The sequence below is a fragment of the Urocampus carinirostris genome, chromosome 16 (genome assembly GCF_059441175.1).
Source record: "Urocampus carinirostris isolate Australia breed hairy pipefish chromosome 16, RoL_Ucar_1.0, whole genome shotgun sequence".
NCBI lineage: Eukaryota > Metazoa > Chordata > Actinopteri > Syngnathiformes > Syngnathidae > Urocampus > Urocampus carinirostris.
Genome location: NC_142364.1, coordinates 6,636,504 through 7,124,836, shown reverse-complemented (window position 1 = coordinate 7,124,836; position 488,333 = coordinate 6,636,504). Strand labels below are relative to the sequence as shown.

General features: G+C 40.8%; 15 protein-coding genes, 1 long non-coding RNA gene, 2 other non-coding genes and 1 pseudogene across 26 annotated transcripts; 12 read left to right on the top strand and 7 right to left on the bottom strand.

Moving 5' to 3' along the window:
• Positions 1-1,003: 1,003 nt before the first annotated feature.
• Positions 1,004-48,471, bottom strand: zdhhc8a (zDHHC palmitoyltransferase 8a). The gene is made up of 10 exons (XM_088319874.1): positions 48,294-48,471; positions 40,534-40,685; positions 18,584-18,705; positions 17,268-17,425; positions 14,079-14,251; positions 13,898-14,000; positions 12,255-12,346; positions 9,319-9,509; positions 8,349-8,461; positions 1,004-3,936 (listed from the first exon to the last, which is right to left on the bottom strand). The coding sequence occupies exons 1-10, from the start codon at positions 48,315-48,317 to the stop codon at positions 2,989-2,991; spliced, it is 2,076 nt and encodes a 691-aa protein (XP_088176000.1). The 5' UTR covers positions 48,318-48,471; the 3' UTR covers positions 1,004-2,988.
• ora5 (olfactory receptor class A related 5) lies at positions 43,474-48,648 on the top strand. The gene is given in 3 exon segments (XM_088319873.1): positions 43,474-44,055; positions 46,022-46,172; positions 48,200-48,648. Coding segments are annotated over 3 exon segments (1,101 nt in total). The 5' UTR covers positions 43,474-43,554.
• Positions 48,649-53,640: 4,992 nt separating this feature from the next.
• nup155 (nucleoporin 155) lies at positions 53,641-78,661 on the bottom strand. 2 transcript variants are annotated; one of them, XM_088319651.1, is made up of 34 exons: positions 78,534-78,661; positions 78,102-78,271; positions 74,892-75,029; positions 74,679-74,775; positions 74,525-74,595; positions 72,979-73,071; positions 72,607-72,870; positions 72,465-72,538; positions 70,644-70,735; positions 70,461-70,558; positions 70,225-70,392; positions 70,058-70,158; positions 69,154-69,324; positions 68,967-69,077; positions 68,805-68,896; positions 68,650-68,735; positions 68,420-68,561; positions 68,264-68,330; positions 67,835-67,950; positions 67,635-67,738; positions 67,432-67,565; positions 67,161-67,352; positions 64,069-64,207; positions 63,863-63,998; positions 63,396-63,549; positions 63,225-63,329; positions 62,805-62,959; positions 62,608-62,731; positions 61,190-61,303; positions 59,370-59,490; positions 59,179-59,289; positions 56,126-56,262; positions 55,948-56,054; positions 53,641-54,426 (listed from the first exon to the last, which is right to left on the bottom strand). In XM_088319651.1, the coding sequence occupies exons 1-34, from the start codon at positions 78,536-78,538 to the stop codon at positions 54,288-54,290; spliced, it is 4,128 nt and encodes a 1,375-aa protein (XP_088175777.1). In that variant the 5' UTR covers positions 78,539-78,661; the 3' UTR covers positions 53,641-54,287. The 2 variants fall into 2 exon arrangements, with proteins under 2 accessions (XP_088175777.1, XP_088175778.1); XM_088319652.1 differs by having other exon boundaries at positions 78,462-78,648.
• Positions 78,662-79,855: 1,194 nt separating this feature from the next.
• On the bottom strand, positions 79,856-137,625 carry LOC148350100 (nipped-B-like protein B). Of its 3 annotated transcripts, none has more exons than XM_088355604.1 (47): positions 137,501-137,625; positions 133,422-133,554; positions 130,036-130,201; positions 127,053-127,153; positions 124,847-124,955; positions 124,607-124,764; positions 124,406-124,530; positions 121,214-121,304; positions 120,601-121,119; positions 117,734-119,599; positions 112,525-112,644; positions 112,289-112,411; positions 112,145-112,207; positions 111,406-111,495; positions 111,182-111,291; positions 111,006-111,092; positions 108,840-109,071; positions 108,608-108,759; positions 108,434-108,514; positions 107,292-107,392; positions 107,091-107,217; positions 106,921-107,003; positions 105,937-106,069; positions 105,711-105,854; positions 103,973-104,059; positions 103,690-103,889; positions 103,511-103,613; positions 100,643-100,741; positions 100,415-100,561; positions 98,687-98,821; positions 98,511-98,609; positions 98,385-98,438; positions 98,190-98,298; positions 96,276-96,412; positions 96,054-96,194; positions 95,888-95,981; positions 94,814-94,968; positions 93,648-93,738; positions 93,391-93,564; positions 93,130-93,320; positions 92,037-92,144; positions 91,584-91,784; positions 90,447-90,593; positions 88,704-89,056; positions 85,839-86,013; positions 85,557-85,745; positions 79,856-81,641 (listed from the first exon to the last, which is right to left on the bottom strand). In XM_088355604.1, the coding sequence occupies exons 2-47, from the start codon at positions 133,483-133,485 to the stop codon at positions 81,285-81,287; spliced, it is 8,391 nt and encodes a 2,796-aa protein (XP_088211730.1). In that variant the 5' UTR covers positions 133,486-133,554; positions 137,501-137,625; the 3' UTR covers positions 79,856-81,284. The 3 variants fall into 3 exon arrangements, with proteins under 3 accessions (XP_088211730.1, XP_088211728.1, XP_088211729.1); XM_088355602.1 differs by having other exon boundaries at positions 79,857-81,644; positions 137,501-137,624; XM_088355603.1 differs by lacking the exon at positions 137,501-137,625 and adding an exon at positions 136,891-137,475 and having other exon boundaries at positions 79,857-81,644.
• Positions 137,626-143,973: 6,348 nt separating this feature from the next.
• LOC148350099 (signal recognition particle RNA) lies at positions 143,974-144,272 on the top strand. Its single transcript, XR_015847155.1, has one exon.
• Positions 144,273-148,593: 4,321 nt separating this feature from the next.
• On the top strand, positions 148,594-154,708 carry mlana (melan-A). Its single transcript, XM_088320131.1, has 5 exons — positions 148,594-148,729; positions 151,605-151,697; positions 153,744-153,840; positions 154,064-154,171; positions 154,245-154,708. The coding sequence occupies exons 2-5, from the start codon at positions 151,609-151,611 to the stop codon at positions 154,311-154,313; spliced, it is 363 nt and encodes a 120-aa protein (XP_088176257.1). The 5' UTR covers positions 148,594-148,729; positions 151,605-151,608; the 3' UTR covers positions 154,314-154,708.
• brd10 (bromodomain containing 10) lies at positions 154,453-171,170 on the bottom strand. Of its 3 annotated transcripts, none has more exons than XM_088320127.1 (10): positions 171,099-171,170; positions 165,471-166,081; positions 164,627-164,827; positions 161,446-162,884; positions 160,725-160,786; positions 160,537-160,626; positions 160,342-160,457; positions 160,077-160,264; positions 157,259-158,893; positions 154,453-156,257 (listed from the first exon to the last, which is right to left on the bottom strand). In XM_088320127.1, exons 2-10 carry the CDS (start codon positions 166,007-166,009, stop codon positions 154,858-154,860), a joined length of 5,670 nt encoding a protein of 1,889 aa, XP_088176253.1. In that variant the 5' UTR covers positions 166,010-166,081; positions 171,099-171,170; the 3' UTR covers positions 154,453-154,857. The 3 variants fall into 3 exon arrangements, with proteins under 3 accessions (XP_088176253.1, XP_088176252.1, XP_088176255.1); XM_088320126.1 differs by lacking the exon at positions 171,099-171,170 and adding an exon at positions 168,414-168,699; XM_088320129.1 differs by lacking the exon at positions 171,099-171,170 and adding an exon at positions 168,414-168,699 and having other exon boundaries at positions 154,453-156,254.
• On the top strand, positions 170,357-225,196 carry uhrf2 (ubiquitin like with PHD and ring finger domains 2). The gene is made up of 16 exons (XM_088320130.1): positions 170,357-170,754; positions 189,272-189,655; positions 191,076-191,368; positions 196,351-196,569; positions 196,646-196,755; positions 197,739-197,925; positions 198,364-198,487; positions 203,475-203,582; positions 203,647-203,751; positions 207,556-207,662; positions 208,922-209,084; positions 210,177-210,314; positions 213,401-213,668; positions 216,847-216,995; positions 217,070-217,168; positions 219,413-225,196. The coding sequence occupies exons 1-16, from the start codon at positions 170,602-170,604 to the stop codon at positions 219,557-219,559; spliced, it is 2,754 nt and encodes a 917-aa protein (XP_088176256.1). The 5' UTR covers positions 170,357-170,601; the 3' UTR covers positions 219,560-225,196.
• A 5,199-nt stretch (positions 225,197-230,395) lies between these two features.
• On the bottom strand, positions 230,396-237,292 carry oaz1b (ornithine decarboxylase antizyme 1b). Its single transcript, XM_088355890.1, is given in 7 exon segments — positions 230,396-231,056; positions 233,261-233,346; positions 233,420-233,592; positions 235,531-235,617; positions 235,619-235,673; positions 236,823-237,054; positions 237,150-237,292. Coding segments are annotated over 6 exon segments (657 nt in total). The 5' UTR covers positions 236,948-237,054; positions 237,150-237,292; the 3' UTR covers positions 230,396-230,925.
• Positions 237,293-240,806: 3,514 nt separating this feature from the next.
• Positions 240,807-286,881, top strand: ermp1 (endoplasmic reticulum metallopeptidase 1). Its single transcript, XM_088355561.1, has 15 exons — positions 240,807-241,393; positions 245,454-245,761; positions 256,482-256,609; positions 256,669-256,774; positions 257,525-257,671; positions 260,686-260,778; positions 265,260-265,472; positions 268,283-268,503; positions 271,387-271,561; positions 272,780-272,970; positions 273,167-273,319; positions 274,305-274,507; positions 274,574-274,689; positions 278,208-278,371; positions 280,788-286,881. Exons 1-15 carry the CDS (start codon positions 240,873-240,875, stop codon positions 280,959-280,961), a joined length of 2,913 nt encoding a protein of 970 aa, XP_088211687.1. The 5' UTR covers positions 240,807-240,872; the 3' UTR covers positions 280,962-286,881.
• Positions 286,882-289,508: 2,627 nt separating this feature from the next.
• On the top strand, positions 289,509-330,683 carry ric1 (RIC1 homolog, RAB6A GEF complex partner 1). Of its 2 annotated transcripts, none has more exons than XM_088319657.1 (27): positions 289,509-289,994; positions 293,119-293,226; positions 302,232-302,311; positions 302,457-302,564; positions 304,255-304,400; positions 304,472-304,608; positions 305,363-305,451; positions 306,855-306,943; positions 308,513-308,657; positions 308,737-308,785; positions 308,852-309,016; positions 309,084-309,326; positions 310,713-310,751; positions 310,847-310,957; positions 311,130-311,219; positions 311,301-311,461; positions 313,267-313,405; positions 313,480-313,596; positions 314,457-314,864; positions 315,936-316,247; positions 317,711-317,869; positions 317,944-318,080; positions 319,829-320,109; positions 321,741-321,953; positions 323,657-323,834; positions 324,418-324,606; positions 327,340-330,683. In XM_088319657.1, the coding sequence occupies exons 1-27, from the start codon at positions 289,854-289,856 to the stop codon at positions 327,629-327,631; spliced, it is 4,326 nt and encodes a 1,441-aa protein (XP_088175783.1). In that variant the 5' UTR covers positions 289,509-289,853; the 3' UTR covers positions 327,632-330,683. The 2 variants fall into 2 exon arrangements, with proteins under 2 accessions (XP_088175783.1, XP_088175782.1); XM_088319656.1 differs by having other exon boundaries at positions 305,360-305,451.
• Positions 330,684-331,895: 1,212 nt separating this feature from the next.
• Positions 331,896-339,513, top strand: exosc2 (exosome component 2). Its single transcript, XM_088355989.1, has 9 exons — positions 331,896-332,225; positions 334,372-334,473; positions 335,898-335,943; positions 336,024-336,113; positions 337,406-337,471; positions 338,281-338,349; positions 338,410-338,586; positions 339,142-339,270; positions 339,381-339,513. The coding sequence occupies exons 1-9, from the start codon at positions 332,026-332,028 to the stop codon at positions 339,459-339,461; spliced, it is 960 nt and encodes a 319-aa protein (XP_088212115.1). The 5' UTR covers positions 331,896-332,025; the 3' UTR covers positions 339,462-339,513.
• Positions 339,514-341,570: 2,057 nt separating this feature from the next.
• abl1 (ABL proto-oncogene 1, non-receptor tyrosine kinase) lies at positions 341,571-398,383 on the top strand. 2 transcript variants are annotated; one of them, XM_088355575.1, is made up of 12 exons: positions 341,571-342,093; positions 347,566-347,920; positions 375,536-375,700; positions 377,925-378,220; positions 383,667-383,939; positions 385,144-385,228; positions 385,342-385,519; positions 388,245-388,429; positions 389,469-389,621; positions 389,720-389,809; positions 389,878-390,006; positions 391,575-398,383. In XM_088355575.1, the coding sequence occupies exons 2-12, from the start codon at positions 347,794-347,796 to the stop codon at positions 393,128-393,130; spliced, it is 3,237 nt and encodes a 1,078-aa protein (XP_088211701.1). In that variant the 5' UTR covers positions 341,571-342,093; positions 347,566-347,793; the 3' UTR covers positions 393,131-398,383. The 2 variants fall into 2 exon arrangements, with proteins under 2 accessions (XP_088211701.1, XP_088211702.1); XM_088355576.1 differs by lacking the exons at positions 341,571-342,093; positions 347,566-347,920 and adding an exon at positions 367,268-367,346.
• A 3,405-nt stretch (positions 398,384-401,788) lies between these two features.
• On the bottom strand, positions 401,789-416,675 carry rab14l (RAB14, member RAS oncogene family, like). Of its 2 annotated transcripts, none has more exons than XM_088355410.1 (8): positions 416,514-416,675; positions 410,963-411,021; positions 408,470-408,523; positions 407,263-407,440; positions 404,846-404,912; positions 404,672-404,759; positions 402,197-402,227; positions 401,789-402,126 (listed from the first exon to the last, which is right to left on the bottom strand). In XM_088355410.1, exons 2-8 carry the CDS (start codon positions 411,012-411,014, stop codon positions 401,949-401,951), a joined length of 648 nt encoding a protein of 215 aa, XP_088211536.1. In that variant the 5' UTR covers positions 411,015-411,021; positions 416,514-416,675; the 3' UTR covers positions 401,789-401,948. The 2 variants fall into 2 exon arrangements, with proteins under 2 accessions (XP_088211536.1, XP_088211537.1); XM_088355411.1 differs by lacking the exon at positions 416,514-416,675 and adding an exon at positions 415,932-416,078.
• A 3,921-nt stretch (positions 416,676-420,596) lies between these two features.
• On the bottom strand, positions 420,597-443,949 carry LOC148350089 (uncharacterized). The gene is made up of 3 exons (XM_088355413.1): positions 443,689-443,949; positions 429,736-429,876; positions 420,597-421,291 (listed from the first exon to the last, which is right to left on the bottom strand). Exons 1-3 carry the CDS (start codon positions 443,750-443,752, stop codon positions 421,104-421,106), a joined length of 393 nt encoding a protein of 130 aa, XP_088211539.1. The 5' UTR covers positions 443,753-443,949; the 3' UTR covers positions 420,597-421,103.
• A 9,162-nt stretch (positions 443,950-453,111) lies between these two features.
• LOC148350088 (uncharacterized) lies at positions 453,112-453,929 on the top strand. The gene is made up of 4 exons (XR_015852998.1): positions 453,112-453,240; positions 453,323-453,408; positions 453,501-453,619; positions 453,691-453,929. It is a non-coding gene; the product is annotated as an uncharacterized LOC148350088 (long non-coding RNA).
• A 7,915-nt stretch (positions 453,930-461,844) lies between these two features.
• ddx54 (DEAD (Asp-Glu-Ala-Asp) box polypeptide 54) lies at positions 461,845-475,173 on the top strand. The gene is made up of 20 exons (XM_088319901.1): positions 461,845-462,115; positions 463,547-463,673; positions 464,242-464,312; positions 464,391-464,579; positions 464,645-464,694; positions 464,772-464,813; positions 465,592-465,687; positions 465,767-465,888; positions 466,070-466,131; positions 466,201-466,332; positions 466,846-467,056; positions 467,836-467,967; positions 468,029-468,250; positions 469,471-469,544; positions 469,618-469,806; positions 470,429-470,580; positions 470,645-470,758; positions 472,698-472,808; positions 473,568-473,662; positions 474,854-475,173. Exons 1-20 carry the CDS (start codon positions 461,999-462,001, stop codon positions 475,084-475,086), a joined length of 2,541 nt encoding a protein of 846 aa, XP_088176027.1. The 5' UTR covers positions 461,845-461,998; the 3' UTR covers positions 475,087-475,173.
• Positions 462,206-462,277, top strand: trnac-gca (transfer RNA cysteine (anticodon GCA)). Its single transcript has one exon. It is a non-coding gene; the product is annotated as a tRNA-Cys (tRNA).
• A 12,984-nt stretch (positions 475,174-488,157) lies between the features above and the next one.
• LOC148350085 (U2 spliceosomal RNA) lies at positions 488,158-488,313 on the top strand (annotated as a pseudogene).
• The last annotated feature ends 20 nt before the right edge of the window (positions 488,314-488,333 follow it).

Sequence of the window (488,333 nt, the reverse complement as noted above, 5' to 3'; positions counted from 1 at the left end):
CTCTCTCTCTCTCTCTCTTTCCACCCCTTTTCTCCCACTCTCTGTCTCTATCACTCTGTGTCTCTTTTTTTTTCTTCCTTTGTTGCTCTTTGTCTCTTTCACTCTCTGTGTCTTTTTGCCTTCTTTTGCTCTAAGTTCCTTTTTTCCTTTTCTCTCTTTTCTCTTTCTCTCTTCCTACCCTCCGTGCTTTCTTTTCTCTTTTCTCTCCTTCTGTCTTTCTATTTCTCTTTGGATATCTTTCTTCCTCTCCCTTTTCCCCCTCTCTCACGACTTTTTATCTTTTGTTTCTCACGCTCTCTCCCTCTATCTATCGTTTATTTATTCCTCTCTCTCTCTCTCTCTCTCTTTCCACCCCTTTTCTCCCACTCTCTGTCTCTATCACTCTGTGTCTCTTTTTTTTCTTCCTTTGTTGCTCTTTGTCTCTTTCTCTCTCTGTGTCTTTTTAACTTCTTTTGCTCTAAGTTCCTTTTTTCCTTTTCTCTCTTTTCTCTTTCTCTCTTCCTACCCTCCGCGCTTTCTTTTCTCTTTTCTCTCCTTCTGTCTTTCGATTTCTCTTTGGATTTCTTTCTTCCTCTACCTTTCTTTTTCCCCTCTCTCACGACTTTTTACCTCTTTTGTTTCTCACGCTCTCTCCCTCTCTCTCTTTCTCTTTCTTTGTCCTGCCCTCTCTCCTTTTCCCTCCCTCTTTCTTTTATTTCTTTATCCCTCTCTTTCATTCTCTTTAATCTACTCGTCCGGCCCCCGACAGAATGTTTGTTCTATCGTGTGGCCCCCAGAGTTCAAATGAGTTTGACACCCCTGCACTAAATATTTTAGAGATTGAGCAAAAAGACTTTCTCATGTTCGTCCGCTAGAGGGTGCTATATACCAAATTCGAAAACTGCACTGAATATCATTATATTGTACTTTCGCCATCAGTCATTCCCAAAATCCTTATAAATATTATATAATATATCAATACGTTAAATCATAACTTGTTTTCGACAAAGATAACACAAAAACATGAGAGTGAAAGAATATTTTTATTCTTCATATAAACAACTATCAAATTCAAAAAGAAACAAAACGATATTAAAACACAAAAAGAAAGAGTTTTGAAGTCAAACTGACATCAAATATTTCTTGTCACACAAGGGAGAGTCCAAAAGATGATGAAAAAAAGGTGCCATTGTTAAGTTTTTGAAGGTGATGGACCCATGCGGGGGAAGCAGAGGTACAAAGTAACAAACAGGGGTTCACCAAAACAACAAAAAGTCCAAACTAAACCAAACCTGACAAAGTCCAAACCAGAAAGAAAGAGCAAAACCGAAAACGGACAATGCAAGGTATAAAGTAAAAAACTAACAAGTGGCACTAAACCACTAAGAAAATGTCCCAAACAAGAAACAAAAAACAGACCTGGATGGGAGTAGAATGAAAGACAGCCCAAAAGAAAAATTCCAGGGGGTGCAGCAACGGGACAAATGAAGCTCTTTGTCCCCGGAGCGGCCGAGGGGCTTACCTCAGGGTCTGGTGTGCCTCCTACCCCCAGGGGGCGCTGATTCCGTTTAGAACTGAGTAGAGTGTCCAATATGCAAACACCTGTCCCTAATTGTCCTCACCTCTTTATAAGGACATTTCGAACAGTACACGTGATCAGGTCATTTTCATTCCAATGCCACACCAGGTCTGTATTTTTTTTGTTTCTGGTTTCTTCCTTGGATTTTTTTTGTAGTTTTGTACCTACATGTTAGTTTGTTACTTTATTCCTGTGAATTTTCTACCCTGGTCGTCCTGGATGGGGGATTGCCACTTGTGAGGCCCCTTCTCAAGGCTTCTTTTTTCCTCACGCTGGGGTTTTGGGTTTTTCCTTGCCCGCATGTTGGTTTAAGATCAGGTAATGGTGTAATTGTAATCCTGTGCAGTATTTTGAGACATTTTTGTGATTAAGGGCTATATAAATAAATTTGACTTGACTTGACTTTTCCATTTCCGGTTTTGGCCTTTTGTTGTTTTGTTTGGACATTTCGTTCATTTGTGAACCCTTGTTCGTTTGTCACTTTGTACCTCATTTTGTTATTAAATACCGTCTTAATCATAATATACTATTAAAAAAACGAAAGATATGGCAACAGGGGCGTGGCTTTGCAATGGATTCAAATTTATTTGACGGGGAGGAAGTAATATGTAAAAATGGGAGAGTTGTCATCTGAATACTTGGACATATGTTGTGGAGTACCACAGGGTTCTATCCTGGGTCCCAAGTTATTTCATTTATATATTAACGATATTTTTAATGTTTCAAAACTATTAAAAATAGTAATATTTGCAGACGACACTCACATTTTCTAGTCAAATGATAACTATATTGATTTGGTAACCTGCATTAATCGTGAATTGATTAACCTAAAAGTATGGATGGATATAAATAAATTATCTTTAAATTTAAATAAAAGTAATATTCTTTGGTAATCGTAAGACAAATCAAGATTTAGAAGTAAAAATAGATGGTGCTGCAATAAGTTTTTAGGGGTCATAATAGAAAATAAATTGAGCTGGAAAACACACATCAGACACATACAAACTAAAGTATCCTCTTTTTGAACGTATTATGTAACACGATTTTGTTGTTGAGTTCTTGTTTTTGTTCTGTTTTTATTTTGATGTTCGAAGAAAGTTTTTCATTCATTCATCTTTTTGAGCACCCTTGCCTCTAGTTCCTGCTTCCCCCACATGGGTCCATCACCCCCAAAACCTAAAGACAATGTTTTTAAAAGCTTTTTTTTTTATGTCACATTTTAAGCCGAATGGAGTTGTTAGCATGAAGTTTTCTACGGTTAACCAAGACGAGACGACGGGATATTCTGTTTTTTGCTGTGAGTGATTAAAAAAAGGAACAAATTCCTCATTTTTTTACTTCATACGCGATTTTTGCACTCTAAAACCGTTTAAATGGGATGTATTTTTCAGTTTCCAACTGTTTTTAGAGGGACTACAAAAACAGGGACCTCAAGAGTCCTTCCCCTCTGCGGTAATCGAGGGCCGTTTGGCAGTCCCGTACAGTGCGTAAGAAGGAATGGTGGACGGGGGCAAACGGGGGAGGGTGCAGGTTGTGCCCGGCACTCTCTCAGGGGGGCGGTATCCCGGGGAGGAAGATCTGGTTTTAGGTCCTCGAGCCAGGGTGGATGTGGACGAACTGGACAAGGGTGACGTCCTGGGGCCGTAACCCAGGAGCCCCGTGCTCATCAGGAATTCCCGAGACCCGTAAGCCGGCGGGGTGGCCCCCCGGGCGCCCTGCGACCGGCCGGGGTCGAGGGGCAAGCTCCTCCTGCAGGGGATATCGTAGACCCCTGCGTCGGGTCCGAACAGGGCTTGGGATCGGCCTTGCAGGCGGAACATCCGTCCCCCGTCCTCCGTCTCGCGTCGGTCCTGAATTGCCGTGATGAGGCCGTCCAAGCGGGACGTCTGAGGACTCACGTCCCGGAGACTGTCTCGAAGGGTTTTGGCAGTAAGATCCCTGGACAGGAGGCCGGGCTCCCGTTGGAGGAACCCCACGAAGGAGGGGGAGGGGTCTCTGGACGAGAGCCCCTGCAGAGAAGGCGAGAGGTCTCTGGGCTGAGGGGAATGCCGGGCCACGCCTACAAAGACGGGGCTGTAAGCGCGGGGGGCCACTTCCGGCCCCCCGGTAATAAAATAACCCGCTATGGGGGGGCCCCCACAAGTGGTGATGAGACTACTGTAGGAGCTGCTGCCATTGCGGTCAGACATGGCGCTCACTTGGCGGACCCCTGGTTTGAAGCCCAGTGAACGGGAACTAAGGGTCATGGAGCCGGAGAGGGCGCCGGTCTGCAGGGGGGGCATGGGTGGGGGCAACAACCCCCTGGAGGGGCTTCCGTTGGTCTCCGGGCGGTGGTTTGGACTCTTGCTGTCTGCTGGTGGATCGCTGGTCTTCAGTAACTGAGAATCGAGGACAGAATAAGACGTTTAGATAGGACTCCGTTCAGGACTACAACGTCAGGTTGGGCTTCTCTCTCGCTGACTTATATACAGTGGAACCTCGCTAGTTCGCGGTTCTACTTTTGCGGGTTTAGAGCTTTGCGGGTCTAAAAAATATACCTTACCTTCTCAATAAAAGCATGTATTGACGCCATTGAGCGCGAGCTTATGTCAACTGAGGACACGGTGTGGACACTCTTATTGTGAAGGGGAGGGGGAGGCCCTGACACAATGCTTAGTCATGGTGAGTTACCGCTTCGCTCACCCCCCCCTCCTTCAACTCCTCCCACCTCACCCCCTTCTTATGTGGCGCTCAGTTTATCGAGGAGGAAATCAGCGACGCGACGTAAGTACCGTATTTTCCGCACTATAGGGCGCACCGGGTAATAGGGCGCACCCCCAAAAAATAGTTTTGGGTCCTATATCTTCCATAGATAAGGCGCACCGGATTATAAGGCGCTACAATGGGAACGTGGACAAAACAGTCAGATGATTCAGTCCAACTGATTACCCCCTTAACATTCCCAAAGCTTGCAAAGAAGCAAATACGTGTCTCAGACATATACGGAAACAGTGTCTGTACGATGTCAATTAAATGCGTCATTTCAAATATCTTTCGGAAGGTTAAAGTCTTGGAATTCAAGAAATGCCAACCATTCCTTAGTTTCTATTTTCTTTTTCGCTCGCAACTTTACTGTGCATATGACAATAAACACTTGGAATTGAGTTGAATTCACTCCACTCATCACAGCAACATCGAGATCGTTCTAAAACAAGATACCGGGAAAATATAAAGCCGCATAGCTCACCTAAGTTCTCACGTTTAATAATGATACGCAATCGTGGTCTTCTTACAACCGTGAGTGAAGTAAATCCAGGAGAGTCAAATATTTGCAAATACAGACTAATAAAACATGTTTCTTTATGGTGTACTTTAGCAAGCTTGCTAAGCTTGCTACGCCATTGCTAAACTCGGCCAATTGCAGGGTTTGTTTTGGCCATCTAGCCAATCCGAGGCTCCGAATAACTTCAGCCAATAGCGATCGATTTAACGGATGATTGACACATCTTTTTCGGCCAATTGCAGGGTTTGTTTTGGCCCTCTAGCCAATCCAAGGCTCCGAATAACTTCAGCCAATAGCGATCGATTCAACGGATGATTGACACATTGGTTAGCCAATGAAACGCCGGTATATAAATCCCAGCATACACCGCGGACTACTCCACGTTCGGGGGAAAATCGAGGCGGCTGTTGTGTAAGTTGCGAGAGATTTGGTGTAAAAGCCGTTCGATGCCGCTAGCTAAAGTATGTTGTTATTGTCAGAAGGTAGTCCTATTCCGTGTAAATTGATGATGTAAGACATGGCTACACTTGCGGGTCATGTTTTGGTCCATTCAGTTCAGTGTAAGGAGTTCTGGATGAGTCACTCAATAACTCCTTGCCATCATGCCAGCGATCACTTCGGTTTAATGGCGGAGGGGTATACTGTATACCTGTATACGTTTTTTTTAAGCATTTTTGAAGGGGCGCCGCTACTTCGCGGATTTTCAGGTTTTGCGGGTGGTCTCGGTCCCCATTAACCGCGATAACCGAGGGATTACTGTATATATATATATCCATCCATCCATCCCTTATCTGCACTGCTTATCCTCAGTAGGGTCGTGGGGGTGCTGGAGCCCATCCCAGCTATCTTCAGGCAGTGGGCAGGGGACACCCTGAACTGCTTGCAGGCCAGTCCCAGGGCACATATTGACAGACAATTTGCTCACTCATTCGCACCTAGGGACAATTTGAACCGGCCAATTAACATGACATGCATGTTTTTGGAATGTGGGAGGACACCCAGGCAAGCACGGGGAGAACATGCAAACTCCACACAGGAAGTTCGATCTCATGACCTCAAAACTGTGCCGCACACGCGCTAACCACTGTGCCGCTGTGCTCCCATTTATATGTTATTAACCAAATAATTATTATTGACTACTGCGCAGACAAATGTCTTGATCGCGGCTCAATGTGTGCTTTTCTGTAGTCGACGTTTCCCCGCTGATTTTGCCAAAATTGCGATCTCACTCCATAGGGACAGTGCATGTCACTAATTAGATGACGAAGCATTTGGCTTCCGAAGGGAGTCATAGTACCCTTGCTTCATTTAACTTTTTCACTTTGACATTCAGAGCACTTGGCAGAATTTGCGATGATTTGTTGTAATTAAACAGTTGGATTCTCCTGGTCTGCACCAGTTCTTAGGTACCCTGAACTGCTTGCCAGCCAGTCGCAGGGCACACAGGGACAGACAACTCGCTCGCTCATTCACACCTAGGTAGATTTCGGTTAGGCCAATCAACCTGACATGCATGTTTTTGGAATGTGGGAGGAAACCAGAGTGCCCGGAGGAATCCCACGCAAGCACGGGGAGAACATGCAAACTCCACACAGGGGGTTCGATCTCATGACCTCAGAACTGTGCCGCACACTCGCTAACCACTGCGCCGCCGTGCTGCCCTACATATATATATATATATATATATATATATATACATAAAATTCGAAAAATCTATTCTGAAATAGTGTGCAGATACTAAAAAACACAATTTCTATGAGGCATGACGAGCAATTATTGTTTTTCTTTGTCTCTCTGCCTCTCCCTCTCTCTCTTAAAGTACTGCGCTGGATTCTTAAAGATATACTGCTGCTGTGGTTTATGGCCACATTTTTAACCCGGTGAAATGACGGACAGCCTGGTTGTGAGTAAAATGTCAATCATTACGTTCGGGTCAGGTTGGGCTTCTCTCTCGCTGACATTTAGGTTAGAATCTCCTTTGCGAGCCGGTGATACAATACTGTATTTCAGTAGGACTTTTTAATGTCCGACAATATTCTGGCGGTACGGCCCGATAATAACATCAACAATTTGGTACTGTGACTAAAAATAGTGTGATGATGAACTAATGCCTTCTAGAGCAAATAAGCCTGGCACAAACATGACTTTCCAATACCTTTTTTTCCCCCATGTTAACAAAACAATTACAGTTGCCCAGTTCCAATAACTCAGAACTTTGGAATGAATGTAACGACGGCGTCCCCTTTTGGACAGTTCCCGAACGTACCGATTCACCATGTATCATAATGAAATCTGAAAGTTTTGAATGTAATTAATACATTAAAGGCTATGTATTGATAAAATAAGGATTTTACCGTACGTAATTATAATGATTGGCAGGACATTCTCAAGTACAGAACATTACGCAAATTTCTCACTTTTTGGCTTTCTAAACAAGTTTAGCCATTTCAAACACCGTCATCTGATACTGGTGGGATCAGATATCTAAGACCACGCTCAAAGCGTTGTGGTCTGGTCGAGCGTCCCTGGGTCCATATAAAAAGAGTAGCTGATCGATAGCCTCGCTCTTTTTTGGCAGTGCGGCCTTAAGATCAACACGTGGGCAATACGTTGCGACCATCCGGAGCAAGAGACCAAATCTCTCCGGATTAAACTCCATGTTTGCTGGTTCTTGGGAATTATCAGGTTTTTTCTGGACAAGGGAATCTCCCCAAATCGACTAGCATCATAGCTGGAAACTTTCTTTTTGTGCTCGTAACTTGCAGTCTTTCAGCGTTTGAAAACTCCAAAATTCACCCCCCCTCTTTTTTCTATCATTGATTCTCTGTGTTAATAAATTGTGTGTCCAATTTCAATCAGCCTGGTTAATGATTGATTCTATTTTTGGGGGATTATTAATTAATATCAGAAATCAAAGAACTCAAAGTAATAACGTTTTTTTTTTTTTTATCAGTGTAGGGATTTCTAGCATCTTTCAGAAAAATAAAAGGTTTTTGGTGGAGTACAAGCAACACCTAGAGGAAAATTTGTTAATTTATTGCAGTATGGAATAATTTGTTTCAATCCTAACGATTTTCAAAATTAAAGCTAGAAACATCCCTACAGCCTTTTCATGCGTCATCTTTATCCCTAGTGGTCCAGTGGATAGTATCCACGCTGTAATTTGGGTTCGATAATCCAATGTTATGAAATTGTATGCATTTTCCTTTTTTTGTAAAACCCTAGCCATTACAGTAGTTTTAATTTAATGCACCTTATTGTCTGGTGCCCCCTATAGGTGACAAAAAAGAATCATTAATTATTATTTTCTTGGGGTGTGCCCCACAGTACAGAAAATGTGGTTAATGTCTGTTTACTGTCTTGTTTAGCTTAGATTTTGTAACCAAAAACAGGATTTAAATCACCTCTCCTCCTCCCGAGTCCTCAAAGATAAAATGTGGTTTTCTTCGGGCTGGGTCCTGCAAACGATCTTACTTCTGCTCCCAAACATCCTCGGGTGAAAAGAATAAGAAAGGGATAGAAAAGCACCTGCTCCGGAGGGATGGGCGACGATCCTCGGGATATGGCCTCCAGGACGGGTCGCAGCTGGGGCACGGTGGGTATGGAGACGGGGATAATGGATTTTGTGTGATGGCCCATTTCTAGGAAAGTAAAGAAATACATCATTACAGTTGGCTTACCTATTATCTAAAAACTTGTCACAGTATTTTGCAAAACAATTTCGCCCGACAGATTTATTTGGCATGTCATTCACTTTTGACCACTAGGATGAACTTCAATATGAAAGAAAGAAAGAAAGAAAGAAAGAAAGAGAGAAAGAAAGAAAGAGAGAAAGAGAGAAAGAAAGAAAGAGAGAAAGAAAGAAAGAAAGAAAGAAAGAAAGAAAGACAGAAAGAAAGTAGGAAAGACAGAATGACATAAAAAAGAAAGAAAGAAAGAAAGACAAAAAGACAGAAAGAAAGACAGAAAAACGGAAAGACAGAAAGAAAGAAAGAGAGAAAGAAAGAAAGAGAAAAACGGGACAACAAGAAATATAGAACAAGGGAGAGTGAGAAATAGAGAGCGTGAGAACAAGAGATAGAACAAGAGAAAACAAAAGAGAAAAAGCAAGAGCAGGATAAACAAAAAGCGATAAAAAAACAGAGTGAAAATGAGAGAGTGAAAAAGAGTGAGTGAAAAAAGAGAGAGAAAAGGATGGAGAAAAACAAAGACACTGAGAGAAAGGGAGAAAGTAAGAGAGAAAAAAGAGACTGAGTGAGAAAGAGAGAGAAAAAACCGAGAGAGAGAGAGAAAGAGAAATAGAAACAGATAGATAGAAAAAAGAGGGAGAAAAAGAGAGAGAAATAAAGAGAGAAAACAAAATAAGAGATTGAGGAAGAGAGAAGAGAAAGAGAGACCGAGATTTAGAGAGAGAAAAGAGATAGAAAGTAATACAGCCCCAGTGGCTTTGCGCAAACCCCAGTTGTTTTTTATCTTGTGCTTCTCTGGGTCTCCTTACGTTCTACGGCCGCCAGGTGACTCTTGAGCAGCCCGTGTTCCGGTTTGGGAGGCAGCGGAGGGGGAGCGTCGCGCCTTTCGGGTGCTTTGCCGTTGCCGTCCATTTCGGCCGAGCGGCGCCCGCCCGGTTCCGGTCTCAGGAAGGGAGTCTGGATGTGGATCACAGACTTCTTGGGGGGCCTGGACGAATATCTGGGGAGGGGGGCATTGTAATAATGATTAGAGAATTCTTGGGGGTGGGCTCTGGCACTTTTAGCATGTAGCCATTAGTTTGACTTGTGTGCATGAAGTCATTAGCATGTATCCGTTAGCATGACTCGTTAGCATCAACTCATTGGCAAAAGTCCTTTAACATGACATGTTAGCATGCTTCAGTCATTAGCACGTAGTCTTTAGCATTTAGCCGCTAGCATCTACTCGTTAGAATGTAGCTGTTAGCAAAAAACTTTAGTATATAGCCAAATTACATAATTCGTCAGCATCTAATCATTAGCATGCAGCTGTTAGCATGACTCCTAATCATGTAGCCTCTAGCATGACTCGTCAGCATTCAACTTGTTGGCATTTAGCCGTTAGCATGTAGTCGTTAGCATGTAGTCATCAGCATGTAGCCTTTAGCATCCCATTGTTAGTATGCAGTCGTTAGCATTACTCATTAACATGTAGCCTCCAGCATGACCCGTTGTAGTTCAACTTGTTAGCATGTAGCCATTTGAATGAGCCGTGAGCGATTAGTCGTTAGCATGTAGTTATTAGCATGAAGCCTTTAGCATCCACTCGTTATTATCGACACATAAGCAAGCAGCTGTTAGCATGTAGCCCTTAGTGTGATTCGTTAGCATCTACTCATTAGCAAAAGTTCATTCGTATTACTTGATAGCATGCAGGTATTTGAATGACTCATTAACATGTAGCCTCTAGCATGACTCGTTAGCATTAAACTTGTTAGCATTTAGCTCGCTAGCATGTGGTCGACACATTAGCATGCAGCCGTGATCATGTAGCCATTGGCGTGATTCGTTAGCATCAACTCATTGGAAAAAGTCCATGAGCATGACATGTTAGCATGCAGCTATTTGCATGACTCGTTAACATGTAACCTTTGACATGACTCGCTAGCATGTAGTTGTTAGCAAGCAGCCGTTAGCATTCACTTGTTAGCATACAGCTGTGATCATGTAGCCATTGGCGTGACTCGTTAGCAAAAGTCCATGAGCATGACATGATAGGATGCAGCTATTTGCACGAGTCATTAACATGTAGCCTCTAGCATGACTCGCTAGCATGTAGTTGTTAGCATGCAGTCATTAGCATTCACTCGTTAGCATACAGCCATGATCATGTAGCCATTGGCGTGACTCGTTAGCAAAAGCCCATGAGCATGACATGTAGCTATATGTCTGACTCATTGACATGTAGCCTCTAGCAAGACTCGATATGTGGTTGTTAGCATCGACATGTTAGCATGCAGCTATTTGCATGACTCCTTAATATGTAACCTATCGCATGACTCGCTAGCATGTAGTTGTTAGCGTGCAGTCATTAGCATTCACTTGTTAGCATACAGCCGTGATCATGTAGCCATTGACGTGACTCGTTAGACTCATTGGCAAAATACCATTAGCATGACTTGTTAGCATGCAGCTGTTTGCATGACTCGTTAACATGTAACCTTTAGCATGACTCACTATCACGTAGTTGTTAGCACGCAGCTGTTAGCATTCACTCGTTAGCATACAGTCATGTTCATGTAGCCAGCATGTGGTTGTTAGCATCGACACATTAGTACGCAGCCGTGAGGATGTAGCCATTGGCGGGATTTGTTAGCATCCACTCATTAGCAAAATACCATTAGCATGACTTGTTAGCATGACGCTATTTGCATGACTCCTTAACGTGTAGCCTCTTGCATGACTCATTAGCATTTAGCCATCAACATGTAGTCTTTAGCATGTAGCAAAGGGCCTTTAGCACAGGGGTGGCCAACCCGGTCCTCAAGAACCGCATGTCCTGCTTGAGTTTTAGCATCCACTCGTTAGCATCAACACCTTAGCATGCAGCTGTGAGCATGAAGCCTTTAGTGCGATTCGTTACCATCTACTCATTAGCATAAGTTCATTAGTATGACTTGATAGCATGCATGTATTTAAATGACTCATTAACATGTAGTCACTAGCATGACTCGTTAGCATGTTGCCATTATCATGACCTGTGAACATTCAGTCATTAGCATGTAGTCTTTAGCATTTAGCCGCTAGCATCTACTCTTTAGAATGTAGCTGTTGGCAAAAGCCTTTAGTATATAGCCAATAACATGACTCGTCAGCATCTATTCATTAGCATGCAGCTGTTAGCATAACTCCTAAACATGTAGCCTTTAGCATGACTCGTGAGCATGTAGTAATTAGCATGTAGCCGTTAGCATCCACTAGTTAGCATCCAGTCGTCACCATGCCTTTTATATACGTTATAGTTCACTCGTAACACCCATGGAAACATCCTTAGATGATACTGATACATAGATGCTGCCTGGGGGGAGTGGTGCAACTGCGCACACCTGCGTTAAAATAATAAGCCCGTAACAGTTATGTGTTGTTGCATTTATAGGTAAATAAAAAATATGATTTCTTGTGTTTTGATATTATAATCCAATGATTTATCCGTAATAATGGCACCAAAATGATAATATTCCGACAAAAAAAGAAGAAGAAGAAACCCTCTTATCATTAGAGTGCCGCTGCCCCCTAGTGTACTGGAGGTGCAATTGCTGTTAAAAAAAAACATACAGAGCCTGGCCCCAGGACGTTTTAAAGGATCCGTCAACTACTAGTATCATAAAAAAATAATAATAATACAAAAGACATGCAAATAGTCCTAAAAATATCATTCAAATTCAAAGGTATCATAAAAAAAGGATAATGGATAAAAGCGTATCACCTGGGAGCGATGGGACTGCATACCAGGGACTCCAGATTGTTGCAACAACCTCGTGAGAATGGATTAACGCCTCCCTGAAATTTTCCGGTCACCTGCAGGAATATCCAAAAAATATCAAAGAGAATTCCAAAATATCAAAGCCATGATCTAAGTCAGGGGTGTCAAACTCAAATATGGTTACGTCACACTTGATTACAAACACGGAACGGATTCTAAAGGTGTTGGGTATTACTAATTACAAACTAATTTGGTGCATAAAGTTTTATTATTATTGATAATCTATATTATTGAAAAATAAATAAAAAATGTGAGGAGCCGTTTGAGGGGCGGGCCAAAAAGAGCCGTTTTTTCTAAATAGAGCTGTCCTCTTGGGTGCGACCAGTAGGGGGGCAGTGACGCTTCACATGACTCATATAGTGAATTTCCCGACAGGGATGAATAACGAATCTCTCTCTCTCTCTACCTACCTACCTACCTACCTACCTACCTACCTACCTACCTACCTACCTACCTAGAGACAGTTTTCTAAATAGAGCTGTCCTCTTGGGTGCGACCAGTAGGGGGCAGTGACGCTTCACATGACTCCCATAGTGAATTTCCCGACAGGGATGAATAATGTATCTCTCTCGCTCTCGCTCTCTCTCTCTCTACCTACCTACCTACCAATCTAGAGACGGTTTTCTAAATAGAGCTGTCCTCTTGGGTGCGACCAGTAGGGGGCGGTGACGCTTCACATGACTCCCATAGTGAATTTCCCTACAGGGATGAATAAGGTATCTCTCTCTCTCCCTCTCTCTCAATCTCTCTCTCTCTCTCTTTCTCTCTCTACCTATCTATCTAGAGCCGGTTTTCTAAATAGAGCTGTCCTCTTGGGTGCGACCAGTAGGGGGCGGTGAAGCTTTTCACATGACTCCCATAGTGAATTTCCCTACAGGGATGAATAAGGTATCTCTCTCTCTCCCTCTCTCTCAATCTCTCTCAATCTCTCTCTCTCTCTTTCTCTCTCTACCTATCTATCTAGAGCCGGTTTTCTAAATAGAGCTGTCCTCTTGGGTGCGACCAGTAGGGGGCGGTGAAGCTTCACATGACTCCCATAGTGAATTTCCCTACAGGGATGAATAAGGTATCTCTCTCTCTCCCCCTCTCTCTCAATCTCTCTCTCTCTCTCTCTTTCTCTCTCTACCTATCTATCTAGAGCCGGTTTTCTAAATAGAGCTGTCCTCTTGGGTGCGACCAGTAGGGGGCGGTGACGTTTCACATGACTCCCAAAGTGAATTTCCCTATGGGGATGAATAAAGTACCTATCTATCTATCTATCTATCTATCTATCTATCTATCTATCTATCTATCTATCTATCTATCTATCTCTCATATTGACAAGCTGGAGTGTTGGCGTCATTTTCACACAATTTAAAAAAAAACATCTTAATTTATTGTGTAGTTGATCGAGTCAGACTGCCGAGAAACATGGCAATAGCAACAATTCCAAGCCTTTTCGAGCATTTTCCTGACCTTGAAGACACAATATTAAAATTCAAACATTTTTTAAGGATTTCAAGCACCCGAACAAACCCTGTAGTCTGGCTCCCGAAAGAATGTTTATGTTTTTGGCCTCTAGTTCTCACTGACTTAAAAAAACTCACTTGTTCATTGGTAGTGCGTCCCCTGGACACCAGGAACAAATGGAAGCCCGTCAATCCCAGCACAGGAAGAAGAAACAAACCCGATATGCCGATCACCACTAAACTGTTTGCAAAGACCTTAAGGAAAACGCGGCCCCTCCCGTGGAAGGAGCGCTCCATTCGAGACCCCCGACAAGGATACGTGACGGTGCAGTGCAGCTTCCAAAGCTGGTCGGCGTGGTGCAGCACGAAGATCAGGCCCAGGCTGAAAACGCAAACCATGTGACCGGTCAGGGACAGGAGGAAGAGGAAGAAGTAGCGGTAGTTGCGTCTCCCGATGCAGTTGTTCACCCACGGGCAATGGTGGTCGAAATCCTGCGTGGGGACAAAGAAGGATAGTCAAAGGGAAACAGATTTTAAAACTTCTCCTTGTGAGGATTCTCATATCCTTACTCGAATTTCCTTCTTATCTGGTACTCTTTTAAACTGGTTTGGTTCCTATCTCACAGACTGGATGCATGTTCCTCCAGAACCCATGAAACGACATGTGGGGTTCCCCAAGGTTCAATTTTAAGCCAGGTACTTTTTATTCCCGGAACAGCCCGAAAAATATGCCCCGAAATATTTAAATCAAGATGCAGAGAAGTCTTGGCGTGAGAGGGAGAGCTTGTTTGATTATCTTCATCAGCGTACAAAATAGAGGTCTCCTTCGTCTTCAGAGACAATTGGCTTTTTATATCCTAAGATGAAATGAAATGATCTGCATTTATATAGCGCTTTTCAAGTCAATGACTTCCCAAAGCGCTTTACAATGTGCTCCACATTTCCTAATAGTGGCCTTGCAGCCATGTAAGGCGCTAACCTGCTTATTGGGGGTATTAGGGGTTCAGTGTCTTACCCAAGGACACTTCGACATGAAACACGGACGAGTCGGGATTCGAACTGGGATCCCTTGATCCCAAGACGATCGCTCTACCTACTGAGCTACTGCTACATCTCGTATTACTTTCGCCCGTCCCCCTTGTGATGACGCACGTGTTTATCTCAAAATTTACGCTACCAGACAGAATGTTTTGTCCTCCAATTTTCCCAATTTCCAAGAACTGTTGGGGTCGGCTTGACCACATGTTCCCCACCAAGAAGAACTTGGCAAAGAAGAATGTTATTCCTTGGCAGCCCAAGGCGATTATCAATAACATTCGCTGACATTTACACTCGGGAGAAACAAGCCGGGAATTTCCCGTTTTAAACTAATGCGTTCTCCTTATGTCAAGCTCGACTCCAATAATCCACAACATTATCAGAGTCAACTTCCATAGTTACGCTGATGACACCAAGCTCGACATTTCCCTGTCCCCTGATGACACAAGTCCTGTAAATCCCCTTTTCAGATATCAAGTCATGGTTCAGGGTGTCCCCTGCCAACTGCCTGAGGATAGCTGGGATGGGCTCTAGCAACTCCGCGACCCTACGGAGGATAAGCAGTGCAGATAATGGATGGATATCAAGTCGTTGGTGGCAGAGAACTTCCTACAGCTCAACCAGAGGTTTTACTCATTGGTCCTGGGCTTTATTGTAAGAGAAATTATGGTCGAAATGTGCCTTTTATATTATATACCCAATATATATACTTTTATACTCTTATATCTTTATACGTTTTATTTCTATAGTGCTCAATAAGTGTGTGGTTTTACGATTTCGCAAACGCCTCCAAGGATAGGAGATTAAGTTCACAGGCAGCAAGGGATGTTCCTCTGATTAAAAAGATAGGACTTGAAAGCCACTATGAGGCCTGCTAGCTGGCTAATCAAGATGACCTTGACCCTCCCTGCTTTTCTTCTCACAGAGATGCATTGTGTTTACAAAGTTTCACTATCCCTATTGCTCATTTATCATACTCGCACGCCATCTAGCGACCAATATTATACACCACATTTAAAAATGTTATTCCTGTCTGAACCAGAATACTCTTACGTGCACGTGGTTTATTCTATCCTCCAATCAGAATCCATCCATCCATCCATCCATCCATTGTCTTCAGCTTATCCAAGGTCGGGTCGCGGGGGCAGCAGCGTTAAAAGGGAAGCCCAGACGTCCCTATCCCCAGCCACCTCCTCCAGCTCATCCAACGGGACCCAGAGGCAATCCCAAGCCAGCCGAGAGACATAGTCTCTCCAACGTGTCCTGGGTCGCCCCCGGGGCCTCCTGCCGGTGGGACATGCCCGGAACACCTCCTGAGGGAGGCGTCCAGGAGGCATCCTTATTAGATGCCCGAGCCACCTCAACTGGCTCCTCTCAACGCGGAGGAGCAGTGGCTCTACACCGAGTCCCTCCCGGATGACTGAGCTTCTCACCTTATCTCTAAGGGAGAACCCAACCACCCTGCGGAGGAAACTCATTTCGGCCACTTGTATCCAGGATCGTGTTCTTTCGGTTATGACCCAAAGTTCATGACCATAGGTGAGGGTAGGAACGTAGATCGACCGGTAGATCGAGAGCAGGTTTTAGATCGGGGGATGGTGTCATAATAGTGTCATCTGTACAGCTTCTTATGATTAAGGGCTTTACAAATAAGCAGGACTTTACTTCTCCCTTTAGCATCACTACAGGTTTTGTATCACCGACTCTGAACTGAACAAAGAGAATTGCTTTATGAGAGGTAATATGCAACCTTTTTTTGCTTTTCTTTTTTTAATAATACTCTCGGAGAAATTGAATTTCCAGTGAGTTCCAAAGAACGTGGAGAAAGGATTAACCTGATTTATGACATCTCTCTTTCTGTCTCTCGCTCTCCCTTCCTCTCACTCGTTATTCGCATGTCATTCACAGTAGGATGTTTTTTATTGCAGTATTAATTGCTCCTCGTGTGCAACAGATTTATCCTACACTTGAAGTGCACCAATAATAATAAGTAAAAAATATCATAAAATAACAAACAGCAGCAAACAATATAAAGTGAGGGGAAGAAATTAACTGAGAACAACTGGTCAAGTAGACATAGCCCACTGTGCTTCAAGTAATTTTTTCATAACAAAAGGAAACATTTCAATAATATAACGTGCATTTAACAGTGCAGTGTAAAATAATTAAATCAAACTCTCACAACCTGAGGCAACTGGTCAAGTAGAAATATGCAACTGCACTTCAAATATTTTGTTCACAACAAAAGTCAACAGTAAAACAATCCCTCTCTGAAGACTGTGACAACAGTCTGTCGCTGAAGCTGCTCTTCTGTTTGGAGATGACTTGTAAAGAAAATTTAAGACCTTTGCAAGGCCTTCGTTTGCGGTTATCTAATTTGAGACTTATTGAAGGGTTTAAGACGGCGCAGGAACGCTGAAAATGCCGAATAAAAGCCCTAAAATAAACGAAGAAGAGGGACTGGACCCACCTCCACACAACGATCGCACACACTGCAGTGGGAGCATCTCGGCGGCCGGTAGAAGTGACAAGAGGCGCACCACTTCATCCTGACTTGGACGCCCCTAACGTCCACGTTCTTGTACAGGGGCGCTCGCAATTCCTCGTCCTTGTCCTCGTCCTCGTCGGCTGCCGGATCACAAAATACAGGGTGGCCAAATTCAAGCACTTTCAAGGACAATTTTCTCCATGTTTCCATAAAGTCGCTATCTTGCTGCTATTTTGAGCTGTTCCTATCCATATACTATGACCTCTTTGTGTCAATGGACTGCTATAAACTGACATGAATTCTGCCATTCTGCTTCGATAATGCAGCTTGGCTCAGCTCACTTGTTTACAAACATGAAAAGGGCTCTATCGGGTAATAATGGAGTACTGTATGCATTAAAAAGATATATGAGAATTTTTCTTGCGGAAAATACGATTTGGCCCCATAATAGTCTGTAGTCTAAACAGCCCTGAGACTTCCTGTGATTAAGGGTGAAGGATTTTATACATCTGACTATAAAGGATTTCGTACGATCGAATACAAATTACATTTAATGCAAAAGATATTCACTGGCTGGGCTGTGGTGCGAGGTCAGGGCACCCTAGTAAAAAATGTTGTTTACAGGAACGGCGGGAACGGGACGAAGAACTGATAAGATAATCAGCACATCCAGACGCAGAGGGGCCCTGATCATGTAGGAATGCTCTGTGTTGTTTTGAGTATTCCAGACATCGCGACGCTCTTCTACGAGATGGTGAAGCCCAGGAGGGGCTTCCTTGGCATGCCCATGGGAGGAGTCGGCACGCCATTATGCGGGGAGAAGATGGCCAATAGGAGAAAGCTAAAGGACTTGAGAAAAAGGCTTCCTCCGTCACTAATTCGGCCGTTTTCGATGGAGTACTCTTAATTAAATTGTTAAAGAAATTAAATATGCCCCCGTGTGGAAATGTCGGCTTTGCTGTTCATCTTTTCCATCAAGAAACGAGCGCGCATAAATTGTTGGGTGAATGTAGGTTGTGTTTGGTTAATGGAGTCAGATAACTAATTCGAACAATTTGGTGAACGGTGATAATTAATTCCCAACCAGGGTGACACAAATAAACTAGCTTTGACAGCCCCCAAGTAAAGGAGAATAATGAATTCAATGCCTATCACATCAATCTGTAGGAACCCTGTTGAAAACACACCATTAAAATCAATCATTTTTAAGGATTTCAAGCACCCGTACGAACCCCGAAACTGAAACCTTCAAAGTGGGGTTCACGATGTGACAATCGTGATGTAGGTTGTTGACTTACCCAAAGGAAGAACGCCGGCGTCCATGAACGTGGCCATGGTGAAGTTGGCCAAGACGAAAAGGAAAAGGACGGCGCAGCATGGTGGCAGGGCGGGGCAGATGGTCGCTGCAAGCCACGGGCACCTAAAAAATTCCAAGAGGAAGCCGTCAGATCGTTATGCGAACTGTTGCCACCAGCTCAGTAAGCCTTTACGTCCGACTTTGTTCCCCCTGCTTTTCTCCGCCTGATCTTCGTTGCCAACCTCTTTCCGGACCTGACTTTGCCCCGTTCTACCTGCCTGTTACCTGATCTGTTTCGCCCCGTTACCTGCCAGCCTCCTGTTGCCGACCTTGTTTCCGAACTTGACACCGCCTTTGCGCTCCAGTCCCGGCCAGCAACTTGTCATTCCCGCCTATCTACGATCCGAAAACTGAGAAAACGAGCGCTATTGAGTCCTGTGTCCGTTTCTGGTCTGTGACAGGTAATCTAACTCGGTACGTTTCCCGCTGTTGCAACACCGTCCCCGTTACTGATGGTCGAATGCGGCGCGTTACTTTGAGTAAAGCGGGTTTCTGCTCTCCTCCGAGTTGTTTACATCACCTCTTTTGGGATTATGTCACTATTCCAAATAGACTACCATCTAGTTAGATAGCGATTACTGTCATGATATGATTCACCTGTGCCCGCTCATTTGGCGCCAACCGCCGTGGGTTCTGATTGGCTCCCTGTCACCATTTGAACCCAGTCCTGTCAGTCCCCTGTTGTCAGTCCGTCTGCGAACCTCAGTGTATACTAGGCACGCCTTTTTTGACCCTGACTCCCTCCTGTCATGTTTTTGCTCCCGTCTGTCTCCAGCTACGACCCGTTTTGATCAAGACCACGTCTGCTCTCCCGTCCCGGCTTACGACCTCTTTTTGTCCCCGACTACGTCTACTCTCCGGTTCTGGCTTCCGACTCGTTTCTGACACCTGACCCCGACCACGCCTTGCTCTCCCAGTCCCCCTATGCTGTCTCAGTCCGATGCAGAAATTGTATTTCATGCGCTTGTTACCTCCCGTCTCGATTACTGTAATGTACTACTCTCCGGCCCCCCAAAGTCCAAAATTAAAAGCCTGCAGCTGGTACAAAATGCTGCAGCGAGGCTTTTAACTAAGGCAAGCAAGTTTAATCACATGACCCTGATTTAAGCTAACTTGCATTGGCTCCCTGTTAGCTTAAGATGTGATTTGAAGGTTAAGGCACCAACTTGCTCCCTCATATTTTTCAGATTTTAATTCCCCACTATGTTCCGGTCCGGAGCCTTTGCTCTGAAAATGCTGGTTTACAAGACATGGGTTCTGACTCGGTCCTGTTTTCCTGTTGGGATTTCCAGTCCAGTATTGTTCCCGTTTATTTTTGTCCTGTTTAATTTCGGGTTCCAGTTTTGTTTCTGTTTGTTTTTGTCCTGTTTGTTATTTTCTCCTGTTTTTGTTCCAGTCTTGTTTCTCCTGTTTATTTTCGATATCCTGATTCGCTATATATCTCGTCTGTCCCGTCCTGTATCGATACCATCCGTCCGGTATCAACTTGGGCAATTCGAATCGATCTCGTCAGCCTCTGACTTCCTGTCTTTCCACGCCAGACCGGCTACCTAACGTGCATGACTCCCCATTTCCCGTAAAACAAAGGCTTGTGTGAGAACGTCACACGATTGGGTCCTGATCCTGTTCTGGTTCTTGACAGTTAACAATATCTGAGTATTATTTGTTTTTGCAACATCCATTGCAACCTGGTCATCCTGAAAGGAGGATGACCTCATGTGTAGTCCCTTCTCAAGATTTCCTCATTTTCCTCATGTTGAAGATTTTGAGTTTTTCCTTGCCCTCATGTAGGTTTTAGATCAGGGGATGGTGTCATAATAGTCTGTGGGCTGTGCAGCCTTTTGAGACTCCCTGTGGTTAAGGGCCAAACAAAAAAACATGACCTGACTTGACTTAATGCGCCGAAAGAAAAGGCGAATGAGGGCTGATTTGCGAAAAATTTGAGCACCCCGACTTATGTTGATCTTGAACAAAACATCTCTTTTAGCCCACTCTTGAAAGTGGTAGCCGGCTACCGACCAATCAAGAGTCGGTTCCTGTCGAGACACTATTTTTCTCTTGTCATTGCTCAAAATGGATTTTTTACAGGGATTCTGTTCAGTTGACTTTAAATTTGTTAAGTATAAAAAAAATGTTTGAATGTAATTTTTTTCTTTGTAAATTTATAACAATTTAATTTTGTCACGGTTGCCATGGCGCCCAATTGGCCCCGCCCGTGTGGCGCCAGCTGCATCTCGTTGACAGATTGGCATCCCTTCTGTTTAAGCGCAGTGCTCTCACTCTTCCTTTGTCAGTCTGTCAACAAACCTCTGCAAGACGTGGGTTCCGACTCGGTTCTGTTTCCTGTCTGGTATTGTTCCCGTTCATTTTGTCCTGTTTAATATCAGTTTCCAGTTTTGTTCCTGCCTATTTTTGTCCTGCTTATGCTCTCCAGTTTTGGATTTCATCTAGTTTGTCCTGTTTGATTTCGATATCCTGTTTCAATATCAATCCTGTCTGTCCCGTCCTGTCCGGTATCGACCCCATCTGTCCGATATCTGCTTCGGCAATTGGTGTCAATCTCAGTGGTCTCTGGCTTCCTGTCTTTCATGCATTTGGGTCCTGATCCTGTTTCGGTTCATGACAAATGTGTGTTTTTTGTGTTTAATTCTGCTTCATTTTCCCCTTTTTTAAATGATTCGTAATAATACATAATAAATGGTAATATATGGATTAAACAATAAAAACAACCTAAAGAGCCATTTGGGAGCTGAAAGAGCCGTCTATTTTTAGTGAGGCGAGCCAAAAATGCCGGTTCTCTGAAAATAGTCGGAAATCTCAACTTAACAACAGACTATTCAAGTTAGATAGAATTCATTATTCTCACTTTATACTGTTTACAGCAGATTGTTATTTTATGATATTGTTTATTTTTGTTTACTTCAATTGTAGGATAAATCTGTTGCCAGTGAGGTGCAATAAATATTACTAAGTTCTATAACACAACTATCTGTTGTCATGATTACCGATGTGAATCACCTGTGCCCGCTCATTTGGCGCCGACCGCTGCGGGCTCTGATTGGCTACCTGTCCCTATTTAAACCCAGTCCTGTCAGTCCCCTGTTGTCAGTCCGTCTGCGAACCTCTGTGTATACAAGGCAAGTTTTTTTCGACCCTGACTCCCATATGTCCTGTTTTTGCTCCCATTTGTCTCCGGCTACGACCTGTTTTGTCCCCGACCACGTCTGCTCTCCCGTCCTGGCTTACGACTTGTTTCCGTCCCCGACCTCACCTTGCCTTCTCAGTCCCGGATACAAACCAGTTTTTCCGTCCCTGACACTGCCATGGCTCGCTACGGAAGATCCACTTCCGTGTTTGGATCACAGTCCAAGTCCGAGAGCAACTTGCCCCCCGTGTCCAGCGAACACCGGATCGTGGGCGCAGCCCTTCCTCTTTCTTTCAATAAAAACTTGGGGTCAACGTTACGCAATTGGATCCTGTTTCCGTTCTGGTTTCTGACCCCTGTCTGTTCTTCTCCATTCAACTGACTCGAATGCTGCTTAGGAAATTTCCAATTCTTTGACGTACGTTTTTAAAGTAATGGAAATAGTTACTTTCCCTGGTAACCACTTACTTTTATTACAGAATGAATCCTGTTTTGTAACCATAAGTTTAAAACCCTTATTTGAAGCTCCTAATCCTAACCCAACAACCCAACCTAAAAACATAGCAAGAATATCAAACATACCCTAGCTCCTGACCCTAGCCCTAACCAGGGTTGGGTAGGGTTACTTTAACTGGATTACTTTCAATTACTTTTGGATGACTTCAATACCAAAGATGCTAATAAAAGACAAAAGAAACTAAATCTGAATAAAATGATGACTCACAACACGTGGTAAGCTTTCTCTCCTGGCTTGGATCTCTTTGATCTCCGGCAAAACTAACATAAAATGCGACAGAAACAAAATGAAAATAAATCCAAACAGCTTGCCGACAACATTTTTGCCGTTCCATGTATTCCGTTACTCCCCAAGCCTGCACAAAATTTAGTCATTTTATTCATATTTAGTTTCTTTCGTCTTTTATTAGCATATTTGGTATTGGAGTAATCCAAAAGTAATTGAAAGTAATCAAATTAAAGTAACCTTACCCAACCCTGTTTGTAACCATAAGTTTAAAACCCTTATTTGAAGCTAGCCCAACAACCCAACCTAAAAACATAGCAAGAATATCAAACATACCCTAGCTCTTAACCCTAGCCCTAACACTTAACATGAGAAATGGGAACAACTTCATGCATTTACTTCCACTTCCCCTAAAATTCATTAAAATTCAAGCATTTCGAAGATTTCCAGGTCCCGTACCAACCCAGAGTGTCCCTCCTGAATAGTCCTCCTTACTCAGGTTAACACAAATCAGGTCCACAACAAAGACTTTAAGGGCGGGGGGGAATAATCTTCATCTGGTTTATTCCCACGGCGGATCCCAAAAGTAATTGTTTACAGTGAAAGATGACCGAGTATTACGGCGTGTTCATCACTGTTCCCACATCAGGGGGATTAGAGCCCGATGGACGGGGGTCCCTCAGGGCAGCGTTAGCGACACCATTTTTTTTTTCACTGGTGATTAATCTGCCGATTATACGCTAATTGCTTAGCGAGCCACGTGTGGTTACGCGTTGGATTAAGAAACTAAAGAAATCGATGCAATGTTAAAAAGATGATATTGGTTGCGGTTTCATCTTGAAAGTGCATGGTGGTTTGGTGATGTCAGTATTTGAGATTAGATGAGGGGGCCGAGTAATCTGGTTGCACAGTAGGAGTACGGAAAACTACCGGAATATTGGGATAATAGAAATACTGTGTTGTTGAGTGAGTGGTTTTCGGTCAAGCGTATTGGTGGGGGAGAGGGTAATGGTGGGTGAGGCGGTGGGGGAGGGGTCCCCATTGCTGGTGCCATGCCAGATGCAAACCCTCTAATCCAAGCCCTCCCCACCGGATTACCAACCATGGATTAAGGGCCCTTTCTGGCTGGCCATTGTGGAATCCTCACAGTGGATAGTCGGTAACGCCTGTGTTGTACGCTACAATACAGTGTAGGGTATATCGTTGCTCATTTAGATAGATATACAGGACGATAGACAGATAGGTAGATAGATAAATAGAACGATAGAACAAAAGATGGAACGATAGATGGAACGATAAAACGATAGGCTGATAGATAGAAGATAGGAAAAACGATAGAACCCGAGGTAGAAAGATAGATAGATAGATAGATAGATAGATAGATAGATAGATAGATAGATAGATAGATAGATAGATAGATAGATAGATAGATAGATAGATAGATAGATAGATAGATAGATAGATAGATAGATAGATAGATAGATAGATAGATAGATAGATAGATAGATAGATAGATAGATAGATAGATAGATACAAAGATTCAAAGATAAATAGATACCATAGTTAGATACCATAGATATAGATAGATAGATCTTTAGTTAGTTAGTTAGATCTAGAATGATAGATACAAAGATAGATACAAAGATAGATAGAGAGAGAGAGCGAGAGAGAGGGATAGATAGATAGATAGATAGATAGATAGATAGATAGATAGATAGATAGATAGATACAAAGATAGATAGAGAGAGAGAGCGAGAGAGAGGGAAAGATAGATAGATACAAAGATAGATAGAGAGAGAGAGTGAGAGAGAGGGAAAGATAGATAGATACAAAGATAGATAGAGAGAGAGAGTGAGAGAGAGAGGGAAAGATAGATAGATAGATAGATAGATAGATAGATAGATAGATAGATAGATAAATACAACAATAGGACGACAGAACTATAATTAGATAGAATGATAGGACAAAAGATAGCACAATAGATGGAACGATAGATAGATAGAACGATAAATAGGACGATTGATAAAACGATAGAATGATAAAATGATAAATAGGACGATAGATAAAATGATAAAATGATGGATAGGACAATAGAACGATAGATAGATAGATAGATAGATAGATAGATAGGGCGATAGAACAATAGATAGCTAGGACGATAGGACAAAAGATAGATGGAACGATAAAACGATAGATAGACAATAGAAAAAAATGATGGGAAAAAACTAACGAACACAAGATAGAATGCTAGATCGATAGAACGCTAGATAGAACAACAGTTAGAACGATAAATAGGACAAAAGATAGAACAACATATAGATAGAACAGTAGAACGAAAGGTAGATATAACGATAGAACAAAAGATAGAACGATAAAACAATAGATAGGCCGATAGATAGGCGTTAGAAAAAAAACGATAGAAAAAAAATATAGAACCTGAGATAGAATGCTAGATCGATAGAATGCTAGATAGAACGCTACAACGCTAGATAGATAGATAGATAGATAGATAGATAGATAGATAGATAGATAGATAGATAGATAGATAGATAGATAGATAGATAGATAGATAGATAGATAGATAGATAGATAGATAGATAGATAGATAGATAGATAGATAGATAGATAGATAGATAGATAGAACGAGCACTAGGACGATAGATAAAATGATAGAACGATAGATAGAACAATAGATAAAACAATAGAACGAAAGATAGAACGATAGATAGATCTGGGACTAGACAGAGTATTCGGACTTTGAAAAAAATGAGCTGGAGAGAAGCAATGCAGTTGAGGACATTTATTCCAAAGTTTCAAAATAAAGTTAAAATCAGAGTACACGCTATTCCAATCAATGGGAAGCATCTCTCCCACCAAGAAAAGCATTGAAATTTGTTTTGGAGAAAAGCGAGGATTATGCAAGCGTTCTACTCAAATGTAAAGCTAGCTAGAAAGATCATTTTGCTAGCTAGCTCTCTGATTGGCAAAACTGTAGCCGGGTACTACTGTAGCTAACTAGATGGATATAGCTCTCAAAGGTTAAATCTTCTTTAACTCTCAGTTAAAGGTAAAGCTTTGAACTCAAACATTAAAGCTAGCAAGACAGCTACTGTAGCTAAATAGCCAGACAGATACTATCACTTGCAAACAAAATAAGCACGCATAGCTATAATAACTTTTTGAATTCGCACTAAAAGCTTGCTTAAGGTTTAAAAGCTAGGTTGACACTAGCTAAATAGATAGTTACTGTTGCTAACTAACTGTCTAGACATGCTGTAACTAGCTGACTAGAAGGTTTCAGCTTCTGTTCGTAACCAGCTAGATACTCAAATCAGAATAGTTTTGTGACTAGTTACTGTACTTAGCAGCCAGATTACATTTTTTTCTTATTCTCACTTAGGCTACGTTAAAACTTTTAACTCAAACGTTAAAGCCGGCTGGAGACCAAAGCTAGCCAGGAAGATACCATAACTTGGAAACTAAACAGAGAGCGTCTGCCGCTAGCTAACGAAGCAGCTATAGCTACTGTAACTAGATACTGCAAGTAAGAACGATACTGTGATTAGCTACTGTTGCTATCCAACTAATTAATGGCAAAATTTAGCTTGGATACGATACTCCTGAAGGATTTTATACAGTTGACTATAAAGGATTTTATACGATTGAATACAAGTTACATTTATTGAGTGTAATGAAGATTTTCACCGAGTGGGCTTTAGTTCAATGACAGGTCACGCCGTTCCGAATGCAGAATATTTTGTCTAGTTCTGTTGATAACAGTACTCTAACGGAGGACGGCAGGCATTGTTTGGAGAAACACTCTTTGTTGTTTTGGTTGGTCCAGACATCGCGGCGCTCTTGCTGGTTTATCAGGTAATTGTGCAATTGTGTCATTGTAATCCTGTGCAGTCCTTTAAAACATTTTTGTGATAAAAGGCTATATAAATAAATGTGACTTGACTTGACTTCTCCGAGATGGTGGAGCCCAGGGGGCTTCGTTGGCGCGCCCATGGGAGGAGCCGGGACACCATCTTGCGGAAAGACGTGGGCCGAGAGGAGAAGCGAGATGACTTGAAGAGAGGATTCCTCAGAGTCTTCAACGACACTACTTCGACTAATTCGGCCGTATTCGATGGAGTGAAAATGTCGGCTTTTCTTGTTCATCTTTTCCATCAGGAAATGAGCGCGCATTGTTGGGTGAACTAGGTTGAGTTTGGTTAATGGAGTCAGATAACTAATTCGATCTATTTGGTGAACGATACATTTTAATATTTAATTCCCAACGCTCCGTAGATATAAAATAATTGTGAGTTGCTGGATAATAACAACAGAAAACAAATAATTTGTATTCCAGCGAGCTTAATCACCATCAAATAGAACAGGGGTGGACAAACATTCTCTCGGGGGACGGACTAGTAGATTAAAGAGAAATGAAAAAGCGAGATAAAGAAATAAGAGAAAGAGGGAGGGAAACGGAGAGAGGGGGGGACAAAGAAAGAGAGAGAGAGGGAGAGAGTGTGAGAAACAAAAAAGATAAAAAGTCGTGAGAGAGGGGTAAAAAGAAAGGGAGCGGAAGGAAGAAATCCAAAGAGAAATAGAAAGACAGAAGGAGAGGAAAGAGAAAAGAAAGCGCGAAGGGTAGGAAAAGAGAAAGAGAAAAGAGAGAAAAGGAAAAAAAAAGAAGTTGGAGCAAAAGAAGTTAAAAAGACACAGAGAGAGAAAGAAACAAAGAGCAACAAAGGAAGAGAAAAAGAGAGACACAGAGAGTGAGAGACAGAGACAGAGTGGAAGAAAAGGGGTGGAAAAGAAAGAGAGAGAAAGAGAAATAAATACAAGTACAGTGTCTTTGTTCGAGGCACCTGGCTTTGGCAACATCAAGTTTAGATATTTCAACCTGCAGCTTGTTTTTCTCTTGCGCTTCTCTGAGTTTTGTCTCGCGGGCCGGATTCAATCCCTTAGCGGGCCTGATCTGGCCCGCGGGCCGCCTGTTTGACACCATCAAATAGGATCTTGTTGCGACAGTGACAAATCATTGCACTCATTTCTTAAGAAACAGATTAAAAAGAGACAGAGATGGACCCTGTCGGGCCCACCCGAAGACCATCTGGACCCCGGGGAAGGACACTTCATTACGCCGTCCTAATAAAAAAGCCGGACGGCAGAGCTGTATTAAATCAAAGGGTAAGCTGCTCATCCTCGGAGTGGGTCAGTAGCACAGCAGACAGTCCCTTGCTCGGATTGTTTGATTCGCGTACTGGCGACATGACTATTGAGTTTTACCAACACGTAAAAGCTCTTTCGTTAATATTAATGAGTATTACCGCGAGATTTAAACTGCAACTTCTTAGCTTGTGCACAAATTAAATTAGCGTAGACATATCCTCATCATGCAAATAGCAAAAAGAATGGCACATGGCGCAACTTTCAAGCTAAACGCAGTCCAGCAGTCCGATATAGGACTTACCGTATTTTCCGCACTATAAGGCGCACCTAAAAGCCTTTATTTTTTTCAAAAGCTGACCATGCGCCTTATAATACAGTGCGTCTTATATATGGATCAATATTAAGTCGCAAAGTCTCGCAACTAAGGCAAGCAGCCGCCGACTCGATTTTCCCCCGAACGCCAAGCTGTACGCGGTGTATGCTGGGATTTATTTACCGGCGTTTCATTGGCTAACCAATGTGTCAATCATCATTTGAATGGATCACTATTGGCTAAAGTTATTCGGAGGTCAAGGGGCGGATCCTTTTTATCATTTACAGGCTGGCATTGGCTAAAGGGGCGAAACAAAGCCTGCAATTGGCCGAAAAAGATGAATGTGTATAGCACGTTGCTGACGGCATACAGAAAGCATTTTTTACCATACTGGTTTTGTAAATATTTTACTCTCCTGGATTTACTACACTCATGGATATAAGAGGACCACGGCTGCACATTATTATGAACACAACGACTTCGGTGAGCTACTCCGGCTATATATCTTGTTTCAGACTGAACTCGATGTTTCTGTGATAAGCAGTGCAGATAATGGATGGAATGGAGTGTCTATTTTGAAATTCAACTCAATTCCAAGTGTTTATTGTCATATGCACAGTAAAGTTGCGAGCGAAAAAGAAAATAGAAACTAAGGAATGGTTGGCATTTCTTGAATCCCAAGACTTTAACCTTCCGAATAATATTTGGAACGATGCATTTGAGTGACATCGTACGGACACCGCATCCGCACGTGTCTACGACACGTATTTGCTTCTTTGCAAGCTTTGGGAATGTTAAGGGGGTAATCAGTTGGACTGAACCATCTGACTGTTTTGTTGACGTTCCCATTGTAGCGCCTTATAATCCGGTGCGTCTTATGTATGTCAAAAATAGGACAAAAAACTATTTTTTCAGGGTGCGGCCCATAACCCGGTGCGCCTTGTAGTGCGGAAAATACGGTACTTTGCGACCACGTCGGTATGACAAAGTCTCTTTCCCATATTGAAGGAAGACGTCTTTGATGTCGTCAGGTATAAGGAGGAAGATGAGGACGATTTACCGTGCTTACTACAAGTACGGTATGTTTTTTTAACAGACCTGTTTACTGTGTTGCGAGCGTGTTGCTAGTAGCGTGTTGCTACCTGTCACAGTCACGGTTTGGGATGAAAGTTATAATATTATTATTAAAGCTTTGAAAACTCTCTCAGTGTACTATCTTTCTTTGTAAATATGTGTAACCATGTATAATATGTATTTGCAACTGTATATTTTGTCATGTATTTATTTTAGAAACTTATTCTGATATGTTTTGCACGAGCAAATGAGAAAGAAGGGGCGGGGCAAACGCGGGCTGACGGGAAGTGGAGTAAAGGTGAGACGTGTTTGTGGACACGGCCGACAATAGTGGATATATATTTTACCCACCCTTACTTTTGGAAATATAGCCTTTTTTTCCTTGGATTACTTTCAACGAGACCCGGACTCTGCAGGTCTGCATCAAACCTTAAGTACCGGTATCATTTGCCAGCTGTGGTTTTTGGACTGTGGACTTTATATTCAGTGACAATCGCGGGACTTAAAGTCGGGTTTGGGTTACTTTTGTGATTGTGTTGCATGTTTTAATGTGGGCGCATGCGGCTTATATACAGGTGCGGCTTGTGTAAGTACAAAAACGGTTATCCTCTTAAAATGTTGTGGGTGCGGCTTTTAATCAGGTGCGCTCTATAGTCCGGAATTTACGGTATCCAAACACCCAAACAAGTTAGGCACCTCGGCACCCAAGTCGGTCATGCATTCGTCCCTCCAGATGTCCATGGGCGGGGCCAATTGGGCGCCGTGGCAACCGTGACAAAGTCTTTGGTATCGTATCAAAAGATCCATGGTGTCTGATATTTTCAAAGGGCCAGATCAGGCCTGCTAAGGGATTGAATCCGGCCCGCAAGACAACACTCAGAGAAGCGCAAGAGAAAAACAAGCTGCAGGTTGAAATATGTCAACTTGATGTTGCCAAAGCCAGGTGCCTCAAACAAAGACACTGTACTTGTATTTATTTCTCTCTCTCTCTCTTTCTTTTCCACCCCTTTATCTCCCACTCTCTGTCTTTGTCTCTTTCACTCTCTGTGTCTCTCTTTTTCTCTTCCTTTGTTGCTCTTTGTCTCCTTCTCTCTCTGTGTCTTTTAACTTATTTTGCCCCAACTTCCATTTTTCCTTTTCTCTCTTTTCTCTTTCTCTCTTCCTACCCTTTGCGCTTTCTTTTCTCTTTCCTCTCCTTCTGTCTTTCAATTTCTCTTTGGATTTCTTTCTTCCTCTCCCTTTCTTTTCCCCTCTCTCCCGACTTTTTATCTCTTTTGTTTCTCCCGCTCTCTCCCTCTCTCTCTTTCTTTCTCCCGCCCTCTCTCCTTTTCTCTCCCTCTTTCTCTTATTTCTTTATCTCTCTTTTTCTTTCGCTTTAATCTACTAGTCCAGCCCCCGACAGAATGTTTGTTCTATCGTGTGGCCCCCGAGTTAAAATGAGTTTGACACCCCTGCCTTAACCAGTAAGGTGGTCGGGGCACCATTTTCTGTGGTGTGTCTTGAGCAAGTACAGCCTGGTGGTGCCCATCCCTCTCTAGGCAAACATATGTTTCAATCTTTATTATCTAATTTATTAAATAGCAATTTGGGACAAAATCGAACGTCCAAAAGACAGGACGTGCTGGGGGAGGGACACCGGACCCAGTGTCTGGGGGCAAGGGCAGGATCACACAGCTATGACCAGATCCTACTGTAATCCTCCTGTATTCTATGTAAAAAAAAAAAAAAAGCATGGATATACATTATACGTGTAAGAGAAAGTGGGGCAGTTCAGAGGTCACCTCAGAGTAAGCCAATAGCGCACCACTAACAGGGTGTCTGTTAATCTCCAGCTTTAAAGACAAACGTAGCAAGAACGATTTGAAATTGATCATAAGCGGATGCCCGAAGGTACAGTCAATGCTTTGAAGGGACAGTGTGTATTATTTGACCGTTGGATCTAGCTGTTTTGCGTCGATCAATAGAGTAGGATGGAGGGAGATAGGTAGAACGGTCGCTAGAACAGTCGGTAAAACCAAAGGTAGAAGGGTTTGGTACAACGATAGGTAGAACGATAGGTAGAAGAGTCGGTAAAACGGTCAGTAGAAGGGTTGGTAGAACGATAGCTACAACGGTCAGTAGGACAATAGGTAGAACGGTCAATAGAAAGGTCGTAGAACGATAGGTACAAGGGCCGATAGAACGATAGGTAGAACAATCGGTAGAACGGTCAGTAGAAGGGTTGGTAGAACGATAGGTACAACGGTCAGTAGAACAATAGGTAGAACGGTCAATAGAAAGGTCGTAGAACGATAGGTAGAACAATCAGTAGAACGATAGGCACAAGGGTCGGTACAACGGTAGGTAGAATGGTCGGAAGACCAATAGGTAGAAGGGTCGGTACAATGATAGGTAGAACGATAGGTAAAAGGGTCGGTAGAACGATAGGTAGAAGGGTCGGTGGAAGGGTCGAACAATAGGTAGAAGGGTTGGTAGAACGATATGTGCAACGGTCGGTACAACTGTCGGTACAACGGTAGGTAGAATGGTCGGAAGAACAATAGGTAGAAGGGTCGGTACAATGATAGGTAAAAGGGTCGGTAGAACGATAGGTAGAAGGGTCGGTAGAAGGGTCGGGAGAAGGGTCGGTAGAAGGGTCGAACAATAGGTAGAAAGGTTGGTAGAACGATATGTGCAACGGTCGGTACAACTGTCGGTACAACTGTCGGTACAACTGTCGGTACAACGGTCGGTACAACGGTCGGTACAACGGTCAGTAAAACGGTCAGTAAAACGATCGGTAAAGTGGTAGGTGGAAAGGTCGGAAGAACGATAGGTAGAAGAGTCAGAAGGTCAGTAGAACGATAGGTAGAAGGGTCGGTAGAACGATAGGTAGAAGGGTCGGTAGAAGGGTCGAACAATAGGTAGAAGGGTTGGTAGAACGATATGTGCAACGGTCGGTACAACTGTCGGTACAACGGTCGGTACAACGGTCGGTAAAACAGTCAGTAAAACAGTCAGTAAAACGATCGGTAAAGTGGACGGTGGAAAGGTCGGAAGAACGATAGGTAGAAGAGTCAGAACGTCAGTAGAACGATAGGTAGAAGGGTCGGTGGAAGGGTCGAACAATAGGTAGAAGGGTTGGTAGAACGATATGTGCAACGGTCGGTACAACTGTCGGTACAACGGTAGGTAGAATGGTCGGAAGAACAATAGGTAGAAGGGTCGGTACAATGATAGGTAAAAGGGTCGGTAGAACGATAGGTAGAAGGGTCGGTAGAAGGGTCGGGAGAAGGGTCGGTAGAAGGGTCGAACAATAGGTAGAAAGGTTGGTAGAACGATATGTGCAACGGTCGGTACAACTGTCGGTACAACTGTCGGTACAACTGTCGGTACAACGGTCGGTACAACGGTCGGTACAACGGTCAGTAAAACGGTCAGTAAAACGATCGGTAAAGTGGTAGGTGGAAAGGTCGGAAGAACGATAGGTAGAAGAGTCAGAAGGTCAGTAGAACGATAGGTAGAAGGGTCGGTAGAACGATAGGTAGAAGGGTCGGTAGAAGGGTCGAACAATAGGTAGAAGGGTTGGTAGAACGATATGTGCAACGGTCGGTACAACTGTCGGTACAACGGTCGGTACAACGGTCGGTAAAACAGTCAGTAAAACAGTCAGTAAAACGATCGGTAAAGTGGACGGTGGAAAGGTCGGAAGAACGATAGGTAGAAGAGTCAGAACGTCAGTAGAACGATAGGTAGAAGGGTCGGTAGAACGACAGGTAGAAGGGTCAGTAGAACGATAGGCACAAGGGTTGGTACAACGGTAGGTAGAATGGTCGGAAGAACAATAGGTAGAAGGGTCGGTACAATGATAGGTAGAACGATAGGTAAAAGGGTCGGTAGAACGATAGGTAGAAGGGTCGGTAGAAGGGTCGAACAATAGGTAGAAGGGTTGGTAGACGATATGTGCAACGGTCGGTACAACTGTCGGTACAATTGTCGGTACAACGGTCGGTAAAACAGTCAGTAAAACGGTCAGTAAAACGATCTGTAAAGTGGTCGGTGGAAAGGTCGGAAGAACGATAGGTAGAAGAGTCAGAACGTCGGTAGAATGGTCGGTAGGACGACAGGTAGAAGGGTCAGTAGAACGATAGGCACAAGGGTTGGTACAACGGTAGGTAGAATGGTCAGAAGAAACAACAGGTAGAAGGGTGGGTACAATGATAGGTAGAACGATAGGTAAAAGAGTCGGTAGAACGATAGGTAGAAGCGTTGGTACAATGATAGGTAAAACGATAGGTAGAACGGTCGGTAGAAGGGTCGAATGATAGGTAGAAGGGTTGGTAGAACGATACGTACAACGGTCGGTACAACAGTCGGTACAACAGTCGGTACAACTGTCGGTACAACTGTCGGTACAACGTTCGGTACAACGGTCAGTAAAACGGTCAGTAAAACGGTCGGTAAAACGGTCGGTAGAACGATCGGAAGAACGATAGGTAGCAGAGTTTTACCAACCCTTGTTCCTATCGTTCTACTGACACTTCTACCTATCATTCAACTGACCCTTCTACCTATAATTCTACCGACCCTTCTACCTATCGTTCTACTGACTTTCTGACTCTTCTACCTATCGTTCTTCCGACCTTTCCACTTACTGACTTTCTGACTCTGCTACCTATCAGAGTCAGAAAGTCAGTAGAACGATAGGTAGAAGGGGTCGGTAGAATTATAGGTAGAAGGGTCAGTTGAATGATAGGTAGAAGTGTCAGTAGAACGATAGGAACAAGGGTTGGTAAAACGGTCTGTAGAATGGTCGGAAGAACGATGGGTAGAAGGGTCAGTACAACAGTCAGTAGAACAATAGGTAGAAGGGTCGGAAAACCATAGGTAGAAGAGTCAGTACAACAGTCAGTAGAGCGGTCGGTTAAAGGGTCGATAGAACGGTTGGTCGGTCGATCTTTTATTGTAGCTAGCTAGCTGTCCGGTTGGCTACACTGCAGTTGGTTAGCTAAGCAGACAACTACCGTAGCTAATGAAATGGATGTAGCTGTCAAGACTTAAAGCTAATTTAACTCTCACTTATAGTTGAAGCTTTCAACTCAAACAACAAAACTAGTTAGGTAGCTACTGCAGCTAAATAATAGCTGGATAGCCAGACAGATACCACAACTTGCTAGCTGAATAGACACCTATAACAGTCAAAAGTTAATTTATTTTAAGCCTCACTTGTTATGTACTTGAAAGCTGTAGCTAGTTAGACAGCAACTATTGCTAACTAACTTGCTAGAAAGGCTGTAACTAGCTGATTAGGAGGTTTCAACTTCTGTACCTAACCAGCTAGATACTGTACTCAGCAGTGTAACCAGATTAAGTTTATTCAATTCTTACTTGACGCTTCATCAAAGTTTTTAAATAAAAGGTTAAAACTAGCTGGATACCATAGTTATCTAGACAGCTAATGTACTGTATAAACAACTATCTACCCAGACAGATAGGTCAGAATAGTCTTGTAACTAGTTACTGTACTTCCCAGTGTAGCCAGATTAGGCTTTTATCATTCTTACCTTAAACCTTGTTGAAGCTTTTAACTGAAACATTTAAGCTAGCTGGAGACTATAGCTAGTGTTGTGGATTAACTGCAAGTCGGTTTGATGGAAAACATCTGGCTGTTATGAAGCAATGTTGATACAGGAAATACCAAGGTGTTGACTGAGCCAAGTCAGGGCGGGAAAAAACACTGTCGATTCCGAGATAGAATACGGTCGGTTAACGAAAAACATTACGTCTCCCAGACGGACTTTGAACGTGGCTTGTATGTTGATGAATGTGTTGAATAAATAACGTTCCCTTTTTGTCATATTTCGGCTCTGTTTATGTTTTGGGGCGACGCCCAATGACGTCCTCTCCAAAATTAGCTAGAGAGCTACGGTAGCTAACTAGTTTACTATAAAAACGGCTAGCTAGCCAGGCACCTAAACTCGCTAGACAGACAATAATGCATCAAAATTATTTCAGGGGCTGTAGAAATCCTTTTCGGGGGCCGGATGCGGGCCGCGGTCCTCGACTTTGACATTGACGATCTGCTCTTTTAAATAATTAGGGGCCGGACTAGTAGATTAAAGAGAAAGAAAAGGGGAAAGAGGGAGGGAAAAGGAGAGAGGGCGGGACAAAGAAAGAAAAAGAGAGAGAGGGAGAGAGCGTGAGAAACAAAAGAGATAAAAAGTCGTGAGAGAGGGGAAAAAGAAAGGGAGAGGAAGAAAGAAATCCAAAGCGAAACAGAAAGACCGAAGGAGAGAAAAGAGAAAAGAAAGCGCAAAGGGTAGGAAGAGAGAAAGAGAAAAGAGAGAAAAGGAAAACAGGAAGTTAGAGCAAAAGAAGTTAAAAAGACACAGAGAGAGAAAGAGACAAAGAGCAACAAAGGAAGAAAAAAAGAGAGACACAGAGAGTGAAAGAGACAGAGACAGAGAGTGGGAGTAAAAAAGGGGTGGAAAAGAAAGAGAGAGAGAGAGAAAGAAATACAAGTACAGTGTCTTTGTTCGAGGCACCTGCCTTTGCCAACATCAAGTTGACATATTTCAACCTGCAGCTTGTTTTTCTCTTGCGCTTCTCTGAGTGTCGTCTCGCGGGCCGGATTCAATCCCTTAGCGGGCCTGATCTGGCCCGCGGGCCGCCTGTTTGACACCTGTGGTTTAGGCACACATTTGATTCGTATCTGGGGTATTTATGGTCATTTACATACACATTGTCTTTACATTTTGGGTATCTAGGATAGGAATATATGATAATAAATCCGGAAAAAATGTCTCATATAGGTCAAATCACAGCCCTGAGAAACGATCATCACCATGGTCACACTTCAAAAAAATATGCATTTTTTTACATTTTAAATGTTTAAAAACGTGACGGGGTGACGGGAAGGTGTCTCATCAGTAAAAGTGTCCTACATAAGCAGTCCTCAGGCGGGGACGCGGCGGGGGGACTCGATGATAGCCAAGCAGGTCAAGATGCACAGGCAGCATATGGTCACATTGGGATTATGCCTAGCGAAAGCATCGAGTCTCAGTCAGTCAGAGGTATGTGAAAGGAGACACTGGAGAACAGGCAGGTCGCAGATGAAGTTGTGGAAAATGTCATGGTTGCCGTGGCGCCCTATCGGTCCCCGCCGTGTGGCGCCAGATTCTGTCATGGTTGCCACGACGCCCGCTTGGCCCCGCCCATGGACACCAGCTGAAACTGATTGCTCCCTGACTACTTACCCAACATTTACACATCTCCCGGAGCACCGTGCGAGAAATACGATCACAAAATAGAGCGAGCATACAGCCACTGCAACCCTACCAAGAAAAAAACTAATCAGAGAAGCAACCAAGAGGAACATTAACACACTAAATGACCTGTAGGTATGCACATCTAAGGTGGGATAAACTGTAGATAAGACAACTGGTAACCTACCTAGTAAACTAGTAATCACAAGAGTGCAGTAGAGCCTGGAAAGTTATGTTACTACTTAACTCCTTGAAATTTGTGGGGTCCAAATTGTGGGTACATTTTCGTTCCGCTCCAGCGGGGGAGAATCGGGGAGAAACACAGCGGATGTGTTCTCGGCTCCACAATCGTCCTCCTCCTCTCCGCAGCCGGTTTTATTTAGTACAAGTATGGGTGGACTATAGACTGACACATCATTGGGTAGACATTAGACTGACACATCATTGGGTAGACATTAGACTGACACATCATTGGGTAGTCATGAGACTAAAATAGCAAAAGATATTAGGGGAATGTTCAGAGAAATACACAAAATATATATATATATATAGACTTCACAAAATTCCAAGAAGCAAAGACGTGTCTTCAAGATGTCACCCGTCACTCAAATATGTCATGCTACATATCAATGGAAATCTTAAACTCTTGGGATCCAAGATATGATTTTAAAACTCATAACATCACGATCAGTCTGAAACGAGATACCCGAAAACTATAAAACCAGTGGAACTCACCGAAAAGTGATATCATATTCTACTTATGAAACGATTCTTCGCGTACATGGTCTGGTCAAGAGAGTCCAAATAATCCAACTGAGTAAGATATTGACTCCAAAACACAAGATAATACTGAAAGATTAAAAAAAAAAAAATCTGCCTAAAAGCATTCCTGCCTCATTTGACAATCCTTCTTGTATTCAGGTTGTTTCGATCCACAATTCCCTTTTAAAACTCGTCGGATGATTTCCAATTTGTCCGTTAGCCTCTGACACCACTTATGACCAATTAACTTTTTTTTTGACAATCTACAGCTCGCAGTAGCTTAAAAGGGCCTGTATTGAAAAATGCAACACACAAAACTTTGGCTTAGCCAATAGTAACTAATTCAAATGATGCCCGACACAATGCCGAGCCAATAATAATAATAATAATAATAATAATTTCCTTTGTATTGTCATTCTTTGTAACAATGTACACAGAACGAAATGTCGATACACCTGACCCGTTGTAGCGAGCCGATGCAGCCGCAGCCAACAGAGGGCGCCGCCATTTTACCAATCAGTAAGAATAAGAATAAGAATAAGAATAAGAAGAAGAAGAAGAAAAAAAAGAAAAAGAAAAAGAAAAAGGAAAAAAAGAAGAAAAAGAAGAAAAAGAAGAAAAAGAAGAAAAAGAAGAAAAAGAAGAAAAAGAAGAAAAAGAAGAAAAAGAAGAAAAAGAAGAAAAAGAAAAAGAAAAAGAAGAAAAAGAAAAAGAAAAAGAAGAAAAAGAAGAAAAGAAGAAAAGAAGAAAAGAAGAAAAAGAAGAAAAAGAAGAAAAAGAAGAAAAAGAAGAAAAAGAAGAAAAAGAAGAAAAAGAAAAAGAAGAAAAAGAAGAAAAAGAAAAAGAAAAAGAAAAAGAAAAAGAAGAAGAAAAAGAAGAAGAAGATGATAAAATCCCCAACATAAATCAATGCACATTTGTGATGTGTATTCCAATCTGAACCGAAAATATTCGCGTGTAAATGCAACTTGGGATTCATTTTTACGCTTGATTATCACACACAAGTAGGGCGGAACGGTGGATGGGTGGTTAGTGCGCAGCCCCACGGTGCAGAGGTTCAGGGTTCAAGTCCAGCTACCGCAGCCTCCCCGTGTGGACTTTGCATGTTCTCCCCTGTGTGGGTTTTCTCCAGGCTCTTCGGTTTCCTCCAACATTCCCAAAAAAACCTGCACGTTAGATTAATTGGCCGGTGCAAATTGTCCCTAGGTGTGAATGAGCGAGTGAATTGTCTGTCCCTGTGTGCCCTGCGATTGGCTGGCAACCAGTTCCCGAAGATGGCTGGGATGGGCTCCAGCACCCCGCGACCCTACTGAGGATAATCGGTGCAGATAACGGATGGATGAATCACGCGCAAGTGTGCACAACTAGTGATTGACTTCTGGAAGAGAAGTCAAACATTTACAACTCTTTCACAATGTCTAAAAAGTAGAACCCGCGGTTGCAGAGGTTTTAGAGCTGTGAACTGGTCGTTTCCAAATGGCCACTTTAGGAATTGACATATTTTTAGAAAAATGTGTAAAACACAATGTTCGGGTTTTTAGATTGTGATCAAATTTGTCAAGGTACCAGTTAAGGCTTCAAGCTATTGTCTCAGCTGTTTTCCAGCCCATGCTAGGAAGGAAGGAAGGAAGGAAGGAAGGAAGGAAGGAAGGAAGGTAGATTCTTTATTCATCTCCGTAACTGAGTGAAGCACAAGAGCAAAATGAGCTACACTTTTGAGTATGTCCACTTGGTGTCGCTAAAAACAGGCACCACTTTTAAAGAGAGTGCAGCTGTATTTCTTTTCATCTTTCTCCCCCTTTTTCTTTTTTTTTCACTTTGTCACGGTGTCTTTTTACTCTATTTATCGTGGTGATTCTTTTGTTTGTATCTCCGTCTTCATCTTTCTTTCTCTCCCCCATCTCTTTCTCTCTCCTTCTTTCTTTCTCTTTTAGTGGTGTCTATCCCATTTATATATCATTCTTTTTTTTCTTTATTTCTATCACCCTTTCTTACTCTGTCTTTTTCTTCTCTGTATTTCTTTTGGTGTTTCTTTCTCTCTATGTCTCAGTCTTCCTTTCTCGCTCTCTTTTTATTTGTATCGTTTTTCTTTGATCCCCCATCTCTCTCTCTGTCCCCCTCTCCCTTTTTCTTCTTAGTGGTGTCTATTTTTCTCATTTATATTTCACTCTTTTTTCCTGTCTTTCTATATTTTCTATTCCTCACAGTGTCTTTCAATGTCTCACTCTTCCTTTCCCTCTCTTACTTGTATCTTTTTTCTTTTACCACCATCTTGCCCCCTCTCTTTCTCCCTCTCTCTCCCTCTTTCTTTTTCTTTCCAGTGGTGTCTATTTTTCTCATTTATATTTCACTCTGTTTTCCTTTCTTTCTTTCACCCTCCTACTCTGTCTTTCCTTCTATTTTCTCTATTTCTCTCAATGTCTCACTCTTCCGTTCTCTCTCTTATTTGTATCTCTTTTCTTTAACACCCCCCATCTTTTTTCTCCCACTTTCTCTCTCTTCCTTTTTCTTTCTCTTTCTAGGGTTGTCCATTTTTCTCATTTATATTGTACTCTTTTCCCTTTATATCAACCTTTCTTACTGTTTTTCTATTTCTTTTCTCCATTTCTCACAGTCTCTCAATGTCTCACTCTTCCTTTCTCACTCTCATTTGTATCTCTTTTCTTTCTCCCCCCCTTTTTCTCTCTCCCTCTTTTTTTCTCTGTCTAAAGTTGTCTATTTTTCTCATTCATATTTTACTCTTTTCCCTTTATATCACCCTTTCTTACTGTATTTCTTTCTCTTTTCTCCATTTCTCACAGTCTCTCAATGTCTCTCTTCCTTTCTCGCTCTCTTTCAGCCCCATTCTCTTTCTCCCCCCTTTTTCTCCCCCCCTCTTTCTTTCTCTGTCTAAAGTTGTCTATTTTTCTCATTCATATTTTACTCTTTTCCCTTTATATCACCCTTTCTTACTGTTTTTCTATTTCTTTTCTCCATTTCTCAGTCTCTCAATGTCTCACTCTTCCTTTCTCGCTCTCTTTCAGCCCCATTCTCTTTCTCCCCCCTTTTTCTCTCTCCCTCTTTCTTTCTCTGTCTAAGGTTGTCTATTTTTCTCATTTATATTTTTTAATGTTTCCCCTTATATCACCCTTTCTTATTCGTTCTTTCTCTTTTCTCTATTTCTCCTGGTGTCTTTTTCTCTTTATGTCTCACTCTCCTTTTCTCTCTCTATCTTCTTTCTTTCTCCCTCTCACTCTTTATTTTTGCTCTTTCTCTCTCTTTAAAGTTAAATGTTTTCTACCATGTGGCCCCTGAACTAAAATGAGTTTGAAATCCCCAAATTCGTATCTATCTCGGTGTTCGGTACATTTAAGAAAATATCCAGATAAGAATACTTACACTTTTATGTTCTGCACCGTTGAATAATGTTACATTTTCGATATTTTCGGTGAAAATGAAAAGTACTCACGTAAAGACGAAAAAGAGCGAGGTGGAGCCCACCAGGAGGCAGGCGGCGGTACACACCGGGATGAAGGCGGATGCTCGCGGGGAGTCCCCCCCGCCGCCGCCACCCATGGCGTCCGGGTCTCCCTCAAGTCTCAGACCGGCGAGGAAAAAGTCCTTCGGAGGAAGAGAAGGACATGTCGCGAAATTCTCGCGAAAATTTCACAAGAAGGAGACGATGACGCGCCCGCTCCCGCCGGAGTCATGCCGCCCTGTGAGCGCCTCCAGCCGGGTACGCCGCCTCCGGCTAATGCCCGGAGGTGGAGCTTCCTTCGCGGGTGACGTGAAAGTGGAAACCGTCGAACTTTTACTATTTGGTGCCTTAAAAATGTTTTCTTGAAATAAGTAAGTTCATTAAACGACATTAATAAACTCGTTTCTTAAAATAAAGACGATATTATTAAACTTACACCTAAAAATGGTCGAGGGAAGGAACGTAAAGGGACGCAAGATTTTTGTTAACAAATTAATGAGAAAAAAAATATGAGTAATATAATTTTAAAAGTAAATAAAAAATATAAAGTGTACTTGAAATAATAAACATTTTAAAATTCAAGGTATATTTTTGAAGTTATTTAAGTCCCCAAAGCATTCGATTCTAGAATGGTTTGACCCAGATATGTCGCTGCCAATCATTTATTGATAAAATAACATTCGTGTAATGTCATTTTAAAAGAAAAAATATATAAAGTTAACTCAAAATAATTAAAAAAAAATAAATTCAACATATATTTTTGAAGTTATTCAAGTTCCTCACGCAAAAAAACCCTAAATCACCCCATTCTAGAATGGTTTGACCCAGATATGTCACTGCCAATCATTTATTGAAAAAAAAAATAGCATTCGTGTAATGTCATTTTAAAAGTAAATAAACAATTATGAAGGTAATTCAAAATAATAAAAAATTCCAAATTCAACGTATATTTTTGAAGTTATTCAAGTTCCTCACGCTAAAAAACTCTAAATCACCCCATTCTAGAATGGTTTGACCCAGACATGTCTATCATCTATTGAAAAAAAAAAGCATTCGTGTAATGTCATTTTTAAAGTAAATACAAATTATAAAGTGAACTCAAAATAATAAACATTTTAATATCCAACGTATATTTTTGAAGTTATTCAAGTTCCTTACGCTAAACCCCCCAAATCATTCCATTCAAGAATGGTTTGACCCAGACTTGTCAATCATTTATTGAAAAATAGTATTCGTGTAATGTAATTTTAAAAGTAAATCAAAATTATAAAGTTAAATCAAAATAATAAACATTTTAAAATTCAACGTAAATTTTTGAAGTCATTCAAGTTCCTCAGGCTAAACCCCCCAAATCTCCCCATTCTAGAATGGTTTGACCCAGACATGTCAATCATCTATTGAAAAAAATAGCATTCGTGTAATGTCATTTTTAAAGTAAATAAAAATTATAAAGTGAACTCAAAATAACAAACATTTTAAAATTCAACGTATATTTTTGAAGTTATTCAAGTTCTTCAGGCTAAACCCCCCCATATCACCTCATTCTAGAATGGTTTGACCCAGATATGTCGCTGCCAATCATTTATTGAAAAAAAATAACATTTGTGTAATGTCATTTTTAAAGTAAATAAAAATGATAAAGTGAACTCAAAATAATAAACATTTTAAATTTATTTGGCTCCATCGATCTTCCCATCAATTTTAACCATCTTCCCTGTGCCTTCTGAAGAAAAGCAGGCCCAAACCATGATGCTGCCACCACCATGTTTGACTGTGGGGATGGTGTTGAGGGTGATGAGCTGTGCTGCTTTTACGCCAAACATAACGTCTTGCATTGTTGCCAAAAAGTTCGATTTTGGTCTCATCTGACCAGAGCACCTTCTTCCACATGTTTGGTGTGTCTCCCAGGTGGCTTGTGGCAAACTTTAAACGACACTTTTTATGAAATGGCTTCATTCTTGCCACTCTTCCATAAAGGCCAGATTTGTGCAGTATACAACTGATTGTTGTCCTATGGACAGATTCTCCCACCTCAGCTGTAGACCTCTGCAGTTCATCCAGAGTGATCATGGGCCTCTTGGTTGCATCTCTGATCAGTTTTCTCCTTGTATGAGCTGAAAGTTTAGGGGGACGGTCGGCTCTTGGTTAATTTGCAGTGTTCTGATACTCCTTCCATTTCAATCTTCTCCACAACAGTATCTCGGACCTGCCTGGTGTGTTCCTCGTTCTTCCTGGTGCTCTCTGCGCTTTAAACAGACCTCTGAGACGATCACAGTGGAGGTGCATTCATACAGAGACTTGATTACACGCAGGTGGATTCCATTTATCATCGTTAGCCATTTAGATCAACATTGAATCATTCAGAGATCCTTGCTGGACAGAGTTTGCTGCACTGAAAGTAAAGGGGCTGAATCATTTTGCACACCCACTTTTTCGTTTTTTTATTTGTTAAAAAAGTTTTAAATATCCAATAAAGTCTGTTCCACTTATTGTTGATGCTTCACTAGAAATTACAGTTTTATATCTTTATGTTTGAAGTCTGAAGTGTGGCAGAGATCACAAAGTTTAAGGGGGCCAAATAGTTTTAAAGCCACTGTCAAATGTTTTTCAACAGAAAACATTAGATTTTAAAAACGTTTATTAGGTAAGGTACATTAGTTACACAAGAGTTTATATGAGTCACTTTATGTGGAGATCCCAAGACTTGGTCGTGTTTATTCCTCTCAAATCATGAATATTTGATTTCAACCACGCTCATAAGCCATTATTTTATCTCTCTGTGTTTAAAAGTGAATGTCATTTCGAAAAAGAGGCCCAAATTGGTAAATTTGAACGTAGGTTGAAAATGGGTTGATTGTCCTTGCCTTGAGACTGCACTTGACAAGGCCCAGAAGACTTCATCAGAAGTTGGTCTCGAAGGATGTCCTCACCAGAAGCCAATCAGCTCGTAGGAGTCTCCCTTGCCGAGAGTCCTCTCCATCACCGTTCCGTCCTTTTCTCAGCCTGTCAAGCATGGACACGGAGGAGCTGTTGGAATCCATCATCCGAGCGCTCATGTTCCTCGCCGGCATCATCGGCAACAACTGGCTGGCCTTCAGCGCCGTCCCCTCCAAGAGATCGGCCATCGGCACCAACGACGTTCTCTTCCTCAACCTCGCCGCCTCCAATCTCATCACCAACTATCTGGTAGACCTCCCCGACACCATGGCCGACTTCGAGGGCCGCTGGTTCCTGGGCGAGGCCTTCTGCGGCGTCTTCCGCTTCTGCGCCGACCTGTCCGAGACCAGCAGCATCTTCACCACGTTTTTCATCAGCGCCTTCTGGCACCAGAAGTTGGTGGGATCCCTCAAGCGGGGCGGTGCTCCTGTTAAGATGGACAACGTGGGCTTGGTTCTGGGTCTTCTCGCAGGGAGCTGGGTGACGGCGGTGACCTTCAGTGTGCCTCATTTCTTCTTCGTTAGCGTTCAGGCCAGTAACGAGAGCGAGGAAGACTGCGTGGATGTCTTTCCAGATGCCATATCCAGGTTAGGGCTGCAACTGATGACTGTTTTATTGATAGCAAGTCACAGACTATTGAAATTAGTCAAAAAATAATTCATTTCTTCTTAAATTTAGCATTGGGTCGATTTGAATGAGTCGCACCAGCTAAAACAAATGCATACCGTAAATTCCGGACTGTAGAGCGCACCTGATTATAAGCCGCACCTACCACATTTTAAGAGGAAAACCGATTTTGCACTTACACAAGCCGCACCCGTATATAAGCCGCACGCGCCCACATTGAAAAATGTAACACAAACACAAAATTAACCCAAAACCGACTAAGTCCCACGATTGAAACTGAATGTCCCTCATTAAAGTACACAGTCCAAAAAACAGCCGGCTTAATGAACGGAAAATGATACCGGTACTTAAGGTTTGATGCAGACCTGCAGAGTCCGGGTCCCTTTGAAAGTAATCCAAGGAATAAAAGTGTATATTTCCAAAGGTAAGGGTGGAAAAAATATATATCCACTATTGTCCGGCGTGTCCACAAACACTCACCTTTACCGGTCCCCACTTCCCGTCACCCCGCGTTTCTTACGACCCTTCTTTTTTATTCGCCCGTGCAAAACATATCAGAATAAGTGTCCAAAATAAATACATTACAAAAATATACAGTAGCAAATACATATTATACATGGTTACACATATTTACAAAGAAAGACGGTCCACCGAGAGTTTTCAAAGCTTTAATAATAATAATATACCTTTCATCCCAAACGGTGCCTGTAACAGGGCAGTTAATGGTAGCAACACGCTAGCAAAACGCTCGCAACACAGTAAACGGGTCTGGTAAAAAAAAAAACATACCGTACTTGTAAAAATCACGGTAAACCGTCCTCATCTTCCTCCTTAGAACTGAAGTCATCAAAGTCGTCTTCCTCAGTGTCGGAAAGAAACTTTGTCATATAGATGTCGTCCTACACTCCCGCAGCCTCACTCGCGCTGTCACTGTAAGTCTCATCCACTCCTGATTCTGTGCCCTCCTCTCCGTCACGCAGCAGACCGGCTTTTCGGAACCCGTTGGTGATGGTGGATTTTTTTGATGTGCCTTTCTTTTTGCATTTTGCATGATGAGGGTATGTTTAGGCTAATTTAATTTATGCACAAGCCAAGAAGTTGCAGTCTTCCTCGGCGCATATATTCCAGCGGTCTAAATCTTACCTTTTGTACTCGAGCGCCGCTGGCGGCCATTAGAAAAGTGACATAAATTGGCCGCATCACTGAATAAGCCGCAGGGTTGAACGTTTGGGAAAAAAGTAGCGGCATATAGTCCGGAATTTACGGTAATCAAGGAAAAAACATGTCTAAGTCCCATTTTAGGGGAAATTTATTTGATTAAATCCAACAACAAAAATATAAATGTCATCTCCAAAGGCAATTTAAAAGAAACAAAATAGAAAACGCAGTATACTTGACTCCAAATCACTAAACCCAATGAAATATTCCCCCCCTGTGTCACTTTTACCGGTAAACAACTCCCCCCACTGGGGAGGTCGACGAAAATCTGCTTTCACGTTAAAGTCAAGGTTAAAATGATCAACACAGTCCTAGAGCGCCCTCTTTTGGTTTGGTGTGAAAATAACATGCGAAGTGATATACAGAATAAAAATGTAGAACTCAACGATAAAATAATAATTTCACATCACCTCTGGACACTCCATGAAAAACTGATTTATAGTTCAGAAAATACGGTAAATAAAAATGTACTAAAATCAATAAGGCGCAGTGCAAATCAAAGCTTTTTAAAGCAAATCTAAGTTAAATGGGAGAGAGACACTATTGCACGTGAGCGACTAGCAGAAGAGGTTATATTCATGTAGAGATGCCTCACTCTGTTAAAAAAACATATCTGGCAATGATAATAGACAATGGAAATCACTGTCGACCATTTAAATAATTGATTTTTGTCGGCAATGTCGATTAATTGTTGCAGCCCTAATCCAGGTACACCTACGAAGTCTTCTACCTGACGCTGGCCAACGCCCTCCCCTTGGCCGGGATGCTTTTCGCCAGTGGGCAGATTGTGGTGACGCTGCTCAAGAATCAGAAGAGGGTCCGGTGTCGAAACGCCGGTGAAGTTAAAGGTGATTCCGAATTCTTAAATATGCAAAATTGGAGGAAATGGTAAATGGTTTTGCGTGAAATCTAGAAATATTTCACCGGTAAATTGAAATGATTTCCCGAGATCATGCATTTAAGACAGGATGTCCTGTATTTTCCATCCTGAGAAGTGACATCATCGAATAAACACCAGCACTTTAGCGATATTGAAATGGAAGAAGTATCAGACCACTGCAAATCTACCAAAATCGACCGTCCCCCTAAACTTTCAGCTCATCCAAGGAGAAAACTAATCAGAGATGCAACCAGAGGTCTACAGCTGAGGTGGGAGAATCTGTCCATAGGACAACAATCGGTTGTATACTGCACAAATCTGGCCTTTATGGAAGAGTGGCAAGAAGGAAGCCATTTCTTAAAGATATCCATAAAAAGTGTCGTTTAAAGTTTGCCACAAGCCACCTGGGAGACACACCAAACATGTGGAAGAAGGTGCTCTGGTCAGATGAGACCAAAATCGAACTTTTTAGCCACAATCCGTTATGTTTGGCATAAAAGCAGCACAGCTCATCACCACCGTCAAACATGGTGGTGGCAGCATCATTTTCCTCAGCAGTGACAGGGAAAATGGTTAAAATTGATGAGAAGATGGATGGAGCCAAATACAGGACCATTCTGGAAGAAAACCTGATGGAGTCCGCAAAAGATCTGAGACTGGGACGGAGATCCAAAACATAAAGCAAAAACGAGTATGGAATGGTTTACCAAAAAACAGTCAAGTCAAAGTCCAGACCTCAATCCAATTGAGAATCCTTGGAAAGAACTGAAAACTGCTGTTCACAAACCCTTTCCATTTAACCTCACTGAGCTTGTGCTGTTTTGCAAGGAGGAATGGGCAAAAATATCCGTTTTTCAATGTGCAAAACTGATTCTCTATGATACCCCAAGCGACCTAAAACCATCATCGCAGCAGAAGGTGGCGCTACAAAGTATTAACTCAATGGGGCTGAATCATTTTGCACACCCACTTTTTCGTTTGTTAAAAAAGTTGAAAATATCCAATAGTGTGTTCCATTTCATGATTGTGTCCAAAATATTGTTGATGCTTCACAAGAAATTGCAGTTTTATACAGTGGAACCTCGGTTTTCGAACGCCTCTCAGTTCGAACAAATCGGAGTCTGACCAAAAATTTCGAGAAATTCTTGCTTCGCTGTTCGGTCAAAAAATTTCGAATGCCGGTAATGCGTGAGTGCGTACGCTAGGGTGCGATGCTGAGCGGCGTACGGGTGTAGATGGCTCTTTTCATGACCAACTGTTATCGCGTGCGGACGTGCTTCCTTTTGGTTTCGCTTTTAATATAGGTGTACCAAGTGTTTTAGCCCCTAATTATGCCTCCCAAGAAAGTCAGTGCAAGCAGCAAAGTTGCTACGGGTGAAAAAAGAAAAGTAGTGCGTACAACTATTGCATTTAAGAAAGAAATAATAGCCAAATATGAAGGAGATGTGCGAGCGCCTTCTGCTGACCACCACAAAGGTAAGAAATCCAATGCATAATTCTTTTCTTTATCCTTTTTTTTTTATTTTTACACGTTCACGTTAGCGTAATCTTTCGTACGGAAGATTACGATAACGCGAACGTACGATTAGCCTGGGTTAGCTTTATGATTCGAGGTAAACATTCAGGGTATTGGAACGGAGCCCCCTTTCCAATGAACCGCTCACCACTTGTTGTGGAAACCCGGGTGCTAAATGACTTGTAAACCACCTGATTTTTTTATTTTCACACGTTCATGTTAGCGTCATCTTTCGTATAGAAGATGACGCTAACGCGAACGTACGATTAGCCTGGGTTAGCTTCATGTTTACGTTCATAGTAAACATTCAGGGTGTTGGAACGGATTAAAACGATTTACATTATTTTTAATGGGAAAAATGATTTCGGTGATCGAACAAATCGGTTTTCGAACAGGGTTCTGGAACCGATTATGGTCGAGAACCCAGGTTCCACTGTATCTTGATGTTTGAAATGTAGCAAACGGTCAAAAACTTTAAGGGGGCCAAAGAGTCTCGCAAGACACTGTATGCATAGTTGAGAAGAGGAATACTATACACTGTGTTTAATCGAAACAAATTCTGTTTGGGAATACCTTTTCAGCGGTCGCCCGGGTCATCCCAGGCCCGAGTTCCGACCAGGTCTACGCCGGCGAACATCCCCCGGCTCCCTTGCCGGTCCCGGGTTCTGGCGCCGTGGCTCCGACCAACGTACGTCCGGCGAAGCCCAACGCCAACTCTCAAGTGCGCGCAGCCAAAAGCGTGGTGGCGGTAGCCAGCGTCTTCCTGGTTTGCTGGCTGACTCATCTTCTCCTTCGCATCACCAACAACTTCCGCACCTCCTCGCTGATGGTGGAGGTGGCCAGCTACATCGCCGCCTCCTACACGTGCATCATACCCTACATATTCCTGCACGGGGTCAAAAAGCTTACGTGCGCGTGCAAAAGATAAGAGGGAAATAAAAAGTTGGTTTCAGCACATCTAGAACTGTCGTTTATTTTGTACGGGAAACGAGCGTAATCGGTTGGGGATTGTGAACAATTCTTTAGAGTTAGTTCCCCTTTTTCATGGTGAAGTTATATACCGTAAATTCCGGACTATAGAGAGCACCTGATTATAAGCCGCACCCACCACTTTTTAAGAGGAAAACCGATTTTGTACATACACAAGCCGCACCTTTATATAAGCCGCACGCGCCCACATTTAATCATGTAACACAAACACAAAATGAACCCAAACCCGACTTCAAGTCCCGCGATTGAAATTAAATGTCCTTCAATAAAGTCCACAGTCCAAAAATCACAGCCGGCAAAATCAACGGAAAATGATACCGGTACTTAGGGTTTAATGCAGACCTGCAGAGTCCGGGTCCCGTTGAAAGTAATCCAAGGAAAAAAGTGTATATTTCCAAAGGTAAGGGTGGGAAAAATATATCAGATGAACAGATTTACTCACGCAACTCCTTTTTCTTTAACCAACTTTGTACCCCCTCTTCTTTCCTTGTCTGTCCCTCACCTTTAGCGGTCCCCAGTTAAACTCGGGACCCCGCGTTTGTTCCGCCCCTCATTTTTCGTTCACTCGTGCAAAACATATCAGAATAAGTGTCTAAAATACAAATAAATACACTACAAAAATATACAGTTGCAAATACATATTATACACGGGTTACACATATTTACAAAGAAAGACGGTACAACGAGAGTTTTCAAAGCTTTAATAATAATAATATAGCTTTGACAGGGCACTTAATGGTAGCAACACTCGAGCGCCGCTAGCGGCCATTAGAAAAATGACATAAATTGGCAGCATCACTGAATAAGCCGCAGGGTTGAAAGTTAGGGAAAAAAGTAGCGGCTTATAGTCCGGAATTTACGGTACTATTTATACGTTGTTTTATTCCACTTATACTCAAACAGTGTTCCTTTTACCTGTGAAAAGTGATGGGTCCCGGGGACTCGCATGCTCAAAAATCTATGGGTCCCAACAGAGATCTATGGGTCCCCAAAATTTTGTGTTATCGAGGTTAAAATTGTAAATCGGCGACAAATATATAATATAAATCTATATATTCGTTCAGTTTTAATCATCACAGTTTATTGGTAATACAAAGCAGTTATCAATTATTTTTCAGTTCATATATTCTTTGTGGTTTGCTGTCCCGTCATAGTTGTAATGCCTTCTTCTCAAGGTCCAATCCATTATCATTCTCCTCATAGCGTCACCAGGAATATAATTGAGTCCATTTTGGCAGAAAAGTCCTTTTCTTGCTAGTATTCTTTTGTTTATTTTCTTTCGTCGAATCGTCCGCCTCACCACACGTGTTTTCCTTGCCTTCGCGGTCTTCTGAAGAATTTCTCCGCCGTTTTTTCGTGCCGGAATTATTGCCGTTGTTACCACTTTCTGTGTTATGTTTTGACTTATTACCGACACTGAAGAAATGACCAATTTTTTGTTGATTTGCACCTCATACCAACTGTTTTTTCGGAGGGATTACTTCTCTTTCACTCGACAACCGCCACAACAATGACGTCATCTCGAAGCAACGAGATCTCGTTTGCCGAAATCGGCGCGAGACCAAAACAACAATGTACGAAAAGTTTGGAGTGCGGTAAATCTTTGTTTAAAAAAAAAAAAAAAAAGTGACCGGGTAATAATGACAATTTGGTGTCAAAAACATTGATTTGACCCAATGCGTTCCCAGCAAAAATGATGCGTCTAGGACACGGGCAAACGAAAACACTGCTCAAAATACTTATCCTCAGTTTGATCCTAAGCCTTGAGTGGAACTTTTTAAACGCCTGTGCTTTGGAATGTTTTCTGTGTTTTCAGTCTGTGCAAATAACAATGACTTAATCACCTATGACCTATCACCTTCTCCCAATGCTTCGAGGGACAATTGGGATGATTGCATCAACACGGCGCGGACCAATCAGCCAGAGGCTTGGTCATGGGGCTGGACATTTAATCGCCATGTGTCATAAAAGAGGAGCCCCCGGAACCCCCCGCCTCTCGCTCTCTTTCTACACACACACGATTGTAATTAGCGAGGAAGAAGGATTTGTTCAACTCTTGGATTCTAATAAATCAATATGTGGACTATACTCGGTTCAATAACTTCTCTGACTTCTGAATATGCTTCAACTGTAAGGAATTAGGAGTCAGATTTCAGTTCAGGAAATGTTAAAACCTTACAATGGCCAAATGCATGCCCTTTTCAAGAACATTCAAGGCAGTTTTATTTTTCCAGTACCTTCAAAGAATGAAATCCAGCACCTATTAAATTAACGTTTTGTTGTTGTTGACTTTGATGACCATTAAGTCGCTACCTTGAGCTGTTTCTATCGACGCTCTACCATCTTTTAGTGTCAATGGGCTGCTATAAACTGACATGAATTCTGCCATTCGACTTCAACAATGCAAACACGCAAAAGCTATAAATGTATTTATAGTTAAAGTAACAAGTTTTAATTCCATGTGCCTTATAGTCCAGTGCACCACATATATGAAAAATATATCCCAAATTAATACTTGAAGCGGGTGCGCCTTATAAACCAGCTTGCCTATAGTGTGGAGAATAAAGTAATCCACAAACCAACGTACAGTACTTCGTTATTCCCAGGCTGGAAAAATAAACGACTGTGGTACCACTGCAGCAATTACTGCTAATTGGAAAAACACAATAATTACAGCGTTTCCTATGTGATGGCTTTACAGGAAACCCAGATAAAAAAGTAATTACATGTACATGAAGAACCTCAGCGGCAACACGCCCAACCGAGTTTCTACTTCATTTTCTTCATGTTTTTGAGTTTTTCCTTGCTCTCATGTAGGTTTTAGATCAGGGGATGGTGTCCTATTAGTCTGTGCAACCCTTAGAGATTCCTTGTGAGTAAGGGCATCACAAATAAACATGACTTCAGGTTTTTGAGTTTTCCCTTGCCCTCATGTAGGTTTTAGATCAGGGGATGGTGTGATAATAGTCTGTGGTTTGCAATCGTCTGTGGTCTTTGCAGCCCTTTGACACTCCTTGCGATTAAGGGAGTCACAACTAAAAATGGCTTGATTTGAAGTTTTTGAGTTTTTCCTTGCTCTCATGTGGGATTTAGATCAGGGGATGGTGTCATAATAGTCTGTGGTTTGCAATAATCTGTGGTCTTTGCAGCCCTCTGAGACTTCTTGTGATTAAGGGAGTCACAAATAGAAATGGCTTGACTTGAGGTTTTTGAGTTTTTCCTTGCCCTCATGTGGGATTTAGATCAAGGGATGGTGTCATAATAGTCTGTGGTTTACAATTGTCTGTGGTCTTTGCAGCCCTTTGACACTCCTTGTGATTAAGGGAGTCACAACTAAAAATGGCTTGACTTGAGGTTTTTGAGTTTTTCCTTGCCCTCATGTGGGATTTAGATCAGGGGATGGTGTCATAATAATCTGTGGTCTTTGCAGCCCTTTGAGACTCCTTGTGATTAAGGGTGTCACAAATAAACATGACTTGACTTGAGGTTTTTGAGTTTTCCCTTGCCCTCATGTAGGTTTTAGATCAGGGGATGGTGTCATAATAGTCTGTGGTTTGCAATTGTCTGTGGTCTTTGCAGTCCTTTGAGAGATCCCTTTGAGTAACAAAGAAACATGACTTGACCCAACCATTTTAAGGCGAACATTTGCGGGTGACTATGCTGAAAGTTGGAAAAACTCCTCCATCTGCACATCAACTCAATTGTGTCGTGCTTTTCAAGTCACTGAAGACATCGCAAAGCGCTTTACAATGTCTTCCACACTTACCCATTCACACACACTGATAGGGACTCAGCCTGCTTATCGGGGGAATTCGGGGTTCAGTGTCTTGCCCAAGAGTTAACTCTGAGGAGGCGGGAATTGCACCTCGGTCCCAAGACGATCATTGTACCACCTGAGCCAGTGCTGCCCTTAAACGATGTCATACAGAAATTAATGTTCATGCATCATCAAAAAGAACTATAGAGGCAATGTTTGAGTAATAAGAGCAGGGGTCACCAATCTGAGAGCTATGTTTTAGCTAACGATTAGTGCCAAAGGCTACCAAATTGATATGCAACTACAAGATAAAATTATGATTGTGTCGTTACTATTAAGTTTGTTATTTCCTAAGCGTGATTATTTAAAGCACGTTATTATAATGACAGTGTCTGAAACCAGTGACAAAAAGGTAGCGGAGACCAGGGCAGACAACTCTGAAAAGTTGCCTGCCCAGCCATAAAGTTGCATACCCCATTATTCACAACTTGAAACGCAATAAGACACATCGCAGTAGTATTAAGGATTGGTAATCAGAATATATAACAGAACAACACTTTAAAATGAAGTTAAATCTACTTATAACATTCATTGCATGTATATGACATTGCTGTTTTCCATCTGCCATCAGTATGTACCTGTATTTACTCATCTTAATTCATGCTATGTTTGCTACAAGCCACGTGAACTCCTCTTTCCACAATGCTTTTAATGTAGGTTTACGTTTTGTAGCCTCATCAATTTTGTTAGCTTCTTTTGAATCTTCTGGGGCTGAGGTTTTGGCTTGATTCCTATCCACTTATAATTTTTTCTTGTGTTCTCTGGGCGTCTACTTTGGAAAATGATATACAAATGCGGGGCCTTATAGGGCTCAGGAAAGTCCAGATGCACAAAGTTATTCGATGCAGGCTTCTGATTGGCTGCTGAGTATGCAAATTGTCAAACAAACCGAAATTCCCAAATTCCCAAACCGAACAAAGATTTCGAAATAATACAAACGTTTGTATTATTAAATCTTTCGTTTTTCCCCCCCGCCTTTTTTTTTCTTCTCTTTTTCTTGAAAAAGTTGTCTGCCACCCGGGCGGAGACGTTTTGTAAGTTGTACGCCCGACGTAAAAGATGCACGCCCCAGGCAGACGTTATTTCAGAGACTGATAATGATAACCAAAAAAATCAGGTTTAAAAAAAAGTCTTTATTCCAAGCCGTAATAAAATAAAGCTGCGTCAACCATCCAGTGCACGGAGGCGAATTGGGAAGAGCGCCACAACAATGTCGACGTTCGTTTTGTGATGACATTCCAGGAAACCATTGAGTGCAGTTTTTAATAAGGAAAAACCACGTACATGAAGAACGCGCTGCCATTTTAAGGCAAAGGTTGGCGCTAACGATGCCGAAATTTGAAAAAGAGAAAAAGAAAAGTTCCATCAACACATAAAAATATAAAGCCTACTAAAATTGTTTTTATACACATTATCAAAAAGAGCTTGATGTGATTCCTGAAAGTCTCCTCCTGTGAACACATAGGAGCGTCCGTACTGTATTTACACATTTCTTTAAAAAGTGTTTCGGCCTTTAAATAAGTTTGCGGTCTCTATCCGATCATACTTGTTGAGCTGTGGTTAAAAAAGTGTGAATTTTACACCCAAGAATGCACCTCATACTCACTTTTAAGTAAAATAATCTTTGTTTTTTTGTAGATGAACCTTTCAACTCAAAGTGTGAGAAATTTGACCTTGATCACAAGTCGATCTCTCATTTTCTGCTTGCCCCACGATGTCACCTCTTAGATTTCCATGAGCAGCGGGAGAGGTGGGGAACATCACTGGAGCTTCTCGAGTTGGGCCTGCAGAGATTTGAAGTTGCGGATTGTGTACTGGAGGGCCGCGTTCGGGCTGAGGGACTGCAGCTCCACCAGGTAGCCGCAGATGTTGTCCAGGCACATGTTGGTGAAGCGGCGCCTGAAGACAAAGGGGAGGAAATAGTCGTGCTGTCAATAGTGAAAGCATCTTGATGATACTCATTAAAGAGACAGTATGTATTTAGTGCACGGTCATGGTAAAACATTCTTTGTTGTTAAAAAAGATCAAGTTATGTTTATTTGTGACACCCTTAATCACAAAGAGTCCCAAAGGGCTGCACAGACCACAGACTATTATGACGCCATCCCCTGATCTAAAACCTACATGAAGGCAAGGACAAACTCAAAAACCTCAAGTCATGGTTATTTGTATGGCCCTTAACCACAAGGATTCTCAAAGGCCTGCACAGACCACAGACTATTATAACGCCATCCAATGATCTAAAACCTACATGAAGGCAAGGAAAAACTCAAAAACCTCAAGTCATGTTTGTTTGTTTGGGCCTTGATCCCAAGGAGTCTCAAAGCGCAGCACAGACCAGAGTATTGCAAACCACAGACTATTATGATACCATCCCCTGATCTAAGACCTACATGGGGGCAAGGAAAACCTAAAAAACCTCAAGACAAGTCATGTTTATATGTGACGCCCTTAATCCCAAGTAGTCTCAACGGGCAGCACAGACTACAGACTATTGCAAACCACAGACTATTATGACACCATCCCCTGATCTAAAACCTACATGAGGGCAAGGAAAAACTCGAAAAACCTCAACATTAAGAAAATAAAGAAACCTTGAGAAGGGGCCGCTAATGAGGGAATCCCCCTTTCAGGATGACCAGGATGCAATGGATGTCGCAATAACAAATAATACAGATATTATCAGTATAAATTATAGGTTGTTCATATGCTATAGAATAGAAGTGTGTTTTAAGCCTAGATTGAAACAGTTCCACTGAGGTTAGCAATATTGATTTAAATAAAACACAAAAACATGAACTAATCAATAAACATGATTTTTTTTAATAAAAATACTTGTAGGTCGAGAAATGTGAATTAATTTTAGACTTCAGATTTAAGCAAAAAAAGAAAAATGGTGCCGATTGGTCACTTTGAGTCCCCGTAGATAACAACCTTCCTTTTTTGGTTGCACTACACAATTCAGCGAGGTCTAGTGGTCGAATAATACACACTGTTCCTTTTAGAAATCGGACCACAGATATCAATTTGCCTCAATCTCGAGAGGTTCAAAACCAATTTGACGATGATTTTTTTTTCAAATTAAACGTAACAAGTCCGCCAACATGTTTATTGAGTGAAATCGAGTAGATATTTTCAGCAGGATGACGCTTTACATGACAACGCTTGAAGGCTTCCGCGTCGTTTTTAAGCCGACTATATCGTTTTATTTTTCGTATGAGTAGTCTGTTGCGTCAGACTGCTAAGGAACATGGCAAGATCTTCAAGCACTTCAACCAAAATTCAAGCATATTCCTGACCTTGAAAATTCGAGATAAAAATGCAAGCATTTCCCCGGATTACAAGCACCCAGACAAACCCTACGGTTGCAATTTTACAACCCAAAAACCTTCACAGGGTAGAAGTGAAATTGTCACTAACCTGTCATATGTGGGTACTTTGCTGGGGTTGTTCACGTAACTTGTTAGAAGCACGTGGATACACTCCACCAAATGCAAAGGCTTCTTCATCCGCTGCCAGTAAGGATCCTAGAAGGAAAAAACATGTCTGGAAATTCACCTCAATTGATTTGTAAATGCCATTTGAGAGCGCTGTATACCCTGTTTTTGAAAAGTTGATCATAGACCTCCAGGAGGCGCGGGAGCTGCACCCCAATTTCCTGCATGGTGACCGAGACAAAGTCTACATCCCAGTTCAGGCGGCAAACTTCCTGCTCCAGATACTTCACCAAGAACTCTGCCAACACACGATACACACACTAGGTAAGTCCGATATTACTTAAAATCACCGGAGTAAGTGTTTTTTTTTAAAATAGAACACATTAAAAAAGTTGTACCCCACTTTGTAACACAAATTTGGGAAGCCAGCTCGCATAGGAATATACAGGGACCCCTTGCTACTTGGCGCTTTGTTTATCGCCGTCTCACTTGAATTGGTTCAATTGTCATTGATATCATTGTACCGTAAATTCCGGACTATGAGCCGGTACTTTTTTCCCAAACGTTCAACCCTGCGGCTTATTCAGTGATGCGGCCAATTTATGTCATTTTTCTAACGGCCGCCAGCGGCGCTCGAGTACAAAAGATTTAGACCGGTGGAATATATGCGCCGAGGAAGACTGCAACTTCTTAGCTTGTGCACAAGTTAAATTAGCGTAAACTTACCCTCATCATGCAAATTGCAAAAAGAAAGGCACATGACGCAGCTTTCAAGCTAAAAGCAATCGAGCAATCCGATAAAGAAGGAAACAGGGCTATTGCACATAAACTTTACTTTGCGAGCCTTTTTGTAGCGTGTTTTGGAATATGTTTTGGAATAAGGGAGAGTGGGACGACGTCTATATGACGAAGTTTCTTTCAGACACTGAGGAAGACGAGTTTGATGGCGTCAGTTTTAAGGAAGAAGATTAGGATGGTTTACCGTGATTTTTAAAAGTACGGTATATTTTTTTAACAGACCCGTTTATTGTTTTGCGAGCGTGTTGGTAGTAGCGTGTTGCTACCTGTCACAGTCACGGTTTGGGATGAAAGTTATATTATTATTAAAGCTTTGAAAACTCTCTCCGTGTACCGTCTTTCTTTGTAAATATGTGTAACCATGTATAATATGTATTTGCAACTGTATATTTTTGTAATGTATTTATTTTAGAGACTTCTTCTGATATGTTTTCCACGGGCGAATCAAAAAGAAGGGGCGGAAACAACGGGGGCTGATGGGAAGTGGAGTAAAGGTGAGACGTGTTTGAGGAGGCAGCGAACAATAGTGGACATATATTTTTCCCACCCTTACCTTTGGAAATATAGACTTTTTTTCCTTGGATTACTTTCAACGGGACCCGGACTCTGCAGGTCTGCATCAAACCTTAAGTACCGGTATCATTTTCCGTTCATTAAGCCGGCTGTTTTTTAGACGGTGTACTTTATATCCAGTTACAATCGCGGGACATAAAGTCGGGTTTCGGTTACTTTTGTGATTGTGTTACATGTTATAATGTGGGCGCATGCGGCTTATATACAGGTGCGGCTTGTGTAAGTATAAAAGCAGTTTTCCTCTTAAAATGTGGTGGGTGCGGCTTATAATCAGGTGCGCTCTATAGTCCGGAATTTACGGTATAAATCTTTGTGCTCAAAGAGCAAAGAATTTTTGGTGCACAGGGGAGATTGTGTGTGCGTGTATTGGGTGGGCGTGACTGTTTGCATGCGCGACTGTGATTGGCTAGTGTATGTTGTCCGTCAAACAGCCGTGTGGGCATGCATACTCCACATTTCACAAACTCGGCGCACAGCTACAGCAAGCTTTTAGTGGCTTGTAACATTGAAAATAAATGAATCAATTAAATCGGAGTCATAAGAGCGCAAAGAAACGGCTGATCACCACTGGGTGCGCCATGGATTGTTATCAAGTCCGGGAAGTGACTGAGGCGACGTCAAGAGAGAAAGCAATGGCGAGGCCGCCGGTCCGGTCTACTGTACAACTCAGCAGCGGCAGATCAATTAACCTGGAGCTATAACTCGTGGGAAACAGCTACATTTGGGACTCTTATTTTGACCATTGCAGAGATTTGGCTCAAATCTCAAACACTATGCTAGCACACAGCTAACCGACTGCTCTCTAAATTGCCTTCTTACCCTGAAATGAGAACCCCTCGAAATGTATTTTACTTTTGTATAATGACAATAAAACCAGCCATTCAACTGCAATTATGTGTCAAGTTTTATTATCTGTAGATCTATTATTGTTATTTTGTTAGTCGTACATATATATAATGATGTCATCTCGAGGTAAGTTTAACTCTTTGGGGGCTTTTATGAAGGTAAAACTTCGCTGATTTTCACTTTTTGTATGTTGGTTCTGGTCCCCATCAACCGTGAGAATTGACGGATCTCTAACTCTAAACACAGTAACTAGTTACAGACTTGGTAGCAGATGGCGCCATTGTAATGGATTTATAGCCTGTCCTTTGAAGAAAAGCAAAAATTTTAAAAAAAATTGAATGTGCAAGATAAAATTTACTTAAAAAGCCTAGTTGAATTTAGCAGTCTTTTTATTGTCATTGATATGAACGTTGTGTAACCAATCCTGATGGTAAATCGGATTTTACTTGCTTTTAAAAAGCAGGTGGATTCATACTCTAGTATTATTTTCACAGTAAATTGAATTTGTCTAAGGGTAATTGACCATCACTTTAAATGTCAGGTTCCTGAATATTAAACAGTCACTAGAAGGCAGAAAATATCACAAGCACAAATTGTTCTCCCAGGCAGCTTTGCTCAGAGTAAGATAAAAGCAGATAGGTGCAGTGAAAAAAGAAGATAATGAGGGCTTCTTGAACTCATTTGGACATTGTTAACAAATACTTAATGGAGGAAATATTTAACTTTTTAAGGTCACCTCAAACCACGCACCACACCTTTTTTTTAAAAAAAAGGCTGTCTCATCAATCCCTATTAAAATATTCCATGTGTACGCTTAAAGTACACACATGAGAATTCCAATCTAGAACATGCTTGAACAAGCTGTTTGTAAAGACAGGAACTCATAAGAGAGGAGAAATTATTATAATCACATGTCTATCAACTGGATAAGTACAACATGGCAAACACGTGCCATCCATTACATGAGACTTCACTAAAATCCGGTTTGAAAGCTTACCCAATGGAAAATACCGCGGTGTTCCGACATAGATATGGCCAAGCGCCACCAGCTTCAGATTGAGGCATCGCACCCTGTCCGCAGGACTCATGGCCACCGAGTCTGCCAGTTCTTCTCCGAAGAAATTGATGGTGACACGTCAACATATAATAAAAGCGAAGCGCGACTCTGGTTTGTGTGTGGACAACAACCTCTCTCTATGATTTCCTGCCAGAGCGCTTGCACCAGGGTTGGGTCCGAGTGTCCGGCGCAGTGAATGATTGCCAGCTTGCATTCTGAAAGCTTGAAGTGGTCGGCATATTCGCCGTAGAGCTGTGTGTAGAGAGGAGGACATGTTCTCAAATACTCATGGTAAGTAGAAGAAAAAATGTGCACAATGCAGATTTTAAAAATTGATGGACACACATCTGTCCAAATTGTAGTAAAATCGAACTGCTGCAAAAAAGGTATGTACTACATCAAGAGTCGCAAAACTTTTTGAAGCCGAGATACTTTTTTGTTTAAGATTAGTGCGCAAGGCAACCAGTTTGAAACACATTTCTGAAATAAGTAATGAAGTTATGATCACTGTATTTCTGCACTATAAGGCACGCCCCCAAAGTATGGTCCTTTGTCATATAATTTCCATACATGAGGCGCACTGGACTATAAGGCGCTACAGCGGGAAAGTCAACAAAACAGTCAAATAGGTCAATCAAGTTTTATTAACCCCTTAACCTTCTGACTGCCCGCCGATGGGCCATCAGACTGTAGAGAAGCCGATACGTGTCTCAGAAACGAACACCATGTCACCAGTCCATTAGAAAGCATATACTCTCTGGATTCAAAATACGATGCCTAATACACTCATCACAGAAGCATCACAATCAGTCCAAGATAAGATATCCGAAAAATATAAAGCTGGGGTAGATCAACAAATACATCTTCTTGCAGCCACCACATTAGATGATAAATTGCAACCATGGTCCCGTTACATCTATAAATGGAGTGAATCCAACCGTGTAAAATACTTACATACTCCAAAACAGGCGATAATGTCAATTTTATATATATGTCATTAAAAAAAAAAATCAGCCAAAAAGCATTTCTGCATCAATGGACATTGCTTGTTGCCAGCTTTCTGTTAGGCCACAAAAATGTTTCCCTTTAAACTGTAGACAAACATAACTTGTGATTCACATCTTTTTCGGCCAATTAAACGCTTTGTTTTACCCCGCTTTACCTATACGAGCCTCCAAACGCTAAAAAACACCCGCCTCCTTGACCTCCAATTAACTTTAGCCAGTAGTGACCGAATCAAATGATGATTGACACATTGGTTAGGAAATAAAGCGCTGGCATATATATCCCAGCATGCACATCACACTACTTCTACTGGGGAAAATCAAGTCGTCGTCGGTGGCTGCTTCCCGTAGTTTCGAGACCTGTTGCGACTCAATATCGATCCATATACAAGGCGCACAGTCAGCTTTTGAAAAAAATAAAGGCTTTTAAGTGCGCCTTATTGTGAGAAAAATACGGTAGGTTGTTGCCATTGTAAATCATAAGCAAGTTTTAAAACAAATTTTGGAAGAATTGATCATGTATTGAAAGAAAATAATGTCAATGAGTTCTCATGCCTGTTAGAAATTAAATTTCCTGAAAGTCACAATGAAGAATCACAGGTGAGCTATTCACCAACGCGGATACCTGGTGCTTGTGGGCACCGTATTGGTGAACCCCCTTGTACTGCCGGAAAATTGTATTAATTTTGTTCAAGTATAAGTCAATTTAGACTATTATGTCCCCGCAACCCGAGTGAGAATAAGCGGTGAAGAAAATGGATAGACTATTATGTCAGGGAAACAAATGTGTGATGTATTGTCTGGAATATACCATACAGCACCAATATAAATCCAATTATTTTTGGATAGGTTATATGACAATAATTTGCTACAGCATATTGCCCTGTGTGAATATTTTGAAATTGTGAACCATTCACTTAACAGTGAAACACAGGCTTGGGAGTTACCTTCGTGATATCCATGAGATCAGAATCCAGCTGCGAAATGGCGTTTTTCACAGAGGGATGCTTTGACTCTTGTCGGATTAGTGTCTCCTGAATCTGGACTTGGATGCGCACAAGCTAAAAAAAAAAAAGCAGATTCATGGCCAAATTCAAGCACTTTCAAGGTCATTTTTTTCTTTTTTTCTAGTAGCTTGAAAGGAAGAAATCCAGTGCCTATCAAAAGTACATATTTTATTGCCTTTGAAGAATAAAATAAGGTCACTATCTTGCTAATAGCACATACTTTGTGCTATTTTGAGCAGTTTGTATGATTTAGTATCTTTTTGTGTCAATGGGCTGCTATAAACTGACATGAATTGTGCCATTCTGTTTCAAGAATGCACACACTGCGTGGCTACATCACACTTCTTTGTGAACACGGAAAGGGCTCTATGGGTGTTGGCTAATTATTGGGTTCAATACGAAAGACAAAAAAAGAAAGCACTGTATTTTATAAGAAGCAGAAAAATGAGCTAAATTTTGCATTTTAGAAATATTGATTGCTCCGAAGCGGAGTGCATTTAATCTTTGCTGATGCTTTGCTTTTTGTTTTACTTAATTTCTAATTATTTGCATGTTTTTCAGGGGATCTTGGTCTAAATTGGTTAAAGTAGAATTGTAAATAGTTTTTTGGGGCATTTTATTATTTATTTTTGCACTGAAGAGTTAATATTTTTCATTTATATTTGATTGTTTTGCATTTTCAGGGAGTTAGTGTCGTTCTTTGACTTAAAATCTGTATGTGAGTAAAAAGTGAAAATTGCTTTGTATCTTACGAATTCTTTTTGTAAAACTGAATATTTTATTTTTATATAACATGTGTTTTGCAGGGATTCCCTGGAAAATATATAAAATTAATAATATCTAAATAATTTAGTGCGAGTTTAAAAAGAAAAATCAGAGGAGCCGTTTTGGAACCTAAAGAGCCGAGTCTTCTCAAAGAACCGAACTGAAAAAAAAAAAAAACGGATTTCCCACGACTAGTCAAATAAACCTATCCTCTTGGATGCGACAGTAGAGGGCAGTAACGCTTCACATGACAACTCGATAATAAGGATTGGCGCCAACATAGGCACACCTTTTAAAAATTTTCTTCATTTAAGAGTGGTCTATCGAGGCAAACTGCAACGAAACACAGCAATCAAAATAAGTTCATGCCTTTTCAATCACTTCACCCAGAATTTAAGCATTTCCCTGACCCCAAAACACATTGAAATTCAAGCATTTTCAAGGATTTCAGGTACAAACCCTGCAGATAGGTGTTGCCGTTTTTGCGTGTGCAGATGAATTTTGTCTATACATGTATTCATTTTTACACTTCGGCCAGCTCGACTCGTCATCCTTAAAAAGCGCTAACAGCGTATCCTGCTGCAAAATTGTACCTCCATTTTCTCCTCCAGTTCATGAAGAAACTCGCCATCCGCCGCAGAGCTGCAGGAGGAGCTTTTAGCCGCCAGGATGGCCCGGGCCAAGTACTCCATTCGCTGGTTGAGGGAGATCATGGTGCTGCATTTGTGCAAGGAGGAGAAGCAGATTTTGGTTGAAATGAGATCGTCATCGCCCACGTCAGAGAACTTACCTGTGCATGTCAGCAAGCCGGGCTAGCACGCGAGCAGCCTTGCCGTAGTGGCAGTTCTTTACGTAGTAGCGCCACAGCAAATCCATGTTTTTGACCTCTCTTTGATCCTGGTTGATCATGTGCATGAGGTGCTCTTCGAGGTAGGGCGAATTCACCTAGAAAAAAATATCGGATCGGAAAATGAGGTATTTATACTGGTCTGCGCAATTCTCTTGCAGAGATAGCCTGAAAATGACTATTTTGCTTCCAAGTACCATATAGTTACAAAAAATCTAAGTAAAAAAATGAAAGAATCCGTATTCCTTCTAAAAATAAAAAAAAATTATATGAGCGTGATATAATTCAACAGTATTCTTTAGTTCACCCCATGTATGAACAAATTTCTCCCCAATGGTACTCGCACCTAAATAAAGATAATACCTCAAGCAGCTTGTCCTTTAGATCAGCCTGAATGAGCCAGTTGTAGAGGGCGATGTGAAACAGCTCATCTTGAGATCTCTGGGCCATACTAAACATCTGCTCGAACTACAGCAGAGAGAGTTTCTCGTTAAAAAGAAATTGAGCCAAATCAAACACCCGTTTTTGGCTCACGTGGGCTGTGGCTTCTTCGTTGCTCAGCATGTTTGGATCTGCGGTGAGGACAGGAGGCCCAGGCTGCTTCGGCACGCTTGGGGATTGAGGAGCGGCTTGACTTTGATTGACCAGTTCCTGCATGGTGTCCGTGATGCATTTATAACATGATAACCTGGAGGCATAGGATGGGAAATGTCAGCAGCAGAAGCCAACAACGTGTCCTTATCTGCAAGATTTAGTTAGGCTTTCAGTTGGTCTTTTTTTGTTATTATATTGTAACTACACAAGCACTTATGGATTCCCTAAAAATCCGTTAGAGAGTGGGGCCACATTATAGATGTTAATAATAAAAATATTAATTCAATATCATAAAAATTCTGCTTGTTCAGTCATACATTAAAGTATTTTCTTTAATTAGAAATACCCTCCTCAACTCATTTTAGGACACAATAATAGGATTTTCTTTTTTAAATGATCAATCTCACCTTTGTTGGAAGGCAAGCTGGCCCACCTGGTCTGCCTCAGGCTCTCCATTTTTGTAAAAATGAGCCCCCAGTCTCTGAGGGTCCTTTTTGTCAGCCGCTGTTAGACACAGCTCAAGGACGCCCTCGTAGAAACGGACTGAGAAATGGCACGTTAGCATCCATTAAATAGGACGACGGGGAAGTGATAAAAGCGATTGTCGGGTTACCTTGTCTGTACTGGGAGCAAACAAGTGGGAGGTCTGTGTGATGGCTGATTTGCTGGTAGAGAATCAGCGACTCTCTCAGGGTTCTCTCTTTCTCGGCTTTGTTCTGGATCTGCTTGGAGTTTTGCAGCAACTCGTTGGCCTTTGGAGAAAATAAACTTTTGTTTTAAAAAAGGAAAGTGCATGCTAAAACTTTGTCTAAATGCCAAGTTGAATTGAATCGTCTTTAATGTCATTGATATCAACGTTGAGAAGCATTGTATGCAACAAGATTGGACATGGCACTCCAATGTAAACATGTAATCAGGACTTTAAAGGACAAAGACATATTTACAACTCAGGCCTTAAAAACTAGACTGGCCTAAGTTAAAATAATATTGAATGGTTCATGAATGAAAAAGATGCACCGTAGCAATATTGAAATGAAAAAAATGGCAATCACATTTAGCGGCAACAATAAAACACCTAATAAGTCACAAAGTATATATTTTCACAGTTTCATGCAATAACATTTAGCAGCAAAAAAGAAATAGTTGCAAGATATATTTTCACAGGTTTGTGTGCTCATTTAGGGTGGTGATGGCCCTTGGTAAGAAGCTGTCTTTAAGCCCGTTTGGGAGTATAGTGTAACTACATTAAATTATTGAATTATTAATTTGGGCCAAAATATAAGACAACTTTGAACCGTACCGTGGACCCAGATGAAATCCAAAAGCACAAAGGACAGGCCAAAAGAAGTAAAACATTACAGCAATTGAACATGATTTGGGAAAGACTTTTTCTGCATTTAACTTTTGACAATAAAGGATAATTTAATTCACGTCACTCGCCGAAATCTAATAAGTGACATGCTTCAAACGTGGACTCCCTTTGGTGTGTCCCGCCTGTTTAAAAGGTTTGCTTTAGATGACATTCTAGAAGAGTAGACTAACACTACAAATATATGATTTAAACGGTTGCATCCACGATATATGGACAGTAGCATTTTTGTCTTGGGGACGGAAAATAAAACGTAGGTCTCCAGGATAAAATTCAAACAATCCGTGCAAGGCTACCTTTTGTAAACAGGAGTTTGTGTGTATCATTGGCCTCTATACAACAAGACAAAATGAGGGAAACTGAGCTTGCAGAGTAACTTCACTTTAAGACAGGTGATTATGGAAATAATTGACCACGAATATTGAAGAAATACTGCGTTACGAAAAAATTGTTACTTTAGCATGTGTCTCAAACTGCGCATGGGGGAAGCACATTTTAGGTACCGTAAAATTCAAAAGATATGCTGGGACTTTTTTTTCCCCAATCTTTCAACCTCGCAGCATATGCAATGATCTGGATAATCATGCATTTTTCCTAATGGTCGGCAGTGGCGCCAGAGCAGTAAAGGTGGAACATATGTGTCCGAGGAAGACACACGTTTAATGTAACTTTGCGCTTTGTGCATGAATAAAACTAGTATGAAAAGGACCCTCATCATGGAAAAGGTGTCGATTGAAAGAGGGCTAACTACCATATTGGGAAACATTTAGCGAGTCTTTTTATTTGTCAACAGAACGAACATATTACAAGAAGCAACGTCCAACGAAGCAGAAATGTTTAAGGTGGATTTTTATTTATGTGTCGGCATTATCGTGTGTTTAGGAATAAATATTTCAGACGGTTGGATTCTGTGGATTGTCCTTGATGTAACGAAGCCATTTTCGCAGATATGTAAAGTATCTTCTTTCATACTGATCGTAAAGTTTCTCTGTTGAGTATATTTTGAAATCATATCTTGAATCCCCAGGATTTAAGCTTCCCAAAGATATGTGGCATCGGGTATTTCAGTGACCTCGAACAGACACGCATTTAATCATCTAAAGTCCGGTGGCCCACTGGCAGGCCATCGGTATGTTAAGGTACTGTATATCATTATAACTCTTTGTGTGTACAGTCTTTCTTCGTAAATATCTCCTGTTTCAATGTGGGCACATGCGTCCTATAGTCAGTTACAGCTTATCTATGTACCGTATTTTCCGCACTATTAGGCGCACCTAAAAGCCTTTATTTTTTTTCAAAAGCTGACCATGCGCCTTAAAAATACAGTGCGCCTTATTTATGGATCTACATTAAGTTTTCCAACTAACTTGCAGCCGCCGACTAGATTTTCCCCCGAATGCCAAGTAGTACGCGGTGTATGCTGGGATTTATTTACCGGCGTTTCATTGGCTAACCAATGTGTCAATCATCAGTTGAATCGATCACTATTGGCTAAAGTTATTCGGAGGTCAAGAGGCGGATCCTTTTTATCATTTACAGGCTGGCATTGGCTTGAACGCCAAAACAAAGCCTGCAATTGGCCGAAAAAGATGAATGGGTATAGCACGTGGCGAACGGCACACAGAAAGCATTTTTTTCTATTCTGTATTTTTAATTATTTTATTCTCCTGGATTTACTGCACTCACGGATATAAGAGGACATTGGCTGCACATTATTATGAACACAACGACTTCGGTGAGCTACTCCGGGTTTTATATTGTCCCTGTATCTTGTTTCAGACTGAACTCGATGTTTCTGTGATAAGCGGTGCAGATAATGGATGGAATGGAGTGTCTGTTTTTAAATTCAACTCAATTCCAAGTGTTTATTGTCATATGCACAGTAAAGTTGCGAGCGAAAAAGAAAATAGATACTAAGAAATGGTTGGCATTTCTTGAATCCCAAGACTTTAACCTTCCGAATGATGGAACGATGCATTTGAGTGAGATCGTACGGACACCGCATCCGCACGTGTTCTCGACACGTATTTGCGTCTTTGCAAGCTTTGGGAATGTTAAGGGGGTAAGAAGTTGGACTGAACCATCTGACTGTTTTGTCCACGTTCCCATTGTAGCGCCTTATAATCCGGTGCGTCTTATGTATGTCAAAAATAGGACCAAAAACGATTTTTTAAGGGTGCGCCCTATAACCCGGTGCGCCTTATAGTGCGGAAAATACGGTACATAGTGTTTTTTCTTTTAAAAATGTGCTGTGTGCGGCTTATAACCAGGTGCGCTCTACAGTCCGAATTCTAAGGTATTTAAAAAACTTCAGATACCATGGCTCTGCCACATACCTTGGAGCAGACGCTGTCATCAGTGCTGTAGAGTAGTGGGCAGATGGCCCGCAGGTGATTGCTGATGGTATCTACACAGGCGCTGTCTTTGATATAGACATTAATGAGAGCTGTGATTAAGGCTCCTGGAAGCTCCTTCTCCCTGATCACCACATCCTTGAAACTCGTTGCCTTCATCTTCTCCTGGAAATCCTAAAAAGAGTGGTTGGATGAGACAGGAAAAGAATAGCATAGTCGATGCATAGGTGGGGTGTTTGTGTGTAAACTTCACCTTGGGCAGTTCGTACATAATCTGACTGAACTGATGATCACAAAGAAGCTTCCAGAGGGCGAGGGTCTGATAGGAGCGATGCACTAAGGCCTGAAGGTTCTGAAGGGACACTTTCTCATAGACTTGAGCATTGGCTGGAAACAATAGTAATAATGAATAAGATTATGGGAGATTCCAAAACTGTGGAGATTCGCCAAACTCACAGTGATACTTCCTCTGGAGTTCTTGCTGGACCTGCTGAGAGCTGGCGCTGTCCGGCCGCATAAATCCCAGCAATCGTTGTTGCAGGTTGCTAGGGGGACTAAAGCTGATAAAGGATCCCAATTAGAATTGTGTGTGTGTGTAGGTGATATAGATATATTTGTATTTTAAGCCTGTAGTCACTGCAGCTTTTATGTCTTACTTTGCACTGCCAAAAGAGGAAGGACTTAAATCAGAGGTTTTGTCCAGAAACATCTTCAAACCTTGAAGCTCTAGAAGAACTGATTCCAGATGAGAAGAAGCAACGCTGCTTTCCAACTGTCACAATATTTTTTTTTTTGAGAGAAGTTAGACATTGTGAACAGTTTCATAGTAAATAATATGTAAATAAACATTTTAGTATGCCCAAACTAAAATATGTTCACTGAAAAATTGTACAAAATATTGTATTACCATCTAGAAAAATAAAATGGTGTTTTATTGAAATATTTTGTACCATTGGCTGATCATTTTCCTCATATAAAATATTACTTAAAATATTGTAGATTTTTAAATAAAATAAGTTCTGCAATTCTTAAATCATAACATCTCCTTCAAACAGACTTAAAGGCAGTTTGTAAACCAAACTTACAATACTGACAGCCTGACTTCCTTTGAGCATGAATTTCTCCACAACTAGGCTCCCATCCCAAATATTTCTGTATGGAGAAATGAATAAAACGTGAGCCCGCCACACCGGTTCAACACGAGGACACTACTACATTAATCATCAACCTGACATACTGACCCGAGGACACGAGCAAAGTAGATACAGATGCCTTTGTGTTTCCCAGAGAAAATAACCTCTGGGCCAACAGACATTGGAGTAAGGGGGGCAGACCCCATTTGCATTGGAGCAACTGGTGTGGCCAGGGGAGGCGGCACAATTCCTGGCAGATGGGAAAAAAAAAAAAATCATAGAGCAGCTAAAGTAAAGCACTAAGAATTTTATGCATGTACCCAAATTAATCCACTAACCAGGTGCTGGAGAGCTCATCATGGGTCCAAAGTTACTAGGTGCGGCCACAGCTGCCGGGAATGTCATCTGTGCTTCTCCTCCATATCTGGTGGAACAACAAATACATTTAAAAATCATGAAAAGCCTGCTGATTATGAGTCTTTGTGTTATCCACCTTAAGAGGGCTCTTGTAGCCCATGGTGACACCACACTGTCACAAGCGGCATTTGAGCAAGCCAGGATCAAGGCTGTGGCACAGGCTTGCTCCTGATTAACACACATTCTAAATTAAAACCTTGTTCAAAAAAAATTAAGTCTCTCCTGTCAACAGTCTCACCCGGTGCAGGTTGAAGAAGCGCTCTACCTCCTCGCCCTCACCTCCCTTGCAGCTCACCAGCAGGTGGCGCAGCTGATCCACAGGACGCAGCTTTTGGAAAATGTGACTCCCCTGCCAAAGAGCGAAAATGTTACCGCTTCAAACTCAGACTAGACACCGTGTCTGGTGTCAGGGCGAGGCTTCCAACCTTTGCTGAAAGGAGGACGAATTTCTGTGGGGGGCTGTTGTGCTGGAGGACCATCGTAGGCGAGTCGCTGACGGGGATCTGGTCTTTGTTGAGGGGAGTACAAATTTTGGATGGCCTTTCGTCATTGACGGCGCTTATGGCCCATGTGTGTCCATCGATTTTGGATGTCATCTGTGTGGGGGAAAATAATTTATGTTTTCTTAACATAAAACAGGGTTCATATACCTTTGCCATAGCCAAATTCACACACTTTAAAAGGACTTTCAAAGCATTTTTTGGAATTTCTACAGTACAATTAAAAGACGAAATCTGGTGTAAATCATATATTTTTTAAGTCCACAAATATATCTGCATATGCGATTTTTCATCTTGTCTATAATTTAAACATAATCCATGCACTATTACGCATTTTGTAGTGCTCTGTTTAGGTGTAGGATACACCTGTCCCGCTTAATATGACAATGCCATACAAACAAATTCCAGCTGCCGTTAATCACAACGATAGAAGGAATGCACTGGCAAAGCAAAGCCACCTGAGAGCAGTGTCTCATTTTTAGGTAGACTTTAAGAGACAGGGCAACAATTTTAAGCAATTAGATGCCCCTCACCTTAAATTCAGGCACTTTTCAATCATTGAAAACACAATATTAAAATTGGAGGGTTTTAATCACTGTAAAGTACCCTAATGAAACAGGCACAGAGAATTTCACACCGGAGCCAGTTGATGTGATGTTACACCACTGGTTAGTCGAAACCAAAAAAATGCACTGGTTTTTGGACGTTGTTTGCAAATTCAGGTGAGCTTGACATGGATGTTAATTTATATTCTTAAAAATGTCATCTGTGCATTTTCAAATTATGCAGATTTTAGTCTATACTGAATGAAATGCTTATGAGATCCCACCTGAGTTTCCATCAAAGGCTTCTTGAAAGGGAAGGAGTCATGGTTGATGCACCACAAGACATCGCGGTCCTCGGTCTCAGAGGCGGCCATCAGCATAATGCCTGGTTGGATTCTCCAAGATTAGCAAGATCCGCGATAACGATACAACCAATGTGTTTAGGCACTACCTTTACTGTGTAGCGCCCTGTGGACAGTGGAGGGTTTCTGTAGCGTGGAAAACGCAGAGAAACCTGGCGGCAGGCGGACGTGAATCAAAGAGAGCAGCGATGGTCGGGCTGGCGTGTGTCTTTGTTGTGGCGGCGAAAAAGGTGTAGTGCAAAAGTAGAGACGCACACCTGTGGTAGAAAAATACATAAACAAAAAGTAAACCAGGAAGCGTAATTGTGTCTTTTTTTGTTCTTACCAGCATGTGTCACAGCAACCAGGTGGCAATTGTACGACTCGGACCTGCTTATCACAGATATATGGACGATGGGCTTGAAGACAGACCGATCGATAGTCCTGAATTGGAGCATTTTGAAAGACGAACGTCAGTTCAATTGTGTTTGAAACAAAAAGACGAAGGAAAAACTCTGCAGCAACGTACCTGGCTATGTTTCCGGCAGCGGCGACAATGTTGTTTTGAGACATGGTGGCCACGCGACTCATAGACTGTCCCTCAGATCCAAGGTCATAGAGCTGATGGACGTAAAAAAAAAATATTTTATATATATATATATATATATATATATATATATATATATATATATATATATATATATTCAGCAATTATGGTATATAATCAGAGAAAAATCTAAATTTGATGGGAAAATTGCTGAAAATGTCACATTTTATAAACTGTCATAATGAAAGTTGTTTACCCCAATAAAAAACAAGCTTTTATCCAAATGAAAAAATTCCGCACAAGCTAGGTAATGCCATAATAACCTGAATGCAGCCAAAAACTAAGCCACTCGGGTTTCCGAATTGGAGTCTATCGAATTAGAAGAGGGTAGCGTCTCACTTTTTTTTAGGTCGCTAGCATGGTGGCTAGTAGCTAGCGCTGATAATTGCTGGCGTGACTGCAACTAATAATAACTGATAACTGCACTGCAGCGGCTAACAGTATCTATGCAAAAAATGTGAACATCAATACTGTATTGGGTTAATTAAAAAAATAACCTAGAGAACCCAAAAACCCTTTTCTTCTTTAAATTCTTATGACACGTGGGTTGTTCAGGGTTAAATTTTATGTATGTGCTATTTTTATAAACAAACATTACTATCATATTTATTCGGTTATAATGGACTTTTTTTTAACCGAAAAAGAATTTGGGATGCGCGAGGTTTTACGGTGGGAACGCAAAGCATTGGATGCAACGGATATCAACTCTACTTGATAGTTTAGAGTTGTAGATTAAATTGCTTTAAAGTATATTTATTTAATTCAGAATTTAATTCGGTGGTTACCGATTCGGCCAGCAGGTTTCCTACCCAAATTAATATGACATAGCCTCATAATTTCTCTAGCATTTATCATAAAGGAAGCAATACTCTAAACATTTTTTAATTTTTACTTTATATTATCAATATTTAATTTCATTAATCAGTCCAAAAAGAAAACAGTAGAGATACACAAATAAATAATACACCTGTTTGATACTAACAAACTACATTTATTTACATGACAAAGAAGAATTGAATCACACAAAAAGAATAAGAGGACATAGTTGACACAAGCCCTTGCAGTCTTGGAGAACGGGAAGAGGTCAAGAAGTTCGGTAGCAATAATAAAATCATTGATATATAAACAGTGTTCTCTAGAAATTATTCTTGTAGCATGTCTAGAATGAAATATTAGTTGCCCCTGAAACAAAACAGTTCATTGTGAAATATTTTCTTGATTTGAGTAGTGTGTGTGAATGGGTGAGTGTGAAGCACATTGTAAAGCGCTTCGGGAGGTCTTCATTGACTTGAAAAGCGCTATCTATATGCAGACCATTTACCATTTATACCGAACCTGGTTAGCGACGATGAGAACACTGAATCCTAACGAGTAGACCACCGGTGATATCGGTGACATACAAAAAAACCATTGGATTTCATCACATTATTGCACTATTTTCATGGTACCAAAGACAAATGTTAGATAAGAGAGAAAACAAAGATTTAAATAAACGCAAAATAGCACAACGAGGGATTAATCGGGCTCTAAAGGATATTAATACATTGTCAATTTTATGTTGGTATTGTGTTCATAGTTCACCATGGCCGCCGCATGTCCTCAAAATTTGTCACTTGCAATTCTTTTTTTGAATGAGAAATAGTGAAAAATAAAAATTGTATACCCTTTTAATAAAAAATTAGGGGTACGTGTTATACACAAATATACGTTATACACAACGAATTTGGTTTTATTAAATCATACCTGTAAGACTCCTTTCTCTGAGCGGGTAAAGAGCATGTTGCGGGAATTATCGACAGCAATCTGCACAATCGGGTCTGGAATACAGGAAAAAAACCATGACGAACGGAGTTATTTACTTGCCACGCGGATCTCTCGCGCTTACCATCCTCGGAGAATGTGAACTGGAGTACGGAGGGGACGAGGAAGGACAGAGCGCTCTTGGAGTGGTTGATCTTGCTGCAGCGTTGACTCAGCCAACCCGGCTCCGCCTGATAGGTGACCTCGTACAGGCAGCCGTCCTTTCCCGCCATGAAAATGCGTCCCAGGTCGGTGGAGGTCACAGAGAGGATGTGGGTGTTGTCCGTGGGGATAGCGAAGAGCGGCTCGGGCAGGAGCTGCATGCCGCCTGACATGCTGTCATTCAGCCCTGAAACATAAAACATCCTGGAATGGTTAACTTTCTACAGCAATAACATTACAATCATGATTATTTTCCAGGGACAAAAAGATCTTACGGACTCCATTCCTAACTCACCGCCATAATTTTTATGGAAGCTTAATCCCAAGATGACCACTTCCACAGGCGTAGCTAGCACCAGGAGGTAATGGATGTGAGGCTGCAGAATTCCTGGGAAAATAGTAAGGGAGAGCGATGCGGACGTAAATTTCTAATCATTTATAAACAATAAACCTGGCCAGAAACCAATATAAAGTTTACTTTTAAACACGCTGTCCAAAATACTTAGACTAGAATTACTGACTGTAAATATTTTTTTTTATTAAATAGCTACTTATAACCTTTGAATGCCAGTTAAAGGAGGTTTGAGGTTTCCTAAAAAGTTCGAATATTTTCTCCATTATCCCATTTACATGACCATTAGGCGCACACAAAAGTCTCGGATTTTCTTCAAATTCTACGGCGCCCCCATCGTGTGTTGCACCCTGGGTGTGATGTAAAGCGGTAGACGAAGACCATCTTGGTGGCCTTAGGGTTGGGCGTCCTACCAGAGACTTTGAGGTCGCAGGTTCGAGCCTTTAATCAAGACTTACAACATTTTTGGGTGAAATCCGGTGTCTTTGTGAGATCATTCACATTTCCAATTAAATGCGACTCGTATGCAATATTCTGACTTCTATGCGTCTTATGCGCAAACAGCAACATGTCCTACTTTTGCAGAAGTGGACACATGACGCTACACGCAATGTGTCCATTGTTTGTGGAAGTACTCCTGGATGCTAATGCTGTAGCATATCCAGCAATTTGAAAGGTAGTGTGCTACCGGAGGCAGAACAGAGTTGTCCACCTAAACATGAATTCAATGCAAAACCCCACTTTCCCCCATTGAAGTCTGTACGTGTTTTCATCCGCCACGGATTGTTGATTTCTATGCTATGCGGAAGAACATTAAAACCGAGCATCTGTGAGAGAATTGAAGGTTAATGAATCGATATTTCACAAGTGGAGTAGGCTGAAAATCGAAAAGTTTTTATCCATGTGTTTTACTTTGTAATACTTGAATGAACCACAACCAAAATACTCCCGCTATATTTTTAAATACGCATACTTGTATACTTGTCTCTATTTTTGTAAAGATTGGAGAGTGACTTTGTGCTCGTCACTGTTATTTTTGTCTGTGTAGCATGAAAATGGTTAAAGAAAAGTCCTGTTTCAACAACCGCCCAAACACCTAACCAAACCCACAAAAAGAGGTCATTGAGTAAAAAAAAGTTCAAAATTCCATACGGCACATTTAATTAATGTTTGATAATCAGCACTGGCTTTAAATAATTTCAAACTGGACTGAAATTCTTACTCCTTCATTTCACCATTCAAACATTTTTCAAATGCCAATTTTGAAAAATATGACCTAATCTGGATAGAAAGATCGTACAATTAAATCATATGTGAAGTCAAGATTGTTTTTGATCAGATTACATTTCAAACAGCTGAAAGATGTTGAGAGCAAGGAAAATCTTGGAAATGTTACAAAACAAGGAAATTCATTCATGAAGAGTACTTATTTTAATTAATTTTCCAGCCCACGAATACGGTACTTTCATTGAGTTTCATTGCGACATACCTTGTTTGGGTTTTGCCAACCCGACAGCCAGAATAGTTTCAACCAGGCCGTCGAAATAGGCGACGTCACTCCTGTAAGACATTTTACGCAAATTAAATCCCAATTGACAGACGGCGCCCTTCATTGGCTCAATCTGATTCCCCGTATTACTCACCCATCCTCATAATTCCACATGAAGATGTCATTGTCGATTGTGAGCCAAGCACGGGAAATCTCAGGAAAAACTCCCATCATGCAGTTGAACTGCATGTCTGAATATCAAATTAAGGGGAACACTGGAAATCTACAATTCTGCACTCGAGAAAAAAAAAAAAAAAAAAGGAAATAATTGTGTTAAACCAAAGGTCTGATTCAATTCGAAGGATACGGCTGAATTGCTCCACCAGCTCTGGCGGCAGAGGGACTCTACGCATCTCACTGAGCTCAAGTAAGTTGGGCATGCTGGTTAAATCGGAGCCTTGGAGAGGATAGTCCATTTCGGACACTCCAGAAAGGGACGGTATATCTATAAAAATAACACGGATGTCAATGAGTGGCATCAGTTCCAGGGTGTCCCATGCCTGGTGTCAATCGGGTCCCATTTAACCCATGTGAGGAAAAGCATGTGGAATGAATGAACAGAAGCTTAAAGGAGAAGGGGCTAGCAGAAAACATAAGCAGGACAATAAACATACAGCGGTACCTCTTTACACAAACTCCACTAAACAAACATTTTGATGTACAAGTTTTTGAACAATAACCTTGCTCTACGAAGGAAACGTCCAAGAGGCTACTACTAGAGATCACTTGTGACTTCTTACCGCCTGCATCAGCTAAATCTAGTTTCCATTGGGCACCTGATTCCACATTATACCTTTTTGAACCAAGGTACACTTTTATTTATAAAAAAGTTCCGAGGCACACTGCGCGTCGAACATGTTTGAAAATGAAGTTATGTCAAATATTTCACTCTACTACCTCATAAGCAGATAATTAGTATACATCTATCTATCTACCTTAGTCATATCCCTCAAGAGGGGTGACCGACAGCAAGAAAAACACATATACACAAAACAAAGAAAAGAAAACAGGAAAAAGTAGTGCAAGAATAGTCCAAGTATGGTCCAGTTTAAAGTGTTTTCTATTATTTATTTCTACATTACATTTGTCATCTCACTCCCTTTTTCCCGAGACACCTTACCATTTTCCTTCCCAAAATTTAAGGGTAAATAAAAAAGAAACGGAGATGCTGTAATACGCAATCAAAACAAATTTGCTCTGGAGTACAGGTACTATAAAGCAGTGTTTTTCAACCAGTGTGCCGTGAGACCTTGTCTAGTGTGCCGCTGGAATTTGCTCAATTTTATCTTTCAAAAAAAATCAGGCCATTATTCAGTATTTTTGCCATCTCCAGACGAGGGACTGTAATAGTCATCCATATCAGTAGGTGGCAGTAGATTTTTAGATACTTTCTATATACTAATTATCATGAGGTAGCACAGTACATTTAATCACTTAATTTGTTTAACAAATCGATTTAAGATTGCACTGTAAAGAATAAAAAAATAAATAAAGCACATCACTCTTTTTTATTTTAAGTATTATTTTCATCTTTTTATATACTAATGAATAATTACGAGTGACATGGCCGCTTTCTTGTGTCCCGTTTCATCTGGAGGGACACATCACCAACTAAGGTGCCGAGGTGCCTAACTTGTTTGGGTGTTTGGGCATTTGGGTAGGCCATGGTCCAAAAATTTTGTGTGTGTTTTATGCTATTTTATCCCTTTTTTATCTTCTTTGTTATGTGTTTGTTTTGCTGCCGGTCACCCCTCTTGAGGGATATGACCAAGGGAGATAGATGGAATAGAATTTTTCGGTGTTTTCTTCATTCAAAGTTACAGTAAGTTGACTTTTAATTGCACAGTAAGTCCTTACATTTACTTAAATCATGTGCTGTCTCTCATCTAGCACCTCAGTGGCTCAGGAGGTAGAGCGCTCGTCTTGGGATCAAGAGATCGCAGTTCGAATCCCGGTGTTATGCCGAGAAATGCATCCCCTCGGTACGGTAATGCACACCGTATACAAATCACTTTTTAGCAGGTAACATGTTTATTTTGCCTTTTTCTACTCAAATCGCTCGTATTAAAACTGTTATGCACTCTACCATAAAGCTTATTTCAGCATAATAAGCTATATGGTAGAGTTCATAACAGTTCTCAAAAGTGATTTATATACGGTGTGCATTACCGTTCGATTACATTCACAACAAATGCAAATGGTTTAAGTTGTATTTCATTCCCAACAATTGCAAGACGAAGTGGTTTTGGTTATATGTTCGCCATTACATTCCCGAAAAGTGAGATAAAACGAGGTAAAAGTGGTTATAGTAGCTAGGGGACGCAAATCTCGGCAGGGATGCATTTCTCGCCATAACACCGGCTCCTCCGTGTTACATGTCGAAGTGTCCTTGGGTAAGACACTGAACCCCTAATACCCCCAATGAGCAGGTTAGCGCCTTACATGGCTGCACGGCCGCTATTGGGAAATGTGAAACACAATGTAAAGCGCTTTGGGAAGTCTTGACTTGAAAAACGCTATATAAATGCAGATCATTTCATTTCTCCCCAGTCCAGCACAAACCTTTGTTACGCGGACTTCCTCTGTGGCAAGTGATCATAATATCTTGTTTATTCCATAGTTGTATTTCTTGGTTTAATTACTCTTCAATTGTGTTTTTAGTGGTCAGGAGCATGTGTATTAGAGCTAGTAAGTCCTTACACATACTTAAATCAAGTGCTGTCTCTCATCCAGCACCTCAGTGGCTCAGGAGATAGAGCGCTTGTCTTGGGATCAAGAGATCGCAGTAACACTACCTCACACGAATGTAAAATGGTACTCACGTCTATGTTCTTGCACATGTTGACTGCACTATGTTTGTTTACTGCTCAAAACAGACACCGCACAAAAAAAACCTGAAAAACTTGCAAAGACACTACCTTACACGAATGTAAAATGGTACTCATGTCTATGTTCTTGCACATGTTGACTGCACTATGTTTACTGCTCACCTTGCACAACGTGGACCATTTTTTCTGCACTATGATGACTATGTTTGTACCAATGCATATGTTGACTATTTTTTTTTGCACTAGGATGACTTTTGCACCAAATGCAAAATTGCACAACCCTTACGATACCAACTGTATGTAGATGTGTATGTATGTGTAAATATCATGTAAATTATAACTATAGCCTTATCCTCCTTGTTTTATCACCTTATCTTCTCTGTTCCTTTATCTTCTTGGCTTTTTACCTCACTGTGAATGTGTGATACTGGAGTGTTATGCCCAATTTCGTTGTCACAATAGGTTAACCCATTTTGTAACAATGACAATAAAGGTATATTCTATTCTATTTAGGGTTCACTTTGATGCTTTGGGATCGACAGGAACGGGTCAATTCGTTTTTAATTATTTCCAATAGGGAAAATTCGCTCGCTGCACGAGCAATTCGAACAAGGATACTGAAACGAATTGACCTCGTATGAAGAGGTACCACTGTATATATTTATAGCTCTTTCTTGACTCTTACTTACTGTGAGAGGGCACACTGAGGAGGTCTGACAAATCCGGGAAGCAGCGGTCCTCCTGCAGGTGTTGGTCGACCAGCTGACCGGAGCCATTGAGCTGCTCGGCGACAACATTGGAGAAGCTGCCTGGTCCCGCATTCAACAGCATGTTTCCAGGCGGGCACTGAGCCACAAAACTAGACGGAATTCAAAAAAAGGCGTTCGGTCAATATAAACATGATACAAGCTACGTTTTATAGCGTTTAACTTTGACTTTTGACGTGAGTGACGTTGGCGCTCGTGAGAGAGTTAGCGTTTATGCTAATGCCATGCTAACATTGCTAAATTGTAAATAGGCGCCATTCAATTCAATTCAGCTCATCTTACCAAAATGATTCTGCCTTTTTGTGATTATTCCTTTATTGGAACGAAATAACTCTTTACCGGGAGCACGCCCACCTCATGCTCCGAAGTCAGACCAAAAAATCCGGTCAGTTTTCAGTGGTTTGGGCGGACTTCTTTGAAATTTGGGTACCGAATCTACTCGTGCACCCGCGGCTCCTATAGTCCGCGCATGTTGATGACGTCAAACATATGCGACTTGGTTTGTTAGTGACGTCGAAGATGGTCATTGGTTCAGGCGATTGCAAATGCGGGAATTTTTTGTGTCGGTTTTTTTGAAGGAAGAATAAAAATATTGAGGTTTAAAAATATATACATTTAGATAAATATAACTACACTGATTGTTGGACAACTGTAGTCAAAAATCTGTAATTTAAAAGAAAATATCTATCTATCTATCCGTCTAAATCTATCCATCTATCTATCTCTTTCTTTATATATGATGACCTACCTATGTATAGTTATCTATATCTATCGATCTATATCTATCTATCTATGATGACCTACCGAAATCTATCTATCTCTCTCTCTCTCTATATATATATATATATATATATATATATGATGACCTACCTATATTTATCTATTTCTATCGATCTATATCTATCTATCTATGATGACCTACCTCTATCTATCTATATATATATATATATCGATCAATATCTATCTATCTAAAATGACCTACCTATCTCTCTCTGTCTATATATATATATATATATATATATATATATATATATGACCTCTACCTATATCTATCTATCCATCCATCTATATCTATCTATATATCTAGGATGTCAGAGACAATAATAAACAAAATCAATCATATATTTTATCCACCATAGTGAAAAAAAAAGGGAACAGATAGGAAGTGTACACTATTTAAAACTAATTACTAGAATAGTATACAGTGGTACCTCTACTTACAAATGTCTGTACATACAAAAGTTTCAGGTTACAAAGTACCTGGACGAAAAAATACAGAATTAGCTGCCATTCACCAAACCCAGAGTTCTACCTGGCAACCGGTGCGTATGCGTGAATCCCAGCATGCTCTTCGTGTCCCCTTCCCGCTCTGTAAACAGTCTACTGTATGGTACTGCTACAAAGAGGTATCATTCATAATGGCCCCCACAAAAAGACATGCAAAAAGTGGACAAAGAATAGCAGAGAAAGGGTATTTTTTTGGGCCATCAAAACAAAGCAAAAGATAATCGAAAGTATGACAACACACACCGCCGTGCAGGAGGAGTTCAGAGTTGACAAGGAGCAGGGTGCAGCCATCATTCCATCAGCCCAAATTAAAGGCATGTTGGCAAAATTCCATGAAATCTCGGAATTTGTTGAAAACAATCACCCAAAAAAAGTGTTGACAAGTCAGGCTATCGCTCATTATGATGACATCTGCCTCCCGCATTTCCGACGGATTGTCAAAAGCAAACGTCATTGGATCAGTTTTTCAAGAAACGCCAGGCTAAAAACACCTCTGAGGACAAGTAAGGAGAGGCCAGTTAAAAGTAAATGAATATCCTTTGTTCTTTTAAATGATTTTCCTCTCCATTTAAGTGTCATGATTACCGATATGACTCAGCTGTGCCCGCTCCGTTGGCGGCAACTGCCACGGGTTCTGATTGGCTCCCGATCAGTATTTGAACCCAGTCCTGTCTGTCCCCTTTTGTCAGTCCGTCTGCCAATGTCCGTGTATACAAGGCAAGCCTTTTTCGACCCTGACTCACGCCTGTCCCGTTTTTTGCTCCTGTTTGTCTCCCGCTGCGACCTGTTTTGATCCCGACCACTTCTGCTCTCCCGTCCCGGCTTACGATCTGTTTTTGATCCCGACCACGTCTGTTCTCCCGTCCCGACCTACGATCTGTTTTTGATCCCGACCAAGTCTGCTCTCCCGTCCCGGCTTACGATCTGTTTTTGATCCCGACCACGTCTGTTCTCCCGTCCCAGCTTACGACTCGTTTCCGACCCTGACCACATCTTGCTCTCCCAGTCCCGGCTACTGACCAGTGTCCCGCCCCTGACAACGCCATTGCTCTCTATGGAAGATCCACTTCCGTGTTCGGATCACAATCCGAGTACGAGAGTGACTTGCTTCCGCAGCGAACACCGGATTGTGGGCGCAGCCCTTCCTCTCTCTTTCAATAAAACTTGTGGTAAACAAGTTGTGAATTTCCCTGCGGGGATGAATAAAGTATCTATCTATCAAAACGTCACGCAAGTGGGTCCTGTTACTGTTCGGGTCCTAAGTGGAATGTGCGGTAATCTAATTTGAATATGTAGTTGTTTCATGTTCTGATGCTCTTTTACCATTTATTGAAAAACTAATTCGCGGGGCTTGGAACAGATTAGGCCATTTACATTCGAAATGCGTCCCTACTTACAAATGTTTCAGGTTACAAAGCTACTCCCAGAAGGAATAAAATACATAGGTAGAGGTACAACCGTATTGTATAAATAGCCTTGCGAATAAATCCCATCGACTCTTCTTTTTTAAAGTCCAAAAAAACACTTTATTAAGAACGTCAATACACTAATTTCCAACATTCACTTTCTTTTTTTTCTTTTTTTTTTACAGAATTCTTTTCAGATATAAACATTATTTTTTTTAGTTCAACTATAATACAGTCAGCGGGAGTACAAATGAACCGGGTTGCTGCACAACAGCGAAGGAGCTCCCACCCAATGTTTTTTGGAAACATTTGATTCTGGTTTGTTAAACTTCAACTTGGTCTATTAGGTCCTTAAATAGAAAGAGTTTTGAATTGTCTCTCTGTAACATAATGAACCCACGTGTCGCTGTGTTTAATGACTAGTCCCGTCCTTGGCGGCGTAGAGCGCCCTTAACGTCTGTACCACCTTGTTCGTCAGCTTTTGTGCGCTCGTCAAGGAGATTTTCTTATAAATAATGTCCGACTCCTTGATGTTGTCCAGCCAAGGCACCTTTTTGCGACCGTCCCTTTTCTTAGCCACAGCCCAGGGCCCGGAATAGGAGCCGGACATCCAGTGTACGCTGTAGCCGCCTTTCGTCTTCTGCACCACCCTGGCGATCTGCGGCCTGTCTTTGTATTTGGGGCAGCAGATGGCCACCACGTCCGTCACCTCCACGCTCTCGTTCCTCCGGCCGGGTTCCTCCGTCGAGTCGTCGCCTCGTCGCAACTTCTGCTGTGAGGTTAAAAAAAAAAAGAAGATGTGGGGTCAATGTTCCCTGTAATTTTCCAGGGGTCTGAGCGTTCACACAAAGTCGGTGAGCAACGCTTGAAACAACAGTAAGCGACGGCAATCCCAAGTGTGGAAACTAAGTCATTATCAAACATGTCCAAAACTTGACATCAAGTTACATTTTGCTGAGTTTCCGCCAATGCAAAAAAAATTTCACGTTTGAATGAATTGACTAATGTATTATTGCAAAAGTTTTACTGCCTACAACAATTCGTTCACATGATTTGCATTTTTTTTTTCCTGGTATCTTTTGACGCATAATACTAACATTTTTGGGGGCTTATTTAGTCGGTTGCACGATACAGAACTGTAATTAATCACATTTTTTTTTGTGGAAGTACAATGTTGGCAACAAGATTGACTTGGTATAATTGGAAATTATTTAAATTGCAACACAAACTTTTTCTTCTTTTTCCCTGTTTTTTTTCCATTTTTTTAATTCCTTTAAAAAAATCTCATTGTGTTTATTTTTTCCGAGCTGTTACTTTTTTCTTTTTGTTCTCTATTTCCTTTTTTTCCTTTGTTTTTTCCTTTGTTTTTGTCTTTTCCTTTTTTTTCCTGAAAATGTCCTTCTTTTTTCTCTTCCTTTTGTTTCTTTTTTTCTCAGCTTTTCACTACTTTTTCATTTTGGTATTTTTTTTTCTTTTTTGTTCTATTCCCCCCCTTCCTTGAAGTCATTTTGTGCACAATTTTACATCATATTTGGTCGTGTAGGGATAAAAGAAGAGCCGGACCCAAAAGAGCCGGTTCTTTTTAGTGAGCCGAGCCGAAGAAGCCGGTTCTCGAAAAACTCTACTGACTTTACTCAACTTCGTTCTACTTCGACATTGACTTCTAAATACCGCATTTAGAACACAGCGTCAGGGGAACCCATGTATTTTGACCTTCATGCACTGTAACTTTGACTTAATTCGCTTCTTAATTAGCAATTTCGAGCCCTGATTTTTGTGCGCTGGCTAGATTTTCTTGTGTGCTGAGAATATGCAGGCAATGCGCGATTGCGCACGCGCGCAGCTTAGAGGGAACATTTTGTGGGGTGCTGTTTATATTCATTACTTCGGTAAACCCCACGTGATGCTGAATGTCAATGCTGAGGTCATCTCTGAAGATGAACGCTTTACACCAGGGGTCGGTTACTATTTTGACCCAAATAGCCATAAAAGTAAACATATTTGGATTTTTTTTTTTTAGAGAGAGAGTGAAGGATTTTATATTTTATACGATTAAATACATGTTACATTTATCGAGTGCAATGAAGATTTTCACTGAGTGAGCTTCAGGTCACGCCGTTCCATATGCGAATGTTTTGTTTAGTTCTCTTGATAACAGGACTCTGACGCAGAAGGCCAGACGCACAAGGACAGACATCACGGCGCTCTTCTCCGAGAAGGTGGAGTCCACGTGGGGAGTCTCTGACGCGCCCATGGGAGGAACCGGGGCGCCGGCTTGTGGAAATAGGCCTGGGCCGAGAGAACTTAAGAAGATCGTAGAAGATCGAGGGAAAACGAGCACCAAAGTCTTCTGCTTGAAATGCAACAGTTTTCTAAGAAATAAATATTATCAAGAAACTGAGCAATGTACAACTTATGTTTACCTAAGATGGTAAATGCTTGTCGCGGTTGCCATGGTGCCCAATTGGCCCCGCCCGTTTGGATTTCAGTCTATTTGAGCTCAGTGCTCTCACTCTTCCTTTGTCAGTCCGTCAACCGACCTCTGCCCCGCAAGACGTGGGTTTTGACTCATTCCTGTTCCCTCTCCCGTTTATTTTTGTCCTGTTTAATATTCTCTCCAATTTTCGTTCCCGTCTAGTTTGTCCTGTTTGATTTCTATATCCTGTTTCAATATCAATCCTGTCTGTCCCGTCCTGTCCAGTACTGACCCTATCTGTCCGATATCTGCTTGGCAATTGGGGTCGATCTTATCGGTCTCTGGCTTCCTTTCTTTCCACGCCAGACCACTGCCTAACGAGTCCCCATTTCCCGCAAAATAAAAGCTTGTGTGAGAAACGTCACACGTTTGGGTCCTGATACTGTTCTGGTTCATGACAAAACTTCGAAGCATATTTTCTTTCTAATGACGGATGAGGGTCCAAGCTCTCTTACAATGTTTCCTATGCTACAGAGCTAATTTTCTGAAGGCCTTCAAAAATGAGTCAAAATGGCAACCGGTGCTTCCCATTTTGAGACAGACTTCTGGCACAGAGTGAGTTAATTGACACTAATTTGTTATTTCGGTGTTTTTATCTTTGGTCCGAAACGCATTAGCTAACCTTAGGTTTCCAACCCCTGCTATATGACCAATTCTCTGCAACCTTAGAACAGATTAATGTTAAATCCGGGGGGTCAACTAGATACCTGGCTATATTTGTCTGTATATATATGGCGGTATATATATCTGTCAGTCTTGTTCCACGGACAGACTGCGGAGATCATTTCTTCCTCATGCCATGAGGCTCTTTAACTCCATCCGGGAGAGTAAAAGCCCACATTAAACCCCACCCCCACATTTGCATATTACCCTATTCTTATTACAGTGTGTATTTTCCATAGCACTATTTAGTATTTATTTATTTACTCTATATCAACACGTTATATTGGGTATTTTTGTATTCTATATGTTTTATTTTGTTATATTATTATTCAACACAAGGATACTGCTGGAAGTGTGAATTTCCCAACGGGAATGAATAAAGTATCTATCTATCTTGGTATCTATCTATCTTGGTATCCATCTTGGTATCTATCTGTCTTGGTATCTATCTATCTAGGTATCAATCTTGGTATCTATCTATCTAGGTATCAATCTTGGTATCTATCTATCTATCTATCTTGGTATCTATCTGTCTTGGTATCTATCTTGGTATCTATCTTGGTATCTATCTTTATATCTATCTATCTTGGTATCCATCTTGGTATCTATCTGTCTTGGTATCTATCTATCTTGGTATCTATCTGTCTTGGTATCTATCTTATCTATCTTGGTATCTATCTATCTTGGTATCCATCTTGGTATCTATCTGTCGTGGTATCCATCTTGGTATCTATCTATCTTGGTATCTATCCATCTTGGTATCTATCTATCTATCTATCTATCTTGGTATCTATCCATCTTGGTATCTATCTATCTGGGTATCTATCTTGGTATCTATCTGTCTTGGTATCCATCTTGGTATCTATCTGTCGTGGTATCCATCTTGGTATCTATCTATCTTGGTATCTATCCATCTTGGTATCTATCTATCTATCTTATCTATCTTGGTATCTATCTATCTTGGTATCCATCTTGGTATCTATCTGTTGTGGTATCCATCTTGGTATCTATCTATCTTGGTATCTATCCATCTTGGTATCTATCTATCTATCTATCTATCTATCTATCTTGGTATCTATCTATCTGGGTATCTATCTTGGTATATATCTGTCCTGGTATCTATCTTGGTATCTATCTGTCTTGGTATCCATCTTGGTATCTATTGATCTATCTTGGTATCTATCCATCTTGGTATCCATCTGTCTTGGTATCTATCTATCTTGGTATCTATCCATCTTGGTATCCATCTTGGTATCTATCTGTCTTGGTATCTATCTATCTTGGTATCTATATTGGTATCCATCTTGGTATCTATCCATCTTGGTATCCATCTTGGTCTATCTGTCTTGGTATCTATCTTGGTATCTATCTATGTATCTATCTTGGTATCTATCTTGGTATCTATCTTGGTATCAATTTATCTATCTATCTATCTATCTTGGTATCTTGGTATCTATCTATCTATTTTGTTCATATGTGGGGAAAGCAAACCTCTCAAAAAACCTTGAGATCTTGGCTAATAGAGAATTGAAGAGGATTCCTTACCGGCGGGGGGTCTTCCTCGTCACTTTCCTCATTGTCAGACTCAGGCGGTGCCGTGTGATTGCTGTGGTTGTGGTTTTGGGGCTTGGGGACCCGCAGCAAAGAGGTAATTGCTTTGTTTTTGGCGTTGGCGCTTGCCTCGCCCTCTTCTTCATCTTCCTCTTTGTCAAGGTGCTCCATCAGGACTTTGAACTAGAACAAAAACACACAAGACAGTCCAATGATTTCAAAACCAGTCCCTGACATAATATGAAGATTTAATAATGGAGAAAGGGATATTCTTACATGTAGGTACTGTTCTACGATAGCCCTCCTGGTCTCACGGCTGAGTTCCGTGCTGGACATGCCGACCTTCAGAAAACTCAGAGTTTGGCGGGGGTTGAAGTGCACCTTGGGTTTTCTGTTCACTGTCTTGTCGTACACCTTGGCCGATTCTGTTGGAGAGTATTTTTGGATTTTGCTGCCGGAAAAACAAAGGTTTTCGGTTAGCACAGCGTTACCACAGCAGTTGGGAATGATTGTGTTTTTTTTTAAGTAAGGTTTGCAGCTTTTATTCTTCTATATTTGATTTTTTCCTTGAGAAAATCAGGCATGAAAACCGGTCAGAGCCTATAAAGGTGAGAAGGTTGAGGAGGAAATACAGAATTTATACAGATCAATAGGTTGCAGGTTCGATTCCTGGCTCCTCCGTGTTATATGTCGAAGTGTCCTTGGGTAACACACTGAATCCTTAATGCCCCCAATGAGCAGGTAGGCGCCTTGCATGGCTGAATCCCTATTCGTGTGTGAGTGTGTGTGCGAATGGGTAAGTGTGAAGCACATTGTAAAGCGCTTTGGGAGATCTTCATTGACTTGAAAAGCGCTATAGAAATGCAGACCATTTACCATTTACATATTTTCCTCAGCTCAAATGAAGCATTGAAAGAGAAAAATGTTGAATACGTGCAACCACAATTTCTATCATTTATTGACAACTATTAACACAATACCAACATAACATTTTCAATGTATTTATTCAATGCCCTTCAAAGTCTGATTCATGATCAGATCTACCAAAGAGTTGTTTCCTTCGTCATGCTTTTATGCGCTTATATCTCTCAGGACGACTTTCGGTTTTCTCTATTCTCTAACATCTTGGATAGATACCAAGATAGATCCAAGCTCCGATTTAAATATATTTCTTTAGGTTAAATTTAAAACATCTTTTATAGCAAACACAATATAACACAGAGGAGCTGGGAATCGAACCTGCAACTTCTTGATCCCAAGACGATGTCATGATTACCGATATGCTTCACCTGTGCCCACTCCTTTGGCGCCAACTGCCTCAGACTCTGATTGGCTCTCTATCCCTATTTAAAACCACTCCTGTCTGTCGCCTTTTGTCAGTCCGTCTGCGAACCTCAGTCAACACTAGGCAAGCCTTTTTCAACCCTGACTCCCACCTGTTTTTGCTCCCGTCTGTCCCCCGGCTTCGACCCGTTTTTGATCCTGAGCACGTCTACTCTCCTCTCCTGGCTTTCGACCTCTTTTTGTCCCAGACCACATCTACTCTCCTTTCCTGGCTTACGACTCTCTTCCAACTCCGACCACGTTTTGGCTCTCCTGTCCCGGCCACTGAACCGTCTTTCCGTTCTCGACACCGCCGTCGCTCGTCACAAAAGCTCCACTTCCGCGTTCAGAGCGGCCTGCTTCCCGCGTCCAGCAACCACCGGATCGTGGGCGCAACCCTTTCTCTTTCTTCTAATGAAACTTGTGAGAAACGCAACGCAAGTGGATCCTGTCTCCGTTCTGGTCCTGACAGACGAGCACTCTAACTCCTAAACTAATGCCGCCCTGGTACTCAAAATAAAAATAAAACTGGCACAGAACATTCATTTTAAACCATAATGCATTGTATTTATTATATTGTTCTCTAGTTCTGCCATACTTAACATATTGTGAAGAAGTCTGGGGCAATAATTACAAAAGTTCACTACAGCCCTTTTTATCCTCCAAAAATGTGGAATTAGGACCATACAAAGGGTAGGATATCGGTATCATACTAATATTTTATTCCTGCAGTCCAAATTGTTAAAATTGGATGATTTAGTAAAATCTTTCACTTCACAAGGTCAACAAATCATAGTGCCAGAAAACACCCATAAATTATTCATTTGGAAAGAGGAAAATTATAACTTAATGGGCTGTAGTGAATTCATAATCCCAAAGGTGAGAACCACCAGGAAAAGTATGTGTGTGTCTGTGTGTGGAGTCAAACTTTGGAACAATTTACAAGACGAGATCAAACAATGTCCAACTATTCACTTGTTCAAATTTAAATACAAAAAAACATTACTGGCGGAATACAGAGATGAAGAAAATGGGGTAGCGTGATACGAGAGATTGGGAATAGTGCGTCTAGAACCATGGTTAACTTTGTTGTTATTGTTATATCATAACTGTTATTATTATCTTCTTTGTTTTCTTTATCCTCACTGTAAAACGTGGACCTGGAGTGCCACGTCCAATTTCGTTGTCACAATATATTCAACCCATGTTGTAACATTGACAATAAAGCTATATTGTTCTATTCTTCTTCTAATATAATTACTATTGTTGTTATATCATTGGTGTATTTAATAGGGAAGATGAAGGGGTAGGGAATATAAGCATCTGCTTCTTACTACCCCGTTTCGAACATATTATGTAACATTATTTTGTTGTTGAGTTATTGTTTTTGTTCTGTTTTTATTTTACTGTTCGAAATAAAGTTTTCATTCATTCATTCATTCATTCAACATGCACTTTTCTCTTATAAATCGCATCGAAATTGCAATACTGGTCTAAAGAAATCACTATTGTTTTTTCCCCCAAAATCGCAACCCTCATTGAGGGAAGCGATTTGGAAAATGAATGAATTTGATTTTAGTGTGATGTTCCAAGGACTCTAAATATTCCACAGGACTACATAGTAAATGTATGCTCTTCATTGTTATTAATGGTGTTAGTTATAAACAGTATAATTGATATAATTGTTCTAGAAAACGTACGAACATGGTTAATGCTACCCTTGGACAGGGCGGTGAAAATACTGTCGGACAATGAACCTGTCTGTGGTATAGAAAAGGTAGCCGACCACTGTTAGAGAATATTTCAGTTCTGACATACCTGTCTGAGAAACCGTATAAATTTTTGAGATGTTGTTTGAGCACTAGCAGCAGTAAGATTCCGTGCGAGGCCTGGGAAAAGTCCAGCAGGGGTTTGGGGTCCTCAGGCAGGCGGGCCATCACCACCTCCTCATCATCCATGTCCGAATCAGAATGAACTTGGAGTTCATCTGCCTCCTCCTCACTGCTGCTGCTGCTACTGCTGCTGCTACTGCTGCTGCTGCTTGACTGGCTGCTCTCCTTCTCGCTGTCATCAGAGCTGTCTCGCAGCTTCCGAGGCTTGGTCTTCTTCTTCTTTTTCTTTTTTTTCTTCTTTGTTTTCCTCGGCCGCGGGATTGGTCCTTTTTTCAAAGACTGCGCATGGAAAAATGTAGGAACTTTTACCCAGAGTAATAATAAATTGATAATGATGAATACAATTTGCAATGTGTATTGTACTGTTCAAAAGTTTGGAGGTCACACTTTTATTTAGCAAATGAGTTGTCCAATGTCTGTGTTCTTTTGCCCATATTCATCTCTATTTGTTAGTCAGTCTCATATACGGCATTCTCTTTGCCACTCTGCCTTGACGGCCGGCATCTCCGAGTCACCTCTTCACAGTAGATGTTTGTACTATTTAACCAAGTTGCTAGTTGAGGATCTGGAAGGTATCTATTTCTCAAACTGGAGACTCTAATGTACTTGTCATCTTGCTTGGTTGTGCAGCAGGGCCTCCCACTTCTCTCTAACCCTGGTTAGAGCCTGTTTGTACTGTGTTCTGATGGGATTTGGGAACACCGTTGTGGGATGTCTTTAGTTTCATGGACATTTCTCGCACAAAATTGTCTATTAGAACAAGAATTGACTGTCGAGTTTCTCTGGAAGGTTTGCTTTTTCTGGCTTCCTGAAAGTTTAATCACACCAACAAATGATGCTGCAGATACTCAATTAGCTCAAAGGAAGATCATTTTTATAGCTTTCCTAACCATCCAAACATTTCAGTTATGCTAACATCATTGCACAAGGGTATTTTAATCATTCATTAGCCTTCTGACACAATTAGCAAACGCAATCTACTATTAGAACACTGTAGTGCTGATTGTTGGTAATGGGCCTCTATATACTTTTGTGTCATGATTACTGATTCGGGGCACTTGCGGCTGCACCGTTGGCGCCAACAGCCACGGGACCTGATTGGCTGTTGGACTCTTTTTAAACTCCCTTTTCCTGAAAAGAACCCGTCAGACCGTCTGCGAACCTATGCTCCAAGCTAGGCAAGCTTTTGTACTCTCCGACACGATCCTGCCCTGTTTCCCGCCTGATACCTGTTGTCGACCTCTTTTCTGGACCTGTTTCTGTTTTTTCTCCTCGGTCCCGGCCATCGCCCTGTTTTTCTTGCTGCCAACGACCACCCTCGCTCAACACCGAAGTGCCACTTCCGCGTTCCTGCAATCTGCTACCCGTGATCGACGATCATCGGATCGTGGATGCAAGCACTGTTCTCTTTCTTAATAAAAACTGAGTAAAATGAACGATATTGGGTCCCGTCTCCGTTCCTGGTCTGCTACTTTTGTAGATATTGCATTAAAAAAACATTTGCAAGTTAAAAATATGGGAATTTATTTCTGATTAGTTTCATGTTACCTTCAAAAATAAAAACATTTATAAGTGACTCCAAACTTTTGAACAGTAGTGTAGGTTTTTCTCTACTTAAGGGTCAAATTGAACTAAAAAAAAGACTACAGGACATTGAGCTGGACCTCACTTCTTTAAAAGACTGCAGGAGGTTGCTTCCAGACACGGAAAGTGTGATGTCCACGTGGTGCATGATGAAAAGCGGCTCTTCCTGAGTCTGGTAAGGGAAGCAGGCCAAGTTGTCCGCCACAAACAGCAGCAAGTTCACCTCAGATTTCTGAAGGGGGCAAAAAAAATCATTCAATTATCTAAAAAACACAGGAGGCAGCTGTAGGTCTGAGAAATGAGTTGGTATGGTGGTAGAATAGAGCATTAGAGATGATAAAATGTATCAAAATAACTAATTTTGAGTATTTGTTAGCCATGTTTTCTGCAGATCTTTCAGAATTTCAAGGCCAGTGTCATTTGCTTCTGTATTGAAGGAGAATGAATTCCATTCATATAAAACATAATATCATACCTGTCAACCTCCACGGCTCCATGCCCTTACAAAATACAAAATAATCTTACACCATATTTTTGTTTTCAAACATGTTAATTTATGTAGTTTAACATGTTACATTGTACATGTGTTTCGTTATATCATATATATTGTTATTTAACATTTTGTTGTGAGATACTGAGTTGCTTGAATGAGGTTTATTTTAAAAAAGTTCAAAAATGAAGTAGCTTGGATGTTCATTGTAGAAGGAAAAAATACAGGAAAATATGATTAAGTAGAATAATACATTTTCTTATTTAAATTATTGGTTCATTTTCTGCATTAAATTATTGTTGGTAATATACTGATTCAAGGGATAACCACAAACCTGTCTTTTTTCATTTTCTCCTTTTTTTTTCTTAACTTCTTTATACAACATAATAATTCGTAATATAATGCATCAAAGTAAGTGAGCCGTTTGAGAGCCAGCACTCTAACGAGTTGAGCCGAAAAAGCCGGTTCGCTAAAAAGAGACGGACTTCCTTTCACTACACAAATTGAACTCGTTTGACTTGATTGATTTGCCGTTTGGTGATAGTCGGTGTATACCGGATGGTACCCATCATTGGCAAATTTGCGTTTTTCCGCATAGATATTCTTGTACGTCGTACATGTCTTAAAATGCATAATAAACGTACTTTTGTACGGAAAAAACGTACAAATTGACAGGTATGTAATATATTTGAGAAAACTATCCGAAGTTTAATTTTTCTGTTGACTACTTACAGAACTGTCATCAAACATGTTGAGCAGAGAAATGAGGAAGGCTCGTCGATGTTGGCGGTTCCCCCGAACCAAAGTGTACAGATGAGAGCAGAGGGCCGTGTCTGTGTCTTGTTGGCGGAAGCCTCGCAGAATGGCCTCGGTGGAACCTGAAATGGCTCGCTGGATCTGGTAGGACAATTTCAGCCCCGCCACCGCTTTCATCTGCAGGGTCACAAACCCACCTTGAAATACTCGGAGGCGACGTAGAGTAATTTCTAAGGCAGATAAGCCTTCTCTAGTCCTGATCTAACATTGTACTTGTTCCAGTATAATAGTTTTACAATTGTAAAAAAATAAAATGGAAGAATCAAGAAACATATGAATATGGAACTAATTGATCGTGTCTTATTGTGCCATATGAACAGAGTAGTCCCTTATCATTGCTATCATAGAGCAAGAACACTGTCTACTTACATGGATGAAGCCTGAATATTTCTTGTCAATCTCCACCACCTGCTGATCAGCCTTGTTCTTCATGGTTGGCTCAGGGTCGGTCCCCATAGCAATCAAGTAGGGAACACACTACAAAAAACAAGGACAGACTGAGGAGATCCTTTCTTTCTCATGCCATGAGGCTCTTTAACTCCACCCGGGGGAGTAAAAGACCACGTTAAACCCCATCCCCACATTTGCATATTACCCTATTTTTAATACAGTGTGTATTTTCTGTAGCACTATTTAAATACTCTATAGCAAAACGTTATATTGGGTATTTTTGTATTCTATATCTTTTATTTTATTTTTCTATTTTTCAACACAAGGATACTGCTGGAAGTGTGAATTTCCCTACGGGGATGAATAAAGTATCTATCTATCTATCTATCTATCTATCTATCTATCTATCTATCTATCTATCTATCTATCTATCTATCTATCTATCTATCTATCTATCTATCTATCTATCTATCTATCTATCTATCTATCCATCCATCCATCTACCCATCTATCTATCTACCCATCTATCTATCTACCCATCTATCTAACCATCCATTCATCTATCCACCCATCTATCTAACCATCCATTCATCTATCCATCTATCTATCTACCTATCTATCTACCCATCCATCTACATATCTATCTACCCATCCATCCATCTACCCATCCATCCATCTACCCATCCACCCATCTACCCATCCATCCATCTACCCATCCATCCATCTACCCATCTATCTATCTACCCATCTACCTATCTACCCATCTATCTATCTAACCATCCATCCATCTATCTACCCATCCACCATCCATCCATCTACCCATCCATCCACCTATCTACCCATCCATCAACCTATCTACCCTTCCATCCATCTACCCATCCACCCATCCATCTATCTATCTAACAAAGGTGTCTGACAGCGACCCCAAATCAGCCCAGTTTGATGTCAATAGGGCCAAACTTCACTCTAAACATGTCCAAATAATATTTCTTGGCTTTCAAATTCTGGGATCAATAGGGAACCTTGAGATTTGAAACTGCTGGTTTATTGTGTGATGGAAAAGAGTGATTACCTGCACAGGGTGGATGAGGCCCTGGCTGAGCGTCAGCGTGATGACACTCAGAGCAAAATGGCGCACCGTAGACTGCGTGTGCAGGAAGGAGTCCAGCACCTGCTTCAAATAGATCTGAATGATGGAGCTGCTCATGCCTGATGAGATGTCGCCCATTTCTTTCAGATCCTCCTGTTTGGCATTGTCCTTCCCTGAGTTGACCAAAATACATCGATGCGATCAGGCAAAATTCAACGTACGGTAATCGCCGATTGAACTCACATTCGCGGTCGGCTTCCTGCATTCGAGAGTCTTCCTCCTGTAGATATGTCTGCATATTTTTAAGCACCTGGATCTTCAGATTGACCTGGCTTTGCTCCTCTGACAGTATGCGGTTGTAGAGGATCTTCACGTCCTGCACGAACATCAGCTCGGGGTGCATGATGAAATGGAAGCCTTGAATTGATATAAATTTGGTAAATACTGAGGCACGACCTTATAAGGCAAAAATTAACAGAATATCCAAAATGCATACGAACCTAAACCAATCAAGGCCTTGACCTGGACCATTTCATCTCTGTGAGTTGTAAAATACAGAAGAAGCTCCAGGACCTTGTCCTTGATGATGAGCTGTAAGACAAATTATTGTAATAAAAGTCATTTTATCTGTATCGCATATTTGAGTTGTCACGATTGCCCATTGCCCTCACTTGGGCCCGCTCGTTTGGCGCCCCTCCTATTTAAACTCAGTGCTCTCATTCACTCCTGGTCAGCCCGTCAACGAACCTCTGCACTTGCAAGACGTGGATTTTGACTCTGTCCGGTATCCTGCTTGTGTAACCAGTATCCGGTATCGACACCGTCTGTCCCGTCCTGTCCGGTATCTTGCTCGTGTATCAGGTATCGATCCCGTCTGTTCCGTCCTATCCGGTATCTTGCTCGTGTAACCAGTATCAGCTATCGATCTCATCATTCCTGTACGGTATCTTGCTGCTGTATCCAGTATCGATCCCGTCCGTCCCGTCCTGTATCTTGCTCCAGTATCCAGTATCTATCCCGTCCTGTATCTTGCTCCAGTATCCGGTATCGATCCCGTCCTGTCCGGTATCGGCTCGCGTATCCTGTATCTGGTATCGATCCCGTCAGTCCTGTCCGGTTTCGATCGGGTCTGCCTCTGGCTTCCTGTTTTCCCGCGCCTGACTTCTCTGTCTCACTTCTTCCGCTCAGCAATAGCCGAATCACTGGCGTCTGTGTTCATGCGCATTTCCATAAAATAAAACTTGTGTGAAAACGTTACGCGTCTGGGTCCACCGTCTGTTCGGGTTCTGACATGAGTCAATTGAAATTTCGCCATTTGACCCAAAAAGAAGTTCAACTTTTCAACTTAACCATATATTTGTGGTGTATTTCATTTAATGCCAATTCAGCTGCACATTTTGGGGGGTAAATCTACACAAAGTAGACAATGGAAAGGTAACACCAAAATTAAAACAATGTGATACAGTATCAAGAGGGTTGAAAAAATGGCTAATCTCAATATGGTGAATCTTAGCCTTTACAGTCTTCTTTATGTAACAGAGTTTGGTCTTTATGCCCTGTTCATTTCGACATTAGGTGTTTTATTCTTCAATGTAGTACCACAGCGCTCCAACAAAGATAAATTACCTCTTCTTTAAAATATGGCCCGGTGAAGTTGGGATCCTACCTTGGTGGCACCTTTGAGCTCCTCTTGATCAAAGTCAAAGTGTCGACACAAAGCGCCGACGGTGAAGAGCGAGCGCAGAAGCGTGGGCTTGTTAGACACTAAGGTTGGGCTGTCGGGGTCCTCCTGGTGCTGGGTCTTGAGTTTGAGCAGAGCTCCTACAGATGCAAGACAGAATGTGATCGAGATTCTAAAATATAGGAACCTTGCAGCATTCATGAGCACTGTGGATATACAGATATGCATCCATCCATTATCTTCACGGCTTATCGCAGGGTCGCATGGGTGCTGGAGCCCATCCCAGGTATCTTCAGACAGTGGGCAGGGGACACCCTGAACTGGTTGCCAGCCATTTGCAGGGCACACAGAGACAGACAACTCACCCGCTCATTCACACTGAGGGACAATTTGGAACGGCCTATTAACCTGAAATGCATGTTTTTGGAATGTGGGAGGAAACCGGAGTGCCCGGAGGAAACCCACACAAGCACGGGGAGAAGATGCAAACTCCACACAGGAGGCCCCATCTCATGACCTCAGAACTGTGCCGCACACGCGCTATCCAGAACAAGGACAACATTTTTCAACCCAAATTTTGATCGAAATTAAAGTAGCATAACTTTTAAAGTAAAATTGTATACATTATGTCATTTTAAACACAATCATATGACATTTTAGACGTATCAAGGTACTTTTTCTGAATCCTTTTTATTTTATGTATTTATTGTTTTAATGTAATGCATTTTTTTTTTTAATTTTATTGTTTGTTAATACAGCAATCTTTGCAGTCTGGTCATCCTGCAAGGGATATTATCTCATGTGCGGTCCCTTCTCAAGGTTTCTTCATTTTCCCTCATGTTGAGATTTTTGAGTTTTTCCTTGTCCTCATGTAGGTTTTAGATCAGGGAATGGTGTGCTAATAGTCTGTAGTTTGGTCTGTGCAGCCCTTTGAGACTCCTTGTGATAAAGGGCTGTACAAATAAACATGACTTGACTGAAGAAATTACGCCCAAAAATAAATAAAACAATAGAATTGTACAAATATTTGATATTTAAATATTGTTGAAATACACTTACCATAGAAACGATTGAAACAAGCCCATACAAACTTGTAGTTGTGTGTGACTTTGTTTACCACAGCCCCAAGACAGCTCACACAATGCTGCACCACCTATGAAGCAGACCACATATTTTTAATGGCACCAGTTTTTCACACCCCAAGAATGTTGCAAACTAAACACACCATCATTCCATGTTTGATGATGAGCTTCATGAGGTCTTCTTCAATGGTCGTGAGAAAATTTTCACTGGGACTATCCATCAGCGGCACAACCAGTTCCAAGATCTTGGCGACGTTGCAAATGATCATCAAGTCATTTGGATTCTGCAACAGCGTGGAGTAGGTGGTTATTGCGGCCACTCGAGGGCGCTATTCTACAATAAATCGACAGCAGTTCATCCTTACGTTGTACTTGGTGGTTAAGTGGGGCTGCATGCTCATGGCATGTTTAACCATCAGCTGTGGTCGGATCTTGCTGAACAGGTATAGTGTTGTGACGCATGCCACGAGGCGACTGGAGTTTTCGCCTTTTTCCTCACAATCTTAAGTGAAAACACAACACATTTTTTCCAAATACATTACACAAAAAGTTGTATCCATTTGATAAATGTACAGAGAACCCTCACTACGCTTCAGTTATTTCTGACTCACTGCTTGCGGATTTTAAATTGTCTTATTGTCATTGATATCAACGTCTAGTGCATTGTGTTCAGACAGCACACAGCAGATGCTATCACAGGCGCAGGTTAGGGAGGGCTTTGTGTATTAGATGGGCCTGACTGTGTGCGACTGGGATAGGCTGGTGTATGCCGTCAGTCAAATAGCAGGGCGGGTGCACAAATCAAAATTAATGTGTATTCTCCTGACAACAAACTGCGGAACATAGCTACAGCTGAGCAAATATTTTAGCAGCTTGTTACATTGAAAAGAAATTCATCAATTAAATAAGACTCTGAGGAAAGAGTGCAAAGAAATGCTGACCGCCAGCAAGTGCTCCTTGGAATTTTTTTGGGTCCGGGAAGTGACTGAGGCAGCATCGGGAGAGCATAGCGAGGCTGTAGATCCGGGCCTGTATCTCACCAATTCCAGACCCATTACCCATAAAACAGATGACCAGGACCTACAACCTGTGGGAAACTGCTACATTCGGGACGGTTGTATTCTAATCATCGCAGAGACTTGGCTCTACCGGGCTTACCCGATGCTAGTGTGCAGCTAGCCAGCCGCTCTCTAAATCGCTTTCTTACTGTAAATGGAGAAGCTTTCTAATATCGTTGTACTTTTGTGTAATGATAATGAAGACCATTCATTTAACTGCAATTCTGTGTTTTTATTTGTAGAACTCATTCATTCATTCATTATCTGCACCGCTTATCCTCAGTAAGGTCGCAGGGGTGCTAGAGCCCATCTCAGCTGTCTTCGGGCAGTGGGCAGGGGACACCCTGAACTGGTTGCCAGCCAATCGCAGGGCATTTGTAGAACTATACTTGTTATTTTGTTACAGTTGTATACTCTCAGTCGGTAAGGACGAGATCTTAAGGTAAGTTTGACCCTTGGGGGATTCACGGATTTTTCATTTTCGCTGGGAGTTCTGGTCCCCATTAACCGTGATAACTGAGGGATTATGTATCACAGCTGTATCTCTGTGTGGTGTGGAGGCTGCAGCGCTACCGACTGGGGTAGTGTGAGGAGGGTAACGAGGACAGCAGAGAAAATAATCGGGACTACACTTCCCTCCATTCAGGACATTGGCCAGAAGCACTGCCTATCCCATGCTAAAAACATTACCGGGGACCCCTCTCACCCCCATCATGGACTGTTCACTCTGCTAGCCTCTGGGAAGAGGTACTGCAGTGTGCGGTGCAGGACCACCAGGCTCCGCAATAGTCTAGTCCCCCTGGCCATTAGACTGTTAAATGGTCAATCTAACATATAGTTAACTTAAATCTAAACGGCTGCTAATCTGACTTTTGCACTACTGGCAGTTTTTTTTTATAGCTTGCCACTCCTTGCACATTGCTCTCTGCACTATTGTAATTACAGCGTTATTGTTACAGTGTTAATGTTACTGTGTACCTGACTTGTTAACCTGACTGCCCATTTTGCACATCTGGTTAGCTACTCTTCTTGCACTATCGGCACTATGGTAAAATACTATACGTAGCCAAAATACAATACAACATTATTTATATCTGTACATTCAAGAAAACTGTGGGGGTCAGATGCATCGACATTTCGTTCTGTATACACGTGTACTAGAATGACAATAAAGTAGATCTGAATCTGAATCTGAATCTGATTACTGTATACTGTATTTACCTGCAATGGACTCATCATATTTCTCTACATGCTCCACCAGATTGTCCACCAGTTGACTGCAGGCCTTCTTAGCAGGTTTGTATGAAGCCGTTTCTTCTGATTTAAGTAGCTGAAAAAGGTTTTAAGTCACACATTTTAAAAAAGATTCACCATAAAAGGCAGAAGTGAATAATGACACCCCATTTAAAACCTTACATTTTGGAGGAGTTGCTCAAACCAATCATAACCAGAATCCTTACATGCAAGCACCTGAAATGAAGAATGAGAAGAAATCATACACGTGTAGCAAAAAACGCGTCGACTACTAAATCAAACACACACCACGTCAGTGATGTTCAAGATTTTTCTGATCATGGCGTCTTTGTCGTGGCTGGGTGTTGGCGTGAACCAGATTTTCTGGAAGGTTTCATTCACCAGTTTCTGCAGAGTCAAATATGCATATGTAAAAAAAAAGTTTCATCAATTTGTACATATGGGAGGATTTAAAGTGAACCAACTTTGATCCCCTCCTCGTCGTTAACCCGTCGGATCATTTTGACGCACATCTCGGTGATTTTGTGAAAGTCCGGCAGTTCCAGGCAAATATCCCTCAGGATTTTGATGACTCTTTTCCTCACGCTGATACCCGTGTCCTGTTGAGAGTGAAACAAAAAAGGTCAGTTAAACTGGATACAACCTAGATTTCTTGTAAATATGTGATTAGTGGAACAAATGTAATCAACATCACTTCCTCTGGTTTGAATGTTAGCCACACGATTTATCTTGTGACACTATCATTCAGATTTTTTAGGTGTGTAAAACAGCGTACCCACTGGCTACCTGATTAGTTCCCCGTCCTGTTTAAGCTCAGTCCTTTCACTCGCCTGTTGTCAGTCCGTCAGCGAACCTCTGTTTCTACAAGGCAAGCCATTTGACCCTGACTCCCATCGGTCCCGCTTTTTGCATCCGTTTTCCACCCGTCGGTTCCCGCTTTCCCCGTTTGTCTCCGGCTACGACCTGTTTTTGACCCCGACCACGTTTTGCTCTCCCGTCCCGGTATGACTCGTTTTTTGATCCCGATCACGTTTTGCTCTCCTGTCCGGGCTATCGACCTATTTTTCCCGTCTTCAACACCACGATCTCCCGCTCCGGAAGATTCACTTCCACATTTGGAATATGGTCCGATTCTGTGAGCGGCTTGCTTCTCGCGTCCACCGAGCACCGGATCGCTGGCGTTGCCTTTCCTCTATATCTCAATAAACTTGTGAGAAACGTTACGCGATTGGGTCTACCCTTAAGTAATTCAAATTTTCTCAAACATGCCAGTCTGAAATGTGTCACATCATATAAAATGCTGGTCTACTATTGGTTTACAGATATGCTGTTGTGTCACGGTTGCCATGGCTCCAACTCTGGCTCGTTGACAGATTGGCTTCCCTTCTATTTAGGTTCAGTGCTCTCACTCACCCTTTGTCAGTCCGTCAACGAACCTCTGCTCCCGCAAGACGTGGGTTTAGACTCTGTCCGGTTTCCTGTCCGGTATTGTTCCCATCTAGTTTGTCCTGTTTAATTTCGATATCCAGTTTTGATATCAATCCTGTCTGTCCCTTCCTGTCCGGTATCGACCCCATCTTCCGCCCAACGATTGCCGAATCACTGGCATTTGGGTTTACGTGCATGACTGCCCATTTTCCCGTAATATAAAAGCTTGTGTGAGAAACGTCACGCATTTGGGTTCACCTCCTGTTCCGGTTCTTGACATGTTGGCTGAACTACCTCCTATAATCCTTTTCTATATCTTCATTAACCTCAAATAACCCACTTTGCGCATTGGCAATACAATCAAAAAACGGTACTGTTTTGATTCGCTATGCATCCCAAGACTCTCAGTGATGCTAAAGTGAGAAGCAACAGCATGATGACCATGGAAACGAAGCATCATGTTATCAAGAAATACAAAGAAGGCACAAGAAAAACTACTCTTGCTATGTAGCTTGACCCTGACCAATCGACCGTCTGTACTTATATTTAAAAAAAAGTCGATTCAAGCAAGGAAACCTAAAGAGCATGACAATCCATGCAAGTGACAAACAAGGGTTCAGTGTATTTAAGACTTTTCCTTGTGGGATATTTGAAATGGCGAGAGCAAGGCTTATCTATTGAGCGATAAACAAAGTAAAATGATACGCTTAACCACGATTTGTATACATGCAGGTCATAATTGATGAGAAACTGAATCGAATTACCAATATCCTCTCGATAAGCATGTCATAGTACTGCTCGATGAGTTCGGGTCGACTCAGGACGAAGCGTCCCACCAGTTCCACGGCGGCCTCGCGTACGCTGGTGGAGTTGTCCATGAGGCGGCCGTGAACGCCACGCTGCATGTCAGGCTGGGAAAACGAAAAAGATTTGTCAAGTCACAAGTCGGGCTACACAATATTCCAAATCATAATAATCTGAGGGCTTCTCACCCGTGCTAAAATACTCGGGTCCACAGCCACGACTTCAGACAGACATTTCATGGCTTTCGTCCGAACTGCGATGGCGCTCTCACCGAGCACCCTCAGGATCTACCGAAGACAGAAAATGTAACACGTGTACACGTAAAGTAATAATAGGAGAAAATTTGAGCATTTGACAAATTCCTGAAAACATGGTTTTGCCCTAAATGATAAAACTGTGGTGAAATCATTCAAAAAGCATTTCAATAATTAATAAAGCCAAATTCATTTTAAACTATAATGCATTGTATTTATCATATTGTTCTCTAGTTCTGCCATACTTAACATATTGTGCAGAAGTCTGGGGCAATAATTACAAAAGTTCACTCCAGCCCCCTTTTTTTCCCTCCAAAAACGTGCAATTAGAACCATACACAGGGTAGGATATCAAAATCATACTCATATATTATTCCTGCAGTCCAAATTATTAGAATTAGATGATTTAGTAAAAATTTTCACTGCTCAAATGCTATTTAAGGTCAACAAAAACAGTGCCAGAAAACATCAATAAATTATTCATTCGGAAAGAGGGAAATTATAACTTAAGGGGCTGTAGTGAATTCATAATCCCAAAGGTGAGAACCACCAGGAAAAGGATGTGTGTGTCTGTGTGTGGAGTCAAGCTTTGGAACGGTTTGCAAGACGAGATCAAACGGTGTCCAACTATTCACTTGTTCAGGTTTAGATACAAAGGAACATTCCTGGCGGAATACAGAGATGAGGAGGTTGGGGTATGAGTGGTGCGGGAGATTGGGAATAGTGCGTCTAGTTAACTTTGTGTTATTGTTGCTATTCTTACATCATAACTGTTATTATTAATATTATTACTATTGTTGTTAATATCATTGGTGTATTTAATAGGGAAGATTAAAGGGGTAGGGAATATAAGCATTTGCTTTTTACTACCCCTTTTCGAACATATTATGTAACGTTATTTTGTTGTTGAGTTATTGTTTTTGTTCTGTTTTTATTGATGTTCGAATAAAGTTTTCATTCAATCATTCAAAGTCAGATGTTTCACTCATATGGCGTGTTTCTCTCTGCAGGCCAATTTTTGCCATATTGACTCATTTTTGAAATCCTACAGAAAATGGAGGTTTGTGGCCTGAAAGGGGATGGGCGCCACCATCACAGGAAATGGGGCCTCTAAGACCCTAGTGGTTAAGGGATCAACCCACCAACCCCAGCCATATAGGCATAGGATGGATCAAAGGAAAGCTTGTACCTTCATCTTTCATTTTTTTAAAAAAAGGATGTCTTTAGCTTTTACTATTGTTTAGTAAATAACAGTTGAACGTTGCTAAGTTTCTTGAAAGTACTCGTTTCCAAGAAAAACGCTTTCTCAAGGTTTCTTCATTTTCCTTATGTTGAGGTTTTTGAGTTTTTCCTTGCCTTCATATAGGTTTTAGATCAGGGGATGGTCTCATAATAGTCCGTGGTTTGCAATAGTCTGTGTGGTCTGTGCAGCCCTTTGAGACTCCTTATGATTAAGGGCCATACAAATAAACATGACTCGAATTGAGGTGTTTGAGGTTTTCCTTGCCTTCATGTATGTTTTATATCAGGGGATGGTGTCATAATAGTCTGTGGTTTGCATCAATCTGTGATCTTTGCAGCCCTTTGAGACTCCTTGTAATTAAGTGCTATAGAAAAAAAACACGACTTGACTTTTATTAACACAACGGCACTTTCCTTGCAAAATAACATTTTTTTGCAAGAACACTGAACTAATACATTAACAATGCACGAATTTTGCAAAAACTTCTAGCGCTCATTGTTTCCGGTGACATGGTCACACCATTTCGGTTACCATGACGATCGCGTTCCAGCGGACGTGCACAAAACATCATCCCTCTCTGCCCCTACAATGATGGAGGGATTTCATCTTTGTTAGACAAAAATATGCTCTGTTAAATTGTTTACTGCCTGTACTTATCCATATCTTAGCTACTCTCTGCTTCACTACACCTACTTGCCACGTTGGGCCGCCTCCACACTCTAAATAGCTGGATACAGGAAGCAACACTAGGTGGGGGCTGCCTCAATGTGTGGACAAAGATCTGATCAAAGCCAATTCTTGCCATGGCGCCCAATTGGACCCGCCCGTAAGTGTCACGGTTGCCATGGTGCCCAATTGGCCCCACCCGTGTGGTGCCAGCTGCGGCTCGTTGAGAGATTGACTTTCTGTTTATATAAAGCTCAGCGCTCTCTTGCTTCAGGGTCAGCCCGTCGAACGAACTTCTGCCCCACAAGACGTGGGTTCTGACTCGGTCCTGATTTCCTTTTGATATCTTCAGTCCGGTTTTGTTCCCGTTTATGTTTATCCTTTTTTATTCCGGGTTCCAGTTTTGTTTCCGTCTATTTTGGTCCTGTTTATTATTTTCTCCAGTTTTTGTTCCCGTCTAGTTGCTCTTGTTAGTTATTGATATCCTGATTTGTTTTCAATCCTGTCTGTCCCTTCCTGCCCGGTATCGACTCCATCTGTCCGATATCAACTCGGGCTATTGGAATCGGTCTCGTCGGTTTCTAGCTTACTGTTCTTCCACAGGGCTTGTGTGAGAACGTCACGCGATTGGGTCCTGTTTCTGTTCTGGTTCTGACACCTGGAGACTAAATAATTAACGATGAGCTGTGCCAAACTCTTGTTGTTTTTTCAATTAAACAATAAAAACGTGTTTATACGTTTTATCACTCAGGGTCAATGTTTCTGAAAACATATTTACAAGTTATGGCATTGAATGTGGTACATAAGGAGGGAGGGCTGAAAAAACTAAGGCTACATTCAAACGTTACTATCAGATAAGCAATGGCAAGAAATAATGAGAAATAACGACTCACCTGTGATAAATAAATGTCAAAACTCTGTGAGAAGGGCCTCATAGAGGCTAAATATCGGACAATCAAACAGGAGTCTTTGTAGTCTATTGCATCAGCGCTAATCCTGAAAGACAAATGACAGCAATTGAGGAACGATGTGAAGGCTGGCTGATCAAAAAGGCATTTTAATTTTTTTTTACCTCGTGTGAGAGTTTCTGATAACCTTGCGCAAAAACTTTTTCCGCGATTCGGCCCTCTGCATAATCTCCTCGGAGGAGTCGACGTTGTCGGTGGCATATGAAGCTTTCGGGTCATCGTCGTCATCCTGCGACTTCATCGCCTTCTCCACCTCACTCGTGATGTCCCTGTACCATTGGGCGATGTAGAAATTCCTGGCGAACTGGATGAGGCAGAATACGAGTTGTTGTATCCACAAATATGAGCTGAGGGAAATGATTCATGAGAGTAATTACACATGCTCACCACGAGAGAGGGGTCAATTTCACCGCTCTCCTCAATGTAGCACAGCAGGGCCCTCTGGAGTTGCTGCGTCTCATCGTTACCGGGGGACTGCAAATATGATGATTAATCAGGCATTAGGTTGAAACTGTCATGATTACTGATTTGGGGCACCTGTGGCAGCCCCGTTGGCGCCAACAGCCATGGACCCTGATTGGCTGTTGGACTCATCTTCGTGAAAGAACCCGTCAGATCGTCTGCGAACCTACGCTCCAAGCCAGGCAAGCTTTTGTGACTCTCCGACTCTATCCTGCCCTGTTTTCTGTCTGATACCTGTTGCCGACCTCTTTTCTGGACCCATTTATGTTTTTGCTCCTCTGCCCTGGCCATCGACCTGTTTACTCGCTGTCAACGACTACCTTTGCTCGACACGGAATCATCAGATCGTGGATGCAAGTCCTCATTTCTCTTCTAAATGAAACTGAGTAAACAAACGCAATTGGGTCCCGTCTCCGTTCCTGGTCCCTGACAAACAGTTGCCAAATAAAACATGATTGAATTTCGAGGGTGTAGCGTTACAAATTATTGTTTTGTTTCAAAACACCACACCCACTCAAAGAGGCAGCGTAGACTCTTAGGTTACAAATTTTAACTTTGCATTGTGGAATAAGATGTTTTTGGTGCCTCTTCACAGCATTTGGACTATACGTCAGGACCAGAACAAAGACAGGACCCACTTGCGTGCGTTTCTTTTTTTATTAGGAAGAAGGGAAAGGGTAGTATACACGATTCGTAGATCGTTGATCGTGGGGAGCATAGATAGATAGATATACTTTATTCATCCCCGTCGGGAAATTAACGCTTCCAGCATTATCCTTGTGTTGATTATTAACAGATTAATAGGATGGCCTCGGGGTGCTGTGTTGTAGTTTAGCAACAGCGGAGTGGATGACGTCACACGCTAGGCCAAAAGTTCGACGTCCCTGCAGCAGATGGAAATCTTTGTGCCCAGGGTTACACCACCTTGATTCACGTAGAATGCGAGTCCACCTCCTCTCCGCTTCCCGCAGGCTTTTGTGTCTCTGTCTGCCCTAACAGCGCTCCACGTTAGCGTCCGGGATGCTAGACGTGAGCCACGTTTCCGTAAAATACAGCAAACTGCACTCCCTGTACGCTTTGATGTTTTTCACCAGCACAGCTAGTTCGGCGGTCTTATTTGGTAGAGAGTTCACATTTCCCATGATTACGGACGGTACCGAAGGTACAGCAGCTTAGCCTTCACCTTAGCTCCGACTCTGCAGCCACGATAGGGCTCCCTTATCACTCCGGCACAAGAATTCTTCAGGGCAAGGAGTTGATTCCTCGAATAAACGCATTTTTGTGCGTTAAAACCCATAACGACAGGATAGAAAGTAAGTGTAGTTGTCAAACGGGACAAAAAACACAGAAGATAGAAGCGTGTGCACTCTAGCTTTTGGTTTGTTTCATATTAATAAAATGTGTGCCGTGGCTAGCTACGGAGCACACCCAACGCAGACGGATTACAGGAATGAAAGGAGAAAGAAAGCAGACAATAAAAATAAAATAAATCAATAAAATAAAAATAAATTATTTTATTTTTTTTAAAAATCAAACAATAAATCACAAAAAGAGCGAAATAACACGAAGCTGCTGGAAAGCCTGTCGCTCGCGCCTATCATCTTATGCGCTAAATTAATGTTGCAACCTGGGGGTCGATTGCCGTGTTCATTTTTTTTAGTACCTCTTTAAGTATGCGGTCGATGGCCTTTTGGTCCATCTTGCTGTTAACCGCATCTTTACGCAGACGGGAAGCCACAGTGCCCAGGTAATCCAGCGATGCCACCCGGAGTGCCATCTCTGTCTGCTTGTTACTAAACTGGTGCACCTTAAAAACAGGAACACACAAACCAAGTATAAGGTGAAATAACAGACTATTTTGTGGGAAACCGGGAAATGAAATTCCGTACCAGGAGGCGACCAAGCAAACTAAGCAGAAGTTCGGCAGCTGGCCATTCAGGTTTGTTGACAGTGGAGAGAAGGTCATGCACAAAGTTTTCAAATAGAGGCCTGAAGTCGTCTTCTCCTTGCTTACTGCCACACCTGACAAAACCACACAGGTAGACGGATATATATTTCATTTCAATTCACTGCAATTGAATTTATAAAGTAACAATTACATTATCAGTGTCTGAAACTCATAACAAAAAAGTTAGTGAACACCAGGGCAGTCATAAAGTTGCCTGCCCCATTATTCACATCTTGAATCGCAATAGGACGACTCATCGCAAAAAAAAACCATTGTTGCAAAGTATAAAGGATAGATAATCAGAATATATAACAGAACACCACTTTAAAATTAAGTTTATTATAAATCTACTTATAACATTCACTGCATGTATATGACATCACTGTTTTCCATTTGCCATCAGTATGTACCTGTATTTACTCATCCTCATTCATGCAATGTTTGCGTTGCGTCATCTGCTACAAGCCATGTGAACTCCTCTTTCCACGTGCTTTTAATGTGCGTTTACGTTTTGTAGTGTCATCAATTTTGTTAGCTTATTTTGAATCTTTCTTCTAGGGCTGAGATTTTGGCTTTATTCCTAACCACTTCTCCATTTTTCTTGTGTTTTCTGTGCGTCTATATGCAAATGCACGTCCTTATAAGGCTCGGGAAAGTCCGGAAGCACGAAGTTATTCGATGCAGGCTTCTGATTGGCTGCCGCGTATGCAAATTGCCTAACGAACCGAAATTCCAAAATTTCCAAACCGAACGAAGATTTCGAAATCGGAATAAAGCAGACGTTTTATTGAAAAAAAAAAGGGGAAGAAAAAAATAAAAAGGAAAAGTTGCAGACGTTATTTCAGACACTGCATTATGGAAGCTTTTGGAATTAAGACAAGGACTATGGGCTTTTTTTTTTACAATTGTCATTCTTTTTACGTACTTTTTAAGAAAGACCGTCAGGAAGTTCTGAGCAGTCCTCATGGCAGTCTCATAAGAATTGGTGATGAAGACATCTTTGTCCACCTGCAAGAATATAACAGCAAGTGAAATACGGGACTATCAATCCATTTGCGTTAAATATAAATAAAATTTAAGATTTTTGATGCCCACTTTTTTATTATGCTCATCTTCTCCGTCCTTTGTTGAGGGCAGTTGTACCACGCACTGGATGAGTTGAAGAACCAAGGCGGTGACCATCTGGATATGCTTATTGCCACCGTGCTCGCCACTGTTTAATCTGGTACAGAATAGAATGATTATTATTATTATTTGTATTAGTAGAATGGGAATCCATTTACTTGAGTGGTTTACCGGAAATTTCTCAGGTTGCGTTTACTGGACGGTAGCCTGGCCATTGAGTTGAAAATCTCTTCGAGAATGAGTTGCCTGTGCTTCCTGTAGCGAGAGAACACCTGCAGAAGAAAAAAATATATACTAAGGGACGATTATAGATAGATAGACAGATAGACAGATAGATGGATGGGTTGATAGATAGATACAAAGATACATAGATACATAGATAGATAGATAGATGTCTAGATAGAAAGACAGCTGTCTAGATAGATAAATGTCTAGATAGATACATAGATGTCTAGATAGATAAATAGATGTCTAGATAGATAGATGTCTAGATAGTTATATATCTGTCTAGATAGTTACATATATGTCTAGAGATAGTTAGATGCCTAGATAGATAGCTGCCTAGATAGATAGCTGCCTAGATAGATACACATATGTCTAGATAGATAGATAGATGTCTAGATAGATAAATAGATGTCTAGATAGATAGATGTCTAGAGAGATTGATAGATGTCTAGATAGATAGATAGATGTCTAGATAGATAGATGTCTAGATAGATAGATGTATACAAGGATAGATGTCTAGATAGATGTCTAGATAGATGGTTAGATGTCTAGATAGATAGATAGATGTCTAGATAGATGGTTAGATGTCTAGATAGATAGATAGATGTCTAGATAGATAGATGTCTAGATGTCTAAATAAATAGATCTCTAGATGTCTAAATAGATAGATGTCTAAATAGATAGATAGATAGATAGATAGATAGATAGATAGATAGATAGATAGATAGATAGATAGATAGATAGATAAATGTCTAGATAAATAGATAGATAGATAGATGTCTATATAGATAGATGTCTAGATGTCTAAATAAATAGATCTCTAGATGTCTAAATAGATAGATGTCTAAATAGATAGACAGATATATGTCTAGATAGATAGATGTCTAGATGTCTGGAAAGATAGATGGCATGAGGAAGAAATGATCTCCTCAGTCTGTCCGTGGAACAAGACTGTGACAGCAGTCTGTCGCTGAAGCTGCTCTTCTGTTTGGAGATGATTATCAACATGTAGTCTGTTTTTGAAGCGGTTTCTAACACGATGCAGAAGAAAAGATCTAACACGAGCAGACTAGAAAAGTCCCACGTACCGCAGTCACCACTGTAATAGCGCACAACTGCAGCTCACTGACATTTTCCACAAAGAACGGTGTGATACCAAGCGTGGACACCTAGATGAAGAAGAGGCAAACAAAGCACACAAATGAGATAACACTGACAATTTAATACTTTTAGTCATGGAATAAACATAAATAGTGTCTCACTTGGAGAATGGTGTTATCGGTGAGCAGCTGGATCTCCACCAGCTCCGAAAGGTTGCCGATGATGTCGCACACTTTGCCGTATAGCTGAAGCACCGTCTTCTGTTTATGGCTTGAAGTTTTGGCTTTCTTGCTTTTGGAATTATGTCCACCACCTCGAGTAAAGAAGTAAAAAAAGCGTCTTTATAAATACAGACGATTGGCTGAAGAAGAAACCCATGATGGATATGCAGACCTTTGTGGGAATCCACCCTGTAGGTGGCGTCGTACTGGGGGTAGACTGTGTTCAGCATGTGGAACTTGGTGTACTGCAGGACCCGCTCGATGACGTCTTCGATGAAAACCACCTTGGGCACGCGCGGTGAAGTCATGATGTTGAGCGCTGTCAGACAGGCGTCTGCCGATTTGGTCACCCGCTCTAAGATCAGGTCTCGCCACAGACGCTCCTCGTCCATGGAGTCGTTACCCTTTAATACAATACTGCTTGTTAAAAATATATGGTCAAGAGAATCTTCTAACCTTTCTGTCATGCATTTTACCTTATTTTTACTTAAAACGTATGCAGCCTCGCTAATAGCCTCTCCCTAAACCGCGCCACAATCGTTTCATGAACCTGTTAATAATCCACGGAGCACCCGCTGGTGATCACAGCATTTATTTACGCTCTTCTGACTTTCCTCAGAGTCCGATTTCATTGATGGACAAACCGCTAAAATACCACCAGTTTGTTTTTTTGTGGGGGTTTGTGTGCGAACACATTGACTTGAGCGCCTGCCAGACAGCATACGTCAGCCTATCACAGTCGCGCACTGAAATTCACACTCACCAAACCTATACATATACAACGTGCTCCTCATGCCAGAGTTTTGCAAACACAATGCACGATACGTTGATATCAATGACAATAAAGACAATTCGATTAAAAATCCGCGAAGCAGTAAACCAGCAAATAACCGAAGCGCGAAGAAGATAGGGGTCTCTATACAATGTAGAAAAGCACTCCTACGCATGACACCCACTAAAGTTTTAGTTTTCTAGTTGCTTTAAATGCCAACATTTCTTTTCTTCATTTCGTTTCAGTGTTTCCTCACGCGATGCACATCCACACTTTTTCTCAATAATTGTAATAATAATTTGTGTATGTGTTGTCAGGATCTAGCACACCATTTACAAACTAGGGGGAGTGGCTGGTGAGTACCCGCCTGCACCTAATCAGTCCACGCTTGTGTTTCAATATTTCAGCTCCATAGATTAACTGTACCCAACAGTAGAAGTAGTCAGGTCAGCCGTCTTTGTCATTTCAAACCAAGTTTGGTTTGTTTCTTGTTTGTACAATTTTGGTGGTTCTTTTGGGACTACTTGTTTTTTTTTTTGTGTGTGACTTTGTACCTGGGCTTTGTCATTAAACACCATCGTTTTTTGGAGCACACCTGCTTCAGTTCTTGCATGTTGGATCCACTCTTTGTGATTATTACCGATATGCTTCACCTGTGCCTGCTCCTTTGGTGCCAACTGCCGCGGGTTCTGATTGACTCCCTGTCAGTATTTGAACCCAGTCCTGTCTGTCCCCTTTTGTCAGTCCGTCTGCGAACCTCAGTGAACACTAGGCAAGCCTTTTTTGACCCTGACTCCCGCCTGTCCCGTTTTTGCTCCCGTCTGTCTCCAGCTACGACCAGTTTTGATCTTGACCACGTCTGCTCTTACGACCTGTTTTTGATCCCGACCACGTCTGCTCTCCCGTCCCGGCTTAGGACCAGCTTCTGACCCCGACCTCCCATTTTTTCCGTCCCTGACACCATCATCGCTCGCGACGGAAGATCCACTTCCATGTTCGCATCACAATCTGAGTGCGAAAGCAACTTGCTTCCCGCGTCGAGCGAACACCGGATCGTGGGCGCAGCCCTGCCTCTTTCCTTTAATAAAACTTGTGAGAAACGCAATTGGCTCCTGTTTCTGTTCTGGTCCTGACACTCTTGAACATATTTTCCTGTGTAATTGATGTTCTGGTTTGTAAGGTAAGGAAAATAGGGGTAATGATTTCCTATTGTACATTGAATGTTTGATACCTCACTTTAATTGTATTAAATTATTTGGTACTTTGCGCTTCGTAGTTTGCGGTCTCAGTGCATGGCAGGTTAAATCCATTATCCCCAATCGCATATTTCAGCAAGCGGGGGCCAGCAGAGCCTATTTTTTGCCGTTATTTCTGCCTAAAATAAAGGTCACTCGAACAGCCGCATATTGCTGCGAGCTGACTCGGGAGGATTGTTTTTCTGGCCCACCTAAAATGAAATCACAGTTGTGGCTGCGATCCACTCTCCCCAGTTGACTATTGATCCGAGTGGGGACCAAAAGAGCAAATCTGCACATTGCGTGGCAAAAATAAAATCTGGCCACTTACATGGTTCATTAACGTGGACAACTTGACACTGTCCTGAATATTCTTTTCCAGTATGTTCATAAATTTCACCAATTTCTTTGAAGAAATCTGTGGACAATGAGCAAACACAGATTCACTGAAAACACATTTAAAGTCGAAAGGATTGTGACTGGGATACTGGAACGCCCTCCACCTACCTTATAAAAGATGCCCATATCTTTAATCTTTGCCGAATCGCTGCCTAGCTCATTCAGCTGATGCTTACCGAGCAGCAGCTCCTGCGGTATTTCATCATCACCGTCCTCATCTGAAAGAAGGTTGAGTAGAAAAATTGCATGACTAAACTATAATACACAGCCTTATTCCAAAGGCATTTTGAGATGATAATTTTGGCATGATTTATGTTATTAGCTTCATTTACCTGCAGCAGTGAGGTCCACATCCTCCAGACTTTCCAGTATGTTGTCTAAACTGGCAGAAAATCTCTTGAACGTAGGCGTGTCCATCAAATCTAAAATATAAATATTTGGCAATAAATAATTTTGGAATTGATTAGTTACTTTTACTGTATTTTCCCCCCAAAATTGCCTTCTCAAATCCAAATTCAGTTTAAAGCCTTGGTCCTCTTGATTTTCCTATTTTGCTATACAAGTTCATACAATTTTATCTCGATTGCTCATCCATGAGGGCAGCACGGTGAAGCAGTGGTTATCGCGTGTGCGGCACAGTTCTGATGTCATGAGATCGAACCTCCTGGGTGGAGTTTGCATGTTCTCCCCGTGCTTGCATGGGTTTCCTCCCACATTCTAAAAACATGTCAGGTTTAGTAAGCCGGTCCAAATTGTCCCCAGGTTTGAATAAGCGAGCGAATTATCTGTCTCTGTGTGCCCTGGGACTGGCTGGCAACCAGTTCAAGGTGTCCCCTGCCCGAGGATGGCTGGGATGGGCTCCAGCAGCCCCGCGACCCTACTGAGGATAAGCGGTGCAGATAATGGATGAATAGATGGATGCTCATCCATGAATCTAAGGATTTTTTTTCTTTTCACAATTAATGTGCTGAATGCAATTTAGTTTTGGATCCCAAATACATTCTCACTAGGAAACACACAATTCTAGAAAAAAATGTATCTAGTTGAAAATAGGTTTTATAAAATACATACCTTCTGGTTGCATCTTTTCATACGCCTTTTTCTCTTTGTGTTTTTTCTTCATTTTTTTGGCCACTGAATGAGATCAAGAAGAACACAAAAATTAAAAAAAAAAACAAGCAAAACAAATATTCTTTATAATGAAAAGTTACTCACCCTCACTTAAGTTTGGCAGTGGACCGCTGTCACTTTCTTCTGAGCTCAGATCTTGTTGCCGATTCCTTTTTTGCTCACGTTTCCACGATTTGTCCTGATGTTTCTTTCGCTTTTTCCTCGTTACTGAGACCGAGAAAATGAAATATATACCATGATGAATTGGATTAAATGCAAAGAATTTTGGCAAAAATTCGAGATGACTGAGTAAAGGATCCGTCATCAAAATTCTGAATTACCCTCAGTGTCCGAGTCGTCGGTTGTTTCATCTTTTTCTGTTTTCTCCTCTTCATCGGAGTCAGTATACTTCGGAGTTTTACTTATCATACTGTGCCGTCGCTTGGCATTAAATGAAGTCTCTGTAAGGGCAAAACGGGACTGAATGTTAGGTGTGCATCGAACTCTGTAAACTGTTTATGAGACAAGAATAACAATTGTAAGGTGGTTGAAATTAAAAGCAAATCAATCCATCGAATTTCTACAGGGCTTGTCCTTTTAAGTTGTTAGCTGGAGCCTTTTTTCTTTTATAATTGTTCCCGATTTTTTTTCCATTAGTCATTAAGTGACCAAACACCCCTTTCGAACGCCTAATGCCGAGTGCAAAGCAGGGAGTCAATAGGTACCAATGGTGTAAGTGTCAGGACCAGAACGGAGACAGGACCCACTTGCGTAACGTTTCTCTCAGTTTTATTGGAAGAAAGTAAATGGTAAATGGTTTCCATTTATATAGCGCTTTTCAAGTCAATGAAGACCTCCCAAAGCGCTTTACAATGTGCTTCACATTTTTACCCATTCACATATACACTCACACACCAATAGGGAGTTAGCCATGCAAGGTGCCTGCCTGCTTATTGGGGAAGAAAAACAATTATTTGGTCTATATGATGATAAATTTGACTTAGGAGGACATTAAATTAATTCATTGTATATGTTGTGTTGGTATTGTGCTCATAGTTTACAATTTCAATACATGATTTTAATACTGGGGGCACATATTCAACGTTTGTTGCCTAGATGGCTAGATGGAGCCAAGAAAAACCGAAACTAAATTTTACACCAATTTTTAGAATAAGGGTTGCTCCAACGATCCGGTGATCGCTGGTCACGGGAAGCAGGTTGCTCTATACGCAGAAGTGGGACTTCCATGGCGAGCGATGGCGGTGATGGGAACGGAAAAAACGGCTCAATAGAAGGGACAGAAGAGCAAAAAACGTGGTCGGGATCAGAAACGAGTCAAAAGCCAGGAGAGGAGAGTAGACAAGGTCAGGATCAAAGAACGGGTCGAGGCCGGGGAACAGACGGGAGCAAAAACAGGTGTGAGTCAGGGTTGAAAACGAGTAAACTGGGGTTCGCAGACGGACTGACAACAGTTGACAGAAAGGAGTGGGTTTAAATAGTGACAGGGAGCCAATCAGAGCCTGAGGCAGTTGGCGCCAAAGGAGCAGGCGCAGGTAAGGCACATCGGTAATCAAGACAGTAAGTCTTAAGTAAGACTCGACCATGGTTTGAACCTGTGATCTCCCGGTCTCGGGGCAGGCGCCCAACCCTAAGGCCACCAAGCTAAGTTTTCTTAGCTGAGGCTTAAGCCAGCTGAGTTGTAGCAAGAGGCAGGGTGTCCAAACTTTTCGGAAAGCCGCAGAGATTCGGTAAGCTGAAAATGTGTGAGGGCCGCCTATTCAGCCAGGCGTTCTTTGAACAGTCTTTAGTAAATTCACCTTTGGTGAATGGTTTGCAGTGCATGGCGATCAGCGTCACAACCTCTGAGCTCGCCTTTGTAGCATTTTCATTTGACTCGCAGGGTCTCGTGAAAAGCGCCACTGTGCCATTAAAACAGCTTCCAGTTGCTCCACCTTTTTACAGTGTTCGTTTCCAGTTAGCTTTTTTTCGCCATCATGTTTCGTCTGGCAGTGCCTCTTGATATTTTTTTCTTCCAAAACAGCCAGTCTTTTGGAAGTTGTTTCGGATTTTGGTGGAAAAAATACTCCTATTTCCACTTGTCCTGGTAGCCTTCACAGTCAACTTTCCTTTTTATATTTACCATGTTGGAAATTGACTAGGATAATATTATCACAGAAAGTCATGGCAAGGTGGCCAAAGGGCTACTACCATCATCTGCTGAAATGGAAACATTTGTTTTCTACAAATGTATTTAATACTGCGGTCGATAATACTAGCGGGCCACGTATTAATAATTTTATGAGAGGTTGCGGGCTGGTAAAAATTTGATCACGGGCCGTAACTAGCCCACAGGCCATACTTGGGACACGCTTGAGATAACTTGCGTTCCGCGGGCAATTCCCAAGACTATAGTTTGAGGCCCCCACCAAAATATGAAATCTTAATGTTTGTGTGTCCCAAGCGAGTTTGATATGGATGCTGCCTCAGTGCTTATTAGTTAGGCAGGCCTAAAAATTCACACGCTAATGTTTGAGATTGATGAACGTCCGCCCTGCAATATGATTTGCCAGCTACTTCCTGGTTTTACCCATGGCAGTGCATACACATCACAGGAAAAAATCAGCTGATTCGCTAAATCAACGAATTATTTTTTTTGCAATGTAATCACAAAATATTTAACTTAAATTGAGGGGTTGTGGGGGATGAGGGGATTTTCATCGCTGTTGAACTGAGGTTCAAAGTTCAGTGGATGCATTTTGCACGGAACCTTCGGTGACTTCCTACCTTCGAGCCAACTTTGTTTAACATGTCTTATCAGGTTGATTGTGATTATAAAATACAAGATTGTCAGGACCAGAACGGAAACAGGACCCACTCGTGTAAGGTTTCTCCCAAGTCTTATTGGGAAGAAGGGAAAGGATTGCACAAACGATCCGGTGATCGCTGGTCGCAGGGAGCAGGTCGCTCTGAACGGGGAAGTGGCACTTCCGTGGCAAGCGATGGCGGTGTTGGGAGCGGAAAAACGGGTCAGTAGAAGAGCAAAAACGTGGTCTGCATCGGAAACAACTCAAAAGCCAGGAGAGGAAAGTAGACGTGGTCGAGATAAAAACGGATCGTTATTCGGGACGGGAGAACAGACATGGTCGAGATCAAAAGAGGTCGTAATTCGGGACGGGAAAGCAGACGTGGTCGAGATCAAAACAGATCGAAGCGGGAGACAAACAGGAGCAAAAAACGGGTGAAAAAAGGCTTGCCGTGTAAACACAGAGATTCGCAGACGGACCGACAAAAGGGGAATGACACGACCGAGTTTAATTACTGACAGGGAGCCAATCTGTCAACAAGCTGCAGCTGGCGCCACACGGGCGGGGCAAATGGGGCGCCATGGCAACTGTGACAAAGATGGCTGGATTTGCTTCTGTCATGTTGTCATATGTCACAGGAGTGTGACTTGAGTGGTGCAAATAACATAATACATTTGATGTTACAGATCATTATTTTGCGAGAAGCCCCGTGCAGAACCAGTCATGTAAAAAAATTCCATGTGAATGGAAAATGAGTTTCAAAAGTTAACGAATTGTATGATAACATATTAAGTTAATTGAGTATTTATAATTTGCTCTATTATTATCATTTTACTTATTTGTTTCTGTCATGATTGCTGATTCGGGGCACCTGCGACTGCCCCGTTGGCGCCAACAGCCCTGAGCGCTGATTGGTTCCCTGACCCTTTTTAAACCCCCAGCTTCCACGAGGAAGCTGTCAGACCGTCCTGCGAACCTACGCTTTCAGCTAGGCAAGCTCTGTACCTTCCGACAATCTCCTCCCCTGTTTTCTCCTGCCTGATACCTGTTGCCGACCTGTTTCTGGACCCGTTTCTGCCTTGCTCTTCCGTCCCGGCCATCCACCTGTTTTGCCACGTTGCCTGCCTGATACCTTTTGCCGACCTCTTTTCTGGACTTGTTACTACCCTTGATCTCCCGTCCCGGCTATCGCTTACGACTATCCTCGCCCAACACGGAAGTGCCACTTCCGTGTTCCTGCCATCTGCTACCAGTGTCCGACGATCATCGGATCGTGGAAGCAAGCACTGCTCTCTTTCTCAACAAAACTGAGTAAAAACGAACGCTATTGGGTCCTGTCTCCGTTTCTGGCTTGTGACAGTTACAAATGGATTTGATTACTTTTTCATGAACTCTTAAAACTGTTTGGTTAGTTTTAGATCCTATTTTGTGTAGAATATACATCTATTTATTTAAGTATAGGGCATTTATCTGAGCTTTTCTTGTGGAAACCCCAATTTAGCTGCAGCAGCAGTAAATTGAGTCTGTGACCAATGTTCCCTGTAATTTTCCACGGATCTGAGCGTTCACACAAAGTCGGTAAGCAACGCTTGAAACAACAGTGAGCAACCATAATCCCAAGTGTGGCAAGATAATAATTATCAAACAAAACTTGACATCAAGTTACATTTTGTTGTGTTTCCGGCAATGCAAAATGATTTTTCTCTTTTGAATGAATTGACTCATGTACTATTGCAAAGGTTGTACGGACTACAAACGTCGTTTGTTCTTACAATTCTTTCACAAGATATCCATTTTTTTTCCCCCCTGATATATTTTGTCGCATAATATTAACATTTTTGGGGGCTTATTTAGTCGGTTGTAAGATACAGAACTGTATTTGATTACATTTTTTAGTGGAAGTACAATGTTGGCAACAAGATTCACTTGATACAATTGGAAATTATCTGAATGCAACACAAACCTTTTCTTATTTTTTCCGTGTTTTCTTTTTTTTTTAAATTCTTTTAAAATAAATCTCATTGTGTTTATTTTTTCCGAGCTGTTACTTTTTTCTTTTTGTTCTCTATTTACTTTTTTCCTACAATTCTTTCTTTTCTTTTTTTCTGACTTTTTAAAAATTTTTTCCTTCTCTTTTCTCTTCCTTTTGTTTTTGTTTTCTCAGCTTTTCACTACTTTTTCATTTTGGTATTTTTTCTTTTTTGTTCTATTGCCCCCTTCCTTTAAGTCATTTTGTGCATAATTTTACATAATATTTGGTCATGTTGGGATTAAAGAAGCAAAAACAACCCGAAGAGCCGTTTAGGACACGAAAGAGCCAAGAGCCGAGTGAGCCGAGCCGAAGAAGCCGGTTCCCCGACAAACTCTACTAACTTTACTCAACTTCGTTCTCCTTCGACTCGACTTCAAAATTCATTCAATTCGCATTTAGGACACAACGTCAGGGGAACCCGTGTATTTTTACCTTCATGCACTGTAACTTTGACTTAAGTCGCTTCTTAATTAGTAATTTTGAGCCCTGATTTTGTGCGCTGGCTAGATTTCCTTGTGCGCTGAGAATGTGCGAGCAGTGCGCAATTGCGCACGCGCGCAGCTTAGAGGGAACACTGTCTGTGACCCCTTCACAACATGAAGAACATACAGGCTACAAACAAGAAGGCAAAAGTTGAGACTCTGCAAAACTGCAAAGCAGTGTTAACCGGATACCCAACATGCTCCCCCCCCAAAAATTTTTATGAATGCATACCTCTGGATTTGTGACTAGAAGACAACTTGGTGGACTTGTACGGTTCCTTGAGATCTTTCCTGATGCTCCTTATGTCGTCAACCTTCAGCCGCTTCAATTTCACAACGGCTTTCGGTCCTCTGCTGAGGGTTTCGACCAGCGACTTCCTCTCTAGCAGAACGCGAGGCTCTTTCCAGGCATCAACCGGGACCGTTGGAATTTTATTGTCCGTGTCTCGTTTGACTTTGGGTATGACAAAGTTCTTCAGCGCTCCCGATTTCCCCCCCAGCAAGTACGAGGGAAATTCACTTGATTTTTTCTCAAGGGGAAGGTCTTTGTTTTCATCAGCGCCTTTTCGTTCTTTTTTGTTTTGCGGAGATGGAAAACTGGATTTGTCTGTCCTTTCACGACCACTGTGGTCACTGGAGTGTCTGCTACTGTCCTGCTTGATCTTGTGATCCTTAGGCTGTTTGGGGGTCCCATCTGGAGACTGGTCACGTTTGTTGCTGTTAAGGATCAACGTTTTAGGTTTTTTGGCTTTGTCTTCCCTGGCTCTTTCTTTACCTTCACCCATCTCTCGTTCCCGGGCTTTCTCCTTATTTCGCTCCTTCTCCATAGCTTTGTGTTTTTCTTTATCCCGGTCTTTCTCTTTTAATCTGTCTTTTTCCCTATTTGAGTCTTTTTTTCGCTCTTTCTCCTTCAATCTGGATTTCTCCTTCTCCTGCTCGCTCTCTTTTGGTCGATCCTTTTTATCCGAATCCTTATTTCTCTCTTTATCCTTTAATCGATCTTTATCCTTTTCTCTGTTGCTCTCTTTTAATCGATCTTTCTTATCGGGATCCTTATTTCTCTCTTTCTCCTTTAATCGATCTTTGTCCTTATACTGATCCTTCTCCTTTAATCGATCTTTTTCCCGATCTTGCTCCTTTTCGCGTTCTTCCTCTTTGATTCGATCTTCATCACAATTTATTTCCTTATCTTTTGCTTTGTCCTTGGAGCGAACTTTTTCCTTCATTCTATCTTTTTCCTTTAACCGATCTTTACTGTGATCCTGATCCCTGCCTCGATCTTTTTCACAATCTCTAACTCTGTCCTCCCTATCTTTGTTTTTGTCTTGTTCTCTCGCTTTAGCTCTGTCCCTTTCCATATCCTTTTCTCTATCTTTATCCCTAATCTTGTCTGTATTCTTTTGCTTATTTTTGATGTGTTCTTTAACCTTATCCCTGTTTTTGTCCTTTTCCTTATCCGTGTCTTGGTCTTTGTACCGATCTTTTTCTTTACTTCTATCTTTTTCCTTTTCGTGATCTTTAGTCCTCTTTTTCTCTGAGCTTTTGTCTTCGTTATGGGTAGTGGTGTCCCGTTCTGCCTTGCTGGGGGTTAATAAGGTCTCGGATTGACAATGACTATTGTCGTTCTTCTCCTCGGCGTGAAACGTCTCTGGATTCCAATTCTGCTTGAGCCTCGGTGAGTTGCTCCGCCTTCCATCTGACTTGCCGCTGTGTTTAGATTCCCGTAAAATGTCCACCTTTTCCGTCGAACAGTTCGCCAAACCGGACTTCCCAAAGCCATCGAACTCCTCCTTGGTATTGCTCGGAAGGCCATCGTCGACTTTTTTCGATTCCGTCTTGGACTTGACTCGCCGGATTTGCTCGTCGCATATCTGTTTGGCCTCCAGCACCACAACGGGTTGCCGTAATCCCCGGCCGGCTTGCTGCAGGTCAATGCTGACCATTAGCGCGGGACGACTGGAGCCGTTGCTAGCTGCATTTTTCTTCTTGGGTGTCATTTGGTTTCCAGCGTTGCCGCCTGGTACAGTCAAACCGTCACTTATGTCGACTCCCGATTCCTGTGGATAGGAGTCTTGTTTGCGTTTTTTCAGCGGTTTGTCTGAAAAAGGAGGAATATGGATTAAAACAAAAAAATGAAGACACTACCCCGTTGGTCTATAGCAGGAAAATGGCACACTACGTTCTTAATCCAATGAGACATCAGACACATACAAACTAAAGTATCTAAAAGCATTTCAATATTTAATAAAGCCAAATTCATTTTAAATTATAATGCATTGTATTTATTATATTGTTCTCTAGTGCTGCCATACTTAACATATTGTACAGAAGTTTGGGGCAATAATTACAAAAGTTCACTACAGCCCCTTTTAATTCTCCAAAAACGTGCAATTAGAACCATACACAGGGTAGGATATCAAAATTATACTAATATTTTATTCCTGCTGTCCAAATTATTAAAATGAGCTGATTTGGTAAAATTTTTCACTGCACAACTGCTATTTAAGGTCAACAAAACCATAGTGCCAGAAAACATCCATAAATTATTGATTCGGAAAGAGGGAAATTATAACTTAAGGGGCCGTAGTGAATTCATAATCCCAAAGGTGAGAACCACCAGGAAAAGGATGTGTGTGTCTGTGTGTGGAGTCAAGCTTTGGAACTGTTTGCAAGACGAGATCAAACGGTGTCCAACTATTCACTTGTTCAGGTTTAGATAAAAAGAAACATTACTGGCGGAATACAGAGATGAGGAGGGTGGGGTATGAGTGGTGCGGGAGATTGGGAATAGTGCGTCTAGTTAACTGTTGTTGTTGCTATTCTTACATCATAACTGTTATTATTAATATTATTACTATAATCATTGGTGTATTTAATAGGGAAGATGAAAGGGGTAGGGAATATAAGCATTTGCTTCTTGCTGCCCCTTTTCGAACATATTGTGTAGCATTGTTTTGTTGTTGAGTTATTGTTTTTGTTCTATTTTTATTTTGATCTTCGAATAAAGTTTTCATTCATTTATTCATCTGGGCCTTCTTTAAATCTAGTGTTACACAAATGGCCCAGCACAAGAACAAGTTTCAAACACAGCTCTGATACCTTTATCTTGAACTTCTTTGGACCATCGTTCTCTCTCGCTGACCGACTCCCGTTCTGTCCTCTCGATTTCAGCCATAGCGTCGATATCGGCCTCGCCGTCGTCCGGCAACACCGCCGGGGAGACAGCCAGAACCTCATTAGGCTGGACCGGGGCCGGGTGACAGTTTGCCGGCTCCTCTGCAGCAAAGTTGCAGGGCGAGGCTTGATCGGAGTTTGGTATGTTTTTTTTACTGTTCGTCAGGCACGTTTGCTGTTCGGCCTCGATCCCCGGAGAATTGACTTCGTAGTGTTCTTTATCCAAATTTTTCACTCTGGACAGCTTTAACGTCAGCCTGGCGGAATCTTTTATCGGAGAGCTCACGATGTCGTACAAAGCGTTTTTTTCCACGTGGTCTCCGCTTGCCTTGCTCCTTTGCTTCTGCTTCTTTTTCCGGTCGGACGAGGTGAGCAGCATATTGGAAGCAGCGTTGGCTGGGATGTCAGAAGAAGGTGACTGCAAGATCAGCAAAGGTCTAGACCCTGTTTAAAAACAAGAGATATTGGCAAGGTTGGAAACATACAATGAAATGCTATTTTGTCTATTCGCTAGTGGTTTATTTATCCGGCGACGTACACTTTGACGGTTCTTCGCCCTCATCCGGGGAACACACCGATTGCGGTGACTTGACTGGAAATAAGGTAGCAATCATGGAGTGCTCATTTTCCTGTCAAAATCAAGAGGAGGAGTTAGGATTTTTTTCGGTTTGTGTCAGTGTCAATAAGAGTTTAAGGGACACTCTGAAGATTACATTACAACATTTAACTGTTCCTGTTTTTAAAGACTTTACATGTATATTTTAAAATTATCAGCAGAAAGTTTAGCATTTTGGGCATTTTGGTGAAACAATTTCGAGATTCAAATGTTTATCATTATCTTGAAAATATGAAAGAACGTTTCTTGTTATTCTTTATTTAAATCAATACTGTTTTTGTCACCGTTGCCACGGCGCCCAAATGGCCCCCGCCGTGTGGCACCAGCTCCTGTCACGTTTGCCAGGGCGTCTAATTGGCCCCGCCCATGGACACCAGCTGAAACTCGTTGACAGATTGCTCCCTGTGACAACTTAAACGCTGTCCTATGAGTCGCCCTTTGTCGAAGCGTCTGTGAAACTGTTTTGACACGTCAAGCCCTGAGAATCTCTGTTTTTCCTGTGTTTTTGATCTTGTTTTGCCAAGCCCGGTGAATCTCTGTTTTTTCCCGTGTTTTTGCTCCTGTTTTGCTTTCGCCACGATCTGTTTGATTTTGACCACTTCCGCGTTCCGAGCAATCTACTCCCCGCGACCTACGATCTCCGGATTGAGTGTGCGCTCCTTTCTCTTCTCCCCAATAGACTGTGAGTAACGTTACGGGAGTGGGTTCTGCTTCCTGTTTCCTGTCCTGTCCCTGACAGTTTTATTGCAAAAAACACAAGTTAAAAATCTATAAATTCAAAAATGCATGTTGAAAATGTGATATTTTTAAAATCTAACTAAATATTACTCTTTGGGACAAAAAATGTATCGTTTTACCCTTTGACAATCCTGTAAAATTCGTCTGAAATTCCAATCAAAGACGTACCCAAAGTAAATTGAATGCTGTTCTGGAACTGTTTTAAAAGGTCACACTCTGAAGTTTGGTCCCAAATCACTTAAATTGCTGCTAACATTGAGTAATCTAAGTTGGAACACACAGAAATAGAAGGTTTTGATTCCTGTCTGAATTTTATTTTTCAATTAGATGCCTGCTGAAGCGTGTAGTATGTGCATCTTAGCTGAACAACAGCTGGGACAATAGCATGAAACTTTACCTGGTCCAGAGTCAAATTTGATCACAATCTGAAAAACTAAACAATGTATTTTACACGTTTTTCTAAAGGTATGTCACAGTATTTCCAAAACTGGACATTTGGAGACCATCAGTTTACAGCTCAAAAACCTCTGCAACCTTGTGTGTTACTTCGGCCAATTGTTAGACATTGTGAAAGAGTTGTAAATGTTTGACTTCTCTTTCCAGAAGTCATTCACTGATTGCGCACACCTGTGCATGATAATTGCGAGTAAAAATGGATCCCGGGTTGTATTTATGCACGTTTATTTTCGGCTCTGAATTGAATATGTAAAATAGCATAGGTTTATGTTGGGAATATCATTGGCTAACCAATGTGTCAGTCATCATTAGTATCGGTCACTACCGGCTGATGATAGAGTCAAAGTTATGTGTGCCTTTTTTTTTCAATACGGTCCCCTATTCGGCTAATGCGAGCTGCGGACCATGATAACAAGTCTTCAATGGGTCTCAAGTGGTGAAATGAAATGATCTGCATTTATATAGCGCTTTTCAAGTCAAGACTTCCCATAGCGCTTTACACTGCGCTACACATTTCCCAATAGCGGCCGTGCAGCCATGTAAGGCAATGCTTATTGGGGGCATTAGGGATTCAATGTCTTGCCCAAGGACACTTCGACATGTAACACGGAGGAGCCGGGATTCGAACTGCGATCACTTGATCCCAAAACGAGCGCTCTACCTCCTGAGCCACTGCCGCCCCGTGGTATCAATCGAAAGGTCAGAGGCTAACGGCCATATTGGAAATTTATTGCAATTCTGAGTAAATATTTTACATGGTTGAATTCACCACTCTTGTAAATGTAACAAGAGCATATTTTTGAAGAATTGTTTAATGAGTGGAATACCATAGCACTTTTTGGATGAGTTGTATCGGTTTTTGGATGACTTATATCGGTTTTCTAGACTGATCGTGATGTTTCTGTAATAAGTCAGTGTTAAAGTGATATCTTGAAAGTTTTTTGTGGCACGACGTATTTCAGTGACCGGTGACATCGTGAAGACACATATTTGTTTCTTTTCAGGCGGGCCGTCGAAACATTAAGGGGTTAAACTGAAAAATGTATCATACTTCTCAAAAAATGTAGGTTTATTTTTAAAAAAGTATATTCCATTTAGATTTTACAAACACACGCAAATGTTTTCTTTAAAAACTATTTTTATAAACTAAAAAATCTATCTTCAAAACATGTGATATTTCTTTTGAGTGAATACTGCACTTTTTGGGGAAAATAAATAAATACATTATTCATAATAAAATATACAAAATTGTTCCAAAAATACACACTTTTCTCTAATATATTGTAATCAAATTTCTTTTTCATGAAATGAATCAATTAACCTAATTTCAACATCATAGACCTGTCTTTATTATTGATGTGACTCCTTTGGCGCAAACTGCCGCGGGTCCTGATTGGCTCCCGATCAGTATTTATATCCAATCCTGTCTCTCCCTTTTTGTCAGTCCGTCTACGGACCTCAGTTAAGACTAGGCAAGCCTTTTCGACCCTGACTCCCACCTGTCTCGTTTTTTTGCTCCTGTGTGCCCCCCCCCCGGCTTCGACCCGTTTTTGATCCTGACCACGTCTACTCTCCCGTCCCGGCTTTCGACCTCTTTTTGTCCCCGACCACGTCTTCTCTCCTTTTCTGGCTTACGACTCGCTTACGAACGCGTTTTTGCTCTCTGTCCCGGCTACTGACCCGTTTTTACGTCCCCGACAACGCCCTCGCTCGCCACAGAAGACCCACTTCTGCGTTCGGAGCACAATCCGAGTATCCGATTGACCCGCTTCCTGCGTCCAGCAATCACCGGATCGCGGGCGCAACCCTTTCGCTTTCTTCCAATGAAACTTGTGAGAAACACAACGCAATTGGGTCCTGTCTCCGTTCTGGTCTTGACAAGACCCTTATTTTCTCTTAACATCAACAGTTTTTATATACCTCATTTCCCAGCCTGTGCGCAATGTTGACATAGTCATCCTCCGAGCCCGGTTTGGCGTGATGATTCGCCGCGTTACTCGATAGCTGTTCCGATACCTTGTGGAGGTTCCGAATGTTACCGGGAACTGGAAAATGGATAACACATGGACGGTGTGTTATACCACCAGTAACAATATGAAGCCAGGACAGTGCTTGAGCCACCTTGCTGCGTCTGCTGGTGTTGAGAGTAACTGGGTGGACTGTATTGCATGTAATCAGCAGGACTCTGAGGAGTATAGGGACTGGGGATGGGGCTGTTTGAATGCTGCTGCTGTGATATGAACCGGGTTCTGGACCCGGACTGTGGCGAGCTGAAGCATCTGGGAAGTGGCGGGAAAGTAATGTGATTACAAAAAGAGAAAAGAAATAGATTACAGAGGATTCACTTCCTTGCTAGCTTACCTAGACGTCCTTTGAGTGACTGGCGACTGCTGATAATTTGGTGCTGGACTCCTGTGCACCTGACTTGGGGAGATCTTATACTGTTGTACCGCTGGTTGCTGGATCACGCCTGAAAAAAATAGTATCTATGATATCTGCAAGATTCAATTCGAAGGAAAATCACAAAACACAGCAGGGAATGATATACCTTTGTACAAATGATCTTTTACACTTACATTTATAATATAATATAACAGTCTTCGATCAGTCTTATTCAAGGTTCACCAACTTTATCAACGATCAGAAATATGGAGGTTTTTTGAGTTTTTCCTTGACCTCATGTTGGTTCCAGATCAGGGGATGATGTAATAATAGTCTGAAAAATAGTCTGTGTAATAACCTGTGCAGCCCTTTGAGACTCTTTGTGATTAAGGGCTATACAAATAAAAATGACTTGACTTGATATTTTACTGATTAGCATGAAGAGCTTGATAAGCAGTTATAAAATACAGACTTATGTTATTACTATCTTGTTTCAATGTTATTACCAGGTTGTAATTATTAGGGTTAGAATAAGCTAATTCAACAACAAATCATCTGGATTTAATAACGACACTGAGTGATTTTTATCATGATTATCGATATGCTTCAACTGTGCCCACTCCTTTGGAGCCAACTGCCACGGACTCCGATTGGCTCCCGGTCATTATTTAAACCCTCGTCTATCTGTCACCTGTTGTCAGTCCGTCTGCGAACCTCAGTTTACTCTAGGCAAGCTTTTCGACCCTGACTCACTCTGTTTCCCGGCTTTGACCCGTTTTTTGATCTTGATCACATCTACTCTCCTCTCCTGGATTTCGACCATGATCCCGACCGTGTTTTTTTGCTCTCCTGTCCCGGCTACTGACCCGTTTTTTTCCGTTCCGGACACCGCCATCACTCGCCATGGAACTCCCACTACTGCGTTCAAAGCGACCTGCTTCCCGCAACCAGCGATCACCGGATCGTGGGTGCAACCCTTTCCTTTCTTCCAATAAAGGTGAGAGAAACGTTACGCAGGTGGGTCCTGTCTTTGTTCTGGTCCTGACACTTACATCATTAGCACCAATTGTCTCCCTGCTTGGCACTCGGCATTAGGCGTTCGAAACGGGTGTTTGGTCACTTAATGACTAATCTCCTCTCCTGGCTTTCGACTCGTTTCTGATCCCAACCACGTTTTTGCTCTCCTGTCCCGGCTACTGACCCGTTTTTTTTCTGTTCCCGACACTGCCATCGCTTGCTACGGAAGTCCCACTTCCGCGTTCAGAGCAACCTGCTCACCGGATCGTGGGTGCAACCCTTTCCTTTCTTCCAATAAAACTGAGAGAAACATTACGCAAGTGGGTCCTGTCTCCGTTCTGGTCCTGACACTTACACCATCGGTACCTATTGACTTCCTGCTTGGCACTCAGCATTAGGCGTTCGAAACGGGTGTTAGGTCACTTAATGACTAATCTCCTCTCCTGGCTTTCGACTCGTTTCTGATCCCGACCACGTTTTTTTGCTCTCCTGTCCCGGCTACTGACCCGTTTTTTTTTTTTTCCGGAAGTGCCACTTCCGCGTTCAGAGCAACCTGCTCCCCGCGACCAGCGATCACCAGATCGAGTGTGCAATCCTTTCCTTTCTTCCCAATGAAACTGAGAGAAACGTAACGCAAGGGGGTCCTGTCTCCTTTCTGGTCCTGATAGATTTACACATATAAACTATAAGCTAATTGATCTGTTTTTAAAGGGACAGTGTGTAATATTTAGTACCTCCTACATTCCAAATAACAAAACACTGATTTGAATACGAGGCAGAAATACATGAACTCTCATACCAATGTTCATTTTCATTAAAAAAATCAGAGGCAGAGAAATTTGAATTTCTTTTACATAGTGGAATTTCGACCTAGAAGTCGCCACACATGTTTGTCTGGTATCTTGCTGCTGTGCTCTGTAGCACTGATTTTGTTCGTATTCAAAAAATACAGTGCGATCCAGTCGTCAAATATTACATACTGGGGCTTTAATGATTTCTCATGCCAGTTAGAAATGAAATTCCCGCTGATCTTTTTTTACAATCTGTCTGCGAGTCACTCAAAAGTATTCAGGAGGGCATCATGTTGTTGACCCTGCATTATTAGACGAATCTATCTTTGGAAAAGCATCCCGTTTCCATGCTAGATTTTAAAACTTCATGGTCTTACTTTTGTCCCGGAAGATTTTGGGGTTCCTGGACACCAGAGCTTGTAGGAGAGCGGGCATGTCACCTTCGGGCTCATCGTTCCCCAAGTTGTCCTTTAGCTCTCTGCGGAGAACACAAAAACATTCAATTTTCTTCTTAAATCTGCGTTCAGGCTCCAGGTCTCTGCACCATACAACCCAGTCGGCACAATCACACTCTCATACAGTCCCCTCTTAACATCCATACTCATACTCTTGTTGTTCATCACTCTCCTCAGAGCACCCAAAACCTTGCTTCCTTGATTCACTCTGTGCAATACCTCGCACTCCATTCCACCAACTGCAGCCACATCACAACCCAAGTACCTAAAGGTTTCCACTTCTTCCAGCACCTGCCCATGCAACCTGATTTCTGACGTCATGCCTGCTCCATCACGTGAACACTTGATCACCTTACCCTTCCCAACATTGACACATAACTTACGCCTATCACATACTCTTTGTCATGGTCGCCGTGGCGACCGGCTGGCCCCGCCCCCTGGGCACCAGCTGAAGCAGATCGCCTAATTTGCGCGTTTGCTTCTTAAGGGTGGGTTGTGGGTATTACGGGTGCTGGTTCATTACATTTTCTGTTCTGTTTTGCTCTGTCCTGTTTTGTTTGAGTAGGAGGAAACCTGTGTTTGCACGTTTTGAGTAAAAGCTTGTTTTGTTAGTATTCCTAGTCTAAGTTCCTGTTTGCCTGTAAGCCTGTTTTGGTTTTGTTTTGTCCTTGAGAGTTGGACGACTTTTATTTTGCTAAATAAAAGTTCTGATCGTCAAAGCAAATGAGTTCTCCCTTCCTGCCTCCTGCCTCCGTTCTGGTCCGGTCTCCTGACACTCTGCCAAACTCCGTTACCAACCTTCTCAATGTTTCCTCAGAATCAGCCACAAGCGCTGTGTCATCTGCAAACAACAACTGACTTACCAGCCACACTGTTCCACTGTTGTCCATCATCTCTACACCTCTGCCAAATACTCTTGCATTTACCTCTCTCACCACACCATCCATGTACACATTAAACAGCCATGGTGACATCACACACCCCTGTCTCACACCAGCCAACACAGGGAACCACTCACTTGTCTCACTCCCTACTCTTACACATGCTCTGCTGTTCATATGAAAACTCTTCAATACTTCCAACAACTTTCCACCCACTCCATACATCACCATCACTTGCCACAACGCCTCTCTATCAACTCTGTCATACGCCTTTTCCAAGTCCATGAAAGCCAAATAATCATCCTTACCTTTTGCAAAATATTTCTCAGACACCTGTCGTACTGCAAACACCTGATCCACACATCCTCTTCCTTTCCTGAAACCACTCTGGAAGGACCATTACCACCTCATTCGTTCTTTCTCTCACTCTCTTAATCAAGACTCTTCCATACAGCTTACCCGGCACAGACCACAAACTGATACCTCTCGAATTGCTACATTCATACTTATCACCTTTACCCTTATACAATGGCACCACACATGCAATATTTTGTATAATGTACAATATTGTGAACTGAAAAATCTGAAGCGATAACTGCTTTGTATTACCAATAAACTGTGATGATTAAAACTGAATGAAAATATAGATTGATATAATTATTTCAGCAATATTATTTTGTATAATGTACAATATTGTTGTGGACTGAAAAATCTTGAAGTGATAACTGATTTGTATTACCAATGAACTGTGATGATTAAAACTGAATGAATATCTAGATTTATGTTACCGTATTTTCCGCACTATAGGGCACACCGGGTTATAGGGCGCACCCCCAAAAAATTGTTTCTGGGCCTATATCTTCCATACATAAGGCGCACCGGATTATAAGGCGCTACAATGGGAACGTCGACAAAACAGTCAGATAGTTCAGGCAAACTTATTACCTCCTTAACATTCCGAAAGCTTGCAAAGAAGCAAATACGTGTTCCAAATATCATTCGGAAGGTTAAAGTCTTGGGATTCAAGAAATGCCAACCATTCCTTAGTTTCTATTTTCTTTTTCGCTCGCAACTTTATTGTGCATTTGACAATAAACACTTGGAATTGAGTTTAATTTAAAAAAGACCCATCACCGAAACATCTAGATCACTCTGAAACAAGATACTGGGAAAATATATAGCCGGAGTAGCTCACCGAAGTCGTTGCGTTCAATAATAATGTGCAACCATGGTCCTCTTATATCCGTAACTGTAGTAAATCCAAGAGAGTAAAATATTTACAAATACAGAATGGTAAAACATGTTTTCTCCGTAGACAACCAAACTTGCTATTCACATTCATCTTTTTCGGCCAATTGCAGGCTTTGTTTTGCCCCTTTAGCCTATGCGAGCCTGTAAATGTTAAAAAGGATCCGCCCCTTTACCTCCGAATAACTTTAGCCAATAGTGATCGATTCAAATGATGATTGACACATTGGCTGGGAAATGAAACGCCGGCATATGTATCCCAGCATACACCGCGGACCACATCGCCTACGAGGAAAAATCTAGTCGGCGGCTGCTTGCCTTTGTTGCGAGACCTTGCGACTTAATATTGATCATATATAAGGCGCACTGTATTATAAGGCGCATGGTGAGTTTTTGAAAAAAATAAAGGCTTTTAGGTGCGCCTTATAGTGCGGAAAATACGGTATATATTTGCCGCCAATTTACAATTTTAACCTCGATAACACTACATTTTGGGGACCCATAGCTCTCTGTTGGGACCCATAGATTTTTGAGCATGCGAGTCCCCGGGACCCATCACTTTTCACAGGTCAAATGAACACTGGATAAGTCTCACCATAGGTAGTAACTCCGGTCAAACTATAATAAAAACTGCGATTTATAGGCTGGAAAATACGGCAATTCCAATCTCACTTCGGAACGAGGAACGGATTATTTATCCCGATTGTATTTGACATTCGATACTCCGCCGCAAACCAGTCATACCGGTCCACTTCTAAACAAAGGGAGATACTCACATGTGTTCTGTGGAAACCTGGTTGAGGCCGTGCGCCAGCTGAGTTACCAGGCTATCGTCGCGGCACACCAGTAGGCTGCTGACCTCTTCAGAGATTCGCCCATTATAGAGCAGACTCTTGGCAGTGGTTGCAGGGAGAGGTGAGGGCAGCGGAAGTTGGTTCAACACTACGAAGGTGACAGAAGATTGAACCAGGGTTTAATTAGGCGGTTGCTTTAAATCTATAGTTTTACAGTAAATGTATTGTATTTTTTAGATGGATTTGGATGGGGGGCAATGTTCCCTGTTATTTTCCTTACGGGTCTGAGCGTTCACACAAAGTCGGTGAGCAACGCTTGAAACAACAGTGAGCAACGGCAATCCCGAGTGTGGCAACTGAGTCATTATCAAACATGTCCAAAACTTGACATCAAGTTACATTTTGCTGAGTTTCCGGCAATGCAAAAAAAAAAACATTTCACTTTTGAATGAATTGACTCATGTATTATTGCAAAGGTTATACGGCCTACAAACGTCATTTGTTTTTCACAACAATTCTTTCACAAGATTTACATTTCTTTCTTTCTTTTGTCGCATACTACTAACATTTTTGGGGGCTTATTTAGTCGGTTGCACGATACAAAACTGTATTTAATCACATTTTTTTAGTGGAAGTACAATGTTGGCAACAAGATTGACTTAGTATAATTGGAAATTATTTGAATGCAACACAAACTTTTTCTTCTTTTTCCCTGTTTTTTTTTTCCATTTTTTTAATCCTTTTTAAAAAAATCTCATTGTTTTTATTTTTTCCGAGCTGTTACTTTTTTCTTTTTGTTCTCTACTTAATTTTTTCCTTTTTTTTCTGGCTTTTTTCTGATTTTTTCCTTCTTTTTTTCTTCCTTTTTTTTCTCAGCTTTACACTCCTTTTTCATTTTGGTATTTTTTTCTTTTTTGTCCTATTCCCCCTTCTTTTAAGTCATTTTGTGCACAATTTTACATAATGTTTGGTCATATAGGGATGAAAGAAGCAAAAACAACCTGAAGAGCCGTTTAGGACCCGAAAAGAGCCGGTTCCTTTTAGTGAGCTGAGCCGAAGAAGCCGGTTCTCGAAAAACACGCACCTTAGAGGGAACATTGCGCTGGATAGATTTTCTTGTGCGCTGAGAATGTGCAGGCAGTGCACGATTACGCACGTGCGCAGCTTAGAGGGAACACTGATGGGTGGTATGATAAGATAAGGGCTGAGAAATTGGAAGACCATTGTGGGGAAAGTACTGATATGAAAGGATACATTCAAACATCATTGGAATACATTTATATAGGGCACACACCGCAAAAATACCACTTTGTCGTGCTTTTTTTCATATGTAGGGCGCACCGGGCTATAAGGCGCATAGAGTTAAAAGAGCTACCGCATTTATTTGTGTATAACCGTTGAGCGTTCTTTTCACTTAAGATATACAGACGCTGCCCTACTTACGAAGGAGATAATTCGTAAGTCTAATTTGTTCGTAAGTTGCTTCAGTGCTATATTTTGTATGGAACGTATGTTCAAGGCTTGTATAAGTAACCTGTATTGTTTTGTACATAAACATTTCATAAAATAATATGCTCTATAAAGTGAAGTTAAACTTACTTTTGGAAGATGAGCTTCAAGAGTTAAGCAACTTCCTCCTCCGTGGTAAAATGTGGCCCAAAAAAAAAGCGATCCAACCATATTCTTAACCGCATCAAACTTTCTTATTCCACTTTCATTTCAAATGAAACGGCTCGTCTCTTCTTTACGCAAACCATATTGAATGGATGCACGAGATATTAAACAATAAAAATGTCAAAGTTCTTAGCGCGCTGGAGATACAGTATAGAATGTTTACACACTAACTAGGAAGAGGAAACCGGAGTGAATGCTGGGTGACCTCTCACAGCGCCACACGCCAATAGCAGCGGAAAGAAGCACTACAGTAATGTCCTGTATTCGGAAAAAGGTGCTCACAATACAAATTATAACTAAGAGCAATGTCCGGATATTTTTCGACATCCCGAAAAAAATGTTCGGATCTATCATTTTTCGTAACTCGAATGTTCGTAAGTAGGGGAGCGTCTGTACATGAGTGCATCGGTTGTTGCTTACCTAAATCGCAAAACATTGAATCCAATGGGAATTGTACCTAGGTAGCTGCGGTGAGAGCGCTGAAACCTAATCACTAGACCACTAGTGGTACAGATGACAAAAGAAAAGGCATTCGTTTTATCTCATTATCCAGCTATTTTTTCCTCACTGTGCCAGAAATTGAGTAAACAGAAAATCATCCCGAAGGATATATTCAAACGCAAAAAATCAAAAAGAGGGAACCAACTCTTTGGTGTATCTAATGATGAATCAAACTGCGTTTATTCATTTTTCAGGACAACTTTGTTTCCTCTGTTATTGCACCAAGTAAAACAGTCTGATAATGATATAAAAGTGAATGCCTTTTCGTGTGTCATCTGTATCCCTAGTGGTCAGGTTTAAACAGTCTTACCACCACGAACCAGGTTTGATTCCATTTGCATTCAATGCTTTGGGATTTTGATCAGCAATGTTTTTAAAATGACCAATCAGAAATCTGGTAGTATACCATGAAACCTATTGTACTATCACACAGGAATAAATATTATATGCAATTCCAATTTTATGGGTAAATTTGGAGCTTTAGGTGAGGCTTATATTCCAGAAAACACTCTACTTCAATTTTTATTTTATTTTACTGTATTGCACATTATTGTTCAAACTGTGATTTAAAGTATTTTAAGATAACAAGTTTGGGGTGTATTTAGATAAATAAAATAGATTTATATTGGTGCTAAAGCATCTATTACTTAACTGGATTTCCTCCACCTGTCATGATTACCGATATGCATCATCTGTGCCCGCTCCTTTGGCGCCAACTGCTCTCTGTCACTGTTTAAACCCACTCCAATCTGTCCCCTTTTGTCAGTCCGTCTGCGAACCTCAGTTAACACTAGGCAAGCCTTTTTCACACCTGACTCCCACCTGTTTTTTGCTCCCGTCTGTCCCCCAGTTTCGACCCGTTTTTGATCCTGACCACGTCTACTCTCCCGTCCCGGCTTTTGACCTCTTTTCGTCCCCGACCACGTCTACTCTCCTTTCCTGGCTACTGACACGTTTTTCCGTCTTTGACACCGACATAGCTCGCTACAAAAGATCCACTTCCGTGTTTGGGATCATAATACGAGAGCGACTTGCTTCCCGCGCTGAGCGAACACCGGATCGTGAGCGCAGCCCTTCCTCTTTCCTTTAATAAAACTTGTGAGAAACGTAACGCAATTGGGTCCTGTTTCTGTTCTGGTCCAGACATGCCCCTAAAGGCCACGTTTAAAAAAAAAAAAAAAAAAGGCACTTACGATCCGTGAGGCTGGCGATTCCGGCGAGAGTAGTGATGGGAACATGAGGCATATCACCATTCATACTGAAGATGAGGTCAAAGTGCAGATTGATATCACCAAGAGACTTCTCGTTCCTCACATCTCCACAATCCTGAGGAGGGGAACACAGTTATTTTGACATTAAATATCACAAGTTCCAAAAAAATATGTCGCTTTCATTTGAGATTTTCAGAAATCTGTGAAAGTTAAGGGCTTTACGGCCGCGCAGTGGTTAGCGCGTGTGCGGCACAGTTCTGAGGTCATGAGATCCAACCTCCTTTGTGGAGTTTGCCTGGTCTCCCCTGTTTCCTCCCTCATTCCAAAAACATGCATGTCAGGTGAATTGGCCGGTCGAAATTGTACCTAGGTCTGAATGAGCGAGTGAATTGTCCCCTGCCCACTGCCCGAAGATAGGTGAGATGGGCTCCAGCACCCCCGCGACCCTACTGAGGATAAGCGGTGCAGATAATGGATGGATGAATGTAAAAGTTAAGTAAAACAGGTTTGTTTTTCCCCTGTGGATTCTGCAAAAGTCATGGCATTGGAAAAGGCATTGTTTCTTCTATTCGATCCATGTAGCATACAAAATGAGAACCATTCATCCATTATCCAATTCTCCTCACTAGGGTGGAAGGGTGTGGTGGAGCCTCTCTGAGCTGTCTTTGACCATAAGGCGGGGTACACCCTTCACTTGGTTGCTAGCCAATTGTTTATAGGCCAGTGATTCCCAACCGAGTTGAAAACTTGTTTGAAAATGTTTCATATTCTATTCCTCTAACTACCTGAAGGTGCAATCAACATATGGACTCACTTGTTAAATCAGCATATTCGAAACGACATAGATGTAACAATGTATCAATATGCACATTCAGTAATAGGAATTAGCATTGCAATGACAGCGACATGTTAACGTTTTATAAGGTTGTTTGCTAAAATGTTACTGAGTGTATTGGGCTATAATACTGTTAATAGCTTGCATGATATATGGGCACAGTAGAGGGCGTACTGGCGTACAGCGTCACAGAATTGTATGCTGGGAGCAAATAGGAGAACTTAACAGAGTGTCATCAACACCGCCGAGAAAATCAGCTGATGCTGTTAACCCAGTTAGCAGGACATTGTCGACAACAATATTAAGGACTCCTATAACCCTGGTCACCTTTAACATGCAGCCACCTGACAGACACTGCAGGCCTTTACGACAGGTCTTCAACACAGCCTAGAAAACCATTGGATGCTCTCTGCCCAGTCAAGGACATGTCCAACTTTATTAAAGACTCCTCTCACAACCGGCACTAATTTTTGACCTACTCTGTGGCAGGTCAATTGAGAACTAAGACTAATAAGCTGGGCAGCACGGCAGTGCAGCGCTTAGCGCGTGTACGGCACAGTTCTGAGGTCAAGAGATCGAACCTCCTGTGTGGAGTTTGCATGTTCTCCCCGTGCTTGCGTGGGTTTCCTCCAGGCACTCCGGTTTCCTCCCACATTCCAAAAACATGCATGTCGGGTTAATCCGCCGGTCCAAATTGTCCCTAGGTGTGAATGAGCGAGCCAATTGTCTGTCACTGTGTGCCCTGTGACTGGCTGGGAACCAGTTCAGGGTGTCCCCTGCCCACTGCCTGAAGACAGCTGGAATGGGCTCCAGCGCCCCCGCGATCCTACTGAGGATAAGCGGTGCAGATAATGAAAGGATGGACTAACAAGCTAATAGACCCATCATCATCAATCCAAGCACACAAGACAGTGAAAACAATATTATGCTTATGTATAATATAATGTATATTTATATTTTGTAATACTTTACTCTTATTTTTGCACAATGTTGCAGCTAGAAGTCACGCCCCTATTTTTATTGCACTATTTTCTGATGAATTGAATTGTCCTTAGGGTCATTAATAACAACGTAGTCGAAATTGAGATTAGACTTGGGGAGGCATTAGCTCAGGAGGTAGAGCGCTCGTCTTGGGATCAAAAGGGCGCAGGTTCGATTCCTGGCTCCTCTGTGTTATATGTCGAAGTGTCCTTGGGCAAGACACTGAATACCTAATGCCACCAATAAGCAGGTGACTCCCTATTGGTGTGTGAGTGTGTGTGAATGGGTAACATTGCACATAGTAAAGTGCTATATAAATGCAGACCATTTACATGGTACACTTATAACTAAGACCATCTAAAAGCACTACTTTGTTATCATATCCTATGCTAATATTCTTTAATTTACTTCTTTGTAAGTACAGTGGAACCTCGGTTTTCGAACGCCTGTCAGTTCGAACAAATCGGAGTCCGACCATAAATTTCGAGAAATTTTGGGGTGGATGTTTCACATCACATTTTTTTACTCCTTTTAATTTTCTCAGGTGCAATTGCACCTCCAATACACTAGGGGACATCCGAGATGAAACAAGTGTGTAGCAAATAGGCCGAGTTACAGAATTTCACCACACCGATGAAGCTGCAGCCACCAGAGTCATCATGACTTTAATGACACTGTCATGAACCACTTCGGAAAAGTGCTAAAAAGAAGGTAGAAGCAAATGTCATTGGATAGATATTTTAAGAGAAAAGAACATCCTGTAGCCGAGTCATCCGTAGCAAAGAGATTTGAACGTGTGAGCACCCCTCAGACAGAAGAGCTCCCCGAAGTTTTTATGGAAGGGGACTCTCCTTCCAAACAATCATTTTCCTTCCTCCTCCATCCCTTTCCACCGTCCACCTGCGCCTTCTGCTGACCACCACAAAGGTCAAAAATCCTATTCATAATTCTTTTCTTTATCCCTTTTTTTTATTTTTACACGTTCATGTTCGCGTAATCTTCCGTACGAAAGATTACGCTAACGCGAACGTACGATTAGCCTGGGTTACATTTATGTTATTTGTGTCTTAAAGGTAAACAAAGGTAAACATTCAGGGTGTTGGAACGGATTAAAACGATTTACATTACTTTTAATAGGAAAAACGATTTCGATGATTGAACAAATCAGGGTTCTCGAACGGCTTATGGTCGAGAACTGAGGTTCCACTGTAATTTATAACGTTTATCCTAGAGTGACATGTTTAATTGGCTGACTCCCTATTGGTGTGTGTGAATGGGTAAGTGTGAAGTACATTGTAAAGCGCTTTGGGAGGTCTTCATTGACTTGAAAAGCGCTATAGAAAAGCAGACCATTTACCATTGTAAACAGTGTGAGCAAAGACAATACAGACAATTGTGTTTATATGTACATTTGTAAATAGGAATTAGCAACGCAATGTCAGGAAGATTATAAAGAAGTTTGTAAAAAAGTGGTACTGTTAAATATTTGATTTAATAATCTATTATTAAGCAAGTATGCATGCACAGTATTACACTTTGTAATAATAGGTTAGTAAACATGTGCGAAAATTAGCTTGTCAAGGAAAAAGTGCATTACAAGGGTGTTATTCCATATTACTGTTATTAACCTTATACCTTCGGTTTCACAGTGTGGAGGCCTTCCAAGCTAGCATGTTAACTTTCACGTCTGGCCCAAGAAGGTGCTGCCATCACAGGCGTTTTCATCCTTCTTATTCGCTCTTCTCGGTCCCGCTTCCATAAAACACCAACTTAAAGCCACGTCGTAAAAGCAATGGTTGTGTTAGTAAGACGAAAATAGGAAGGAACGGTGCTTCGGCGTTAGCTTAGCATGCCCGTGCTAACAACAAAACAAGAAAGGATGGCCAATCCAGCAAACCATGTCTCAAATCCTGTCTTTTGTTACGCCGTCACATTGAGGCTTCCCACCCCCGGAGGGGACGTTTGAAACCCGCCACAGCGCCATGACTTCACCCCGACGCCGCTTGTCAATACGTAACGACGTCGTTATAGCGACTCGAATGGCGTAGGAAACGTATAATACGAGCGGCGCCCGTAAAAGTAAGTCCGGGGTTAGCCGGCTAGCACCAGAGATGTAGCTCTCTTGCTAGCTTGCTAGCCGTAACTTGCGTCTTCCCCCCCGGTGGGAAGCGGCTAGCCCCGCTTTCGCCGCGCGTTTTCTCGGTCGGGGTACGGCGGAGGTGTCGGTGTGGCGACGGGGGTTCACCTCGCTCGCTCGCCGGTGGGCCTTCCTTCAACGTCGCATCTCTCGCGCCCACCTCCTTCGCTAAACCCCGCTGTCTCTTCGCCAGAGGAGGAAGCGTAACCCCGAAGCGACCGCTAGGGAGGTGGAAGAAGAGGAGAGGAGAAGGGTAAGGGGTGGTGGGGGGGACCGACGCAGGGAAATCACTGCCCCCCTGCGACCACCGTGAAGGATGGAGGCCGGATTGGGGAAGGTTTACCTGGAGGAGGTGATGAGAAAGAAGTGGCTCCGCTGGTGGAGGAGAAGGAGGGGAAGGGATGGCAGCTGGAGAGAGGGGGGACTCTCGCTCCCTTTCTGTCCCGCCGTCTAAACAGCTCATCCGGGGGGGTGGGCCGGTGGTGGGCTAGGGAGAAACAGATGGGGCTATCTAACCTCCCACCCCTCAATGTTTTGACACAAGTACTCATTCACTGAGGATTGTTGACATTCTATATCAAAAAGTAGGTGCATTTCATTCATCTCATTAGCTGCACCGCTTATCCTCAGTAGGGTCGCGGGGGTGCTGGAGCCCATCCCAGCAATCATCAGGCAGTGGGCAGGGGACACCCTGAACTGGTTGCTAGCCAATCGCAGGGCACACAGGGACAGACAACTCGCTCGCTCATTCACACCTAGAGACAATTTGAACCGGCCAATCCACTTGAGATGCATGTCTTTGGAATGTGGGAGGAGGACACCCACGCAAGCACGGGGAAAACATACAAACTCCGCACAGGAAGTCCGGTAGCTGGATTTGAACCCACACAGGAGGTTCCCAAGTCCTCAGAACTGTGCCGCACACGCGCTAACCACTGGTCCGCCGTGCTGCTCTCGTTATATCATATATATTGTTAATTAACATTTTGTTGTGAGGTACTGAGTTGCTCGACATGAATGAGGTTTATTATAAAAAAAAGTTCAAAAATGAAGTCGCTTGGACGTTCACTGTAGAAGGAAAAAATACATGCAAAATAATTAAGTAGAAGAATACATTTTCTTATTTAAATTATTCATTCATTTTCTGCATTTAATAATTGTTGGTAATATACTGAGTAAAGGGATATGTCACGGGGACCGGACCAGAACGGAGGCAGGAGGCAGGAAGGGAGAACTAATTTGCGTTAACGGTCAGTACTTTTATTTAGCAAAATAAAAGTCGTCCAACACTTACGGACAAAACAAAACAAAAACAGGCTTACACTCAGAACGGGCAAGTACAGGTTTCCTCCGACTCAAACAAAACAGGACAGAGTAAAACAGAACGGAAAATGCAATGAACCAACAACCCGCAAAACCCACAACCCACCCTTAAAAGCACACACGCAGATTAGATGATCTACTACAGCCGGTGCCCAGGGGCGCAGGACCAGCCGGTCGCCACGGCGACCATGCTGGCCATGACAGGATAACCACAAACCTGTCTTTTTTCATTTTCTCCTTTTATACTTCTTTTTTTCCTTAACTTCTTTATACAACGTAATAATTCGTAATATAATGCATCAAAACAAGTGAGCCGTTTGAGAGCCGGCTCTCTTTAATGAGTTGAGCCGAAAAAGACGGTTCTCTAAAAAGAGACGCACTTCCTTTCACTACATCAAACCGCTCGCTTCGTTTGCAACGAAAACAAACCATACAGAGATAGAGGATACTGCGGCGAACTCTTTTGACTTGATCGATTTACCGTTTCGTCATAGTCGGTGTATACCGGATGGTACCCATTATTGACAAATTTACGTTTTTCCGCACAGATTTTCTCGTACGTCGTACACGTCTTAAAAATGCATAATAAACGTACTTTGTACAGCAAAAATGTACAGGTTGACAGGTATGTTTTAATATGCAATATCCAAAGTTCGGCCCGGGGGCCAGTTACGGCCCGTGATCGAATTTTTACATAAGATGAATACGATGTGGGCCGCCCGTCATGTTGCCCACCATATAAAATGAAGTCATACCGAAAAAGAAATCACCATTTCACCAGATGATGGTAGTAGCCCTTTGGCCACCTTGCCCTTGGCTTTCCGTAAGATTTTTAGCCCAGTCCATTTGGTTGCCATTCCAATTTGTCTCTAAAACAAAGACAAAAACAACGAAATTCTAAAATATCAACGAATGAACCCCCACCTCCACCTCGTATACAGGGGATGTAAATTATTGACAGTAAATAACTTCATTTGGCAATACTTAACAAATATTTCCTGGAAAACAAAACCAAAATGGAATTTGTTATAAATGTGACGACACTGTGATAAATAGATTGACAACTATGTGTTTAAAATGACGCAGAAACCCCTAAGTGAAAGAAATACCTTTTAAATTTATGAATAATATTTACCGTATTTTCCGCACTATAAAGCGCACTTAAAATCAGTTTATTTTTTTTATTTTTTTTAAAAAGCTGACTATGCGCCTTATAATCCGGTGCGCCTTGTATATGGATCAATATTGAGCCGCGACAGGTCTCGCAACTTACGGTAAGCAGCCACCGACTCCATTTTTCGCGTAGAAGAAGAAGTGCGCTGTGCATACTGGGAAATATTAAACAACGATTCTCTTTTATTTGTGCGTTTGTATAAAGACCCTGAAATGGCTCCTATTAAGAGACACGCTTACAACGCAGAGTTTAAACTCAAGGCGATCGGTCACGCAGTAGAACACGGAAATAGAGCAGCAGCGAGAGAGTTTAACATTAATGAATCGATGGTGCGGAAGTGGAGGAAGCATGAGGATGAGCTGTTTACGTTTTACATTTTACAGTTATTATGTTGTTGCTTTGTTATTGTTTTGCACTTGTTATTGTTTTTGCACATTACGAGTGTCACTATATTGCGATTGCACTAACGTTTAATTTACCATAACAGTATCAGAGGTTTTTTTGCGTGTTGACTAAATGGAGGAAAAGTAAAATGTTATGCCTTGCTGTTGTTCAAAGATGTTAAAGATGTGTCACGAAAATGCTTTACCTCAGAGAAAATAATAAAACAGCTGTTTATTCATTTTGGGAGTGATCGGAGTTGTGGAAAGCTTGTTTGTTATCTATTAATAAAGTTTGACTGATCTATCTGACTGTTTTGTTGACATTTCCTTTAGCGCGGCACCATCTAATGGTTGCATAACGTAACTACAGCCTCTACTGTGGCGCCTTATAATGCGGTGCGCCTTATGTATGGAAAAAGTTTTAAAATATATCATTCTTTGAAGGTGCGCCTTATAACACGGTGCGCCTTATAGTGCGGAAAATACGGTATTCATTATTTCTTTTTTATAAAAATTATGTTTTAAAACGGAAAATAACACTAGCTCATTCTACAAGAGTTCTGCAAAGATATTAAGCTCTGGCTGACTCCATTTTTCCCACCACATTGTCTAGAGACGTTCAGACTTATTATACAGAACAAGAACGACAAAAATGCAATACATTTTATTCTATGTACAGCAAAGAATTGTATCCACGAAAAAATATCGAAAATGTAAACCGGTTTTTGGGATTTTGTCTGCAAATTTCTGTTTTTTTTTTGTTTTCATAAAAACTTCAAATCTACAATCTCCAGAAGATACTTAAGTAATATACTGATCCCAAGAGCCAAGAAGAAATCAGACGGTTCCAGAGGGTTCTCCATTCAGGCCCCGGTGAATGACCTATATTTCCTGCTGACGATATCTGAGTATTATTTGTTATTGCAACATCTGTATCAGCCTGGTCATCCTCATGTGCGGTCCCTTCTTAAGGTGTCTTCATTTTCCTCATCTTAAGGTTTTTGAGCTTTTCCTTGCCCTCATGTCGGTTTTAGATCAGGGGAGGGTGTCATAATAGTCTGTGGTTTGCAATAATCTGTGGTCTGTGCAGCCCTTTGAGACCCTTTGTGATTAAGGGCGTCACAATTAAACATGATCTTGACGTGACATGTCTTCCGTAATCCAGCGTTGTAAAGTTTCCCAAAATGTTTCCCATCCGTGGCCACATTTTCTAAAAACACTTGATTGAACAAACACAGAAACATTTTTATACAAACATCTTACCACAGCGTACGATTTGAATGCATCGATTACGCAAAAACCAATTGAAATATTAAGAGTCTAGTCAAGTTACGTTTTTTTGAATAGCCCTAAATCACAAGAAGTGTCAAAGGTCTTAACAGACCACAGCACTGATGTGAATCACCTGTGCCCGCTCCTTTGGCGCTATCTGCCTCGGACTCTGATTGGCTCCCTGTCCCTATTGAAACCCACTCCTATCCGTCTCCTTTGGTCAGTCCGTCTGCAAATCTCTGTTTTTACACAGCAAGGCTTTTTTCGACCCGTTTTTTTTTGCTCCTGTTTGTCTCCCGCTATGACTGTTTTTGATTCCGACCCCGTCTGCTCTCCCGTCCCGGCTTACGACTCGTTCCCGACCACGACTTGCTCTCCCAGTCTTGGCTACCGACCCGTTTTCCGCCCCTGACACTGCCATCGCTCGTTACGGAAGATCCACTTCCGTGTTTGGATCACAAGTCGAGCATGAGAGCAAACACCGGATCGTGGGCGCACCCCTTCCTCGTTCCTTCAATAAAACTTGTGGTAAACGTTACGCGAGTGGGTCCTGTTCCCGTTCTGGTCCTGATATCAAGCCCTCTGAGTGCAGTCATCACTAGGGCGGTCGCCCTTATTTTTTTTTTGACCATTCAATTGCTTTTCTTGACTAAAATTTGCGATATTTGTAATATTAAGCTCATATTCTTATTGTAGCATACAATGCAGAGGGAGAAAATTGACAATATATTTATCAATCGGGATTATTTGTGTGACAATTAATCATATCTAGAAATTCCTAATCGTGCCATCAATAAAGAAAAAAAAATATATATATTTTTAAAAACAGTAAAATAAAAACATGCCAGGGGGGGCCTTATGATTCTGGGAAAGCTTGATGGATAACATGTAATGTTTCACTTTACATTGGAAGGCAAAGAAGGATTTTTATCTACTACTTAATATGCATTTGTGAATAGAATTGTCATAAAATTGTCTTGTCACAGTCTTGTTCCACGGACAGACCCAGGAGATCATTTCTTCCTCATGCAATGAGGCTCTTTAACTCCACCCGGGGGGGTAAAAGCCCACATTAAACCCCATCCCCACATTTGCATTACCCTATTTTTTATTACAGTGTGTATTTTACATAGCACTATTTAAATACTCTATATCAACACGTTATATTGGGTATTTTTGTATTCTATATCTTTTATTTTATTTTTCAACAAAAGGATACTGCTGGAAGTGTGAATTTCCCTAAAGGGATGAATCTATCTATCTATCTATCTATCTATCTATCTATCCATCTATTTATCTATCAATCTATCTATCCAAAAGCTTTCCTTTGTCTTTAACTTGCATGTTTCTGAGTCATATATGCTAAGTACGATGTATTTACAAAGTAATTGGAATCCTTTGTCAATCTTATTAGCAATAAAATGACACATTTCAGACCAGAATTTTTTCACCTAAATGTACATTTAACCTCAATATCATTTTAGCGGGGTAAAACCTGGGAATTATTTTTCTCTCACTTTGTTTCTTAGTAAATAGTAGTTGGATGCCCGTCAACCTGTACGTTTTTGCCGTACAAAGTACGTTTATTCTGCATTTTAAGACGTGTACGACATACAAGAAAATCTGTAAATGATGGGTACCATTCGGTATACACCGACTATGGCGAAACGGCAAATCAATCAAGTCAAACGATTTCGCCGCGGTAGCCTCTATCTCGGTATCGTTGTTTTCGTTGCAAACGAAACGAGCGGTTTAATGCTACTGTGCGCATGCATCTGCCGCCTCGAATTTCATGTGGTAGTCATGTAGTGAAAGGAAGTCCGTCTCTTTTTAGAGAGCAGGCTTTTTCGGCTCAACTCATTAAAGAGAGCTGGCTCTCAAACGGCTCATTGAATAACGAATTATTATGTTGTAAAAAGAAGTTAAGAAAAAGAGGAAGTATAAAAGGGGAAAATGAAAAAAGACAGGTTTGTGGTTATCCCTTGAATCAGTATATTACCAACAATAATTTAATGCAGAAAATGAATTCATAATTTGAATAAGAAAATGAATTCTATTTGCATGTATTTTTTCTTCTACAGTGAGCGTCCAAGCGACTTCATTTTTGAACTTTTTATATAATAAACCTCATTCATGTCTAGCAACTCAGGATCTTACAAGAAAATGTTAATTCACAATATATATGATACAAGGAAACACATGTACAATATAACATGTTAAACGACATGAATAAACAAGTTTGGTGTGATATTATTTTGTACTTTGTAAGGGAAAATATGACAGTTTGTCCTGAAGCGCGACAGGTATGTATTATATTTTTACACATAAGTTGCCACGCGATGGAGCTAGAAAGCGCTTCCGGTTGATGACGTCACACCCTACGTCATCGTAATGGAGGACAAAACTCCAATGCGGTGTGAAGAAGCTATGCCGGGTGCGGTGGCGCGCGCCTGTAATCCAAGCTACCGGGAGGCTGAGGCTGGCGGATCGTTTGAGCTCAGGAGCTCTGAGCTTCAGCGGATTATGTCGATCGGGTGTCCGCACTAAGCTCGGTATCGATATGGTGCTCCTGGGGGATCCCGGGACCACCAGGTCGCCTAAGGAGGGGTGCATCGGCCCAGGTCGGAAACGGAGCAGGTCAAAACCCCCGTGCCGCTCAGTAGTGGGATCGCGCCTGTGAATAGACGCTGTAGTGCAGCCTGAGCAATATAGCGAGACCCAGTCTTTTTTATTCAATCGAATAAAATACTTTTTTTTTTACAATAATTTAAGATCTTTATTTTAGGCGAATTCCAAAACAATACGGTACTATTTGCAGAAATACTCGGCGCGGCAGACCCTCTACCGGAGAAAAGTAGAACTACGTGCTGAATCCTCAACAAAGGGCAAAGAAAAATCATTTGTTTGATTTGAATGAAATGCAAAAAAATCCACAAACTATCCTTTACAAATAAATATGTATATGGGATTACTTACAGTAATGCTCGGCGCGCCAGTACCCTCTACCGGAGAAAAGTAGAACTACATGCTGAATCCTCAACAAAAGGCAAAGAAAAATCATTCGTTTGATTTTTATTAAATGCATAAAAAAACACAAACTATCGTTTACAAATTAATATGAATATGGAATTACTTACAGAGGTAACCGGCGCGGCAGTACCCTCTACCGGAGGAAAGTAAAACTACATTAAGCATGCTGAATCTTCATCAACTACATAGAAATAAGATTAAAGGGTAAAAAAAATCATTCATTTCAAGGATTACAAATTAATATGAATATGGAATTACTTACAGAAGTATTTGGTGCAGCAGTACTCTCTACTGGATAAAAGTAGAACTACATCAGGCACGCTAAATCTCTAAACAAATACCTGGAATAGTCAAGTCATGTTTATTTGTGACGCCCTTAATCACAAAGAGTCTCAAAGGGCTGCACAGACCACAGACTATTATGACACCATCCCCTGATCTAAAACCTACATAAGGGCAAGGGAAAACTCAAAAACCTCAAGTCAAGTCATATTTATTTGTGATACCCTTAATCACAAGGAGTCTCAAAGGGCTGCACAAACCACAAAGCGCCGGATCATAAAGGACAGGGGTTGGGGACCTTTAAGACTCAAAGAGCCATGAAAGCAAAATATTTAGATTTTATTTTGTGAGCCACACAGAAAAAAGACAAATTTCAACGTAACCAACAAACCCAATCTCCAAGTCAAGTCAAGTCATTTTTATTTGTCACGCCCTTAATCACAAAGAGTCTTAAAGGGCTGCACACGTTATTCCACAGACTATTATTTCGGACTATTATGACACCATCCCCTGATCTAAAACCTACATGAGGGCAAGGAAAAACTTAAAAACCTCAACATGAGGAAAATGAAAAAAAAACCTTGAGAAGAGACCGCACGTGAATACAATAAAATTAACTGGACAATATTATTTAGCGTCTCTTAGTGCCTCCCAAAAATAATACATTTAAAAGATAACAATATTAATTCCAATCCAAAGCGAAAAAAATCCATAAACTGTCGTTTCCAAAATAAAATTAAAATGGACTTACTAACTGAAATACTCGGTGCAGCAGTACTCTCTACCGGACAAAGGTAGAACTAAATTCAGAACTTCTCAACAAAGACTGAAAACATGTTCATAAAATTCACAGGAAAGTGTGTATTATTCAGCGTCTCCTAGTGGCCCAAAACAATAATTAATTTAAGAGATAACAATATAGATTCAAATCAAAAGCAAACAAATCCATAAACTATCATTTCCAAATTAATATCAATAAGGAATTACTTACAGAAATAGTAGGTGCCGCGTCACCCTCTACCGGACAAAAGTAGAACTACACAAAGAACGCTGAATCTCAAGCAACTTCATACGACAGAAAACTAGATACAATTAAAGGGACATTGTGTATTATCTAGCGTCTCCTAGTGGCCCACTACCTCATTTTATGGAGCCAACAAAACAATACTGAGAGGAGCACAAGAGAAAATGAGCAAACAATGACCTGCAGTTTTAAATATGTCCACTGGATGTCACCAAAGGCAACACTCGCAAGTAGTCAAACGAATATTGTGATATATTCACAATCTATATTTCAATTTTCGACTCTTTAGTCGATGAATTGATCAAAAGTGTAGAATACATGTGTGAAACGCATGGCCAACAGGCCAAATGTGGTCCACCACATCATTTTCTGTGGCCATTGAGACAGTCTTGAGAAGCACAAAAGAAAAGGAGAAGGATCCCAGGCCTCTAGTTCCTGCTTCAGTGGCAAAAAGGCGCATTAGCCGCAACCTGGTTTGTTGTAATGGCAGCAAGGAGAAAGCCCCTCGGCCGCGCCTGCTTCCTACCTCAGCGGCCAGGAGAAGGATCCCAGGCCTCTAGTTCCCGCCTCGGTGGCAAAAAGGCACATTGGCGGCACCCTGGTTTTTTGTTTTTGCAGCAAGGAGAAAACCCCTCGGCTGCGCCTGGTTCCTACCTCAGCGGCCAGGAGTGGGATCCCAAGCCTCTAGTTCCTGCCTCGGTGGCAAAAAGGGGCATTGGCGGCACCCTGGTTTCTTGTTTTAGCAGCGAGGGGCAATAACCCTTACCTGTTTAGATGCTGCTGCCTCCAACAATTGTTTTCTCCTCATCGGGGCTGTCCGGTATCAAGCCGTTGAGGGGAAGGTTATGTTAGGGTCTAGTAAGCTTGTTTTCACCAGAGGGCCCAAACTGGCTTTTGGAACCGTGTCAAATCTCCACACACCTGTGCCTAACCATCCTAGATAGATAGATACTTTATTCATCTCCGTAGGGAAATTCACACTTTCAGCAGTAACATTTTGTTGTTTATTAACAGATTAACAGGATGGCCTCGGGGTGCTGTGTTGTAGTTTAGCAACAGCGGGGTGGATGACGTCGCATGCTAGGCCTAAAGTTCGATGTCCCTGCAGCGGATGAAAATCTTTGTGCCCGGGGTTACACCACCTCGTGTTCACGTAGATAGCGAGTCTGCCTCCTCTCTGCTTCCTGCAGGCTTTCGTATCTCTGTCTGCCCTAACAGCGCTGAAGCCGGGTAGCTCCGGGTAGCTCCTCTTAGCGTCTGGGATAATATAAAACACAGCAAACTGCACTCCCTGTACGCTTTGATGTTTTTTCACCAGCACAGCCAGTTCACCGGTCTTATTCATTTACCATGATTATGAACGGTACCGAAGACTTATAACGCCGCTAGCCGCTTAGCTTTCACCTTAGCTCCGGCTCTGCGGCCACAATAGGGCCCCCTAATCACGCCGGCACGAGAATTCTTCAGGGCAAGGAGTTGATTCCTCGAATAAACGCATTTTTGTGCGTTAAAACGAATAAAGATAGAATAGAAAGTAATCCGAAGTGTAGTTGTCGAACGGGACGAAAAACACCAAAGATAGAACCAGACAATTAAAACAATAAATCACAAAAAGAGCGAAATAACACAGAGCTATGATGCAGGGTTGGGTAGGGTTACTTTAACTTGATTACTTTCAATGACTTCTGGATGACTCCAATACCAAATATGCTAATAAAAGACAAAAGAAACTAAATATGAATACAATGATGACTCACAACACCTGGTGAGATTTCTCTCCTGGCTTTGAACTCTTTGATCTCTGGCAAAACTAACATAAAATGCCACAGAAACAAAATGAAAATAAATCCAAACAGCTTGCCAACATCATTTTTGCCGTTCCATGTGTTCCGTTACCCCCCAAGCCTGCACAAAATTGATTTTATTCATATTTAGTTTATTTTGTCTTTTATTAGCATATTTGGTATTGGAGTCATCCAGAAGTCATTGAAAGTAATCCAGTTAAAGTAACCCTACCCAACCCTGCTATGATGTTATCCTAGCCCTTTATATACTGTTTGGACACCATACCTTGTGGGTCATTGCCACTTTCATCCTGCCATTTTTTTTCTTTTTTTTATGGTTTCTTTATTTTACTCCTTTCTTTTTACCTGTTCTGGGTTCTTGTTTAGGCATTTTAGTTTGTTGCTGTGTGCCCACTTGTTTGTTTGATGCTTTGAAATGAAATGATCTGCATTTATGTAGCGCTTTTCAAGTCAATGACTTCCCAAAGCGCTTTACAATGTGCTCTACATTTTCCAATAGCGGCCTTGCAGCCATGTAAGGCGCTAACCTGCTTATCAAGGGTGTTAGGGGTTCAGTGTCTTACCCAAGGACACTTCGACATGTAACACGGGCAAGCCGGGATTCGAACTAGGATCCCTTGATCCCAAGACGAGCGCTCTACCTCCTGAGCTACTGCCACCGCTTCCCCCGCATGGGTCCATCAAATGGTAACTGTACTTCTACTTGAGTAGGATTTTTGACCATTCAACCCACCTCCGGCCTAAAACACAAAAGAATGTCAGCACCTCACTGCGGCTCAGTCTCACGAGTGGATAATCATGTTGCCTTCAGGTCCGCGGGGGTTTCATGGTGATTACGCCGCTTCAATGGATTTATCCACGAGTCTCTAACCCGTGACCGTCAGGAGGATTTCACAGTCCTTAGCCTCCCCCCCTTTTGTTTTCCCCCTGAAGGTAAAAAGAATTCGGGCGGGCGGAACAAGAAATAAGTCAGGGGGAGACCGCAGCAGCTTTCTCTGCAGAAAAGAACAGGACCGTTCGGCTTCAATTGAATTATCCAATTTGGTAAGAATGACTTCTATTTGTGTGTTTTTTTTTAATAGCCACTGGGTAAGCGAGAAGAATTGGTTTTCTAGTATTAATTCAACATCTCTGTTTGGCTACACCAGATATTTGATTATGTCATTATAATATTAGTCTAACGTATACAGAGTATGTATGTACAGGGTTGGGTCGGGTTACTTTAACTGGATTACTTTCAATGACTTTTGGATTACTCCAATACCAAATATGCTAAATATGAATAAAATGACAAAATTTTGTGCAGACTTGGGGAGTAACGGAATCCATGGAACGGCAAAAATGATGTCGGCAAGCTGTTTGGATTTATTTTCATTTTGTTTCTGTGGCATTTTATGTTAGTTTTGCCCGAGATCAAAGCCAGGAGAGAAAGCTTACCACGTGTTGTGAGTCATCATTGTATTCATATTTAGTTTCTTTTGTCTTTTATTAGCATATTTGGTATTGGAGTAATCCAAAAGTAATTGAAAGTAATCAAGTTAAAGTAACTCTACCCAACCCTGTTTCTGTCGCATTTGATGTTAGTTTTGCCGGAGATCAAAGAGATCAAAGCCAGGAGAGAAAGCTTACCACGTGTTGTGAGTCATCATTGTATTCATATTTAGTTTCTTTTGTCTTTTATTAGCATATTTGGTATTGGAGTCATCCAAAAGTAATTGAAAGTAATCAAGTTAAAGTAACTCTACCCAACCCTGTTTCTGTCGCATTTTATGTTAGTTTTGCCGGAGAGAAAAGAGATCAAAGCCAGGAGAGAAATCTTACCACGTGTTGTGAGTCATAATTGTATTCATATTTAGTTTATTTTGTCTTTTATTAGCATATTTGGTATTGGAGTAATCAAAAGTAATTGAAAGTAATCAAGTTAAAGTACAGGGGAGGATTAGTTCACTCAATTTTCTTTTCTTGCTAGTAAATTGGAAAAAAAAATCATATGTGCCCCCTAAAATCTAGTTTTACTGCCAAATAATTTTGGCATTTTTTAGGGATTGGGGGCAAATTATACTATTTTTTTAAACTTGTTTTGCAGTTTAAAAAAGGGAAATGTGACTTAGCAAAATAATAAATAATTCATAACATTGCTCAGTTTTAATATGTCATCTGAATACATAATTTTGATGTACATAAATGAGGTCACCTAAAATGTTTCTTGTTTAAGGAAAATCTCAGCTCATCTCATTAGCCGTACCGCTTATCCTCATTAGGGTCGCGGGGGGGCTGGAGCCCATCCCAGCCATCTCCGGGCAGGGGACACCCTGAACTGGTTGCCAGCCAATCGCAGGGCACACAGGGACAGACACACACGCTCATTCACTCCTAGGGACAATTTGGACCGGCCAATTCACCTGAAATGCATGTCTTTGGAATGTGGGAGGAAACCGGAGTGCCCGGAGGAAACCCACGCAAGCACGGGGAGAACATACAAACTCCGCACAGGAAGTCTGGAGCTGGATTTGAACCCACGACAGGTTCCCATGACATGAACTGTGCCGCACAAGCGCTAACCACTGCGCCGCCGTGCTGCCCTAAAGAAAATCATATTGCAAAATATTAGATTTTGTTTTACTAGCAGATCATTTGTTTTATTTGTCTTGTGATTTTTTTTAATTTTACTGCATTTTGAAATGTTTTTTCAAATTTGAAAAAAAAAATACTAAAAATGAGTTTTAGTGTGTGTGTGCGCGTGGGTGGGTGGTTGGTTGGTTGGGGTGGGGTTTCTTTTAACCACTAGTGTCGTACTAGCACCATTTCTTGTGGTGTGTCTTGGGCAGGTACAGCCTGGTGGCTTGAGACCATCCCTCTCCAGGCCAACAATATTTAAATATATTATAGTTTGTGTCACACAAATATATCGTTAAAAAATTCATGCATTGTGATTAATGACTGGATTTTTATTTTTATTTTATCTCTCTCACAGTGGTTATGAAAATTTCAGACCCCTTCATGATTTCTAAGTGGGAGAAATAGCCCCGCGACCCTACTGAGGATAGGCGGTGCAGATAAGGGATAGATGGATGGATATATAGATATAATATATATAAAATCATTTTGCAAAAAATCTTTCTACTAGCAGATCATTTTGCTTATTTTAAGTATCATTTATATTCCCTTCTTACTAAATTCTCAACTTATCATTTTTTTTTTGTATAAAAAAAGACTGGCTGATCATTTTGCTCAGTTTTAGTGTTTCATTTTAATAAATTATTTTAATGAACATAAATGGGGTCTCTCATGAGGTTAAAATTCTTGTTCTACTGGCGGATAAGTTTGCTTATTATATTATGTTTTTCATATTTTACTAAAACACAAACAAGGCCACCTTTGAATGGCTCCAAAATAATGAAGGTTCTGAAGTGGCCAAGTCAAAGTCTGGTTTAAAATCCAATTGTGATGCTTTGGTTTTACCTTAAACGGAAAGTTCAGGCTAGAAAACCCCCAAATATGGGAGAGTTGAAACCATTTTGCAAAGAAGAGTGGGCCAAAATTCCTGAGAAAGACGGATCACCTATTATGGTAAACATTTGATATTTATTATCGCTGAAAGGTGGCACAACTCGCTATTAGGTTCAGGAGGCAAGTCTTTTTCACTCAAGGCCAGATAGGATTTGATTTTCTCTGCCTTAATAAACGGAATCAACATTTCTTAACTGCATTTTGTATTTCCTTGGGTTGTCTCTGTTTGATAGTAAAATTAGTTTGAAGATGTGAAACCCTTGTGATTGATAAATATGCAAAAAACACACAAATCAGGACGGGAAAAAAACTTTTTCACGGCACTGTGTAAGTAGAGTAGAAAATTTTAGGTGTTTTGTTTTTTGGCATCCGATGATATGATTTGTCCCCCTTTTGTCTGTCGCCACAGCTTAATGCGTTGCAACAATACTGGAGGGATGCCTCGAGGAGACTTCAACATCTATTTTGCCAGCAGCCGGCGTGGATTTATCAGAGCTGAAGAGTACGTACCTCTTAAAGGGAGTGTGTGTTATATTGAGTGCCTCCTAGTGGTACAAAAACTTCCATTCAGTAAAAACAACAACATTAATTTGAATGGGTGGTGAAGGATTTTATACAGTGGACTATAAAAGATTTTATACGATTGAATACAAGTTACATTTATTGAGTGCAATGAAGATTTTCACCCAGTAGGCTGAAGTTCAATGACAGGTCACGCTGATCCGAATGCAGAATGTTTTGTCTAGTTCTGTTGATAACCGGACTCTGACGCAGGACAGCAGGCATTGTTTGGAGAAGTTGTTTTGTTTGGTCCAGACAGCGGGACGCTCTTCTCCGACATGGTGGGGCCCACGTGGGGGCTTCCCTGGCACGCCCATGGGAGGAGCCGGCACATTAGCTTGCGGAAAAGACGTGGGCCGAGAGAAGAAAGGCGGAAGATAGAGGAGGCTTGACAGACTCGCACGATACTAATTCGGCCATATTCGATGCAGTTCACCTAGTTAAATTGTTAAATCTGCCCCCGTGTGGAAATGCCGGTCTCTTGTTCATTTTTCCATCAAGAAACGAGCACGCATTGCTAGGTGAATGTAGGTTGTGTTTGGTTAATGGAGTCAGATAACTAATTCGAACAATTTGGTAAACAGTACATTTTAATATTAATTTCCTCACAGTGGGTAGGTAGGTAAGATCCCTCAACCACTAGGGGTTGCACCATTTCCTGTGGTGTGTCTTGGATACTGGACCAAAGCGCATGACCTATCACACCAATGTTAATTTTTATAAAAATCTATAGGTCAAGAAATTGGTATTTTGTTTATATAGTGGAATCCCTACCTAGAAGTCGCCACCATGTTTGTCTGGCATCTTGCCGCTATGCTGTGCTCTTGGCACTGGTTTTCTTCCGCATTAGACAAAACAGTGCCATCTACTGGTTAAATATTACAAAATGGGGCTTTAAGTTCATCATCAGATCATCAACCTTATGTGACACTTATATTTTTGGGATTCGCTGTGAGATTTTGCCCTCAAAAGGTTTGGAATCGCTGTTAATAGTAAGGGTGGGCAGATCAATCCTGTTATCGATACTGAGGCAGTAAAAGTACTTAAATCGAATCAATACTCTTGTTTTAGGATAGATACTGTGTTCCAATTTCAACTATTACTATAATGTTGCTAGTGGGTCTTAAGATTATGCATACTTTGTAACTTTCAAATCCTGTCCAATTGTCATTTCACTTGATTTGCACTACTGACTAGGTACCGTAATTTCCAGACTGTAAGGCGCACCTTTGAAATAGCCCTGAGTGAAGTTTATTTTCCCATTTATAAGGTGCTTGAATTTAAAACAGAAGGGAAAAAACATTGAATAGAACATAAATATCAGGGAATCTAACTACACAACTGAAATGAATTGATTCATTCCTAGATGGTTACTTTCGGTAGAAGAATTATAATTATGGATTTCCAGATTTATCAACTGTATTTCTGACTCTATGAAGGCGCACTGGATTACAAAGCACACCTCCAAATCCCTGGATGTTTGTGAGTACCTTTATAATACAAAATGACAGGGTTTTACTTACGCATGCTCGTGGTTTTCTTTGAATCTGGAATGACTATTGTGAAAGATAAGAAAAGGACTATTTTAAATATAGACCAAAAGTCATCCCAGACTCCAGAAATCATGAAAAAAGATGAGTTTATTCGAGTGGGTACACAAGAGTCACGTATTTGCACACGCGACACAAGCAGCTTGGGAGAGGCTGCAATGATGATTTTAGCCAGAAGATGGCTTTAGCGAGTAGAATATTTTAATAATAATAAACTTAATCACAGGGGGAAAGGTTCAATTATTCAATGATCACCAGGCAAAAAGTATCTGTATCGGATCGGGATGGAGCGATACCACCCTGTATTTACTAGGATACCAAAAATCCCAGTGTCGCCCAAACCTAGTTAATAAATTCATGTACATTTTATCTTCAGTGGGTTAATTGCTCACCGTAAAAAGTCCTATCGATGTTACAAAATGTTGGTAAACTTTCAGGGCAGTGGGTGTCGTGTTGCTGATCATCATCCTGGCCGCGCTGGTTCTATTGGGCTGCTGGTACTTTAAGAGGCGGGGCGGCTACAAAAAAATCAGGGTAAGTATTTATTATGATAGAGGAAAAACCTTTTAGTGGTCTTAATGTAGCGGAGGGCAGACTACAGCCCGCGGTCCGCTAAATGAAAACGGTCAAAATATAATGACAATTTATAGGAGATACTAAGTACTTGTAACAAAAAAGAATGAAAATATATTTTTAAACATCTGAAGGCAAGTGTACCTAATCGAACGCCTGATGAGCATCTTCCATCTTCACACAGAGCCCGAGGTCCGGGTCGCCGACTTACACGGGAGGCCAGTACTCTGAGGCCGGACCTTCTGCGGAAAACAAGATGGCGCTCACAGACTTCAGTAGTCTGCGATCCATGGTGAGGAGATTGAACAGTGAACTGGTACCATGAATCTGAGAAGTTTCATATAGTTTACTTATTGCTTCTCCAGATGCCGAACGCTCCCCCTGCCTATGAAAAGATCTCCTCTGGACCACTGCCTCCACCCTATTCGCCGTAAAAACGGAACGTGCGGCGCAAAAAAATGAAGAAAACCACAGAGGCGTCAATCTCATTGTTAATACGATTGTGTGTCGAACAAATATATCAACGTTAAAACCATGAGTCTTTTGTAGAACAACCAAACCTGAAAACCAGTGTGCACAGATGCATTGTTTATTCCCACGCTTTGACCTCCACATTTGTTCTAGGAACCGTCAAATCGATATGGTAGAAAATAAATACAAAGTGACTGCAAAACACTTACTGAACAAGATCCATTTCCTACAATGTTTAACAAAGTTTTCCAAACTTAAAAACAGGAAAGTGTTACATACGTGACACAATTATCATAACAACTTGTATCAACCACTTGGCTTTTAAAGCACAAAGAACAATAAAGAAAATTCATTTGAACTCCTTTTTCCTAAATACTGGCCATAAAGTCCAAAAAACAGACCATTCATTAACCTCAGTAGTTAGCAACTGACAACAAAAACATTTTTTTGACAGTTCAACAAGAGAGTCTGACTCTACGGAACAATTAAATTTACAAGCTCGTGGTCTCATTTGTTTGGTTGACGCCAGGCGCCGCCGGGACTATTAGCGTTGAAAATCAGTGCTGCCTGTTTGGGGTACGCGCTGGTCTCGACTGTTTTGGTCTGGAACTGGACCGGGCTTAAAACGGCATCTTGGCTACCTACATGCAGCTTGTTTGCTACACTAGCTAAGGGAGATTTCTGCAAAGGCGGTTTAGCCGGCGCCTGATTGATCATACCGATGGACTGGTGGATTTGGTTTGTGGTTAGCAATGACATGGGTTGAAATATGGTGGGTGGTGCCGATAAGGTCATCACACAAGTAGTTTCCAAAGCATCCGTGGTGCTTTCCAATGTTGCGACGGATGAGGTAGTTCGGTTCTGGATCGTCGACATCGATGGGCCTTGGAATACTTTATGAATGACTGATGGTGCCTGTTTGCAGATAGAGGTAACACCAAGACCAAGATGGGTTCTTGATAGCGCCGGCTGTATGCAGGAGTCCCTGGTTGTGTTTGGGAGTGAGTTTGAAGAAGTGACAGGGCTTGGCAAAGAAACGGGAAACCGAGGCAAGGCTGTGAGAGAGGAAATAGTACGGGTTGAATTATCAACTCGAAAGCTGCCTGTTATGACTGACGACACATGGGTTTCCTGTTGGGCTAAAGGTAGAGGAACCTCCAAAGCCGGCACGGATGCTGGACTCGCATTTGATGGCAACAGCGCAGGTCCCTGCACCTTTGTCTGCCCGAAAGACGAATTCAAGACTGAAACAACTGGTAGCGTAGATTTGGCTAAAATCGGTCCTTGACTCGTGCCTTGCAAAAGTAATCCTGATCCACCACTGCTGACAGTGGCATGAGGCACTTTCTGTGGAGAGGGACTGGAGATAATGATCACATGACTACCAGGACCTAAACCCTGGGGAGGAACAACAAAACAGGTATTATTCAGGAGAATCTGTGTGCCGGCACAAAGGGGCTTAGACGTGTTGATGACTATCCTCTGTTGGGTGTTGTTGGTCGCCATTACAGGGCTCATGGATTGAGGATTGGTAGTCATTGCTAAGGAAATAGGGGATTGAGTTTTACTGAGAGCGTTTTGAGGAGGCGTTAGCCTTGGAGTACTTTCATTAGCTGGCCTGTGTGAGGGATGATGAGCATGAGTCGTCATAGAGGTTGTGGGAAGACTCGCTCCAGGATAGGTGGAAGTAGTTGAAATCAAAGGGCCTACTGGGAAAGACTGAGTAGAATTGGTGACAAGCTGGTTGAGACAGCTCGTGACAGTATTAGACTTTGAGGAAGGGGGCAATTGAGTGGCTGTCGTTGCTGGGAGAGATACTGGTGAGCTTTTAGAAGTGCAACGTGAAAGAGCACCGATGGTCTGTCCGATGGTTGTTTTCATTCCTGAGAACTGGATCTGAAGACCTGCTGACATACAACAATTTGAAGCTTAATACTTGGGAATTGTGCAGAACTACTCAGGTATCTACCCACCAATAATATTCAATGACAGAAAAACATTTTCTCTATTAAGTATGTGCAAACAATGCCCAACTGAGTTCAAAGAGCCTTTATATAATTATTTTCACCGCGTCTATCCACTTAAATATTACTTTTATAATCAGTGTTCCGGCCACTGAACACATTAGGCTTGAGGAAAGGAGGCGGTGGTTGTGGCGATCAAATTCTCGTGCATGTTGGAGGTTTTCTTTAATTGTAGGATGAAAATGGTGAAAGTAAGAAAAGGAGCGTTTCAAAAACAGTCCAAATGCCAACCCAAACCCCAAAATAGATGAAAAAAAAGAATGTTTTTTTTCAAGAGCGTCTAAGAGAGACACGTACGAGGACAGAAGCAGCTTGACAGAGGCTGCAATAATTATTTGAGCCAGAAGATGGCATCAGAAAAGTAGAACATTTTAAACTTCCAGACACCACCTCTAAGACTTAAACGAGTGATTATTTCATGACACGCAAGCTTGGTCCCCATTGGTGGCATTTAAAAAGCTCAAAAATAAGTAGTGCTTAGTTTTTGAGGAAAGAACCCACACGTCCAAGACAGCAATGGCCACTTTTGTCCCCGGTGTCCTAATAGTATTTACATTTTAAACATTTTATTTATCACGAAGAAAACAAAACTGTGTTTTGCTGCAAAAATCAAACGTCATAAAAAATACTTCTGATCTTGCCCTATTGCTTATCGAGTTTTTTAATTCATTTGATTACATTTAGTGCTTTAAAAGGACATATATTAGACTATTTTGGCAGATAATTATAATCAAATTAATAAATCAATACATTTTTTCCCTTCTCCTGTCTTGCCTACCCTAACAAATTTTAGAACCCAATGCAGCCTGCGAGTAAAAACATCGGCCCACCCTAGATTATATTTTACAATGGGCACACAAGGGAGAGCAGAAAATCAAACAAACCTGTCGGTAGTGTGGTGTTTTTTTCCTCGGAGGTTGGGTTAACACCCGGGCTCAATCCCATTTTTACAGATTGACTTGACTGTTGTCTGTTAATCCCAGCTGTCACTGCATTCTCTGGAACACTTGCCGCTAAAGCACATGACGTCACCGTAGAGGGATTGTTCATGACTCTTGAAACAAGCGGGTTTGTAGAGAAGGCTTTCGGAACAGCTACGGTAGAGGCACAGGAGGAGGAAGGATTCATTAGGATAAATTTCATACTTTTGGGTTGCTCCTCTGTGGTAGGCCGCTTCAAACTTGTCTGACTAACAAATGACACTGGAGAATGTGCTGCTAAAGTCTGCGAAGGCTGAAAAACATTACTTGGGACAGTAGAAACATTTGATTTGTCGGATTCTGGTGCAGAGAAAACCGAAGTCAAACTTCTGGGGCCTGTAGAATTGTTGCCAACTAATTGTGAAGGAACTTGTTTATGAGTTGGTGTCGCTGTTGGGCTCGGAGAAGGATTCTTTTGTAGAGCGACAGAAGAGGCCTCTGCACTTTTGGACACAAGGAAGGCTTTAAACTGAGGTGAAATTGTAATAACAGGACTGGTGGAAAAAACATTCTGGGATGACGATGTCTGTACTTTGACAATGCCCGTGTTTCCTCCTCTTGTTGTCACGAGGATGGACTGTGAATCACGAATGCATCTCGTCTTGAGTTCCTGTTTATTTTCTTGATCAGAGTTCAGAGTAGAAGTGATGGTAGATACATTGGATGAGGGATTTTGAAGTGGCGGAGTGCTTGATTGAGAAGTTTGTGTAACCTGGAAACCAGGTGTGTTCTGACAAGAAAGGGATTTGAGGTGAGTCACTTGCTCAACAGGTTCAGGAATGGTGAAGCCTGACACATTGGTGGACAAGAACATGGGAGCTGTTGACTGTTGCTCAACGGATTTACCAAAGGAAGACATATTGACCACCTGCTCCATGACCTTGTCATTTTGGGTGTAGTCCAGACCAGATTGCACACATAACTCAGCTGAATCGTTTGCCTCTTTCCTCACACGCTGATCGTGACCTTCTGGAAGATTAAATACCGTTTGGAGAGAATTTTGAAATACATCCTGGTTTCCTTTAGTCCAATCTTTTATTGAAGGAGCTCTTCCTACTTTGACCCATCCTGTTTGTCTATTCGCATAATCTCTTTGTGTTTGCGGTGAGCTCTGTGGCACACTGGTTATAACATCTTGTACTATTGCATTCCCTGCCGTAGAAACAAGCGGGAAACTTGAGGAGCTTTCGTTTTGCGTAATTGTGTCGTTAACCACTGAGTAGTCAAACGGCCGTTTCATTAAGGTCACTTTGTTGCCCACACTCTTAGCGAGCAAGGTGGGGATGGGTGTATAGCCTTTAGGCAATCCAGGGTTGGATTTTGATCGTGTTAAAGCTTGGGCTGGCATTCCGGCTGCAGGGTTGGTGCTGGACTGAACAATTTGCCATTTGGACTTTACGCTTCTTTCTGAGCCAAATGTGATGATACTGCTGCTAGCTGGAACTGTTGGCGGTGGTTTAGCAATTTCTGGATGTGTAGTGTTTACACTGGCTGGTGAACTCCCTTGAAAAGATTCTGCCTCCAAGTCCGAGGTCATGGCTATAAAAAAAGGCAAAGTTTGAAATTAGGGGAAGTTATGCACAAATTATTTAAATGCATTGTTCTTTTATTAAAAATTAAAGTTACAAGGGGCCTAAAACGAAAATGGATACCCTAAAAAAAAAACTTATTTTCACTGACTTCCTTAAAAAGCCTAACATAAAATGAGAAATTACTGACTGGCACATTACTAGCTATCAATTTTAAATAATTGTATTCCTGTCAACAATGAGGTCCGGCTTATATCTGAAAATCAACAGTGACTAGAGGTGGAAGGTGCTCGGTGTCCCAAGTCAGATCAGGAGGCTTCTTCTGCTTCTGGTAACCATTGCAACCGGTGTTTCATGTCAGGGAGCAAACCCCTACCTAAAAACTGTCCAGGAGAGGAATGGGCGTTGCCAGGCCGTACATGCTCAAGACACACCACAGGAAATGGTGAACCATGTGATAAATACTCATAATACAAAAAAAGGCATTTTAGCGCTTTAATAAATACCTGTTACAGAGGAGGTACAACTACTGAAAAGTCTAAAATGCAAATAAGACAGACAAAAACTTTCTACTCTAATCCTTCGAATGAAGAGGCTGGTTAAGCTGAAAAATAAATAGCTTGTAACTGAAGCACTGAACAGCCTATTTCTCCCTTTTTTATTGCTAAATATTTTGCGCCATTTAAGCTTTTTTAAACAGAAAAGTGAAAAAAAGACAAGAAAACAAGACGGAAGTGATGATGGTGGTGCGGTAGTCGGTGCAGTTCAATGCAACAAAAGAGTCACACACATTTTCAATAGTTAAAAAATATTCATGTTAAATCAAATTCTCCTCACACATGCATTAGCCAGTCAGTTGACTTCAGTAACGGATGGATTCAATGTCACACACAGAGTACGTGTTTGCGAATTAAAACGCCTGGACTGTAAATAATTAGCACTTTAACATTTAGCATGTTAACATTTAGTAAAAATCCAGCTAAAAAAAACATAGAAGTAAAGGAAAACGCAAACAGAAAATGTCTTGTTGGTAAAAGCTAGACAGAGCTCCAGTTTTTGACCTCCATCTCCTTTCTTCGTGTGAAAAATAAGCAATGAATACAAGCACAAGCACTTTTGGTCGTTATCGGCGGAAGAATTTTGGTTGCCCAAAATTCGGTGCATCAGACTACATCCAAAGTTAAAGATGTTACCTCCAGTCCAAAGACGTCTGGGAACTCCAGGCTCCACTTTATCTTCTGATGCTCGACAAGCCAATGAAGAAACATCTTCACCCTCATTGTCTGATGATGAAGACGATGAGGTCCAACATTCCTCTCGCACAAAGTTATTGTACTCTGGATGCTTTTTAAAATCGTCAAACTCTTTCTTCAATCGTAGCCTGGAGAGGGGTCAAGGATGGTGGGAAATGAATGAGATGTTTGCTGCTGATGAGGTTTGAGCGATTATATTTCATACCTGTTTCTTTGGTAAGCCTTCACAAGTTTTGGTTCCCAGGGTGATAGCTCATTCAGTAGTCTTATTAAAGTGCTGTGGAGGTCTTTCACGGATTCTATTTTAAAGCTCCGTCGATCCTGCAAAAATGAACACAAGCCCAGATCCATACAATTATTTATTTTCACCTGAAGCATAAAATAAGACTTAGTCCTTTACCAATTTATTTTTTGTGCTCTCAAGGTCATCAAGCTCATCCTCTATTTTGTTGATAAGCAACCGCAATTCTTGCAGACTGGTGCACACCAACTGTGAAAAAAATAAAGAATTGTTTAGTAAAAAGAGGGGTGAATACCCTTCAATAGAAGAATATTTATTTTAAAAAGCCACATATCATCTGTAATGACCTTAAATGACGGTTCAACAGAAGGCTCATCTTGGAGTTTCTTCGCGGATTCAACCTTTTTTCCTGAGGATTAAAAATGGATGTTTAAGAACCTTACACACTTTTCTTTTCTCATTCTGTTCTACCATAGCAATTATATCTTTGTGGTCAAATACTTTTAATGTTTGTCGCTTTTATGTTTGAAAAAAAAAAGTTGTGTAATGTTCATAATTAGCGACGAACCGAGGTCTTACGTTGCAACAGTTGTTTGTGTTAGTTTGTGTTAGTAATTTCCAACATGGCTTAGGTTGTACAGCATTATCTCTAAGCATTGGTCACTAAAAAAAACTCGCCAAACTTTTTGTAGGTGAGAGCTACTTTTTGCTACTGATAAGCACAAAGGGCTACCAGTTTGATATGAATTGATTAAATAACTTATCATGCTATTACTCTGTTGTTATTATGTTATTACAAGGTTGTAATTCCTGGAAGTAAGGTTATAATAGGGTCATTCAACCACTTAAACATTTGCCTTCTATGAGGTCACAGAGTGATGTACATATGTAATATATAAACTAATTTCAAAAATAATTTGGGAAGAATAAATCATGTATTCAGACACTGATAATGTTTCCGTGCCAGTAAGAAATCGGATTTCCTAGAAAATCACACTGGCAGTTCTTTGGGGGCTACCTCTTGCCCTCGAGCACGTTTTTCAGCCCTGGTCCGGATCCACTTCTTACCTTTTTTATGCTTGATCCTTTTGTCTTTCGTCAAGATGTTTTTGGTTATTCCCTGCGTTTCCGATTCAACAGCCGCAACAATCTCCATGTCTTCTGAATGCTCTCTTCTTAGCCTTTTCCTACATTTCTTCTTTTCAGACCGCATTGCGTTGAGGCCCTCATCTTCATTGCTGGTGTTCATGGAAGGTTGCAAAGGCAAGCACAAGCAGCCTTGCCGCACTGATTTAACAGTTCTTTGACATTCCAAACTAGGGAATATTGTTTTGTGTTCTGTGCTAGTGTTCACTTCATCCATGTTGGTTACAATGGGAATTTTGGGTGGGTGCATGTGGTCCACAGAGCAAGCTGGTGACCTACCAGTGTATGTGTGAACACCTACGTTAAAAAAAGGATTTTCAGTTTTGTCTTTATTTGAGCGTCCACAGCCTTCTTGCACAGTTGCGGGAGAACAGTCTGATTTTAAAGTTTTCGGTTGTATGCTTCTTCTTGAAACTAAGTATGTAGTGAGACAATTTTGCCGTAATTCATCAATACAATCTTCATCTGATGACCCTGACGTGCTCCTTTCCTCCTCCTTCACGGGCAAAAACTCAAACGTTTCGATGCGTTTCAGTTCTTTGTCGTTTCCCCTTACGAATGCATTTTTCAAATCATGAGTGTGCTTTGTGTTCATATAAAGTCTGTCCTCATCTTTCAGCTCAGAGTCTTTAGCAGGGGCATCAACCTGTCTCACCAATGCTGAAGGGAAAGGAAAAGCTGGTGGTGAGGTGGGACTCTGGCAGTAGATCCTCAAGTCTGCCCCGCAGAAATGAGGGAAATGTATGTAGGCATTATCCTTGCTGTCGTAGCCCAGGATCGATTCCCTGCATTCATGAATGGGCTGAGCCAATACGGCGTCCTGAACGTCCTTCTGCGTCTCATACACGTGGTCACACAAGCCCTTGAGAAGCCACACTCGGTGGCGGAAAGGCAGCAAGTGGAACGCCTTGTCTTCCAAGGGACTTGATTCTCCCAGGTGGCGGAAAAACTGGTGACAAAGTCCGAGTTGCTCAGCCCGTGCCGACTGATTCCTAGCGCCCCCGATGCGCCGATACCAGCCCTTGACACGTAGCCTAAGTTCCGCCTCCCAGCGGCGGTACGGTAGAACTGGACGGCGATGCAAAGAGGCCCGCCTCTGCCAGGGGGCCAGGAGGGATGACATTATTTTGGAGAGCAGGCTGCTGCAACGAGGCATCAGAAGACAACGTTCAAGCTCGTAGAAGACAATCTCTGGAAGGTTGAGAACAGTCTGGGCCAGGCACAGAAAGTGGCCTACAGCAGGTAGTTCCCACAGGGTGTCGATAGTACAGGGCGATGCCTGTGAAAGCAGAGTTTCTTCCCACTCTTCCACCGCCTTGGCTGACGTTTCTCCTGCTTCCCTTCTCTCCAGCTCACGTTGTCTGGAAAAATAGCAGTGGATTGTTAACATACATTAAAACAGTGAACTGATTGAACAGTGATTCCAAAACAATGTGCTAAGGAACAGTGTTCTCGTTTGCCCGCGTCCCTGCGTCCTAGACGCATCATTTTTGCTGGGGACGCATCGTCTCAAATCAACGTGCGTCCCCGGGACGCAACTTTTTCGACACAAAATTGTCATTATTACCCGATTACATTTTTTTTAAACAAAGATTTACCGCACTCCAAACTTTTCGTCAGGCAGATCCGGCAGATGTTGTTTTGGTCTCGCGGTTCGAGTTTTCGTCTGCACGTTGATCTCGAGTTGTGCGGTGAAAAGTTCGTCTCTTTTTAGAGAACCGGCTTTTTTGGCTCAACTCATTCAAGAGAGCCGGCTCTCAAACGACTCACTTGCTTTGATGCATTATTATACGAATTATTATGTTGTATAGGGAAGTTCAGAAAAAAGGAAGTATAAAAGGAGAAAATGAAAAAAGACAGGTTTGTGGTGATCCCTTTAATCGGTATATTACCAACAGTAATTTGATGCAGAAAATGAATTAATAATTTGATGATTAACACTGAATGAAGCTATAGATTTTTTTTATATATTTGTCACCGATTTACATTTTCAACCTCGATAACACTACATTTTGGGGACCCATAGATCTCTGTTGGGACCCATAGGTTTTTGAGCATGCGAGTCCCCGGGAATCATCACTTTTCAGAGGTAAAATGAACACTGAAGGAATCAGAGGTGGGATCTTAAACCCAAAGCTGAGTCTGACCAGAATTCTGGGACAGGTCGGGCATAAAATGTAAATCATTACGTTTGGGTCGGGCTGGGCTCCTCTTACTTTTTTTTTTTAATAGAAAAAATATTCACCCATCATTGTTCTTATCCATCTCTCTCCTCTCTCTGAGAATGCTGTGCTAGATTATTAAGGACACACTGCTACTGTGGTTTATGGCTCAGTTTTCAACCCTTCCAAATGACGAAATCTTCCCGTTAATTCATAAAAACTTCAGCCTATTCCCTTTGGATATCAGGGTATAGTGTAATTGTAACCTGTGCAGTCCTTTGAGACATTTTGTGATTAAGGGCTATACAATTAAATGTAACTTGACTTTCCTAGACTTGGGGACATGTTTATGTTTTGTATAATTGTATTGTACAGTTGCTTTTTGTGTAGTGCGTTTCATTTTGTTAAGTATCATACTGATTGATGGCTTTTTTTGTAAAATAAAAGCCACAAACAAAAATAAAAAAATCAGGCAATCATGAAAAATTGTCGGTTAATGTAACCTCTGCAGCCACAGAAATATAAAAGATGTAAATGTTTATACAAGTCTTGTTTAACTTAAATTTCATTATAAGAGATCTGCTTTGATTCGTTATTTGTAATAACCTCTCTTCCTCCCAAATCCTCCAAAATTAAAGTTAATTGGCCAGGCTCTGGCTGGGTTGGGTTTTACTACTCTTAAGCCAGGGTCAGGCTGGATTCTTTTAGGGCAGATCTCCCTTCTGTAAGGAATATTATCCCAAAAAACATTTCAAATCTACTAGTAAAACCTCTGTCACATTTAACTTAACTCAAAAGGTTGATCTTACACAGATGTTTGGAAGAAAACAGTCATACAGTTCAGGTACATCAAATGCTTAGAAGCATCAGAATAACATAAAAACTAAAATGAGCTCCTTTAAAAAATTATTTTTGGGGGAATACAGCTAAAGGCTGCTTACCTCTTTTCTTCCTTGACCCTCAGTTGCTCTTCTAATCTGAGGGCCTGCACCATGACCGACTCGTGCCCACCGACGGTGATAGTCGCCAAATTTCGAGAAGATGATCGCCTCCTGGTAGAACTTCCTCCAGGAGCTCTCTCCTCCTCTGTTCCAAAGCGGCCTTTGGAGGTCACAGTCAATGTGGTCTTCTCACGAAGAGTCCTCATTGGACAAATGGAATTAGGAAGATCACATGTTAACAACTTGTCAAAAACAAAAGAAAATTTCCTACCATAGCAGACCTCTGGGAAATGGCAACCCCGCCTTACGACAGTTTTACTTTATGTCATGGAGAAAGATGTTTTTTCTGCCCCTCTATACGGAATTTTCCCCACTAAATAAGTGACAATAAATTATTTAGTGTGCCCAAAAACTTCAGGATCAAACAAAGTTCCCACTTTGCAGTGTTTGTGGGTATGGAGTTACATCTATAAGATCCCTGTCTGCTATTGGTCGACGTGAAATTAAATGCTGGTCAGCTATGTTGTGGCATAATGGAGGTGCTGATATGCTGTTGGCTGAACGTCCTCCCACAATGCCTTTCACTCTTTGTTCATTTCAGGGTCTTATGTGCTTTGTCAAGACTTTGCGGGTTAGTATGATACAATACTGTATTTTTGTACTATATTATCTACGGGTCCCAAAACTATCAGTGACGCTAAAAGGAGAATCAGATCATGATCACCATGGAAACAAAGAAATACGAAGAAAGCCCACTAATAGCTACCCTGGCTAATTTGCATGGTTGTAGCCAATCGACACTAGAAACAACTATTATAAATAATGAAAAAAAATATTTATATACCTGGACAACAGTGTGAGCTTTTGCTCAAGCATAATCTCCAACTTTTGTGCCTGTTTCGAGAGCCAGTGGTCCACGCCGTGATAGCGGTAACAATTCTCCAGCATAAGCCTGAAGTCAGCCACGAATTCTGTGATGTTTTGATACTCCCGACCAACAAACTTCTCCTCCATCTTCTGCAAACACATGGAACGCTTGAGCCGCGCCTGACCTGGAGCGCAGACGCCGCCGAGTCCATATTGGGCCTCCTGATGCCCAACGGCATGAAGGAACAAGCCGGCGGTCGTTTTGTGTTTGTCCTGGAGAAAACTGGAGAAGATCTTGTAGGCCTGCTGAACCTCGTGGCTCAGGGTCTCCTCAAAGTTGGTAGAGACGCAGATTTCGGGGACCGAGATGTCACTGTTGGAGAAATCAGACATGCCATCGTTGCTGGTCGCCGAGTGGTCCCCTTGAACAATAGGGGTGTTATTTCCGAGACCATCTGTGGATACGTTGAAGTCCATGTCTGAGCCAGGTTTATTCCATGCGAGACCCGAAGACATGATGCCGGGCTTGGCCCAAACTTGAGAGACAGGAGCTTGTACGGTGTTCCCAGCTGACAATTACATTGCTGCCTACAATGAGTCAAAATGACAACATTAGTTAGAAAATAGTTGTTAGGTTTTTCAAGGGATGGACATTTTGCACGGAAAATTTAACCGGGTAATATTTAAAATAAGCTAAAACACAAAGATGTTGATTGTTTTGTGAAACCATTTTCAAAGATATTTCCTTTTAAAAGGTTTTATTATTGTATGCTACATAACATAATTTTGCCAATTCAAGTAACTGTTCTTGACTAAGAAAACAAGATCTTTTTTTTTTTTATTAAATAAGGAAAATGAACTACATCTAAATAATTATCCACCTGAAATATTCAAAGTAATGTAGTGCAGTACTTAGCGCATTCACCACCAAGCTGTACTTGCCCAAAACACACCACAGGAAATTGCCTCCCTATCAACCTAGGGGGGCATCTCATGCATCATTTTGAGTTTCCGGAGAGCAGCGGTTAGCGTGTTTGCCTAACATACGAAAGGTTCCCAGTTCAAGACCGGGTGAAAACACAACATTGCCTGGAAAAGGATGGGCGCCAACAGACTGTAATTGCCTAAGTCACACCACAGGAAAATGGTGCCCCCGTGACCTGTGTGGTTCGGGGAACTACCCACCATAAAAACCTAAAATGAAATAGAGAAAGTTTCTTCCCCAAACCTATCACCACCCTTAACACACACTGCACAAAAAAAACTGAAACACTACCTCATACTGATGTAAAATTGTATTCATGCCTATGCTTACCTGGCACAATGTTGCCTATTTTCACTACCGCATATTGCACTAATACGACCCAAAACTGTATGTTAACACCCAATGTAAATATCTTCTGCCTCTACATGCCCACAATTTCTTGTGTAAATATTGCGTAAATTATCTTTTTTTTTTATTATTCTCTCAGTAAAATTTGATACTGGAGTGCCACGTCCAATTTCGTTGTCACAATATGTTCAACCCATTTTGCAACAATGATAATAAAGGTATATTCTATTCTAATATAAATATTCACCACTTGCTGTAGCACATTGCAAGTTTTTGTGGATTATTCTTTTACTTTAGTCACAAAATACAAACTAAAGGAGTTTAAAAGAAAGTGCCTAAAATGTAAACAATAAACAATCAGTGGAATGGGAATTAGGTTATATTTCATTTTTCATTGTATGATTTCGTCACCACTCCCTAAGTCCAAAATCAAGAGCCTTCAGCTGGTACAAAACGCTGCAGTGAGGCTTTTAACTAAGACAAGAAAGTTTGATCGCATGACCCTGATTTTATCGAACCTGCATTGGCTCCCAGTTAGCTTAAGATGTGATTTTTAGGTTCTGTTGGTAGTATACAAAATCATGCAAGGACTTGCTCCCTCATATCTTTCAGTTTTTATTTTCCCCCTATGTTCCGGTCCGGAGCCTTCGCTCTGAAAATGCTGGTCTACTCGTGATCCCAAGAGCCAAGAAAAGATCCGCAGGTTCGAGAGCGTTCTCCATTCGGGCCCCGGTGCTGTGGAATGCTCATCCCCCTGAGATTCGATCTGCAACCTCAGTGGAAATGTTTAAATCTAAGCTTAAAACACACTTCTACTCTATCGCATATGAATGACCTATATTTTATGTTGACAATATCTGTGTATTACTTGCCCTCATGTATGTTTTAGATCAGGGGGATGGTGTCATAATAGTCTGTGGTCTGTGCAGCCCTTTGAGACTCTTTATGATTAAGGGCTATACAGATAAAAATGACTTGATTTGACCAAACCTACACACTTGCCTCAGAGAATCACAACCTTAGCATGCAACCAAGACTGTGAAATGATATAGAATTCATATTAATGCTATTTTAGCAAAATGGCGCTGCTAATGCCATTCCACTATTGTACAATGCACTTAAAATTCAGGCCAGTCTACAAACACTACCTTGTAAATATTGCCTTTTTAATATTATTCTTTTAATCTTTTAAAGTTTATCAGGGGGCTTTCTAAGCAAGCTCGTAGTAATCAATAGTCACCACGCTGTTATCGATTAACAACAAAATACAATTCTAATTCTATTTCACCTGACATCATGTTGATGTCCTGCCACTAGTTCTTTTTACATTTACCAACAAATATGATGATTCTGGCGTCGAAGCCAAGTAAAAAATGGATTTAAAACTTAATGGAAATTCTTCAATTTCAGTTTGCTGTCGTTCAAATATCACGTGACGGTTAACAGCTGATATTTTTTACCTCTAAACTTTTTGTTGTTTTGCTTCTTTTCGATTTGAAGTTAGCTAACCGGTTCACTTGGAAAGTAAACTAAACTTTAGTGTCCCAACCTGGAGATGTGTTAAATTAACACCACAAAAAAACTTACTGTGACGTTTTAAACGCTGTTCCGAAATTCCATACCGAGTCTACTTTTTCCCTCTCCTATAGAGAATAGCGGTCGGTTTGCTATCGCTAGCTACTTGCTGTCGTCCACTGGAGTCGGCCTTTAGTAGCGTTCGGACTCCATTGTGACATTTAAACGGGACAAAACGTCTTTTGGGCAAGAATAAAATGAAATTACGAAGACGGCAGCTCATTCCGTAGTGTTGTCAATGGCGACGAGGCTGGGGGGCTAATGCTAAAGCTAACGCTGCCGGGTGGAGAGTCGGGACAAAAAAGACGGCGTTGCATTCGGGGGGGAGAGACTCGAAGGGCGGGGGGCGATTTTGGTCAAGGACAGCGGCGGAATGGTGGAAAGTAAAACTTTTGGAGAAGAATAAGTTTTCCCGTCCGAGGATATTCTGTTTACTTTATTTTTGTGACGTCAAACACAACGGGACGAATTGGTTCATTCGCATTTTCACCACCTTCGCGGCCACCGTACTTTTGGAAATGAACGACCTGCTTAGTTTGTGATTGAGTGCCAAACAACTCTAAAGTTGATCGGATTGCAAAGATAAAGAGATTGTAAACGATATTGAATGTCAAAGTCGAGCCACATTGTTTCCCGTCGCTAGATGTCGCAAGGAGACTACGCACGAAACAAAGGAAATATTGAGTAAATATAGAGCAGGGGTGTCAAACTCGTTTTAGTTCGGGGGGCGCACGGTAGAAATAAAAAACTCACGGGGCCAGACTAGTAAAGAAAGTAAGAGAGAGAGAGGGGGGCGAAAGGGAGTAAGAGATCAATACCTGCTGCTAAAAAAAGAGGGAAAAAGAAAGAGAAAGGAGAGAAAAATAAAAGCAAAATACAAGGACAGAAATAGAGGAATGAAAGAAAAACAGAAAGAAAGAGAGAGGTAGTCAAGTCATGTTTATTTGTATAGGCCTTACAGAAAGAGAAATCAAGAAAAAGAATGAGAAGGAGAAACCGAGAAGACAACAAGAGAGAGAGAAAGAAAGACACAAAGAGAGAGAAAAGAAATAAGGTAAATAGAAGAGAGACAGAGAGCAAGGAAGGGAGAGAAGAAAGAGAGAGAGAGTCACAGGTAGAAAAGAGGGACGAAGAGAAAATGATAGGGAGAAAGTAGAGTACAAGAGAAACAGAGAATCTGTCTTTCTTTCTTTCTTTCTCCCTCCTTCTTACTTTCTGTCTGTCTGTCGGTTTTTCTTTTCTCCATTCGTTTCATTTCTCCCCTTTGTCTTTACTTTTTATTGTTTCTTTTTTCTTTTTTTTTCTTTCTTCCTCTCTTTCTCCATTCTTCTAATCTTTCTTTCTTACTCTTTCTTTCTCTCCCTCTCTTTCTTACCCTTCCTTTCTTTCTCTTCCTGCCTCTGATTTTTTTCTTTCTCTCTCTCTCTCTCTCTCTCTCTCTCTCTCTCTCTCTCTCTCTCTCTCTCTCTCTCTCTCTCTCTCTCTCTCTCTCTCCCTCTTTCTTACTTTTGTCTGTCTGCCTTTTTTTTTCTCAATTCGTTTCGTTTCCCCTCTTGTCTTTACTTTTTATTTTTTTATTTATTCTTTCTTTCTCCATCTCTTCCTTAATCCCTTTTACCCTTCATTTATTTCTCTTTCTTTCTCCCCCTTCCTTCCTATCTTTCTCTTTCTTACTCTCTCTCTCTCTCTCTCTCTCTCTCTCTCTCCGTCCCTCCCACTCTTTCTTACTCTCTTGTCCTCTCTTCCTCTCCCTTCCTTCTACCCTTTCTTTCTTTGCCTCTCTCTCTCTTTCTCGCTCTCTCTCTCTCTCTCTCTCTCTCTCTCTCTCTCTCTCTCTCTCTCTCTCTCTCTCTCTCTCGGCAAAAAACTCAAAGCTCAAATGACTTCGACACCTTTAAAGAAAGGTAGAGAGACACTGCTCGCTTGTACTCTCGTTGTTCTGAGCGGCGCCTTTAACGGGCAAGCGGCAGTTCTCGCGGGCGATTTCTCGCGAGACGTGCTTGGCGCCGCGACCTCGTGAAACACCATCCGCACTAGCCTCAGCACACTAGTCCCCCGACTGACGTTTTTTTGCCTCTGCGGCGGAAAAAGCGCGATGGAGATTCAAATGGCTTCTCTCTGAACTACCGCTCCCCACTTTCTCTTCAGAAAACCACATTATTCCCTCCGATATTTCGAATCGAATTGATACGGCGCGACGATGTGGATCCAGGTCCGCACCATAGACGGGAAGGAGACCCGGACTGTGGACGACCTGTCCAGGCTGACTAAAATCGAGAGCCTCCGCGTGAAAATACAAAATATCTTTCACGTGAGTCCGCAACAGCAGCGCCTCTTCTACAGGGGCAAGCAGGTAAGAAGACCCCTTTCCCTCACTTGTTTTTAAAAATTGTTGCTAAAAAGTGTGACAGTGACTCCACGGCTTCCTGTTTTGATGGGAATTCGCCAATAGCTGTTGCGCAAGAAGCCCCCCTCTCGTCCCCTTTTCAAGTTGTTGTTTTTCTGCCCACGCAGTATAAACATCGAGGATACTTGTTTACATTCACGCACATGGTAGTACCCACTCGTGTTTTTATCGCCAAAGTATTCAGGGGTCAACAACGTGTTGCCTGCGAGCACCATGTAGCCCCCAAAACACCTGATTTGGTTCTGCAAATGGCTAACTTGAAAAAGTAATCCTACACTGTTAGTTGTTACCTGTTGCAAAATGTAATCAGTAAAGTAATCCGAAGAACTTGATACAGAGATCCCTCGGTTTACGCAGTGAATGGGCACCATAACCAACCGCGAGAAGGGAAAATCCGCGAATTAGTGTCGCACCTTTATGACGTCATTACTGACTGAGAGCATACGGTTGTAACAAAGTCACAATTCTAGATCTGCAAATAATAACACAGAACGCAAAATTTGCAGTTGAATAAAGGGTTTTATTGTTATTATGCAAAAGTAAAACGAATTAGGAGGCCTCCTCCTTTCACTCTAAGAAGGCAATCGAGAGAGCTATGCGCCAGCATTGGGTATCCTCGGATTGAGCCAGGTCTCCGTGATGATTTGAATAAAACCTTCGAAGAGTTGTAGCTCCAGGTCATCTGTTTCATGGGTAAGAGACCTGGCGTTGGTTGGTAAGATACAGGGTCCGCAGCGAGATTTGTTGGCCTGGCCATAGGCCGGACCACGAACACCTCTGTTACCTTCTCACCACCACCAGAGTCACTTCTGGAACCTGATAGTAATCCACGGATCTGCTGATGATCACCATTGCATTGCGCTCTTCTGACTTCCCTCAGAGTCTGATTTAATTGATGAATTTATCTTTAATGTAGCCGCTAAAAGCTAGCAGTCACTACGCTTTCCGGTCTGTTTACGGAGTCAGCGCCTGATGCTGTTCGACTGGAATTATACACCTGCCTATCACAGTTGCGCACGCAGACGGTCACACCCACCCAACAAGGAACACCGTCTCTAATCTGTCCCCACTGTCAGAACACAATGCACAATACAATGAGCTCAATGACAATAAAGACTAAATCAATTCTATTCGAAATCTGCAAAGAAGTGAACCAGCGATAACCAAAGCACAATTTAGCAAGGGGCCTCTGTATTACAGTAATGTAACTTGATTACTTTGGATTATTTTTGGTTTACACCCAAACCAAATGTGCTGAAAAATACTAAATTAGCATAATATAACAGTGTTTCTCATAGATTTTGGTGATCCCCTGGTGGGTGGACAGTCTAGTAGGGTTCGGGGGCATGCTCTCCCGTGAGAAAATGTTATAGATTTCAAATTAAAATGCATCAATTGCGTGCATTTTTCAGAGTAAAATCAAGAAGCTAGATCTATTGATCTGAAGACTATAGGAGGGTAAATAAAGCAGGGTGAGGAGATTCCTTGATAATCTCCTTAGCAATGTCCTGCAGACTGGGTAAACAGCAGCCAATGATTTTCTGGGCTGTGTTGATGGCTTTTAGTAAGGTTCTCCTGCCTGCTGCTGTGCTCCCAGGATCCCAGTACATCCGACTCTATTTCCTGCACTCACATTTGTGTAGCTAGTTGAGAATGAAGCTGCCCCACATACTACTTCCTGTTGTGGAATTCAGCTACAATGAAGGAAGTGCTGATTATGGCCAGAGGCTATTTTTCCATTCAGTGCCAAAAAAAGCTTATCAAGTTTGAAAATTCAATGGTAAATGGTCTGTATTTCTATAGCGCTTTTCAAGTCAATGAAGACCTCCCACAGCGCTTTACAATGTGCTTCACACTTCCCCATTCACACACACTCTCACACGCCAATAGGGGAGTCAGCCATGCAAGGCGCCTACCTGCTTATTGGGGGCATTAGGGATTCAGTGTCTTGCCCAAGGATACTTCGACATATAACACGGTGGAGCCGGGAATCGAACCTGCGACCTCTTGATCCCGAGCGCTCTACCTCCTGAGCTATTGGCGCCCTAAAATAAATATGAAAAGGTCTAAAACACCTGTGTCAAACAGGCGGCCCGCGGGCCAAATCAGGCCCGCTAAGGGATTGAATTCGGCCCGTGAGACGACCGTCAGAGAAGCGCAAGAGAAAAACAAGCTACAGGTTGAAATATGTCAACTGGATGTTGCCAAAGAAAGGTGCCTCGAACAAAGACAATGTACTTGTATTTCTCTCTCGCTGTCTCTCTCTGTCTCTGTCTGTCTGTCTCTCTCTGTCTCTCTCTCTCTCACACTCTGTCTCTCTCACTCTGTCTCTTTCACTCTCTGTGTCTCTCTTTTTCTCTTCCATTGTTGCTCTTTCTCTCTGTGACTTTTAACTTCTTTTGCCCTAACTTCCTTTTCTCTCTTTTCTCTTTTTCTCTTCCTACCCTTTGCGCTTTCTTTTCTCTCCTTCTGTCTTTCTATTTCTCTTTGGATTTCTTTCTTCCTCTCCCTTTCTTTTCCCCTGCTCTCACGCCTTTTTATCTTTTGTTTCTCACGCTCTCTCCCTCTCTCTTTTTTTCTTTCTTTGTCCCGCCCTCTCTCCTTTTCCCTCCCTCTTTCTCTTATTTCTTGATCTCTCTTTTTCTTTCTCTTTAATCTACCCGTCCGGCCCCTGACAGAATGTTCGTTCTATCGTGTGGCCCCCGAGTTGAAATGAGTTTGACACCCCTGGTCTAAAACAACACTAATTTCAGCCAATTTGTCAATTGTCTTGGGTGACCTCATCTAATACGCAATATTCCAATAATTTAGCTAAAACGTTCGTTTAAACATGTTTAAAAAGTCTGAATCTGCAGTAACTACTAAGCGTTGTCGAATAATTGTGGGAAAAAACCTAAATCCTACAAATTCTATCGCAATAGATGTATTTTGAGAGTATCTTATGTATTTCATACAAACCTTCACTGTCTGTGTTAATTAAATTACTAAAATATAAGAAACCCTGGCTGGCAACCCTTGCCCACTGCCCAGACAACAGGAATGGGCTCCAGCACCCCCGCGACCCTACTGAGGATAAGAGGTCCAGATAATGAATGGATGTTTATAAGAATCTATTTTTTTACATTTTAGGCTTTTGCAAAAAAATAAATCCAAACAAATCAATTACAATTTCAAAGCACATTTCCCGCGGAGAAATTCGGGAACTGACATTACACAGTCGGTTTATTTGAAAACCCCAGCATGGATTAACAATCTAAAGTTTGTATTCAAATGCACACACTCTCACTGGGTCTCTTCATGCCCTCGAGGCTCGCTTGTTTGTTTGAATCACATCCGATCCAATTTCTTAAATTTACATGCGAAAATGCCTATTTGTGTCCGGTTTTATGGGCTGTATTGTTGGGAGAGGGTGAAAAGGATGAGAAAACACAAAAAAGAATCTCATGAAATTTGAAAGTTCATCATTATTTAAACCGTGGTATCATTTCTAAATTGACTAGAAAATGATATAAGGCGGCACAGGGGTTAGCGCGTGTGCGGCACAGTTCTGAGGTGATGAGATTGAACCTCCTGTGTGGAGTTTGCATGTTCTCCCCGTGCTTGCGTGGGTTTCCTCCGGGCACTCCGGTTTCCTCCCACATTCTAAGAACATGTATGTTAGGTTAATCGGTCGGTCCAAATTGTCCCTAGGTGTCGCTAATGAATCCTTTATATACAGTAGAAACTCAATAAACAATGTATGTTCACTGTTGAGACACTGAATTATGAAAACCCACAGAAGAAACTGTAAACAGCCAACCACACAGAGCAATTTGATTGGGTGAGCGGTAGGGGTGGGTGGGCTCTGCGTGCACAGCGTGCTCCCCATGCTCTCACAAGTGCCCACTGCGCTGAATACATCCGTAAACTTTTCATTTGCCGCTTTTTCTGACGTTTTTACAAAAGAACTCTGCTTGCACCTTGTTTTGAAACCATTTTTATGTAAAAAATGAAGGTCAAAATGAGCTTTGACCATTATATGTGATTTTGAGAGGGGGACAAGGTTAAAGTGGTATATTTTTCTATATAGGACACAGGCTCTGGCATTATTATTATTTCATAAATTATATCAACTCATCCAGTGAAAAAAAATATGTGGAAAAAATAGCTTTTGTCTGCAGATTGGGTTTGTTGGTTACATTGAAATTTTTCTTTTGTCTGTGTGTCTCACAAAATAAAATCTAAATATTTTGCTTTCATGGCTCTTTGAGTCTAAAAGGTTCCCCAACCCCTGTCCTTTATGATCCGGCACTTTCCCCGCTGCAATCTGGGTTCGAATCCCGTTGCAATCAATGTTTCAATTGGGATCAGTGAAACAATGCATAAATATGACATTTTTTTCTGCAAGCCTAACCTTTACTATAGTATTCATTTAATGCGCCTTATAGTCCGGTGCGCCCTTGTGTATGAGAAAGAAAACACAAAAGACCATTTATTTTTTTTCAGGGTGCGCCTTATAATCGGTGCGCCTCATCGGAAAATACAGATTTTACGAGGGACTGTACCGCATAAACTTTATTCCAGACTCCAAAAACCACGTTAATTAGATGTTGTTAAAAGACACATGTTGTACCCGCGGTTCAATTATTACCTCGGTTATGTCACAAAGCCAGGGTTGGCTAGGGTTACTTTAACTGGATTACTTTCAATGACTTTTGGATTACTCCAATACCAAATATGCTAATAAAAGACAAAAGAAACTAAATAGGAATAAAATGACATTTTGTGCAGGCTTGGGGAGTAACGGAATACATGGAACGGCAAAAATGATGTTGGCAAGCTGTTTGGATTTCTTTTCATTTTATTTCTGTGGCATTTTATGTTAATTTTGCCGGAGATCAAAGAGATCAAAGCCAGGAGAGAAAGCTTACCACGTGTTGTGAGTCATCATTTTATTCATATTTAGTTTCTTTTGTCTTTTGTTAGCATATTGGTATTGGAGTAATCCAAAAGTAATTGAAAGTAATCCAGTTAAAGTAACCCTACCCAACCTTGGGTATTATTTTTGTGGTATTTCCACAGTAGAATTTCTGTAATATATCTGTAGTATTTTTCTCGTGATATTTCTGTCGTAATACATTTGTATTATAGTATGACTGTAGTGGTATATTTGTAGTATTTCTGCAGAAGTATTAAGCATTTCCATAAACACATTTTTGTAGTATTTATGTAGTATTTTTGTAGTATTACTGTTGTTTTATTTTTGTATTACTTCTGCAGAAGTATTTTTGTAGTAATTGTATAATAGTATTTGTGTAATATTACTGTAGTTCTATTGAGCAGTAGTTTTGGACCGGGTTGGGTAGGGTTACTTTCAATTACGTTTAGATTACTCCAGTACCAAATATGCTAGGGTTAGCAAGCTGTTTGGATTTATTTTCATTTTGTTTCTGTCGCATTTTATGTTCGTTTTGCCGGAGATCAAAGAGATCAAAGCCAGGAGAGGAAGCTTATCACGTGTTGTGAGTCATCATTTTATTCATATTTAGTTTCTTTTGTCTTTTATTAGCATATTTGGTATTGGAGTAATCCAAAAGTAATTGAAAGGTGAAGTTAATGTAACCCTACCCAACCCTGCACAAAGCAGACGTTAGCATTACGGGGTGGGCAACGGTAAAAATCCCGCACTTCCTCCTCCGTCTAGCTGGAAAACGAGATGGGGAGGCCCGAGTCGGGGATTTCCAAGCGCTAAGTAATGCGTGGAATGAGCTAGCCACTCTCGAGGAGACGCTGCGTTCTAATTCCTTTTCAAAATGGCGTCGTGTTTATTTCCCCTACACGCACACTCGCTACAGGCGAGGATGGATCCCCGACGCCATTTCTCTTTCCTTCGCAGTTTGTTTAATTTGCCGCCGTGGTATTTGTGTTTCACTTTGGCGCCTCGTGTCGAATACGCACACACCTTCTGTGGTCCATGCGACCTTGCTAACTCACGCCCACGCTCGTTCCTGCTAGGACTTTCAGTTCGGATAATAAAAGGTCTTGTTTATTAAATGGTTTACGTTTTACTAGTTCGGACCACGGGCCATTTTAGGTTCAGGGCTTTGGGGGTGCCGAGCACCCAGATTGTCGAGTCGACGATGTTGGGAATTTAATATCAAAATGTATCGTTTACCAAATGGTTCGAATTAGTTATCTGACTCCATTAACCAAACACAACCTACATTCGTTTCTTGATGGAAAAGATGAACAAGAATAGCTGATATTTTCACACGGGGCCAGATTTAGTTTCTTTAGCAGTTTAACTTGGTGTACCCCATCGAAAATGGCAGAATTAGTGTCGCTCGAGTCTCTGTGTAGCCTTCTCTGAAGTCCTCTAGCTTTCTCCTCTCGGCCCACGTCTCGCCGCAAGATGGCGTCTCGACTCCTCCCATGGGCGTGCCAAGGAAGCCCCCCCCCCTCGCAATGTCTGGAAAACTCAAAACAACACCGAGAATTTCTACGTCATCAGGGCCTTGTTCTCAAAACATCGCCTGCCGTCCTCCGTCAGAGTCAACAGAACTAGACAAAATATTTTGCGTTTGGAACAGCCTGACCTGTTATTGGACTTAAGCCTACTCGGTGAAAATCTTCATTGCACTCAATAAATGTAACTTGTATTCAATCGTATAAAATCCTTCATAGTCAAATGTATAAAATCCTTCAACGATAACAAAGACATGGTATTGGTTGGTAAAATATTGCAACATAACCACTGAATAACAAGTCAAGTAACATTTAGTGCACAGGTTACAATTACACAATCCCCTGATCTGAAACAAACATGCAGGCTAGGAAAAACTCAAAACCTCAACTTGAGTAAATTAAAAACTTGAGAAGAGGCCCCATAAGTGGTAATCCCCCTTCCAGGATCTTCAGGCTGCAATAGAGTTTGCATTGGGTAACAATACACAACAAATTGCTAGGCAGTCAGAAAAAGACAGGAAAAGAAAAGTATGAGATGGGTATCAACCACAAGTTATTGAATAGAACTGGGTCTTAAGTCTAGATCTAAAAATTTCCACTGAGTTTGCAGGTCTTATCTCCAGAGGCAGAGCATTTCATAGCACCAGGGCCTGGATGGAGAACACTCTCGGTCCTTCAGATTTCTTCTTGGCTCTTGGAGTCCCAATTAGACCAGCATTTTGTGACCGGAGCTGTACCTTAGGAGGAAATCAAATCTGAGGGATAAAAGAGGGCAAGTCCATGCAAACATTTTTATGTCAGTAAGAGAACGTTAAAATCACTAGCCGAGCGGAATAGGAGTGGGGAGGGGGCAAAAGCGGTGCTAGGAATCAAATGGACTGAACCATTTCAAGGCAGTAGGGTATTTCTGGTGCTGTATTGTTTACACTTTTTGTTTTATTTTCCTTTTTTTAATCATATTTAAGCCTCTCTTTAAGCTTTGTTATGGAAAAGAGAGTTTTAATATGCTAACATTTTAGAGGGGCTTGGGTTGACTTTGGGGTGACTCGAGCACCCCCTAAAACGGGTTGGTTACGCCCACGGGGTCCACGATTAACCAAAATCTATTCAATATTGTGATGTGACATAATGCAATTGTGTAATCGCAAGACACTGCGTTTTTGTCAAGGATTTAAGTTTGTGTGTTTTTTTCCCCTTTGGTATTTGAGTGATGGAGTGTGTGGCCAATCAGAATTGACACAGTTCGGCCTATTAAAGGGAAGTGTCAGTGACATTGGCTAATAAGCCCTACTGTATTCCACCGTGAGCTTTTGGTATGAAAAATCTTAAAACACAAACGCTTGACGCGCATAGACAGAAACACACTGTTGCTGTGACCTAGTTGAAACTGCAGTTTTGATTATTCTACGGTCGTGTCGATGGCTCCACTTTGGGCAGTCATATGCAGCCATGCGTGTTTGAACTCAAACGCTTCACGGACGCTTGTCATAGACGAGCCCGAAATCTGGTGTTTTTGTACGGGCGCTTGAAATCCGTGAAGGTACTTGAATTTTAACCTTGTACGATCATGGTTTGAAAGATGCTTGTACTGTGGATGGAGTGATTGAAAATACATGAAATTGTTGGCATGTTTCTTGGCAGACCACACATTATATAAAGAAATGTTAAACAAGTCTGCTTGAAAATGACGCCAACATACCTTAGTTCACAAATAAGTTAAACTTTAGAGTCGGCATGTCCAGAGTCTGGCCCGAGGGCCAGTTACAGCCCTTGATCCAATTTTTACTGGCCTGCCATAAAATGAGGAATATATGTCCTGCCAGTAATTTTTACCGCAATAGAAAATAAATTTGTCTCAATTTTTACCAGTAAATGAAACGTAAAATAGTGCATTTGGGTCACTTTGATTCGTCATACTGCCTGAAGATGACTGGGATGGGCTCCAGCACCCCCGCGACCCTACCGAGGATAAGCAGTGCAGATGATGGATGGATGGATGGATGATTCTTCGTAGTTTGTATTCTCCTTTGTGCTTTGTAGCACTACAGCCATACAGCAACATACACTTGTCAAATAAGACGAACTGTCCCGTTAAAGATTTTTAAATGTCCTCTTTTTCACGTTTTTTGCTAGATTTTAGTTCAGAGGTGGGTTAGAATTTGAATCGTGAGCCACATTTAGTCGGTAAAATGTTTGACACACCCTGCGCCATTGTTTTTGGAAATGTGACCTGTTTTGCTCTGCTCATCGCCAAGACGGGCTTTGGGCGAACGCGAAAATCGTTCGGGGAGAGGGCTCCGGTTTCGCACCGTGAAATCTTTTCCGAGAATAACAGTTGAGTCACTTTTCTCTCCCGCTTCAAGGTTTATTGATCGCGTCCTGGATGGGTTTTATAGAGACATGTTATTGTATTTGTATTTATATTTATTTATTTATTTGTTTACATTTTGAACAATTTTCCCGACCCGGTGTATATTAAACAGAGACCCTTAGTGGCATACAACTAATTATTTAATCTACCGTATTTTCCGCACTATAAGGCGCACCGGGTTATAGGGCGCACCCCCAAAAAATAGTTTTTGGTCCTATATTTTCCATACAGAAGGCGCACCGGATTATAAGGCGCTACAATGGGAACGTCGGCAAACAGTCTGATAGTTCAGTCAAACTTATTACCCCCTTAACATTCCGAAAGCTTGCAAAGAAGCAAATACGTGTCGTAGACACGTGCGGATGCGGTGTCCGTACCATGTCACCGAACAAACATTTCTTAGTTTCCATTTTATTTTTTGCTGGCAACTGTGTGGACAGCAAAGTAAGAATTTTATTGTGCAGGGAAACGGGGTTCTTTACTGTGCATATGACAATAAACACTTTGAATTGAATTTAGTTTCAAAATAGACTCATCACAGAAACGTCAAGATCGTTCTAAAACAAGATACCGGGAAAATATAAAGCCGCATAGCTCACCTAAGTTCTCTTGCAGCCATCATGTTCAATAATGATACGTAACCATGGTCTTCTTACAACCCTGAGTGTAGTAAATCCAGGAGAGTCAAATATTTACAAATACAGAGTAGTAAAAAATGTTTTCTCTCTGCCGTAGTGCAACCCAACGTGTGATTCACAGTCATCTTTTTCGGCCAATTGCAGGCTTAGTTTCGCCCCTTTAGTCTATGCGACCTGTAAATGATAAAAAGGATCCGCCCCCTTTACCTTCGAATAACTTTAGCCAATAGTGACTGATTCAAATGATGATTGACACATTGGTTAGGAAATGAAACGCCGGTATATAAATCCCAGCATACACCGCGGACGACTTCGCCTTCGGGGGGAAATCGAGTCGGCGGCTGCTTGCTTTAGTTGCGAGACTTTGCGACTTAATATTGATCCATATATAAGGCACACTGTATTATAAGGCGCATGGTCAGCTTTTGAAAAAAATAAAGGCTTTTAGGTGCGCTTTATAGTGCGGCAAGTACGGTAAATAGAATAGTAGAGGACACATTTATTGACAGATATGGCTTTATTCCGATTTCGAAATCTTCGTTCGGTTTGTAAATTTCAGAATTTCGGTTCGTTAGCCAATTTGCATACTCGGCAGCCGATCAGAAGCCTGCATCGAATAACTTCGTGCTTCCGGACTTTCCTGAGCATTATAAGGTCTTGTATTTTCATATCATTTTCAAAGTAGACGCACAGAGAATACAAGAAAATTTGATAAGTGGTTCGGAAATGAGCCCAAACCTCAGCCCCAGAAGAAAGATTCAAAAGAAGCTAAGAAAAATTACGACGTTACAAAACGTAAACATACATGAAAAGCATCATGGAAAGAGGAGTTCACGCGGCTTATAGCTGACAACGCAACGCAAACACGAATGAAGATGAGTCAATACAAGTTCATACGGATGGCAGATGGAAAACAGCCATGTCATATATATGCAGTTGTCTGCCCTGGTGTGATGAGTTTCAGACACTGCGTATACACCTAGAATTTTAAAGTAACAGAATTTCGAAAGTAACACATAATATAAAAGTTGTGCAATTGCCAATATCCTAAACGTATATCGAAATTTACCCAACACAAGACCTATTCTTTTCTTTTTTTTTTCCATGTTTTTGCGTATTTTTTTCTTTTGTCTTTCTTTTTATCTTTCCTTCCTTTGTCTTTTTCCCCCTTTTTCCTTTTCTCCATCTTTTTCCCTATTTTTTTCCTTTTTTCTTTGCAAAAGGCTGGGTAAAATAAAGACAAATCTTGGGGTTCTGTCACTTCGATTCTCTGTAGTTTGTCTTTGTTTTTAGCACTCGTTTTGGGTTGCACGGCACAATAAAACACGATCTAGTGGTCAAATAATACACACTGTCCCTTTGATGTAAGTGCAGGCCCTGCAAATTATGGATTCATTAATTACTGATTGATTTATTTCACATTGATTCTTGATATTTTCCTTTTTTGTGTAAATTTTTTTAAAAAAAAAGGATATTTGAGAACTGGATTTTGTGAAAGTTTTCTTGTGGAAAACACAATTCGGCCCAACCTCACCCAGACCCTAGCTCCGGCGGCCCTCAAGTCAATTGGTTTTGGGACTCCTGTGATAGATGGGCAAACACTCATTGCTATTTTTTCTCCCTCCAAGCATTTAAAAAGTCAATTTTCCGCAGTGTGTCCCCCTTTTGTGCTGCAGTCAGTTAAACACGCAGTAACGTGACCGAATCGGTTTTTCTTCCTGCCTTTTTACGGACGGGATCAGATAAAGGAAATTCTGTCCAGTTCAAATCCGACAGGATTTGCCCCCGCCTTTTGTCCAACGCAGCGGGAATCTCTTCCTTTTTCGTCTTTTTCGGGTCGTTTTTTTGACGTAAGCCACAAGTCTTTCTCGTGTCTCTGTTTGAGCTTCTGTCTGATATTACTCTTTGATACTTGCTGCAACGAGGATCCTGTTTGAAAGGCGGAATAAATAAAGAAAAATAAGCCCTGAATAGACGAGGCTTTGAGTGGGCAACTATTTGGAGTAGCGGGCCGTATTGGGTTCCAAAATCTGTCCAAAGGGCCTATTCCATTTTTCTCATTTATGATAAAATACATTTTATATTTATTTATTTTTGTTTTTAAATTGAATAGTTTTATCAAATTGGTTTTACAGTTGAAGTAAAATGATATATTAGTTCCGTATTTTCCGCACTATAAGGCGCACCTAAAAGCCTTTATTTTTTTCAAAAGCTGACCATGCGCCTTATAATACAGTGCGCCTTATTTATGGATCAATATTAAGTCGCAAAGTCTTGCAACTAACTTGCAGCCGCCGACTCGATTTTCCCCCGAACGGCAAGTAGTCCACGGTGTATGCTGGGATTTATTTACCGGCGTTTCATTGGCTAACCAATGTGTGAATCATCATTTGAATCGATCACTATTGGCTAAAGTTATTTGGAGGTCAAGGGGCGGATCCTTTTTATCATTTACAGGCTGGCATAGGCTTAAGCGGCAAAACAAAGCCTGCAATTGGCCGAAAAAGAAGTGTCAATCATCAGTTGAATCGATCACTATTGGCTAAAATTATTCGGAGGTCAATGGGCGGATCCTTTTTATCATTTACAGGCTGGCATAAGCTTAAGCGGCAAAACAAAGCCTGCAATTGGCCGAAAAAGATGAATGTGAATAGCACGTGGTTGACGGCATAGAGAAAGCATTTTTTACTATTCTGTATTTGTAAATATTTTATTCTCCTGGATTTACTACACTCACGGATATAAGAGGACCATGGCTGCACATTATTATTGAACACAACAACTTCGGTGAGCTACTCCGGCTGTATATTTTCCCTGTATCTTGTTTCGGACTGAACTCGATGTTTCTGTGATAAGCGGTGCAGATAATGGATGGAATGGAGTGTCTATTTTTAAATTAAACTCAATTCCAAGTGTTTATTGTCATATGCACAGTAAAGTTGCGAGCGAAAAAGAAAATAGAAACTAAGGAATGGTTGGCATTTCTTAAATCCCAAGACTTTAACCTTCCGAATGATGGAACGATGCATTTGAGTGACATCGTACGGACACCGCATCCGCACGTGTTCTCGACACGTATTTGCGTCTTTGCAAGCTTTGGGAATGTTAAGGGGGTAATAAGTTTGACTGAACTATCTGACTCTTTTGTCGACGTTCCCATTGTAACGCCTTATAATCCGGTGCGTCTTATGTATGTCAAATATTGGACCAAAAGCTATTTTTTCGGGGTGCGCCCTATACCCCGGTGCGCCTTATAGTGCGGAAAATACGGTATTAGTTCCCTGTTTCAAGCAGCTTATTTGAAATTTAATTTAGTTTTTCCTTGCCCTCATGTAGGTTTTAGATCAGGGGATGATGTCATAATAATCTGTGGTCTGTGCAGCCCTTTGAGACTCTTTGTGATTAAGGGCTTTACAGATAAACTTGACTTGTTTTATTCTTCCCACATACACTATCTCTCACTTTCCCTGCCTAGGAAGTCAGGGTTCGAATGTGTGCTTGAAATCCTTAAATGCTTGAGTTTTAATGTTATGTTTTCAGGGGCTTTTAAATGCTTGAAATGGTTGCCATGTTTTTTGGCAGTCTTACTTGAAAGCCCAAACATTAAATGAAAAAAAAAAATAGAGTCTGCTTGAAAATGCACTGACATGCCTGCTCTGGTGGCTTGGCTTTGACATTGTATGTCTTTTTCCATTGTGATTAACGGTAGCTGGCATTAATTTGTATGGCGTACAACTACTGTAGTTGAATTCCATGCGTCTAGTGCACCTACTTAAAATATTTCACTTTCAATGCACTTTTGTATTAAAATCGAAAATCGCATCAAAATTGCAATACAGACGCTCCCCTACTTACGAACATTCGAGTTACGAAAAACGGTAGATACGAACATTTTTTTCGGGATGTTAAGTCAAGTCAAGTCATTTTTATTTGTTGAAAAATGTTCAAAAATAGATTTTGTATTGTGTGCACATTTTTCTGAGTACAGGACAGTACTGTAGTGCTTCTTTCCGCCGCTACTGGCGTGTGGTGGCGCTGTGAGAGGTCACCCAGTATCCACCCCAAAAGAAGAAATCCGCTTCCTCTTCCTAGTTTGTGTGTAAACATTCTATACTGTATCTCCAGCGCGCTTTGAATTTTTTATTGTTTAATATCTCGTGCATCCATTCTATATTTGTTGGTGTAAAATGTAAAGAGGAGGCGAGCCGTTTCATTTGAAATGAAAGTGGAATAAGAAAGCTTGATGCGGTTGAGAAAATGGTTAGATTGCTTTTTTTCGGCCACTCTCTACCACGGAGGAGGAACTCTTGAAGCTCATCTTCAGAAAGTAAATTAAACTCAACTTTATTTATCTTTATAGAGCAGGGGTGTCAAACTCATTTTAACTCAGGGGCCACACGATAGAACAAACATTCTGTCGGGGGCCGGACTAGTAGATCAAAGAGAAAGGAAAAGAGAGATAAAGAAGTAAGAGAAAGAGGGAGGGAAAAGGAGAGGGGGCGGGACAAAGAAAGAAAAAGAGAGAGAGGGAGAGAGTGCGAGAAGTGAAAGATAAAAAGTTGTGAGAGAGGTGGAAAAGAAAGGGGGAGGAAGAAAGAAATCCAAAGAGAAATTGAAAGACAGAAGGAGAAAAGAAAAGCACAAAGGGTATGAAGACAGAAAGAGAAAAGGAAAAAAGGGGGTTAGAGCAAAAGAGGTTAAAAGACACAGAGAGAGAAAGAGACAGAATGGGAGAGAAGGGGTGGAAAAGAAAGAGAGAGAAAGACAGAGAGGAATAAATACAAGTACAGTGTCTTTGTGAGAGGCACCTGGCTTTGGCAACATCGAGTTGACATATTTCAACCTGCAGCTTGTTTTTCTCTTGCGCTTCTCTGAGTGTTGTCTCGCGGGCCGGATTCAATCCCTTAGCGGGCCTGATCTGGCCCGCGGGCCACCTGTTTGACACCTGTGATCTAGAGGGCTGACAAAATGTCCGCTTTTCCCTCCGCTTGGTTTTCTGTGTTGTTGAGCTGTTTGTGATTAGAAACGGTGCCGTCACAGCGAGGGTGCCGATTGTACCGCCGGTAATGAAGTCACCGGGGAAAAGAGCAGAAGCATCTCCGAAGCGATTCGGCGTTTAATGCGGCACATGTGTTTGTATCTTCTGAAAACCTTGCTCACGTTTCTAATGAGTCCAAACAGGGACTGGAATATGCACCGCTGCTATGTCCACCTTCAAATAGTCTCTTCTCGGAGAGGCGGCGGCCATGCTGGCCACTCGATGAACCCGGAGACGAATGGCTATGTCGCAGTTGCGAGTAAATAGTCGAAATAACGAACGGTTCTTTGCAAAGTATGCAAAATAAACGAGATGTTCCATAGATGGTAGTTTGGATTTAGGTTAACGTGCATGGTTGGCTAGCCAGGGTAGAAAATCCTTCTTGCTCTCGGTCGGTAGTCATAGCAACCCAACCATTTTTTTTCCTAGGTACATTTTCGGGAAACAAAAAGCGGCAAAGAAACGTAGATTTTTGTTAATAATATTGCTAAAACTGATTCAGAAACGCTCTCACACGCCGCTAATGTGCTGACTGGTGCAGTTTAACGTCCTCTGTGAGCTCTGGAGAGCGGCGGTCGAATCAAGCCATGTACCTTCTTTGTCCTTGAAATTCTGCTTGCGGGTTTGGTGTGACTGCTGTGGATTATTGTCGGTAAATTATTTATTTTTTTCACATTTCTTCTCACGCCGTCTCAGGAAAATCCTGCGATTCACCATGGGTATTAAATATCTTGCTTCCATAAGACTACAGTGGAACCTCGGTTCTCGACCATAATCCGTTCCAGAACCCTGTTCGAAAAGCGATTTGTTCGATCACCGAAATCATTTTTCCCATTAAAAATAATGTAAATCGTTTTAATCCGTTCCAACACCCTGAATGTTTACCTTGAACGTTTAACGTAAACATGAAGCTAACCCGGGCTAATCGTACATTAAACATGAACGTGTAAAAATAAAAAAATAGGTCGTTTACAAGTCATTTAGCACCGGGGTCTCCACAACAAGTGGTGAGCGGTTCATTGGAAAGGGGGCTCCGTTCCAACCCCCTTCAATTTTGGGCTCCGTTCCAACACCCTGAATGTTTACCTCGAATCATAAAGCTAACCCAGGCTAATTGTACGTTCGCGTTATCTTATGAATAGGATTTCTTACCTTTGTGGTGGTCAGCAGAAGGCGCTCGCACACCTCCTTCATATTTGGCTATTATTTCTTTCTTAAATGCAATAGTTGTACGTACTACTTTTCTTTTTTCACCTGTAGCAACTTTGCTGCTTGCACTGACTTTCTTCGGAGGCATAATAAGGGGCTAAAACACCCTTACGCCGCTCAGCATGGCACCCTAGCGTACGCACTCACGCATTACCGACGTTCGAACTCCGATTTTTTGACCGAACAGCGAAGCAAGAATTTCTCTAAATTTTTGGTCGGACTCCGATTTGTTCGAACTGAGAGGCGTTCGAAAACCGAGGTTCCACTGTATTATATATACCGGAATCTAATCGATACTGCCATGTGACGTAGTGCGATTGTGCAATCTCAAGACACTGCAGTTTTTTTCAAGGATTTACAGACCATAACAGAGCTCCACAGATGAGGGTGCTGTTTGATTCAGTTTAACCTTTTTAGGCAGGCATGTCCAAAGTCCAGCCCGGGGGCCAGTTACGGCCTGTGTTTAAATTTTTACTGGCCTGCAGCCTCTTTTATAAAATTAATGAGATGTGGGCCGCAGGTAATGTTGACCACAGTATTAAAATATTTTTGCAAATTCACCATTTCAGATGATAGCAGGAGCACGTAGTCTTTTGGCCACCTTACCCTTGGTTTTCTGTGAGTATTTGAGCCCCCCCCCCCATCTCAGACATGGCGACTGGGAAAAAAAAAAGGAAAATTGACTGTGAGGGCTGCCGTCTCCAGGAAAAAGTGGAGATTGGAGTATTTTTTTTTTTTTAAACGAAATTCAAAACAACTGCGTCTGCCTAATTTGCAGAAGAGACTGTGGCTGTTTTCAATATATATAATATCAGGAAGCACTGCTAGATGACACACCCTGACTACAAAAAGTTAACTGGATACGAACGCTGTGAAAAGGTGAAGCAGCTTGAAGTGCTTTCTCACTAGATCCTGGGAGTCAAATAAAAATGCTACAAAGGTCGCGACGCTGATCGCCATGCACCGCAGACCTTTCATGGGGGATGAATTTAATAAAGACCGTTCAAAGAATGCCAGGCTGAATAGTCTTCCCTCACATATTTTCAGCTAACCAGATCTGGCCCGCTTTTTACAAAGTTTGGACACCCCTCCCTGAAGGTTTTCTCATGCTGAGGTTTTTCCGTGCCCTCATGAAGGTTTTAGATCAGGGCATGGTGTAATAGTAGTCTTTAGTCAGTAATAGTCTGTGCGGCCATTTGAGACTCCTTGTGATTAAGGGCTTTACAAATAAACGTGACTAGACTAACTTGACCTAAACAATCTTGTAAAATTCACCTAAAATCCCAATCTAAGGGTACGTTTTAGAAGTAAATGCTGTTATTGAACATTATTGGAAAATATTGGACGGATTTGGTCTATTGTAGAAGGTAACACTCTGAAGTTTTGTCCCTAACCGAAATAATCACTGCAAGTGCTACTAACATGTTTTCCTTATTTTCTGCACTATTTTTGTTGCTGCTAATTGAAACTGTGAAAACATCTATACAGACACTCCCCTACTTCAAACGAGATAGGTTCCGTATGATTGTTCGCTATATTTTGTATGTTTAAGGTTTATATAAATATGTTCAAGGCTTGTATAAGTAACCTGTTTTGTACTGAAAAACAAACATTTCATAAAATAATATGCTCTATAAAAATGAATTAAGTTACGCTTAACTCACTTTTGGAAGATGCGCTTCAAGAGGTCCTCCTCCGACGTAAAACTTGGCCGAAAAAAGGCGATCCAACCATTTTCTCAACCGCATCTAGCTTTCTTATTCCACTTTCATTTCAAAAGAAACGGCTCGCCTCTTCTTTACACTTTACACCAACCATATTAAATGGATGCACGAGATATTAAACAATAAATAATAAAAAAATTTAATGAACGAGGAGCAATCCATTACCCACACAAAAAGACACACTACATTGGTGACAGCGGTGGTATTACGAGCAGGTGAAGGAGAGATGCTTAAACACGAATTAGGAAGAGCGCGCTGGAGATAAGGTATAGAATGTTTACAGACGAACTAGGAAGAGGAAGCTGATTTTTTTTTTTTTTACTTCCGGGTGAATGCTGGGTGACCGCTCACAGCGCCACACGCCGGTAGTGGCGGAAAGAAGCACTACAGTACTGTCCTGTACTCGGAAAAAGGTGCACACGATACAAAATCTAACTTACAGCAATGTCCGGATATTTTCTCACATCCCTAAAAAAATGTTCGTATCTACTTTTTTTCGTAAGTCGAATGGTTGTAGGTAGGGGAACGTCCGTACTCACAAAAAAACAAACAAGCACAGAAAATGCACTTTTCTTTGTAAAATGCTAATCTAGTTTTTTCCACAAAATTGTGCAGCTCTAGAGGCCACATATTAAAACAATGTACAAAAGTCACATTTTGAAGTTTCTGTTTCACTGTTGTTTACCAGGCACTCAAATGTTTAAACCCCCCCCCCCAACCTCTTATACACATTTGTCCTGTCTACGGCCATACCACCCTAAGAACGCCCAATCCCGGGAATCTAAGAAGGGTCTGGCCTGTTTAGTTTTCAGATAGAACAGCTCCTGGGCATACAAGGTGCTGTAAAAAGGTCATTTGCCGCACGCTCTGCTGCGACAGCACTGACTGGGGAAAATGCCGTAAAAAATGTTCTGAATTTTTTTTTATTCCACACTGTAAAATGAGAACATTGTAAGGCAGGGTCACTATGTTTTAGGGGTGTTCTGCATTGCATTGGAAATATTAGATTTTTCAGCCATCTTTTTACGTTTCTCACCAGATGGAAGATGGCCAAACCCTGTTTGATTACAACGTGGGCCTGAATGACATCGTCCAGCTGCTTATCCGTTCGCAAACGGACGCTCCAGAAAGCCCGGTGATCAATGACACCCCCGATTTGGCCTGCACCTCGGCCCCCACCCCGGCTGTCCCCCGGGCCAAAAGCCCTGACCGTCCCGCACCTGTCTCCCCCATGGACATAGTAACCAAGAAAGACAGTAACGATAACGTCTGCAGTGACGTGGGTGATGCTACCAATGATACCAAGCCGGAAACCATCCCCCCCACCAAAAATGGTTTGAAGCCTTCCAGTCTGATGTGTGACGCACTACCGACAACCTCTAGCAAAAACACGCTGGTGGACCCGGGAATTGGGAAGTATAAAGTAAGTCGAGATTTGAACTGTGTTGCAAGAACCGGGCACTGTGAATACCTGTATTTTTCAGATCATAATCGCAGTTTTTCCATGAATTGGCTGGGGGACAGACTTTTGTGTGATATCAGTAACTCATTAGTTTATTATTTCTAGAGCTGCAAAAGTCACTATTATTTTTATTATCGATAATTTTTTTCGAATGGTCATATGCAAACTTAAGACGAGCCTTGATATATGCTGGTTTAAGCAGGGGAATCTTTCCTGCCATGCATGTTTTCAAATCATGACTTCTTAGTGTATGACCCACAGTAACCTTGGAAACGGTGGTCCCAGCTCTCTTCAGGTCATTAACCAACTCCTGTCGTGTAGTTCCGGGCTGATTCCTTACCTTTCTTAGAATCATTGAAACCCCAAGAGTTGATATCTTGCATGGGGCTCCACTTTGATTGAGATTGACGGTGATGTTTAGCTTCTTCCATTTTCTAGTGTTTGCTCCAACAGTGGACCTTTTTTCACCAAGCTGCTTGGGAATTGCTCCGTAGTCCTTTTCAGCCTTGTGGAGGTTCACAATTTTGTCTCTGGTGTCTTTGGCCAGCTTTTTGGTCTTCGTCATCTTACAAGTTAAAGTCTTACTGATTGTATGGGGTGGACAGGTGTCTTTATGCAGCTAAGGACCTCAAACAGGTACATCTGACTCAGGATAATACATGGAGTGCAGGTGGACTTCTAATGGGCGGAGTAACAGGTCTTTCAGGCTTCGAATTCTAGATGATACAAGAAAAACTTGGACGTTAGCTTAGACTCCGACTTTTAAACGCTTATTGCTTTTTTTTGTTACTTTGGACAATAATTGTCCAGCAGTATGAAACCTATTGTGATTACTTGAAGTTATTGTGCTTGAATAAACCGCTCCAGTGATCGCATTAGATTTCCGTTTTGTTGACGTATGTCACTTCTAAAGTACTTGTTGAGGTTGTTTTTGTTTTTTTTTCAAATTTTCTGTAGATAGATTGTGTTTAGCATGTAGTGCGCGATAACATCTACCGCTTTTTAATGTCAAAAAGATGGTCTCCATGGGAAACCCGAGCCCGAAACCCTAGGAATGCTTTAAAACTAGGTTCAGGCCCAAACCCTGGACTGAAACGGTAGCCAGAAACCCTAGGGACACTTTTTTTTTGGTCAGAAAAATATAAAAATAATTGGGTTCTGAATCAAGTATGCAAAGTATCTAAATAGAGCAATTTTTGCATTCATTTGACCGAAGGCAGAGGTGTGGGAGAGGGTATGACTGGTAGAGAGTTTAGATTCCTGACAGCCTGATGGAAGAAGCTGTCCTTTAGCCTGCTGCTTCTGGCTCAATTGGGTCCTAAAATGATTTGTGTAAATCATTGTACTACCGTGCTAAATGGATTATTCATCCCCTCTCAAGATAAACGAGCTGGTAGACTGCAGGGACGTCACCGTGGGCGCCTGGTTCGAGGCCTGCGTGGAAAACGTGACCCGAGCCCCCAAAGGACAACCGAAGGGCAAGGTGGGACGGCCCTCCAAAAGGACTAACGGAAAGCTGGAAGGAGAGCAGGGACAGCCGCCCCTCAGCCCGGGACAAAGCACGGACCTCGTCAGGAATAACTTGAACTCATTGAACTCTGAGAGCAATGGAGCGTCCACGTCGCAGACGGATTCTACAGAAGAGGACGTCATCTATCATATTAAATATGAGGAGTAAGTATATACATTATAAATACATGTATACATACGATTCTTTTTTTTTTGCATTTCTTAGAATAGGGGTGTCCAAACTTTTGAGAAAGCAGGCCAGATTTGGTAAGCTAAAAATGTGTGAGGGCCGCCTATTCAACCTGGCATTTTTTGAACAGTCTTTCATAAATTCACCCTTCATGAAAGGTTCGCAGTGTTTGGCGATAAGCAACCTCATAGCTCGCCTTTGTAGCATTTTCATTTGACTCGCAGGGTCTCCTGAAAAAGCTCTGATTTGCCGTTAAAACAGCTTCCAGTTGCTTCACCCTTTCACAGTGTTGGATTTTGGTTACCTGTTTGTAGTTTGCATGTTTAGTCTGGCAGTGCCTCTTGATATTGCATTCTTTGAAAACAGCCCCAGTCTCTTCCTGCCAGTTGTTTTAGATTTTGGTGAAAAAAACCTCCAATTTCCACTTCCCCTCACAGTCAACTTTCCTTTTTTTTATTGACAGTCGCCTTGCCGAAAATGGGGTGGGTTAAAGTTATCCTAGAAAGCCAAGGGCAAGGTGGCCAAAGGGCTACTGCCATCTTCTTGTGAAATGGGTATTTTTTTCTAATGTACACATTTATTTTATACTGCGGCAAACAGGACTGGCTCCTCGGCCCTGACTTTGGACATGCCCGTCTTAGATGGTTCTGCTGCTTTGAGAAAATACACCCATTTTTCTAGTAGGAAAATCGAGTCTGCCGCCCGCCAGAATGCAAAAGAATCGGAGGTTAAAAAAAACAAAACGCGCTGGCCACAAATTGGACTCCTATCTGGCGCACACCTCTGTCCTTTTTTCGCTGTCAAATTAATTCTGGGAAGCAGCCGTTTCCATGGTTACCGGCATGTTCTCAGGAGCATTCGTTTTTTTTTCTTCTCCGGCTTTTTTTTTGTCTGTAATTGCTGCAAACACATGGCTGCCTGGGCGCAGGTGACAATTAGGTTATCTTTCAATTTGTGTTTTTCGAATTTGCGCTCTCAGTTGTTGATCTTTCAATCTGGAGGGTTCGTGCGGGTGCTTGAACTCCTCGAAAGTGCTCTGATTTCAATGTTGTGTTTTCAAGGTTTGAAAAGTGCTTGAACTTTGGGTGACGTGCTTGTAATTGCTTGAAGTTGTTGCCATGTTTCTCAACAAGTCTGCTTGAAAATGGTAAATGGCCTGCATTTATATAGCGCTTTTCAAGTCAATGAACTCCCAAAGTGCTTTACAATGTGCTTCATACTTACCCATTCGCACACACACTCACACACCAATAGGGAGTCAGCCATGCTAGGCGCCTACCTGCTTATTGGGTGGATTAGGGATTCAGTGTCTTGCCCAAGGATACTTTGACATCTAACACGGAGGAGCCGGGAATCGAACCTGAAAACTCTTGATCCCAAGATCTACCTCCTGAGCTAATGCCGCCGACACTGCTTTGGTGGCTTTGTTTTGCCATTGCATACTTTCTTCTCCTCGGGATAAACGGCAGCTGGCATTAGTTAGTATGGCATTGTCCAACGAAGCGTTTTTGGCCCCCTACAGGTCGTGTCCAAGAAGACAGGTGAACGCTACACAGGGCACTATGAAATTTGTATTACTGCATGGATTATGTGTCTGTTATTATGTGCCAAGCAAAAAATTAAGTAACGTTTTCCAGTGCTAAATTGTAATAGGATGAACTTCCTGCAATTATAAACGTATGCTACATATTACTGTAATTTTACCCAACACCTATATAGTGTGAGATTTGTCTCAAAAATATGAACAAGGGTTATTTCAAATCCACAAATATATTTGAGATTTACTCGAGATCTTAAAATCATAAATGCACACGCAAGATTAAAAGTGGCAGATGTAAATTGCAAAAAAAAATGCATCACACCAAATTTCCTCTTCTGGTGGTACTGTAAATATGGAAAATTGCCTTTGAAAGTCCCTAAAAAGTGTTAAATCATTGCGTGATGTACAGGGTGAGTGTCTTTGTAGGGATTTTAAGTCAACACAAAAAAAAATATATATATGGCCAGCCAGTCCTTTTCACTACAGTATAAAATAAATGTGTACATTCAAATCTCAATTTCACAAGATGACTGTAGTAACCTTTTGGCCACCTTGCTTCTTGACTATCTGTGAGAAGCCCACCTCATTCCCAGCATGGTGACTGTAAATAAAAGGAAAGTTGACAGTGAAGGTGCTACTTCCAGGACAAGTGATAACAAATGGGAGTATTTTCTTCACCAAAATCCAGAACAACTGCCAACTGTTTCCAGAGAATGTAATATCAATAGGCACTGCCAGATGAAACATGCCGACTACAAAAAAGCTAACCGGAAACCAACGCTGTGAAAAAGTGAAGCAACTGGAAGCTGTTTCAAAGGCACGGCCGTGCTTTTTCACGAGACCCTGCGAGTCAAATGATAATGCTACAAAGGCGAGCTATGAAATTACTTAGATAGATAGATAGATAGATAGATACTTTATTCATCCCCGGAGGGAAATTCACATTTCCAGCAGCATCCCTGAGCTGAGAACAATACAATAATAAAGCAAAAAGAATACAATATACAAATACCCAGTGTGACGTGCAAATGCCCACTGTAGGGTGTTATATAGAATATCTAAATAGTGCTACACAGAATACATATTGCAATAAAATTTGGTAATATGCAATGTAGGTGGTGTGGTTTAATGTGGGCTTTTACTCTGCCGGGTAGAGTTAAAGAGCCTCATGGCATGAGGAAGAAAAGATCTCTTCAGATCTTATCTTATCGCCAAGCACTGGGGTTACAGCATTTCGATCAAAGAAAAAAGGTTTTCTAATATTATTGTAAGAAAGTGCTTTTGAAATTGAATTTTTATATTCATGTATTTATCTTTTTGAAACTGAACATATATATATGTATTTCATTGTTTATTCATATTTTTTGTTTAAATGATAGCTACAATTTTCAACGTATCTGCATGAACCAATTAAAATTGTTTAGATAATAAATAATAACAAATAAATACATTTTATTGAGTGATAATTAAATGAAAACAATAGATAGATAGATATATACTTTTCATTGTTTATTTAAATGACAAAAAATATTTCATTTTACGAGATATGAATATTGTATTTTTCTAAACGATAAAGAATTGTATAAACTAAAAAAAATTGTTCATAGAATAAATCTTGTTTATCAATAAATCGAATACTGGTATTAAAGTCAATCTTTTGCTTCTTTATGTTTTGAAGAAAATAAAATGAATCAACGGTCTTAGCTTTACCCCCTAATTCAATAAGAAAACCATTTCAAAACTTAGGCAAAGGTTTAAAAGAAAATCAATTTGTAGTGTATATAACACGAGGCTCAGTAACAAGCGGCTCTGGAGCCACATGCGACTCTTTGGTGTTATCTAGTGGTCCTCTGGCGCCTTTTCGAAAAGCTTTGATAATGGAAAATGATGTGGATTCTGAAGGACAGGGGTGTCCAAATTTTTCATAAAGCAGGCCATATTTAGTAAACTAAAAAGTTGTGTGAGCCTGGCATTCTTTAGACATTCTTTAATAAATTCACCTTTGTAGTCTCTTCACCTTGTAGCTCGCCTTTGTAGCATTTTCATTTGACTCGTGAAAAAGCGCTGCAGTGGCGTTAAAAAAAGCTGTGCCAGGTAATGGGTACATGGCACCATGTATTGTGTGCTAGAAATATTTGTGTTTTTTTTGTTTTTGTTTTTTTTAACGACTTGATCCTAAATTTGATTTTAAAAGACTTAAAGTCCGAAAAAGTCTTGAATACAAACTACCTTAAGCTGTAGGAACCCTGTGTATCAATATTCCCTGTAATTTTCTTTGCGGGTCTGAGCGTTCACACAAAGTCTGTGAGCAACGCTTGAAACAACAGTGAGCAACAGCAACCCCAAGTGTGGCAACTAAGTCATTATCAAACATGTCCAAAACTTGACATCAAGTTACATTTTGCTGAGTTTCCATCAATACAAAATTATGATTCACTTTTGAATGAATTGACAAATGTACTATTGCAAAGGTTGTACGGCCTAGAAACGTCATTTGTTTTTACAATTCTTTCACAAGATTTCAATTTCTTTTTTTTTTTCCTGGTATCTTTTGTCGCATAATACTAACATTTTGGGGGCTTATTTAGTCGGTTGCACGATACACAACTGTATTTAATCACATTTTTTTAGGGGAAGTACAATGTTGGCAACAAGATTGACTTGGTATTATTGGAAATTATTTGAATGCAACGCAAACTTTTTCTTCTTTGTCCCTGTTTTTTTTTAATTCATCTTTTTTTCCTTTTTTTCTTTCTGATTTTTTTCTCCTTTTTTCTCTTCCTTTTGTTTCTTTTTTTCTCAGCTTTTAACTACTTTTTCATTTTGGTATTTTTTTTTCTTTTTTGTTCTACTTCCCCCCTTCCTTTAAATCATTTTGTGCACAATTTTACATAATATTTGGTCGTGTAGGGTTAAAGGAAGCAAAAACAACCTGAAGAGCCGTTTGGGACCCAAAAGAGCCGGTTCTTTTTAGTGAGCCGAGCCGAAGAAGCCGGTTCTCGAATAACTCTACTGACTTTAATTAACTTTGTTCTACTTCGACCTTGACTTCAGAATACCGCATTTAGAACACAACGTCAGGGGAACCCTTTTATTTTTACCTTCATGCACGGTAACTTTGACTTAATTCGCTTCTTAATTAGCAATTTCGAGCCCTGATTTTTGTGAGCTGGCTAGATTTTCTTGGGCGCGGAAAAGCTCTGGGTAGTGTGCAATTGCGCACAGCTTAGAGGGAACATTGGTGTGTATCAAACATTTTTTGAGGCTCCACATATTTTTTTATGTCTGGTCCAATATGGCTCTTTGCACATCATGGGTTGCCAACCCATCATCACAGGAAAAGGACAAGTTTAAAATCCTTGAAGTTAGCCCCTTTTTTTAAAGGTAGGACTGACCAGGGCTCTTGTTTCCTAACAGCTATCCCGAGAATGGCCTGGTGGAGATGCGACCGGTGAATGTCCGTCCCCGTGCCCGGACCCTCCTGCGCTGGGACCAGCTCATGGTGGGCATGCATGTCTTTGTCAACTACAACATGGAGACCCCAGAGGAGAGGGGCTTCTGGTTTGACGCCGAAATCCAGACCATCAATCAGGCCTCCCGTACCAACAAGGAGCTCCGGGTCAAGATTTTCATAGGGTGGGACGCCCCGTTTTTAACACCCTTGCCTTGTTTCGATATTCATCATTGTTTTTCGTGCCCCTCCCTCGTCCAGTGGTCCTGCTGACGTGATCGGCGATTGCAAAGTTCACTTCTTGGATGAAATCTACCAGGTGGAGAAACCAGGAGCTCGCCCGCTGTCAGCTGCGGATGGGCCGTTTAAAAGTATGCAGAATAAAGACACTGACAACTAATATTGAAACTGGCATGTAGCTGTATTATTACGTGTCATGTTATTAGATTCAGAATATTTATTTTCACTGTCAAAAGAGCAACGAGACTTTAGAGATACAGACGCTCCCCTACCTACGACCATTCGACTTACAAAAAACTGTAGATAGGAACATTTTTTTTGGGCTGTCGAAAAATATCCGGACATTGCTGTAAGAGATTTTGTATGGTCTGCACCTTTTTCAGAGTATAGGACGTTACTGTAGTACTTCTTTCCGCCACTACCGACGTGTGGCGCTGTGAGAGCCCACCCAGCATCCACCCCTAAGAAGAAATCTGCTTCCTCTTCTTAGTTCGTGTGTAAACAAACTGTACTGTATCTCCAGTGCCCTAAGAACTTTGACATTTTTATTGTTTAATATCTCGTGCATCCATTCAATATGGTCTGTGTAAATTGTAAAGAAGAGGCGAGTCATTTCTTCTGAAATGAAAGTGGAATAAGAAAGCTTAATGTGGTTGAGAAAATCGTTGGATTCCTTTTTTTCTCTGACACTTTTTACCAATATTTATTTTTTTAGTACAAAACAATACAGGTTACTTATACAAACCTTAAACATACAAAATATAGCACTGAAGCATCTTACGAACAAATTTAACTGGACGATCGTTCGTAAGTAGGGCAGCGTCTGTACCCGTAAGTAACCCAATACAAACATACAAAATGTAGATATGGTACCTTTAAAGACTCAATAGGAGCATAAATAAAAGTGATAAATGAACACGCAAGATTAAAAATTGCATAAGTAAATCGGAGATAGATTTGTCGGTCTGCAAAATCCGTGTTTCACACTCGATTTCTCCTTTTAATGGTACTGAAAAAAATTGACCTTTGAAAGTCCTTTAAAAGCGCTTGAATTTGGCCATGGAAAACATGTAAGAACCCTGTAAATTGACTCTTGTTTTGCTTTGGCCTTCAGGGAAGAGCGGGCCGGAATGCAAACACTGCAAAGCCGACCCGGATGCCGAGTGTCGCTTCTGTTCGTGCTGCGTTTGTGGCGGCAAGCAGGACGCGCACATGCAACTGCTCTGCGACGAGTGCAACATGGCCTTCCACATCTACTGCCTCAACCCACCACTCGCAACCATCCCGGACGATGAGGACTGGTAAGACGCTGTGCACGTCTTTTGAATGTACAGTGGAACCTGGGTTCTCGACCATAATCTGGTCCAGAACCCTGTTCGAAAACCGATTTGTTCGATCACCGAAATCATTTTTCTCATTAAAAATAATGTAAATCGTTTTTATCCGTTCCAACACCCTGAATGTTTACCTTGAATGTTTAACGTGAACATAAAGCTAACCCAGGCTAATTGTACGTTCGCGTTATCGTAATCTTCCATACGAAAGATTACGCTAACATGAACGTGTAAAAATAAAAAAATCATGTCGTTTACTAGTCATTTAGCACCCGGGTCTCCACAACATGTGGTGAGCGGTTCGTTGGAAAGGGGGCTGCGTTACAACACCCTGAATGTTTACCTTGAATGTTTAACGTAAACATAACCATTTTCGCATACCCTCGTCCCTTGTATTTCCACCAGGTACTGCCCCACCTGTAAAAATGACACCAGCGAAGTGGTTAAGGCAGGGGAGAAGCTCAAGGCCAGTAAGAAGAGGGCCAAAATGCCATCGGCTAACACAGAGAGTCAACGGGACTGGGGCAAGGTGAGAGAATCGGAAGACAAATTGGAACATTTCGTATGCCCATGGTTCTCTAATTCTGGTAAACCACTACCGGGATGTTTCAAATGATCATCCAAATTTGACACTGTCTGTGTCAGGGGTCTCAAGCTTAATTTACTTGGGGGCTGCCAGAGCTAGCTAGATTCTGGGTGAGGGTGTAACATATCAGGTTCCACAAAATGCTAAAATAATTAAAACATTCCACTGTTTTCAAAGAATTATTAAAGAAAAGAAATCTCTGTCTATGTAGCTCCATTTCATGGTTTCTACGGAAGCAACTAGCCAAGCACACTGGCTTTCAAATACCGTGATTTAAAAACACTCCAGCTAGAACTTTGCATCTGGGAGTGAATTGTTCCCAAAATTCGAGTCCTTCCTAACCAATTATCAAAGTTGTGTAAGCTGCAACAACATTAAGCAAAATATCGTCTCGCGGGCCACAAGTTTTAAACCCCTGTTGTAGTATCACTATCCAAGGCTGGCAAAGCATTGGTCTCTTATTATTTGACTTTTTTCCCCAATAGAAAACAAAACTATATAGCCTGTCCAAGACACTATCTTGGACGTTTCTTCGGAAAAATTGACCCTAAAATTGAGACTATAGAGCGCACCTGACTATAAGCCGCACTCAGTACATTTCTAAGATAAAAAATAATAATTTTGTACATACATAAGCCGCACCTGACGATAAGCCGCATGTGCCCACATTAAACATGAGATATTTACCACGAGTTTTAATGATGTACAGTACCTTAACCCCTTAACGTTCTTGTGATAAACAAATAGTCTGTACAATGTTAACAGTCACTGAATTATGTCATGCCACATATCATTGGAAAGCTTAAACTCTTGGGATTAAAGGTATAATGACCATTACCAAATATACTGTTAGGGAAAAACTATATTACAAATGTAGCGTTTACCAAATTGTTCGAATTAGTTATCTCACTCAAATAACCAAACACAAACTTCATTCTTCTAACAATGCATGCTCTTTTCTTTTTTAGGGAAAATATTGACAAGAGACAGGCATTTCCACACGGGGGCAGATTTGTTTTCTCAAAGTATTTAACTAAGTGAATTCCATTGAATTTAGCCGAATTATTGTCGAATTAGTCGAATTAGTCTTCGTCGAGCCTCCCTCTCACGATCTCCGATCTGCTCTCCCATCTCTGCTCTCGTCTCTCCTTCCGTCTTTCCACACGTCGGGGCGTCGGCCACCCCCCATGGGCGTGCTGACTCCTCCCATGGCGTGCTGACTCCTCCCCTGGGGCGGGTCAGGTGCCAGCGTCACCACCTCCTCGCCGAAAGGCACCGCCATGTCTAAAGGACTCACACCAACAAAGCTTATTAGCCTTTTCCCACGTCACCCCTTGTCCCCGTTCCTGTTGTTTTTCTGTAAACATCATTCTTGTCTAGGCTACAATGACCTCGCCCCACAGCTCAGCCGGTGAATATCTTTTGTATTTAAATGTAATTTGTATTTGATTGTAAAAAATCCCTTAGTCAATTAAATGAGATAAAAAAATCCTTCAATACTCATCAGGTAAACGTCACTATCAGTCTGAAACAAGATGCTTGAAAACTATAAAGCTGGTGTTACTCACCAATATGTCCACTGGCCTTCTTCAACTTCTTTGATTGACTGCGAAAATGGCTTTGTTACATCAAGGATAATGGAATCCAACCGTGTAAGATATTTATTCCAAAACACACGGTAATGCCGACAGATGAATAGAAATCCGCCTTAAACATTTCTGCTTTGTTGGATGGTTTTATTTTGTAATCCTTAACGCCACAATATTTCCGTTTACAAATTAACAGACTCGTAAAATGATTCCCAAAATGGTAGTTATCCCTCCCCTTTCGATTGACACCTTTTCCATGATGAGGGTTTGTTAATGCTAGTTTATTTCATGCACAAAGCGCAAAGTTACATTAAACTTGCGTCTTCCTCCACACATTTAGTCCACCTATCTCACTCTTGCTGCTCAGGCTCCCCTGGCGGCCATTAGAAAAGATGCATGAATTAGCCGCATCATTGCATAAGCCGCAGGGTTGAAAGCTGGGGGAAAAGCTGTGGCTTATATTCCGAATTTAAAGTATATGCATGTATATAGATAGATAGATACTTTATTCATCCCTTTGGGAAATTCACACTTCCAGTAGTATCCTTGTGTTGATTATTAACAGATTAACAGGATGGCCTCGGGGTGCTGTGTTGTAGTTTAGCAACAGCGGAGTGGATGACGTCACACGCTAGGCCAAATGTTCGACGTCCCTGCTGCAGATGGAAATCTTTGTGCCCAGGGTTACACCACCTCGTGTTCACGTAGATAGCAAGTCCTCCTCCTCTCCGCTTCCCGCAGGCTTTTGTGTCTGTCTGCCCTAACAGTGCTGAAGCCGGGTAGCTCCACGTTAGCGTCCGCGATGCTATACGTGCGCCATGTTTTTGAAAACACAGCAAACTGCACTCCCTGTACGCTTTAATGTTTTTCCCTAGCACAGCCAGTTCGTCGGTCTTATTTGATAGAGAATTTACATTTCCCCTGATTACGGACGGTACCGAAGGCTTATATCGCTGCTAGCCGCTTAGCCAGCATATGATTTTTTTTTATGTCATGGTCGCAATACTTGGTCACCTCTATCACTTTGTCATGTGCGCCAGGGATGAGAGAGCTTAAGATCAGTACAGTACTTTGACTTTGTTGTGGGTTAATGTCTTTGTCTGATATGTATATATGTTAATGCAAATTTCATTGATATTGACTGATTAAAACCCTTTCTAGCGTTTTCCAAGCTAATATATTTTTATCAAGGGGGGTTTGTGCTCACAAATATCGTCTCGCTGAGTTTTAGTATCAATATTCAAGACTGGCAAACCATTAGACGCTTACTTTCTGATGTTTTCTTTCAAGAGAACGATGCCATGAAGCCCGATCAAGAGATTTTCCTGGACGTTTCATCGGAAAAAATACTTCTTTCCTTCTTTTGTGGAACATTCCCTGTCCTTGTACTAATTTAAAACAGAAGGCCCATTAAACAGACGTTAGTTTATACTGCAAATTGTCTTAAATTCTACATTTGTCATGACTTTAAGGTGTTTGTTTTTTGAAAGAGGCCCTTTCTTTCCCCAATCTAAAATAACTGTAGCTTATTATTACAAGCTAGAGAGGATACACGACCAAGTTGTGCTACTACTTCTATAAAAATCAAAATATATTCTTATGAGGAACAAAAAGATGCTTAGAATCTTACTAACACATAGTGTTGGCTGATTATGGTCAAGCTCTCCAGTGCCTCGCGCTCATTATTAAAAGCTAGAGAGGAGACACGAACTTAGTTGTGGTACTACTTCTGTAGAAAATCTAATCATATTCTTATGAAGAACAAAAAATGCTTAGAATCTTACTAACAAGTAGTGCTGGCTGATTATGGTCAAGCTCTCCAGTGCTTTGCGCTTATTATAAAAAACTAGAGGGGAGACACGACCAAGTTGTGCTACTACTTCTGTAGAAAATCAAAATATATTCTAACGAGGAACAAAAAAAAGCTTAGAATCTTCCTAACGAGTAGTGTTGGCTGATTATAGTCGAGCCCTCCAGTGCCTCTCGCTTATTGTGAAAAGCTAGGGAGGAGACACGACCAAGTTGTGCTACTACTTCTTTAGAAAATCAAAATATATTCTAACGAGGAACAAAAAAAAGCTTAGAATCTTCCTAACGAGTAGTGTTGGCTGATTATAGTCGAGCCCTCCAGTGCCTCTCGCTTATTCTGAAAAGCTAGAGAGGAGACACGACCAAGTTGTGCTACTACTTCTTTAGAAAATCAAAATATATTCTAACGAGGAACACAAAAAGCTTGGAATCTTACTAACAAGTAGTGTTTGCTGATTATGGTCAAGTTCTCCAGTGCCTCACGCTGATTATAAGAAACCAGAGAGGATACACGACCAAGTTGTGCTACTACTTCTATAGTAAATCAAAATATATTCTTATAAGGAACAAAAAATGCTTGGAATCTTACTAATAAGTAGTGTTGGCTGATTTTGGTCAAGCTCTCCGGTGCCTCGCGCTCATTATGAAAAGCTAGAGAGGAGACACGACCAAATTGTGCTGCTACTACTACTACTACTACTGTAGTAAATCAAAATATGTTCTTATGAGGAACAGAAAAGGCTTAGAATTTTACTAACTAGTAGTGTTGGCTGATTTTGGTCAAGCTCTCCGGTGCCTCACGCTTATTATGGAAAGCTAGGGAGGAGACACGACCAAGTTGTGCTACTACTTATGTGGAAAATCAAAATATTTTTTTACAATGAACAAAAAATGCTTAGAATCTTACTAACAAGTAGTGTTTGCTGATTATGATCAAGCCCTCCAGTGCCTTGTGCTTATAATGAAAAGCTGGAGAGTAGACAAGACCAAGTTGTGCTACTACTTCTGTAGAAAATCAAAATATATTCGTATGAGGAACAAAAATGCTTGGAATCTTACTAATAAGTAGTGTTGGCTGATTTTGGTCAAGCTCTCCGGTGTCTCGCGCTTATTATGGGAAGCTAGGGAGGAGACACGACCAAGTTGTGCTACTACTATAAAAATCAAAATATATTCTTATGAGGAACAAAAAATGCTTGGAATCTTACTAACAAGTATTGCTGGCTGATTATGGTCAAGACCTTCTGTGCCTCGCGCTCATTATTAAAAGCTAGAGAGGAGACACGACCAAGCTGTGCTACTACTTCTGTAGAAATTCATTTATATTCTAGTAAAGAACATGCATACTTTTGAATATTTCTAACAAGAAGTGCCAGCTGATTGAATATTATAGGAGACTCATATTATAAGTGATTCATTACCAGGTCGGTTTTTTTGACTGTGGCTCTGTCATTTTTTAACTATCGTGCATGCCGAATCTATATTATTATTCTATTCTATGTCAAAGATCTTGATCTCTGATCTTTTTCCAGGGCATGGCCTGTGTGGGTCGCACCAAGGAGTGCACCATTGTTCCCTCCAACCACTACGGGCCGATTCCCGGCGTTCCGGTCGGAACATCCTGGAAATTCCGAGTTCAGGTCAGCCGGTATCCCGCGATTTATGTGCGGCGCGTTCGATTTTAATGGAGTTTTCTGGTTTTAGGTGAGCGAGGCGGGCGTTCACAGACCACACGTCGGGGGCATCCACGGTCGCAGTAATGACGGATCGTACTCGCTGGTGCTGGCGGGGGGCTTTGAGGATGAAGTGGTGGGTTTCGTATCACGTTATGTGTTTTTTTTTCATAATGACGTTTGGATTTAGGAATTTTAGCCATGCAATTTACCGTATTTTACGCACTTTAAGCTGCACCAGATTGTAAGCAGAGTTGGGTAGTAATGAGTTACATTTACTCTGTTACATTTACTTGAGTAAGTTTTGGGACGTTTTGTTCTTTGAGGAGGATTTTTGAATCACTATACTTTTTATTTTACTTGAGTAAATTTGTGAAGAAGAAACTGTACTCTTACTCCGCTACATTAGGCTACATCGAAGCCGTTACTTCAATCCCCTCTACGTAAGAATGTGTGCTTCTTTCTCTGCTACGATGCATTTATTTTGTCAGCGACTTTGTTTCTTTTAATTAGATTTGACCTTCATAATATTTAATTATTTTCATTTTTATTGCAATAGTCTGTACAGCCCTTTGAAGACCTCTTGAGATTCAGGGCTATACAAAAAACATGACTTGAATTGACTCAACAGTGACCCAACCAACCACCAGGTGGCACATGTGAGCAGAAATAGGAACAATTTTATTTTTACTGTACGCTATGCGCAGTGTACATCGCTGTAGACTCTCATATATATTTTATTTATTAATCCACATACAAACTGAGTAAACAGACTTGCTATTACACAGACCTTGTAATTTATTGTTGATTGGATGTACTTTAATGATCTGATCGAATTGGTGTTTTTAATAATCTATATATAAGACGTTGCTACGGTTACTTACACTACTTGAGTAGTTTTTTTCACCAAGTTCCTCTTTACTTTTACTTGAGTAACTATTAAGATGACTACTTTTTACTTCTACTTGAGTCATATTATTCTGAAGTAACAGTACTTTTACTTGAGTAAAATATTTGTTTACTCGCCTCGGAGTGTAAGGCATACCCCTCAAAAATAATGTTTTGTGACATTTTTTATATATAAGATGCACTGGACTATAAGGCGCATGGAATTAAAACTATAGTAAGGGTTAGGATTGCACAATAAATTTAAAAAAGTACCGTGTATGCGAGTAATCAGTCGGGATATATCACTGATCACAAATGCCTGACATTGGATTCAACAGGAATCAAACCCGGATCACGGCAGGGAGAACAAGCGGATCCTTTCCACCAGGTCACTAGGGTTACAGACAACAACTGAAAAGGCATTAGGTTTTATCTCATCATCACACTATTTTTAGTCACTTTTAGTTACACTTTTTGATGGTATTTGTTGATCGAGGCCGTGATAATATTGTCAGTCCGTGGTACAGAAAAGGTTGCGGACCTGAAAAGTCTTTAAAAAGCGCACTTGAGTCTAAACTGAATGAAGAGAAAGGCATTGTAGGAAGTAATTTGGTCTTTCGTAGCTAAATTAAGAAAAAGGCATCGTTGGATGTGATTTCGTCGTTCTGAAAGACATGAATACATCCATGGCCGCATGTATTTAAAATGCTTAGTTTGAGCTAAAACAAAATTTGTTACCGACGTTTTACTTCTGTTTTCTCATTTCTCTACCATATTTGGTAATGTAACTGAAAATAGTGTGATATTAAGATGAGAAGCAATACCTTTTCATGTGTTGTCTGTATCCCTAGAGGTAGAGTGGATAGGATCAGGCACCCCCCTGGCCGTGATCCGGGTTCAATACCTGTTGTATCCAATGTTATGCAACTGTAAATAATAATCCATTTCTTTAGCAGCCTGGTGTTTTGGATCGGGTGCTTTTACCATAACTATCCGGTTCAATCGCCGTTGCCACCATTGTTTTGCAATTTTAGTCAGCGATACATTTTATGGATTGATAAAAGGTTAACGAATATGGTAACACATTTCCAATTTTGTACACATATAAGGAGCACAAGATGGACTGAGCAGTTAGGGAAAAAACACTGGACCGTGTGTACAGTAAGATCAAACATCTAGTTGGATCCACCCATCTCTGTCTGTCCCTCACCCCCTCATACACCCCCCCTCCGGAGGAAAACAAAGCCTATACAACAAAGACAGTTAAAACATCTTTGTTCCTTTATCTCTGTTTTCCTTATCCTCACTGTAAAATGTGGAACTGGAGTGCCACGTCCAATTTCGTTGTCACAATATATCCCATGTTGTAACAATAACAATAAAGGTATATTCTATTCTATTATAAGGAGTATGTTCAAATTTCTGGCCATTTTTGGGGTTTTGAGTGCGCCTCATAGTTTAGTAAAAGTTTTCACTGCACAACTGCTATTTAAGGTCAACAAAAACATAGCGCCAGAAAACATCCATAAATTATTCATTCGGAAAGAGGGAAATTATAACTTAAGGGGCTGTCGTAAATTCAAAATCCCAAAGGGGAGAACCACCAGGAAAAATACGTGTGTGTCTGTGTGCGGAGTCAAACTTTGGAAATATTTACAAGACGAGATCAAACAATGTCCAACTATTCACTTGTTCAAATTTAAATACAAAAAACATTCCTGGCGGAATACAGAGATGAAGAAAATGGGGTATGAGTGATATGAGAGATTGGTAATAGTGCGTCTAGAACTATGGTTAACTTTGTTGTTATTGTTATATCATAACTGTTATTATTAATATTATTACCGTATTTTCCGCACAATAGGGCGCACCGGGTTATAGGGCGCACCCCCAAAAAATAGTTTTTGGTCCTATATTTTCCATACATAAGGCGCACCGGATTATAAGGTGCTACAATGGGAACGTGGACAAAACAGTCAGATAGTTCAAACTTATTACCCCCTTAACATTCCGAAAGCTTTCAAAGAAGCAAATACGTGTCGCAGACATGTGCGGATGCGGTGTCCGTACGATGTCACCAAACAAACATTTCTTAGTTTCCATTTTATTTTTTGCTGGCAACTGTGTGGACAGCAAAGTAAGAATTTTATTGTGCAGGGAAACGGGGTTCTTTACTGAGCATATGACAATAAACACTTTGAATTGAATTTAGTCTAAAAATAGACTCATCACAGAAACATCAAGATCGTTCTAAAACAAGATACCGGGAAAATATAAAGCCGCATAGCTCACCTAAGTTCTCTTGCAGCCATCACCTTCAATAATGATATGTAACGATGGTCTTCTTACAACTGTGAGTGTAGTAAATCCAGGAGAGTAAAATATTTACAAATACCGAATAGTAAAAAATGTTTTCTCTATGCCGTAGTGCAACCCAGCCAACGTGTGATTTACATTCATCTTTTTCGGCCAATTGCAGGCTTTGGTTTGCCGCTTTAGCCTATGCGAGCCTGTAAATGATGAAAAGGATGCGCCCACTTTACCTCCGAATAACTTTAGCCAATAGTGGCTGATTGAAATGATGATTGACACATTGGTTAGGAAATGAAACGCCGGTATATAAATCCCAGCATACACCGTGGACGACTTCGCCTTCGGGGGAAAATCTAGTCGGCGGCTGGTTGCCTTGGTTGCAAGACTTTGCGACTTAATATTGATCCATATATAAGGCGCACCGTATTATAAGGCGCATGGTCAGCTTTTGAAAAAATAAAGGCTTTTAGGTGCGCCTTATAGTGCGGAAAATACGGTACTATTGTTGTTATTATCATTGGTGTATTTAATAGGGAAGATGAAGGGGTAGGGAAAGCAAGCATCTGCTTCCCTTTTCGAACCTATTATGTAAGATTATTTTGTTGTTGAGTTATTGTTTTTGTTCCGTTTTTATTTTATAAAGTTTTCATTCATTCAAAATACGTTGGATTCTATGTCTATGGTTCTATATCTTTGGTGGATTTTTTATGTAGAATAATATTTATCTGACCCGCTTTAGGACCGTGGGGATGAGTTCACCTACACTGGAAGCGGAGGCCGCGATCTTTCGGGAAACAAACGTATTGGAGAGCACTCCTTTGACCAGACGTTGACCCACATGAACAGGTAATGTTTGATGAGATGAGAGATTATTGGATAAGTTTTCTTTTTTCATAATTGAGGGGTCCAGAAAGTATGTCTAAAACGTAATTAAGCTATCTGATATCCATTATCTTACGCTGGGGTCGGGTCGCAGGGGCAGCAGCTTTAACAGGGAATCCCAGACCTCCCTATCCCCAGCCACTTCTTCCAGCTCGTCCAACGGGATCCCGAGGTGTTCCCAGTCCAGCCTAGAGACATAGTCTCTTCAGCGTTTCCTGTGTCGACCCCGGGGCCTCCTGCCAGTGGGACATGCCCGGAACACCTCCCCGAGGGAGGCGTCCAGGAGGCATCCTTATCAGATGCCCAAGCCAACTCAACTGGGTCCTCTCATTGCGGAGGACCAGTGGCTCTACATAGAGTGCCTCCTGACTGAGCTTCTCACCTTATTTCTAAGGGAGAGCCCATCTGGGTTCGGGTTTCGGGGGCAGCAGTCTTAACAGGGAATCCCAGACCTCCCTAGGCCCAGCCACTTCTTCCAGCTCATCCGACGGGATCCTGAGGTGTTCCCAGTCCAGCCTAGATACATAGTCTCTCCAGGGTGTCCTGGGTCGCCCCCAGCCGGTGGGACATGCCCAGAACACCTCCCGAGGGAGGGATCCGGCAGGCATCCTTATCCGATGCCTGAGCCAACTCAACTGGCTCCTCTCAATGCAGAGGACCAGTAGCTCTACATAGTCCCTCCTGACTGAGCTTCTAACCTTATCTTTGGTTTTGAGGTTTAGAGCTAGGTTTATGGTTTGGCACAGGGTTACAGCTAGGGTTGGGCATAGGGTTAGGGTTTGGGCTGCAAGTTTGGGTTTTAAACTGATTTTTGGGTTCTGAAATAAGGTTGGGGCTAGAGTTTGGGTTTGGAACTACGGTTTAGGCTCCCGTTCTTTTGATCGACGCTGGATTCCTTTTTAGCGGTACTGTAAAAACTGGAAAATTGGCTTTGAAAGTCCTTAAAAAGTGCTTGAGTTTGGCCAAGAAACGGGTGTACCTGTCTATCAATTTGTCATATGTTCAACTGCAGCCCTGTGTTCTGTGTTTTAATTTGAAGAGCTATAGTTGTTATTTTGTCACAGTCATATACTCTCAGTCGGTCATGACGTCCTCTTGACGTAAGTTCAACCTTTTGGGGGCTTTTACGAAGGTGTGACGCTATCGCGTATTTTCAGTATTAGCGGGTTGTTCTGGTTTTCACCCCGATAACCGAGGGGTCTCTGTGCTTCATCTACTCGCAGAGCTTTGGCGCTGAACTGCGACGCCCCGCTAAATGACAAGGACGGAGCCGAGTCCAGGAACTGGAGGGCCGGGAAGCCCGTGCGAGTGGTGCGCAGCTCTAAAGGGCGGCGCATCAGCAAGTACGCCCCTGAGGAGGGAAACCGCTATGACGGCATTTACAAGGTAGAAAAAAACAAAGGGTTCTTTAATTGTTTTATTATTAATTCACGCCATTGGTTTCACTTGTTTTTTAAAAGTTTTAATTTAGATTTAATATTTTCTTAAATGACACAAAACTTTCTTTGGTCACCGTGGTTCAGGTTATTCATTTTGGCTCATAATTTTGCTGAAATGGTTTTTCCTACAATATTTTTACCCTCTTAACTGTATTTTTATGTTGTTTTTCTAGAATTATGACACAAATAATACTTAAAGGGACAGTGTGTAACATTTAGTGTCTCTTAGTGGTAATGGAAAACCTTCTTTCAGTAAAACTTGATTTAAATACTAGGCAAAAATACATGAACTATTGTATAAATGTGTATTTCTTTTACATCGTGGAATTCATACCAAGTAGTCGCTGCCATGTTTTTCTGGCATCTTGCTGCTACGCTGTGCTTATTTGGCACTGGTTTTCCTTCGCATTAGAAAATACAGTGCTTTTTAGTGGTCAAATGACACAATGTACCTTTGAAATAAGAAAACGTGATCTGCCAGTGGAACAAAAAGACTGCTTTTACGTTGCTAATCTTTTCTTCCTTGTTTTTTTAAGCAAAATATAAAAATAATAATAAAAAAATATCAAAATTTGGTCAATGATTCAATTGATTATTTTTCTGGTTCAATCTGTAAAAGCTGTAACAAAATAAGTTATTATATACACTGTAGTACCTCATGATCAGATAAAAAATAGTAATCTGCTGCCACCTACTGATATGAATGTAACAGTTTCTAACCTGATCACTGTAAAATGGCACATAAACTAAACAATAGCATGCTTTTTTTTGCAAAGGTAAAATCTGAAAATTTGCTTTTCCCAGACACATAAATAATAATTAAGCTCCGCTGCCATCTTGTGGCGTCTTTGTGCATTAAAGGCTAAAAATGAAAATATTTAAGACAATTATGAATCGTTAAACACACACCATATGTAGTGGATTACTGTTCATGTGTCATTTTGTTTTGTCAGATAATTTGTATTTTTTAATAAGAAGGTAATCAAATAAACACTTTTGTGCAAGAGTATGTGTAATAACCGGTTGGGTTTTGTTTCAGGTCGTGAAATATTGGCCAGAGGTCGGCAAGTGCGGCTATTTGGTGTGGCGGTACCTGCTGAGACGGGATGATCAGGAACCAGCACCCTGGACCCCCGAAGGACTGGACAGGATCAAGAATTTGGGATTATCTGTCCAGGTGAAAACGCATCAAATGTCCACACGTACCGTATTTTCCGCACTATAAGGCGCACCGGGTTATAGAGCGCACCCCCAAAAAATTGTTTTTGGTCCTATATTTTCCATACATAAGGCGCACCGGATTATAAGGCGCTACAATGGGAACGTCGGCAAAACAGTCAGTTCAGTCCAACTTATTACCCCCTTAACATTCCCAAAGCTTGCAAAGAAGCAAATACGTGTCGTAGACACGTGCGGATGCGGTGTCCGTACCATGTCACCAAACAAACATTTCTTAGTTTCCATTCTATTTTTGCTGGTAACTGTGTGGACAGCAAAGTAAGAATTTTATTGTGCAGGGAAACGGGGTTCTTTACTGCGCATATGACAATAAACACTTTGAATTGAATTTAGTTTAAAAATAGACTCATCACAGAAACATCAAGATCGTTCTAAAACAAGATACCGGGAAAATAGAAATCCGCATAGCTCACCTAAGCTCTCTTGCAGCCATCACGTTCAATAATGATACGTAACCATGGTCTTCTTACAACCGTGAGTGTAGTAAATCCAGGAGAGTAAAATATTTACAAATACCGAATAGTAAAAAATGTTTTCTCTATGCCGTAGTGCAACCCAACCTGTGATTCGCATTCATCTTTTTCGGCCAATTGCTGGCTTTGTTTCGCCCCTTTAACCTATGCGAGCCTGTAAATCATAAAAAGGATCCGCCCTCTTTACCTCCGAATAACTTAAGCCAATAGTGACTGGTTCAAATGATGATTGACACATTGGTTAGGAAATGAAACGCCGGTATATAAATCCCAGCATACACCGCGGACGACTTCGCCTTCGGGGGAAAATCTAGTCGGCGGCTGCTTGCTTTAGTTGCAAGACTTTGCGACTTAATATTGATCCATATATAAGGCGCACTGTATTATAAGGCGCATGGTCAGCTTTTGAAAAAAATAAAGGCTTTTAGGTGCGCCTTGTAGTGCGGAAATTAGGGTAATTTGAATTCAGACAAACCTTCAGAGGTGTACCAGCTCTGGGTTCCGGTCTCCTGGGAGGGGCGGACCCCCTGTGGTGGAGTTGTCACGGCAACCTTTGATGCGCAATCCCTCCCCAACTTCACATTCCACCAGTATCAGTCAGCTAACTTATCCATGTGATTGACTTAAAACACAATGTTTTGACATTGTTTGATCATTTTCTGACAACTCTGACCAAACGTTGAATACTCTTGAACCAAGTGTACAAACATGAATTTACCAAGTGATTTAGTCAAACGGTATCTTCGCCAACATAAACATAGAAAAACTACTATTTATTTTTTCTCCAGGCTAACAAACGTAGCATATTATTAGGGTAAACTCGTCGATGTACTTCGAATCCACATCGCCAAATATTTAATCTACCAAAATGAACTTTCAGCCATTGCTTTCTGAAGGCTTCAAACGAGGGTTTTAGATACTGACGCAGCACACGTGAAAATATTCTACTGAGACAAAATTACTTCCTGGTTTGTCTTCTTCTTGTGGATAAATGTGTAGGTCTAAACCAGGGGCTGGGAACCTTTTTGACTCAAAGAGCCATACAAGTAAAATATTTTAATTTTGAGGCAGGGCGGAAGAGCCACACCATATCCAGTTAGTCACATTTCAACATAACCGCCAAACCTGCTCTCCAGACAAGAGCTTATTCTACAGCACATTTGATTCATTGTACGAAATTTGATGATTTGATAAAATTCATGAAATGAGAATAATTCCAAAGCCTGCTTCCCAAATATTAACAAAAATACCGCTTCGAAATTGTCTCCCTCCCGCCATTACTTAAAAGTGTTTAGGCTCATTTTGACCTTCATATTTTTCCTCATAAAAATGGTTTCAAAACAAGGTGCAAGCAGAGTTCTTATGTAAAAATGTCACAAAATTCTGCAAACGAAGATTTACCGTTGGCGCAGACAGCGCAGGGTGAGAGACAGGAGGGAGTGTCTGCGCTCTATGCAAAACTCCACCCATCCCTACTGCTCACCCAATCAAATTGCTCTGGGTGCTTTCCTGGTGTTTTGGGATGGTTTCTGTTTGTTCTATGGATTTAAGGTGTCTCAAAAGTGAGCACGGATTATTTAATGAGCTTCCTAGCAATGTAGCGCCAAAAAGAGTTTATCGAGTGGGGCACCTTGACTGTAAACTATAGGTAAAACTGTGCCCTATACATACAGGACAGTATAATGAACGTTTTGGGAATTAATATCAAAAAGTACCGTTTAAAAAAATTGTTCGAATTAGTTATCTGACTCCATTAACCAAACACAACCTACATTCACTCAACAATTTCTGCGCGCTCATTTCTTGAGGGAAAAGATGAACGAAAAAGCCGACATTTTCACACGAGGGCAGATTTAATTTTTTTAACAATTTAACTAAGTGTACTCCATCGAAAACGGCGGAATTAGTGTCGTAGGAGTCTCTGGGAAGCCCTCTTCTGAAGTCCTTTAGCTCTCTTCTATTCACTATCTTCTCCCCGCATAATGGCGTGCCGACTCCTCCTATGGGCGTGCCAAGGAATCCCCCCCCTGGGCGTCTGGAATACTCAAAACAACACCGAGCGTTTCTACGTCATCAGGGCATTTATTTTATCAGCCTTACGTCCCGTTCCTGCCGTTCCTGTAAACATTTTCCACCAGGGTGACCTGATATCGCACCACAGCCCAGCCAGTGAATATCTTTCGCATTAAATGTAATTTGTAGTCAATCGTATAAAATCCTTTATAGTCAAACGTATGAAATCCTTCAATCGACATGACGAGAATTTGCGTGGAATCAATTATGTCTCCGAGCCATGCGTACTTACGAAAAGAGCCTTATATTGCTCTCGAGGACATGCTTCCACCTAGCGGTCAAAATGTAAATTACATCTACAGAACAGAAATTACAAGGGCAGAGCAGGTACTATCCAGTGATAAAACATTTCAGAATTCACATTTTGTACCATATTTAAGGCACTTTAAGTACCACTGAAAATAATTTGGAAGCTTTTTTTCGATATTATAGCAATATAGTACATTTAATATCATATTGTACAACCCCGTGTGTGTAGTATCCACCAGGCTACCAGGCAGTCATGGCCAACAAGACCAAGAAGGAGCCCGTGGCCCGGCCCGGTCGCGGCGGGCGGGGCAGGCACCACTCCGGTAGGGGTAGGGGCCGAGGACGGGGCCGGGGCCGGGGCCGTCCCCGGAAGGTGGAAAAGGACCAGGAAGAGGATTACGAAGACTTCGAACATCTCATGCCGGCCGTGGAGGAGGACGACGATGAGGAGGAGGACCTGCAGAGTAACGGAGATCAGAAAACCAGCAAGGACTTAGGTAAGGATTTTGCTGCTTTAGGGTAGGGATCCACGATTGTGTCATCGCAAGACACTGCGTTTTTTTTCAAGGGTTTTCGGTTCTGTGTTTTTTCCCCTTTTTGTTATTTGAGTCGTGGAGTGTTTGGCCAATCGGAATTGTCACTGTTCGGTTTTTAACGGTGCCGGCTGATGGGAAGTAATGATCAAAATGTACCGTTTACCAAATTGTTCCGATTAGTGATCTGACTCCATTAACCAAACACAACCTACATTCACACACCAATTTATGCACGCTCGTTTCTTGAGGGAAAAGATGAACAGGAAGCCGACATTTCCACACGGGGGCAGATTTATTTTCCCTAAAAATTTAACTAAGTGAACTCCATCGAAAACGGCCAAATTTGTGACGTTGGAGTCTGTGTGAAGCCTTCTTATGAAGTCCTTTAGCTCTCTCCTATTGGCCATCTTCTCCCTGCATAATGGTGTGCCGGCTCCTCCCATGGGCGTGCCAAGGAAGCCCCCCCCCCCTGGGCGTTGCGATATCTGGAAAACTCAAAACAACACTGAGTGTTTCTACGTCATCAGGGCCTTTCTGCGTCTGGATGTGCTGTTTATCTTATCAGCCTTACGTCCCGTTCCTGCCGTTCCTGTAAACAACATTTTCCACCAGGGTGCCCTGACCTCGCACCACACCCAGCCAGTGAATATCTTTTGCATTAAATCTAATTTGTATTCAAACTTATAAAATCCTTTAGAGTCAAATGTATAAAATCCTTCACGGCCTATCAGAGTTCAGTTTTAACGGCACTAGCTAATAAAGGCGAAGCAAAGTTCGCAAGCATAAGCTACTATCTTCGGAAGCTTGTTACATTGAAAAGAAATCCATTCATTAAATCAGACTCTGACGAAAGTCAGAACAGTGCAAAGAAATGGTGATCACTCGTGGGTGCTCCGTGGATTATTATCGTGTTCAGGAAGTGACTGAGGGAGAAAAGTCAAATGACAAGGCTGCAGGTCCGGTGTACTGCTACGGCTAGGCTAACAACGGTCACAAGACACCCATGCCGGGTGTGGCTAGTCACCCACGCCAGATCCATTACCCATGAAACGGATGACCTGGAGCTACAACTCACAAGAAAACCCTTTTAATCATCACAGAGGCCTTGCTGAAGTCACGTCTACCTGATGCTGGCCAGCTGCTTTCTAAATCGCCATATTTTTCTGAAAGTAAGATGAAAAATCACACATGTAGATCGCAGAAAATTTACATTGTTTGAACCAAAACATTTAGTAAAAAAGTCATTTTTCATGCATCATGATATAAGTGCTTTATGAATGTAGCAGAAACGTACTCTGGGATTAGTAGTTGTAGGCCAGTTTCGACTTATTTTGAGGTTTTGAGTTTTTCCTTGCCCTCATGTGCGATTTAGATCAGGGGATGGTCTCATAATAGTCTGTAGTTTGTAATAGTCTGTGGTCTGTGCAGCCCTTTGAGACTCTTTGGGATTAAGGGCCAAACAAATAAACGAGACTTGACTGTAAGTTTTTGAGTTTTTCCTTGCCCTCATGTGGGATTTAGATCAAGGGATGGTGTCATAATAGTCTGTATTTTGTGCAGCCCTTTGAGACTCCTTGTGATTAAGGACGTCACAAATAAACATGACTTGACTTAAGGTTTTGAGTTTTTCCTTGCCCTCATGTAGGTTTTAGATCAGGGGATGGTGTCATAATAGTCTGTGGTCTGTGCAGCCCTTTGAGACTCTTTGTGATTAAGGGCTATACAAATAAACATGATTTGACTTGAGGTTTTTGAGTTTTTCCTTGCCCTCATGTAGGGTTCTGATCTTTGGATCAGGGGATGGTGTCATAATAGTCTGTGGTCTGTGCAGCCCTTTGAGACTCTTTGTGATCAAGGGCTATATAAATAAACATGACTTGACTTAAGGTTTTGAGTTTTTCCTTGCCCCCATGTAGGTTTTAGATCAGGGGATGGTGTCATAATAGTCTGTGCCCCCCTTTGAGACTCTTTGTGATTAAGGGAGTCACAAATAAACATGACTTGAGGTTTTTGAGTTTTTCCTTGCCTTCATGTGGGATTTAGATCAAGGGATGGTGTCATAATAGTCTGTAGTCTGCTATAGTCTGTGGACTGTGTAGCGCTTTGAGACTCCTTGTGATTAAGGGAGTCACAAATAAACATGACTTGACTTGAGGTTTTTGAGTTTTTCCTTGCCCTCATGTAGGTTTTAGATCAGGGGATGGTGTCATAATAGTCTGTAGTCTGTTACAGTCTGTGGACTGTGCAGCCCTTTGAGACTCCTTGTGATTAAGGGCTATACAAATAAACATGACTTGACTTAAGGTTTTGAGTTTTTCCTTGCCCCCATGTAGGTTTTAGATCAGGGGATGGTGTCATAATAGTCTGTGCCCCCCTTTGAGACTCTTTGTGATTAAGGGAGTCACAAATAAACATGACTTGAGGTTTTTGAGTTTTTCCTTGCCTTCATGTGGGATTTAGATCAAGGGATGGTGTCATAATAGTCTGTAGTCTGCTATAGTCTGTGGACTGTGTAGCGCTTTGAGACTCCTTGTGATTAAGGGAGTCACAAATAAACATGACTTGACTTGAGGTTTTTGAGTTTTTCCTTGCCCTCATGTAGGTTTTAGATCAGGGGATGGTGTCATAATAGTCTGTAGTCTGTTACAGTCTGTGGACTGTGCAGCCCTTTGAGACTCCTTGTGATTAAGGGCTATACAAATAAACATGATTTGACTTAAGGTTTTTGAGTTTTTCCTTGCCCTCATGTAGGTTTTAGATCAGGGGATGGTGTCATAATAGTTTGCAATTGTCTGTGCCGCCCTTTGAGACTCCTTGTGATTAAGGGCTATATAAATAAACATGACTTGAGTTTTTCCTTGCCCTCATGTAATTTTTAGATCAGGGGATGGTGTCATAATAGTCTGTGGTCTGTGCAGCCCTTTGAAACTCTTTGTGATTAAGGGCGTCACAAATAAACATGATTTGACTTGAAGTTTTTGAGTTTTTCCTTGCCCTCATGTAGGTTTTAGATCAGGGGATCCTGTCATAATAGTCTGTCATAGTTTGTGGTCTGTGCAGCCCTTTGAGACTCCTTGAGATAAACACGACTTGACTTAGCTGTCGGAACCCCGAAATACCATAATTTTTATCTTCTCAGACGGGACGTCCGAATCCCAACCTCCTTCCAAACGCCTGAAGGTGGAGGAGACCTTTGTCCTATCGGAGCAGCAGCGGCAGTTGATCGGAGAAGACACGGCCAATAAGAAGCTTTGGGACGAGGCCCTGGGACATCTCGCAGAGGGACCGGTACGTCCCGTTTTGTTTTTTCTCGAACGTATCGATACATTTTGTTAAAAAATCTCAGTTTCTCCGTTTTCTAGAACTTCTTACGTAAGATGGAACAGATCTTCATGTGCGTTTGCTGCCAGGAAGTGGCTTTCCAGCCCGTCACCACCGTTTGCTCCCACAATGTTTGCAAGGTAAATGTAGAACTTTGTAACCAATAGCATTCAAGCTGATGCGAGATCTTCTCCATGTCTCGTTTTTGGAACGGGGGTGTTTAGGGCCGCAACAACGAATCGGTAAAATTGATTATTGAAAAGCGCCGGCAGCTGATTTTATCTTTTCTCTTTTTTGCTCAGATTTTCTTCTCCTGTTTCTTATCTCTTTATCTTTCTTTCTCTTTTTTCACTTTCTCTCTCTTTCTTCTCTCCTTCACGCTTTTCTTTTTCTGTCTTTTGCTCTCTCTCTCTCTCTCCCTCTCTCTTTCTTTTTGGCTCTCACTTTCTCTTTGTATCTCTCTTTCTCTATATCTTTATTTTTTTTTGCTTGCTCTTTTCTCTTTTTTTTCTCAGATTTTCTTTGTTTCTTGTCTCTTTGTCTTTCTTTCTCTTTTTGCACTTTCTCGCTCTCTCTTCTCTCCTTCACTCTTTTCTTTTTCTGTCTTTTGCTCTCTCTCTCTTTCTTTCTGGCTCCCACTCTCTCTTTGTATCTCTCTTTCTCTTTGTCTTTATCTTTTTTTGCTTGCTCTTTTCTCTTTTTTCTCCGATTTTCTCTTTCTGTTTCTTCTCTGTCTTTCTTTCTCTTTTTTCACTTTCTCTCTCTTTCTTTTCTCCTTCACGCTTTTCTTTTTCTGTCTTTTGCTCTCTCTCTCTCTCTCTCTCTCTCTTTCTTTTTGGCTCTCACTTTCTTTTTGTATCTCTTTCTCTATATCTTTATTTTTTTTGCTTGCTCTTTTCTCTTTTTTTTCTCAGATTTTCTCTTTCTGTTTCTTATCTCTTTGTCTTTCTTTATCTTTTTTCACTTTCTCTCTCTTCTCTCCTTCACTCTTTTCTCTTTCTGTCTTTTGCTCCCTCTATTTCTCTTTCTGGCTCTTTCTTTATATCTATCTTTTTTTGCTTGCCCTTTTGTCTTTTTTTTCTCAGATTTTCTCTTTCTCTCTGTTTCTTATCTCTTTATGTCTTTCTTTTTTCTTAACTCTTTTTTTTCTTTTCTCTTTCTCTCTCTGTCTGTTTTGTCACTCTCATTTTCCTCTATTTGTGTTGCTCTCTCTTGCTGACTCTCACTTTCTCTTATCTCTCTGTCTATTTCTCTGTCTTTTTTTGCTCTCAGTTTCTCTCTTTTCTTTTATTTCCTCAGATTTTCTCTTTCTCATTGTTTCTTATCACTTTCTGTCTTTCTCTTTTTTAACTTACTCTCTCCTCTCTTTTCTTAACTCTTTTTTTCTCTTTCTTTCTTTTCTCTCTCTCTCATTCTGTCTGTTTTGTCACTCTCATTTTCCTCTATGTTGCTCTCTCTTGCTGACTCTCACTTTCTCTTATCTCTCTGTCTATTTTGCTCGCTCTTTCTCTCTTCTTTTATTTCCTCAGATTTTCTCTTTCTCTGTGTTTCTTATCTCTTTGTCTTTCTCTTTTTTCACTTTCTCTCTCTTTCTTCTCTCCTTCACTCTTTTCTTTTTCTGTCTTTTGCTCTCTCTCTCTCTCTTTCTGGCTCTCACTTTCTCTTTGTATCTCTCTGTCTTAGATATCTGTCTTTTTTTGCTCACTCTCTCTTTTTTTCTCATATTTTCTCTTTCCTGTTTCTTATCTCTTTCTGACTTTCTCTTTTTTTCACTTTTCTCCTCTTTCTTCACTCTTTTTTCTCTTTATTTTCTCTCTCTCTCTCTTTCTCACTCTCTTTTTCCTCTATTTGTGTTGATCTCTCTCTTGCTGACTCTCTCTCTTATCTCTGTCTATTTCTGTCCTTTTGTGCTCTCTCTCTCTTTTCTTTTATTTCCTCAGATTTTCTCTTTCTCTGTGTTTCTTATCTCTGTCTTTTTTTTTTCACTTTCTCTCTCTCCTTTCCTTCTCTCTTTTTTCAATTTCTGTCTTTTGCTCTCTCTTTCTCTCTCTCTTTCTGACTCTCCCTCTCTTTTGCTCTCTGTCCTTCTTTGTCCCTTTTTATTTATGTTTCCCTTCTTTTTCTTCTTCTTTACTTTCCATCAACTGTAACAACCTTCCCATCCATACCCCGATAACCCCATCCAAACTATAATTAGTAGTCGCCGTTCTGTTTGTCTGGCATCTTGCTGCTTTTTATTTTTGTTGGCATTAGAAAACACAGTACCACACAGTGGTCAAATGTTACAAATCGTACCTTCAAGTTTTGTAGGTTTATCCCGGTCGTTTCCTTATCCTGCCCAGAATATTCAGCATTAAAAAAAATGTCTCTCCCCACCTGGTTAGACGTGCCTCCAGCGCTCGTTCCGAGCCGAAGTGTACACCTGCCCCGCCTGCCGCCACGACCTGGGCAAGGACTACTCCATGACTCAAAACAAGACTCTGCAGGTCCTGCTGGACCAGTTTTTTCCCGGCTACACCAAAGGCCGGTGAGGTCATCGCCTACGTAGAATTCCACCTCAAAGACACGTTGCACTTCCTCCTGCCGGCACACTCACAATCAACGACACGCAGCCATTTCACGTCTACGATCGTCAAACACACAAAGCACCTCAGTAGGTTCCGACCTCGTCCCCGTTGGCCATAAACCTCACCAGCCTGAGATTGTTTTTCGCACCAAGGACTCGAACCCGGTCACCCGCCGCGCACGCCACGGCAAATACCGCTTTCCCAAAATACTCGACTGCAGAAAGTACTTCGTGCAAACTCCGGTTTTTATGAAATTCGGTGTTATTTCGCTGCCAATCTGCATTTTTGTGCACCATCCAAGAACCCGTGTCTTTGAGGATTTGCGCCTTTGATGCCGGGGGGCCCCCGTTTGACTCGAAGAACACCGCAACATTCCGTTCCCGTGTAGTACGTTCAGGTTCGATGTGTCTTTGGAATCGGTTTATGATACTGCGAAATTTCTGACGTGTCTTTGATGGGACCCTCATGTGACAGGTTTTTAGGGGGCTGGTATCTTTCATCTAATGTAGCTTTGAAACACCCAATTGATGATGTATTTAATATTTTAAGGATTTCCTATTGGGTATCATGCACTTCATTGGTGTCTTTGATGTTTCAAGGGTGCATATCTAGTCCTCCACTGAATGTTTATTTGTATATGTTAAATTGAAGTTGCACCCAATTTCATGTATCTTAGATGTTAAGTCCAATTGTCGTCTTTCTTTTGGAACTTTTATCTCGCGCGTCTTTGACAATATCCACCTCACAGATGATGCCATCTAAGATGATACTCAATTTGTATGTCTCAAACAACAATCCAATGTGATGTGTCGTTGATGATCAAGCCCTTTTGCCCAAAAATCGTATTTACCTTCTTTTTTCTTTTTTTTTGCGGTATACCCTTTTCATTCATTCATGTGTCTTTGATGTAAAGTTTGATTGACACTTGTTTTGGAGAGGGCTTTGTAACACTTCTACTTGTGTGTCTTTGACAATACGCTCCCTCAACAAATCTGAGATGATACTGTTTGATATTTTGGGGGAAATTATATTCAATTTGTTCGAGTTAGATAACATACTAAAATGATGTGTCTTTGATAACCGAGACCATTTGCCCCAAAACAGTATTTGCTCTATTTTGGTAGAATGCGGCTTCTACCAAGCATTCTCGTCCATTCATCTTTGATGTTAAGTCCCATTGGCATGATTTTGGAGAAGGCATTGTGACACTTCTACCTGTGTGTCTTTGAGAATATCCTCAGATGATGCTGCGTGATCATTTTCAAGACATGATACTCAGTTGGTGTGTGTTAAATGACATATCAATAAGATGTGTCTTTGATGACCAAGCCCATTTGCCCAAAAGCAGTTTTTACCATTTTGGGGGGAAGCATTTGGCTTGGTAAGTCCGCCCTGTCCAATGTGTCTTTGATGCCTGTGACAGCTCGTTCTGATAAGCCATGTTTAACGGCTTTGATATGTATCTCTTTGATGATACACTTAATATTTCAGGATCATGTTACTGTTGTACCACTTTATAGAATTTTCGCTCTTTTATTTTAGAATCCGAACAGAACTTTATTTTGACAGCCCTCGCAACTTTTCTCAAAAACACAGTAGTCGAGTACTACAGTACTATTATTTTCCAGTTGTAATTGTTATCGTTCATGAAAATGATGTACTGTATTTGTTTTGCTTTTTCGTTGTCTCCGAAAGGAGTAATACCTACATATTTGCTCACAAAATGCTCAAAGCTCTAGTCTCAAAGACACAGTATCTGAGCATTGCAGTAGTACTTTTTTCCAGTTGTAATTTTTACGTAAACAATGTTTTTACTTGTCCATTCTCGGTTCTAATTAACACTTACATATTTGCTCAAAATATGGCCAAAGTTCTATTCTCAAAGACACGTTATCTGAGTACTTTTTTCCAGTTGTAATTGTTATGTCAAAAATAATGCTTTGACTTTTCACTGTCTCAGAAATGATTAATACTTACATATTTTCTCACAATATGCTCTAAGCTCTATTCTCAAAGACACGTTATCTGAGTTACCATAGTACTTTTTTTCCTGTTGTAATTATTATGTCAAAAAATAATGCTTTGACTTTTCACTGTATCAGAAATGAGTAATACTCACATACTTTTTCACAATATGCTCAAAGCTCTAATCCTCAAAGACGCGTTATCAGAGTATTGCAGTAGTACTTTTGTTCCAGTTGTAATTTTTACGTAAACGATGTTTTTACTTTTTCATTCTCAGAACTAAATAACACTTACATATTTACTCAAAATATGGCCAAAGGTCTATTCTCAAAGACACGTTATCTGAGTTACCATAGTACTTTTTTCCAGTTGTGATTTTTATGTAAAAAAAAAAATGCTTTGACTTTTCACTGTTTCAGAAATGAGTAATACTTACATATTTTCTCACAATATGCCCTAAGCTCTATTCTCAAAGACACGTGATTTGATTATTGCAGTAGTACTTTTTTCCTTTTGTAATTTTTATGTAAAAATGTTTTTACTTTTTCATTCTCGGTTCTAAATAACACTTACATATTTGCTCAAAATTTGGCCAAAGGTCTATTCTCAAAGACACGTTATCTGAGTTACCATAGTACTTTTTTCCAGTTGTGATTTTTATGTAAAATAAAAATGCTTTGACTTTTCACTGTCTCAGAAATGAGTAATACTTACATATTTTCGCACAATATGCCCTAAGCTCTATTCTCAAAGACACATGCTCTGATTATTGCAGTAGTACTTTTTTCCTTTTGTAATTTTTTATGTAAAAATGTTTTTACTTTTTCATTCTCACAGAACTCGGTAATACCTACATATTTACTCAGATTATGGTCGAAGCTCTATTCTCAAAGACACGTTATCTGTTTTTGTTTTTTTTTTACTCAGTTGTCATAGTAATGTAAAAATGTTTAGACTTTTTCATTGTGGTAAAAGTTATAATACATATTTGCTCACAATCTTTGCAACTCAATTCTCAAAGACACGTTATCCAAATGTTATACCTATCTACCTCGTCGTGCCCGATGGGAGTGCGATCGTGGTGTGCCCGCCCCCCGCACCGCCGTCGACCCATGACCCGGTTACCACACCGGTTGCGCAGGTGGGCCGAGCCAACGTGGTCGCCGTCGATGAGGCCAGTCGTGCACCCACTGGCACCCCACCCCCTCGGGTGTATCCCACCGATTTTTCCCCGTCTGCCAAAGTTGTCAGCCGCTAATTGGTAACGGCCTGCTCCAACGCTCAGGTGTCGTGGTATCAGCCGATCACACTTTGGCAGACGGGGAAAAATCGGTGGGATACACCCGAGGGGGTGGGGTGCCAGTGGGTGCACGACTGGCCTCATCGACGGCGACCACGCGGGACCCGAACACGCAGGCCGGCCTGCCGTCACGCTCGGGATAGCCCTTACGCTAGGCGGCCGTCACTCCGCCCACTGGAAAAAGTGAAGAGGGGCCCACCCTGAGCCTTTCTGCGCAGGCTGTACCGCTTTCCCGCTCAGGCTTAGAGCCCTACGTTAGGCGGCCATTACCTCGCTTACTAAGCCCAAGTAAAGCGCACGCCACCGCCCCGGTCACAAATTCACCAAGCGCATTTCAGCAAGAGTATCCTGCGGCCGTCGCAGTGTTAGTATATGGATGCTTTCACTAGGGACCTTAAGGGCTCTAGTTATGTGTCTGCAATGTGCCAACTTTTCGACCCGTGCGTGGACTGACAAAAACCCCTGATGGCTGGACGGTGGGGTGGGAAGGGTCGGCGCCGGGCGGACACACACTGGAAGGTCACATGGACCAAAGCAGGTGGACAACCGGGAAGCATCCCGACGGCAGACGGGTTGGAATCGAGACCCAGGAATGAAGGGCCGATAAAGATGCGTTGGAGAGATATTGCAATCCAAGAATGGACCAAACTAACGGTCCAAGGGCGTGGGGCCCAGGTATTCATGAATGATAAAATCAGTAACTCATGGATTGACCAACCGGAGAGGGCCGGTTTTAAACCAAAGAACTGGATAGTAAGCTTGGCAATGAGAGCAAACGTGACCAAAACCAGAGAATTCGCAAAACGGGGACAACCCAAGAAAGATGCGTTTTGCCGAAGATGTGCAGCGCGGCTGGAATCACTGTCTCATATATTGGGGCAATGTCCATATATAAAGGAAATGCGTATATCTAGGCACAACAAACTCTGTGACCTACTCAAAGATGTGGCCATGAACAAAGGATGGAAAACAATAAGAGACTTCAGGGTAAACCTACCCGGGGGAATCCTACGAATACCGGACTTGGTATGCCAAAAGGGCCAAAAGGTTCTTGTCATTGATGTGACAGTACGATTTGAAACTGATATGGACACTCTGGAAAAGGCACGATGTGAAAAAGTGAAATACTATGACCCAACAAGGGAGAGCGTTGGCAAACTCCTGGGAGCTCAGCACGTTGAGGTTATGGGCTTCCCAATGGGAGCAAGAGGGAAATGGCCCTCAAGTAATTTCGACGCCCTAAAAGCCATAGGGGTCAAAGGAAAGGAACTGGAAAAAGTGGCAATGAACATGAGCAGAAAAACCCTGCTTTTCTCAACCGAGATGGTGAAGTGTTTTTTGAAAGGGAAAACACGATAAAACAAGAATGGAGCATACGAATAATCACCACTCCAAAGAGTCCCAAATTGGTGCGTCAAGATAAAGAGTATAGGATGACATAAACAAACGATGCAACATACGGAATGGAAAGTAAGCCCTATAGTACCACTTGTTTTCCAGGTTTACTTGTTATTAAGATTTCTGAGACATTTTCATTGTCTCAGAAATGAGAAACACATATTTGCTCACAAAATGCTCAACGTTCTATTCTCAAAGACACGTTATCTGAGTGTTACACGAGTACTCTTTCCAGTTATAATTGTTGCGTCAAAATGTTTTGACTTTTTCATTGTCTCAGAAATGAGTAATACTTTCATGTTTGGTCACAACATGTTTGCAAGCCTACTCTCAAAGACACGTCACCCAAATATTAAAGTACTGTCGGTTTTCCAGGTGTAGTTGTTACCGTTAATCTAGAAATACTTTCCTCTGTTTTTGTATATTTCCCTTCTTGGTATGGTGCATTCAAATGTTAATAGTCGGCGGGGTTCAAAATTTGCGCCTTTGACACATCTCCCAGTAATGCAGTTTTTTTTTCCCGTGGCGGGCTTGATTTGTACGAGACATGTCCCGGTTTCTCTTTGACGATTCAGGTTTTATTCTTTTCTGTCGTTTTGTTCATAAAGTCGAACTGTGATGTGCATTCTCATGTTTTAGTTTGTGGCTAGCTTTATAGCGCTCTTTCCCGCATTGACTTTTCTCCTGCGCGTGAATTTCAAGTCGGAAAAAAAAACTTTTTAGGCGTCTCGCTTGGCTTTAGTACTTTGTCGTTTCTCTACTTTTAAAAGAAAAAAACGATTGCACTCTAAGAATTTCAAGTCACGTTTAATTCCGCCGAAAGGTTTCTGAGGTTTGTTGTTTTTCCTGTAGGTTTTTTTAGTTCTTGTGTCGAGCGCCAGTCTGGGTTCTGTTGCTTCATGTCTTAATACTCCGTAACAATAAATATTTGGATTCAAGACGTGTATTTTTCTGTTTTCTATCGATGCGGAGTACTTTTTTGTACTGGGTTTTTTTTAAGTATAGAAAAAGGCATTCTATACTTGGTGGGCAAACTACGGCCCGCGAGCCACATGCAACATTTTTCTTTACATTGTTAGGAAATTAAATAAATTAAAATGTAGCGTTTACCAAATTGTTCGAATTAGTTATCTGATTCCGTAACCAAACACGACTTACATTCGCCTAACAATGCGTGCTCCTTTCTTGATGGAAAAATGAACAAGAGACCGGCATTTCCGCACGGGGGCAGATTTATTTTCCCTAAAATTTAACTTAGTGTACTTGTTAGGTTTAAGTCCCCAACATTTTTAATAAAACGCTCTGAAATAAAAGAAGACGTAGAGAATCGGTCATTGAGAATTGGTTATTTTATTAATCATTATAATGAGAGCGGCGGAGACCAGGCTGTTACAAATCTCCTCCTCACTCTGAAGACGTCTCTGAACCCTCCCTTCTAATATTAAGGTTCTTGGAGGAAAAACAACTTGAGTTATGGCATGCACAGGTCAGGGTGCACCCACTGGAATGTGAAAGAGACAGACACAAAAAACAACTCATGGCCTTGAAGAACAGCTTACGGCTGAAAACTATACAAAAAGGGCTGAGAACACTTATAACATATTAATGTCAACTGTAGGATAAATATATGTATATAATTCCAACAGTACTCCATCGAAAAAGACTGAATTAGGGACGCTAAAAAGTCCTTTAGCTTTCTCCTATTGGCCATTTTCTCCCTGCATAATGGTGTGCAGGCTCCTCCCATGGGCGTGCCAAGGAAGCCCCCCCCCCCTGGGCTTCACCATCTCGTCGAAGAGCGTCGCGATGTCTGGAATACTCAAAACAACACCGAGTGTTTCTACGTCATCAGGGCCCTTTCTGCGTCTGGATGTGCCGTTCCGGCCGTTCCTGTAAACAACATTTTCCACCAGGGTGCCCTGACCCCGCACCACAGCCCAGCCAGTGAATATCTTTTGCATCAAATGTCATTTGTATTCGATCGTATAAAATCCTTTATAGTCAAATGTTTAAAATCCTTCACTTGAACAGTTCTGCTATGTGAACTCCATCGAATATTAGCCGAATTAGTGTCACTCATGTCTCCGTCAAGCCTCCTCTCTCGATCTTCTGCTTCCTCCTCGGCCCACGTTTTTCCCCAAGCTGGTGTGCCGGCTCCTCCCATGGGCGTGCCAATGAAAGCCCCCACGTGGGGTCCACCCCCTCGCCTCGATGTCTGGAGAAACTCAGAACAACACAGAGCGTTTATCAAAACAATGCCTGACGTCCATCGTCAGAGTCCTGTTATCAAAATTCCCCAGCCAAAACATTCCGGATTTGGAACAGCGTGACCTGAAGCCCACTCAGTGAAAATCTTCATTGCACTCGATAAATGTCACTTATATTTTATCGTATAAAATCCTTTATAGTAAAATGTGTAAAATCCTTCAATATGAATACAAAAAAATATAGCAAGTATTTGTTTTATTCATCAAGATATTTGTTTTATGCAAAATACTTATTTTCAACCGTATTACACTTTTTTATTGCACATTATCAGATTTAGTGATCAAAAGGGATGTACTATGTGGCTTCGAATTAAATTAAAAATTATATAATACATTAATATACAATAAATATTTATTTTCATCGTACAATTGTCGCAATACACTATTTTTCATTCACACACATTGGACAAGTTGTAACAGTAGTGCAAAGTCCAGCCCAGGGGCCAAATATGGCCCTTGACCACATAAGAAATCTGCTTCCTCTTCCTAGTTCGTGTGTAAACATTCCATACTGTATCTCCAGCGCGCTAAGAACTTTGACGTTTTTATTGTTTAATATCTCGTGCATCCATTCTATATTGTTGGTGGAATAAGAAAGCTTGATGCGGTTGAGAAAAGGGTCAGAACGCTGGTTTTCAGCCACTTTGACCACTAAGGAGGACCTCTCGGAGCACATTTTCCAAAAGTAGCCCTTTGGCCACGTTGCCCTTGGCTTTCTGTGAGAATTTTAGTCCACCCCATTTCTGGCATGGTGACTGTCAATTAAAAAAGGAAAGTTGACTGCGAGGGCTGTTGCTTCCAGGACAAGTGGAAATTGGAGTTTTCTTCTCTATATCAAGAGAGGAAACATGCTGACTACAAAAAGCTAAATGGAAATGAAAGCTGTGAATAGGTAAAGCAACTGGAGGCTGTTTTTAACGGTACTGCAGCGCTTTTTCAGGAGACCCTGCGAGTCAAATGAAAATGCTACAAAGGCGAGCTATGAGGTTCAAAGAATGTGAGGCTTAATAGGAGACTCTCACACCTTACCAAATCTGGGCCGCTTTCTGAAAATTTTCAACACCCCTGCTCTAAGCACTGGTTGACCAGTTGGAGCCTTTAACCACTATGCTGGAAGGGGCACCCTTTCCTGTGGTGCGCCTTGGGCGAGTACAGCCTGGCCAACATGTTTCAATTTGAACTGGGGACCTTTCGCGTGTCAGGCAAATGTGCTAACCACTGCACTCAAAAACGATGCTCTAGGCCACAGGTGTCAAACAGGCGGCCCGCGGGCCAGATCAGGCCCGCTAAGGGATTGAATCCGGCCCGCAAGACACACTCAGAGAAGCGCAAGAGAAAAACGAGCTGCAGGTTGAAATATGTCCACTTGATGTTGCCAAAGAAAGGTGCCTCGAACAAAGACACTGTACTTTTATTTGTTTATCTCTCTCTTTCTCTTCCACCCCTTTTCTCCCACTCTGTCTCTTTCACTCTGTGTCTCTCTTTTTCTCTTCCTTTGTTGCTCTTTGTTTCTTTCTCTCTCTGTGTCTTTGTAACTTCTTTTGTTCTAACTTCCTTTTTTCTCTTTCTCTCTTCCTACCCTTTGCGCTTTCTTTTCTCTTCTCTCTCCCTCTGTCTTTCTGTTTCTCTTTGGATTTCTTTCTTCCTCTCCCTTTATTTTCCCCCTCTCACGACTTTTTACCTTTTGTTTCTCACGCTCTCTACCTCTCTCTTTTATTTATTTTCTTTGTCCTGCCCTCTCTCTCTCTCTTTTCCACCCCTTTTCTCCCACTCTGTCTCTTTCACTCTCTGTGTCTCTCTTTTTCTCTTCCTTTGTTGCTCTTTGTCCCTTTCTTTCTCTGTGTCTTTTAACCACTTTTGCTCTAACTTCCCTTTTTCCTTTTCTCTTTCTCTCTTCCTACCCTCCACACTTTCTTTTCTCTCTTTCTTTCTATTTCTTTCTCTCCCTTTATTTTTCCCGCTCTCTCCCTCTCTCTTTTTTGTTCTTTTCTTTGTCCCACCCTCTCTCATTTTCCCTCCCTCTTTCTCTTATTTCTTTATCTCTTTTTCTTTCACTTTAATCTACTAGTCCGGCCCCCGACAGTAGTTTTGCTCTATCTTGTGGCCCCCGAGTTCAAATGAGTTTGACACCCCTGGTCTAGGCACTGCGTTCTAAAATATATTTTCTGTATGTGAAATAATGTGTTATTGACGTATAGTGGAGAAAATGCTGTTAAGAGGGGCCATAGACATAAGGTGGGGTTGCTGTATCCTGGGGGTTTACTAGATGTACATTCATGTTTAGCTATACTTTCATGGAAAAATTACCATTTTGCTTACGTTTATGGTGAAAGTGTAGCAGAAGAAGACATTTTTATGGAATATTTGTTTTATCGGTACTCGTACTCCTCATTTTGGATAACTAAGCATTGTGATACACGTTGAACATAAAAATCAGGTAAACTATGAACACAAAACCAACATAAAATGTATATTTAATGTCCTTTAAAGTCCGAATCATCATGAGATACGACAGAGGAACTACTTTAAGCGTTGATATCTTTTCAGACCACTTGTTTTCTCCATTCTCTAACATTTATCTCTGGTACCATGAATAAAAATGTGATTGACCAAGGTAATCTATGAACACAAAACCAACATAAAATGTACGGTATATTTAATGTCCTTTAAAGTCTGATTCATCATGAGATACGACAGAGGAACTACTTTTAGCATTGATACCTTTTTAGACCACTTGTTTTCTCCATTCTCTAACATTTGTCTCTGGTACCATGAATAAAAATGTGATTGACAAAGATAAACTATGAACACAAAACCAACATAAAATGTACGGTATATTTAATGTCCTTTAAAGTCTGATTCATTATGAGATACGACAGAGGAACTACTTTTAGCGTTTATCTTTTCAGACCACGTGTTTTCTCCATTCTCTAATATTTGTCTCTGGTACCATGAATAAAAATGTGATTGACCAAGGTAATCTATGAACACAAAAACCAACATAAAATGTATATTTGATGTCCTTTAGAGTCAGATTCATCATGAGATACGACAGAGGAACTACTTTTAGCATTGATATCTTTTTAGACCACTTGTTTTCTCCATTCTCTAACATTTGTCTCTGGTACCATGAATAAAAATGTGATTGACAAAGGTAAACTATGAACACAAAACCAACATAAAATGTATATTTAATGTCCTTTAAAGTCCGATTTATGAGATACGACAGAGGAACTACTTTTTGGTGCAACTTTTTGCGTTGATATCTTTTCAGACCATTTGTCTCTGGTACCATGAATAAAAATGTGATTGACCAAGGTAAACTATGAACACAAAATCTACATAAAATGTATATTTAATGTCCTTTAAAGTCTGACTGACTCGTGAGATACGACAGAGGAACTACTTTTTGCGTTGATAGATTTTCAGACCACTTGTTTTCTCCATTCTCTAACATTTGTCTCTGGTACCTTGAATAAAAAAGTATGATTGGATATTTGTCTAATGCAATTTGAAATATCATCACTGGTGTTCTCATCGGTAGGATTCAGCGCTCTCACTGCCGTGACTCTGTTGGATTCCTGTTGCATCAGGTTTTGTGATTGAGGTCATTGATATTTTACCATCGATCAATCATTGCAGAATATACGTGGTTATATGTGGAAAAACTAATGTATAACCCGCACCCACACTGTTTAAGTTAGGAAATGTGCATTATACACAAATTCGGTTTTCGTTTAGAAAGAGGAATATAAAACGGTAAGTTTGATAACCCCCAATTTTCTTTACTAAATATTAAAAGACAAAAAAAAACAGGTTCCAACGATCCTTATATTTTGTGGAGAAGCTTTATCCAAAGAATGCACAAAATCTTTTTTCTGTCTTTTTATTATAAGAAGCACAAGAGGTAAAGTATCACTAAATGCCGAGTGTATGTCAGGAAACAAAGAAGAATGCAAACGCCAATCCAATTAGAACATATTTCCCAAAGTTCGTTATACCTTGATAATAAATGAGATTTATGTCGGAACAAAACAAAAACTTTCCCGTCCACCAAATCTTAAGTACCGATCGAAAGACTTTGTAACTCAATATTGGTGCTACACGAGTGGTCCAAGTGAAAACAAGATTCAACAGCCGTTTTGTCGCCGCGGTACCCGAGTGTAAAAAGAAAAACCCCGTGACCTTTTTTTGTGTCGTACATCCCGACCAAACTACTCAACGAGTAAACAAAGCGGATCTAAGCTAAGCACGAACACCGAACAAGCTAAAATTCTAACCCTCTTCCCGTTGAACACAACCTTCCAGCACAAAAAGAGGGAAAACTCAAGATGGATGAACACGAAACTAAAAGAGGCGGAGAGGAAGGGGCGGAGTTACAGGGGAAGGGGCGGGGTCGTCTATTCTTCGTCGGAAGAGTCCCTGTCGAAGTCGTAAGCCATGAAGAGGACGTCGGGTCGAGGAGGGACGAGGGCGTGGCCCGGTTTCACGATCTCGAAGCCCAGGAAACTGAATGTCCGCACCAGCTTGGCTAGTAAAATAGAACAAAAACCGTTTTACCTTCAAATATGACTTTTTCCCGGTGTTCATTTGTGCAAGTTGAATCTTTTCCCACGACAGTAATCTCCCGCTGTATCGGGGTTTCTTTTTAGCGATTTCGCTACTTTTCAGATTTATCGTGCGTTCTGATTGGCTAAACGGCTGCCCCGCCCCTTTTCTGAAAGTGTCAACTTTTACGCTTTCCCCATATTATATGAGCTTTTTTGACCCATTTTAAATTGTGTATGCCGCATTGAATTTTTATGTCCGAAAAAAAAAAAAAATTGAAACTTCTTTTTGTTCTACTTAGTCTGGCTTGCTTCGAGTAAATAGGTGCCGTGTTGTATTTGTAAGTTTTAACATTTTAATAAGGGAATTGAAGTCATTATTAAGGGGGCCAAATGACTAAGCTCTCAAACGTGATGAGCCAATCACAGTGCACATAGCAAACTCTGTTGGCTTCTCCATTTAAATGCATTGCAGTTTGTTAGTTTTTGTTCCTTTTATAGGTTTTATCTTGCATTTTAAACCTTAAAATGGTCAAACTGTCTGAATGGGGTACATGCAAATCTGATACGAGGTATCCAAAGAGGCTCGGCGACGGGGTGTATTTATTTTTACCCTTTTCCAAGCTAACGTTAGCTCTTGGCTGTGTTGTACATTACATCACCGTCTACTGGGAGTTCAGTGGCCCGTTATGTGCTAGTTTTTGTACTTAAGGAATCTGAGTTTTAGATGAAGTGCTTGTAAACTATTGCAATTGTTTCCATGTTTATTAGGTTAGTTGTTCTAAGGGTTTTAAACATATTTTATGGTTCCCAAAAAGGATTGCGGACAGAAATAGGAACTCTGGTTTAGGCTTCTTATTTAGGGTATTAAACTGAATTTAGAGTTCTGAGATAGGATTGGGGCTAGGGTTACAGCTAGAGATAGGTGCATGTTTAGGGTTAGGAACTCGATATTGCGCTCCACATTAGGGTTCTAAACTGAATGTCAGGTTCTAAAGTAGATTTAGAGCACAGGTGTCAAACAGGCGGACCGCTAAGGGATTGAATCCAGCCCGCGAAACAACACTCAGAGAAGCGCAAGAGAAAAACAAGCTGCAGGTTGAAACATGTCAACTTGATGTTGCCAAAGCCGGGTGCCTCGAACAAAGACACTGTTCTTGTATTTATTTCTCTCTCTTTTCCAACCCTTTTCTCCCACTCTGTCCCTGTCTCTTTCCCTCTCTGTGTCTCTTTTTCTCTTCCTTTGTTGCTCTTTGTCTCTCTCTCTCTCTCTCTCTCTGTCTTTTAACCTCTTTTGCTCTAACTTCCTTTTTTCCTTTTCTCTTTCTCTCTTCATACCCCTTGTGCTCTCTTTTCTCTCCTGTCTTTCTATTTCTCTGTGGATTTCTTTCTTCCTCTCCCTTTCTTTCCCCCCTCTCTCACGACTTTTTATCTTTTGTTTCTCACGCTCTACCTCCCTGTATTTTTCTTTCTTTGTCTCTCCCTCTCTCCTTTTACCTCACTCTTTCTCTCTTTTTTTTCCCTCTTTAATCTACTAGTCCGGCCCCCGACAGAATGTTTGTTCTATCGCGTGGCCCCAGAGTTAAAATGAGTTTGACACCCCTGATTTAGAGCAAGGGTTATGGTATGAAACAAGGTTAGGAGTTAGGGTTTTAAACAGATTTTATAAATTTGAAATTAGGTTGGATATATACTTAGGGTTTGAAACTAAGGATCACGTTCTTTCAATCATCACTGGATTTATTTTAATGGTGCTGGAAAATTGACTTTGAGAGTCCTTTAAGTGCTTGAATTTGCCCGTTAAAGAGGTGTAGGAACCCTGCTCCTACGGACACATACTTGGCCATAGCGCTTTTTACAGAATGTTGAATATTTGTCAGAGAAAAGTGGGCGGGGCTTAGCTGCAAGTCAATTGGCGGAGGTTGAGAGGTATGCAATAACCTCCCATAATTGCTCCCCGACCACCCTAGTCTCCACCCACAAGGCTCCCACAAAATTCTATTGTCAAGCTGTCTTTCTTACGTGTCCAACTTGGACCGCAACGATATTGGACGCACAGGTAGAAAAAGGAGCGGGGGGACATCTTAACCAATCAGAATGCAAAACAAAATTAGCAATGAAAATCCGCTAAGTATCCAAACTGCGATACAGCGACAGATGTTTTTTCAGGTGCGACGCGTCCACCTACCACGGTCCTCCCTGTTCTTGTAGAAGCAGACGAACACGCCGACGACCTTCAGATGTTCTTCGGCGTATTCCAACAGAGACGCCAAACTGAACGAGACAAAACGGTTACTTTCGGAGCGAAAAAGCCGACGACCGGTCCGGGATGCGACAAAAAGCTCACCTCTCCTTGCTGCCTTCGGGCAGCGGGTCACGGGGGATCTCCACAAAGAGAGCGCTGCTGCTCAAGACAGCTTCCCATTCAACTTTCTTGTTGACGGTAAGATGACTTTGAAAACGCAGAATCCCGGGGCGACCGCCGCCCGCCGGCTCCTCACTAACGGTCAACTTCAGGTCCTGGCAGAACGGCAAGAAAAAGCCCAGAAGTTGAAATACCCGTCGCTTTTGGAAGTCGTTGCTAAATATGATATGCAAATTCAGACGATCGCAAGCCCCTTGAATAATACTTTGTTTTAATCACAGCATCGCAATTTCTGCCAAGTGCTCTGAATGTCAAAGTAGAGAAATTTAATGAACGGCAGCCAAACGGCAGGGGTAACTAGGACTCCTTTTGGTAGCCAAATGCCTCGTCATCTAATTAGTGAATCACATAAATAGATAAATGAGATTCTCACTGGGACTGTGGAGTAACATTGCGATCTTGGTAAAACATGGTGCCACAATTGGGAAACTTGTTCATGTACCACTCTGTCCACAGCTGTCAATCTCAATCACCTTATCAATTATAATTCAATTGAAATGCACATATAAGGAGGAGTGTGATAAATACCATCTCAAAACAATGTACTGTACTGACTGAAATTCAGAAGCCCGTAGAACAGAGCTGTCTAATTTTCATTGAAGGCCACACAAGCATAATGACTATCCTAAAAGTACCCGGTGTCACTTGGAAATGGAACTACCGGTACATGTCATCGAATGGGATGTAAATCCACCCCTTATCAATTATGGAATCACTGCCATGTAGTGACACTGGGCTGTGACTTCACAGGTATCGTATTCAAAATGTAGTTTTGGGGTCAAAGCATTCTTTTAAACCATTAATTAGATGCTCTGATATTTTAAGCTCTTGCGAGCCATATAAAATGATGAAGCGGGCCACATTTGGCCACTGGGCCATGAGTTTGACACATGTGCCGTTGAGGCTCCTTGTTATTATGGGCAAGACAAATAAACATGACTTGAATTAAACCAGCCTGTACTCTTGATGTACCATGCGACTGATCTTAAGCTCTCCCATCCCTTGCAATAGTGATGAGACCAACTACTGCAACTATTACATCAAAAACATATATAAATACTGGCACTAGTAACTCAGGAGGGGTACACTAAAATCATTGGACTTTCACTAATTGGACTGATCAAAGCCTAATATGACTTCACAGTTTTTGGCCTGATAGGACAAATATACCAGAGTCACCTGCTGCCGCACCAAAATATTCAATTATACTACACTAGTTGTTAGATTCCAAGGATTTATGTATGATTTTTGTCACACTCTTGCATATGCAGACGCTCCCCTGCTAACGAACATTCGACTTGCGTAAAACGGTAGATAGGAACATTTTTACGAGATGTCAAAAAATATCCGGACATTGCTGTAAGTTAGATTTTGTATTGTGTGCACCTTTTTCCGGGTAGAGTACAGAACTGTAGTGCTTCTTTCCGCCACTACCGACGTGTGGCGCTGTGAGCGGTCACCCAGCATCCACGCCGAAGAAGAAATCCACTTCCTCTTCCTAGTTCGTGTGTAAACATACTATCCCGAATCCCCAGCGCGATAAGAACTTTGACATTTCTATTGTTTAATATCTCGTGCAACCATTCAATATGGTTGGTGTAAAGTGTAATGAAAAGGTGATCTGTTTCCTTTTAAATGAAAGTGGAATAAGAAAGCTTGATGCGGTTGAGAAAATGGTTAGATCGCTTGGTTCGTAAGTCGGAAAGCGTCTGTTAATGCACATTCAATTAATACAGACTGCTGTGCTAGTAGATTGAGAGTGACAGCTGCAGAAACAGTCCGCAGGCAAGTGTCTCAATCACGCCACAATGTGTTACTTCTCCTTCAAAGACATTTCCCCACTGATTTTTGTCTTTTTATATCAGAAATGTACGTGATATTAATATTTAGGACTGTTTAAGCCTATGGGTTAAAATCCAAGACGGCCTGTACAGAAACAAAGTTGAGTTTCTTCCTAACATTTGCGCACAAGGCTACGGTGCTAATGCTAACATCGTGCACATGGCCGCAAACGCATGAAGCTTGAGACTTACGGAGTGGAGCAACCGAGCTGCAGGAGCATGATCCCGTGTGCCATTCCCTCGCCCACCTGGGATCTTCAGGGGTGGGTGAGGGGCATCAGGAACACCACAGAGCCCCCGGGTGGCGGGTACTACTACTACAGTGCATGGACAGACTGGAAGGAAAAGCGTGGAGAAGCTAAAGTTAGCAAAGAAATGTGCGACAATAGAATTGCCTTTATTGTCATAACGATGTAAACAATAAACTTGTTACAAGATTACACATGGCACTCTAGGATAAAGGAAAAAACGATTTTTTTTTTAAATGTAGTAGGATAGAAGCAATATTACCATCTAGTGCTTGTTGACTGGCCTAGTTTTTTAAGTGAATCCAGAAAAAATGAGAAAAAAATAATGCAATGAACAGAGCATTATTAATGTGCAAAAATAATGATAACCTATAAATATGCATAAGCAAAATGTTTTCAGTCTTGTGCCAGTAATGCTAAATGTATCTGTGTCTATTTTATGGACTGGTATAACAGAGTTGAAATTGGATTATTTTGAATTAACTCAAAATCTGTGTTTTTTGTTGCATTACTGTAAAAATTCTGGTACCACATTCATTTGTTAAGCCATGGGCGTGTGCGCCCGTCTTTTTCGTTTGGCACTTTATGGGCTTCTGCGCTTGCCGTACCTTCAGCTCGATAACCTCGTGCTGAAGGTAATAAACCGAGTGACTGTGAACCCTTGTGTCGCGTATGATTGAGGGTCGTTACACTAGAGACCCCATTTTGCCTTACAATAATTGACATGTATGTATTTAACATTTCAAAACCTGAATCGGTGTTTATTCAACTCTTTTACCAGAAAACTGCCATGTTGTACGCTTGGACACGCGTTACCAGTGACGTCATTACGCACCGTGCAATGTACCGTCATGACGTAAAGGGATGTTACCTCATAGCGCTCTTTCGTAACGTACACAGGCCAAAAAACAATATATACACTGTCGAAATATAAATTAAAATTAAATAGTTATTATTGAGTTATAAAACATCAGGCAAATGCAGGGTTTTATTTCCTTTTTAAAACAAGGTGATTATTGCTGACAAGCTACGGCCAGCTAAACAAAAAGCACATGTAATAACCGCCATTTTGCTTACTGTGTGACACTACTGTGTTAATTTTCACACAAAACTATTTCAGAATTAACGTTTTAACGGACTGTAAACAACAATTTAATACTACTCGAGTACATTCTCATCACCCCTCCCCCACACGGGAGATTAGCATCGTTAGCTCTTTTCGCTTCCTTGACTTACTTCGCAATCATGTCACAAATACCGCTACTCAAATCCGCCATGGTTCGGGGAGATTGTTGTTTTCCTTCCTTCTCGCGAGCAAAGCAATGACTATTTAGGATCCGCTGGAGGTTGGATTTTACCATCCGGCCTCGGGTGGAGACTCGACGGGCCGACTGATGGCTTCTCCTCGCTCTGCTAGACTGACGGGTGACGGAGCAAATGTGAAGCCGGAGTGAAAGCGGACGGGGAGCTTGGTTGCAATTTCAAAATAAAGTAAATTTCCTTGTTCATATCAGAAAAAATACTTTATAATTCAGAAATATCAGATTAAAATACTCAAATTACATATTTTAGGCCAGGAAATTGTTGTGATGAGTTGTCACTGACAATATTGGTAAGCCGTTTTACAAATAAACGACATTTATTTTTGAAAACAAGCGGACGTAATTGACGTAATCTTGTGTTGCACCGGGCCGGTAATGACGGAAATGTCAAATGCTAACGATGCTAATACGTACGTGGGCAACATCAACTCCCTCAATTGTGATAATAAAGAATGACTTTTCACCAAACAAAAATGACACGAAACATATTTCATCCACCGTCATGTATTAATTTGGTTTATGACAAAGTCATCTCGCGTGCTGTTTTGCTTTGTTAAAAGAGGCCAGTGACGCCCAGTTTAAAGGCTTGCTTGTTTGCCTTTAGTGGAAAAGTACTGAGTAAAGAAAACAAAAAGCACACAAATTGTCCAATTTGTAATGGTTGCAATATGTAATTACCTGTTTTTTTTCCAACTATAAATCATTACATAGTTGCATACCTGTGCACCTGAGCCAATTGTTCTCTTTATAATTGCAATTCCCATTGTGAGGTGGTAATAAACCATACAAACACAACGCGGCACCTATTTAACCACAGCAATAAATAAGAAGCAGTCATGGTTTTTCGAAGCATTTTTTTTCTTTGGGTTCATTTTGACGACACAAACTCCATAACTCCATCCATTGTCTACGGCTTATCAGGGTTCGGGTCACGGGGGCAGCAGCCTCAGCAGGGATGCCCAGACCTCACTATTCCCAGCCTCTACATCCAACTCATCTGACATCCTAAGGCGTTCCCAGGCCAGCCTAGAGACATATGCGGACATGCTCGGAACACCCCCCGATGGAGGCATCCCTATCAGACCCCAAAGCCACGTAAAGTGGTTCCTCTCAATGCGGAGGAGCAGCGGAGTTCCTCCCGGATGACCGAGCTTCTCACCCATTTCTAAGGGAGAGCCCAGCCACCCAGAAGTTGAAACTTATTTCAAGTGCTTGTATCTACAGTCTTGTTCTTCTGGTTATGGCCCACAGTTCATGACCATAGGTGAGGGTAGGGACATACCTTTCGGCGCAGCTCCAGGACGGACCAGTACAGGGTCCGCATGACGGTCAACCCTGCACCGATCTGTCTGTCGATCTGCCTTTACAACCTACTCTCAAACAAGACCAGATACTTGAACTTCTCCACTTGGGGCAGGATCTCATATCCAACCTGGAATGAGCATGTCATCCTTTTCCAGCTGACAAACATGTTCTCAGACTTGGAGGTGCTGATTTTCATCCCTGGAGCTTCAAACTCGGCTGCAAACAGCTCCAGTGAGAGCTGAGGATCACGGCTCGAGGAAGCCAGCAGCACTACATCATCTGCAAAAAGGAGAGATGAATTGCTGTGGCTTCCAACCTGGACCTCTTTCCTGCAAAGGCTCCGCCTTGAAATGACGTCCATGGAAGTTATGAAAATAATGTGTCACAAAGGGCAGCCTTGGTGGAGTTCAATTCCCACTGGAAACAAAAAATACTTAATTCAGACCCTCGTACTGGTCATTTAGGGGCCGCAGAGTCTATACCTCTGAAGCACTTCCCACAGAACTCCCCGAGGAACACGTTCGAATGCCTTTTCTAAGTCCACCAAACAAAAGTAGACCAAATGGGCAAACTCTCGTGCACCTTCGAGGACCTAGTGAAGTGTGTAGAACAAAAACCACACTGCCCCTCCTGAATCCGAGATTCGACTTTGTGACTTACCCTCCTCTCTATAGCCCCTGAATAGACCTTACCAGGGAGGCTGAGAAATGTGATTTCCTCTCAATAACTACGCAATTAAATCTTTTTTCAAAAGTAGAGTATCAAATGGTTATTCATCATATGTGCGTCTGTGTATTTGGCGTTCCGGGTTGTTAGGTGGGGAAACGGGAGGATTGTATTTTCTGTCATGATTACTGATGTGAATCACATGAGCCCGCTCCTTTGGCGCCAACTGCCTCGGACTCTGATTGGCTCTCTGTCCCTATTTAAACAAATTCCTTTCTGTCACCTGTTGTCAGCCCGTCTGCGAACCTCAGTTTACTCCAGGCAAGCTTTTTTCGACCCTGACTCACACCTGTTTTTGCTCCCGTCTGTTCCCCGGCTTCAACCCTTTTTTTGATCCTGACCACGTCACCTCTCCTCTCCTGGCTTTCGACTTGTTTCCGATCCCGACCGCGTTTTTTTGTTCTCCTGTCCCAGCTATTGACCCGTTTTTTCTGTTCCCGACACCGCCATCGCTCGCCACGGAAATCCCACTTCTGCGTTCAGAGCGACCAGCTTCCCGCGACCAGCGATCACCGGATCGTGGGTGCAATCCTTTCCTTTCTTCCCAATAAAACTGAGAGAAACGTAACGCAAGTGGGTCCTGTCTCCGTTCTGGTCCTGACATTTTCTTATTGTTCATTGAATTTAAAATTAAAATTGTACTTTACAGAAGGAGAAAAGAAATCTAACATAAAATATCAATCAGGTTTAAATGTACCATATTTTCTAGACTATAAGGCGCACCCTTAAAATATTCCTCCGTGAGCTTATTGTTTCATACACAAGGCGCATAGGACTATCAGGTACATGAATTAAAAACTATAGTAAGAGAGAGGGTTGCATCGACAAAAACATCATAACATTTTAAAAGAGACTTTTGAAATGAAATATAAGTATGAAAAAAAATCAGGTTTCACAACTAAATTAACTGCATAAATGGTGATCGTATGTAGGACTATCATCGGAATTTCCAGTTTTAATTACCGGATTTCCAGTCTATGACGCGCATCGGGTTATAAATCGCACTTTTGAATTCCTGGCAATTTAAAAAAAATGATTTGGTGTGCCTTAAAGTCCGAAAAATACGGTAGTTATTAACTAACTTTGAGTGAGGAGTTGCAAGTTATTCAGATTTGCATAGATTTTTTTAAAGAGTTGTTTTAATTGACAAAACTTATTAATTCTGTACTGCCTGCCTTATCTGAGATGCTGGCCTACCTCAAAGTATAGAAAAAGAAATGAATAATTCCGTTTTAATTGCATTTAAAGCCCCAGTGTGTATTGTAAAGTATGGCGATCTCTAGTGGTGTAAAAACGCTTCCTTCGTTTAAAAAACAACCATTGATTCAAATAGTAAGTAAAAACACATGGATGATCGTATTAACATGATTTGGGGTTTGGAAATTTGTAACAATGCTCCCTTCTCAAGGTTTCTTCATTTTCCTCATGTTGAGGTTTTTGAGTTTTTCCTTGCCCTCATCTAGGTTTTAGATCAGGGGGTGGTGTCATAATAGTCTGCAGTTTGCAATAATCAGTGGTCATTGCAGCCTCTTTGAGACTCCTTGTGATAAAGGGTGTCACAAACAAACATGACTTGAGGTTTTGAATTTTCCCTTGCCCTCATGTCGGTTTTAGATCAGGGGATGGTGTCATACTAGTCTGTGGTTTGCAATAATCAGTGGTCATTGTAGCCTCTTTGAGACTCCTTGTGATAAAGGACATCACAAACAAACGTGACTTGACTTGAAAAATTACGTTTTCATAGCAATACGAAGGAGTCTGATTTCATTTCGACGTCATAAAGATGCCATTACTGCAGTTGCCTTTTAAGTCAGTCAAGTCATGTTTATACTTTCTCACTTTTTTAGAATAACATTGTTTCCTTGCTTTGAGTAGTTTAAAACTTATAATAACATATTTTATTATCGTGAACGAGTGCTTCTTTTTAAACCAAATGACGTCACAAATAACAACAAAATTGCATCAAAAACACGCTTGCTTTGATTCGCTTTGTCGTGACGTCACACAAAGGACCGCCCACTCCATCTTATTTTGTCCCCGCTCACTTTCCGTCCGCTATCCCGGAAGTCAGCAGAGGGAGAGAGAGAAATTAAAAAGCAAAGAAAAGCAGCGACGCCTGGGAGCGACGCTCGCAGCTGATGTACCGTTCGCTCTTAAAATGGAGAGCGACACCGCCGTCCGCAGAATAAAGCCTCCTTTCTTTACGCACGACCATGTCGGTAGCTCCGAGGACTGCTACGCCGAGGAGAGCAACGGTTGGAGCGGAGGCGGCGGCTGCAGCGGCGGTGCGGAGCCGAAGAGGAAGCCCGACGTGAGCTTGTACCTGCTCGGCGAAGGGTTGGCGACCTCCCTGGTGTGCGTTTTTCTTCTGCTTCTTTGGGGACTCGTTCATTTATCTCTCCAGCAGCTCGTTATCGGGAAACCCAGTGGGGAATTCAACGCGGAGAGAGCCAGGTAAAAAAACTACATAGGAAATATCTAACATATATTCTGCTTTTAACATGGGACGGTGGCTAACGGTTTGTCTGACCTTTCACCCACATCAAAACTTTGAAGAAACTATACAAACTTATTCATCAAAATCAAGGATGGATGAATACCGATACTGGTATCAATTCCAGTGCTGATACCAGACTTTTAAGGGTGTTGATACTCGTGGCTATATCATCACTCGTTGCCATGGTTGAGTAGGGTTACTTTAACTTGATTCCTTTCAATTACTTTTGGATTACCCAGATACCAAATATGCTAATAAAAGACAAAATAAACCAAATATGAACATAATGACTAAATTTTGTGCAGGCTTGGGGAGTGACGGAATACATGGAACGGCAAAAATGATGTCGGAAAGCTGTTTGGATTTCTTTTCATTTGGTTTCTGTCGCATTTTATGTTAGTTTTGCCGGAGATCAAAGAGATCAAAGCCAGGAGAGAAAGCTTACCACGTGTTGTGAGTCATAATGTTATTCATATTTAGTTTCTTTTGTCTTTTATTAGCATATTTGGTATTGGAGTAATCCAAAAGTAATTGAAAGTAATCAAGTTAAAGTAACCCTACCCAACCCTGCTCGCTGCCTTCTGAAACCCTAAATGAAAGATTAAACGTAATGCCCGTAACTTCAAAATATTCTACTCGCTGAAGCCATCTTCTAGCTGAAATCTGCATTGCACCTCTTATTGTTGCGCGTGCAAGTATGTGAAATTCTTAGAAGCACTCAAAGAAGAGATCTGCAGGTTCGAGAGCGTTATCCATCCAGGCCCCGGTGCTGTGGAATGCTCTTCCCCCCTGAGATTCGATCTGCAACCTCAGTGGAAATGTTTATATCTAAGCTTAAAACACACTTCTATTCTATAGCATATGAATAACCTATATTTGACGGTGACAATATCTGTGTATTATTTGCCCTCATGTAGGTTTTAGATCAGTGGAGGGTGACACAATAGTCTGTAATAATAGTTTGCAATAGTCTTTGATCTGTGCAGCCCTTTGATTCTCTTTGTGATTAAGGGCATCACAAATAAACTTGACTTGACCCTTCCTTTTTCTTTTCTGGGGTTTGGGTTTGGACTATATTTGTAACAGTCCTTACTTTCACCATTTTCATCCTGGAATAGAATAAAACCACGATCATGCGCGTGATATTCCTCTCTCTGTGGCCATAACACTGATGATAAAAGTAAGATAAGAGCAGATAGCCATCGTAGAAAAAAATACTTACGGTTCTTTGTTAACACATACTTAATAGAGAACATGTACAAGTCACCCCACTTTCAAAGAAAGTAGTATTGGGGTTTTGAAGGTATTTGTTTAAAAATGGCAGTCGATTTCTGCAAATGTATGTCCATGGTGTCAGTATCAACAACTAGAATTGAAATGTCCTTGTCAGACCCAAGATTTGAGTATGAACGAATGAAAACTTTATTTCGAACATTAAAATAAAAACAATAAAAACAATAACTGAACAACAAAATAATGTTACATAATATGTTCGAAAAGGGGTAGTAAGAAGCAGATGCTTATATTCCCTACCCCTTCATCTTTCTTATTAAATACACCAATGATATACCAACAATAGTAATAATATTAATAATAACACTTATGATATAACAATAGCATCAATAACAACAAAGGTAACCATAGTTCCAGACGCACTATTCCCAATCTCTCGTATCTCTCATACCCCATTTTCTTCATCTCTGTATTCCGCCAGGAATGTTCCTTTGTATCTAAACCTGAACAAGTGAATAGTTGGACATTGTTTGATCTCGTCTTGTAAATTGTTCCAAAGTTTGACTCCACACACAGACACACAGATACTTTTCCTGGTTGTTCTCACCTTTGGGATTATGAATTTACTACAGCCCCTTAAATCATGATTTCCCTCTTTCCGAATGAATAACTTATGGATGTTGTCCATGGATGGATGGAGTATCTGTATTATATTATTTTAAAATAAATGTAATATTACAAGCCCCTACATAAAATCAGGGATGGGCGATTATTGATACCATGGATCGGTTTTGATGCTAATACCAGCCATTTAAATGTAATAAGCTAAAAATATCAGTTAATTTCTGCAGATGGAAGTTAATTTTAGTGTTGATGACTTACCAAAATTTGGGTATCTGTGTCATTCTAAAAAAATTTGGGCTTTTCATCAAGCCTTGTTGAGGAGTGATACAGGTATTGATACCACAAATCGCTTTGGTGCCAGTGCCTCTTAAAGGTAAAATATGTCAAGTTAAAGTAATATTTTTAAAGATTGACATTGTCTGAGAACTGATATGGGTTTTGATGTCGGTGCCGGTTCGAGTCTTTGAGAATATTAAAGCAAATTAAGGAGTCAAGTCCCATTTATCCCATTAATCACAAAATGTCTCAAAGGACTGCACAGACCACAGACTATCTGATCTTAAACCAAGGAAACATACCTTCCGTGTCAAATACGTTACGGAATGTTACCGGTCTTCCAAGGAGGAACAAAAAGATTGTTTAATTGATTTGGCGTCTTTATGTTGTGAGCGGTGTTGACAGATAACATATTTGTTCCAAAAATTTGTTTTCTGCAGTCGGAAGGCAAATTAATCCACAGTGTGTCGGTATCGACTCAAACAGGAAGTTGTTTTCAATGTGGTACCCAAGATTTCGGTATCATTCTACAAGAAAAAATGTCTTATTACTTAAAACCAGAGCTAGGCATGTAACGATACTACAAATAGCTTTTGTTGCCAATACCAAGATTTTCAAGGTTAGAAGGGTAAAAATATCAGTCATTTTCCGCTGACGGAGGGTGATTTTATTTGTTGTGTCTGTATCGTTGACCTACCAAGATTTGGGTATCTAAATGTGGGCCTTTCATGAAAATCAAGGCTTTTTGAGGTAATACAGGTATTGATTTAGGTACCGATACCAAATTTGTTTTGGTGATAATGGTTGTCTATGTAAAAGGTTAATATTTCAGTACATTTCTGCAAACGGAAGGTAATGATTGGTATCTATGACCAGCTAAGACTTGGTTATCTGTATCAGTCTCAAAGAAACTTTGTATAAAAAACCCGTACCAAAAACATGGATGGTCGAATACCGATACCAGGTATGCATTTTCCTGCAGATACAGGCTATTTAAAGTTATTAACTGTCTATGATCATCACAGTCCTTGATCAACTTTGTCTTTATGATTAAACATGATGCGATAAAGCCATCTGTTTTGAAATACACTTTGAAACAACAGAGAACTAAAGTCAGCCATTTTAATCTCTTTTAAAGACTCATTTGAAGCAATAAACATGACACTTTAAAGCAACAGTGTACTAAAGTGTAGTCAATTAAAGAAAATACATAATTGATTATAGGCCCATTCCTTAGGTCGGTGCTGAAAAAAAAATTGCGAAAACTAATAGAACAGACACTTGTTTCTGTTTTATTCTATCTCGAACAGGGGTGTGCAAACCATTTTATAAATTATGTATCTTTTATCAATGTTTATTTTCAAAAATATATTCAATATATTATTTTGCTCCAATTAGGTCTGTTTCGAAACCAATTTGATTACATTAATTTACCTATAGACAAATATTAAATTTCCCCCTAGCTCAGCCCCTCTACCAATTTTATAGCCCACCCATGAACTACAGCCGTGCGGATTTCTTCTTGGCTCTTGGGATCACCTCTGAACATTAAAAGAAGTATTTATTTTCAGGTTTTTTTAAGCAGCAGCAAAAAAAAAGAATAACAAAATGCTGTGCTTGTTTATGGTGGTGATGGCCCTGGGGAAGAAAGCTGGCTTTGACCCTGTTTGTCCTTGTTTTGAGGGAGCTGTAGCACCTACCAGGGTGCAATGGGTCAAAAAGGTGGTGGCTGGGGTTGGTGGTGTCTTTTATAATGTTGATGGCTCTGCTATGGTATTGCAAGCCAGCGATGTCCTCTAGACTGGGCAGAAGGCTACCAATGATCTTTTGGGCAGTGTTTTCACATAACATCCAAATATGAAAGTATCATCCCTCCGCATTTAGGGGGCACCTAGAGCGCATCACCAGCGTGGGCCCGAGGCCGGTAGGCAGCCACGAGAACGAGGTTTTGACGGTGGACTACCTGCTGAAGCAGATCGAGAAGGTGCGCTTGGTGACGGAGAAGGGCCCGCACCTCCAGCTCAGCGTGGACGTGCAGCGGCCAACCGGTTCCTTCTCCATCGACTTCTTGGGCGGCTTCACCAGCTTCTACGACCGCGTCACCAACGTCGCCGTGCGCCTGGAGCCAAAAGGCGGCTCGAAGCATCTCATGCTGGCCAACTGCCACTTTGACACTGTGGCCAACAGTCCAGGTATGGACCATGAGGCGCACCTAAAAACCCCAATTTGGCAAGAAGCTTGAAAGTGTGCCTTATATATCACAACCAGTGATCCCTCTAAGCTGCGCGCGCGCGCAATTGCGCACTGCTCGCACATAATCGGGGCACAAGAAAATCTAGCCAGCGCACAAAAATCAGGGCTCAAAATGACTAATTAAGAAGCGACTTATGTCAAAGTTACAGTGCATGAAGGTCAAAATACACGGGTTCCCCTGACGTTGTGTCCTAAATGCGGTATTTTGAAGTCGAGTCGAAGTAGAACGAAGTTGAGTAAAGTTAGTAGAGTTTGTCGAGAACCGGCTTCTTCGTCTCGGCTCACTTAAAGGAACCGGCTCTTTCGGGTCCTAAACGGCTCTTCAGGTTGTTTTTGCTTCTTTCATCACAACATGACCAAATATTATGTAAAACTATGCACAAAATGACTTAAAAGAAGGGGGGAATAGAACAAAAAAGAAAAAAATACCAAATTGAAAAAGTAGTGAAAAGCTGAGGAAAAAAAGAAACAAAAGGAAGAGAAAAAAAGGAGGAAAAATTTAGAAAAAAGCCAGAAAAAAGAAAAGAAAGAAACGTAGGAAAAGAGTAAATAGAGAACAAAAAGAAAAAAGTAACAGCTGGGGAAAAAATAAACACAATGAGATTTTTTTTAAAAGGAATAAAAAAAAAAGTAGAAAATAAACACGGAAAAAAGAAGAAAAAGTTTGTGTTGCATTCAAATAATTTCCAATTATATCAAGTGAATGTTGTTGCCAACATTGTACTTCCACTAAAAAATGTGATTAAGTACAGTTCTGTATCTTGCAACCGACTAAATAAGCCCCCAAAAATGTGATTATTATGCGACAAAATATATCAGAAAAAAAAAGAAATGGATGTCTTGTGAAAGAATTGTACGAACAAACAACGTTTGTAGGCCGTACAACCTTTACAATCGTACATGAGTCAATTCATTCAAAAGAGAAAAATCATTTTGCTTTGCAAAATGTAACTTGATGTCAAGTTTTGGACATGTTTGATAATGATTTAGTTGCCACACTTGGGATTATGGTTGCTCACTGTTGTTTCAAGCGTTGCTCACCGACTTTGTGTGAACGCTCAGACCCGTAAGGAAAATTACAGGGAACTTTGATCACAACATACAATGTGTAAGATTGGAAATCCATACAATATTTATACATACATAGCTCTGTAGATGATTGATAAACTGAAATGCATTGCTGAACAAAATCGAAAAACAGGAATCAAACCTGTGTCGTGGCGGCGAAAGCAGCGACACTTATCCACTAGACCTGGGGTCGGGAACTTATGGCTCACGAGCCAGGTTTGGCTCTTTGAGAATATCTGGCTTGTGGATGAAAAGGGCCATAGTAATCTTTCTCTTTAAATTTTCAATTTTAATGTATGCAAAGCCGAAGCAACAGTCAAGTTGTTTCTTTGGTCCAAATTACATATGGCAACGTTTCGAAGGAATCCTTTATATGGAAGCTCATTAAACTGTTGAGAAGTTTTATGATGAAAACCCCCAGAACAAACTGTAAACACCCAAAACGCCAGCCAAGCAACCAGAGCAATTTGATTGTGTGAGCGGTATTAAAAAAAACACACTCATTTATTATTATAATGTATTTTACAAACCATTTCATATCTATTCTCACTAATAATTATATGACTATTATTTATAATTACATTATATTTGATTACCTACCCATTACTTTATTATTATATGTTTAGTTGATTTTATTACGGTGATTAGAGTTAATAACATTATTTTTGTCTAATTAATAATATACTCGTGAAAAGTAAGTTACATTATTGAACAAAGTATTTCAACCCAAAGGTACATTTTTGTGTACTTTTTCACTATATTAAAATAAATATATATTTTCAAAAACAATTCCTATTTCTATACAATAACATATTATATTTTTTACATTTTCATTTTATTTAAATAAAAAACATGAATTCATTATATTTTTAACTATTGTATTACTATAAATATATTTAATTACAAATTATTATTACCCATAATTTAAATATATTTATCAAAAGTAACTTTATTTATTTGTTAAATTCAGAGTTACAATTGTAGTTACATTGGTAAATATTATATGAATTAAATTGTTTCATTCTAGAAATATTTTCTCTCTGCATTAGGCGGCAATACTGTACATATTTTGGGCTTTATTGGGTTTGTTTTAAAAAAAAAAAACACTTTACTGCCAAATATGTGACAACCCAATTTGCATCCTAACCCAAACCTATAATTAAAGCACGGCAATGAAAGTTTTACTCCCCTCGGTCAAACGTCCTTTCCCCAGAAACCTCCAGAACCTAAAATTGAGCTTTCATTTATTCCCACTACCTCGAAATACTTCTGATGTGATCTTTTGGTGGGTTTTCCCCTCCCAGGCAGTCAAATAAGCCGTAAATCTTATCATAACAGCGTGTCGGCTTCATATTTCCATTTCAGGTCCAACAGTTTTTAGTGAAAACAATATCCATGTCGTTGGAGTGCTCCAAAATGCTTTCTGTACTGGCTAGAAAAAATAATGTTTGGGATCAAATATAAAAAGGACATGCCATTTGAAAAGTTACCCCCTTGAAACACTTGAGTCGGTTGGTTCTGATAAAAGCTCATCAGTGGGTCTCTGTGGTTTTTGAAGAAAATGTATTTCTACTATTAATGGTGGTTGAGCCTTTTTGAACCCCTATTTGACCCCCCTTCCAATATTTACAACCCGGTACTGACATAGTAATAACATGGCAACAACATGGAAATACAATTTTTTTAAAAATATATTGCTCACCAGTAACAGGTAATTGTGATTGTCTAGGAAATTTGATCTCTCATAGTCATTGTGTTCTAGTGATTGAGGCCTGTTATAACCCACTTTCAATAATTACAACCCGTTAATAACATGGTGAAAACATGGAACTAACACAATAAGCTTTTTTTTTTTAAATATATTACTCACCAGTGATGGGTAATTGTGATTTTCTAGGAAATTTGAGTCCTCATAGTCATTGTGTTCTCATGAGCCTATTTTAACCCACTTTCAATAATTACAACCCGTTAATAACATGGTGAAAACATGGAACTAACACAATAAGCTTTTTTTTTTTAAATATATTACTCACCAGTGATGGGTAATTGTGATTTTCTAGGAAATTTGAGTCCTCATAGTCATTGTGTTCTCATGAGCCTATTTTAACCCACTTTCAATAATTACAACCTGTTAATAACATGGTGAAAACATGGAACTAACACAATAAGCTCATTTTTTAAAATATATTGCTCACCAGTAATAGGTAATTGTGATTTTCTAGGAAATTTGAGTCCTCATAGTATTTAACTCACTTTCAATAATTAATGTTAATGTTTTGTTGTTGTTAATAACAAGGCGACAACATAGCAACAACATGGAAATAACACATTAAGCTTATTTTTTTTATATATTACTCACCAGTAAAGGGTAATTGGGATTTTCAAGGTAATTTGATTTCTCATTGTATTGTGTTGAAGTGGTTGAGCCTATTTTAACCCACTTTCAACAATTTCAACCTGTTAACAACATGGCGACAACATGGAAATAACACAATAAGCTTTTTTTTTTTCATATATTACTCTCCAGTAACGGGTAATTGGGATTTTCAAGGAAATTTGATTTCTCATTATATTGTGTTGAAGTGGTTGAACGTATTTTAACCCACTTTCAATAATTACATCCTAGTAATAACATGGTGACAATACAGTTATAACACAGTATTTTTTCTAAACATAGCTACCAGTACCAGGTCATTGTGATTTTCTAGGAAATGTAATCTTTAACTGTCATAAAAAAAATGATTGACATGATTAGTGTCTTAAATTGTGTGTGTATTATTAAGTTCCTTCTCGATGTTACAGAAATACACAAACTATCAAATAAGGGGGATTATTTTTCAAATACTCAGCCAAGACATTTGCATTTATTTATGATAACCTGAGGGGCGACAGAGCAGCTGAGTTGTTAGCACGTCCGCAGCACAGCTCTGAGGTCATGGGTTCAAATCCAGCTGCCAGCCTTCCTAAGTGGAGTTTGCATGTGCTCCCCCTGCTTGTGTGGGTTTCTTCCAAACGCTCCGTTTTTTCCCCACATTTTAAAAACATGCATGTCAGGTTAATTTCCCGGTCTAAATTGTCCCTAGGTGTAAATAAGAGAGTGAGGTGTCTTTTTCTTAGTGCCCTGCGACTGGCTGGCAACCAGTTCAGGGTGTCCCCTGCCCACTCCCCAAAGATAGCTGGTATGGGCTCCAGTATCCCCGCGACCCTACTGAGGATAAGCGGTGCAGATAATGGGCAGATGGATAACATAACCTGAGCCTCAATTAGAGGGAGCTGATATAATTGTCCGCCCTTTTGCTACTACCGTTCCCGAAAAAACAAAACATGGCTTGGCCACTTTGGGTCTCTAGGTTGTGTTGTCCCTTGTGCTTTTGAGCACGTTTGGTTGGTTGCACCACACAGTACCCCAATCCAGTCATCAAATAATAACACTTAAAGTCCCTTTAAATCAGAGGTTGGCATTTCAAAATATTGAAAGAGCCATATTGCACAAAAAATATATATGTATACTGTGTATATCTAAATTCATTGGAAAACATTAAGAATGTTCGTGTCATGTTTGTCCCCCTACAGAAGTTTTCCATTATCAAACATTTTTGAAAAAGTGCCTGGCACCCACTAAAGAGCGCCCCATGTTTCCTGCCCCCACTTTAAATACTTCATCAATTCTCCTAAGAATATTTTTCACCTGTGTTGGGTCATTGTGATTTTCTTGTAAAAGGATTATTTTAGTGGTTGACTGAGTCTATTTAAGGCTACTTCCAATAATAAACCTGGTCATAACAAGGTAACAACATAGTAGTAACATGGTAAGTGGTTATTTCTGAAATATATAATAGTATATCAAACTTTGTCATTTTTGCTAATTAATAACAAAAATATAGCTCCAGCTTGATAACCGTTGGAGAGCCATGTTCTAGTGCACAGGTGTCAAACAGGCGGCCCACGGGCCAGATAAGGCCCGCTAAGGGATTGAATCCGGCCCGCGAGACAACACTCAGAGAAGCGCAAGAGAAAAACAAGCTGCAGGTTGAAATATGTCAACTTGATGTTGCCAAAGAGAGGTGCCTCGAACAAAGACACTGTACTTGTATTTATTTTTCTTTCTCTCTCTTACTCTTTTCCACCCCTTTTCTCTCACTCTCTGTCTCTTTCACTCTCTGTGTCTCTCTCTTTCTCTTCCTTTGTTGCTCTTTGTCTCTTTCTCTGTTTCTTTTTAACTTCTTTTGCTCTAACTTCCTTTTTTCCTTTTCTCTCTTTTCTCTTTCTCTCTTCCTACCCTTCGCGCTTTCTTTTCTCTCCTTCTGTCTTTCTATTTCTCTTTGGATTTCTTCCGCTCCCTTTCTTTCCCCCTCTCTCACGACTTCTCTTTTTAGTTTCTCACGCTCTCTTTCTTTGTCCTGCCCTCTCTCCTTTTCCCACCCTCTTTCTCTTATGTCTTTATCTCTCTTTTTCTTTCTCTTTCATCTACTAGTCCGGCCCTCAACAGAATGTTTGTTCTATCGTGTGGCCCCCCGAGTTGAAATGAGTTTGACACCCCTGTTCTAGTGGTTGGCTGAACCTATTATATTCCCCACTAACATTACAACCTGGTAATAACATAACAACTACAAAGTATTAATATGATAAGTTGATATTTTCATCAATGCAATCAAACTGGTTCCCTTCGCTCTTATCAGTAACCAAAAGTTGGTTGGTGACCCTTGTTTCGTAGCTTGGAAATTTGCATTGTTATCTGATCCAAATGAGTTTTCCCACAAAACCGGTTTTAGGTAAGAATGACTCGAGTCTGTTTGGTCTTTGTACCTTTTTTGAAAAAAATCATTTTGAGAATTTTTTTTGTTCCTTGGCATTTGTAAAGGAATTGGTTGCACGCTTCTTGACAGTCATAAGGGAAATGGCAAAGGTGTGGAGCAGGAAGTGACACCGTTGGGATTTCCTGACAGAAAAAAATAGTTTTCTTCGAGACGATCCTTGAATTTTTTACATTGTTTTAAATATATGGCCAGGGGTCACCAACGTGGAGCCTGCGGGCACCAGGTAGCCCCTAAACACATCTCAGTAGCCCATGGACTGGTTCTGAAAACCACTCACCAGGGATGGTTCATTGTGATCTACTAGTACATTTATTTCTAACTTGCCTGTTGTTTAGTGGTTGACTGATTTTATTATAATCCCACGTTTTGTAATTACAACATGTTAATGACATAATAACATAGTAACAACATAGCTATATATAACACAATAGTTTTTTTTCCTCAAGTGCCTTTTGTGTAATCTCTTAGCAAACTAGGTTTTTTTATCAATGACAAAAAGTCAAGTCATGTTTATTTTTATAGCCCTTAATCACCAAGAGTCTCAAAGGGCTGCACAGACCACAGATTATAGCAAACAACAGACTATTATGACACCATCCCCTGATCTAAAACCTAGATTAGGGAAAGGATAAACCCAAAAACCTCAACATGAGGAGAATGAAGAAACCATAAGAAGGGACTGGACCGCACATGAGGTTACCAGGCTCCAATGGATGTTGCAATAACAAATAATAAGCAGATATTGTCAACATAAAATATAGGTTATTCATATGCTATAGAAAAGAAGTGTGTTTTAAGATTAGATTTAAACATTTCATTTTTAAGCCAAGATTTGAACACTACCACTGAGGTTGCAGATGGAATCTCAGGGGCAAGAGCATTCCACAGTACCGGGGCCCGAATGGAGAACGCTCTGGAACCAGCTGATTTCTTCTTGGATCTTGGGATCACTAGTAGACCAGCATTTTCAGAGTGAAGGCTCCAGACCGGAACATAGACTATTCTATTTAAGAAATGCATGAAAACATGGTAGCCCTTCTCGCTATTTAGTAACAAACTAGCTTTTAGCTTCAAAAAGGTTGGTGACCCTCATGCTAGACCAGAGGTGTCAAACTCATTCTAGCTCAGGGGCCCACATGGTCGAAAAAACATTCGCACTAGGGCGGGACTTGTAAATTTTTTTCATTGAAAGTCTGTCTTATTTGCAGGGCTGGGGGTATTTTCAGAGGCTCACAATGACGTTTTGATTCATGGGTGTAAGATTTGATGATCAAAAGATTATTAAGGTTTTTTCCTTAATTTTGTTTACTTCACTAATATTTAATCTATTGTTGTGTTAATCAACTGCATTTGTAAAAATAAAAATCGCGGATAAATTATTTTCCACTCAAGTTTATTCAACTCGGGGAAACTCAAGGAGACTGGAAAATGACAAATCTAAATGATTGATTTCATGGTTTAAGTCTTTCGTGTTTTTTTTATTTTTTTTTGGGAGCTAAAACTTATTTAAACGTCTGAGAAGACACCCAGGTGCCATTAAAAACAATATCTATATGTATAGAAATATATAATAGAAAGAGAGAGAGAGAGAGAGAGAGATTGCCTTAAACACCTCATCTGTGACTTGTGTTTTAGGTAAAATAACATTGGGATGTGTTTCCTTAGTGTTCTCTGGTTGATTAATGGTAGTCAGCAAATACAGCTATAGTAAATAATTTGTGAGCGGCTCCTGCCTTTGGTGACATCCAGTGGACATATTTAAAACTGCAAGTCAGAATGAGGTGAATTAGCTCTTTTCTTAACATTGTCTCGAATGACGCATAAAATGATGTGGCAGGCCACAAGTTTGACACATGTGTGCTAGACAGGAGCCTAGTTTTGGTTTTCTCACTTTTTGGTCTGAGGTCTGGAGTTTTTTCGGGGGGTGCTAAGGATTAACGGCACTCACGCGGGTGTCGGTGGCACCAGCCCAGACAGACAGAAAACCTTTCAATCCGCAAATCCCAAGCGCATGACCCTCTAAAAAAGAGAGAAAATCGAAATAAGAAGTCTTGCTTTCTGCATCACATGCCTTTTTTTCATTCCTCATGGCATACATATAAGCCCCCTCCTTTTTCTTCTTTCCTGCCACCATCAACACAATGCAACCGGAGCCGAAGCTCCAGCAGGTCGACGCATTCCTGGCAATGTTTTCACTCACGGCCTCCTCCCTTACATTCCCACGTTTGTTTGTACTCATTTTGTGAAGTCACTGTAAACTGCCCTTGAGCATCGGAGGGCCCGGCGCCGCTTATCCGTCTCGGGGATGGCAAACTGTAAAGGAGATCCTCTGTTTTGGCGTTAAAGTATTTTTTGTGTGCAAAAAATAAGTAAACCACTTAATTTTTCATGCAGGGTCATCATAGTTTCTGACAAGGTTTTGTACGGGTGCTTTAAATGCTTCGAAACTCTTGAATTTGAATGCTGTCTTTTCGAAAAGTTCTCGAAATTTGTAAATGCCGGAAATTGTTGCCATGTTTCTCTGCAGTTTGACTTGGTAGACCACGCATTTAATGAACACAAGTCTGCTTAAAAATGGGGCAGCACGGCGGATGGGTCGCGCAGACCCACGGTGCAGAGGTTTAGGGTTCAAGTCCAGCTACCGCAGCCTTCTTGTGCGGAGTTTGCATATTCTCCCCGTGCTTCCAAAAAACATGCATGTCAGGTTAATTGGCTGGTCCAAATTGTTTCTTGGTGTAAATGAGCGAGTGAGTTGCCTGTCTTTGTGTGCCCTGGGACTGGCTGGCAACCAGTTCAGGGCGTCCCCCTGCCCACTGCCTGAAGATAGCTGGAATAGGCTCCAGCACCCCCGCGACCCTACTGAGGATAAGCGGTGCAGATAATGGATGCTTAGAAATAAGGTTGCCTCTGCTCTTTCATGGCCCCGCTCTGCTATTTCATTTTTTCTTGCCTCATGGCTGGCATTAGTTTATATGGCATTGTCCTAAGAGCAGTCATCGCCCCCTTCAGGTTGTACCCAATAGTAAAGGTAATTGCTACTCCTAAACAAGGCACTATGAAATGTGCATTAGTGCAAGGATTACGTATCAGTTATGGACATTTATTATAGCCTATGTAAAAAATTAAGATGGCGTTTCCCAGTGGTAAATTATAATGGGAAGAACTTCCTGCAACTGAAAATGTCAGCTACATATAAGTCATTTTTACCCAACTCCTATATGGGGAGAGATTTGTCTCAAAACTATTTACACTCTTATTGTTCAGATCCACAAATATATTTGGGATTTACTTATGATCTAACAATGAAATATTTTGATAAATGCACATGCAAGATAAAAAGAATGCATATGTAAATCTCGGATACAAATATATGAAACACCCGATATCTTCTTGAAATGGTACTGGAGACATTTGGGCATGAAAAAAAGTGTTCTGAAAAATTTAGCTTTTTTTTGTGCCAAGATAAAGCAACCACTGCGACTTTTAGATGCAAGGACGTCATCGTTTCTGAGGAATTAAGCTTTTTTCTGTTGCAAAAATAAGTGAACTACTGTGCTGTTAATTTCGTCATGCATTTTCTGATGTTCCATTTATATATGCAAGGCAATGGTGGTTTCTGGGAAACCCTGCTATAGGCAATTCTTTTGTTGATGAATTTAGTTTTAAAGAATACATCGCCCTTTCAGTCATATTTAAAAAACATTAAACCCAAGTTTGGATTTGTACCTTCTGTATTTAAGAGGAAAAATAGCCATAAAACTGTACTGTAGGAGTCAGTATAAACATAATACTGTATGTACATATTTAATGATAGAACCGAAGAACTGAAAAGTGATTTTCTTAGTACAGTATAAAATTATATGCAGTGTCTGAAACAACATCTGCCTGAACGCCCGGGGCGTGCATTTTTTACGTCGGGCGTACAACTTACAAAACGCCTCCACCCGGGTGGCCGACAACTTTTTCAAGAAAAAGAAAAAAATATTTTTTGTTTTTTCTTTCCTTTTTTTTTCAAATCAAACATTTGCTCTATTTCTATTTCAAAATCTTTGTTTGGTTTGGAAATTTCGGTTGGTTTGGCAATTTACATAGTCCGCAGCCAATCAGAAGCCCGCATCGAATAACTTCGTGCATCCGGAATTTCCCGAGCGTTATAAGGTTTTGCATTTTCATATCATTTTCCGAAGTAGACGCACAGAGAACACAAGAAAAATGGATAAGTGGTTAGGAATCGAGCCAAAACCTCAGCCCCAGAAGAAAGATTCAAAATAAGCTAACAAAATGTATGACGCTACAAAGCGTAAACGTACATTAAAAGCATCGTGGAAAGAGGAGTTCACGTGGCTTGTAGCAGACGACGCAACGCAAACATTGCATGAATGAAGATGAGTCAATACAAGTACACACTGATGGCAGATGGACAACAGCGATGTCATATACATGCAATGAAATATGATAAGTAGATTTTTTAATCAACTTAATTTTGAAGTGTTGTTCTTTTATATATTCTGATTATCAATCCATAATACTTTGCAACAATGTTTTTTTTTTGCGATGAGTCGTCTTATTGTGTTTCAAGTTGTGCTATGTTTTGCACATTTGGCACTGGTTTTCGTTCGCATTAGACAATACAGTGCCATCTAGTGGTCAAATATTAGACACCGGTGCTTCAAGCTAGCAGCATTGTTGGTCTGATTGGCTAGTAACAATGCAGCATAAAAAGGAAATTTGCAGTACTAAGACTTGTATTTTCTTGATATTTGCTTTTTTGTAGGAGCTAGCGACGACGCCGTTAGCTGCGCCGTCATGCTGGAAGTCCTCCACTCGCTCGCCAACATGTCCACTCCTCTCCGCCACGGCGTCATCTTCCTTTTTAACGGCGCGGAAGAAAATGTCCTGCAGGTACCATAAGGGTCGTTGTTTTGTTTTGGGCCTTTTTTCAATTTTTTTTTCCTGCACAGGCCAGTCATGGGTTCATCACTCAGCACCCTTGGGCCAAGCAGGTGAGAGCCTTCATTAACTTGGAGGCCGCTGGCGTTGGAGGCAAGGAGGTGGTTTTCCAGACAGGTAAGCGTCTCTAAAACTTGAGTTTAAGATTAAGTGTAAAGTTTAATAAATACAAAAAAAAAGGATTACTGTATTTTCCGGACTACTACTGCAAGGCGCAACTAAAAACTCCAAATTGGCCAGAAATTTGAAGGTGCGCCTCATAACTCGACGCGCTAATAAACTGCAGATAAGGGTTGATAAGATGCGTTACTATCTATAATCATGGCCACATATAACAGTAGCTCAGGAGGTAGAGCGCTCGTCTTGGGATCAAGGGATTCCAGTTCGAATCCCGGCTCGTCCGTGTTACATGTCGAAGTGTCCTTGGGTAAGACACTGAACCCCTAATACCCCCAATAAGCAAGTTAGCGCCTTACATGGCTGCAATACAAGGCCGCTATTGGGAAACGTGGAGCACATTGTAAGGCGCTTTGGGAAGTCATTGACTTGAAAAGCGCTATATAAATGCAAATCATTTCATTTCATTTCATAAATGTGAAACTGGAGTGCCACGTCAAATTTTGTTGTCACAATATGTTCAACACATTTTGTAACAATGACAAAAAAGGTATATTCTATTCTATTCTAGACCAGAGAAAACAAAACATAAGAAAACTGCTCCGTGCATGTCAACAGAGTTTTATGATGCTTTACAAATTGTAAATACCTAAAACGCCCAATTTGATAGATGTCACACCGAGTAGCGAAACAAACATGACAGCTATGTATGAAATTCTCCTATGTCTCTGTTGCGTCTGGTTCCGTCAGGACCGGAGAACCCGTGGCTGGTCCAAGCGTACGTGGAAGCTGCAAAGCACCCCTTCGCGTCCGTGGTGGGCCAGGAAGTGTTTCAGAGCGGCATTATCCCCTCTGACACGGATTTCCGGATCTACAGGGATTTTGGTAACATCCCAGGTAATAATGGATCAATGTCCTGCAAAACAATATTTTCTTAATGGGTCTTGGCGTGTACAGTAGGGGTGGGAAAACTACAGCCGGCTGGCCACATGTAGCCCCACAGGCTTTTGAATCCAGCCTTCAGAATGAAAGCAAAATAATATATTATGTCCCTGGTTTTAAGCACTAAATCTGATATTTAGTTCTGTAGTAATTTTTGTGTAGTTTTCTAGTATTTTTGTAGTAGTATTTTGGTTTTAGACACACAAAGCAACGATGGGAACAAAGTTAGCACCAACATTCAACGTAGGGTCAGAATTCTGTCTAGGCGTTTCCTCACATTTGTAGAACAAAGGAAGATTCCAGGTTGCCTTGACAACTAGTTCTCAGGGTGCCGACTAGAGCAGTGGGAGTCCATCTCATGGTGCTAGGTATTGGTTGGTGTAACTTTAAGAGGCAATTCTATCAAATTACAATCCCGCCCAGTTGCCTTAAATTCTATCTAGAGCGAAAATTAAGCCAACATGGTTTTTCTATCTAAGTGATGCCAGTCAAGATCCCAGCTTTTATTTTTCTTTATTTTACTTATTCTCATTTTGATTTGTGTTCTATTCCAGCTTCTTCTGTCGATGTAAAATAAAACACCGTAGGTCCGGGAGGTTTCGTTTTGTGTCTTGAATAAAGTTTATTGAAATATCAAAAACGGTAAAAATAATTCCTTTAAAGATTTGTGTAGTCAATGCTTTAGAATAACTAAAAAAAAGTTTTTCATTCCTCATCCTGATATGATGGTCTTGAAACGTATGTGGTGCTCCAAAAAGGCGAAACGAGTTTAGAAAAAGGAAAAACTAGCCTATATATAAATGTATATATATGAAGCATATCAAGGTTCTAGCATGGCCTAGCTAGTCTCCATACCTGAACCCAATCGAAAATCTTTGGAGGGAGCTCAAATTCGGTGTTTCTCAGCGACAGCCCAGAAACCTGACTGATTTAGAGAAGATCTGTGTGGAGGAGTGGACCAAGATCCCTCCTGTAGTGTGTGCAAACCTGGTGAAAGAGTACAGGAGACGTTTGATCTCTGTAATAACAAACAAACGCCACTGTACCAAACATTAACATTAATTTTCGCAGGTCTTCAAATACTTAGTTGCAGCTATATCACACAAATAAATCGTTAAAAAAATCACGCATTGTGATTTCTGGATTTTTCTTTTTAGTTTATCTCTCTCACATTGGACATGGACCTATGATGAAAATTTCAGACCCCTCCATGATTTTTAAGTCGGAGAACAGAGTGTTCAAATACTTATTTGGTCTGTACTGTACTGTATATCGCAAGAGAGTACTGGAAGACCACTCTTTGTTTTCATCAAAGGCAAAACAGTTACCGTGTGCAGTATCATTTGATTGCAACTATGCATGAATTATATCCATTGTATTTTCTGGTATGTAAAGGCACACCGGAGTATAAGGCAGACTTTCACATTTTGGGCTTATTTGGGGTTTTTAGGTGCGCCTCATACTCCGGAAAATATGCTCCTTTATCCTGTGTTAATTTTTCTACTGTATTTTCTAGACTAAAAGTATGCTCCGGATTATAAGCCACACCAGCCAAAAGATTGCATAACTAGAGTGCCCTCTTGTAGTTAGGTGTGAAAATAACATGTGAAATGATATAATAATGTGTTAATATTATTTTCCGACTAATCCTTATGTGAAAAATTATGTGAAATGATTAAGGCTGCAACAACTACCGTAAATTCCGGACTATAAGCCGCTACTTTTCCCCCAAACTTTCAACCCTGCGGCTTATTCAGTGATGCGGCCAATTTATGTAATTTTTCTAACGGCCGCCAGCGTCGCTCGAGTACAAAAGGTAAGATTTAGACCGGTGGAATATATGCGCCGAGGAAGACTGCAACTTCTTGGCTTGACTAGCGGCGAGAAATCTTTCACTAAAACTGGCCGCATGCGAAAGGCAACTTTTTCGCAAGTCTGCCAGTGGATCCTGACAGCGTGGGGCAGCATCAAAAAATCCACCATCACCGACGGGTTCCGAAAAGCCGGCTACACTGCACCCATCTGTGACAGCGCGAGTGAGGCTGCGGGAGCGTGGGACGACGTCTATATGACACTGTTTCTTTCCGACACTGAGGAAGACGACTTTGATGGCTTCAGTTCTAAGGAGGAAGATAAGGACGGTTTTCCGTGATTTTTACAAGTACGGTATGTTTTTTTATCAGACCCGTTTACTGTGTTGCGAGCGTGTTGCTAGTGTGTTGCTACCATTAACTGCCCGGATGAAAGTTATATTATCATTATTAAAGCTTTGAAAACTCTCTCGGTGTACTGTCTTTCTTTGTAAATATGTGTAACCATGTATAATATGTATTTGTAACTGTATATTTTTGTAATGTATTTATTTGTATTTATTTTGGACACTTATTCTGATATGTTTTGGACGGGCGAATTAAAAAGAAGGGGCGTAACAAACGTGGGCTGACAGGAAGTGGGGACTGGTAAAGGTGAGTGTTTGTGGACACGGCGGAGAATAGTGTATACATATTTTTCCCCACCCTTAACCTTTGGAAATATACACTTTTTTCCCTGGATTACTTTCAACGGGACCCGGACTCTGCAGGTCTGCATCAAACCTCAAGTATCGGTATCATTTTCCGTTCATTTTGCCGGCTGTGATTTTTGGAGTGTGTACTTTAATGAAGGATATTTAGTTACAATCGCGGGACTTAAATTCGGGTCTGGGTTAATTTTGTGTTTGTGTTCATTTTTTTAGTGTGGGCGCATGCGACTTATATACAGGTGCGGCTTGTGTAAGTACAAAATCGGTTTTCCTCTTAAAATGTGGTGGCTGCGGCTTATAATCAGGTGCGCTCTATAGTCCGGAATTTACGGTAATTGATAAAATAAAATAGATGAGCATTTTCGTTTGGCGTGTTATTCCCCACCCTCGCTCCAAAAGCTTGAACAGCTGCGATTCGATTTAAACAAATGATATAATTTTTTTTCAGGTATTGACTTGGCCTTCATCGAGAACGGTTTCATCTACCACACCGAGTTCGACACAGCCGACAGAATCCTCACCGGGTCCATCCAGAGAGCAGGTATGCAGCTAATCTTTTTATGGAGAAGGCGTGTCGATGCACTCGTAGTGAACGTAGTAGCCTCAGATGCACTCCATTACCTGCAGCTTGAATGATTTTACACCATGCAGACAATCCGGTCTGTCAGCACACGGGACTAACAAAAGCACACGCCAAGCCAATACGTGTACTTTATTTGCCCTTGCGTGAATTATAGGGGGAGGAGGGAGAACGTAAACTACAGTATTTTCCAGGTTAAAAGGTCCAACTCCAAATCTCAATTTGCCTGGAAATTTGAAATTGAGTGAGCCTATATAATTCAGAATACGGTGGATAAGAATGGTATTGCACACAGTAATTATAGGTATGCGTCAGGGTTGGGTAGGGTTACTTTAACTTGATTACTTTCAATTACTCCAATACCAAATTTGCTAATAAAAGACAAAAGAAACTAAATATGAATAAAATTATGACTCACAACACATGGTAAGCTTTCTCTCCTGGCTTTGATCTTTGATCTCCGGCAAAACTAACATAAAATGCGACAGAAACAAAATGCAAATAAATCCAAACAGCTTGCCAACATCATTTTTGCCGTGTATTCCGTTACTCCCCAAGCCTGCACAAAATTTAGTCATTTCATTCATATTTGTATTTAGTTTCTTTTGTCTTTTACTAGCATTTTTGGTATTGGAGTAATCCAAAAGTAATTGAAAGTAATCAAGTAAAAGTAACCCTACCCAACCCTGGTATGCGTTACCATACCATACAAGGTTTTTTTCTCGCTTCGGTTATCACTGGTTCACTGCTCTGCAGATTTTGAATTCAATTTTCTTCATTGTCATTGTTTTCTGAGCAGACAGCACACAGCAAATGCTATCACCAGGGGCAGTTTGTATGTGTGAGTGTTGGGTGGGCATGTCAGTCATTGTGCGCACAAGTTGATGTATCTACCAAAACAAACTGAGAAGCATGGCGACAGCTAGCTTTAGCGGCTTGCTACATTGGAAAGAATTGAACCAATTATATCATACACCGGAGAAAAGTCAGAAGAGTGCAAAAAATGGTGAGCACCAGCGCCTGCTCCATGGATTCTTATCGGGTTCAGGAATCAAATGAGGCGGCATTGAAAGAGCTTTAAGTCCTACTGCCACGGCTACTATTAACAACTCTCAAGCCACCCCTGCCGAGCCTGTATCTCACCAACGCCAGATCCATTACCCATGAAACAGATGACCGGGAGCTTCAACCAGTGGGAACAATTGTATTTTAACCATCGTGAAGACCTGGCTCAAGTCGATGTTACCAAATGCTAGTGTGCAGCTAGCCAGACGCTCTCTAAATTGCGCTCTTAATCTGAAAGGGGAAATCCTTTAATATTGTTCTACTTTTGTGTACTGCAATTCTGGTCTACTTTGTTACAGTCTTATACTCTCAGTGGAAGTTTGACACTTGGGATCTTATTAAGGTGTGGCGCTCCTTGTGGATTTTCTCTTCTCCGCGGGGGATTTCTGTGGCTTTTGTTTTTTTCTTGAAAAACAAACTTGATGACGCTACTTTGTTTTTGTGACATATGAAAGCCTCAAAAGCTCTTTGTCTGGTAAAGGATATATTCTTGTTTCTATATTCTAATTGTGTATTTAAACAAATGATTTACTATTTACATAATAAACTGCAACCATATTGATGCACGGGTGAAGAAGTGGAAAAACATCAGAATGAATTATGCTAATAAATGTTTCTGGCACCATGAGTAAACATTTTTTGCTAATGAGATGAGCTCTAATGCTTTTTTTGTATATCATCTTTACCACTGGTGGTCTACTAGTAAAGGGTTCGATTCCTGTTGCTTAAATGTTTTGCGATCATGGTCAGAGGCAATTATTGACTGCTAAATCTTCGCATTTACTCAAATACACACGTCAGCTCCTACTGTGGTCTTAATTTCTATGCGCCTTATAGTCAGGTGCGCCTTATGTATTAAAACTACATGAAAAAATATGAATGAATGAATGAAATATTGATTTCGAACATTATAAAATAAAAACAGGACAAAAACCATGACTTAACAACAAAAATAATGTTAAATAACATGTTCGAAAAGGGGTAGTAAGAAACAGACGCTTATTTTCCTACCCCCTTCATCTTCCCTATTAAGTACATTTTACAGATAGCTCCCCTTGTGTCTAATATAACAGTCTCACGGATAAACATATTACATAGGTCAGATATCAACAATTATAATAATAACAATAGTCAGCTGTTTTATACACTAATCATCGTAGTACCCATCTATTAACGTTATAATCCTACTAGTCATTAAATATCATTGTGACACCAATGATAATAACAACAATAGCAATAATAACAGTTATAATAATAGTAACAATAACAACAAGCTCAACTATAGTTGTGAACGCAGTATTTCCAATCTTGAGAATCACTCATATGCCATTTTCTTCATCTCTGTGTTCTGCCAGTAATGGTTTTTTGCATTTATATTTGAACAGGTGAATAGTTGGACATTGTTTGATCTCGTCTTGTAAATTGTTCCAAAGTGCGACTCCACACACAGACACACACATACTTTTCCTGGTAGTTCTCACCTTTGGGATTTTGAATTTACTACAATTTTACAAAATCATCCAATTTTAATCATTTGGACTGCAGGAATAAAATATTAGTATGATCCCGATATCCTACCCTGTGTATGGTTCTTACTGCACGTTTTTGGAGGATAAAAAGGGGCTGGAGTCAAATATTGTAGTTATTGCCCCAGACCTCTGCACAATATGTTAAGTATGGCAGAACTAGAGAACAATATAATAAATACAATGCATTATAGATAAAAGGAAAATACTGTTTTGGGGTTACGCTTTATAATCCGGTGCGTCTCATAGATAAAAAAATTACGGTAATACAGTCGTGGTCACCCTTTTGTCAGCCTTGCAAGTGGAGTAGGACCACACATGCTCAAAATGCAAAACTTTCCAGCATTGCAAATGGCCGCCATGAGAACAATAAGGGCATTGTGTGTTTGTTAGGGCTTTAAGCATGGGAGCATGCGGGTGGTGTGACTTAATATTTGGCTGTTAAAACAACAGAGACTTCTAAATATTTATTTGATCCAGCCCCCCCCCCTCAGAAAATACTCGTTGAATTCCTTTTTCAAAGAAAATCATTCAATGATTTAACTACAACAATGAAAACAAGTTCAAAGTGGGTGATTTTCGAAACTTGTTTCATGTACGTGCATTCATTTAATGCGGCCCACAATCCATTGGGGCGTGGCAGTAATGAGTGCAAAGGTCTTTATTTGAGGAAATAAAGTTTTTTTTTGGTCTGGTCAGCAGATAATTTGCAAAACGGCATTTAATCTAGATTCATTCAACAGAATTTCTCAATTTTCAATTTTGTGCACTTTGTAGTTCTTTTTCTTTACTATTCTTTGTTTTTGTGTAATTACTTTATTGTACAATCTATGAAAATGCATTTTTTAAATATGTAATAACATTATTTTTTCCTTTTCATACATCTTTGAAAATGAATTGGTTCATTAGTTTATATTCAAATAGATTTTTTCATTGATAGTTGTTTTTCATACATGTTTTAAAATAGTTATTCATTGTTTTAGTATATTTATTTGTTTTCTATTCAAATTACCTATAGTATTTCTTTTTTTGAATATATGCAGCTTTCAAAATACATTTTTTTTACATTTTTTATACACGCTTAAAAACCATTCAATAATTCACTCATTGTTTTCCTATTTTATCAAATATTTATACTTTTCCATTCAAATATTTTCTTCTTTTAAGATTGTTTGAAAATACTAAGAGAAAATGAGGAATTATCTGTATTTTTTTTCTATTAAAATACTACTTTATATACATGTGTGCAAACAAAGAAATGCATTGATTTTTTTTACTATAAACACATTCTCATTGTAAAGATTATTTCTCTATTTCAGTGTTGTTTATTAAGATTTTAGCAATGCATTACAAGTAATTTTCTTGATTGTGGAAGTGTGAAATTGTTCTTGGAATTCCACAAGAAAATCGTTTTAAGGATTGTTTTCTATTTTACTCAGAAAAACAACATTATAAATAAGAAATTATGCAGAAACAGATTTTGTCCGGTTGCTAGAAATTGGTATAAAGATAAGTACAACATTTCTTGATGGGATATTTACATGTTCAGGAAATATTCCTGTGTCGAAATTGAGCTAACTTACGGGGGAACAATCCTTCCGTGTGTGGATATAGGTGCCTATCAATGTGTCCCATATAGTTAAACCCATAGGTGAATCACGCGTTTCTTAGGTATATGACATAAATGTAATTGATTCATTTGTTTATACACGTTTTTGTTCATTTGGTATTATTTTGTATTAGTATTTTTGGGGGGTCAATTGTATTTAGCTAAAAGAAATGTAAACCACCAGGTTTATGAGGGTTGCCTTTTTATTCTAATGAAACCAATCTGCTATTCTGATTGCCTAGGTGACAACATCTTGGCCGTCCTCAAGAACCTGCTCATGTCAGAGAAGCTGGCCGACTCCAGCGAGTATCGCCACGGCAACATGGTGTTTTTTGATGTGCTGGGCCTGGCCGTGGTGGCGTACCCGGCCCGCGTGGGTACCATCCTCAACTACATGGTGGCCATTGCGACCTTCATCTACCTGGCCAAGAAAGCCTCTCGGCCGGCCAATCGCGGTGGGTTTGTTCATAATTCAGTGATTTAAACTAAATACAGAGAATAGCACAAGTATTTTTCCCCCCTAACCCACCTCAAGAACTTTTTATCATTTGGCCGCATTTCTGGCTTCAAATTTAAAGCTAAAAAATGACAATATTTTCTAAGAATCAACAACATGTGAGACACAACCGTGAAGTGGAACCAAATGAATTCAACATTTTATATTTATAACGAAAAAAAGGAAAAGTATGTGTTGTCCCCCTGTTTACTCAGTTCAGCCGAAGTTTCCTAGAAGACTTCAGAATGACTCAGTGTTGATCTAAATGACTAACAATGACGAGAGTGTCATTGAGTCTCAGTTTAAATGCACCTGCTCTGTGATGGGCTCGGAAGGCTGTGATAGCAGACACTGGTCCTTCTAAACTATTGGCCCAAACAAGGAGAAAACTAATCAGAGAAGCAATCAAGAAGCCCATTATTAAATTGGATGACCTGGTGGGGCAATCTGCGGATAAAAACTCACAAAAACTGTATTTTCTCGACCATAAGGCGCACACAAGTCTCAGATTTCTTCAAATTGTGCGGTGGGCCCTATTGTGTGGTGCGCCCTTTGTGGCGGACATAAACCAGCTTAGTGGCCTTAGTGGTTTTGGGCGCCCGCCCCCGAGACTGGGAGGTCACAGGTTGAGCCCTTTTGGGTAAAATCCGATGTTTTTCTGAGATTGTTCGCTTTTCCAACTAAATGTGAATTGGGTGTGATCTCCTGTGACCTCTATGCATCTCTTAATGCCACCACGTCCCACTTGCGCTAAACAGGACAAGGTGACGTCACACGCAATGCATTGTTTCCGGAAGCACTCGTGGATGCTAATGCTGTAGGTTCTCTAAAAATTTGATTTATTATACTACCGGAGGCTGGACAGAGTTGTCCCCCCAAATATAAATCAAATCCAAAACCTCAATTTCCCTCCATTGAATGCCATGCATGTTTTCGTCCATGGTGTGTTGATTTCTACACTACGGGGAAGAACATGGACCAGCCTCCCGAGAGATAATTGAAGATTAATGAATCGATGTTTCGCAAGTGGAGGAAGCTAAAATGCGAACCTAGACAAGTTATTATCAGTGTGTTTTACTTTCTAATCAATACTTAAATAAACTACAACCAAACTCAGTTTTGCTACCACCGCAAGTGTGCATACCTGTCAACCTGTACGGTTTTGCCGTACAAAGTAGGTTTTTTATGCATTTTAAGACAAGTACGACGTACAAGGAAATCTCAGTGTTAAAAAAGTGATGGGTCCCAGGGACTCGCATGTTCAAAAATCTATGGGTCCCAACAGATATCTATGGGTCCCCAAAATTTAGTGTTATATTGAAATTGTAAATCGGCGACAAATATATAATATAAATCTATATATTCATTCTGTTTTAATCATCATCGTTTATTGATAATACAATCAAGGAGCGCCACACCTTAATATGATCCCAAGCGTCAGTTATCACTTCAAGAGTTTTCAGTTCACAACAATATTGTACATTATACAAAATAATATTGCTGAAATATTAGTCTATATATTCATGCAGTTTTAATCATCACAGTTAATTGGTAATACTAGGCAGTTATCACTTCAGGTTTTCAGTTCATATATTCTTCGTGGTTTGCTGTCCCGCCACAGTTGTAATGCCTTCTCAAGGTCCAATTGCAGCAACGGAATTTCCATAGCTAATTTGTGGTTTTCATTGTTGTGGTTCCGATCCAATGTGCTTTTCTGAAAGTTTGCATTGCGAAATGATTTATGCAATCCAGTTTTTTTGTCACGCTGGGTACACGCATCACAGAACATGTAGCCTCCATTATCATCCTCCTAATAGCGTCACCAGGATTATAATTGAGTCCATTTTGGCAGAAAAGGCCTTTTCTTGCTAGGAGTATTCTTTTTGTTTATTTTCTTTCGTCAAATCGTTCGCTTCAACACACGTGCTTTCCTTGCCGGAATTATTGCCGTTGTTATCACTCTCTGCATTATGTTTCGTCTTATTACTGACACTGATAAATGACCAATATTGTGTTGATTTTTACCTAATACTGTTTTTTCGGAGGCATACTTAACCTTCACTCGACGACAAGCACCACAACAATGACGTAATCTCGAAGCAACGAAATCTCGTTTGCCGAGATCGGCGTGCAGACGAAATCTCGAATCGCGAGACCAAAACAACAATGGCGGATCTGCCTGACGAAAAGTTTGGAGTGCGATAAATCTTTGTTAAAAAAAAAAAGTAATCGGGTAATAATGTCAATTTTGTGTCAAAAAGGTTGCGTCCCGGGGACGTTGATTCGAGACTATGCGTCCCCAGCAAAAATGATGCGTCTAGGACGCAGGGACACGGGCAAACGAGAACACTGAAATCTGTACGGAAAAACGCAAATTTGTCAGTCGCATACGTCTGCCGCCTGGGGATTTCCCATCATGCATCATTCCGAAAATAAAAAAATATGTTGTACGATTATTTTGTATTTTGTACGGGAAAATACGACAGTTTGTACGGGCATGGAGCCCTGGAGTTTGACAGGTATGCACTTGTATGCTGAACTGTGTTGTGACACGGTGTTTGGCCGAATAATGATAATATGTGTAGTTTTTGTTGTTGTGTTTTCTTTTTTAACTTGGTTTTAATTTTGATTTCAAAAGGCATTTGAAAGTCTTAAAAAGTCTTACATTTAACTTCTTAAGCCGTAGAAACCCTGGGTCACTGTACAGTTCCACCAGTTTGCCGACACTCCCTGAAACTAATTTTCACCGACTCCGTCCGTGCTCCACAGGGGGGCGCTACGTTCGAGATCTGGCGTGTGCCACGGGCGTGGCGCTGCTCGGTTGGTTCGCTGCCTTCCTGTCGGTTCTGATCGTGGCCGTGCTGGTGACGCTACTGGGCCGGTCCATGTTCTGGTACACTCACTTCTACGCCGCCGTGTGCCTCTACGGATCCGTCGCCACCGGCAAGTTGGTGCTGGTGCACACGCTGGCTAAGAACCTCTACTACAGGGTGAGACATTTTAGCAAGGTTCGTACGGGTGCTTGAAATCTTTGATAATGCTTGATTCTAATGTTGTGTTTTCAAGGTTTAGAAAGTTGTAGTTAATGCTTGGAATTGTTTCCTAGCAGTCTGACTGGATAGACATAGACCACACAATAAAGAAAGAAAATTTAACAAGTCTGCTTAACTAATTCACTCCTAAAGACAGATCTATACGTCAAAGATCCAGTTTAACTGTGTTGTTCTACACAGCTGTAGATGTTAAGAGATTGATTTTAGCTAGGCTTCCATTGACGAGTAGAGACGTCAAATACCCACTCTAACTAGGCTGCCAAAGATGGCTATAGACGTCATAAGACCGATTTTAGCTAGGCGGCCATTGATTGCTTCTCTTAACATTGTCTCTCCGGCTGCATAAAATGAACAGAGGTGGTCAAATTACGGCCCGCGGGCTCGATGTGGCTTGGTAGACTGTTGAATCAGGAGCCATCCAAACAAAACTGGTCAAAATATGACAATTGTAAATAAACCCCGCAAGGACGGGGAGAACATGCAAACTCTGCACAGGAAGGCCTGTAGCTGAATTTGAACCGATGACCTCAGAACTGTTCCGCCCAAGTTCTAACCACTCAGCCACCATGCCGCCCACTTAAGTAATACTATAATTATATAGAAATATTACCTTAGAAAATCTACAAAAATACAACTACAGTAATGTTAAAAAAATACTAAATAAATACGACAAAAATATATGACTACTTTGGAAATACTACAAAACTTCTAAAGAAATACTATTAATACTGCTTTGGAAATAGTATATGCTTTTACAGAAATACTACAAAAATACCACTACAGCAATACAATACTACAAAATGCTACTAGGGAAATAAAACTACAGAAATACGACAAAAATACTACTATAGAAGTTTCAATAACAGAAATTCTGCAAAAAATACAACAGTAATTCTAAAATTCTACCATGGAAATACTACAAATGTACCACAAAAATAAAACTTGAGTAATGCTACTTAAATATCAGCAAAAATACTAATATGGAAATACTACCTAAATACTACTGCAGAAATAACAAAAATACTACCGAAATACAACAAAAATTTGACAGCAGAAATACAAAACAAAATACAACTACGGTAATACTACAAAACTAAATATCAAATGAAGATTTTAAACCAATTTGATGAAACTTTTATTAAAAATGAATAAATAAATAATTAAAAAGATGTATATATATTTATTAATAAATCAGGACCCAATGTGGTCCCCGACTCAAAATTAGTTGCCCACCCCTGCTCTAGAATGTGGAAATTGGGTGCAAAGGGATAGAACTGCACAAAACACATTTGCGTTTGTAGAAAAAATTTGTGTGGGATCTAAGTGACTTTTTTTTTTAAAATGTTAGTCTTGAGGTTCAGGACTTCCTAGCAGGAAGTCGGGGGCCACCAGCTTCCTTCGGAAAACTCTCTGCAGTTGAACTGTAAATTATCATTTGTTTGGCTTGCTCCCTCTGGAGAAAGCTTCGTTTCAGAGAAGCAGTTGGGATTATGTAACTAAGCAACGAAATCCATCATTTATATGATGTCAAAATAGCGAAGAAGTAAAAATATAAAAAGATAAGTAAGCTTAACTCATTTCTGGGGTAGCCGCTGGTAACAACTCAGCCCAATAGCTAGAAAAGTTGATCCAGAGTTCGTACGGATGCTTGAAATCCTTGAATTTTAGGTTGTGTTTCTAAAGTCAGGAAAATGCTTGAATTTTGGGTGAAGTGCTTGAGAAATGCTTAGAATTGTTGCAAATTCCATGTTTTTAAAGTGACTCTATAGATCACACAATAAGTCAAGACTTTTTTTATTCTTAAAAAAGTGCGTGAAAATGATGCCAACATGCCTGCTCTCAGTGGCGTTGTCATGTGAATCGCAATCGCCCCGTACTGGGTGCACCCAAGAGGACAGCTCTATTTAGTATACCGGCTCTTTTGGCTCGCTCCCAAACAGCTCCTCAGATATTTATTTTTAATCATATATTAAAAATAATAAAATATTATGCACCAAATTATTTAATAATGTGTAATTTCATACATTTTCCAGGGGATCCCCAACACAGAATCCCTAAAAATGCAATATATATATATATATATATATATATATATATATATATTAATTCCTCAGTCCTATAAATAAATCATAAAATGCAAAATAATGTTCTTTGTTTTAATTAAGTAAAAAGAATGTTGTCAAATGGGGGGAGGAGTTTGAGCTATTGCCAATATTTCCCATTTTAAAGGTAGGGTGGGTAGGCAAAGTTGAAAGTAGAATGTTTGCTCCATTAAGTATTTTCTAACTATGCCCAACTAAGTTCAAAGAGCCTTCTATTTTTTACCGTACCTATCTGGATTTATCCTTTTATAAAGCTGTTTAGGGGCAGACCATATTAGGTCATAGCGTGGTGGGGGGGTGGCACTGTATAGTCAATTCATGCTCATCTCTGCTGTTTTCTTTTATTTCTATTTGTCAGTGTAGCATGAAAATAGTGAAAGTAAGAAAAAGACTGTCTTAAAGACTGTACAGTCCAAATGCCAACTCAAATCCCCCAAAAGATGAAAAAAGAAGTTTATCCAAGCGTGCCTAAGAAATGCCCGCACTTGCACGCGCATCATGAATGAGCTGACTACCGCTGCAATGATGACATAAGCCAGGAGATGGCGGGAAGGAGTAAAACATTCCAAATTCCATACAGCTCCTTTAGGTATTATTAGAGGGGAAGTACGACAATCTCTCCCCGTCTAATGGTGTCCGGCTGAAAAATATTTTACCGGGGTAAAATACAGAATGGTGTGTATTTTGTGCAGGAAATTTGATAATGTTTTGTGTTCAGGGAGTGCGCTTGGTGGAACTGGGCGAGCTGTACTTGGACGTGAGCTTGCTGCTGTGGTGCTGCAGCCTGGTGTGGATGACCCAGCGTGGCCTATGCTCAGCCTACGTGCCCATGCTCATGGTGGCCTTCCCGCTACTCGCCAAGCTTCTGCTCGCCAACGAATTCAAAGATAGAGGTCTGTTCCCGTACACAGTGCCCAACCAGATAACATCCGGTCAGATGAGACAAAATTGAACTTTTTGGCCTTATTTTACATTTAACATAAGAGTGACACTGAACATTGTCCTGAAATCATCATCCACACTGTCAAACATGGTGATGGCAGCATCATGCTCTGGGGTTGCTTACCTTCAACAGGGACTGGGAAGATTGATGGCACCCTATATCGGCTGATTCTGGTAGAATATCTGTTGGAGTCTGCAAGGGACCTGAGAATTGGGCCACAGGTTGACCTTCCAACATGCCAACAACTTCTGGTCACTCTAGTTTTTATAATATCTTTGACTTCTTAGTTTTGTCCTCAAGTCCACTTTCATCTCCTTTTCATATTTATAATGCAGCTGCTTTATTGAACTTTGCGTGCTTGGCCCTACATACAGTAGTTTCCCTGCATAACTGAGCTAAAACTTGGGAGGTTGCTTGTCGTTTTTTATTAATATTGTATTGGATTTACTGGTGATGAACCCTTGCATGATGCTTTTTGAAAAAATCAGTAAGAGCAAGTGGAGGGTTCGGAATCCTTCCTGACCCATAATGGTCACGAAAAAGACAAATTTATAAAAATATATTTTACTTTTAGAGCCACTTTGTATATTTTGAGACAAAATTCAACAAAAGAGACAAACCCTTTTTCCAGACAACAGTCTATCCTTCACAGCATTTGATTTCACTCTGTGAGATTTGATCTGATAATATCTATGAGGATACATTTAACGTAAGAGTGACACTGAACATTGTCCTGAAATCATCATCCACACTGTCAAACATGGTGGTGGCAGCATCATGCTCTGGGGTTGCTTACCTTCAACAGGGACTGGGACGATTGATAGGGCCCTATACGGGGTGATTCTGGCAGAATATCTGTTGGAGTCTGCAAGGGACCTGAGAATTGGGCTCAGGTTGACCTTCCCACAGGACCACAACCCTAAACATAAAGCCAAATCTACAATGGAATAGTGTCACACTAACAATATAAAGGTGTTGGAATGACTAAGCCAAAATCCAGACCTCAATCCTAAAGAGCATTTGTGGAAAGATCACCATCAAACCTTGAGGAACTTGAGCTGTTTTTAAAGACAGACCGAGCAAATACTTCTGTTTCAAGATGTGTAAAACCTCTTGAGACAAACCCAAAATCCATTCCAAAACTGGCTTTGTGTGTAATCTATTTCAGGGGCGTCTCTCAAGTACAGCGTCTTCTACCTAGCCGGCCTGGCTTTGCCCTACCTGCACATCACTTTCCTCATCTGGGTGGTCTTCGAGATCTTCACTCCCATCATGGGCCGCAGTGGAACCGAGATCCCACCCGAGGTGGTCCTGGCCGCCCTCGTTACCATTGCCACAGTTTTCCTCTCCTCCTTTTTTGTGAGTGTTTTTATTTTTTTGCCGACATATTTCATTTGTTAAAGCCCCAGTGTGCTCAATGCCATACAAACATGGCGGCAACTAAATTGACATTTATATGATAGTTCATGTATTTGTGTCTTGTATTCAAATCAACCACTAGGTGGCACTAAATATTACACACTGTCCCTTTAATGAACACATTTTTATTTCGCAGCTCCACTTTATCTACTTGGTGAGGAGCACCAAGTGGATCCTGGCGGGGCTAAGCTCGACTTTTGCGCTCGTCTTCCTGCTGGTGTCCAGCGGCCTCCTTTTCCCGTATTCGGGGAACCCAGATAGCCCCCGCCCCAAGAGGGTCTTCCTACAGGTCGGTTAAGGTTGCACACACATTCTCACAAGGTCGGGATTTTTATATCGTGTTAGAGCAGTTGTCCCCAAACTTTTTGAAGCTTGGAGGTTCCAAGCCTGGAACTGTTTAAATCTAGGCTTAAAACACTTATACTAGTCTGTAGTCTGCAATAATCTGTGGTCTGTGCAGTTCTTTGAGACTCCTAGTGATTAAGGGCCAAACAAATAAACGTGACTTGAGATTTTTAAATTTTTCCTTCCCCTCATGTAGGATTTAGATCAGGGAATGGTGTTTATTAATAGTCTGTTGTTTGCAATAATCTGTGGCTTCTGCAGCTGTTTGAAACTCCTTGTGATTAAGGGCCAAACAAATAAACAAGATTTGACCTGAGTTTTTGAGTTTTTCCTTGCCCTCATGTAGGTTTTACATCAGGGAATGGTGTATAATAATAGTCTGTTGTTTGCAATAATCTGTGGTCTCTGCAGCTCTTTGAGACTCCTTGTGATTAAGGGCCAAACAAATAAACATGACTTGACTTGAGCTTTTTTTGAGTTTTTCCTTGCCCCCATGTAGGTTTTAGATCAGGGGATGGTGTAATAATAGTCTGTAGTTTGCAATAATCTGTGGTCTCTGCAGCTCTTTGAGACTCCTTGTGATTAAGGGCCAAACAAGTAAACATGAGGTTTTTGAGTTTTTCCCTGCCCTCGTGTAGGTTTTAGATCAGGGGATGGTGTCATATAATGCAATAATCTGTGGTCTCTGCACATGACTTGACTTCCATATTTTAAATGGTTATTTTCAAATTTCTCAGTAGGATTTTTCGAGGTGAGAGTTTGTAATATTATTTCCGGAAGGTTGAGTCAGGATTTCACATTAAGGTTTAACACGTTTGAAAGAATTCCAGGGAAGGTGGAAAAAGAGGCTTATGATTTAGACAAGGTTTCCAACCTGTCACAGGATTTGTAAAAGTCTGATTTTGAGTCTGGGTTTTTTTGGTCCTCAGCACACAACGCGCACCTTCTACGACACGGAGGGCCGCGTGGAATCCCGTGACTCGGGCGTGTGGATCAACAGCTTCGACTACACGGGCATGCAATACGTCACGCCGCATTTGCCCCAGATCCACGACGGCTTGCGCACCCGTTGCCACGAGCATCACCCCATTTGCGGCTTCCCCTGGTTCCTGCCCGTCCAGTTCCTGGGAAAGTGCGTGGCCTTCGCCTCACCCGTTCAAAACCGTAGCTCAGTTTGAAAGCTGTGACTTTTTGGCAGGAAGAACTGGTACCTCCCCGCTCCCCAAGTTACTCCGAGCTCTCCGGTAGACTTCCGGCTGGTGTCCAAGGAAGAGACTGAATGGGGGACCGTCAAGATGACGTTCAATGTTAAAGGTATTTCCAAGTTCCTAAACGTGCATGTTTTTGACATGAAATGGATATATTGTATTCAGGGTTGGGTAGGGTTACTTTAACTGGATTACTTTCAATGACTTTTGGATTACTCCAATACCAAATATGCTAATAAAAGACAAAAGAAAGTAAATATGAATCAAATGATGACTCACAACACGTGGTAAGCTTTCTCTCCTGGATTTGATCTCTTTGATCTCCGGCAAAACTAACATCAAATGCGACAGAAACAAAATAAATAATAATAATAATAATAATAAATTCTGTTACTCCCCAAGCCTGCACAAAATTTAGTAATTGTGTTCATATTTAGTTTCTTTTGTCTTTTATTAGCATATTTGGTATTGGAGTAATCCAAAAGTCATTGAAAGTAATCAAGTTAAAGTAACCCTACCCAACCCTGATTGTATTTTCATGACCATAGGGCGCACCGTGTTTAAAGGCGCAGTCTCTTTAGCTGGTTGCTCTTCTGTATTTGAAACCTACGCAGGGCGCACGACAAGAGACAGGCATACAAGTGTGTGTATTTAAAAATACAGAGGTAGCAAAACTTAATTTGACTATGGTTTATTTAAGTATTGATTTCTATCTATCTACCCTGGTTATATCCCTCAAGAAGGGTGACCGACAGCAAGACACGTACACAAAAACAAAGAAACTAAAAAAGGGAAAAAGTACCAAAAAAACACAAAAATTGACCATGGCCAAGCCAAATGCCCTAACACCCAAACAAGTTAAGCACCTCGGCACCCAAGTCGGTCATGCTTTTATCCCTCCGGATAAGTCGGGACACTAGAAAGCGGCCATGTCACTCAGGTCAGAGTGACACAACACACTCTCAACAGCAGGGCCCAACAGCTTTCACTGGTTTACCCTCTCCGCATCATACAGGTGCCCTGCCCCTCCCTTAGAACGCGTCCAAACATCCCACTATCCTTTTACAACACCTCCACTCATTCCTATCACCAACAAGAGCTTTAGCTTCCACTAGATTGAAGTCAATACTAGAAGTATTGATTACACACGAATAAAAAATTATCGGAGTTCATTTTTCACTTTCCACTACTTGCGAATCTGCACGGTTTCCTTGGTCTTCAGTGTGGCATAGAGATCAACATGCCATACCGCACTGAAGGGAAGTTTTGGATTGAATTGATATTCAGGGGGACAACTCTGTTTAGCCTAGCACAATAACTTTTAAATGGCTGGTTACGCTATGGCATTAGCATCCATGAGTACTTCCGTGAACAATGGACGAATTGCATGTGACATCACGTGTTAAAAGCGGGACACTTGTCGCGTTTGCACAGGAGATGTATAGAAGTCACGGAAGATTCGCACACAAGTCGCATTTAGTTTGAAAGGTAAACAATCTCACAAAAACAGATTTCACACAAAAAGGCTCGAACCTTTGACTTCCCAGTCCCAGGGCAGGCGCCCAAGCCTAAGACCACCGAGCTGGTCTACGTCCGCCGCTTAACATCACACACAAATGAAAGAAAATCTGAGACTGTTATGTGCACTTTATGGTCGTGAAAATACAATATATATTTTGAAAACCGCATGTCATGTTAGCCTGAACTGTGACATCATCGGAGGAACACCAACAACCTAGCAAGCCAGTCGCCATACTGTTTTACGTGTTTATTACAGGGTTTGTACGGGTGCTTGAAATCCTTGAAAATGCTTAAATTTTAATGTAACGTTTTCAAGGCTTGACATATCCTTGAATTTCGGGTAAAGTGCTTGTAAATGCTTAAAATTATTGCCATTTTTCTCAAGTGTCCTTAAAAATGTTGCTGACACTGCTCTCTGGTGGCTTCATTTTGCCATTGCATTTCTTCTTTGTGATTAACGGCAGCAGTTATTAATTTGTATGGCATTGGCCTATGAAGCGACATCTACTGGACTAAGCAAGGCACTAATAAATGTGAAGTAGTGCAAGGATTATTTATCAATCATGGGAAGTTATTAGGGGTCATAAAAAGAATTATGGTAGCATTTCCATGTTGTAAATTGCAGCGGGAAGAACTTTCTTCAACTGAAAATGTAGGAAACATATTACTGTCATTTTTACCCATCACATCTATGGGAAGAGATTTGTCAAAGAAACAAATATATTCACAATTTACTCACAATCTGAAAATCATATGTCCTGATAAATGCGCACATCTATCTATATTTCGACGCCATATATCCCAGCGGGAGGTGGCTAAAGTCAAGAACACATTCACATTCACCAAACATTCATTACCCTTAGCTTTTCCTAACCTCACACCGAACATATGGCCAACAGCACAAAAAGGGGTGAGTTGCTGTGCCATGCAACCCTTCAGGAGCATAGAGGCCCGACAGCATACTCTGGTTTACCCCCTCTGCATCATTTGCTTCAACGTCACTCATTCTCAACTCCTATAAATGCACATGCAAGATTAAAAATGCATATATAAATCGCAGGTACATTTGTGGCTCTGCAAAAACAATTATTCCGACCGGATATTTTCTTTTAATGCTACTGAAGAAATTGGAAAATTAACTTTGAGAATCCTTAAAACTTGCTTGAATTTGGCCATGAAAAACACGTATGAACTCTGTAATTAGTCGAAGAGTTTGAATGTTTCAACCCAAGTTTCAGAAGTTTTTGTGAAGAATGCCTAGGCATTGTAGGTAGATTCAGTTACAGTACAACAAAGGGCGTTCAGCCAAATAGAGGCTACCTGGCAAAAAAACATGGAAAACTGCCAACGGGTGGCTAACCTGGACTTATCAACGAAAGGCAGCCGCGGCCTAAGGAAGAACAAGGCTGGCCGACCAAAAAACATGCTAATCGTGAACCAACAACAAAAAGGGGCAACAGCAATGGCAACAAAGTGGCCGGGGTTAAACAAACCAAGGGACATGGCAAAACTGGTGCTAACACCAGGCTAGCTGATCAAAAACCACATGGGTGAGCAGCCAGGCTAACTGGGAGCCAACAACAAAAAGCCGCTGCGGTGATAAACGCGAAGCCGGACAAAGGAACATTGCAAGACCCGTGCTATTGCCAGGCTAGCCGGCCAACTGACACATGTTGGGTAGCCAATGAGGGCCAGCCGGGAGCAAAACAAGCAGAAAAGCTGTCGGCAACCCCGACGCTGATGGGAACTAGCTGGACAAACTGATACCGACATACGCGGCAAAAAATAAGATAAGAAAGCCACAATGCCTTACCTCCAAGCAGAATCACGCAGTATGCACTCGCTGTTCACTACAATGGCTGTTTGTTTCAGAGCTGGCCTCACATGTTGTGTTAACAGGTGTCGCCATTTTGAAAGTGTTGTCTTCCTTCAGTTATGTCACAGCTCTAGAGGAAACAAGCCAGATGGGTCAACTTTGAGAGAAAATCGCTCTAGTACCCCCCCGACACGTGGAATATTTTCCAACATATTTGCATAATGAGGAAGAACACTCCAAGTTCTATGTCCCTCAACCGGCCATCGCCATTTTTGAATGTGTTTCAGGGCCGAGCCACATGTCGCTCTACTTGAAGCCTCACCGAGGGGGGAGTCTGTCCTCGTGGTCCTTCGGGGACGGCAAACCGCAATTTGACTTGAGCGGGGAGTACTTTATCTTCTACTCGCATGGCCTGGACGCACCCACATGGACGTTCTGGTTTGAAATACAGGTACCAACAGTATTCAGTTTTGCAGTACAACCAGCTCAGTAGCCTAGATGGTAGTGTGCCCGCTTTGAGACTGGGAGGTCGCTGGTTCGCGCCTCGGCCGAGACATACCTAATTGGTATAATGGCGGCGCCCTCTGGCTGCGGCTGCATCGACTCGCTACAACGGGTCAGGTGTATCGACATTTCGTTCTGTGTACATTGTTACAAAGAATGACAATACAAAGGAAATTATTATTATTATTATTATAAGTCATCTTTAACCCCTTAACGTTAGACTGTTGATCAACAAAGTGTTCGGAATTGCATATTAAAATGTACCGTTTACCAAATTGTTCGAATTAGTTATCTGACTCCATTAACCAAACGCAACCTACATTCACCTAACAATGCGCGCTTGTTTCTTGATGGAAAAGATGGACAAGAGACCGGCAGTTCCACACGGGGGCAGATTTAATTTCATTAGCAATTTAACTTACTGAACTCCATCGAATATGGCCGAATTAGTGTCGCTCGTGTCTCTGTCAAGCCTCCTCTCTCTCGTTCTCTCGTTTTCTTCTCTCAGCCCACGTTTTTCCGCAAGATGGATTGCCGGCTCCTCCCATGGGCGTGCCAATGAAGCCTCCACGGCTCCACCAACTCGCATGTCCACAAAAACTCAAAACAACACCGAGCGTTTCTACGTCATCAGGGCCTTGTTCTCAAAACATCGCTTGCCGTCCTCCGTCAGAGTCCTGTTATCAAAATTCCCTAGTCAAAATATTCTGCATTTGGAACGGAGTGACCTGTCATTGAACTATATCCTACTCGGTGAAAATCTTCATTGCACTCAATAAATGTAACTTGTATTCTATCGTATAAAATCTTTTATAGTCAAATGTATAAAATCGTTCAAAAGTCGTGTCCTCACGATGTCACCAGTCACTGAAATACATGCAATACATAACATTGGAAAGTTTAAACTGTCACTGTCATGACCATTTCAAAATGTACTCATCACAGAAACATCATGATCGGTCTGCAACAAGATATCCAAAAACTAAAGAGCTGGTATAACTCCCCAAAAAGTGCTGTGAAATTACACTGGAACGATTATACAGAAACATAGTCTGTTTACATTAACTAGAGTCCAAAAATTTACTCAAAGCACAAGATAATGCCTACAGATTAAAAAAAATCTGCCTAAAAGCATTCCGGAATCATTTGACAATCCTTATTGTACTGTTTTTTATGTTCCATAATTCCCCTATAAAACTAAACAGACTCATCAGATGATTTCCAATATGACCGTTAGCCTCAGACCTTTTCATTTACACCACTCTCGGGCAAACTGCCCAAAAGTGCTGTGAAATTACTCTAGAACGATTATACAGAAACGTGGTCTTTTTACATTAACTAGTGTCCAATATTTACTCAAAACACAAGATAATGCCGACAGATGAAAAAAAAAAATCCGCCTAAAAGCATTCCAAAATTGTTTGGCGATCCTTTTTGTACTTCGTTTGTTTTGCTCCATAATTCCCCTATAAAACTAAACAGACTCGTCAGATGATTTCCAATACGACCGGTAGCCTCGAACCCTTTCATTCATACCACTCTCGGCCAATTCCAAGGTTTTGTTCACAGTCCTTTGACAAACCAATAAGGGCCTGTATTGAAAAAAAACTCGACAATACCTACTTCGGCTTCAAAAATCTTTCGCCAATAGTAACCGATTTGAATGATGATGGACACATTGGTTAGCCAATCAAATTCCCGATGTAATCGTATTCAATTTTACAGGCTGTATTCAAATCAGAGCAAAAAAATAAACGTTAGTAAATGCAACTTGGATCCATTTTCACCCCTGATCATCACCTGCGAGTGTGCACAATCAGGGATTGACTTCTGGAGAAAAAAGTCAAATCTTTACAACTCTTTTACAATATCTAATAATTAATGAAAGCAAAATACGCGGTTGGAAAGGTTCATGGCTGTAAACTGGTCGTCTCCTTGGATAGGGATTTTTGGCGAATTTTACAGTAACAATTAGGGGTTAAAGAAAAGATGCGCTTAAATGCTACTTGGATCCATTTTGACCCTGATCATCACGTGCAAGTGTGCAAATCAAGGTTTGACTTCTGAAGAGAAAAGTCAAACCTTCACAACTCTTTTACAATGTCTAACAATTGATGAAAGTAAAATACACGGTTGCAAAGGTTCATGGCTGTAAACTGATCGTCTCCTTGATTGGGGTGCTAATTTTATAGTAACATTTAGGGGTTAAAGAAAAGATGCGCTACAATGTTGCGATTGTTTCTTTTAGAAACAAAAAAGTACATTCACAAGAATCCTAAAAATGATGTACTATATGTATTTGTGTATAACGCGCACAATACCAATATGAAATTGACAATGTATTTATCTCATGCCCTTCAAAGCCCAGCGAAACGTCCCCATCGGGCCCCGACGGGATGATCTCGGTGGCCATCTGCACCCACTACTTCTTCGGGAAGGACCAGAAGACGCCTGAACTGGTAGAGCTCCTGCACCAGTTCCCCTCGTGGGCCTTCCCTTCCTATTGGGTCAGCACCTACGATTTGTACCGATACTGAGGCGCCGATGCCGGGTCTCCGATGCCTTTAACACAAAAACACACGTGCACAACCCGAGACCCCCGACATCACTGTGTCAGTAGGAGCAAAACCAGTCTATTTAGTTGATCTCTAATCTGTGGTGCCTTTTCCTCCCCTTTCTTCCCTCACATGCTAACGAGCTAACATGCTACCTCTCCTCTTCATCAGCATACTGTACACTGTCAGCACGGAACTCGTTCCTTTCAGATTTTCTTTAGAATCGGCTCGGAGGGGTTCCAAATCGGGGTTTTCGGGCACAGTTAGGGTTCGGAATACCCGAACTCGCTGATGATGATGCTACCTCTCCTCCACTGTCAATTGAAGATCATTTCTGAAACTGGAATATTTCGGAGGGGGACCTCCCACTGGATAACGTTAGCATCCGAGCTAACCCATGCGGAAACGTGTGCCTGGAAGTTCCGGAAAATATCAAGCTGTGAAAACCCCGTTCTGTGTTTGTTGTTGTCGTTTGTGGGACATCCAGGCGAGAAGACGCTGTCAAAATCATACCAAATTAACTGGTTTCATCAGATTAGGGTTTTAAAACATTGCACAAAGGTAGTGGTTCTGCACCCAAAAACTAACAGTTCAGGAGATTTAGATTGCAGTTACAGATAATTCTGGTTCTAAATAAGCAGGGTTGGGTAGGGTTACTTTAACTGGATTACTTTCAATGACTTTTGGATGACTCTAATACCAAATACGCTAATAAAAGACAAAAGAAACTAAATATGAATAAAATGATGACTCACAACACGTGGTAAGCTTTCTCTCCTGGCTTTGATCTCCGGCAAAACTAACATCAAATGCGACAGAAACAAAATGAAAAGAAATCCAAACAGCTTGCCAACATCATTTTTGCCATTCCATGTATTCCGTTACTCCCCAAGCCTGCACAAAATTTAGTCATTTTATTTATATTTAGTTTCTTTTGTCTGTTATTAGCATATTTGGTATTGGAGTAATCGAAAAGTAATTGAAAGTAATCCAGTTAAAGTAACCCTACCCAACCCTGTAAATAAGGATAACCAATTGGTTTATGAATTGCACAAAGGTATCAGGTTAGGTTTTTAAATAAGATTCCAAATTAGGGTTTAAAATCTGATTTATTCTGGTCCAGAATTTGGATTTGAAAACTAGTGTGTGAATTCAACAATGGTTTCACTTGTGGGTTGGAAGTAGGGTTTGAAATTAGGGTTGAAAACAGATTCAAATTTAAGGGGTCTGAAATTAAGGTTTCAAATCAGCATTTTTAGGGTTGAAAATATGGGATTAAAATGTAAAGTTAATTCGACATGATTGGTATTAACCGTGGTTTGAAATCAAGAGTCGAAATGAGTTTTAGCTAGCAGTTGGGCTTCCAAAGAATTTAGGGTTTAAAATTCTGGATTTTGGATTAGGCTTTCACGTTATGTTTTCAAATCTGTATTTTCAAGATATGGATTGAGGTTTCAAATTAAGGTTTGTAATTCGGATTTAAATTTGGGGTTTAAAATAATGAATAGTGTTTTAGAGAAGACTTAAAACAAGGGTTTATTATCAGGATTTTTGATTAGGATCTCAGGCTACGGTTTCAAATTGAGGTTTTCAAAATGTTGTGTTTAGGTTTCAAATCAGGCTTTGGGATTTCAATATATGGTTTCAAAATGCGGTTTTCAAAATATAGATTAAGAAATCCAAATAAGGTTGAATTACAAGACATGATAAGATTATATTATAATTTTAAATTTATCACATCCATAAAGAATTTTAGGATATTTTCAAATCCCATCAAATGTTTACTTAATATTTCATTTAATGGCAGCTTTATGGTTTTGAAAAAAAATATGAATTCAAATTAGATTATCTTAAAAATAGGGTTTTGAATCAATTAAGGGTTTAAAATCTGTTTTTTTTAATTAAAATTTCAAAACGGTTTAAAATCTTCAAAATACAGATTAAGGTTTGAAAATAAGGTTTGAAATCAGCCTTTATAATTAGGATTTCAAGATGTGGTTTCAAAATGTGGATTTCAAGTATGGATTACGGTTTCAAATTGGGGTTTGAAAGCACGTTTTAAAATGTTGGTCTGAAGAGTTTCACCTTAGATGTCAAAAGCAGGCTTAGCAACTTGACACATTCATGATGTTTCATAAATTTCAATGCAATTTAGTATCAAGTTAGGATTACAAATTAAATTGAGTCAATAATGGGGTTTCAAATTCATTTAGGGTGTTGAACCAGGTTTTTAGATAGGTTTTAAAAAAATTGGATATGGGTTAAGGTTTGAAACTAAGGATTTGAATCAGGCTTTAAGATTGGGATTTCAAGTTACAGGTTCGAAACAACTTTCATAATTGGATTGAGGTTTCAAATTCAGGTTTAAAATCAGGCTTTCATATTGAGTTTTGGAATCAGGTTTTAAATAAAGAATAGAGTTTTGATTTAATCCTAAATCAGAAATAAAATCCTGGCACAATCATGAATACATTTAAAAACTGCTTTCGGGTTTTTGAATCTGTTTGAATTGAAGATTAAGGTTTGAAATGGAGATTACAAAAGTAAGGTTTCAGCCCAGTGTTTGATCATGAATGAAGCGCACACATAAGCAGCCCCTCGTTATGCATTTTGGCAGTAGTTCACCACCATCACCGTCACTTTCAACAACCAGCCTGCTGCTGTTGTGCAGATGATGTCAACTGACAACAAAAACACACCTTTGCAAATCACACATTTGCATGAGAGGCCGTTTGAAAAGTAAATCATACTTGCTCTCACATATGCACAAGTATTCTCTTACAGACACAGTCATACCTATGCACAAACTATACTATACTTTCCAACAAATGCAATGATACTCTCATACACTATTATACTCTCTCCCACATACTACTGTACTCTCATACATACACTAATATAGACACACAAGCACACATTATACTGATACTACTATACTCTCATACACACACTACTAAGACTTTCACACACATTATACCACTAATCCTTTTCACATAGCATTAAAATTCTTACTTATGGTAACCAAGGTGATGCACACTGATCCTAGGATAGTAGTATTTGTGAGAGTATAGTACTGTGTGTGTGACAGCATAGTAATGTATGTGTGAGAGTAGTGTGTTTATGAGATTATAGTAATGATTGAAAGAGTATAGTAGTGTGTGTCTGGGGGTTGTAGTAATAGTAGTGTGTATGAGATTATAGTAATGAGTAATTGAGTAGGTAGTGTGTGAATGAGAGTATAGTAATGAGTGAGAGTATTGTGCGTGCGCATGAGAGTTTAGTAATACAAAAGAAAGTATAGTAGCGTGTGTATTAGATTATAGTAATAAATAAGTGAGACATTAGTGTGTGTGTATATGAGAGTATAGTAACAGGTGAGAGAGTATTGTGCGTGTGTGTGAGAGTATAGTAGTGTGTGTATGAGATAGTAATGGGTGAGTTCGTAGTGTGTGTGTGTATGAGAGAGTATAGTAGAGAGTATAGTAGTGTGTGTATGTGATAGTAATGAGTGAGAGAGTATAGTAAGAGTATAGTAGTGTGCCTATGAGATAGTAATGAGTGAGAGTATAGTAGTGTGTGTATGAGATGGTAATGTATGAGAGAAAGTAGTGTAGTGGTGTGTATGGGAATAGTGTGTGTATGCAAATATAGTAGTGTCTATGAGAGTACAATTGCATGCTTGCGCAAATATAGTAGTGTTCGTGCATGGGTATGACTATGAATGAGCGTATGTTTGTGCATGTTAAATGAGAGCAAGTCCGATTTACTTCTCCAATGGTCTCTCTTCCTCCCCTCCTTCCTTCCTTTTTATATATAATATATACAATGAAGAAAAGAAACATTTGAACACCCTGCTATTTCTCCGACTTGGAAATCATGGAGGGGTCTGAAATTTTCATCGTAGGTGCATGTCCACTGTGAGAGAGATAAACTAAAAAGAAAAATCCAGAAATATAGCTTCAAATAAGTATTTGAACACCTGAGAAAATAAATGTTAATGTTTGGTACAGTGGCCTTTGTTTTCTATTACAGAAGTCAAACGTTTTTCACCAGCTTTGCACACACTGCAGGAGGGATCTTGGCCCACTCTTCCACACAGATCTTCTCAGTCAGGTTTCAGGGCTGTCGCTGAGAAACACGCAGTTTGAGCTCCCTCCAAAGATTTTTGATTGGGTTCAGGTCTGGAGACTGGCTGGGCCATGCTAGAACCTTGATAGGCTTCTTATGGAGCCACTCCTTGGTTTTTCTGGCTGTGTGCTTTGGGTCGTTGTCGTGTTGGAAGACCCACCCACGACCCATCTTCAATGCTCTGACTGAGGGAAGGAGATTGTTCCCCAAAATCTCAAAAAACAAGGCTCCAGTCATCCTCTCTTTAATGCAGGGCACTCCACTCGTCCTGTCCCATGTGCAGAAAAACACCCCCTAAGCATGATGCTACCACCCCCACACTTTACAGTAGGGATGGTGTTCTTCAGATTGTACTCTTAATTCTTCTTTCTCCAAACACAGTGGAATTATGACCAAAAAGTTCTATTTTGTGCTCATCTGACCACAAAACTTTCACCCATGACTCCTCTGTATCATCCAAATGGTCCTATGCAAACTCAAGACGAGCCTTAAAATGTGCTGGTTTAAGCAGGGGAACCTTTTTTGCCTTGCAGGATTTCAAATCATGACGTCTTCGTGTATGACCTACAGTAACCTTGGAAACGGTGGTCCCAGCTCTTTTCAGGTCATTGACCAACTCCTGTCGTGTAGTTCCGGGCTGATTCCTCACCTTTCTTAGAATCATTGAGACCTTAGAGGTGATATCTTGCATAGGGCTCCACTCCGATTGAGATTGACTTGAGCTTCTTCCATTTTCTAATGTTGGCTCCAACAGTGGACCTTATTTCACCAAGCTGCTTGGCAATTGCTCCATAGCCCTTTCCAGCCCTGTGGACTTGTACAATTTTGTCTGGTGCTCTTTGGTCTTCGTCATGTTACAAGTTAATGTCTTACTTTTTGTATGGGGTGGACAGATGTCCTTATGCAGCTAAAGACCTCAAACAGGTACATCTGATTCAGGATGATACATGGAGTGCAAGTAGACTTCTAATGGACTGACTAACAGGTCTTTCAGGATCCAAATTCTAGAGGATACGCAGGTTTTGAAATACTTATTTGCAGCTGTATCACACAAATAAATTGTTTAAAAATCATGCATTGTGATTTCTGGATTTTTCTTTTTAGTTTATCTCTCTCACAGTGGACATGCACATATGATGAAAATTTCAGACCCCTCCATGATTATTAAGTGGGACAAATAGCAGGGTGTTCAAATACTTATTTTCTTCACTGTAAAGATATAATATCACATCTTTTTCTCACACTGCAAACAAGCACAACCCAGATGTGCTTTGCACTCAAACTCACCCACCGAACAGTTAGACATGACAAAACGGCCGACACACCCAAAGACAAAAGTATCGGGACATCCTGATTTTTTTGCAAGCGTTGCACAAGTCCGCCTACAAAGGATCCGATCCTACTTATGGTGTTTTATTTGTCGGGAAAACAAAAACATACCACGTGGGAGCCATGTCAGAATGTCTTAAAACGTATTTCTCCCTTCCAAGTTGAATGTCCTGAGTTCATTTTGCCTTTGTTATATCCTTTCATCTGCAAAACGTTTTTTTTCTTTTGTTTTTTTGTTTTTTTACATTTTAATAAGCGAGACGGATTCGACACTTTACCTCCAACTGCTGTTTGGTTTTTGCTTTCTTGTCGTTACAAAAAAATGCAGTTCGAGCAGCGATGGACTGTTTGGGATCGTTGCTTCGGGGTTTGTTTATTACTTGGATTTACATGATAAAGCTTGAATAAAATGAGCACTTGGAATTAATAAAAAAGAAATAAAGAATGTTCTTGCAAGTTTATTATCTTACGTCACCTTTGTGAAATCTGTTGGGCGGCACGGTGGGCGTCTAGCCCCACGGTGCAGAGATTCAGGGTTCAAGTCCAGCTACCACAGTGTGCATGTTCTCCCCGTGCGTGTCGGGGTTTCCTCTGGGCACTCCGGTTTCCTCCCATATTCCCAAAAACATGCATGTCAGGTTATTGACCGGTCCAAATTGTCTCTACGCGTGAATGAGCGAGTGAATGGTTGTCTGTCCCAGTGTGCCCTGCGACTGGCTGGCCGAGGTCAGCTGGGATGGGCTCCAGCTCCCAGCGACCCTACTGAGGATAAGCGGTGCAGATAATGGATGGATGGATAGATTTGACTTCATCATTGATATCAACCTTGTACATCACTGTACAACGAGATTAGACATGGCACTCCAGGGTAAATGTGATTTAAAAACTTTGAAGAGAAAAAAAAAGATAGACTATAATGACAAACAGGCAATAATTATTACAATGTAGTGCTTAGTAATTAATAATAGTAATAATAATAATGCAATGAAGAAGAATAGTGCATTGTAACAATGGTGCAATGAAGTGCAATAACGTTCGGCAACAGCAGTTAAAATATATATAATTCACAAGGTATGTATATATAATACTACAAAAAATACTACGCAGTGGTCAGCGCATGTGCGGCACAGTTCATGTCTTGGGAACCTCCTGCGTGGGTTCAAATCCAGCTCCAGACTTCCTGTGCGGAGTTTGTATGTTCTCCCCGTGCTTGCGTGGGTTTCCTCCGGGCACTTTGGTTTCCTCCCACAATCCAAAAACATGCATTTCAGGTGAATTGGCCGGTCCAAATTGTCCCTAGGTGTGAATGAGCGAGTGAGTTGTCTGTCCCCGTGTGCCCTGCGATTGGCTGGCAACCAGTTAAGGGTGTCCCCTGCCCACTGCCCGGAGATGGGCTCTAGCAACCCCGCGACCCTACTGAGGACAAGCGGTGTAGCTAATGAGATAAGATGATATATACATATATATATATATATATACATACATATATATATATATATATATATAAACAACGAAAAGTAAAATAAATCCATGATTTTCGCAGATATGTTTTCACAGTTTTGTGCGTTCAGGGTTGTGATGGCCCTGTTGAAGAAGCAGTCTCTGGACCTCTTTTTCCTTGATTTGAAGTATTATTACTGTCGTTGTATTTTGATATTCTTGCAATATTTCTGTAGTATTATTTTTGTGGTGTTTCTGTTGTTTTATTTATGCAGTAGTATTTTTGTTTTATAAAATCACAACAGTGTTTTTAATAGTATTTCTGTTGTATTTTTGAAATACAGGGTGTCTCAAAAAAATGTACTCACTCATAGAATGACGAGAAAACCTTTCTTTATGAACATAGAGTGAAGTGAAATAGCATCGAATACATGAGACAAATGTAATTGAAGAATCATGTTCACAAATGTTCAAAGTGGTGACCATTATTGTCCAGACAACGCTGATGACGCGCAAACGTCGCGAAACACATAAAAAGAGTGAGTACATTTTTTTGAGACACCCGGTATTTCCAAAGTAGTGTTTTGGTAGTAGTCCTATAGTATTCCATACTAATATTTTTTTGTATTATTTTGTTAGTGTTTGGTGGTATTTCTTTTGTATTTTATTAATTTCCAACTACAGTTTAGTTGGATTTTTTGTTGAATTTCTGGTGTACTACATGTGTAGTTGGATTTTTTATTTTATTACTGCTGTGAAATGTTTGTGCTCTTTCTATTGAAGTATTTCTGAAATATTTCCAAAGTTGTATTTCTGTAATATTTTTGTAGTATTTACATTTTAAGTTACTTTTGTAGAATGTCTTATGGATTTTTGTCGTATTTCTATAATATTTTGTAGCATTTACATCGTAAGTTACTTTTGTAGAATGTTTTCATTATTTTTGTAGTATTTCTCAAGTATTTTTGTGATATTACTACAGTTGTAGTTTTTGTGGAGTAATATGTCTATAGTAGTGTTTTTTGTATTGTATGACACTAATTGTAATAGTATTTTTTTGTAGTGCTTCTGTAATATTTCTGTTGTATCTACATTGTAAGTTACTTTTGTAGAAGGACTTCAATATTTTTGTAGTATTAAGTATTTTTGTGATATTACTGTAGTTTTTGTGAAGTAATATTTCTGTAGTATTTTTGTATTGTAATACTGTAATAGTACTTTTGTAGTATTTCTATTGTGTATTTTAATTTCAGAATGAAAGCAAAACAATGTACAGTATTAGATGCCGTTTTTAAAAGCACTAAATTTCATATTTAGTTTATTCGTCATTTTGCATAATTTTATCGTAGTATTTTTGTTATAGACACACAAAGGGACAACGTTGAAGTCCCCCATTTTTTTTTAATTAATACTACTTTATTTACATATAATAAATAGTCATTTTATTTCCACCATTTTGGTTTCCAGCTTGATGGAAAAGTTCAATATCAATTTTGCGCTAATAAAAACAACCACCAGATGTCAGTATCAACAAACCATTTCGCCTCGGCGCCTGGGAGTGACGTCACATGTCAACACCAGCAACTTCTTGGTTGTGGCCAATCCGCATCGAGCAAAAAAAAGATGGCGTCGGTGAGGAGGCACCGAGCAGCGAGAACCGAGCGTCGAACGTTCGGTAAACATCACCGTAACCGAGTCCACGTTCACTGAGACAACCTTTATTCCCCCACGCGCGCCGCAAAGACACCTTCTCCGTGTGGGAGTGTCGCTGTTACTTCCCGTGGGTTCGTGTTTTCGGCCCCCGGGGGGAGCTCGTGAGCGTCAAGTTTGGAAAGCTTTGCTAGCTTAGCCGTGTAGCTTTTTCGGCTGAGGTATTTTCTATTTCAACTTTTTTTCCTCACTTCATGACCCAAAATGCCCAAAGTGGCTTAAAAAGGACACTCGTGGTGGGGCTACAAAGGGGTCCGCTTGGCTGTGATGTATTTCCTCACTGGCTGGCCACGGAGGCTCCGGTCCCCACTGAGGAGCACCGAGGAGCCCTTCCACATCCAGCCGAGCTCCCAGCGCTTCTACTTCGCCTTGCTTTCCGAGACGCAGATCAGCATTTGGTTCAGTCGGGTAAGGGAGCTTGAATGGTTTCAAATGTCAAATGTGTCATGTTTGTGGAATAGTGCAGTGGGTAGTAATTATACCAGGCCACAAAGAAAAACAGTTTTTATTTCCTGCTTCATCTATAATGTCATTTACAAGTCAAGTCATTTTTATTTGTATAGCTCTTAATCACAAAGAGTCTCACAGGGCTGCACAGGTTATTACACAGACTATTTTTCCAGACTATTATTACATCATCCCCTGATCTGGAACCAACATGAGGGCAAGGAAAAACTCAAAAACCTCAACATGAGGAAAATGAAGAAACCTTGAGAAGGGACCGCACATGTGGCATCCCCTTTTCAGGATTACCAGACAGCAAAGGATGTTGCAATCACATATAATACAGAGATATTGTCCACGAAAAGTATAGGTTATTCATATGCTATAGAGTAGAAGTTTGTTTTAAGCTTAGATTTGAACATTTCCACTGAGGTTGCAGATCGGATCTCAGGGGGGAGAGCATTCCACAGCACCGGTGCTCGGATGGAGAACGCTCTCGAACCAGCGGAACACTTCTTGGCTCTTGGGATCACCGAAGAACGGCGCTCTCAGAACGAAGGCTTCGGACCGGAACATAGGGGGGAATCAGATCTGAAAGATATGAGGGAGCAGGTCCATGTATGATTTTGTATAATACTAAGAGAACCTTGAAATCACATCTTAGGCTAACAGGGAGCCAATGCAGGTTAGCCAAAATCGGCGTGATGTGATCAGACTTTTTTGTCCTAGTTAAAAGCTTCGCTGCAGCATTTTGTACCAGCTGAAGACTCTTGATTCTGGACTCCTGGAGACCGGAGAGTAGTGCATTACAGTAATCGAGACGGGAGGTAACAAACGCGTGAATTATAATCTCTGCATCCGACAGACAGTATAGGACGAATTTTAGCAATGTTGCGAAGATGGAAGAAAGCGGTTCTAGTAATTTTCTTCACATGTGTTTGGAAGGACAGGTCGGGGTCAAATATGACACCTAAATTTTCTGTATGTGTGATGTGACATTTGTCAATGTCCACAGCAGTTTTTGAGAATTAAGTCAAGGCATTTAGATAATGCACTTTTTTAATCCAAAAAGAACTCAACCTTTGGGGATAATGCACTTTTTAATCCAAAAAGAACTCAACCTTTGGGGATAATGCACTTTTTAATCCAAAAAGAACTCAACCTTTGGGGTTATCGCAGTGTCAAGTCACATTTATTTATATATCCCTTAATCACTAAAATGTTTCAAAGGACTGCACAGGATTACAATTACACCATTACCTGATCTTAAACCAACATGCAGGCAAGGAAAAACTCAAAACCTTACAGTGAGGAAAAAAGAAACCTTGCGAAGGGGCCTCACAAGTGGTAATCCCCCTTCCAGGATGACCAGGGTGGAATAGATCTAGCATTGAGTTACAGTACACAAACATAGTAAACATCAATCAAAGAGAACACTAGGTAATATGTTGAAATTTGCCCGGAAAGAGCATGACAGTAACAACGTCCCCAGCCTGTAATTTAGTCCAGAAAGTCCATACCTGCAACGACGACAAGTCGGAAGTGCTTCTCTGTTATTTCAAAAGAAGAAATCCTCTCGCCAAAAGCACCCAAGCCACCACCCCGCATAAACAAATATTAAGGGGTAATAATCTAATGTATCCGGGCAATGATAGTGATCAGACAAAAATATTGCTGACCACATTTGCACAAAATCGGATGCATTGGGAAATGAGCCTCGACTGCGGCAGTGAGCGCGCCAAATTCTAACCACTATAATCTTTATTGTCATACAAAACTACAATGAAATCAAAGGGCTACGCCCACCTTGCAAGAAAACAATTTAGAGAGAGGCTGTCAAGCTACTAGATCACCAGGAATGTTGATGATATAGGAGAGGCTTTAGACCAGGTATGTCAAACGTACAGATTTAATCAAACCTGCCGTAAATTTCTGAGCAAGTAAATCTCTAGGGCATCTCCATCAAGAGTGATGAATTTAAACAATAAAAGCGAGCAATGAGTCTCTCTAGCTGCTTGAGGGCATTGTTGAGTTTGTATAGTGTGCTGAGTTGGTTCAGGTGTAAACTGTATCCACACAACTAATAAAATAAACCAGTTAACACATTCAATGCCATGAAAATTGTTTTCCCCATAGTTTGTGAATACATGTGTTGTGTTTAGCAAATATTCCTTGTCTTCCATGTAGAGTAAGTGAGTACAAATATAGGCTGAATGATAAAGCAAAATATTGAAAAACAAAGCTAAAAATTGGACTTTCTTGTTCTGGACATTCTTTTACTGATCCAGCCCGCCTCAAAACAGAGTTTATCCTTTTCTAGATTTTATCTCATATTTACACCCAAGTTTGTCCAATGGGGCCATGAATTCAGTTATTACAATGTAAACTATGATCACAATACCTAGAATTAAATGTTCAATGTACCTAATGTCCGGTTCATCATCAGATACACGAAAATGTTTTTTCCCCCGTTTTGTTTTTTGCATCTATCTTTCAAGACCGTAGTGTGATTAAAATGATGTCTCATAATGAGATTTATTTAACACAGATTTACTTAACATATCCATCCCAATATGCAATGAGATCATTATTAGTAGGCATGTAATTTGTTTGTGTGTTCAGATAATGCTGACATTAAGTTTTATTTCGGCTACAACACTATGGCGGAATCAAGTCGGACAATTCTTTCAGTTTAATGTTACTTGATCTTTTTTTTAACCCTTGGAATTTTCCGTAACCAAATCGTATTGGTATTTTACTGCTGAATAACCACAAAAATGCAATTGAGATTAAACTGATATGAAATGTACATATTATTTATGAGACTCATTTTGTTGCTGCTAATTTACCAAGTTCGGTTCTCACCAACCAGTCTTGACTCCATTTCAAAAGCGCTATCTGCTGCTGAGACGTTATGTAGTTACTGAGTTGAATGGTAGATTGCTGTGCCGGCTGGCTGCCGTAATTCTCGTAGGTGTTGCCAGGCTAAGAATTTCATCTGCTGGCCGTTATAGGATTTTACCTATAGTTATGTGTCCACATATGGTTGTGCAATGTTTAATGGACATTTTTCCCCTTCCACTCGCAGCCCAGTGTTTTGATAGCGAGCTACATCGAGTCAGCCAAGGCAGCAGCACAGTTTGGATCTTACCAGCAGGCCGAATGGAAACCAGACGACTCGATGATAGCGGTTGTGGTGAGTGAATTCTAGAGCCAATTTTGATGTTGTAGTTTGGGGGTTTGACATTGACGGGATATTCCGGACTACAAGGCGCACTTGATAACCCCAAATGGGCCAGGAATTTGAATGCGCACTTCATGATCTGGTGCGTCTTATGTACGGAATAAATTGGAAATTGATTGCTACTACAGTATTAACCATATTTGTGTCATTAATGATCAGTCGATAAGATACTTTACGCTGACCATAATTGCATAACAATGGTGGCAACAGGAATCAAACCTGGATAGCGACACTAGGGAGGCCAAATCCTTACAACCAGGCCAGTAAGGACATAGACGATGTTGGAAAAAGGCAGTATGTCTTCTCTCATGATCAAAATATTTTTAGTTATAGTACTAGATAAGAGGAGCTATCTGCAAAATGTAATTAATAGGAAAGATGAAGGGGTAGGGAAAATAAGCATCTGCTTCTTACTACCCCTTTTCGAACATGCTCTGTTAACATTATTTTTGTTGTTGAGTCATTGTTTTTGTCCTGTTTTTATTTTCTAATGTTCAAAATATTTTTTTCATTCATTCATTCATTCAGAGAAATGTTAGAGGAATGACAAATGGCAAAAAGTATAACAATCGGTAGGATTTTTTTTTTTCTTTTACTTTTTCTTCGCTAGTATCGAGCATTGTAAGTTGTTGAATATGTGCGGCCATGTGTTTATTCATTACTTCCCACAATGCCTTTTTCTTTATTCACGTCAAAACAACCGCATTACTTCCCTCAATGCTTTTCTCCTTTTCAGTTCAGAATCTGGAGCGCTTTGTAAAAACTTTGTGAGTCTGCGATAGAATTATCTATTTCAGTGGTTCCCAACCTTAATGTCTGGCAATATTCTTGCGGCCCGGCCAAATGATAACATCAACAATTTGTTACTGTGACTAAAAAAAACAGTGTGATGAAGAAGGCTTATGCCTTTTCAGCTGTCGTTTGTATTTCTAGTGGTGTAGTAGGTAGGGTCTGGCGATCTCCCTGCCTTGTTCGATTCCAGGTGCATCCAATGTTATGCAGTAGTGATCAGTGATACATTCTGGTATTAATGTAGTATTGAAACGAGATTCATTTTTAATAAATGAGAAATTGTAAGTGTTAAATTTATATATATTTTGTAGGATTTCTTTAACCCGTGTTTGAGACTTGGTTCTCACAATTTGTCACAGGCTTTCGCAGAAGCTATAAAATCCGTCTGTGCCTTTGTCTGAACCTTAGGGCCTTTCATCGTTCCTCATTTGCCTGATCTTAAGGGCCGTCTGACATTATTGGGGGTTATTAGAGCTGCTATTTGACCAGAGAACTTTAGAGTGCAACCAACCTGCTAAAAGAGCCTAACGGCAGTAAATAATAGACTGTTCTTGAATGTCCTAATGAGTTGTGGTCCTTATCTACTACAACACTGTTGTGGTATCGATCCCACTAAGTTAATCAAAAGGGGGCGGTTGACAGACTGCAATGTTTGTTTACACGGCAGTTGTTTGAAAACAATCTATTCAAAACTATGGCATGATTTTTCTAGATTTCGCTGAAAAGTAATCTTCGAATAAATTTGGAAAAAAATGTGGAAAAATCATTTGATTATCATTATGAAGGCTTTCCTTAGACCAAGGGTTGGTTACCTACGGATCTCGATCCATATATAAATCTTTTTAAGGGTACATGTGGCTCGCAGAAAAAAGAAAAGAACTTGCACAATTCCTTAATGTTTTGTTGCATACGGAGACAATACTGATTGAATGAAAGGTTTGGTCCATTATATATATAGGACACAATTCTAACTATAGTTTACTGTCAGGGACGTCACACTCACAGGCCCCATTTTGGCTGTAACTCGCCTAATGATTATTTATATGGAAGCGCATTAAACAATCTATGTTCATTGTTGAGACACGTTATGATGAAAAGCCACGTAACTCACTTAAACACCCAGAAGCTCTCGCAAAGCACCTAGAGCAATTTGATTGGGTGAGCGGTAGGAATGGGCAAATACAAAGGGAAATACATTGGTTTCCTTGTTTGCAGTATTTTGTGACATTTTTACAAAAGAACTTTACTCGCACTTTGTTTGGACAAAAATGTCGGCCAAAATAAGCCTCAACACTTAAGTAACTGCGGTATAGTAAGTGGTATATTTATAGTCATAAGGGAACAGGCTCTGGCATTATTATTATTTCATAGATTTGATAAAATCATCAAACATCACACGGTGAAATGTGCTGAAGAACTAGCTTTTGTTTAAAGAGCGGGTTTGGCAGTTTTTTAAAATTTGGTCTATATATATATATATATATATATATATGGTGTGGCTCTCTCCCTCAAAAAAAAGCAAAAATGTTTGCTTTTATGGCTCTTTGAACCAAAAAGGTTCCTGACCCGTCTTAGGCAAAAAACTGTGTGAAAATTATTCCTGTTAAAGCCCCAGTATGCATGCTGTAAAATTCTTCATTATTTTAGATAAAATACAATTGATACAAATAGGAAACAAAAACCTGTGTACATTCAAATAAACGTAGTATTTTTAAAGGCGTAGTTTTAAATTCCTTTTTTTTATATTTACCAGCTCAGTAGCCTAGATGGTAGTGTGCCCGCTTTGAGACTGGGAGGTCGCTGGTTCGCGCCTCGGCCGAGTCATACCTAATTGGTATAATGGCGGCGCCCTCTGTTGGCTGCGGCTGCATCGACTCGCTACAACGGGTCAGGTGTATCGACATTTCGTTCTGTGTACATTGTTACAAAGAATGACAATACAAAGGAAATTATTATTATTATTATTATTATTACACAACTGTTTGGCTGCCATCATATATTTTGGAAGCCTGAATGACTATTTTGCAATGGTAGCTAGTCAAGGTGGTGTTTTTAGCTCTTAATGGCAACTTGATTTAAATGGCCATTCTGCAGGTGATGGTCTCGTGATTTTGGCGTCTTTCACTTTTTTTTCACTGATTCCTTATCTAGCCACCCCTCTTAACCACTTGGCTCCATTCTGAGCTACGACCTTGAGAAATGAATTATGACACATTGCCACTTTAAGAGTATTACACTAACTAACCCTTTCAAAATGGCGGCGCCCTCTGTTGGCTGCGGCTGCATCGACTCGCTACAACGGGTCAGGTGTATCGACATTTCGTTCTGTGTACATTGTTACAAAGAATGACAATACAAAGGAAATTATTATTATTATTAAAAATACACCTAGAACAACAAATGAAAAGCCACAAAAGTCTTTCCAACCAACTGTTTTTGACACTCTTTGTACACAACTGTTCACCACAAAATTGGAGTATTTTGTGTACTGTGTTTAATTTAAATGGTGAAGCCGTAAAATGTGAACTACGATCCGGTGATTGATACATTTGATGAATATTATCCTTTTCAGGTATTCGCTAGTTTGTTTAAAAGTACATGCGGTGTTTTTCCAACACACGTGTCTAATCATTAACTCATTTCTTTTGTTTTTTTGAGTTTGAGCATATAGCAACTTCATGCCTCAACAGATATCTGTGGCCTAGATGTGCAGCGTGTTGTGAAATGCATTCTGGGGCATTTGCATTTCACTGCTGTGTTTAGCAAACAATGAATGTTTTGTTCCCTCTTTTTGTGGCTCTTGTTTGACTAATTTGGACTTCTTATACATCAGGCGTGGGCGACATGTTATTATTACATTATAAAAGACTTTACCCAGATAGTTTTCTACAGAAAAATGAAAGATCATCAGTTTAATTATTTGTTCATTTTTATTTTTAATGAGTCTACAAGGTGATCAGTGGGGTTTTTCTCATTCATTTATTGACTTATTTTGTGTTCCATTGTGCTTTTCATGTTATTTATTTTAGAAGATAGCTGTGATAGAACACGACGCAAAGCGTCTGCCTGTTGATGTGATCTGGAAGTCCATATATGGGCACATGTATCGTTCTCTAAATGGCTCCTTGCGTGTGTGGATAGTATTTTTTTGTTTCTTACTGCGTAAAAGTATTATAAGAATATATAGTAGAAAAAAATATTTTCAAAATGCCTTTTGTACTTTTTACAATTGGTCTGTATGCATACAAAAAGGTGGCTATGAATAGTACGTGTTACGTCTCTAAGGTGCCTGCCTGCTATTGGTTGACGTCATAAAATGCTCATCTGCTATTGGTTTGCGTCATAGCATCATGAACATGACGATTTGCCATTGGCTAAACTCTCTCCCATAATGCTCCCTTTCGCTCCATTTATTTACAATACCATGTGCTTTGTAACGACTTTGTGAGTCAACGATACAATACTGTAATTTATGCCCTTTAATTATTCGTCATGAGTAAGGGTCAACCAATATGTTTTTTTAGGGCCATTATCGATTATTAGTACTAAGGGGGATGCTGATAATCGATATTTGAAGCTGATATTAGTTTGCTGTAAAACCTTAAGAATTGGCGTAAGAACATTTTAATAACGCAAAAAGAAAGAATGCATTTTTGTTATACATTCATATAAAACTCTAATAGCTCTCTAAAACCTTTTTATGAGACAGGTCTCACCAGAGTATAAATCATACCTCCTGCAAAACTATGGGGGAAAAAAACAGATTTATAATCCGAAAAATATGGTAATATATATTTTAGGGAACAATCTCCTGGGAGTGTTAACGCAAACACTTTAAATGGGCTGCATTGTAACTCTGAAGTTGCATTCCCCGAAGCCATTTGCAAAGAATGTAAACGACAATTAAACAGTAATTGATGGCTAAGTGTCCGACCCTGCGTCTCTCTGCTGACCCTTCTCTCGTCCTACTTGCGGGATACAAAGCCCACGCGAATGGATGTCGCGAATGTGTCTGAGGAAGAAGGTCAGGGCCGTTTCCAGCACGGCCCCGGCCAAAAACAACAGGGAGCAGAAGCGTCGGCGGCGGCGTACGGAGTTTAAAAATACCAGAGATGGCTGGCTCAGCCGGCCGTTATTGTAAGCACCAGGAAACGCCTCAAGGCAATTCCACTGCAAATTGCCCCAAACAGTCGCCTTGGCCCTGTGTCAGAATGACATTTTTTATTTTGCTAAGCACGGGTCACTGTGAGCTCATGCTGTTTATGTCCTGGCCAGCTGTTTTCCAGATGTTTAGTTTTTCGCACCCCTTCCCAGACCTTAAAGGGGCAGTGTGTATTATTTAGCGCTTCCTAGAGGCACAAAGAACTTGGATTGATTTGAATACATAAACAGTCACACCAAGGGTTATTTTGATAAATATTCATAGGATGGGAACTTTTTTATTATTATTTTACCTAGTAGTCACCGCCAAGTTTGTCCAGCATCCTGCTGCTACACTTTTGTCATTTGTCACTGGTTTTCGTCAGACAATACAGTGGGATCTAGTGGTCTAATATTACACAATGTAGCTTTAAAAGTATTATGGTAACCAAACCTTTAAAAAAAACATCGAATAACAAACGAAAAACTAACAATGTGTAATATTTGATGCCGCCTAGTTGTACAAAAATCTTAGTAGAAAATAGCATTGATTTGAATACTAGGCAAACATACTTGACCTATCATATCGATGCTAATTTGTATAAGTTTTCATTAGTCGAGAAAATAGTATTTATTTTACGTAGCAGAATCCATATCTAGTGGTAGTCGCCAACATGTTTTACAGGCATCCTGCCGTCACGTTGTACTCTGTGCCACCAGCCATCTCCTGTAATTCTGGGATATTCCTATTTTTTTCCCACAGTTTCCTTCTTTAGCCACTCATGTTAGCTGTCATGCAGGCCATGGTTTACAAATTTTGCGAAATAGTATCCTGCGGGCTTCCATGTGCGTCTTCTCCAAATGATCCGCTTCAGCTCCATTCTGAGTCTAAGTGATTTCTAGTGGTGATTTATTACACACTGTCACTTTAGGCTAATCAAAGACACCAGCCAGACATTTATTGCTTGTTGGCTTTCAACAAGGGTTTTTATTGTTGGTCTTTGACTTAGAGGAGGATAAAAACTCTCATTTGCCTTCACATGCTAAAGTTCCAGCTTCTTTGTAGCTAGCGTTTTTTAGTCAGGCATTTTATGACGCCTCCTTGTGCTCAGTCCATATTTGTGGGCATGTAACTCAAGCCCTTTTCCCTCTTTGTCGTTTTTCTGCCTAATTCCTCTAATGGCTTTCATTATAGTCTTTAACTTATCAGGCTCCGTAGACGATTGGTATTTATTGTCCATCTTGGACAGCTTTCGAACGCACACATGAAAAACAAATAATCAACTCCTCAATTAGAGGGAATATATTACCCACAAAACATCACTGTTTTACATACTTGGATTACATATTGCCGTGATCCAGTTTTGACTGTAGATGTTTATGAGTTCTCGCCAGTTTGGGTAAAGAAGAGAAGCTCACAGCTGTGTGCTAGTTGACATTGTGCAGTTTCAAGCAAACATCTGAAGTCTTTGCAAGCTGGTGTTGTTAAACATCCGCATGGCAGCCATTGGCTGGATTTTCTTGTTGGTCTGATTTCGCAAGGGGTAAGTGGTCACCCGTTAGCAGAGGCGTGTTCAGGAGAGTGATCAGACATGTAGTCTCTTGATAATCGCTTGCCGCGCACTGCTGAACGTTTTGTAATCGCTCACTGTGATTGCCTTACTGATCCAAAATGGCCGACGACAGTACAATGGATTTCGTTCTACAGCTTGCTTTGAGCGAGTTGGCTGATATGAGCGACAGTTCGCATATTGACACAGTTAAGGTTATCCTAAACGCAGTGGTATGGTCATACCTGTCTTGCATTGTTCACAAACATTACCAGGCAATGTAAGACGATATATTACATCGCCAACAGCACTCGTCAGGGTGAGATCCTCCATCTTCTGCACTGTCGACGCCATGTTGGAAATCAAAGTAAGCGGTCTTTCTCCCGTGATTACTCGGGCACGCGAGCGCTCAATAATCACTGGCCGTTCAGAAGCTAGCGATAGCTCGCGATAGCAATCACTCACTCTCCTGAACACGCCTCAGGTATTCCCAATTAACTAGTGGATTGGCAGCCTGGTATTCATTTTTCTTCACGGATCGCATGTGTCGTGAGGGCACCACTTCCTGTGGTGTCTGTTGGCCCACATCCAGCTTCAGGCCTAGGATTATTTTTATTTATATATTTGTATTTGATTTTTAATAGTTAGTCGCCGTGAAATGTGAGATTGTATATTCAGCAGTTTTGTGAATAAACCGGCCTTGACACAGAAACACTTCTCGCAAAATAACTTAGAAGAATGCGGAATAGGGCCGAAAAAAGATTTCTTTCCCCCAAAAGGTCATCAACTAGGTTTTGCTGCTTCTATCCTGATAAACAGGATCTTCTGGCAGAACCATTCACTTACTCTGTTTGGAGCTCACCAGCTTGATTGTTTTTGCAGACCTCAGTTGAGGTCTTGGTCACGTGTCAGGCCAAGACTGTGCTCCTCCTTATCCAACTTTGCATCGCTTGCTGCTTTTACCCCTTTTGTCTGCTCTTGATTTTCATCTTCTGTACTTACATTGGAAAATTTCAGACTTGAAAATACCGCAAACTTCCAGGCCAAATAATTTCATGTTGTGAAAAATTTACAGTCTTATTTAATTGGACTTTGTGGTGCGTTTCCTCCAACAGTAAAGTGTGGTTCTGCTTAATGGGTAGAAGTTTGAAAGGTGCATAAAATATCTCATGCCAACTAGAAGCGACTTCTACTTCTGTTCCTAGTTAGAAAGTCAACGTGTCGGCGAATGTGTTTACATACAGGAAATGGTCTGACTGGGATCAGAAGTTTATTTTTGGAGCAGTCTGAATCAATTTTTCATATGCCTAAAGACAACCGCTTAAGAGTATTCCGATCATGAGCGGGAGCGACGTTTTTAAGCAAATAGACATTGTTTCCGTATTTAACTTTTGACATTAATCGAGCATACGGAATTCTCTTTTACTCTCTGCCACCATCTCCATGATCGCAGCCTCAGTTTGCTTATTCATGATGCAAGTGCAAATTTGTGCATTTCTTAGATGCACTCGAATAAACCCTTCTTCTTTCATATTTTTTGGGTTTCGGTATGGCGTTTAGACTCTACTATGTATGCCCTTTCTTACTTTCACCAGTTTCGTGCTATACTGACAAATGAAAATTTTGGGGGGAAAATGGTCACGAGCATGAGGACACAATCCAGGATCCCCGCCCACGTCCCACCCCCATTGCTCGAACTTAATTTGGTCCATTCCAAACAGCTCTGATAAAAGATAAAAGCAGAGAGGTGCCCTTGAAAATAAGGCATAAGGGCTCTTTGAACTCTCTTTGAACTTTTAAAGGGCACCTCAAACCATGCGCCTCACCTTTTAAAGAAAGGATGATTTTGTTATTGTCATGAATTTGAACACCCGCTCGTTTATTTTCTAGTCATTATGTTGTCCTTTTTAGAAGGACAATGCAGTTAACTGGCCTGTTTTACCATATACAAACTTTGTTTTCAAACTAGTCTGAAATTGGTGTGCTTTTGTTGCTACTTTAAACAAGGTTTGTGTGTTGTGGCACTGATGTGGTTATCAGTTACAGCTAAATAATACCGGGAAGAATGTGAAAAACATCCGCATACGAAAAAGTTTTTTCTCCAAGACTCATTACCAATTGTCGTGAACGTTCGGTTTCTGCCTAAGGTGGCCATTTCGCCATTTGGTTCCGGGGGCAATTACTTTTTCACCAAGGGCCAGATAGGTTTTGATTTGTTTGTGCCTTGATAAATGGATCCAACATTTAAAAGTGCATTTTGTATTTCCTTGGGTTGTCTCTGCGTGATACTAAAATGGGTTTGATGATCTAAAACCTTTGTAAGTGATAAATATGCAAAGAGAAATCAGGAAGAGGACAAAAACTTTTTCATGGCACTGTAGTATCCTTGTTCATTTCTATTTCCTATCTAGCCAACAACTCACAATAATGCACAATGGGAATTCACTAACTGAACTGGTTTCTCTGTGTTTTCAGACTGCCAAAGGCTACATCATTTTGTTCTCTGTACTCGGTGGCAGGGACGACAAGTATCTCTATGAACCAATCTACCCAAAGTGAGTGCCTCTATTCACAAATGTGATATCCCCACTGCGTATCTTACTGATGATATGATCAGCTAACATTCAGATTGGGGCACTTCAGGGCCTGAGGTTTTTTTTTTTAACACGCCTGTGACCTGTTTATATTTTGTGCGTTTAGGGGTAGCCCCCGTGTGAAGGTGACCCCAGGTTTCAAGGAGGAGCAATGCGCACCCGCTTTGTCACTAGAGATAAAGAAGCCTGTCGATCTGGAGGCCCCCATCACATGGTGAGAAGCTGACTATGTCCTTTTTTCTATCACCCTTCGGCATCTCACCCTGGCGTCAGATGTCATCCCGAGTTGCTCGCTTCTGAATCCTGTGTTTTCTTGCCTTGAACCAACCGATGTTTTATTGTCTATTTTAACAGTTATTTTCCACTCAGAGTGTCTGAGACGATTGAGCAATTTTGTTTTCTCAATTGCAAATTCAGAGAATTAAGTGCTTACAGTCAACTATCAGACTCGCAATGAAAGAATTACAGAGAAAGACCACAATATGTAGTAAAAAATGTTCCAGCACTGGCCGCATTGCTGATTAAAAACAGGAGCATCTGTTCTGTCAGATACATTTGAGAAGAAAGCCGCTTGTCAGTCTGTTGTTTTGTTCCCCTTTCCATTTGATTTGTTCTTTTGCTGCTTTGCTTAATCTGAATGATGTCAAAACTGTTGTCAAATTTTCTCGTCACGGTTTTCCCCAGCCTATGAAGCGCCTTTGTTTGCTGACAAGCACAAACTGTCACCTCATCTCTCGTCAAGCTCTTTCTGTTTATCGCGTGTGCATGCCCATCATCTCCTCTCTCCTTACCGTTTCGCTCAGGCAGCTTGATTGTGCGGGTGTAAAGTGGTTGTTTCATTTTTATTTCAATTTTGGGGAAAAACGAGGGGGGGGGAATCATCTCCCCCTCTCGCTGTTCTTTTGTTTCTGATTGTTGTTGTTGTGATCCGGTTAGCTAGACAATGAAGTGCTTCACACATGAACCCAGGGGCCTTTTTGTGGGGGTAAAAATTGGATGGCACCAACCAAAGTCAAAGAACAATTAGAATTTTTTTATTACAGTAGACATCCGGGATACAACATTAATTTGATAGCGGAATGTACGGTGAAATTTCCATCTAGCCTGGCATAAAAAACAATGTTAATAAGCTCCAAAAGCCCTGTATCCTAGATCTATCTATTCGGATCTAGTTCTAGACTATGGTATGAGTCCCAATTTGTGTGCGTGCGTGTTTGTGTGTTCATATTTGGCTTATAGGCTCCGAAACAGCCTAACTGATTTCCTTGAAAATTTACACAGTAGTTCGTTAGTTAGTTCGCTAGGTTTCAAGTCAAGAGACCCCGAATAAATACACATTTGATAAATGTATGTTTTTGTGTACAAGCGGCTCTGGAGTTGCATTCTGTCACACTGCTCTCTGGCACATCCTAGTGGCTTTTTAGCGTTTTTTAAACAAAACACGGCCTCAATAACCTTGCTCAAGTATAATGCACACCCAAACTTTCTTTTTTTAGGTTAAAAAAATATGTTTCCTCCTCTAGCCAATCATGCCAGCCACTTAGTTGCTGAGGCTTGACAAATTCTGGTTCGCTCTTGCAATCATTTCCTGGTCTCTGCTTCCCCTGCTCGCCGCTAATATTAGCCACTTACACTACATCTGACCAAGCTATTTTCTCTTTTTAGCTGCGCGCTAAGTCTTTTTTTTGTTGCTTGTGGGGATTAACACAGGTTTTCATGTCCATGGAATTTAATCCTTGCTCACATTACTTTGATGATCTGAAGCTTATGTGAGTGATGAATTTGCAAAAACACAAATCGGGAAAGAGGCAAATACTTTTTCATTGCACTGCATATTTATACATTACTATACACTCATAAATCTGGTAAATGCTCAAATAATCTATGCTTTGTCCTCCTGTTAGTCTTCAGTCCTTGCAAGAAGAGCTGCTGGTGTGCACTGCCGACGGATACCTCCACGTGCTGCACTGGGACGGCCTGGGCGGCAATGGACGCAAGGCCGTCTGCCTCACCGCCGTCCCATTCTCACTTGACCTGCAGTCTGCTCGAGGTACAGCAGTTTCTTCTCTCCTTGTCCAGCCAGGCATGATATGTCTTTACCTGAGAAACATTTACATGCAGGTGGCCCGTCTTTGGACCTGGAAGGAGTCCATATCCGGTGCGTGGAGTACTGTGAGACTCTGGATGGCTTTGCGGCGGTGCTCAGTGACGGGCGTCTTGGCTTCATCACCCCACTCAGCAGCAACATCGCTGCGGATGTGAGAGCGCTCGCACACAAAAGAAAATGTGATGTGTAGTGGTGCCTGAGCCAGTTACATTAACTTAACGGAAATTTGCAGATAAAATATGCAATTCGAGTATCAATATGAAAATATAATTAAAAAAAGATAACAAATAGTAATAGGTGATCTCAAAATTAAATTATATGCTGTAATCTTTGCTTAGTGCATTAAAGCAACTACAGATAGAAAAAAAAAAAACTCACCAAAACTTATTTAGTTCAGGTTTTTCATTCTCTGTGAATTACACTGTCACCGGGTGAATTTAAAAGAAAGAGATTTGGTTTTCCAAGCAAGGCCTTGCTGACTATTGCTATTGATAATTGCATTACCCGCAGCAAGCAATGACAAAAGTCATATTATGAATGTTTTAGTATCCCAAGTTCACGTCTGACTAAAATCTTCTTCGTTATACAATCAGTTTTTCTGTACCCGAAGTCATTGACATCACCACTAAAGGGTCTCGTAGGTACGCACCAACAGTATCTGCGTGGTTTATCAGCTAGGTGAGACCCTTAACCCCCTTGCGTTCAATAGGAAAACGTGCTTATATTTATTTGTTTCATTCTACAACATTACTGCTGGAACCAATTACATTCAAAAGTAAAGGTACCACTGTACTCAGAAATTTATGGCAGGCTGAATTAAATCCTCTGACGGGCTGGGTCCAGCCTGCGGGCCCTATGTTTGACATACCAGTCTTAAATGATCCTTTGTTTCTTGTGTCCAGCAGCTGCAGGGAGTCTGGGCCGCGGACGTGAGTGACGGAACCTGCGTGGCTGTCAACAACAAGTACAGACTGATGGCTTTCGGCTGTGCCAGGTAGGTGTCCTCACCAACATTTCAAATGACATGGTGTCAGCGCGACAGCTTGCAGCCCCACACGGGGAAATTGTTAAGCTGTGAGAACGAGTCATCCCATGTTTGCTCAGGCTTTCTCGAGTGTGCTTGTTAGCAACGTGTCTGTGGCAGTTTGATGCTTGGTGAACCGGCCGACTTGGCACGATAGGGTTTTATGAATGTAGACACTAAATAAGAATTTAGAAAATGATTTATTTTCAGGAAATGAATCTTTATTGGATAGTGTACAGAAACAAAAAAGTTGACAAGGATCTTCAGTTCTCTTAAGAGGCCCGAGCTGCTCCAACACAGGCCCAACCACACAGCACTGACACATGATTTTGAAACACTAACTTGGCCTTAATTAATTGTCAAACTTCCACGTCTTAGCTTTTGGGAAGAGACGGTCACTCTTCGCCTGTCTCCTCATCCGGCTTCAATATTTTTTCATGGGGTCACTTAAGGGTCCTTCTGCTTTGTATCTACACTTCATACTCAATGCTAATACTCTGAGCTATATGAACTGTCCGGAGGCTAAATGTATACAAAACACTCTCTCAATGAGGGTGCCACTATGGGGCTGTAACTGCACTTGATTCTTTCTAAAATTTAAAAAGTTCCATGGTCAAACAGGCCCGCGCCCATCTTGACATAGCCCCACTATTTAAGAATCAGTTGGCTGTATGAACAAAACATGAAAGAGAGAAGACACTTGTGATGTAGGAACACTAACAAACTGAACAAAACTAGAAAAAAAGTCAATGTGAGATATGTTGGAATACTCAAACTTATTAGCCCGCAAAAGAAGGATTGACGGAACTTAATCATGCTTGGCTAGAACAAGTACATAATGTTCCAACAACATCTCTAACAGAACAAAACATGAAAGGGAGAAAACACAAGAAGCATTACCACGCACGGACAGAACAACAGTGAGAGTTCCATGATGATAACATGAAATATTATGCAGGCACAATAACTAGCTGTAACTAAAGAAAAACAGAAAAGCAAAACAATGTAGGATATCTTGGAACACCATCTCTAACTGAACAAAATGTGAAAGGAAGATGACACAGGTCATACACCCAAACGTAAATAGGACAATAACAGTTGTGCCATGGCGACGAGACCGTAAAATATCAAAATGACCAGACCTGAGGCATGATGGATGAGCAATCAGGAAATGAGGTACAGAAAGAAATCAGGCTCCGACAAAGATGTGGAAGCTCTGAGTGTGCTCATATACTCTCAAGAACATAAAAGACCAAAATTGTACTAAAAGCACCAAATCACAAAAAATGACAGTGTAGAAAGTACAGAACCCTCAAGGAGCTGATTCCCCAGCCTTGATCCAGCTTCCCCCCCTATTCTCCTTTTATTTTTAGTGGCTCGGTGCTGGTTTACATGATCGACACTACAACTGGATCTATGCAGCTCTCCCACAAACTGGAGCTGACACCAAAACACTACCCAGGTAAGTGCGTGTGGTTCCGTCTTTTAATGTCAGAACATTGGAGGCAGTCGACTGATGTCACGGCTTGTCATTATTTTTGCTCCTAAATTTAAATTCATTTACAGTAGAGGTAAGATGTAAAGCACAAAAACCTGACCCAAAATTCGGGGTGTTCAGCCAAAATCACACCACCTCCTCCTGAGTCCTCACAAATAAAATATAGTTTGCTCCAGGTTCGGTCCCTCAACTCAAGTTAATTGGTCGGGATTTAACTCCTGAAATTTCTTGGGCCCCATATTTCATCTAATGTACAGTCATTATTGCCTTTCTGCAGGTTACCTTCCAAAAATAACCATTGATTGGCAAAATCCGTGAAGCATAAACCTTTTTTTCTGGAAAAAAAAAAAAAAAAGAAAAAAAAAAGATTTTTACTGCCCTATTCATTTGTTTACCAAATAAAAGTAATGTATAAACTTGTATTAATCTAAAAAAAAATAACTTCTGTACCGTCAAATAATGATAATATGCGCGACTGTTTAGCCAATCAGAATGCAGAACACAATGCATGATGCAAAAAGTGATGTAGCAAAACCGCGAAAAGTAAACCGTGTTATAGCGAGGGATTACTCTGTTGTTATTCATTTTTAGGGGGTTAAGCCTGCTTTAAATTTTGTTTGGTTCTGAAATTAGATCGCCAGTCATAAGTTCTTGTGATTTTTGCTAAAAGTTGATCATGTAAAACATGGAGAAGACTTATGGGAAGTGGTTAATATTGGTGGTTTTGTTTTTTGAACTGGAAGTCATTAACATAATCAGTGTCTTTATACATATAATCAATTCTTAATAATACCTCTAAATACATCAGAATTATCCTATAAATTATGTATGCAATCGTCTGGTACGACTAGAACACTGCTGTGGACCACCCAGTCCTCAAGAGTCGTATGTCCTGCATGTTTTGGAGGTTTTTCTTCCCCAACTCGGGTGATGGAAGTTTAAAGCTTGTTAGCAAGCTGTGTGGGAGCTTGATAATGACCCAGGTGATTTGAATCACCTGTATTGGAGCAGAGAAACTCCGAAAACATGCAGGAAATGCTGCTCTTGAGGACCTGCTTAGCCACACCTGGACTAGAACAATTATTTTGTGGTTGACTGAGCCCATTTTACCCCCAACACCTAGTGATAACATACAAATAAGATAAGTTATTTCAGAAATGCATATTTCCGACTCATAGCTGTTTGCACTATTCAGTAACCAAGAAGTTTTTAGCTCTAAAAAGATGGCCTGTTGTTAGTTTGTCTCGAATTAAAAAACAAAATCTTATGATACCTAAAAGGTTTGCCAATAACACGAGCAGAGATGAAAGGAAAAACAAAATTTTCTTTTTTTCAATGTATCGGTTCTCGTGTCTTAGGAAGATTTTGGCTAGGTTATGATCAGGAACTAAAAAATACAAAGTTGGAATTATTATAAGTAAACTAATCCCCCAATTTAGACTTTTAAATGACTTAATTTCACATATCTTCCAGATCAATTTGACACTGCCTCATTAGGTTTATCCCCCATACGTTTTTTAAAATTATTTCCAGACATCTACAACAAGACGGGTCCAGTGAAGCTCATCTGCTGGTCGCCTGACTATAGTGTGGCCATGGTGACGTGGGAGTGTGGCGGCCTTTCCCTTTGGAGCGTGTTTGGCGCCCAGCTCATCTGCACGCTAGGGGAAGACTTTGCGTGGGTGAACTTGCATGAACTAAAAAAAATCAAACCAAAACAGAATTTTGAACGTGTGTATTTTTTTTGCTTGGTGCAGATACCGATCAGATGGCACTAAGAAAGATCCCCTGAAAATCAGCTCCATGGTTTGTTTGATTTCTAATTTCTTTGTTTACTTATTTTATTTTTAACGATGATGAATTGTGTTGCAGAGTTGGGGAGCGGAGGGCTACCACCTGTGGGTGCTGCCCACCAGACAGACGAGGAGAACACAGGAAGATGAAGCGGGGATGACCTCTCCCCCTCAGCCGTCCCCTCAGTCCGGCATTTTGCAATTCCACTTTATTAAAAGTGCCCTCACCGTCAACCCCTGCACGGTGAGGTCACAATTTCGGATCTTGACCGGACACAGGACTGAAGTCCGCCCCGTCTCTTGTTTTTCAGAGTAACCAGGAGCAAGTTCTATTGCACGGCGAGGACCGCCTGTATTTGACGTGCGGCGACTCGGGACAAGCCCACAGCAGCTCGGAAACGCAACAGCAGCACGGGCGCTTGAACCTTCGTGATGACAGCCCCCTTCACCATCACCTCCATCGGCATCATCATCATCACCACCATCACATCAACTCCCCCCTATCTCAGGGACTCAGCACTTTACTGGGACACAAGCACTGGCACGTGGTCCAGGTAGGGTTTCTTTTTTATGCCTCAGAATACAAATAATATTTTCAACTATCTGATTCGTATGTTATCACCAGGTTGTAACTATTAGAATTAGAGTTAAGATGGGGTCTGTCAACCAACCAGTGAAACATCCGCCTTGTGTATGTGTACTGAGTGATTCACACATATACGTTATAGGGCTATTTTTAAAGGAATTTTGGAAGAATTGATCATGTATTTAAAGGTGGGGTGCGTAGTTTGAGCTGTCCCTTAAAGTTTAAACTCAAATATTCTCTCTATTAAGTATGTGTTAACAATGCCCAACTGAGTTCAAAGAGCCTTTATATTTTTTTTTCCCACCGCACCTATCTGCTTTTATCTTACTTTTGTTATCAGTGTGCTGGCCACAGAGCACATTAGGCTAGAGGCGAGGGGATGAGGAGTGTGATTTTAGGTTTTACGCGCGTGCTGGCGTTTTTCTTTTGTTCTATGATGAAAAATGTGAAAGAAAATGACAGTTCAAAAACAGTCAAAATGCCAACCCAAACCCCAAGGAAGATGAAAAGATGAATTTATTCGCGCGCATCAAAGAGACACACATATGTGCACGAGTCATACAAGCAGCTTGACAGAGGTTGCAATGGTGATCTAAGCCAAAAGATGGCGTCAGCGAGTAGAATATTTTGAAGTTACAGACACCACTTTTACCTGCAAAGCACTATCACCAGGCGATTTTTCGCCCGAAAAAAGGAATTAACATGATTATCAGAATGTTGCTCTCTTCTGCATTTATTTGTATGTCAAGGAGTCTCATGTCCCCGGAATGAGTGGGTCAAAAATCATGCTCCTAATTTCCTCCTTTTAAATTTTTTTTTTTAGGCACTGTGTTTTCAAAATCAATTTTCATGTTTTTATGTTGTTTCTCTGTTTTTCTATACAGTTTTGTTACTCATACCACAGTTGAAAAATAAAGAAAACCACTCTAATTTATTGTATGTTTTCATATTTTGATCCATTTTATACGACGAGTAGTGTTTTTTTTGGTACAAAAGTGGTGCTGTTATTTTTTTGAGCTAAAGTGTTACAGCGTTAAAGACACGGATCATGTCAATGTTTTTTCATGCTAGTTAGAAGTCAAATTTCCCTAAAAAATCCCAATGAGCCATCACTGGTATGAGCTATTTTCAGGGCCCATCTGTAGGTCCACATTGTTGACCCTTGATATAAATAAAGTCTTTATTACATTTATAGAAAGTCTCTGCATTGTACTTTTTTTAAGAGCTACTGCCACCTACAGTAGTGAATGCATTATTACATTGGCGTACATATCACAAACTGTCTTATACCTCCCTAAAGTCCAACCAAAAATATTGAACATTCCATTTTATCTGATTTTATTTTTCCCCTTAGATTCATAGCACATACTTGGAGAGCAACTGGCCTATTCGGGTATGTATTATAGATAACATTTGTAAGCAATTAAAAAAAAAAAAGAAACGCATAACAAATATATGGACCATGTCGTCTTTTATAATTTGGGGCAGTTTGCTGCCATAGATACAGCAGGTCAGTGCATGGCTGTAGCAGGAAGGCGAGGATTTGCACACTACTCTTTATATTCCAGGAAGTGGAAACTGTTTGGAAACATCACTCAGGTACCTGTGACTTTAAAACTATTTTTTTAAAGCATTTTTGTTTTTTTCTTTCCGGAATTACACTTATATTATACATACTCAGACCTGCTCTCATAATAAAATGTTTTTCTCGTAACTACAACATGAATTGGTTATTAATCATGGCAGTGAATGAGTTAAATGCAACCAATAGGAGCAGAACATGACAGTGACGGGCGGTCTGGCTTGGTGGAACGACTTTGTCGTAGTGGCCTGCTACAATTTCATTGACCAGCAAGAGCAGGTAACACCTGGCCGTCACCGCTTTTAATGTCGTCCACCAAATCACGAAGGGTCTGATTTATGTTCCTTTCCTGCCATTCAGTTAAGGCTTTATCAGCGCTCTTCAAACCTGGACAACTCCTTTGCGTCGGTGACCAAACTGCACTCAGACACGCTGCTGCTCAACGTTTTCCGGGACATGGTTATCCTGTTCCGAGCTGACTGCTCCATTTGCCTTTACAGTATCGAGAGAAAGAGCGACAGGTAGGAGATGTTGTCGCTGATGCTGAGTTTACACAATTTTATTGATTTTTTTTTACTTCTATGTGTGAACAGTAAACACCTCTCTCCCCAAAATGTATGTAAATACCAAAACATACAGTACTTACCCAATTAGAAACACATCTGTCTTTATTTATTATGATGTTATTTATTTTCAGGTAAATGAAGTCAAGGTAACATCATCTTGTCCAAGTATTTATTCGTATCTTGCGCACATTTAATTTTTTTTTACCTAAATGACAACTCAAAGTTTGGGTGCGCGTCACATGAGGTTTTATCGTTTTTGTATAATGATTGATTAGTCAAGAAATTTCACTGATCACAATCACATAACATTGGATGCAAGGGGAATCGAACCCAGTTCTTAGTGGTGAAAGCCCCAAATCCTAACCACAGAAACACCATTGATATAGATGACATACAAAAAGTCAGTAGGTTTTATCTCCTTAGCTCACTATTTTTAGTTACTCTGCCATGTTACAGTATAAAGAAAACAAAGATATCAATTAAAGCCACAAAAGCATGATGAAGGAAAAGACTCCTTGGTTTATCTGATGGTGAATCGGAGTTTGAATGACATGAAATAAATACTTAGTACATTTGATGTTGGTATTGTGTTCATAGTTTACGTTGTCAGTAAATTACATTAATTAATTAATTACATCCACTACACAGCATCTTCTCCAGACAGAAGAGCAGCTTCAGCAACAGACTGCTGTCACAGTCTTGTTCCACGGACAGACTGAGGAGATCATTTCTCCTTCATGCCATGAGGCTCTTTAACTCCACCTGGGGGAGTAAAAGCCCACAGTAAACCCCAACCCTACATTTGCATGTTACCATATTATTATTACAGTGGATATTTTCCGTAGCACTATTTAAATACTCTATATCAACACGTTATATTTGGTATTTTTGTATTTTATATCTTTAATTTTATTTTTTAACACAAGGATACTGCGGGAAGTGTGAATTTCCCTACGGGGATGAAAAAAGTATCTATCTAATTATTTCAATCATGGCGCCATGTCCACGACCTTTGTATCTTGCAAAGCTTAGAAAAGAAGAATAGTATTTCTTGTCATCGTACCATGTGAAATGCACAACGAAATTAACACTCGTCTATGGTACAGTGAATAAAAACAGTGTAATGATGAGATAAAATCCAATGCTTTTCCATACTATCACTAGTGGTCCAGCGTTTACGATTCTGTGCACTCACCTGGCAACCTGCGTTCGAATCCCGGTGAATCCAACCGCAAAGTTTGAGCTGAGAAAAAGCTAAACAAGTCTTTTTACTGATTTTCAATGAAAAACTAGGGGTGCACGTTATACACAAATACAGTGTAATTGCTGAGGTTTAAGCTTTTGAGAGGAGTGTTTTTTTCCCGCCATCTGTACCTTGATTACAATTTAATGAGATGCACCTAATTTTTATTTAATGCACCCAGACCAAATTTGGACTGATATTTGAGCCACATTTCTGAGTGTATATACAAGATAAACACCCATCTGTATGTTTGTTCCAAACAAAATGACGCAGGCTGTTTAGTATTAAAGTAACCAATTTTGGGGGGTCCTATTCCAAGGAAAATATTTATTTTTGCTGAATTGTTTTGCACAAAAGTTAAACATTATACAACGTTTGCAGTCGCTTGTTTCTGCAAAGCAACACAGGACATTGAGTCAAATCAACTCAAATATTGAGTAGCCATATTTTACCCAAAAGGTATTATTATAATTAATTTTACTCAATTCTATTAAGCGTGCGTGATGTTATGTTTCAGTCCCAACCCGTCAGTCAGTGTAGAGCTGCTGCAGGAGGTTTCCATGTCCCGCTACATCCCTCACCCCGCACTGGTGGTTTCCGTCACACTCACCTCGGTGCGCACCGAAACAGGCATCACGCTGAAAGCCCCGCAGCAGGTGATTTACTCAACACCACACACACAGTGAAGTACAGTTCTGTTTTAGTCATTTTTCTGTGGCGGTGCACTCAGGCCTGCATGGCAGAGAGCATCATGTTAAATCTGGCTGGCCAGCTAATCATGCTACAGAGGGACCGATCCGGGCCACAGGTACGAGAGAAGGAGACGCCTGGTAACAACAGAAAGCTGGTGAGAACTTTCTTTTTCTCACTAACTCAGATATAAAGTACATTTCCTGGACATAAGGTACACAAAAAGAAACTGATTTGCCCCAAAATTTAAAAGTGTGCCTTATAACCAGGTGCACCTTGTACCGTGGAGTATTATGGATGAGAATGGAAATACATACAGTAAACATAGGTTTGCGTAACCGTACAAGGTTTTATGCAATGATGGATCACACCAATAAACATCGCTCATATAAATTGCAAATCATTGTTTGCAACAGGAACTGAACCCGGGTAGTGACGGTGAGTGTGCTGAAACTTTACCAAGACACCACCGGAGAGGTACAAATGACACACGACGAGGTATTAGACCGTATCTTCTTACTACACTATTTTTACTCAGGTGCCCGGAACACTGATTTGCATAGAGCATTCTGAGAGTTTAAACAGTCACTTTTCTTCTTCACAGATGAATGTTAGAAAATTGAGAAAGCCTTTCAACAAAATACTATACACGCTCTTACATAAACATACATATTTAACCATCAGAATGCACTATACAAATCAGTGTTGAGGCACTGTGAATAGAAATAGTGTCATCATGGAATAAGCTCTTAATTCCTTTTCATATGTCATCCGTACCAAGGGTGGTAAGTAAAGTAAGGTGCCTGGCTGTCACTGGTACCGTTGGTTTCGATCCACATTATATGCAATGTTTTGCGCTTTTGGTCAGCGACACACGGAAGCTCTTGCTGCAATCTTAATTTCATGCGCCTTATAATCCAGTGCGCTTTATAGTGCGGGAAATACTCTAATCAAGCAGAATGAAAGTCAGCTTTCTTGCCTAAAATGTGGTTTCTCTTTGTATCCCTCCTTGCACAGTTACCATTCTGTCCACCAGTGGTGCTGGCACAGTGCGTTGAGAACGTTTGGACTACCTGTCGCTCAGACAGGAAGAAGCGCCACCTGCTGGAGGCCCTGTGGCTGTCCTGCGGAGAGGCCGGAATGAAAGTGTGGCTGCCTCTGTTTCCCCGGGATCACCGAAAGCCCCACTCTTTCCTTTCGCGACGCATCATGCTCCCGTTCCACATTAACATCTACCCGCTGGCCGTTCTCTTCGAGGACGCTCTTGTACTGGGCGCCACCAATGAGACGGCGCTTTACGATGGGCTGCAGGGCTCAGCCGAGCCGCTGGAGGCGCTCTTTCCTTTCTGCACTGTGGAGAGGACCTCGCAGATTTACCTGCATCACATCCTCAGGCAGCTGCTGGTTCGCAACCTAGGGGAGCAGGTACGTAGGAAAACCCCACACAATTCGATGATACACATCAAATTTTTTTTACAAGACATCCTGGATCTTAGGGGTGTCAAAACTCATGTTAGCTCTGAGGCCATATGGCAGAAAAAAACGTTTTCACGGGAGCCGGATCTGGTAAGTTATTAGCATAAAAAGTGTGCCTGAGCTGCAGGGCTGTGAGGGTCTTTTCGGAGGCTCAATTAAATTATGATTCAAAGATGTAAGATTTCGTTTTAAAATTATTATTTTTTTCCTTCATTAAGATTTAATCTTGTGTAGGACGTAATGTCATCACCACAAATTGTATTTTTCTACAGAAATATGAAAGCCACAAATCATGCAATGTGTAATGTATTTTGTGATATACAAGATTTTGGAAGATAGTTTTTCCCCAGTGCTTTAGGATCTAATCTCATTATTTTCACACAAATGTATTTATACATTTGTTTGAAAAGCAAAATTAAAATGTAATTTCCTTCCCTTACACTTTATTCAATTTAGATAAAGTCGTGCAGACTGGAAAGTGAAAAAGATAGCATAAGAACACTAATTTAATAGATTGATAATAATTGATTTGAAAATATTTCTGATTTTTTTTATTAAAAGGGTTTATCTGAGTATGGAAACCTTGCAGTTAATTTTTTTTATCTATTATAGAAAGAAGCTAAAGCTTATTTAAACTTCTACAAAACACAAAGGTTCCATCTATACATTGTATTGCCTAAGCGTGTTTGTGTCTTTTACTTCAAGTAAAATAACATTATGGTCTGTTTCCTCAGTGTTCTCTGGTTGATTTATGATAGTCAGTTAACACAACTAACACTGGGTGCTTTGGTTGTGGCGCTTGGATTTGGTTGACATTCATTGGACATACAGTATTTAAAACAGCAGGTCATTGTGGTATATTTTTCTCCTGTGCTTCTTTCAGCATTGTCTTGCAGGCCACTTCAAATTATCTGGCAGGCCACATAAAATGACGTGGCGGGGTGTATTTGGCCCACGAGCCATAAGTTTGAGACTGTGTCCTAAATGAATTGAACTAACCTTGTTGCTCCCATTTCACAGGCGTTGATGCTAGCTCAGTCCTGCGCCTCCCTGCCATACTTCCCCCATGTCATGGAGCTGATGGTGCACGTCGTGCTTGAGGAAGAGGCCACGTCGAGGGAGCCCATCCCCGACCCGCTGCTGCCCACCGTGGCCAAGTTCATCACAGAGTTCCCCCTTTTCCTTCAGACCATCGTGCACTGCGCCCGCAAGACTGAATACGCCCTGTGGAATTACCTGTTCGCTGCTGTAGGGAACCCCAAAGATCTTTTTGAAGAATGCCTCATGGCTCAAGATCTGGACACAGCCGCCTCCTACTTGATCATACTGCAGGTGTGAAAAGCAATTAGAAGAATATTTATTTGCTGCTGTATTCATTGCAATATAATTGTAAATCGTATGGGGGACTATGAGGCGCACCCAAAAACCACAAATTGGCCAGAGATTTCAATGTGCGCCTTGTAATCCGGTGTGCATTAGGTGCAGACAAAATTGGAAATGCGTTACCATATTGCTGTTAGTATGGATCAGTTTGTAAATGCTACCACTGAGTACTGAGCATGGTGGTGCAGTGGTTAGCACGTGTGCGGCACAGTTCTGAGGTCATGAGATTGAACCTTACTGTGTGGAGTTTGCATGTTCTCCCCGTGCTTGCGTGGGTTTCCTCCCACATTCCAAAAACATGCATGTCAGGTTAATTGGCCGGTCCAAATTGTCGCTAGGTGTGAATGAGCAAGCAAATTGTCTGTCCCTGTGTGCCCTACGACTGGCTGCCAACCAGTTCGGGGTGTCCCCTGCCCACTGCCCGAAGATAGCTGGGATGGGCTCCAGCGCCCCCGCGACACTACTGAGGATAAGCGGTGCTGATAATGGATGGAGGGAGTACATTTGTATAACAATAGTAGCATCTGGAGTCCTTATCACCAGGCTGTTGGGGACATGGATGTTTGTTTGCAATTGCAAATCTGTGAATGCAGAAATCAAACTCAAAATGTGATGGTGAGAGGGCTGACTCCTATCCACTGGATCCTTAGGGATACAAACAAGTCATGAAAAGGCATTAGGTCTTAACTCATCACACTTTCAATCACTATGCCACATATGCTCATACTAAGCCTTTTAAGAGAAAAATGTTTTGAACACACGTGCCTTTGCGTTTATTTATGTCTTTCAGGACAACTGAAATAATGCCGTTCTCTTTATTTTGTTCAGAAAGACCGTATTACCTTCCTAAATCCCTTTCTCGTCATTTACTTCAGAATTGTTTGTTTGAATCAGATTTTCCACTGTCAGGCATAATGTCTGACAATATTCTCGCAGTTAGGCCTTTTCATGTGTGGTCGGTATTCCTAGTGTTGTAGTGGATAGGATCATGCACATATTACGCCGCAATCAGGATTCGATTTCCCGTTGCAGCCATTGTGATGCAATTGTATGCAGATGTGATCAGTGGTAGATTCCGACTGATGAAGCATTTACTTTTTGAGCCTAGCCCATACGGTTGTATTTCCATGCGCCTTATAGTACGGTGTGCCTCATATATGAAAAACGTACAGTATAACAAAAGACTATTTTTTTTCGGGGTGTGCCTTACAATGTGGTGCACCTCATAGAGAGGAAAATACAGTAACTTTTTTTTACGTTTGTTTTTTTGACATTTAAAGGCATCAACGGGGAGTAAATGAATGATGCCAATGACCTCTATGTTTTAAACGGCAGTCAAAGAGTCTAAAGCTATTGTGCTCTATCCGTAACATTTAAAAGAGACTGATATTTGCATCCCTCGCCCTCAATAGAACATGGAGGTCCCGGCTGTGAGCAGGCAACATGCCACCCTCCTCTTCAACACCGCGTTGGAGCAGGGCAAGTGGGACCTTTGCCGTCACATGATCCGCTTCCTCAAAGCCATTGGCTCTGGGGAGATGGAGACCCCGCCCCCGACGCCCACCACACAGGTACGAACGGAACCATTGAAGTATGTGTCCAGTCCTAACAACTGGTTTAATATATGTATATTTTTTTTGTATAGGAGCCCAGTTCGACTGGAGGCTTCGAGTTTTTCCGAAATCGCAGCATCAGTTTGTCCCAGTCTGCAGATTCGGTGACCACAGGCAAATTCAGCCTGCAGAAAACCTTCAGCATGCCGGCCGGACCTTCCACCAAAGGGTAAAAAAGAACCTCAGAACAATCTTGAGTTAACTCTAGAATAATTTTGCAACATCTTACACAGAGGTCACCCTTTTTAAACTGATAAGTGTAAAGGGCTACATATGCATTTCTAAAATAACAACTTACCATGTTATTACTATGTGGTTGGAATGTTATTACCAGGTTGTAATTATTAAAAGTTCAGGTAAAGTTCAGTCAACCACTAAAATATCATGCCAGTTAGAAATCAAATTTGCTAGAAAAAAATCACCCAAAAAACATCACCCGTGTGCTGTTTTCAGAACTTGTCCAAACTACTCAGGTGTTTTTAGGGGCCTACCATCTGGCCACAGGCGCCACATTTGAGACCCCCATTGAAAATATCCAATGTAGGGTTAAAATAAGCTCCGTCAACCACTAATACATTAGGCTTGTATAAGGGCACTGAAGTATTCATATTCACTGTATTCCATACTGTATTTCCCTTAACACGGAAAATGTCCCCGGTTTGAAACTGGCTGGAAACATATGTTGGCCTGGAGAGGGATGGGCGCCACCAGGCTGTACTATCCCAAGACGCACTATGGAAATCGGTGCCCCCACGACGTTAGTGGTTAAGGGAATCAACCAACCATACTGATTATAGGCTATTTGGAAATCATTTTTTTAAGAATCAATCATGTATTTAAAGACACTGATCATGTCAATTATGGTTCATGTTAGTTAGAAATCAAAATGGGTGTTGAACTATTTTCGGGTTCTTTCCGCAGGGTTTTCTGGTTTCTTACTTAACTACATTTTTTTAAACTGTGACCCCAACCAGCTCGGTGGCCTTACGGGTAGGGCGCCCGAGACTGGGAGGATGCTGGTTCCAGCCTCAGCCGGGTCATACCTAAGACTTAAAACATTGGTACCCATTGCCTCCCTGCTTGGCGCCCGGCATTCGGGGTTGGAATTGGGGGGTTTGGTCACCTAATGACTCCCAAAACTTCAGTTGGGTTCAAATGGTCACATGAGAATCTCACTGTTAGAATCTGGATAACATTAAAACTGAAAATTGAGACTGTGAAAAAAATAATATTGTTGTGTCTCTGCTGTGATATTGCAGCAGAGCCATCAACCCAGTCCCTAAGCACTACATTGTAAATATTTTTGCTTATTTATTCTGGCTGTCTTTTTCTTATTATCCTTAAGAGTCTTTATTATATGTTTAGCCCACAGTGCCATGTCTAATCTTGTTGCATACAATGCTTCAACACGTTGATATAGATGACAACAAAAATGATTCTATTACAGTAGGTTTTGCAGCTAGCGGCCGCATCAGCAAAACTATGCTCTAAATCCAGGCTGGAGACTGACAGGAGATCTAACTAAAATATCTCTCAGATTGTTAAGAATAAGTCCCTTGATACACCCTAGTGGCATGCAGGTACATATTTTTTTTTACATTTTCATGTTTTTTTTGTATTTTCAATCAAAGAGAGGGCATTGAAAAATAAACACTTGGGAGCTTAAATGTCCCTTGTGTGTGAGATCCGTGAGTGAGGGAGAGATTGTCCTAAGGGTTGGAGGGAATAGATAAATGAAAAACTACTTCTTTATGGAGAGGTCTGATGCCACTGAACATTCTGGTACTCGAAAATATCGTAAATAGTTATCGCACTTTTTACGTCCCAACAATGTACACTGACAAGCGTGTCAAGAGTGTTAAATGATGTCTCATTACTCCAACTAACATGCTCAAATGATTCTTCTTCCCCTGTCAGACGCGATGGCGACTGCGCCGAGAACATGTACATTGACATGATGCTGTGGCGCCACGCCCGCCGCCTCCTGGAGCAGGTTCGACTCCGTGACCTGGGCTGTTTCTCAGCCCAGTTGGGTTTTGAGCTGATCGGCTGGCTGTGCCGCGAACGCAACCGCGTGGCCCGCGTGGACGACTACGTCTCGGCACTCAAGAGACTCCACAAGGACTTCCTTTGGCCCTTCCCGGTCGTCCCTGTTGCCAACCTCAGCTCGCCACTGAAAAACGGACGGTGTCGCGCCGGTGAGATACACCTCCTTGGAAGAGTTGGCTTAAGTGATATTTTGGGGGATTAGAAAATAAGATTGTGCAGCCAGTTTAGACTTACAGGTTAGTGTTAGTGTTTTTGGGGTGGCTGTAGCTCAGGAGGGTAGAGTGATCGTTTTGGGATTAAGGGACCCCAGTTCGAATCCCGGCTTGTCCGTGTTACATGTCGAAGTGTCCTTGGGTAAGACACTGAACCCCTAATACCCCCAATAAGCAGGTTAGCGCCTTACATGGCTGCAAGGCCGCTATTGGGAAATGTGAAGCACAATGTAAAGCGCTCTGGGAAGTCATTGACTTGAAAAGCGCTATATAAATGCAGATCATTTCATTTTTAAGTGAGGCGGCAGTAGCTCAGGAGGTAGAGCGCTCGTCTAGGGATCAAGGGATCCCAGTTCGAATCCCGGCTCGTCCGTGTTACATGTCGAAGTGTCCTTGGGTAAGACACTGAACCCCTAATACCCCCAATAAGCAGGTTAGCGCCTTACATGGCTGCAAGGCCGCTATTGGGAAATGTGGAGCACATTGTAAAGCGCTTTGGGAAGTCATTGACTTGAAAAGCGCTATATAAATGCAGATCATTTCATTTCATTATTGCAGATAGGTTTGCTATTTTTTTGGTCTTTCAAGTCAAGTCCCATTTATTTGTATAGCCCTTAAACACAAAATGTCTCAAAGGACTCCACAGGCCACAATTACACCATCTCCTGAGCTAAAACCCACATGCAGGCAATGAAAAAATCACCAAACAAACAGCAATGGCGTTTCCAGGATGACCAGGTTGCAATAGATGTTGCAAGGACATCAACGGGCAATACACATACTTCATCAACATGAACTATTTCTAATAACGGAAAGTCCAGTTTACAGCTTGGTGTTACAAAATCTTGACCGATGCTGTAGGCTCTAGACAATGGCGAACTGTGGGGTCTAAGACGCAGACCACTGACGTGTGGGAGAGCTATAAATTGGCTAACGGTCGAAAATACACCAGGCAAGAGACTTGTTACGTTTTTTAAACAGCTGCAGCCGAGGAGCAAGAAGCAGAGGGGACAAGCAACTCACTCGTCCACACTTACTCACTCTCGCTCACCCCCCGTGTGTGTCTGTGTTTTATCGAAATCACAAGACACGGAAAAGCACTGGTATGTTGAAACAAAGACAAAAGACCACCCCCCTGGAAAAGTACCTATACCTTTAAACAAAGACAGGAAGACTAAGAAACGGCCAAAAGGAACATCAAACTGATTAGAAATACACACCTTGAGCAAATACGTTTAAGCCTACATTACACGAACATCTGGTCCAAGTGTCAAAAGTGTGAGGTCAACATCATTCATATGCTATTGAATGTAAGTGTGTTTGAAGCCAAGATTTGAACACTCCCACTGAGGTTGCAGATCAAATCTCAGAGGGCAGAGCATTCCACAGCACCGGGGCCTGAATGGAGAGCGCTCTCAAACCTGTGGATTTCTTCTTGGCTCTTGGAATCACTAGTAAACCAGCATATTCCGAGCAAATGCTTCTTGTGATTAAGGGCCATACAAATAAACTTAACTTAAACAGATTTACAGTATGTCTCAGTTTCTTTTTATTCACTTTTCCTCCAGTCCTCAACACGCGGCTCCTCAAGTCGCGATCGGCAGACAGTCTGCTGAACAGCGACATGGACACGGCGCCGCCTCCAGCCGCACCAGCCAATCACGCCTGGATGGACGACCTCAGCCAGAGGAGCAAAGAGGTGGACGCCGCCTCCTCCGTCACGTCCAACCGACCCTCGCCTCAGACGCACGACGCTTTCCTGTCGCTACTCACTAACAAAGGTTTGCAGTCTGTTGCCCACCTCACTTCATTCCATCGACGTCTACAACATTCCAAGGGAGTGAATTACAGTAGATCCCGGGATATGAAATGAATCCGTTTCCTTAAAGGGATGCCCAAATTCTAAAACATACAAACCATGAGATAATAGTACATGATTTTGGCATAACAGCTATATATATTTTATTGGTATACTCCAATTATTTTCATTTTGAAGACCACCTGTCCCGTCTTCGACTTCCTGAGCTGTGATGTCATGTAAGGAACACCAGCACTCTAGCAAGCCAGTCAGTTTACGTGTTAATTAGTAGAGAGGTAGTTTTGGTACAACAAATGGCAAAAATAACACACAGAGAGCTAACAGCGAACAGAGATAACTCTTTCTATGTCTCTTTTTCGCTCTTTTTTAAAATTTTCTATCTCTTTTTCTCTTTATCATCTTTCTAGCTCTCTTATTTTGTTTGTCTCAAGCTCTCTCTGTCTTTTTCTATTTCTGTCTCTCTCCTTTTTTTCTCTCCCTTTGTCTCTTATGCTCTTTCTATCAGTCTCTTTTTCTCTTCTTTCTTCCTTTCTCTCGTTGTGTTCTCTTTATCTCTCTTTCCCTCTGTTTTTCTCTCTATCCCTTTTGTTATATATTTCACTCTTGCTATTTCTCTCTTTCCCTTTCTGTCTCTGTCTTTCTGTTGCAAGTTCTTTCTCTAATCATTTCTATTTCTTTTTCTCTTTATTTCCCTCTCTTTCTCCCTCTCTCGCTCATTCTCACTCTCTCTCTTTCTCTCTCCATTCTGCTTTCTATCTCTCTTTTGTCCCTCTCTCCTTCTTTCTTTCACTTTTATCCGATATTCCGGCCCCTGTGAAAATGTTTTTTCTTCCACATGGCAGCCGAGCAAAAATAGGTTTGACACCCCTGTTGTATATAATGAAGTAACATTAGGAATAAATATAGATGTAAAAAAATGACATTTAATGACGTGACATAACTTGAGCTGGTACAATGGAGCTAGTGGGTGGATGGAGATGGGGAGAAGACGGTGGAACAAATGATTGAAAACTTCGACGTGTGATGATTGTCATGCACTTAGTTAGATGACTTTGTTGCTCTAGTTACCACTCTTATTGCTGTTTGGTTATGGGCATGCAACTTAGCAAAGGTAGCAATGCTTGTGCTTTGTTAGAAATTTGGGAGAACCGCAAATTTCATTTCCATGGTTATCATGTTTCTGCTTCCTTTTTAGCATCACTGTAAGCCTTAGAACCATTCGGCCAATAAATACAGTATAAAAACACAGTAGTTATACTATATAATACAAAGTATTGCTGATTCGCAAATTCTTTAAGAAGCACACAAGATTCTTAACTGAATGAAAACAAAGGCATCGTGGAAGGTAATTCAGCCAGTAGCGTATCAGGACTTTCATGATATTGTGACGCAGACAAGTATTTTCTATAACGTTGACCAATACTAGACAAGTATCTTCACCCAGCATATGTAGAAACATTGCATAGTTTCAATTTTATAAGTATTTTGATTCAAAATAAATTGATGCTGATTTCGTATAGTGGAGAAAATCCATTAAAAAGGGGCTGAAAAGTGATCTTGTTCCACGGGGTCCCGGGCTTCTACTGTAGTTCATGCCAATGACGTCTTGACTTGTCATTAACATTAAAAAAGTCTCCCCGTCCTGTGTTTTGATGCACCATCTAGTGGAGGAATACAGTATGGGCTCAGCCACAGACCTGACAGAAAGCAGCTCGCTGGTGGACGGCGATTGGACGATGGTGGACGAGAACTCGTCCACCCTGAGCCTTAGCCAGGCTGAGCTGGAGCACATTTCCATGGAGCTGGCCAATAAGGGGCCGCACAAGTCGCAGGTGCAACTCAGGTAAGCAGGAGGAGACGCCCGGGGGACCACCTGAGTTGTAGAGGTAAGCTCGGGCCTAAAGAAGCCCGAACCCGCCCAAGTCCGACAAATTAACATGATTTGAGGGACCGAGCCCGAAGAAAACTCTTTTCCTATTTTTTTGGGTGAATACTTTTTTGTTATTTGTGAGGAGGAGGTGGTCTTCTCTCTCACTGGGTTTTAAAAATAAAAGGATCCACCTTAGTTGATTTTAGTTTATTTTTCTTTGTGAAGGATCTGCTCTCTGCATCGATTCCGTCCTCTTTTTGCACAACGCAGCCCATGGACGGGGACGCGCCAAATCATGTGGATGTGAAATACATTGCGCAAAAGGGGTACGGAATCAACTGCGCGGATTTTCCACAAAGAAAAACAATCTAGGAATAATGATGGACGTGCGCCAAGTTTAGATAATTTATAAATAGTCAGAAAGAGAGAAGCCGGGCTTGAACCCAATGTAATGATTGACATTTTAGGCCCGCCCCCTAATTTCCGCTCTGGTCGGGTTCATGCTCGGCCTCAAGATCTTACCTCCACACAGTTGGTTTAAACGCGGTCCTTTCAGGTACCTTCTGCACGTCTTCATGGAAGCGGGCTGCCTGGAATGGTGCGTCATCATCGGGTTGATCCTGCGCGACGCCAACGTTATCAAGCAGGTTGTCGGGTACCTAGCCAGCCCTGAAGTTCCCACAGAAACGGTGCAGAGCGTTCGCAGTGGCTTGTTGGCAGTGGACGCTTGGACCTCGACTGATTGGTAAATGTTTGCTTACCTCTGGGTTAGGGGGGCTTTATTTTTGTTGCTTCTGTCTGTTATTTACTTTTTGATTCCTCAATCAATTTAAGTACTAGGGTCGAACTTACCTTGAGATGATGTCCTTACCGACATAACAAAATAACAACTATTGATAAGCAAATAAAAATAGAATTGCAGTCGAATGCATTATCTTTATTTTCATTTATCAAAAGTATAACAAAATTGGAGGGCTTCTCCTTTCAGAGTAAGAAAGCGATGTAGATAGCGACTGACTAGCTACACGCTAGCATCAGGTATCCTCGAACTGAGTCAGTTTTCCGCGATGGTTAAAAAAAAAGTGTCCTGAATATAGCGGTTTGTAGCTCCAGGTTATCTGTTTCATAGGTAATGGATCTGGCGTCGGGGGTATGCAGGCTCTGGGTGGCTTGAGAGAGTTGTTAATCGTAGCAGCAGGCCTGACCTGAAGACTCGCTATTGATTTATCTCCTGATGCCACCTCAGTCGATTCCCGAACACCATTTTCTTTGCGCTGAATTTCCGCAGAGTCTGATTTAATTACTGGAATTCTTTCAAATTTAACAAGCCGCTATAGCTACTAGTTGTGGAGTTTATTTTGGTGGCGCCCACTACGGCTGTTATTCTGGTGTATGCTGTCAGCCAATCACAGTCTCGCACTCAGACAGTCACCCCCACCCACACTGGCCTCTGATTGGCCGGAACTGTTAAAACCAATAAATGGGGACAATTTTTTTTTAAAGTGCGTGACAATGACTCCGACACACCAGCTCTGGTGGTTTGTCATTATGGTCGCAGCCCAAGAGGACAGCTCTGTTTAGAAAACTCGCTCTTTTGGCTCTGCTTACTAAGAACAGTCGGCTCGTTTGCCTCCTAAACAGCTCCTTAGATTTTTTTTTTTTAAATATATTATCAGTCCTAGAACATTATGCACCAATTTGTTATGTAATTAGTCATTTCACATGTTTTGCATGGAACCCAGCAAAACACATGAAATATAAATTAAGACATCCAAAGATCTACCAAAAATTTGTAAAATAAAAAACAATTTTGTGCTTTTACACACTGATGAGAATTAAAGTCGAACAACAACACAAAATCCCTGAAAATGCAAAATGGTAAATAACTTTGCATTTATAGTTTTCCTAGTCACTGAAGACCTCCGAAAGCACTTTACAATGTGCTTCACACTTACCTATTCACACACCCACTCACACACTCATAGCGGCAGCAGACACCTGCTTATCGGGGATTTACGGGTACACTGTCTGGCCCAAGGACAGTGTGACATTCAACTCGGAGGAGCCGGGATTTGAACCTGCGACCTTGGAATAAAATAATTAAAAATATTAGTTCTTCAGTGCTCTAAATAGATGATAAAATACGAATAATGCGGGCACATATCCTATGAAAAACAGGCAAAGAAATCTGTATTAAAATAAGTCAAACAGAAAGCAAAAGATCAGCAGACTCTAAGATTGAAAGATTGTGTGCACTCTTCTTCGGAGCAATCAATATAATTAAAAGTCCAAAAGTAGGCTCATTTTTCCGTTTTTTATACATACAGTACTTTTTTCATCTTTTGTCTTTTGTATTAAACTCATTTATTAACTAACATCTATAGAGCCGGGCAGCATGGCGGCGCAGTGGTTAGCGCATGTCTGGCACAGTTCTGGGGTCATGAGATCCAACCTCCTGTGTGGAGTTTGCATGTTCTCCCCGTGATTGCGTGGGATTCCTCCGGGCACTACGGTTCCTCCCACATTCCAAAAACATGCACGTCAGGTTAATTGGCCGGTCCAAATTGTCCCTAGGTTTGAATGAGCGAGGGAATTGTCTGTCCCTGTGTGCCCTGTGAGTGTCTTGCAACCAGTTCAGGGTGTCCACTGCCCACTGCCCGAAGATGGGCGGGGAAGGCTCCAGCCACCCCGCGATCCTACTGAGGATCAGTGGTGCAGATAATGAATGAATTCATGAAATTCATAGAGCCCTTTCTTTAGCCAAGCTGCGCGTGGATTGTTAAAGCAGAATGGCAGAATTCGTGTCAGTTTATAGCACCCTATTGACACAAAAAGAGGGTCAAGTCAAGTCACATTTATCTGTGACGCCCTTAATCACAAGATGCCTCAAAGGACTGCACAGTATTACAATTACACCATCGCCTGATCTTAAACCAACATGGGTAAATCATAGATAACAGCTGAAAATAACACAAAGTATATGCTAACAGCAAGATAGCGACTTTATTTTAGTCATTTAAGTCAACAAAAAATGCTTTTATGATTGGCGACGGATTTCTTCCTTTGAAGGTACTGGGGGAAAAAGGAAAAATTGGCCTTGAAAAATTGGCATGATAAAGGTGGACATTAGCTCAGGAGGTAGAGTGCTCGTCTTGGGATCAAGAGGTCACAGGTTCGATTCCGAGCTCCTCTGTGTTATATGTTGGAGTGTCCTTGGGCAAGACACTAATTCTCTAATACCCCGCTGCTATCGGTTAGTTAGTGTGTAAAAGGGAAAAGTGTGAAGCACATTGTAAAGCGCTTTGAGAGGGCTTCATTGACTTGAAACCGCTATATAAATACAGACCATTTACATTTTATAAACCTTGAATATCGATTCGATTTCGGTTAATCGTGCAGCCCAGATGTCTATTTTTCTCCCCCTGGTTGTCATTGAGTTTTTCATGTATTGATTGACGAATTGATTGATCGATCGCAGCCTGGGCTACAAAGCGTTCCTGAGCGTGATACAGCCTCACCTGCAGCAACTGATGGCGCCGGCGGCCACCGAGCAAGTTTCCCCGGACGCCTTCCAGCCTTCCAACAGCCCGAGCGCCGGCGAGGTCCCGGGGGGCGCCGCCTCCACCCGGGCCGAGGACGCCGTCGCCGCCCCCCTCGGACTCTTGCCCCTCCCCTCCCTGGAGTCCAAACCCACGGGCGAGGACGGCGCCCCCCACCCGATCGAGGAACAGGCCGAAGAGGAAGGCGCTTACGACTGCACCTTGTCCTGAAACCCTTCCTAACTCGAGATCAGTATTATTTTTTTCATCCAGGGACGAATTCCTAAACCGGGGACGTTTTTTTTTTTGCAGTGGAATCGCCCGTCACGAACTATTTCATACTTTCATACCTCATAACGGTTTTAAACGTATTTTTTCACGGATGTTATTTTTCTACGCCACCAAATGAACGTGCGGATTCTTAGATCTCTATATTTAGAAAAAAAACCAACAGCGTACGATTTCTAAACTCACGCAAAAACGAGGATCCGCTCTCATCGTCTTTTGGAGCCAGATTGCCGGAGATTTTGTTTTTATCACCTTGTATCGCGCATGGAATTTTATAGTATCGGTTAGCGTTAACGATGATTATTTATTGATAATTATGACAAATATCGTTTCTGAATCTTTTTTTTTTTTTTACGTTCATCCAGGTGGTATAAAAGTGTCAGTATTATCTCGTGCAATTTATCTAAATGTTACTCTGCTTTCTGTGTTTTGCTTCACATATTTTTTTGGGGTGGGCACGACGGCGATGGCTAACATTTGAGAGGTGCTGTTGCCACGGCAACGCTTTACTTGAAAAAAAGAGTGGCAACCACGCTGACTTAATGAACCAAAGACTTTATTTTGTTTTTCCAGAGCATGGGGTCACCAACGTAGCCCTCCCTAAGATCATTTGAGTATCCCCGTGGACTGGTTTAAAAATAGCTCTCCAGTGATGGATTATCGTGATTTTCTAGGGAATTTGATTTCTGGCTCGATTTGCTGGTGGTTGAGTCTATTTTAAACCTACTTGTAGTAATAACATGGTCATAACATCGTAATAACATGATGACTTGATATTCTAGAACAGAGGTCGGGAACTCAACTTCATTTATAAATCCCTTTAGGCAAGGCAAGGCAAGTTTATTTGTACAGCACAATACATACAGGCAATTCAACGTGCTTTACAGAAATGGCAAAGAGACAGGTTAAAAACACAGTTAAAACATAGAAGAAAAGACATTGAAAATTTAAAATGTGTTTTTTAAAATGCATTAAAACCACAGATTAAAACAAAATGATATACGCAAATAAAACATAGTTAATAAAAATCTTAAGACTAGAAAAAAATAAAACCGGGTCGGTACGGGTGTTTGAAACCTTTAAAAATGCTTGAAAGTCGATGTTGTGTTTTCTAGGTTTGAAAAGTACTTGAATTTCAAGTGAATTGCTGTTAAATACTTAAAATTTTGGCCATGATTCCTTACAGTCTGATTCGTAAGGTTACGCATTAAATGAACAAAATCAAGTTTCCCTAAAAAGGATGCTGACACGCCTGCTCTGGTGACTAATTTCCCTTGTGACAAACGGCAGCTGGCATTAGTTTGTATGGGGTTGTCATGCAAAGCATCATCGCCCCCTACGCACTGTGCCCAAGATGGCAGGTGGAGAGACCAAGATGCAGGGTACTGGAACAATTAGAAAATAGGCTCTAAAAGTGCCTGAATATGCCCTTGAAAAGGGTATACAAACCCTGATTAAACACCAAAAAATGGAAAACAATAAAACGGGAAAACAGTCTCATGTTGGGTCAAACGCCAGGGAATTAAAATGGGTTTTCAGTCTATAAACTATGGCTCTCTTCATGAGTACATCTGGTTCATACCACAAACCTTTAGAAGCCATAACAACACGGACATCACAAAGGGTACGCTCCAGTATAGATAGGGCTCAGTTTCATCTACAGTTCACAATCGCAGTGTCACAGCAACATACCCTAAGGAATCCTTTATAAGAAAGCTCATAAAAAATATATGTCCACTGAACAAACTGTAAACACCCATACCCATAAACACCAGTAACGCACCCAGAGCAATTTGATTGGGTGAGAAGTAGAGAGGGGAGGGGCTTTGCACGCACAGCGCAACCACTTGCTTCTCTATATATATTGTATTCTTATTTGCAGTATTTTGTGACATTTCTGCAAAAGAACTTTGCTCGCACCTTGTTTTGAAACCATTATTTAGGAGAGAAATGACAGTACAAAAGGAGCCTAAACACTCTTAAGTAACTGCAGGAGGAAGACACGATTTACGTGGTATTTTTGTAAAAAGATTCTGGTATTATTAATTCATACATTTTATTAAATCAGATAGCTACTTTATTCATGCCCGTAGGAAAATTTACACTTCCAGCAGTATCCTCCTGTTGAAAAATAAAATAATAAAATAAAAGATACAGAATACAAAAATACCAAATATAACGTGTTGATATAGAGTATTAAAATAGTGCTACGGAAAATACACACTGTAATAAAAATAGGGTAATGTGCAAATGTGGGGGTGGGGTTTAATGTGGGCTTTTACTCCCGTGGGTGGAGTTAAAGAGCCTCATGTCATGAGGAAGAAATAATCTCATCAAAACATCACACAGTGAAATAAAATGTGCTGAATATTTGTCATTTTTGTTGAAATTTGTCTTTATATATATATATATATATATATATATATATATATATGAATATTTTTTTTTCTTAATGGCTATTTGAGTCCAAAAAATTCCTGTGCCCTGTTCTAGAAATTATCTTCCCTTTTCACTAATTATAAAGAAAAGTCATTCTCAGTCAAAATGGTTGGTGACCCCCATTTTAGACATCACGCCATCAATGAGGAGCCAATTTCAGATATCTCCCCCCATCCCCGACTAACGCGATTTTTAAATTACAGTTCAGCACGTCTGCCTGAAAGTTCTGAGGTTGAGGGTTGGAATCCCGGCCCTCTGAATTGCACATCGCTGTAAACGGGACTGCTTTATTTTTGTGGCCTGTTGCTGATTTCTGACCATTCTCACCAAAAGTCAGCAGGTGATCGTTCTCCAAATATTGGAAGTACCTAAAAAAAGTGTCTCTTTGAGGTACTCCAACCATAAGCAGTACTAAATACTAATAGTATCCTACTAATACTACACAGCTGACGTGCCAAGTGCTGTGAACACAAGCCCACTTGTATATTTTCCTTTTTTACTCCTGTTTGCATTTTCGGGGCTTGTAAATAGACCAATAAATTATTTTTAAAAATTGTCTCTGCGTGGAAATGAAATACCGTGGTTTGTTTTTGATTGAATCGTCTGCACTGATATTGATGTAGTGATTAATTGCATGCTATGAGATTAGACACTGCACTCCAGAGTAAACCCGTAAGAAACCTTAGAAGAGAAAATTGAGATAGATAGATAGATAGATACTTTATTCATCCCCGAAGGGAAATTCACATTTCCAGCAGCATCCCTGAGCTGAGAACAATACAATAATAAAGCAAGAAGAATACAATATACAAATACCCAGTGTGACGTGCAAATACCCACTGTAGCGTGTTATATAGAATAACTAAATAGTGCTACGCAGAATACGTATTGCAATAAGATTCGGTAATATGCAATGTAGGTGGTGTGGTTTACTGTGGGCTTTTACTCTGCCGGGTAGAGTTAAAGAGCCTCATGGCATGAGGAAGAAAAGATCTCTTCAGTCTGTCCGTAGTCCAAAACACAGTGACAGCTGCCTCCCCAAGATCAAAGACTTGTCAGGATAAATAGAGAAAAAAATATCTTTGAGTAAGAATGAAATAAATTCAATTTTTGTAAAAAATAATGAGGGTAATATGTGTCTTTTAATAAGTCATTTATATGATTTTAAAGTGACAGTGCGTAATAATTTATCAGTGACTTAGAATCAATTTAAAAGAAGACACACTGCAAAACCGAAGGTTATCACTTGGCAAATTTTTTTTTTTCTAAGTGGGGCATTTCCATTTATTGTGATGTATTTTTGAGACTAAATCGTATTCAAACAAACAGAAAAATAAATACATCACAATTCTGATTTTAAAAACGACGTATTTTTTATCAGTTCCTAAATAATCTGTAATCAATTGTTTTTTTGTTTTTGTTTTTTTCAAATAATCTCAATTATTTAATATAAGGTACATGAATACCGATTTTTTTCAATTGAATGTTTCCATTACTAATATGTACATAAATAAGTATATACATGAATATGAAAATAAATGCAGTAGATGTAAAACTAATATTAAATGGAAGTTTTATTTTGCATAGTTGGTTACAAAATATTTTAGAAAAATTAATAATCTTACAGCGGTGGTTATAAAATAGCTTGCTTTTATCTCAACCTCAAAGCTTAGTTGGCCAATCATATGCCAGAGCAAAAATGCTTTAATTAGGGTTCCCCTTAACCGCCATGTTCCTGACCGAAAAACTATATATTTTGCGCGACATACATCACCCAAAAACAGTAGAAAACCACCTGCTAGCAGTACGAAGGCCACTGATCAAACTGCGTTTTATATTTTCTAAATCTCAAACCGAAAATTTCTTTAAAAAGCTGCAATCAATCCCATCGGCAAGAGATGGCGACACCTATCACAAATCTCCCCTCCACTACAGGAACAACACAAAGAAGAAGAAATTGTCAGCAAGAAAGCAACATGGCGGCGGACATGAGATTACCAACAATTCAAAAACTTGTATCCCAATCTCTTTCTTCTGGCGACAGAAGAGATTTAGTCGTGCCAGGCGATATCATCACGTCGGATCCTGGTTTCATGAGGTATGTTTGACATTGTTTCATTTTTTGTGTCAATAAAATGAAACTGCTTCCAGGAGCGTTTCTAGGTTGAGAGCTTTGAGGGTGCTGAGCACCCAGACAAACAAAAATGCTCAAAATACGATAAAGATATAAATATGATAGTAAATGTAGTATTAGTGATAACAATATTTGTTTTTCTTCTGTGCCTGCAAAAAAAATTCCAAATTACTTCACAACTAAATGTGACTCAACTGTGCTTTAAACAGGATCTAACATATGATTTTGTCTTCTTTCAGATTAGAAAATACTACCTAATATGATATTAAATACTGTTAAAGAAATATCACAGCATGAATTCCACAAAAATACAACTACAGTTATATTAAACGATACTTATAGACTTCAAATATACACTAGTATGGAAGTACTTCCACGGAAATACCAAATACAAAAAAATGGAAAACCACATACCAACCAAATGGAAATTCTTTAGAAATACGACTGTAACAATACTACTAAATAAAAGTACAGTATTACTATAAAACACTACAAAAATCTGACTGTAGAAATACTACCTCAGTCTTACGATGATATTTTGATACTGTTACAGAAATATTACAACAGAAATACTACAAAATACAACTATAGTCATCTTAAACAACGCTTAAGAAAAACTACAAATATACAAGTATGGAAGTACTTCCACAGAAATACTACCAAAATACCAATACAGTAACACTATAATACAAAAAACCTGCTACAGAAATACTATAAAAATTCTTAAGAAATACGACTGTAACAATACTACTAAATAAAAGTACAGTATTGCTATAAAAACACAACAAATCTGACTGTAGAAATACTACCTCAGTATTACGATGATATTATTACAGAAATATTAAGACAGAAATGCTACAAAATACAACTATAGTCATCTTAAACAACTCTTAAGAAAAACTACAAATATACTAGAATGGAAATATTCCAAAATACATCTACATAAATACTACCAAAATACCACTACAGTAACACTATTTGAAATTACGAAAATACTATTTCAGTATTACTTTGATACTAATACAGAAATATGACAACAGAATTACTACAAAAATACAACTATAGTCATATTAACAAACACTTAAGAAATTCAAATATACTACTATGGAAATATTTCAAAATACTTCAACAGATATACGACCAAAATACCACAACCGTAACATTATAATACAAAAAACTGCTGCACAAATATTACGACAAAAACACTAAAAAAAGAATATACTATAGCAATACTACAATAATACTATGAAAATACAACAAAAATCTGACTGTAGAAATACTACAAAAATACTACCTCAGTATTACTATCATACTTTGATACCATTACAGAAAATTACAATAGAAATATCACAAAAATACAACTGTAGTCATTATAAACAACACCTAAGAAATACTACAAATATGCTAGTATGTAAATATTTCAAAATACTACTTCTGATATACTGCCAAAATACCACTACAGTAACATTACAACACAAAAATACTGCTACACAATTCTTAATATTTAGTAGTATTGTTAGTCGTATTTCCAAAAATTATACGATGAAAATCTGACTGTAGAAATACTACAAAAATAATACAAATATACTACAAATATTCCAAGAGGGAAATACTCCAAAAATAAAACTACAATAATACTACCAACTTATGACTACAGAAAAACTACAGATATACTACTGCAGAAATGCTATGGTGGCATGCTCGAATCGAATGGACTCAACAATTTTAAGCCAGTAGAGTATTTCCGACACTGTTTCTTCAAAATTTTGGTTTCTTTTACCTTTTTTTATTTCTATGTAGCGTTTTTCATCATATTTTAGCCAATCATGTCCTTTATTAAGGAAAAGAGAGTTTTAATAACACTTATCATTTTAAGTGGTGCTTGAGCACCCCGTAAAACAGGCCAGTTACGCCCATGACCCCTCCGTTGTTCAAAAGGTCATGAAAAAGTCATTAAAAGTCTTGAATTTAAGCTGCCTTAAGCTGTATGAACCATGCCCAGGCAAATTATGATTAAAAACAACTGCGACTTATAGTCCGGAAACTTTGGGTACTGCTTAAGTGTGAAAAAAAGACTTGTGACACAATTCCATACCTTTTTGTTCCTTAGGGGTCACGGTACTTATGTGGATGAGGAGAAATTGACTGCTTCTGTGGCTGGAGAGGTGCAGCGGGTGGACAAACTCATCTGTGTCAGACCACTCAAAACCAGGTATTCAATCCCATAAACGGCAGATGATTTATAAGGCGATTTGCAGTACACACAAAAAATGTGTGTGCGAAAATGACGCCGACACGCCTGCCTTGGTGGCTGTTCCTTACGGCGTTGTCATGTGAAGTCTCACCCTGGAGGACAGCTCTATATAGAAAACCTACTCTTTTGGCTCCGTCTCACCAAGAAGAGCCGTCTTTCGGCTTCTAAATGGTGGATGTTTCATGATATATTATCTCATTAGCTGCACCACTTATCCTCAGTAGGGTCGCGGGGGTGCCTTAGCCCATCCCAGCCATCTCCGGGCAGTGGGCAGGGGACACCCTCAACTGGTTGCCAGCCAATCGCAGGGCACGCAGGGACAGACAACTCGCTCGCCCATTCACACCTAGGGACAATTTGGACCGGACAATCCACCTGAAATGCATGTCTTTGGAATGTGGGAGGAAACCGGAGTGCCTGGAGGAAACCCACGCAAGCACGGGTAGAACATACAAACTCCGCACAGGAAGTCCGGTAGCTGGATTTGAACCCACACAGGAGGTTCCCAAGACCTGAGAACTGTGCCTGCACACGCGCTAACCACTGCGCCGCTGTGCTTCATGATATATTATCCATAATGATAAAACATTATGCACCAAATTCTTGAGTGATCAGTAATTTCATATGATTTTCAGGGGATCACTGAAAAACACATGAAATCTACATTAAAAAAAACCTTTAAACATGAAACTATTTTAGCTTTTTATACACTGAACTGATTTAAAGTTGGACAAAATTACACAATCCCTAAAAATACAAAACATAAAAAAAAATTAAAAATATTAACTGTTTAGAGCCATAAATTAATGATAAATGCAAAAAATAACTACTTACACTTCTAATTTAACCAATTTAGACACCGATTCTCTGAAAAACACATAAAAGTAAAAAATCTGCAGTCCCTAAGATTGAAAGATTGAATGCACTCTGCTTCGAAGCGATCCATATCTTCGAGTCCAACTTGTTTGGAAACAAATGTGATGTAGCCAAACTGCGCATCCATTGTTTAAGCAGAGTGGCAGAATTCGTGTCAGTTTATAGCAAACCCATTGACACAAAAAGATTCTAGCTCATAGATGGAAACGGCTCAAAATAGCATAAAGTATGTACCAGCAGCAATGTAGCAACTTTGTTTTAGTCATCAAACCCAACAAAAAAACCTTCTTTTGATCGCCACTGGTGTCCTCCTTTTGAAGGTACTGGAAAAATTGGCCTTGAAAGTGCTTGAAAAGTGCTTGAATTTGGCTACGAGGGGGCCAAAAAAATGTAATTTGCTGCCAGCCTACCTATAAGCAAAAGGGCAATTTGACAGCTATAGATGGCCTCAATTTTATTATCATTATTTTTGGGGTCCTTTAAAGAAAGTCTTTTTTGGATCACAGGTTCAACGGAGAAGTTGGTGACGTGGTGGTTGGTAGAATCACAGAGGTATTTTTTTTCTTCCTAACTACATTCCTCATGTAATTCTTTTTCAGTATTGTTATTTAAGATTGTGTTTTTTGGAATAGGTACAACAGAAACGATGGAAGGTGGAGACGAACTCTCGACTGGACTCGGTCCTCTTGTTGTCTTCCGTTAATTTGCCAGGAGGAGAACTGGTAAATATATATTTTTTTGATGAACCAGCATTTGGCAACAATCAGCTCCGGCGCTCCCTAGTGGCTCCCTGGCGCTTTTTAAGTAAATGTTTGATAATGGAAAATTGTATGGTTTCTGTAAGAGGACAAATATTCTTAATGTTTTCCTCTCTCTATCGATCGATATTTGATCTATCTGATCGATCGATATATAACATGTATTAGTATATCTTGCCTTCCCTATAAGGCCTTTAATTTTTGCCGCTCCAATTTTTATGTATTTTTTGGGTGGTCCAATATGGCTCTTTCAACATTTTGGGTTTTTTCAGATATCAGACAATTTTCCCCATTTAATGTATCATATCTCTGAGTCAAACTATTTCTTGAAAGAAATTACAAAATAATGCATTTACATGAATGATTTAGGATTAAGATTCTTATTTAATTTAAAGTATTTTCTTCAAACCAATCATAAAATAAATAATAATAATAATAATAATAATAATTTCCTTGTATTGTCATTCTGTGTAACAATGTACACAGAACGAAATGTCGATTGCACCTGACCCGTTGTAGCGAGCCGATGCAGCCGCAGCCAACAGAGGGCGCCGCCGACCACTTTTTAAGTCTTAGGAATGACTCGGCCGGGGCGCGAACCACCGACCTCCCAGTCTCAAAATGCTTTGCTCATTAAAATGCTCTAACATATATAATAAATTAGGATGCTTCACTCATGTTGCTTATTTGGTCTTCATATTCTTATTTTTGAAACCAAATTTGGAATGATGAAATATGATCATTAATATTTCAAATAAGCAAAGGGAATTTATTGTATTTTTTTCTTAAATCACAAAAATAAATTAAAATTGATTATATAGTGTCATGATTATTTGATTTTAAATATTGTATTTTTTAAAATACATCACAAAATAATGCTTTGCTTTAAAAAAATATTTCGTCATATTAAAACGATATCATTCATCTTGGTTTGTAAAATATTTTCTAAAATAAATAACAAACTTGAGAGTCTGATTTAGGCATCTAGCGCCTGCCATCTCTGCCCTGTTTTTTTTTTTTTGCTGTTTCCTTCTCCAGCCACTCATGCACGCCACTTGACTTCAATCTATACCTCACTGCAAGCTGCAATTTTCATTAACTCCTCCTTGTACACATTGAATGCGACCCCTATATTTTATTTTATTTTTTTCAAATGGTAAATGCATGCATTGATTTGAGCAAAATTAGCTGCCATTTGTTAGATGAGATCATTTCTTTCCTGATGTTAAATTGTAGTGTTTTTCGTTTTCTTCCAGAGGAGAAGGTCGGCAGAAGACGAGCTCACCATGAGACAATATCTCCTTGAGGGCGACCTGATCAGTGTAATGTTCCTCACGTGATTAAAATTTCAGCCGAGTAACGAGATACTTATTGAAGGGACAGTGTGTAATATTTAGTACGTCCTAGTAGTACAAAAAACTTTCCTTCAGTAAAAACCAAACATTGATTTGAACACAAGGCAAATATACTAGAATTATCATACCAAGGTTAATTTTTGTAAAAAAAAAAAAAAAATAATCACAATTGAGAAATGTTCATTTCTTTTACATAGTGAAATCTCTACCGGGGAATTTGCTGCATCGCTGTGCTAATTTTTTTATGCGTTCCTCACATTCAGTATGAACTCAATTTATATATAGCCCTTTCCACGTTTGTAAACATGGTTAACATAGCCAAGCTGCGAATGCATTGTTAAGGTGGAATGGCAGTATTTATGTCAGTTTATAGCAGCCCGTTCACACAAAAAGATAGTAGATAAAAGATTGGAACAGCTCAAAAAAACAATGCATGTGCTAGCCACAAGATATCTACTTTATTTTAGTCAACAACAAGATAATCAACTCATCTAAATGATCAGCGATAATTTTCATGACGTGTCAGAAGTGAAATATTATTTGCCCCTGCACCAAAACAGTTTGTTGTTGAAATAATTTCGTGGTTTAACTCACGGGACCAAAAGGCATCTCTGCCTGCTCTAGTTTGTGGAGTCAGCTAGTGGCTTTGCCTCTATGTAGGTTTCAGATCTGGGGAATTATTTAATGATAGTCTCTAGTCTGTACAGTCCTTTGACACCCTTTGTGATTCAGCGCGTCACGAATAAACTTGACCTAAATATTTCTCCCGTTTTCAGGCAGAGGTGCAGTCAGTCTTCTCAGACGGCGCCCTGTCGCTCCACACGCGCAGTTTAAAGTACGGAAAAGTGAGTGGAACGGCGAACGTGGGATTCAAACGTGGCTCTGATTGTTGACTTTGACGGCAGCTCGGCCAGGGCGTCCTGGTGCAGCTTTCTCCTTCGCTCATCAAACGGCAAAAAACCCATTTCCACAACCTCCCCTGCGGCGCCTCCATCATCCTGGGGAATAACGGCTTTGTCTGGTTGTATCCCACACCCGGCCAGCAGGAGGAGGAGGCTGGTGGCTTCTACACCAGTCTAGAGGTGAGATAAGGATGTAGAATTTTACTTGGTATATTTATTCAGCCCTGCGACTGGCTGGCAACCGGTTCAGGGTGTCCACTGCCCGAAGACAGCTGGGATGGGCTCCTGCACCCCTGCGACCCTACTGAGGATAAGCGGTGCAGATAATGAATGGATGGATGAATGGATGGATGGATGGATATTTATTCAGTTTTCCCACACACAAGCTAGGATTAAAACAATCTACTGCTTATTGAAACTCCTTAGACTCAATGAGATGTAAAAATAACGCAAACATTAAGAATTAAAAAAAAAAACGCATGAATCTGTTGCCTGTAATGATTGGTGTACATATTTTAATGAAAAAAGCCATGTGTGCCTTGGCTCCAAGAAGGTTTGGAAACACTGATCTATATATCACTTGTGGTCCCGGGTTCTGTTCCCGTTGCATCCAATGTTTTGTGATTAAGGCTTGCGACATTTTGGACTGATCAGTCCTATACAAATACTGTTAAACCTTGTGTTATAAACAAATATTCATCTTTGCTCATCCATTTTGCCATCACCTCCTCCCAGCCCGTCGGCCTGTCGGACCGCGAAGTGATTTCCCGGCTTAGGAACTGCCTGCTGGCTTTAGCGGCGCACAAGGTGCTCGTGTTCGACACCAGCGTCCTCTACTGCTACGAATCTTCACTTCAACATCAGGTGGGAAACCGAAAAGCAGTCCGTATGGGTTTTTGACAGTTTTTGGCGCGTTACTGAAAAAAGTCAAATGAATTCGCGTCAGGTGTGACAATATGTGTTTGTCTCGGCAGGTTAAAGATATTCTGAAACCAGAGGTGATGGAGGAAATTGTCATGCTGACACAACAGAAGCTTATTGAACAGGAAGGTTAAATACCATTTTTGTTTACGTTTTCTAAAACTTTGGAATAAAAAAATGTGTTTATGTCTCGTGTGTTTTAGTGTTGTAGTGTAGACTGCGCAGTAATATAGACACTTTCATTTGTTTGTAACTATTGTGACTTGTGTGATGGGCGTGGCTTAGCGCGGAAGCAAAAAGCTTGAGCGAGATGATACGTCAACAAATGTACCCGCTAAAAGTTTTGCTATATATCATCAAAATGGATGACTTAAACCTTATGGTTCAATAACCTACGTTGCATCCAAAACTGGAGGCAAAACAAGACTTGCGCTGTTCAAAAGACTGGGGAAAAGAAAGATGTTGTTGACGCTAGTTGTCGTCATATTGTTTGTTTGGGTTCCAGAATCAGAAAAAAACGTTTGTGATCGTAAATTTATTTTTTACAAGATCTCGAGCAGATATCCCTGATAAAAGAAAAAGAAAAGAGTTGTGATTAAATGCAATAAAGTGAAAAGATTGGACCGAGGTACTCATCATCTCGGGTTTACGGTGCACACTACATAAAATGTCAGAGAAATGAAACATTACGATTGTTCTTATCATGCCATATTATTTATTATATCATGTCAAGTCATGTTTATTTGTATTGCCCTTAATCACAAAGAGTCTCAAAGGGCTGCACAGACCACAAATTGCAAACCATAGACTATTGTGACACCATCCCCTCATCTAAAATCTATCTATCTATCTACCTTGGTCATATCCCTCAAGAGGGGTGACCGACAGCAAGACACACACATACAAAACTACATGAGGGCAAATAATACACATATTATCAATATAAAATATAGGTTATTCATATGCTATAGAATAGAAGTGTGTTTTAAGCTTAGATTTAAACATTTCCACTGAGGTTGCAGATCGGATCTCAGGGGGAAGAGCATTCCACAACACCCAGCCCGAATGGAAAACGCTCTTGAACCTGTGGATTTCTTCTTGGCTCTTGGGATCACTAGTAGACCAGCATTTTCAGAGCAAAGGCTCCGGACCGGAACATAGGGGGAAATTAAATCTGAAAGTTATGAGGGAGCAAGTCCATGCATGATTTCGTATACTACCTACAGAACCTTAAAATTACATCTTAAGCTAACAGGGAGCCAATGCAGGTTAGCTAAAATCGGGGTCATGTGATCAAACTTTCTTTGCTTAGTTAAAAGCCTCGCTGCAGCATTTTGTACCGGCTAACACTAAAGGGCTCAGATGTCATTTCACCATACAGTGGAACCTCGGTTTTCGAACGCCTCTCAGTTCGAACAAATCGGAGTCCGACCAAAAATTTTGAGAAATTCTTGCTTCGCTGTTCGGTCAAAAAATCGGAGTTTGAACGCCGGTAATGCGTGAGTGTGTACGCTAGGGTGCGATGCTGAGGGGTGTGCGGGTGTAGATCGCTCTTTTCGTGACCAACGATTATCGCGTGCGGATGTGCTTCGTTTTGCTTTCGCTTTCAATATAGGTGTACGAAGTGTTTTAGCCCTTTTTTTATTTTTACACGTTCATGTTAGCGTAATCTTTCATACGGAAGATTACGATAACGCGAACGTACTATTAGCCTGGGTTAGCTCTATGTTTACGTTAAACGTTCAAGGTAAACATTCAGGGTGTTGGAACGGATTAAAATGATTTACATTATTTTTAATGGGAAAAATGATTTCGGTGATCGAACAAATCGGTTTTCGAGCAGGGTTCTGGAACGGATTATGGTCGAGAACCGAGGTTCCACTGTATTTAACACAGTGCGTCCTATCTGAGAGTAGGATCTGAACCATAAGAGGACAGTTCCTGAGAGACCAATCCATTTTTCCAACCGTTCCAGTGAGATATTATGGTCTACAGTGTTAAAGGTGGTACTAAGGTCCAGCAGCAGCAAGAGTGATGAAGTGCCGGAGTCCATTGCCAGTAGAAGATCAGTCTATCAAAGTCTCACGGCACACTGGTTTATATGTTGATTTAGAGTAAAATTATCATACCGTTCGTAACACGGAACGTCGTAGGTCGGAACACCCGCAAAGCCCCGACAACTTCCTGTTTCCAGCGCGCCCCAAAAACTTACGAGCCCACGCACGCACGTGACGTCACACGTAGCCCCACCCACATATTTGTGTAAACCACCTTGCGTGTGGAAGTATGGCGGCCCCAGCAGCCACCCGACAACGACCACTCGGCCCAAAGTTCGCCGACAACGCCGCCGCTCCCCGGGAGTACACCAGGGGGCAATGAGAAGTCGTCCGCGACGGAGCGGGCTCGGCAACGGAGAGCGCGGGGGCGACAGCGAAGCGCACAGTGGCGGCGTCCGGTTGACGGAGGTGTCCGAGTGGAGTCCGGTTCGGGGGGCTGGTGTGGGGGTTAGGAGGGTTGAAGTCGCCGACGCGGAAGTTTGGTCACTCGCTTTAAACTTTTGGTGGTGGTTAAAAAGACAAAATGGAGAATTTGGGGATGTTTTTTGCGGATGAAAGTTCCTGGGCGAGGTGGTGACGAGGCGCCTCCGACCAACTGTTGAATGCTCCTTGCGACTTCCGAGTGGACCCGAGCTAGCCCGAGTTAGCTTACATGGCTAGGTGCATTATTAGCTGGGCTAAACTACAAGATACCACTTCACAACGACACGTAAGTTCCTTATTCAATGTCTTTTACTCGTTACCGAAGGTGTTATTGTATCCCTCTTTTACACTTATAATAACTTTAATTGGTCGCTTTAAAAGTGTAACTAAGTTTTTTAGACTGTAGTTCAGGGGTCACCAACTTGGTGTCCGCGGGCTCCAAGTAGTGCCATAAGAACACCCAAATAGCCCGCCGACTTGTTTTGAAAATAGCCAATGATGCTTCATTTTGATTTTCTAATTACTGTGATTTTTTTTATGGTCTGCATTTATATAGCGCTTTCCAAGTCAATGAAGACCTCCCAAAGCGCTTTACAATGTGCTTCACACTTTTCCCTTTTACACAATAACGAACCGATAAAGCTATCGGGGTCATTAGGGATTCAGTGTCTTGCCCAAGGACACTTTGACACCTGGGGGCGGCAGTGGCTCAGGGGGTAGAGAGCTCGTCTTGGGATCAAGAGATCGCAGGTTCGATTCCCGGCTCTTCCGTGTTACATGTCGAAGTGTCCTTGGGTATGACACTGAACCCCTAATACCCCCAATAAGCAGGTTAGCGCCTTACATGGCTGCACTGCTGCTATTGGGAAATGTGAAGCACACTGTAAAGCGCTTTGGGAAGTCTTGACTTGAAAAGCGCTATAAAAATGTAGATCTCATCTCATCTCATTAGCCGTACCGCTTATCCTCATTAGGGTCGCGGGGGGGCTGGAGCCCATCCCAGTCATCTTCGGGCAGTGGGCAGGGGACACCCTGAACTGGTTGCCAGCCAATCGCAGGGCACACAGGGACAGACAACTCATTCGCTCATTCACACCTAGGGACAATTTGGACCGGCCAATTCACCTGAAATGCATGTTTTTGGAATGTGGGAGACAACCGGAGTGCCCGGAGTAAACCCACGCAAGCACGGGGAGAACATACAAACTCCGCACAGAAAGTCTGGAGCTGGATTTGAACCCACGACAGGTTCCCATGACATGAACTGTGCCGCACAAGCGCTAACCACTGCGCCGCCGTTTCGACATATAACTCTGAGGAATCAAACCCGTGACTTTTTGATCCCAGGCCGAGCGCTTTACCTCCTGAACCAATGCCGCATCCTATTACAACCTTCTTTTACCCCGTTTTACAAGCTCTATATGAATGGTCTGTATTTGCATTTATATAGCGCTTTTCAAGTTACAGTAACTCTGCGACTGTCGGGCTGAAGAGAAAATTCAAACTGAATCAAAGTAGTTCTCCAAAACACCCACAAGGTGGCAGGAACTTACCCACAATTCAATTCATCGCGGAGACCTTAGCAAAGTCACGGTTACCAGATGCTACGTATGAACAATATGATAAACATTAGGGATTACACTGTAATTTTAATTTAATCTAAGCTTAAAACACAATACTATTCCATAGCATATGAATAACCTATATTTTATGTTGACAATATCTGTGTATTATTTGCCCTCATGTAGGTTTTAGATCAGGGGATGGTGTCATAATAGTCTGTGGTTTGCAATAATCTGAGGTCTGTGCAGCCCTTTGTGATTAAGGGCTATACAAATAAACATGACATGACTTGACACAATTGTATCTCAAAAGCATTCACGTGTGGCGACGAACCAATCACAGGCAAGACATGACACAGTAATGCATTTTGTATATCTTTTTTTGTTATCTGACCAATAAAATAAAACATTTTAATTCTTTGAGCATCACTTCATTAATTTTGACTCTCAACGGGCAATAAATTGGGGTACTGATGGGTCATGTATTATGTGGGTCTCTGCCTACAGGAATTGCTCACAAAACACGTTGTTTTGGTGAAAAATAGCTCACAATATAAGGCCATCTGAGAGGGCAAGACCCAAAAACATTCTTTTATATATTTATAGCAGTTGTCTTACAATGTGTTCATGTTCAATGACCGTAAACATAATTCAACTCAACACATTTTTTAACCTGATTATTATTTTAGTAACACATATCAAACTGTTAGCCCTTCGTAGTAAACAGTAACATCAACAAAATTGCTCTCAAAAGTTAGTGACGTCTGCTTTAGCTACTCTATTTGTTTATGCAATAGCGCACATTTTTAAATTCAAAGTTTGGGTGTGCGTCATAGCAGGGTTTTACGGTAATATAGTTGGGTATTTGTACAATGATTTATAGCTGATCACAGTCACAGAACATTGGATGCAACGGGAATCTAATCCGGGTCGTGGCGTTAAAAATGCAGAATACACTAGACCACTTGAGATGTAGACGACATACAAAAAGGCACTAGATTTTATATCACACTATTTTATTCATGGTACCAGAGACGAATGCTAGAGAAGGTAGAAAAGAAAGTTGTTTCTTGAAGATATAAATGAACGCAACAAAGCAGGACAAGAGAAACAACTCTTTGGTGTATCTGATGAAGAATCGCACTTTAAAAGACATAAAATGAATACATTTTCTATTTTGTCTTGGTATATTTATAGTTATTAATATGATTTTAATCATGGCCGCACATATTCAACATGAATATGTATGGTACCTGCCTGATTGGCCATAAAGAGGTTGACCCATATTAAATTGATATATTTAAAAAAGAAATTAATGCAGCCTGAAACGCGAAAAGTCCTTGATTCGAGACTAGGTGGAAACGCATATTGACCTGGAGTGGGATGGGTGCCACCAACTCGCCCAGGACACACCACAGGAAATGGTGCCCCTACCACCCTAGAGGTTAAGGTATCCAACCAACCCAAAAAATGAAGAAAATATCGAATGATTAAATGTAGGAGAAAGCTCAAGGGAGGAACAACAACATCAATTCGGGGTCATAATTATTTTTGACACTGTGCTACCTTTTTGATACCAATTACCTCAAAGGGATACCAGGTTGATATCTCAACTCTCATCTCATTAGCTACACCGCTTATCCTCAGTAGGGTCGCGGGGGTGCTAGAGCCCATCGCAGCAATCATCGGGCAGTGGGCAGGGGACACCCTGAACTGGTTGCCAGCCAATCGCAGGGCACCAGGTTGATATGCATTTGTAAAATATCATGTTATTACTATGTTGTTAATACATTACTATTATGTTATTACCAGGTAGTAATTATTCCAAGTATGACTAAATTAGACTCAGCCAACCACTAAAACATCTGCCCTGTGTAAGGGGACTAAGTAATTCACATAAACAGTATACATTATAGGTTAATCTTGAAATCAATTTTGGAAGAATTTATCTAGTAATAAAAACACTGAATCATAACATCCATCCATCTATTATCTGCACTGCTTATCCTCAGTAGGGTCGCGGGGTGCTGGAGCCCATCCCAGTTATCTCCGGGCAGCGGGCAGGGGACACCCTGAACTGGTTGCCAGCCAGGCACAGGGACAGACAATTCACTCGCTCATTCACACTTAGGGACAATTTGGACCGGCCAATTAACCTGACATGCATGTTTTTGGAATGTGGGAGGAAACCGGAGTGCCCGGAGGAAACCCATGCAAGTACGGCGAGAACATGCAAACTCCATACAGGAGGTTCGATCTCAGAACTGTGCCGCACACGCGCTAACCACTGCGCCGCGGTGCGGCCCTGAATCATATCAGTGATTACTTATTTCCTAGAAAATCAGAATGACCCAAGAGTGATGAGCTATTTTCAGAACCGGTCCGCGGGCTATTCAGGTGTTCCTAGGGACACCATATTGGTGACCCCCCCCCCGAACTAAGAAAAATATTTAGAAAAAGGGATAGAAGCATTAAAGAAGAAATGGAAGGTTGGAAAAACAATGCCAAAAATAAAAAGGTGACTAATTGAATCGAAAGAAGGATGATGGAAAGTGGGAATAGCTCAACGAGGACAGAAGGTTGGAAAATGAAAGGATGGAAACGAAGACTGAAGAGAAATTTTTAGGCACTAAGATGGATGACATAAAAGGAGGATTCCTACATCTGAGGAAGGGGACAATAAAGTGACAGTAAATAAATATAACAGAAAAGGAGTTAGAACGTGAAGGAAGAAAAGCAAGCAGGTAGGAAGGAAAAAAGGCAATGCCAAATGGAAGTTAACCATAATGTAAGTTGGGATGAGATGGGGTAAAGGAAAAATTGGACAAACCTAAATGAAAGAATGGAAGTCACAAAAAAATATGGTAGACAGAAAACCATCAGAGGGACTACGATTCTTTTATAAACTACCAGGATTGTAAACAATCGAAGGTATGTTAAACGAAATCAGTCACTGACTGTCTAAACTATTAGTCAAAGAATCGGCTAATAATTCAATTTTTTTGTAAATTTAGTATCACGTCTAGTTAAATATGTGTTCAATCATGATAAACACCAGAAAAATAGGCATGATGAAAATACAGTTTTTATTTAATGTTAGTTGATCGGACTGTATAATGTAATGTATAATACATGTCATCAAAACCGTGTTGGCTTGAATGTTACTTGAATCTTACCTGTCTGATGTGCTCTTTAAACGTTCATGCGTCACCGAGCTACTGCCATGATACGCCAGGTTTGCTTTGCTAACTTTCCAAGTCGTTTTTTTAACCACTATATCGGCTAAAATGCTCCCAAATTTAAGACCTTTTTGGTATGCGCCGTTTCTGTGTGTTTATGTTAGCGCTCGAGACAGAGATGCTATTGTGCATGGGTGACACTCAGCAGAGATTGTATTCATGTAGAGTCCAGTGTTTCCTACTTTTGGAGCCGAGGCCCGCCTTTTTCCGACAAATCTCAAGACACACCATCCATCGAACATGTTTAAAAAGTTACGTTTTTTTTTCCCTAAAAGCTTAAATGATCCTGTTGCTGAATTGATGAAGGTTTTTAATATACAATTTGCGGTCACCATAGCTTGGGAGGTAATATGTTATTCTTTTTGGTTTATTTTTGCTAATATTTTTAGATTCACCTATATATATATATTTTTTTTAATGTTTTTTTTTTTTAGAAAATAAAATTTAAAAAAAAATTACTTGAAATGAGCACAAGATTTTTAAATAAAGTTTTCTTTACTACGTTGTAACTTGTTTAAAGTTAAAACAATTATTAGAATTGGAAAAATATGTGAAAGATCCTTCCTTTTTTTCGTAACAGAATCTTAGACGCTTCATCAAACAAAATAAGTTATTCAACATATTGTACTACAATAATTAGTACTGTATATAAAAATAAAAAAGGCGTTTTCTGCCACCTACTGATATGGATGAATGTTAGTTACTCAGCTGATCATTGGATGAAAGCAAAGATAATGACCAATGGCATGCCTTTGCAAAGATAAAATTGGGCAACTTCCTGCGGCATACTAGACAAGGTCTCCCGGCTTATTGTTTGAAAAACAGTGATGTAAACAATGACTATTTCTACTATCAATTTCTGTCAACGTCAACCAATAGTTGCAGCTCTAAATAGAAAGATAATAGAAAACCAAAAGATGGAACTGCGCAAATAAAAATTGTCCTCCCGTTCACCAGATTCCTCAAGCACCCAAACCCATTAATGTGTGATAAAAAGGCTCTCGTTGGCGTAGCTTGGACCTGCAGGACAACTCTGCGCCACACTAGGAGAGGAGACCCCGAGCCAGGGAGAAGGAGCGCTCCCCTTTCCTCCTTACCGTCCCCGTACCCCATACCCACCGGACAGTTGTCGGACCAGCGGGTCCGTCCCGCAGAGTCCCGGCTGCGGCCTGGCACCCTGCCCTTATGGGGCAGCAGCCGGGCAAGTTTGTCGGCGACCAGAGAAGACCCAGCCTTCCCGCCTTCATCAAGGGTGTCAAGAGGGAGTCCGCACGCCATGGGACACAGCCCTGCAACGTTTTCGCCGTGCACGGTAAGAGCCTCGTTTGTCTTCCCAGGGCCACGTAAGAAATCTCAAAGCGATGGGAAAGGTCTGATAATGATCTGAGGTCCCCTTGAAAATAATGATTTTCGACTTGATTCTCTAAATATCACAGTTTTTTTTCTATCTGTTTATTTTATGCTTTGTTGCACTTTTGTTTTGATATACAATCAACTAAAGGTAGGGGCTTTTCAGGGCCAATACGATACCGATTATTAGTGCTAAGAGGAGGCCGATAACCGATTTTTGGAGCAGATATTTATTTGCTGTGCTAGCTTTGAAAATTGGTGTAGGAAGTTGTTAATAATGCAAAAAGAAACAACGTTTATTATGAATTTAAATAGCTCTCTGAAACCCTTTACAGTAGATAAATTAGAACTTCAACACAACTAACATGACTAATCTTTCACTTAAACCGAAAACTAACAGTGCAGGAAATAAAATTAGGCTAAGGAGCAACTTGTACTTACCAACTTAAACAGCTTCCTGTTTTTTAACAATACTTAAATATGTCAAAACAACCAATATGATGTAAATGAACTTAAAACGAAAAGTGCGTCGAGACTTCAACAGAGCTCGCAAATTGAAAAATGAGGACACTCCTGTTTTAGCGCGAGATTGAAAAACTAATGTTATGGTAACAGCTAATCACTCAGCCTTCCACTTAAGCGTGCTTTTCAGCTCTCTCTCAATCACAAACACACACAATTGATTGACAAACTCATGTTATGATAAGAGCTAATATATCCGTTTCTACCTGAACAGGCTTCGTTTAAACAAGTTAACTGCACTTTTTATGCTATCTCTTTAACACACACACGCGTTTTTCTCTCACAGACTTTTAAAAATCTTGATATCATCAGCGCTCTTGAGTCACAGGCGCGTGGAGATTCAGGAGGTTAGCATAGCTGCCGCTGTTTACTCATCTCTATCGTTATTCTTCTAGCTTCAATGGCTCAGCCCGCGGTGCGTTTCCAATCAGACGGCGCCGGCTGGGTAGCGTTTGAGACTGATGGAAGGGGAGTGGGAGAGTAAGCTTGGCTGTATATGAGCCTAAATAACCCGCCCGTTAAAAAATAAAAACGCAGATACTCCATCCATCTATCCATCCATTATCTGCATCGTTTATCTTCAGTAGGGTCGCGGGGGCGCTGGATCCCATCCCAGCTATCTTCGGGCAGTGGGCAGGGGACACCCCGAACCGGTTGCAGGGCAGACAGAGACAGACAACTCACTTGCTCAGTCACACCTAGGGACAATTTGGACCTGCCAATTAACCCAACATGCATGTTTTTGGAAGGTGGGTGGAAACCGGAGTGCCCGGAGGAAACCCACGCAAACACAGGGAGAACATGCAAACTCCACACAGGAATGTTCGATCTCATGACCTCAGAACTGTGCCGCACACGCGCTAGCCACTGCACTGTCTTGCTGCCACAAAGCAGATACTCATCTCATTCGCTGCACCGCTTATCCTCAGTAGGGTCGCGGGGGTGCTGGAGCCCATCCCAGCAATCATCGGGCAGTGGGCAGGGGACATCCTGAACTGGTTGCCAGCCAATCGCAGGACACACGGGGACAGACAACTCGCTCGCTCAATCACACCTAGGGACAATTTGGACCGGCCAATCCACCTGAAATGCATGTCTTTGGAATGTGGGAGGAAACCGGAGTGCCCGGAGGAAACCCACGCAAGCACGGGGAGAACATACAAACTCCGCACAGTAAGGCCGGGAGCTGGATTTGAACCCACGCAGGAGGTTCCCACGACCTCAGAACTGTGCCGCACACGCGCTAACCACTGCGCCGCCGTGCTGCAAGCAGATACTCATTTCTGTCAAATTTCCAAATATCGGTGCCTATAAAAGGCCTGCCCCTTACATTCCACATCGTAACCGGAAAACATTTATAAAGGGGATCTGCTGTAATTGGGTGTAAAGCTGACCAAAACATTGGTCTTTATAAAATGTCAGATGTCGTTTGCTGTCATGTAGGGACAACACTAATCATCGTAAATTGCAACAATTCGAAATGTCCCATGTTTGTCCAGGCTTACTTTTTATCGCATGCTTGTCTTCGCTGCAAACTTGATCGGTTTACCAAAGATACTCCGTGAGGATGCAATACTTCACGTTTCCGCCACCTCTTGCATAACAAATTGGAGGTTGTTCGGGTTGTGGGACAGGGGGTGTCATGTGAATCCCAGTGCAAGAGGAGGGCAATGTCAATACATTGTCTGCCTTTGTCTTTCTTTTTTTCCCCTTTTTTTAATGTGCGTGTCTGTTAGCCGGGGGCGCACCACTTCTCCGTAGGCAGGTTGAGACCTCTCGTCCTGCGCAGGCATGCGAAGACCTGTCTTTTCGGTGCACTTAATAGTGTGACCAGCGTGTGGTTCAGATAGCTGAATGTACCATAAATGAGGAACATGTTATTGTCACATTGTTGGTCGGCATTAGCTCAGGAGGTAGAGTGCTCGTCTTGGGATCAAGAGATCAAGTAGGTTCGATTCCCGGCTCCTCCGTGTTATATGTCGAAGTGTCCCTGGGCAAGACACTGAATCCCTAATGCCCCCAATAAGCAGGTAGGCGCCTTGCATGGCTTACTCTCTATTGGTGTGTGTGTGAATGGGTAAGTGTGAAGCACATTGTAAAGCGCTTTGGGAGGTCTTCAGTGACTTGAAAAGCGCTATAGAAATGTGGTCTTTCTGCAAGGTGGCACCAAACCCGTGAATTTTAGAGAAGCAGTCAATTGATGTTGACATATAAAGTGTCAAATTGAAACACTCTAAAATCTTTGTGAAATTTGTTATGCAAATCATAAAATTGTTACTTCATTGGTACAAGACGGATCATATTTAATTTCTGTAACACTAAAATGTCACAAGGTGGCACCAAAGCCCTGGATTTTAGGGAAATAGTAAATCAAAAGGTGTTAAATTGAGACATCTTTATTCATGAACGAAAATCTTTGACATTTCTTAAATTATAAGTGTAATGAAACAAATAAATTGTTTCCTCATTGAGATTTTTGGTTTTAAGTTTTTTTTTCTCTTTTCACCTTTTTGCTTTTCAATTAAATTTAAATCTACATTAAATGAGTTTTATCGCCGAATTCTGATGGCAAAAAATATATTAGTCATTCCTAACCAATTAAAAAAATCTGCCAAAAGCCATTTTAGGTCATTGTTATTTATAAAGAATATTTTTCTTGCAACAAACGGAAAAATAAATACGCATAAATTGACCTGAAGTTTCTGCTGCTGTGGTAAGAATGAATTTGTTGGCAATTTGTCTTTAATAAAGGAGTTTTCTTTACTAACGATTATTTCTTTCGAAACGTTTTTTAATTGAATTTGACCTCCTAACGAAAATATTATCAATTTTTTTGTCATTTTGAGGATAAAATTACTATTGGCTGAGTCCTACCACCCACCCCCCTGATTTATTTAAGTAAAAGGTGGTGTCTGTTTTCCATTATTACATTGAAATTGGGGCGAATTAACTGTAAATGAGTCTTTTTATTTAAGAGGATAAGTAAATTAGAAAGGTAAATGAATGTTTTTTGATCGTTAGGTGGAATTCATTTTATTAATTTGACATTCATTATTCAAATGTTCACTGCATATGGGAGTTTCCATATAATTGTTTCCTGCAGGGGGAAGCATAGTATAATAGTAGTTGGTTAGTATATGGCTATGTATCCAGGCTATGGTCTTGCCGTGTGGAATTGACATGATCTCCTCATGCTTTTGTGGGGTTTTTCCTCCCTACATTCTCAAAATCATCGCCCACAGTTGGTGGCACATCCCATCAGTGACATAATTTGATTTGTGTGCCCGCCTGTGTTGTCCCCCCCCCACTCGACGGCAGCTGCACGCAAGTGTGTGTTTGCGGTAAGAGGATCTCTTTTAGTGTGCAACCGGCGCTTTCTTGGCTGGAACATCGTGGAATCTATAAAGTCTAGACACTAGATCCCCCCTCTATAATATCTGTACGGGTCTTGAAGACCGTACGTTGCAGAAACGCCTTCGCACCCTCGCAGCAGGCGCCTCCAAGTCATGCTTGTGCACGCCAGCTGTTGGGAAGTTGTGGGACCTTTTGCTTTGGGACAGAGGCCCGATTGGCAAATCATTGTCTAATGTTTACTTGTGGCAGGTGGTTTTCTGCAAAGCAGGAGAATCTAGGGCCTGGGTAACCCAAATGGTGCCCACAAGAGAGAATCAGCCCCCAAAAAAGTTTGTGGTATTGTTGGTACTGTAGGGCTGCAACCGACGTGTATTTTATAATTGAGAAATCATTTTTTGGGATTAAAAGGTTACCGTATTTTCCGCACTAAAAGGCGCACCTAAAAGCTTTGTCTTGCAACTAAGGCAAGCAGCCGCCGACTAGATTTTCCCCCGAAGGCGAAGTAGTCCGCGGTGTATGCTGGGATTTATATACCGGCGTTTCATTTCCTAACGAATGTGTAGGAAGTTTGATTTCCAACTGGCATGACAAATCATTGACATGATCACTGTCTTAAAATGCATGATGAATCCTCCTAGAATGATAATGGCTCTTTAACTCCACCCGGGGGAGTAAAAGCCCACATTAAACCCCAACCCCACATTTGCATATTACCCTATTTTTATTACAGTGTGTATTTTTTCGTATATTTCTATCTATCTATCTCTATACCTCTTCATCTCTCTAACTCTCTATCCCTATCTATCTCTATCTCTTTACCTAATCTGTCTCTCTATCTCTATCTATCCATCTATCTCTCTATAGTTATATCTATCTCTCTCTATAAATATCTATATCTATCTCTATATCAGATTCAGATTCAGATCTACTTTATTGTCATTCTAGTACACGTGTATACAGAACGAAATGTCGATGCATCTGACCCCCACAGTTTCCTTGAATGTACAGATATAAATAAAGTTGTATTGTATTTTGGCTACGTATAGTATTTTACCATAGTGCCGATAGTGCAAGAAGAGTAGCTAACCAGATGTGCAAAATGGGCAGTCAGGTTAACAAGTCAGGTACACAGTAACATTAACACTGTATCAATAACGCTGTAATTACAATAGTGCAGAGAGCAATGTGCAAGGAGTGGCAAGCTATAAAAAACTGCCAGTAGTGCAAAAAGTCAGATTAGCAGCCGTTTCGATTTAAGTTAACTATATGTTAGATTGACCATTTAACAGTCTAATGGCCAGGGGGACTAGACTATTGCGGAGCCTGGTGGTCCTGCACCGCACACTGCAGTACCTCTTCCCAGAGGCTAGCAGAGTGAACAGTCCATCTCTCTCTCTCTCTCTCTCTCTCTCTCTCTCTCTCTCTCTCTCTCTCCTCTCTCTCTCTCTCTCTCTCTCTCTCTCTCTCTCTCCTCTCTCTCTCTCTCTCTCTCTCTCTCTCTCTCTCTCTCTCTCTCTCTCTCTCTCTCTCTCTCTCTCTCTCTCTCTCTCTCTCTCTCTCTCTCTCTCTCTCTCTCTCTCTCTCTCTCTCTCTCTCTCTCTCTCTCTCTCTCTCTCTCTCTCTCTCTCTCTCTCTCTCTCTCTCTCTCTCTCTCTCTCTCTATCTCTCTATCTCTCTATCTCTCTATCTCTATCTATCTATCTCTCTATATCTATCTATCTCTATCTATCTATCTCTCTATATCTATCTAATGGTATAAAATATAAATGTAAAATATGTAGTAATCAAACCTAATATTAACATACTAATAACGTAGTAAAAACATCGTAATAACATATGTTATTTTACATCTGAGTATCAAACTGGTAGATCATCACACTAATTGGTAACAGAAAAGCGACTCTCCGTTTCAAGAAGGTTGGCGATCACTGATCTTAGCTATGTGGTTGGGACAAATTCTGAATTAATGGCTTTTTTCCCCAGCATTAATAAGCACACAGTGGCTTCACATCCCCCCCACCCAGACCTGTTGAAATTTGAAGAATTTAAAAATGTTTGCGACACTGAAACCACAGTCCATCGCCGACTGCTGGGCAACCAACAATTTGTTGGTGTTATATAACAAATATTTCCATATAACGGATTGGCTGTTGCAGTCATTGGTCGTCTGTTGCAATATATTTGCCACTGGTGATCATTAAGAAGATACACAGATGGGAGATGTTCACATTCTGAAATCTCAAGTATTTAACCTTAGTCCAAAGCGAGGGCGGTTTACTTACCGCAGAGGAAAATGTGGCCTTCTCGAAAGTAATCCTAACAATGGGGCTTAAAGTGTGGGCAAACAATGGCTTGTCGGTCTATTATCAACCATCAGGCTTTTTCACCCGGTCCACAGAATCAAAGGTTGTACTGGTGTCACTTTTGTCCCCATCCCTTTGTGGCCCCTTCCTCCATAGAAGTGTATTTGTCGAAAGACATGTACTGCCTTGTCTACTTTGAAATAATGTAAATGGCATTTTCTATATATTTTCTTTAATTGTGCATTTTTTTTATCTTGTATTTATCAAGATATCTATCAAATGTCCCCTTTTAATGTATATTATCAAATGTAATACTAAAAAGGGTTTAATATACTATTTTGTTTTAATTCTGAGTGACTTGAAATAAAAGTTCTGAAACACATTATTAATAAACAAATATGAAAGGAACAATAACATCTATATATAAATCTCTACATGTATATTTATTTAAAAATAGATACTAGTCCTCATGCCTGGTTGAGGTAGCAGATCAATATTCCATCTCAGGAGATTGAAAAAAAAAAAATAAAACTACTAATTTATTTCTCTCCTAGCCCGGCCGCTCTGTCAAATATCTTAATGCCGCCCACCACTCAAAAAGTGTGCCCTCCCTGGGATAAAGCAACTGTAACCTGTTGCTTCTAATCCCAAATTGAAAAACTCGATTGTCAGGAACCAGAACCGGATCAGGACCCAAACGCGTGACGTTCTCACACGAGCTTTTCATTTTACGGGAAATAGGGAGTCATGCACGTTAGGCATCGGTCTGGCGTGGAAAGACAGGAAGCCAGAGACCGGACAGGACGGGACAGACAGGATAGAAAATGAATCAGGATATCGAAAATAAACAGGAAAAATTAGACGGGAACGAAAACTGGACAAAATAATTAACAGGACAAAAATAGACTGAAACAAAACTGGAAACCGAAATTAAACGGGACAAAATAAATGGGAACGGTACCAGACATCGTCGTCCTGTTCTGTGGGAAATTATCCCATTTGTGTGCCTGTGCGGTTTAGCGTAAGCTATCTTGCATTTGGATTTACTTTTACCGGAGTTGCAACGGCACTGACCGCTGACTGCCGTGAGATTTTTCACAATGAAAGAAATGTGCTTTGGATCAAAAAAGGTTAAAAAAAACTACTAAACTACTAAACTAAAATTAGCTTGATGTATCTCACGCGAGGTCGTATTACCTCCCCAAAAGAGCTTTGTATTCATCAGAGCAGCTAACACACGCTTACGCAACGATAACAACATTCTTTTTGTGCGAGTAAACTTTTAAACCATAACAATTTTTTGACGGGCGTCAGCGTATAAGAGACGTGTTAATATGTGCTGGGCCTGCTTGTAGCGTGTTCACCTAGGAAACCAAAACAAACACGCTTGTTGTCACGCGCGGAAATGTTAAAATCAAGGGCACATTGATTAATACGGCCGGCCAATCATGGAGGACGTTATAATCACGATAATTGTGAATTAGATTAAAATTGTCATATAAAAGACGCAAGGATCTTTTTGTCCCCAAATTTATTTTTTCATTTATTGACAAAAGCTCCTCCAAAAAACCTCAAATGAATTACCGTAAATTCCGGACTATAAGCCGCTACTTTTTTCCCTAACTTTCAATCCTGCGGCTTATTCAGTGATGCGGCCAATTTATGTCATTTTTCCAATGGCCGCTAGCGGCGCTCGAGTGTTGCTACCATTAACTGCCCTGTCACAGCTATATTATTATTATTATTAAAGCTTTGAAAACTCTCTCGGTGTACCGTCTTTCTTTGTAAATATGTGTAACCATGTATAATATGTATTTGCAACTGTATATTTTTGTAATGTATTTATTTGTATTTATTTTAGACACTTATTCTGATATGTTTTGCACGAGTGAACGAAAAATGAGGGGCGGAACAAACGCGGGGTGCCGAATTTAAGTGGGGACCGCTAAAGGTGAGGGACAGACAAGGAAAGAAGAGGGGGTAAAAAGTTGGTTAAAGAAAAAGGAGTTGCGTGAGTAAATGTGTTCATCTGATACATTTTTCCCACCCTTACCTTTGGAAGTATACACTTTTTTTCCTTGGATTACTTTCAACTGGACCCGGACCCTGCAGGTCTGCATCAAACCTTAAGTACCGGTATAATTTTCCGTTCATTATGCCGGCTGTGATTTTTAGACTGTGGACTTTAATGAAGGACATTTAGTTTCAATCACGGGACTTGAAGTCGGGTTCCGGTTAATTTTGTGTTTGTGTTACATGTTTAAATGTGGGCGCATGCGGCTTATGTACAGGTGCGGCTTGTGTGTGTACAAAATCGGTTTTCCTCTTAAAATGTGGTGGGTGCGGCTTATAATTAGGTGCGCTCTATAGTCCGGAATTTACGTTAGTCGTATGTTAATGTATTATATCAATTTCAAATAAGCCTAATCTACACACACTTCACTAAAGATGTTCAGACGTAGCCTTGAAAAATAATGATGATTGTTTTACCACCTCGTTAAATGCTCGCGTATTTTGCGACATAGAATAAGAAGTTAAATATTAGTCTATTATATAAGCCAATAGTGTCCTTGGGGCCTTTTTGGAAGAATAAAATACAGTAATACAATACCTAAAATATAAATTGAAAAATCCCTTAAAGGTTAGATTGGCCACATTTTTGAGAACCTGACGATCAAGCTTTCCAGAACTTTTCCTACGTTTCTTGTTTTAATTTTTATTTTAAAACGGGGGGTATTTGCTGAAGCTGCATTCAGTGTCCTTTTAACACAAAGGATTTTCCCAAGAATACACAATGTTTAACATATTTAATAGCGTATTGACTTTGAAAACACAAAACCACAATAAAAAATTGATAAATCCTTCTCCTGAAAACTGTCTTGTTAGGATTAAAAAGGATAGGTAAACGAGGTGTACGTAACTTCTAAAATATACTTGCTGATGCCATCTTCTGGCTGAAATCCTTATTGCAGCTCCCTTTGTTGCTTATGCAAGGACAGACACTCCCCTACTTGTGACCATTCGACTTACGAAAAACGTAAACTAATTTTTTTTCAGGGTGTCGAAAAATATGGGATATTGCTGTTAGATTTTGTATTGAGTACAGAACATTAGAAATCCGGCTAGTTCCTGTGTAAACATACTACGTGTACTGTACCTCTAGCGCGCTAAGAGCTTTGAGGTTTTTATTGTTTAATATCTCGTGCATCCATTCAATATGGTTGATGTAAAGTGTAAAGAAGAGGCGAGCCATTTGTTTTGAAATGGAAGTGGAATAAGAAAGCTTGATGCGGTTGAGAAAATGTTCGGATTGCTTTTTTTTTCCTGCCACTTTTTACCACGGAGGAGGGCCTCTTGATGCGCATCTTCCAAAAGTAAGTTCAACTCAACTTTATTTAGGTTTATAGAGCATGTTATCTTATGAAATGTTTATTTTTTAGGACAAAACAATACAGGTTACTTATACAAGCCTTTAAACATACTTATATAAACCTTAAACATACAAAACATAGCATTGAAGTAACTTACAAACAAATTCAACTTACAAACACTCTCTTTCGTAAGTAGGGCAGCGTCTGTATGTGAAATTATTAGTTGCGCTCAGATAAACTCTTCCTTTTTCATCTTTTTTGGGGTTCAATTGGCCTGTGGACTCCATTTCTTTCTTTCGCCATTTTTATCCTACAATTAAAGTAAACCACGTCCACGCCTGTGAAATCAAACACTGCATTCTGTTGAATTTATTCATTTTTCTGCGGGCATATAAAAGATTCATTCGGATTGCTCCAATAAATGCAATATTCCGTTTCCAATCGGATTATTGCCAGCATGTCATCGTACCCTGTGGCGCCACAAGCCAGCATGTCAACGTACCTAGTGGCGCCACAACCGTCCTTGGCACGTGTTTAGAAAGAGTCCTCTGAGGAACCATTCCAGAGGAACCGCCCCGGCCTTGAAAAAGTGTCATGGAAATGCCATCACGGAACGATCGCACGTGGCCAGCTTCTTACTGGATACATCCCGTGCAACGGAAAAGGGGCTGAAATGCTCTCCACTCACCACAGGATAATCAATCTTTGGGAGTTGTTTATCAGTTATAAGTTTGGAAAGTTGAATTGAGTCCGATTATTGGAGGGGGATGTTCTAGGGCTTCAACAACGGATTGATGCAATACAGTAAAATTGATTATTAAAAGCAGGAAAATCTAGGCCCTGTGTAACCAACATGGTGCCTACAAGAGAGAATTAGCCAAAATAGAAAGTTGGTGGTACGTTGAGGGGTAAAACACCGTTTGCGTTACATACGCCAATGCAATTATGTTAGGGCTGCAACAATGAATCGATAAATACATTAAAATTGATCATTAAAAGCAGGAGAATCTAGGCCCTAGGAAACAACGTGGTGCCCACAAGAGAGAATCAATCAAAATCGAAAGTTTGTGGTATTGTTGGTGGTACGTTGAGGGGTAAAACACCGTTTGCGTTACATGCACCAATGCAATTATATTAGGGGCGGCAACAATGAATCGATAAAATACAGTAAAAGTCATTATTAAAAGCAGGAGAATCTAGGACCCTGGGTAACCAATGTGGTGCCCACAAGAGAGAATCAGACAAAATAGAAAGTTTGTGGTATTGTTGGTGTTACATTGAGCCGTAAAACACAGTTTGCGTTACATACGCAGTTATATTAGGGCTGCAACAACAAATCGCTAAAATCGATTTGAATCGATTATTAAATGTGTTGGCATCTAATGACCACATCGATGCGTCGTGTTGCGTGATGTATAAGCAATTAAACACGTTAAATCAATACAAATAAGAGCATTAAATTCTGTTGTAGGGTTGTAGTACTACTTTGATCTGGCAGATGACGCCATGAGACGCTTTACTGTCAAAGTTTTTTTTTTTTAATATATAAATAGTTTTGGTTCTACATTGCATCTTTACAAACAAAATTGGCAAAAATAATGAGGACATGCTTATCTTAACACAGGGGCCATGTTGTATATTATTTGCTCATTGGGCATGTTGATCATTTTCAAAGATTGAACCCAAAAAACTAATTTGTTTAAAAAGTGGGTCTGCATTTTTGATATTTTTTGGCGGATAAAATTTCATTTATTGCTTTCTTCGATTTTGTTGTATATGATACGTCTAAATGTAATATGATCTATCTTACACATTTGCAGGTGTATAGCATACATTAGTACGTTGTTTATTGTTAAGTTATTTGAAAAACACTTGGATTTTTTTATTGTTTTATATTATTGATCATTCTGTTTTTTGTATACTGTCCAAAACTTCACTATTTGAATATAGGAGGAAATTAAAAACTGTTTTCAAAATCCGATTCATCGAGAGAATATTTTACCGATTCATCCATGTTGTGTTTTTACATAATGTTTTTTTACAGGATGCTCTAGCGTGGCTCGTAGCTCTTGTTTTTGTTAGCCAATCTTAAAAATATGTCAACACAGCCTAGAGTTTTCCTGTGATTCATTAGCTCGCTGCGCCAGAGGTGTGTTTGTTAAGCAATAACAATAAATGCCGAAGTGGGGGAGTCTCTCCCTCTCTCACATCTGGTGCACACTTTTATTCCTTTCGCCGAAATATTCGACCTCTTAATAGATGGTATTGTATATGTGTCTTCTTTACCCTACACTCATTGTTCTACTGAAAACACGCAAACACAAGTCTGGCCAACATCTGTAAGGCTTGCGTCCGACCTTTTGATTGGAGCTGTTTTTTTTTTTGCTATTTACGCAACTTTTTTTTTTTAATGCTGATTCCTGATTGTCTTGCGTGGCCCACCCGCCTCCTTTCCACTCCATATGGTTTGCACATTTCGCCGAGAGAAAAAAAACAGTGGCTGTCGGTGCTGCTTATTAACATCCGTGCAGCTTGTTTGCAGTCATACAAAGCAAAGGACCCTATGTAAACGTTCTTAGTTCTGTATCTGGATGATCAGGCAGTTGTAGGGACGCAGTGAAATGAATATTTGTGGCCAAAAACGAAAATGTGAAACACTTGATCCAAAAACAAATGAAACTGAAAAATAAGTCACTGAATGGATTAACCCCTTACTGTAGTTTTGGTCTCTTTTGAAAGGTAACACACTGACATTTTGTCTCAAACTGAAATAATAACTGAAAGTACTATTAATGTTGAGTAATCTAAGTTGGAACCCACGGAAAAAGAAGCTTTTTATTCTCACTTGATTTTTTTTTTTGCACAAACATGCCTGCAAAAGAGTGTAGCATGGGCATCTTAGCTGGAAAACAGGTCAGGCAATAGCTTGAAGCCTTACCTGGTCCCAGCTCAAATTTGATCACAATGTGAAAAACTAAACATTGTATTTTATAGATTTTTTGAACGATCTGTCATTTCCAAAATTGGCCATTTTTTGACCATCACTTTGCAGCCTTCAAACCTTTGCAACCTCGTATTTTACTTTGACCATTTTTAGACATTTTGAAAGAGTCGTAAACGTTTGACTTCTCTTTCCAGAAGTCAGTGATTGTGCATTGTGATAATCGTGTGTAAAATGGATCCCAGGTTGCAATTACTCACGCTTTATTTTTGGCTCTGATTTGAAAACAGCCCGAAAAATTGCATAGTATTGCGTTGGGAAATATATTAGGGCTGCAACAACTGATCGACAAAATAGATTAAAATCGATGATTAGAAGCGTTGGCGACTGATTTGATCATCGATTCGTTGTATCACGTGATTTATAAGCCACAACGTATGTTAAATCAATGCAAATAAGGGTGCAAACTAGAGGTAGATCTTGGTCCTGGGTTAAAATGTCAATCATTAAGTCTCTCCCTGCATTTTCTTTTTCCCCCTTCGTGGAGGATATACACAGCATTCACTTACTTTTGCTCAAATGATTATTAAGATAAAGAAAATGCTTACCAAACTATCAGTTTATTTCGAAATCACTAAATCCAAAGAAATTTTCCTCTTCGGTGTAAAAGTCGCACGGCTTACTCCTTCCAGCTACCTATATACTCACGACTCGGGTCGGGTCAGGCAAAAATTTTTAGGCCCGATCTTAACCTCTGGTGCACACTAATCTGTTGCGATGCTGGGAGATGTAGTAGCCCTTTGGTCCTGCAGAGAGCGCCAAGACGCTGTTCATTAAAAATTATTTTACGTTTTTTCAAATTGTAAATATTGAACATTACATCATTACATAAAAAGTTGGCATGAACGTTTCAACTTTGTAGTGTTATGTCTCACATAATCAACATGTTTACGAATTAAAACAATTTAACAGTAAGTCCAGGTTGCAATTAATGTTAAAGCATCACAAACTTTTGAAAAATGAAAAACAAGCTGTGTTGTGCACAAACTGGCCCCCAAGTGAAAGTCAGCTTTGAACGGCTCGCCTTACAGCAACTTAGTGAAAATGCACTTAGTCGTTTTTGAAACCAATAAATTCTGTCCCGAAAATTTTGTGGATTGTCACTTTGGATTGGATACATCACGGCTATTGGTCGCCAACCTTTTTGAACCCTGAGCGTTTTATTTTACGGAATATCACAAAATGCTACCAGTTTAAAATACATTTCTAAAATAGCAATTTATGTTAATATTATGTTGCTCAAAGTTATAATTATGTTACCACCAGGTTGTAATTATTAGAAGTAGGGTTATTATAAGCAGTGAACCACTAAAATTGATCATGCCAATTTAAAATAAAATTTCTTAGAAATTCACTACGACGCCTCGCTGGTGAGCTTTTTTCAGAACCAATCTGGGAGCTACTCAAGTGTTCTTAGGGGGATACCTGATGGAGTCCGATTTCGCTTCTTCTCTGCTCTTTGGTCTTGATCCCAGGACTCAGCATTCCTGGAATAGAGAGCGGGGAAAAAGCAACTTTGCTCCAATAGAAGTCAAATTGTATAATTCGATTGAATACGACTTGATTACAACCTTCAACGCGCTCTAGGCTAGTTTGTTTGTTCTTTGGCCCTTCCATCGTGGCCTTCAAGGAAATGAGCGCCGTTCCTGATGAATCACCTGGTTCTTGTCGCCCCGATTAAAAAGAACTTTCAAAAAGCCCGTCTGGTTCCAACTAGCCTAGTTTCATCCGGGCTCGCGATTGGCGCAGCGGCGAACCGAACCGACAGTCGATAATTCGCAGATTAATCGAAAGAGAATGCAAATATACGCAACAGACGCCATCGCTGAACACACTGCACGATTTCAGCTCCTGATGTCATTCCCAAATATTCAGAGCCAGCCTAGAATCACGGCACGACCGCCACGGTTTCGCCTCTCTCCCTCGCTCCTCTGTAATTAGGTTTGCTCAGCTTATAGTGCAATAAATCTTCTTCACCGATGGGCAGGATCCACGCCAAGGGCTGTCTGACGTTCATTTCCAGCACCGCCAGACGCCGAGATCCGGGTATTTAAGCGCGTCCTCGTCGACGGAGCAGGGCATGACTGTGTATTACCGATTTGTCGTGAGGCAAACCATAGAAGGCTTTCATAAAGCACTTACCTTTACGTCAAGCCTGACGTTTGTGTCTTTTTATTTTTTTTTTATCATGGCACCGAAAAATGCGAAAGCGCTGCCCAGTCAGTAATTGATAGTTGGGGAGTGAAATATGCCTGGCTGAAAGGCAGCTTGTAATTCTTCGCTTGCATATAAAACACATGATAGCCCCTGCAGTGACTTTTATAGGAACACCAAGATGGCTGTGATTAACTCTACATAATTAATTGTTTTTAACCCCTCGTGGAATGCAAGTATGCATTATGCGCTACGGATGGGACGAAAAATCTATCCATCCATCCATTATCTGCACCGCTTATCCTCAGTAGGGTTGCGGGGGTGGTGGAGCCCATCCCAGCTATCTTCGGGCAGTGGGCAGGGGACACCCTGAACTGGTTGCCAGCCAGTCGCATGGCACACAGGGACAGAAAATTTGCTCGCTCAGTCACACTTAGGGACGATTTGGATCGGCCAATTAACCTGACATGTTTTTGGAATGTGGGAGGAAACCGGAGTGCCCGGAGGAAACCCACGCAAGCACGGGGAGAACATGCCAACTCCACACAGGAGGTTCGATCTCATGACCTTAGAATTGTGCTGCACACGCGCTAACCACTGCGATATCAAAAAATCAATTTTTACAGATTGTGATTTTATTTTTGGCTATTTTTAAAATCGACGTTTCTCCCCAGAATTGTTTTTTGTGACTTCATACGTCAATGTAAATAGGATCAAGGACCACATTTGTGTGGCGTTGACATTTCAGTTCATGACATTTTGGGGTGGTAAACCTGTTGCAGTGTTCATGTTATGTTCCCATTGTCTCAGTTGAAATATATGTCAGCTTCCGGACTGACTGACACAGGCTGATGTGCATTGTTTGAACATTCATGGTTTATTGTCTCCATAAGTGTATGATTTAAGTTGCTTGTTTGTTAGGAAAGAAAATTATATCGGATCATAAACGTGATATAAATCCCATCGGCACCTTAATATGTTACAGACTCTCTCCTTGTGTGTGTGCATTGTTGAAGCAGAATGGCAGAATTTATGTCAGTCTATAGCAGCCCATTAACACTAAAATATTCTATATCATAGATGGGAACAGCTCAAAACAGCACAGAGTATGTGCTAGTACCAAGATAGCGACCTTAAATTAAGTCAACTAAGTAAACAAAAAAAAACGTTCTTTTGACCAATGCCGGATTTGAAGATACTGGAAAATTGGAAAAATTGGCCTCTAAAGTGCATGAAAAGTGCTTGAATTTGGTCATGAAAAATGTGTAAACCCTGGTTATTTCAGTTTCTTCTTTCTGTATCTAGTCAACAGCATCTTCGCTCCCCAAGAACTGCAAACATTTGCACTATGCATGCCGTAATGCGTTTACATTTTCCCCTCACTCTGCACTGCATCACAAACACACTTGGTTGCTCTGATTGCCGCCAACAAGTTCCTCGGAAGGTTTATCAGTATACAACCAAAGGCATCTTTTTGAAGTCCGGAGCATGTTGAAAATTCACCTTGGGAAATTAACTGAGCACTCCCAGACTTGTTTGAGCAGTGAGCTGGTGCTCCCAGGCCAAGGTATTTCAGCTCTGGTACAGAATACATTTAACGTTATGATCACCCGAGTCAGCAAATATCCATTTGGGACCACTTTGAAGTTCCAGAAAGTCTTAGACCTGTAGGTCAATGTATGTCTGCTCACTGCTTGATTATAGATCATTGTTCGCTCCTATGATCTCACTTGCAAACCATGTGCTTCGTGTTCCTCCATCTGAGGTCTCCACCTTACTTTTATTGCCCCAATTTGACTTCATCTTTTCATCTCCCCCTAGTTTGTGTAGCACTGTGGTAAATTAATGGGCTGCGAGAAAAGGCCTGCGAATTGTGATTGTGGTGTGCCTGTGATGGGGGAGGAGTATTTGTTTAAAAGAGGGATACAAATGTTTGCCGTACAGTAAGCATTGCAAGCATTACCAAAGATGAGTGAGATCAAACAACAAGATTCTCTGCTCAAGACAAGATGGACCCCTTTTTTGTTTTCTTTTTCCTCTGCAGTGCTCATAATTAAAATAGTCCCCTGGTTCTTATTGTAGCATTAGCAACTTTTCTCAAGTATTGAACAAAGTCCACTTCCCCACCATAATATTGTCCTTATTTAAATGGAAACATTTTAGTACGTAAAATCAGGTGTGAGCTGAATTTTCGGCACCCGAAAATGTGGATGCCTTTTCGGCTTTTGTCGAAAGAAAAAAATAAACCCTTAAATGGTTTGCGAAAGAATGGTGTTGTTTTGACGTCTGAAGTGAGGTGAACCTTGCGAAGCTGGTTTCAACTTGGGGGCGAGTTTGTGTATCACACATTACTTTATATATCATTTTGCACCAAATAAGAAACTCAAATACAAGAATTGTGCCAAGTTTGCCAGCAATACATTCATCCGTTTGCTCCAACCCAGTAGCTGGACACAAGCTAATGTTTACACGTTAACACTACAGAGATAACTTTGTACATTTGAGCTGTTTGATTTGTAAACACATTCAGTCCATTTGTTCCCGAAGTGGTTCCAAGATATGTGTAGTGAGAGTTAAATTTATTATTTATTTTGTTTATTTTACTTTCCCGACTATACAAGTGTTACTTTCTCTTTGTTTTTCATGAAAATGTATTAAACTGTTAGCTTGTAGTAAAATACCTTTCATTTATTATTTTAGGTTGTACCTTCTTGGTAAGTCAGTAAAACCTTTTTATTTTTTTCCGTCGTTTCATTTTCGTTATTTTCGTCCATGTGTTCTACATATGGGGTTTTGGTTTCTGGTCCTACATTTTCATCTCAGTGCATCCGTGGTAAAATTTCCTGACCATTCACCGATGCTCAATCTTTACTAGGACCAGACTGACGCTACCCGTATATGCAGAACCAAAGTTCCAGTATAACCAATAGGATGAGGACTATCGATGTTCCCATCACCCCTAAGGTTTTTAAAAAATAAATAGCTGCACATTAAATAATTCCCCTAAAATGCTAAATCAATCGATTAGCTAGGGCTGGACCAGATTGGAATAATTAGATAAATTCGTCATTATAAGATAGATAGATAGATAGATACTTTATAACAACCTACCTAGAGCTAGGATAAAAAAAATATATCAAGCCCAACCTGACCCGGCCCATGTGTATTACGGTCCAGGCCCAGCCAGAGCCTGACAAATTAACTTGATTTGATGGACCAAACCCGAATTTTCATAATTGTGAGGAGCAGAGGTGTTTTTTGCCGAATAAACACCCCACACCCCCCATTTTGAGTGGGGTTCGGGCCTAAGATCTTACTTATATAGCAACCAGTGATTGGAAATATTTACTAAATAGAGAAATTGAGGGTCAAGATTTAAGATTTCAATTAGAATTACTGGTTATCAGATTATCATTGCTAAATATACATGTATGTGTATCATATATTATTGCTAATTCAAAACGTTATGTTTAAATCCTTTTGGAGGAATAAGACTAATAATGCGGTTTAGTCTGTTGTAGAAGTCTTCCTGTATAAAAAACGGTGGTCTGCGTTTAGTAAATGTGTCTGTATGCTTAAATGTTGATATATTTCAGATATTTTTAGTAGATTCAGCGCAGTTGCGCGAGTGCAACCTTGAATCGCTCTGAGAGACAGCTGAGGCAAGACAGAAGAAAGAGATTAAACATGTGTTGCGAGTGTTGCGTCTCCTGCCAAGGTTCAGCCCGTCCTTCCTCATATGGTCAAACCGCTGCGGCTGTCCCCAAAATTCCCTGGAAGTTTGTCTCCTTCCTTCAAATGCATTCGATAGCGCCCCAAAGTCTGATGGGCTTCTTCTAGTCCATTAGTTGGCCTCCACTGATTGTCTTTCAATAAGCCCTGAGCTCTGTCCAGCTCTAATTCCTTAACCTGTAAACATTCCAGAATGGAGGAAGAGCACCGGGAAAGAAAGAAAAAAAAAAGTGGGAAGGGGGTTGGAAGAAGGAGGAGCTTCTTGTAAGCGTCGGATGACTTCAACAGAAGGAAAACATGAAAGCTCCGCGAAGCGTCTCCAATTTTTAACGAGGACTCCCGAGCGTTTTTCGCTTCTTGCCTCACTGTGAATTTTATGTTTTTGGAGCGTGCTCGGGAGTCGTCTTCCTTTCTTGACTTTGTTTGAACGTTGCCGGAGTTGGGAGGGCTCGGCTGATGTCATCGAGTGCAGCCGGCCGATCCTGAAAGAAGAGGTTCTTTGTTGGCAGCTCTAATTCGTCCCCGTGCTTTTCCTCTGCACTTGGGACAGCGGAGAGAGGAATGGCACCACGGAGCCGGACCTCCTGTCCACTCAATTGACGCCAGGGCATGGACACGTCCCCCCACGTTCTTTCCGGATCCATTTTCACGCCGGCAAATACTGACTCGTACAGAAAAACGGATGCTACACTCAAAGAAAGTTCGTAGATTTTCCGCACTGTGCATCTGCACCGGGGATACTTGTAATGATAAAAAACTGCTTTTAATTCCCTTTTTATTTTGCCTTAAACCGTTGGGACACATGTAAAAAGCCGGGCAGGAGTCCGTTTTGAAGGCATTTTTAAGCGGGAAGGGAAAGAAGGCAAATGAAAATGTTGGAGATTTGCCTTAAATTGGTGGGGTGTAAATCTAAAAAGGGGCTTTCGTCTTCCTCCAGCTGCTACTTGGAAGGTGAGTACGCCGGTTTCATTTAAAAAAAAAATTGATGGTCGGCAATCTTATTTTGTACATCATAGAACATCATAAAATCATTGTCATTGATCAAAAGGTAGTGTCATTTTGAAAAGAGATGCTTGAAAAGGGTTGCAAGCCAGAGTGGCTGGCTTTGTGGAAACTGCAGAATGGGGAGGGGAAAGTGCAACTCTGAGTAGGTGAGAGACGCCAGACACACTGGCTAGCACGCCGGAAAGAAGTGGAAAAAAGAGAGAATACACGGAAATCTGACTCCCCGGCCGGGTCCTGCTTGACTGTTGTTCAGAAGGAAAGCGCATCTAATCTCGAATCAGCACCCCAAACCGAAATCTTCTTGACGCTTATTAGATTATTCTTGGAAATTACAGGAAACTTCTTGTATTACGTTTAGTTCTGCCTCTTATCTGTATTTAGTATTACACTATTGCCTTGTTAATTGCGGTCAATCCATTCCATAACCAATCGTTTTTAGTGAATGCCTAAGCTTTCTTACAAAAAAAGCCTCAATTGCATTTGTTGGTTTCTTCTGGACATTTCCGTTTCATTTTTTGCCTCCATGGTAACAATGCCACCATTTTATCCACCCATATTTAGTGTAAGTCAGTTATATCCATTCATATATAGTGTAACTCAATTATATCCATTCATATATCGTTTAAGTCGATGCATCTGGCAAGCCATATGTATAAGCACAACTTGTGAATATAGGCTGCAATGGAGACACTTGGGGAGAAAACAAGCACTGTCCTTAGTTGATTTTTGTGAGTGACATGAATGGAGTAATCCGGTTTTTGTCATAAGTTAAAATGCAGGAATGAAGTCTATTTGCATAATGACGGTGTTCGTGCTTGCAGACTCCCTCCAACAGATTGGTCGTGAACATTAGTGCCCAAAAAAAAGGCAGATCTCCATATAGAATGTGTGCAAAAATACTTTTAAAGTGGTGTCTTAACTATGTAAAGTACCGTACATATTTATTATTGTGAAACCTAGTACTGGAAAAACAATTAGCTTAAGTCAAGCCCAGAACGATGAGGAAATACTAAATAACGCATAAGAATAATTAAAAAAAAAAAAGTATTCTATCTCATTTAATATAAAATCATTGTTATCTTTCCTCCGACTCGTTTCACAGAGATTGAAAAAAAAGGTGTATGTATTTTTAAGACAATCTGTATGAAGTGCAATATGAATTTCTATCCAACATGAACTTTCTCATTCTCGTAAATCATTACCAATGACAGAATTGGTTTGAAATGATTGGTTTGTCTGGTGATTCGACACATTGTTTTCTAAAATCGTGACATTCTCGTCGTGGCACGAGACTCGGCTAAGCGATGCATTACTAAAACGCTCAACACAAGCCTGTCGCTCTTCTAGCAATGTCCAGCAACAGTGCAAACTTAAGCAAGCTTCCTCATTGGATAGCTTCTGTTTCACAGCACATTCACAAGGGCCACGGCATTGCTGAACTCAGGGTTGACCTCATACATTTGGCATTGGGACCGCTTTTTTACCCCGAAAAGCACATGAACTGTCTTTAAAATCCTCTAAAAACTTTTGATTAATTAGAAATGATCATTTCAGGTGTATTATTGATATTTAATTACCATATTTTCCGGACTACAAGTCACACTTGGAGTAGTAAGTCACATTTTTGGGGGAAATTGATTTGATAAATTCCAACACCAAAGACAGAGGAAATTTCAAATAAAAAATCAAATGGAGAACAACAAGCTGAATGTACAGTATACTAACGTTACACGATTGACATGTCTGGTAATGTCAGTAACCATGCAATATATTAAGAGTTATTCAGGTATATCTGACATAAAAATATATGCTTACCACTCGGAGGGGGTAGACTAGAAACTGTTTCCTCCTTCCGCTTTAAAGGAATGATCAACACAGTTCTAGAGCGCCCTCTTGCAGACGATTATGATAATAATATGTTAAATGATATACAGTACAGGTAGTATGAATTTAAAAAGCAATACAGACGCTTCCCTACTTACGACCATTCGACTCACGAAAAATGGTAGATTCGATATTTTTTTTCGGGATGTGGAAAAATATCCGAACATTGCTGTTAGATTTTGTATTGTCTGCACCTTTTTCAGAGTACAGGATATTCCTGTAGCTTCTTTCCACTACCTGCGTGTGGCGCTGTGAGAGATCACCCAGCATCCACCCCGGAGAAGAAATCCAGCTTCTCTTTCCTAGTTTGTGTGTAAACTGCGTGTACTGTATCTTTAGCATGCTAAGAACTTTGACATTTTTATTGTTTAATATCTCGTGCATCCATTCAATATGGTTGGTGTAAAGTGTCAAGAATAGGCGAGCCGTTTCTTTTGAAATGAAAGTGGAATAAGAAAGATTGGTGCGGTTGAGAAAATAGTCGGAGTGCTTTTTTCGGCCACTTTCTACCACTTGAAGCGCATCTTCCAAAATTAAGTTGAACATAACTATTTATCTGTAAGGAGCATATTATTTTATAAAATCTTTATTTTTTTTAGTACAAAACAATACGTTACTTGTACAAGCCTTAAACCTACTTATATAAACCTTAAACACACAAAATATAGCACTGAAGTAACTTAAGAACAAATTCAACTTATCCGTTCATAAGTCGGGCAGCGTCTGTAATATAAATAATGAGTTAAAATATTCACAGACTCACCGGAGTATCTGTTCCTTGCCAATCTATGAAACAAACTTACAGACTTATAGTCCAGAAAATACAGTATAAAACAGTCCAGGAATTAATGGCGATGGAGATGCAGTAGTTGGTGCAGTCTAATGCACCAAACAAGTAGTTCTCGCATTTCCACCAAAATCAGAATTCTTAAAGAACATTTCATGGATAATGGTAACCATCCCTCAGAAACGACAGACAACACTTAATGCCTCTTTTAAAGCTTCCTTTCCTCCGACCACGTTTCGATTTCCCTTTCTTTGATGAGCCTCGTGTCTTACATCACCGTGCAAGTCTTACGTGCATTTTTAGCGCTCACAGCAACCGAGTCATATCCATAAAGTCTTTACAAGCTGCCCATACACTTAATCATCTCGTTGTCATCTCAGCAAGCAGCCAGGACATGCTGTAATTTCTCCCATTGCAGTGGGCCGCCATCATCTTTTTTTTTTTCACCCCTCAGTCCTCATTCCACACGATTCTCTATTTTCTCTTTTTTTTTCCTTCTTTTTTTCTTTTTTTTTGTGTCGGTGTGTTGTCACCCTCTCACAAAAGCTCTGTGGTATTTGCGGCGCCTTAAGTGGATGTGTGTGACAGCAGCGGCCCACACACTTTTAGACCGGGCCAAACTTTTGCCGTAAGGAATGCTTTTCTCCTCTAAGTTTGCCTCCTGATCTCGTGGCGTTCATTTATCTCTCGATAAATGGTAAATGGTCTGCATTTATATAGCGCTTTTCAAGTCGATGAAGACCTCCCAAAGCGCTTTACAATGTGCTTCACACTTACCCATTCACACACACACTCACACACCGATAGCGGCGACAGCCATGCAAGGCACCTACCTGCTTATTTGGGGGCATTAGGGATTTGTTGTCTTGCCCAAGGACACTTCGACATATAACAAGGAGGAGCCAGGTTTCGAACCTGCGACCTCTCGATCCCAAGACGAGCGCTCTACCTTTTGAGTTAATGCCGCCCCAATCTGTATGTTACTGAAATTTAGGGCTGCTTGATTTTGGGGAAAAAAATAATTGAGATTTTCCAGACCTGTGTTTCGCAATTTCGATGTGATTTTCGATTTAAACGAAAAGTGCAAACTTACCTCAAGACGGCGTCATTACTGACAAAGTATACGACATGAACAAATGAACAAATATAGATCTACAAATAAAAACAGAATTGTTGTTGAATAAATGTTTTTCATTGTTATTATACAAAAGTACAATGGAATTGGAGGGCTTCTCCTTTCAGTGCAAGAAAATCATCTAGAGAGCGCCTGCCCAGGTCACCCCAACTTTAGCAGGGTCTCTGCGATGACCCAAAAACAAGAGACACGAATGCAGCCGTTTCCCACAAGTGTTGGCTCGTGGGTAATGGATCAGGCGTTTGTGACTAGCCACGTTTGGCGGGAATGGATTAGTAGAGTTGTTGGCCTTCTTCTGACTGAATAACCTATATTTTATGTTGACAATATCTGTGTATTATTTGCCGTCATGTAGGTTTTAGATGAGGGGATGATCTCATAATAGTCTGTAGTTTGCAATAGTCTTTGATCTGTGCAGCCCTTTGAGACTCTTTGTGATTAAGGTCTATACAAATAAAACATGACTTGACTTCTGACACCGGTTCAGTCGATTCATGAACGCGTTAACAATCCATGGAGCACCCGCTGGTGGTCAACATTTTTATGGGCCCTTATGACTTTTCCCCAAAATCAGATTTAAATGTTGAATTCCTTTTTGATATAACGAGCCGCTAAAAATGGCTAATAGGCATTTCTGAAAGAACATTTTTGTATTATTGTGTTATGTTATAACTAGATGGTAGTTATTATCTCCCGGATGAAGCTATCTTGAAAGGGTATACATCTTCAAAACGTCTCACCTCGGTGTTCCCATTGATGAATGTATCAATGGCAACAGTATTTTCTTATGAAAATAATGAAAATTACAGCCAGATGCTCATGTGATGTGTGAAAATTTCACTGATAAAATATAATCTAACTCGGGAGTGGGCAAAACTTTTGAGTTGTAGGTCACAATGTATTTCAATAAATTGCAGTGAGGTTGGGCCTTATTTCATATTTTTTTAAACTTAGTGTTGATAATGTTGATTAACATTGTAGGCATATCTATTTTCTTTCAAATGCGTAATGAAGAAATACTCTTGCAAATATGTATATGTTAAATTATATTTCATATTTGGTTATACGTAACACTCGATGGTGTTATGAGTGCACTGCAGGAAAGAGGTCTAAATATAGTGGAAGCTAGAGCTCTTGTTTGTGATAGGAATTGTGGAGAAGTGTTGTGTTGAGAAGTGTTGTGAAAGGATAGTAGATGTTTGGACGCGTTTTAAGGAATGGGCAGGACACCTGTATGATGCGGCAGGGGTAAACCAGTGAAAGCTGTCGGGCCCTGCTGTTGAACAAAAGTGTGTGTTGTCACCCTGACCCGAGTGACATGGTCGCTTTCTTGTTTCCCGTTTCATCTGGACGGATGATAGCATGACCAACTTGGGTGCAGAGGTGCTTAATTTGTTTGGGTGTTTGGGCATTTGGGTTGGTCATGGTCCAGAAACTTTTGTGTATGTTTTTGCTACTTTTTTCCTTTTTTATTTTCTTCGTTTTTGTATGTTTGTCTTGCTGTCGGTCACCCCTCTCGAGGGATATGACCAGGGTAGATAGATATACATAGATCGGTTTTGAAACACTCAGAATTAAGCACTTATTTTTACAATATGCATTCAAACAATTTTAGAGCAGGGTTCGTACAGGTGCTTGAAATCCTTGAAAACAGGGTAAACTCAAATTTTTTCTGTTGCATGAAATTCGAAAAATGTCTTGATCATGCAGGATTAGAATTATGTTTACTATTGTGGCACCAAAACAACAAACATTTATTTGTAGTTCTTTATTTACCAAAATATATCCACTACTATATGTTCAACATTTTCCGTATGGCTGCTCATGTAAACGACACAAAGTCATGTATAACATTTAATTAGCAGTCTTAAACTTACAAGTAAAAACTCTGAGTTGCTGACTGATGGGAATCCTCATCTGATATTTGAAATTGTAGCGACACTGTAGTCATATCTCTCGCTTGGTTTCTCTTTGTTGTTTTTATTAAAATTTAACCTTCTTTAACAGAAACACCTTTTTACTTTTTCGATCGCTGTTCTTTCCCAACTTTAAGAGTCAAAACATGCGTTTGAGCCCTCGCTTTGCCCTTTGTTCCATTCTAATTTTGAAACACAATATCCCTCTATCCTTCCTTTACAAGCATAGCGCAAAAAAAATAAGAAACTCGTCTGGAATTTTGATTATGCACACGCGTGACTGCCTCCTTTTGTCTCGGGTAGCCTTGAGGTGAAATCGCACTTGAGTTCATTTCGTGTGTGCCGTACAGCAAGACCGTTAGCTATTCTTTCGATCAGATTTCTTTCCCAGAGAGCATTTTTCCTAACGAAAGGAATTTATTGAGGTTACCTATATGCAATGTATTTTCATTGGGGTGGGGGGGATTTTGGCCCTTGGACAGAAAAATGCGCTTGTGTTTCTGAGGGGTGTGGGGGTTTAAAGTCCTTTCTGAACATATGTGACAACAGCTGCAGAGGTTTTGCCTAAACTGCCGTTTAAGAAGCTTGTCCCGTCGCTACTCCAGTGTTTTTCAACAAGTTTTACGTGAGACCTTGTCTAGTGTGCTGCAGCAAATTGTCCAATTTTATATTTGCAAAAAAGCATGCCATTCCTCAGTAGCTTTGCTTTCTTCCGTTGATCAGCCATGTAACTGTAACGTTGACAGCGGATTACTATTTTTGTAATGTACATACTATGATCTAATAATGGGGTATACAGGTAAGATCGGGCCTAAAAAAAGACAGCCCGAACCGACCCGCAGGTATTGAAGCCTGAACCAGCCCGAGCCCGATTGATTAACATGATTTGAACGACCAAAGTAAACCTGAATTTGGTCTCCTAGTGATCCAAAGAGTCAAGAAAACATCCGCAGGTTCGATAGCATTTTCCTTTGTGGCCCCGGCGCTGCGAAATGTTCCTTCTTCTGATATTGGATCTGGAACCTCAGTGGAAGTGTTGAAACACACTTATATTCCATAGCCTACAATTTCATGTTGGCGTCTGTGAATTGCAACATCCATTGCAGCCTGGTCATCCGGGAAGGGGGGTTACCTCATGTTCGGTCCCTTTATTTTTCTAATGCTGAGGTTTTGAGTTTTTCCTCGCCCTCATATAGGTTTTAGATCAGGGGATGGTGTCTCAATAGTCTGTGGTCTGTACTTGTCATTGGTCTGTGCAGCCCCTTGAAACCTTTTTCGATTACAGGCTATAAAAATAAATATTAATTGACAGGAGGAAGGGTAATTTCAGCTGTTTCTTAAAACACTATTCATTTATTCATTGCACACCATTTTTTTTTCTTATTTGACTAAAACAAGAAAACAGTTACAATGTAGTAAAAAATGTTCCACTGGCAGATAATATTTGTTCATTTTATTCATTAGTGACTGTATATTTAATGGCATATTTTGTTTGATGCTATTGAAGATTGCATTGCAGAGTAGTAAGACATTTTTACACTGACCGATCCTTTCAGCTTATTTTCAATATTATTTGTGTTGTCTTGAAAAATAATGTATAGTAAAACTCTAAAAACTAGATTAATCCCTAGAAAGATCCAAAATTACAGAAAAATTAAATGTAATGTACGGAATTCTGAAACATTCTTACTTGTTGACGCCATCTTCTGCTATTGTCATCATTGCAGCCTGTGTCAACCTCCTTATTTTGAGTGCGTTAGTGTGCATTTCATCGAACCTCCTGTGTGGAGTTTGCATGTTCTCGGCTCTTTGATTTCAGTTGGGCCTTAACACATACTTCATAGAGAAAATATTCTACTTTTGACTTTTTAAGAACTCCTTAAATGATGCACCGCACCTTTAACGAAAATGATAAGAAAATCTTTATACTGTCATCTTAGGCAACAAGATAATTGAAGCTTTAAAAAAAAAATTAAACTGGCACCGAGAATTAATTTTCAAATATTTTCTGTGCGCAGTGTGCCTCGAGATTTTTTTAATGAGAAAAAAGTTTGCTTTGGCTTGAAATGGTTTAGAAACATTAGTCTTTCGCTGTTTGAATGTTAATTGTTGCACTTGAATTTGTACAATTCAGACTTTCTTTCATTAAAGTCAATCCGAGTTTAAAGTTTACCGTCAAGATGCATTCTCACGGTCCGACATGTGCTAGGAGCTCATGTAGGAAATGAAAACTAAGCGGGGATAAACCAGGAAATGAAGAGGCCATGCGGACCGGTATTGTTCTCATTCGGCCGTAGATGGGAAGTCCGTAAATGGCAGAAAGAACCTGGAAGTTCAAAGTGTGCAAATTGAAGTGAAAAGAAAAGATCCCCGCTTTTTATTCATTTCAAATGTCTTCGTGTCTCATTTTCAGAAGCTCTCCAGAGACCGGACTTAGAGGGTCAAGGTCTGACTGAAGCGGCCCGCTGGAATTCTAAAGAGAACCTTTTGGCCGGACCCAGCGAAAATGACCCCAACCTGTTTGTGGCGCTGTACGACTTTGTGGCCAGTGGCGACAACACGCTCAGCATTACCAAAGGTAAGGCTTGGGAAATCAAATGTTTTGACAGTATAAAGGGGGATACTTTTGGTCTTTTTCCTCTCCTACTAAACAGTACTTTTCCTTTGTATTCCATAGTAGCAATTGCCCCAGTTCCCATAGACCAGGGGTGTCAAACTCATTTTAGATTGGGTGCCACATTTGAAAAAAAAACTCACGGGGCCAGACTAGTAGATTAATCTGAGTGAGAAAGAGATAGTGAGGAATAGAGGGAGAGAAAGAGAGAGTGAGAAATGGCAAGAAGGGGGAGAAAGGGGAAAGAGTGAGAGAGAGTGGGGAAATAAATAGAAAAAAGAAATAGACAGGAAGAGAGCAATAGAGTAAGGAATAGAAAGAGAGGGGGAAAATGGAGGAGACACAAGGAGAGTGAGAGTGAGAGTGAGAGAGAGAGTGAGAGAGAGAGAGAGAGAGAGAGTGAGAGAGAGAGAGAGAGAGAGAGAGAGAGAGAGAGAGAGAGAGAGAGAGAGAGAGAGAGAGAGAGAGAGAGAGAGAGATTTTGAGAAATTAAAAGGGAGGACAAGAGACAAAACAAAATAGTAAACGAGAGACCAAAAAGGAGAGAAAGAGAAAAAAGAGAGGATAAAGTGAGAAATAGAGAGTAAGAGAGGGTGTGAGGGACAGAGAAAGATGAAGAGCTGAAGACAAAGTAACAGAAGCGAGAAAGACTGCTACAGTTGTTAATGGAGTGGCGCCTGGCTTTGGCACCATCAAGTGGACATATTCCAAACTGCTGCTCATTTTTCTCTCGTGCTTCTCTCACCGTTCCCCCTGCTATAAACAGTCATCTTACGCGCTTCCTTCTGTTTTGTGTCTGGCTCTCCCACTCTCACTTCCTCACTCGGGTTCCTCCATCACAAGAAAACAATATGGTTCGCTGCGACCGTAAAGAGGAAGGAAAAGGGGAACATCTGCTCATGCGTGAGACAAGACTATGCTTGGATAAGAATGGAGTTTTTAGTTTTATTATTTGTGTTTTTTTAAGCAGGGCAGGGCACATGGGTATAAAGCAGGTGTGTTCCCAGGGTCATTTCATGTATAATTGTCATATTTTTCCTTCAGAAAATAAGCATATGTTAAATAAAGCAAAAAGAGAAACAATAATACTAATGACATGTTTAACTCTACCCAAGAGGCAAATTTTTGTTTGTGCACAATCGTCTATCTGTCCAAAACTTCAATACTTGAATAAATGGGAGGGAAATCAGATTCATCAATTAATTGAAAAAATAATTGATTCATCGAATTATGAAATTAATCGTTAGTTGCAGCCCTAAACACAACACACTCTTAGCCAAGCAACAGTCTCCCTCCACTTTTTTTTGTACGGGTGCTTAAAAATCCTTGATAATGCTTGCATTTTAATGTTGTATTTTCAAGGTTTGAATATTTGGATGAAATTCCTATAAACTCTTGAAATCGTTGCCATGATCTCGGCAGTCTGACTCAGTAGACTACACATTAATTAAAGAAAAATTAAAAAGTCTGCTGAAAGATAAGACAGACACTGCTCTCCGCTGGCTTCGCTTTGCCATTGTATTTCATCTGCAATGCAATTTAACGGGAGCCTGTATTAGTTTGTATGTCATTGCCCCCTACGGGTTGTGTCCACTAGGACAGGGTGCATGCTGCACCTAAACAGAGCACCTTTAAATGTGTATTGGTGCAAGGATTATGTATCAATAATGGACATATGTAATAAATTAGGGTAGTGTTTCCCAGTGGTAAATTGTATTGCGAAGAGCTTTCTGCAACTGAAGATCTAAGCTACATATAAGCGTCATTTTTAGAGAGTCTTCTCAACAATATTTCCACACGAATTATTCAGATTTGCGAATATAATTGTGAATTACTTAAGATCTAAGAAGCAAATATGTCTTGATAAATGCACTTGCAGCATAAAACATCACTTATGTAAATCTGCAAAAGACATTATTCACACCGGATTTTTAAATTAATGGTACTGGAGACATTTGGAAACTTTTGAAAGTCCTTAAAAGTGCTTGAATTTGGCCATAAAAAGGGTAGGTAACCTGTTTTGGACATAGGTCTAGCAGTGCTAAATTTAAGAGAAACAATCAACCATTACTAGTTGAAATTGTACAAATGAGTGTTTACAGTACTATCAAACGAACGGAATAGAAATCAATGTCTACGGTTCATGAGGTTTATCGCCGACTGTTTCCCCTTCTGCCCGTCTCGGTAGGCGAGAAGCTGCGCGTTCTGGGCTACAACCACAACGGCGAATGGTGCGAGGCGCAAACCAAAAACGGGCAAGGCTGGGTGCCGTCCAACTACATCACCCCTGTCAACAGCTTGGAGAAGCACAGTTGGTACCACGGGCCGGTCTCACGCAACGCCGCCGAGTACCTGCTCAGCTCGGGGATCAACGGCAGCTTCCTGGTGCGGGAGAGCGAGAGCAGTCCCGGACAGAGGTCCATTTCCCTGCGCTATGAGGGGAGGGTGTACCACTACAGAATCAACACGGCGTCGGACGGGAAGGTGATGTTTTTTTGTTACCGCGATTAATAAAATGTATATATGGGTGTATATTGGTAAAGGGCTGCATCGCTATCCATTGTTCAATCAGTGAGTATCTTTACATGCAAGCAATTCTCCAATTGGAAACTTGCGAGTATTCCAATTATGTAAAAAAAACGCATAATCCAATTAAGGCTTTAGTTCGGCTATCTTTGGGCAGGGGACACCCTGAACTGGTTGCCAGGCAGTCGCAGGGCACACAGAGACAGACAACTCACCCGCTCATTCACACCTAGGGACAATTTTGGACCGGCCAATTAATGATAATGTTTTTAGAATGTCGGAGGAAACCCACGCAAGCACGGAGAGAACATGCAAACTCTGCACAGGAAGGCTGGTGGCTGGATTTGAACCCATGTCCTCAGAACTGTGCCACGCACGAGCTAACCACTGCGCTGCCGTGAGGCCTGGGTCATGAGATCGAACCTCCTGTGTGGAGTTTGCATGTTCTCCCCGTGCTTGCGTGGGTTTCCTCCGGGCACTCCGGTTTCCTCCCACAATCCAAAAACATGCATGTCAGGTGAATTGGCCGGTCCAAATTGTCCCTAGGTGTGAATGAGCGAGCGAATGGTCTGTTCCTGTGAGCCCTCCGACTGGCTGGCAACCAGTTCAGGGTGTCCCCTGCCCACTGCCCGGAGATAGCTGGGATGGGCTCCATAACATTTTCATTTAATTTTGTGTCGCTTTGGCAAAAATGCCATGGATACGGTATATTCATCCATATGTAAAGTGTATTAATCAATAGATTAGTCCATGCTTTTCGTCATATACGAGCACATTTGCAAAAATCGCTGAAGCAATGGATAGATAGATAGATAGATAGATAGATAGATAGATACTTTATTCATCCCCGTAGGGAAATTCACACTTCCAGCAGTCTACCCCGTTGTTTAATAACAGATGAACATGATGCCCTAGGGGTGCTTGTAGCTAAGTGGATGACGTCACGCCAGTCCAAAAATTCGACATCCCTGCGGCAGATGGAAAACTTTTCTTTGTGAAAATCCAGGGATACACCACCTCGTGTTAGCAAGTCCGCCTTCTCTCCGATTCCCCCCGGCTTTCGTGTCTCTGTTTAGCGGCGTTGAAGCCGGATTGCTCCGGGTAGCTCCGGGTGGCTACACGTTAGCATCCGGAATGCTAAACGTGAGCCACGTTTCCGCAAAACACAGCAACTGCGCTCCCTGTGCGCTTCGATGTTTTCCACCAGCACTCGATGATCTTATTTGGTCGTGAGTTCGCATTTACCATGATAACGGATGGTACCGAAGACTTATAACGCCGCTAGCCGCTTCGCTAGCTCCGGCTTTTCCTCCACGATAGGCCCCTTCATCACGCCGGCACGAGAATTTTTCAGGGCAAGGAGTTGAAATTCCTTGAATACACGCATTTCTTGTGCGTTAAAACCCATGTCCATAGGATAGAAGTAATCCATAGTGTAGTTGTCAAAACGGGAAGAAAAAACACCGAAGATAGGAGCAGACAATAAAACAATAGGGCAGCTGCTGGAAAAGGCAGCGTGTAGGACACAAGCGCAGTACTTTGTTGGATTTCTCCGGTCTCACAAAGTCCAAAATCAAGAGCCTTCAGCTGGTACAAAATGCTGCAGCGAGGCTTTTAACTAAGACAAAAAAGTTTCATCACATGACCCCGATTTTAGCTAACCTGCATTGGCTCCCTGTTAGCTTAAGATGTGATTTTCTGTGGGTAGTATACAAAATCATGCATGGACTTGCTCCCTCATAACTTTCAGATTTAATTTCGCCCTATGTTCCGGTCCGGAGCCTTCCCTCTGAAAACGCTCTACTAGTGATCCAGAGAGCCAAGAAGAAATCTGCAGGTTCAAGAGTGTTCTAAATTCGTGCCCTGGTGCTGTGCAACACTCTTGCCCCTGAGATTCGATCTGCAACCTCAGTGGAAATGTTTAAATCTAAGCTTAAAACACACTTCTACTCTATAGCATATGAATAACCTATATTTTATGTTGACAATATAAGGGGATGGTGTCGTAATAGGCTGTAATTCTCAATAGTCTTTGATCTGTGCAGCCCTTTGAGACTCTTTGTCATTAAGAGCTATACAAATAAACTTGACTTGACTGGACTTGATTTGGTGAGTAACATAAATAAACTCATCTTTGATTTAATATTCAAAAGTTAACTGAGGAAACGACGTCTATTCGCGTCGCTTTGTCCTCGTAATACGCCAGGTTATTCGTTTGTCTCTCGGCCTGTAAACGATTTATCCGGAATTCCGTTTCCAATCTGATTATTGCTTGCATGTTAACGTAGTCCGTGCCGCCCATTGCATTGTGCACACAGAAACAGCCAAGTCTCTTCCCCCACCATGATGTATTTGTCTAATAATTTAGGATGACCTCATACCTCCCCCAGATTGTCGCTTTGTATTAACTCTCAATAGCCGCTCAAGTCAATTTATGCTTTCTAGGTAACAATCAGTTGCTTTTTCACAACATTGTACACGGATTTTTAAAATTTTATATTTCCCTTCGGAGGTCCTTCTTAAGTCAAGAAGAAATGCCAAAGGCAGCTTTGTGAGCGAATGTTTTTGGGGGTTATGTAAGACTTGGACAATGGAAAAGATCGAGTCCACTGAGCCCTGACAAATGCGCTCCTCCCCACCTCACTTCCAAACGTTCATCTCGTGAATGTCCCGGAACATGCAATGTCCCTACACGATACGTTACAGAGACGTTAGTAAGCTGAAAAACATGTGATTTTCGACGGGAAGGGGTGTCGTTTTTTCGTCATTTACAGAGAAACTGAAATGTTTTATGTTGCTATTTATTTTCCAGTAAAACACATTGAAAAAAACACGCTCGCGGGCAGGAAAGTCGCAGGAAAATTGAACTTCCATGTTTATAGACGTTCATAAAATTGAATTAGTTCCACAGACGGTATGGTTGTCAATAACTTGTGGGAGTGGGAGACTTGGTTCAGGTAAAGTCATGTAGCTTAAATGTTCTGCATTTATGTAGCGATTTTCAAGTCAATGAAGAAAGCACTTTACAATGTGCTTCACACTTCCCCTTTTAAACCCTAACTAACCGATAGCAGCGTTAGCCATGCTACTTGCTCATCAGGGGCACTAAGGATTCAGTGTCTTGCCCAAGGACATATAACTCGGAGGAGCCGGGATTCGAACCTGCGATCTCTTGATCTCAAGAGGAGGGCTTTACCTCCTGAGCTACTGAGCTCCAGCTTCACAATCAGTTTCAAGGCGGGTAGTCATGCACTATTTGTGTCTACTGGGAGAACTGCTGATTTCTAAAATGTAAGATTAAAAAAAACACCTGACTGCATCTTGTGGCCAAGTATTAGATTTATGTATTTATAAGATTTGATCAAAGAAGTGTTGTGTTTTCATGAAAAATAATCACACATTCATACATGTTAAGTTTCAGAAATGGGAAATCGGGAGATTTTTTTTTGACGTGATTATTATTATTATTATTATTATTTGAAAAGACAACAATAAAATTCGTTTTTCAGTCTACTTTATTGTTATTTTATGTTTACATGTGATTATTACAATGTTTAATTATTCCAAATTTTCTGGTGTTCTTTAACATAGTCATATGTAGCACTCTTATTTTCGTCTGCTGCTCTCGAAGGAACGAGATCACGTGGAGTTCGAGATTATGATTGCCGAGTCTCGATCAAAGCTTTTCCCGGTGCAGAACAGCGAAAAAGACGATGATAAAGACTATAGATAATTCGGCTACATTTTAATCGGCAAAACTTAGTTCACATAAAAATTTGGACGACCCAAAAAAAAAAAAATTTTTAGAGATCGGTAGATGTTGCTCCCAGATCGGTAGGCGGGAGAACTGTAGCCAAAGCGGTAGTCTCCCGACCAAATCGGGAGACTTAACAAGTGTGCACATTTACAAAAAAAATAAATAGTCGCAAATTTGGGACTAATAGTAACCTCATAAGTTTTCAAGTTTTTTCTCTTTAACATTTGTCATTATTGTATTTATTGTTTATTTATTTGTTCCACGGACAGACTGAGGAGATCATTTCTTCCTCATGCCATGAGGCTCTTTAACTCCACCCGAGGGAGTAAAAGGCCACATTAAACCCCACCCTTACATTTGCATATTGCCCTATTTTTATTACAGTGTGTATTTTTCGTAGCACTATTTAAATACTCTATAGCAAAACGTTATATTGGGTATTTTTGTATTCTATATCTTTATTTTATTATTTTATTTTTCAACACAAGGATACTGATGGATGTGTGAATTTCCCTACTGGGATGAATAATCTATTCATCTATCTCTTGTTTCTTTCCCTTTTCTTTTTCTCTTAAATCTGACCCTTTATACAGTGGTAAACTTTCTTCTAAAAATATGATTATATTCCTTGCAAATGTGTGAGTTATTTTCTTGAGCTATTACACCCGACCTCGGTTTTCAGGATTAAATTAATACCAGAACCACCTGCGAAAAGTGAAAATCCGCAGAGTACCCAAAGGGTTAAACTTACCTCGAGGTGACGTCATTACCGACTGAAAGTATATGTAACAAAATAACAACTACAGATGTACAAATAATAACACACAACACATAAATGCAGTTGAATGTTTGGTTTTATTGTCAGTATACAAAAGTAAAACAAAATCAGAGGGGTTTTTTCAATGTAAGAAAGCAATTTAGAGAGCAGCTGACTCGCTGCGCGGTAGCATCGGTTGTTCTTGAGTAGAGACAAATTAAAATAAATCTTTCCCGAATGTAGCAGTTTCCCAAGAGTCCAGCTCATCTGTTTCATGGCTGATAGACCTGGCGTTGGCGAGATAAAGGGTCCGCAATGGTGGCTTCGGAGAGTTGTTGGCCTAGCCGTTAGCCGTAAATCTAACCGGCAGCACCGTTTTTGTCTTCTCCCAGATGCCGCCCGAGTCGCTTCTGTAACTCGATAATAATCCAGGAAGCACCCGCTGTTGATCACAATTTAGTTGCGCTCTTCTGACTCTCCTCAGAGTCTTGATTCAATTGATGACTTTCTTTTCAATGTAACGAGCAGCTAAAAGCCAGTTGTTGCCGTGCTTCCCAGTTTGTTTTGACTTGGAGATGTTGACGACAGCATACCCCAGCCTATCACAGTCTGGCACACAGACAGTCACACGAGCCTATAACAGTCGCAAACACAGTCAGTCACACCAACACACAGCAACCCTGTAATCTGTCCCTGCAGTCTGCTGTACAGCGGAACACAATGCACGATACAATGATATCAATGACAATAACGACAAAATCAATTCAAAATCATCGAAGAAGTGAACCAGCAATAACCGAAACTTGAAAATGCGTGCCACGGATGAGCTATCTGAAAAAAAAAATCAATTGTTTTTTTGTTACTGACCCGTTGTCCTCCCTCCCGTGCAGCTCTACGTGTCGTCGGAGAGCCGCTTCAACACGTTGGCCGAGCTGGTGCACCACCACAGCACGGTCGCAGACGGCCTCATCACCACTCTGCACTACCCGGCGCCCAAGCGCAACAAGCCCACCATCTACGGCGTTTCTCCCAATTACGACAAATGGGAGATGGAGCGCACCGACATCACCATGAAGCACAAGCTGGGCGGCGGCCAGTACGGCGAAGTCTACGAGGGCGTGTGGAAGAAGTACAATCTCACCGTGGCGGTCAAGACGCTGAAGGTTAGAGGAGGCTGTTTCGGTGTTATCTGGAGATACAGTATTCCCTTGATTTCATTAGCACTCATATTAAATGAATTTCTGCAAAGTTTGAACCATTAATCTATTTACTGGTGCCCTCAATCAGGATATTTTTATGCCGCTGAGCCCTCGGATACACCCAAACTCCAGTTTACTCACGTTTGAGTATTGGTTGATTTCCAATTTATTTTGTGCCCCCACACAGTATACCCATGCATTCATAGTGTAAGTCACAGTTGTATTCATCCATATATAGTGTAAGTCTAGCACCCAAAAACCACAAATTGGCCTGAAATTTAAACATGCGCCTTACAATCTACCTTTTATATGGTAAAAATGAAAAATGTATACCGGTGTTTTATCATATTTGCAATGGATAACCACCAGGCCACAGATGACATAGGAAAAGGAAATGGGTCTTACCTCATTATCACGCTATTTTAAGTCACGGTACCAGACACAAATGTTGGAGAAATGAGAAAACAGAAAGTGATTAAAAATCTGTGTGAAATTATTCTGACTTTTTCGCAGCTTAAATTAAGCAAGTAAGTGACACACGTTGAATACGTGCTGCCATGTGTTTATATATTTCAGGACAACCCAATTACTTCCTACAATGTCTTACCCTGCATTCAGTTTAGAATCATGTGCGCTTCGTAAAGACTTTGTGAGTCAGCGAATGCATTTGGTATGCAACCTTTTTTTGTACTGCAGACCGGTTTAATGTCTGAAAATATTCTTGCGGCCTGGCCCAATATCAACAACTTGGTATTGTGACTGAAAATAAAATGATGACGACATAAAGCCTTATGCCGTTTCCGATAGGCTCTGGGGCTCAGCCTTCTGGGATCCAGGTTCGAATCCTGTCGCATTCAATTTTTGCAATTGTGATCAGCGATATATTACGACTGATCAATGCACAAACATGTTACTTATTTTTATTTATTGTAGTTTGTTATTCTATCTGCCTTATAGTCCAGTTCACCTTATATATTGAAAAAAAAAATCACAGATCACAGAAGACTTATTTTGGTGATGCGTTTCAGTGTGGAAATTACGGTACTTTAGATTGTACTCTTCCGTTTGCTGAAATCAGATGTTGCCATAGTGTTATTTTTTTAGCAGAAATATGCTTCCACCTGGTGGTGTAATTTTGAAATTACCACCGGAATTTGCTTCTTTGCAGGAGGACACAATGGAAGTAGAGGAGTTCCTCAAGGAGGCCGCTGTTATGAAAGAAATCAAACACCCCAACCTGGTGCAACTCTTGGGTGAGGCTGTTTGAATGTTCGCCAAAAATACATACACGTTTTGGTTGATCTCAGGAACATCGTCACTATGTAATCTGTATTATTGTCATATTTTCCTTGCGTTTCCTAACCAGGCGTGTGCACACGGGAGCCTCCGTTCTACATCATCACAGAGTTCATGACCCACGGCAACCTGCTGGATTACCTGCGGGAGTGCAACAGGGAGGAAGTCAACGCCGTGGTGCTCCTCTACATGGCCACACAGATCTCCTCCGCCATGGAATACCTGGAGAAAAAGAACTTTATCCACAGGTGGGGGTATATAATGTCAGCCAAGAGTAATAGGCATCTTAAGTTTGGTTCACACTGTAGGGAAATCTGATTTTTTTGCACAGGGCCGAATGTATCTTATCTGTTAAAGTCTGACTGAACAGCTCATATCTGATGTTTTTACACCAGACACAGGCTATTTTATATGCGGTCCTAAGTCCAAGACATACATAGTCTTTGGAATGCGACTTTTGTGGGAACGATCGAGACGCATTCATCAGACGTGCATGTCATTGATACGTGGCAGACGTCACTATTCAGCCTTCAACCAGGTGGGAAGCAGACAAATGAACAACCACGGCGGAAAAAACACAGAGTGTCATCAATTCACATATTCATAGAAGATAAACACTAGTATATTTTGGAACTCACGGAACAGCCAACATTGTATTTATACAGACGCTGCCATACTTACGAATGAGATACGTTCCGGACAATCCTTCATAAGTTAAATTTTTTTGTAAGTTTCTTCAGTGGAATATTTTGTATGGAATGTATGTTTAAGGCTTGTATCAGTAACCTGTATTGTTTTGTGCTAGAAAATAAACACTTCATAAAATAATATGCTAAAGGTAAATAAAGTTGAGTTTCTTACTTTTGGAAGATGAGCTTCAAGAGGTCCTCCTCCATGGTAAAAAGTGGGCGAAAAAAAGCAATCTGACCATTTTCTCAACCGCAGCAAGCTTTATTTCAAAAGAAATGGCTCGCCTCATCTTCACACTTTACACCAACCATATTGAATGAATGCACGAGATATTAAACAATAAAAACGTCAAAGTTCTTAGCACGCTGGAGATACAGTATAGGATGTTTACACACAAACTCGGAAGAGGAAGCGGATTTCTTCGTTGGGATGGATGATGGGTGAGCTTTCACTGCACCACACGTAGGTAGTGGTGGAAAGAAGCACTACAGGAATATCCTGTACTCTGAAAAAATAACTTACAGCAATGTCCGGTGATTTTTCGACATCTCGAAAAAAATGTTCGTATCTACCGTTTTTTGTAACTCGAATGGTCGTAAGTAGGGGAGCGTCTGTACAAGTCACTTGTAGTCAATGCTGTAAACAAGCAGTGGAGTTCTTTTATAAAGCTATAGTATCCTCTCGTGGTAGCTAACAGTATTTACATTCAAATCAAACCACAGTAAGAGCATTTCATAGGGGCAAAGTGAGGTTTTGGATTTTATTAATATTGTTAGTAGAATAATTGAAATCACCAGCGTGTATAGTCCTCTGTATCTGTGTACCATCTCACAAAGGATCGGATTTCACTAAGAAATCGGAATTGAGCATCAAGCTCTGCAGTGTGAACCTAGCTTTAGAGACATATAAAGCACTTGCCTCTCACAGTCGAACACAGCAAAGTTTGAATATTGTTAGTCATAAGCAGTGCTCCCTCTAAGCTGCGCGCGTGCGCAATTGCGCACTGCTCGCACATTCTCAGCGCACAAGAAAATCTAGCCAGCGCACAAAAATCAGGGCTCAAAATTACTAATTAAGAAGCGACGTTATAGTCAAAGTTACAGTGCATGATGGTAAAAATACACGGGTTCCCCTGACGTTGTGTCCTAAATGCGGTATTTTGAAGTCGAGTCGAAGTAGAACGAAGTTGAGTAAAGTCAGTAGAGTTTGTCGAGAACCGGCTTCTTTGGCTCAGCTCACTAAAAGGAACCGGCTCTTTCGGGTCCTAAACGGCTCTTCAGGTTGTTTTTGCTTTTTTAATCCCAACATGAGCAAATATTATGTAAAATGATGCACAAAATGACTTAAAGGAAGGGGGGAATCAAACAAAAAAGAAAAAAATACCAAAATGAAAAGTAGTAAAAAAAAATGAGAAAAAAAGAAACAAAAGGAAGAGAAAAAAAGAAGGAAAAATTTTGAAAAAACCCAGATAAAAGAAAGAAAGAAATGTAGGGAAAAAAGGAAATAAAGAACAAAAAGAAAAAAGTAACAGCTCGTAAAAAATAAACACAATGAGATTTTTTTCAAAGGAATTTAAAAAAAAGGACAAAAAACACGGAAAAAAGAAGAAAAAGTTTGTGTTGCATTCAAATAATTTCCAATTATATTAAGTGAATCTTGTTGCCAACATTGTACTTCCACTAAAAAATGTGATCAAGTACAGTTCTGTATCTTACAACCGACGAAATCAGTCCCCAAAAATGTTAATATTATGCGACAAAATATATCAGGAAGTAAAAAGAAATGGATATCTTGTGAAAGAATTGTAAAAACAAACGACGTCTGTAGGCCGTACAACCTTTGCAATAGTACATTCATCAATTCGTTCAAAAGAGAAAAATCATTTTGCATTGCTGGAAACTCAGCAAAATGTAACTTAATGTCAAGTTTTGGACATGTTTGATAATGAATTATCTTGCTACACTTGGGATAATGGTTGCTCACTTTTGTTTCAAGCGTTGCTCACCGACTTTGTGTGAACGCTCATACCCGTGGAAAATTTCAGGGAACATTGGTCATTAGCACGCGAAAGAGTGTGTTGTTGATGTCAAATGGCAGGGGAAATGCCATTATAAGGGGCCATTGCAATTGCAATGTTAAAACATTGTAAAGAAGGGCTGCTTTTCCCCAGGGGTCTACAGTATTCAGATCCACTTTTCATGAAAGACAATTTGAGAACTGCCCATTGAGACATCCTTAGTTGCACACAATTCGAAGTCTTATCAACTTTTGATTTTCCCGCAGGGACCTCGCCGCCCGCAACTGCCTGGTGGGCGAGAACCACCTGGTGAAGGTGGCAGATTTCGGCCTCTCTCGACTGATGACGGGAGACACGTACACGGCACACGCGGGGGCAAAATTCCCCATCAAGTGGACGGCCCCTGAGAGCCTCGCTTACAACAAGTTTTCCATCAAGTCCGATGTGTGGGGTGTGTATCTCTCTGATGTCATTAATGAAGTTATTGAGTGCCATTGAGAGTTATTGAAGTAATTTCAGGGTTGATAAGGATTATTAGTACTAAGAGGAGGCTAATAATTGACATTTGGAGCTAATATTAATTTGCTGTTAAAGCTTAAAGAATTGGCATTAAAGGTTCTTAATAATGCAAAAAGAAACAAAGAAAATTTGATGTGAACTTAATTAAAACTTGTCCCGCTCTCTAAAACTTACAGTAGATATATTCCAACTTCAACCAACTAACATAAATAATCTTTCACCCAAACCAAAAACTAACTGGGCAGGAAAATAAAATTAGGCTTTGCAGCAACTCGCAAAAGGGTACATAAAAACTTAAATAGCCCCTTGATTTTGTTTTTACAATAAATGAATAAAAATGACTTAAATCAACTGGAACCAAAAAGTGCATTCAAATTTTGATAGAGCTTGCAATTTGAAAAGTGAGGGCTCTCCTGTTTTAGAGCTGGATAGACAAACTAATGTTATGGTAACAGCTAATCACAAAGCCTTCCACTAAAGTTTGCTTTTCAGCTCGCTCTCAATCACAAACACACACAAGTAATTGACAAACTAATGTTATGATAAGAGCTAATATATTGGTCTCCGCCTGAACGTGCTTCCCTAAAACAAGTTAACTGAACTTTTTACGCTATCTCTTAATCACACACATGCTTTTCTACCACAGACTTATTAAAATCTTGATTTCAACAGCGCTCTTGAGTCACGGGCATGTGGAGATTCGGGAGGTTAGCGCAGCTGACACTGTTTACTCACCTCTATCGTTATTTTTCTAGCTTCATTGGCTCAGCAGACGGTCGCGTATCCAATCAGAAGACGCGGGCCGAGTAACGCGTGAGACTGAAGGAAGGAGAGTGGGAGAGAGGGTCTCGGCTGCATTTGAGCTTGAATAATCGAATCTAAAGAATACAAAAGCCGATACCAATATCTATTAATAATCAGTCGTCCACTAATTTCAACTAAACGAATAAAGTTCTTGCATATTCCTGTAGCATTCGGTGTCCTTCTGTGGGAGATCGCCACCTACGGCATGTCTCCGTACCCGGGCATTGATTTGTCCCAAGTGTACGAGCTCCTCGAGAAAGACTACCGCATGGACCGACCCGAAGGCTGCCCTGAGAAAGTCTACGAACTCATGCGGGCCTGTGAGTAACGAGCCTGCGCTAGGGTTAGAATGCAGCTGTGGCATATCCCAGCCTCACGAGTCTTTTTTTTTGTTTTGTTTTTTAAATCTCTACAAAAGGTTGGAGGTGGAATCCTTTAGAACGTCCGTCTTTTGCCGAAACTCACCAAGCTTTTGAGACGATGTTCCAGGAATCCAGCATTTCAGATGGTTCGTCTGAAGCTTCACAGGTTCTCTGTCATGCTATCTGTTCACTTGATTGATTTTTTTGCTCTTAGAGGTGGAAAAGGAGTTGGGGAAGAAAGGGAAGAAGGTGACGTTGGGCTCAGTTCAGCAGGCTCCGGAACTGCCCACCAAAACCAGAACGCTGCGCAAAAATAAGGACAATCGAGACGGCGATAGTCCAGGTAAAGGTTTCTTCACTTGTTAACTAGGGCGTTTTCTGTAAAACATTTTTCCCTTTAATCCAAGGGATTGATAATCCCCATTTAGTAGTGTGTGATGTGCCACCATTTTTCAAATAAAATGATCATCTTGGTTTAATTGACATTATAGCATATATGTCAACCTCAGCCAACTGCTCCCCTTATAAATGGTGCAAGGTCCCTTATTAAGGGACAATAAACACAACGCGGCACCTAGTTTCTAATGACAGGATATAGATAGATTGATGGATAGATGGATACTTTATTCATTTCCGTAAGGAAATTCACACTTCCAGCAGTATCCTTGTGTTGATTATTAACAGGATGGCCTCGGGGTGCTGTGTTGTAGTTTAGCAACAGCGGAGTGGATCACGTCGCACGCTAGGCCAAAAGTTCGACGTCCCTGCAGCAGATGGAAATCTTTGTGCCCAGGGTTACACCACCTCGTGTTCACGTAGATAGCGAGTCCGCCTCCTCTCCGCTACCCGCAGGCTTTTGTGTCTCTGTCTGCCCTAAAAGCGCTGAAGCTGGGTAGCTCCACGTTAGCGTCCAGGATGCTAGACGTGAGCCACGTTTCCGTAAAACACAGCAAACTGAACTCCCTGTACGCTTTGATGTTTTTCACCAGCACAGCCAGTTCGTCTGTCTTATTTGATAGAGTTCACATTTCCCATGATTACGGAAGGTACCGAAGACTTATGTCGCTGCTAGCCGCTTAGCCTTCACCTTGGCCCCCTCATCACGCCGGCACGAGAATTCTTCAGGGGAAGGAGCTGATAGAATACAGCGAGAATATTAGCAATTTGCGATGGCGTTGTCGTCTGCTACGAGTGACCGGGACTATCCGAAATGGACAGAATGCGATCGGTCTAATAATTTTGGCAATGTATCCGGATAGCCCAGGGGTGGCTAACCTGTTTCAATACAGGTGATTCCAATCCCTTGGATCATTATCAAACTCCCACTAAGCTTACTAACAAGCTGAAAATTTGCATCACCTGAGTTGGAGAAGAAACATGCAGTACTTGCGGCTTTTGAGGACCAGGTTGGCCACCCCTGGTGTAGCCCTTAATCACAAAAAGTCTCCAAAGAGTTCACAGACCACAATTACAACATCCACTGATTTGAAACCTGCAAACTAAAAAAAAACCTCAGCAAAAGTTAATTTTGGTATTTTCTCTGTACAATAATTGTTTATTCATTCACCTGGTGCTGAGGTTTTGAGTTTTTCCTTGCCCTCTTGTAGGTTTTAGATCGGGGGATGGTGTCATAATAGTCTGTGGTCTGTGCGGCTCTTTGAAACTTCTTATGATTAAGGCCTATCCAAGTGAACATGATGTGACTTGAAATGTATGTCAGTTTAGGAACTAATTTGCACATTCCTTACTTATAATGCTAATGGTTTTAGCCACTAAAGCTAACAGCAATGTCAGACCGATATAATGTGTCCATGTCGCCCAGCTGCTAGCGGACCTTACACCACCCATAGCGATAGACGCTTGTAAATGAAATATTTTCCCACTGTTTCACTGTTCTCGTTCCCTCCTCAGACCCTTTGGATCCTGAGATGGCCCTCCCCTCCCCGATGCTCCCCAGGAAAGAGCGCCCCCTCCTGGACAGCAATCTGAATGAGGACGACCGTCTGCTGCCTAAGGACAAGGACAAATCGCGTGGCGGCTTCCTGAGCCTGATCAAGAAGAAAAAGAAGAACGCCCCGGCGCCCCCCAAGCGCAGCTCCTCCTTCCGAGAAATGGACATACACCCGGATCAGCACGGCAGGGGTTCGGACCCTCGGGACAGCGACTGCTTCAGCAACGGAGGATCTATAGGCATCCATGACGCCGGGCATTCCCTCGAGTCCTCAAAGTCCTCAGCTACAAACAATAACGCCACAAACGGTGCACCCAGCTATCCAGGACTTTTGTTCCCCAGGCGGAAGGGTGCCCCTGCCCTGCCCGGACCTACGGGCAAAGGGGTAGTCTCCCCTCCCAGTGAAGATGAGGTCATAGGAAACTCAAAGCGCTACTTTTGGTCTTCTAGCCTCCCCACCGGCTCAGACGGCACTCAGTGGAGGTCCGTCACTCTACCGCGGGATTTGGGCCAGAGGCACTTTGACTCGGGTACCTTCGGGGGGAAACCGGCGCTGCCGCGAAAGAGGACCAATGAGCAGAAAGGGGACGCCCCGCTCCGGAGGGGCGCTCTGACGCCTCCCCCCCGTCTGCCCAAGAAAGCAGAGGAGTCTCCGGAAGAATCGGCGAAAGATGCCGAGACCAGTCCCGGATCCAGCCCTCAGACTCTAACCCCTAAGTCGGTCAAGAGGCCCGGGCTCCCGGAGAACTCTAAAACCAGCGCCCTTCACGCTGAGCTCCTGAAGCCCAGCGTCTTCCCGGCGCTGGGCGCTGCCGGAGAGGAGTGCCGGGCCCGCCGCAACAAGCACACCGCCGACCCCCGAGAGAAGAGTAAATTCCAGAAACTCAAACCGGCTCCCCCTCCACCACCGGCCAGTGCCAAAACAGCCAAGAATTCACGCGGCCCCGCTCAGGATATCCAATCCCCTTCATCGGACATCAAAGCCAAGGCCCCGTCAGAGTCTCTCCACGGAACCACTTCCGGCGAAGGGGCTAAAAAGCTGCCCCTGAGCTGCAACGCCAAACCTCAACCGCTCAAGACCTCCGCCTCGGCGAGCGCTTCCCTGGGGGGCGAGCCGGCCGCCTTCATCCCCCTGGTCAACCCCCGGCGCTCCCTGCGCAAGACGGCCCCGCGCCAGGCCTCGGAGCGCACGCCCAACTCGGCCGTCACCCGCGAGATGGTCCTCGAAGGCGCCGAGCAGCTCCGGGCCGCCATCGGACGCAACTCGGAGCAGACGGGCAGCCACGGCGCCGTCCTGGAGGCCGGCAAGAACCTCTCCAAGTTCTGCGTCAGCTACGTGGACTCTATCCAGCAGATGCGGAACAAGTTTGCCTTCCGCGAGGCCATCAACAAGCTGGAGAGCAGTCTTCGGGAGCTGCAGATCTGCCCCGCCGCCTCCGGGGGCGCCAACGCGCAGCAGGACTTTAGCAAGCTGCTGTCGTCTGTCAAGGAGATCAGTGACATTGTTCAGAGGTAGCGAGACGTGCTTCGAAAAACCCTGACTTAAACTCAACCGTGGTCTTTGCCGATGGAAGCGAAAAACCTCTGCAGGTTTTGGACTGCGAACGGATGTTGACGCGCTACGAACAAGTCTTTGTGGTCGTCTTGCTTGAAATCTCTTCCTCGTGTACTTCCGGGGGCGGATGAAGTGCAGTTTTCCGAAATAGGAGGCCTTCGACTGAGCTTACAGCATCCGGAATTTTCTTATGTGCCAGTCAATGTTGGAGTGTTGTTTTTTTTTTTTTTTTAATTCTTGGGTAGCACCCAAAAAAGGACCGCACAATGGGCATTTTTCGTCATATTTTTTTATTCACTTCTTCAATTTCAGTCATTTTACCAAAGTATTAGGGATTCACAAAAATCAAATTCTTTGGCTGAAACCGAAAATGTGAAATGCTAAGCGAGATCAAAACTGAAACAGAAGCAAACTCCCCCAAAACAAAATACACATTTCGAAACATTTGTTTGCGATGGTTAATCCCGATCATACATTTCCTAAGGGTCATTTGTGAACACCATCAAACAAATATGGATGAAAGACAAGTGGCACCAAACCATGACTCATGTGAGAAAAAAATAAGTTATTTCTCTTAGCTTTTCCAGACTTGATACTGCGACCAAGTAACTCGCAACTGCAATCCAATTTAGTGCAAAACCATAGCAGATCACACAAAACTAGTGTTTTTTTTTTAGTCACGATCAATTCTTACTTGTCCAACAAACTAACTGAAAGCCTTAATGCAGTAACGCTGTTTTGCCACAAATGAAGATGCAACCAAATATAATTTTAATGCGACCAAATTTAGTATCAAAACCATCTGAGTCACAATCTTCTTTTTTATATCAAACAGACCCACTAAGCCTTAGCGTTGTTATGTTCTTCAAAAATAAGTGCAACCAAGTAACTAGCAAATGCGACCAAATTTAGTCTCAAAAATTTTATTTGTTTATTTTTAGTCGCAATTCTTTTATTTTCTTATTAAAAAAACGACTTTAAGCCTTAATGTAGTCACACGATTCTGCCACAAATGAGGGTGCAACCAAGTAACTCGCAAATGGGACCAAATTTAGTCTAAAAAAGTTTTTTGTTTATTTTTAGTCGCAATCCTATTATTTTCTTATTAAAATGACTGTAAGCCTTAATGTGGTCACGCTATTCTGCCACAAATGAGGGTGCGACCAAGTAACTCGTAAATGCGACCAAATTTTGTCTAAAAAATGTGTTTTGTATATTTTTGAGTCACAATCCTTTTATTTTCTTATTAAACAAACCGACCGTAAGCCTTATTGTGGTCACGCTATTCTGGCACAAAAGAGGGTGCGACCAAGTAACTCGCAAATGCAACCAAATTAAGTGTCAAAACAAGTCACACAATGTTAGTGCGTTTATTTTTAGTTACAATATTATTTTCTCTTATTAAACCAACCTACTGTAAGCCTTAATGTGGTCACACTATTCTACCACAAAAGAGGGTGCGACCAAGTTACTCGCGATCAAATTTAGCGTAAAAACAATTCACACAAAGTTGGTGCGTTTAGTTTTAGTCACAATACATTTTTCTCTTTTAAACCGACTGTAAGCCTTAATGTGCTCACACTGTTCTGCAGAAATGAGCGTGCGACCAAGGATTTCACAAATGCGACCCAATTTATGGTAAAAAAAAAAAGTCACACAAAGTAAATGTTTTCGATTTAAGTCACAACTACAACCAATTTTTCTCTTCCTAAACATACTGACTGATAGCCTTACTGCGCTCACACTACAAAATAGGGTGCGACCAAATTAGTCACAATTAGTTACAATAAATGTTTCGCCGAATACACAAACGGCCTGTTAGCCTTACTGGGGTCATACTGTTTTGAGACCAAGTCACTTGCATATGTGACCAGATTTTGAGTCACACAAAATTAGTGTGTTTATTTTTAGTCACTATTTGTTTTTCTCATGAAAAAAATCCCCTGTAAGCTTCAATGTGCTCGTGCTGTTCTGCCATAAATGAGAATGCGACCAAGTAAATGTGACCAAAAGAGAAAAAGCAGTTCACGTAAATCTATTGTTTATTTCTAGTCACAATCATTTTTTTCTCTTACGAAACGACTGTTAGCCTTACTGTGGTCATACTGTTTTGCTACAAATGAGGGTGCGACCAAGTAAATCGCAGATGCGACCAAACGTACTGCGAAAACAAAAATCTGATTCAACATCTACCTTCTCTTATCAAACAAACCCTCTTGAAAGCCTCAAAGTGTTCTGCCACAAATCAGGATGCGACCAAATCTAGTCGCACCTTTGAGTCAGTTTGGAGCCTTAATTTAACATTTTGTCGCTTGTTACTTCATGATAGATTGTGCCTTCAAGCCATGGTCCTCTGCAGATACCGAGGAACTCGGCAGACTCTGGAACGGGACTTTATTAAAAGCAGCTTTCAAGACGTCAGACATGAGAGTGTTTCTCGAATGTCGCGTGTGAGTACAGGAAGTCGACTATGGCTAGGTTCACACTGCAGGGAAATGGCATTTTTTGCGCACCAGACCCAGTCCACATTCAATTGTAGTCCAAATTCCGATACCTATCCTATCTTTCAAAATGCGACTTTTGTCAAGACGCATTCGTGTTCAACCAGGCTGGAGGAAGCAAGAGAAATTAACAACCACGGCGGACGAAAACACGGAGTTTCATTAAATCACACATTCGTGGAAGGGGAACACTTGTTTATTTTGTAACTCACAGAATAGCTCAAATCACATCGCTGATTCACAACGTGTCGCAGATATTCATTCTTAAAGCAACAGTATCCTTTAGTGCAGTTGTCTGACTTGCATTGGGGGCCGCTGAAACAAGGATCCAGATGAGGTTGGGCCAAATGGGGTTTTCCACAAAAACTGCGCCGATAAAAACATTCCAATTTCCCAAAAGAGAAGGTGTTTTTATAGTCAATGTAATGAATATTGCACCCATCAATTAGAAACTGAAAGTGAGCAAAAAACAGCCTTTTTCTTCTATTTGTACCCAGTTTTTCTCAAAGAAGGGGAAAAAGATTTTATCTAAATGAATGAAAAAAGGGAAGAACAAATGAGGAAAGGGGGAGTCAAAAGAAAAGTAGGGGAACAGAAAGCAGAAAAAGTAAAATGAAGAAAAGAAAAAAATAGATTATTTTTTTTCCAGTTTTTCTCTGTCTTTCTGTTTTTCTTATTGGCGTGTTTTGGTCACTTTGAGTCTCTGTATTTTGTCTTCTGTTGTGCTTTTAGCGCTCGTTTTCAGCGGCATAACAGAATTCAGCGACACCTAATGGGAAAGTAATACACACTATCCCTTTCATTTTCAGATCAAGGTCCTCAAACTATCATCCTGGGGGACGCAATTGGACCCTGGGCCGCGAGTTTAAGACTGATGCTTTACCATTAAATCCCACCACACTGACAGTATTCAATAGGGAAAGCCAAGTTTTGGATTCAATTCATATTTAGGGAGACAACGCTCTGCTTTTAAAATCCATGAGTACTTCCGCAAACATGAGTTCATGTGAAGTCACGTGTCTTCATATGTGCATGCGTGACAGTTGTTAAGATCAAGTCTCATACGGGTCGCATTTAGTTGGTCATGTGAATGAGCTCACAAAAACATCGGATTTCATCCCCAAAAATCAGAATCGGCCATTAAGCTCTGCAGTGTGAATGTAGCCTAAGTGAGCATGTGCGGAGGCCGTGAATGGAAAATAATTTGCCTCCTTCCTGAATTCTCTGTTTTTTTGCATATTTATCACTCGCAAAGGTTTCAGATTATCACAAAGTAACGGACTAACCAAAGTTTTGGGAAAGCTGAGGTTAACTTCACAGCGACGCCCAACATTGATTGCCGCCACGTGTGTTGAATCAAGAAATCACTTCAATTGAATCAGATAAGACAAAGTAAGCCAACAATTCTCAAGAATACAATTGGTATGCCATGGTCTAGAGAAATGTCAGAAGAAATTGGAAAAAAAAGTGATTGAAAGGACACAAATCCATTTCCAAGGATGTAAGGCTCCAGCGAACCACTGTCAGAGCCATTACCTACAGAAGGAGAAAACTGGGAACAGTGGCAAACCTTCCCTAGAGTAGTCGACCAACTGAGATTACTCCAAGATGGCGACAAAGGCTCATCCAGGAGGTTACGAAAGAACCTCCACCAAAAGAAAAACACTGGCCAAGTATGGTATCTGTGGGAGAGTTCCCAGGGGGAAACCACTGATGTCACAGAAAGTCTTCTCACATTTGCCAAAGAGCATCTTGATTATCCTCAAAACCTTTGGAGAAACATTCTGTGGACTGAGTCAAAAATGAAACTCTTTGGAAGGTGTGCTGCCCGTTACATCTGGCGTAAAAATGGCACTGCTTTTGACCAAAAAGAACATGATGGCTACAGTAAAGCATGGTGGTGGCTCTGTGATGATCTGGGGCCGCTTTGCTGCCTCAGTACAGGACAACTTGCGGAATAAAGAATTCTGGTGTTTACCAGAAGATCCTGAAGGAGAACCTCCAGGCACGAGTTGGTGCTTTCAAACTCAAGCGCTCTTGGATTGTGCCGTAGGACTACAATCTAAAACAGCAGCAAGTCCACCTCTGAATGGAGATTCCGGATTGGCCTAGTCAAAGTCTGGATTTGAATCTAATTTTTTTGCTCTGTTCTTTGACCCGTTACCGATTATCGTAAACATTGGATTTCTGTTATCGCTGACAAAGGTGGCCCAACTCGCTATTAGGTTACCTTTTCACATAGGTCTAGATGTTTTTGTGTCTCGATAATTGAAATCAACATTTCCAACTGCATTTTGTGTTTCCTTGGTTCTGTGTTATGTTCAAGTTGCTTTGATGATCTGAAACCTTTGCCAGTGATAAACATGCAAAAAACAGAATTCAGGAAGGGGGCAAATCCGTTTTCACGGCACCGTATACAAATAAATGTTCGTGTTTTTGGGTCCGATTATATTCAAGAAGCGAGAGGAAAAATGCTGAAAGTGTGTACAAAGTGTTGAATTTGTGTGTGCGAGTGTAAAAAGTGAGAAATGGAAGGGGCTGTCGGGACTTTGGTAGCGGCCAATCACGGTTCGGTCCCTTTCCTTTGTTATTCCTACCACCACTCCTTGGGTCCACATTTCGTCAACAGATTGTAAATAGGTTTTCTTACTTCTTTCTGATTTTTTTAGTTCTATTTTGGTTCTAATAAAACACCAAATGCTGACGACTGAAATGTGTTCTAAAAGTCCTTCCTATGGATGTTTTTACGACACTTTTCCTGAAATTCTCCAAAGCTCCGAATAATACACGCTCTACGTTCGATTTCTGCAAAATCTGGGGTCTTGAACTCTTACACTGGGGGCTGCCGGAGCTAGGGTCTGGGTGAGGTGGGGCCAAATCAGGTTTTCCATCATATTTATCAATACCCCCCAAAAGATGAAGATTTTAAAAAGAAAAACGTTAAAAATGGTAAAAATCAATCCGTAATCAATGAATCCTTAATCAGCAATGGCTGCACTTAAAGGGACAGTGGGTATTATTCAGTGCCTCCTACTGGTTAAAGATGGTAGTCATTAAAGAAAAATATTCGTTTAAATAAGGGGTGTCAAACTCATTTTAGCTCAAGGCCACAAGTAAAAAAAGTTCATAGGGGCTGGACTAGTAGATTTAAGCAAAAGAAAGAGGGAGAAAGAAAATACAATGAGTAGAGAAAAAGAAGGTAAGAGAGAAATGGAGAGAGAGGAGATAATAGGGGGAGAATAAGAAAGACAGATCGATTGCAAGAGAAAAAGATTAAAAAGAGATGAGAAGGACAGAAGAAAGAAGGGAAAGGTGGGATACAAAAAAGAGAGGGACCAATAGTTGATTTCATTTACTGCCCTCTTGTGGCCGAAGAGCGCATTTGGTTTGCATTAATTTAATATAAAAATCATAACTTGATAGAAACGACATACTAAAATCTACGGCAGGCCAAAATTAAATCATCTAATGGGCCGGCGACCAGCCCCAAGACCAAATGTTTGATACACCTAAGCAATTGGGAAAGGCTACCAAAGAAGTCTGTAAAAGATTGAAAGAGCAAAGCTGAATTTGTCAACTGACTGGAACCTGAATCAAGGAACTCATGGAGCAATCGCGGCAAGCCATAGCCTGCAGCCACGTGGCTAGAGAAGGAAACAGGGGTTAAAAAGTCCAACAATCTAGCACAGGGGTCTTAAACTCAACTTACCTGGGGGCTGCAGGAACAAGGGTCTTGAGTGAGGTTGGGCTGCATCAGGTTTTCAGAGAAAAACGACATGAAAGATACATTCAATGTCGTCTAAGCTTCAGTTCAAAAGCATTGACTACGTATTCCACACCCCATCAGCCCCTTGTTCCAAATTTCACCTTGAATAAAATAGTTTTTCAAACGCTAAATATACCAGCTCATTTGTTAAAAAAACAGTCTGTGAACCAGGAAGTAGCTAGACAATCATATCAGAGGGTGATCTTACACTGATCTCAAACATTACCGTATTCATTCTAAACGCTGCCCAACTAATAAGCACGAATGTAGCAAACCCGCGTGGGACACACTAACATTTAGCTTTCGTACAAAAGCGTGGCCACAATATCCTCCCGAGGGCCGCAGCTTCCAGACCACTAATCTCTCATGAGAATAAACACACAATCCATGGACAGGTAATGTATAATTTATTTTTTTCTGTCTAGAATCTTATTAAAATCAATGTCAACATTTTTTTTAAATCATATACGCTCAAAAAAAAAAAACAACTCTTAAATGTTAGCACGGCTCCTTTGAAAATTTTATACATATGTACGTTTTTTTCTTTAGTGTGGAAGAAGAAACAGAGAAGCGGAAGAGAGGATAAAGACCATCCCCTTTTTTAAGAGTTAAGACAGCGATGCAGGACTCGATATAAATACAATTTGCACATGAGAACTGCCAAAGTTCAGTAGTGTGAGGGAGTGGAAAATGGGATGATGTAGTTGTGTATGTGTCTCATTTACATATGTGAATAATTAATAGAAACTATGTAAGCCCCTCCCCCCAGCCCACCCCCAACTGTACAATTTAACCAGGCTCTCTCACACACTTCGATTTATATACACGACCCCGACGAGTGTCTTGTGGCACAATGTGTTCCTTTTCGTGGACATTTCCCCGCCGATTCTGCCGTCTTACTCCATAGGGACAGTGGGGAATTGGGATTCACTCGAGGGTGGGGGAAATTGCGAGAAGGGTGGTCTGTAATGGGAGGGTGGGGCACATGGTGGCGCTGGAGGTCTTTTTCAAGACCTAGGGAGACCCTACTGCTGTTCTCGCCTTTGACTATTTTTAAAGCAAATTTGAAATCAAATTTAAGGCAACAAAAATCCACATTTACGCCATTAAAGATTCAACTATAAAATCTTACCTCATACGGCACAAAGTTTGTGTTTTTTTTAAGGACTTTGTGTATTATTTGACCACTAGAGTGCTAAAAGGCACAAGGACGAATACAAACTATGACAACTCAAAAGCAACCAAATTGCGTTATTTTTCTTTACATGGGGGGTAGACTGCCTTCTCTAGGGCAGGGGGCAGCAATTCAAAATGTTGGAAAGAGCCATCACAGACTAAAAAAACGCTTTAAAGGACAATACCATACAAACCAATGCCAGCTGCCGTTGATCGCAAGAGAGGAAGCGATTCAACGGCAAAGTGAAGCCACCAGTGTAGGCATGTCGGCGTCATTTTCAGCTGACTTGTTTGAATCTTTCTCATTTAATGTTTGGTCCATAGAGGTAAGGCCGCCAAATAACATGGCAACAATTTCAAGCTTTTACGAGCCTTTCTTCCAAAATTCAAGCACTTGTCAAACCCCGAAAGCCTTTTCAAGGATTTCAATTACCCTGAAGAAGCCACTAGGGCGGCGCGAAGGAACCAGATGTGGCTTTAGAGCCCCAGGTTGCTGACCCCTGGAAAGAATTTCATAAATGCACGTTTACATAATTCATGTCTCTTTGCCAATTATTAAAATTATCTTTTAACAAATGAAGTTTATTATACCACTAGGGAGCGTTAGAAAAATACACATTGTCCTTGCTGCTACACTGTGCTCTGTGGCGCTAGTTTTCGTTCGCATTCGACCACACAGTGCCATCTAGTGGTCAAATATTACACACTGGGGCTTTAAGGTTGGTCAACTCAATCAAGCAATAGATCACTGGTTCTCAAATCGTGGGGCAGGGACGGATTTTGTACCAATGTGGAAAAAAGTGCAATTGCACCTCCACTACACTAGGGAGCAGTGGCGCGCTCACTCGCGAGAGGTTTTCCTCTTCCTAGGGGGGGGGCAAGACCGAAAATAATTGAGAAGCATTTCTCTGAAAATGTCTGGCACTCAATGAGTAAACTAAACGGCAGTGACGTGATGTTTATCTACATGGTGGAATGTGGCGGAAAAGAGTGCCTCGTTGTTTCACGTTTGAATCTCTGCTCCAGCCTTCTTTGTGTGGGGTCTCCGTAGTCCCTTCCCCAAATTTGAGACTCGGACTAGCAACCCGTCCAAAGCCACTTTTCAACGGGGTGGGGGTTTAACGACGCCTAAAATAGCGTCTATTCCTTCATTGTCCCGAGCGTACAAATCTCAGGAAAGGGTTGCGAGAATCGATCGGGGGAGAAAAAGCAAACGTAGAAAAATAAAGTGACAGTAATCGAATGTGCGACGGTGAGATGACAGGAGCAAAATATAAACAAAACAAAGCTCGGGGGCAGGACTCCATCACGGTGGTCTCGATAGAGGGAGGGGTTATTAGCATCCGCAGCCTTCCCTTTGAGGCTGCGGTTCGCTGGTTAGCCGACCCCCCTGAGGGGCCGAGGGCTTGTGCTGGACCCCCGACTCCGCCGCGTTCAGGTCCAGGCTGCCGTCTTGGATGTTCTGGTAGATCTTCTTGGCCGCCTCCAGGAAAGCGTCTTCCACGTTTTCGCCCCTGTCGAGCGGGACGGCGGGTTTAGGGGGTTTAGTTTTCGCGAACGCCGCTCGACCGGCGCTTCACTTACGTTTTTGCGCTGGCTTCCAAGAAGAGCAAACCTAAATCCGCAGAAAAAGACTTTTCAGTGTTCATAACCTCCATTATGAGAAATACCGTAAATTCCAGACTACAAGGCTCCCCTGATTGAAAGCTGTCTGCGCACATTTAAGGAGAAACTCGACTTTATGTGTGAACAAGCCACACCAGATTTTAAACAACCTTAAAAACAAACTCGAAATTTTGAAAAGAAAAGATCTGCTGCAAAACACTTTGGCAATCACGTTTTTCACCGGTGTACTGCCGAAACCTTGTCCCAATGCCTAGGACTGTATTTTCTGGACTATAAGCCGCACCCCAAAAACTCCAAACTGGCCAGAGATTTGACCTGCGCCTTGTATGCAGACAACATTGTAAACGCGGTCCCATATTTGTATAACAATGGTGGCCACAGGGGATCGAACCGGATAGTTGTGGTAAGCACGTTAAATCCTAACCAGCAGGCTCACTAGGGACATGGGTGATTCTGTATCCCTAGTGGTCAAGTGGTAGGATCCTGTCGCGTACCAAGTTCGACTCCCATTGCATCCAATGTTATGCGATTGTGGTCATTGATATATTCGGACTGATCAATCAATGCACAAGTATTGTCATTCTTATTTTTGGTACACCCTTAGCCATTACTGTAGTTTTATTCCAAATCCATGCGCCTTATAGTCCAGTGCGCTTTATATACCAAAAAATATTACAAAAGACTATCTTTGGGGGTGCGCGTTATTGTGCAGAAAATGCGTTACCATTTTCATTTAGTCTCCTTTGACTCTTTCACCGTTTTCTGACGTAGCTTTTAGGCCCGGGGTGTTATACGCATGCCAAGTTCTGGTTTGAAATAATTCCGAGTTTCAGTATGGCTAGTTTTACTTGATTAGTAAGAAAACATAATTTGCTGTCAGATTAGCCTACAAACTTTTTTTCAGAACACCAGTAATAACTGTCAAAATCCTTGTCCTGCTTCTGACCAGATCAGTTTTACTAAATTCCCATTAAAAGGTTCACGGTCACGTTCAGAGTCACTTTCCGAAAGCTCCAAATACAGTCCTCGCCCAAACGTCTTTTCATTATAATCCGCTGTCAATTTCTGCCCCACGTGGTCCTCGTCCGGGTGGAAAAATACCCCCAGTTCATGAAATGAAAACAGCGAAACGATAACGCTAACTTTCAAATTGCTAGATACGCTACAGCGTCAGCATCCATGAGTGCTTCTGCGAACAATGCACTACATGTGATTCAAAGTCGATAAGCGCCTGACGTTACTTTTATTTTTTTTTTGTAAAAGCTTTTTTTCTAATATTTTCCATTGCAACTTTCAAATGATTGGCATGAAGCAGCCAAAAAAACAATACAGTCATCAAGTTCAAGGGAACAAAAAGTGCTGTAAAAATACCGAGAAAAAATAAATAAATACTCGAGAGTAAATATAAAATGAAAATGACAATATGTTTAATTCAACACAAGGGGAAGATTCCAAAAGCCCCATTGCGTACCGGTAATGTTTGACAACTAGAGGGCACTGTGTTGTCGAATGCGAACAGAAACCAGCACCACGGAGAACGGCAAAGCGGCAAAATGCCAGACAAACATGGCAGCGAGCGCAATATGGATTCCACTTTGGTAAAGAAATACTAATTCCTCGACCTATGATTTTATATAAAAACTTACATCGGTATGATATTTTTGCTTGATATTCAAATATTTTTTTCTATACTGAATGGAAGTTTTTTTGTACCAATAGCAGGCGCTAGGTATTACATTATTGATCTATTAGCTCTTATCATAACCTTAGTTCATCAATCAAGCGTGTGTTTGTGATTGAGAAAGCATAAAAAGCGTGTAAAGTGGAAGGCATAGTGATTAGCTTTTACCATAACGTTCGTCAATCTCGCTCTGAAACAAGACTTTCAACAGTTCATTTAAATCATGTTGGTTGTATTGACATTTGTATTAATTTCTATATTATAATAAAACCAGGTTGCTATTTAAAATTTATGCTAAGCCTAATTTCATTTCCTGCACTGTGAGTTTTTGGTTACGTGTTAGTTCTGTTGAAATTGTAATTTACTGTAAAAAAGTTTCAGAGAGCAATTCAACTTTTATTTGAATTTATAACAGATATTCTTATGTTTCTTTTTGCAATGCATTAAAACATTAGTATGTTAACTTCTGAACTTTTACAGTAAGTAAATATCTACTCCAAATATCGGTTATCGGCCTCCTCTTAATACTAATAATCGGTATTGGCCCTGAAAAACCCATATTGGACGATCCTTACCAATTAGACGGTAAAGCATTAGGCTAAAGAAGGGAGTCAGAGTCACGCCTGCCATTTACCCACGCTTCATTTAACGTGTTCACTTTGACATTCAGAGCACTTGGCAGAAATCACATCACGTCACCACCCGTCTTGTAGTCTGGAATTTACAGTAAACTGTCTAGGACGCCGACTGACCGTTTTCCTCGGCGAACTGCTTGGCTTCCTCGTACGTGACGTCTCTTTGCGCCTCCAGGTCCGCTTTGTTGCCTATGAGGATGATCACCTGCACACCAACGAGAGGAGAAACGAAGCTCAAATTAAAAAAAGAAGATGCTCAGTAAAATGGCCGCCAGTTGTTCGGACGTGTACCGTGTTGGGATTGGTGAGGTTTCTGGCGTCTGTCAACCAGCTGCTCAGGTGATTGTACGTACTTCTCCTGCGCGAGGGAAAACAAAAAAACTAATTTCAGTTCAGTGTTATTTCCTTGACATTCAATTTTCAAATTCAGCTCTTATTAAAGGGGCAGTGAGTACTATTTAATGTCTCCTACTGGTAAAAAAAAAAAACTCGAATAAAAATCAAAAAGACATGAAGTATCATGCATTTGTTTAAATACTTTCTTTCTTTCTCCCTCCTTATTCTTTCCATTATTGTTTCTACTGTCTTTCCTTTACCTTTTTATCTGTATTCTTTTCCTTTATTCACTTTGTTTCTTGCATTTTTACTCGATTTTCCCCCTCTATTTTTTCCTCTATCTTCTTGTCCTTTTTTTACCATTTGCTCTCGCTTTTTCCATTTTCTTGTATTTTTTTTTATTCTTATTTCTTTCCTCCTTTTCTTTCCTCATTTTCTATTTTTCACGTCGTTTACCTTTTTTTCTTTTCCTGTCTCCCCCCCCCCTTTTTTTTTACCATTTTCTACTTCTTGTTTCCACCTTTCTTCATTTTTTCTCTATTTTTCCATTTCTCTTGTTATTACCTTCTTTTGTTCCCATTTTGTTTTCTTGTTTTTTTCCTCATGCCTTATTTCTTTTGTTGTCTTCTACTCTTTTTACTTCTATATTTTCCCTTTTTTAACTTTTTTCTTTCTTTTTTCCTTGTTTTAATTCTTTTTTTACTTTTTCTCTCACCTTTTTTTCTTTTCCATTCGTAATATTCTGAACCCTTATTGACCTTTTTTTTTCTACTGTTCTCTTTGTTTCGCCCTTTTCCTGTTTCTCTTTCATTCTTATCTTCTTCATTAACTTAATTTTTCTTGCTTTTTACCTTCTTTCCATTTCTATTTATTTTTCTTCAAATCATACGCAGTGTCTTAAAAAAGTGATTTTTCTTTGACATTTTAAACTTTAAAATGTTTCATGCTTTAAAATTTAAAGCGTTGAGGCATGAAACTCCTTTACTTGCGGTTTTGAATATGCCCACTAGATGTCACAGACGAGCCATTCCCTATGCTGTATTTCTCTCTATTGATCAATCTAAGCGAATAAACCCAATGCAACTTTAACCCATTTGTGTCTCGAGGTGCCCCATTTTACCTCCTTTTGAAACAATGTTTACTACGTTGTTATCAATGACAATAAGGACACTTCTAAATCGCATTCAGTTCATGATTTCTATTTTATTTCATTGATCCTCAAAAATGTTTTGAAATAAATACATAAACGTCTCCCTTTAAAGCCCCAATGTGGAATATTTTTTTACTGTATGAAAGTTTTTCGTACCACTAGGTGTTGCTAAATATTACACACCGTCCCTTTAATGAAGGAACCGATGACTGGGAATTGAACCTATATACATTAAATGGACAAGCATAACAAAAATGCAAATGGACTGAGAGTAGAGGTAAGATCGTGGGCCGGGGCTGAGAACCTGACTGAAAAGTCAGACCGATTCCAGGCTTAACATGTCCATAATTAAGTCGGGCCGGTAGGGCTTCTCTTTATTTCCCCCCTTTGTGGGGATCTCCACAGCATGCACTTACTTTGACTCAAATAATTATTTGGATAAAGAAAATGCATACTAAACTATCAGTTTAACTCCAAATCACCAAATCCAAATAAATGTTCTTCTTGGTATTGGGGTAAAAGACGCGCAGCTTCCTCCTTCCACCTCCCTCACGTCAGACGTCATTTCTGGTTCTTGCCAGTCGCTTAAAAGCTTTACAAACATCCTTCCTGTTTTGGGCCAAAACCTTTCACTATTTGCAGCTTGTAATCTGCAGAATTTGACTTTCTTTTCAGCGCCATTTTGTTCATTTTTACTTTCGTTCGCTGCACGACGCCGAGATGCATACTTTGGTGCAGAACCGTTCTTTTTGGCGCTGGACTTAGGCCCTCAAGTAAACCCCAATCTGCCTAGTTCAGTTGAAACGCACAGGTGGCGCTGAAGTACGCACGGCCGAAGTAAAGCTTTGGGTCATTTCGGGCTCGTTAATCAAATCAAGTTAATCCGTCGGGTTCGGGTAATGTACACACGACTCAGGTCGTGTCGGGCTGAATTCTTTCAGCCTGATCTTACCTCTAACTGAGAGTAATAGATTAACCTCGCGAAATCCTATAAAATGACTGTTACAATTATACATTCAACATAGTTGAATCAAGCGCCAGTATGGTCGATACATTGCCAAGAAAAGGTACCTGATTTCTGAAAAACAGTTATCTTTCCCCACAAATTGTAAATAAATGGTATTTTATAAGGTTGCTAACTTAATGCTAATAATCTAGGAGCAAAAAGGGCCCCCCCAGAAAAAACCCGGATGGACGTTTGCAGGCATTTAGCGTTGCGTACCTGGTGATGTCGTAAACCATGAGCGCCCCCGCGGCGCCGCGGTAGTAAGAGCGGGTGACGGCGCGAAATCGCTCCTGCCCGGCCGTGTCCCAGATCTGAAGCTTGATTTTCTGACCGCTCACTTCGATGATCCTGGTCCCGAACTCCACGCCGATCGTGTGGGGGCAATCTGCCATGACTGGGGGAGGGAAACGCTAAGTTAGCGCGGGCCGGTAAGGGTCCGGAGATGGAGAAAGAGAGGGTGAAAAGGAAAGGAGGAAAGAGAGAAAGAGACAGGGAGAAAATGATAGAAAGTGAAAAAGGGACAGAGAAAAAACAGAGAAAAGTAAGAAAGAGACTAAGAGAAAAAAAAAATAGAACAGAAATAGTAGAACAGAGAGAGAAATAAAAGGAAGAAAGTAGGAAGAGAGAAAGACAGACAAAAACAGAATATAAAAAAGAAGAAAATGAGACTGGGAGAGAAAGAGAAATGAAAAACAGAAGAATAGAAAAAAAGAAAAGCCCAGGTGAAAGGAAGAAGCGAGAAGGATAAAAAAAAGATTAAAAAAAAGACAAAAGAGACCAAAATAGGAAAAAAACTGGGAACTGGAGAAGAGAGAGAGAGAAATAGAGAGAAAAGAGAAATACATTAAAAAGGACAGAGAGAAATAGAAAAAGTAGAAAAACAGGAAAAAAAAGAATGAGAGAGATATAGAGAAGAAAGGTAGGAGACGGATAAATGAAAAAAAAAAGACAGAGACCGAGGGAAAAGCTGAGAACCGAGACAAAAAGAAAAAAACAGAAATGGAAAAAAAAGGAGAAAGAGACTTGAAGAGAAACAGAAGAGAGAAAAACAAAAAACAGAAAAATAAAAAGAATACAAAAAGAAACAGAGAGAAAGAAAGGGAGGAGTCAGGGTAAGAAATCCAGCTCCAGTTGTTTTGTGTGTGGTGCGACATCCAGTGTACATATTCATAATTGCAGCTCATTTTTTTCTCGCTGGGAATTTGTTCAGGATGAATTGCTCATCCCTTTAGCGCCTGACGGTTCAAGCAGTCGGAGGCAGGTGCCGGTTGCGCCTGAAAAATTCCGTCTTTTGGCGAATGGCGCCGTTCTTTTGAGTGAATGGCGCCGGCTGACGCGCACAAAAACCTCTGGCTTCGGTTTTCAGGAACCGGAAACCATTAAAAAAAAAGTCTGAAAAGATGATGACGTAAGGAGTACTTGCATTTCTTTTCTGTGAACTGGTGAAGCAAACACGACTTGCCGACCCCCATGTCTCCTGCAGGGCAAAAGATTGAAAAAGAGTGAAAAGAATTTCAGAGTATTCCAATTATTTGGGGTTTCTAATGAGTATTTCGAGTGCACAGGAAATATGAAACATGATTGAAGATACAGTGCACCCCTTCCTGAAATCTGAGTTTTTGCATACTTATCATTCATCATCAAACCAATTTGAATATCACACAGAGATGACCCAAGGAAATACAAAATGCATGTGAAAAGTAATTGCCCCCTGAAAGTAATGGGGAGTAGGGTCAATATTTGCAGCAATCACAGAAATCAAATGTTTATGATAATTGAGAATGAGTCTTTTGCAATGCTGTGGATGAATTTCTGCCCATTCTTCTTGGCAAAATTGTCTCACATCTGTCATGTTGAAGTGTTTACTACAGTGTTTGAAACTCATGACAAAAAGTTAGCTGCCACTAGGGCCTGCCCAGCCATAAAGTTGCCTGCCCCATTTTTCCCAACTTGAAACACAACGAGACTAATCACAAAAAAAAAAATTGTTGCAAAGTATTAAGAATTGATAATCAGAATATATAACAGAACACTGTAAAATTAAGTATTATAAATCTACTTAAAACATTCATTGCATGTATATGACATCGCTGTTTCCATCTGCCATCTCATCTTCATTTATGCAATGTTTGCGTTGCGTCGTCTGCTACAAGCCACGTGAACTCCTCTTTCCACGATGCTTTTAATGTACGTTTACGTTTTGTAGCGCCATACATTTTGTTAGCTTCTTTTGAATCTTTCTTCTGGGGCTGAGGTTTTGGCCTGATTCCTAACCACTCTTTGATTTTCTTGTGTTCTCCGTGCGTCTACTTCGGAAAATGATATGCAAATGCACGACCTTATAACGCTCAAGAAGCACGAACTTATTCGATCCAGGCTTCTGATCGGCTGCAGAGTGCAAATTGCCAAACCAACCAAAATTCCGAAATTTCCAAACCGAACCAAGATTTTGAGATAGGAATAAAGCAAACGTTTTATTATTATTATTTTTTTTTAAATACAAATAAAAACGAAAGATTTTTTTTCTTGAAAAAGTTGTCGGCCAATTGGGCAGAGACGTTGTACGCCTGACGTTAAAGAAGCACGCCCCGGGCGTCCGGGTAGACGTTATTTCAGACACTGCTTACTAGCATGAAGCGGTCGTTTCAGGTCACACCACAGCACCTCAATTGGATTGAAATCCAGACTTCGACTTGGCAACTCCAGAAACCTTCATTATTTTTTGCGAGACATTCCGAGGTGGATTTGCTGGTGTGTTTCCGATTGTTGTCCTGCTGCATTAACCAAGAGCGCTTGAGTTTGAGAACACCAACTGATGGCCAGATGTTCTCCTTTAGGATCTTCTGATAAACACCAGAATTCTTTATTCAGCAAGTTGTCCTGGTCCTGAGGCAGCAAAGCAGCCCCACATTAACACAGAGCCACCACCATGCTTTACTGTTGGCATCATGTACATTTTGGTCAAATGCAGTGCCATTTTTACGCCAGATGTAACGGGCAGCAAACCTTCCAAAAAAGTTTCATTTTTGACTCATCAGTCTACAAAATGATTTTCTCAATCTCTTGAGGATAATCAAGATGCTTTTTGTAATAATCTGTGGTCTGTGCAGCCCTTTGAGACTCTTTGGGATTAAGGGCTATACAAATAAACATGACTTGACTTTTGGCAAACGTAAGACGACTCGTTGTGTTATTCAGTGACAGCAGTGGTTTTAGGCTGGGAACTCTCCCATGGATGCCATTTTTGACCAATGTCTTTCTTATAGTAGAGTCATGAACACTGGTCTGCGGTTCCTTGGATGTTTTTCAAAGTCATTTTGTAACCTCCTGGATGAGCCGTTGTCGCACTCTTGCAGTAATCTTAGTTAGTCGACCACACCTAGGAAAGTTTGCCACTGTTCCCAGTTTTCTTGATTTGTGTATAATGGCTCTGCCAGCGGTTTGCTTGAGCCTTACAGACCTGGAAATGGCTTTGTGACCTTTTCCACACAGATTTTATTCACTTTTTAAAAAATGTTCTTGAATTTCTTTGGATTGTCGTATGTCAATTGCTTTTGTGAGAATTTTTAGGTGGTGGAAATCCATTTCTGGTGTGGCCTGTGGAATTATTTCCCAAAAACTATTGTTAGTCTCAGGTACTTTGTGATTTAATAAGAGGGATTCAGGTTCAGGGGGAAATTAATTTTTCACATAGGGCTGGAAAGGTATTTATTTTTTTGTGCCTTCATAAACGGAATCAACTTTTCAACACTGCATTTTACATTTCCTCGTCTCTGTGTGATATTCAAAGTGGTTTGATGATCTGAAACCTTTGTGAGTGATAATGATGCAAAAAAACACAGAAATCAGGAGAGGGGCAAATACCTTTTCCACAGCACTGTATAAATACAATATGTTGCCGCGTCAGCATACTCACCGATGATAATGTATTTGAAAATGTAGGAGTAGTTGTATGGTGCAGTGGCCATTTTGGCTCTGAAAGAGAAAAACAGGGGGAAGTCAATTCATCGTTCACCCACTTCATTTAGCACCGATAATTTTTCAACCGAAAATGACCAAAAGTGGTGAGGCGAGCCATGCGAAGCTGGCTTTCACTTAAGGGCAAGTTTGTGCACGTCACGGCTGCCTTTTTTACTTTTTGCGAACGAGGAGGAAGGAAACGGAGGTTTAACGTTTTCTCAAAAGTTCGTGTGTCTCTCTACTTCCACATTTTTTGCTAGCTCAAGGGTCTTCTAAACCTTTTTGAAATAGAGAGCTACGCTCCGTCTCTGATTAGTGCACAGGCCTAGAATTTTGTTTGGCATCACTAAAATAACTTTGCATAGTATTATTACTAAGTTGTTAATAGGTTATTACTAAGCTACTACCAGGTTGTACTTATTAGCAGTAGGGTTAAAGTGGCTTCTGTCAACCATTAAAACATCAGTTAATCAAAATTTCTAGAAAATCACAATGACACATCACTGGTTGGTTATTTTCTGAATCAGTCTGCAGGCTACCTAAAATTAAAACACTTTTTAAACCTTGGAAACAAAATATTCAAATTCAAGCATTTTCAAGGATTTCAAGCACCCCTAAATGCCTTGTAGGTTAGTTTATTGAGATTTTATTGAGGATTGTTTGAAAATCAGCATCTAATAATATGCCTGTCAGTTATTTATAATTGTATAGTACATTTTTTAATCTAGTCAATGCAAAAGAAGTATTTTTCTTCTTTTCTGATGTTTCGATTTTGGCTAACGAAATGCGTTTCACATGTAGTGATTTAAAATGATGTACCTAAAACTTTTGGGGTTTTGGTCCCAATATTTAATTTTGGTACATCCCTAATAATTATAATTCCTGCTTCCAAATGAAAATCTGATTCCCCCCTTCCTCCACTGCCTTGGCTCAATCCCCCTGCCGTCACATGACCCTCATGTGGCATCTCGATCCCCCGTGTGAGTACCGCCTCTCTTTTTCACGTACCATCGACGAGGAAAATAAAACAAAAATGGAATTTTCAGCGTTCATACACCCTTTTGTGGCCAAATTCAAGCACTTTTAAGGACTTTCAAAGCCAAGTTTTCCAGTATCATTAAATGAAGGAATCCGGTGTGAATAATGTATTTTGCAGGGCAACAGACATATCTGCGATATGCATATGTCCTTTCTATTCTTGAGTGTGCATTTATCTAGACCTTGCTTAAATAGAAAATCTATTTGTTTTTGAGACAAACCTCTCTCCATATAGGTGTTGGGTAAAAATGACAACTGACATTTTCAGTTGCAGGAAGTTCTTCCCATTATAATTTACCACTGGGAAACACTGCCTACATTTTTTGCACGGCCCATAAAAAGGTATATAAGTAATCCTTTCACTAATACTGTACACATTTCATTGTGCCCTGTTAAAGTGTAGCAAGCACCTGTCCTCTTGGTTGCGACCCATACAAACTAATACCAGCTGCCGTTAATCACGAAGGAAGAAGAAAGGCCAAGCGAAGCCACCAGGGACAAGTGGCGCATCATACGAACCCAGAGGGTGCCACTAAGGCGGCACTTCAAAGCCACTTGCGGTTTAGAACCGCAGGTTGCAGACCCTTGGTTTAGGGAAAAGTCATGCAGATTTCTTGACCTATTTAAGAAGTGCAAGTTTACGTGATAGATCACGCGTTTTTGCTCATCATTTAAATCAATAGTTTTTAATTAATGTATTTTACCATCAGGAGGCGCTAAATAAGGTTAGTCTACAAAATCAAGCATTTGGGTGAAGGAGGGTCTGAAAATGGCTGGAACTCAATGAGTAAACTAAATAGCAGTGAATGAGTTAGCTATGTGATGTTTATCTACATTGTGGAATGTGGTGGAAGAGAGTGCCTCGTTGTTTCAAGTTTGAATCTCTGCTCCAGCCTTCTTGTGTGGGGTTTCTGTGGTCTCTTCCCCAAATTTTTGACGCCTTGCCTGGCAAAATGTTCAAAATGTGGGAGTCATCTTTTGACCTAATCATAGCCACTTTATTTAATCGTGCTCTGTTTCGGGATAGCATGTACTTGTCCCATATAGGGAATGACAATTCATAGGACAATGAACTAATTCCAGCTGCCTTTAATCACGAGGGAAGAAATTGAATGACAAAGCGAAGCCACCAGAAAGCAGTGTCAGCAAATGGACTTCTTGGAAGAAAAAAACAACAACAACGATTTCAAGCATTTACAAGCGCTCCAACCCAAATTCAAGCACATTTTACTTCTTGAAAACACATCAAATTTTAAGCATTTTCAAGGATTTCAAGAACCGTGTGAACCCTGGATCTCCTTGCAATGTTCAAAGACACGAAAACAACTCCTGTCATAAAGGAGAAAGCTTGCATGTTAGCATGTGACCCCACAACCTAGCTCAGCAATTATTTACACACATTAGAGACACAAAATCAGTGTTTTTTTTCCCTCGCCTAGAGAGCAACTTCCCATTGTGACCAAGAAAGGGGAGTGCCAAAGACAGAAACAGTTACACACGCTCCTCCTGAAGCTACGTTTCTATTCATTTGATGTCAGCAGAATTCTGCGGTACTCTGGGTCATAGGTTTTTAAACAAATTAAGCGGGTAAGAAAACAAAAACTAAGAAAGATTACTTAACCACCTAAGACCTGAGCTTCTTGTTTAGTGTGCATTTATGTCCATACATGTGGACGCCAGGTCTTAGGAGGTTAAAGTATAAGTAGTATGTTGAGTATCTCATAAAGAGAACGAGTCCCTATGCTGTTTCCATCTATTCAATTTTTTTTCCATGCAAACGGAATGCTTTCTTTGGCCACTAGTGGGCAGTGTTGAGTTTGTATAGCATAATGAGTTGGTTTAGGTGTATAACTAAATTAACTCCAAGTAACAAGTTCAATGCCAAATGTGAAAATCTTATTCTGCATAATTTGCAAAGTAATATGTAGTTCTTGAATAACATCCCTTGTCATCCGTGATTATAATATAAAGGGTAGGTTACTAAGCTGAGAGATAAATCCTACCAAAAAAGCAGAAATTTTGGAGATGACATCCTTCTACTGATCAGGCCCGCTTCAGAAAAGAGCCTGGATCGGTCCCCAGAACCAAACTAAGTTGGACATACCTCCTTGTGAGAATACATTGTTTTTTACATTTAAATGCCTAATGTAGATAAGACAGAAAATGAAGTGGTGGCTCATTCATAAGTTCATTAATTCATTTTCAAACCGCTTGTCCAAGTTGTTAATGGCTGATTAACAAAATAAATTTGATCTTTATTCAACTGGCTTTATTTCAATTGAATACAAAATCAATTAATAGAAATATGTTGAGAGAAAATCAATTATTTATTTAAGATTGATCCCTTAACCACTAGGGTGGTAACGGCACCATTTCCTGTAGTGTGTTTTGGGCAAGTACAGCCTGGTGGCGCCCATCCCTCTCCAGGCCAACGAATGATTCCACCCGGTCTCGTACCTGGGACCTTCCGCGTGTTAGGCGAATGGGCTAACCACTGCACAAGGTAGAAAAATATTGCTAAATAAATCATGTGAAGTATTATCTTAAAACTATTTTGTTCTGTTGAATACCATTTCCATAATTCAATAATTGAATAAAAAATATTTAAGTAAAACACTACAACTGGAAAATGAATAATGATTGTAAATTTTCCCAAATGTTGGTACAGTACTTCTTTTAAATGCTCTATTGTTACAATGCACTGTTCTTTTTCTTTTACACACATTGCACTATTATTGTAACTTGGGTCCGTTGTAAATATATTTTACAGCCTTTTATTGTGATAGTTTATACATATTTTTTCTTCTCATTAAAGTCTTTATTACATGTTAATCCTTGAGTGCCATGTCTAATCCTGTTGGATACAATTTTGATCACATGACCCCGATTTTAGCTAACCTACATTGGCTCCCTGTTAGCTTAAGATGTGATTTTAAGGTTCTGTTGGTAGGATACAAAGTCATGCATGGACTTGCTCCCTCATACCTTTCAGATTTAATTTCCCCCCTATGTTTCGGTCCGGAGCTTTTACTCCGAAAACGCTGGTCTACTAGTGATCCCAAGAGCCAAGAAGAAATCAGCAGGTTTGAGAGCGTTCTCTTTTCAGGCCCCGGTGCTGTGGAATGCTCTTCCCCCTGAGATTCGATCTGCAACCTCAGTGAAAACGTTTAAATCTAAACTTAAAACACACTCCTATTCTATAGCATATGAATAACCTATATTTTATGTTGACAATCACTGTGTATTATATGCCCGCAATAATCTGTGGTCTGTGCAGCCCTTTGAGACTCTTTGTGATTAAGGGCTATACAAATAAACATGACTTGACATTACTATCAATGACGATAAAGAATTGAATTCAACTCTCTTCTGGGTAAATTTCAAGAAAAATAAAACGCCCCAAAAAATAAGCCCCAATAGGACCATTTCTCGTGAATTTTTTAGAAAAATATTATTTAAAATAATTAAAAAAAAAAAGAATTATGTCAAGGGAAAATCAATTGATTTGAAGTCATAATTTTGAAAACCTGACCCTGTTCCAAAAAGCAAAACAGAGGGACAAACCTAAATTTAAGTTGATCTATTTTATGTGACATTATTTTCATAATACTGAGACTGCATTTATACAGAAGACCACTGCACTTTCAGACCTACGTGCAAATCCGTCGTAACATCGTCGTAACACGAGGACCTATTTTAAACACACATTTAGGAATCAAGTGACACCTTCACGATAATTACCAAATACAATAAATTAAATTCTAAACGAACAAACACGGCGAATGTTTCAAATGTTTATCCGCGCCCGTGTTTGCTCACGTTTAACACCTTCATCTTCGGAACGGCTATTACTTTTATTCTAATTTAATATCAATTTTTAAACCAACCGGTGTCGATTGTTGAGTCGAAGCCCAAACGTCCAGTAGTCCCTTGAAGTAGTTCGAGTACCTTTACCTCCTTCCCGGCTCCCGAAATGAATATTAGCCTTCTTAACAGACGTTAGCACGCTAGCTGCTATGTGACATCACCGAGGAGTTTTCGTGATAAAGAACCGATAACGTCGCAGTGCATTCGACGAGTGGAGATTGCCCGGTGGGGTAGAACGTATTTAAATGCCCCCTCGCGAAATGTCTAAGAACATTTTCCGTTTAGAACCAACTGACTAAATTTAGCTTTAGCATGCTAGCTTGCTAAAGTTAGCTCCTCGGGGTTTGGAAAATGTCATATAGATGACAGTAAACAGTATGTGCGTATTTCTGCTAATAAAACGTCGCTAGGCTGTTTTATTTTATTAAAAGTTTAAAAAAAATAATTTGACAAGGCCCGTCTCGGCTTCACTGTTTGGTTAGCATCGTTAGCATCCCAATTCCGGCCCAATATAACCGCAATGTCTTGTTTGCCATTAATGGGCGTTCTGTGTCTTTATACGACTCGGAGGTCCAACGACCATCCATTTTCTCTGTACATACCAAAGATGAAAGCTTGAGACGGAAAAGTGGAAATATTGTCAGCTGTTGTTTTGCAGTGTTATCCTGGTCCAAGTAGTCTCTGTCTATCCAAGATGGCGGCGGCACAGGGTTTCCTCCGCTGTGTACAATGGACTGAAGGGACAAAGAGCATCCCTGGAGGAAGCGACGCCACACGAGCTACGTCATCGTTAACTCACCTGGACAGGTACGTACATCCCTTGCGTGGACCCAGGGTCTTAATATCGAGGTTAGTCAACTGTTAGGAATTAAATATTAAAATGTACCGTTGACCAAATTGTTCGAATTAGTTATCCGACTCCATTAACCAAACACAACCAACAATGCGCTCGTTTCTTGATGGAAAAATGAATAAGAGACCGGCATTTCCACACAGGGGCAGATTTAATTTCTTAAATAATTTAGCAAAGTGAACTCCATTGGCTGAATTAGCCAAATTAGTGTCGCTCGAGTCTCCATCAAGCCTCCTCTATCGATCTTCTGCTTCTCTCCTCGGCCCACGTTTTTTCCGCAAGCTGGTGTGCGGGCTCCTCCCATGGGTGTGCCAATGAAAGCCCCCAGGTGGGGTCTACCCCTCACCTCGATGTCTGGAGGAACTCAAAACAACACCGAGCGTTTATCAAAACAATGCCTGACGTCCTTCATCAGAGTCCTGTTATCAAAATTCCCCAGCCATAACTTCCGAATTTTGAACGCCGTGACCCACTCAGTGAAAATCTTCATTGCACTCGATAAATGTAACTTATATTTAATCGTATAAAATCCTTTATAGTAAAATGTATAAAACCCTTCAATGCTGATCCCAATAGAAATCAAAGGTTTACGATAATTGGTAGTGTGGGTGAATTTTGGCCCACTCTTCTTGGCAAAATTGTTTCAAATCTCCCATAATAATAATAATAATAATAATAATTTCCTTGTATTGTCATTCTGTGTAACAATGTACACAGAACGAAATGTCGATTGCACCTGACCCGTTGTAGCGAGCCGATGCATGAAGGGGTTTCTAGCATTGACTGCTTGTTTAAGGTCTCATCTCAGCATCTCTATTGGATTTAAATCCAGACTTTGACTTGGTCACACCAGAATCTTCATTACCAAACACAACCTACATTCACCAAACAATGCACGTTCGTTTCTTGATGGAAAAGATGGACAAGAGACCAGGATTTCCACACAGGGGCAGATTTAATTTCTTTAACTATTTAACTAAGTGAACTCCATCAAATATGGCCGAATTAGTGTCGCCCGAGTCTCTGTCAAGCCTCCCGTCTCTCGTTCTTCCGCCTTCTCTTCTCGGCCCACGTTTTTCCGCAAGATGGTGTGCGGACTCCTCCCATGGGCGTGCCAATAATAATAATAATAATAATTTCCTTGTATTGTCATTCTGTGTAACAATGTACACAGAACGAAATGTCGATTGCACCTGACCCGTTGTAGCGAGCCGATGCAGCCGCAGCCAACAGAGGGCGCCGCCGACCACTTTTTAAGTCTTAGGAATTACTCGGCCGGGGCGCGAACCACCGACCTCCGAAGCCCAACCTGGGCGTCGCGATGTCTGGAAAACTAAAAAACAACACCGTTTCTACGTCATCAGGGCCTTGTTCTCAAAACATCACCTGCCGTCCTCTGTCAGCGTCCTGTTATCAAAATTCCCTAGTCAAAATATTCTGCATTTGGAACGGCATGACCGTCATTGAACTAAAGCCTACTCAATAAATGTAACTTGTATTCAATCGTATAAAATCCTTCATCATGAAACATCCACCTGTCCATCCATGCAGGTTTCTCAACAGTGTTGAGGTCGTTGGTAATTTCAAGTCAAGTCACTTTTTTTGTATAGCCCTTAATCACAACAGGTCTCAAAGGACTGCACAGGTTACAATGACACCATCCCCTGATCTGAAACTAACATGCGGTCAGGTAAAAACTCAAAAAACTCAGCATGAGGAAAATAAGATACCTTGAGAACGGGCCTCACAATTGGTAATCCCCCTCCAGGATCATCAGAGTGCAATAGATTTAGCATTGGGTAACAATACACAAAACATAGTGAACATCAATAATAGGTAATATGTAAAAAAAAAATGTCCAGAAAGTTTTTCACAGCAACGACACATCAAGCCTGTAAAATTGTCCAAAAAGTCCATAACAGCAACGACACAGCTTCCCATCTCTGCTGCCTGGTCGATGCAGGTGTTGACATGCTTCAGGTACAGACGCTGGTCCGCTGACTCATCTTTAACCGTGCCTTTCACTCGTATCACTGCCAACCAGACAGTCGGAAAGGACAGGAAAAGAAAAGTATGAGTAATAATAAATAATAAACAGAAATCTGTTGCAGCTAGTGATGGTAAATTAAGCCCCATAAAGCAGTGAAGCCATCAAGGGAAATTCTCCACACAAACACACATAGGGGCTTCAAGACGATTACTTACCTCGACTATGTCATCATGTGGACAGAAAAAAATGTTCTGAGGTCATGGAATCAAATCCAGCTATCAGCCTTCCTGTGCGGGGTTTGCATGTTCTCCCCGTGCTTGCGTGGGTTTCCTCCGGGCACTCTGGTTTCCTTCCACATTCTAAAAACATGCATGTCAGGTGAATTGGCCGATCCGAATTGTCCCTAGGTGTGAATGAGCGTGACTGTCCCTGTGTGCCCTGCGACTGGCCGGCAACCAGTTCAGAGTGTCCCCTGCCCTCTGCCCGAGGACAGCTGAGATGGGCTCCAGCACCCCCGCGACCCTACTGAGGATAAGCGGTGAAGATAATTGATGGAAAAGTGTACCAAGAGTGTAACAGAGCGTATCATGAATAGTTGAGTGTTACTTTGGGCATTTGCAACAAGTGAAAACAGGAGGTAAAATCAAGTGCTTATTCATTTTTTTATTTAAAAGCAATATTTTTTCCCAAAGTTTTTGTACCCAGGCGTTTGTTTTTTTTTTGTTTTTTTTTTTCAGAAAACTTCACCTGCTTTTGAAAACAGTCATTTACAAAGTACAGTTGAAGCAGAGGTGTATACATGTGTGATAGCAGGTTTGTAAAGACAGGGTTCCCGCGGATCCTTGAAAAGTCTTAAAAGGCATTTAATTCATTATTCCAAAAAACAAGGCATTAATTGGCATTAAAATGTCTTAAATCAAATGTTAACACATAATAAGATTAAGATTTGTTCGCACAAAAATATTTGGTTAAATCGGTTTTTGTGCATCATGATAGAAATACTTCATCAATGTAACAGAAACGTTATTTTGAATTAGTAGTTATCTGCCAGTTTTGAGGATCCACGATGTACTGTAAATATCCATTTTATTTATTCTTTTCCATATCTAAAACTTTAGAGAGAGCTGTGTTTTTCAGATAAAATTTTCAACTACAAAAAAATTTGATTAAAAAAAATTTGTTTAAAATTGCCCCTATTTAATGTGGTGTTTGTTAGTTTCAAATTGTGTTTTTCTTTTTATTTAATATTACATTTATTTCAAAAGCCATTAAAACAGTCTTAAATTGTAAATTTAACTTGCTTTAAGCGGAAGGAACGCTGAAATAATTGAAAGTGCATATTCTATGATTCCCAGAACTGAAGAGGACTTTCAACTCTGGGGGCACTTCTTTGCCAATTTTATTTCGAACCTCACTCAAATCTTACGAAGCATTTGCTGAATCAGTACACCCGGGACACGGGCCTTTAAACGTCCCCACTTATGTCATCAATGCGCACCTCGACTCGTGATTCACGTACTGTACCACTCATCTAAAATACTCGACACACGCTTCAGGAATTCGAGCCGAGGAGCACATCACTAGTTACAGCAGTGGCAGGCTGTGGATTTTACACCTAGGCCTTCAGCTTCCGTCTGAATCAGGGTTGTGTCGTTTGCAGTGTTGGGAATAATGCCATTACCTAACAACGGTATTTTCTTTAGTAACGGGGTAATCTAACTAATTATTTGTTACAACGCCAATACCGTTACTGATGGTCAAAAGAAGTGCGTTACTTTAGCTGCAGAACGCTAACGACTTCATGTTCTTGCAAACCTGACGCAGTTTTCAGCGACCTGGTCATCCGCTCTCCGATTTGTTTACGTCATTTGTATTTGAATCTTGACTTCTGTTTCCTTGAGTTTTTAAACAATGAATTGATCGATCTATCTAAATTGCAACATTAGACACACTCCAAGCATTATTTTGTGAAAAATATAGTTCATTTTATTGATACGATAATACTCGTCATGCTTTTACTCTCACAATCGTGTTTAATTTACTGCATGCAGTGTTATCTTCCAGTCTTAGCTAGAAGAACAAAAAACAAAAACAATATATTCATATATGTACTGTAAATACGTAATTTAAAAAAAATGCAGCTGAATAAAACATCACATATTTTCTTATCTCTGGAAAAGATATGAAGAGTCTTGGTGATGATAGTGGATACACGTCTTAATGTGAAAAACATAACATGCTATAAATGAATCAGTGGTTGTCATAAAATCTCACACCAAAAACACTTCACTTCCAATACAAAATCCCACCTTTACTTTTATAACATTTAAAAAAAACATTGGAGTTCATTTACAACCACATCCTCATCAGCAGTAGCAGGAGACCGAGCAGCGCGCATGCATAGTGCAGGTGGATGCGCAAGGGGGCGCTGTTGCACAGGTCCGAGTCGCAGCAGTGGATGCGCACGCCTGGAAGCTCCTGTTGTTGGCAGTGTCTGGATGTGGCGCACCCGCTGGTCAGGACGATGCCCAGTGCCGCTGGTTGGACGGATGGATGGATGAATGAATGGATGGAAAGATGGATACATGGATGGAGAGAGAAAGAAAGGCTAAGTCAGTGACTGAGGCTTGACTGGCTCAGCAAGAAAACAGCAGCAGTAAGCAGCAAATAGTGCGAGTGTGTAATTAGAGGGACATTTAAAAGCCTGGACAGTAAACCCGAAAAAAAACGTTTTACACATGAAAATAAATACATTACAGCAGGGGTCGGGAACATAGCTTGTGATCCTGATATGGCTCTTTTTATGGAGATAAAATAAGGGCCATAGAAATCTTCTTGAATTTTCATTTATTGTGTATGCCAAGGGTGTCAAAATACATTTTAGTTCTAGGGCCACATGGCAGAAAAAACATTCTCGTGGGGGCCGGACTAGAGAATCAATGGCTTAAACAATGCCTAAGCTGGAAGGATGGGGGTCTTTTGGGAGACTCACAATTAAATTATGTATGATTCAGGGATGTAAGATTTGATCACAAAGAGATTATCGGGGTGTTTTCTCTTACTAAGATTTAATCTCTTGTAGTGTTTATCAACTGCGTTTGTTAAAAAAAAAAAATTAATTCCTTTTATTTCCACCACAGTTTATTTAACTTTGGGACACTCATGCAGACTGGAAAGTAACAAAAAATAGCATACAAACAATAATTTGAATGACTGATTTAATGATAAAAGTCTTTTTGATTTGTTTTTAAAAATATATGACATCATGTTCCTGAGTATGGGAACTTTGCTGTTAGATTTCATATCTATTATAGAAAGGAGCTAATGCTTCTTTAAACTTTTTTTCCGTATTTCTTGGAACAGCGTGTCTGTGACTTTTATATTCGGTAAAATGACACCGGAATGGGTTTTCTCATTGATCTCTAGTTGATGAATGGTATTCAGCAAAAAACAGCTACAGTGGGTGCTTTCCGAGTGGTGCCTGGTGTTGGCGACATCCAATGGACATATTGAAAAATACAGTCTTTGTTTGTGGCCCATTTTCTCTTGTGCTTCTCTCAGCATTGTCTCTATGGTGTACATTTAGAACTCTGGTGGCGTTTGGATTTTGAAACCATTATTTACGACAGAAATGACAGTCAAAATGAGCCTCAACAATCTTAGGTAACTGCGGTTGGGAGACACATTTGAAGTGGTTTATTTGTTTCTGTGGTACATGTTTATTTTATAAATTTTATCAAACCATCAAAAGATCAAACTGTGAAATAAAATCTGCTGAATAATTGAATATTCCTGTAGAACGGGTTTGGTGGTTTAATTTTGTCTTAAAATATATGGTCTTACTCTTGAAAGCGGAAAAAAATGCTTCCATGGCTCTTAGAGTCTAAAAAGCTCGAGACCCCTGCTTTACAACCATATTTTGTCAGGACCAGAACGGAAACAGGACCCACTTGCGTTGCGTTTTTCACAAGTTTTATTGGAAGAAAGAGAAAGGGTTGCGCCCACGATCCAGTGGTTGCTGGACGCGGGAAGCAGGTCGCTCTGAACGCGGAAGTGGATCTTCCGTCGCGAGCGATGGCGGTGTCAGGAACGGAAAAACGGGTCAGTAGCCGGGAAAAAACGTGGTCGGAGGTCGGAAGCAAGTCATAAGCCAGGAAAGGAGAGTAAACATGGTCGGGGACAAAAAGAGGTCGAAAGCCGGGACGGTTTAAGATTAGGCGATTGTGTAATTGTAATCCTGTGCAGTGCTTTGAGACATTTTTGTGAATACGGGCTAGAGGTAAGATCGGGCCAAAAAAAAGCACCCGAGCCCGACGCAGGCCCGAGGGGTATTAAACCCGACCCGGACCGAGCCTGACTAATTAACTGGATTTGCTGGCCCGGCCCGAAAGGGGCCCGAAATTACATATTTTATTTATAAGGAGGGGTGATTTATGATAACAAATTAAACTCTTCCTTTTGTTACAACATCTAGGCCTAAGTTAAATAAAACTGTATAAACATTTACATCTTTTATATTTCTGTGTCTGCACTGCAGATGTTACATTAAGCGACAATCTGTCATTGACGGGTTTTTTTTTTTTGAGGTAGCGAAAACATTTAAGGGCGTCCGTCATTTTGACGACTTGATCATTGGGCCATAATCCACAGCAGCAGTAGTAGTACGTCCTTAAGATTTTAGCGCAGCACTTTCATTGAGGGGGTGTTGACGTGTTGTGCCCTTTTCCGACTCCTATGCAAATTCCCCCCCCCCCTGATCGTATTCTATATAAAACGCTTATTAAAACAATAAAGCGAGCTAATTATAATAATTGGGAGATCCTAGTCTATATAACGCGTTTATTTAAACAATAAAGCGTGATTTTATTCTGCAAATTGCGTTTTTTAACGCGGATGAAAATGTCACCAACGTCAATGTACGCTTCCGACAAAAGCGATCGTATTCTATATAAAACGCTTATTAAAACAATAAAGCGAGCTAATTATAACAATTGGGAGATCCTAGTCTATATAACGCGTTTATTTAAACAATAAAGCGCGATCGTATTCTACAAATTGCGTTTTTTAACGCGGATGAAAATGTCACCAACGTCAATGTACAGCTCCTTCTCCGTTTTATCCAAATTATTTATTTTATAACAAGTATTCCTTGGTCTAGTATCCATACATAGTTTAAGTATATATTTTTAATGAACATATATTTATAATTATTAATTAATTAAAAAAAAAAAAAGCAGGACCGAACCCGACCCGACCGTATGACTGACATTTCAGGCCCGACCCGGCCCGAAATTGCCTCGGGTTCGGGCTCGGGCCATAAATCTTAGGTCTAATACGGGCTATATAAATAAATGTGACTTGACTTGAGAGTAGCCGTGGTCAAGATCAAAAATGGGTCGAAGCCGGGGAACAGACGGGAGCAAAAACAGGTGGGAGTCAGGGTCGAAAAAAGGCTTGCCTAGTGTTAACTGAGGTTCGCAGACGGACTGACAAAAGGGGACGGATAGGAGTGGCTTTAAATAGGGACAGAAAGCCAATCCGTGTCCCAGGCAGTTGGCGCCAAAGGAGAGGGCACAGGTGAAGCATATCAGTAATCATGACATATTTAAATTAATTATGTTTATTCGAAATGGTGTAAGAACAGAATTTAAACACAATTTATCATCCAAAACAGCAGTTTTCCTTTCAAGATGGCGGCGCGCGCGAGTGCAGCGGCTTCAGGCTCTCCAGTTAATCTTTTTGCTTTCAGTGTTCTTTTATCTCTCATCTTTTCTGTAAATTATAACCTTTATCTTCTTTGTTCCTCTATCTTATTTGTTTTCTTTTATCCTCACTGTTAAAAATGAAACTGGAGTGCCATGTCCAATTTCATTGTCACAATATGTTCAACCCATTTTGTAACAATGACAATAAAGGTATATTCTATTCTATTCTTTTCCAGACCTACTCAGTGTTATTTTTAGCTTTAGGAAAATTCACAAATACATGACAGGGTCTCTGAATCCGGCTCTTGAAATCTTTGTAATTGTGAATCCAGTCCCCACGATATTCCCACCCCAATGTCAAAATGTATTTGGGCTTTCTGACCTGTTCTTCAGAGGTCATGTTTTCCTCAACAGATGCTTGTTGTTTTCTTTGTGTGCAGCTCCTTGAATGCAAGCTATTTTTTCTGTTTTTCTCTCTTTCTTTCTCTTTGTCTCCATTTTTCTTCAACATGATGTATATCAGGGTTTTTGAACCCTTTTTCCAGCCAAGGCACAATTTTTAGTGGAAAAACTCTCTAAGCAGACCGTCCATAAACACATTTTCCCAGTTCAAGTTCTATTTCTAATTTCAATGTCTTATCCCAGGGATCTCCTGTTGTAGACCAGAACTTTGTGTGGAATTGATGTGAGCATTTCACGCCAAGACAAAGGTCAGATTGACTGATGACTTTGACGTCGGAGTTTGTCAGTTTGTCAGGCCTTGGTCTTAGTTTGCATTCCCTCAGAAGGAGGCGAAAGGTGCCCCATCAGCCCTTTGGCGTCGAGAGCATCTGGATGTGCGTGTCCTGTTGAGGACACTTACAGTGCAGTGTAAAAGTATTTGCCCCCTTTCCTGATTTCTGTGTCAAAACCATTTTCTTACACAGAGACAACCGCAGGAAATACAAAATTCAGTTTTGAATTGTTGATTTTATTTATTAAGGCACAAAAAATAATCGAAACCTATCTGGCCCTACGTTAAAAGTAATTGCCCCCTGAAAGTAAAGGTGAGTTGGGCCATCTTTGGCAGGAATAACAGAAATCAAATCGATTATTGGTAATGAGTCTTTCACAATGCTGTGGAGGAAATATGGCCCACTCTTCTTGGCAAAATCAGCTGTATTGGAGGGTTTTCTAGCATGAACTGCCAAGGTCACACACACCACAGCATAAAAATTGGATTTAAATACGAACGTTGACCTGACCACCTCAGAACCTTGATTCTATTTATTCTTTGAGCCAGTGAGTAGGGCCGTTATTTGCAGCGAACGCAGATGATATGATAATTGGTAATGAGTCTTTCACAATGCTGTGGATGAATTTTGGCCCATTCTTCTTGGCAAAATTGTCTCAAATCTGCCATGTTGAAGGGTTTACTAGCATGAAGCGCTCGTTTAAGGTCACACCACAGCACCTCAATTGGATTGAAATCCAGACTTGGGTACTCCAGAAACCTTCATTATTTTTCGGGAGACATTCCGAGGTGGACTTGCTGGTGTGTTTCTGATCATTGTCCTTCTGCATGATCCAAGTGCGCTTGAGTTTGAGGGCACGAACTGATGGTTGGACGTTCTCCTTCAGGATCTTTTGGTAAAAGCCAGAATTTATTATTTTGTCAACAACAGCAAGTGGCCCTGGTCTTGAGGTAGCAAAGTAGCCCAGTCAAGGTCAATTTTCATGGCTTCACTATAGTTAGACACTGGTCAATGGCTACCATGGGAGGGTTCCCTGGCGAAAACCACTCCTGTTACAAAAGAGTCATCTCACATTTGTCAAAAAGCATCCTGATTATCCTCAAAACTTTTGGGGAAATATTGTATGGACCGATCAGTTCAAAAATGTTGTAAGGCATTTAGCCTGTTACATCTGGCGTAAAAACGGCACTGCATTTGACCAAAAATAACATGATGCCAACAGTAAAGCATGGTTGTGGCACTGTGTTGATCTGAGGCTGCTTTGCTGCGTCTTGACCCAGACATTTTGCTGTGGTTGATGGAATGATGAATTCTGTTTTTTACCAGGATAATCCTGAAGGAGAACGTCCCACCATCAGTTGGTGTTCTCAAACTCAAGCGCTCTATGTTAATGTGCAGGACAACAATCGGAAACACACCAGCAAGTCCACCTCAGAATGTCTCAAAAAAATAACGAAGGTTCCTGGAGTAGCCAAGTCGAAGTCTGGATCTCAATCCAATTGAGGTGCTGTGGTGTGACCTTAAACAAGCGGTTCACGCTAGTAAACCCTTCAACATGGCCGATTTGAGACAATTTTGCCAAGAAGAATGGGCCAAAATTCATTCACAGCATTGCGAAAGACTCATTAGCAATTATCATACACATTTGATTTCTGTAATCGTGCCCTCAAACTCAAGCGCTTATGGATCATAGAGCAGGACAACTATCTAAAACCCAACAGCAAGTTCACCTCTTAATGGCTATAAAAAAATCAAAACTAAAATTAAGGAGTGATCAAGTCAAAGTCTAGATTCAAATCCATTAGAGATGCTGAGATGTGACCTTAAACAAGCAGTCCATGCTAGAAAACTCTCCAGTATAGCAGATTTGAAACAATTTTGCCAAGAAGAGTGGGCCAAAATTCACCCACACTACCAATTATAATAAACCTTTGATTTCTATTGGGATCAGCATTGAAGGGTTTTTATACATTTTACTATAAAGGATTTTATACAATTAAATACAAGTTACATTTAACGAGTGCAATGAACATTTTCACTGAGTGGGCTTCAGGTCACGCTGTTCCAAATTCAGAATGTTTTGGCTGGGGAATTTTGATAACAGGACTCTGACGAAGGACGTCAGGCATTGTTTTGATAAACGCTCTGTGTTGTTTTGAGTTTTCCAGACATCGAGGCGAGGGGGTGGACCCCACGTGAGGGCTTTCATTGGCATGCCCATGGGAGGAGCCGGCACACCAGCTTGCGGAAAAAAACGTGGGCCGAGGAGAGAAGCAGAAGATCGATAGAGGAGGCTTGACGGAGACCTGAGCGACACTAATTCGGCTATATATTCGATGGAGTTCACTTAGCTAAATTATTTAAGAAATTAAATCTGCCCCCTTGTGGAAATGCTGGTCCCTTATTCATTTTTCCATCAAGAAACAAGCGCGCATTGTTAGGTTGTGTTTGGTTAATAGAGTCAGATAACTAATTCGAACATTTTAATATTAAATTCCTAACAGCATGCAATGACTTTTCACATCAGGTCAGATAGGTTTAGAATTTTTTTGTGCCTTAATAAACGGAATCAACATTTCCAAACTCAGAAATCAGGAAAGGGGCAAACACATTTTTACGGCAGTGAAGCTCATCCTCCTTACGGAGTCACAACGGGAACCAAAGCGGCGGCGTTACGTAACCGGGGAATGTTCACAACAGCGACCACGAGAAGATTTGCATTGAAGTACGATTAGAAATGATTAAGCTAATGTCCTCTGGCACGCCACAGTGCATTCATCACCATTTAATCATATTGCCCAAAATAAATATACAACTGTGCCGTGTTATCTGGGTCACGGAACAAAAAGGACCGCAACTTTTTTTTCTTGATGAGTTCGAAAGGTGTAAGCTCGCCAGAGGTGCTTGAGAACCTTGAAAAAGCTTAAATTTGAATGTTGTGTTATCGAGGATTAAAAAGTGCTGGGGTTTTGCGTGGAGGGCTTGTAAATGCTTGAAATTGTTGCCATGTTTCTCAACAAGTCTGCCAACACAAATTTCAACAAAACGGACAATCCCAGCACATTGTGTTCCACTGTGTGAAACTTAATCATTATAAAATAATATTAATAATGGCAGAGTCTGTGACCCATACCAATAGAAATATACCACTTGAAATGTCTCCCTTACGCATTTACTTTCTTCTTCCTTCTTTCTTCCTTTCTCTTTTATTCTCTCTTTTTAATTTTCTCTTTTTCTGTCTATCTAATTCTTTCTGTCTCTGTATATCTTTCTTTTCTCTGTCTCTTTTAATTTATTTTAATTTTATTTATCTGTTTTTCTGTTAAGCTCTCTTTCTTTCTCTTTATCCCTCACTTTCTTTCTCTCTTGCTGTGACTTTCTCACAATCCTTTCCACTTTCTTTCTGTATTTCTATCCCTCTTTCTATCTGTCTTTCTTTTTCTGTTTCTTTTTTAACTTCTATCTTTTTTTCTTCCCCTCTTTTTTCTCCTTCCTTTTCTCTCTTACTTTCTTTCTTGTTCTTTCTTTCTCACTTTTTTTCTCTATCTCTTTTTCCCATTCTCTTATTATTTTTTCCCTTTCTTTTTTATTTTCCCATTAGCCCTCTCTTTCATTTTCACTCTCTCGTTCTATTCCTTACTTCTCTCTCTTTCTCCATATCTCTCTCGTTCTCCTTTTGTTCATTTCTTTTTCTCTCTTTCTAACAAATGTTCACTTTCTGTCCGTCTTTTTCTCTTTTGTTTACTCTTTTTTTATCTTTCTGTCTCTTTCTTTCATTTTCTGTCTTTCCCTCTTTTTATTGCTTTCTTTTTCTCTTTCTCTCTTACTTTCGTGATCTTTCTTTCTCACTTTCTTTCTCCCATTCTCTTTTAATTTCTTTCACTTTCTTTTTCCTTTTCACTCGCGCTTTCCCTTCCTCAGTTCTCTCTCTCCATCTCTCTCACATTCTCCTTTTGTGTATTTTTCTTTCTTTCTATCAAATGTTCACTTTCTGTCTGTCTTTTTCTCTTTGTGTTTTTCTCTTCTTGTTTGTCTTTTTGTCTCTCTTCCATTCATTTTCTGTCTTTCCCCCTCTCTCTCTCCTTTTATTTCTCTTTCTTTTTCTCTCTTACTTTCTTTCAGGTTCTTTCTTTCTCACTTTCTTTATCTCTTTCTCCCATTCTCTTTATTTCTTTCCCTTTCTTTTTCATTCTCCTTTTCACTCTCTCTTTCTTTTTCACTCGCTCTTTTCCCTTCCTCACTTCTCTTTCTCTCCATCCCTCTCTCATTCTCGTTTTCTGTCATTCTATGTATTTCCTTTTCTTTCTTTATATCAAATGTTCACTTTCTGTCTGTCTTTTTCTTAGTTTTTTTCTCTTTTTTTGTTTCTTTTTCTGTCTCTCTTCCTTTCATTTTCTGTCTTTCCCCCTCTCTTCCCCCCGCCCTCTCTCTATCCCTTTCTTTATCTTTCTTTTTGATGTCCTAATGTCCCCGCGATAGTGGTTCTTCGACAGAGCTCAAAAGAGTTTGACATCCCTGGTTTTAAGGTGTTAATGCACTCACTGCTTTCTGTCTTGATGCAGAACCGGTGCTTGAAGCCTTTATGCGAGTGGGTGCAGGTGAGCACCTCTGGTTTGGAGCAGCCCACGTCCACGTACCTCTGACCCTGGATGATGTTGCAGCCATAGCACTGCAGACCTTCCACTGCGCTCCAAAACAAAGAGAAATACAACTCCAGATCACAATGAGCACGGTAGGAACACTGCACACAATTGTCGTAAATAACAGCAACACAACTGCAGATGTTATGACTGAAGTGAATAAGCTCAACGATGGAACATAATTAATAAGATTCATGTAATACCTTTACGCTTAGTGTTTTGTCATTGGTCGTGAAATCAACTCCACAGTGCTTATGCAATGTTCCAATTACCGAATGCAGTCAGTTAATGTATACAATGAATTATTTATGCAAACAAAGAACATCCATTTATGTAACACAAAAGAAATCATGCGTACGAAATGCTTAGAGATGGATAAAAAAAAAGCAATTTGTGGTTTGCAAGTACAGGATTTGATAAAAAACGAGAACAATTTATTAATTGAGCTCTTTAGGTTGTAATTGTATTTTTAGTAAATTTGCATAAATTCACAGTTTGGAACCAGTACAAAAACTAGAAGGATTTCCCTCAGTGCAAAAAAAAAAGAACTAACTCAATTGAGTTTATGTAAAAAAATAAATATTGAGTCAATGTATATTTTTTTATTTAATAAATAATAAAAGTAAATGAATAAATGTAATAGTAATAACAATGATTGGAAATACTGATGAAATAATTTAAAAAATAACATCGGAAAAACAAAACAAAATAAAACAATAATTTAAAGACATAAGCATTTAATTTGAGTTAGTTATAACAGTATAGAATACTTACCGGTATATCAAGAAATTAAACTCATAAAATGGATGAATGGTTTATTAGGAAGTGGAAATATTGGTAAAATAATTTAAAAGAAATTACAGTACAGACGCTTCCCTACTTATGAACATTCTAGTTACAAAAAACAGTAGATATGAAGATTTTTTTGGGGGTTTCAAAAAACATCCAGACATTGCTGTAAGTTTGTATGGTGTGCACCTTTTTCCGAGTACAGGACAGTACTGTAGTGTTGCTTTCCGCCGCTACCGGCGTGTGGCGCTGGGAGTGGTCACCCAGCATCCACCCGGAAGAGGAAATTCGTTCTTCCTAGTTTGTGTTTAACATACTGTACTGTATCTCCAGCGCACTAAGAACTTTGACATTTTTGCTGTTTAATATCTCATGCATCCATTCAATGTGGTTGGTGTAAAGTGTAAAGAAGAGGCAAGCCGTTTCATTTGAAAGGAAAGTGGAATAAGAAAGCTTGATGCGGTTGAGAAAATGGTCGGAACGCTATTTTTTGGCCACTTTCTACCACGGAGGAGGACCTCTTGGAGCGCATCCTCCAAAAGTAAGTTAAACTCAACTTTATTTATCTTCATAGAGTATATTATTTTATGAGTTTTTTCTTTTTTAGTACAAAACAATACAGGTTACTTATACAAGCCTTAAACATACTTATATAAACCTTAAACATACAAAATATTGCAATGAAGCTAATTACGAACAAATTCAACCAACGAACAATCTCGTTTGTAAGTAGGGCTGCGTCTGTATATGGTAGGAAAAAATAATAAAAACAAAAAAAATACTAGTATAAACAACTTATATAAATAGAATTAATAATAACAATCAAAATAACAAATAAAGTAAATAAATAAATTATAAATATAATAATCATAATAGTAATAATAGTGAACAATACAAATAATTGATACAATTATTTTCAAAATAGAATAATAGAAAATCAACTGATAATAATACTTTACACAATTATATAAAGATAATTAAAATAATAAAAGCTATTTAAAGGGTTTTGAATCATATCTATATATAATATACTGTAGATATCACATTACTGTGAGAAATTTTTCCTCCTGTATATTTAGGGATCAGAGAAAGGCTGAAGTGATTAGATCCATTTAGGTGTGGTAGGGGGCCAGCTCTGTACGCATCTTTGATGTTTCTTTACACATTGTCCAATGTTTTATGCCACAAAATGCTGCAAACAAGGATACAACCGTATTCACCCGCGGTGCAGACGGTACTTGGCGATGGGGGGAGTGTCTCAACAGTGAACAAAGATAGTTTAATGAGCTTCTATTTAAAGGATCCCTTAGACACGTACACCCAAACGGGGTCTGTCGGTGTGACACCTTGATTGTAAACTGCGGTTGAGGCTGTGCCCGATATATATTGGACAGAACCAAGATTCGTTGTGCGAGTTCTATTTTATTTCTGAGGCAGATGTCCTCCATGAAAGAGCCGAATATGGCTCGTGAGCCATAGGTTCCCTACCACTGTTCTGAAGGATCATCTTTGATACTTGTGACCTAATATTCATGCTACAAAAGGGATACCTATTATTGTCTAGCAACAGGTGTCACATTTTTACTGTAAATCTGAAGGTAGCCACTAAGCAAATGATATTCTAAAATAGCTCACTACTGATGGGAGATAGATAGATAAATAGATAGATACTTTATTCATCCCCGTAGGGAAATTCACACTTCCAGCAGTATCCTTGTGTTGTTTATTAACAGATAAACAGGATGGCTTTGGGGTGCTGTGTTGTAGTTTAGCAACAGCGGAGTGGATGATGTCACTCGCTAGGCCAAAAGTTAGATGTCCCTGCAGCAGATGGAAATCTTTGTGCCCAGGGTTACACCACCTCGTGCTCACGTAAATTTGCGAGTCCACCTCCTCTCCGCTTCCCTCAGGATTCTGTGTGTCTGTCTAACAGCGCTGAAGCTCCGGGTAGCTCCACGTTAGCGTCCGGGATGCTAGACGTGAGCCATGTTTCCGTAAAACACGGCAAACTGCACTCCCTGTACGCTTTGATGTTTTTCACCAGCACAGCCAGTTCTTCGGTCTTATTAAGTAGAGAGTTCACATTTCCCATGATTACGGACGGTACCGAAGGCTTATAACGCCGCTAGCCGCTTAGCCTTAGCTACGGCTCTGCAGCCACCATAGGGCCCCTTCATCACGCCGGCACGAGAATTCTTCAGGGCAAGGAATTGATTCCTCGAATAAACACATTTTTGTTCGTTAAAACCCATAACCATAAGATAGAAACTAAAACAAAATGTAGTTGTCAAACGGGACGAAAAACACCGAAGATAAAGCAGACAATTAAAACAATACATCACAAAAAGAGCGAAATAACACGGAGTTGCTGGAAAGGCTGACGCTCGCGGCGGCGCCTATGATGTATCACTATGACATTGTGATTTTCCAGGAATCATGAATCCGTATACAATAGACAATTTTCATGGAAAAAAGTCCCGTCTTCTTGTTATTGGGAGAAATCGTGAGTGTAATCTGTGTCTTTACATAAATGAACAATTCGTAAGAATAACTCCAGCTGTCTTTTGAAATCGAATTCGTCACTTTTTCCCTTCACACCAAAGACTCTATTTCTGAGGCAGTCGAAGGAAACCACTTGAAGTGATGACAGTATTGTCCCCGCCAGTTGAAGAGGAGTTAATCTTAAAAAGCCATCGGGATTCATTTCAGAGACGGCTTTTCTCTTCTCCCCTCGACTTGAGTGACAAGCGTATAAAAGACGCACTGGTGATATCCCCCCCTTTAAGCTTTTAGACCTCACACGTTGGAGGCGACGGCACAGAAAATGACTCAATGGTGGCAAAATGGAGGTACTGCTGGTGAAAAGAGTACGATTATTCAAGTGATTTGGCCCTACAGTCGTAAGTGGATCACATTTAAAACCACTAGTAATGACTGGTTTTAAAAAATGTACCCGGTTCTTTCAAAAAAGAGCAGACTGAATCCCCCATTAAAGTGGCAGTGTGAAATTATTTACCACTAGAAATTGTTTACTGCCGTACCACCCTGAGAACACCAGTTCTTGGGAAGCTAAGCAGGATTGGGCCTGGTTATTATTTGGATGGGAAACCTGGGAATAACAGCACCTGGTATTCCCAGGTCACTTGGGGCTCTGCTGCCACAGCACTGACTGTGGCACTGACAGGGGTGCAATACCACTTTTCTACGACCAGGAGCGCTGTCGCGCTTTTCTACCTTTTAATGCTGGTCAAAAGCAATGTCTCTAGGTGTTTTTTATTTGTTGGTTTGCTACCCATTAACCACAAGCCACGAGAAATCTCTATGCCTGAATCTGTATGCCAGATTGGCTACCATCACATGCAAAGCTCAGCTGTGAAAGTTAAGAGGCTGTTAAGTGCTAAAAGCACAAACAGGACGGGCTACCTTTAGTAAAATGGTCATCCGGGCGCCCGCAGCAGAAAGATGGCACCCAAATTTGTCATCTTCTTCCAAGGGTGTCTCAAGTTGTGTATTATAACTAGACATTTCTAAACCTATGAGTCTTAAAACGGGAAGCACGGCGGCGCAGTGGTTAGTACGTGTGCGGCACAGTTCATGAGAGGTCATGAGATTGAACCTCCTGTGTGAAGTTTGCATGTTCTTCCTGTGCTTGCGTGGGTTTTCTTCTAGGCATTCTGGTTTCCTCCCAAATCCCCAAAACATGCATGTTAGGTTAATTGGCCGGTCCAAATTGTCCCTTTGTGTGAATGAGTGAGCGAATTGTCTGTCCCTGTGTGCCCTGCGACTGGCTGGCAACCAGTTTAGGGTGTCCCCTGCCCACTGCCCGAAGATTGCTGGGATGGGCTCCAGCACCCTCGCGACCCTACTGAGGATAAGCGGTGCAGATAATGGAAGGATGGAGTTTTAAAACATCACGTCAACAAGATAATACATGTGTTTTTACTTATAATTTCAATCAATAATGTTTTATTTATTGATTGAAGTATTGTTACCCCACCAGGGGTCGCTATACAAAACAAACGGAGTCTTTTAAGCAGAGATCGCACGTGAATTGGGAGCGATTCCGCACACCTGCGGCCGAGCCGTCAAATCCAACACAGGCCCGGCGGAAGATCAGCTTTGGCTCTGAAACCAATCCGCCCTCTTTATCCGCAGAGGCCCATCGAGGACCCCAGCCTCTCGCTCGGCCGCCGACTAAATAGCCCGACTCGAAGCTTTTAGAAGCAAACTAATCCAGCCGCAAATGCTCTTACAAAAAACACTTTTGAAATCTGATGCAACCATGTAAAGCTTCGCAGGATCTGGGAAGTGCGTGGCCTTCGTAGAGGACGTGTTGGATTTCCTACCCAGACTTTTGGTGATACAGTAGGAAAAGAGGAGTAGCATGACATCAGTATTTGACAAGGTGGACAAAGCATTGAGTTTTTGTGTATTTTTAATGTGATTATGATCCTAAAAACATAAACATGACATAGTCTATATTCTGCTCAGTGGGCGTTTGGCCTGGACTCATACCATATTTTATTCCTCGTAGCCTCAAAAGACTTAAGCTTGAAGCAATAGCCGTGCTAGCAGCAGGTTTCGAGCGAACAGCATGAGCTAGGATTGCAAATTTAGCTCGCAGCACGAGCCGGCATAAGCTATGCATGAGCTAGCAAGGTTTCCTTGCAATGTTAGTCAAGCCAGGAATAAGATCTGAGCTATCAACATGATTAGAGCTGGTAGCGCGAGTTGAGCTAGCTGCACAAGACAGCAACATTTACTAGCAACTGTTGCTAGCAATGTTATCTGAGCCAGTAACAGAATTTAAGCTAACAACAGGATCAGAGCTAGTTGCGTCAGTCGAGCTTATTGCAAAAGTTGGCACCACGAACAGTTTGCAGCTTGAACAGACCTTGCATCGGGATCAGAGCTAGCAGCAATTTTTCCCAAGTCACACCACAGGGCGTAGTGCCTTAACGACCCTGGCAGTTAAGGGATCCGTTGAGCTAGCCGCACAAAAAAGCAGCACGAGATGGCAAAAAGTTCAAGCCGAGCAAGCAACATCTGCTAACAAAGTTATCTGAGCCAGTAACAGGATCATAGCTACTTGTGTGAGTCAAGCTATCTGCAAAAGCTAGCAGCACAAACACAGTTTGAACAGACCTTGCAGGAGGATCAAAGCTAGCAACCTGAGCTAATCTAGCAACACTAGTTTTTACTGTGACACGAGGTAGCAGAGCTAGCAGAAGGATCCAAACTAGCAATGTGAGTCGGGCTAGCTGCACAAGCTAGCAGTGCAAGCCGAGAGCTAGCTGCAGGATCAGAGCTTGCAGCGTGAGTTAAGCTAGCAGTCAAGCCAAACTACCAACCACGAAATAAGCGAGCATTCGGTGAATAACGCTGTTATAACCAATGTTATTTTGTTTGTTTTTTATCAACGAGGTATTCTAACAAATTGTTTTTTCTACCGTTACAACTGCATTACCTTTAATAACCGTCAAAAGCGGTGCATTCCTTTCGCTGCTTGAAATTGTTGCCAATGACATGTTCCTTAGCAGTCTGATTCGCGATAAAATTGAAAAAAGAAAGTCAGTGAAAGTGATGCCGACATGCCTGCTTGCTTCCCGCGTCCAGCAATCACCGGATCGTGGGCGCACCTCTTTCTCTTTCTTCCAATAATACTTGTGAGAAACGCAACGCGAGTTGGTCCTGTCTCCATTCTGGTCGTGACAATCGGCGCTGTATTTGTTCCTTTGAAGGTACTGGAAAAATGGAAGAATTGGCCTTGAAAAGTTCTTGAATGGCCATAAAAAAGGTGTTTGAACGCTCAAATTGATTTTCCACAAAATGTAATTCCGACAAATTAAAAACATACACAATTTATTTCCAAATTGCACATTAAACTCTTTAAACAACACACGATTTAACGGTTATCATCCTTTTCATTTTAATCATGAATGATCTTGCGAGACCACCTCCAAAACCGCGCCACCCCAGGGGTGTTCCAAGTATTCCCTTCCAGCTCATAAAGAACCGCTGCGTTTATTTCGCAAGATGCAAATGACGCCAATTTCCATCCGGCAAAACAAGCTAATTCAACTGTTCGTTAGCATGCAACGCCGCACGCTCACCCCGCTCATGAAACATTGAGGAGAAGCCCAGTTATGAACATTTGTCAACATAATGAGGACTTACTGGAGAGACCTTCAACCCCATCTCCTGCGCCCCCTACCCTCCCCCCCTTGTTGGTACAATCCAATTTATTATGACTGCACATGAGGTTTTCTGCAAGCAAACACGGATTAATAACGAAGACGTTTCACTCCCATGGTGAGCGCAGTTGGATTTGCCATCAGCTCCTTGTTCTACACACCCATTGTAATGCTATTACACGACTAATGAGGAAGGAAGCTTTACTGTATATTTAGGCTGTAAATAAATTGCTAATCTTTTTGTTTAGCCTGGAGATTGTTGCAATATTGAATTGCGTTACTTCCTATATTAGGCCTGTTTGTAGAAATTCTAAAATGTGTTACGGAGTATGTTGTCTCTACCGTATGAGTTTATTATTTAATCATAACATTCTAACTCTGATAATCACAATACTCAAAAGTTGTGAGAAATGCACTTATTTTTATCCACGTATCTGAATGAAGTATTTACTTTCTGTCGGTATTTTCCCAGAAGCCTTTCTGTCGCGAAGCGTAGCGGGAAACAGAAAATAAGGACCCATTCGCGTAGACGTACTCACAATTTATTGGGGGAGAATGAGGAGGGCGCACAATCGATCCAGGAATCGATGGTCACAGGAGTGGGTTAGAAATCGACTCAAAAGAAAAGAATGTCCAAAACAAACGGAACAGACCAAAAACAAAACAGGATCAAACACAGGCAATTTTACAAACTAGGCATTTCTCAGAGTTAAACAGAACTTGCAGGAATCTCACAGAAGGTTTCACCAAAGTTTAACAAGTATAACAAACGCTCCAGCAAAGCACAGTTCAAAGGACTCTAAGAAGCAATCAGTCAAATGCGTCTCAGCCGGTGTTCATGGGCGGGGCCAACTGGGCGCCGAGGCAACCGCGTCAGAATCTGGCGCCACCCGGCTGGGACCAACTGGGCGCCATGGCAACCGCGCCAGACGTGACAGTTTCTGTGTGGTATTCTTGTGAGTCTGCCCGTGACTCTGCTATACTCCTCTTATACAAACTCAAACATCAAGCTTAGTCCAGTCTTAAAAGTCTGTTTGTGAAAATGTGAGTTTCAAACTTTGTCTGGAAAATCGTATCCTAGTTAAGTTTCATATGGTAAAATTGATACTCCTTTCTTATAAGTGTCACGGTTGCCATGGCGTCCAATTGGCCCCGCCCATGTGGCGCCAGTTGCAGCCATTGGCTTTCCGTCTATTTAAGCTCAGTGCTCTCATTCCTCCTTTGTCAGTCCGCCAACGAACCTCTGCCCCGCAAGACGTGGGTTCTGACTCGCCCCCGTTTCCTGTTGGTATTTCCTGTCCGGTATCGTTCTTGTTTATTTTGTCTTGTTTAATATCGGTTTCCAGATTTGTTCCAGTCTATTTTTGTCCTGTTAAAATTATCTCCAGTTTTCGTTCCCGTCTCGTTTGTCCTGTTTAATTTTGATATCCTGTTTCATTATCAATCCTCTCCGTCCCGTTCTGTCCAGTATCGACCCCATCGGTCCGATATCTGCTCGGGCAATTGGTATCAATCTCGTCGGTCTCTGGCTTCCTGTCTTTTCACGCCGGACCGCTGCCTAACGTGCATGACTCCCCATTTCCTATAAAATAAAAGGCTTGTGCGAGAACGTCACGCGTTTGGGTCCTGATCCTGTTCCGGTTCATGACAATAAGACAGGGGGAGAGCCATTTTTCGATGCCTTTTATTTAAAAGTCCTCAACTGAACAGCTCTCTTCAGCTTATTTTTTTCTTCGTACATATACTCAGTCTGAATCTCAAAAGTTGAACACACAGCGTGACACGGATTGTCCACGCCAACAATTCTTAATTTATAACTTCAATATACTATTGGTCATATTATACAGCTTCTATCCATCCTATTTGTTGTGTTAAATTTTGTAGCCAGAAGTGACCTTGAAACTGTAAGCGGCTTCATTTGAGTACTTTTTATTTTTTTATTTGTAGAAATGTGTTATCCCACAACTTTAAAATAACTGCCATCTTATTTCTACAAAAGCCTGAATAACCATTTTGAGAAGGTAGCTTGTCCTAGGAGTGCTTTCAGCACTTGACAGACACTTAGCTATGACAGCTGAGACCGGCACCTAGTGGTCGCCAAGTCCCATGATTCAAGTATTTTCCACTTCTTTCAGTTTCCTTCTCTAGCCACTTATGTTAGCTTCTTGGCTTCAGGCTTTTGCCTGTTGCTAGCCGCTGTTGTTATTGTTAGCCGCTCCTTGTAGATGATGCTTACTTGTCCTTGACAGATTCTGTTTTGTTCTTGTAATATTTTAACGTCCATTTTGGTAACTTATCACACTAGCCGCTTATGTTAGCTGCTTACGCAGGCTCTGACCAACTTTTCAGCAGCTCTGGGTTATTTCAGTTCATCCAGTCTTATGTTGTTTCTCACAAAGATTGACACCAGCTTTCTGATTCCATCTCAAGCTTCTCACTCACTCTGCTAAAGGCTATGACTCACAGCTAGCCGTTACTGTTATTGTTAGCTGCTCCATGAGTTCCTTAATTTCTGGTTTCCTCTTACAATCCTTGACTGGCCTTTTTTGTAGCTCCTTCCATTAGCTGCTAAAGTTAGCGGCTTACACCTGCTCTGACCCACTCCACTTATTCTCTCTCTTCAGCTGCTTCGGATGTGTCCAGCTCACTCGGTCTTTTGTTGCCTTCTGCGAGGATTAGCACCAGCTTTGTCTCTAGCCACTGACTTGGCGAAAAGTCATAGCTTACCGTTAGCCTCTATTGTTATTGTTAGCTGCTCCCTGAATTCCGTCGGGTTATTTTCATTTCCACTGTCATTGCAACATCTGATTTGGTTTTGTTTTTCTGTTTCTGTTAGACATTTCGTTGTTTTGTGCCCCCTTGTTTGTTACTCTTTCCCTTGTATTTCCATTGCCACACTAGGTTTGTTTTCTTTTCTATTTCTGGTTTCTTGTTGGGACATTTTGTTAGTAATTTAGTGCCTACTTGTTAGTTTACTATTTTGTTCTTTGTATTTTCCGTGTCCAGATTCAGTCTTTGTTCCTAGCTTGGACTTAGTCATGTAATTTGATTTGTGCACCCTTGTTTGTTTTTTACCTTTTTCCTGATTTTGTACATAAATACCAGCCCAATTTTTAAACACTTTGCTTGAGTTCCTGCTTCCTCCCATATGGGTCCGGCCTTAAAACCATCAGTCTAGGGCAGGGGTCATAAACCTTTTTGACCCAAAGAGCCTTAAGATCAAAAATTAAGAAAAAAATGTTTTTGAAAGAGCCACACCATATATTTTAAGACAAAATTCAATAAAACTGCCGAACCCAGAACAAAGGTAATTCTTCAGCACATTTTATTTCACTGTGTGACATTTGATGATTTGATCAAATCTAAAAAGCAATAATAATAATGCCAGAGCCTCTGTCCCTTATCAATATAAATATACCACTTAAAATTTGTCTGCCACCCTCAGTTACTTAAGTTGGGGACAGTTGGGGCTCATTTTAGCCATCTTTTTTGTCCTCCATTATGGTTTAAAAACATGGTGAAAGCAAAGACGTTTTGTATTAATGCCACAAAATACTGCAAACATTGACGACATCGCTGTATTTACCTTCAGCGCAGACTGCACTGAGGGAGGAGAGAGAAGGGAGTGCTTATCGCTGTGTGCAGAGATTCGCCGACCTCTCCTGCTCACCCAATCAAATTGCTCCAAGTGGTTTGCTGGTGTTTTTGAGTATTTGCTGTGTACTCTGTGAGTCTTCGTCATAAATCATTACAACAATGAACATACATAATTTAATGAACTTCCATTTACAGACGCTCTCCTACTTACGACCATTCGACTTACAAAAAATGGTAGATACGAAAATTTTTTGGGGGATTTGGAAAAATATTGCTGTAAGTTAGATTTTGTATTGTGTGCACCTTTTTCTGAATACAGGACATTACTGTAGTGCTTCTTTCCGCCGCTATCGGCATGTGGTGGCGCTGTGAGAGGTCACCAAGCATCTACCCCGAAGAAGAAATCCGCGTTCACTTCCTAGTTCGTGTGTAAACATTCTATACTGTATCTCCAGCATGCTAAGAACTTGCCATTTTTATTTTCCATTATCTTGTGCATCCATTCAATATGGTTGGTGTAAAGAAGAGGCCAGTCGTTTCTTTTGAAATGAAACTGAAATAAGAAAGCTTGATGCGGTTGAAAAAGTATTTGAAATGTTTTTTTTTTGGCCACTTTTTACCACAGAGGAGGACCTCTTCAAGCTTATCTTCCAAAAGTAAGTTAAACTCAACTTTATTTGTCATTTTAGAGCATATTATTTTATGAAATGTTTATTTTTTCGTACAAAACAATACACGTTGTGTATACAAGCCTTAAACATACTTATATAAACCTTTAACATACAAAATATAGCACTGAAGCAACTTACGAACAAATTCAACTTATGAACGATCGTCGTTCGTAAGTCGGGCAGTGTCTGTATAGGGTTTCTTAGTGACCTATAAAAGGTTTCTTAGCGACTTACTGTGAAAATGGGGAATGTTGATGTGACACTCTGAGTGTAAACTGTTGTTAAAAATATGTCCTCCATATACTGGACTAATGCTTCGGATGTATAAAAATCGTGTTTTAACCACCTGACTTCGGAATGCTACAGAGACTTGCGCAACAGCCAAATTTGATCTCCAGGCCATATGTACTCATGAAAAGAGCCATATTTGGCTCACGAGCCATAGGTTCTTGACCCCTGCTCTAGCGCGAATCCAGCTTGTATTGTATTTAGTTTTGGTTGCTCTCGGGATTCAAACCAGCAATATTGTCCTGTCGATGGCTGAAATCCAAATATATGGAATTCACTTCCAAATTTTGCTATTTTGTATCCTTCGGGCTTCCGTAGTGTGTCTTCTCCAAAAGCAAACGCTTTAGCTCCAGTCTAACAACGTATGGTTGTAAATTATTACAACACACCGTCACTTCAAGCTCCCCTCTTAGTTCCAGTTCCAAGAATAACAACAAAAACAAAAAACAATAATCCTGCATTACTTTTGAAAAAAAAACAACAGTCCAATATTTTGGATTACTTCCCGCCCTGTGAATATAATTTGGTTTATGCGTTTAAATCCTCTTCCAGTGATGCCCTGCCAAGCGGCATCACCATTATCTCCACAGTCTTCATTTTGTCGCCTCATCTCACCAGAACGTCGTTATTGGACTTTATTAATAAAACTATAGATGGGTTCCATCAAAGCAGATATGGTGAAGCATACCACACTCATTTTTACCACTCTTCAAGCCGCCCTATGAACTGACCTCCCGCCCCTCTCAGGTCCCCGGCAAGACAAAAGCCCCGTTTCATTCGATTGTTACAACTCTACGGGGAAATTAATGTTGCCGACTATGGATTTGGACTATATGGATTTGGAAGCAATTACCGGGACTTGGTAAAATAACCAGAGTTTGTATATCCCTCTGTAGACATGGACCATATGTTCACTTAGGTCGTGTTAAACTGCACTCTTTAAGTGTTAAATTTTTGTGATGTACACAATAATATCACTTTTTTCCAGTAAATATTTTACTAAATTAAATAAAAAATATATATATTTATAATATGCATGACAAATGACAGACAATTTAGCTGATTTTGATTCTCATTTTCTCAATTCAAATGTTTTAATCGATTATAGTCAAATATGAAAAATACACCTAAACTGAGCATAAAAGACAGCAAATATTTGTTCTAATTTTAAAGAGACAGTCTGCATTATTTGACACCCGGGGGAGTAAAAGCCCCTTTAAACGCCCCCCCCACATTTGCATATTACCCTATTATTACAGTGTGTATTTTATGTAGCACTATTTAAGTATTCTATATCAACACGTTATATTGGGTATTTATGTATTCTATTTATTTTATTGTTATTTTATTTTCAACACAAGGATACTGCTGGAAGTGTGAATTTCCCTACGGGGATGAATAAAGTATCTATCTATCTATCTATCTATCTATCTATCTATCTATCTATCTATCTATCTATCTATCTATCTATCTATCTATCTATCTATCTATCTATCTATCTATCTATCTATCTATCTATCTATCTATCTATCTATCTATCTATCTATCTATCTATCTATCTATCTATCTATCTATCTATCTATCTATCTATCTATCTATCTATCTATCTATCTATCTATCTATCTATCTATCTATCTATCTATCTATCTATCTATCTATCTATCTATCTATCTATCTATCTATCACTAGATGTGGCTGTGTGTTGTAGTGTCTCTGAAAACAAAGCTAAAACGCAGACGTGATGTCATGCTCATGCTCTCCCTTTTCTGTTAATGTCGCATGAAAATGGTGAAAGTAGGAAACTGACTGTTTCAAATACAGTCCAAACGCCAACCCAAACCCCCAAAAAGATGAAAAAAAAGAAACGTTTATATCAAGGAAGGCATAGACCTGCACGCACCGCATGCTTCTGTCAAGCTGCAATAATGATTTAAGCCAGGAGATGGCGTCAGCAAGCAGAACATTATTAAATTCCGGACATTAACTTTAAGGTATTGTAGTCATTTAATAAAAAAATTGAACATTTTTAGTGCCTTAAATCATATATATAAACTAACTCAAGGGAGGAGGGTTTCAATTATTCAATGATCATGACATTTCCAAGCAAAAAGTATCGGTATCATATTGGTATCAATCGATTGGACCCTGTATTTACTCGGATCGGATCGATAGCAAAATTCCCAGTATCCCAATTTTTGCTAGTAGCGCACCCTTAATACTTATATCAAACAATTATGTTGCTTTAAATAGAAAACACAACACTTTCAGCACATTAAAAAAAGCAAAGTACAGAAAGAAGTTTTATACGATACTGACCTTGTGTCAAGAAGAGCGGCAAAATAAATCCAAGCCCGTACAGCAGCCAGGTGTGTAAAGTCATGGATGCAACGCAGGATGGATGTGGGAATGGGGGAGGGGGACACAGGGATCGGGGGGTCTCAGTGTTGCCTGTTTTCGAGCCGGGGAGGGAGTTTTCTCGACAGTGTTCAACCAATAGGGTGGGGGAGGCGAGCAAGCCGTGCGCCTCGTCCACGGAGCGTCAATTGAATGCCAGTTCGACGTGGAAGGGGGGGCAAGTCAGGGAGCTCGGCAGCCTCTCAGGCAAAAGAGAGAGAGGAGGATAAGAAAAAGGAAGTGGGGTGTTAGTTTTAAATGGGAAAAAGAGCATCTCATTAAAAATAATGGCTGTCCTTAAAGGGCCTGATGTCACTTAGGAATCTGTCATATCTATTATTTGTTATTGGAACATCCATTGCAGCCTGGTCATCCTGGATGACCTTATTTGTGGCCCGTTCTCAAGGTTTCTTCATTTTCCTCACGCTGAGTTTTTACTCGTCCTTGTGTAGGTTTTAGATCAGGGTATGGTGTAATAATAGTCTGTGGTTTGCAACAGTTTGTGGTCAAAGGCAGAACAGTGACCTCACACTGCCACTAATGATTGCAAACCAAACATCATTTGTATCTATTTGACTAAATATACACCATTTATGCCTGGATTAATAGGGTACTTTATGTAAAGTAACTTATACAATAGTAATTATTATTATTTAGTGACAATTAACATGATTACCAAAAGAGGGGACTCCAAGATACTCCATATGTTTCTCAAAGGCAGAACAGTGAACTCACACTTTCATGGTTACTGATGTGACTCAGCTGTGCCTTCTCCTTTGGTGCCAACTGCCGCGGGCTCTGATTGGCTCCCGATCAGTATTTGTACCCAGTCCTGTCTGTCCCCAAACCTCAGTTAACACTAGGCAAGCCTTTTTCGACCCTGACTCCTACCTGTCCTGTTTTTTGCTCCCGTCTGTTCCCCGGCTTCAACCCATTTTTGATCCTGACCACGTCTACTCTCCCGTCCCGGCCTTCAACCTCTTTTTGTCCCCGACCACGTCTTCTACCCTATTCTGGCTTACGACCCGCTTCCAACCCCGACCACGTTTTTGCTCTCCTGTCCCGGCTACTGACCCGTTTTTCCATCCCCGACTCCGCCATCGCTCGCCACGGAAGATCCACTTCTGCATTCGGAGCACAATCCGAGTATCAGAGTGACCTGCTTAGCAATCAACGGATCGTGGGCGCAACCCTTTCCCTTTCTTCCAATATGACTTGTGAGAAACGCAACGCAAGTGGGTCCTGTCTTCGTTCTGGTCTTGACACACGCCAACCAAAAATTATGTTTATATATTTATATATTCAGAGCCCTGCAAATTGGAAAAAGACTAAAAATATATACCATTGTTGCAGATTTGTTTTTATAAACGTAACAAGCCTGTTCGTACAATTAAACAATTAACATGTTAACCACAAGAGGGCGCAGAGTTACCGTATAGAGTATCATGTAATCATTACAACACATTTCCAATTTTCTCCGCCGTAATTAAAGTGCACTGGATTATAAGGCGCACTTACACATTTCTACCCCTTTTTTGGGTGCGCCACGGTCTGGAAAATACGGTAAATAGACCAATCCCATCAGTAAGTGGTGACACAACAGGAAAGGGCACTAAATCAATTCTCCAGAGATTAACGTGAACCTCATGAGAACGCCACTCTATCAATAACGATGGCGACGATAAGAAAACTGCAAACTAAATAGTTGAGATGGAAGTGCAGCTTAGGATCTCCCCTTTCGCTATTGAATAAAAGCAAATAAATCCCCTCATTGAGAAGATGAAAAGTGTGCGGAGCAAACACGCATCCGTCGGGATTAATTCCCGATTGATAATCCATGGCTTCTAACAATAGCCCCTATCGGAAAATGTGTTAAAAGCCATCCCTTTAAATGGAATAGCGTGTTTGTGTTTTTTGTGTTTTTGTGTGTCACCCGAACACGCCATTATCTTGCGTATCGGCGCGCTTGCACACTGTGGCGAAAATTCCATCTAATCAAGAATTAAAAACGTAAATCCTTTCTAAGAGACTGTAATGCCGGCGGATAAGGGAGGGCTTTGCGCTAAGCCGACTCCACCAGCGATAGTGGACGGGCGGGTGGCTAGCGTGGTACCCGCGTGTGCTATTGACCTTCATAGGTTTGGGCGTACTTGATTCTGTTTCTGATACCGGCCAATCCTGAGCAATCTGGCAAGATGGCGTAAATAGGGGCTAATTTGGGATGGTCAAACCACAATACCAAAACACTACACCTGAGTAGTCATACCAATACCAGGTAGCAATATCACTAGCGTTTTTTTCCACCGGAAGAGTATTGATCTGTCGTTAAATATCTCTAACTACAATCGCGAAACATTAGATGCAACGGGAATTGAAACTGGGTTGCGGTGGTGTGAGCGCCGAGTACCAATCACTAAACTACCTGTTATATAGATGACTTACAAAAAGGCATTTACAAGGTTCATACTGGTGCTTGAAATCTGGGAAAATTCTTGTATTTTAAAGTTTTCAAGGTCAGAAAAATGCTTGAATGTTGGGTGAAGTGCTTGTCAAGACATGTTTATTTGTATGGTCCTTAATCACATGGAGTCTCAACTACAGACTATTATTACACCATCCCCTGGTCTAAAACCTAAACGAGGGCAAGGAAAAACCTCAAAACCTCAACATGAGGAAAATGAAGACACCTTGAGAAAAGGGACATCAAATGAGGTAATCCCTCTTCCAGGATGACTAGGCTGCAATACTTGTAAATGCTTGAAACTGTTGCCGTGTTTCTCAGCAGTCTTACTCGATAGACCAAACATCAAACGAAGAAAAACAAAACAAGTCCGCTTAAAAATGACGATTACACGGCATCTACCTTTGCAGTAGTTTGTATGGCCTGGCATTCGATTCCATTGTTGTTGTCACAGTTTTCCTTCCCCTTATCACTGACTTTCTTGGGACCCATTTTTATGGGCAGAAAAAGGAAAGAAACCCAACACAATCACAATAAAATGAGATGTGGTCCCGTCAGGGGTGAATCCCTCTCTGACTAACCCTGGACAGCTATTTATATTTATTATATTTGTTCTTGCTAGCTAGATAGGCTAACATTTTAAACAATTTCTGTTACCAACTGAAGTTATTTTAAATGTTTCATAATGTTTTTTGTTTTTACTTATGTTTAACAACACCACCGAATTAAAAAATAAATAATCCACAAGGTTAAAAAAATAAAAGTCGCCATCAACGCCACCAAAAGATTGCCATTTAAGGGACAGTGTGTTATATTTAGTGCCTCCTTCTGGTCCACAAAACTTTCAGTCAGTAAAAAAAAACCTTTGAATTGTTGGTTAGATCCCTTAACCACGCAGATGGTAGGGGTACCATTTCCTGTGGTGTGTCTTGGGCAAATACAGCCTGGTGGCGCCCATCCCTCTCCAGGCCAACATATGTTTCCCCACAGTCTCGAACCAGGGACCTTTCACAAGATATGTATATATATATATATATTAGTGCAGGGATGTCAAGCTCATTTTAACTCGGGGGGCCACACGATAGAATAAACATTCTGTTGGGGGCCGGAAGGGTAGATTAAAGAGAAAGAAAAAGAGAGATAAAGAAATAAGATAACGAGGGAGGGAAAAGAAGAGAATGGGCGGGACAAAGAGAGCGAGGGAGAGAGCGTGAGAAACAAAAGAGATAAAAAGAGAAGTCGTGAGAGAGGGGGGAAGAAAGAAATCGAAAGAGAAATAGAAAGACAGAAGGAGAAAAAAGAGAAAAGAAAGCGCGAAAGGTAGGAAGAGAGAAAGAGAAAAGCGAGAAAAGGAAAAAAATGTTAGAGCAAAAGAAGTTAAAAAGACACAGAGAGAGAAAGAGACAAGGAGCAACAAAGGAAGAGAAAAAGAGATAGACAGAGAGTGGGAGAAAAGGTGTGGAAGAGAGAGAGAGAGAGAAATAAATACAAGTACAGTGTGTTTGTTCGAGGCAACTGGCTTTGGCAACATCAAGTTCACATATTTCAACCTGAAGCTTGTTTTTCTCTTGCGCTTCTCTGAGTGTTGTCTCGCGGGCCTGATCTGGCCCACGGGTTGCCTGTTTAACACCTGTGTATTAGTGCATAGTCTCAACATCCAGCCTTTGAGTGATAAATCTTGTGAAGATTCGGAGGCGGCGTGGGAGAAGGAGGCCCGAGTCTTCCCCGACACGCCGCCGACTTATCCCGACACACAATAGCAACTTAAAATTCCTCTCCTGACAGCGACAAGAACGGGAAGGAGGGGAGGATTTAAATTCTTGATGGAATTGCAATTAAGACGGAGAGAGGAAGCAGGCAAACAACACGGAGGAAATACATGAAAAGTTAATTTTGCTCTTTGGGCCTTGTCATCACGTATAACCTTCCACCGCCGGCGTAGGGGGCGCCGTCTTCAACATGAGCGTGTTGCAGGCCGCCGGACATCATTAGCAGTCATCCGAGAGCGTTTGACCGTTTTCCTCTCTGTGTTCGTTAAAAGCGAAACAGCAGATTGGAAATATTTGGGGCTGTTTAGATCGTGTATCCCATGCGATTATGTCCTTAGGCAGAGATTTGTTTTTGTTTTTTCGTTTGTGGAAAAGAGAGATTCTACCCACGCAGCGACAGCCGTTTCGGCTTTCCTGGCAAAATTGCTGGAGGCTGTTTCGCCTTTAGTGCCCTTAAAGGAATCCTGAGCGTTTTTTTATGCATTTAAAAAGGTCTGGCTTATGTCATTATAGGGCCCGATGCTGCAATTTTCTGTTTGTGTTTTGAACGGAGTCATAGAAAAATAATGTGGCTGCTGCAGTACTTTTGCAAAAAGTATTGGTCCTCCAAGAACCTTTTGTTTTATTACCATATTTCAGGCTTTATATCAGGGGTCGGGAACCTTTTTGACCCAAAAAGCCATAAAAGCAAAAAATGTTTTAAAAAGAAATTGAGAGAGCCACATTGTATATTTTCAGACAAAATGGAAAAAAACGCCAAACACGCTCTCTAGACAAAAGCTAATTCTTCAGCACATTTTATTTCACTGTGTGTCATTTGATGATTTCATCAAATGTATGAAATGATAATAATGCCAAATCCTGTGTCCCAAATCAATGTAAATATGCCATTTACATTTTGTCTTGCACCTTCAGTTAAGAGTGTTGATGCCATTTTTTTCCATGAAATTTGTCCTTAATGACGGTTTCCAAACAATGGGCATGCAAAGTTCTTTTGTGAAAATGTCACAAATTACTGCAAACGATAAGCATATTCACTGCACTGAGCGAGAGAGAGAGAAGGAAGTGCCTTGCGCTATCTGCAGGGATCCTCCCACCTGTACTGCTCACCCAATCAAAGTCGTTTGCCGGCGTTCTTATTGATCAGTTTAAATGGTTTCTTATCGAACTTCTGCATTAAGTTGCTTCGGCTTTATATGGACCAAAATCGGGATGAAATCACTTGACTTTGGAACGCCACAGAGAGATGTGCAATAGTTACATTTTATTTCGGAACCATATGTACTCATGAAAAGAGCCATGTATGGCTCGCGAGCCATAGGTTCCCTACCCCTGCTTTATGGATGAAAAACTAAAAATATTTTCTTAGAATCAACCGCATGCAAGACACAACTCTGAAAATGAGTCACCATTTTATATAACGCTGTCAAATACAAGTTAAACAATAGAGTTGTTTGGAATGAGGGAGGAAATCGGAGTGCCCGTAGGAAACCTACGCAAGCACGGGGAGAACATGCAAACTCTGCACAGGAATGCTGGTAACTGGGTTTGAACTCCTGATCTCAGAACTGTGCCGCCCATATATATATATATATATATATATATATATATATATATATAAACTGAGACACAGTTTCACTCTTGTTTGTCAATTTAGTCATTTAGGTCGATATTGGATCATTCAGAAGTCATCGGGGAACTTCTGGAGTCAGTTGCCTGAGCTAAGAGAACAGGGTGACAATATTTTTCCATCACCTACATTTTAGCCTTTTTCATTGTAAATATAATATACAATGTAAAAATAATTTGGTTCCACTTCACCGTTGTGTCTCACATGTTGCATGGAGTTTGAAGCCTGAAAGGAAGTAGGAATATGACAAAAAGTTCTTGGGCCGGGGGCATTAATTTTGCTTGGCGTTATAGCAAGGAATGTCGTGATTACTCATTACACTCACCTGTGCCCGCTCGTTTGGCGCCAGCTGCTGCTGGTTACCTGATTGGTTCTCCCTCCTATTTAAGCTCAGTGCTCACCCTTTGTCAGTCCGTCAGCGAACCTCTGTCAACACAAGGCAACTAATTTGACTCTGACTCCTGTCGGTCCCATTTTGTCACCTGTTCCCACTCGTCTGTTCCTGATTTCCCCATTTGTCTCCTACGACCCGTTTTTTGACCCCGACCACATTCTCATCTCCCGTCCTGGCTAACAACCCTTTTTTCACGTTTGACACACTACGATCTCCCGCTCCGGAAGATCCACTTCCGCATTCGGGACACGCTCCGATCCCGTGAGCGGCTTGCTTCCCTCATCCAGCGAGCACCGGATCGCTGGCGGGTGTTTTTCCTCTATATCTCAATAAACTTGTGAGTAAACGTTACGCGATTGGGTCTACCATTTGTTCTGGTTCTGACAAGGAAAAAGATATCAAGTGATTCATGAAATCACAGCTGGATACCACAGGCCGTTTGGGACAACTGTAGGATTTTTTTTTAAGATCTCTTAATCCATTTCTATTTTTACTGAAGGCTTTGTATGTCAACCAAAGAACAGCAATATACATATAAAAATATACATAAAGAAATATACACGTAAAAAGGACATGGACACGTAAGAACCTCTCCTGCAGTGTCTTATGTCAGCATGCAACATCCCAAGTCGAAATAAGTGGCCTTGCATTTTGCGCTCGGCTGCTCTGTCTCGGCGGTCGGGGTCTTTAGGGTGGGGGTGTTGGGGGGATCTCTGCCCCCGGGTTCCGTACCCATCTGCCGTTATCACCGGGGATGGCGGCGTCACATTTACTCGGCGAAGCAGGTTGCTGCTCAAGAGGCCTATTTGACACATGCCTAATTGGAGGATTTGTATTTGCAAACATCGTAATCTGTTTTTTGTCCAGCAGCTGTCAGTCTTGACTTTGTCGCTTGACCTTTGAACTCAATCTGACTGGAATTAGAAAAGTGCAGAAACTTTGATTTGTTGTATTCATTTAATGGAAATGAGTTGTTATTACCTTTTGATAAACTCTTACAGTCTAGAGCAGGGAACCAATGGCTCACGTGCCATATACCGTAAATCCCGGACTATAGAGCGCACCTGATTATAAGCCGCACCCACCACATTTTAAGAAGAAAACCGATTTTGTACTTACACAAGCCGCACCTGTATATAAGCCGCATGCACCCACATTAAAAAATGTAACACAAACACAAAATTGACCCAAACCCGACTTTAAGTCCCGCGATTGAACCTAAATGTCCTTCATTAAAGTACACAGTCCAAAAATCACAGCCGGCAAAATGAACGGAAAATGATATCGGTACTTAAGGTTTAAAGCAGACCTACAGAGTCCAGGTCCCGTTGAAAGTAATCCAGGGAAAAAAGTGTATATTTCCAAAGGTAAGGGTGGGGAAAAATATATATCCACTATTGTCCGCCGCGTCCACAAACAGGTCTGTCTGTTCCTCACCTTTACCCCACTTCCCGTCACCCCGCGTTTGTTCCGCCCCTCCTTTTTCATTCGCCCGTGCAAAACATATCAGAATAAGTGTCTAAAATAAATACAAATAAATACATTAAAAAAATATACGGTTGCAAATACATATTGTACATGGGTAACACATATTTACAAAGAAAGACGGTACACCGAGAGAGTTTTCAAAGCTTTAATAATAATAATATAACTTTCACCCCAAACGGTGCCTCTGACAGGGCAGTTAATGGTAGCAACACGCTAGCAACCCGCTCGCAACACAGTAAACGGGTCTGTTAAAAAAACATACCGTACTTGTAAAAATCACAGTAAACCGTCCTCATCTTCCTCCTTAGAACTGAAGCCATCAAAGTCGTCTTCCTCAGTGTCGGAAAGAAACTAGATAGATGTCGTCCCACGCTCCCTTATTCCAAAACACGCTGGCAACACGCTCGCAACACAGTAAACGGGTCTGGTAAAAAAACATAAAGTACTTGTAAAAATCACGGTAAACCGTCCTCATCTTCCTCATGTGCCTTTCTTTTTGCATTTTGCACAATGAGGGTATGTTTACGCTAATTTAATTTATGCACAAGCCAAGAAGTTGCAGTCTTCCTCGGCGCATATATTCCACCTGTCTAAATCTTACCTTTTGTACTCGAGCGCCGCTGGCGGCCGTTAGAAAAATTACACTAAATTGGCCGCATCACTGAATAAGCTGCAGGGTTGAAAGTTTGGGGGAAAAGTAGCGGCTTATAGTCCAGAATTTACGGTATGTGTTTTTTCATGAGTACATATGATTTAGAGATAAAACAGTACGTTCTCAACTATATACTAAAATGTGATATGCGAAGCTGATAGTTGCACATGCAACAAGGAGGACACTGATTCCTGACCCGGTTCGGTCAAGTATATTTAGGGCACAGTGTTGATGACAGTTTACAATCAAGGTGTCACACCAACAGGCCCTGTTTTGGTTGTACGTCGATAAATATTCCTTTATATGGAAGCTAATTAAACAATCTATGCTCACTGTTAAAAAACTTTATGACGAAAATCCACAGAACAAACTGTAAAAGCCCAAAAACTCTACCAAAGCACCCGGAGACATTTATTTGGGTGAGCGGTGGGAATGGGCGGTGCTTTATACACAACTTATGCACTGCCTTATTTCGGTAAATATGTTGGTATCCTCTGCTTCTTGACAATAGCTTACAAGCTTTACAATCTTTCTGCTTTTTGGCCAAATATTTCACAATTTGTAGCTTGTAATCTGCAGAATTTGATTTTCTTTTCGGTGCCATTTTGTTCAGTTGCACTTTTGTTTGCTGCACGTCGCCGAGATTCGCACTACGGCGCTAAACTACAGCAGTGCAGTGCACACTGGATTTGAGGGATTTGGCCCCATGCTGCGTAGTTACGCCGAAACACACAGTGGCGCTGAAGTACGCACAGCCAGAGTAAAGCTTCATAATTACTTTGGCGGCAAATTAAAGCTTCGGGCTTATTTCGGGTTCGGTTATCAAATCGAATTGATCCATCGGGTTCGGTTTTATATACCTGCGACTCGGGTCAGGTCAGGCTGAATTTTTTGGGCCCTATCTTACCTCGAATTCAAATGGTTGGTTGGATTCCTAGGGTCATCGGAGCACCATTTCCTGTGGTGTGTCTTGCGCAAGTACAGCCTGGCGGCGCCCATCCCTTTCCAGGCCATGTTTCCACCCAATCTGGAACTGGGGACCTTTCGCGTGATAGGCAATTGTGCTAACCACTGCACTAGGTAAAAATACATGAACTCTCATACCAGTGTTAATTTTTATACAAAAATCATAGTTTTAGAAAATTGTATTTCTTTTACATAGTGGAATCCCTACCTAAGGTCTCCACCAACTTGCTGCAACGCTGTGCTCCGTGGCACAGGTTTTCGTTCGCTTTGGACAATCTAGTGGTGAAATATTACACACTGGGGCTTTAAGAATCATGAACTTTACAAATCTCCTAATTTTGAACAGACCCTTCCCCCCATTTCAATCTCCACAGCTTAGAGGCAGCAGCATCTGCTTGACTCGGAGTGGTAACATCCCCGGCACAAAATTTAACCTGAGACCTGCTGCGACATCTGTTCCCCTAATGACTCCGATACACGCACTTAGCCACTGGTGAGTGTTTGCGCATTAGCATCTTCCTGCTGACACAACTTGAGCCACTTTTTCTTTTTTTTTTTCTAAAGGTTACGCACTCAGCCGCTTCCCAGCATCCAGCTTAGCATGGCCCATATTGCCTCCAGATGACTCAATTTGTTTTTCTGAGGTGTTGGGATAAAGGTGAGATGATTTATATGAGAAGGGACAGGCAAAATATGCTATTTCCAGCTACCTATGATTTTAGAAAAGGATACACTTGCAGAAAGGGAATTAGTATTTTATGTTTCCTTAGCGCAGTGGTTAGCATGTTCACCTATCACACATTTGGTCCCTGGTTTGAGACCAGGTGGAAATATATGTTGGCCTGGAGAGGGATGGGCGCCACCAGGCTGTACTTGCCCAGGAAATGGTGCGCCTATGACCCTAGTGCTTAAGCTATTCAACCCACCATGGCATAGTTTACTAAAATAGAAAAACCAAATTTTCCTAAGATCTTCAGATTTCAAAGACATCAATGTTAACACAGTCTTGACTATGCATCTCTGCTACAAAATGTTGAGACACTAACTGTCACGACCAGAACGGAGACAGGACCCACTCGCGTAACGTTTCTCACAGTTTCATTGGGAAGAAGGAAAAGGAGTGTACTCACAATCTGGAGATCAATGGTCGCGGGGAGTAGGTTGCTCGGACGCAGAAGTGGGACTTCCGTGGCGAGCGATGGCGGTGTCGGGAACGGAAAAAAGTCGAAAACCAGGAGAGGGGAGTAGATGTGGTCGAGATCAAACAGATCGTAGTGATAGAAATATAAGAGCAAAAACACAGGACAGGCGAAAAAGGGCTTGCTGTGAAAAAAACGGAGATTCGCAGACGGACCGACAAAAGGGGACTGACTGGACAGAGTTTATACACTGACAGGGAACCAATCTGTCATCAAGCTCCAGCTGGCGCCACACGGGCGGGGCCAATTGGGCGCCATGGCAACCGTGACCCTAACAAGATCTACCGTATTTTCCTGACAATAAGTCTCTCTGGAGTATAGGTCACACCAGCCAAAAAAATGTATAATTAAGAAAGAAAAAACATACATAAGTCACACTCCGAGTATAAGTCCCATTTTTGAGGGAAATTCATTTAAAAAAACACCAAAAACGTAAAGGTCATCTTGAAAGGCAATTTTAAGCGAAAAAATCAATAGACAACACAGTATACTAACGTTACACGTACGTCCATATTTTAAACACAGACGTCAATAACAATGTCAAATTTTAAGAATTATTCAGATAACTCCAGCATAAAGAACATGCTTACCAAACTATAAGCTTCACTCCAAATCACTAACTCCAAAGAAATAATTATCCTCTGTGTCACTTTTACCGGTAAACAACTCCTCCAACTCTGCATGATAAGCCGCTTCCTCCTTCCACTTAAAAAAACTGTCCCTCCTGTAACAGGGCATGGTTGAAATTACGAAATCAGGCCTAAAGCGCCCTCTTGCGGTTGGGTGTAAAAATAACATGTGAAGTGATATAGAGTACTGGTAATAAAAATGTAAAACTCAATGATATAATTAATAAAGAATATAATTATGTGTTAATCATTTCAGTGATAATTCTCACCGGAATATAAGTCACAGCCCCGGCCAAACTGAAAAAAAGACTGCGACTTATAGTCTGAGAAATACAATAAAAGATCAAAAACAACTGGCTGACTGATTCTAACCGAACAAAACATGAGATGCGGGGAATGTACTCACGCATAGATAGAACGACTAAATGTTCCAATGACAACCTGTTCAAACAGAACCAAACATGAAAGAAAGACAACACTGGAGACATGTCCCCACATAGAATGAACACCGAAAGTGACATAATGACGAGGCCATGAAAAATAATGCAGGCACACTAGGGAGATGTAACAGAACAAAACAATAAAGTAAGAAGTCGCAGGATATAATGCAATACCAACTGCTTTTAACGGAACTAAACACAAAAAAGAACACAGAAGCATACTAATGCGTACATATAACAACAACATAATGTTCCAACAGCAACCAGCTCTAACAAAACAAAACATGAGAGGAAGACAACACAAGAGACATTCCCACGTGTGGACAGACAACGAGAGTGCTTTGACACTGGAGACATTCCCACACATGGACAAAACAACAAAAGTTGCATAATGGCAAGGCCATGAAATATAATGCAGGCACACTAAGTAGCTGTAACTGAACAAAACATTAAAGTAAGAAAGCGTAGGATACGATGCAATACCAACTGCTTTTAACGGAACTACAGAGGCATACTAATGCGTAGATATAACAACAACATAATGTTCCAACACCAACCGGCTCTAACAAAACAAAACATGAGAGAAAGACAACACAAGAGACATCCCTACATGTGGACAGACAACGAGAGTGCTTTGACACAGGAGACATTCCCACACATGGACAAAACAACAAAAGTTGCATAATGACAAGGCCATGAAATATAACGCAGGAACACTAAGTAGCTGTAACTGAACAAAACATTAAAGTAGGAAAGCGTAGGATACAATGCAATACCAACTGCTTCAAGCTGAACAAAACACAGAAAAAGACGCAGAGAACATATTAATGTGAAGATAGATCAACCACATAATGTTCCAACACCAACCAGCTCTAGCAAAACCAAACATGAAAGAAGGACAACACAAGAATAATTCCCACATGTGGACAGAATGCCATGACATAAGAGACATTTCCAAACATGGGAGGAAAGAGAGTGCCATAATAGTGAGACCATGAACTTTAATGTAGGCCTTAAAGTTGTAACCGAACAAGACATAAAAGGAAGAAGCCACAGGATATGATGGTATATCAATTGCTCTGAACTGAACAAAAAACACAAAAAAGAACACAAAGAACACACAAATGTGTGAATACAACAACAACATAATGTTTCAACCAGCTCTAACAGAACAAAAAATGAAAGAGGGATGATACAAGAAAATTATGCTGACAAGACCATGAAATTTAATACGGTTGCACTCATTGTCTATAACAGAACAAAACCATGAAACAAAGACATCGCAGGATATGTTGGAACACTAATTAGCTCTTGCTAAACAAAACATGAAAGGAAGAAAATGCAGAACATTGAACACCAATAGGAGGACATTAACCAAGAGATCATAAAATACCTTTTTTTTAAGACATCCAAGAGAAGAATTCCACTGACAACACAGAACATGACATTACAGAAAGCACATAATGCGAAGAATGTCATTTTTATTCATTTGTATTTGGAACTTTTGTCACAGTTGCCATGGCGCCCAATTGGCCCCGCCCCTGTGGGGCCAGCTGCGGCTCATTGACAGATTGGCTTTCCGTCTATTTAAGATCAGTGTTCTCACTCTTCGTTTGCCGGTCCATCAACAAACCTCTGCCCCGCTCGATGTGGGTTTTGACTCGGTCCTGTTTCCTGTTGGCATTTCCAGTCCGGTATTGTTCCTGTTTAATTTTTGTCCTGCTTAATATCGGTTTCCAGTTTTTTCCCGTCTATTTTTGTCCTGTTTATTATTCTCTCCAGTTTATGTTCCCGTCTAGTTTGTCCTGTTTATTTTCGATATCCTGTTTCATTATCATTCCTGTCTGTCCCGTCCTGTCCGGTATTGACTCCATGTGTCCAATATCTCATCTCATCTCTCATCTCATCAGCTGCACCGCTTATCCTCAGTAGGGTCGCGGGGGTGCTGGAGCCCATCCCAGCAATCATCGGGCAGTGGGCAGGGGACACCCTCAACTGGTTGCCAGCCAATCGCAGGGCACACAGGGACAGACAACTCAATCGCTCATTCACACTTAGGGACAATTTGGACCGGCCAATTCACCTGAATTGCATGTTTTTGTCCAATATCAACTCAAGCAATTGGTATCGATATCGTCGGCCCCTGGCTTCCTATCATTTCACGCCAGACTGCTGCCTAACGTGCACGACTCCCCATTTCCCGTAAAATAAAAGGCTTGTGTGAGAAACGTCACGCGTTTGGGTCCTGATTCTGCTCCGGTTCACGACAGCTTTGCAAAACCTTACCCGGTGACTCATGAGCAACATCATGTCATGAAATGCCAGAATCCCGCCACGTGGAACTAACGCGCGGACCAAAATACTCCGATCACCTTTTACGCGCCCTGAATTATACACCGGGTTTTAAAAATAGATGCGTCTCTGCTCTTGTTCTTCTCTATTTGTTTTCTCGTACGTGTGCAAAGGCTGCATCCCCCTCCGAGGCAGATTTGGCTTCCGGCCACTGCAGTGGGGAATATGAATGGCATTAGCTGCAGGCTGTTGCCATGGCGTTGACTTATTTACAGTACAGCAGCCCACCGACTTCAAACAGTACGTTTTGGCTGCCGTATTAGTGTCAGCGTTATCTCGCAAAGGACACATTTCCACTCGGTGATTTAAACGGGGGAAAAAAATCCACTCTGGCCGTTAAACAAGACCAAAGTTTTGAGGGAAAAGTTCCTGACGTATATTTATCCGTGTATAACAGTTAAAATAAAGTACACCTGAAAAAAGAACCTAAAGATAACGTTCTACACAAGATTTTTCTGCACTTCATGAAAACCCTGACATGTGAGTACAAACACAAACTTTGAGTTTATTTTGTCAAAAAAGGATTTAGGGCAGGGGCCACAAAACCTTTTAGTTTTTTTGGTTTGAACAATTGTATTGATACTAGTAACAACAATTTGAGGTTTGAACAATTTTTCTCGACAATCTTAACAGCAATTAAGCATGTTCACAATTTCGTTTTGGACGCAACGGCAGCGCAGTGGTTAGCGCATGTGCGGGACAGTTCATGCCTTGGGAACCTCCTGCGTGGGTTCAAATCCAGCTCCAGACTTCCTGTGCGGAGTTTGTATGTTCTCCCCGTGCTTGTGTGGGTTTCCTCCGGGCACTCCGGTTTCCTCCCACATTCCTAAAACATGCATTTCAGGTGAATTGGTCGGTCCAAATTGTCCCTAGGTGTAAATGAGCGAGTGAGTTGTCTGTCCCCGTGTTCCCTGCGATTGGCTGGCAACCAGTTCAGGGTGTCCCCTGCCCACTGCCCGATGATTGCTGGGATGGGCTCCAGCACCCCCGCGACCCTACTGAGGATAAGCGGTGTAGCTAATGAGATGAGATGAGACAATTTCGTTTTATTTGCTAAAAACAAAAAAAAAAAAAACAAGGAGTATTTAATTGCTGTTAAAAGTGTCGATAAAAACTCATATTGTTGGGATATGATATAATGAAATTGTGTGTTTAATTACTGTTAAAAAAATTGTTAAAACATCATATAACATAACCTTTTAGTTACTCATAGCACAAATGGTTATCAGTTTTGAATCCATTTGTCAGGGTTAAAACTTGAGATTGTATGAGAATAAAGAACACACGCTTGAGTCGGAGATTGGGTTTTTGATAGCCCTTCCATCAGAGGCGCGTGCTTCTAAGATCTGCTTCCAAGATCGGCTCAGGGAGGAATCACCTGACCCCAATGGCTGGAGACTCATTTATTCGAGACACGGACATAAAACAACACATTTGATTTGCTTAAACGAGATCGCATGAATACATGGAATGAATCTGATTGGTTTAGACTGAAATACTAAGAAGATATCAATACATAGTGCTATAATATAACAAAAACTAATCGAGGAATATAACTACAAAAATACTACTACAATAGGTTATACTGCAAATTACACTTAGATCGATGCAACAAAAATTCATGGAAATATCACAAAAATCCTACAAAAATAAAACCACAGTAACACTGTACTACAAAAATACTACAGAAATACCACAGATACACAACAAACATTCTTATACGCAAATACTACAAAATACAACAGAGCTAGTACAAAAATACTTTAAAAAAAATATTTCTACAGAAATGCAACAAAAATACTACACATTAACTACAAAAATATCAAATATAGGGCTTTCAAACAGAGACCTCATACATTATTTTGCTTTCATTATGAAAATACAAAAAATTGTATTACTACAAAAATACTACTACAGTAATACTATATTACAAAATACTACTACAGAATTATTTACTCCAAAAATACTACTATAGAAATACTAAAAAATTCTACAAAAATACTACGAAATTCCTGCTTTGGAAATACATCAATTATACTTCTACTGAAATACAAAAACAAAACCGTAATACTATAATATAAAAAAATACGAGAGAAACATTACTACAAAAAGAGGTTTACAAAAGAAATACTGCAAATTACACTTATACCGATGCAACAAAAATTCTATGGAAATATCACAAAAATACTGCAAAAATAAAACTACAGTAACACTGTACTACAAGAATACTAAAGAAATACTACACATACACAACAAAAATTCTTATATGGAAATACTACAAAATACAGCAGAGATACAAAAATACCAAAACAAAATATACCACCTTAATACTACAAAAACACTACAATCATAAAACCACTGTAATAATACAAAAACACTATGAAAATACTACAGAAATACAATACAAAATTTACTTTCAAAATACAACAAAAGTACTACAGAAATACTAAAAAAAATACTACTATGGACACACTACATAAAACGACTTAAGAAATACTTCAGAAATAGTCCACAAATAAAACCACTGTAACAACAAAAAACTACAGATCTTCAATAAAGATCCGACTTCACAAATACTAAAAAAAAACTAGAAAAAACTACAGTAAATAACAAATGAAGGGCTTAAAACAGGGTCCTAATATACTATCTTTCCAACCAATTTTATAAAACAAATCAATTAAAAAAGAAGTATTACATGTCACATGCGGCCCCTGACTCAAGCACGGTTGTTTTTATGACGCTACACTCAAAATTGGTCATAAATTTAGAGAATATAGTGAATATAGTGTAACTTTTTTAAAAAATAACATTTTACCCTGACCGAAACGTCATTTTTCATGCATCATGATAAAAATGCTCTACGAATGTAGCAGAAGAGTTCTTTGGTATTAGTAGTTGTTCGCCAGTTTTTTGCTGAGGATCCACAAAGATCTGTAAATATCCTTTTATTTATGGTTTTTCCTGTCAACTGGACCAAATTGTAATTTAAAATAAAATAAACATTTGTTTAAAACTGCCTCTTATTCATGCAGTGTTTTTTGGCTTTAAATGTGTTTTTTTGTCGATTTGGTCTTAAATTTTATTTCAGAAGGCATTAAAATGTCATGATTACTGATGTGACTCAGCTGTGCCCGCTCCTTTGGCGCCAACTGCCGTCAGTTCTGATTGGCTACCGATCAGTATTTGTACCCAGTCCTGTCTGTCCCCTTTTGTCAGTCCGTCTGCGAACCTCAGTAAACACTAAGCAAGCCACTTTCGACCCTGACTCCCACCTGTCCCGTTTTTTGCTCCTGTCTGTCCCCGGTTTGGACCCGTTTCTTGATCCTGGCCACGTCTGCGCTCCCGTCCCGGCTTTCGGACTATTTTTGTCCCCAATTCCGTCTTCTCTCCTATTCTCGCTTACGACTTGCTTCCGACCCCGACCACGTTTATGCTCTCCTGTCTCGGCTACCCGACCTGCCTTTTCCGCCCCGACACCGCCATCGCTCGCCACGGAAGATCCACTTCCGCGTTCGGAACACAGTCCGAGTATCAGAGCGACCTGCTTCCCGCGTCCAGCGAACACCGGATCGTGGGTGCAACCCTTTCTCTTTCTTCCAATAAAACTTGTGAGAAACGCAACGCAAGTGGGTCCTGTCTCCGTTCTTGTCCTGACATAAAAACATCTTAAATTTTAGCTGTGTGTACCCTGTTGGAAAATAAACGATCCCGTACAAGAAAATGTTATAGGGCTATGGCTTACACAAATTAAAATCATCTTTTAAAAAAAAAAGATATATAATGAGTAAATTACGTCTTCAAATAGGCACCTCGATCCATCCAATTATATAAATTGGAAAATGTGAATTAGTAATAATCTAGGCTTATAACACATTTATATTCAATGGTTTATGAATTCTGTTGACCTCAGGAAGATGATAATGTCTTTACTGCCTTTTTGCGTTAAAGGACGTCACAAATAAACATAACTTGACTTGATTTATAATCGCAAAAACAGATTTTAAAGCCAGGGAAAGGCGATTGTAAGAAGATAACGTGTACGTACTTCGAATTGAAGCCAGCAGATGGCGAGACTCGTCACCAATCTCAAAAGACGGAAATAAAGAAAACGAAGAAGAAGCATACACGTGTTTACAATATGTCCGCTTGACTCGTCGCTGAGCCTTTTCTCGTGGAGTATGAACTCTTGAAAGTCAATATTCATTGTTTCGAAATATCACATTCCTGAAGGGAATTTTGTTTTAACGTCAAAATGGGACAAAAAAAGAAGAGAATGACCAAAAAGAAGAAAAACTGGGCTGGTAGAGAGACCGGCTCGGACTCCGACGGCGACTTCGAGTTGGACGTCCTCGTCAAAGACGATAACACTGTAAGTAAAAACACTTGTGAACTATTTGTGTCGTTTTCCCTCCTTGATTGTGGTACTAATCCGACTACAGTGCCCTTTCCACAAGTGTCGGGGGGTATAGCTCAGTGGTAGAGCATTTGACTGCAGATCAAGAGGTCTCCGGTTCAAATCCGGATGCCCCCTTCTATATTTTTCCTGGTTTTCTTTAAACGATATAGGAACTTAATTGAGTGTGAGGGATTAGCTCTCAAATTGTTGTCAGGACAACACAATAAACACCACTTGATGATAAATTCCGTACGTTGTCCAACGCACAATAATAGAACTTGATTTTACACCCCAACCCGTTTAAAAAACGAAAACATCGAGGCAAATGACTAATATTACATGATCTAATTTCTTCTATCAACTAGAATACAACAATTGTGTAAAGCAGACCCCTGGTATACGTCAGTGATCAGATGAGACGGTTATTTGCAGTCCTTTGAGACATTTTGTGTTTAGGGGCTTGCAAATAAATGTGTCCTGAAAATCGGACTAGACTGGGATTTCAAAGTGAAATTGATGAATGACGGTGTATAGACACTTTTAGTATGGAGTTAATGCGTTCTGAACTTCTTGTACCTCAGACTAAAAACATGAAAATACCAAAACCGTTTATAGTACTTTGTGTAATGAACGTCTATATGATTAAATAGAGTGATTAATGTATACATGTTAAGGAACAATGAGCTTGTGTTATTTTTGATGTGATGTGACTTGATCTGGTACAGTGGAGTTATTGGGTGGATGCTGAAGGTGGGTTAGATTCAAATAATCATATAGGTTTTTCATAATGCCGTGATGCGAACCAATAGCAGTCCAACATTTTATGTATAATGTTGAACAATAGCTGATAAGCATCTTGGAAATGTACGAGGCGTGCACACTCATACGCGCAAATTTTGCAATTTATTTATTTTTGCTTTTTGGGCACTTCAAATTAAAAGCCACAACAAGATTAATCTTACTTCACATCGTAGGGCGAAAACACGTGAGGTGCGGACACTGCCCGGGGTCTACTGTTTTACATCTTTATAATTTAATTGAATGAATTGTCTTTTTTTCATTGATGATTTGGTTAAACATTGTACGTAATGAGAGTAGATATGGCACTCCATGTGTAAACACGTAATAACGATTTTAAAGAGGAAAATAAAATAAGATACTGTCAGGATAAATAGGCAAAATATTAAAAACATAGTGCTTAAAGACTGGCCCTAAGGTATAATAATAGTGCAGTGAGAAAACTGCAATAAAACTTAGCAGCAGCAACATTCCCAAATAAGTAGCAATAAATATATTTTTTTACAGTTTTGCGCGCTTGCTTAGGGTGGTGATGGCCCTGAGTAAGAAACCATATTATGGAATATAGATGATTGAAGAATTCCTTTTTTTTTCATTCAATGGCAGTCCAGTTTGAAGCTGTTAAGCTTTCCAACTGCTTCGGACTGCCTGTCAGATGTGGAGCCAGACACGAGGGAGATGGTCCGGGCACAAAACAAGAAAAAGAAGAAATCCGGAGGATTTCAGTCCATGGGTGAGAGCTACAATCATAAATTTAAAGCACAATATAAGCGTGGCATTTAGTTTTTGATTTTGTATTATTTCGCTTAAACAACTTTCTAGACTCATTCACAGTTGCTTAAGGGTACATTGTGTAAAATTTGACCTATGTGGCACGGTATTTTGTAATACGAACAAAAACCAGTGCCAAATGAGCACACCGTAGCAGCAAGATGCCAGAAAAACATGTCGGCAACTACTAGGTATGGATTCCATTATGTAAAAAGATCATACATTTCTCTACCTATCAATCTTTACAAACATAATCTTGGTATGCTGTTTCATGTATTTTTGCCTATTATTCCAATTAATGTTTTTTTAAATGATGGTTTTTTGAACCACTAGGAGGCACTAAATATTACACACTGTCCCTTTAAAATTAACCTACCGTGTTTGTATAAAGGATAGGTAAGGTCTTATGGCCAAGCCTGGGTTGGACTGGATTTTCTAGGCCAGATCTTTCATATTACCTACTTACTTACCTACTATAAAGTAAATGAGTATGAACAGGTTTTGAATCTTACGTTTTTTTCCTCTATTAGGACTTAGTCTGCCCGTCTTCAAGGGTGTCATGAAGAAGGGCTACAAGGTGCCGACCCCCATCCAAAGAAAGGTAAACCTGGTCTCCTGCCGATCCCTCAAATGCGCCAGACTTTTATTGATCCCTAAGCTCATCCTCTGCACTTCCTAGACGATTCCGCTTATTCTGGACGGCAAAGACGTCGTGGCCATGGCTCGGACTGGAAGTGGAAAGACAGCCGCTTTCCTTGTGCCCATGTTTGAGAAACTAAAAGCGCCGCAAGCCCAGACCGGTGCTAGGGCCCTCATTCTGACCCCCACCAGAGAGCTGGCCTTGCAGACTATGAAGTTCACAAAGGAGGTAGATATCGAGATCGAGGAGCGAGTTTCCGGAAAATCAATTTATATTTCACCTGATCTTTGCAGTTGGGGAAATTAACAAAACTGAAAACAACATTGATTCTTGGTGGAGACAGGTGTGTGGTTGAATTCATTTTTTCACTTGTACTTTTAAGCCTGTGTAGTCCTAGTGATACATTTCTTTATCTTCCAGTTTGGAGGGGCAGTTTGCCGCACTTCATGAAAAACCTGACATGTGAGTACAAACACAAACTTTGAGTTTATTTTGGGAAAAAATTATTCAGTGTAGGGGTCACAAAACCTTTTGACACTGAGAGCTACATTTTAGTTACTCACAGCACAAATGGTTAGCAGTTTTAAATCACCTTGTCAAGGTTAAAAATTGAGATTGTATGAGAAAAAAGAACACACTCTTGAGTCGGAGATTGAGTTTTTGATAGCCCTTCCATCAGAGGCGTGGGCTTCCAAGATCGGCTCAGGAAGGAATCACCTGACCCCAATGGCTAGAGACTCGTTTATTGGAGACACGGGCATAGAACAAACTATCTGATTGGCTTTAAGAAGATCACATGAATACATGAAACGAATCTGATTGGTTTGGACAGAAATCATGTGTTTAAATGAAGCGAATAATGCTGGTCGTTAGATGCCGCGTGCAATCATAATAAATGAGCAGTAAGGAAAGTGAAACTTTGTAACACAAAAGGTATAATGCGTCACTGTGAAGTCAAGGTAGTTGGAAAAGGGAGGCAAGCTCTTCCCCGGATGTCCTGGCAACAAAGCGAAGGCCATCTTGTTTCATATTTAGCAGGACTGAAGAGGATACAATTGTCGCAGCACCTGGATATAATCTTTGGCTTTGTTTAGGTACTTTTGGGGATAAAATCATACAAAGGCACATTCAAACTATAATCAAACTGTAATTTCCCTTACACCATTCTCATTTGAATTTAGCAATTCAGATTGAGTGTTTCAATGGAATTGTGGGAAAAAAACTGTTTATGTATGTCCAGCATCATCGGTACCCCGGGCCGTCTCATGCACGTGATCCAGGAAATGAACCTGAAGTTGAATCACGTGGAGTACGTGGTATTCGACGAGGCCGACAGGTGACTGTGATGTTGTGCTTTTTTTCTTTTGCGATTCTGTGAAGATCCCTGCTATGCTAAAAGTTCCTCGTGCGTTCAGGTTATTTGAGATGGGCTTTGCCGAGCAGCTGCAGGAGATCATCAGGCGGCTTCCTGACACAAGGCAGACTTTGTTGTTTTCTGCTACGCTCCCCAAACTGCTGGTGGAATTTGCCAGAGCTGGTGAGTTCATGTTTTCCACCACTGTCCCTTTGTTTTTGAACAGTCCAGTTTATTTGTGACGCCCTTAATCACAAAATGTCTCAAAGGACTGCACAGGTTACAGTGACACCTGATCTGAAACCAACATGCGGGCAGGGAAAAACTCAAAATCCTCAGTATGATGATTTGATTTTGTTTGCAGGACTGACGGAACCTGTTCTGATTCGTTTGGATGTGGACTCTAAGCTTAATGACCAGATCAAGGTGAAAACAATCAAATCAAAGTAACAATTTTCTTTGTTTATTAAAGTTTCCTTGTTTTCCTCTCCCCAGCTATCTTTCTTCCACGTGCGAATGGACGACAAGGCGGCACTTCTGCTCCACTTGCTGAGGAACGTGGTCAAGCCTCAGGAGCAGACTGTGGTTTTCGCTGCCACCAAACATCACGTGGAGTATATCAAGGAGGTCAGCTTTTTAAATTGTTTTTCCTTTTGCACATTTTTACCTTTTTAATTTGTTTTATTTTTCATTTTGTCTGGAGCCGCAAAAAATTAAAAGCCTTATATAGGACATTTAAGGAAAGAAATGTGTATTTTGTATATATTCATTGGAAACCCTTAAGAATGTGTCGTGTTTGTGGCCCTTCGGAAACCATATATTTTTCCATGATCAAACATTTTTGTAAATGCGCCAGGGAGCCACTAGTTTGCGCCAAAGAGCTGCATGCGACTCCAGAGCAGGCTTGGCGGGTCCATAAGTCCAATTTTTGCTTTTGGTGCTTTTGTGGGTCCAGAGCTTTTGTTGACACGATGGCTTTTAAAGAAATGGAAAAAGGCGTTTTATGTACGTCTACAAATCAGTCAGTAATGTACAGCAATTGATTACTATACTGATGAAAAAAAGGGCCATTCATTGTACTCACAAAAAGTGCTCTGAGAGGTGTCAGGTCCGGTTCTAATGTCTGCCATGATTGTGCAGATGTTAACATTGGAGGGGGTTGAGTGCGCCTACATCTACAGCGCTCTGGATCACACTGCCAGGAAGATCAACATCGGGAAGTTTGTGCACCGGAGGGCCATGGTCCTCGTGGTGACTGATGTGGCTGCTCGTGGTATTGATATCCCCATGCTGGACAACGTTATCAACTACAACTTTCCCTCCAAGTCCAAGCTCTTCCTGCACAGAGTTGGTGAGGAATTTGCACCCGAGGCACTAACAAAGCATTTTTTTGCCAGTGCTTGATTATTATTTTTATTATAGATTGCAGACTTATTGTATGATTTAATAAACTCAGACACAAGGGCTTTATTGGTGTTGAGTTCATGCTGCTCCAAGGAAAGTTATATATAACTAAAAGCAAAATACCCAATTTATTCATGTGAAAATTTGCTCTTGTTCATAACAGGCACCCCTTATTTTTGATTAAAAATCTGTATCAAATATTGTTTCACCTTTTCTTAGCTCAAACTAAACATCGTAAGTGACAAACGGTCAATACTTGCGGCCATAATTAAAATCATTTATTGACAATGTAAACAATGAACACAAAACTCGTGTTATTGGGGTGGGTTAAATCACTGGTTAATATGCTCACTCACAGATTTCGAGTTGTAGCCCTTGATGGCGTCGATAAGCTGAAGAAGTTCTAGTTCAGTTTTCTCCAAACCGGACCCTAAAATAAAATCAGTTTGAAAAATAGGTGGGGCAAACTTTTCTATTTGGCTGAGCAGCCAGGTAAGGACGAAAAACAAACAAAAAATGTGTGATCCGACCACTATTTCAATTTAATTGGTCTGTGTTGCTTTGTACCAAAATTACTAATTCAATGGGTTGTGTAACCAAAATGACCCCATTTTGGAGGAGTATTTTGTTCAAAACACTTTTATTATCCGTTGTAAACACCGGACGAAATTTGGAGGCTCTAAAGCAATGTAAATGTTAAAAAGGTCGACTATATTTACTCATCAGGTCGCGTGGGCAGAGCGGGCCGCAGCGGCAAGGCCTACAGCTTGGTGGGCCCGGACGAGGTGCCTCTCGTCTATGACCTTCACCTTTTTTTGGGAAGACCTGTGCAGTTGGCCACGCAAGAGCATACCGCAGGTAAGACATATTAGACTGCATAAAAAGGACCAAGAAATAAGAGCAACGGTTCTCCCTACAGATTTAGACGGTATTTACGGACGCGTACCTCAAAGCATCCTGGATGACGAAGCGACCAACCTGAGCGTGGCGCACAGCAACTCTTTGGACCTGCAGAACCTCCTCCGCATCTCCGAGAACGCTTACAAGCAGTACCTCAAGTCTCGGCCCAACCCCTCGGCAGAGTCCATCAGACGAGTGAAGAACATGGACATGGCGTGCATGGCCGTGCATCCTTTACTGGGTTCGTTTGCAGATGAGAGCCACACAAGTTTTAAACCATGGGTGTCAAACATGCAGCCCGCAGGCCAAGTCAGGTCCACCAAGGGTTTTAATCCGACCTGTGAGACAACACTGATAAGCACAAGGGGAAAAAAGTTGTAGTTTAAAAGGGGTCCACTGGATATCACCAAAGACGGGCATCATTCACAAAAGCTCCCGCTGTAGCTGTATTGCTCTTTTTCCTCTTTCTCTTCTTCTCTCCTTTCTATGTCCTTCGATCACGCTCCTTCTCACTATTTATTTTTTTATCTCGCTCCTTTTCTATCTTATGTAACCTGTCTTCCTCTGTTTTGAATACTCTTTCTCTTTGTCTCTTTCTATCTCACTGTTTTGATCTTTCTTTCTTTCTTCCACGATCCAGATTTCTTTTATCTTTTTATATCTTTCTCTCTCCCTGTTTTTTTCTTATTTCTTTCTTTCTTGTTCTTTCTTTCTAGTACTCTATCTCTTTTTTTGCTTTTTATTTATTTCTCTTTCTTGCTTTCTTATGTTCTCCTTTATTCCTCGTTTCTAGAGAAGGACTTATTAATTGATGACATACAAGCTTGGTCCACCATCAACGAGCCCATAAATCAGTAAAAAAAAGTCCCACTTCCAAAACATCCATGTCCTCTTTAAAATAAATTCTTTACTAAGCATCTTACCTGCACATTTAACTATACTACACTACATACAATCAAAACAATGTCAATGTCATGGTTATATTTTCATGTATTCTCCAATCGTATCCGCAGTGCAGTGGTTAGCACTTTTGCCTAACATGCGAAAGGTCTCTGGTTTGAGACCAGGTGGAAACATGTTGGCCTGGAGAGGGATTTTCTTGCCCAAGAAACACCTCAGGAAACTGCCCCTGATGCTAGTGCTTAAGGGATCCAATCAACCAACATATTATTTATCAGGAAAAAACAACATGCAAAGTTTTCTCTCTACAAAAGTCAAATTTTGTAATGCTCCATTGCATTTTGAGGTTTTCAATGCATTTTATTCAGTTTGGTGCTTACAAGGGGGCCATGAATTGGACTTTATCAGGCAATAATCAAAATAGAGTGAACTAATCAAATAAATTTTCTCAAAACTATATTGTTTAGGAATACACCATCTGTTCCAAGCTACATGAGTTGATCACCTAATGTGGCGAGTCAAAAATTTTACCACCCCTGTTTAAAACTTGTTTTATTTTAGGGTCCGGTTTGGAGAAAACTGAACTGGAACGCCTTCAGATTGTCGATGCCATCAAGGGCTACAAGTCCAAATCTGTGAGTGAGCCGGCGCTTCCAACCTCCCCAACTACACAACCGCTTCACATATGTATTTTATCTTCTTTCTTAGACCATTTTTGAAATCAACGCCAACAGCAAGACGCAGGCCTGCGAGGTGATGCGGGCAAAGCGCTCCAAGGATTCGCGTCGGGTGGACAAATTCAGCAAAGGCCGAGAAATCCTAGCTGCCGAAAAAAGCTTACATAAGCCCGTCAGCATTCCGGACGCCGCCAATTCGGACGAGGATGACACATTGCGGGTAATGGATTAGAAATCAAACTGATGTTTGCGAGTCATTTTGATGATGTACAGGGGTTCTAAGGGCGCTGGAAATCCTTGAGAATGCTTGTATTTTAAGTTTGTTTTTTCACAAATTAAAAAGTGCTCGAATTATGGGGTTTTTAGCCATTGTATTTCTTTCCTCGTGATTACCGGCAGCTGGCATTAGTGTGTAGGGAATTGTCCTATGAATCCTCATCGCCCCCTACGTGTCACACCTAAGAGCACAGGTGCATACTACATCCAAACAGGGCACAAAGAAATGGATTATTGATCAATTATGATAATTTCTACCAAACACACAAATGGGGAGAGATTTTCTCAAATATTTACTCACGTGTTGTTCAGATCCACAAATATAGTCGCAATTTACCCAAGATCTAAAAATTGTATGTCTGAATAAATGCACAAAAATGCATTAAAATTCAAATATGTATTTCGCAGATATTTGTGGCTCTGCAAAATACACGATTCACCAGATATTTTCATTTAATTGCACTGGTGAAATTGGAAATGTTGGCTTTGAAAGTGTTCAAAAGTGCTTAATTTTTATCCATGAAAAAAAAGTTTACAAACCATTTTATCTAAATTCTTTTGTGCAGGAGGTTTTTTCCGAGGTGGTCGGTGGAAAGAGGAAAACCCAGCAGGACAAGGAAGGATGGCGTCCAAAGAGTAAGCGAGGAAAACGTGAGACGGCCAAAGATGAGGACTTCTACATCCCTTACAGACCCAAAGACTTCGTCTCTGAGAGAGGGTGACTGAAAATGAAAGATACATGTTATAGATATGAGCTTCATAGCTTCCCTCGGCGCTTTCAGGTTGAGTCTGAGCGGAGAGGGCACCGCCTTCGAAGCACAAGCGTCCTCGGCCGTCCTTGACCTCATGGGGGACGAAGGGGACCGATTCAACCAGCACAAGCGGGTTATGAAATGGTACGTTGACGTGCTAACGTTTCCTCTGTTGCAGGGGTTATTTTTTAAGTTGGGAGATAACTTTTGACCATTTTCTAAAATAACAAATTGTCTTGTTATTGTTATTACCAGGTTGTAATTATTAGAATTAGTTTTGAAATCGGCTCAATCACTAAAGCATCTGCCTTGTATAAATGATTTACATTGATATATTATAGGTTAATTTTGGAAGAATTGATCATGACTTTAAAGGTAAGCCTTAAAAAACTTCACTATTAGCCGATCCAAAAGAAACGCATTGAGCATTTAGGCTAACTGGGAACCAACAACAAAAAGCTATTAAGATGATGAAAGGAAAGCTCGGGAGCACAGCAAAACCAGGACTAATGCCAGGCTAGCCCATTAAAAAAACACATGGTGAGCAGCAAGGCTAACCGGGAAGCAAGCACGGATGGCGGCTACGACGATAAACGCAAAACCATCCGTGAATAAGGAAAGGGACACTGCAGAACCAGCGGTAATGCCAGGCTAGCCGATCAAAAGACATCGCGTGACCAGTGAGGCCAACCGGGAACCAACAACGAAAAGCAGCTACGGCATTAAAAGAAAAGCTGTCCGGGAATAAACAAACCAAGAAAAATTGTAAAACCGGCACTAACCAAAGCACATGCCAGAACCAGCGCTAACGCCACGCTTGCTGATCAAAAAACATGTGGTGAGCAGTCAGACCAACCGGGAACCAATAACAAAAAGCAGCTTCAGCAATAAACGTAATGCCATCCCCAAAAAAAAAGCAAGTAACGCGGTAAAACCAGACCTAACGCCGGTTAGTCCATCAAAAAACATAAGGGTGAGCTGCCAGGCTAACTGGGAACTAGAAGTAAGATTGAGCCTACACAGGCCGACTGGCCCGCGGTTATAAAAGCCCGAACCAGCAGCCCAAGCCTGATCGATTGACTTGACTTGAGGGACTGAGCCAGAAGGTAAACATGAATTTTCACAATTTATTCGTGAGGAAGAAGGATGATTGCGGCAGTCTCTAAAATCACCCCTCTCCACTGCCGCGTGCTTGCCTTCGGTGCATGCTGCCTGGATCTTCCAGGAAGAAAAAGAAACATACTGTAGAACACATGACCAATGGATAATTGAAAGAAATAAAATCCGCTAGAGAGAAGCCCGACTAAAGGTTGACATTTTATTGGGGCTCTATCGGGAACTCTCAACGAAGAGCGGCTACAGCGGTAAAGGCAAAGCAAACCGCGAATAAACCAAGGGACATGGCTTAACCAGTTCTAACACCAGGATAGCTGGCCAAACAGCACATGGTGAGAAGCCAACGAGCATCGCCCGGGGTAAACAAAAAAAGGAAAGCTCTCGACAGCCCCGACGCTAACGGGGAGTTGGCCGGCCAAAATGATTCAAACTGTGACACATGCTGCGAAAAACAAAAAAGTCACAAATGCCTACCTAAAAGAAAGCAAAAGACAGGGTAAGCAAAGTTCCAATTTCTCCTAGCAGAAATGAATGCCATGCACTGTCCACGAAATCCGCTGTCTGTTTCGGAGCTGGCCTCACATGTTGTGTTACAAGGATTCGCTATTTTGAAAGTGTGGTGTTCCTTCAATGATGTCACAGTTCTAGAGGAAACAAGCCAGATAGGTCAACTTTGAGACTAGATTTTTGCATAATTGTGGGAAGGAACACTACACGTTCTGTGCCTACTTGGAAAAAAAGAACTGTTTGGGAATACCCTTAAAGACACTGAACTTTTCACTGATTTCTCAAGCCAGTGAGAAAGCTAATTTCTTAGAAAATGACAATGACGCATCACTAGTGAGCTGTTTGCAGAACAAGTCTGTGGGCTGTGCAGGTGTTTTTAGGGGGCTATCCTATACACTTTGGTGACCCTAGGTCCATTGTTATTCCTTGTACCTTACATCTATTCTGACTGTTTCCTTAGGGACAGAAAGAAGAAGCGCTTTATAACAGAAACGGGCAAAGATGACCAGAAGAAGAAGATCAAACTCGAGGGAGGACGGACCGTTCAGAATAAAAAGGACAGGGGGGCCTTGTATCCTTTGAGCAAACGGCCGACATATGCTTGTGGTCATTTACATTTAACTCATTCACTGCTAATGACGTTTATAGAGATCAATAGGAGTGATCTAATGCCCATGATGTTTTAAGCCGTGGGTGTCAAACTCATTTTAGGTTGGGGGGCCACAAGGTAGGAAAAAAAACCTCATCACGGGGGCCGGACGGGTAGATAAAAGAGAGAATGTGAAAGAGAAAGAGAGAACAGAGGGAGAGAACAGAAGTGAGAGAACACGAGACCAGGAAGAGAAACAAAAGAGAGAGAGAATTAGACAGAATGAAAAAGAGAGACAGATAGCAAGACCAAGAAAAAAGAGAAATGGTAAAATAGAGAAAAATAGAAAAAAAAGGAGGGACAGAGAGGTGTAGAGAGACAGAAAGAGAGAAGAGAGTGAAAAAAAGAAGAGAGAGTTATAGGGAGATAGAGAAAAAGAAAGAAGAGAGAAAGTAATATATAGCTCAAGTTGCTTTGCAAGTGGTGCCTGGTTTTGTAAACATCAAGCGGATATATTTCAAACTGCAGCTAATTTTTCTCTTATGCTTCGCTGGGCGTTGTCTCGCTGGCCCGCGGGGTGCATGATTGACACCCTTGTTTTAAGTTGTCAATGGCAGTGAATGTGAGTCATGCTAATCATGTCTGAAACCGTCTTTGGCAGTGAACGTGAGTCTCGACAGTTTTAGATGGTCAATTTAAAAAGATGACTGCATTTCGTTGTAACGCTTAATAAGATCTCAGCTACGAGGAGTGGAAGAAAAAGTACAAGATTGATGACGACGCGGCGGGCCTGGATGAGGAAAGGGGCGGAGGAGGTGTCAGGAGACCACAAAGAGGTAACATTCTACCTCTAAGACGAAATGCTTGGCGGCTGGACATAAGATTTTACTATCATAATGACAGTATTTAGTTTTTTCCCCACCACTCAATTCACCAAAATTAATCATTCTGCTCTAAAGTTAGCCGCTTACACCAGCTCTGACCAACTCCAGCTCGTCGCTCTTTTCATCTGCTCCGCGGCTGTAGCCCAACTTTTAAAAAACAAAAACGTGTCCGTACGATGTCACCAGTTAGCCCTCCCCTTTCGATTGACACCTTTCCCAGCCAATAGCAGGCTTTATCCCTGGGTCCACAGCCCTCGTTGGCCTGTTACGGACCTGTTTGCTAAAACGGATATCGGCTCCGATAGGTCCAAATATCTTCAGCCAATAGTAACCAAATATGATGACGGACACATTGGTTAGCCAATGAAATTCCCAACATCATTGAATGCCATTTTCAAGGGTGTATCCAAATCACAGGCGAAAACAACAAGCGCAAGGCAATCCAAGATTCATTTTTACTCACCTTTCATACGTGCAAGTGTGTACGGTCATCGATTGACTTCTGGGAAGAGAATTTCAACTTTTAAAACTCTGTGGATAAAAATGGGCCACAGTAGAATACAAATTTGCAAACGTTTTAAGTCAAGTCATGTATATTTGTATATCCCTTAATCACAAGGAGTCTCAAAGGGCTGCATAGACTATTGCAAACTATTATGACACCATCCCCTGGTCTAAAACCTACATGAGGGCAAGGAAAAACTCAAAAAACCTCAACACAAGGAAAATGTTATAGTGTAGGAAAGTAGTCATCTCCAATTTTGGAAACACCTAAACCCACCGTTAGAAAAATGTGTAAAATACAATGTTTTATTAGCTTCAAGCAAATGTGTACCCTGTTTTCTAGCTAAGATGCTCATGCTACACTCATTTGCAGGCATTTAATTGCAAGAGGGAATAAAAGCCTCCTATTTCTGTGTGTTCCAATTTTGATTACGCAATGTTAGTAGCACTTACAGTGATTATTGCAGTTTGGGACAAAACTTCAGAGTCTTACCTTTCAAAAGAGACCAAAATCGTCCATTTTCTCAAAACTGTGTACCTTGGATTGGGATTTTAGGCGAATTGTACGGGAACATTAAAGGGTTAAGGGATCCGTGAACATCAACGAATCCATGCAAAAACACATCCGGCATCTTTCAGGGCGCGGTGCTTCAGGTCCCAAGACGGCCGCCGACGGTAGCCGAGTGCGCTCGGAGCTGAAAACCAGCCAGCAGATCCTGAAGCAGCGCAAGAAAGAACAGAAGCATCGTTTCCTGCAGAGCGGAGGACTCAAGAACATGCGCTCCAAGACGAAGAAATGGTTAGGCGAGGTCAAGAAGTCCGGCTTCGGACGAGGGAGCCAAAAGAAGGGCAAGATGAGGAAGAAGATGTAAGGTGGTGTTTAGGGATGCAGAGGAAAATGCTCGAGATAAGAAAGATGGTTTGGCGTTCTGTATAGAATTAAAAAAATATGAACAATAGATCACTTTTTTTTTTTTTCCTCTCTTTCACCAGGTGAGTCGTTGCACCTCTTATTAGTGCTTGAATACAAAATAATTCTGGTTTGTGAGAAATTACTCAACATTACGGAACAAAATCGTTTTTATCCCTAGTGGTTTAGGATCGACTGTCTCACGCCAATTCTCGTCATGGTCGAGGTCCAGCTCATATCTGAATATCTGAAGAGCGGGACTACGGCAACCAGGTTATGAAGGTGTTGTATATGAGTAAGATCAGGGGGATTCTCCTAATGGCAGAAAATGGAAACCAGTACTATCTCCAGTGTTGGTGCGGGTGCTTGAAATCCTTAAATTTGAATGTTCTCAAGGTCAATGAATGGTCTGCATTTATGTAGCGCTTTTCAAGTCACTGAAGACCTCCAAAAGTGCTTTACAATGTGCTTAACATTTACGTATTCACACTCACACGCTAGCAGTTTCGGCCTGCTCATTGGGAATATAGCCGGGAATCGAACCTGTGCTTTAAAACTCCAACTGGCAGCTTAAACCCTAGCTATGCTTCTTACCCGAGCCCTGCCCTGTTTCCAATTGTAACTCTAGCTATAAACACATTTAAGAACCCCGCATTTGGTTTAAAACGCTAACATGGAGTTAAAACACTAGTTACTAGACCTAATGCTGTTTCAAACCGTAACCATAGCTCTAAACCTATTCCCTTCGTTCAGTTGAGATCCCTAACATGGAGCTTAAACCTTTACCTCCTGAGCTACTGTGTGTTTGAGTGTTTAAACTTTTTAAATGCTTGAAATATTTCCCATGTTTTTCAACGAGTCTGCTTAAAAATGACGCTGACACTGCTCTCTAGTGGCTCTGCCTGCTTTTGCATTTCTTCTTCCTGGCAGCTGGTATTAGTTTGTATGGCATTGTCCTATGAAGCGTCATCGCACCCAAGAGGATGGGTGCATGCTACACCTTAAGGCATTATGCAAGCATTACATATCAATTATGGATTAGCAAAAAAATGAGTGTGGCGTCTCCTAGTGGTGAATTGTAATGGGAAGAATATCCTGCAATTGAAAATATAAGCTACATATTATGTTACATGATGTTATATTCATTTTTACTCAACACCTACATGGGAAGAGGTTTCTCAAAAACTAATATAATCACAATTATTTCAAGATCTATAAATTATTTCTATATAAATGCCTACGCAATCTAAAAAGTCAAATGTGTGAATCGCAGAATAAAGGTAATTGTAATTAACTCATTTAATTATTTTACATGGTATTTACAATAGTGTTTTTTTCTCGTTCAAACCAAAGTAATACTTAAAATATACGTTATTGCAATTAGTAGGCCTATTAGGGGTTTTTCTTTATGAAATACACATTTTTTTAATGTGAATGGTTTATTTCATCCATTTGTCAAAAAAAAACCATTAACGAATCAAAAGGAGTTATAAGAAAGTTAGACTTAATTTGTTTAAAAATAGTCATGCATCGATTTACTAGTGTTCAAAAACTAGATTCAAGGAGTGCTCCTATATTTTAGGGGCGACTAATACAGGTAATATTTACAAGCATTAATGCGCTTTACAGTGAGTATTTTCAGTTATTCAGTGCAATCTTTAAAGCTGACCGGTAATTAAATTCAAAGTGAAATGAGTGACAGAAGTACATAGAAAAAAGGGAAAATTGGAAAAATCGAGTTTTTCCCTTCAAGCTAGCTTGGTTGTTCGCAAAGATTCCAATGCTAAATACTAAATTTGTTGTTTTATTGCGATTTTATTCTTTGTATGTTATTTAAAGAGGTTTTGACTTACCAAAAAAACCCAATAATTTACTATGTGTACAATTGTGACGGGTGAAAAAAAATATATTGCTACTCGTGTTAGCAACTAGCTACGAAAAACCTGCATAATCATAACTGACTAGTGCAGCTGTTACTTCAGCTTGTTTTCCCCTCCCTGCAGAAAATGTGCCTTTTTTATCAAACCTAAACCTTCATTCACTAGGAACCTTTTTCTTTGTTAACTTAAAATAACGTATAATATATGAATAAATATATAAGTATGTATGAATAAGTAAATTCAAGGTACAGTACCGTCTTAACATGTAATGACCGTATCTGCCACAAGATGCCGCTGTTGTCTAAGGTGTCCAACAAAACAAGCTAACGTAATTTTATTGAGGGATTTTTTCATAAATGATGGTACGTTGGTAGTGAAGAAATTAAATCAACATCTTTTCTCTAAATTAATTGTGTACTACCACATATAAACCCAGTTTCTGATTCACATCATATTGAACATGATTTCCAAAAACACGACTTTCGGTTATCCCACAGTTATTGATGCAGCTCTTTTGTCAAACGCTAATGTGATTTATAAAATGGTACATTGGCAGTTTAGAAAAAGAATCGACGCATTTTCTTTGTTTTAATTCATGTGTATTATCACATCTAGATGAAGTTTCTGGTCGTTTACATCAAACTGAACACGATTTCCAAAAACACATGACTTTCAACACAATTTATCCCACTCTGATGGCATGATCCATCCAGCCCGACCACACCTGCAGGTATTGAAGCCCGAATCAGTGTAGGTAGAATTGCTTTTAATGATATTTATTTGGGTTTGAAATTGCATATGCTCGTGTTGGGATCACCCATGAGATGGGGCTAAAAATCCATCAGAATAATTCCAAGCTCTCTGTCTCTAGTATTTAAAGTCATTTGTGACGCTCTTTAGCACAAGAAGTGTCAAAGAGCTGCACAGACCACAGAGTATTACAGATTACATACTATTATGACACCATCCCCTGATCTAAAACCTACATGAGGGCAAGGAAAAACTCAAAAACCTCAAGTTAGGTCATGTTTATTTGTGATGCTCTTAATCACAAAGAGTCTCAAAAGGGTTGCACAGACCACAGATTATTGCAAACCAAAGACTGATGACACCATTCCCTGATCTAAAACCTACATGAGGGCAAGGAAAAACTCAAAAACCTCACATGAGGTAACCCCCCTTCCAGGATGACCAGGCAGCAGTGGATGTGCAATACACAGACATCGTCAACACGATTTAAGGTAAGCAATTTATTTCATAGATCAGTTCATAGAGTGTCAGAATTAAATATTTGCTCAAAAATGGTTTGTTGTGGAATATTTACTTGGGTTATCTTTGAAACAAAAGCATCTCGTGTAGGAGGGGAAGAAAACCGGACTTTCCAAATATTACTGTGAACTTTCGCGAGACCACCGTTGCCATGGGAACGGCAGATGTAAACAAACCCAGCTGGCGTGCATCCGTTGCGTCGGGGGCAGAGTTGAGTAGGGTTACTTTAACTGGATTACTTTCAATTACTTTTGGATTACTCCAGTACCAAATATGCTAATAAAAGACAAAAGAAACTAAATATGAATAAAATGATGACTCACAACACGTGGTAAGCTTTCTCTCCTGGCTTTGATCTCCGGCAAAACTACCATAAAATGCGACAGAAACAAAATGAAAATAAATCCAAACAGCTTGCCGACATCATTTTTGCCGTTCCATGTATTCCGTTACTCCCCAAGCCTGCGCACAATTTAGTCATTTTATTCATATTTAGTTTCTTTTGTCGTTTATTAGCATATCTGTATACACGTGTACTAGAATGACAATAAAGTAGATCTGAATCTGAATCTGAATCTGAATATTTGGTATTGGAGTAATCCAAAAGTCATTGAAAGTAATCAAGTTAAAGTAACCCTACCCAACCCTGGTTGGGGGTAAAGTCATTTGACTGTTTCCATGTTTCAGTAAGTCAGGGAAAGTCAAGCTTACGGTCTGTGAGAAGAACAATTTATCGTAATTGGTAGTTTAGAAAAGGAATCAACACTTTTTTGTTTTAATCCGTGTGGATTTCACCACCAGAGGGCACAATGGACCCTACGAAGAACTGTTGTCAACTGTGGGTAGACTTAAAATTCAGTGGTATGGACACGTCACAAGATAGTTCTCCAGGGCACAGTCCAAGGGGGCAGAAGAAGAACTGTGCTGACAACGTCAAGGAATGGACTAGTGCCAAGAACATGCTAGGAACCTTCACCAGCTGCGTCCTCATTGGTGCCCATCGCTTAAGGGATCGGTGAACCAGTTTCTGATTGTTCACATCATTCCAAACAAGATTTCTAAAAACACATGACTTTCGGTCCAATATCCCACACCATTATCCTTGCAGCTCTCATGTCAAATGCTAGCGTGATTTATCGTCTGCAGAGATCCATCACCCACTTTAGCAGAGGCTGCTGGGAAGGTGCAAAACATGAGCACATGCAGAAGAAACGTCAGCACCACGCCAGTCAAAGTGAAGGAGAACTGTTCCCGATTTCATCTGGATGTGGTTAGTTCCATCAAGTCTTTACTTTTTGACTGTTTTTAGCTTAAACAGCGTTACCAGAGGCAGATTTTTGGTCAAACGTTTTCTCACAGGTGAACAGTGATTGAGTATTGGGGATACCCGGTACACAATGATTTTTTTTAGGAGTAAACACATTTGTGTTACCATGGCGATTGTCATGGGACGCCCGCTCTTGAGAAAGGTAGAAAAGAAAAACATGCAAGTCCGATGGTAGACTCAAAATGGTACTGTCATGAACAGGATCAGGACCCAAATGCGTGTCGTTTCTCACACAAGCTTTTATTTTAGGGGAAATGGGGAGTCATGCTCGTTAGGCAGCGGTCTGGCGTGGAAAGACAGGAAGCCAGAGACGAACGAGATCGATACCAATTGCCCGGGCAGATATCGGGCAGATGGGGTCGATACCGGACAGGACGGGACAGACAGGACTGATATTGAAACAAGATATCAAAATTAAACAGGAAAAACTAGATGGGAACAAAAACTGGCGAGAATAATAAACAGGACAAAAATAGACGGGAACGAAACTGGAAACCGATAATAAACAGGACAAAACCAGCTCGGTGGCCTTAGGGGTATGGCGCCCGCCCCGAGACTGGGAGGTTGTGGTTCAAGCCTCAGCGATTCATACCTAAGACTTACAACATTGGTACTCATTGCCTCCTTGCTTGGTGTTGGGCATTAGGGTTTGGAATTGGGGGGTTTGGTCACCTAATGACTCCCAACACATCAGTTGGGTTGAGCGAGGGGGTTGGGAATCCCCTCCTCTGAATTAATCTTCCAAAAAGAGCCACCTCCCACTAGGGGGATATGGCTCCGGTCTAATATATATACATATATGTATATATATATATATATATATATATATATATACCAACAGGAAACAGGACCGAGTCAGGACCCACGTCCTGCGGGGCAGAGGTTTGTTGACGGACTGACAAACAAAGAGTGAGGGCACTGAGCTTAAATAGAAGGAAGGCCGATCCGTCAACGACCATCGGACTGACAAAAGACGGTAGACACGAACATTTATTTTCGGGATGTCGAAAAGTATCCAGACATTTTCAGGACTTTCCCAAGAGACACCACAGGAAATAGTGCCCCTACCACCCTAGTGGTTAAGGGACAACCCAAGCAACCCCCCCCCCCCCAAAAAAAAAAAAAAAAAAAAAAATATATATATATATATATATATATATATATATATATGTATAACATTTTTGCTGTGTAAAGAAAACTATCTTTATGAAAGCTGTTTTTTTGTTTTTTTTTTACAAACAAAACAAGCAAACTAACTGATTTTGGTGTACCTCGAAAACGAATTGGATAATATTGTTTTTCTTTGCTGTGGAATGTGATTTTAAAATTGAAATTTAACATTTTTATACAATTCTAAAATCTATTTATACAAAATCGTGAATCTATAAGTCCAATTGATACAAACACGGTTGGGTAGGGTTACTTTAACTTGATTACTTTCAATTACGTTTGGATGACTCCAATACCAAATATGCTAATAAAAGACAAAATAAACTAAATATGAATAAAATGATGACTCACAACACGTGGTAAGCTTTCTCTCCTGGCTTTGATCTCTTTGATCTCCGGCAAAACTAACATAAAATGCGACAGAAACAAAATTAAAATAAATCCTAACAGCTTGCCAACATCATTTTTGCCGTTCCATGTTTTCCGTTACTCCACAAGCCTGCACAAAATTTAGTCATTTTATTCATATTTAGTTTCTTTTGTCTTTTATTAGCATATTTGGTATTGGAGTAATCCAAAAGTCATTGAAAGTAATCAAGTTAAAGTAACCCTATCCAACCCTGGACACAAACAAATACTGTATATATAAAGACGCTAACTAACCTGCATAATGTGCCTTAGTAATTCTATAGCCTGCGATTTGCTTAGCAACCTGAAGGTGGCGACCTTTGTTCAGATACTGAATAAGTAGCTCATAAAGCTTTTTGATTTGGCCCTGGAGAGGAATGAGCGGCACCGGGCTATGCTTGCCCAAGACACACCACAGGAAATGGTACCCCTACGACCCGTGTGGTTAAGGAATCTAACCAACCAACTATCCTTAACTCATTCAGTGCCAAAGGCGGATTTTCCCATCATTTACTTTTCCCCGCTTATACTCAAATAATGTTATTCAATGTTAGAATAGAAAAACTCTCCTATTTCAAACTGTAATAAGTGAAGTAAAAATATTGAAAATAAGAAAAATCACACTCAAAATAAGCAACATATCATTTTGCTCAGCTTAAAAAAATGTCTACCAAATTTAAAAGATCCAAATGTGCTTTTTTAATGCAACGGCATCTTGTGATCAAATAATACACACTGTCCCTTTAAGAAACATCCCAAATCATAGAAAATCTGCTACAAGATAATAAAAGTCTTTAAGTATTGAGTTATTCATGTCAGTAAAAATAAGTTAAAACTTAATAAGCTACATTTTCTGATAATGGAGCTTCTTTTCTACCTAAAAGAGTTGAAATTAGTTATAAAATGAAGTAAATTGTCATGATTACCAATTGGAATCACCTGTGCCCGCTGATTTGGTGCCAACCGCCACGGGTTCTGATTGGCTCCCTGTCACTATTTGAACCCAGTCCTGTCAATCCCCTGTTGTCAGTCCGTCCGAGCCTGACTCCCACCTGTCCCGTTTTTGCTCCTGTCTGTCACCGGCTACGATCTGTTTTGATCCCGACCACATCTGGTCTCCTGTCTCGGCTTACGACCTCTTTTTGTCCCCGACTTCGTCTACTCTCCCGTTATGGCTTACGACTCGTTTCCGACCCCGACCACGTCTTGCTCTCCCAGTCCCGGCTACCGACCAGTTTATCCGTCCCTGACACAGTCATCGCTCGGAAGATCCACTTCCGTGTTCGGATCACAGTCCGAGTACGAGAGCGACATGCTTCCCGCGCCCAGCGAACCCCGGATCGTGGGCGCAGCCCCTCCTCTCTCTTTCAATAAAACGTGTGGTAAACATCACGCAAGTGGGTCCTGTTTCCATTCTGGTCCTGACATAAATATCATGAAATTGGGAAAGGAATCCAAAATAAGAATTTATGTATATTATTATTTTGCAACGGGAGTGTTTTTTGTTATACATTGAAATAAAAAAATATATATATCGGATATACAAATAATTTACCATGGAAATACTATAAAAATTCTACAAAAATAGTATTAAAAACTACAACGTAAAACTACCGACATACTAAAAAATACTATAGATATACAACACAAATTCTACTGTGGAAATTCTACAGAAATCGGTATATGGTAATACTACTATAACACTACTAAATAAAACTACAGGCATACTACAAAAATACTACAGAAAAAAATACCCAAAAATATTAATAGGGAAATGCTACAAAAATAAAACTACAGTAGAACTAAAAAAAATGAAGTAAAAAACAGTTGCTACAAATATACAAAAAAGTATTATGGAAATACAATAGAAATACTACATAAATAGTATAAAAATATTGCTTGGAAATACTACAAAATAAAACTACAGTAATGCTACAAAAATACTATAGTAAAACTACAGATGTACAACACAAATTCTACTCTGGAAATACTACAAAAATACTACAGAAAAAGAAAAATTACAAAAATATTACTAAGGGAATGCTACAAAAGTAAAACTACAGTAAAAATAAAAAATAAAATACTACAAAAATACTATAGATATACTATACATATACAACAAAAATTCTGTTGTGGAAATTCTACAGAAATAGATATATGGTAATACTACAAAAATACTACAAAGTAGAACCATAGGCATACTACAGAAAAACTACCCAAAAATATTAATAGGGAAATACTACAAAAATAAAACTGCAGTAGAACTAAAAAAATGAAATGATAAAACAGATGTTACAGATATACAAAAAACTATTATGGAAATATTATGAAAAAATACTACAGAAATAGTATAAAATACTGCTATGAAAATACTACAAATCTACAAAATAAAACTACGGTAATACTACAAAAATACTATAGCATAATTACAGATATACAACAGAGATTCTACTCTGTAAAATACGACGAAAATACTACAGAAAAACTACAAAAATATTACTAAGGAAATACTACAAAAAAACGACTACAGTAAAACTAAGAAAAATAAAAAAACAAAACAGATGTTACAAATATACAAAAAACTACTATGGAAATATTATAAAAATACTACAGAAATAGTATAAAATACTACAAAAACACTACAAAATAAAACTACAGTAATACTACAAAAATACTATAGTAATACTACAGATTCTACTCTGAAAATACTACAGAAAATCTACAAAAATATTACTAAGGAAATACTACAAAAAAAAAACAGTACGACTACAATAATACTAAAAAAAATACGACAGTTATACTACAAAATTTAATATCAAATCAAGTGCTTAACACAAGAGCTGATATATTATTTTGCCCAATAGTGATCGTTTCAAAACCAATTTGAGGAACGAAGAGATTTCTTAAGAAATCTAACATGTAGATGAGAAAAATCGGATCGGTCTCCAGGATGGGCCCCAATGTGGCCCCCTGACTCCAAACAGCTGCACACCCTTACCATACGTTGACTAACCACAAACAGAACCAAGAACAGTTCCGACCGGCGTAAGGGGGCCGCCCGAGGGGCTGCGATTTGACCGAGAGTAATTTCCCACGGCTCTCCCACTCTTCCCGGACCCGGATGGCACGCTAGGCCTCGACCACCGTGGCAGCGTGGCGCCGATCGGGTACTGGGAGCCGGTCTAGGGCCGGGACCCCGGATATGTTCTCCAAGTGTGGAGTGGACAGGGGCCAGACAGGACCTGACATTCGGGAGGAAGTCCCAACCTGCCCCATAGATGAGGAGCTATCACTTCACACGTTTTGACCCTCCCCCCCACCTGAAAAAAATGACCACTTCAAACACATACAGCAGCTGTGGGCAAACTACGGCCCGCGGGCCACAAGAAAACGGTCAAAATGTCATAATAGCATGTAAAATAGTGAAATACTTATACTATATACTTCAGTATTGCTAATGAAACTACAAATCGGATTTAGTGTTTAAAGAAATGGGGACCAAATATATTTTTTTGCTTTTCATTCGACAAAAATAATACTACAATAATATTTTATTTACAATACTTCAAAAATATTACAATATAAATACTACAACTACAGTAATATTACAAAAATACTTCAGAAATAGTCCCCAAATACGACTATGGAAATGTCACAATATATATATATATGTGTGTGTGTGTGTACGTGTATATATGTGTATATATATATGTGTGTATGTGTATATATGTGTATATATATATATATATATATATATATATGTGTGTGTGTGTATATAAGTGTATATATATATATGTGTGTGTGTGTATATAAGTGTATATATATATATGTGTGTGTGTGTATATAAGTGTATATATATATATATGTGTGTGTGTGTGTATATATGTGTATATATATGTGTGCGTGTGTGTATATATGTGTGTATATATATATATATAATATATATGTGTGTGTACATGTGTATATATGTGTGTGTGTGTGTATATGACTGAATATATATGTGTGTGTATATAAATGTGTGTGTGTGTATATATATATATATATATATATATATATATGTGTGTGTGTGTGTATATGTGTGTGTGTGTATATGTGTGTGTGTGTGTGTGTGTATGTATATGTGTGTGTGTGTGTGTGTGTATGTATATATGTCAATTAACGAGGGTCAATTGGGGAGTCTTTTTATTGAATGATTTGGAATGTAACCCAAAACGCTTCGTCAAACTAACCCAAGTCGTGCATTAGTCTTCTCAAGACCAAAATCTGTTTTTTTAAATGAATATCCGAGCCAATATTTTGGGGCTTGACGAATAATAGCCATGTTTTGACACGTACCCTAAACGGGCGCGGTCAATATGTCATCTAACGAGGTCGTATCCATCTTTTTGGGAATCTCAAAACGGGAGCCATATGTGCACCGGTTACCTGTAAGGAGAGCGGATACTGAGCCCCCAATAACCCCTCCGCCCCCCTAGTGTCATCAAACTGGGACACTTCCACTACTCCCAGTTCATAGCGGGGGCAGATCAAAGTCACTCCCCTGCACGCTGTCCGGTTGCTAACCCGCAGCTTCGGACAAATGACCTGCGGGGTCGACAGTCCAGTTCCGCTCAGGGCCGAGGCCAAGGGCCCCCCGAAACACCCCACCTCACCTACCTTCTGCCACTCAACTCATACCACTACTCTTAAATACAGTGGTACCTTTTCTTACGAGTTCAATTCGATCCTGGAATTTCTCGTATAACGAGCGAATTTTCCCCATATGAAAAAGTTTAAAACTAATTGATCGGTTCCTGTCCTCCCAAAAGCACCCTACAGACCGCAATTGCGCTATCCCCTGATCTGAAACCAACATGAGGGCAAAAAACAAACCTCATAAACCTCTTTATTTATGTGCAGGGTTGGGTAGGGTTACTTTACCTTGATTACTTTCAATTACTTTTGGATGACTCCAATACCAAATATGCTAATAAAAGACAAAATAAACTAAATATGAATAAAATGATGACTCACAACACGTGGTAAGCTTTCTCTCCTGGCTTTGATCTCTTTGATCTCCGGCAAAACTAACATAAAATGCGACAGAAACAAAATGAAAATAAATCCAAACAGCTTGCCAACATCATTTTTACCGTTCCATGTATTCCGTTACTCCCCAAGCCTGCACAAAATGGAGTCATTTTATTGTGTATAAGTATTAAGAGAAGGCCGATAATATCACGGTTGCCATGGCGCCCCATTGCCCCGCCTGTGTGGCACCAGCTGCAGCTTGTTGACAGATTGGCTCCCTGTCAGTATTTAAACTCTATCCTGTCAGTCCCCTTTTGTCGGTCCGTCTGCGAATCTCTGTTTTTACACAGCAAGCCCTTTTTCGTCTGTCCGTTTTTTTTGCACCTGTTTGTCTCCCGCTACGATCTGTTTTGATCTTGACCACGTCTGCTCTCCTGTCCCGAATTACGACTTGTTTTGATCACGACCACGTCTACTCTCCTCTCCTGGCTTTCGACTTGTTTCCGATCCCGACCACATTTTTGCTCTTCTATCCCAGCTACTGATCCGTTTTTTTCCGTTCCAGACACCGCTATCGCTCGCCACGGAAGTCCCACTTCCGCGTTCCGAGCGACCTGCTCCTGCGTCCAGCAATCCCCGGATCGTGGGCGCAACCCCCTCCCTCTCTACCCAATAAAACTTGTGGTTCCTGTTTCCGTTCTGGTCCTGACAGATAAGCGATATTTGGAGCCCATATTCATTTTTTTTGTAAAAGCTTAAAAATGTTCATAAGAATTTTTTAATGATGCAATAATAGATTTTTTCGATAAAACTAAATAAAACTTATAATAGCTCTCTGAAACCTTTAACAGTAAATAAATTAAATGTTTTACACAACTGACATAAACAGGGATCAGAATTTTCCGCGGATCCGCGGATTTCCGCTGTTTTTGAACCCCAAAGGCATTCCGACTTTCCGCCCTGGTTTTATTCCTGGACGCTGGCTATTTCAGCTGAAAATGAAAATCTCCATTCTGATCCCTGCATAAATAGTCTTAAATAAACGAGTTCCCTGATTTATTTTACACATTTTAAAATATATTTAATCAGTCGAATGAATAAAAATGCCGATACCGATATTTGTCAAATTCCCAAATAATCAGCCTGCTCAATAATTTGTAGACCTCTGATAAATATACATATAATGATAGATAGATAGATAAATAGATAGATATACTTTATTCACCCCCGTAGGGAAATTCACACTTCCAGCAGTATCCTTGTGTTGAAAATAAAATAATAATAAAATAAAAGAAATAGAATACATAAATACCCAATATAACGTGTCAATATAGAGTATTTAAATAGTGCTACATAAAATACACACTGTAATAAAAATAGGGTAATATGCAAATGTGGGGGTGGGGTTTAATGTGGGCTTTTACTCCCCCGGGTGGAGTTAAAGAGCCTCATGGCATGAGGAAGAAATGATGAGATAATGCTGTGTATATCAAATAAATGACACGTTTCACTCACTGTTTTTGGAATAAATCATGTAAATGCATTATGTAACACAATATTCAATTCATATAAAAAAAAAAAAAAAATCTAACCCAAAATAAAGTGATCAACTCCCCCCCCCCCGAGTAATAAATAGGCGAGAATCTTGATGTTCGGGGGGAGGATCTAAACAAAAAAAGTCTAAAAGGTGCAAATTAACAAAGCTGTCAGTGGTTCCTTGAAGTGAAGTGAACTTGCCGATAAGCCGAGTGCTTGGTTGAGGGAAAAGCGACAGGCGTGCCCCCGCGTAAACCCCCCCTTTTACAATGCCCTGCGGCCATCTGGACCTTGTTCCCCTCAAAGAAGAGATTGACGCCGAGAATAAGAGTAATGGTCAAAAGAGTGATAAGACGCAATTATCAAGGAGGCTTTACCTCCATTTTTGAATAGGATTCAGAATCACGTCCAGTGTTCATTGTTAATATTGCCATTAGCTTGGCCTTCTTGGCCTTGCTTGGCCTTTTGATGCTAGGTCCTTAGCTTGGCCACTTTGATTTTTGCATTTCGGAGATGGAATATGAGCTTGCTCTGTCCACTCCACGCATCGGCCCGGTATTGCAGTACCTCCGGGAACGGTGCATTCGCAATGATCGCAGCAAGGCTTTA

Coding starts and splice junctions, on each gene's coding strand:
- LOC148350089 (XM_088355413.1), bottom strand. CDS start 443,752: ATGACTTTACACACCTGGCTGCTGTACGGGCTTGGATTTATTTTGCCG. Junction 429,877..443,688: donor GCCGCTCTTCTTGACACAAG/GTCAGTATCGTA, acceptor TTTGGAGCGCAG/TGGAAGGTCTGCAGTGCTAT. Junction 421,292..429,735: donor CTGCATCAAGACAGAAAGCA/GTGAGTGCATTA, acceptor CCGTCCAACCAG/CGGCACTGGGCATCGTCCTG.
- uhrf2 (XM_088320130.1), top strand. CDS start 170,602: ATGTGGATCCAGGTCCGCACCATAGACGGGAAGGAGACCCGGACTGTG. Junction 203,752..207,555: donor GGGGCTTTGAGGATGAAGTG/GTGGGTTTCGTA, acceptor GACCCGCTTTAG/GACCGTGGGGATGAGTTCAC. Junction 209,085..210,176: donor GCTATGACGGCATTTACAAG/GTAGAAAAAAAC, acceptor GTTTTGTTTCAG/GTCGTGAAATATTGGCCAGA.
- ric1 (XM_088319656.1), top strand. CDS start 289,854: ATGTATTTCCTCACTGGCTGGCCACGGAGGCTCCGGTCCCCACTGAGG. Junction 304,401..304,471: donor TGACCTGCAGTCTGCTCGAG/GTACAGCAGTTT, acceptor ATTTACATGCAG/GTGGCCCGTCTTTGGACCTG. Junction 323,835..324,417: donor AAGTCGCAGGTGCAACTCAG/GTAAGCAGGAGG, acceptor CGGTCCTTTCAG/GTACCTTCTGCACGTCTTCA.
- mlana (XM_088320131.1), top strand. CDS start 151,609: ATGCGTTGCAACAATACTGGAGGGATGCCTCGAGGAGACTTCAACATC. Junction 151,698..153,743: donor GGATTTATCAGAGCTGAAGA/GTACGTACCTCT, acceptor GTAAACTTTCAG/GGCAGTGGGTGTCGTGTTGC. Junction 154,172..154,244: donor TCAGTAGTCTGCGATCCATG/GTGAGGAGATTG, acceptor TTGCTTCTCCAG/ATGCCGAACGCTCCCCCTGC.
- rab14l (XM_088355410.1), bottom strand. CDS start 411,014: ATGGCCACTGCACCATACAACTACTCCTACATTTTCAAATACATTATC. Junction 407,441..408,469: donor CCAGTTCACAGAAAAGAAAT/GCAAGTACTCCT, acceptor TCCCTCCCCCAG/TCATGGCAGATTGCCCCCAC. Junction 404,760..404,845: donor ACCTCACCAATCCCAACACG/GTACACGTCCGA, acceptor GTTGGTGTGCAG/GTGATCATCCTCATAGGCAA.
- ddx54 (XM_088319901.1), top strand. CDS start 461,999: ATGGGACAAAAAAAGAAGAGAATGACCAAAAAGAAGAAAAACTGGGCT. Junction 464,313..464,390: donor CGACCCCCATCCAAAGAAAG/GTAAACCTGGTC, acceptor TGCACTTCCTAG/ACGATTCCGCTTATTCTGGA. Junction 469,807..470,428: donor ACGAGGATGACACATTGCGG/GTAATGGATTAG, acceptor TCTTTTGTGCAG/GAGGTTTTTTCCGAGGTGGT.
- abl1 (XM_088355575.1), top strand. CDS start 347,794: ATGGGGCAGCAGCCGGGCAAGTTTGTCGGCGACCAGAGAAGACCCAGC. Junction 375,701..377,924: donor CACGCTCAGCATTACCAAAG/GTAAGGCTTGGG, acceptor CCGTCTCGGTAG/GCGAGAAGCTGCGCGTTCTG. Junction 390,007..391,574: donor TCGAGACGGCGATAGTCCAG/GTAAAGGTTTCT, acceptor TTCCCTCCTCAG/ACCCTTTGGATCCTGAGATG.
- nup155 (XM_088319651.1), bottom strand. Junction 68,897..68,966: donor GCTTCTTCAACCTGCACCGG/GTGAGACTGTTG, acceptor TGTGTTAATCAG/GAGCAAGCCTGTGCCACAGC. Junction 59,491..61,189: donor ATCTCATGGATATCACGAAG/GTAACTCCCAAG, acceptor CTCTACACACAG/CTCTACGGCGAATATGCCGA.
- brd10 (XM_088320127.1), bottom strand. CDS start 166,009: ATGTCTTCGGGTCTCGCATGGAATAAACCTGGCTCAGACATGGACTTC. Junction 160,787..161,445: donor AAGGATCAAGCATAAAAAAG/GTAAGAAGTGGA, acceptor TTTAATCCTCAG/GAAAAAAGGTTGAATCCGCG. Junction 160,627..160,724: donor CTGTTGAACCGTCATTTAAG/GTCATTACAGAT, acceptor TTTTTTTCACAG/TTGGTGTGCACCAGTCTGCA.
- zdhhc8a (XM_088319874.1), bottom strand. CDS start 48,317: ATGACCCGGGCGACCGCTGAAAAG. Junction 40,686..48,293: donor CCCGGGCGACCGCTGAAAAG/GTATTCCCAAAC, acceptor CTTCCTCCGAAG/GACTTTTTCCTCGCCGGTCT. Junction 8,462..9,318: donor TCACCTGGCGGCCGTAGAAC/GTAAGGAGACCC, acceptor TTACTTTCCTAG/AAATGGGCCATCACACAAAA.
- ermp1 (XM_088355561.1), top strand. CDS start 240,873: ATGACGTCACAAATAACAACAAAATTGCATCAAAAACACGCTTGCTTT. Junction 256,610..256,668: donor CGGAAGAAAATGTCCTGCAG/GTACCATAAGGG, acceptor TTTCCTGCACAG/GCCAGTCATGGGTTCATCAC. Junction 272,971..273,166: donor TTTTCCTCTCCTCCTTTTTT/GTGAGTGTTTTT, acceptor TTTATTTCGCAG/CTCCACTTTATCTACTTGGT.
- LOC148350100 (XM_088355602.1), bottom strand. CDS start 133,485: ATGAATGGTGATATGCCTCATGTTCCCATCACTACTCTCGCCGGAATC. Junction 124,531..124,606: donor ACACCAGCAGACGCAGCAAG/GTGGCTCAAGCA, acceptor TCCATTTTCCAG/TTCCCGGTAACATTCGGAAC. Junction 107,004..107,090: donor AAGATGAGCATAATAAAAAA/GTGGGCATCAAA, acceptor ATATTCTTGCAG/GTGGACAAAGATGTCTTCAT.
- exosc2 (XM_088355989.1), top strand. CDS start 332,026: ATGGCGACACCTATCACAAATCTCCCCTCCACTACAGGAACAACACAA. Junction 332,226..334,371: donor TCGGATCCTGGTTTCATGAG/GTATGTTTGACA, acceptor TTTGTTCCTTAG/GGGTCACGGTACTTATGTGG. Junction 336,114..337,405: donor ATTTGCCAGGAGGAGAACTG/GTAAATATATAT, acceptor GTTTTCTTCCAG/AGGAGAAGGTCGGCAGAAGA.